The sequence below is a fragment of the Amblyraja radiata genome, chromosome 12, assembly GCF_010909765.2.
Source record: "Amblyraja radiata isolate CabotCenter1 chromosome 12, sAmbRad1.1.pri, whole genome shotgun sequence".
In the NCBI taxonomy this organism is placed as follows: Eukaryota; Metazoa; Chordata; class Chondrichthyes; order Rajiformes; family Rajidae; genus Amblyraja; species Amblyraja radiata.
In genome coordinates, this window is record NC_045967.1 from 13,463,792 (window position 1) to 14,040,507 (window position 576,716).

Consider the following 576,716-nt stretch of genomic DNA (forward strand, 5'->3'; position numbering starts at 1 on the left):
TCCTGGGATGTCAGGACTTTCATATGAAGAAAGACTGGATAGACTCGGCTTGTACTCGCTAGAATTTAGAAGATTGAGGGGGGATCTTATAGAAACTTACAAAATTCTTAAGGGGTTGGACGGGCTAGTGGCAGGAAGATTGTTCCGGATGTTGGGGAAGTCCAGAACAAGGGGTCACAGTTTAAGGATAAGGGGGAAATCTTTTAGGGCCGAGATGAGGACAACATTTTTCACATAGAGAGTGGTGAATCTGTGGAATTCTCTGCCACAGAAGGTAGTTGAGGCCAGTTCATTGGCTATATTTAAGAGGGAGTTAGACGTGGCCCTTGTGGCTAAAGGGATCAGGGGGTATGGAGAGAAGGCAGGTACAGGATACTGAGTTGGATGATCAGCCATGATCATATTGAATGGTGGTGCAAGCTCGAAGGGCCGAATGGCCTACTCCTGCACCTATTTTCTATGTTTCTAAAATACTGTAATTGAATTGTTCAAATCCATCCAAGAGAATAGACAGGGACTCTGGTTAATATCTCAACTAAAAGACAGTGCAGGACTGGAGTAGAAGACTCCATAGATGTCCATAGTTGTATGGAGCATGACAAAACCTAAAATCTGGCACCCGACCAGTTTAGTTTAATTTAGATTAAAGATACAACATGGAGACAGGCCCTTAAACCCACTGAGTCCACACTAACCACCCGTTCACACTAACCACCCATCCTTTACTTTAGAGTTTAGGCTTTGGAGATACAGCTTTTAACATGCCCTTCGACCCACCGAGTCTGCGCTGACCAGCGATCACCCCATATTCTAACACTATCCTACACACTAGGGACAATTTACAATTTACATAAACCAATTAATCTACAAACCCAGCACCTTTTTGGAATGTGGGAGGAAACCAGAACACCTGGAGAAAACCCACACGGTCACAGGGAGAATATACAAAGTCAGTACTGACAGCATCCCTGGTCAGGATTGAACGTGAGCCTCTGGCGCTGTTAGGCAGCAACTCTACCGCTGCACCACTGTGCTGCCCACGGTTCTATGTTTCCCATCTACGACCTACACTTTAGAGGCAATTTTAAAGAGGCCACTTAACCTACAAAACCGCGTGTCTTTGTGATATGAGAGGAAACCAGAGCACCTGGTGGAAACCTACAGGGTCACAGGGAGAAGGTGTGAACTCCACAAATACAGACCCTGAGATTAAACTCGGGTCTCTGGCCCCGTGAGGCAGCATGTCTAGCAGCTGTGTTGCTCTGCTGCTCAGAAGTTCAGGCATAGCTGCAGCTTTGCAAACTGTTTGCTTTAAACATGCTGGCTCATGTTTAGCATTGAATTTGAAACCTGGAGTGTCCACCAACCACTCCCTAGAGGTAACAGGGCCAGTGGTACGAATATTAACTCCAAGTAACCCCTGCATTCCCCTTCTCTCCATCCCTCCCCACCAAAACTGCACCAGCTTCTTGTTCACACCTAGCAAAAAAACTAACAATGGCCTGCTTCCTTTATCATTGTTACCTTTTTGCATAGCTGTCATTCATTTTTTCAATATATCTACACCATCGTCTATATCTCTCGTTTCCCTTTCCCCCGACTCTAGTCTGAAGAAGGGTCTCGACCTGGAAAGTCACCCATTCCTTCTCTCCAGAGATGCTGCCTATCCCACTGAGCGATTCCTGCATTTTGTGTTTATCTTAGGTTTGTTAATTGGCTTCTGTAAAGTGTAAATTGTCATTAGAGTGTAGGATATTGCTAATGTTAAGGGTGATCACTGATCGACACGTTCTCAGTGGGCTAAAGGGCCTGTTTCCATGCTGTATCTCTAAAGTCTCACATCTAATAGCCTGAAACAATGAATTCTTTTTTTTTAGAGATACAGCGCGGAAACAAGCCCTTCGGCCCACCAAGTCTGCGCCGACTTGCTATCCTACACTCATTAGAACTATTCTACACTAGGGAACATTTACAATTCTACCAAAGCTAATTCACCAACAAACCTGTACATCTTTGGAATGTGGTAGGAAACTGGAGCACCCGGGGAAAACCCACGCAGTCATGGGGAGAACGTACAGGTTGGATATTTTTAAGGCAGAGGTAGATAGATTCTCGATCAGTACAGGTGTCAGAGGTTATGGGGAGAATGGAGTTAGGGGGGATAGATAAATCAGCCATGATTGAATGGTAGAGTAGACTTGATGGGCCGAATGGCCTAATTCTACTCCTACCACTTAATACCATACAACCTTATTCCGTGCAGACAGCACCCTTAGTCAGGATCGAACCTGGGTCTCTGGCGCTGTAAGGCAGCAACTCTACTGCTGCGCCACCCCATTCATATTTAACCCTGTCAAAAATACGTAATTCTTTCAACAATTATTAATTAGATTTCCTCAGTCTTGCACTGAATCTTTCATTGTCCCAATCCACTCAAGGATGCAGTATAAGGGCTTGTCAGCGTACGGCTAGAACGATACTGGGATCTGGCAACATTTGGGCATATTATCCACCAACTTCATTGTCAAGAGCCATCAATCTTTGCAAGGAAACCACCTCCCAGAGGTTAATCTCTGAGCGCTGGTCCTAGAATGTATTAAAAGTACAATTCCTAGCAATGTGGGGTTTTCTGTTCTCGACCGATCGACCAACATCAATATAGCTTAGGTACACAAAATTGCTGGGGAAACTCAGCGGGTGCAGCAGCATCTATGGAGCGAAGGAAATAGGTGACGTTTCGGGCCGAAACCCTTCTTCAGACTCACTACTCCCTATCAATATAGCTTACAAAGCCAAGCGCAGAAAGACTGCAGGGCGGGTCCCAGCCTGCAGAGGGAGCTGCCGAGCCCGGCCCCTGCTCGTCTGCTGAAGACCAGAGAGCCCAAGATGAGGGAGCTGGTCGTTAGGAGCAAGGGTGGTAGGAAAGTGAACCGGGGTCTTGCCTTCCGCGCCCTTAAAATCAGCTGTGGGAGGCACCGTTGGGACACAAAGATGGCCGAGCAGGGCGAGGGGCATTGGTTCACTGCACGATCCAGCCAAAGGCGACGGCTGGAGGCCCTGCAGCAGCCTGGGAATTGACTAGATCGGGCGCCGCTCCATAAGACCTAGCGCGGACCAGACTTTGGAAACGGCGCCAATTCTGGCGACTCGTCAAAGAATTTCACTGCGTTTTGCACGTGATAACAAAGCACCATTGAACCATTGAAGAATAAACACAGGCTGAAATAGATATCCACACCAAAACACTGGCTCTTTCTTTCCACCACAGAATGCCGCCAAGTTCACAGGTCATGAAGAAAATTAAACAAACACAGAAACGGTGTGAAACACTCAGCTTGTCAGGCAGCATCCATAGAAAGAGAAACAGATAATGTTTCAGGCCAAATGCCCTTCATGAGGATCGGGACAGAGAGAGGAAATGTTATTTTAAATCGTAGAGGGGTTATGGGGAGGGAAGGAATATCTGTGACAGGGTGTGGCCAGGGTGTTGGTGGGACAGTTAAAAGGGGTCAAAACATTTGGGGACAATAAAAACCATGCAAAAAAAGACATAAATGCAACACACAATTACAATAAAAATGCAAGGCCATGATAGGGTAAGAGGCACCATTTTAACCCCCCATTCCCACACTGACCTTTCTGTCCTGGGCCTCCTTCATTCCTAGAGTAAGGCCACACACAAACTGGAGAGAATTTTAGATAAACTCATACCAAACCCCCCCTCCCCACACACACAACCTCCCCCCTCCTTCCCTTTCTGAAGTCAATGATTAGTTCCTTAGATTTTATGGCACTCAACTAGGTGTTTTATCTCTGAAGATAGACACAAAATGCTGGAGTCTCAGCGGGTCAGACAGCATCTCTGGAGGGAAGGAATGGGTGACGTTTCAGTCGAGACCCTTCTTCAGACTGAGAGTCGGGGAGAGGGAGACTAGAGATATGTGGAAGGGTAAGGTGTGAAATCGACCGGTCAAAGCAGAAGAAGGAAACGTAGAATGAACCATTGTTAGCTGAGGGGAAGGTGAGAACGAGGCTCTCGCCTGAACGCCATCTCATTTCAACAGTGATGTTATAGTCGAATTTGCAATGGCATTGGAATCATGGGTAGAGAGAGAGCAGAACTGGTGGATTAGCACGTAGTCTTGAGGTCTGTGCTGATGGTCAGGGAGGAGGAAATGTCGTTACCGATTGACGTCTGCTGACGAGGAAGTCTAGGGTCTAGGTGCAGTGAGAGGCAGAGAAGCCCAGATCTTGGAGCCTGATGAAGGAATGGAACCTTATTATCTCATGTGACACGTCTCTGTATTGCATACCAGACACAAAGTATGCAAAGAGTCGCCATGTATAGGGTGCCGACAAGGTTACATAGTGTTCAATGTAGTCCCAATTGTCCCTCTTGGTGATAGACACAAAATGTTGGAGTAACTTGGCGGGTCAGGCAGCATCTATGGAGAACAGGAGTAGGTGACGTTTCAGGTCGAGATGAGTCTGGAGGGAGCGATGGCAATGAACATGGAGTTGTAGCCCGTGAACAGCAGCCTAACGTTAGTGTTTCTGTTGTCCATATAGACCTGACCAGAGTAGAGAGACAGTGAGATAACATCTGGTGTTAACCTGTTGTGGCAACGTGTGTATCTTGTGCCTGGTCAGTATTTATTGCCCACCCCCAATTGCCTGGTGATCTGCCTTCTTAAACCACTCGAGTCAATGTGGAGATGAAGCTACCAGTGGTAGATTTGATATAACTTACGTGGGTTGATATTGGTGTTGGTTTATTAGTTGAGATGAGTGTGCCGAGGTTTTCATCGCGTGCTATCCAGTCAGCGTAAAGACTATACAGCATTATAATCGATCCATTCACAGTGTACTGATATAGGATAAAGGGAATAATGTATAGCGCTAGACAAAGTCCAGTAAAATCAGAGAAAAGTGAGATGTATCTTGGCAAATGGAGCTAGCCAAGTAAGTAGTGATCTCTCTTTCACACTCCAGATTTATAGAACGTCCAAATGGATTAGGAAGTGAGAAGAATGCCAACCTTTTACCCTAGTTAGCTTTTGATAGCATTAATTTATTATTGTGATGTGAACTAAGATAGTGATAGCAATATTACAAAATTTTGAGATTTTAAAAATCAAGTCTGCAATTTATCTCATCAGATAAAGCATAAAAAGAAGTTTAATTAATTTAATTTAATTTGATTTGAAGTTATGGCCATTTTCATACTCGGAAATTAGCATCTTGTTCCCTATTGCTTTTCCATTGACTTAACACGAAAGCTGTAATCGAGGTCAGTCAAAAGCCCATAACTTTCTTAAAAATGAAGAGAACTGAATGAAATTTTCAGTTATTATAGATTGAAGCATTCTGAAACAAATATAAAACATCTTACTTGGATGACCTGAAATTAAAGCATATAATTAGTTAGTTGCCTAATTGTAGCTAATTACAAAACTGACCGTTGTGACGGAAATAGTAATAAACAGCCAGACTGCCTTGAAAATTCAAAAATGTGATATTCTCAAGATCAGAACTTTAATATTATTGTATTATATGCTGTAAATCTGCAACAGATAGGTAAATAAATTACAATTTCTAGCAATAGACCAAGTCTTTATGGAGAAGATCAGTTGCTAGCTGGTACATTGGCATATCATAATCAGTAGCATCATCATACTCCTCAGATTGTAATCAATAAGCAACTCTGTACACCTTGTTTGTCCGCAACTTTTTAATTTTGGCATTGTAAACTACAAGTTTTTACTCTTCAAACCACACATGACATGCCTTTCTGCCCACCACTTTCCCATTAACAATGTCCTGTAGATTCCATTTCTTAAGAAAAGGATATATTTTTGAAATGGCTTAAGTATCCAAATAACAAACTAATCCCATTCACCCAAGAATTCACAATATAACATGATTTTTAAATCTCACTGTCATGAATTTATATCCCAGATGGAAGAAATTAATGTTTAATTCCCATAAATTAATCTAGAAACATCCACCCAAAATATAATCAAATAATTGTTTTTTTACACAATACACATGACTCAAACTGTTGTGAATAGTTTAAAAATAATAATAATAATAATAATGGATGGGATTTATATAGCGCCTTTCTAATACTCAAGGCGCTTTACATCGCATTATTCATTCACTCCTCAGTCACACTCGGTGATGGTAAGCTACTTCTGTAGCCACAGCTGCCCTGGGGCAGACTGACGGAAGCGTGGCTGCCATTCTGCGCCTACGGCCCCTCCGACCACCAGCAATCACTCACACACACACACATTCACACACAGGCAAAGGTGGGTGAAGTGTCTTGCCCAAGGACACAACGACAGTACACACTCCAAGCAGGATTCGAACCGGCCACCTTCAGGTTGCCAGCCGAACACTTAGCCCATTGTGCCATCTGTCGTCCCAATAATGATCATGGAGAGAGAGAATAACACAAAATATAGACAATTTAGATGGCTTATCTCCAAAAAAAAGGGCATTTTAATCATCTTGCTTTTGGAACGTGATCGATTGGAACGTTGCATTTGCGATGAATTTGAACCCCATATCGGCAGGAAAAACACTGCCGGTTCGTATGGGGCCAAAATCGCATTTTCGCCAAGTAAATTTTGATTAAAGTCATCCTAAGAAGCAAGTTTATATGTAAAATAAACGACTTACCCCATGTTTTGTCCCCGACTTGAGATCCGTCCCGTTGTAGGCGTTGAGGGCGTTAGAAGTAGCTTTTTATTTTACTCCAGCAATTAAATTGTCCAGCGATTTAAAAAAAAACCTTCCGAGAACGGAAGTCCAGTCGATTTTTCTGCAGCAGCTGGCAGCCCGAGGAAGTTCGCCTGCGACAGGCAGTAGAAAACGGCATTTAAATCCCCCCCCCTCAAAAGTGCCAAAGTCGCGCACACGGCCAGTGACAGAACTGCAGCGCCGCTGAAGGTAAGTTTTGTAACATCGCTAACGGTGAAAAACTTTGTTCTGCGTGCTATCCAGGCAAATCATACCATACATGAGTTCATCACGTAGTGCAAAGGAGAAAATAAATGGTGCAGAATATTGCGCCACAGCTATAGAGAAAGTACAGATAAAATCAAAGTGCAAGGACTGAAACAAGGTAGATTGGAAGATTTATAGCAGGGTAAAGCAGGAGCTCAGTTTCACAGTGAGTGGCAGGGTTCTGGGGAGTGTTGTTGAGCAGACGGATCTAGAAGTGCGGGAAGTATTTCCTTGAAAGTGGAGTAACGGGTAGATAGAGTAGTCAGGGTAGCTTTCGACACATTGGCCTACATCAGTCAGGGTATTGAGTATAGAAAAAAATAGCTGCAGTAGTCCATTTGGCCCTTCGAACCAGCACCGCCATTCAATATGATCATCTAAAGTCCTAAAGTACCCCGTTCCTGCTTTTTTCCCATATCCCTTGATTCCATTAGCCTTAAGAGCTAAACCTAACTCTCTCTTGAAAACATCCAGTGAATTTGCCTCCACTGCCTTCTGTGGCAGAGAATTCCACAGATTCACAACTCTCTGGGTGAAAAAGTTTTTCCTCATCTCAGTCCTAAATGGCCTACCCCTTATTCTTAAACTGTGATCCCTGGTATAGAAGTTGGGATGTTAAATTACAGTTGTACAAGACGTTGGGGAGGCCACATTTGGAGTATTGTGTTCAGTTTTGGTTGCTCTGCTGCAGGAAAGATGTTGCTAAGCTGGAAAGAGTGCAGAGAAGATTTATGAGGATGGTGCTCGGACTTGGGGTTCTCAGCTATAGGGAGAGGTTGGGCAGGCGAGGATTTTATTTCTTGGAGCGCAGGAGGTTGAGGGAAATTGTAGCTGTGTATAAGATCATTAGGGGAATAGATGGGGTGGAGGATAGAGTCTTTTACCCCGGGTTGGGGAATCAATAACCAGAGGAGATAGGTTTATGGTGAGCAGAAAGATTTAATAAGATCCCGAGGGGCAACGTTTCAAATAAAGCATGGTGGGTATATGGAACGAGCTGCCAGAGAAGGTAGTTGAGGTACTGCAGATGCTATAACAAAATTTAAAAGACACTTGGACGAGTACATGCACAGGAAAGGTTTAGAGGGATATGGGCTAAACGCAGGCAGGTGGGACAAATATGGGTGGGGCATCTTGGTCGGTATGGGTAAGTTGGGCCGAAGGGCCTGTTTCCATGCTGTATGACTATAAATTAGTGTAAATTCTACATAAAACCTTTGTTTTCCCAAATAATTCACCAGCCAGGTTCACTGGATGTGGAAGCATTATCATCAACAGTCACTTGATTACCCCCTACTTAAGTCCATGATATCTGATACTGTTCAGTAAGTGTCTGCATATCTGCATTTAAAAACTATTTCTCAGAACTCAGAAGAATATTTCTTCATGCTTGGCGGCTCTATTTAATACAGAGATTTATTTGAGAGATTAAAGGCTGAATACATACACACCCATTGGTAAAAAAAAATCACATAAAATAAAATATTACTGCAAATATTTTCTATAGTGCGCATTGTTGATAGTTATATCGAGGTGGTAACTCGAGCGGTAAGACCCGGAGCAAAGTCTAGAATCTATGAACTAGGAATGGATATTGAAGAGTTGATGGTGTTATTCAGTCACCATGTATATTTTGTTTAAAATTGCTTCAGAGTTGTCCCCACCGTGATGGCAAAGGTCCATGATGCAGATGACGTGCAGGTTGTCCAGATCGGCTGCGGTTCTTACAATGTGATCTACAAGAGAAAAATGCAGAGGGTTTCACCTGCACAACCGTCCAAGGACCAAACTCACTCCAAGCACGATGTGCTAATGGCAAAGGTCTCGTCAAAGTTGCCCGCCTGCAAACAAAGTCCGCTTCACAGTCAGGAGGGGTCAGCAGAGAGAATTTGTTTCCATTGCCTGCAAATTGTTTGCTCTGCCCAGAGGATCAGAGTTCAATTTAGTTCAGAGATACAACCTGGAAACAGGCCCTTCGGCCCACCGAGTCCATTCCGACCATTGATCACCTGTTCACACTAGTTCTTTGTTACCCCACTTCCTCATCCTCTCCCTACACTAGAGGTGGGGAAACTGCAGCCTTCAGGCCACATGCGGCCCTTCCAAGGCCATTAAGTGCGGCCTTTTGAATGAATCCAAATTTTGTAGAACAAATCCTTTTATTTTTATTAATATGTTTTTGTTCGTCATTTATTATTTTAATTTTAATTTTAAAATGAATGTATTTTAAATGCCAAGGAGTAAAAGAAGATTCAACAAAATAATCCTCCCTGACTGATGGCCACAATTAAAACATTAGTAAGTCATGAGGGTTATTTTAACAAAATAATGTACATTTTGAAGTATATCTAATTGAAGTTTCTTGGATGGCGGCCTCATTAGATTACAGCTAACTTAATGCGGCAATCCAACATGAAAAGGTTCCCCACCCCTGCCCTACACGCTAGGGGCAGTTGTACAGAGGTCAATTAACCTACAAACCCGCACATCTTTGGGACGTGGGAGGAATCCGGAGAAGCTGGAGGAAACCCACGTGGTCACAGGGAGGAACTGCAAACTCCATACAGACAGCACTCGAGGTCAGGATCGAACCAAATCATTGTTGAAATGTCGGATACTTTTCACCCAGTTTGTGCGCATCAAACTCTTACAACCAGCCACATGATAAAGATCTGATAATCTGTTTCAGTGATGTTGGTTGAACAGGACATCTGAGATACAGCTCCACATCCTCATCCAAACAGTAGGCTGGGATCATTAATAATCTGAAAGGGTTGAAGGTATCTCTGACAGTGTGGTCCACCCTCAGTATTCCAACTAGATGTCTTTAGTCAAGCTTAGTTTTGTGATATAGCGTGGAAACAGGTCATTCGGCCCACCGAGACCATGCCGACCAGCGATCCCCGCACACCATCCTATACACTCTACGGACAATTTTTATAATTTTTGCAAGCCAATTAACCTACCTTTGGAGTGTGGGAGTAAACCGCAACTCCTGGGGAAAACCCACGCAGGTTACGAGGAAAACGTATAAACTCTGTACAGACAGCACCCGTAGCCAGGATCAATCCCTGGTCTCTGGCACTGTAAGCAGCAACTCTACTGCTGCGGCACTGTGGCACCACCTAATCTAAGAGGACAATCTCGAGCAGACTCATATCAGATGCCGAGATGAGGCTGTGGACACAACCCTTACCTGGAGAGGCAGACGCTGGTTCTTGCTGATTGCCACTGGTGGATTGTTCATCACAGATGTATCCACTGGCCAAAATGGAGGCCAGCCTGTTGTCATGGCTTTCCATCGGATGACCCAACGTGCAGAGTCCTTCATGACTCTTCATGGACGGTCGAAATACAACGTCAATGGCGACCTGGTGATTGATACCTGGAACAGAAAAGCAATGCAATCGCTTATTAGAGACACATCAAACTTTCAGGCGATTTGAACAAAAATTCTCCCTACAAACTACTGAAGAAAGTACTTTCAATTAATTAGCTGGCACTGTGAGGCACAACTGATAGAGTTGCTGCCTCACAGCACCAGAGACTCGGGTTCAATCCTGACCTGTAGTGCTGCCTGCGCGGAGTCTGCACGTTCTCCCTGTGCCAGCGTGGGTTTCCACCAGGGATCCAGTTTCCTCCCACATTCCAAAGAAATGCGGTTTTGGTTAAACGTAGGTTAATTGGCTCCCCGTAAATTGCTGTTAGAGTGTAGGGAGTGGCTGAGAAGGTGAGATAATATGGAACTAGTGCGAATGGGTGATCGGTGGTCGGCGTGGAGTCGGCGGACCGAAGGGCATGTTTCCATGCTGTATCTCTAAACTAAACCCACTGAATTGTTACGTAGGGCACATTGGGTCACTAACATCCTTCGGGAGAAAGTTAAGTCCAAGGAATAAAGCCCTAGCCTGCCCAACCCCTCCCTATGGCTCAGGCCCTCGAGTACTGGCAACATCCACGTAAATCTTCCCTTTCCCCAACAATTGATGATGGTTGGTCAAGTAGAAGAGGCACGCATCCCATCTTGATCCAAATGGTACACTTCCTAACTAGCTCCAGACACTAGAGTATGGCTCTCGGACTCCTTGCATTCACAACCTTCTGACTCAAAGACAAGTTCGATTAGAATGCATTTGATGGAGAGTGAAGCAACCCATTCTTCTGACTTGTGTAACAGTACGCACCAATGATTGTCACACTGTAGTAACCATGGTCACAGGCTGGTCCAAATCTCTCAAGGTCCATGCTAGAGGTGACTGCGTCTGCCTTGTACTCTGCAGGCTGAAGGTTACACCGCTGCATCAGAAAGTCTCTATGTTTGTAGTCAAATGTCCGAGGAACACTCTCGGAAAGGAGCTGACCAAACTGTAAGTGCACTGACAGATGTTCCTTCATCTCTGGCCACAGAGTGCTTTCCCACGTACATCGAGAGGTGCTGTTCATCTCCGTCTCTTCAGTTCTCGCATCTTCATCTGAATAAATTAAAAATAAACCTGTTACTTCTGCGGCATTCACATTAAAGCAGAATTTAAACGTCAAATGCGTTTAGCTAAATATGCACAATCTTCCTCTTACTGCACAACTTTATGTTTTAATGGAGTGCCCAAGGAGCGACAATCTCTCACTGACTCTTGGCACCCCAAACAAGAAATGTGGAGACACAAGGAACTGCAGATGCTGGAATCTTGAGTAAAAATCAAAGTGCTGGAGTGACTTAGCATGGCAGGCAGCATCTGTGGAGCCAATGGATAGGCAACGTGTCGGAACGAGACACTTCTTCAGACTGTATGGGCGGCACAGTGGTGCAGCAGTAGAGTTGCTGCCTTAGAGCAACAGAGACCTGGCTTTGATCCTAACTATGGGTGCTGTCTGTAAGGAGTTTGTATGTTCTTATTGTGACTGTGTGGGTTTTCTCCAGGGTGCTCCGGTTTCCTCCCACACTCCAAAGACGTATAGGTTTGTGGTTTGATTGGCATTGGTAAAAAATTGTAAATTGTCCCCAGTGTGTAGAATAGTGCTAGTGTACGGGGATGGCTGGTCGATCCGAACTCGGTGGGCCGAAGGGCCTGTTTCCATGCTGTATCTCTAAATTAAACTAATGAAATCTAAGTCTATCCAAACTCTCCCCGTAGCTGAAACCCTCTATTCCAGGCAACATTCTGGTAAACCTCCTCTGCACCCTCTCCAAAGCTTGCACATCTTTCCTGCAATGGGGGGGGGGGGGGGGGGGAGACGGGACACACACACGCCAGAACTGCATGCATTTCTCCAAATGCGGCAAAACCAATGTCCTTTTGAGCTGCATCTTATATTGAATGCCCCCAGCAATGAAGGCAAACATACTGTACACCTTCTTTACCACATGATCTACTTATGAGATGTTGGCAGATGGAGTCAATGGTGGGAAGTCTGGTCAGTGTGGTGGCCTGGGCTACATCCACAAAGTGTTAAGAACAGATGAGAGGGAAAGCGCAATTGAAAGTGTGGCTTTTCCAGTAATTGCTAAGATGGTTAGTCTAATTGTTTTTATAGTCATAGAGACATGGAGCATGAAAATAGGCCCTTTGGCCCAACCCATCATTGCTGACCAAGTTTAGTTTAGTTTAGTTTAGTTTAGTTTAGTTTGTCCCTATCCTATTTACACGCCTCATAAATTATATTAAGCTCAGTAACGTTTAGGCTTCAGCCTCCTGTGTTTCAGTGAGAGTAGGCCCAGCCTATCCAATGCCATCAGGCTATTAAACCTGGCTCGGACAAAACTCTGATTATTAACAACCACTTTCTGTTATTTGCACTTTATTTGCAGTTTATTTATTCATGTGTGTATATATTTATATCATGGTATATGGACACATTTATCTGTACTGTAGTAAATGCCTTACTATTTTTCTGTGTGCTTAAGCAAAGCAAGAATTTCATTGTCCTATACAGGGACACATGACAATAAACTCACTTGAACTTGAACTTGAACTTATAGCTACAGCCCATCATTCTATGTTCTTTATACCCTTCCGTATTTTGTTTCCTGTCCCGATTCTCAGTCTGAAGAAGGGTCTCGACCCGCAACGTCACCCATTCCTTCTCTCCAGAGATGCTGCCTGACCCGCTGAGTTACTCCAGCAATTTTTGTCTATTCTAGGTTGGCAAATCTCTTCTGAATTCTCTCCATTGTTACCCCATCCTTCCTGCGGTCGGGTGATCAGAATGCAAAACACTTCAAGCGAGGCCGAATCAACATGACATCCCAACTCTTACATGCCAAGGCCATTGCCAGAAACTGCAGATGCTAGAATCTTGAGGGAAGAAAAACAGAGTGCTGGAGGAACTCAGCATGTAAGAAAGTTGCAAAGTCAGATTGCAGACCACCATTGTTACAACGGACCATGGAGGTGGTGGAGGAAATGGTGTCCGTGATTGGTCATTGTCCGCTAAAACTGAGTCGGGGATTCGCTCCAACCACCTAGTATAGTGGTCACTCCGTGAAGCAACGAGTCGGTTTCAAATACAAAGTTCTTTTTAACAGCCAGAAATGTGTGGGTTTTCTCCGGGTGCTCCGGTTTTCTCCTACACTCCAAGAATGCACTTGAACTGAGAAAAAAAATGTTCACACAGAGAGTGGCGAATCTCTGGAATTCTCTGCCACAGAAGGTAGTTGAGGCCAGTTCATTTGGCTATATTTAAGAGGGAGTTAGATGTGGCCCGTGTGGCTAAAGGGATCAGGGGGCATGGAGAGAAAGCAGGTACAGGATACTGAGTTGGATGATCAGCCATGATCATATTGAATGGCGGTGCAGGCTCGAAGTGCCGAATGGCCTACTCCTGCACCTATTTTCTATGTTTCTATGTAAAGGTTCATAGGTTAATTGGCTTTTTTACATTGTAAATTGTCGCTAGTAGCTAGTACGGGGATCGGTGGGACAAAGTTTCTGCGCCATATCTCTAAAGTCCAAAGTAAAAGGTAAAGTCTAAAGTCTTGCCAGTAAAGAAAAAGCAGAGAGTTGTGGATGCAGCCCAGACCATCACACAGACCAGACTCCCCACCATTGACTCCATCTACACTAAAAGCCCTGTCCCACTGGTACGAGTTCATTCCAAGAGTTCTCCCGAGTTTGCCCTGATTCGTAACTCGGAGATTTACGGTAATGGCCACTCGTCGGTACTCGGGGCTCTCGTGGACATTTTTCAACATGTTGAAAAATCTTTACGAGTCTTCCCGTGCTTACCTGCCTGTTAGCGTTACGAGCCGCTAAGAGACGTCCTCGAGCTCCGACGTACCCGCTACGTTCATTCTCCGTGCTTACCACGAGCTTGATTTTTTTTTTAAACTCAGGAGAGCTCTTGGAATGAACTCGTACCGTGGGACAGGGCTATTAGTTTAGTTTAGAGATACAGCATGGAAACAAGTACTTCGGCACATCGAGTCCATGTCAACCATCGATCACCCATTCACTCTAGTTATGTATGCCACTCTCGCATGACGTGATCGATGGTCAGTATGGACTCGGTGGGCCGAAGGGCCTGTGTCCATGTTGTATCTTTAAACTAAGCTAAACTAAACATACCATTACTAGGTGGATTGAGAGTAAAAAGGGATTCAAGTTTTGAAATTAAACTCTCATTCCTCTCTCCCCACCAACACTGTTTGCATTTAAAGGGTTAACAGTATTAAAACAAACACTTGATACCAAGAGTGTCGTGGAAAGACAATCACCCTTTTAAAATGAACACTGAATCATGCATTGCAAACACTTTTAATGATGTATGAGCTGCTGCAATAAAACTGATGGAAATTCAGCCCGAACTCTGCACCAGTCACTGAAAGCAGTCACAGTTAACCTTAAAATGTCCAATTTCATTTCCAGTGAACACTTAAAGTGAGCAGAAGTGCCATCAAGGGAGCACTGTGGACAAGTAGGCACGAGGAACTGCAGATGCTGGAATCATGAGCAAAAAGTACAAAGTGCTAGAGTAACTCAGCAGGTCCAGCAGCATCTGTGGAGAACATTGATTGCTGTCTGAAGAAGGGTCCCAACCTGAAACGTCACCTATCCATGTTCTCCAGAGAAGCTGCCTGACCCGCTGAGTTACTCCAGCAGTTTGTGTCCTGTTTTACCAATTAACTTAAATTGATTGCATTTGCTCTGACCGTCTGTGCTGGCGTTTACGTTTTCACAAGAACCTCATCACACACTTCTTCATTCGGTCCTCTCATCAAAACCCTCCAAAATGTCTTAATTCCCTTATTTACCCTAAGTCCCCTTCTATGAATCAATTTCCAATCCTTATTGTAGCAAGTTGCTCTTTCTCACCACTGTCTCTGTGAAGAATTTTACCGGGGGTGTGGGCTGTGTGGGGTAAGAGGAGGATTTTGGGGTGAAGAGTGGAAATTAAAAAGGTTGGGTAGATTGATTTGGGTCTTTTAATTGCCCCAACATGTGTGGGGGTTGGATGAGAAAGTGGGATAAGATGGAACGTCGCCTATCCATGTCCTTCAGAGATGCTGCTTGACCCGCCGAGTCATTCCAGCAAGGTACACAAAATTGCTGGAGGAACTCAGCGGGTGTTGTGTTTCAAGCACGGTGGACAACAATGATTGAGGAGTGTGGGGCAATCAACACTTGACAGGCCAGGCAGCGTACGCAGAGAGAGAAACAGTAACGGTTCCTGGTTGATGACCTTCTGTCAGATGTTAGGAAATGGACGGGAAGGTTGAGAGGGATATGGACCAAACATGGGCAAGTGGGACTAGCTTCAATGGGGCATCTTGGGTACGTGGATGAGTTGAGCTGAAGGGCCTGTTTTTGTCCCGTGTGACTAAATTCCTTCAGATCTGCGTTTCCTTCAGATCTAAATTCCTTCAATCTTAGAAGATTGAGGGGGGATCTTATAGAAACTTACAACATTCTTAAGGGGTTGGACAGGCTAGATGCAGGAAGATTATTCCCGATGTTGGGGAAGCCTAGAACAAGGGGTCACAGTTTAAGGATAAGGGGGAAGTCTTTTAGGACCGAGATGAGAAAATCATTTTTTACACAGAGTGGTGAATCTGTGGAATTCTCTGCAACACAAGATAGTTGAGGCCAGTTCATTGGCTATATTTAAGAGGGAGTTAGATGTGGCCCTTGTGGCTAATGGAATCAGGGGGTATGGAGTGAAGGCAGGTACAGGATACTGAGTTGGATGATCAGCCATGATCATATTGAATGGCGGTGCAGGCTCGAAGGGCCGAATGGCCTACTCCTGCACCTATTTTCTATCATATCATGTCTTGCTGAGTCATCTGGGCTTAAGGTGGTGACTCTATATTAGGTGGAGATGGACAAATTCCATCCACAGGAGGCCATCTGACATTGTTGACCATGTCCCCATTCACTCCGTCCTGGTTATACTTCACCTCTAAATCCACTCAGTAAGCTATAGCTTGATTTTAAAATCTCACTGCTCAATTTCCAATCTCCCCTTGGTGTCAGCTTTCTCTCTTTTATCCCCTTTAATCTTTCAATTCTCTGGGACATCCAAATGCGTTGCCAGGTGCGGTGGCGGTGGAGGCAGATACAATGGTGGTGTTTAAGAGTGTTAAATAGGTACATGGATATGCAGGGAATGGAGGGATTTGGATCCCATGCAGGTAGATGAGATTAGTTTATCTTGGCGCAGACATAATGGGCAGAAGGTCCTGTTCCTATGCTGTACCATGTTCAGTAAGGGAAGAGATTTGAACCTTTTTCAACCTTCCATCACAGTGAGGAATGTGGAGGAGTCACTGTGGTGGGTGTTTATGTTAAAATGTATTTTGTGTGTTCCGTTGCTTTTTATTTGTATGACTGACTTGGCAAATGGAATTCCTCGTATGTTGCAAAACATACTTGGCTAATAAAGTATTATTGTGATTGTGTGATCCCTTCACGTGGAGACATCCTTTCAACATTTCCCCTTTCAAACCCATTCAGAAACCTAAAAGTTTGAAAAGATCACCTCCCAGGCTAGTAAACTATAATAATAATAATTAAAGACCTAACCTGCTCAATATTGTTCACAGGTCAACCCGTCCAGCCTTAGAATGGGTTTCTAAATTTTTCTCACCCTTTAAAGGAGATGTGCGGGGCACATTTTTTTTCCACACAGGTGGGTGCCTAGAGCACGCTTTCAAGGGTGGTGGTGGAGGCAGATACGATAGTGGCATTTAAGAAGCTTTTGGACAGGCACGTGGATATGAAAGGAATGGAGGGATATGGATTCTGAGCAGACAGAGCTGAGTTGCTTTTTGCAGGGAGGAAATGTCAAAGACTAGAGGGCACAGTTTAAAGTCAGAGGCGCAAAGTTTCAAGGAGACGTGTGGGGCAAGTTTTTTTTTTTATCAAGAGGTTGGTGGGTGCCTGGAACGTGCTGCTTAAGGTGGTGATGGAGGCGGATAAGATAGTGACATTTGCGGGTCTTTTACATGGGCACATGAACATGCAGGGAATGGAGGGATATGGATCATGTGCAAGTTGATTAGATCAGTTTACCTGGCATCATGTTTGGCGTGGACATTGTGATTGGAAATGCTGTACTGTTTTATGTTCTGTGTTACATGTACTCCAATAAGATCTGCTGCACATTACTGAACGTATTACTCCACCACTGGTGCTCATGCCTTCAGCTGCCTGGCCCAAAGCTCTGGAATTCTTACCCTAAACCTCCCTTCTCTTCTTTTGCCTTTAAATCACTCCTGAGAAACAACCTTGTATTCTTGTATCTTTTTAGCAAATGTTTCCTTCCGTGATTCAGTGTCAGTATCTTGTTTCCAAAATGCTCTTGTTCGTGTGCGTCAACACCACAATTTGTTTATTTACACGGATACAACTGGAGATGGCATTAAATGAGCAGTCGCACATGGGAAAGCCCTTCCCTCCATCTTCTTCACAATGAGCAAAGTGTTCGCCAACACACAAGGGGATCATATCTAAATTAGGGTCCCGCCCTGCCCTTCCTTCCACAGGTGCTGCCTGACCTGCTCAGTTACCCCAGCACTGTGTGTTTATCTCAGGATTCCAGCATCTGCGGTTCCTTGTGTCTCCACAAGCAGATCATTCGTAGCTTGGCCAACGGTGTGAACAGCGGAGATGTCAGTCATGCTCACGTGATAGGCCGGTTGTCGATGGGTACACCAGCTGACAAATCATCAGCCACTTCCAGCCAAAGTGTAAATGATTCCCAGTCAGAAAAAGACACCAGTTAACATTGCGCATCCACTTCCAGTATCCTAAAGGCTGAGTGTCTCTTTAATAAGTGTCCTTGGCTGTGGCTTGAGTGGTTAAAGACAGAAGATCTGTACCTTTATTAGCCGCCACAGGTTCCTCTGCAGCTTGTGAGAATCCTTTGCCATTCACGGTGTCATCAGGAACACGATCGGACGCCTTCCTGCCAAACAGAACCGCACTCAAAGTTAATGAACGGTAAACACAACAGACAAATAGCAGACACACAAAATACTGGAGTAACTCGACGGGCCAGGCAGCATCTCGGGAGACATGGTAGGCGACAATTCGGGTCAAGACCCTTCTTCAGACTTCTCGGAGAGTAAAGGGAAAGCACGATGTCATACACAAAACGATGTCATGGAAAAGAACGGCCCATTGTTTAGCAGGTAACAAATTAGTAACACAGAGATTGAGATATGTCAAGGGATTGACAATTGAGAAGGGTCTCGACCTGTAACGCCACCTATTCCTTTTCTCCAGAGAAGCTGTCTAACCCGCTGAGTTACTCCAGCTTTTTGTGTCTATCTTCGGTTTAAATCAGCATCTTCGGTTCCTTCCTATACAATTGCATATGTCAGGCCAATAAAAAAAAAGACACGATGTGTTGGAGTAACTGAGCAGGTCAGATAGCATTCATGCACAGGTGACATTTTGGGTCGGAACCCTTCTTCCGGCTTATCGGAGAGTGAAGGAGAACATCTTCAAACTATTATGAAGGGTCCCGACCTGAAATATCACCTTTCCATGAACTACAGAGATGTGTAGGAAGGGACTGAAGATGCTGCTTTACACAGAAGAAAGACACAAAAAGCTGGAGTAACTCAGCGGGTCAGGCAGCAGCTCTGGAGAAAAGGAATGTGACATTTTGGGTCGAGACCAGAGATGTTGCCTGACCCACTGAGTTACTTCAGCACTTTGTGTCTGTTTTTGTGAACCAGCATTTGCAGCATCTGCGGTTCCAAATCTCCTCAATGTATGGGTCTCTGGGCCTTAAATTTATCAAAAGTCTCAAACCAACATGCTTGACTAGCTTCTACCTTCTGAAGTGGCTCTGCCAGTCTTTGCAGATCAATGGACAATAGACAATAGGTGCAGGAGTAGGCCATTCGGCCCTTCGAGCCAGCACCGCAATTCACTGTGATCATGGCTGATCATCCCCAATCAGTACCCCGTTCCTGCCTTCTCCCCATATCTCCTAACCTCGCTAACTTTAAGGGCTCTATCTAACTCTCTTGAATGCATCCAGAGAATTGGCCTCCACTGCATTCTGAGGCAGAGAATTTCACAGATTCACAACCCTCCGTGTGAAAAAGTTTTTCTTCATCTCTGTTCTAAATGGCTTACCCCTTATTCTTAAACTGTGGCCCCTGGTTCTGGACCAACATTGGGATCATGTTTCCTGCCTCTAGCGTGTCCAAACCCTTCATAATCTTATATGCTTCAATAAGATGCCCTCTCATCCTTCTAAATTCCAGAGTGTACAAGCCCAGCCGCTCCATTCTATCAATATATGACAGTCCCGCCATCCTGGGAATTAACCTCGTGATCAAGTTGTATACAAGTACAACAGGCAGTGCAAAGAGAAAAATACCAGAATGCATAATATAGTGTCACAGCGTTAAAGTGCAGATTGGGGGAAAAAAGTGCAAGGTCCACAATGAGGTAGGTTGGAAGATCGGGGCTACACCCTAGCTTTTGGAAGCCTCTCAAAGCGTAATACTGTATATGTTAACTTTTCCAACAATTCCCACACCCGGAAGTGGAGTTTAAAAACTGCGTTAGAGTGGGATTTCTGCAACAAGTTTAGATTTTTTGCTTTCTTTGAATATTTACAGGACTCAGAAAGAACGTTTTGTTAAGACTTCAATATGCGGCATGGTGGCATAGCGATAGAGCTACTGCCTTCCAGCACCAGAGACCCTGGTTCGATCCTGACTACGGGTGCTGTCTGTACGGAGTTTGCATGTTCTCGCCGTGTCCTGCGTGGGTTTTCTCCGAGATCTTCGGTTTCCTCCCACACTCCAAAGACGTACAGGATTGTAGGTTAATTGGCTTGTGTAAATGTAAAATTGTCCCTAGTGTGTGTAGGGTAGTGTTAATGTACGGCGATTGCAGGTCGGTGCGGACTCGGTGGGTCGAAGGGCATTTTTCCGCGCTGTATCTCTAAACTAAACTCTGCACATTGTAAACACAGAACTATTAAATGGAAAGCTTCAAGCCGTATCTCTAAACTAAACTTTAGAACCGGAAGCTTGCCTCTCCAGCCTGCCCCTCACCACCCCCTGCTTTCACTCAACCCCTCCCCACCACCAATCCTCTTGGTATAAAGGCTGTTTGATGAACAACAAGAGATAAATCTTTCCATACGACCCAAGAGTTCAGAACTCACCATAAAGAAACATCACAAATAATTAATTATTAAAAGTTACTGTTGATTCAGGCTCCACTCCAACTGACTGACACATGAATCTTGCCTCCAATTCTGTTTGCTCTCAGTACACAAACATTTCATGCCAGGCAATGCATGGGACGAACCGCGACAATCAAATTCTTGATTAGCGCGGGTGTCAGAGGACATGGGGAGGAGAATGGGTTAAGATAGATCAGTCATGATTGAACGGCAGAGTAGACTTGATGGGCCAAATGGCCTAATGCTGCACCTATCACCTCTGAACTTATGAAAAGCACAGAAAGAATGGTCGACACAACTCCTTTAAACTTTGCCCCTCTCACCTTAAAGTTATTAGATTTTTCCAGCCCGGGAAAAAGGTTCTGGCTGCCTAACCAAACAATGCCTCTCATCATTTTATATACTTCAATCAGGTCTCCTCACAAACTCCAGCATTCCAGAAGAAACAAGCCAAGTCTGTCCAACCTCTCCCTGTAACTGACACCCTCCAATCCACAACAAGGCACAACGTGTCTGGAGTAACTTAATGGGTCAGGCAGCATCTCTGGAGAACATGGATAAGTGACGGTTTGGGTCTGAAACGTCACCTATCCATGTTCTCCAGAGATGTTGCCTGACCCATTGAGTTACTCCAGCACTTTGTGTTAAAATAAACCAGCACCTGCAGTTCCTTGTTTCTACCCCATTAAGGGCCTGTCCCACTGTACGAGGTAATTCAAGAGTTCTCCCGAGTTCTCCCCTGATTCGAGCTCGTGTAATGTACGTAGCGGGTCCGTAGCGGCTCGTACGTGTAAAAAGTAACAATTTTTTCCATCATGAGTATTTTTTTACTCGTGGACATTTTTCACAGTGTTGAATAAACGTCACGAGTTTACCGGATTTCACGAGTACCTACCGTTACTCGTACGAGACGCTACGTGACATCCACGAGCTCCTACGTACCCGCTGCGTACATTACACGAGCTCGAATCAGGGGAGAACTCGGGAGAACTTTTGAATTACCTCGTACAGTGGGACAGGTCCTTTATTCAGGCATCAACCTCTTCTGCAGCCGAACCAAAGTCCTGTACAGCTCCATAATGAGTCCTACTTAAAACAAAACTTAAATTAGGCGAGCAAGTACCTCTGAGATGAGTTTCGCCCTTATGTCCACTCTGACCTGGAATGGTGGTTTTCCAGCCATTTCTGTCAGACCAAAGTTTCAGATTATTACATGTTAGCTCAGGTCCAAAGAGAAAGATGTGTTAGTGTAGTAGTAATGTAGAGACCTATGCCACTGACCCCAACATGAGCAGCAGAGGAATTTAATTGTTCAATAACTAAATTCTGGAATTTAAATAAAAAATAGTCTCAGTAAAGGTGATCACGGGAGTACCGTAAAGGTTTAAAGGGTAATATTTAGACACAAACATTTGTTTGGCAAAGTGGCGCTGCTGGCAGAGCCACTGCCTCACAGCCAGAGGCCTGGGTTCGACCTGACCTTGGGTGCTGTCTGTGTGGAGTTTGCACGGTCTTCCTCTGACCACTTGAGTTTCCTCTGGCTGCTCTGGTTTCCCCCCCCACATCCCAAATATGCGCCGGTTTGCAGGTTAATTGGACTCTATTGCCCCCAGTGTGTCAGGAGTGGATGAGAAAGTGGAACAACATGGAATTAGTGTGAACGGATGATCAGTGGTCGACAGTACTGGGCCGGCCGAAGGGCCCGTTTCCATGCGAAAACTAAAACTAAAACTAAACTTCACTCAAGGTGCTTCACATCTGTGCTGAAGTTAAGAGATGTCACTCCACTCCAATTCCTGACTGACATATGAAACTTGCCACAATTTCTGTTTTCTTTTTAAACCATGGCCAAAACTTTCCCCTCAACAAAATACATCACCGTACGAGTAGTAGTAACTAGTAATCTTGTGCTAATAACACCTGAGACACTCACCAACTTCACCCACGCTCAGGGTCAAAGAGCTATTCACCGAATCGACAGTCTTGTGTCAGTGAGATACAGCATGGAAACAGACCCTTCGGCCCACCGAGTCCACGCCGACCAGCGATCCACGTACACTAGCACTAGCCTACACACTAGGGACAATTTACAAATATTACCGGTCAATTAACCTACAAACCTGCACGTCTTTAGAGTGTGGGAGAAAACCAGAGCACCCTGGGAAACCAACGTGGTCACGGTGAGAACGTACAAACTCCATACAGACAGCACCTGAGGTCAGGATTGAACTCGGGTCTCTGGCGCTGTAAGGGAGCAACTCTACCACTGCGCCACTGTGGACGCTTGATTATATGCGGGGTGCAGTCTTTTCTTTGACTGGAGAGCTTTTCACTGTATCTCGATCCACATGACATTATTAAACTAAACTAAACACGGCCTCACCTACGCTTTGTACAACTGTAACATAACAATGAAAACATAGAAGGAAAGACCCAAGGTGCTGGAGTCACTCAGCAGGTCAGGCAGCATCTCAGGAGAACTTGGATAGATGGCGCTTTCAGTCGGGGCCCTTCTTCAAGACTCATTTGTATTGCAGCATCTGCAGTTCCTTGTTTCTACTGTTTAAACATAGAAGGGTTTCTTCTACAGAGGGACAGGGTGTGCGAGTCATGTTAAAATAATGTGCCTGATGTGGTCATAGCAGATTATCCATGCTCTAAATGAATGAGGGAGTGGGGTTGAGAGAGTGGACTAGTCAAGAGACAGAGAGAGAGAGAGAGACAGACAGAGAGACAGACAAACAGAGAGGGAAACGGAGAGAGAGAGAGAGAGGGGGGGAGAGAGAGGGAGAGAGAGACGGAGAGAGAGACGGAGAGAGAGACGGAGAGAGAGACGGAGAGAGAGACGGAGAGAGAGACGGAGAGAGAGACGGAGAGAGAGAGAGACGGAGAGAGAGAGACGGAGAGAGAGACGGAGAGAGAGACGGAGAGAGAGACGGAGAGAGAGACGGAGAGAGAGACGGAGAGAGAGACGGAGAGAGAGACGGAGAGAGAGACGGAGAGAGAACCTGTTGCCCATGTACCGGGTGTGAGCCCTGGGGTCTCTGTAAGATTCTGGCACTACCTCTTCAGTAACCCGGCCCTCGATCTGCTCGCTGGCTTTCTCTTCCTCATTACGCCTGGTGCCTCCGGAAACTTCTTCCTTCATTCAACGGGCGAGAAAGAAGACTTGTGTGAACGGCTCTGGCAACAATTAGTTCAGTAGGCGGAGGAAGTCAAGGGGGTGTTGATAAGGTCACGGCAACATACCTAGACATCCTTGATGTTTGCCCTTTGCTGTTGTCAGTCTTTTGTGAATTCCTCAAAGGATATCTGCGTCTGCAAGAACATGGAAGTACAAGCAATTAAAACACTTTGACACTCAGTTTCATTACACTGGTACCAGAACTAGCAAGTATCAATTGTAACTAACAAGGCAAGTAGACAGAACAATATAGCAGAGAAAACATAGAAAATAGGTGCAGGAGTAGGCCATTCGGTCCATGAGCCATCATGGCTGATCATCCAAAATCAGTACCCTGTTCCTGCTTTCTCCCCATATTCCTTGATTCCGTTAGCCCTAAGTGCTAAATCTACAGTGGCTTGCAAAAGTATTCATACCCCTTGAACTTTTCCACATTTTGTCACGTTACAACCACAAACGTAAATGTATTTTATTGGGATTTTATGTGATAGACCAACACAAAGTGGCGCATAATTGTGAAGTGGAAGGAAAATGATACATGGTTTTCAAATTTTTTTACAAATAAAAAACTGAAAAGTGTGACGTGCAAAAGTATTCAGCCCCCCTGAGTCAATACTTTGTAGAACCACCTTTCGCTGCAATTACAGCTGCAAGTCTTTTGGGGTATGTCTCTACCAGCTTTGCACATCTAGAGACTGAAATTTTTGCCCATTCTTCTTTGCGAAATAGCTCAAGCTCAGTCAGATTGGATGGAGAGCGTCTGTGAACAGCAATTTTCAAGTCTTGCCAGAGATTCTCAATTGGATTTAGGTCTGGACTTTGACTGGGCCATTCTAACACATGAATATGCTTTGATCTAAACCATTCCATTGTAGCTCTGGCTGTATGTTTAGGGTCGTTGTCCGGCTGGAAGGTGAACCTCCGTCCCAGTCTCAAATCTTTTGCAGACTCTAACAGGTTTTCTTCCAAGATTGTCCTGTATTTGGCTCCATCCATCTTCCCATCAACTCTGACCAGCTTCCCTGTCCCTGCTGAAGAAACGCATCTCCACAGCATGATGCTGCCACCACCATGTTTCACAGTGGGGATGGTGTGTTCAGGGTGATGTGCAGTGTTAGTTTTCCGCCACACATAGCGTTTTGCATTTAGGCCAAAAACTTCAATTTTGGTCTCATCTGACCAGAGCACCTTCCTCCACATGTTTGCTGTGTCCCCCACATGGCTTGTGGCAAACTGCAAACGGGACTTCTTATGGCTTTTTTTCAACAATGGCTTACTTCTTGCCACTCTTCCATAAAGGCCCGATTTGTGGAGTGCACGACTAATAGTTGTCCTGTGGACAGATTTTCCCACCTGAGCTGTGGATCTCTGCAACTGGCTGCTTCTCTGATCAATGCTCTCCTTGCCCGACCTGTCAGTTTAGGTGGACGGCCATGTCTTGGTAGGTTTGCAGTTGTGCCATACTCTTTCCATTTTCGGATGATGGATTGAACAGTGCTCCGTGAGATGTTCAAAGCTTGGGATATTTTTTTATAACCTAACCCTGCTTTAAACTTCTCCACAACTTTATCCCTGACCTGTCTGGTGTGTTCCTTGGGCTTCATGATGCTGTTTGTTCACTAATGTTCTCTAACAAACCTCTGAGGCCTTCACAAAACAGCTGTATTTATACTGAGATTGATATACTCTATTTACTAATTAGGTGACTTCTGAAGGCAATTGGTTGCACTGGATTTTATTTAGGGGTATCAGAGTAAAGGGGGCGGAATACTTTTGCACGCCACACTTTTCAGTTTTTTATTTGTAAAAAAATTTGAAAACCATGTATCATTTTCCTTCCACTTCACAATTATGCGCCACTTTGTGTTGGTCTATCACATAAAATCCCAATAAAATACATTTACGTTTGTGGTTGTAACGTGACAAAATGTGGAAAAGTTCAAGGGGTATGAATACTTTTGCAAGCCACTGTAATTCTCTCTTGAATATATCCAGTGAATTGGCCTCCACCGCCTTCTGTGGCAGCGAATTCCACTGATTCACAACTCTCTGGGTGAAAAGGTTTTTCCTCATCTCAATCGTAAATGGCCTACCCCTTATTCTTAAACTGTAACCCCTGGATTCTGGACTCCCCCAACATCGGCAACATTTTTCCTGCATCATTCTAGCCTGTCAGATCCCTTAAGAAACAAATGCTTTTCACTGTGCCTCGGCACACACTACAAAATAAAATAAACTCCAAGGAATGGGCCCTTCGGCTCACAAAGTCTGTGCTGAACGCTAAAACTAATGTTAAACAAATTCAACTGATTTCCTCTGCTTCCACATGATCCATAGCCCTCATTACCCTGTCAATGCATGTGCCCAGCTAAAAACCTCTTAAACATAGAAAATAGGTGGAGTAGGCCATTCGCCCCTTCGAGCCTGCACCGCCATTCAATATGATCATGGCTGATCATCCAACTCAGTATCCTGTACCTGCCTTCTCTCCATACCCCCTGATCCCTTTAGCCACAAGGGCCACATCTAACTCCCTCTTAAATATAGCCAATGAACTGGCCTCAACTACCTTCTGTGGCAGCGAATTCCAGAGATTCACCACTCTGTGTGAAAAATGTTTTTCTCATCTCGGTCCTAAAACATTTCCCCCTTATCCTTAAACTGTGACCCCTTGTTCTGGACTTCCCCAACATCGGGAACAATCTTCCTGCATCTAGCCTGTCCAACCCCTTAAGAATTTTGTAAGTTTCTATAAGATCCCCCCTCAATCTTCTAAATTCTAGCGAGTACAAGCCGAGTCTATCCAGTCTTGATTCATATGAAAGTCCTGACATCCCAGGAATCAATCTGGTGAACCTTCTCTGTACTCCCTCTACGGCAAGAATGTCTTTCCTCAGATTAGGAGACCAAAACTGTACGCAATACTCCAGGTGTGGTCTCACCAAGACCCTGTGCAACTGCAGTAGAACCTCCCTGCTCCTATACTCAAATCCTTTTGCTATGAATGCTAACATGCCATTCGCTTTCTTCACTGCCTGCTGCACCTGCATGCCTACTTTCAATGACTGGTGTACCATGACACACAGGTCTCGTTACATCTCCCCTTTTCCTAATCGGCCACCATTCAGATAAACGCCACTATCATGGCTTCAAGGTGAGAAGGGCAAAGTTTAAAGGAGGCGTGCGGGCATGTTTTTTTAAACAGAGGGTTGTGAGTGCCTAGAACGCACTGCCTGGGGTGATGGTTGAAGCAGACACGTTGGTGGCATTTAAACGGCATATGGATATGCAGGGCAAGGAGAGATATGGGTTATGTGCAGGTAGATAAGTGATGGTCTTGGCATTATGTTCGGCACAGACATTGTGGGCCGAAGGGTCTGTTCATTTGCTGTCCTGTTCCATGTTCTTAATCTGCCTTCCATCACCACCTTTAGTTTAGTTTATTATAAGTTCAGCTTTTTTGTTGCATGCTATCCAGCCAATGAAAAGATTAAACATGATTACAATCAAGCGGTCCACAATACACAGATACAGGATAAAGGGAAAGCTATTTATTGCAAGATAAAGTCAGATAAACTAGCCCCCCTGTGCAGCCAGTTTCATTATACTAGATATAGCTAGTGTTAAAGAGAATCCAAATTTCTCCAAAGAGGTAGATGCGAGGTCAGGACTATACTCCAGTGCTATTTAAAAAAAAGAATGTCCCACACATCTCCTTTAAACTTTTCCCCTTATCTTAAAGATGCCTTCTGGACCTTGAGATTTCTATCCTGTGAACAAATGTTCTGACTGTCCACCTTATTCTTGTATACGTCAGGCAATGAAGCACTGGCTTTAATATATGGTAATGTATGAGAGATCACACCCAATTTGTCCTCAGCCTGCTTCCACCAGCAGAGGGGTAATAACTGCACTGTGGGAGGAGGCTAAACAGGGGTAATGTCGGAGAGGGCTCGGTGGCGATACCCTCTTCACTTTGGCTCTTTCACTTCCATCTGAAGATGCAAATGGAGCTCAATGTAATGCCTTTATCTGCAAGGCAGGGCCATTGAGAGAGCTGTACTGGGGATGGGGGAAGCCAGCCTCGTGTGTCCAGTGGGGCTTAAACCCCAGACCATGAGCATTCCTTCAGGGTGGGTCAGCCCAAGCCAACTGCACGCACAATGTTGCCAAAACACCACTGCATTTGAACAGGGCTCTTTGCTCTATATAACGATACAAAATGCTGGAGTAACTCAACGGGTCAGGCTGCATCTCTGGAGAACATGGATAGGTGACGTTTTTGGGTCAGGACCCTACTTCAGGCTGATGAAGAGTCCAGACCTGAAACGTCACCTTGCAGTCTGAAGGAGAGTCATGGCCCGAAACATCACCTAACAGTCTGAAGAAGGGTCTTGATCCCAAATGTCACCTCACGGTCTGAAGAAGTGTCCCAACCCAAGACGTCACCTATCCACGTTCTCCAGAGATGTTGCCTGAAAAATTGAGTAATTCCAGCACTTTGTATCATTTTGTTGTAGGCCAACATTTACAGCTCTTGGTATCTCCACTTTGCTCTATGTTATTTATTTAACTATACAATTGTTTCCTGGTTCCAGGCATGGCCACATCTATTGTCCACCGCTAACTGTCCTTGAGAAGGTGATGATGAGCCGCCATCTTGACCCTGGCCTACCTTAATGCGTAGTGATTGAGCACTGGTGACTGACACCTCCGCTGGGGTTTGGTCGGCACGGTCCGAAGCCTCTCTGCCGGCTGGTTCAGGTCTTTCTCTGGACGTTCCCCGGATCGGACTGGTTCTGATGACAACTGTGAGGAAACATTGTCTTCCTTCAGCGAGGGACCCGAAATGTCTTGCGCATTCTGTCCAGGGTGAGAATGGACAAACCCAAGGGTTAAAGTTAAGTAACACGGTGGGACAAGATACAACACTGGAGGAAAACTCAGCAGACGTTTCCTTCCACTAAGCCCGCACCGACCAGCAATCAACCCGGACACTAATCTACACACACTAGGGGCAATTTTATAACTTACTGAAGCCAAATAACCTGCAAACCTGTACATCTTTGGAGTGAGAGAGGAAACCAGAGAAAATACACACATGTTACGGGGAGAACGTATAAACTCCGTACAGATTACACCCATAGTCAGGTTCGATCCCAGGTCTCTGGCGCTGTTATGCAGCAACTCTGCCGATGTACCACTGTGCCCAAGAGGGTGGTGAATATGTGGAATTCACTGCCACAGACGGCTGTGGAGGCCAAGTCATTGAGTATTTTAAAGCCGAGATTGATAAGTTCTTGATGAGTAAGAGATTAGTAAAAGGTTACGGGGAGTAGGCAGGAGAAAGGGGTTGAGAGTGGAAAATAGATCAGCCATGATTGAATGGTGGAGCAGACTCGATGAGATGAATGTCCTAATTCTGCTCCTGTGTCTTATGGCCTTAAAAGATAAATTGGGCAAACAAATATGTCTGAGACCAAAGATTCTTCTCCTGTCTTCTCTGATTTTGAATGGTGGTGTTCCAGCCATTCCGACAGACCAAAGTCTTGGAATTTCACAGGTAAATTAGTTTAGTTTATTGTCATGTGTAACGAGGTACCGTGAAATTTTTTTTTTGTGTGCTATCCAATCAGCGGAAAAACTATACATGATTACTAGAGCCAGGGTGTTTGGGCACTAAACAACTGAAATAGGCAGGCAAAAAGGGATAATAAAATTTCAAAAAAGGCACCAAAAAGACAATTATTTTTCCACCACCAAAATATGGTTTAAAATGATAATATAAAGGTATACTACATTAAATGACCAAAGTTACCTGGTTGCACATAATTACTAGCATTTTATTTTCCAAATTATCTGGTGTTAAACTATGCCGTTTGTCAGACAGAATATGCTTCAGTTGTGAAAAACTTTTTTTCTATCTCAGCTGAGGTCACTGGTGCATACTCAAAACAAGCTACAGACTCTATATTCATGCCGATCTTGTGCATTACAACTACCTTTGGGAACTTTAACTATGTTTCATATTTCTTCAATATCTTTGTTATTTCTTCAAGATCTTGGAGAAGACTGAACCAGCGGGCAGCGGCACGAATGAATGAATGACCGACGGTGGCGCCCCCGGTTTCGCTCCGGTTGTAATTTATACTATGTTAACACGTTAATAATAACATTAATATTAACATGTTAACATAGAAAACTTCATTGTAATCACGGTACAACTAGAGAAAATAGCACGACCTTTTAGCAAAACGGCAAAAAATGGTTGATTTAGGCACTCGATCGTGAAATAGGCATTATCTTAGTGAAATCATCACAAATAGCATAAAAAGGCACATGGCATTTATGGCAAAATCTACAGTGTATACATGATAAAGGGGATAACATTTGGTGCAAGATAAGGTCTATTAAAGTCCTATTAAAGATAGTGCGATAGGCTAGGTATTGGACATAAAGGATGTTACATAAATGTGTTTGATATAAAGGTAGGTGAGGCTAGGTGTTTGAGGCAGGCCCACACCAGGACCACAGTTACCTGTACGTGGTCAGTTCCCTGTCCTTCCACCAACTCCGTGAGTCCAATGTATCGAACTGCAGCAATGGTGGCTTGCAACGCGATCCGCCGGTGTTCCCTGTAATGCAAGCTTGCAATCACCTTCTTCAGGTCGCTTGCGGAGGTCAACACTGCCTCATCTGGGGAATTAGAAATCATTGCAGATATGACATTAGACCAGGAACAGCCTGTGACAAAACCAATGACCCAGCAAAATAAACAAGGAAGATATTATCGGTAGAGTCACCATCTCACGACTCGACATTCACTTAATGCAGAAGCCAAATACATCCTCTCTCCCCATGCCAACACTCCTACCAAGAAGATAGACATAAAATGCTGGGGTAACACCGTGGGTCAGGCAGCATCTCTGGAGAAAAAAAAAAATAGGTGACATTTCGGGTTGAGACTCTTCTGCAGACAGAGTCAGGGGGGAGGGAAACGATAGGTATGTCTCTGGAACCTAGAGGTTAGGAAACTAGAGGTGGGAGCTATATCTCCTATCAAGGAGACTGTCCCAGTGGCAAAGCTGGTAGAGCTGCTGCCTCACAGCACAAGCGAACCAGGTTCAATCCTTACCCTGGGGGCTGTCTGTCGGTGCCAATTTTGACCGTGTCAATTTTGACCCAATTTCTTCGGGTGCTCTGGTTTCCTCCCACATCCCAAAGCATCCAGGTTGGTTTTGTTTAGTTTGGAGATACAGCTTGGAAACACGTCCTTCGGCCCACCAACCATTGATCGCCCGTTCACATTAGTTCGATGCTATCCCACTTTCTCATCCACTCCAAACACTTTGGGAGGATTTTTTTAATTTTACAGAAGCCAATTATCCTACATGCCCGAAAGTGGGAGGAAACCAGAGCACCGGGAGGAAACCCACATGGTCACAGGGAGAACGGACAAGCTCCGTACAGACAGCACATCGTCAGGATTGAACCCGGGTCTCTGGCTCGGTAAGACAGCAACTCTACCACTGTGCCGCCCACCAAAGATCAGGCAGTCACGGTGGCGCTGCGGTAGAGTTGCTGCCTTACAGCGAATGCAGTGCCGGAGACTCGGGTTCGATCCCGACTACGGGTGCTGTCTGCACGGAGTTTGTACGTTCTTCCCCGTGACCTGCGTGGGTTTTCTCCGAGATCTTCGGTTCCCACCCACACACCAAAGACGTACAGGTTTGTAGGTTAATTGGCTCGGTAAAATATAAAAATTGTCCCTAGTGGGTGTAGGATAGTGTTAATGTTCTGCAGACTAATGTTCTGCTCTAAACTAAACTAGCTGTTAAACTAATCTCCTCTGCCCTCACATGATCCATATCCCTTCATTCCCTGAATATCACATGCCTATCCAAGTCTCTTAAACGCCACTATCGTATCTGCCACCACCACCACCCCTGGTAGCACGTTCCAGGCACACGCAGCTCGTTGTGTAAAACATTGCCCATCACATTTCCTTTAAACTTTGCCCCTTTCATCTTAAAAGTCCGTCTCTTCACCTTTTTTTATTTTAAGTCCTGTTAAAAAAATGTTAGTTGGTTAGTTGGAGGTCTTTTATGTGGTGGGTGAGGGGAAACTTTATTTCTTAGTCCCCTACCTGGTCGGAGAGACAGCATCCCTCCAAGCTGCTTCTTCGCCCCGTCCTCGCAGCCTACCATCGAGAATGGAGCGGCGTTTCCTGTCGGGACCGGCCGGGACTACAGCTTCGGCGGCGGTGCAGCGCTGGGATACCAACAGGGAGCGGGCGATGCCTTACCGGGTTGCCGTGCGGTAAGCTCCGGAGCACTGTGGCCGCCGACTCCCAACATCGCGGAGCTGTGGCTGCGGGCGTCCGGCCGCGGGCGGCACTGGATTTGGAGCGCCGCGGAGCCAGGGATCGAGTTCGCCGGGGTCGGAGCTCCAACCGACGCGGCCTGAGGGCTACGAGTGCCCCGGTCTCCGGTCTCCGGGGAGGAGGCAGCCGCTCCAGACTTTCCAAGCCGCTTGAGGAATTGTTTCACCCGAATTGTTCCATCTTCACGGCAAGAGGGCCCTGAAAATCATCGGACTGGCTGCAAGGCCACAAATGGGTCCCGACCTCGGGTGTTTCAGAGGAAGAGGACAACTTTCTGGTGCCTTTCCCCACAGTGGAAATTTTTGAGTCTGCTGTGGGGGGACGTTTGTGTTGATCTCTATAATGTGTTGTGTCCATTTTCTTTATTTTTTTTTTAAACCTTTTTCTATGGTATGGAAACTTATTATCTATTTTATGTAAAGCACTTTGGTGTCAATGCGAGTTGACTTAAAACGTGCTATATAAATAAAACTTACTTACTTACTTACAACGATACCTTCCAGTCCTTGACATTTCCCTCCTAGGAAAAAAGTTCTGACAATCTATTCTATCTACGCCTCTCATAATATTGTATACTCTATCATGTCTTCCCTCAACATCTGACACTCCAGAGTAAACAATCCAACTTTGTCCAAGCTCTTCTTATAGTAATATCCTCCGATCCAGGTAGTGTTCTGGTAAACCTCTTCTGCACATGGGAGATGAAAATGAACAGATACCAGACCTCATATTTGACATGGGCAGCTTACAACCCAGCAGTATGAACGTTAATTTCTCTAATTTTAGATTACCCCTGCATTCCCTCTGTCCCCCTTCTACCAACCTAGTCATCCTACCAGTCCCACTGTTTGCATCACTGTATCCTTTCATTATCATATCTTCCACAGCCAACGAGGGGCCATTATGGGCTCCACTCATCCTGGGTCATCTGTTACTGGCCCAGCTTTGTTCTGGCCTTCTCCTACCTCCAGTTTCCCCCCTCCTCCCTCTACGTTCAGTCTGAATAAAGGGCCTGTCCCACGTTCACGACCTAATTCACGACCTTTTTTACTCGTGGACATTTTTCATCAGGCTAGAAAAACGCCCCGACCTACTTGATGCCACGAGTACCTACGACTAGCATCACGACCTACTTACGACCTCGTGACAACCATGCATCGAGTATGAGTCAAGGGCAAACTCGGCAGAGGTCGTGAAAGTGGAACACGCCCTTAAGGGTCCCGACCCGAAACGTCACCTGTTCATTTGCTCCAGAGAAGCTGCCTGAGTTACTCCAGCACTTTGTGTCTTTCTTCGGTATAAACCAGCATCGGCAGTTCCTCCCCACACAGATGCTAAAGGCAGTCTGTGACTTTATGCTGTGGCTTTTGCTTGACCCTGTTAATTCAACATAACAAGAGGTTGAATTCTGAAGAGGGATTCAAAGGAGCATCTTGTTCTCACCGCTCAGGTTTTTACAGTAATCTTGAAATAAGCTCGGGGCTGGAGGGAATGAGTAGTAGCCACCCATGACAGACTTCTTCAGCAACTGCTTCTCGTGTTGCCCTTTCACCCACTGAATGAAGGCCTGCACCTTCGGGTCCTGAGTGTACGGCTGTCCTTTGTGAAGGCCTGCAAAACATTATCAAGCGAGAGCCATCAGCAGAATGGATCAGGGCACGAGTACATTTGCAACTCAGGTTCACACTCAGCAATTATCTTAACTCAGGAGCCAAATATTACCCTTTAGAGAGAGACTTGAAATCGAGCATCAGAGGACGTGGATATGGAGCATCAGAGGACGAGGGGGAAAGATATAATTGGAACCCAAGGGGTAACTTTTTTTTGTACACAAAGGGTGGTGGGTGTATGAAATGAACTGCCGGAGGAGGTAGTTGAGGCAGGTACTATCGCAATCTTACTCCAGTTAAAGATCATACATGTACTGTCTGAGTGCTTCCATCATTTTCAATTTATAAAATATCATACCTGGATCATAATAGATTTTCCACCCCAATCTTTGCCCACAATTTAAAAGATTCCCGCTACTTTCACTGTTCCCATCTCCACCATTCCTTGCCACAATGGTCAATGGTTCTATATTGTCACATGTACAGACATACAGTGAAATGCTTTTCTTTGCATGTAGTTCAGTAAAGTGTGGCCATAACGAGTCCCTGGCTGATGCAGTGCCCCCAGCCGTCACCTCCGCCCAGATTGTCCAGTGAACTGTCGTCCCTCTCCTCGCCCGGCCACCTCCATACTTTGTGCCCCGGGGCCACCTCCTGCAGCCGACCTTGAGTGCGCGGAAGGCAAGACCTCGGTTCTCTCTCTTACCATCCCTTGCTCTTGCATCCTCCATCACCGGCTCCCTCCATCCTCCTCTCTGGTTCTCCGGTCCTCAGGGGACGAGCAGGGACCAGGCTCAGCGGCTCCCTCTACAGGCCGCGGGGCCCTCTACTGCTCAGGATGAGAGTGCAGCGAAGATTCACTAGGTCGGGAGCTGGGACCAAGGACTCCGCTGAAACAACTGGGGCAGTCACCCACTGGAGCAGAGAGGGTGCAGGGAGATTGAACCCAGCAGTTCAAAAATTATGAAACGATTTGGCGGAAACATAGAAAATAGGTGCAGGAGTAGGCCATTCGGCCCTTCGAGCCTGCACCGCCATTCAATATGATCATGGCTGATCATCCAACTCAGCATCCTGTACCTGCCTTCTCTTCATACCCCCTGATCCCTTTAGCCACAAGGGCCACATCTAACTCCCTCTTAAATATAGCCAATGAACTGGCCTCAACTACCTTCTGTGGCAGAGAGTTCCAGAGATTCACCACTCTCTGTGTGAAAAATGTTTTCCTCATCTCGGTCCCAAAAAATTCCCCCTTATCCTTAAACTGTGACCCCTTGTTCTGGACTTCCCCAACATCGGGAACAATCTTCCTGCATCTAGCCTGTCCAACCCCTTAAGAATTTTGTAAGTTTCTATAAGATCCCCCCTCAATCTTCTAAATTCTAGCGAGTACAAGCCGAGTCTATCCAGTCTTTCTTCATATGAAAGTCCTGACATCCCAGGAATCAGTCTGGTGAACCTTCTCTGTACTCCCTCTATGGCAAGAATGTCTTTCCTCAGATTAGGAGACCAAAACTGTACTCAATACTCCAGGTGTGGTCTCACCAAGACCCTGCAGTAGAACTTCCCTGCTCCTATACTCAAATCCTTTTGCTATGAATGCTAACATACCATTCGCCTTCTTCACTGATCAGGAGAGATTGTCTCAGGTGGATGGAGGATGTTTAGTCTGTTGAGAAGTCACACGGGGAACAAGCAGGAAGATGGAACTGAACCCAAGATCCGAACAGCCACCATCTTATGGTAAGTTAGGTTAGTTCAGAGATACAGCGCTGAAACAGGCCCTTCAGCCCACCGAGTCCATGCCGACCAGCATAAATAAAATTCTAAAGGAAATTTCCAAGCTAAAAAAATAAGCCAACTATTAAGGGTTTCGACCTAAAATGCCAATAATCCTTTTGCCTGCACAGATGCTGCTTGACCTGATGAGTTCCTCCAGCATTTTGCTTTCTACCCAAAAATTCAAGACCTACCAAACATATAAAAATTATTTCGGCAAGGAAAGACCAATTCTCTTCATCTGGTATTTATTTCCCTGTTTGAATCCGCGAACCATGAAATCAGAAAGCAGATGTTTGGGCATACAAAAGATAGAGGCTGGGAGCAATTAGTCTAGAGTCTATAGTCCACTAGGTTTCAAATGACAACACAGACCAAGAGAAGGAAAGGTGAAATGAATCTTTTGATATTTGATTCCTCGGATTAAATTTCAACCTTCTGTTCACCTTCCACCATTTTTCGAGAACTTGTCCGTGACATAAACTCAGAATAAGAATGTGATGCTTTGGAAAAAAACGAGGCAATATTAAAATGTAGTGGACTGTGTAGGCACATACAGGCAGCTGTGCTACAGGTTAAATCCAGCACTCAAGAGGCGGTGACACACGAGATTGTTTGGAGAAAAGCTAAATGTTTAGAGATACAGCGCAGAAACAGGCCTTTCGGCCCACAGAGTCCACATCGACCACCGATCCTGACTACGGGTGCTGTCTGTACAGAGTTTGTAAGTTCTCCCCGTGACCGTGTAGGTTTTCTCCAGGTGTTCTGGTTTTCTCCCACACTCCAAAGATGTTCAGGCTTGTAGGTTAATTGGCTTTGGGTAAAAACTGTAAATTGTCCCTGGTGTGTAGGATAGTGCTGGTGTATGGGGGTCACTGGTTGGCATGGAATCTGTGAGCCGAACAAGGTCAAGTCAAGTCAAGTGAATTTATTGTCATGTGTCCCTGTATAGGACAATGAAATTCTTGCTTTGCTTCAGCACACAGAACATAGTAGGCATTTACTACAAAACAGGGCCTGCTTCAGCGCTGTGTCTCTAAACTAAACTAGACAACTGCAGAAAAGTAACAGTTTACGTGAAGTGATTGAGCAGGAGGAATGCAAATGCTCCACTGAGCTGTAGGCAGCTCAATGACTAGCCAGCCTAATCATCCCCACCAGCCCCTTCCCCTTCCTCTGCACCCTCTCCAAAGTCGTAACACCCATCCGAAGAAGGGTCCCGATCTGAAACGTCACATCCAGAGATGCTGCCAGACCCGTTGAGCTACTCCAGCACTTTATGTCCTTTTGTATAAGCCATCCTTCTGTGTAAACCCAGCATCTGCAGTTCCTTGTTTCAATATCCATCCTGTATTGGGATATAGGAAGAAACCAGAGAACACGGAAGAATCCTAAGAAGTAACAAGTGGAATGTGCAAACTTCTTGGATTCAAAGACCCAACATCAGGATCTAGCTCAATACATTGGAGCTTCACCTGCTGCATTAACTTGCCACCTGGGAGAGAATGCGTTGGAACAGGACCCTGGGATGAGAACCACAATTCATCGAAAGTTTAAATCTTCTCACTGCAAGAAGCTGAGGATGTTTCTGACTGTGATGACCTACCTGAGATGTATATCTGACTTTCATTGGAGGTTGTGAGGTAGGAAATGCCGAACTCTCGAACCACTCTCATCTGCGTGCACACCAGGTAGGTCACTGTGGGGACAAAACATTCGGACATTAGTTGGTTGACGTGCCTGTGTGCAACAGGCTTCACAATCCCGGTTATCCTAGACTAGTTCACAGCCACTGAAGTAGCTGCCTGAATACTGCGGCATTGCAGGAAACCAGGTGCGTGGTTGCACACTGCGCACTGCCGCCCAAAGTACCGTGGCAATGATCATATAGCCATTCTCACGAATGACAAAGAAATATTGGCCCAGACATATAGTAAAGGAACAGGCTCTTCGGCCCACGATGTCTGTGCCGAATATGATGCCATGTTAAACTGATCTCCTCTTCCTGCACGTGATCCATATCCTTCCTTTCCCTTGCATATCCATGTGTCCACTTGAAAGCCTCTTAACAAGGTTGTTGAATGATTTGGGGTGAAAGATTGCAACCTTCACGTGGTCCACCCTGTTTCGACGAATGCAATCAACCCGACGTGCACAATCAAATAAGATCAAATAGAACAAGTTGTCCTACAACTTTAGGCTGTGCACGCCATACGCAAGAAGAAGAAGTTCAATGATTTACGATTATGTTGCCAGGACCCGAGGGCCTGAACAACAGGGAGAGGTTGCCCAGGCAAGGGCTTTATGCCTTGGAGCGCATGAGGATGAGGGAAGATCTTATAGAGGTGTATAAAATCATGAGCGGAATAGATCGAGTAAATGCAGTCTTTTGCCCTGAGTCGGGAAAATCAAGAACCAGAGGACATAGGTTTAAGGTGACGGGGGAAAGATTTAATGTGAACCTGAGAGATAACTTTTTTTAATGCTAAGGGTGGTGGGTGTATGGAACAAGTTGCTGGAGGAGGTAGCTGAGGCAGGTCTTATAACACCAATTAAGAAGCATTTGGACAGGTGTATGACTAGGAGAGGTTTCGAGGGTTTGGGCCAAGCATGGGTAGGAGGGACTAATAAGGGTGGGGCATGTTGGTCGGTGTGGGCAAGTTGGGCGGAAGAGCCTGTTTCCACATTCTATGACTTCTATTTACACCACATGTCGCCATCATATCTGCCTCCACAACCACCCCTGGCAACACATTCAGATGTCCCAGAGAATTGAAAGATTAAAGGGGATAATGGAGGGAAAGTTGACACAAGGGGAGATTGGAAATCAATGATTGAGATTTACAAATTAAGGAATAGATAACCAAGTGGACCCGGAGGTGAAGAGTAAACAGGACTTGAGTGAATGGGGACATGGTCAACAATGTCAGATGACCTCCTGTGGATGGAGTTTCTCCATCCCCACCAACATAGAGTCCCAAACTTAAGCCCAGATGACTCAGCAAGCCATGATATGCTACTGCAGATTAGATGTTAAACACCACTGTTATACAGTATCTGCCTCCACCACCACCCCTGGCAGCGTGTTCCAAGCACTCGCCACTCTCTGTGTAAAAGACCTGACCCGCACATTCCTTTGCATCTCTCCTTACAGCTATGCCCTCTGGTCTTTGACATTTCCACCCGGGGAGAAAGATTCTGACTGTCTACCCTATCCATGCCTCCCATCATTTTTACATACTTCTATCGAGTTGCGCCTCAGCCTTCAATTCTTCACAGAAAACAATTAACGTTTATCCAAAAAATGACACAAAGTGCTGGAGTTCTTCATTGGGTCAGGCAGCATGTCGGGCGAACATGAATAGGTGATGTTTCGGGTTGGGATTCTTCTTCTGACTGGTCAATGTCGCCATGTCGCCTAACCATGCTCCCCAGAAATGCTGCCTGACCCTCTGTTACTCCATGACTCTATATCCTTATGCAGTTCCTTATTTTTCCCAAATTGTCCAAACTTTCCTTGCAGCTACTACCCACTAATCCAGACAGCATTCCGGTAATCCTCCACCTTCTCCAAAGCCTCCACTTTATTTATTTTAGTTTAGTTTAGTGTCGTTTATACTGAGGTACATGTATACTGTACCTTAGGTATACTGAGGTACAGTGAAAGGCTGAAGATAGACATAAAAAGCTGGAGCATCTCTAGAGAAAAAGAATGCGTGATGTTTTGGGTCGAGACCCTTCCTCTTTTTGGTTGCGTACTATCCAGCCAGCAAAAGGACTGTACATGATTACAATCTAGCTGTCCAATGTGTACAGACACAGGATAATGGGAATAACGGTTACTGCAAGATAAAGTCCAAAAGAGTCCGATTAAAGATAGTCCACGGTCTCCAATGAGGTAGATAATAGGTCAAGACCCCTCTCTAGTTGTTGCCAGGATGGTTCAATTGCCTGATAACAGCTGGGAAGAAACTGCCCTTGAATCTGGTGGTGTGCGATTTCACACTTCTGTACCTCTTGCCTGATGGGAGAGGGGAGAAGAGGCAGTGTCCGGGTTGAGACTGGTCCTTGATTATGCCGAGGCGGTGTGAAGTATAGATGGAGTCAATAGAAGAGAAGGTTGGATTGTGTGATTGTCTGGGCTACGTTTTTAATCCCCTTAGTTCCACCTGCTATCCATTTGAAACGCAGTGATGGAGGTTTGGCAGATTTAGTCCATTTGCAAGAAAAATATGAAAGATGAGGGATAATGGCGGCAAAACACAACATGCCAGTGGGACTCAGCGGGTCAGCCAGCATCTGTGGAGGGAATGAACAAACGACATTTCAGGTCGGGATCCTTCTTCAGACTGAGTTAGTAGAGGGGAAAAGTTGGAAAAGAGAGGTGGGGGCAGGACGAAGCCTGGCAAGTGTTAGGTGGATACAGCAGGGGTTAGGGTGGAATAGGTGACAAAGACTAGAGGTGAAAAGGAAGCAAAAGGGTGTTAGACAAAGAGAGAATTCAGGAGAAGGATCGCGACATGAAACAGAGCCTGTCCATTCCCTCCACAGCAGCTGCCTGACCTGTTGAGTTCCTCCAGAACTTTGTGTTTGCTCAAAATGTCAGCAACTGCAGTTCCTTGTTGCTCTCTAGTTTACTGGCAGTACACTGATCCTAAAGAGATATCACCAACCTTCCAAATTCAACAGAAGGGTAAACAAAAAAATGGCAGCATTCTCTCTCAGGTCAACATCCCCAGCACTGCTGACCTAGTTATTCTTATAAAAATAACACAAAGTGCTGGAGCACCTCAGCGGGCCAAGCAGCATCTCTGGAGAACATGTGCCAATATTGACCAAATTAAAGACACCATAAAATCCCTGCATTTGTCAGAATTGCTTAACCCTTGTCAGTGGAAATTTACAGGCTGTGAATGGCGCTGCCCAGTCTGGGCATCAGATTGATATGTAAGGCTGAAGGATTCAGGTGTTCTCCTCATTTCCTCTTAATTGATAAAATGTATATAAACTCTGCAAACAAACTTAAATGGATAAAGTTGATTGGATCTCTGCAAGAGCCTTGTACATATTGCAAATAATGTTGTGAGACAGTTACCCTGTTACTTGTTGATTGGTTGAAATGTTAAGCCCCGTCAGGTTTGGTTGAATCCCAGGGTAAATGTTGCATTATTCAAGATTCTGTTAGCTTCTTCTGGGAGTTTCTCCTGCAACAATGCAAGGAGATTCTGTAATTGGCCTGTGTAACTGTCAATAATGTATTATTGTAATTTGTTATGTTTGATTGGACTGTAAATATACCACCCCTCTGTAGTTCGGCCCCTCAAGGTTCGGGGACCTATAAACGGCAGCCCCCACGAGAGCCGTGGTCGATCTTCTGGAAGAGCGCTTGTGCCTGCGTGACCTTTTGGAGTGTTTCTGTTTGCAAGAGGCTGAAGGGCTTGGCCAGGCAGATACAAGGATCGAGCCTGCAGTGGTTTAGGTATCGTATAGGGTGATTTGTTGTGCTATCCAAAAATAAAGATTAGTTGCTCCAATGCTTGAATCAGTGGTTTATTGACTGAACTAGACAGGGGGGGAGCTTAGAAAGAGCTTGTTTACACAAGGAGAGGTGATGTTTCGGGTTGTGACCCATCCTGCTGAGTTACTCCAGCACTTTTTTTTGTTCTTTTTAAAAACAAATTAGTATCTGCTCTTTCTTGCATCTACCCTAGAGGAAAGCACCACTGTGCCTCCTCTTGCACAAAGTTAAACCAAATGATACATTTCATTCTTTGTTGTTAATGTTTAATGCTGGTGCTGCTTTCCAGGTACACTAGGGTGTGGTGTTCTCACATTCATTGGCAATGGGACAAATTATTCAGCACCATACAAGCCTGGCTCTCCTCTGCGCTGAGTGGTGCAGCTGGTGGTCCTGCTGTCTCACAGCGCCAGAGACCCGGGTTCGATCCTGATCTCCGTGCTGTCTGTGTGGAGTTTGCATGTTCACCCTGTGACCGCGTGGGTTCTGTCCGGGTGCTCCCACGTTCCGAAGACATGGGGGGTTTTAGGCTAATTGGCCTTCTGTAAATTGCCCCTCTTGTGCAGGGAGTGGATGGGAAAGTGGGAACTATTATATTGAACAGGTCAGCATTGACTCGTTGGGCGAAGGGCCCATTTTCATGCTGTATCTCCAAAGTAAAACTAAACTGAGTACTGAGAGAGATCCACTAAGGAGAAACACACACACAGGCGCGCACACACATCACTAGTGCATAATGCAAGTCGCTGGTATGTGTAATATCTACACACAAGTTGACGTTACAAGTGAAACATTTCGTTAATAACAGCACCATATAAATAAATGCAGGCTGGTGCTCTGATTTAACAAAAGTTTTTAATCACAGAAAGGAGAAACATTACTTACTCGGGTGAATTTGTTGAAATGTTTCAGGCTGTGAAGTTGCGAAGAGTTCAAGGATGAAAGGTTGCTGGGTGCTGCCATCTACAGCATGTACCCAGCGGTACAGGTAGAAATCCTCGCTGCCCTCTGCAAGAGGAGAAACAAGTAATAGGTCAATGATTAGGAAGGAACAACAGATGCTGGTTTTCACCGAAGATAGACACAGAATGCTGGTGGAACTCAGCGGGGCAGGCACTGGTCCTGCCGAGTTACTCCAGCATTTTGTGTCTTGAGATGGACAACAGTCAAAGTGCTTGTGGTAACTTCTCCCACCAGCCTCGCCTGCAAAGATTACCTTCTTTTCTTCTTCTTTGACATCTTCCCACAAAGGTCACCACTCCAATGACATCACAGGTGCAAGGGTCAGGCATTTTGTCCAACTCCACTCTAAGGGGACAAAGTCAGGTGAAATATCCATCTAGGACAGTCTGAAAACAGAGCAAGACTAAACATGTAGACTCTGAACTTGAATCTGAAGGAGACTCCTGCCCCGAAATGTCACCTATCCATGTTTTCCAGATATGCTGCCAGACCCATTGAGTTACTCCAGCTCTTTGTGCCCTTTTTTTGTAAACCATCATTTGCACTTTACATCCATTTTTCCCTTTTCTATCACAGCCAACAATGGACTATTGTGGGCTCTACCTGTCCTCGGTCATCGGGGCCAGCTCTGATTTGTTCCAAACGTTTTCATACCTCTAGTTTCCCTCTCCCCTGACTCTCTGTCTGAAGAAACGATTCAACCCGAAGTGTGACCTATTCCTTTTCTCCAGAGATACTGCCTGACCCGCTGAGTTGCTCCAGCATTTTGTGTCTATCTGCAGTTCCTTGTTTCTCCATAGAAAGCAGGTGATATGGAGGACTAGGAACTTGAAGCAGCCGACCATATCTACAACAGCAAAGTTGAAGAAGACAGAGCTGGCTTCACCCTCTCAATTACTTAGGTCAATGATCAATCTTACTGACATTAATGGCTACATTGCTTTGCCTGACACCATAACACAAGGTTCTCGATCTCTTTCCTGTACCTCATCTCATAGTTGTTGTAGATATGGCCGATGACAATGGTATCAATGAGAAACTTTAAGATCGAGACGGTGTTATACTTGGTCCCACGGTCATAGGTCTACAGGGAGTAGAGCAAGGGACTAAGCACCTATTCCTTTTCTACAGAAATGCTGCCTGATCCGCTGAGTTACTCCAGCACTTTGTGCCTATCTTTGGTGTAAACCAGCATCTGCAGTTCCTTGTTTCTACACAAAAGACTATATTTTATGGTGAGGAAATTCACACTGGGTGTGATTTTCTGACTCGTTTTAGTTAGTTCTTCTTTAGACAAATAATCTAAAGTTTGATCCACAGTATGTTCTCATGCCTTTAATTGAACCAAGAAAAATAGACAATCACAGGCAGAGTCAAATAGCCAAACACAGCCAACCCACGATCACCAACACACTAGTTCTATGTTATCCCACCTACTCATCCACAAATAGACAAACACAGCCAACCCACGATCACCAACACACTAGTTCTATGTTATCCCACTTACTCATCCACAAATAGACAAACACAGCCAACCCACGATCACCAACACACTAGTTCTATGTTATCCCACCTACTCATCCACAAATAGACAAACACAGGCAAAGCTAAAATAGATTCATAGTAGGATCGCAAGGAGCAAAAACCATCTTAGCTAATTGAATTTAGACATGTGGATGTAAGGGGGTTAACTTACTGAAGTAGCATAATTGAGCCAGGGCTGTTATTCCAGAAATTTGATTTCTATTCCCACAACAGCAACTGTAAATTGTAAATTCATGTTTTTTAAATTAAATACAGAATTAAAATGGAAGTCTTGTTGAATGGTGACCATACAACCACAGGGTTGTGTAAATCTTGGGTAGAAACGGTGGCACAATGGTAGAGTTGCTGCCTTACAGCGCCAGAGCCCCAGGTTCGATCCTGACTACGGGTGCTGTGTGGACGGAGGTTTGTACGTTCTCCCCGTGAGTTGCGTGGGTTTTCTCCGGGTACTCCGCATTTCTTCCACAATCCAAAGATGTACAAGTTTGTATGCTAATTGGCTTGTATTTGTATTTGTATTTACAATTGGCTTGAAAATTGTAAATTGTCCCTAGTGTGTGTAGGATAGTGTAAGTATGAAGGGATCGCAGGCTGGCATGAATTCGGTGAGCTGAAGGGCCTGCTTCCGCGCTGCATCTCTAAACTAAACTAAATAAGGAACTGCAGATGGTTGTGTTCAAAAGGGAACTGCAGATGCTGGAATATCGAAGGTACACAAAATTGCTGGGGAAACTCAGCAGGTGCAGCAGCATCTATGGAGCGAAGGAAATAGGCGACGTTTCGGGCCTATTCTGAAGAAGGGTTTCGGCCCGAAACGTCGCCTATTTCCTTCGCTCCATAGATGCTGCTGCACCCGCTGAGTTTCCCCAGCAATTTTGTGTACCTAAGGAACTGCAGATGCTGGTTTACAGAATAAAACACAACGTGCTGGAGTAGGTGATCAGGCAGCATCTCTGGAGGGAAGAACTGTTTCAAAGTAGGCAGAGCTTGAGCAGAAAGAAAGAACTGTAGATGCTGGTTTACACCAAAGTTAGACACAAACTGGAGATGTGTGCTGGAGTAACTCAGCAGATCAGACAGCATCTCTGGAGAAAAAGGATGGGAGATCTTTCAGGCCAGGACACTTCTTCAGACTTCCGGGTCTGAACTTCAGGACAGACAGTGCGTCGGAAAGAACTGCAGATGTTGGTTTAAATCAAAGGTAGACACAAAATGCTGGAGTAACAGGACAGACACTTTGTGTCTACCTTGAGGACATTAAGCAGTGGAGCAGTCAATATGTAGAAACAAGGGACTGCAGATCCTAGTTTATACCAAAGATAGACACAATGTGTTGGGGTAACTCAGTAATCTCTGGAGACAAGGTATGCTGCCTGATCTGCTGAGTTACTACAGTATGTTGCATCAATCCCATCTAGTTAATTAGCATATTTTGGGAACAAAATGAGCAAAAACTTCAGACCCACCGTTTTATTTCATATTTCATATTCTTCTTGTTACACTTGGGTAGCTTATAATGCAATGCTATGAGCATGGAATGCTCCAATTTTAGATAACACAACAACCAACACCACCTGACCCCACCTTTCCCCCATTCTCTTTCCTGTGCCCCGCATGGATTTGCACCCATGTCTCCCACTATCCCACCCCCTTTTCACCTCTTCCACTTCCAACTAAATCCCTTCCTCTGCCTTTACTTTTTTTATGTCTGAAAAAGGATTCCAACCCAATCCCAGTCACCTATCCATGTTCTCCAGAGATGCTGCCTGACCCGTCGAGATACTCCAGAACTTTGTGTCTTTTTTTTGTAAACCTGCACCTGCTGTTCTTTGTTTCAACGTTTTTACATCTCACATATCTTCCCTCCTGATCTCACCAGCCTATTGTTTTTTTCCCCCCATCTCTGGCCTTTGTTCAACCATTTGCCAACCAACCCCACCCTCCCCCCCCTCACCCTCCCCCGTATCCACTTGCCTGGCTTTGTCCCACCCACACTTCTCTTCCCTACTGCAATCAGTCTGAAGAAGGGTCCCAACCCAAAACATCGCCAACCCATGCCCTTCAGAACCTGACCCGCTGAGTTGCTCCAGCCTTGAGTCGTTTTTTGTAAACCAGCATCTGCAGTGTTGGTGTTCACCATTTTATTTAACCCTTAGCCGTCCTCTGAAATGTACTGGCAGGTAACAGAGTCAGAGGTAATAAATGGTGGAGTTGTGGATAGTGAGGAAATTTTTCAAAGGATGGAACGGAAGATAGATCAGTTGGAAATTCAGGCCGAGAATTGGCACATGGGTTTAATTAGGACAAATGTGAGGTGACAGACTTTGGCAGGTCTTTAGTTTAGTTTAGAGATAGAGGCCCTTCGGCCCACCGAGTCTGCACTGACCACTAGCACTATCCTACACCAGGGACAATTTACAATTTTTACCAAAGCCAATTAACCCACAAACCTGCAGGCCTTTGGAGTGTGGAAGGAAACAGGAGCACACAGGGAAAACCCTCGTGGTCACAGGGAGAACGTACAAACTCCATACAGGCAGCGCCCGTATCGTGTATTTTTCATGCTCCATGTTCTTCCTGGAACAGTACCTTGTGATGAAATTATACTTGATGTCAGGCAGCCTCCACTCAGCTTTAACTTGCTTAGTCGGCACAATCTGGATTTCGGTGCGAGGTTCCCGTGGATTGAGGCAGATCTCTGAAACACATCAGACCCAACAGAAAAGAAATGGGATGTCACAACGATGCATATCTCTCCAGCAGTTGGCTTGTATTGGGGACCAGCACAACAGCCTCACTAGTAGACTTTAGAGATACAGCGTGAAAACAGGCCGTATTCACCCTGACTCAGTTACTATTATGATCATGACTATAATGAATTTATTCACTCTTACACAGTGAAGGTCGGGGGGAGATCCCCCGCCACGGGTACCACGTAATCCCGTGCTACCTGCTCCGTAGTCGGAGAGTCGCCGACTAAACCAGGTGAGGAGGGGGCTGTGGACCCCCCAGCAGGACCAAAAACAAAACCTGTCAAAGGGCGGATGAGCTCATAGCGAGCCAACGGCAATCCACATTTCAGTAGAAGTTGCGATCACTGTCGTACATAGCATTGTAAGGCATTATGATAAAGCACACACACCAAAATCCTACACTTCCAGCGGTGGAAGTCTGACAGAGATGTGTGGTGCGTCCGTCACTGTTCCCATTGGAAACCAGCACCACTGCGTCGCTAATGTTTTCAACGATGGTGAATGAATGAAAACACAGTGAAGCAGTGGGTAGAGCTGCTGCCTCACAGCACCAGAGACCCGGGTTTGATCCTGCCCTCGGCCAGTGTCTGTACGGAGTTTGCACGTTCACCCTGTGACCGCCTGGGTTTCCTCTGCGTGCACCGGTTTCCACCCACGGCTTGTCGGTTAATTGGCCCTCAGTAAATTGCCCCTGGTGTGTAGGTGCGGCGTGGGAATGTGGGAGAATGTGGAACAAATGTGGACAGGTGATCGATTGGCGGCATGGACTCGGTGGGCCGAAGAGCCTGTTTGCATGCTGTATCTCGGAATTAAATTAAACTAAACTAAACTTACCTACAAAGCGAAAACTCTTCACCTGCGAGTCACAGTGAGTGGCCCAGGTCCTTTGCTGGTAACCCTGCTTGACAGAGTATCGATGGAGCAGCAACACCGTGCCAACGTGTAGAGACTGGTACCATTCTCGGCACAACGAGTTCCACAGTACCACCGGCATCATGCCAGAGTGGTCGGCCACTTCCAGGTATGCCTATGGCAAGAACCAAATACATCCACCATGAGAAACATTCAGACAGGTACATGGATAGGACAGGATTAGAAGGATATGGGCCAAACACAGGCAGGTGGGACTAGTGTAGATGGGACATGTTGGTCTTTGTGGGTAGGTTGTGCGGAAGGGCCTGTTTCCGTGCTGTGTGACTCTATGACATTATTACAGAGAGTGTCACCATAAATATCCGGGCAACCTGTGGATAGGCCAGTGGGTGTCCAACTGGTGCACCAGTTTCCTTCCTCAACCCAAAGACATGCAGACTTGTAGGTTTAATTGGCCGTGTAAATTGCCCCTAGTGTGTAGAGAATGAATGCGAAAATGATATAACATAGATCTAGTGTGAAGGGGTGATCGATGGTTGGTGTGGACTCAGTGGGCTAAATAACCCGTTTCACCACTGTATCACTAAAACTAAATTTTGGCTCTTAATAACTCCAACGTTCTATCAGTTGCATTCTAAAAGAAATGTACATACAGTGCCCTCCATAATGTTTGGGACAAAGACCCATCATTTATTATTTGCCTCTGTCTTTACATGGCTTCACAGGTGTTTGTAATTGCTCAGGTGCGTAATAATTGATACCTTAATGCAGGTATAAGAGAGCTCTCAGCACCTAATCTTTCCTCTAGCCTTTCCATCAACTTTGGAAACTTTTATTGCTGTTTATCAACATGAGGACCAAAGTTGTGCCAATGAAAGTCAAAGAAGCCATTATGAGATTGAGAAACAAGAATAAAACTGTTAGAGACACCAGCCAAACCTTAGCCTTACCAAAATCAACTGTTTGGATCATTATTAAGAAGAAAGAGAGCACTGGTGAACTTACTAATCGCAAAGGGACTGGCAGGCCAAGGAAGACCTCCACAACTGATGACAGATGAATTCTCTCTATAATAAAGAAAAATCCCCAAACACCTGTGTGACAGATCAGAAACACTCTTCAGGAGTCAGGTGTGAATTTGTCAATGACCACTGTCCCCAGAAGACTTCATGAACAGAAATACAGAGGCTACACTGCAAGATGCAAACCACTGGTTAGCCGCAAAAATAGGATGGACAGGTTACAGTTTGCCAAGAAGTACTTAAAAGAGGAACCACAATTCTGGAAAAAGGTCTTGTGGACAGATGAGTAAGATTAACTTATATCAGAGTGATGGCAAGAGCAAATATGGAGGAGAGAAGAAACTGCCCAAGATCCAAAGCATACCACCTCATCTGTGAAACACAGTGGTGGGGGTGTTATGGTCTGGGAGTGTATGGCTGCTGAAGGCACTGGCTCACTTATCTTCATTGATGATACAACTGCTGATGGTAGTAGCATAATGAATGATGAAGTTTATAGACTATCTGCTCAAGTTCAAACAAATGCCTCAAAACTCATTGGCCGGCGGTTCATTCTACAGCAAGACAATGAACCCAGACATACTGCTAAAGCAACAAAGGAGTTTTTCAAAGCTAAAAAATGGTCAATTCTTGAGACGCCAGGTCAATCACCCGATCTCAACCCAACTGAGCATGCCTTTTATATGCTGAAGAAAAAACTAAAGGGTACTAACCCACAAAACAAGCATAAGCTTGTTGCAATACAGGCTTGGCAGAGCATCGCCAGAGAAGACACCCAGCAACTGGTGATGTCCATGAATCGCAGACTTCAAGCAGTAATTGCATGCAAATGATATGCAACAAAATACTAAACATGACTACTTTCATTTACATGACATTGCTGTGTCCCAAACATTATGGTGCCCTGAAATGGGGAGGACTATGTATAAACATAGCTGCAATTTCTACATGGTTTCTTGGTCCTCCAAAATATTCCAAATGGAATTTAAACTGGAGGTGAAACCAAAATGTATAAAAATGGCCTTTATTAAAATCTGACAATGTGCACTTTAACCATATGTGAATTTTTTTCTATTACAAATCTCAAATTGCGGAGTACAGAGGCAAATAAATAAATGATGGGTCTTTGTCCCAAACATTATGGAGGCCACTGTAGTACGTTTTGAACTGTATATTTAACTGCATTTAAAACTTTTTTTTAAACAATAAAACTCCTTTATAATACATGATGAAAAGTGAACTATAATAGTAAGATTAAACGAGAACTTACCAGTTCGAAGTTTGATCTGTATTTTATGAGGAGTTACGATGAGGGATTACTTGAAGAACCCGTCCAGCAAGCATGCGCGACATACTTCAAAGCAGCGGTGTGGAATCACAGAAGACACAATAATTGAAATAAACATAGTAAAGAAAAGGAGAACGTAAATATCAGTTGATCTCTATAATTGAGGGTGGGAGCGGAGGGCACGTAATCCCTCATCGTAACTCCTCATAAAATACAGATCAAACTTCGAACTGGTAAGTTCTCGTTTAATCTTACTATTTTACTTCGGAGTCACGTGAGTGACTACGTGAAGATTTTAAAGCTCTGTGATTTCAAACCGTGTAACAGTTCATACTTCACTCGCTGCCGAAGTCATTCGAGGGAGGAAGTATGTTATCGTTATCAACCATGAATCTGTTTGTAAAACAATAATGGTGTTATTAACAATAACAAGACAAATGCTCCCCCGGGCTTAAAATTATATATTTGCAGATTCTAATACTTTTTCTGCAAACGATACAGGTTCTGCCAGCGGCTTGTTATAAACGTTTGGAACGTATACTCCCTAGACCACCCCGCTGTAGCCAGGATGTGGTCCATAGGCACGTCCATCCTCTTAGTCACCGATGTGGATGCTGCCCTAGTGGAGTAAGATTTATACACGTTAGTATTTACTCCAGCAACTCCCAGTACCTGCTTGAGCCACTTGGGATATTTGGCTCGTCACCCGACCATGAGGTTTCTTGTGGCTGACCCATAAGGCTTTTTCTCTCCCTCTGGGATTTCTTATGGTGTCAATGTAATTCAATAAGTGGGTCATGACACATAACCGTGGTTCAGGTGGATATGCCCGGAATTCCATGACTGGACATGATGTTCCTGGTCTGCTCTGTTTGACCAGCCCCTGAATGGAAAATGTGACACGGTCTGGTGTTATAACCATATTGTCCAATCGTAGTAGATGGAGGAACTGGACTCTTTGTGCTGAGACAAGGCCATCAGCATGACCGTCTTCAGGGTAGGCTGTTCCAGGGTGAGGGACCTGGCTGGTGACCATCCCCTAAGGTACGTCAGGACCACACTGACATCCCAGATTTGGGTGTACCTAGGTCTGGGGGATTAGAGTTGAATATGCCTCTCCTGAATTTGATCATCAGTGGGTGGTACCCTATGGCCTGTTGTCCTGGTGCCCGAGTTAAGTAGGCTGACAGAGCACTACTGGCTGTATTAATGGCGCAGTAGCTGAGTCCTTCATTGTGGTGAAGACCTGCCAGGAACTCCAGTACAGGTTTTGTTGTAGTTCAATATGTAGTTACTGTATTTGAACAGTATCTTCCCACTTCTTGATGTTCGCCAAGTATGTTCCCTTGTGGATATGCGATGGGATGCTGTCATCGTGTCGATAGTGCTGTCTGACAAATCCAGGCCCAGCAGTGGTCTTCCCAATTCTGCAACCCAGGCTCAGCAGTGGTCTTTTCAAATCTGCAACCCAGTAGTTTAATTTATCGTGGCATGGGTGGCTTATGCCTGAAACTGGGTGAGTTGATAAGTCTGGGCTACTGGGAAAATCATTAGGGTTTTAATGACCATGTCGAGGACCACTGGGAACCATGACTGTGGGTTTAGTCGGGTACTATCAAAATACCTGAAGCAGTCCATCTGTATTTTGCGTAATACCCGACTGATGAGGCCGTAGTACCTGACTGATGAGGTAGAAAAGGGGAGAACATAGAGATTAGATTTCCCCCCCCCCCCAGTTCAGCGGGAATGTATCCATTGCCGCTGCCTCAAAATCTGGTTTCATGCGACATACATCGGTACGTGGTGATTCAATTGGAATACAAGGAAATCGATATCTGGTGTTCCATATTGCTTTGTAATTTCAGCAAATACTTTGGTTGAATATGTCTGTTTACAGTATTTAGCTCACCTGGTAGGTAAGTTGCTGATGGTCAAATATGTTTGACGACATACGGTTACCAATTGTTAAATAAATTGTCACATGATATCGATTTTATTCCGCCCACGTGGTTTGGTATATGCCACCACTGTGATGTTGTTAATTTATAAACGAACATGCAAAATGGTGCACTACTGAACAATATGCTTTTACCCATAGAACGTACGCAATATTTCCAACTAGGTTTTATGCCCAGTGTCTGTAGTGATGACGACTCCAGATTAGTCCATTTGCCACCTGTTCTGGGTATGGGTTATTTTGATTAAACACTAGCACCTTAGCTCTAATGGAAAGGTTCAAGTTAAGTAGCTGGTAATGCTGCTACTAATTCCCAATTACTCTTGCCACTTTGTTGAATGGTTGGTTGATTGTTACCATTAATTGTTACAGGTTGTGCCATACGCTGACTCTCCTTTTGGCAATGTTATAGATAAGTGGATAGAGTTAATTGAATACCAGATAGTCAATAGTTGTGGATGGTGTCAACGTAGATTTATCTGGATTGTATGACAGAGCCCAGGCTAAATAAGTTTTAGTAGCTAATGCTGCTGATTTAGCTATTTCCATGGATTTGTCTGTCGTTAATATCATAGAGACATGCCATGACTATATGTTCCTTAATAGTGTCAGGGCTGGTTTGAATATCTTGGAAACAGTTTTGGCTCATATTTAGCCATTGTCAATAATTTATACTGCCATAGTTACCCCATCCAGGTAAATTGAGGTATCTCCGAAGATCCTTTATGAATGGGTACTGAATAGTATGCATCTTTTAAGTCGATGTCTACCATAAAGTATCCTAGGAAATCCATGGTTAGCAGTTACAAGTTTCCATAAAGTGTGTATACCTGGTGAAAATACTCAAGTGGTTAAGTCAATGATGGTGCGACATTCACCATCTTTGGGTTTTTTGGTACCAAAGGTTCATATTAGACTTCTTTATGACCCCTTTGTATATTTTCTCCGGTTAGCTAGTCCCTCATGTTCTTTTTTAGTGGGAGGGTAGACCCCTTTGGGGTGCATGCTGAACTGGTGGCAAGTTTCTTAATTCAATTTTTATCCTTGAATACTTTTGGTATATAACTACCAAGTGTGATAGTTCTTCATGCTTCCAACCCAGGTGTGATCCCCCCCCCCCCCCCGTTAGTACAAACCCTTCATCTTTTATGTGATGGTAGGAACCATACTTATCTGTCTTCACTGTTGTTTAGTGATGTTCATTTCTTCGGTTTCTGGTTCCTTGTCTGTAGGGATGGTGTTGTTGGGGGGTGGCGCATTTTCCATGGGGCCCGCTCTGGACCCTGGCCTGAAAAGGCTTACGGGGGCTGGCATGCGGGCCCCGAGCTTTCACCAGTACCATTAAGTAGACGCCTACTGGTGACCGCGTGGAGGTACTGCTGTCTGGTTTTGTGAGGTGCTCATTCCAGGCCCTGCCCTCTTGATGCCGAATATCTTGGACACTTCGTCCAGTTTTTAGGCTTGGTTTGGTAACTTTGCCAGATAGCAGGATCTGTGGTTGTGAGGTCGGCGTTCTCACAGTCCTGTGAATTTTTTAGGTAGAGGGCAGGTTTTATGACTTCCTTCGAGAAGTTGCGGAGCATACTGTGTTGAACAGTAGGGTCATGTGTTTTGCCATACTACCCTGCCCCTCTGGAATGAGCATGCGAAAATGATAGCCGACGTCAGGGGTATCAAATGCAATTTAAGATATTTGGGTTTTTAAATGCCCTGCTCAATGTACCCCCAATAATGGTAGGCACTTTGAGTAAATGCAATTTTGGGGAGGCGTGATAAAATCCAACGCCTCATGACTACCTGTCTTGGAGAGGTTTTTTGGAAAAACAGGTAGTAAGCTGGCTGTCAGTTTAGACTGAAAAGGCCATCTCGCTCGTGGTGTAGCGGTATCCAACAACCAGCAGCTCTTCCTGATCCTGTACCTCAAGCATACTCCCGATGTTGTTCAGCCCAGCCCTGGTCGCCATCGATCCCTCGATAAGGGAGATGGCCAGTGCTGTTAGTGCACTGGAGCGGGAGTGTTATGCTCCCTTGGCGAGCTTGCCCCAGCTCCTGAGGCAAGTCTCGCTGGAGTTTTTTACTCCATGACCTTACTCTAGGCTTGGAGAACAGACACTTACTTGCTCTCGGGCGGTAGTTTGAAGTGCCGGTTCCATCTTCCGTGTCTGTCTCCAGCCCGAGGTTTGGTTGCTGACTTTGCTCTAGAAGCTGCCTGCCGTTTTCGGGCGGCATTTCTGCGGTTTTCGGGCAGCGAGTCTCCTTGTCGGGAGTATGCAGGGATTACCGACCGGTTTTTGAGTTTCCCTCCAGTCCGCTGCTGTTGGTCAGACAGCTCTTAGCGGACTGGGCATCGGCTCAGTACCCTGACTGTGGACCGCAGCGTGTGCGGTCCAGGTGCCGCCTCTCCCCCCTCCACTGACGGAACGCTCCTTCCCTGGAGTCGAACGGGGGCCGCTTCCCTCTGTTCTGCTTTGCTCTCTCCAGTTTCCCCTGGAGCAACAAAGAGGAGCAAAGTTGTAAATTCGAACCTGTGGGTAAGTACTTACCTAACGGTCCATTCTTTCAAGCTTGTAGCAGGAGCGCCCGTGCTCCCGTTCGTCGCTGTTGCATCTGCGTGAACGCTCATGTCGCGCATGCGTGCTGGACGGGTTCTTCACATAGTCACACGTGACTCCGAAGTAAAATTAACTAACAACTATTTTTAATCGGGGTTTGGCATTTTATTAAATCTAAACAGGAGAATAGGTTAAAACTGAAATTATTAGTTGGGTACATACAATATTTTTCATCGCCTATTGACAATCTATATTCACACAGTCGGTTTACTTTGTATTTTGCTGATTCTTTTCTTAGCTCAATGTGTTTAATTTAGTTTATTGTCACGTATTGTCAAAGCTTTTTTGTTGCGTGCTATCCAGTCAGCGGAAAGACTATACATGATTACAATCAAGCTGTGCACGTAGACACATGATAAGGGATCAACATTTAGTGCAAGATATCCGAGAGATTAAGAAGAGCACAGTTAGTCTAAGAAACGGGCAGCAGGGTGGCGCAGCGGTAGAGTTGCTGCTTTATGCACTGTGGTGGAAGGCTAAAAAATCACATTTCTTTCCTCTTTATACTCCCGCGGTTGGGCTAGTCAAACCATCTGTCGGGGCGATCGAAGCTGCCGCATTGGGACGATCGAAACTCCCCCATCGGGGCGATCAAAACTTCCTCGTCGGGTCGGTCGAAACTCCTATGGCTTGGAGTTCCCGAAGTCAGTCTCAGACCAGAGACCGCAAGGTCCGTGATGTTCAAGTTCACAAGCACCCACGGTTGGAGCTCAGAGGTCGACCCCTGGCGAAGGGATCGTGGGCTCCGCCATGTTCAAGTCCCGCAGGCTCCCCGCGGTGGAGCTCTCAAAAGTCAGCCACTAGCAAAGGCCGCCAACTCCTCGATGTTAGGCCGCAGTGCGGACGGGGATATGATACGGAAAGAAATCCCATCTCCGTCGAGGTAAGAGATTAAAAAAAGTTTATCCCCCCCCCCCCCCCCCCGACATACAACAAAAAGCTAAAGAACACTAAACACCCATACATTTAACACATAGTAAAAAACACAAAAGAAGGGAGACAGACAGACTGTTGGCGAGGCTGTATCTCTAAACTGAACTAAACTAAGAAAAAACTAAACTAAATGCTGCTGTTGAAGTAAAGATTTAAAAGAGTGGAGTGATTGTAATGGATGACAACAGCTGCACTCCCGGGACCAGCACGCAGAGAGGCCGTGACTGAGGCACCAGCTCTGTTGCTCCTTTTCCACTTGTTTCAGCCAGACAATCTCAAATATTGGATACACGAGGGACTGCAGATGCAGGAATCACGAGGACTGTATCTTGTACAAAATGTTGTACCCGTTATCCTTTATCCGTACACTGTGGACAGCCTGATTATATTCATGTCAAGTCTTGTCTTTGACTGGATAACACGCAAACAAAAGCTTTTCCCTGTACCTCGGTACACGTGACAATAATAAACTAAATTCTTCAGTATTGTTCGTGCGCCAATCCCAATGATGGATTAAAATGTCTCAGGGACACAGAGGAAGGTTAAGGGCCAAGTTCAGTAACTATTTTAAAACCTTTTTGAGAAAACAAAGTGCTGGAGGAACTTGGCGGGTCAGGCAGCATCGGCAGAGGGAATTGGATGGATGATGTTGTGGGTCGGGCCACTTCTTCAGACATTAGACGTCGGTCTATTTCCCTCCACAGATGCTGCCCGACCCAACAACTTCATGCCCGCTATTAGGGATGCAATGAGCAGAAGGAGACTTGTGTTGCTCTGGTGCTGACTGGTGGGACCATGGAGTCTGGCTGAGGACCAGCCCCATCTCCACAGCCTCACTGCTCCATGAAGGAACGGGTGACGGGAAGCACACAGCGACGCTGCCAACCGAGCAACGTTCCGGACCGCTGGGATGCGGCCGCTGCCGGAATTCCGCACCTGATAGGGAAAGTCCACCTTGGTGCTGGGCCTCCCGTAGTAACGTAACCGGGACTTGTACATGACCCGGACCAGAAGGTGCGGGAAGTCCACCCTTGTCCTCCACGTCCTGGCCAGGTGTTGGAGAGAAATGAATCTGCAAGCTGCTGGGGAACAAGGAGAAGGAAAGAAAAATCAATAAGTGTAAGAAAGAACTGCAGATGCTGGCTTCAATCGAAGGTAGATACAAAATGCTGGGGTAACTCAGCGGGTGAGGCAGCATCTCTGGAGAGAAGGAATGGGCGACGTTTCGGGTTGAGATCCTTTTTCAGTCGGAAGAAGGGTCTCAACCCGAAACGTCGCCCATTCCTTCTCTCCAGAGATGCTGCCTCACTCGCTGAGTTACTCCAGCATTTTGTGTCTACAAACGAAAAATTAACTCGTATTTACACTGACATGCCCAGTGCCATGATCATTAAAGGAACAGCAAAGCAGGTGGTGAGGGAGCTCAGCTGAAACAGGTTTCCCAGGAAATCTTGGAAAACTGAGGAAATCCAGCATTATCTAAATGGGGAAACAAAGAACTGCCAATGCTGACCAATACATAAAAGGAGAACATGGATGGATGACGTTTCAGGTCGGGACCCTTTAGATTTTGCTTTACTTTATACAGTGTGAAAACAGGCTCTTCTGCCCACCGTCCGTGCCGACCAGTGATCCCCGTACGCGAGCACTATCCTACACAAACTAGGGACAATTTACAATTCACAGAAGCCAATTGACCTACAAACCTGCACTTCTTTGGCGTGTGGGAGGAAACCGGAGCACCGGAGTTTGTACATTCTCCTCGCAACCTGCGTGGGTTTTCTCCGGGAGCTCCACTTTCCTCCCACACTCCAAAGACCTGTAGGATAACTGGCTTGGTAAAGTTGTAAATTGTCCTTAGTGTGTAGGATAGTGCTAGAGTACGGGGATCACTGGTTGGAGCGGACTCGGTGGGCCGAAGGGCTTGTTTCCGTATTCTATACCCAAACTAAAACATCTGCAGACTCTTGTGTCTCCAGCGCAGAAGATGCTGCCTGACCTGCTGAGCATCTCCAGCGGTTTGTTTTCTACATGAAACTTGTCCTTGCCTAGCAGAATAAATCCCAGTACCATCAACCTGCATCCTCCCTATATCGGAGCCGATTCAAGAGAGTCAAGACTCAAGGGCAGCACAGCTGGAGAGTTGCTGCCTCACGGCACAGGAGACCCGGCTTTGATCCTGACTGCAGGTGCTGTCTGTGTGGAGTTTGTACGTTCTCCCTGTGACCTCGTAGGTTTTCTCCAGGTGCTCCGGTTTCCTCCCACACTCCAAAGACGTGTAGGTTTGCAGGTTAATAGGCTTCGGTAAATTGTAAATTGTCCCGAATGTGTAGGGTAGAATTAGTGCATGTGGTGACGGACTCGGTGAGCCGAAGGGCCTGTTTCCGCGTCGCATCTGTAAAATCTAAACTCAGACTTACCATCCAGTTGACCCTCGGGGGCAGGTGAGTGCTTCGTGGAGTTCCATTCTGGGCCGCTGGGGTCGGTGTTATTCCACAGGGGTAAGTAATGGGTCCTCCCGCCTTTCACGGGAGTTGCAGAGAGCATCGTGGCCAGTAAGACCCTTCCCCGCTGGGTGGAGGCGAGGGTGCGGAGAGGTGCACAGCCCGGGGCATTGGTGTCCATCTGGGGATGGTGCTCCGTCCCGCCCAGCTCCAGCGCCTCGATCTGCAGGAAACAGCGGTTCAGCCTCTTCTCTTCGTAGACCAGGCTGCAGCGGGTGATGCGGATACCACAGCCGGCCCTCACGCAGTTCCGCTGCACCAGCGGGTTGAGCCGGGGCGACAGGTGGCACCTGAGCCGGCAGTTACCGTCGGTCACTGTTACATCGTACAGGTAGCAGGGGGCAGCACCAGGGCCGGCTTCACCGGACGCTTCGCCCAGGTAACGGCGGACTGCCAAAACGGAGAGGAATTCACCGGCACCCACCGACCTTGGGCTGGCGGAAGACAGCAGGTGGAGAAGGAGCCCCGAGATGACGGAGGAACCCCCCTGGTCGGCAGCAGAAGCAACTCTGTCACCTCCCGGAGAGATGGCGCACAAATCCACCGACATCACCTAGACCACAAGGGGAGATACAAGTCAATCAGGATAATGGAGCTGACAAAATGTGTATGAAGGAACTGCAGTGGGACAGGCTGCATCATCCCTGGAGAGAAGAAATGGGTGCCTGTTACTGAGTTACTCCAGCATTTTGTGTCTATCTTCAGTATAGTGAAGTGTTGGAGAGGAATGTTGCTGTGAGCGACACCTGGTCAAAAGGGCCTGGAATGTCACTGAGTGACACAGTCCTCAAAAAACGTACAATACCATGCTGACTATTCCTAATCAGCCCTTGCCTGTTCAAATGCCTGTATAATCCCTCAGAATACTCTAGTAATTTTCCAACTACAGATGTTAAGCTCACTGGCATTTTCCCTGCAGCCCTTCTTGAAAAGAGGCACAACATTTACCACTCTCCTGTATTTAAGGACGACTCGTAAATTTCAACCAGGCCTCCCGCAATTTCCTCTCTGGTTTCCCACAATGTCCTCGGATATATCTGATCAGGCCCGAGAGATTTGTCTACCTTCAAACACGACAGTGGCTTCACTACTTCTTCGACGGTAACACTAACTGCTCTCAAGACACTTCCATTGACTGCCTTAAGTTCCTCCGTCTTACTGTCTTTCTCCTCGGTAAATACAGAGGAGAAATACTCATTGAGGAGGACTTTGCCCATCTCCTGTGGCTCAACACAGAGGTGAATACTTTGATTCCTTGTAACTTTAGGTTGAGATTGTTTCACTGTAAATTACAATCAACATTTGGAGGACATTGTTACTGCAACTCACAGTCAACACGGGAATGAGATCGTGGCTGAAACACACCGCGAACATGATAGTTATCAGAACACAGTGAACAATGTGGGATGGGATCTTTCCTCTAACTCAGACACTGAGCATTGGGACAGGTTTGGGACAGAAGGAACTGCAGATGCTGGAGTCTTGAGCAAAACACAAAGTGCCGGAGGAACTCAGCGGGCCGGGCAGCATCTGTGGGGGGAAATGGTCAGGTGAGGTTTGGGGTGGGGACCCTTCTTGCCATTGCAACACTTAGACTGAGTGTCGTTCCGGGTCTTACTGCAGTCAGTGGAATGGGACAGTCACTGGAACTCAGTCCACGTTTGCATGGGGATTGTTACAATTGTTACAACTTACAGTCTCAAGCACTTGCTCCGCCTGATCAGCCTCGACGTGCATTTGTCATTAACGTTTTTAAAAAAAATGTTAACATCAGAATCCGAGCATTTCTGTTTTGTGGTGGAAGGCTGGAAATTTGCAGAATGGGCCAATGAAACCCGTTTTTACTGATGACAAATGTGTGGAGCCAATTGCCGCGGCCGGTCCTGTGTTTCAAATCATACATTGATACAACGTGAATGATCATTAAAGGGGCCATCCCTTAAAGGGTGTAGCGTTGATAATTTACTCTTCACCGAGGTTTATTAAATACCTGCTATTAAAGGATTGTTAAATGCCGGTAATTAGCCAAAGATGTGACTGTTTTTTGGTGAATCTCGGGCATTTAAAAAAAACAAAAACCCGAGCTGCATGCTGTTTTAGATTAAAATGTAACGCATATTGTACACGTCGCAACAAAGTGTTCGCTGCCGGGTTGCATTGTGAAACTGACTCGCCTTTGTCTCGTTCAGTTAGTTACTTACAGCCGACCTGCAGTAATGCCGCGTGGATTGGACAAAATGCAACTGTTCCCGAGGAGTCAGCCCGCGTGGTTTGAAAGTTGAAAGCGTTCGGTCACAAAGCGAACAAGCACGAGTCCCGACGTTAACAATTTAAAAAACCCGAAACGTTCAAGCATTTAGGACATTGTTACTGGAACTCACAGTCAACGCCAGCATGGGCATCGTTCCCGGATTCACAGTGAACCATGGGGTGGGATGGACAGGTAAAACTGTCAGATGTATCAACAGCTGAAACTGACAGGTGTACAATAAGGCGAATTTTACAGGTATATCCACCCAGGTGAAATTCACAGGTGTACCATCAGGTGAATTTCACAGGTGTATCCCCCCAGATGACATTGACAAATGTGTCCCCCTGGTGAAATTGACAGCCGCAGCCCCAGGTGAAATTGACAGGTGTATCCTGCCAGTGAAATTGACAAGTATTCCTCCCCAGGTTAAATTGACAGGTGTATCCTGCCAGTGAAATTGACAGGTATTCCTCCCCAGGTTAAATTGACGTATGCTTTTCTTTGATTTCTTCTTGAGGAGTTTAGTTTATTGTCACATGTGGCGAGGTACAGTGAGAAGCTTTTGTTGCATGCTAACCAGCCAGTGGGAAGACAATACACAATCGAGACATTCAGTGTACAGATACATGAATAATGTTTAGTGCAAGATAAAGCCAGTAAAGACCTGTCAAAGATAGTCCGAGGATCTCCAATAAGGTTGACAGCAGTTCAGGACTGTTCTCTAGTTGTTGATAGGATGGTTTAGTTACCTAATAATAGCTGGGAAGAAACTGTCCCTGAATCTGGAGGTGTGCGTTTTCACACTTCGGTACCTCTTGTCTGATGGGAGAGGGTAGAAGAGGGAGTGACCGGGGTGGAATCCGTCTTGATTATGCTGATGGCCTTCAGAAGCAGTGTGAGGTGTAAATTAATTATTTTCATACCTTTCATTCATTTCTTCTTTGTATCTTTTCTTACCTCTAATGTCCTTCTCCCCTGACTCTGAGTCTGAAGAAGAATATTGACCCATGCGTGTATGAATATTGGCTTCTCTAATTTTCCAGCAGTATAAATATTGTCTTCTCTAATTTCAAGTAGCCCTGGCTTTCCCTCTCTTTCCAACCCTCCCCCTTACTAGTTCTCTGACCAGTCTGACTGTCCCTGATTACATTTTATCTCTGTATGCTTCGTTGTCAACTTCTCCTAGCTAACGATGATCTATTCTACATTTTTCTTGACCCACATCCCATTTGATGTCTCGTTTTCACACCTTACACAACCTTATCTTTGACTCAGTCGAAGAAGGGTCTTGACCCAAAATGTCACCCATTCCTTCTCGCCAGAGATGCTGCCTGTCCCGCTGAGTTACTCCAGCATTTTGTGCCCATCTTTGGTGTAAACCATCATCTGCAGTTCCATCCTAGGCAAGAGGCACCGTGTTTTGCCAGCTGCCATGGAGCTGTAGGCATCTTCTGCCGGCTGGGAATTGGCATATCCACTTGCTTCTCCCCCTACACTCCTCCACCACCCCCACCCCCACCATAACCGTGGGGACTGGGTGGAACCGAGCAGCAGTGGGCGCGCTGCTGGCTCTCCTGTCACCACCGTTTCTGTTATCCCCTCCCTCACACTGTTTCTGTTCATTTTTGTCATCCAAACAGCTGGGATTTTCACCTGTATCCACCTATCACTTGCCAGATATTGTTCTATATCCACTTCCTTTCCAGCTTTCTCCTCCCCTCACTACAATCAGCCTGAAGAAGGGTCCTGACCCAAAACATTACCTATCCATGATCTCCAAAGATGCTGCCAGATCCGCTGAGTTACTCCAGCACATTGTGTCCTTGTTTTGGGTTACAAACGGTTCTCAGGAACAGACTCCTATCATAACCTGTTTAACAAAACACCCTGTCAGACATTATACAGTCAATGCTTCAACCATTCAATGTACCAATTACGACACACAGACACTTCTGGTGACTGCTCTTCCTGCTCCTGCTTGCTCTTTCCTCACTACAGTTCATGTTCTCCTCTCCCACTCACTGTTTGTTCTTGTCCCACTTAATAGTAAGATTAAGACCGTGTGCAAGATGGCGGCCGGTGCAGCAGCAGCACGGCGTGCTGTGGGAGAGTTTTCTCGAGAGTTTTTGCGAATTATACCGGAGATTTACCATACTGAAGACGGTAGAGTCATAGTCGAGGATGAATTGCTGAACTTTATTATGGTCAAAATGCGAACACTAAGCCACGATGATATTGTGTTGATAGTTACGAGCAGTTTCAGCTCCGAGCGGATTGAGTCCTCAAAGGCAGTTTTGTCAGAGCTCTTTCCACACAACAAACGATGGATCACCTACAGGGGACAAAAGAAGGACATTAACAATGTCAAAATGTGCCTGCAAGTGATTAATGAGTGCGGTGAAGAGATCCCGAGATTTGTATCGCACTTTCTGGATGAATTACCCCCCGTCTCATTTAAACACATCGATGTGTCTGCGCTCCTCGGGTGAATAAAGCAAATCAATGCTGACATTGACTACCTAAAAAGAACTATGGGAACTCAGGTAGCAGCCTGTGAAACATTGCGGGAGGTTTCTGCTAAACCCGACGGTCATCTGACTGCTGTGGAGGGGCCCTGTGGCCCGGACGCTACTTTTTCGGCTGCCTGCCTTTCTGCGGTGGAGATACAACCGGGCTCTGCGCCCAGTGCGACAGGTCTTTACTCGGCTGTGATGGAGAAGCCGCCGGGCGCTGATCCTGCCCCCTGCACTCCCTCTGTGGTTAAAGGATGGTTGACAGCAATGCCAGGTGGGTCCGACGATAGACAACCAGCCCAGCCTGAAGGTCCAGCCCTGGGACGAACGCAGACCCCCCCCCGTGGAGCATGGTGGTGAAGGAAGGGCGCTGACTGAAGCAGCTACCTGAGAACTCTGCCCATCGACGCCCTACACCTCGCACTGTAAAAACTCCAGCGAGGCGTGTGAGAAAGAAGACCGGCATAATCGGGACTGGTGTGGGTAGCAATATACTGGCTGTCAAAACAAAGATGGTAAAGGTATTTGCTACAAAGTTTGATCTCAGCTTAGACGCCAACACTCTCAGTGACTACTTAAAAACGAAGCTGGGTCGGGAAGTGATGTGTAGGAAAATAGAGATGACACAGAGTAGATTCAGCTCCTTCTGTGTCACTGCTGAATGTAATGATGTGGCGGAACTGTATGATCCGCAGCTTTGGCCCGCTGGGTCTTTTGTCCGACGCTACTATGAGCCTTGTCGCCCAAGAGGAGCAGACGGAGGTCCGTCTGGTCCAGAGGAAGCCCCTCACTCTCAGGATGAGGAGCTGCTGCACGGTAATGATGCTGGGGTGCCTGTCGCATCTGTGGGCGAGGACGGGATGAATGCCAGCTGTTCCGCTGGGAGCGACAAAACACATTAAATGCATGTTGCTTCATACAACACTCGCGGTTTGCGAGTAGGTCATTCTGCTACTGATAGATCAAGATCAAGTTGGTGGTGGACACACTGCTAGACCAATGTGACATTCTGTGCCTGCAAGAAACTTGGATGGCGAAACAAGATCTGGATAAGTTGAACACTCTACACATGAACTTCCATGGGGCTGGAGAGTCCACTACCGACCTCAGTACGAGGCTGGTTCGGGGTAGGATAGCTGGTGGTGTAGCTATACTGTGGAACATCAAACAACACTCACTGGTGAAGGTGGTGTGACTAAATGTTGACTGGGCCATAGGGCTGGAGTGTAATTATAATGAAAAGAAATTTACTGTCTTAAATGTTTATACACCGTATGAATCATATGAGCACGAGGACGAGTTTTTGAACAGATTAGCTTTTATTCAGTCCTTTATAGAGGACAACAGCTCATCTTGTGTCTATGTCATGGGTGATTTTAATGCTGACTTGTCAGATAGCAAATCTTTATTTGCAGCACACCTGCAGCAGTTTTGTAATGAGTCTAAATTAATTCTATCGAGTAAAGCTCTGTTGCCTGACACATGTTTTACCTATATTAGTGAAGCGTGGCACACAACATCTTGGTTAGACCATAATTGTGACCACAGCTGATCCTCATGCCTCACTGGAAAATGTGGAGATTTGTTATGAACTTGCCACCTCTGACCACATACCTATTGCTGCACGGTTAAATGTTGAGAATGTCCCCCTGCTGTCCAGTAATAATAATGCTGCTTCCTCAAGTAAACTGGACTGGTCAAAACTGAGCAGGGAGGTTATGGCCGGATACTCACTGCGAACGGACTGTTTTTTAAATAATATTGCATTGCCTCAAGAGGCCCTAACGTACTCAGATATGAATTGTAAGGACGTGCAACATGCTGAAAAACTCTGTGCCATGTATGATGTTATTGTGAAATGTCTCATTGCTTCCAGTGATCCCTTTTGTAAAAGGAAATGTAAGGTACCCAACATCAGACCTGGGTGGAATGAGTTTGTGGCTGAGAAGTACGCTGAGGCTAGAGAGGCCTTTAGACTCTGGTCAGAGGCAGGTAGGCCTAGACAGGGGGTATTGCTAGATATGAAAAAACGCACAAATGCTAGGGTTAAGTATGCACTTCGTTTTATTAAGAAAAATGAAAACACAATGAAAGCAGACTCGCTTGCCAGGAAGCTACAGAATAACAACCTTACTAACTTCTGGAAAGAGGTCAAAGTTATGAATAATAGTAAAACACCCCTACCATCGGACATTGAAGGTGTTAGTAGCCCAGAAAAAATAGCTGATAGTTGGCGTGAGCACTACCGTAACCTTTTTAATTGTGTTAAAAGTAACCCAGTTAGAATCAATCATGAACTTATTGATCTCTCTGTAGATATGGTAGTTTGGGCAGCAGATGTCTATGATGCCATTAACATGTTGGATAACAATAAAGCCTGCGGTATGGACTGCATTACTGCAGAACATCTAAAATATGCCAGCTATAAGCTCTGCCCTTTGCTTTCCATGTGCTTTAATGGTTGTCTGGTTCATGGTGTCCTGCCAAATGCTATTATGTCTGTAATGTTAGTGCCTGTGCTTAAAGATAAGGCTGGTAAGCTCAACAGTATGGATAATTACCGACCTATTGCTTTAGCCAGTATCTTATCTAAAGTACTGGAGAGAATACTATTGACAAAGCTGGAAATATTTGTCCTTACCACTGACAATCAATTTGGGTTCAAAAGGAAACATGGAACTGACCTGTGTATCTATGCTCTTAAAGAGATTGTGTTCAGGTACACAAGCCTGAATTCATCTGTATTTCTATGTTTTATTGATGCGTCCAAGGCATTTGATAGAATTAATCACGAACACTTGTTTGTAAAATTGCTAGATAGAGGTGCCCCTAAATTATTAGTGAGAATTTTAGTATTCTGGTATGCCCATCAAACGTTTCAGGTTAAATGGGACAATGTTGTATCTGCTCCATTCTGTGTTAGTAACGGAGTGCGGCAAGGAGGAATTTTGTCTCCTATTTTATTTAATGTTTATATGGACGAACTGTCAAATCAGATAAATAGGTTAAAAACTGGCTGTCTTGTGGGCAATACTATTGTTAATCATCTTATGTATGCAGACGACCTGGTCCTGCTCTGTCCATTTAGTGCTGGGATGCAGCAGATGCTGAACGTGTGCTCTCAGTATGGCCTTGATTATGACATTAAGTACAACGCTAAGAAAAGCCGCATAATGGTAGTTAGGAGCGCTGAGGACAGGGAATCAATTTTTCGACCTTTTATTTGTCAGACGGTCCTCTTGCTGTGTGTGAGGAAATTAAATACTTAGGTCATGTCATATCCGATGACTGGACGGATGACAAAGACCTTTACCGACAGCGCTGTAAAATTTATCTTCAAGCGAACATGCTTATAAGGAAGTTTTATATGTGTTCTGACTCTGTGAAGTGTTCCCTGTTCAGAACCTACATCACACCGTTGTATACAGCCCAATTGTGGTCGAAGTATAAGAAAAAGAGTATGCAAAGACTCAAGGTAGCATACAATGATGCAATGAGGATGCTGCTTTGTGTCCCTAGGTGGCATAGTGCCAGTCAATTGTTCGTGTCCACTAGAGTGCCAACCTGTGAGGCACTCTTAAGACAGCTGATGTTTAGTTTTATGTGTCGTCTGGACAAGTCAGAGAACCATATAATTGAAGCCCTAGTCAGCCCTCTGAAAAGCTGCTATAGATTCACTTCTAGGCTAAGATTGCATTGGTGCAATAGCTTGTATATTTTATAGGCTAATATGCAATTTTTTTAATGTATTTTTGTATCTTCTTTTTTCCTGTTTGATGTGTTATATGGACCTGTGTCTGTAATAAAGCTTTAATAAATTAAACGAGAACTTACCAGTTCGAAGTTTGATCGTTATTTTATGAGGAGTAACGTTGAGGGATTACGTGAAGAACCCGCCAGGACGCATGCGTGTCATTCTTCAAAGCAGCGGTGTGACATCACATAACAGTAATGACTGAACATAGTAAGATTAGAGAAGAGGATACCAGTTGAACATTATGATCAAGGGTGGGAGCAGAGGGCACGTAACCCCTCAACGTTACTCCTCATAAAATAACGATCAAACTTCGAACTGGTAAGTTCTCGTTTAATCTTACTATTTTACTTCGGAGTCACGTGAGTGACTACGTGAAGATTTCAAAGCTCTGTGATTTCATGCCGTGGAAACGAGTCCATGCATCACGACTGCCTTAATTGACTAAGGGAGGAATTGTGTTAACATGTTTAAACATGAATCCGACATTGAAATCCATGATAAATTTATTAACAACAAATTATAGCCCCTATTTCATGGGGTGAAATCATATTACAGAACTTAAAATTGATTCTGCAAAAGTTCCAGGTTTAACCACTGGTTTATGGTAGAATTGTTGGAACTTTTTTTCCCTTGACCATCCTGCTGTCTCCAGGATTTGGTCCATCGGTATGTCCAACTCCATAGCTGCCGATGTAGCTGCAGCCCTGGTGGAATGAGATTTGAATATGTTAGTATCCACTCCAGCTGTTGTTAAAACCTGTTTCAGCCATCTGGAAATAGTTTGAACCAACACTTTTTTTTTTTTTTTGTGGGGTTGCCTGTGGCTGATTGGTAGTGCCATCTCATAGCCTCTGATGTTTTTGGTGTTCTCCATATATAACAATAAATGTCTTATTATACAGAGACGATCATCTATAGGGTAAGCCCTAAATTCTATTTTGAGGCCTGATGGTCCCGGTCTGTTCTGTTTGACTAATTTGTGAACATGAAAAGTTATATTTCTTGTTGAAGAAGTCATATTGTCCAGCCTTAACTTATGTAAAGACTGTACCCTTTGTGCTGTGACCAAAGCCATCAGCATGACTGTTTTATGCGTCAGTTTTTGCAGGGACAGAGCTGTTGCTGGAGACCAGTTCCTTAGCAACGTTAGGACAATACTCACTTCCCATATTTGAGAGTACCTGGTTCTTGGGGGATTGATATTAAAAAATTCCCCTCATAAGTTTGGTTACCAGGGGGTGAGTCCCAACAGAATGACGCTCTGATCCTCGCCATAGATATGCTGAAAGGGCACTTCTGGCGCAGTTAATGGCACTGTAACTGAGCCCCTCATCATAATGGAGGCCTGCCAGGAATTCCAGAACAGACGTTTTGTTCGTCGTACAATAGTGATGTTGTTCCTAGAACAATATTTCCCACTTCCTGATGTGGACCCGATATAGTTTCTTCGTGGACTGCCTGTGAGCCGCTGTATATGTTCATTGTTCGGTTCGTTAGTCCCAGGTCCGGAAATGGTTACTTAAGATTCTGCTGACGAACACATTTGTCCTATTATGGTAGGGATGATTTTCCCGCCCGTTACGGGATGAACCAACAATCTGGTTATTTCGGAACGGAGAGCCATGTTTAGTTGTAGTTTGCGTAAGACCCGACTGATGAGGCAGAAAGGAGGGAATGCATAGAAAGAACAATTCCCCCCCCCCCCCCCCCCCAATGCAGCGAGAAGGCATCCATCGCTGATGCCCCAGAAACACAGATAGGCAACTGGTGATTAAGCCGAGATGCAATAGATCAACCTCTGGTGTTTCATATCATGCTACAATATCAGCAAACACTTTGCGGTCCAACATCCATTCGATGTTTGTCATGAATTTGCGTGATCTGGTCTGCCACTAAATTTGAGGTTACCTGGTAGGTAACTAGCTGATATTCAAATGTTTTTCTGAATACACCATTGCCAAATTGTGTTAGCCGGATTATCACATGATACCGATTTGATTCCACCCATGTAGTTAGTATATGTCACCATGGTGGTGTTATCAATCTGTAGTCTAACATGCAGGCGATGCATTTCTGAACAGTATGATTTTAGTCCATAGAACGCACCCAACATTTCCAAGTAGTTTATGACATGTATCTGAAGCAATGATGCTTCTTGTGCATCCCATCTATATCCACAACTAGAGATGGGGTTAGTAACACGCCAACCATGAACACTGGCATCAGTTTGTAGCACCACTGAATGGTTGCTGACAATGATAGGGTTTGAACAATGCCCAATATTTCCCCTATCGTTATTCCGTGATTGCATAGATTGGTAGCCTCATTGGTCTCTACACATGACCAGTGTTGATTTTAAGTGCTTATACCTTTGTCCTTGTAATTATTGGTAATACAAAGGTCAAACAGTATGGCTGGAAAGGCCACAGTATTGCCAATTACCCTTGCTACCAGTCGAATAGGTGGGTTTACTGATGTCAATGAGGTTGTTGGCCTCAGTTAAGTCTGTACCTTCCTTTGATAAATTACCCACATGTAGATTAAGTCAAAGGTGAACCCCAAGTAGTCCTTAGTGGTGGAAGGTGTTTAGCTTAGAATTAATAACGTCTATAATCCTTCCGCATAGGCACCGTATAGTAAGCATCTTTTAATGGATGCAATCCATAAAATAGCCTATGGAATCAATTGTTTGGCAACAACAAAGGTTTCCAATTTCGAATGAATTTACTGCACAATGTATTCAGGTTTGTCAGACCTGAATGATTGGTAACCACATCTTTTTGTTTTTCGTAAAGATATTGACACGAATTCCAAAGAGTTGTGTTGGGATTTCCCCATGATTCCCTAGCATCTAACCTCTCCAGTTCAGCATGCGCTTCCAGTTTTTCTTATCGTGAAGGCACGAACGTTCAGTTCGGTACATGCTGAACCGGGAAATTTTGTGCACAAATTCAATTGTATATCCCTGAACACTAGGTAGAAAATAAGTGTTAGTAGTTATTGCACTCCATGTCTCCCAAGAAAATGTAATCTACACACCAATTTGTGTTATTTACACCTCCTGTTTTTTGGAAAAGACCAGACCCCCCTACCTCCATGGTGATCAGTGGAAAGTTTGTTTTCTTCCTTGCAGTCGCCGTAGAGGTTGTGGCGTCGGTTTTTGGATTTGGGATTTGGGGTTGCACGTCTTCCACGAAGGCCGGTCTGGGCCAGGCCTAAAAGACCTCTGTCCTGTAGCCCGGACTTTGAGCTTTCACCAGCTTCTGTGTGTCTCTGCTGGTGGGTGCGTGGAGGTGCTGTTGTCATGTGTAGGAAATCCTGCCTGTTGCCGCCTTTATGAGCCCCAGGGTATTGGCCTCCTTATTGAGCTCTTTTACCTGTTTTGACAGGTTGCCCCCAAGTAGTAATATTGGTGGTTTAATCCCTCCAGGTCTGCACAGCTCTGCAAACTTAGGGTTTAAAGCTGGGCGGATGGCGTTCTTTCTGAGACTATTAATCTCATACTCCATATTGCAGAATAATGCCACAGCGTCTTAGCTAAACATCCTGCCTTCTGACTCCCGTTCCAATGTGTTTTCAGATGTAACTGTTCACCGTGGGATATTTTTGAGGGATACCCATTTTCCGGTGCCAAATATTTGGCAGTAGTGTCTATTACAGCCATGTTCCTGTAGTTGTTTTTAGATGTACAAACTTGGACTCCTTTTCCAGGAGGTTTCCTTGTTCTTGCACCCCCTGCACACTGATTTCTTCCTTCAGCAAAACCCTTCTTCAGAGCCAGCCGAGAATTGGCTCCCAGTACTCCCCTCTGTCGAGGGGGATGCACTGTGCTGCCATTATAAGGTGCTGCCATGGGTGTATTATATACCCATTGTGACTAGACTCCATCTCCCAGAGTCTGTCACAGTGGAGCACGTGCTCCATAAGCCGCTCCATTTGGCCCCAGTAACGCTGGTCCCCGCGGCATTTCTTTGCAGTTCGACTTGTCAGCCAAGTCGGGCACAGCTGATCCCACCAACGGTGATCTGGTGCCGTCAGCCGCTGCTGGCTGTCCGCAACTCCGTAGTTCTTCCCAGCCAGTGCAGCCCTTGTGGACTCCTGTCCATAGTTTCCCCCTGTGAAAAACAGCACGGGAAACAAAGCATGACCGCAGTAATTCCCTTACCTGTCGGTCTTGGTTTTAAAAAACTTGCCACTTCAGGAGAATACTCCCCCCCGCCTGCCGTTTCAACTTGTCAGAGTCAACGGCTCTGTCTGTGTAGTCTTCCCGCCCGGCCGTGGTGTTGATCTGGCCGGTGCGGGTGCCAAGTCGGGCACAGCTGATCCCACTCATGGTGATGCTGGTGCCTTCAGCTGCTGCTGGCTGCCCACAACTCCGCGGTCCTCCCCAGCCAGCTTTAGACGCAGCCCTTGTGGACTCTATTTTTGTCCAGTTTCCCCCTGTACAAAACAGCGCGGAAAACAAAAAATGACCGCAGAATAATTCACTTACCTGTCGGTCGCGGTTTCAAATTTACCGCTGCGGGGGAACGTCGTTCCACCCCGTCTGTCGTTTCGCAATGCGTGAAGCGATATGTCACGCATGCGTCCTGGCGGGTTCTTCACGTAGTCACTCACGTGACTCCGAAGTAAAATAGACGGTTCAGGTTAACAACAGTTCTCATGAACGGAACCCTTTTGTAACCCAGGGACTTCTTGTACTTGCTAAACACCTTCCGTGTGTCAATGCTTCTGTCCTTTAGGATGCAATTAAAACCTGTCAAGGTTTTATTCACCTGTCCAAATAGCACCTTTACCCAAAACCAGGGCACCTGGGGGACGCCCACGCGGTCACTGGGAGAGCATGTAAACTCCACACAGACAGTACCCAATGTCAGAATCGAACCTGGGTCTCTGGCATTGTGAGGCAGTGGCTCTACCAGCTGCACTACTGTGTCGCCTTATGTGGTTTTGGGCCAGTTTCTTTGTTTAATTGAAAGATACAGCATGGAACCAGGCCCTTTGGCCAACCGAATGACACACACCGACCATCGATCACCTGATCCCACTAGTTCTATCTTATCCCACTTTCAGATCCATTCGCTACATATTAGGGGCAATTTACAGAGGGCCTATTAACCTACGAACCCTCATCCAAACAGACTTGCTTTGAATGAGAGAAAGCAAAGGGAGCCTACATAAGATTTCGGGTTTCACATAGCAGGCGGCAGAAAAGGATTTTCAGCCATTTATTCCATTATCATTCTCTGTCTTGTTTAACGTACAAGGTTGGTGGGGCAGCCGTGCTGTTGGGAGGAGCGCGGAAGCTAAGTGGTTTAGCTGCTCATCCACCCACTAGCATAAAGGTGAGTGGTTGTAGCTCAGGAGTTTTGCCTGGAGATACACCAGCGGACATATTAAATACTAACATGACTCAACACTGGAAATGGCACAGTGCACGAATAACATCATGTAAAACGTCTTGAAACATAAATAAACCAGATGAGACTTTGTCAGGATCCAACAATTGCAACATAGGCATCGTTCTGAAAAAAATTATCTTGCAACGTTACAATAAGTCACTGCAGGTTTTTCACAGCATTGAGGGCCAACTAGTAGAGTTGGTGTGGCAGAACTGGTTTCAAAGCTGTCAACTCATTCATACTTTTGACCGTACCCGTGTTGTCACACTGAAGAAGGTGCAGATTCCACCACACTGGGATGCCATCACAATGGGCCGAGTCACCTGGATCATTTCTCTCCTGATGTCTCTGGGACTTTGTCAACATACAAAACAATTAAATTTTGAATTTGGTGACAAACCACAAAAACTATTAGCGCGTCAACTTCGCAAATTGGACGGGGAAAAAACAATATACAAAATTAGAACAGATAAGGGAGAAACATTAACACTGCCTAAAGATATTAATGATAGATTTCTACAATACTACCAAAAATTGTATTCATCTAAAATAACTGAACAATCAACGGGAATGGAAACATTTTTACAGAATTGTAAGTTTGCGGGTCTAGATCAGAAAGAGAGAGAATTGCTAGGGGCTGAAATTACGATAAAAGACATTGAAGAATCAATAAAGTCCTTAAAAAACGGAAAGTCGGCAGGACCCGATGGTCTAAATTCGGAATTTTATAAAAAAATTTATGATTTGCTTTCCCCACGCCTACAGACAATGTACAAATATGCTTATACTCAACAGAAACTCCCAGAAACTCTAAATGAATCAACAATCATACTTATACCAAAAACGGACAAGGATCTTGAAGACCCAGGTTCATACAGAGCTATAGCCCTCTTAAATACTGATCAGAAAATATTAACTAAGATTCTATCTAATAGATTGAGCTTAGTGATCAGTAAATTAATACATCCCGACCAAACAGGGTCTATCCCCAAACGGTATTCATTTTTTAATCTGAGAAGATTATTTAATATTATATACTCCAATAGAATCCCCAACGCAGAGCTAGCAATTATCTCGTTAGATGCTGAGAAAGCATTTGACCAGGTAGAATGGCCATATTTATTTTCGGTGATGGAAAAATTTCAACTAGGAGAGAAGTACTGTACATGGGTTAAATTGTTATATTCTAACCCAACAGCTAGAATATTAACAAACAAAATATTATCAACTAAATTTAATCTCTCTAGAGGCTGTAGACAAGGATGCTCACTATCCCCACTATTATTTGCTCTTGCAATCGAACCCCTAGCAGAAAGCGTTAGAAACCATCCAGGAATATTTGGATACAATACTAGAGACACAAGGAATAAAATCTCCTTATATGCAGATGATATACTAATATATATTACAAAATTAGAAACTAGTATTCCAAACCTATTAAATCTAATAACTCAATTTGGTCAGTTTTCGGGATATAGAATCAATTGGAATAAAAGCGAAATCATGCCAATAACAAAATTCAATTTACATACAATACAACAATCCCCTTTTAAAATAGTTAAAGATAAATTTAAATACTTAGGAATCTGGGTAACTAAGACATATACCTCTTTATTTAAACTAAATTTCCCACCCTTACTGAATAAACTACATAAGAATATTCAATACTGGAAAACACTCCCCATTTCAATGCTTGGGAGAATTAATGCTATAAAAATGATTTTTTTACCGCAACTACTGTACCTACTTCAATTAATTCCGATATATATCCCAAAAACTTTTTTCAAAAAAGTCGACTCCATTGTTACAAGCTTTGTCTGGGATTATAAGAATCATAGAATAAGTAAAAAACATTTATGTAAATCAAAGATAAATGGAGGTCTGGCTTTGCCAAATTTCTTATTTTATTTTTGGGCAGTCCACATTAAAAACATGAATTTTTGGCTGGAAGAAATGGACCAACAACCAGATTGGCTAATGATGGAAAAGGAAGATTGTCTACCTTTTGAAATTGGACCGATCATATTTGCCCCCACAAAACAGCACAAAAAAACCTATAAAGAAAACTCCATAATAAATAGTGGAATACGAATTTGGAAACAAATAAAAAAAGATTTAAAATTGAATAATATACCACTCTGCCTTCCCATTGTAAATAATCCATTGTTCAAATCATCCTTTATGGACAAAGGTTTCACACAATGGAAAAATCATGGAATCAAAAATATAGGACATCTTTATGGGAAAGGTACTTTTCTTTCATTTCAAGAGTTACAACTGAATTATGGACTGCACTCAAATAATTTTTTCAGATATCTACAAATTAGAGATTATGTTAAATCTAATACACAAGTTTACAGGAATAGGGAATCAGAAATTCTTGATGAATGTCTGAACAAGCATCCTAATACTGAAAAACTAATAGCTTATATTTATAACACCCTACTAAATAACGAGGTACCACCGACCGAACAATATAGATACAAATGGGAAAATGAAATAGGTCATCCTATCACGAAAGATATGTGGGACGAAAGTTTACAACAAATACATCAATGTTCATTAAATGCCAGACATACTTTAATACAATTCAAGGTCTTACATAGACTACACTTCTCTAAAATAAAACTAAATAGAATCTTCCCACAAATCTCTCCTATTTGTGATAAATGTCTACATTTAGAGGCTAATTTAACACATACGTTTGCAAACTGTATAAAACTTAAACATTTCTGGACAGATATTTTTGAAATAACTTCAGAAGTTATTAATACAAAACTGGACCCAGACACAAAATTAATAATACTTGGAACATCAGAACAAAGCTTAACACTCACAACAAACCAAAGAAACTTCCTCAATTACAGTATAATAACCGGAAAAAAATTAATATTAAAATTTTGGAAAGGCCCTACAACCCCCACAATCAAAATGTGGATTACGGAAATGTCGGAGACCCTATACTTAGAAAGAATTAGACTTGTCTTAATGGACAAACAAGATCTTTTCCATAAAATTTGGGCTCCATTCATTAACTATCTGAAGGGATAGATTGGCACAGCACGAGGACCCAGCTGAAACTTGAACTCAGGAACAGATGAAAAACTATACTCTATACTTTATAACCTACGAACCTATCTCCATTGATGTATTACAGGTAACCCATTCCACCTCCCTTGTTTTTCTGTTGTGTTGTTTTTTGTTTGTTTTTTTTTTTGCTTTCTTTTTTATTTGTAACTTTCTACCCTCTTTTTCTCGCTTTCTATAAAAAATAAAAATACTAGAAGCAGAAGTAATTGATAATGGAAAATTTTAATAATGTATGACTGATGTATATGAAAAGTTTTTTTTTTTACTATAATATGTTACTACATTTTATAATATGTCTACTTCTAATAAATAAATAAAAAATAAAAAAAACAAATAGCACCTTTACCCAAAACCAGGGCACCTGGGGGATGCCCACGCGGTCACTGGGAGAGCATGTAAACTCCACACAGACAGTACCCAATGTCAGAATCGAACCTGGGTCTCTGGCGCCGTGAGGCAGTGGCTCTACCAGCTGCACTACTGTTTCGCCTTATGTGGTTTTGGGCCAGTTTCTTTGTTTAATTGAAAGATACAGCATGGAACCAGGCCCTTTGGCCAACCGAATGACACACACCGACCATCGATCACCTGATCCCACTAGTTCTATGTTATCCCACTTTCAGATCCACTCGCTACATATTAGGGGCAATTTACAGAGGGCCTATTAACCTACGAACCCTCATCCAAACAGACTTGCTTTGAATGAGAGAAAGCAAAGGGAGCCTACATAAGATTTCGGGTTTCACATAGCAGGCGGCAGAAAAGGATTTTCAGCCATTTATTCCATTATCATTCTCTGTCTTGTTTAACGTACAAGGTTGGTGGGGCAGCCGTGCTGTTGGGAGGAGCGCGGCAGCTAAGTGGTTTAGCTGCTCATCCACCCACTAGCATAAAGGTGAGTGGTTGTAGCTCAGGAGTTTTGCCTGGAGATACACCAGCGGACATATTAAATACTAACATGACTCAACACTGGAAATGGCACAGTGCACGAATAACATCATGTAAAACGTCTTGAAACATAAATAAACCAGATGAGACTTTGTCAGGATCCAACAATTGCAACATAGGCATCGTTCTGAAAAAAATTATCTTGCAACGTTACTGCAGGTTTTTCACAGCATTGAGGGCCAACTAGTAGAGTTGGTGTGGCAGAACTGGTTTCAAAGCTGTCAACTCATTCATACTTTTGACCGTACCCGTGTTGTCACACTGAAGAAGGTGCAGATTCCACCACACTGGGATGCCATCACAATGGGCCGAGTCACCTGGATCATTTCTCTCCTGATGTCTCTGGGACTTTGTCCATCTCACCCTTGCCGAGGTTTGCCCATGAACCTCCATTGCAGCCACACCTGGAGCATGTTCTCTACTCACCTAACGCCAACCCCATGAATTACCACTAATGCCGCTGGTAGCAAAATCTTTTCAATGGCCAATGGTTCTTTATTATCACATGTAGCGACGTACAGTGAAACTCTTTTTTCTCTTTGCATACATTTCAGTAAATTATTACTATATGTAGCCACCATCCCAGATTAAATACAAAATGTATAGAAATAACCCATCATACCGTATGCAAGAGTTGACCGTTTTTATCACCATTTTCCAAGTCCAAGCTGCAGCTGGCCATCAAGGTCTGTAGTCCCGGTTGCAGGACTTCCAACCATTGCCTCGATCCAAATCGTCCATTGAACCATCGACTCTCTCCTCGCCCGGCCACCTTCAGACATTGTGTCTCGGGTGGAGCCTCCTGCAGCTAACCTTGAAAGCATGGAAGGGAAGAACCTGGATCCACTTACCGACCCTTTGTTCTTGCGTCTGCCGACTCCCTCCATGCTTCAGTTCTCCGGTCCTCGGGACTGAGTGGATTCCCTCTCTAGGTTTGCGGTGCACCAGCCAAGCAATGGCCTACAGCAGTCAGACCTCCATGGGTTTATCAACGTCCACCCAAGGAACACAGTGCTGGAGTAACTCAGTGGGTCAGACAGCATCTCCGGAGGTCATGGATGGATGGATGATGTTTTGGGTCATAAGGTCATAAGTGATAGGAGCAGAATTAGGCCAATTGGCCCATCAAGTCTACTCCACCATTCAATCATAGCTAATCTATCTCTCCCTCCCTCTATCTATCTCTGCCTTAGAAATATCCATTGACGGCCTAAACAGGTTTCTGTGGCTAAGAATTCCATAGATTCACCACCCTCTGACTGAAGAAATTCCTCCTCATCTCCTTCTGAAAGGAATGTCCTTTAATTCTGAGGCTATGACCTCTAATCCCAGACTCTCCCACTAGTGGAAACATCCTCTCCACATCCACACTATCCAAGCCTTTCACTATTTGGTACATTTCAATGAGGTCCCCCTCATTCTTCTGAACTCCAGCGAGTTCAGGCCCATGCCGTCAAATGCTCATCATATATTATACTTTATACGTTATATGAACTTTAGAAATCTGAAGAAAGGCCCCGCCCAAAACTTCATCTATCCATGTTCTCCAGAGATACTGACTGACCTGCTGAGTTACTCTGTGTTCAAAAGGGAACTGCAGATGCTGGAATATCGAAGGTACACAAAATTGCTGGGGAAACTCAGCGGATGCAGCAGCATCTATGGAGCGAAGGAAATAGGCGACGTTTCGGGCCGGGTTTCGGCCCGAAACGTCGCCTATTTCCTTCGCTCCATAGATGCTGCTGCATCCGCTGAGTTTCCCCAGCAATTTTGTGTACCTGCTGAGTTACTCTGGTACTTTGTGTTCTACGCAACACTCATCTGCATTTTCTTGTGTCTAACTTCCATGCAAGTTGCACCTTGTCAGTTTTGGTTTCTGCCTTATTTAAAATTACTCAGGTTCCTGACTCCTGGTGTCCTGACGGTGATGTCTGCATATGTAAATCGTAGATGGTAAATCTATGGATAATGTGGGCTTCATCAGGTGGCACCATTGTAGTGGCAGCCTCGACAGCAGCTGTTCGTCCTTTTACTCTTTTTGTTAATTTTAGTGTGTCTAAATGTATGTTTTAAATGTTTCTCAGTCTTTTATATGTGGGGGGCAGTGGTGGAGAATAGGGGGAACCATTTCCCAGTCACTTACCTGAACGGAGATGCGTCTTTTCTCTGTGTCGCATCGTTGCCCCCCCCCCCCCCCCCGCGGCCTACCAACTGGATTGGCGCTGCCTTTCCTACTGGAGACCGGCCAGAGCATCGCGGAGCGGTGTTGGTGCTCCGGAGTGTTGACTTTAACATCGTGGAGCTGGGGTTTGCGGGGCATCTAGCCGCAGGCGGCGCTGACTTTAACATCGCGGAGACTGGGATCCCTTGCCCGGCATTGCCAGTGTTGGCGCTCCGCCCAGCTCCGCCTGTAGGCTCGGAAGTCGCGGTCTCCGGTAGGAAGCGGCCGATTCGGAAACTCCAAGCCGCGAGAGTGTGTTCCGCTCCGTTCCGACGCCGGGGTTCCGATCATCCCAGCGAGAGGGCCTGAACATCAGGCCGTCCGTAGCGGCGACTGCGGAGGTGTCAAAGGGCCTGACCACGGGTGAACACAGAGGAAGATGACTGAACTTCATTGCCTTCCCTCACAGTGGGAAACATTGATTCCGCTGTGGAGGATGCTCATGATAAATTCTATCGTGTATTGTGTTCTTTTTTTTATTTGTATGGCTCTGGAGGTAACTGAAATCTCACTATACCAATTGCTGCATGTGACAGAAATGTAACTTGAACTTAAACTTTGAAATAAACCTCAAACATGACCCACAGAGAGGGATTCAGAGTGATGGAGTGAATCAACGGGTCAGGCAGCATCTCTGGAAATCTTGAATCGGTGATGCTTGGGTCGGGATCCTTCTTCAGTCCGGGCTGTTACCGACAGAGACTCAGATCCGCTCCTTCGCTATCATTTAATCGTAGTAAACTCTTAGCACATTCTTCTGCACTCATTTAAAAATGTTTACTTTGTTTCCCTCTTGTGGTTATTTTGCCGAACATCATGCACAAGTTATTCAACAAACCCCATACATATCTCATATTGGTGGTCCCGCAGTTCTTGAAAACATTACACATTAAGCATTAATTTTTAAATATTATTAATATATTTTAAATGTAATATGTTTATATTAAACCTTAATATTAGCTCCTGGGGCTAAAGGAATCAAGCAATATGGGGAGAAGGCAGGAACGGGGCACTGATTGGGGATGATCAGCCATGATCACATTGAATGGCGGTGCAGGCTCGAAGGGCCGAATGGCCTACTCCTGCACCTATTGTCTATGTTTTTATTATGGCAAAACCAAACAGGATTCACGCGTTCACAGAGTTTCTTTACATTTTTTAAACCGTTACACAGTTAATTTTAGTTTAGAGATTCAATGTGGAAACAGACCCTTTGGTCCACGGTGACCCTATATCCTACACACTAGGACAATTTACTGAAGCTACAAACCGGCACATCTTTGCAATGTGGGAGCACATTCTCTGGAGCACCCGGGGAGAACAACTCTGTACAGACAGCAACCGTGGTCAGTATCGAGCCTGAGTCTCTGGAGCTGTGAGGCAGCCACACTACAGCTGTGCACTACGCTGCACCCTTCTGCAACCACCTCCTTAAACAAATCACTTCTGACTTGTGGCATTGCCAACTAATTTACTTAAATTCGGTGAGCTAGCGAGAAGCCAGAAGACTCCACGCCTGATAATATTATCAGCACGCCCTCTGATCAAATTTACATCCAATTCATAGTTACACAATAGAGAAAAAAAACCTTCTGAAGCCACGCTGGAAAATGATTGTGTCATTCGAGATTATCTTTGTCAGAGCTGATTTATATTACATATCAATCACGGCTTTCTGTGGCTGATTGAACCATTGTGCTAAGTCGATATCAGTGCTAATATACTTTGCTCTTGTGCAATCATATAAAGATAGGTTTGATGTGGAGTCAAATCTATAATTCAGCAGCATTAAAGCTAATGAAGCCCATCACAGCGGATTATCCCTCAATGACCAGTGATATTTAAACAAACTGCAACTTTCTTAACATTGCTTCAATGACATTTTCCAATTTACCCAGTGATCATTAAATTCTGAACAGAGTGCAGCAGAATAAAAATACACAGCTCAGAAATCTGAAAGCAACATTGAAGGTGGGTGAAGGTTTGCAATGAATGGCGTTGGGTCAGCCATTGCCTCGTGAAACTCCTTTCCATGTGGAGTTTGAAAGTCTCTCCCTGTAACTACGTGGGTTTCCTCTGGGTGTTCCGGCTTCTTCCCACTTTCCAAACACGTGTGGATTTGTAGGTTTACTGGCCTCTGTAAAGTTGCCCCCAGTGTGTATGGAGTTGATGAGAAAGTGGGATAACATACAACTGGTATAATTGTAGCAACATTACAAAATGTTGAGATTTTAAAAATCAAGTCTGCAATTTATCCCATCAGATAAAGCATAAAAATAAGTTTAATTTGACACCTAATTCACTTTCATATCTTCAGTATTAAAAAAGTTATGGCCATTTTCATACTCAGAAATTAGCATCTTGTTCCCTATTGCTTTTCCATTGACTGAACTCAAAAGCTGTGATCGAGGACAGTCGAAAGCCCATAACTTTCTTAAAAATTAAGAGAACTCATGAAATTTTCAGTTATTATAGATTGAAGCATTCTGAAACAAATATGAAACAATCTTACTTGGATGACCTGAAATTAAAGCATATAATTAGTTAGTTACCTAATTGTAGCTAATTACAAAATTCAATTACTAGATCTTAACATCTATCCATTTCTTAAGAAAAGGTTAACATTTTTAAATAGCCTAAGTGTCCAAATAACATTCACACAAGAATTCACAATATAACATGATTTTAAAATCTCATTGTTGTGAATTTATAGGCCAAATGGAAGGAATTTAGTGTTTAATTCCCGTAAATTAATGGCCATTTTAATCATCTTGCGAGTGGGATTTTGTGGAACGGGACCGATTGGAACATTGCGGTTTGCGGTGAATTTAAACCCCATATCGGCAGGAAAAACACTGCCGGTTCCTATGGGGCCTAAATCAACCTTTTGCAACGTAAAATTTGGATTAAAGAAATCCTAAGAAGCACGTTTATATGTAAAATAAATGGCTTACCTTTATCTGTCCCGTATGGGAGATCCATCCCGTTGTCAGCGTTGACTGCGTTAGAAGTCGATTTTTATTTTACTCCAGCAATTAAATTATCCAGCGATGTTTTAAAAAAACTTGATAGAACGGATGTCGGATCGATTTTTCTTCAGCAGCTGAACAGCCTGAGAAAATCGACTTCGACAGGCAGGAGAAAACGGCATTTTAATCCTGCCCCCTCTCAAAGGCACCAAAGTCGCACACACGGACAGTGGCAGAACTGCAGCGCCGCTGAAGGTAAGTTTTGTAACATACCTAATAATTGGATGATCGTTGGTCGGTGTGGATTTGGTAAACCAAAGGGCTTGTTTCCATGCTGTCTTTCTCAACTAAAGTTTGATCTCCGTAATTTATCTTCATTGTAGAACATTGTGTGGTTGGCGAAGATAGAGACAAAGTCACTCAGTGGGTCAGTTAGCATCTCTGGAGAAAAAGGATGCGTGGCAGTTTGGTTCTCTGGACTGAAGGAGGATCCTGACCCGAAATGTCACCCATTCTTTTTCGCCAGAGATACTGCCTGACCCGTTGAGTTACTCCACCATTTTGTGCCTATCTTCGGTGAATACCAACATCTTCAGATCCTTTCTACACATCGTCTAGGGCCTTAGCTTCACAGTTATTGTTACTTACGCACCGGTGACAACTCATTAACATTCATATATCTGTAAACTAAACTAAAAATGTAGTAAAATAAAACTCCTACTCAGGTAAGAAATAAATAACCCTAACAATGCCTCCAAAGGCTGCTAAGAAAGAGAAATAATGCAGGAAGAGATATGGATGGTGGTTTACAAAAATGGACACAGTCCCATCCCACACAAGGTACGTTTCTGTTCTATGTAACTAGAAATGGACAACAAATCCATGGGAATATGGGGTCGGCTTAGTGATTGGTGGGTGATGTTGGCATGAAGGTTAACATCCTCGGTGGGCAAGAGGCAACAATTTGTAAACTTAAGCCGACAAACATGACGATAAAAATACAGAAACATTCAACGCAACAATTTTATTGATATTTGTAACAATTTCAATCGCATTTACAACATTCGTTAAGCAGTGCAATTTAATAAAAAGGTTTCTCCGTCTACGTATATTGATAATTTCTCAAGTAAACACAGGCCATAAAATACCTGGGGGTTAAACTTTAACGGTGAATCCCAGCATGGATGCATTTGGAAAAGTTTATATTCAGCCTGAGAGTTTAGTTTAGTTTAGTTTAGAGGTACAGCACGGAAACAGACACTTCGGCCCATCGAGTCCGTGCCGTCCAGCTATACCCGCGCATTAGCACTATCCAACACACATTAGGGCCAATTTATAATTATACCAAGCCGAATAGCCCACAAACCTGTACGTCTTTGGAGTGTGGGAGGAAACTGAAACTCCCGGAGAAAAGGTACAAACTCCGTACAGACAGTATCTGTAGTCAGGATCAAACCCGTGTCTCTGGCACTGCAAGGCAGCAACTCTACCGGTGGGGTTTGAATGGAGTCTCCATCCTTCATGGGATGGACGAGGGTGGGGAGAAGGAAATCTTGGACGTCGTGGATTGTTCCTCCATTTCTGCCCCTTGAGTGCAATACGCAAGGTGGCCGAGATGTACAACAGGTCCCGCAGGTACCCGCTGAAGGCTTCAACTCATCGCTGAAATATGGTTAGTTGATCCTGGCGGTGGAATAGTGGAGAAGGAAGGAGAAACAAATGACCTTTTGGAACTGGGAGGCTGACTGGTAGGCTCAGGAGAATTGTCCTTGCATGGAAAGTGATAAGCCCCAGCTAGAGAGAGGAAACAGGAGTCAGAGGAGGTCTGATGCCCTTGGACCACCAACCAAGAGACCATTGGTTAGGCTTGGACTATCCCAACATTTAAGAAACAGTTATGCTGGTACATGGATAGGACAGGTTTGGAGGGATATGGACCAAATGCAGGCAGCTGTGACCTGTTGGGCGGTGTGGGCAAGTTGGGCCGAAGGGCCTGCTTCCACATTGTATCACTCTATGATTCTATAAATAACAGAAGCAGGTGTAGGCCATTCAATCCCTATGTCTACTCAATTATTAAATGTGGCCGTTTTGATCTCAACACCATTTGCTCAAACTCATCACGTCTCTTCATTTCCTGCAATATTATCATTCCCCTACCTGCAAGCTAACATTCAGCAAATGCAGTTTTCTCATTCTCACAATTCCAGTGATTCTTATCCTCCAAAGTCGTTTCTCATCTCCCTCTACTTACATCTCCTCCAGACAGGTCACCTATACATTATTCACCCTCTCTGATCATTACTTCACTTGGACAACCTTGGTCTCCATCCTATCAAGTACATTCCCTTTGGTTTCTCCATTATCCATATTCTCTGCAACAAAACTCACGTGCTTTCTCTTCCTCAGTTTCCTGTTTTGCTGATAGGTCATCTGCCTGTAAGATTCTTTCTCTCTCTATAGATGCTGCCTGACCTGGTAAGCAGCGCAAGCATTTTTGTTTTTAAATCATTCATCTGAATGTGCTTAATGCCCCATGACACTGATGGTGATTTCCACTGGTCATACAACACGGAAACAGGCCCTTTGGCTCAACCTGCCCATGTGACCAAGATGCCCCATTTACACCTGACCCACCTGTCTTCTTTTGGGCCATATTCCACTTTAACATTTCCTATGCCCCTACCTATCGAAATCCCTTTTAAATGTTTAGTACTTGCCTCAAATTCCTCCTCTGGCAGCTCACGTCATATACCTACCACCCTTGGTGTGAAAAGGTTGTCCCTCAGTTTCCTATTAAATCTTTCCCCTTAAACCTATGTTTTTTGATTCTACTATTCTGGGTAAAAGACTGTGCATCTACCCTATCTATTCCCCACATGATCTCATACACCTCCATTAGATCACACCTCATCCTCCCACACTGCAAGGAATAAAGTCCTAGCCTGCCCAATCTCTCCCTACAGCTCAGGCCCTCAAGTCTTGGTAACATCCTCATTAATCTTCCTTGCACACCTTCCAGCTTGACAACATCTTTCCTACAGTAGGATGACCAAAACTGAACACACTACTCCAAATGTGGCCTCACCAACGTCTTGTACTATAGATATAATTCATTTCCCCTTCACCAGTAAGATTTGCAGCTGCTAACTGCACTCCTAACCATGGATTGTTTCAAAGCAATGAATAATCATGCGTTCCAATTAACAGATTCATAAGAGAGGAGCAGAATTAGGTTATTCGGCCCATCAAGACTACTCCGCATTCAATCATGTCTGATCTATCTTTCCCTCTCAACCCTATTCTCCTGCCTTCTCCCCATAACCTTATGACACCCTTATTAATCAAGAGTCTATCAATCTCCACCTTAAACATACCCAATGAGTTGGACTCCACAGCCATCTGTGGCAATGAATTCCATGGACTCACCACTCTCTGACTAATGAAATTTCCCCTCATCTCCTTTTTAAAGGTACGTCCTTTTATTCCGAGGCTATGGCCTCTGGTCCTGACCTCTCCTACTAGTGGAAATGTCCTCTCCACATGCACTCTATCTAGGCCTTTCACTATTCGGTAAGTTTCAACAAGGTCCCCCTCATCCATCTAAACCCCTGCAAGTACAGGCCTATTGCTGTCTAACACTCATCATATGTTAGCCCAACTGTTCTTGGGATCATTCTTGTAAGCCTCCTTTTGTCCCTCTCCAATGCCAGAACATCCTTCCTCAGATATGGGACCAATACTGCTCACAATACTCCAAATGTGGTCTGACCAGTGCTTTATAAACGTAGCAAGTGCTACCTTTTCCTGCAGTTGTGTAATGTGTGGTCAGTAATTGGAGTGTGCTGTAACTTGTGCATTTTGCAGTTGTTGCAAGGACACTGTTGACTGCTTCAGTAGCCCCAACTACACACGTCAGTAGCTCTGAGGTCCCAGATGTGGGCACTACTGAGTCAATGTATCAGGTTTTCCTTCCGGCACTCTGCAATACAAAGTGGCAAACAAACCCTCAAGATAAAATGGACCAGATTCAGAGCAAAGGACAGGTCAATATAGAACACTGCAGCACAGGGACTGGCCCTTCAGCCCACAATGTCTGTGCTGAACACGTACACAAATTAAACTAATCCCCTCTGCTGGCAATTTGTTTATGTGTGCCGTACCTTTCCATTCCCTGCATATCCATATGCCTATTTAAAAAAGCCTCATATATGACACTATCGTATCTGCCTCCACCACCAACACTGGCTGCACATTCCCATGCCCCTCTTGGTAAAAAACATGCCCTGTACATCTGCTTTAAAGTTTGCCCCTCTCATCTTAAACCTACTGTATGCTCTCTAATCTTTGACATTTTAACGTTAGGGAAAAGGTTCTGACTGTCGACTCCATCTAGGCCTCTCATCATTTCATATACTGCACTTCTATCAGGTCGCCCCACAGTTTCCAATGCACCAGAGAAAATGATCCAATTTTGTCTTAACTCTCCTTACAACTAATACCCTCTGATCCAGTCAACATTCTTCTGCACCCTCTCCAAAACTTCCACATCCTTTGTGTAATGGGGCAACCAAAACTGCACACAATACTCTAAATGTGTTCTAACAAATGTTTTACAAAGTTGCCACATGAAAACGTGGATAAATCCATTGCTTTTCTCAACCTCAAACAATGCCCTGGGAGCATCCTGATCCCCCAGGAATAGCAGAGAGAATCATAGCTATAACGTCATGGAAGCAGGCCCTTTGGCCCAACTCTCCCACGCTGACCAACTTGCCTAACCACCTCAACATCCCTGCATCTCCCTCCAAAATCTTTTCAATCCATATACCTCAATTGATGGGGCCATGGAAAACCAGATTTGGTTTTGTACTCGGGCCCCTGAAGAGGGCCTCAGATGCATACACTTGGTTCCCTAGATGAGAAAGTAGTGGCTACTTGACTACAGCTGGGACGGAGAAGGAATTAGAGAGATGCAGATGTTCAAATCTGAACAAACATATAATGGCATAGGATGAATGCAGCTCAAATGCAGAACCAGCTCTAGTGCCCAACCAATTGGGTCAGCTGCCTTTACAGCCAGTTTTACATTTATACAACATTCAGTATCAATCGAGAGCCAATCCTGTTGTCAATCTCTTGAGGATTAATGGGAATGATCTCCCTCAGACTCAGTCACAGTAAAGTACAGCACAGGAGCAGGCCCTGCGGCCTACAATGACTGTGCCGAAACATGATGTGAAGACCAACTCTGATCAGCCTGAGATAGACACAAAGTGCTGGAGTAACTCAGCCGGTCAGGCTGCATCTCTGGAGGAAAAGGATGGGTGACGTTTCGGGTAGGGACCTTTCTTCAGACTGAAAGTAGAGGGGAGGGAACTGGAGGTAAGAAAAGGCCAGAAAAAGCAGGGCCAGCAACAGATGACCAAGGAAGGGTGGAGCCCATAAATGCCCATTGTTGGCTGGGGAAGAGGTGATAACAAGGGGATACAAGGATACGAACAGTGGAACTAGTAGGATGATTATAGTGGGGGAAGTGAGGGAGTGGGGAAGAGAGGGAATGTAGGAATTACCTGAAATAAGAGAAATCAACATTCATACCGCTGGGTTGTAAGACGCCCAAGGTAAATATGAGATCCTGTTCTTCTAATTTGTGTGTGGCTTCACACTGACAGTGGAAGAGGCCCAGGATAGAAAGGTCTATATGGGAATGGGAAGGGGAATTAAAACATTTGGGGATCGTGTATAAATAAGCATCTGCAGTTCTTTTCTACACATCTTACCTGGCTACACATAATCCATATTCCTCTCCATTTCCTGCATATCAATTTTCCTATCCAACAGTCTCTTTAAGGCCATTGGGTCAAACTAGATACCATTTTAGATGACAAAGCCCCGGATATTATGAAGCAAAGATTATCTTTGTAGACTGATCTGATTTTCTTACTCCTTGTATTTCATACCCTTTCATTGCTTTTCCTTTTTAAGCTGCTTTTTCCTCAAGTCTTAGGTTCATTCATCTTCTCATCTAGTTTCCCTCATTTCCCTCCTGGCTCATTCCCTTCTCACTCTCCCTTTTGCCTGTTCATTTCTTCTCCTTCATTTTCCTCTTCACTTTCTTCACTCCTTCCTTTCACTTCCTCTGCCTGCACGTCCCATAGTCACTCATCGTTCTACTCACCTTCTTTCTCATTCTCTCTCTCGTTTATCACAGCCCACTCCTTCCTACATTTTCTCATTCTCTTGTGTTACCCTCTGCTGCTTTGCTCATTTTCATCTCTTTTTTTCAACTCTTCCAGTTTTCAATTCTTTCCCCCAAGGATGCATAATAACTGATTTTAGATTTGTAGGCAAGTGTGGAGGAGAAAACATTTCAAGTCCCTTGCGACTTGCTAATCAGGTTAGATGTCTACTGAACAGTGGCAGTGTTTATGATGGGATGGGAAGCAAGGGAAATAGCAGACAAAAATATACCGATTTTAACCTAAATCCTTAACCTAAATCTTATTTCAAAATGTTAATGAATTGGCATATATTTTCTGCAACTCCCTTGTTTAATACCAGTGTCTAATGGCTTTAGTTTAATTTAGAGATGCGGCATGGAAACAGGCCCTTCGGCCCACCGAGTCCACACTGACCAACAATCACCCGTACACTAGTTCAATCCAAAACACTAGGGATAATTTACAGAAACCAATTAACCTACAAACCTGCACGTCTTTGAAATGTGGGAGGAAACCGGTGCACCAGGATAAAACCCATGCAGTCACAGAGAGAACGTACAAACTCCGTACAGGCAGCACAATCGAACCCTGGGTCTCTGGCAGCAACTCTACTGCTGCACCACTGTGTCGCCCTGTGTCTGATACACATTTCTTGTTCATTTTCTTTTACAAAGAGAAACATTAGAAAAAGATATATTTTTGGAGATTTCTGGTAAATTTCAACAACCAAATTAAAGGAAATTATCGTGTAAAATTATCATGGACCTTTATCCCAGCATGGAAATGTCCAACACCAGATTGCATAGAGTGAGAGGGGGAAAGTTTAACGGAGATGTGCAGGGCAAGTTTGTTCCCACAGAGAGTGGTTGGGGTCTGGAATACACTGCCAGGGTTGGGGGTGGAGCAGATATGATAGTGGTGCTTAAGAGGCGTTGAGATAGGCACATGAAAGCACAGGGAATAGAGGGATAGGGATCATGTACACGCAGACGAGATCAGTTTAACTTGGTACAAACATTATGGGTTGTAAAGCCCGTTCCTGTGCGGTACTAAGTTCTAAAAACAGCCGAAGACATACTTTCAGCTGGAATTGAAAACCTTTCTTGTTAACATAAAGGGATTCTGCAATGAACTTTGCTGCACTCCTCAAATGGTTTTATTACGCCTGGGCCCACGCCTTCATCAGCCAGTCTTATTTTAATCCTTTGCGTGGAAAAATTTATTCGGAAATCCAATTTGAGGAAAACATCAGAAGAGTGGAAGGTTAAACACAAAGATCTGTTCAGGGAAGATTGTTAACCTGGTGCCCTTGTGTGGGATTGTTTAGCTGTAATTGCGACTGGAAAATATTAAAGTCTACTCTTCGTTCTGAAAAGTTAGACACAAATTGCTGGAGTAACTCAGTGGGACAGGCGGCATCTCTGGAGAGAAGGAATCGGTGATGTTTCCAAAGACTGAAGATCTGCTGACATCTGAAGAAGAGATGCTGCCTGTCCCGCTGAGTTACTCCAGCATTTTGGGTCTTTCTTTGGTTTAAACCAGCATCTGCAGTTCCTTCCTATACCTTTGATCTGCAAAATCAGGCTGAGGTGTTTAAAACATTAAACATATTGGCTGTTCAAAGAGAAATGTTTGCAGTGCTCCTAGAACATAAAGCACAGGAACTGACCCTTCAGCCCACAGCATCCATGCCTAACCCGATACCAAATTAAACTCATCGCCATACAGCATGGAAACAAACCCTTCGTCCCATCTCTTCCATGCTAGCCAAGATACCCATGTAAGCAAGTCCCATTTGCCTGTGTTTGGCCCATATGCCTCTAAACCTTTCCTATCCATGTACCTGCCCAAGTGTCTTTTTAATATTCTCTTCCTGCATGTGATCCAGATCCCTCCAGTGCCTGTGTCCACGTGCCAAAGCCTCTTAAATGCCTCTGTCCTATCTGCCTCCACCACTACACCTGGCAGGGTGTTCCAGCACCCACCACTCTCTGTGTAAATAACATGTCCCATATATCTCCTTTATACTTTGCCCATCTCACCTTAAAGCTATGCCCTCCAGAATCTGACATTTTCATCCTAGAAAAAAGATTCTGACTGTCTACACTATCTATTCCTCTCATAATTTTATGTACTTATATCCGGTGTTCCAGAGAAAACAATCCACGTTTGTCCAACCTCTCTTTGTAGCTAATACCCCCTAATCCAACCAGTGCTCTGGTAAAAGTAGACTCGAATATCGCTTCAAAATTATTTTGTTCCTGCTAAATTTTTTAGAGGCTGTAAGCTAATTGGTCTCTGCAAATTGCCCCCAGTTTGTAGGGAGTGGATGAGGAAGTGGATAATAGAGAACTACTAGGAACAGGTGATCAATAATCAGCTCTCTGGGCCGAATAGCTTGTTTCCAAGGTGTACCTATTTATCAATCAACTCTGAATAATCAATTAACCATCCTTCTCAAAAAATCTTCTAAACTCAGGCAAAGAATATCACTCCTTTGAATTAATATTGAATTGAAATGGTCTTTTTTGCGTGGGAAAGGTTTAGAGGGATAGTGTCCAACGGGAACCGTCTTAGATGGGTCATCTTGGTCGGCATGGACTAGTTGGGCTGAAGGGTCTGTTTCCATCTCTCTGACTATTGGAAATGGCAGAAAGCCATTTTGAAAAGGTGCACTGCCGAAGAATTATTTTCACATGAAATACAGTACATTAATTCTCTTAACATTGGCACTGACAAGACAACACAAATCCCATTTATACTGAATATACAAAATACTGGGGTAAACTGGTGAATCACTTGTTGGGGGCGTAAACTGCAAAGACGAGATTGTGCAAAAGGTTTGTGCACATGTATATCCACTCACAGCTGATACACTGAGCTATCTCTCGGTTAACATCACAATAATATATTGGTTGCGACAGCACACCTGACCATTACCAATTACATGGATACTATCTATAAATATAAATCAGCAGAATTACAGAAGCTAGTTTCCGTCATCGTCGACAGCCTCTTATTCCAAGTTGTGTCATTGGTTGTAATGGGTGTAGCCGGCAATAATTACTTGAAAGCCAGTGTGGTGTGAGTACATAGAAATGATCACTTCAGTGCAATCCGACACACACAAGGTGTGCATTCAGGTCTCATAGAGGCTACCAGTTCAAGTGTGAGTTCTGGCCAAGTGTCATAAAATAAATCTGGCTGCTTCCACCAGATGGAGCCGAGGCAAAGAACACCTAAAAGAGGAATAAAAGGGCAGAGTATTAATGATCGGGAAGAAAGCCAGCCGATGTTTAAATGAGATCGCAAATAGCCATCATTAAAGCGTTGAAGCATTAATTGACCTAAGGTCACCATCAGCTCAACCAGCCACTCGCCCCTATTACATTTTATATTCATCAGTTCATAAGTTCTAGGAGCAGAATTACAACATTTTCGGCCAATCAAGTCTACTCCGCCATTTAATCATAGCTGATCTATCTTTCCCTCTCAACCCCATTCTCCTGTCTTCTCCCCATAACTGCCGAAACCTTTCCTAATCAAGAATCTGTCAATCTCCGTCTTAAAAATATCCATTGACTTGGCCTCCATAGCCGTCTGCGGCAATGAATTCCGCAGATTCGCCACCCTCTGACTTATTTAAGACTCTATTCTTATTTATTCCTCTTGGGCACCGTTAATTGACCTGTCCAACATCACAACCATGTCCCAAAGCATGGTGATTAACAACATTGCATTGTTACTGGATACAACCTGATATATATACACTGGGTAGGTTCACCATGTTATCTAGTCTACATCAATGGAAGTTGTCACCCTGTCTCTGCAAGACTGAAAGCGATACTGACATTTATCTCAAGCCTTTGATTGCCTCATGATGCTCCAAAGAATCACACAGCACAGGGGGAGTCCAATTAAACCCTCATTCCGAAGGCATGAGATTAATTTCACTCCCCCCTTCCTTTCCCCACAGCCCCACAATTATCTTGTTCACTTGCAAGAAACTATTTAATTTCACTTTGACCATTAACCCTGAATCTCCTGCCACCATTCTTTCAGGAATTCTTTCTATTCATGAGAGGAATAGATCTGGTAAACACACAAAGTCTGTTGCCCAGTGTAGGGGAATCGAGAACCAGAGGACATAAGTTTAAGGTGATGAGGAAAAGATTGAAAGGGAACCTGAGGGATAGTCTTTTTACACAAAGGGTGGTGAGTGTATGGAACAGGCTGCTGGAGGAGGTAGTTAAAGCAGGTACTATCGCAACGTTTAAGAAACATCTAGACAGGTACATGGATAGGACATGTGTAGAGCGATATGGGGAAAAGGCAGGCAAATGGGACTAGTGTAGACGGGGCATGTTGGTCGGTGAGGGCAAGTTGAACGGAAGGGTCCGTTTCCACACTGTATGAATCTATGACTAAAGCATCGTGATTCAGTGTGTCAAAAACAAATTTTTCTTCAGCGAATTTAAATCTACATCCCCTGATTTCTGATCCAGGGGGAAGTATCTCCCGAAAGATTCCAACAGAACACTTGATAATATTGAACACTTTTGTTAAATCTAACTCCAATAATGTTGCTTTGAAAGGAATCCCACCTTCCCAAGAATCTTCACCTCAACATTGAGAATAGTGCCATTCTTAAACTAAAGAGTTAAATATGGGATTATTCAATGATAGGTACAAAGTGCTAGAGTAAACTCAGCGGGTCTGGCAGCATCTCTGTAGAAAAGTGGATGGTGGCGACTTTGGTTGGAACCCTTCTTCACACAAATATGAGTCTTCAATCATGTTTAAAGGCATAGAGAAAATAATTAAAGTGAACATTCAATAGGTGGAAAAGGGCCTCAATAGCCAAATGGCATTTTAGCCCTTCCCTGCTCTCTATTGTTCATATTCGGTTTGCATAGTGATGCAACAGTTGATGCTGGTGCCTCACAGCTCCAGTCACACAGGTTAAATTCTGACCTCAGGTGTTGTATGGATAAGACTTTGCACGTTCCTGATGCCTTATTTTACACATTAGAGATACAGCATGGAAACAGGGCCTTTGGCCCACTGAGTCCACGCCGACCAGCAATCACCCCATACACTAGCACTATCCTACACACTGGGGACAAATTACAATTTTTTACCAAAGCCAATTAACATATGTCTTTGCACATCTTTGGAATGTGGGAGGAAACCAGCGCGCCAGTGTAGTATAGTGTTAATGTGCGGGGATCGCTGGTCGGCGCGAACTCGGTGAGCCGAAGGGCCTGTTCCGCACTGTATCTCTAACCTAAACCAAACTAAACCCAGAGAAAAACCACGCGGTCACAGGGAGAACGTACAAACAGCACCCGTAGTCAACATCAAACCCAGATCCCTGACGTTGCAAGGCAGCAACTCTGCCACTGCGCCACTGTGCCGCCCCCTTTCTGTGTAAGTTTCTTCTTGGTGCTCCAGTTTCTTTTCGCACAACAACGATGTGCCGGTAGGTTAATTGGCCACTGTAAATTATCATTAGTGTAGGTTAATGTCAAAAAGAATCAATTGGGACGTGTGTAGCTGGCATCTTGGTCAGCATGGGCAAGTTAGGCTGACGGGACTGTTTCTACGCTGTATGACTTAATGTCTCTAAAAGGGAGGTGATGGCCATGTGTGAGTGGCGCAGCGATATAGTTGCTGCCTTACAGCGCCAGAGCCCTGGGTTTGGTCCTGACTGCGGGTGCTGTCTGCACGGAGTTTGCACCCTCTCCTTGTGCCTGCGTGGGTTTTCTCCGAGTGCTCCAGTTTCCTCGCTCATTCCAAAGACATGCAGGTTTGTAGGTTAATTGGCTTCTGTAAATTGTCACTAGGGTGTGAGATAGAACTAGTGTACGGGGTGATCACTGATCGGCGCAGACGCGGTGGGCCAAAGGGCCTGTTTCTACACTGTACCCCTAAACTAAACAATCAATACAGGATATTGCCTAAACAAAGCATTGATGATTAAGCTAATGAAGCAGAAACCTCTGCCCCAGAGAGTTCATTGACCAAGTGCATCAGCATTTAATTCCTTGTACCTTACCTTGTCGTTCCTCTCACAAAGGAACTTCAGTTTCTGTGCCCTCTTGTGCATAAACACTCCATCGAGACGTCCATTCTCCACATTGCGAAGTTCAATCGCTTTCTCTCCCCAACCCATGACATGATTTGACTGGATGTAGGCTACAAAAATAAGAAATAAAAATATAAAACAAAAATGTAAAAAAATATTCAATATTTAGTGCTGTGACAGAAAGTTAATCATTTTTCTTTCCAGTTTGAAAACAAGGGGCAGCACAGCGGTAAATTGCTGCCTTACAGCGCGAGACACCGTGTTCGATCCTGACCACAGGCGCTGTCTGCACGAAGTTCGTACATTGTCCCTGTGACCGTGTGGGTTTTCTCCATGTGCTCTAGTTTCCTCCCACACCCCAAAGAAAGAGGGGTGTGTGGAATGAGCTGCCAGAGGATGTAGTTGAGGCAGGTACCATCGCAATGTTTAGGAAACATTGAGACAGGTACATGGATAGGATAGGTTTAGAGGGATATGGGCCAAATGCAGGCAGGTTGGACTAGTGAAGATTGGACATGTCAAGTCAAGTCAAGTTTATTCGTCACATACACATACGAGATGTGCAGTGAAATGAAAAGTGGCAATGCTCGCGGACTTTGTGCAAACAGACAAACAAACAAACAAACTACAAACAGAACTACAAACAGAATCACATATTCTTTTACATATTAAATATTGTGGGTGGAAGGAAAAAGGGAAAAAAACAGCAATTAAAAAAAAAAAAAGCAGTAGAGTGGTACAGTAAAAGTTAGTCCCTGGTGAGATAGGAGTTTACAGTCCTAATGGCCTCCGTGAAGAAACTCCTTCTCAACCTCTCCGTTCTCACAGCATGGCAACTGAGGCGTTTGCCTGACCATAGCAACTTAATAGGAACCTGAGGGTCGGTGTGGGCAAGTTGGACCAAGGGCCTGTTTCCACGCTGTGTGACTCTATGATAAACGACCAGACGAACAAATCATAATAGAATGCAGTCAACACCTGTTGGCTTCACTGCACATTTTAATATTTATGTGACTGATATTTTGTCCATTTAGATCAGTGACTAATATATAGGTCGGAAAGAATTAAGTGCAGAAGAAGAGCATCAAAATGTATTTTTAGTGTTCTGCTTGGTGTCCCAGATCTGTCAGTCCCTATATTCGTTCACAGACAAATGCAGCTGATTTCCTTCATGTTTCCTCTATCTCTGGGAAGGCTGGGGAAGGAAATATAAGCACTTTAAAACAGCTACTCTATTGTAATATGACAAATTCTGATGCTTATTTGGGGAACAAAACTCCAAATATTGGCATTGTGTACCAAAATCAGTGAACAACTGATAAAGGCAAATAGTGGATATCAGCGTACAACAGTGAAGCTTGAAAATACCCAATGTCTTGGCCTCCACGCCGTCTGAGGCAATGCATTCCACAGATTCACCACCCTCTGGCTAAAGAAATTCCTCCTCATCTCCATTCTGAAGGTACCTCTGGTTCTGGACTCTCCCATTACTGGAAACATCCACCCTATCCATGTCCACTCTATCTAGGCCTTTCAATATCCAATAGCTTTCAATTACTGGAAAAGGGACAAAGCTTGCAATACTTTCTTAACCTAAATCTGTGATCATTTTAAAGTTCATGTGTTTTTTTTTAAATTCCAGGCTGAGGTCAGCATTAAGAAATATTTTCCAGACTGTGATCAACATGATAAGCTATAAGAAGTCCCAACTCCTATCTTCTCATGACGGTGAGCAGTACTGGGCGCCATATCTGAGGAAGGATGTGTGGCGTTGGAGAGATTCCAGAGGAGGTTTATGAGAATGATCCCGGGGATGATTGGGTTAACGTATGAGGAGCATTTGAATGCTCTGGGCCTGTACTCATTGGAGTTTAGGAGGATGAGAGGGGATCTCATTGAAACCTACTGAATAGTGAAAGGCTTGGATAGAATGGACTTGGAAATGATGCTCTCAGTAATGGGAGAGTCTAGAACCAGAGGGCACAGCCTCAGAATAAAAGGACGTACCTTTAGAATGGAGATGAGGAGGAATTTCCTTAGTCAGAGGGTGTTGAACCTGTGGAATTCATTGCCATAGATGGGCGTGGAGGCAAAGTTATTGGGTATTTTTTAAGTGGAGATTGATAGATTCTTGATTAGTAAGGGTTGCAAAGGTTACGGGGAGAAGGCAGGACAATGGGGTTGAGAGGGGGGAAAATAGATCAGCCGTGATTGAATGATCGAGTAGATTTGAACCGGCAATTGGCCTAAATCTGCTCTCATGTCTTATGGTCTTTAGGCCATCAATCATTTTAAAGCCTTAGCAAAATTGATTCATTTGCTGGGAGCTGAAGTATGGAGTGAGATTGAACTGAAGAAGGTCAGTGCTGAGGGGAAGTACAGTGATTGAGTTACTGGACCAGCAGCCAGGGTTCTGGGTCTTTAATCTACAAACGGTAGCTGCCCAAGCTTAACCTCAACCCTACATAATCAAGGTCCTTTCTCACCCCAGTCATTCCTTCTCCTCCCCTCTCACTTCAGGCAGAAAATACAGAGGATAGCAAGCAGTGTGTGGGAAGGAAGTGCCGATGCAGGTTTACACCAAAGATCGCCACAAAATGCTGGAGTAACTCAGCACGACAGGCAACATCTCCGGAGAGAAAGAATGGATGATCCTTCTTCAGACAGAAAGCAATGACAGAATTTGTGACAAGCACTTGGTAATTGGTGTGCGAGGGGACAGAGGGCTAGTGAGGGCCACACTTTGGAGAGTTGGAGTTAAAATAGTACAGAAAGTCTGTAAGTAGTGCGGCTCACTGTGGAATATTATTATGACGGGAATATCAAAGTTGATTAGTAACCTATTTAAAAATTCTGACCTAAAAATCCACATGCATTGTGTCGCCTTTTCAGTGGTAGTTATACATTGGCCAGTTACTTCCCAAGAGGAATCCCATTGCAAACATTTCCAGGTCAGGTTGCACTCTACACACTTGAGCAGGCACTTTGAGTCATGAATCGTGCTTGCACCAATGGCCCAATTTCCAATCTGATGCAAAATGGGTGATTTAATTCCTCGGGCGTGAGGATCAAGGGCCGGCAGGAGGGTGAACCGGAGTATTGCCTCCAGCGCCTTCAAGGTCAGATGCGGGAGGCTTGCCCCCTGGGTCACAAAGATGGGCGGGCGAGAAGAGAGCAGGGACTGCGGGTTACAGGAACATGAGAGGAATAGATCGGGTAGACGCACAGAGTCTCTTGCTCAGAGTAGGGGAATCGAGAACATAGGTTTATGCCGGCCAACCAGACTTTGAATGATGGTGTGAAAAATGGCGGCGCCTGCATGTGTAATAGATGCAAAAGGAATTTCACTGTGCAGTTGCACAAGTGACAAATAAAGCACCACTGAACGATGCCACAATATCGCATCAATGTCCAGGTCATAAGCTCACATTGTCTTGACCAGCACATGTTGTTGGAAACTTAGAACGATTGGGATTTAAGATTGTTTCTCCCTGGGCAGGCCAGTAGTTTAGTTTAGTTTGTCATGTGTCACCGAGGTATAGTGAAAAGCTTTGTTGTTTGGTGCTATCTAGTCAATAATATATGCGATTACAATCAAGCCGTCCACATTGTACAGACACAGGATAAAGGGAATAACGTTTAGTGCAAGATAAAATCTAGTAAAGATCAATTAAAGATAGTCTGAAGGTCTCCAATGAGGTAGATGGGAATTCAATACTGCTCTCTATTTGTTGATAGGACGGTTCAGTTGCCTGATAACAGCCGGGAAGAAACTTCCCCTGAATCCGTGCGTTTCCACACTCGTGTGCGTCTTGCCTGATGGGAGAGGGGAGAAGAGGGAGTGGCCAAGTGGAGACTTGTCCTTGATTATGCTGGTGGCCTTGTCGAGGCAGCATGAAGTATAGATGGAGTCAATGGAAGGGAGGTTGGTTTGCGTGATGCTCTGGGCTGTGTCCACAACTCTCTGCAATTTATTGCTGTCTTGGATTGCAGTAGGGCAATGTTTACCTTTAGGCTTATTATTGTCATGTGTACCGAGGTACAGTGAAAAGTTTAGTTTTGCATGCTGTCCAAACAGATCAGGTACACCACACATAAATACAATCAGTTCAAACTCAAGTCCAATAGATAGAGCAAAGGGGAAGATACAGTGGACAGAATATAGTTAGGAATACTTTATTGTCACATGTGACTAGGCACAGTGAAATTCTTTGCTTACATCCACTATGTACACAAATAGCAGCCTCCTATGGCGCTGACAAAGTTACAAAGCTCCCCCTTTTGTCCCCCCCCCTTCAATAGTTCCCCCAGGCTGGGTCCCCATTGTCCTTTGTCCCACATTTCTCAGTACTCAACATTGTTACGCTTTGTAGTGCATCGGTTCCCAAAACAAAGTCCAATGTCCTCAATGGGGTAGAGCTGAATTAGACAGTCCCGAGCAGGATAATCTAGTTTAGTTTAGTTCAATTTATTGTCATGTTTACTGAGGTACAGTGAGAAGCTTTTGTTGCATGCTAACCAGTCACTGGAAAGACAATGCATGATTACAATCGAGCCATCCACAATGTACACATACATGATAAATGGGAATAACGTGAATAAAGTTTAGTGCTATAACTCTAAACTAAACATAACATCTACAATTTTCCACTTTCACACAGATGGTAGTGGGTATATAGAACAAACTGCCCGAGGAGGTAGTTGAGGAGGCAGGTATTATAATAGCCCTGTTCCACGGTACGAGTTCATTCCAAGAGCTCTCCCGAGTTAAAAAAAAATCAAACTCGTGGTAAGCACGGAGAATGAACGTAGCGGGTACGTCGGAGCTCGGGGACGTCTCTTCGCGGCTCGTAACGCTAACGGCAGGTACTCGGGAAGACTCGCTAACGGCAGGTAAACACGGGAAGACTCATGAAGATTTTTCAACATGTTGAAAAATGTCCAAGAGAGCCCCGAATACCGACGAGTGGCCATTATCGTAAATCTCCGAGTTTGATTCAGGGCAAACTCGGGAGAGCTCTTGGAATGAACTCGTACCGTGAGACAGGGCTTTTACTACATTTAAAAGACGCTTGGACAGTTACATGGAGAGGAAAGGGTAATTGGGATAAGGGCAGGTGGGAAGAGCATAGATGAGGCATCTTGGTCAGCATGGGCAAGATGGGCTGAATGGTCTGTTTCCATGCTGTACGACTCTATGGCAATTATCCAGTACCATACAGCTTAAGTTTGATTTCTATTACAAAATTATAACAGGAATGATTTTTATAAATTTATAAAAAATAATTCGTAATCTATTACAAATCTCTGAGTGTAGAGTTACTGAGAATTTAGAGAGGAGTAACCGAAGATTTATATATTCACAATGTATAGGAGCAGAATTAGGCCATTCGGCCCATCAAGTCTACACCGCCATGCAATCATGGATGATCTATTTTTTCCTTCTCAACCCCATTCTCCTGCCTTCTCCCCGTAACCATTGACATCCTTACTAATCAAGAATCTGTCAATCTCCAACTTAAAAAATGACTTGACCTCCACAGCCGTCTGTGGCGTTGAATTCCACAGATTCACCACCCTCTGACCAAAGAAATTCCTCATCTCCTTTTTAAATGTACATCCTTTTATTCTGATGCTATGGCCTCTGGTCCTAGACTCTCCCACGAGTGGAAACATCCTCTTCACATCCATTCTATCCAGGTTTAAGGTAAGGTTTAAAGTGAAGAAACTGAAGAAGCAATCATTCCAAGCCCTAGTTTTGCATCAGAGGTTTACCAGCGTACCATTGCCCACACAGATTACCTGCATCTACAGCATTTGTTGCCATGCCAATTGTTATTGCCCATATAAACAGCAATGAGTCACATTGCAACTCGTTATGACCCAGATTACACTGCCTGAAATGAGAGCAGAAAGGAGCAGCAACTTTTAAATGGGGAATGTGATAAACACTTGAAAAATGGTTAATAAAAATTGAAGAAATAAGGAACGGCAGATGCCGGTTTCCAAAAAAAAGACACAAAATGCTGGAGTAACTCAGCAGGTCAGCCAGCATCTCCAGAGATCATGGATATGTAACGTTTTGGGTTGAGACCATTCTTCAGATTTAGGAAGACTCCAGTCTGAGCCAAAACATCACCTATCCATGTTCCCCAGAGGTGTTGCCTGACCCACTGAGTTATTCTGGCAATTTGTATACATAAAATATTGCTGGGGTTTTATGTCATGGACTCCTGATTTGCGCCCTGCTGATGATTCTATCTTGTTTCACCATGAAACTGTGGTATTCCTATTTAGAATCAGAGTCATACAGCATGGAAACAGCCCCTTTGGCTCAGTTTGTCCATGCCGATCAAGATGTCCCATCGAAGCTAGTCCCGTTTGGCCCATATCCCTCTAACCTTGCCTATGCATGTACTTGTCCAAATTCTTCTGTAGTACTTGCCTCAATGACCTGATCTGGTATGGGAAAGGATTTTGGGAAGTGGAACTAAATGGATTGCTATTTCACAGAGTCAGGATGAAAGAGTTTCCTTTTTGAACCTTACAATTTTAAGTAGAAAGGGGAAGCTGAGATATTCTGCTGTGTTTAGGGTCCCCTGAAGGGAAGGATGAGAAGATACATAATATTGCACATGTATATAGCACAAAGCAGGTCCTTCTGTCTACTGAGTCCATCTACATACCACTGATTCCACCACTCACCTACTCACACTAGGGGCAATTCACATCGGCCAAATGATCTACCAGCCCTCACGTCTTTGGAATGAAGGAGAAAACCGGGGCCACCAGGAAGAAACCCATGCAGTGACTGGCAGAGGGTGCAAACTCCACACCGACAGCATCGGACCTCAGAATCGAACCTGGATCTCTGCTTCTGTGAGGCAGTGGCTCTACCAGCTGCGCCTCTGTGCTAACCCAATGATGATTGTCGGTCAGCCAACTGCGGGTGACATTGTGAGGAGAGAGTTAAAGCTAAAGGATCCACCTATATTTTCTATCCTAGGATATTTCTATATGGGCCAGCCATGCTAAAAGATGTTGGGCTCTGGAATTCCCACATTAAACTTCTTTAGACATTAGAGATACTGCGTGGAAACAGGTCCTTCGGCCCATCGAGTCTGCTCTGACCAGCAATCATCTCATACACTAACACTATCCTACACACTAGGGACAATTTACAATTTTACCGAAGCCAATTAACCTACAAATCCGCACATCTTTGGAGTGTGGGAGTAAACCGGAGCGCCCAGAGGAAACCCACGTGGTCACAGGAAGAACATACAAAATCCGTACAGACAGCACCCATAATCAGGATCGAACCCGGGTCACTGATGCTGTGAGGCAGCAACTCTACTGCTAAGCCACTGGTCCGTCCTTTAAGATGTACTTATTTGGCAGAGCTGTTTGCATGGATACAGGCCCTTCAGCCCAACTTGTCTATGCTGACCAATTTGCTGAACCAGGGTAGTGTCACTTGATTGTGCGTTGCCAACATTCCTCTGGACGTTTCCTATCAATGTGCCTGTCCAAGCATCTTTTAAACATCGTAACTGTATCCACCTCTACCATTTACACTGGCAACTCGCTCCAGAAACACATCACTCTCCGTTAACCCTCCTTTTAAACCTTTCCCCTCTCAGCTTAAATCTATACCCTCTAGCTTTATACTCCCAAAACCCGGGAAGCAAAATGTGGCTATTTAATTTACCTATGCTCCTCATGATTTTGTAAACTGCTGCAAGATCACCCCTCAGCCTCCTGTGCTTCAGGGAAGAAAGCCCTAGCCTATCCAGCCTCTTCTTATAATTCAAACACTTCAGACCTGGTCATATTCTTGTAAAGATTTTATGCACCCTTTCCATTTTAATGACATCCTAAAACAATGTGGGATGTCTTCAAGTTATGAGGAAGGGTCTCAACCTGAAACGTCACCTATCCACGTTCACCAGAGATGCTGCCCGAACCTTTGAATTACTCCAGCACTTTGTGTCTTTTTTGTAAACAAGCATCTGCAGTTCCTTGTGTCTGCCTTGAGATTTTGACAGATGAAATATAAATGCATTTGAAGGGATCACATGAGAAAATATAAGGGAACTGCTCGCAGTGCCAAAGGAGTGGATGTGAAAGTGGGATAATATGGAACTCGTGTGCTCAGGCTTGATGGCCAACGTACTTGAATCATTCAGCAGGCCAGACCACATCCGTGTAATAAAAAAATAATACTCAGAACCCAGTGGGTCAAAAAAAAACAACATACTGTTGTAGCTAAATTTTGGTTGGAAAGATGGAGAGAGACAAGTTTTGTTCTGTAGTTACAGAACAGGAAAGGTTTTGCACGGCAGAAATAGGGCAGATGATAGCCCGAGATGGTAACCTTAAGTCGAGCAGTGGTAATGAAAGCAAGCAGACTTACCGATCGAAGACGGCATCTCTCCCCACTGCATGACTGTCTCCTTTATGATCCGTCCGTAGGTATCGATGTAAACCCCTTCATCTTCGTAGCAAACCAGCAGCTCCATCCCGTTAGTGTTCGGAAGGATGATTATTGCGTGTGGCTGAATGCTGCCTTGAATCTGAATCAGAGGTTCACGGGAGAAATGTTACTACTTGGCCAGCAAATTAACTCCACAGCAGTGGCAAACACACAGCGAGCACACACAGTTTAAGCACAAGATTGATAGCAACAATATTCATTACTTAGGGTTTTTACAAAGACTTATTTGCAGGAAACAGTGAGGGAGAGAGATCACATTGCTTTTTTCACTCCACTTGCCAGGCTGTGTGTTTCTACGTGAACACAGGAATCCCATTTTTCAGCAGCCACTATCCTCAGCATCAGGACAGGCATCCATAGTCGGAGGGCAATTTTCATCCGCTGCCTTATTATTCTCATGAGGTTTGTGTGATGAGAGCAAAGGCAGTGAGTGAATTTCAATCGCCCAGCTTGCTAACAACACAGTGATGGTTGACGGCAAGCCGGCTTAATAAAGGCTTCCTCGCCATCAGGTGATGTCCAAGGCAAGCTAGCCTGTCACTTGGGGATGCCCACGCCAGCAGCATGCCGCGTAGCGTCGAGGCACCGGAGGGGGGTGCTTTATTTTTGGAACCCATGAAAGCCGGGAGCGTGGAAATAACAAGGGCAGATCAACCAAATTAGTCCGCCTCAGGCTTCTGTGCTGAGCAGAATGTGCTGCTGCACTCGAGGGATGTTAACCCTTTCGTTCCTCCACTACATGCTTCCTCCTGTACTGCACGAGGCATTACAGTCAACCCTTGCTATAACGGATCATTGGGAGTTGGGGGGGGGATGGTGTCGTGTTGCCGATTGTCTGCTATATCTGAGTAAGGGACTATCATATGTAAGAAAGAACTACAGATGCTGGGTTAAATCGAAGGTAGACACAAAATGCTGGAGTAACTCAGCGGGTGAGGCAGCATCTCTGGAGAGAAGGAATGGGCGACGATTCGGGTCGAGAACCTTCAGTCTGAAGAAGGGTCGGGACCCGAAACGTCGCCCATTTCTTCTCTCCAGGGATGCTGCCTCACCCGCTGAGTTACTCCAGCATTTTGAGTCTATAAGGGACAATCATTGCATGTAGCAGAAACAAACAACTGCAGATACTGGTTAATACAGAAAAGGACACAAAATGCTGGAGAAACTGAGGCACAAATTGCGGGAGACCAACTCCATCGAGACAATGAACTTCAATCGCTTTCTCTCCCCAAACCCATGACATGATTTCACTGCAATATAGGCTACACAATTAGAAATAATGATGAAACAAAAAATATATATTTCTCAGTGCTGCCTGAAAAGTCATAATTTTTCTTTCTAGTTTGACAACAAAGGCGGCACAGTGGTAAAGTTGTTGCCTAAAGGGCCTGTCCCACTTGGCGATTTTTTTGGCGACTGCCGGCGTCGTATCAGTGTCGCCAAAAGATTTTGAACATTTCAAAATCCAGCGGCGACAAAAAAATGTTGCAACACTTGAAAAAACACCGCGGGTCATACATCATCACGTCGCAAATTTTTCGGTGACCTGATACGTCAGTCAATCATGCCGGCAGTCCTCGTAAAAATTGGCAAGTAGGACAAGCCCTTTGCAGCGCCAGAGACCCTGGTTCAATCCTGACTACGGGTGCTGTCTGTACAGAGTTTGTACATTCTCACAGTGACCGCGTGTGTTTTCACCGAGTGATCCTGTTTCTCTCCAAAGGCGTACAGGTCTGCTGGTTACTTGGCTTCGGTAAAATTGTAAATTGTCCTTAGTGCTAGTGCATGGGGTGATCACTGGTCTGCGCGGACTCGTTGGGCCAAAATACAGCCTGTTTCCACGCTGTATTTCTAAAGTCTAAAGTACTCAACGGGTCATGCAGCATCTCTGGATAGGCGGCATTTCATGTCGGGATCCTTCAGACTCTCGGTCTGGAACTGGGCATGGAATCCAAGAATCAGAATTCCATTATAAGGAGGTCCATAATAATGAGTTTACTGTATTAATATTTCAATCCAACAGGCTTTAATTTTCAAGAATTGCTGCAGTTCACTGCTAGTTAATGTACCTGCATCATTATCCATCCTCGGTCTCTGGAGATGCTGCCTGACCCGCTGAGTTATGCCAGTGTCATTTTTATAGCATCATTAAGGACACGGACAGGCAATAATTTGGGTCAGGATCCTTCTTCAGACTGAAGAAGTCTGAAGGAAGGTACCGACCCAAAACGTCGCCCCAGCATTTTGTGTTCTACGCAAGATTCCAGCATCTGTAGTTCCTTGTGTCACTTGATTATTAGTCCAGGTCTTTGGATCAACAGTTCAAGTCTCTAGAATACCACTCGAACTCTCTGAATTAATAGTCGATTAACTCAACATAATCCCCGAGTGGGATATATTCCCAACATTACAGCCCGATCGTTCAGTGTAAAATCAAGATGTACTTTGACAAAGGAAAACGGCAGCACAGAGGCTCAGCAGTAGAGTTGCTGCCGTACAGCGCCAGAGACCTGGGTTCTATCCTGACTACAGGTGCTATCTATCTGTATGGAGTTTGTACGTTCTCCCTGTGACCTGTTTGGGTTTTCTCCAGATGCTCCAGTTTCCTTCCACATTCCAAAGATGTACAGGTTTGTAGGTTAATTGGTTTTGGTAAAATTGTAAAATTGTCCCTTGTGAGTAAGCTGCCAGAGGAGGTAGTTGAGGCTGGGACTATCCCATCGTTTAAGAAACAGTTGGACAGGTACATAGATAGGACAGGTTTGGAGGGTTATGGACCAAGCGCGGGCAAGTGGGTCTTGGGTAGCTGGGATATTGTTGGCCGGTGTGAGCGAGTTGGGCCGAAGGGCCTGTTTCCACACTGTATCACTCTATGACTCTACAGGCTAGTGTACAGTCGATGCAGACTCGGTGGTCCGAAGAGCCTGTTTCCATGCTGTATGTCTAAACTAAACAAAACTAAACTAAACTAAAAGATAATCTCAAATTTTCTTTCCCCAAATACAATGGATCCTTTAAAGTTTTGATCAGCTATTTTTAAGGCGGAGATTGATAGATATTTGATTAGCACTGGTGTCAGGGGTTATGGGGAGAAGGCAGGAGAATGGGGTTGAGAGGGAACGATAGATCCGCCATGATTGCATGGTGGACTAGACTTGATGGGCCAAATGGCCCAATTCTGCTCCTACAATTTATGAACATGCCAAATTTATTTGATGCAAGGAAGATGTTGTAAACATTCATGTAATAATGAAATCAAGTCACTATAGTGATGTGGGACGTGGGACGTGTGATGGTCTCTGTGCCTGAGCTCTGTGGCAATGACCAGATGACCTGTTTCAAGGACTCAGGGACAGAGTCCCATCACGTAAGTCTATTGCCAGGGGGAACAGTTATGTTTGTTTCAGAGGTTGCCTGGGCCCTCATTTTAATGCCATCTGACAAAAAGTATACTGTTGGGCTACATCACAGCTCGGTTTCTGAACAGCTCTGCCCAAGAGAGTCTGTAGTGCAGTCCATCACACAGACCAGACTCCCCACCATTGACTCCATCGAAACTTCATACTGCTTTGGAAAAGTAGGCAACATTATTAATGACGTCACATTCTGGTAATTCCTTCTCCTCCCTGCTCCCGTCTGGCACAAGATACAGGTCTCTCCGTTGCCGGACCAGCAGGTCCAGGAACAGCTTCTTCCCTGCGGCTGTCACACTACTCAACACTGTACCTCGGTGACTGCCAATCACCCCCCCCCCCCCCGGACACTCCTCCCACAGGAAAAACACTATGACTGTATGCATGTAAATAGATTTATTTATTGAAATCATATTCTATGTCGCTCTTCCAGGGAGATGCTAACTGCATTTTGTTGTCTCTGTACTGTACACTGACAATGACAATTAAAGTTGAATCTGAATCTGAAGATACAGAAGCTTGAAAGTGCACTCCACCAGACTCAGGGACAGCTTCTTCCCCTCTTATCAGGCTTCTGTATGGTCCGTCCATAAGCTAGGGTACTGTCCTTTGCACCTCAACCCCATTGAGCACATTGGACTTTGTCCATGGAACTGGTGCGCTACAATGCTGAGAGCTATATTCTGCACTCTGTATCTTCCCCATTGCTCAAACTATTGTATTGGAGTGTGATTTAATTGCATTTATGTGTAGTATTATCTGATCTGATTGGATTGCATGCAAAACAAAGCTTTTCACTGTATCCCGGTACATCCCAGGACAATAATAAACTAAACCTGAACCTGAACAATAGAGATGTTAACAGACTGAAACATAGCAAAGGGTTAATGGGAAGATAGGCACAAAAAGCTGGAGTAACTCAACGGATCAGGCAACATCTCTGGAATAAAGGAAAAAGTGACGTTTCGGGTCGAGACCCTTCTTCAGACCCGAAACATCACCTCTTCCTTTTGTCCAGAGATACTACCTGACCCGCTGAGTTACTCCAGCTTTTTGTGTCTATCTTCGGTGTAAAGCAGCATCTGCAGTTCCTTCCGACAGAAAGGGTTAATGTTTTTTTTCTTAAAAGGGTCAGTAGAACAGCAGGCAGAGAAAACTCATGTAGTTGAAGACAGTTTAATGTGAACTTTTGTGAAGTTTGTTGCTTTGCAGTTGATTTATTCAACAAATATTATTGGCAAGGCATCCTGCCAGACCTTGTGTAGTGAGGGATTTCCAGAGGGGATCTTGGTGTTCCATCATAGACTGAGGCTCAGTTCCCAGTGATCAGAAAGAGTTTTGCGCTGCAAGACTATTTTGGACCACAGGTAGATATATATCCTGCAATGAAGACAAGAGGCATATCCTTGCAGAGAATAAGTGGTTGAGGTCAGAAACCTATCGCCCTGAAAAAGTTAAAATTAATTAGCTGAACCTGTTACCATTTGAAGAATTAATCAACTAGATTGTACAGAATTATCAGAGATGGAAGGAACTGCAAATTGCTGGAATCTTAGCGTAGAACAAAAAGTGTGGGAGGAACTCAATGGGTCAGGCTGCATCTGTGGAGGGAACGGATAAGTGAGGTTTCTGGTCAGGACCATTCAGACTGTAACAACTCGGGTCGGGCCCCTTCTTCTGACTGACATTTTATGTTGGGACTCTTCTTCAGACTACAGAGAAGGATCTCGACTCCAAATGCCGGCTGTCTAATCCCTCCCAAGATATTGTCTGATGGGAGGGATTAGACAGCATTGTATGCATTGCATTCTTTCAGCACTTTGTGTTATGCAAGATTATTGATGGTTTGTCAGGGTTCAACAGATAGAGTTAAAATACAGGTTAGCCAACATCCATTTAAAGGACAAGAATGGCTTGAGGGTCTGAATGGCTGTTCATGTCTTTCTAGTTTTTTATGAACTTGTGCAGAATTGAAAAGTAAAGAAAAATATTGATAATCACAATGTGAGCAGGATGTATACATGTACACTTTGTACATACAGGCACACAATTAACGCAGCCTTGGTTAATACATGTAGTTCTTCAACAGAGCACTGATGTGTTAAAAACAAGACTCGAAATTTAATTATACAGCTTCAAGGGTATGTCAAATTTTCACCTCCCACAGTGAACAGGGATTGAATGGCCAAACCGATAAATTTCGTAGACATTGTTAAGTATGAACAGAATATTAGAATTTGTAACAAGTGCAGTGTTGTTATTCATACAATTGTCATTTCCTTCACATCAACCTTCAACACTGTTGTCCCTCAGGGCTGTGTGCTCAGTCCCATGCTCTACTCCCTGTAGACCCATGACTGTGTCGCCAAGTACAACACTGACTCGATCTTTAAGTTCTCTGATCATACCACCGTCATTGGCCGGATCTACAACAATGATGAGATGAGGTATAGGAAAGAGATCGAGAATCTTGTGTTATGGTGTCCTGACCCCGGGTGCTGACTATGTGGAGTTTGCACAATCTCCCTGTCACCACGTGGGTGGTCCTGTTCCTCTCACATTCCAAAGATGTGCGGGTTTGTAGGTTAATTGGCCTCTGTAAATTAACCCCTATTGTGTGGATGAGAAAGTAGGATAACATAGCACTAATCCAAACAGGTGATCAATGGTCAGCATGGGGTGAAGGGCATGTGACCATACTGGATCTACAAAACTAAGACCCTCTGTGTTACCAAGAGTAGGGGAATCTAGAACCACGGGACAGAGGGGAAAGATTTAATACAATACTGAAGGGCAACTTTTTTACTCCAAGGATAGTGGTTTATATACACAATGAATTACCAGGTGGAAGTAGTCGAAGCTGGTATTATCACAACATTTAAAAGACACTTGGATGGAATGTGGATGGATGGAATTTAGATGTACATTGATCGAAGTGGTTTAGAAGGACATGGGCCAAATGCAGGCAGGTGGAACTAGTGTAGATGGGGCATCTTGTCGGCATGGGCAAGTTGGGCCGAAGGGCTTGTTTCTGTGCTGTATGACTGTTTATTGTACATTCTCTTTCCAGAATAATGATATTCTTGCATGCCTTTTCACAGATACTACCTGACCTACTGAATGTCTAGTAATTTCTGTTTTCATACTAGCCTCACTGATTTTGCTGAAATTTTGACGGACAGCAAGCCCCAAGGTTAAAAGCTGAACAATTAAAAAAATATATTAGCTGTATTAAGCATTAATGTAGTAACATTAAAAAGCATAGCTCCCAAAGTATGATCAGTGCTTTTTTAATGTAGGGGAAAAGAGGCCGGTACACACATAGAAACATAGAAAATAGGTGCAGGAGTAGGCCATTCGGCCCTTCGAGCCTGCACTGCCATTCGATATGATCATGGCTGATCATCCAACTCAGTATCCCATCCCTGCCTTCTCTCCATACCCCCTGATCCCTTTAGCCACAAGGGCCACATCTAACTCCCTCTTAAATATAGCCAACGAACTGGCCTCAACTACCTTCTGTGGCAGAGAATTCCACAGATTCACCACTCTCTGTGTGAAAAATATTTTCCTCATCTCGGTCCTAAAAGATTTCCCCCTTATCCTTAAACTGTGACCCCTTGTTCTGGACTTCCCCAACATCGGAAACAATCTTCCTGCATCTAGCCTGTCCAACCCCTTAAGAATTTTGTAAGTGATTGATAAACATACGTCACACAACTAAAAACATTCAGTAGGTCAGGTAGTATCTGTGGAAAGGCCTGAAAACATAATAATGACATTAAAATGGTGCTGGTATGCTGTATAGGTGTGTATCGCCAGAGAATTAGCACCGATTGACAATGTGTTAGAATGTATTGCATTCACAGGTGGCTGTATTTTATGGGATTGTCCTTACATAAGGAGAGGTTAGCATTTTTGTTTTAAAGGTAACTAGTGTAGATCATCCAAAACATGTTCTAAATGAATCAGAGTATGCATCCATTGTCAAACCCTCTTGCGCTGAGAAGTGACTTTGGAACTGGGGCCAGTGATGTGGATTCAATATACAAGGCAGGGATTTGATGCTTCTAACACGCGTGTCCACTTGTTGCAACATCAACACCCCAAAGCTAAACCCCTCATGGGATGTGGACTGCTAAAAGATCAGAAGTTCTTACGTGAGTTGGAAGGTAGATGTCATAAACTGTTCCCGAATCAACGTCAATGGCGTGGAACCCTGAAGTAGAACCATAGATTGCCTTCAGTCTCTGGCCTTCCTCAACTGTGAGATCCACTGCCAGCGGTTTATGCGGGAGAGACGAGAATGACTGCAAGAGAAGAGACAGCTTGAGTACATTGGGTAATGCAACACACTACACACACACTACACACACACACACACTACACACCCACCACACACTACCACACACACTACACACACACTACCACCAATGCAGCTTAACAACCAGAATATTGACAAAACTGCCTCTACTTTGGTATGGGCTGGAACTGCTCGAGGAGGAGTTGTTTCTACATCATCATCATCATCAAAGTGCACATTCCCAGCAAGGCACCTCTGGAAAAAAAGGATAAAGGGCCTGTCCCACTTTCACGACCTAATTCACGACCTCTGCCGAGTTTGCCCTTTGACTCATACTCGCAGTATGGTCATCACAAAGTCGTAGGTAGGTGGTGATGCTAGTCGTAGGTACTCGTGGCATCAAGTAGGTCGGGGTGTTTTTTTCTAGCATGATGAAAAATGTCCACGAGTAAAAAAGGTTGTGAATTAGGTTGTGAAAGTGGGACAGGCCCTTAAGTAACATTTCGGGTCGCAACCTTTTTTCAGGCAAAAGGTTGAGTGGAGAGAACTGGAGGTAAGAAAAGGCCAGATCAAAGCAAGGCCAGCAACAGATGACCAAGGAAGGGTGGAGCCCATAATGGCCCATTGTTGGCTGGGGAAGAGGTGATAACGAAGGGATACAAGGATGCACACAGTGGAACTAGTAGGGGGGGGGAGGGGGGATGGAATGCAGGGGTTACTTGAAATTAGAGAAATCAACATAAATACTGCAGGGTCGTAAGCTGCCCATGCAAAGTATATTCCTCCAATAACATGTGGCCTCACTCAGACAGTGGCGGACACCCAGGACAGAAAGGTCAGTATGGGGATGAGAAGGCAGTTAATATGTTTGGAAACCGGGGGATTGCTTATGTAAGGCGGAGCGAGTGTAAATATTTAGTGAAACGATCACTCAGTCTGCGCATTAGTCTCATCGACATATAGGAGCCCACACTGAGAACGGCGGATACAGTAGATGAGGTTGAAGATACAATACGATAGAACTTTATTTATCCCAGGCGGGAAAATGATCTGCCAACAGTCATAAAAACACAAAATACATGAAAATAAAGTGACGAGTGGAAAGGATTGGGGATGTGCAAAGATGGGGGAGGGGGGGGGGGGAGGAGAGTCAGTCTCAGTCTACCCCACAACAGAAGGGGGAGGAGTTGCACAGTTTGATAGCCACAGGGAAGAAGGATCTCCTGTGGCGTTCTGTCCTGCATCTTGGTGGAACTGAAGGTGCTCCTCAGGTTGACTAGTGTGTCATGGAGGCTGTGAGCTGTATTGTTCAGGATGCTCTGCAGTTTGAGGAGCATCCTCCCCTCCAAGACCACCTCCCATGAATCCAACTCCACCCCCAAGACAGAGCTAGCCTTCCTGATGAGTTTGTTGATCTTATTGACGTCCAGCTACCCCAGCACACAGCAATGAAGAAGATGGCACTGGCCACCACCAATTTGTAGAACATCTGCAGCATCTTACTGCAGATGTTGAAGGAGCGGAGTCTTCTCAAAAAGTACAGCTGCTCTGTCCCTTCTTGTACAGGGCCTCAGCGTTCCTGGACCAGTCCAGTTTATTCCAGGGATACTCCAAGGTATTTGTACTCCCTGGTAAACTGCACATCCACACCATTGATGGAGACAGGGGACAGGGCTGCTTCTCTCCTATAGTCCACCAGAAGAAGGTGCAAGTGAACCTCTGCCTCACATAAAAGGACTGCCGGGGACTCTGGATGGTGTCGAGGGAGGAGGTATAAGGACAGGTGCAGTTGCAGGGGGAAGTACGTGGGGAGGGGTGGTTTGGATGGGAAGGAATGAGTTAACCCTCTCATGCCAGAGCAAAGCTCTCATGACTGACCAGCCTGTCGCATGGCAGGAGTAAAATTGTTAGAGTTTGCCATTCTGATGAAAGATCATCAATCTGAAATATTAACTCTCTCTCAATCTACCTTTGCTGCTTATCATATTGAGTGTTCCCAGCATTTCTTATTTTTAGTTGAAATTAGAAATGCTCTTTTGGGCTATTAATAGTTTATTGGCTTTTTATGACTTGCTTGTTCTAATAAATCCACTTATAGACTCTTATGTCAATTTATGTTCAGAACAGAGAGAACATCCAGTGTGCCATTTAAGTACATTTAATTGCTAAATCTAACCAAACAGATTCAAACTCACAGAGAATTCTTGTATCTAGTAGCATTGAGTTGCTGCCTTGCAGCGCCAGAGACTCTGGTTCGATCCCGGCTACAGGTTCTGTCTGTATGGAGTTTGTCCATTCTCCCTGTGACCATGTGGGTTTTCTCCAGGTTCTCCAGTTTCCTGCCACGTTCCAAGTATGTGCTAGATTGTAGGTTAATTGGCTTTTGTAAATTGGGATAACATAGACCTAGTGTGCAGGTCGATGTGGACTTGGTGTGTCAAAGGGCCTGTTTCTATGCTGTATCTCTAAACTAAAACTAAACTTATACTTCACACATCTCATGAAATAATTGTTAGAACTTGCATTTATCTAGAAACTTAATGCACCTTGCAAGCAAATAACTATCTTTAACTACTCAGACAGCAAGGTGGCACATTGGTAAAGTTGCTGCCTTACAGTACCAGAGACTCGGGTTCAATCCTGACTATGGGTGCTGCCTGTACGGAGTTTGCACGTTCGCCCTGTCACCATGTGAGTTTTCTCTGGGTGCTCCTCCCGTACTCCAAAGACGTACAGGTTTGTAGGTTAAATTGTCCCTAGAATGAAGAGGTTAGAGTACGGGGTGATCGGTGGTCGGCACAGAGTCGGTGGGCCGAAGAGTACGGAAAGTAAAGCCTAATATCAACCCGCACGTCTTTGGAATGTGGGAGGAAACTGTCAGGATTGAACCCAGGTCTCTGAAGCTGTAAGGCAGCAACTCTACCGCTGCACCACCGTGCTGCATCTGTCGAGTTGGTGCAGTTGAGTACCAAGAGACTCCAATGCCCACTCCATCCTGGAGCTCATCTCTGTTCCAGTGCAGAGCAGGGTGCGCTGGAGATGGTGGAAGTGCTCTTTAAGCCTGGGAGGGCTGGGCAGGCATATGGAACTGCTTTACCCTATTTAGAAAGCTGAGTGTGCTTTCATTATTTAACTTAGCTTGTTGTATTTTAATCTTTTAATCTTTTAAAATCTTTTAATCTTTTAATCTTTTAAATTATTTTAGTGTGGTTTCAATAAATTGTGCATATCCTTATTTTTTAAATTATTCAAAGCTATTTGAGTGGTTTTTAAATGTTTCTATTTTGAGAAGTGCTAAAAGGCCTTTGACAGCCAGCAAGCTTTCGATCGCCATCAGTGTCCTTGGTGTGGAGTTTTGGAAGTTGCTAGTTGAGGACCACTTGCCTCCTTCCACACACAGAACATCTGTCGGGTGCGTGGAGTCAATGCTCCACATCTGGCGGAGCTCAAGTCCCATTTAAGGCCACAAGGAATTGCAAATGCTGGAATCTTGAGCAAAGCACTAAGTAACTCAGCAGGTCAGGCAGCATCTCTGGATGACATGGATGGGCGATGTTTTGGGTTGGTGCCCTTCTTGAGACCCGAATGGAAACATCGCCTTTGCATTCAGGGATGGCATTGTGGCGCAGCGGTAGAGTTGCTGCCTTACAGCGCCAGAGACCCGAGTGTGATCCTGACTATGGGTGCTGTCTGTATGGAGTTTGTACATTCTCCACGCTACATGGGATAGTGTTAGTGTGCCGGGATCGCTTGTAGGCGTGGATTCGGTGGGCTGAAGGGCCTATTTCCGTGCTGTATCTCTGAAGTAAACTAAACATTCCCTCCACAGATGCCGCTTGATCTGTAGGGTTACTGCAGCACTTTGCGTTTTGCTCAAGATTTCGGCAGCTGCAGTTCCATGTCTCTCCGTGTTGCATTTTAAATCCCTTTTTTAGGATAACCCAAAGTGTGTCACAGAGTGAAGAAGAAAGGTCCTACCCTGAAACGGAGTGTAGAAGGGTCTTGACCAAAACAGGTTGACGAAGGCTCAAAATGAACAAAAAAAAGCAAAATGAAAGTGTTGTTTGTTGATCTAAGAAACCAAGGGAATGAATATGACCCTGTCCTCATTAATGGAGTTGCTGTAGAGATGGTCAAGTCCTCAGCAATTAATATGACTAACAACCTAACCTAGTCCCTTCACACTGATGCAGTAAACCCGTGTGTTTATCTTTCTTAGGCGTCCAAGAATTTCAGACGTGTGCACAAATATTTTCTTAAATGCCTTGAGATGTCCTATGGAAAGTGTTCAGACAAGATGTATCTCAGCCTAGTGTGACAACTGCCCTGCCCTTGACCGCCTGAACCTGCAGAGAGTGGTGAACACAGCCCAGTCCATCACTCCCAGTTGGCTATTCCATTACGGCACTCTGGTGATTTCTTGCACTAATTTGTTTTGCATTACATTCTTGCATCATTTTGCTGGTTTCCACTCATCACTGTACTGATTTGTTTGCTGCATGTAAGAATTTCATTGTTCCATTTCAGGGCATATCATAACAAAACATTCTTGATTCTTGATTTATCATGACCATGCATATTGTTTACTTTGCAAGCTTCATGTGCACAAATAATTTCATTGCACCTTGGTGTATTAACCCGATATATCCAAAAGCCGCTTAAAACTAATCTGATTTGATCTGGCAATGCCCCTCTATCTTTCAGTAAGACCACCCCTTATTTTTCTAAACTCCAAACAGTCAAGAGTGTTTTTTTGTCATATGTCCCAGACAGAACAATGAAATTCTTACTTGCAGCAGCACAACAGAATGTGTAAACATAGTGCTCTACAAACAATATAACAAACAGAAAAATAGTTCAGTATATATATATATATATGAAAATGGATGGGTGATGTTTCAAGTCAGGACTGAAGAAGGGTCCCGACCCGAAACATCGTCTATTCCTTTTCTCCATAGATGCTGCCTGACTCCAGCACTTTGTGTCTAAAACTGTTTAACCTGTTGTTAATAAAACAACTCTTCCATCTTTGGAATTTGCCAAATTAATTTTGTCTGGACAATTTCCAAAGCTAACAAGGATGTACAGTATAGCTCGAGACAACCTTGTGCTCAAAAGGCATTTTTATCATCATTAGTCAACAATAATAAAACAACCTTCTTGCAGGAAAGGAAATCTTTGCTCTGGGATTCACTTTCTTATGGAAATGAATTGTTCGCTTGCGCTGTGAGTGACTCATCGTTGGATGAGTTGATGTTACTCATTATTCTCAAGCTCACTGAACGTTGCCCAGCTGGTAGAATGAACTCCAGCAGTTGGTCTTTATAGTGAAGTTGTAAATGCTTTGCCTGTGAATTTTAATGCTGTTGAGTTTTGCTTTAGTTGTGGCCAGGCCACAAATGGAGCATTGAAACCACACGGGATGTGCCGGTCTCAGCAATGGTGGCGCAGAACAGATTCGGCAAAATGATCACGGAATAAAGGAACTCACTGGCAGTGGATGAATAGAGTCATAGAGTGTGGAAACAGGCCCTTCAGCCCAACTTGCCCATGCCGACCAACATGCCCCATCTATACTAGTCCCACCTGCCTGCTTTTGGCACATTCCCCTCTAAGCCTATCCTATCCATGAACATGTCCAAATGATTTTTCAATGTTGTGATAGGACACACCTCAAATACTTCATCTGGCAACTCGTTCCATATGCCTACCACACTTTGTGTAAAGAGATTGCCTCTCAGGTTCCTATTTAATCTTTTCCCACTCACCTTAAACCTACGTTCTCTGGTTCTCCGGGTAAAATATTCTGTATCTTTACCCTATCTATTCCTCTCACGGTCTTATACACCTCTATAAGACCGCCCCTCATCCTCCTGCGCTCTAAGGAATAAAGCCCAAGCTTACCTAACATCTCCCTATAGCTCAGGTCATCGAGTCCTAGCAACATCCTCGTAAATCTTCTCTTCACCCTCTCCAGCTTGTCAACATCCAGACTTGTCTCCTTGGAGCAGAGATGAAGCAGAGGAGACCAGATACTACACCCTGTGGCTTGAGTTTAAACCAATAATATTATTATCCAAAAACAGATGTTGTCTAGCTGGAAAGGGTACAGAGAAGATTAATGAGGATGTTGCCAGGACTCGAGGTTATCCACACTAAGGGGGACACAGTGGTGGGTTTGTAGGTTAATTGGCCTCTGTAAATTGCCCCTAGATGAAAGGGAGTAGTTTTGTGTTAGACTTGTTCCTGAAACATGAATCTGTACATTCTCACTGCAGATTCTTACTAACTTTAAGCCTAGATTCCAAATGCATGAATGTTATTGTGTAGTAAGGAACTGCAGATGCTGGTTTAAACCGAAGATAGGCACAAGTTGCTGGAGTAACTCAGGGGGAGAGGCAGCATCTCTGAAGAGAAGGAATGGGTGATGTTTCGGGTCCGAAGAAGGGTCTCGACATGAATTATATTTGTACTTTTAAATGTCTTCACCTGCTAAGACTTTAACCCAGACTCTCTGGAAACTGCGGGGGTCATAGTGTTAGGTGTCACATTTAATGCCATATCCCTTCAAACCCTGCTCAGTAGACTCAAAAAACTTAATTGTGACTTGTTCTTGTGGCCTGTTCCACTTCTCAACTCTGTTATCCTACATCAAATAAGGCAAGGAATTAATAGACTCGGAAAGTGGAACATTTCTAAACCAATACATTGCAGAATCCTTAGCACAGATAGACCAAAGGGAGCGCTGTGCTGAATAATTAGGCCAAGTTACATACAATATGAGATGGCTTATATTAAGTAGTTCAATTCTCTACAGCACCATTTTATTGTTAATGAGGTTTGCTATTAATATAATCCATGAACATTTTTTCCCATGGATCTGTGTTCATTTACTGACCACATCACAACAGGTCTCATTGACAGATAGCTCACAAAAAGAGCCACAGGGAGACGGTGAGAGATTATTTATTGCAAAAAGTGCAGGAGTAACTCACTGGGTCAGGCTACATCTCTGGAGAAGATAGACACAAAATGTTGGAGTAACTTAGCGGGTCAGGCAGAATCTCTGGAGAAACGAAATAGGTGACATTTCGGGTCGAGGCCCTTCTTCAGACTGAGAGTCCCACACATAAGATAAACACAAAATGCTGGAGTGGCTCAGCAGGTCGTCAGTATCTCTGGAGTAAAGTAGGTGATGTTTCGTGTTGAGAAGCTTTTTCAGACTGTGTGGGGGTGGGGGGTGGGGAGGGTGGAGTCTGAAGAAGGTTCTCGACCCAAAATGTCTGTCGTCTATCGATGTTCTTCAGAGATGCGGCCTGACCCACTGATTACTCCAGCACTTTGTGTGTTTCATTGTTCCTGTCTCCTGCCTGACATCCCGAGCATTTCCAATGTAGGTGATAGTTTGGGTTGGGACTCCTCTTCAGACTGATCATGGTGGGTGGGGGGGGGGGGGGGGGTGGGCAGAAACATCGTGGCTCGTGACTCTACTTCAGACAAACCAGCATCTGCAGCTGCTCAAGAATATTGAATGCATCAACTGATGGCTGTTATGTTGCTGTTGTGTTTGCCCTTATTGCCAGGGAGCCTTGTTATCCACTCACTGTGGGAATGTGCACAAGTAACTGATACACACTGGTTTACCTCAGGGCAGGTAGGCTAACGGCTCTCAGATTATATCAGCCATTTGATCTTGACAGCATCCTTGTTGCTGCAGCCTGACAGATGCCTAGCAGGGCAGGCAGCTACATCAAGGACTGTTGTTATTGCTCTTCCACACAACTAACCACGACATTCAGGGCTGTGGCCTGCTGTATCCACCTTTGTTCCAGTGCTTGACCCGTGATGAATTGTGTACATTAACCTACATTTATAAGGAGTAGTGTATTGCCATGTTAACATGACATGCCCATCTCAAGCCCAAGGCCACTAACACACTATAAATCATCATAGAACAGTACCGCACAGGGACAGGCCTTTCGGCCCATATTGTCTGTGCTGAACATGATGTCAAGTTAAACTCCCTACTGCCTGCACCTGATACATATCCTTCTAATCCTTTACTTTAGACTCTACAGATACAGCACAAAAACAGGCCCTTCGGCCCATCGAGTTCTTGCCGACCAGCGATCATCCCTTACACTGACACTATCACAAACACTAGTGACAATTCACATTCTACCAAAGCCAATTAGCCTACAGACCTGTACGTCTTTGGAGTGTGGGAGGAAACCAGTGCACCCAAAGAAAACCCACGCGGTCACAGGGAAAACGTACAAACTCCACACAGACAGCACCCATAATCAGGATTGAACCTGGGTCTCTGGCACCGTAAGGCAGCAACTCTACCGCTACACCACCCTATTCCCTGCATATTCATGTACCTATTTAAAAACCTCCTAAATGCCATTATCATATTTACCTCCGCCTTCTTCACCACCCCCATCCTTTGCAGCGGGTTCCAGGCATCCACCACTCTCCGTGTAAAAAACTTGCCCACACATCACCTTTAAATTTGCCCTCTCTCACCTTAAATCTATGCACTCTAGTATTTATCATTTCAACCCTGGGAATAAGGTTTTGACTGTCTACCCTATCTAAACCTCTCATTATTTTATAAACCACTAAAATGCATTCGCTCAGCTCCCCACGCTCTCAAGAAAACAATCCATGTCTATCTCCTCTCCAAAGCCTCCACAACACTTCCGATAACAGGGTGACCAGAACTAAGACCATATGACTTCGGAGAAGGATTAGGCCATTCGGCCCATGGGTGATCTATTTCCCCCTCTCAATCCCATTCTCCTGCCTTCTCCTCGTAAATTCTGAAACCTTTACTATAGCGCATCATAATGAACACAATACTTCAAATGCGGCCGAACCAAAGGTTTATTAAGATGCAGCATGATTTCCTGACGCATATACTCAATGCCCTGTCTGATGAAGGCAAGCATACTTTATCACACCTCTTGTGTTTCAGCTTTCTGGGAACAATGGATTTAGAACTAGTCAATCCTTCATTGTTCAATGAATGGAGGAATAAGTTTACTGGCCAAGTATGTACACATACAAGGAATTTGCATTGGTGCTCCGCTCCCAAGTAACATCACGACATACAGTAAACCATTAAGAATAAAACATTATAGTTTAAACATGTGAATGAAATAAAACACCAGAGCAAAAGGAGGCTACAGACTTTTGGTTATTGAGTAGTAGAGCTACTACTTGTGGGAAAAGAAAGCTGTTTTTATGTCTGGCTGTGGCAGCTTTGACAATCCGGAGTCGCCTTCCAGAGGGAAGTGATTCAAAGAGTTTGTGGCCAGGGTGAGAGGGGTGAGAGATGACCTTACCCACTCGCTTCCTGGCCCTTGCAGTGTACAGTTCGTCAATGTGGGGGGGGGGGGGGGGGGGGGGGGGGGGAAGGTTGCAGCCAACAATCTTCTTAGCTGATCGAACGATTCACTGCAGCCTCCAGATGTCGTGCTTGGTGGCTGAGCCAAACCAGACCATGATGGAGAAGATGAGAACAGACTCTACGATGGCCATATAGATTTGGACCTTCATTGCCTGTGGCAGATTGTGCTTCCTCAGCTGCCGCAGGAAGTACATCCTCTGTTGGGCCTCTTTGACTGTGGAGTCGATGGTGGCCCCCCATTTAAGGTCCTTGGAGATGATGGTTCCAAGGACTCCACAGATGTGACTGTGGTGTTGTTAATGGTGAGTGGGGTGAGGGGAGAGGGAGCTCTCCAATAGTCTACAATCAATTCCACTGTCTTAAGAGCATTGAGCTCCAGGTTGTTACGAAGGCACCAGGATGCCAGCTGTGACACTTCCTGTCTGTAGGCAGATTCCTCCCCATACTGGATCAGTCCAATCAGGGTTGTGTCATCTGCAAACTTGAGACCCCAGACAGAGGAGTCTGTGGCGGTGGAGTCGTTGGTGTAGAGAGAGTTAAGGAGAGGGGAGAGTACGCAGCCTTGCGGTGCTCCTATGCTGAGGGTCTGCGGGTCTGCGAGATGTGCTTTTCCAGCCTCACATGCTGTTTCCTGTCTGTCAGGAATTTGGTAATCCACTGACAGAGGGGTTCAGGCACAGTCAACTGGGAGGGTTTCGAGTGTAGTAGCTCTGGCACAATGGTGTTGAATGCAGAGCTAAAATCCACAAACAAAATCCTTGCACAGGTCCCCTGTGGTGCTGGAGGATGAAGTGAATGTCCATTTATGTGGTAACAAGTTTCCCTGAAAATGATCTTACCTTAAATGCCATAAATTTGTGATATGGTTTTGGGGCCCAGGCGTACACTTCAACAGAATTCTTCAGTGCAATCACTAAGAATTTTATCCTTTCATATTTAACTGTAAAAAAAAAAGAGTTCATGTAACAATAATTTTAGTATTACAATTTAGTATTACAATTAATTGAAACAGCAAGGTACACGATGCAATTCAGTAACATGTTAATCAGTGGTAATCTTATTATATTTTATTACTAGACCAAGCGGGACCCAGGGTCCCTGTCACACAGGAGGGCTGGTCCCCAAACGCAATATTCCATCACTCACCCATAGCCCCCAACTGCGCAGAAGCGGCTGACGGGTTCCTATTGTGACACCAGAGATCCCCGTTGTGACGCGAGTCACGGCAACCCTCCCCAAGTGCGCCTTGCCATCCCTCTTCCTACCCATCCCTCTTCGTACCCCTATCCTCCTCCATTCCCTCTCACCCCCAGCGCTTCCTCCCCCTCCTCTTCCTCCCCCTTCTTTCCCCTCTTCTCCTGCCCTCCCCTCTCCCTCCCTCTCCTTTCCCCTACCCTCAGCCTCCCTCCCTCCATATCCCCTCTCTCCTCCCTACTCCCCTTGACATCATTGTGAGGTGGAAGCTGCTGTGTTTTCTGTTTTTTTCTGTAAATGGGATCCCATTGTGATGTTATTGTGGGGTGGAATGCTGCTGATGGGCAATTTATGTAAATAAGTTCTCATTATGATGTCATACGCTGCTAACTGCCAGTGCAGATGGAAGATATTTTTGTCAAAGTGGAGTTTTGTACAGTTTAAATTCTGAATAACTTAAAATATACCATCAATCTGAACAAAACTTGATACAACACACCACAGGACAATGGTGAGTAGGGTGGGCCAAAAATTGTTGTGCTATCATATACCGTTTTGGCGTAATTTCAGGATCACACCCCGTGTAGCCAGACAGACATAGAAACAAACAGAGTTTTAGTAATATACTAGACCAAGTGCAGACCCATTGGGTCTGTTCCTCCAACGTGCGGTTGTGGGGGGGGGGGGGAGGCGGCAGGCAGCGTCACACACTAACTACCCCCCCCTCCCCCACACTCACGCTAATGGAGGGGAGGAGGGGGGAGAGAGAGAGAGAGGGGGGGAGAGGAGAGGGGGGAGAGAGTGGGGGGGGGGGTGGAGGGAAGGGGGTAGGGGTGTGTGGAGGGGAGGGGGGTTTAGGGGAGGGACGGTGGGGGAGCGGATATGGGGGAGAAAAAGAGGGGAGAGAGAGAGCGGGGAGAGGAGAGGGGGGAGAGGAGGGGGGGGAGAGGGAGGGAGGGGGGGAGAGGAGAGGGAGGGGGGGAGAGGAGAGGGAGGGGGGGAGAGGAGAGGGAGGGGGGGAGAGGAGAGGGAGGGGGGGAGAGGAGAGGGAGGGGGGGAGAGGAGAGGGAGGGGGGGGAGAGGAGAGGGAGGGGGGGAGAGGAGAGGGAGGGGGGGAGAGGAGAGGGAGGGGGGGAGAGGAGAGGGAGGGGGGGAGAGGAGAGGGAGGGGGGGAGAGGAGAGGGAGGGGGGGAGAGGAGAGGGAGGGGGGGGAGAGGAGAGGAGGGGGGGAGAGGAGAGGGAGGGGGGGGAGAGGGGGGAGAGGGGGGAGAGGGGGAGAGGGGGGAGAGGGGGGAGGGGGGGGAGAGGGGGGAGAGGGGGAGAGGGGGGAGAGGGGGGAGAGGGGGGAGAGGGGGGAGAGGGGGGAGAGGGGGGAGAGGGGGAATAGGGGGGAGAGGGGGGAGAGGGGGACGTGGGGAGGAGAGGGGAGGAGAGGGGGGGAGAGGGGGGGAGAGGAGAGGGGAGGGGAGGAGAGGAGAGGGGAGGAGAGGGGGGGGGAGGGGAGAGAGGGGGGGGGAGAGGAGAGAGAGGGGGGGGGGGGGGGGGGGGGGGGGGAGAGAGGGAGGGGGGAGGAGAGAGAGTGCCTTTTTACTTCAACCCAAACCCAAACAACCATTTGCAGGCAGTGCTTTTTTACCTCTAACCATATTTTCATTTTCAAACCAAATTAAGGGTACTCACAGTGCTGTAGACATTTGTCAGTGTCATTCAGAGCTCTGATTGAGGCACACCACTTGCAGAGACTGATTGAGGCACACCACTTGCAGAGACTGATTGAGGCACACCACTTGCAGAGACTGATTGAGGCACACCACTTCCTGGTTTTATAGTCCCTACCCCTCCCTCCAGCAGGGGCAGCAGAGAGAATGGGGAATTTTGTAAAAACATTAATATCTTTGTCAATTTTCATCGACGGGCAAAAAATCCTCGGCACACATGCAGCGGAGGGGGGCTCTGAGCGAGGTGGCCAAAAATGACGGCCGTAGGTGGCGGCGTACTCTCGGAAATCGCAGCACTGAAAGCCAAAACCGGTCAAGAACAGACTTTTAGTAATATAGATACTAGACCAACTGGGACCCGTTGTGTCCTGGTCACACGGGATGTCTGGTCTCCCAACGCAATATTCCCCCACTCACCCATTTCCCCAACTGGAGGCCTGGTCCACCAAAGCAACCCGTTCCTCAAGGCCATATTCCACCACTCACCCATTTCCCCAACGCAATATTCCACCACTCACACGGAGCCCCCAACTACACAGGAGCTGCTCATGTGGCCTTATTCAAAATTCAGTGTACTGTGACTTTAAAATATTTTAAAACATGCACCCTCCCTCCATGCTGCCAGGAATATAAAAAAAAGGGATAGCAGCATTGTAGCTTGCAATTGCACTTCCCAGTGCTGGCAGCCTGGCAGGACTGAGTGTGCTGAGATTGCAACATTATAGCATTGTGAAGTCATAGCTGCAGATATAGCTGCAGAGTGAAGAATTTCTTCTCAAATATTAACTTTTTTAAATTAAAAAACGTGAAATATAACATTAATCTGAACAAAACTTTATACGAATGACAGCGGGACAAAGGTAAGTGGTGCAAAAATATTTGCGCTATCGTGTACCATTTTGGCGAAGGTCCGAGATCACATGGAATTGCATAGATAGATAGATAGAAACAAGATGAAAGTTTTAGTAATATATAGATAGAATGTCACGTGTTCCGAGGTACAGTGAATAGCATTTTTATTGTGTGCTGTCCTGTCGGTGGAAAGACTATACATGACTACGATCAATGTCAACAGTGTACAAATACAGGATAAAGGGAATAACATTTAATGCAAGATAATGTCCACTAAAGTCTGAGTAAAAATAATCTGAGAATCTCCAGTGAGGTGGATGGGAGGTTAGGACCGCTCTCTAGTCGGTGAGAGGACAGTTCAGTTGCCTGATAATAGCTGGGAAGAAACTGTCCCTGAATCTGGAGGTGTGCATTTTCAAACTTCTGTACCTCTTGCCTGATGGAAGAGGGGAGACGAGGGAGTAACCAGGGTCAGACAAGTCATTGATTATGCTGGTGGCCTAATCTTAAATCATATCGTAATCATAAAGTAATTTCATAAAGTCCTAACATAATTCAAGAAGAGTTTTTAATGTTAGCAGTGATTGTTTTCTCTGGAACACCGAAGGTTGAGGGAAGACCTGACAGAAGTATTTAAAAATATGAGAGGCACTGAGGATTGCTTTTACACTCTGGGACTGAGGTGGAATCACTCATGTATTAGTGGTTGACCCTAACCACATGGCAGGGTGCATATTGAGGTCAGTTAAAGATCAATTTCTCAAATGAACCTGAAATCTATATTACATCGAAACACAAGAGACTGCAGATACTAAAGTCTTGAGCTAAAAACAAACTGATGAAGGAACTCAGTGGGTTACCTGAAGGTCGAAATTTGATATTGGTCCAGAATATAGATCATAGAAAAGTACAGCACAGGAACAGGCCGTTCACCCACAATGTCCATGCCTAACAAGATGCCAAGACAATCTAATCTCGTCTGCCTGCACATGATCCATGTCCCCCCATTGCCTACATATTCATGTCCCTTTCCAAAAGCCTCTTAAATGTCATTATTTCAGCCCCAACCAACGCCCCAGATAATGCATTCCAGACCCCACCACCCTCAAGTGTCGAAAAAGTTGACTTGCACATGTCCATTAAACTATCCCCTTCACCTTACAGCTATTCCCTCCAGTGATGAACATCTCCACACTAGGAGAAAGGTTTTGACTGTCTACCATATCTATGCCTCTCATAAAAGGTTCTGACTGTCTATCCTATCTACATCTCCTTTCCCACTCTATCTACTTGTGTTGCTACATTCTAGGAGGTATGGACCTGGGCCCCAAGATGGAATTTAGTTTAGTTTAGTTTAAAGATAAGCGTGGAAACAGGCCCTTTGGTCCACCGGGCCCGCGCCGACTAGCGATCGCCGCACATTAACACTCTCTGACTCACGCACTAGGGACAATTTTCACATTTTCACCCAGAGAGTTGCAAATTTACTCAGAGAGTTGTGAATTTGTGGAATTCTCTGCTTCAGAAGGCAGTGGAAGCCGATTCACTGGATGCATTCAAAAGAGAGTTAGATAGTGCTCTTAGGGCTAGTGGAGTCCAATGATATGGGGAGAAGGCAGGAACGGGGTACTGATTGTGGGTGATCACATTGAATGGCGGTGTTGGCTCGAAGGGCTGAATGACCTACACCTATTGTCAATGTATCTATGTATTTGCCAAGCCAATTAACCTACAAACCTGTATGTCTTTGGAGTATGGGAAGAAACAGAAGATCTCAGAGAAAACTCACGCATTTCATGGGGAGAATTTACAAACTCCGTACAGACAGCACCCATAGTCGGGATCGATCCCAGGTCTCTGGCGCTGAAAGCTCTGTAAGGCAATAACTCTACCGCTGCACCACCGTGCTGTCCCAAATTATTCCTTGTTGCTCTGGAAGAAACAGTCATTGTTTCTATTGGGCAAGATGTCTCTGTTGTGGAATATACGACTGGGATTCAACCTAAGTAAATCCCATTAATTAGGAACAGCATTTTCCCCTCTGTTCTCAGGCTTTTGAATGGTCCTTCCATAAGCTAGGGTACTGTCTGATTCACCTCTACTCCATCATGGTCTTTGGATCTTGTCTCTCGAACTAATGCGCTACAATGCTGAGAACTATATTCTGCACTCTGCATCTTCTCCTTTGCTCTACCTATTGTATTTGAGCTTGACGTGATTGTATTTATGTAGGGTATATCTAATCTGATGGACAGCATGCAACGTAAAGCTTTTTACTGTCCCTTGGCATGCATGACGATGGTCTAACCTAAGACACAAGGAACTGCAGATGCTGGTTTACAAAAATAAGAAGGAGTAAATCATCGAACATTTCTGAAGAACATGAATAGGTGATGTTTCAAGTTGGGAGCCTTCTTCAGATTTCTCCAGTCAGATGAAGGGTCTCAACATGAAACATCAGTTTGTATGTTCTCCCCGTGAACTGCGTGGGTTTTCTCTTGAGATCTTCGGTTTCATCTCACACTCTAAAGAGGAATAGATCTGCAGGTTAATTGGCTTGGTATGAATGTAAAATTGTCCCTAGTTTGTGTAGGGCAGTGTTAATGTGCGGTGATCGCTAATCGGTGTGGACTTGGTGGGCTTGAAGGGCCTGTTTCTGCGTTGTATCTCTAAACTAAACAAATCACCTATTCATGTTCTCCAGACAGAGCCTTCTCCAGGGCAGCTCCCAGGCTCTGGAACTCCCTCCCCCAACTGATCCGCAATTCCGTGTCCCTCACCATCTTCCAGTCCCGCCTCAAGACCCATCTCTTCACCTCTGCCTATCCTTAGCCCCACGTCCCCCTCCCTTTTCATCTGTGCATTAATTGCCTCATACTGTGTTTTGTATTGAATTCTGTCTTTACTTTGTGTACTAGTCATGTCTCTACTATTTATTTCATTCCCCTTACATGTTTTTCCTCTACATGCTCAATTTTTGTAAGGTGTCCTTGAGACTCTTGAAAGGCGCCCATAAATAAAATTTATTATTATTATTATTATCTGACCCACTGAGTTAAGGGCCTGTCCCACTTGGGCGTCATTTGCGCGTCACGCAGATGGCGCGCAAAGATTTTGTACATACCAAAATCCTGGGGCAACGCGCGCGACTGCCTATGTCACCACGCACCATGCGCGCATCACGTGTGCGGCACAACGCACGCGTCGTGCATCGTGACACGTAAATGATGACGCGTAAATGACGCGTAAATGACGCCCAAGTAGGACAGGCCCTATACTCCAGCATTTTGTGTCTCCCGAATCTAACCTTCAAGACACCCATCCACTTCCACAGCACTGTGAAGCTCCACTGGCCCCATGCCAGCTTTACCCGCCCTTGAATACCAGACACCCAACTGCATGCCACCTGGATTTCCAACTTTCCTAAATTCTCCTGAACCCCTGCTCACTAGTTCCCTCAAGTTACTTTACCAACCAATTTCCAGCCTGCAGACCACACCATAACCTGTCCCCAACTAGTCCCAAGCTCTCCCCTCTGCTGCCAGTACCTGGTCTAGGTTCTGTAAATTTCCCTTAATTGGGATGCAAATAAAACCCCTGTATAACCCACATTCATTGACACCTAATACCTGGGCCTCAGACTCTATCGAAGTTTGCCAGTGTTGGTTCATTACTAAGACCTTAATTGATGTACCATGCAATTAGAATACAGCACATCTTAATGGAGCAGTACAATTATCCAGACACATAGATCTAATTTCACACAGCAATTGTATGAAGTTCCCCCCTGTTAACCACTAGCTCACAACTTGATGGAGTTTGCAATGATTACATGTACTGTGATTGCTATTAACAAGCCTTCTCGAGTAAATAACATCACAAATTAAGGACAGTTGCAAGAAGTTCAGACGTGAAGTCACACCTGAATTGCACAGAGTATCGAACAGTGCAGAACAGTAACATGCCCATCGGCCCACAATGTTTGTGCCAAACATGATGCCAAGATGAACTCATCTCATCTCCCAGCATAAGATCCGTACCCCTTATTCCCTCCATACCCATGTGCCTGTCCAAAAATCTATTAAATGCCACCATCGTATCTGCCTCCACTACCACCCCTGTCAGTGCATTCCAGGCACCCACCACTTGTGTTAAAAAAAATCTTGCCCCGCATATCTCCTTTAAAATTTGCCCTCTATCCTTAAAGCGATGCCTACCAATCTTTGACATTTCCATCCTGGGGAACAAAAGGTTCTGACTGTTTACATTATCGATGCCTCTCATAATTTTATACACCGGTACTTCTATCAGATCTCTCCTGAGCTTCTGGCCTTCCAGAGAAACCAACCTATCCTGAAAGCTAATACCACCTAATCTAACGTCCGTCCTGGGAAAAGGGTACTGAATGTCTACCTTATCACGTGCCTCTCATAATTGTATATACTTTATAGAAAATAGGTGCAGGAGTAGGCCATTCGGTCCTTCGAGCCTGCACTGCCATTCAATATGATCATGGCTGATCATCCAACTCAGTATCCTGTACCTGCCTTCTCTCCATACCCCCTAATCCCTTTAGCCACAAGGGCCACATCTAACTCCCTCTTAAATATAGCCAATGAACTGGCCTCAACTACCTTCTGTGGCAGAGAATTCCAGAGATTCACCACTCTCTGTGTGAAAAATGTTTTTCTCATCTCGGTCCTAAAAGATTTCCCCTTTATCCTTAAACTGTGACCCCTTGTTCTGGACTTCCCTAACATCGGGAACAATCTTCCTGCATCTAGTGTGTACAACCCCTTAAGAATTTTGTAAGTTTCTATAAGATCCCTCCTCAATCTTCTAAATTCTAGCGAGTACAAGCCGAGTCTATCCAGTCTTTCTTCATATGGTCTTTATTCATATATAACTAAAATGATATACTTTTACATCAGGTCTCCCCTGAATCTCTGACATTCTTGAGAAAACAACCCAAGTTTGTCCAACCTCTCCTTGAAGTTAATATCACAGAATCAAACATTTCCATTCTGGCAAAAGGGTTTTGAATGTCTCACCAATCTATGCCTCTCATATTTTTATATACTTATATCAGGTCTCCCCTCAACCTCCGGCATACCAGAGAAAACATTTGTCCAAATTCTCCTTGCAACTAATACGGGCTGCATTCTGGTAAATATGCAGTAGGGATATTGCAAGAAAATTTGTATCGGAAGGAACTGCAGATGCTGGTTTAAATCAAAGATAGACACAAAATGCAGGGGGTAACTCAACGGGTCAGGCAGCATCTCGGGAGAAAAGGAATAGGTGACGTCTCAGGTCAAGACCCTTCTTCAGACTGAGAGTCAGGGGAGAGGGAAACTAGAGGTATGAAAATGTAGAGGACAAATCAAGGAAATGCAAGGAAATTCTGTTGTTCCCGCTGCTTTTCAGTGAAGCTCCTCTCACAACGGAGCCTGCCAACATTCCCCAGTAGTCTCCACATGTACACTTCAGCAATTCAAAAACAATGAGGACTACACAGGGCTTCTGTCATGAAGTACACCAGCCAAATCTATTTCACTTGGTTGAAAATGAGTAGTAGAGACAATTTGCAGCCAAATGTTCCAACTCATTATAATCTTGGCCTGTAGATGAGAGACCTAGTGGATAATCTTATTTCAATAAAACACAACTGTAAAATATGAATCCTTTGGTTTATAAATGATGTACAACATCAGGGATGGAAGAATTCCAAATGCTTTGAGGCCAGTCCAATTCTGAATTGTTCTGAGAGAAAGATGGATGAGACGATCACAAGAGATACACTGGTCAAGATTCGAAGAGTAGAAGGCTCTTAATTAGACATGGCTCAGTGTTTGACCTGCTACATTGATACACTGGGGTTCAGTACCAAGTCAGACTAATGGCCAATTTGATATTTATAATCCTTGGTTTGGATGTAATAGAGTTAACAGTGCTCCTGCATTTGAGGCCTTATTTGGTATCTTCATGCTGTGTAGCAACACTTTAGGCCTGGTTTTGACACAGAGTTTTCTTGGCACATTGCTGTGTAAATCTCCAAAGTCTGCTGTCAGTAACAACCTTCAAGCTTGCACTGGACTGGAATGGGATCACACAGTCCTGAAGCAGCCACTCGGGCCAACCAGTTCCTTGGTGAAGCTCACCAATTCCTCCAACTGCCCCACTCCTTCCCCATACCTGTGCAAGGATTTTCTTTTAAACTGTTTAACCAATTCCCTTTGGAAAGTTGAGCAAAACACAAAGTGCTGGAGTAATTCAGTCAGAAGAAGGGTTCCGGCTTGATACAATGCCTATCCATTCCTTCCCTTGCCGAGGTGTCATGTGGCGGAGAGCTTCCTGAGGTGGTGCGGCCACGGAAGGCTCGTCAGTCTTGCCTAGAAGGCTCATCGGTCGCTGGACCGGGAACCCGCCTGAAAGCTCGTCGGTCGGCACAGCTGGGCGGGAGCTGGGGATATCAGGCGTGAGGAGTAAGGGCCGGTAGGAGGGTGAGCCGGGGTATTGCCTCCAGCGCCTTCAAGGTCAGCTGCAGGAGGTTTGCCTGGGACACATAGATGGTCGAACAAGGAAAGGGAAGTCGGTTCACGGGAACTGCTCCAGTACATCGAACGTGCGGGCCGACCAGGCTTTGGACTCTGAATAATGCCACCAAAAATGGCAGCGCTAGCATGTGCAATATATGCAAAAAGAATTTCACTGTGTATTTGTGTATGTGACACGATAGCATTATTGAACCATTGAACTACAAATACTGCCTTAGTGCAGCACTTTGGGTCTTGCTCATGATTCCAGCATCTGCAGTTCCGAGTGCCTCCACTTGGAAAGTTATGGGCCTGCTCCATAGGCAATATTTCGGCGAGTTACGCTCATTGGCGCCAAGCCTACAGACGCCGACTGTGGCCAAAAAGTTTTGAACATTTCAAAATCCAGCGGCGACCAGAAAAACGCTACGATTCTTTGGGCGACTGTGGAGACTACTCACGACCATACAGGCAACACCCCGGCCTAATCGCCTGTAGTCGCCTAAAAAATGATCTAAGTGGGGCAGGCTCTTTACTCATCACCTGCTTAGACTTCTCTTATAGTCAATGGCTACATGGACACAACAACTCACTATGTTAAAAGTAGCCCAAACAATTTAGACACCTGGCACTTCTTTTTCATTAGAACTAGGAATTTGAAAGTCAATTTATTCTGAGTGTAAATCATTGTGATCATATCTGGTTGGAATATCTCCACCCCAGAAATGTAATTGGTCCCGAATTGTCCCTGCATTTTCCATTACATAATTCCTTGTGTAAAAGTTGTTTCCACAGAAATTTGGTCACAAAGACTACTGGGCTCAGATCAAAGTTTTGATTATAGAACAGTACAGCACAGGAACAGGCCCTTCGGCCCACAATGTCCATGCCTAACATAATGCCAAGGTAAACTAGTCTCATCCACCTGCACGTGATCCACAACTCCATTCCCTGCATATACTTGCGTATCCAAAAGTTTCTTAAATGCCACTCTCATATCTGTCCCCACCACAACACTTAATTGCAATATTTTCCCTGCTGCAGAGCTATTTAGAAGGGGCTGGCCAGTTCAACTAGTTTGGCCTTCAGTTAATTGAGCAAAAATCAAAGTGCTGGAGGAACTCAGCAGGTCAGGCAGCATCTGAGAGGCGAATGGACAAACGATGTTTTGGGTCGGGACCCTTCTTGAGACTGGATACCCCTCAGGACCATCTGCCACTGATCGCAAGGTTAGAGCAGGAGTTGGCCATTGAGGTTCTCAAGCCAGCCCTGCCATTCAATATGATAGTGGCTGATGTGCCCCTGTGTCGCAGTTCCCCATGTCTTTAATTCCCAGATATTTCATAATATTATCCATCTCCTGATCCCTTAAAATGATTCAACCTCCATATCCTTCAGGATAGAGAATTCCAGAGATTCATCTCCTGTGTACAAAGATATTCCTGCACAACTCATTTTTATGTGCGTACCCTCTTATCTTGTAAACATAGTCGCCATTGTTTGACACTCTCTCTGACTTGGTAATTACTGGATCAACCCTGCTCTATAATCTGCACTCTGTATCCTTCCCTTCACACTATCTATTCTACTTGAGTTTGACATGATTTTATTTTTGTCTAGTATTATCTGATCTGATTGGGTGGCATGCAAAACAAAGCTTAGCACTTCATCCACTTGAAGAGGGTTCCAGACCTGAAACGTCACCCATGCATTTTCTCTGGAGTTGCTGATCTGCTAAGTTACTCCAGCATTTTATGTCTATCCTCGGTGTAAACCAGCATCTGCAGTTCCTTCCTACACATTTTGTTAGAGGAAGTCATTGAGGCAGGTATTATAATTGCATTTAAAAAACTTTAGGACAGATACATGGATGGGAAAGGTTTAGAGGGATGTGGGCCAAATGCGGGCAGGTGGGACGAGTTTAGATGGGGCATCTTGGTCAGCATGGTCATTTTGTTATACACCAGCATCTGCAGTCCCCTTTAATTACATTAAAGCTTTGCACTGTACAAGTGACAATAATAAATCTGAACCTAAACATCTCAATCCAAGATCTCCTGGCATCTCCATGCTCCAAATAGCTCTGATCCATGAGCCTTCAAGCTCCCCTTCCATGGCTCTGATACCTGGGGTCCTCGACACTGTGATACAAACCCTCACAAATGACACCACTCACCGACCGAAACTTACTGCTCTTCTGCTGATGTGTTGTTTTGTGGTGCGGGATGTACAGTGTACGAGATACTCCAAGATGGCGCCAGAGTCAGGCGACTCTTGGTGTGCCGGCCCCAGACGTTCATCTGCTATCATTCATTACAATCGCGCCGCTCTTTTAAATCTGTATTTCTACAGCACTATTTCTTACACTAACTCTGCTGCCTCCCATCTACCTCAATAGAGTTCTTTGAACTATCTTCAATGGGACTTTATTGGACTTGCACCAAATGCCATGCCCTTTACCTGCATCTGTACACTGTGGACGGCTTGACTGTAATCATGTATAGCCGTTTCGTTAATCTCCTCTGCCTGCATGTGATCCATATCCCTCCATTCCCTGTATATCTAAAAGCCTCTTAAAACCCACTATCATATCTGCCTCCACCACCACCCCTGGCAGCGCATTCTGGACTCTCTATGCAAATAAAGTCTATCAATCAATCAATCAATCAATCAATCAAAGGCTTTCCTCATACCTTCTTTAAACGTTTCTCCCTTCACTTTAACCTATGCTCTCCGGTCTTTGGCATTTCCACCCTGGGGGAAAAGGTTCAGACTGTCTACTCTATCTATGTCTCTCATAATTTTATATACTTCTATCAGCTCGCAAACTTCGACGTTCCAGAGAAAGCAATACAAGTTTGTCCAACGTCTCCATGTAGCTAATACCCACTCATTCAGACAGCATTCATACGTTCATGGAGCAGAAAAGGGCCATTTGGCCCATCAAGTCTACATCACCATTCAATTATGGCTGATCTACCTTTTCCTCTCAACCCCATTCCTCCTGCCTTCGCCCCTTAACCCCGGCCAACCATACAAATCAAGAATGGTCCATCTCAGCCTTAAAAATATCCATTGACTTGGCCGCCACAGCCCTCTGTGGCAATGTATTCCACAGCACGCTGGTAAACCCGTTCTGCATCCTCGTAAGATTGTTAAACAACTCATGACAAAGAGAGGAAGAGTAAATAGCCCATTCTCCAGATGGCCAATGCTTACCAACTTTGTAGTGGACGCAACCTTCCATGTCGCCAACAGGCACCCATCCTTGCTTCTTCTCCACTTCCGTGTCATTATGCAGGATCTTGTTTCGAAGCCATGACAAGTAGTAAACTCTCAACTTGTTCTTTTTCCCTGTGGGTTGAACAGCATTACAATGAGAACTCAGGGCCTGTGCCAATTCTGAGCCTGGCCAATGGAACATATTGATCCCGATCGGCCCAAGATTCACAGCTAAGGGGCAAATAAAATAACTGCAGATGCTGGAAACCCAAATAGTTTAGTTTAGAGATGTAGTGCGGAAACAGGCCCTTCGGCCCATTGAGTCCATGCTGACCACGATCCCCATGCAGTCGCATCATCCAACACAATAGGGACAATTTACAATTTTCACCAAAGCCAATTAACCTACAAACCTGTCTGGCTTTGGAGTGTGAGATGAAACTGGAGCACCCAGGGTCATAGGGAGAACTCTGTACAGACAGCACTCGTAGTCAGGGTCAAACCCGGGTCTCTGGCGTTGTAAGGTAACAAATCTACCACTACCACACACAACTGTTATGCAGGATGTGATTGAATAATTTTAGATATCCGAGCCTGCAGGAAGCTGCATTTAAAGCCCTCATTTAAATTTTACTGAATTCCAATTGCACAAGTCCAAGCACCTGGAATATTTATCACAAACTCCCAAAAGTGTTGTCAATGCTGCAAACGCATAATAAAGGAAAGGTTGAACGCAAACAGGAAAGAGTTGGAGAGAGGGTCTTCGAATTGTTTATCCTGTGGCTTTCACACAAAATTCCTTGCTCAAGGCTGAAGGGAGGCCTAATAGAAGTGTAGGAAATTATGAGAGGCATAGATGGGGTAGAGAGTCAGAACCTTGTTCCCAGGGTGGAAATGTCAAAGACTAGAGGGCACAGCATTAAAGCTAGAAGGGGGAATTATAAAGGTGATGTGCAGGGCAAGTTTATTTTTGACATTGAGTGGTGGTGATGTCAAAGACTAGAGACCATTGTTTTAAGGTGAGATGGGCAAAGTTCAAAGGACTTGTGTGGGGCCAGTTTCTTTACACAGAGTGAGGTGGGTGTCTGAAACGGGCTGCCAGGGGTGTTGGTGGTGGCAGACATGATAGTGGAGTTAAAGAGGATTTTAGATAGGCACATGGATATGCCAGGAATGGAGGGATATGGATCATTTGCAGGCAGATGAGATTAGTTTATCTTGGCATCATGTTCAGCACAGTTAATGAGGGACAAAGTGCCTATACCTGTGCTGCACTGCTCAATGTTCGAAGGTGGTCAATAACCACAATGCATTTATGTACTGGTCTCGCAGAGCTAGGCATGTATTCAGGCAAGGAAATAACACAAAGCTAGATAAGTAGCCATCCGAACTGGTGTCCTAAAGAACATAGGGTGATCTTAGACTTTAGACTGTACTTTAGAGATACAGTGCAGCAAAAGGCCCTTTGGTCCACTGAGTCCACACTCAGCTGCACCCATCCCACACACCAACCTACAGGCAACGAGGGACAGATTTACATCTTACTGAGCCAATTAACCTATAAACCTGTACGTCTTTTGGGTGAGGGAGGAAACCGGAGAAAACGCACGTAGTCACAGGGAGAATGTACAAACTCCGTACAGATAACACCCGTAGTCTGGACTGAGCCCAGATCTCTGGCGCTGTAAGGCAGCAACTCTACCGCTGTGCCACTGTGCCGCCCCCTAGGAAGTAAAGGAAGTAAAAGTGGTGAAGGGGCAGAGGACTTAAACGTTTTAGAGCTTACAACATGATCAGAAGTGGGGCAATGCAAAAAGAGGAACACATAAGAAACTTGCCCCATTACAGGAAGGAAGTGGAGGATATGGATTGGAAATGTCACCTATCCATGTCCTCCAGAGATGCTGTCTGACCTGCTGAGTTCCTCCAGCACTTTGTGTTTTACTCATGATTGCAGCATCTACGGTTCCTTGACTATATCTGAAGAAGGCTTCCTACCTGAAACGTCGCCTATTCCTTTTCTCCAGAGATTCTCCCTGACCCACTGAGTTACTCTGACATTTTGTCTACGTACAGTTCATTGTGTGTCCTTTCCCAACTAATGCCAGTTAATCAAATTTCAACTGAGTTTTGGGCCTCAAAGCAGTTCAGACTTGTTAAAATTCAGAAATGCGCTAGTTATTCCGGACCACTCTGCGCATGTTTCATTAAATTTCACCAAAAGCATTAATTCCATCATTTTCGCCGGGTGCTCCAGTTTCCTCCCACACGTACAGGTTTGTCGGCTAATTGGCTTGGGTAAAATTGTAAATCGTCCCTAGTGTGTAGGATGGTGTTAATGTGCGGGGATCAATGGTCGGCCCGGGCTCGGTGGGCCGAAAGGCCTGTTTCCGCGCTGAATCTCTAATCTAAACTAAACAACTGGTTTGACACTAGACTGGAGGGCAGCCACAGTTCCTGCTGCAGGAATGAAAATCAATGACCAGATGTTGGGCAGGAATGAGCATTCATAATGCATGCGCTATGTCTAAATATTCATAGGAATGCTTGGCAGTTTGCAGTGTGTGAGGACTGTGGCAATGTTCCCTGCATGGTGTCTAGCCCCACCAGCTGGTCGCATTGCTACAGCACCAGATGTAATGCGAATCAGATGCTCTGCTGTATGAGGAATATTAATGAGGTTGCATTAATAAGTGTGGAAGATTAACATTCAGCTTTTGCCTGTTAAGTGTTTATCATTAGAAGAGCAAATCAAATTAGAAGTAATTCCAGGCAGAGATAAGTTATTGCAGAGACAGCACAAGCAGGTTGTAGAGATGTTCAATCCTGACCTCTGGTGCTGTCTGTATGGAGTTTGCACATTTTCACTGTGACCACGTGAGTTTCCCCCAGGTACTCCTGTTTGCTCCCACATTCGGGTTTGTAGGTTAACTGGCACCTCTGTAAATTCACCCCTGGTGTGTAGGGAGTGGACAAGAAAGTGGGATAACTTTGAGCCAGTGTGAACGGGTGATTGGTGGTCGGCATGGAATCGGTGGGCCTGTTTCCATGCGCAGTCCTCATCAATCTTCGTCAATACTGTACAACGGTCAGACCTAGGGGACAGGTACATAGTCCCCTCTTCAAAAAACTGAAATTGGTCACAGGGAGAACGTGCAAACTCCACGCAAACAGGATGGGAGGTCAGGATTGAACCGGAGTCTCAGATGCTGTGAGCTGCGGCTTTATCTAATCAAGAACAAATAAATGACCTCAACATTCTACTTGCAAGGCAGAAGAAGTGGCTGACCAGTATATTAGTAGAATTGTAGTGATCACACACTCCAGACAACTGTACCATACCTAGGAATGACACGTCTCACAACCTTCTGAAAGTCAGGTACATTGTGGTCAACTGAGTACTGAGATAAGCATCGCGGACGGCCCTAACCCACGAGAGGGCAGTGGAAGCATGAAGAGAGAGGAGGATAGGAAGAGAATTGATGACAAGTGCACCAATGGGCGGCACATTGGCTCAGTGGTAGAGCTGCTGCCTCACAGCACCAGGGACACTAGTTCAACCCTAGCTACGGGTGCTGTCTGTACGGAGTTTGCACGTTCTCTGAGACCGCGTGGGTTTTTTCTGGGTTTCCACCCCCACTCCAAAGACATGCGCATTTGTAGGCTAATTGGCTTCTGTAAATTGTAAATTGTCCCTAGTATGTAGGATAGTGCTAGTGTATGGGGTGATTACTGGTTGGCAGGGACTTGGTGGGCTGAAGGGCCTGTTTTCACCCTGTATCTCTAAAGATAAAGAAAGATGGCTATTATTCAACAGGAGGTGACCAAATTACTGGTATGGAAAAGTCCTGGATTCACATTTTAACAAAATCTGAAAATTGTTTGATTCATCTTTGAGTGTCACTGGCAATTTAAATATTTATCAACAATTATAAATTGTCCTTCAGAACATGGTGGTGAACCACATTCTGGAGCCCATCAAAGCAATGGCCAAGAAAGCACACCAATGCTTTTACTTTCTCTAAAGGCTTAGGAAGTTTGGCATGTCCCCAACAACTCTCACCAACTTCTACACATGCGTCATTGAAAGTATTTTATTGGCATGCATCACAGCATGGTTTGGGAACAGCTTCATTCAAGACCGCAAGAAATTGCAGAAAGTTGTGGACAGAGCCCAGATCATCGCGCAAACCAAACTCCCTTCCTTTCTGATGACCCAGGATATTGGTGGGATCTCTGTGATGGCAATTCCATTGAAAGTTAAGAGTACGTTAATAGATTCCCACCTGTTGGGTAGAATTTTATAAATAAGGTCGTGGTGAGTAAGACATACATTCAGTCCAGACACAAGGAACTCCACATGCTGGTATACAATTGAAGACACAAAGTGCTGGAGTAACTCAGCTGGTCTGGCGTAATCTCTGAAGAGTATGGATAGGTGCCTTCATCAGATTGATTATATTAGGGGATAGAAAGTTGGAAGAGAGAAGGAGGAGGGGGCAGGTCAACGCCTGGCGAGTGATGGGTGGATACAGATAAGGTGACGTTTTGATTGACAGACGGTTGGCTAAAGGCATAAAATGAGATGACAAGTGAGATAAAGAGTAAGGAGAGAAGATAGTTGAGATGTGAAGCCAGAGGAAGGAATGTAGGTGGAAGGGATGGGGAGGAGGGGAAAAGGAGAAATGGGTTCACATCCAGATGGGGCACAGGGAAGGGGGGGGGGGGGGGGGAAATAAAAGGTGCTTCTAGGTTAATTCTCTAAAATTGGAGAATTTAATGTTCATACCATTGAGTTGCAAGCTACCCAAGCGGAATATGAGGTGCTGTTCGTCCAGTTTGTGTCTGGCCTCGCTATGGCAATGGAGGAGGCTCAGAATAGAAAGGTCAGAATGGGAATGGAAAGGAGGGATTTCTCAACTTGAGAATACATGGGATGATTGGAAAATGAAATGGTATGGAGAATAGAAGCAGGACTTCCCCAGTAGATGGAGACAAATACAACAGAGTGGAAACTCGTTCGGAGGGAACCAAAATTCAAGAAATTGCAGATGTAGTCCTGACCAGCACACATAGCAGCCTCCATTTCATTGATTTTATACACATCAAACTGCTTCGGCAAGGCCACCAGCATAATCGAGGACCAGTCTCACCCTGGTCACTCTCTCTTCGCCTATCGGGCAAGAGGTACAGAAGTGTGAACATGCACACCTCCAGATTCAGGGACAGTTTCTTCCCAGCTGTTATCAGGCAACTGGATGGTCCTCTCATCAGCTAGCGTGCAGTCATAAGTTAGAGAAGCTTTATCTACTCTACCATTTTATCATCACTGATCTATCTTTCTCTCACAAACCTATTCTCCTGCCTTCTCCCCACAACCGCTGACACCTGCACTATTCAAGAATCTGTCAATCTCTGCCTTAAAAAATATCCATTGACTTGGCCTCCACAGCCATCTGTGTCAATGAATTCCACAGGTTCACCACCCTCTGACTAAATAAATTCCTCCTCATCTCCTTTCTAAAAGCACCCTTTATTTTTTATCTGTACACTGTGGACAGTTTGTTTGTATTCAAGTATAGTCTTTTCTCTGACTGAATAGAAACATAGAAAATAGGTGCAGGAGTAGGCCATTCGGCCCTTCGCGCCTGCACCGCCATTCAATATGATCATGGCTGATCATCCAACTCAGTATCCTGTACCTGCCTTCTCTCCATACCCCCTCATCCCTTTAGCCACAAGGGCTACATCTAACTCCCTCTTAAATCTAGCCAATGAACTGGACTCAACTACCTTCTGTGGCAGAGAATTCCACAGATTCACTACTCTCTGTGTAAAAAATGATTTTCTCATCTCGGTCCTAAAAGACTTCCCTCTTATCCTTAAACTGTGACCCCTTGTTCAGGACTTCCCCAACATTGGGAATAATCTTCCTGCATCTAGCCTGTCCAACCCCTTAAGAAACCCCAATAAACTAAACTAATACTAAAACAGAGTGTTATTGAACATGCCTGAGGGAACTTGAAAGGTGAAAAAAGTAGACTGAGAGTACTAAAGTTCTCAGAACAAAAACAGCCACCACACACAGAGAGGCTTTGCAAGCTCAAAATAAAGGGACTGTTATACTTAACCCATTGGTATGGTGAAAATGCAGAAATAGGATTAGAGTAGAGATGGATTGCAGCCAACTACATAAAAACTGCAAGATAGACACAAAGGGCTGGAGTAACTCAGCGGGTCAGGCAGCATCTCTGGAGAAAAAGAATGGGTGACGTTTCGGGTCAGGACCATTCTTCAGATTGAAGAACATTATCCTACATGCGAGGGACAATTTTACATTTATACCAAGCCAATTACCCTACAAATCTGCAGGTCTCGGAGAAAACCTACGCAGGTCACGGGGGAATGAACAAACTCCGCAAAGACAGCACCCGTAGTCAGGATCGAACCTGCGTCCCTGGCGCTGTAAGACAGCAATTCTACTGCTGCGCCACCAGGTTCTTTACTCAACTTGACAATAGAAGGCAAGCGGTGAGCTTGGAGAAAATACAACCTCTGACACACTTGTGTAATTGTGATTACAGCATGATAAAGTGGTAGAATGATTTGGGATATGCAACACTTGAGGAGCCAATGTTGTAAGCAGGCAAACTCTGATGGAACAAGGAGAGAGCAAAAAACAGACCATGGGAAATTATGTATGTCCATCTCAGTTGCTACTGCACAGAAAAAGTCAGCTTGCATAGCTTCAAATACCTGACCCTAAATGGATTATTGTGACAATGTACTGGCAGATGCAATTCAACACAGACCATTGTAAAGTTGAATATAACGAGCAGAAAAGTTGATATTTTTAGTGAATGTCTTGGAAATGGATAAGGATCCATTTGGAATCTGACAGGGGCCTTTACTTTGGATTTAACTTTAGAGATACAGTGCAGAAAGAGACCCATTGGCCCGTGCTGACCAGCGATCACCCTGAACGCTAACAGTATCCCACATACTAGGGACATTTTAGCAATTTTACCTAAGCCTATTAACCTAAAAACCTGTACATCTTTGGAGTGTGAGAGGAGACCTGAGCACACAAAGAAAACCCGTGCGTTCATGTAGAGAACGTACAAACTCCACGCACTCAGCACCCGTAGTCAGGATCGAACCCGGGTCTCTGGAGCTGTAAGGCAGCAACTCTGTCCCTGCGTTACCGTTACTGCCCCACAGCGCCGAGAGACTAGAGATAGTCACTTTGTGTGTAGATGATATTGTAGAGAGATGGCAGGAAACTTTGTTAGCAAGAGCTGACAGAGGAATGAAGGACAAAGGAATTAAAATGTACATTACTTCTTGGCTAAAGTGTAAAGGCTGCCTTTTATTGAGAAAATCTGTAAGTTCTTTAAAGTGAGGCACGAACGTAAAATGCTATGGAGGGTGGAAATCTGAAAACTGACCTTGATGCTGCTTTGACCAAGTGGCAATGTTAACTTTCAGGATGAATGGACATTGACTTGAAATATTGATTCTGTCTGTCTCCACCAATCTCTCTCTCTGCCTTGCGTAATCTCTCTCTCTCTCTCTCTCGCTCTGTCACTGCCTCTATGTTTCTCTGTCTGTCCAGCTGACAATGACTTTCCCTGTCTTCACAGAGACTATCCAATCACCAGAATATTTTTTGGTTCATTGTTTGGCTCAATTATGATCATCACACTCAAAGACAAAACTGTACCTGACACGGTTCCCATCTTAACAGTGATAGATTGAATGATACAGCATGGAAACAGGCCCTTCGGCACACCACATTGACCCCTTCACACCAGTTCTGTGCTATCCCACTTCCTCATCCACTTTGGCACAACGAGGCAAGTCGAGCAGTGATCACCTATACACTAGTTCTATCCCCACACTGGGGGGAATTTACACAAGCCAATTAACCTGCAAACCCACACGCCTTGGGGAGGGGGGACGAAACTGGAGCACCCGGAGAAAACCCATGTGGTCACAGGGAGAAGGTACAGACTTCACACACAAACAGTACCCGAGGTCTGGATCGAGCCTGGGTCTCTGGGGCTGTGGGGCAGCAGCTTCAACAGCTGCACCACTGTGCTCCCATCATGGTGAGCTGAACTAGTTCACGGGTTTGAGCAACAACATTACTGTTTCAGTTCTATTTGTAAAACAATTAATAAACTCAAAAATATCCCCGACCTGATATGGTGATGAGTACATTCAGTCCCTCCAACACATCCATTTGTTGGAAGCGTCTTCGGGTGATGAGGGAATACACTTTGCCCTGTCCACTTCTGTCCAGTAACCAGAGTCCATTTTCAGTGCCCACCAGCAGATTAACTCCTGTAAAGATGAAAAGTAGTTTACTGCACCATTATATTTGTTACTTTCACTTTAGTTTAGTTTACAGATACAACCGGGAAACAGGCCCTTCAGCCCATCTAGTGAATGCCGACCAGCAATCACCCGTACACCAGTTCTGCATCATTGAGTCATAGGGTCGTACAATGTGGAAACAGGCCACCTGCCCACACCGACCAGTATGTCCCATCTACACGAGTCGTGCCTGCCTACGTTTGGCCCACATCCCTTTAAACCTTTCCTATCCAGGTACCTGTCCACCCTTCATACTGGGGAAAATTTACAATGGCCAATTAACCTACAAACTCTCACATCCTTGGAATGCAGGAGGAAACCGGAGCACCCGGAGTAAACCCACGCGGTCACAGGGAGAACATACAAACTCTGAACAGACAGCACCCAAGGTAAGGATCAAACCCAAATCTTTGGTGTTGTAAGACAGCAACTCTACCGCTGCACCACTGGGCCACACAATTCAATGAATGAGTAATGGAAAATAACATCCTTCTTTTCTTAATTGGTTGAAAAATTAAAAATAACATTTTTTCATGGGCGGCATAGTAGTGCAGCGGTAGAGTCGCTGCCTTACAGCGCTTGCAGCACCGGAGACCCGGGTTCAATCCCGACTACGGGTGCTGTCTGTACGGAATTTGAATGTTCTCCCCGTGACCTGCGTGGGTTTTTTCCGAGATCTTCGGTTTCCTCCCACACTCCAAAGACGTACAGGTTTGTAGGTTAATTGGCTTGGTATAAGTGTAAATTGTGTGTAGGGTAGTGTTAATGCGTGGGTTTGGCTGGTCGGTGCGAATTCGGTGGGCCGAAGGGCCTGTTTTCCGTGCTGTATCCCTAAACTAAAAAATAAGCAGGGAGTTATATTTTATCTTGTTTTCTTAAGGTATTTCATTAAATATCCTTAATTGTTTATTTCAAAGGAATATGAAGTAATTATAAAAGGCTGCTAACCTGCACATTAAATCTTGCAAACAACATATTATATAAATGACTGATCAAGATTGTCTAAGATCCTATGCCTCTGCAGATTCTGCAATGGTGTTTGCTACATCCCTCTGAGCAGGCAGATAGGATTCTGGTTGAGAATTGTGTCGAGGGAACAAAAGTGTGGCACAGATTTAAGGGCCTATCCCACTTTCCCGAGCTGCTCACAAATTCTCCTGAGTTTTCCCCTTGATTCAAACTCAGAGAATGTTCGTAACGGGTCCGTAGGAGTCCGTAGATATAGTCCGTAGCGGCTCGTTATGTCAGCCGCAGGTACTCGGGGCATCAGGTAGGTCGGGACATTTTTTCCAGCATGACAAAAAATGTCCACGAGTAAAAAGATAGTCGAGAGGAGAAAAATTGCAACATTTAATGATGTCGCGTAAATGACGCGTAAATGACGCCCAAGTGGGGCAGGCCCTTTACACAGACCTACTTTATTTGTGATCCAAGTAGAAATTATTAAAAAGACGATGCAAATTCCAATTTTGTGAGTGGGTATAAATTTTCTCTGCTGCCTTGGTTACGCTCATGATGTAGTGAGGGGAGGATGCTCCTCAAACTGCAGAGCACCTTGAACAATGCAGCTCATCCCCTCCATGACACACTGGTCAACCTGAGGAGCACCTTCAGCAAGACAGGTTCCACCAAGATGCAGCACAGAACGCCACAGGAGATCCTTCTTCCCTGTGGCTATCAAACTCCAATTCCTCCCCCTTCTGTCGTGGGATAGACTGACTCCCACCCCCACCCCACCCAACCCTCTCCCAAATCTTTGCACATCCCCAATCCTTTCCACTCGTCACTTTAATTTCAAGTTTCATGTATCCTGTGTTTTTTGACTGTTGGTAGATCAATTTCCCTCCTGGGATAAATAAAGTTCTATAATAATAATAATAATAATGGATGGGATTTATATAGCGCCTTTCTAATACTCAAGGCGCTTTACATCGCATTATTCATTCACTCCTCAGTCATACTCGGTGGTGGTAAGCTACTTCTGTAGCCACAGCTGCCCTGGGGCAGACTGACGGAAGCGTGGCTGCCAATCTGCGCCTACGGCCCCTCCGACCACCACCAATCACTCACACACATTCACACACAGGCAAAGGTGGGTGAAGTGTCTTGCCCAAGGACACAACGACAGTATGCACTCCAAGCGGGATTCGAACCGGCTACCTTCCGATCGCCAGCCGAACACTTAGCCCATTGTGCCAGCTATCTTATCGTATCCTATCATGATTGCTGGACTCTGCATTGTTAACACCATCGAACATAGGAGAGTACAGCGCAGGAACTGGCCAATTAACCTACAAACCCGCACGCCTGGGATGTGGGAGGGAACTGGAGCACCCGGAGGAAACCGTCCCGGTCATAGTGTGAACGTGCAAACTCCACACAGACAGCATTCGTGGTCAGGATCGAGCCCGGGGCAGCTGCACCACTGCGCCACAGCGTTATATATGAACAATTTATTCCCTGCTGCAGAAACTCTCCTGGAAGCTTATTCACCAAATGACTCCATCATTGATCTGCCTGTCACGGTGGGGTGCCCATGGAACACATAGAGCATCAATCCATGGAGAACAGATACAAGGAGTCGCTAATCACATTTACGGAAGATCACATTAACAAACCATAATCCAATTGAAGGCCTCTAGGCGATGCCAGCATAATGTAATGATTCTTCCACACTGATTTAACCACATCTATTAGTTTGCAACTGAAATTAAGTACCGAATTACTCTGATGAGATTCTATTACAGGAGCACCTCAAATTTATATTGAGCTTTAAAAGTATGGAAGGCATCCCACAGAACAAGTATAATCTGATACCAAGCAGAGAGAGGGAGTAGGTGAAAGGAAAACAGGCAGGCAAATGGGACTGAAAGGAATTGATGAAGTTTAATGCGGATAAATGTGAGGTTATCCACTTTGGTAGCAAAAACAGGGAGGCAGATTACTATCTAAATGGCGTCAAGTTGGGAAAAGGGGAAGTACAACGGGATCTGGGGGGTCCTTGTTCATCAGTCTATGAAAGTAAGCATGCAGGTACAGCAGGCAGTGAAGAAAGCGAATGGCATGTTGGCCTTTATAACAAGAGGAATCGAATATAGGAGCAGAGAGGTCATTCTGCAGTTGTACAGAGCCCTAGTGAGACCACACCTAGAGTATTGTGTGCAGTTTTGGTCCCCTAATTTGAGGAAGGACTTTCTTGCTATTGAGGGAGTGCAGCATAGGTTTATAAGGTTAATTCTCAGGATAGCGGGACTGTCATATGCTGAGGGAATGGAGCGACTGGGCTTGTACACTCTGAATTTTAGAAGGATGAGAGGAGTTCTCATTGAAACATATAATGCCCCTGTCCTACTTAGGAAACCTGAACGGAAACCTCTGGAGACTTTGCGCCCCACCCAAGGGTTCTGTGCGGTTCCCGGAGGTTTTTGTCAGTCCCCCTACCTGCTTCCACTACCTGCAACCTCCGGCAACCACCTGCAACCTTCGGGAACCGCACGGAAACCTTGGTTGGGGCGCAAAGTCTCCAGAGGTTTCCGTTCAGGTTTCCTAAGTGGGACAGGTGCATAAGATTGTTAAGAGTTTGGACATGCTAGAGGCAGGAAACATGTTCCCGATGTTGGGGGAGTCCAGAACCAGGGGCCACAGTTTAAGAATAAGGAGTAAGCCATTTAGAACGGAGACGAGGAAACACTTTTTCTCACAGAGAGTTGTGAGTCTGTGGAATTATCTGCCTCAGAGGGCGGTGGAGGCAGGTTCTCTGGATGCTTTCAAGAGAGAGCTAGCTAGGGCTCTTAAAAATAGCAGAGTCAGGGGATATGGGGAGAAGGCAGGAAAGGGGTACTGATTGGGGATGTCAGCCATGATCACATTAAATGGTGGTGCTGGCTCGAAGGGCCGAATGGCTACTCCTGCACCTATTGCCTATTGTCTATTGAATGCCTTGAGAGCTGGCATAGACCCAGTGGGCCAAATGGCCTTCTTGAGAACATGTAAGAAAATGAGAGCACATTATGTCAGATGGGATATCTTGGTTGGCATTGGCAAGTTGGGCCAAAGGGGCTGCTTCTGTGCTGTACGACTCTGTAACGCTTTGATTTAGTGTAAATGGGTTGTTGATGGTTGGCACAGGCTGGATGTGCTGAAGGGCCTGTTTCTGTGCTATATGACTATGGCATCCCCCATTGATGTCCCCTGCACACCCTTGAGCTGATGCTGTGAGGGCCCTGCTCACTGTATTTATCCCACACTAAAAACATGATCTATTTTCAGCAACTGCTGCTTGCAGCACCATTTCCTGCATTATAACAGCAACCACTTCCTGAGCAGATGAATGGTGACAAAATAAATGGCTCCCCGTTTCTCTCCTTTTTTTCTCTTTTATTCTTAACTCCATCCTTCCCATTCTGCCCAGTAAATAAGTGTAAAAACAACCAGGCTGTGAAAATCATATTAATTATGAATCAAAGATAGACACAAAAAACTGGAGTAACTCAGCAGGCTAGGCAGCATCTCTGGAGTAAAGGAATAGGTGACGTTTCGGGTCGAGACCATTGTTTGAGAAGGTTCCGACCCAAAACATCGCCTTTCCATTCCCGCCCAAATCCCAAAGATGTGCAGGTTGGTGGGTTAATTGCCCCTGATGTGTACGGAGTGGATGAGAAAGTGGGATAATCATCGAACGCGTGTGAATGGGTGAACGATAGTCGGCATGGAATTGGTGGGCTGAAGGGCCTATTTCCATGCTGTACTTTTCAATGAAATGCTGCCTGACCCGCCTAGTTACTAAAGCACTTTGTGTTTTGCTCAGGATTCCAGTATCTGCAGTTTCCTGTGTTCTTAATAATGAATCAGGGGGGGCTGGATAAAGTAAATAGAGGGGTCAGAAGAATTAAAAGTAGAGCTCATAGTTTAAAGTGTAGGAAGGAACTGCAGATGCTGGTTTACACTGAAGATAGACACAAAATTAGGAGTAACTCAGCAGGAGGAGGTTGTGGGCCCGGTGCTGAGCCTGGAACTCAGGTGAGGTGACGGCTCCAGTCTGAAGAAGGAGCTCAGGTGGGGCGACAGCTCTGGCTTGCTGGTGGGCGGTGGAGAGACGAGGGTCGGCAGAATCGCTAGTGGAGGCCCGCGAGGGCTGTTATAAAGGTACGGGTTGGCAGAAATGGTCTCAGTGGTGGAGGCTGCGGGTCTGGAGCCGAGTCTGGAACTCAGGTAAGGTGACTGCACCGGTCTGAAGAAGGGTCTCGATCCCAAGCTTCACCCATTCCTTTTCTCCAGAGATACTGCCTGACCCGCTGAGTTACTCCAGCAGTTTGTGTCTATCACAGTTTAAAGTAATTGATAAATGATTTGGAAGGGAGATCGGGATTTATTTCTACATCAAGGTCTGCCCGAAGGGATAATGAGGCAGCGATCATCATCATATTTAAGTCATTGTTGAAGAGCCATGATATGCGGTGGAAGGCGGGATTAATCTGAGCAGTTGTTTTAACACATGCTTGAACAGAGAGTGAGATCTGAATAGCCTTCATCTGCATCATGAACGTGCATTGAGGCAACTAAACCAACCTATCACCGAGCAGAAGGTGGTCCAGATCTCCCATCTACCCTATTGGAGACATTTGAACTATCTGTGATCAGACTTTACAGGACTTTAACTTACACTAAACTATATTCCCTTTATCCTGTATCTGTACAGTGTGGACGGCTTGATAATAATCATGTCAGGTCCACTACCAATTTTACGACAACTGGTGATCCGGCACATCCTTTAATCCGAACAAAACTGGGAGAACGCACATGAAATACCCCACGGAAGTCTCCCTAGGCCGGGTGAGGCAGCCGATCTCGACCTCATCTGGATTTCCGCGGCCGATTGGCGGCTTTAATCTGTCACCTGCAGCCGGGGCTCCGGAACTCCAGCCCGTCCAGATCCGACAGATCCGTTCTCATTGCCGATTCCGAGGTCGACTTTGCGGGTCAGTACCTCGCCCCCCCACCCCACAGAGTGACAGATTCTTGATTAGTAAGGGTGTCGGGGGTTATGGGGAGAAGGCAGGAGAATGGGGTTGAGAGGGAACGATAGATCAGCCATGATTGAATGACAGAGTCAGCTTGATGGGCCGAATGGCCTAATTCTGCTCCAACAATTTATGAACCTTGGGGAGAGGAGGCAGTAATTAATTTAGAACTGGGGTGGGAAGAAACCATCTCTACTGAGGGGATTATGAATCTTTGGACGTGTATCCCAGAGAGCAGTGAACGGCGAGACGTTGAAGGTGTTCAAGTCTGAGATTGCTGGATATTTGAGACTCAGAAAGTATGGTGTTCAGCTGGGACATGGACAACCATACCCTTACTGAAGGGTGGAGCACAATAAAACACTAACTGGCTCAAGAACCAGAGGACATAGGTTCAAGGCGAGGAGCAAAGATTTAACAGGAACCTGAGAGGCAACTTTTTCACACAGAGGGTGGTGAATATATGGAACGTGCTGCCAGAGGAGTTAGTTGAGGCAAGCACTATAACATAGAAACATAGAAAATAGGTGCAGGAGTAGGCCATTCGGCCCTTCGAGCCTGCACCGCAATTCAATATGATCATGGCTGATCATCCAACTCAGTTAACAACATTTAAAAGACATTTAGATGGATACATGGATAGGAAAGGTTTAGAGGTAAATGGGCCAAATGCAGGAAGGTGGGTCTAATACAGATAGTCGGCATGGGCAAGTTGGGCCTAAGGCCATGTTTCCAGCTGCATGAATCTGTGCCTTCTACTGTTTGTTGAGACCATAAGAAATTAGGTGCAGGAGTAGGTCAGCTGGCTTCTCAAACTCCTCTGGTGGTCATTATAATCACAGATGATCATCCCCTCTCTTGTGTAAGAAGGAACTGCAGATGCTGCTTTAAATTGAAGATAGACACAAAAAGCTGGAGTAACTCAGCGGGACAGGTAGCATCTCGGGAAAGAACGAAGGAAGGAATGGGTGACGTTTTGGGTCTCAACCCGAAACGTCACCCATTCCTTCTCTCCACAGATGCTGCCTGCCCCGCTGAGTTACTCCAGCTTTTTGTGTCTATCTCCTCTCTTGTGCCGGTTACCCATCACGTGAAATGTGCCGGTCTTTCAAAAAATGACGGCTTCTCTTTAAACACCCCTCACAAGCCTACTTCCAGAACCTTAAAGGACAGAGAATTGGTCTGTCTGATGGTCAGTCTGAAGGATTTCGGCCCGAAACGTTGCCTATTTACTTCGCCCCATAGATGCTGCTGCACCCGCTGAGTTTCTCCAGCATTTTTGTGTACCTTCGATTTTCCAGCATCTGCAGTTCCTTCTTAAGCACAGAGAATTCCAGGGGTTCGCCACCCTCAGTGAGAAGTAGTCTTCTCTTAATCAGTTTTTACGTCTCGAAGAGTATCATCAATGTCTTACCCCATAAAGCCGCACAAAGTATCTCGGCATTAAATTTCTTCTTGTATTTGCGGATTTCTGGCGAGTCGCTCTGTGGCCGTATATTTGTGGGATTGACATTTACGACTGATCCTTTTCTTGCACAGTTGCTTTGATGAGGCTCAGATTTACTACCTGCTGAATAGAGGACAGAGCAGTGGAGAGTTTTATTCATTGATATTGCGTTTGGCAGACCACTTCAGGTTTGCTGATATATAACATTGATTAAAGAACAGTATAATACAGAAACAAGCCCTCTGGATATTGCCAAGTTACACTCATCTCCTCTGCCTGCATGTGATCTCTATACCTCCATTCCCCGTATACCCATGGGACTATATACAGATCCCCTCAACACAACTGTAAACAAGCTCTTCTAAGCTTCCCCCCCAGTCTAGTTCAGTCAATAAAACACTGTCAAGCACTGAAACAACTAATCTTTATTTTTGGATAGCACAACAAATTCCCCTATACGATACCTAAACCACCGCGGGTTCGATCCTTGTATCTGCCTGGCCAAGCCCTTCAGCCTCGTGCAAGCAGAAACACTCCAATAGGTCACGCAGTCCAAAGCGCTCTTCCAGAAGATCGACAAAGGACCTAGTGGGGGCTGCCTTTTATAGGTCCCCGAACCCCGAGGGACAGAACTACATAGAGGTGGTCTCTTTACAATCCAATAAAACACATTAATTAACAACAGTACATTATTGACAGTTTCCCAACCCAATAACATAGTCTCCCTTACATTGTTGCAGGAGAAGCTTCTAGAGAAAGCTAACTTAACTTGAATAATGCAACATTTACCCTGGAATCCAAACAAAACTGCCGGGGGCTCAACACTTTGGCCAATCAACAAACAGCAGGGTAACTGTCTGGCAACATTATTTACAATATATACAATGCTGTTTGCAGTAACCCAATCACATTAATGCATTGTACACTTCCTTGGAGGTCCTCTGCAGAAATCACATTCATTCTGTCAATTGAAGCTGCAACACTGATCTGGGGCCTAGACTTACTGGCACCATTCAGAAGCTTGTCTTATTTCTGCAGAGCACATCAGACTTGACCAAAATGGCCTAACAATACACGAGTCCTTACTAAATGTTGGTGCTATGGCTGCTCTGTTTTAGCCAGGATTAACACCACTACTGTCTTTACTTCTTTCACCACACTTGGCAAGTGCATTCCAGACACCCGACACTCATGTGCCTATCCAAAGGCCTCTTAAATGCCACTGTCATATCTGCCTCCATCACTCACCTTGGCTACACATTTCAGGCACCCACCACTCTCTATATAAAATACCTGCCCACATCTTCTTTAACCTTTGCACAAGCTATGCCCCCTAATCTTTGCTATTTCCCCCCAAAGTACGATAAAGAAACAAGCCCTTCGGAGATTAGTTTAATTTGGTGCCATTAAACCAGTCTCCTCTGCCTGCATGTCACCTGCATCCCTCTATTCCCTGCATACCCATGTGTCTATTCAAAAACCGCTTAATACCAGTATAGTTTCTGCCTCCACCACCACCCCTGACAGTACATTCCACGCACTCACCACCCTCTGTGTAGAATACCATGCCCTCTGGTCTTTGACATTTCCACCTTGGGAAAAAGGTTCTGACTGTCTACCCCATCTTAGCCTCTCATAATTGTATATCTTTCCATCAGGTCGTTCCAAGATTCCAGAGAAAACTATCCAAATTTGTCCAAGCACTCATAGAGTCACAGTCATAGTTTGAGAGGGTAGAAACAGGCCCTTCAGCCCAACTTGCCCAAACCAGTCAACATGCATGTTGGCTGGTTTGGGCAAGTTGGGCTGAAGGGCCTGTCTGCACTGGACCCACCTGCCTGTGTTTGGCCCATATCCCTATCCGTGTACCTGTTGAAATGTTTCTTAAACGTTGCAATGGTACTTGCCTCAACTATCTCCTCCAGCAGCTCGTTCCAAACACCCACCACTCGTTGTGTGAAAATGTTACCCCTCAGGTTCCTATTAAATCTTTCCCCTCTCACCTTAAATGAATGTTCTCTGACTCCTGATTCCCCTAATCTGGGCACGAGACGTCTACCTGATCTAATCCTCTCATGATTTTGTACACCTCTATAAGATCACCCCTTATTCTCCTGCGCTCCAAGGAATAGAGTCCTCGCCTGCTCAAGCTCTCCCTATAGCCCAGGCCCTTTCCTTAGAGTTAATTGCCTCTTAATCGAGGCAGCATTTTGGTAAACCTCTAGTCTTAGAGCGATGTAGCATGGAAACAGGCCCTTCGGCTCAACTTGTCCATCAATGGCGAACTAGTCCCACCTGCCTGTGTTTGGCCCATATCCCTCTAAACCTGTCCTATCCATGTACCTGTCTAACTGTTTCCTAAACATTGGGATAGTCCCTGCCTCAACTACCTCCTCTGGCAGCTCGTTCCATACACCCACCACCCTTTGTGTGAAAAAGTTACCCCTCAGATTCTTGTTCAATCTTTTCCCTTTCACCATAAATCAATGAGAGCCTGCACATCCTCTCTGTAATAGGGTGACCAGAACTGCAATGCAATACTCCATACGCAGCCTAACAAATATATGTACCTGGAGTTCCTGTAGGGCTGGATGGAGATACCTGCAGGAGTCTGGGGTCAATGAATGTTGTGAACGACGAGGAAGATGAAGAACTACCTTTAGGTTGTGGACTTTCCACCAATTGATCCTGAAAGTCAGAGGAAATTAAAGCTGAACCAACGTCTTAGAATGGAATTCAACTGTTTAGATCCAGTGATCCCTCCCCAATTATATATTTCCCACATAGCCACAACTTACACTGCAAATGAAAACAAAACTAAACGGCAGATGCAGGAAATTCGAAATAACAGCAGTAAATGTTGCAAAAAATTCCAAATAGTCACAATAAACATTAGGAAAAGGCTCAGCAAGTTGGGCCGGGTCTGTCCACCATCTTTAGTTAATGATTTCGGTTGAAGGCCCGTATCCCCTTAGCTTGGATATGAACCAAAATAACTGCACATGATAAAAAATAAAAGTTGGTGTTCTTTAGATCTTTTTAATTGAGCACATTTAGAAGTTGTAAATCAAATTTTTAGTTTAGTTTATTTTAGTCATGCAGTTTAGCCCACCGAGGCAGCGCCAGCCAGCGATCCCTGTTCACTAGCATTATCCTACGTACTAGGGACGATTTACAATTTTTTACTGACGCCAAATCAACCTACAAACCTATATGTCTTTGGAGTGTGGGAGGAAACTGGAGCTGGGGAAAAGCCACAAGGAGAACATACTGAGGACAGACAGCAGCCATAGTCACGATCAAACCTGGGTCTCTGGCGCTGTAAGGCAGCAATCCTGACACTACGCCCCTTGATGCTTTGGTTATTTAAATTTCTAAGAATCAATCTTTTAATAATTTGGAGACACAAGAAACTGCAGATGCTAGAATTTTGAGTAAAACACAAAGTACTGGAGGAGCTCAGCGGGTCAGTTAACATCTGTGGAGGGACTGGATGGATGACGTTTCAGGTCGGGACCCTTCTTCAAAAAGCAGAAGGGTTGTGACCTGAAACATCATCTGTCCATTCCCTCCACATATGCTGCCTTATCTATTGAGTTGCTCCAGCACCCTGGGCGTTGTTTGATTAACTTCTGAAAATGTTATTGAATCTTTTTGAAGTTTCAAACATTCAAAATATTTTGATGACTAACAGCTGGCAAAGCTCTTGTTATGGTTTAGCTACCGATAAAGGTTTCTTCACAACATTTTTATGGATGCTTGTTCTTTGATGGGATTTACAAGTAGAGAGTTCCAAGATTTAGATCCAGTGACCATAAACGCCTCCTATTGTTTGACTTAAAATGTTCAATTCTCAAATTTTGGCTGTAACACCACTGAATTTTTGTGCTATATTTTTTCATTTTATTAAACTATGTCTTACTATAATGAATATCGCCTCACTCTTTGTGTACGATACATTGTTTTAAAATTGCCATGATACATTTTGTCCAGCTTTGTCCATTTATAAAATTTTGCTGAACTAAAAGTACTTTAGGAATTCATCATGTTTAGTGATATAGTTCCAAGAGAGGATGGCGTATTTTTTGAAATGCTCAGTAGTGAAGACTCATTGTTTAAAGGGGCTGTCCCACTGTACGAGGTAATTCAAGAGTTCTCCCGAGTTTCCCCTGATTCGAACTCGGAGAATTCGGTAATAGCCGCTCGTAGGTACTCGGGGCTCTCGTGGACATTTTTCAACATGTTGAAAAAACTTCACAAGCTTACCGTGTTTCCCGAGTGCCTGTCGTTAGCGTTACGAGCCGCTAAGAGACATCCCGAGCTCCGATGTACCCGCTACGTACATTCTACGCACTTACCACGAGTTTGATTTTTTTTTTTAACTCGGGAGAGCTCTTGGGTAAACTCGTATAGTGGGACAGGCCCTTCAGAAGGAACTGCAGATGCGGGAAATCGAATGTAGGCAAAAATTCTGGAGAAACTCAGCAGGTGAGGCAGCATCTATGGAGTGAAGGAAATAGGCAACGTTTCGGGTCGAAACCCTTCTTCAAACTGATGTGACGGTGGTGGGGAACTTGCCCAGAATAGGGGAATGGAGAACCAGAGGATATAGGCTGAAGGTAAGGTGGGAAAGATTTCATAGAAATCTAAGGGGTAACATTTTCCACACAAAGGGTGGTGGGAGTATGGAACGAGCTGCCAGATGAAGTAGTTGAGGCAGAGACTATCGCAACGTTTAAGAAACTTTGAGACAGGCACATGGATAGGACAAGTTTAGAAGGTTATGGGCCAAATGCAGGCAGGTGGGACGTGTGTAGATGGGAAATGTTGGTCGGTGTGGGCAAATTGGGTGAATGGGCCTGTTTTCGCACTGTATAACTCTAAGACTGTACGAAGTGCATGCAGCCATTCTGCTTGGTAAGATATCGAAAAACCTCTTGATTCAATGCTGTGTCTGGTGATAGAGGAAGATGTCAGATGCAGATGACTTGACCTTCAATGAGCAGGAGCTGAAGTTTCTCACCTCTACCCCATTGCAGACATTGCTCTTTGTCTATGGAACTGACGTGCTACAATGCTGAGAACTATATTCTGCACTATCATCCATCTATTGTACTTGAGCTATACATGTCATTATTCATACGTAGAGCATAGACATAGAAAATAGAACAGCACAGAACAGGAACTGGTCCTTCAGCCCACTATGTTTGTGCTGAACATGATGCCTATTTAAACTGATCTCACCGGAATGAACATGATCCAAATCTCTCTATTCCCTGCACGCCAAATTGCCTAAATGCCTCTTTATTTTCTTATAATCAATATTTTGATAAGTTGGAGACATAAGAAACTGCAGATGCTGGAATCTTGAGCGGGAAAACATCACCATACACCTCTGCACATCAATGGTGCTGATGTGGAAAGGGTCAGCAGCGTGAAGTTCCTAGGACTCCACCTGTCAGATGACCTGACGTCCACGACCAACACCACAGCACTGGTCAAGAGAGCCCAGCAGCGACTACACCCTCTCCGAAGACTACGGAAAGCAGGTCTCCCCACTACACACCTACGAACTTTTTATAGGGGGACAATCGAGAGCACATTAACCTATGGCATCACTTCCTGGTTTGGGAGCTGCAAGGCGTACGAACGGCACCAACTAGACAGGATTGTGAAGACCGCCAGCAGGATTATTGGTGCTCCACTCCCTTTCCTGCTGGACATATACAGGAAGAGATGTATCAGCAGAGCCATCTCCATCATCAAAGACACCTACCACCCATCGCATCACATATTCTCCATCCTGCTATCTGGGAAGAGGTACAGGAGCATTAGCTGCAAAACCAGCAGGATGCTCCTCAGCTTCTTCCCGCAGGCTATAAGACTGATAAACGGACTTTGCCCCCTGCCAAAGTATCGCGCACCAACCACCAACCTGGACACACTGCAGCAGAGCCACTGTCGTGCCGCTGCCGATCGGAACGCCTGTTGATGTTTAGTAGAGAGTAGAGTGTTTAATTTGTTCATGATATATGTATTTTTATTTCTATTTATTTTTTACTGCACACTGAATGGACACTGGTTGAGCAATGTTTTTTTGTTTCCTCTGGGTATGTGAGTACTCAGGAAAATGACAATAAAGATATACTTACTTATACTTATACTTAACAATAAGTGCTGGAGAAGCTCAGTGGGTCAGTCAGCTTCGGGTCAGAATCCTTCTTCAAACATCTTAGAGATTTGGGAGGGAACCAGAGTACCTGAAGGAAACCCATGTGGCCACAGGGAAAACGTGCAAACACCACACAGACAGCTCGAGGTCTGTATCGAACTCGGGACTCTGGCGCTGTGAGGCAGCGGCTCTACCACCTGCCCCACTGTACCACCTTTTACTTGGCCCCTTATCTGAATGAATACAGCAAAGCAAGTCATGTTTGGGATCTATAACCATTAAAGACCAGAGCAACTCAAAGCTACTTAAATCCAGCTAACTCATTCATCCAAGGTCACACAAGCAAAGATTAACTACAGAGGAGCTACATTTTGCCATTTAAAATATGCCTGTTTACATTTCGAGCTCAGGACCGTTTGTAATTTCTACTTCACGGGTCGCCTGCATTCCTCTTTGTTACACCTGCCTGGTCAGCTGCGATCTCGTCGAGGAGGGTCTGCCCGGGTTCTTGGTGGTCAGCCGAGGTGTTGGTGGGGTGGCTTTGCTGGAGAAGATCCGGGAGGTGATGTACCGGATGGAGGAAGCCTGGACAGTCGTGCCTTCTGCCACCCTCCTGCCCTGCTAGGCTCTGTGCAGAAACAACACACACACACACGTCACAGGAGGAAGGACAACGTTAGTCCCAACTGAAATCATAAGGTCATAAGGAACAGGAGTAGAATTAGGCCATTCGGCCCATCAAGTCTACTCCGCCATTCAATCATGGCTGATCTATCTCTATCTCCTAACCCCATTCTCCTGGGGATGAGTTCCAAGCATTGAAGTTAAACTTAGCGGTATTGGTGTATTATTGTCACATGTTTCGGGACATCATGAAAAAACTTTGTTCAGCATGCCAGGCATGAGCTGAGGTGGCTGGTAGATCTGCAGCCTCACAGCGCAAGAGACCCGGGGTCGATCCCGACCTCGGGTTCTGTCCATGTGGAGTTTGCACGTTCTCCCTGTGACCGCGTGGGATTCCTCCGGATGCTCTCAAAGACGCTCTCAAAGACGTGCGGGTTTGTAGGTTAATTGGCCCTCTGTAAGTTGTTGCTAGTTTGTAGGTAGTGGATGAGAAAGTGGGATAACATAGGACTGGTGTGAATGGATAATCAACGGTTGGCATGAACTGGGTGGGCCGAAGAGCCTGTTTTCATGCTGTACCTTGAAACTAAACATAATCTAGACTGCATAAACTAGGTACAGCTTGTGGTTTGCATCCATTTATTCTTTCTTTCAGTTGGACTCAGGGGAGAGGCTAGCCTCCTTTGAGCTTGATACATGCAATGTATCAAGAATTCCCTTTGTAAATCCCACCAGCTGGTTAGAGTATTTTTATTTATTTTTTCACTTACATTTTTATTGATTTTCAAGAGATATATATAGTGCAACACCATCACCATAAATAAAACAAAGTAAGAAAAACAGCAATCAAAATAAAAAAAGAAGTAGATAGGGGGAAAAAAAAGAAGCAAATAAATTTTAAAAAATTGGAATTTGACCGTGTGGTTCACTTACCGACTTAAAAAAAGAAAAAACATTACATTGATTAGTTATCTGGAGATAATTCAATATTCATACAAACATACCATCTAGTTCTATATAACGCAATCTTCCCATATCTAGCTCGGCATTTATCTAATTGGTGTCATGGCTCAAATAAACAGTCCATTTTCCCCAGGTCTTCTCAAATGAATTCTCTTTGACTCTCAAGGAATATGTCAATTTCCCCATATTAAAGATCTCGCACAATTTCTAACCACTGTTCCTGTTTTGGACTTTTTTCATTAAGCCACTGCCTGATAATGGCCTTCTTACTTGCTGCAAGCAAAACTTTAATCAAATATGTATCTTCTATTTTTACAATATCTTTAATACGCCCCAGATACATCACAGGGCAGGTATTTGGGATTTCATAACCCAAGATATTTTTTACAGCTGCATTAACATGTTCCCAGTATGGCCTTATCTTTACACAGTTCCAGAAAATATGCGAGTGGTCTGCCTCCGTACTCCCACACAGCCTCCAACAGTGTTGTTGGACAGCAAGTTGTCTGCTTTTTATTTTGGGTGTTATAAAAAAGCGAGATAGATTCTTCCAGCAAAATTCTCTCCATACTAGTGAGCTTGTGGATGAACATTGTGTTCACACATTTGATACCATTCTTCTTCTGTTATTTGAATCTTTAATTCTGCTTCCTATTTTGTTTTTATGTAGAGCATTGATTCTCCCCCGCTTCCCACCAGAGCTTGGTAGAAAGCAGAGATGACCCGAGAGTGTTAACCTGTTCACGGACAGGTTTTGTTTCCACTATTGGTCGTGACTCGAATATAATCGGGGGTGGTACTGAACAGGTTAAGGTCTTTCACAAACACAAAACATCCTGAAATATTTAAAATATTTTGGGCTGCATCTATTGTTGTAATGTCCAGTCAGGAGAGATTGAGTAGGATTTTGTTCATGGGTGCTTGGGGAACTATAAGGTTGGAGACTGTGATAGAGAGATGACCAGAGGTGATGAGATCAGTAACAGTTTGGGAGATGATGGCTTGGTGTTTATCTGTGGGGGTCATGGTCAATGGGCAGGCACGTGGAGGTGTCCGCGAGCTGGCCCTTGGCCAGAGATACTCTCTGAACTGAACGGAAGATGTGATGGTGAGAGAAAAGTTCTCTCTGAATTCTTGGCTGAAGTATTTACTTCTCAATGTAAAAACAAAATAAATTATTTTGCCATCACAGGTCTGTTTGAGGAACGTTGAGGAAGGCTAATTGCTTCTTACATTTTTGACTTTACAGCACTAACTAAGCCATGGTTGAATTGAATTTGCTCAAAAGTACTTTGGGAGATTCTGAGATCAGAAGAGAAGTTGTATAAATAGAAGTCTTGAAATAAAATATCTCTACTTCCTGTCAGACCCTTAACTTTTTAATACCTGCTATTTAAATTTAAGAAGATTAGCAGCACAAACACTTCCCTATCTTAACTTTCACAGCTTCTCCTCTTAACCTCAAATTGTCGAGACCTGTCACTTTTAGACATAAAATCCACAAGAAATGGCTAATTACTCGGGAGCATCAGTTTCAGCAGCAGTTCCTTTAGTTGTGAGTTATCTTTCCTCACATGCTCCTGGTTTATTATCGCCAACAATGGGGAAAAAAGCATTTATTTATAATCTTTTCTCACGTTGTAAAGTGCTTTTCAGTCAATAAACGGCATCTGAACCTTAGTCATGGTTGCAATTTAGTTTTAGTTTTAGTGTTAGAGATACAGCATGGAAACAAGCCCTTCGGCCCACCGAGTTCGTGCCGACCAGCGATCACACATACATTAGTTCTATCCTACATTTAGTTTAGTTTCGAGATACAGCGTGGAAACAGGCCCTTCAGCCCACTGAGTCCATGCCGACCAGTTATCACTCGTACACTAGAGATACGAGGGACAGGTTACAGAAGCCAATTAACCTACAACCTGGAATGCAGGAGGAAACTGGAGCACCTGGAGAAAACCCATGCGGTCTCAGGGAAAAGTGTAAAGCCACACGGGCAGCATCCATAGTCAGGATTGAACCTGGATCTCTAGTGCAGAAACTCTACCGCTGCGCCACTTCCAATGGATGTCACAAAACAGCCAATATGCGCACTGTATGCCCGCACAAAACAACAGGAATGACAAAATAGCAGCGGCGCAGTGGCACTGTGGTAGAGTTGCCGCATTACAGCACCAGAGACCCAAGTTCAATCCTGACTACAGTGCTGTCTGTACAGAGTTTGTACTTTCTCTCTGTGACTGAGTGGGTTTCCTCTGGGTACTCCGGTTCCCTCTCAGATCCCAAAGACATGCGGATTTGTAGATTAATTGGCTTTGGTAAGATGTTTAAAAAAAAAAGAAAAGTCGTCCCTAGTGTGTAGGATATTGTACGGGGTGATCGCTGATGGGCCGAAGGGCCTGTTTCCACGCAGCATCTCTAAAGTCTAAAGAAAAGTCTAAAGACAAGGTGATATTGACATGATAGTCTCTTACAATATGTCGAGGGATAAATATTTATTTTGACGTTTGGCAAAAACTCCTGTGCCCTTTTTTGAATGTGGATTTTAAAATTTTATGTTGTCAACATAATGGAAGCTGCCCAAGCGAAATATGAGATGCTGCTCCTCCAATTTGCACCTGGGCAGTTTACAGCCCAGTGGCATAAATATTGATTTCTCTCACTTCAGGTAGCCCCGGCATTCCCTCTCTCTCTATCCCTCCCCCACCCAAGTCGCACTAGCTTCTCATTTTCACCCTACAAACAGCTTACAATGGCCTGTTTCCTTTATCATCGGTACTTTTTTAACATATCTTTCATTCATCGTCATTTATCTCTGCACATCACCGTCTATATATCTAGTTTCCTTTATCCCTAACCGGTCTGAAGAAGGGTCTCGACCTGAAACGTCACCCATTCCTTCTCTCCAGAGATGCTGCCTGTCCCGCTGAGTTACTCCAGCTTTTTGTGTCTATCTTCGGTTTAAATCAGCATCTATAGTTCCTTCTTATACACTCACTCAGCCCATGTGGGCTGCATAAACGCCAGTCTACATGTCTAGCTGTTGCAATCAAGATCTTCTTTAGTTCCAAGCCTTTGTTAATGAATTTAGTACAACATGAGCTAGATGATTCAATTAATTGCGTCCATGCTGGGACTCAGGACACCAATTCCATCAGTCTCATCCCTACTTTTCCCTATTTACAAGCGTAGTCACACAACATGGAAACAGGCCCTTGTGGCCCAACTTGCCCATGCTGACCAAGCTGCCCATATAAGCTAGACCCACTTGCACGTATTTCAATGGTTTAATGGTACGATATTGTCACATGTACTGAGATACAGTGAAATTCTTTTTTGCATACAATCCAGTAAAGGTATTAATGTACACAAGCACAGCCGAGATTCAGTACAAGTGTCTACGGATAGTACAGTGAGACAGTATTCAATAGTGGGCAGGTTTGGCGCCATTTTGCAAATCCCTATTGCTGTAAGTGCAGAGTTCTGAACATGACCATAAAGGCCCGTGGTCCTAGTGGCGTTGCACCGTCGGCCTGGCCACATGTTGTCATTGGTGTTCTCCACTGCTCCATGTCCGGTCTGTGTGCTCCAGTCAAAACCCATGCTGCTGCAGGACCTCCAGCGGCCCACTCCACCGTCGAGGCACTGCGCTGTCTCCTGCGGCCGGTCTGCTTACTGGCCCTCTGTTCCGCACTCTTGCCACCGGCGCCATCTTGAATCTCTTCACCTCCTCTCTGGCTCTTGGGGATGAGCAGGGCAGGGCTCGACTGGTCGCCTCAAAGGGACGGATCTCCCAGATCTGCGGCAGGTGTTCCAGGCGTGGCACCACCACCTGACCCATATCCCTCTGAACCTTGTGCAAGATGGAACTGCAGATGCCCGTTTATAACGAAGTTAGACACAAAATGCTGGAGTAACTCAATTGGTCAGGCCTGTTTGCCTGACCCGCTCAGTTATTCCAGCACTTTGTGTCTATCTTCAGTATAAATCAGCACCTGTAGTTCATTAGATAGACATAAAGTGCTGCGTGAGAGACGTTTCAGGTCGGGACTCTTCTTCAGACTTCAGTCCGAAGAAGGGTCCCAGCACAAAACGTCATCCACCCTACTTCTCCAGAGATGCTGCCTGACCCACTGAATTACTCCAGCACTTTGTGTCTATCTACAGTATTAACCAGCATCCGCAGTTCCTTTCTACACATCAGCTGTTCCTAGTCTGATCCGCTGAGTTACTCCAGCATGTTGCGTTTATCTTCGGTATAAACCAGCATCTGCAGTTCCTCTGCCTGACCCACTGAGTTACTCCTGCATTTCGTGTCTACCCGCCTGAACCTTCCCTATCCACGTCCTTGTCATTTCCCCCGAGCAGATTATTCTCCCTCACACACACCCAATAACACATCCACTCCTTCGATTCTGGTGGAGAACATCAACAACATCTGCAGGCCGGACTGACCCCTGCAACTCTGACCCAGTGCTGCTTCCAGGACAACGGTCTTTCATGGCCAAGTTAAGACTTGGCAGTGGGCAGGTGCTATAGACCTGCACGGGAAGGTAGACGCTCCCGCCCGCACGAGTCTCGGGCAGATGAGGCTCGTCAGCCTGGGAAGGCAGTCCATCTAGAAGAGGGAAAACTCTGATTTAAAACCTCCATTGCCTTGTGGCCATATCCAGTCATGGAAAAGGCTCCAGGAGTAAACCTCAAGAAAATCTGGAGTCGGACCCCCTAAGGCAGTTCGTCGTTGTCTACAACCTCGCTCTGGCAGCTCCTGCGACTGCACTGGTGCCAAACTGTAACGGCCCTGCTGTTCCTTTGGATCGATCAGCGACGTGGAGAGGGGGGACGTGCTGCATGGGCAACAGCCTGTCCTCCATATGACATCGCCCAGGCTTGCATCAAACCAGGATGCATCACCCATGGTCAGTCATGACCGAGAGGGACCTACTACTGGAAAGACTTTACATGTTTAACAACTATGGACTTGGTACAAGATGGCACCGAAATTTGGTGACTCTTGTATACCTCCTCAATGCAATCACCTATTCTTACACTCATGTGTTGTGGGCGGCACAGTGGTAGAGATGCTGCCTCACAGCTCCAGAGACCCGGGTTCAATCCTGACCACGGGTGCTCTCTATACAGAGTTTGTATGTTCTCCCCGTGACAGTGTGGGTTTACCCCGGGTGCTCCAGTTTCCTCCCACAGTCCAAAGAAGTACAGGTTTGTCAGATAATTGATTCCGGTAAAAATTATAAATTGTTCCCAGTGTGCAGGATAGGGCTGGTGTACGGGGCAATCGCTGGTCGGCGCTGCAGGACCTGTTTCCACGCTGTATCTCTGAACTAAAGTATGGCTGTGTCAAAAATAAAAGGAATTTTACTGTGCCGAGGTATATGTGACAATAAAATACTGTTGAACCATTGATAGCAAAAAACAATTGCCTAGAGACCGCCCAGGCACAGAGGAAAACTCTCTGCTCACCCTCTCTTCCCCATCTCCTCTCAGCTTCACTGCAGTCTTCTCAGTTGCTGCACCATGGCTGAGATTGGGTGTGAACTTCAAGGGACGGACTCATTGCGACCCCCAGCAGCACAACAGTTGTGATCTGTGGAATCTTCCTTTCCAAACCTGTGCCCCGCCATCTCCCTTCCCTCCTGAGAAGCAAACTCTTTGATCAATCTTGTTGCTGCTGTCTGAATACCTCCTTCTGCGACTCTGCCTCAAAGTTTCTTTCATGACTTCCTTTTGAAGCATTTTAAAATGTTTCACGTCATAAAATATTTCATTACGGTACTGTCCTGAGCTGCCATTAGCATTAAAACTGTTGCATCCTTGTAATTCCGAATTTATGTGGAGGATGTTTCATTCTCTCATTCTTTGTGACTCTACCTCCTGGTGCACACAATGCGGGCTGAGGGATGAAGAGAATTGAAGATCAATGCAAAGAACACTGTAGTTAATGTCACAATGGCGACAAACCAATTGATAAATTGGCAAAAAGTATAGGGTGAGGTTGTAGTATGTGCCCTTGTTATGCTGTGTGTCTGTGGCACAAGACTCTATTTTTCCCCATTGAAAGGAATTCAAAGGCAATGAATGGCAGACGTTGGAAATTTAGTTTAGTTTCGAGTCTCTAGTATCTCTGGCACTGTAAAGGGCCTGTCCCACTTTCACAACCTAATTCACAACCTTTTTTACTCGTGGACATTTTTCATCATGTTAGAAAAAATGCCCCGACCTACTTGATGCCCCGAATACCTACGACTAGCATCACAGCCTGCTGCGACCTACCTACGACCATGCTGCGAGTATGAGTCAAGGGCAAACTCGGCAGAGGTCGTGAATTAGGTCATGAAAGTGGGACAGGCCCTTAAGGCAGCAACTCTACCATTGCGCCACCCCTCTATCAGGATTTACTGCTCAGACCTCTGACCAAATAAGAAATGCTGGGAACACTCGGGAGGTCAGGCTGCATCCACAGAGTGAGAAATAAAGTCAACGTTTCAGGTTAGCAACCTTTCACCAGATCAGCTATTGACCATCAGAAACCTATAAAGGCAGCCAGCATTATCAGAGACCTGCTCCACACTGGCCACACTCTCATTCCATCAGGAAGAAGTTTTGGGAGTCTGAAAACTGTAACATCCAGGTTAAGGAATAACTTCCTCCCTACAAACTCTGTACTGGTAACACCCATAGTCAGGAGAGAACCCGAGTCTCTGTCACTGTAAGGCAGCAACTCTACCGCTGCGCCACTGTGCTGCCCACTTTGTGCCACCTTATAGCAGTTACGCTATTGTGATCACAGTTTAGATGTAATTAGACCCGAGACTAAGTCAGAGATTAATTCATACCTGGACTTCATTCAAGGTGCTGTGTGGCTGCAGCTCGATTCCATCCTGACCCTTTGCGTTGATGCACTGCATGCCACTGATGCTTAAACTGACAGGTTGCCTGTAATACAAGAACCAGAGGTTCACACTGATAGCTGGGCATTTGGGCATCACAGACATGAACAACATTTGGTGCTCAACCCGACAAGGCCTTGAGAAGGTGGAGTGGGGTGCTACAGACCTCTGGTGACTGACCTCCCACCATGCGGTTAGACAGGGTATTCTCTTCACAGCAGCTGGATCTCAAGTCCGAAGAGAGGTCTTTAAATTTATGTGAAGATTTTATGAGGGAAATTGATGGGGTTGAGTGAGGTCCATTCCTTCCACCAACTATCTCATCCAATCTTAAAGCAAGACTCAGCGATTGTGAATGATTGATAATATGTCTACATTTGGATTGACTGATTGATCAAATTGATTGAAAGATACAGCATGGAAGCAGGCCGTTCGGCCCACAGAGCCCATGCTGACCATCGATCACCCATTTACGCTAGTTCCATGTTATCCCACTTTCTTGTCCACTTCCCACACACCAGGGAGGTCAATTAGCCGACAAACCCGCAGTCTTTGGGATGTGGGAGGAAACCAGGGCACCCGAAGGAAACGGAAGTGGGCAAATGGAGAACGTGCAAAGTCCACACAGGGGGCAGCACATTGTGTGGTGGTGGAGTTGCTGCCTTACAGCGCCAGAGACCTGGGAAGGCAGGCATGGGTTATTGATTTGGGACGATCAGCCATGATCACAATGAAAGGCGGTGCTGGCTCGAAGGGATGAATGACCTCCTCCTGCACCTATTTTCTATGTTTGTATGCATGTTGCTCCTGTGACTGCCTGGGTTTTCTCTGGTTTTCTTCCACGCTCCAAATACGTTTGTAGATTAATTGGCTTTGGTAAAAATTGTAAATTGTCCCTCATGTGTAGGATAGTGCTAATGTGCGGGGAACTCTGGTCGGCACCAACCCAGTGGGCTGAAGGGCCTGTCTCCGCACCGTATCTCTAAACTAAATTATATTCTGCACCTATTATTTTTGTCTTTGCACTAATTGTGAATGGTATGATGGTACTCATGTATGTTTTGATTTGAGTGAAAAGCATGGAAAACAATGTTTTTCACTGTATGTTGGCACTCATAAACCAAACCAATACCGATACGTGCACCAAGTCCTTTTCAAGGACAGAGGTCGGGGGTTACGAGTGATTGCTGGTTGGCGTGGACTCGGTGGGCCGAAAGGCTAGTTTCCACTCTGTGTCTCCAAACTAAACTCAACTAAACATAAGGACACAAGAATTCAATGGATAAATGTTTCTGCCGGGTTAGAGACATAGAAAATAGATGCAGAAGTAGGCCATTCGGCCCGTCGAGCCATTCAATAAGGCCATGACAGATCATCTAAAATCACACCCCGTTTCTGCTTTCTCCCCAGATCCCTTGATTCTGTTAGCCCCTAAGAGCTATATCTAACTCTCTCTTTAATTCATCAGGTTGGATCTCCAAAGAGTGCCTCACTTGAAGATGTGGAGAAAACTGGTACTCAAGTCAATTCTCAACGACGGCTATTGCCCAGATAGAGCTCTCCAGGGCTGTAGTTAGGCTTACACCCACATTCCTTCGAGCCCAAGAACTAAACTGTTACCACAATGAAGCTGCCTACCTGGATCTGCCGTGCAGAGGTTCTATTTTGTTGTGGCTTAGTTCGTCATCTTCATCCGTACTGCCAATTTCATCACTTGAAGAGGAGTAATCTGTGGCCTTGAAAAAGGGAGTGGAGGCAGACTTTCCTCTGCCTGATGTAATCATCTCCTGTTGGTTTACAGATATATTACACATCAACTCAACTCCGAGATACTCATGAAATCTCTGCTGCTCCGGCTGACCAGCTCATTCATGCTGAGTCATCAGTGCCGGCTCTGATTTATTCTGTACCTTTTCATACCTCTAATTTCCCTCTCCCGTAACTCTCAGTCCGAAGAAGGGTCTCGACCTGAAACGTCACCTATTCCTTTTCTCCAGAGATGCTACATGACCTGCTGACTTACTCCAGCTGACTTACTCGTGTCTATCAGTTCATTCTTAATGTTATTCCACTTGGAAACCTATCTCCCCACAGCGCAGCTCCTGTTTACATAACAATCCATTGTCACTCCTTATTAATAAGACATAATTAGTAAGGTTCTCCATAAGCAGAACACAAAATGCTGGTGGAACTCAGTGGGTCAGGCAGCATCTGTGGAGGGAATAGATAGGCAATGTTTCAGGTCCAGACACTTCATACTTGAAAGAAGGATTCCAATGCAAAATGTCATCTGCCCAATCCCTCCACAGATGCTGCCTGATCTGCAGAGTAATTCCAGCACTTTGCGTTTTATTTGGGATTCCAGCATCTGTAGTTCCTTGTGTTTCCATCTGCAACTCCGGCATCCCGTTAACTTCATACATTCCTGTGTTATGGAAGCTTTCTGTTTGCCAAACATTCTGAACTTCCCATCCTCTTTTGTCCGGCTATTTCCATATACGCCTCATCTCATTCCTTCTTTGGTTTCTGAATTTCTATCCCCAATCCCTTCATCTCTGCATCATTTTCCTTGATGATATTTAACTTCTTCTGTCCAATTCATCCAACCACATTCCTCTCATTCTTTCTCACTACACCCTATCCCCATATACATATACCCTATCTTTTGCCTCGACTCCATAATTGGTTAGAACCTGTTGGTCTTTAAAATCCCGATGAAGTTGATCAACCTTCTCCATGAACCTTGTGATTCCAACATTTCATGCAGGTTAATCCCGACATTCTAACCAGTCAACCGATCAAGTTCCATTTAACTACTAGAAAACACAAAATGCTGGAGTAACCCGATGGGTCAGGCTGCATCTGTGGAAGGAATGGACATGACATTTTGATGGGAACTATTCTTCAGACCTTTCATCTCCTCCATCGATGCTGGATGGCCGGTTGAGTTCCTCCAGCACCTGTGATTTGCACACAATTCCAGCATCTGCAGTTCCTTGTGCTCTCATTTAGCCACGTCTGAGATTGGATAGCCATGTACCACAACCTGATAGCCTATGGCAACCGATTTGAAAGAATGGAGACACATTTCATGCTTCAACAAATGCATTTGCTGAGTATCTGCCACCATCAGAAGACAGGCAGAAGGAAAGCTCCCGGTGATCACCGCTGTGCCGTGCAAGAGTGGACTGGGCGGTTGGGCCGAGACAGTGCCACGGAGAGCCAGTTGGGCCGCACCGCCGAGAAGAAAGGGCGACATGGTGGGGGGAGGAGGCGATGCCACCGAGATCAAAGAGGGACCAACATGACTCCGATGAGCACTTTTGTAACCTTGTCGATACCAGAAACGTGGCGACTCTGTGTATCAAAGATCCTATAGCAAGCAAGATAGACCACTCCTTCTAAATGCAATGGGCTGACGTGTAGTACGCAACGGAGCGGAACGTGGGCCTTTTTTTCATCCATTTCAGTAACCCGACCCGACCCGACTCGCAGTGTAATCAGCGTTGCGAGGGAACAGTTTGTGTTAATAAATTATAATTCTGAAAATGAGGAGAAGATTTTTCCCAAATAACTTTTATTTTTACGAGGATGTTTCCGTAACCGGCTTCCGTCTCCGCACTAGTATCCAATGGGATCTTTGGTGCGGAGACGGAAGCCGGTTACAGAAATGGGGCGGAAAATTACCCATGAATCTGCCCATGACCGTACTACGTCTTTTTCATTGAGTGATCTATCTTGCTCGCTATAGGATTTTTGCTGTGTATTGTGTGCAAAAACAAAGTACTTCACTGTACCTAGGCATGTGACAATAAAGTTTCATTGAGTCATTGCATCAGGGAAAGAGAAGTAGTCAGCTTTTAGAGGAGGAAAGTTTCTTCAATAACATGTCAACCTTAAAAGAAATAACTTACATCATTACTGTATTTTTCAAGATATCCCAAGATAGTTTAGTCAATAGAGTACTTTTGATATGAAAATGTACGATACACGGTGTACCAATCAATGCACGGCGAGTTCTCACAAACAATAATGTCGTAATGTCATCAAAGTGCTGGAGTAACTCAGTGAGACAGTCAGCATCTCTGGAGAACATGGATTGGTGATGAAAGGACACAAAGTTTTGGAGTAACTAAGCAGGTCAGGCAGCATCTCTGGAGAATATGGACAGCTTGATGAAGGGTCACAACCTGAAATGTCACCTCTCCATGTTCTCAATAGATGCTGCCTGACCTGCTGTTACTCCAGCACTTTGTCCCCTTTTGCATCTGCATTTCTTTGTTTCTACATATGGATAGATGGTGTTTCGGGTTGGGACAGCTTCTTCAGACTGGAAAACCAGCCCACTAGGGTCTCCTTGATATCCCGCAGCTCTGCTCTTACTCCTCCTCCCCCCATTCGTAACAAGGACAGAGTCCCCCTTGTCCTCACCTTCCACCCCATCAGCCATCGCATACAGCATATAATCCTCCAACATTTTTGCCACCTCCAATGGGATCCCACTACTGGCCATATCTTCCCATCTCCACCCCTTTCTGCTTTCCGCAGAGGCCGTTCCCTCCAAAACTCCCTGGTCAACTCGCCCCTTCCCACCCGAACCACCCCTTCCCCGAGTACAGTCCCGCCCACTCCCCTGACATCAGTCTGAAGAAGGGTCTCGACCCGAAAACTCACCCATCCCTTCTCTCCAGAGATGCTGCCTGTCCCACTGAGTTACTCCAGCCGTTTGTGTCTATCACAGTTTCTTAGAGTCATATAAGAGTCATACTGTGTGGAAATAGGCCCTTCGGCCCAACTCGCCCACACCGGCCAACAAAGTCCCAGCTACACTAGTCCCACTTGCCTGCACTTGGTCCATATCCCTCCAAACCTGTCCTGTCCATGTACCTGTCTGTTTCTTAAACAATGGGATAGTCCCAGCCTCAACTACCTCCTCTGACAGCTTATTCCATGCACCCACCAGTGTGAAAGTGTGTTTCTCCATTTTACCGGTTCACTGAAAAATCTCCTTAAGGTATGCCTACTATGAAGAGGTTGTTGTACTCTCTCCGATGGGAGTCCGCGAGACCCTGTACCATTGCTCTTCCTCTGTGGTTCTTGCTGCTCATTCTGAAGAAGGGTCCCGACCCAAAATGTCACCTATCCATGTTGTCCAGAGTCGCTGACTGACCTGTTGAGGTACTCCAGCACTTTGTGCCTATTTTTGTAAACCATCATCTATAGTTCTTTGTTTCTCCAAGTCACATTACCAGATGATTTCTTCTTTTCAATTATTCATGGTTTAAGTGAATGGCTCAACAAAGTTGAGGAGTTAAATAACTTTCACGTGTCTCAATGCCAACATTATACTTTGAAGTTCAAACATAAAGATCCAGAAGAAGAACTGTTAGGAAAGGATTCATGACATTGACTTTTAACAAGTTTCCGATAGACAAAGGGCTGGAGTAACTCAGCGGGTCAGGCAGCATCTCTGGAGAAAAAGAATAGGTGACGTTTCGGGTCGAGACCCTGCTTCAGACTGAGGGTCAGGTGAGAGGGAAATGACAGATATGAAAAGGTAGATTGAATAAATGAATGAAAGGTATGCAAAAGGACAAATCAAAGCTAGTGATGATCAAGGAAAGGTGGAGCCCACAATGGTCCATTGTTGGCTGTGGAAGATAACGAGTGATACAAACAGTGAAACTCAGCAGGACGACAGTGAAACTAGTACGATGACTGGGGTGGGGGTGGAATGGAGAGAGAGGGGATGCAAGGTTTACTTGAAGTTAGAGAATTCAATATTCATACCGCTAGGTTGTCATGCTGTTCTTCGAATCGTGCTCAAGAACTGATAAGATCGGGAGGAAAATGCCCATCTCTGGGCAAAATGTCATCGAGAAGATGACTCACCGTGCGATGTTGAGAAATGGGAAAACTCCTTTTCTCTTCACATCTCCTGTGCTGTTGGTTGTGACTTGGGGTGGATGAAGTCAGAAGAGGAGCTGGAAGTCAAAAGGGAACCGAGTCATTGTCGAGATTTGTATAGTGTCATAGAGTCATACAGCATGGAAACATGCCATTTGGCCCAACATACCCACGTCAACCAACATGCTCCATCTACATAGGTCTGAGCCGTAAGCCCCGATAGAGGGGCAGCACAGATGCACAGTGGTAGAGCAGCTGCCTTACCGCGCAAGAGACCCGGGTTCGATCCTGACTACGGTTGCTGTCTGTATGGAGTTTGTATGTTCTCCCTGTAAACTGTGTGAGCTCTGGTTTCCTCCCACACTCCAAAGATGCACTGGTTTGTAGGTTACTTGCCTTGGAAATTTTCAAAATTGTCCCTGGTGTGTGTAGGATAATGCCAGCGTGCGGGGATCGCTGGTTTGGCATTGTATCTTTAAAAAAACACACCATGCCACTTCTCCACTAGTCCCACCTGGCCGCATTTGGCCCCTATCCTTCTAAACATGTCCTATCCACGTACCTGTCCAAATGTTTTTTTAACGTTGTGATATTACCTGCCTCAACTACCTTCGCTGGCAACTCGTTCCATATATCAAAGATAGACATAAAGTGCTGGAGTAACTCAAGAGGGTTCATGCAGCGTCTCAGGAGAAAAAGGATGTATGTCTCTTTGGCTCAGGACCCTTCTTCAGACCTATACCTACCACCCTTTGTTTAAAAAAAATGTTGCCCCACAGGTTTCTCCCCAGCATAATCCAGGAGGAGTCTCACCCCGGTCACTCCCTCATTTCCCCTCTCACGTCAGGCAAGAGGTACATGCATGAAAACGCACACCCCCAGATTCAGGGACATGCATTGATAACCATCCTATCAATAACTAGTGAGTTACTATCCACCTCAGACTATCTTGCACCAGACGTTATTTCCTTTACCCTGTATCTGTACCTGTGGCTGTACTAGTGGATGGTTCGATTGTAATCATGTGTTGTATTTCTGCTGACTAGTTAGCAGGCACCCCTGGAAGTTTTGCACTGTGCCTCGGTACACATAACAATAAACTAAACTAACCTTAAACTAAACTAAACGTATGTCCTCTGGTTCTTGATTTCCCCTGAGAAATTGTGGGAGACCAAACCCGAGGGAACGCAGTGATCGGGGGGAGGGGGGATGGGGGGGGGGGGGATGGGGGGGTGGGAGAGGGTGTGGAGCGGGATGGGGGGGGGGGGGGGGAGAGGGTGTGGGAGGGGGGTGCCCCCACTCCCATTGGTACAGAGCTTTTGCATTTTTCAGCTTGTAATTGTGCAATATGGTGCATACTGTAGCGAGGCTTTTAACTTACACTTGAATGCAATATTTATGCTTTAATAGGTGCAGCACATGAATGATCTTAGTATATTCATGTATGGAAATCAGACATTTGAATGCAATATTTATGCTTTAATAGGTGCAGCACATGAATGATCTTAGTATATTCATGTATGGAAATCAGATTATAATCAAACACTTGGCCCATGTTGACCAACCTGGGTCTCTCTGTACATCTGGGACTACTCTTGACCCTGACTCCAGTTGCATACCTTCTCTCTTTCCTGACCCTGAGTCCAGCCTTCCACCTGGCCCCCTATTCTACTCTGATCATAGCTGCTTACCTGCTTAGGTTCCCAGTGCTGAACACTCCCATTGTCCCAGCTTTGACTGCACACCTAGTACTATTCCAGACCTTGACTCTGGATGCACAATGGCCTTGCTCCTAGCCCCTCTGCACTGACAATATATCTGGCCCACACATAAAGCCCCATATCTGACCCCCTGTACTTAACCTATTACATTCAAGTCCACAGGTGCTTATCTAATGTGTTAATCTTTTATGGGGCACTTCACAGACCAAATTTTGTATAACAGAATTTGCTACATCCATTGCCTTCCTTGTTATCTAACATGTTAGTTACCTTGTCATAGAAGTCATCAATTGGTTGAACACAATTTCTCACTCATAAAATTACACTCACTCAGCTGTATGTATTCTGTTACCATTTCTTCAATTTCCTAACAAACTGTACTGAAGTCATTTTCACCCCCAATATTTTCAGTATTTTGCTGTCTTCCTCTCAGCTGACACTTTTCCGAAATGCAAAGTTCAATAACTATATATTTAAGCAATATTATTCTATTAAATGTGATCTTGAGAGTACATATTTTCTGTTGTATTCATAACACAACAATGATAAAAAAAGATCTTAGTTTTGATTGCACCTACCAGCATGCATACATTATTATATTACAGTTAATATGTACCAAGGGCAAATTTTTGTTCCAATGCTCCCCATTCCCAATTACTTTTACATTGAAGTGATTGAAATCCAAGTGAAGATTAAATGGCATCAGAAAAATAAAACCTCCAAAATGGATGATATTCATTACGTGGTTGGTGTCAGTATCAGCACAATTACTATATTAAACTTTGAATCTTCAGATGTCCTGGTTCAAGCTAAAACTAAAGACAAATAATAACCTCCTCACACATTCCCCTGCAAGTATCTCTGTCACTCCTTTAAAATATGCCCCTTCTTTGAACAAGCTCTTAAACATCATATCTGAATCAGTTTCCATCCGATTACACTCCTTGAGGATGTTCATCTATGTTTTCAATTAATAAAACCACAAGATTGGGGACATTTCTATTCAACCTGTCAAAGGATTTTGGGGGGTGGGGGTTAGAATAGTCAGTGAGGTAAACAAACATAATAGTTGAGTGGCAAATGACAAAAGTGCTACCTTCCCAATATTTAACTGAAGGAAATAATGGGTTATCGGGCTGTATGTTGTGACAGACAGCTTGACACCTTGCATGTCATTTAAATATTACACTTACCCAACCCCTGGATATTCCGGATTAATAAATTAAGGCTTTGTCAACTAATTACAAATCAGGCTAATCATAAATCAATAGCCAACTCCAAAAAACGAAGTACTGAGCATTGGGATCCAGACATCACGAACAACTGGCCTCAGTTCCCCGCTCACATTTGGCAGAGCTCTCTGTCTGAACCAGGGGCCACGGAGCATTTTTGAAAGTGAGGAGGCGGAGCGATCACTGATCACTGGCCTTGGCTAGGGAGTGAAGCAACCGAGTGGGGGGAGCGTGTGGGAGGGGGGTGTCCCACCCCCCCCCCCCCCCTCCCACGGTAGGCACATTTTGAAATTTGATGTATTAAAATCATGTTTTAGTGCATTGTAGGTCTGATTTCAATGTTTTTTGTTTGAAGTATTTTTAAGAGGTAACTTTTTAAGGGGTATCTTTTTCAACACAAAGGGTGGTGGGTGTATGGAACAAGCTGCCAGAGTAGGTAGTTGAGGCAGGGACTATCCCAACATTTAAGAACAGTTAGACTGAAACACGGATAGGACAGGTTTGGAAGGATATGGATCAAAAGCAGGTAGCGTAGCTGGGACATGTTGGCGGGTGTGGGCAAGTCACGCCGAAGGGCCTGTTTTCACACTATCACTCTATGACTACATTATACCTCCACCATGCACGAATGCTTCAAAATCAGGTGGTCGAGTTTTATTGCCATGTACTCAAGCATAGAAACAAAGAAAATAGTTGCAAGAATAGGCCATTCGGCCCTTCAAGCCAGCACAGCCATTCAATATGATCATGGCTGTTCATCAAAAATCAGTACCCCTTTCCTGTTTTTTCCCCATATACCTTGATTTCGCTAGCCCCAAGAGCTAAATGTAACTCTCTCTTGAAAACATCCAGTGAATTGGCCTCCACTGCCTTCTGTGGCAGAGAATTCCACAGATTCACAACTCTCTGCATGAAGAAAGTTTGTCCTCATCTCTGTCCTAACTGGCCTACCCATTATTCTTAAACTGTGACCCCTGGTTCTGAACTCCCCCAAAATCGGGAACATTTTTCCTGCAGTTACACTAAGTGAAAATCTAGCAGGCAAGCAGGATGCTTTCTCCAACCACCCCCATTTGAAGTCCACTATCTTCCACCATTTCTACCCAGTGCTTGGTACTTACTTCCAGCAGCCACTGGTTGTCCTCCAGGATGCACCGAGCCGCAGCCTGATCCATGCCAGTCACCTGGGTGAATTTGGCACAGAGACTCTCACGGCAGCGGCGCAATGCTTCCGACGGCCCGATACCCTTGCACTGAGGCTGCTCCCTGGCCGGCTAACACTCACCAGCCCGGCAAACACTCGCCAGCCTGGCAAACACTCACCAACCCGGCAAACACTCGCCAGCCCCAGCTCCACGTTCGCATCTGTCCCCGCTGTGCTTCTGCTTTCATCCCTCCCTCAGCCCCGGTTCTCCAACACCTGTGGCCCACGCAGTTGATATGAGTTTTGAAATTTTCGTTGATCACAGAATTTCGCACGACAGAGCATGAAAAATTTGTGATCAGCGTGAGAGCGTGAGAATTTGGTGAAATGCGTGATTCTCGCGCTCAATGCGTAAGAGTTGGCAGCCCTGGCCTCTATAAGATCACACCTCATCCATCTGTGCTTCAAGTATACAGTGTTTAGTTAAGGAAGCAGTGGAGAAGCAGTAATGGCTGTTCAGAGCTCCAGTAGAGGGGAAGGTGAGCCTATACAGGAATAGGAATGTGGGAGGAAACCAGAGCACCTGGGGAAACCCCACATAGTCACAGGGAGAACAGACAAATCCCGTACAGACAGCACCCATAATCAGGATCAAACCCGGGTCTCTGGTGCTGTGAGGCAGCCAGTTTGCTGCATCTTGTTCAGATGACAGCCCTTGTTGCTGTGCAGGTTGCAGGAAAATCTGAACACAATGGCAACATTGTAAAGACCTTGCGCCAAGTAACTGCATGACATAAAATGTGTAACTATGGAAACAAGGCTAATAGGGTGTTTCATCATCTGGGTTCTTTTTATAATCAGCTAAGTACAATTAAGATCAACTTTTGATTCCCCTGACAGTTCATCTATTTAGTCTTTGGAATATTTTGCCTCGACATTTGGAGATGAACATATTTGGGAGAATAGTCTTCAAATTGGGTTTGTTAGTGATTTCATTAATTATCTGCCTGAGGCAAATCGGACAAACAACTGGTCCTTTGAAACTTAAGATGCAAAAGAATAAATGTTTCATCATCATCATTCATCTGTAACTTTCTTCTTTGGCATCTCCGCTGATGCACTTGCCCAATAAATGTTATAAAGCTGCATTCACCATTGAAGGGCAAAAGGGCAAGCCTGGAGTCCCTTCACGATAGACTTTGTTATTTTTAATTTGGTTGTGGGATTAAGATCAAGAAGTTTGGGTCAACATTTATTCCCTATCTTGAGGTACTCTTGAAAAGGTGATGTAGAATAGAGACCGCAGAAGACAAAGAATTGAGAACCAGAGGACATGGGGAAGGGGGGGGGGGGGGGGGGGGGGGGGGGGGGAGATAAGATTTAATAGAACCTTTTTTACACAAAGGGTGGTGGGTGTATGGAATGAGCTGCCAGAGGAGGTAGTTGAGGCAGGTACTATGGTGATGTTTAAGAAACATTTTGACAGGTACATGGATAGGACAGGTTTGTAAGGACATGGGCCAACCGCAGGCAGGTGGGACTAGTGTAGATGGGATATGTTGGTCAGTGTGGGCATGTTGGGCAGAAGGGGCTGTTTCCACACTGTTATGGCCATGACTCCATGAGCATTAAGTGACTTGTCCAGCTAATTCAGAAGGCATTGGAGAGCCAGCCTTGTTGCTGTGAGACTGGGCTGGACCTCGGTAAAGAAATGGCAGATTTCCTGGTTCAACATCATAGACCTAATGATTTTGATGAGAATCCAAAGTCACCATAGAGACTAGATTTTTAGTTAATGAGTTAAAGTACTTTCGTTGTTGAGGTAAGATCTGAACTCACGTTTCTGATTCAGGCTTGGAGTGCGGGTTACTATTGAAATGATTATGCTATTGTAACTATTGCTCAGCTTGCATGGCAAATGGTTGGCATGGACTAGATGGATGAAATTGCCTGTTTCTGTGATGTAAGACTCTTAACACCAACTCTTGACCAGAAAAAGTTCAAGAAAACCTGGAATTCAATGGAATTAGTGGAAGGGATTTAATAAAAATAAGATTTGGACATGTAATTTTTTTTTTACTTTTTCTGCTTTGCTAACTCACTTTAATGCAACATTCCTGCAATGAAGCTGAATGCAACTCGGCACAGATTTAATAGCCATGCTTCGGCAGTGGATATATATGGAGTGTGCATAAAGCCAGACCAAACATGTCCCAACACAACATGAGTTGAGAAGGCAGGAAACTATCTGACTGGCGACACAAGAAACTGCAAATGTGGAATAAGGTCATAAGATCATGTGATCAGAGCAGAATTAGGCCATTTGGCCCATTAAGTCTACTCCACCATTCAATCATGGCTCATCTATCTCTTCCTCCTAACCCCATTCTCCGGCCTTCTCCCGATAACCCCCGGCACCCATACTAATCAAGAATCTAGCGAAGGTAGACACAAAATGCTGGAGTAACTCAGCAGGTGAGGCAGCATCTCTGGAAAGAAGGAATGGATGACGTTTCAGGTCGAGACCCTTCTTCAGAATCTATCTATCTCTGCTTTACTAATATCCATTGACTTGGCCTCCACGGCATTCTGTAGCCTTCTGAATCTAAATGCTGGAGGAACTCAACAGGTCAGGCACCGGTGGAAATGGATAGACGATGTTTTGGGTTAGGATCCTTCTTTGGACTGACTGGAGTAGGGGGGAGAAAAAGCTGGACAAGTGGTGGAGGCGGGACTAGGCCTGGCAAGTGATAGGTGGATACTGGTGAGCACAGGTGAGCAGGGTTTCTGCTTGAGGAGTGAAATGTGGAGCCGGAGGGAGGGATGTGGGTGGAAAGGAGGCACGGTGGAAGAAGGTAGGATGGTGGCAGAAATGGATGTGCAAACTGGGAAGGGGTTCACAAGAAAGGGGCAGGATATAAAGGGGAGCAGGCAGGGTTGGTAAGGAAACAGCCTTGGATGTTTTCATTCATAGTTTTAGTTTTAGAGATACAGTGTGAAAACAGGCCCTTCGGCCCACCGCGTCCGCACCGACCACGATCACCCGTACACTAGTTCTATCCTACATACTGGGGACAATTTGCAGAAGCCAATGAACCTACAAACCTGCACGTCTTTGGGATGTGGGAGGAAACCGGAGCACCCGGAGAAAACCCACACGGTCACAGGGGGTAACGTACAAACACCATACAGACTGCACCCTCAATCAGGATCAAACCTGGTTCTCTGGAGCTGTCAGGCAGTAACCCTACCGCTGTGCCACTGTGCCACCCTGATGTGGCGGGAGAAAGCTGGAGTTTGTCTATACTCCTTCAGGGTTAACTCCTTGAGTGTGCAACTCCTTTAAAGACAATTGGTGTGGCTGAAGTCTCACCCAGCGTAACCTGTGGAGAGAATCTCTGGATGTAGCAGTGCGAGTGTTGAGACCAGAAGTTGTCTAGTTACAGGGTCATGGTATGGAACACGAACAATTTTACCATTATAATTCCAATTTCTTGGTCCTGGATTAAAAGAAGAGTAAACAGACAGCCTACGTTGTGGTAGAAACAGCCAGTTGGAATCTGCCTTAATGACAACTTAAGACAAAAAAAGCACGAGTAACTCAGGCAGCATCTCTGGAGAACATGGACCGGTGATGTTTTGGGTCAGGGCCCTTCATCAGACGAAGGGCTTCGATCCAAAATGTCATCTCTCCATACTCTCCAGAGATGCTGCCAGATCTGCTGAGTTACTCCAGCACTGTGACTTTTTTTTGAAAACCAGCATCTACAGTTCCTAGTTTTAATATCAACTTATTTCATTCCTTTATACTTTGCTTGCTAGGTTTAGCAACGCTATATCATTTGATCCTCAAAGACTGAATATGTCCTGAATGATGGATGCGGCCTTCATAGCTTCAGTTAATGTTCACATTCAAAGCTCTGTAAATGGGACATGGTCATTTTGCACCGTGGAATTAAACCGATATTTTATAGAATTATGTGTTGCTGAATACCTCACATTTTGCTATAAGTGGGTCTCTGTATAAATACAATTCCAAAGGGGCGGACATAAGGGGTGAACAAGACCGCAAAGGCATATGGACAAAATGAAAATGGACAAGTCTGAAGAAGGGTCTCGACCCGAAACGTTTCATTCCTTCTCTCCAGAGATGCTGCCTCATCCGCTGAGTTACTCTAGCATTTTGTGTCTACCCGCAAAGGCATATGTTTGTTTGAGAAAGGAATTGTAAGGAACATAGGGCACAGCAGGATTGAGCCTTTCATATGAAGTTACTCGGTTGGATCCTTTTTATTTCTTCTCAAGCTCACAAGCATGACTGATATAATAAGGCCAAAACTATTCACCAAATACAGAAAAATGTACATTGATTTGCAATATCATTGGGAGGTCTATTCCTTGCTCCTAAATCAGCGAGGAAATTTTGCATTAATCTAAGGAGCAGCAATTGTAAATAACTTGACCATGGGACATGCAGGCTGGGTCATGAGTGAGCTGTAAATCTACCTTAGAATTAATTCTGGATCAGCAACATGTAGGTCACATTTGAGATCTACTGGATCTTCAACAATAACATTTAAGACAGTGACACACAGCAAGCATAGCCAGTGTTGAACAAAACCTTTCAGCTTCTCAGGGCTTTTCTTGTTGTTTTATGTTCCCCACCAAGAAGAACTTAATAATCATGAGGATAACAGAAATGCAGGTTCTGCTGGTACAGAGATATTTACTGGAAAATCTCCACCCAAAACATCACCTATCCTTTTTCTCCAGAGATGCTGTCTGACCCGCTGAGTTACTCCAGCATATTGTGGCTATCTTTGGTTTAAACCAGCATCCAGTCTGAAGAAGGGTCTCGACCCGAAACATCACCCATTCCTATTCAGAGATGCTGCCTGGTCCGCTGTTACTTCAGCATTTTGTGTCTATTTTCGGTGTGAACCAGCATCTGCAGATCCTTCCTACACGTTTCATCTGCAGTTCCTGGAGAGAAGGAACGGGAGACGTTTCGGGTCGAGACCCTTCTTCAGACTGAGAGTTGGACAGTGATTATAGAGAAATATAGAACAAATGAATGAAAGATATGCAAAAAAGTAACAATGATGAAGGGAATAGGCTATTGTTCACTGAAGCCTAGTTGAAAACGACTTACAGACAATGAGACTCAACAAGGCAGCTTTGAATCTAGTGCAATTACTTTGGTGGGGAGGGACGAAGGGAGAGGGGATATTAGGGTTATTTGATGTTAAAGAAATCAACATTCATTCCACTGGGTTGTAAGCTGCCCAACCAAAATATGAGGTGATGTTCCTCCTATTTGCGTTTGGCCTCACTCTGACAGTGGAGGCCCAGGACAGAAAGGCCAGTGAGGAATGGGAAGGGGAATTAAAGTGTTTGGCAACCGGGAGATCAGGTAGGCCCAGATATAATGGGCTATGGACCAGGCACTGGTAAATGGAATTGGTAGTGTTAAGTATCTGATGGTAGACATGCTGAAAAATCTGTTTCTGTGCGTGCTGTGTAATGTTCTGAAAAGATAGATGATTAACTTGAGGCTATATAATAAAACCTCACTTGATGCACAGTCTGTTAAGGTTTTAGAGGAGATTTGATGCTGGTTCACAATAATACTCTCTTGCATGAGAAAATATAAATATGACTTTTGAAATATTAAAAAAAAACAATGCAGATGTCAATAGGTTTACTTAATAATCAGAGTTATAGTCATACAGCATGGAAACAGGCCCTTTGGCCTAACTTGCCCACGCCGCACAACATGCCCCATCTACACTAGTCCCACTTGTCTGCGTTTGGCCCATATCCCTCTAAACCTATCGTATCCATGACATTTTGATTGGGTAGAAAATTAAACTATGTTTTTAACCAGTAGAGATCGAGAGATCTACCGCAAATGGCCAGAGATACAGAATTAACTGCAGGTGTTTTGGGACATTTGGCATCTTACATTCTAAGAGCTGTGAAAAGCTGTGACATGACTTCAGAATTAAGGGACAGAAGTTTAGGGGTAACATGAGGGGGAACTTCTTTACTCAGAGAGTGGTAGCTGTGTGGAATGAGCTTCCAGTGGAAGTGGTGGCGGCAGGTTCGTTGGTATCATTTAAAAATAAATTGGATAGGCATATGGATGAGAAGGGAATGGAGGGTTATGGTATGAGTGCAGGCAGGTGGGACTAAGGGAAAAAAGTTGTTCGGCACGGACTTGTAGGGCCGAGATGGCCTGTTTCCGTGCTGTAATTGTTATATGGTTATAAAATCAATGTTAACGGTTGAGGCAAAAGCAATGTCAACAATTGTAGATTAGTTTCGATAAATCGGTGCAGAGATGGGAAAGGAAGGGCATTGGGAATGGGCGACACGGAGCTAAACACCATCACATCAAACTTCCTGCTTTTGCGTCACAAGCTCTTGTGTTTTGATATGGAGATAAACTCAAGATGTTAATTGGAAGAAATGCATAACCAAACGCCTGGAAACTTGGCGGCACACCCGGTAACTTCCCTTTCCAAAATACTTCACTTTTTGAGAGTGGGACCAAGAAATCTTGAAGAAAAATGTCACAAAAAATAACTGGCGGACAGAACACTCCAACTTGCTTCATATTTCCAAACGTAGATGGGCAAGACACACTGAAGCCGTGTGCTTTTTCTCATAAAAAAAGTTTACAGGAACAATTTAATGCCAAAGTTGTAGACTCACCCGATGCAGTGCGGGAACCAATTTGACCTCCTGTTTGCGAAGTGTTGCTGGGGGAATTGCCTGTAACGTGCTTGGCTAGTGGGCTCTCCACCCTCTCCCACAGGGGCTGTAGTTCAAAGCTGCTCAATAGAAACACAAATAATCTACAATCCATGAACCATGTTACAGCAATTTCTCATCACCGATGGGGAAGTGTTTCTTTTGGCAACCAGAGCCAGCTCTCTTGATCTCACCGCCTCCGTCACAGGAGATATAGACTATTGAATGACCTACTTTTAAGTAATTATCCTACAAGTATTATCCTACAATTGAATCTGTGGAATTCATTGCCACAGATGGCGATGGAGGCCAAGTCATTGGGTATTTTTTCAATGGTACTTTATAAGTACAGTGAAAGTATTTTTTTTTGCATACGGTTCAATGTCAATCCAACAATACGTTATGGCACAATCCTACTAAAGGGCCTGTCCCACTTGGGCGACCTAATCCACGAGTCCAGAAGAGTGCCTTCGACCTTCGACCTTCATGCTCGAGGGCACTCTCCTGGAAAGCCTCGAGCTGGATCGACCGGCCGCATTGAAACCGCGAGCTGAATCGACAAGAACCGCGAGCTGCATCTACCTACCGCACACACACACACACACACACAAACACATCGCAAAGGTGGGGGCCATGGAAAGCGGAGGAGTGATGAAGAGGAAGGAAAACGGCTGCCACAGAGTACGGTAAATTCTTTAAAGAGCGCAGGGGGGGGGGGGGGAGAGAAGTGGAGAGAGAAGGGAGAGAGAAGGGGGAGAGACGGGGGAGAGAAGGGGGGGGAGAGAAGGAGTGGAGACACTTTTAAGAAGTATAATAAAGTTTAGCGGGCATTTTACATAGGTCGTGAAACTCCACTGTGCCAATCAAAATGCCCGGTCAGCGAAGGAGATTGCCTACGGCTGCCCTCGAGTGCCTGTAAGTAAATAGCGACCCCACTCCACTGCACTACAAGTGAACAGCAGATGGCACAATGGGCTAAGTGTTCGGCTGGCAACCGGAAGGTAGCCGGTTCGAATCCCGCTTGGAGTGCATACTGTCGTTGTGTCCTTGGGCAAGACACTTCACCCACCTTTGCCTCTGTGTGAATGTGTGTGAGTGATTGGTGGTGGTCGGAGGGGCCGTAGGCGCAGATTGGCAGCCACGCTTCCGTCAGTCTTCCCCAGGGCAGCTGTGGCTACAGAAGTAGCTTACCACCACCGAGTGTGACTGAGGAGTGAATGAATAATGCGATGTAAAGCGCCTTGAGTATTAGAAAGGCGCTACATAAATCCCATCCATTATTATTATTATTTTTAAAATCCCATGCCGACCAAATTTTACTCGCGGAAAATTTTCAATATCTTGAAAAAATATCTGGGACCTAGCTGAGGCCGCGAGTAGGCGGGAACCTCCCTCGAGCATGAAGGAGAGTTCCAGCCACCTCATATGACCTCCTAAGACCTCGTGTCAACCATGCTGCGAGTTTGAAGTCCAGGGCAAACTCGTCTAAACTCGCAGCTTAGGTCGCCCAAGTGGGACAGGCCCTTAAGTATAAGATAATAGACCACACTGAATCGGTATACAAGAGTCACCACATTTTAGGCAACATCTTGTACCCTTCAAGTCCAGTGGTGGAGACAGATGTGGCATTTAAGAGATTTATGGATAGGTATTTCAAAGCGTAGATTGACAGGCTCTTGATTAGCAAGGACGTCAAAGGTTATGGGGAAAAGGCAGGAGCATGGTGTTGAGAGGAAAAAATACATCAGTCGTGATTGAATACACTGACATTATCCTACAATTTACAGAAGCCAATTAACCTACAAACCTGTACAAATCTTTGTAGTGTGGGAGGAAACCGGAGCACCCAGGGAAAACCCATGCAATCCCATGGAAAATGTACAAACTCTGTAATCAGGATTGAACCCGAGGCTCCAGAGCTGCTCCACCGTGCAGCCCCAAATTCTGTCTGATGTCTTATGGTCGGATATTAACTAACTGCAGTTCAAACACAGCACTTAATGGTGGAAAAATGTTCCCTGGGTCACCAGAGCTGAAGGTGGTGTGGCTATTGTGTCCACTTGTATCCATGGGATAGACCACACAGAGGCGATAATACTCAAGCACTCATGTGGTCATGGCAATCATAAATACTTCATTCATAAATATTTCACTCACATTCATGGAGATAAAACAACATCTCACGACAGTCTGAAATTAACTGAACATATTCACAACAAGACAAAGCTTGGAAGATTACAATTTGTTGGCACAGTTTCTATGAATTCATGTAATTGGAGCAGAATTAGGCCATTCAACCCATCAAGTCTGCTCTGTCATTCAGTTATGGCTGATCTATCTTACCCTCTCAACCCCATTCTCCTGGCTTCTCCCCATAACCTTCGAAGCCCTTACTAATCAAGAACCCGACAATCTCCCCATTAAAAATACCCAATGAATTGGCCTCCACAGCCGTCTGTGGCAATGAATTCCACAGATTCCCAACACTCTGGCTAAAGAAATTCATCATCTCCTTTCTAAAGGTACATCCTTTTATTCTGAGGCTCCGCATCTACTCCATCTAAGCCTTTACTTTTCAATTTTTTCTTTGAAAAATACTGCTTCATATTTTTCAGAATGATAATCTGGTGCATTGTGCTTAACACAGTTGAAAGGAAAAAATACAACAAAACATTTTGAATTAATCTGTCACTTCTAACCGACACAATTTAAAATGACTGAGAACATTAGATATATACTAAATATATATTCAAATTCTGCTCATGCTATGTTGGGGTGGACAAGTGAGATTGATTGAAAATATATTAAAAAAACTCAAACTTTTAGGATCTGTGCTCATGGATGACAATGCTTACTTGGCACAGAGAAAGGGCACAGAAACAGGCCCTTCAGCCCATTGATACTATACCGACCATCAATCATCCATTGGACTTATCACATTTTATTTTATTCTCCTTACATTTCAATCAACTCCATCCCAATTTTATCACTCACTTACACGCAAAGGGCAATTCACAGGGGCCAGGATGCCGACCAATCCCAATGTTCGTGGGAATTGGGAGGAAACCGGAGCACATGGTAGAGCTACGGGAATACCTAATAGAATTATTTAAAATAATGAAAGGCATAGATAGGGTAGACAATCAAAGCCCTTTCCCCATTGATGGAAGATTGAAATACTAGAGGGCAGAGCTTGAAGGTGAGAGGGGAAAAGTTCAAAAGAGATGTGTGGGGTCAATTATTTTTACACCCAGTGGGGTGAGGGATATGGATCATGTGCATGCAAATGAGATTGGTGAATCTTGGGATCGTTTTTGGCGCAGATATAGTGGGCCAAAGGGTCTGTTTCTGTGCCCTGCTGTTCGATGTTCTATGAAATCACAATTCCATCAGTAGAAACATGGATTTTCACAGCAACAGGTTGTTCCACTGTAGTTAGAAGCATCTGTGAAAGCAAGTTCATTTTTCTACTTCTGAATAGAATAGAATAGAATAGTTTCTTTATTGTCATTGTAACATGAACCATGTACAACAAAATTTAAAAATGTCAGCCAGTCAGTGCACCATTCAAACATTTCTAAAAGCTAACGATACATGCAAGGTAAAATATTAAAAAAGATAAACAACTAAAATAAATATCATGAAAATAGCACGCATAAACACCCAACCCTACATCCTTCTGTCGATTTCACAGTGTACCACAGTCCCTTAGTATGTATCGCCCCTGCGTTCCTTGGCGGCTACATTTAGTGCCTTTATAACAGTGGGGTAAAAACTGTTTTTAAGTCTGTTTGTCCTTGTCCTTGTAGATCTGTACCGTCTGCCTGACGGCAACAGTTCAAACAGGGAGTGTCCGGGGTGGGAAATGTCCTTTATAATACTCTGGGATTTTTTGATGCAGCGGGAACTGTGTAAGTCCTCCAAGGTAAGGAGAGGGCAGCCGGCAATCCTCTGGGCATTGTCATTGGCCCTCTGGTGGTTGAAGTGGCATTTAAGAGACTTTTGGATAGGCACCTAGATATGCAGGAAATGGCGGGACATGGATTATATGCGGGTAGATAAGAGATGGTCTTGCCATTATGTTTTGCACAGATATTTTGGGTCGAAGGGCCTGTTCCAGTGCGTACTGTTCCAGGTGCCCCTGGAAAATCCACGCGGTCACGGAGAAAGCATGCAGCCTCCACACAAGCAGTACCAAGTGTCAGGATTGAACTTGGGCCACCGGAGCAACGAAGGATATCTTCGGAGGGTATCAACAATATTTAGGACAGTTAGAACATCAAAGCATGAGAAAAGGAGTTGAGGCTCTGGATGAGGAAGATCTTTCAAAATGGCCGGGCCACCTCATGGGACTGAATCGGTTACCAGGACCATTCCAATTTCTTGGAATCACCTTAAAGGGCTTGCAAATGTTCACAGTTAACCTGGTGTTGAAGCCTGTTTTGAGAATGAGGTTGTGGTTCTGGGTGGTGATTTTAAAAGCAGCGTGGAAGATTGTGGAGTTGTGATTCACGCTGAAAGTAGTTTACACTTTAAGTTTCACTTCTGCTCTAGGTGTCAGCTGCTCTACATCGGTGAGACCAAGCGTAGGCTTGGCGATCGCTTTGCCCAACACCTCTGCTCGGTTCGCAATAACCAACCTGATCTCCTGACCTCCCGATGGCTCAGCACTTCAACTCCCCCTCCCATTCCGAATCCGGCCTTTCTGTCCTGGGCTTCCTCCATGGCCAGAGTGAGGCCCAAATTGAGGCCTCCTAAATTGGAGGAGCAGCACCTCATATTTGGCTTGGGCCCTCTGCACCCCAGCAGTATGAACATTGACCTCCAATTTCAGATAGTCCCTGCTTTCTCCTCCCCTTCACAACTCTTCCTCAGCCCACTGTCTCCGTCTCTTCCTTTCTTCTTCCCACCCCTCCCCCCCACCCTCACATCAGTCTGAAGAAGGGTCTCGACCCAAAACGTCACCTACTTCCTTCGCTCCATAGATGCTGCCTCACCCGCTGAGTTTCTCCAGCAATTTTGTCTACCTTCGATTTTCCAGCATCTAGTTCCTTTAAACTTATTGGTGAAAGGCTCATTTTTAGGTATATTAGTAAAACCAACACCAAATCAACCATTTCAGGGTCTACATAATGATTGATTGATTGAATGATTGATTGATTGAAAGATACAGAATGGAAGCATGCCCTTTGGCCCTCCAAGTCCATGCCAACAATAGATCACCCGTTCACACTAGATCTATGTGACCCTACTTTCTCACACACTAGAGGCAATTTACAGAGGCCAATTAACCTACAAACCTGCACGTCTTTGAGGCATGGGGGATACCGGAGCACCTGGAGAAAACTCACATGGTCACAAGGAGAACTTGCAAACTCCACACACAGACAGCACTCCAGGTCAGGATCCAACCCAGGTCTCTGGCTCTGTGAGGTAGCAGCTCTACCAGCTGCACCACTGTGCCAGCACTGTGTAGAAGCCCCTATAAATATTGGATAATTCCTTCCATTGCATTGCCTGTTTGTGCTCGGTTATGGCAATTGTAGGTTTGTGATCGTACAAATTAAATTTATGTGAAAGCAGAAATGTAAATTACCAGTGTAATTTTTTAACCCCCTCCCCTTTGGGCAAAAGTTCCAAGTTTGCCCATATGGGAAGCTCAAAAACAAGGCTTTATTTTAATTTTAGTTTAAAGATACAATGTGGAATCAGGCCCTTCAGCTCACTGAGTCTGCGCCGACCAGTGATCCCCCCACACTAGCACTATTCTACACACACTAGGGACGATTTACAATTTTACCAAACCAAATAACCTACCAACCTGCACATCTTTGGAGTGTGGGAAGAAACCCGAAAAAACCCACAAGGTCACGGGGAGAATGTACAAACTCCGTACAGGATCGAACTTGGATCAGGATCAAACTCGGGTCCCTGGCGCTGTAGGGCAGCAACCCTAGCTCTCCGCCACCTTGCCGCCCACATTGCACAGCATTCATAGCACCAGATTTTGGGTCACCAGTTGTCACAGTTGGACACATGTATCATTTGTCCATTGGTCCTTCATGGGTTGAATCAGGAAATAGATCATAGTTGAATCTAGTTGCCGGAGCTCACTCACCTGAAAGTACTTTTACGGCTGGCGTGACTGTTTATTTGATCTTTGCTGTAGGATTTGGACACAGTTCTTTCAGGAACCTTAAGAGTGAGAAATAACAATTAAAAAATAGAGTTTTTTGTTGGAAGATATCATTACTGCGCAAAACACAAAGTGTTGGAGGAACTCAGCAGGTCAGGCTGTATCTGGGGAAGGAATGGACTGGTGACATTAGGGGCAACTGTATCGGCCTGAAGGGTCCCGACGCAAAACTCCCCCCCCCCCTCCTCCACAGATGCTGCATGACCCACTGAATTCCTCCAGCATTTTGTACTTTGCCCCAGTATCTGCAGTCTCTAGTCTTCTCTTTAATGTGCAACCCAGAAACAATGTTAGCCCAATTCCATGCAAGAATACACCATTAAGTTTGAAAACAATAACTCTAAACCTTTATTCAGTCATATGACAACTCAATACTTTCTTGACTTTTCTATAGATTCCTCTAGCAGCTCGTTCCAGATACTGGCTACACTGAGTGAAAAGGTCGTCCCTGAGGTGCCTTCTAAATCTCCCCCCTCTCATCTTAAAGTCTATGCCCACTAGTTTTAGAATCCTCTAATCTGGAAAAAAAAGATTGTGAGTGTTCAATTTATCCATGCCCCTCATGATTTGTCCACCTCAATAAGGTCACCCCCTCAGCCTCCTAGTCTAAGGAAAAAGGCCTCAGTTTATCTAACCTCTCCCAATATCTCAAGCCCGCAAGCCCAGGCAACATTCCGAGAAATCTCTTCTGCACCCTTTGAGGTGAGCAGCCTCCGAGCATTGAGGTGCCTAGAACTGTCTAAACTGATCCAGTAAGTGGTGCAAGGTTTTTGCCAAGGTCTCTTCATAGAGATAGTTTAGCATATTATTGTCACATGTGAAAAGTGAAAAGTACAGTGAAAAGCTTTTTGTTAAAAGCTATCTAGTCTGCGAAATAACAAAACATGGTTACAATCAAGCCATCCACAGTGTAGAAATGCTGGATAAGGGGTATAATGTTTAATGCAAGAAAGTCTGGTAATGTCCAATTGAACATAGTTCGAAGAGGTAGATGAGGTAGATGGGAGGTGAGGACCACTCTCCGGTTAGTGAGAGGTTAAGTTACCTAAAAATAGATAATTAGGAGCAAGAAAGCTCCTTGTTTCCAAATCAATGCAATGTACAATCTGCTTCATTAGATCATCGACAGCTGTTCCTATAATTTGTCAAATGAGCCATCGGTGAGAGGATTGTGAATGTAGTAAATGTGCACATTCATCAAGCAGTTCTCCACACTGTCTAACCTTGAAGGGACGAGAGTCTAAGTGATCCCAAAATAAACCGATCTATCCCGTCGCGTAATGGAAGCTTCACAATGGCAGCCAGAAGTTAATTATGGCGGCACGGTGGCGCAGCGGTAGAGTTGCTGTCTTACAGTGCCAGAGACCCGGGGTTGATCCTGATGGTGCTGTCTGTATGGAGTGTGTACGTTCTTCGCATGACCTGGGTGGGTTTTCTCCAGGATCTCCGGTTTCCTCCCACACTCCTAAGACGTACAGGGCGGGGCGGCCCAGCCCGAGGGAGGAGCGGTGCCCATGTCGGGGGCGGCCCAGCCCGAGGCTGAAGACGGCACGATACTCAAGTGAGGGTGGCTGGGACGGTGTTCTGGCGGTGGTGGCCTGAGTCCGGGGTTCGGCCGCGGGCCAGCGGCTGCGTCAGCAGGACTGGTGGGCGGCAGTGATTGAGCCGCGGGACAGTTTTTAACATCGCCTGGTGGGGTATCGCCTCAGCGCAGAGGGAGAAGAGGAGGGAAGAGACTGCAGACCTAAGACTTTTGCCTCCATCATAGTGAGGAGATGCTGGGTGGACTCACTGTGGTGGATGTTAATATGTGTTTATTGTTGTTTTTTATTGTATTGTATTGTATGTATGACTGCTGCAATTTCGTTCAGACTTCGGTCTGAATGACAATAAAGGCTATCTAATCTAATCTAATCTAAGGATAGTGTTAGTGTGCGGGGATCACTGGTCGGTGCGGACCCGAAGGGCCTGTTTCTGCGCTGTATCTCTCAACTAAATCAAACTGAATTTGCGGAGCCATAGGGTCAATAAACCTACCTTGGGAGGTGGAGAAGCATTTTCCCAAAACACATCATCCTGTTCAGGCGACGTTGGAATCATGCCCATATCGGGAATGGAAGCGGAGCTGAATAGTTGGCTTCTAAACACATTTGGGTTCAGATCCTGTGGAGGTTACAGTTTAGTATTACTTGGGATCATAAATTCAAAGCAAAGAGGTGAACAAATAAAAAATAAATAATACAGCCACCATTATTACATGTAAAGATACTATGCACACAATCTGAATAATGATTGAAACGTTTCTAATTATTTAAGTAAAATTTAATGTACTCGAAGAGCTCAACAGGTCAGGTAGCAGCTGTGGCGGGCAACAATTTATTGTCATGTGTACCAAGGTAGAATGAAAAGCCGAGGTACAGTGATGTTTCGGGTCGGGGCATTTTTTGAGACTGTTGGTGATGACATTTCAGACTTCAGTGCGAAGAAGGTTCCTGACCTAAAATGCTGCCCTTCCATTCCCTCCACAGATGCTGCCTGACCCGTTGATTTCCTCCAGCTCTTTGTGCTTTGCACTGGTATCTCCATAATTAGCAGGAAGCACGGCCAAGGGAGCCCAGCCTAGAAACGACCGCGGTCTGGGCTGGGGGTGATGGTGTCGGGGGCACAGCCTGGAAGTGGCCAGGAGACAGTGTGGGCTGCTTATGTTGGTGGCAGCCCAGCCTGGAAGCGGCCAGGGAGGCGATGTGGGCCAGGGATGATGGCGGCAGCCCTGCCTGGCGGTGAAGTACAGCAGGACCGTCCACTAAAGTCACAGGAATTTACAGTTCAGTTTCACCCCCATTGTTCAAGAAGTCAAAGTGTATTTTCCGACTTCTATTTTCCAGCAGTGAATGGTTTCCAGGTCAAGTCAAGTCAAGTTTATCCGTCACGTACACATACGAGATATGCAGTGAAATGAAAAGTGGCATTATCTGTTTGGGTATTACAGCAAATTGGATATTAGGATATTGTTCTGACGCCTACTGTCAACAAGGGCTGGTGATTATCTGAGTGTAGAGATTATTGGGGCAATATCCTACCAAGGTTTTGCTTGTTAACTTGCACTACCTGTCTGTCCATTACTCACAATGGATAATTAGCTAGATACTGTGCAAGTGCATCCCGACTCTCCAACACTGATAACGACTTCATTCATTCAGTCTTTCACAGCACGGTAAGGGAGATTGTATTGAGCACAGAGTGTCTGACGAGCGCGATGCAGGGGACACACACAGTGGGACAAAGTGTGGGGGGCGCTTTCCTTTCCCATCCGACTCTGGGCTATCTGTTCATGGCCTGTCACACCACCATAATGTAGCCCAGCAGAAGCTCAAACAAACAACACATGAAGCTGGGCAGGCTGCAGCTTTCCAAACTCATTATCAAATTTCGCAACGTGAGGGAACCTTTTATCTCCGTCTGGATGAGAACCGGCAACTTCTGGCTGTAAATCATTGGTGACATTTGCTCAGTGTTTCTTTCCATTAGTGCAGTATGATCTGCTGGATATGTCTCACCAGCCCTGCGATTAGCAACACATGATGCAGCCAAAGCTGTGTAACTGCTAGCATTAACCCATCTAGCCCAGACTCACCTAGTCACAAACAGTCACTTTATCCTATCCCTTCCTCTCGCACCCTCACGGCAACTTACAACATCCTTTACCGTCTCCTTTTTAGTTTAGTTTAGAGACAGCATGGAAACAGGCCCTTCAGCCCACCAAGTCATCGGACAATCTTTGATCAGGCTTATCTTGCACTAAACGTTATTCCCTTTACCATGTATCTGTACACTGTGGTTGGATCAATTGTAATCGTATATTGTCTTTACATTGACTGGTTAGCACCCAAACAAAAGCTTTTCACTGTACACGTGGCAATAAACTAAACGCAAATCTCTGCCGTTGATCACCCGTACACTAGTTCTATCCAACACACTAAAGACAATTTACAGAAGCCAATTAACCTTCAAACCTGCATATCTTTGGAATGTGGGAGGAAACTGGAGCACCTGGAGAAAACACGCGCAGTCACAGGGAGAACGTACAAACTCTGTACAGAGAGCATTCGTAGTCAGGATTGAACCCACGTCTCTGGCGCAGGAAGGCAGCAACTCTACCACTCATTTCTGACCCTGAAGCATTAACTCTGTTCCTTTTTCCACAAATTCTGCCAGTTAAAACAAAGAATACCAGCCAAGAAATAAGCAAAGTTCTCTGAGTAATATGGGCTGGAATTATTGAGGATGATGATCTGAATGGAAGTTATTAAACTCGATATTTTGCGGACTTTTCTTCCAAAGCTGTTCATAAAAATTTAAAGCTGTGAAAATATCAGTACAGTAAACCCTCATTTTTATGGACCTCTTTATGGTGTATTTCAGTTATAGGGGATGGACCTGCTCAACCTCGCTGCCAGGCCATGCTGCCGACACCATCCTCGGCCACTCCCTCAGCTGCAACCTCATCACCAACCTCTGTATTGCTGTATTGAGATCTTGATTAGTAGCTTAGGGCTGGTAAGGCTTTGCTTTAATATTTCAGCTGACAAAAGGCACCTTTTAGACTAAGATACAGCGTGGAAATAGGCCCTTCGGCCCACCTAGTCCGTGCCGACCAGCAATCATTGGAATGGAATACTTTATTGTCACCTGTGAAATGATTTGTTTGCATACCCAGGGTATGCAATAGTCGACACATAAACGACGCTGACAAAGTTACAAAGTACCCCCGCTGTGTGCTCCATTGTTCTCCCCCCTCATGACAGATCCCCCCGCGCCCTCATCGACCGTGGGTCGACCCGCAAGGCTCCACCGTCGCCTGGCTCTGCCGGCCTTCACGAGTCTCCACCGACCCAGGCAGGCCTCGCCACCCGGCTTCTCCACAGCCTCCTGGGAGGCACTAACACCATCCTACACACTAGGGACAATTTACAATTTAACCAGAGCCTCTTCCCTATCCATTCCAAATCCCTGGCAGGTTTTGCAATCTACTGAACACCTGAGGACAAATTTTTATCTGAACTGATGCATGTTTTTTTAACATATGTTTGGGAATAGCTCTGCCCAAAACCCCAAGAACATGCAGGGAGCTGTACATGTAGCATAGTCCATCACACAGACCTGACTCCCCATCATTGATTCCATTGGCACTTCATGCTGCTTCAGAACAGCATTCAACATCATCAAAGACTTTTCCCACCCCGGTCATTCCTTCTTGACCATCGGGCTGAAGATACAGAAACTTGAAAGCACGAACTGTCAGGCTCAGGAACACCTTCTCCCACTATGTTAACAGGCTTCCAAATGGTCTTTCCGTAAGCTAGGTTAACAAAAAACTTTTCACCGTACCCCAGGCCACATGGCAATAAACTAAACTGGGTACTGTTTGATTCACTTCTACCCCATTGCAGGCATTAGACTTTGTCTATAGAACTGTTGCATTACAATGCTGAGAACTATATTTTGCACTCTGCATCTTCCCCTTTGCTCTATCTATTGTACTTGAGTTTGTTTTGATTGTATCTATGTGTCGTTTAACTGATCAGATTGTAAAACATGCAAAACAAAGTTTTTCACTGGCTCTGGGTACAGGCGACAATAATAAATCTACACCTAAAAAAATCAGCATGTCGAAATCTGCTTCCAAAATCTCTGCAGGAAGGAACTGCTGATGCTGGTTTAAACCGAAGATAGACACAAAAAGCTTGAGTAACTCAGTGGGTCAGACGTCTCTGGAGAAAAGGAATAGGTGGCGTTTCAGGTCAAGACCCTTCTTCAGTCTGAAGAAGGATCTCGAACCATAACGTCACCTATTCCTTTTCTCCAGAGAGGCTGCCTGACTCGCTGAGATACTCAAGCTTTTTGTGTCCATCCAAAATGCTGTTCTGTATTTCAGTAGAGGAGTAAACTGCACTTTATGTAGCTGAATTCTATGCTTGGCTCCCAAAACAGAACTGCTACTCAGTCTCTTAATTAGTCAGTGCTGGCATTTCCATATGTCAGCTATTGACAATATTCCTTCAATGAAAAATTACCTTCCTCTGTCCTCACCAGGAGATTTTGTCTGCTTGAGAGAGCTGACAATTTGAGTGGGAAATGCGATTCTAATGAGGGGAAGTTAAGAGAGGACTGTGCCGCTACACCCAAGCAAGCACACCAACAGCTCGACTTCCTTTGAAGGCTGAGGAAAGTCCACAGGTCTCCATCGCATCTTACCAATTTCTCCAGGGATAAAATAGAAAGCATCTGATCCGGATGCATCACAGCTTGGCATGGCAATTGCTCTGTCCAAGGCGGCAAGAAATTGCAGAGTTCTGAATGCAGCCCAGTCATAGAGGTCATATAGCATGGGTACAGGGTCGGGACTTTTACATACACTGAAGTAACTTCTATAGTTCGACGCCAAAGGTGGCGCAGTGGTAGAGTTGCTGCCTTACAATGCCAGAGACCCTGGTTCAATCCTGACTATGGGTGCTGCCTGTGCGGAGTTTGTACAATGCAAACCTGCACGCCTTTGGAATGTGGGAGGAAACCAGAGCTCCCGGAGAAAACCCACCCGGTCACAGGGGAAACGTGCAAACTCTGTACAGACAGCACAATCTTACCTTATCTTACATTTACTCCAGTCAACCTCTTGGCAAAAGCTTCTCGAGCTAAAGTTTCAGCACTTACTCTCAATTGCATGACTTCACCTCAGGCCCAGACACTTCAAAAGATGCCCCCCCCCCCTCATTAGTCCCTGCCTTTGTGTGATCCACCGCATGAGGGAGCCACTCCCAGAAACTAGTGGCTTCTTTTTAATTCCTCTGCTCTGCTCCTCCTCTCAGCTACAGCATCACATAAACCAGTCTTCCTACCCCTCATCGACACCATCTAAACTTCATGCTGCCTCGGGAAAGGAATCAACGTTCTCATCTTGCACTTAGTTCCGGTTTAATTTAGGTTCGTTCAGTTGAGAGAGAATGTGTAGATATAGGCCCTTCGGCCCACCGAGTCCGTGCCGACCAGTGATCACACTAGTTCTATCCTACACACTAGGAACAATTCACAAAGGCCAATTAACCTACAAACCTGCACATCTTTGGAGTATGGGGAGGAAAGCAGAGCACCTGGAGCAAACCCACGTGGCCATAGGAAGAGCATGCAAACTGCATACAGGACCAACAGTCAGGATAGAACACGGGGCTCTGGCGCTGTAAGGTGGCAGCTCTACCGCTGCGCCACTGTGCCGCCCAATCCAAGTTGGGTTAGGTCAACGTGAACCAACTCAGTTCTTTATTAATGCATTGTAGCAACAGAAAATCCCCCTCCTGCTTTATGCAAACACTTCTGCACTCATCAACATGACTCCACATGGGAGGCAGCCTGTTTGAGACTCTTGTATCTACAGTGATGGTCAGGATGGGTTGAGTAAGTTAAATATTACGATTCCTTGGCTACTAGTCCGGGTCGGGTTGCCATTTATACTTGACAGACAGCGAGACACATGCGTTTCAAAAAGGCAGTGGAAATGGAAGTTAATTCCATTCGTTCAATGACCAGAGCAGATTTAAAACGTTGTGCAAAAGACCTGAGTGAGATGCAAGGAGAAATATTTTGATATAGTGAATGGTCAGGGTCTGGAACTCATTGATCGTAGGGGGTGGTGAACAGTCATAGAGAGTCATAGAGGTGCACAGCATGAAAACAGGCCTTTTCAGCTCACCTTATCCGTGGGTGAGTGCTATATATTGGGTGAGTCCCATTTGCCTGCATTTCGCACCTATCCTTCTTCTAACCCATTATCTGTCCAAATGTTTTTTTAAGAGTTGTGACTACATCGATAGCTTCTTCTGGCAATTCATTCCAGGAATGTACTACCCTCTGAGTGAGAAAGTCACTCCTGAGGCCCTTCTGAAACATTGTAATTCTCACTGTAAGCCAACACCCTCTGGTATTCGAATCCTCTACCATGGGGAAAAGACTGTGCGTTGACTTTATCCATGCCCCTGATGATCTGGTACACCTCAATGAGGTCACTCCTCAGCCTCCTACTCTCCAAACAAACAGTGTCCCAGCCTATCCAACCTCTCCTTTTATCTCAAGTCCGCGAGTCCAGCCAACATCCTAATGAATCTCTTCTGCGCCCTTCCAAATTATTGGCGTCATTAAATCAGGACCTGGACTTCTGAATAAAATAAGTGGATGTACGAGAGAGAATAGTTTGCTGGGCGAAGGGAGGGTGTAAGGCAAGGGTTCCCAACCTGGGGTGAATTTACCCCAGGGGGTAAAGTTTGCTTCCCCAGGGAGTAAATTTGTTGATTCTTGGTGTTGTACATATTATTTCTCATTGACTGACTGTGTTTGCTTCTGGTATACTGGTATCTGATTCATCATTAGTTGTTCATAAATAAATGAAATAACATTGTTATGCACTATTAAAGTTGCCATGGGTAAACGGGACGGAAAAGGTTGGGAATCCTTGGTGTAAGGGATTGGGAAACAGCAAGAAAACAGACTTTTTGGCCCAACTGTGCGTGCCGACCAAGTTGTCTTCCTGAGCTAGTCCTATTTGCCTGCACTTGGACCAGATGATAGTCACCCATTCCGGGAGCACCAAAGGGTCAGTGGGCTGAATGGCCTGCTTCTGCAGCGAACCATTCCGAGAGTCTCTGATCTTTGAAAGGGAAATTAAATAATAGAGTATCCCACTTGTGATGTCTGCCCTCTGAGAATGTAATTACCTGTAGATCTGTGGGCCTTTTTAGAGCAGAGTTGATGTGACTTGTTCTGCCTCCATTGGTTGAGTCGGCGTCTGCAGGTACTGAAGCCCCAGGAACCAACTTGCCCAGCTTAGTGCGTGATGGGGCAAGGCCATCATCCATCTGCTTCAGTCTGTCTGCTCCCTAAGTAGAAGGCAGACAAAGGATTAGGCAAGAACAGGATGAACCTGGTCACCATCGCATTTAAGGTTAGAGTCAATCAGCACGGAAACGGACACTTCAAGAAAGCTTGACATTGGAATGTTTTTTGGGAGCTCAACTCCTCAAGGCATGCTTCGTAAAGCTTACGAGATATTGAAAGCTTGCACAGTGAATCATAGAGTCATGCTGCTTGGAAGGAAATGCGTGATCCATTGTGAGTCTGCCTTATGACATGTTCTTCTTCCGAAAAAAAGGATAACAAATCAGCCATGATTGTATTCAATGGCTAGAACATGTTGAAGGGATGAATGGCCTACTCCATCTTCCATTTTCTATCTTTCTATGCATATACATTTCCTTGTAACTCTGTAAACCCTTTCCCTTCAAGTTTTTAAATCAAATTATCTTCTGAGAACTCCTATTGTGTCTGTCTCCATGTCCCTTCCAGGCACTGCATTCCAGATCGCAACAACCCGCTGAGTAAAATAAAAAATCCTCATCTAACTTCTGGTAGCTTTGCCTAATGCGATGTGCAGCACTGCATTCAAAACTCCACACTAAATGGTTCAATAGTGCCTTATTGGTCACGTGTGCAACTGCACAGTGAAGTTCTTCTTATATAACCATATAGCGATTACAGCACGGAAACAGGCCATTTCGGCCCTACAAGTCCGTGCCGAACACTTATTTCCGCTAGTCCCATCTACCTGCACTCAGACCATAATTCTCCATTCCTTTCCCATCCATATACCTATCTAATTTATTTTTTAATGATAAAATCGAACCTGCCTCCACCACTTCCACTGGAAGCTCATTCCACACAGCTACCATTATCTGAGTAAAGAAGTCCCCCCTCATGTTACCCCTAAACTTCTGTCCCTTAATTCTGAGGTCATGTCCTCTTGTTTGAATCTTCCCTACTCTCAATGGGAAAAGCTTATCCACGTCAACTCTGTCTATCCCTCTCATCATTTTAAAGACCTCTATCAAGTCCCCCCTTAACCTTCTGCGCTCCAAAGAATAAAGACCTAACTTATTCAACCTCTCTCTGTAACTTAGTTGCTGAAACCCAGGCAACATTCTAGTAAATCTCCTCTGTACTCTCTCTATTTTGTTGACATCCTTCCTATAATTGGGCGACCAAAATTGTACACCATACTCCAGAATTGGACTCACCAGTCTGAAGAAGGGTTTCGGCCCGAAACGTCGCCTATTTCCTTCGCTCCATAGATGCTGCTGCACCCGCTCAGTTTTTCCAGCATTTTTGTGTACCTTTGGTCTCACCAATGCCTTGTACAATTTTAACATTACATCCCAACTTCTATACTCAATGCACTGATTTATAAAGGCCAGCACACCAAAAGCTTTCTTTACAACCCTATCTACATGAGACTCCAAAATCTACTTCATTATCCACAACACCACCTATCTTAGTATCATCTGCATACTTACTAATCCAATTTACCACACCATCATCCTGATCATTGATGTGCATGACAAACAACAGTGGACCCAACACAGATCCCTGAGGCACCCCACTAGCCACCGGCCTTCTTGCATGTTTACATGTGCGGGCGCCGCCATGTTTTGGCGCCATTTCCAAAGTCCGGTCCGCCTGCGTACTTGGTCTACTAGAGTGGCTCCCGATCCAGGTAAGCCCCAGTCTGCTTCCTCCATGGCCTTCGAACAGATCGGACCACGTACCGACGCCCCTCTCCTCGCCCGGCCATGTTTGTGTCCCGGGGGCGCCTCCTGCAACCGACCTTGAAGGCGGTGGTGGAAATACCCACAGTTCACCCTCCTACCAGCCTTTGCTCCTCGTGCCTGACATCTCCAGCGGCTCCCTCCCAGTTCCACGACCCACCGAGCCTTCGGGTCCTCTCGAGGCACCAACCTAGTCGGTGTGCTTAGAATGGATTGGAAATCCTTTTCCCTTTTGTCTCACGCCCCTTCTTTGCAGGATTTTACCTTGCGCTAAACGTTATTTATGTTATTCCCTGTATCATGCACCATCTGTACACTGTGGATGGCTCGATTGTAATCACGTGTGTCCCTTGTCCCTATATTCCTTTTCTTTGGTTCTCTTAACTCAATGTATTTTTGTGATGGTACTGGTACCTCTAAAAAGTTACGTAAAATGACTCCTTTTCATTTACATCTCCTGCTGCTGCTCTGAAATTTCCTGCTCAGCACTTACGGACAGCCACGTGACACGTATGTTTAGTAATCATGCCCACTGGCACCTTGTGTACAAAAAAACCCACTGCCTTTACACCACACTCACTTGTTCCCTCTCAACTCCAATTCTGTTTATTTCCCCACCTGTTGCTTTGACTATTCTCCTCTTGCAATGTGCAAATCCCTTACAAACATATTCCAATAACATTTGGATTTGTTATTATATTTAGTATTTCGGATAATGATTCTGCAGTTGCTATGTGCACTCCTGTTGGATTCACTGTATTTCTTTACTTGGTTCTATTTTGCTCTGACTGATTAATTAAAAGATACAGCATGGAAACAGGTCCTTCATCCCACCGGCCATCAATCATAGTTCTATGCTATCCCATTTTCTCATCCACTCCCTGCACACCAGGGGCAATTTTACAGAGACCAGTTAACCTATAACCCGCACGTCCTCTGGGATGTGGGAGGAAGCCAGAGCACCCGGAGGAAATCCATGCGATGACAAGGAGAAAATGCAAACTTCACACAGATAGCATCCGAGTCCATGCCAACCCTTCTCCCATTCCTATTCTATCATTTCACTGATGTTCCCTTTTGTTCTCTCCTTCCCTTGCCTCTTTCTCTGAATATTGTTTTATCTCGAGCTATTCTCAATTGTGTGAATTGATGAATCAAATAATTAATAATCAACCAAATAATCATTTAACATCCCATCAACAACTAGAGAGCAGTCCTGAGCTACTATCTACCTCATTGGAGACCCTTGGACTATATTTGATCAGACTTAACTGGACTTTATCTTGCACTAAACATTATTCACATTATACCCTTTATATGTATCTGTACACTGCGGATGGCTTGATTGTAATCATGTATTGTCTTTCACTGACTGGTTAGCATGCAACAAAATCTTTTCACTGCACCTTAGTGCACGTGGCAATAAACTAAACTCAAACGTTAATTATTTGGCTGACTAATTAATCAACAAATGAGTTGTATTTTTTGTTGTATTTTTAAGTTATTGACGAAGTATTAACACTAAAAATGCTGGAAACTCAGCTGGTCAGGTAGCATCTTTGGTGAGAGAAATAGATTTAATGTTTCAGATTGAAGCTCCTTCATCTCAATTTTATCCAACATGTCAGACTTGTTATCTTTCTCTTCCCACAGATGCTGCCTGACCTTCTGAATGTTTTCGGTAGTCATAAAATCTTGAAAAGGAGCAGAATTAGGCCATTCGGCCCATCGTCTACTCCGCCCTTCAACCATGACTGATCTATCTCTCCCTCCTAACCCCATTCTCCTGCCTTCTCCCCATAACCTCTGACACCTGTACTAATCAAGCATCTATCTATTTCTGCCTTAAAAATATCCAGTGACTTGGCCTCGACAGCCTTCTGTGGCAAATAATTCCATAGATTCACCACCATCTGACTAAAGAAATTATTCCTCATCTCTTTCCTAAAAGAATGTTGTTTCTAATGTGTGTTCAGATCTCCAATATCAACAGTTTAAAAAAAAATCTCCATTAAGTTAATTTAGCTGCCAATCATGTACTCTTTCTTTCATACTTAATTCATGCTTGATTGGAGGTAAACACCTAATCCTATTTACCTTTATTTGTGTTACAGTAGGCGGGAAATCTGAACCACTCTCTAAAGTCAAATTCTTTGCAACAGGCTTTTTTATCTTCATAGAATAGTGACCAGTACAGCATCGGAAGAGGCCCTTTGGCCCACAATGTACGTGTTGAACATGATGCCAAGTTAAACTGATCTCCTCAGCCAGCATGTGATCCACATCCATTTATTCCCTGCATATTTACATGCCCATCTAAAAGCCTCTTAAATGCCACTATAATATCTGGTAGATACAAAATGCTGGAGTACCTCAGCAGGAGAGGCAGCATCTCTGGAGAGAAGGAATGGGTGACGTTTCGGGTCGAGACCCTTCTTAATTCTTAATTCACTCGCTGAGCTACTCCAGCATTTTGTGTCTACCTTCGATTCAAAACAGCATCTGCAGTTCTTTCTTACACACGACAATATCTGCCTCCACCACCACCACCCCTGGCCGCGTGTTCAAGGCACTTTCAACACTGAGTCAAAAAACTTGCCCTGCACATCTCCTTTAAACTTTGCCCCTCTCACCTTCTAGCAATGCTATCTAGTGTTTGATATGCCCACTCTGGGAGAAAAGGGCCCGTCCCACCAGCATGCGACTGCATGCGTCTAGCGCGACCAAACGTGATCGCTTGAGGCGTACGGCCTCGCGGGGCCAGTCCCACTTCGATCAGCGGAGGCGTATGGAGTTGTGCGGGGCTGGTCCCGACATCGCGCGAGGCCCCAAAAATCTTGCACTGTCTGAAAATCCCGCGCGCCAACGGCCTGTCAGCCCGCAGGTGCATTGAGGGCGTACGCAGCGCCTCGACGGGTGTACGCAGCATCTTGACATTGTACGCAGCGTCTTGATGGCGTAAGCTTAGCGCGTGGCGTTGCGCAATGACGTCACCGCCCGGCGTGCCGTTGCGTGATGACGTCACTGCCCGACGGCGTGCAACGTCCAAATTCAGTCGGCACGCCTCCTGCCCAGCTGATTGGTGAGTATGATGTCGGGACCAGCCCCGCACAACTCCATACGCCTCCGCGGTTCGAATTGGGACCGGCCCCGCGCGGCCGTACACCTCAAGCGACCGCATTTGGTCGCACTGGACGCATGCAATCGCATGCTGGTGGGACAGACCCTAAAGGTTGCAACTGATCCTACTCTCCCCCCATTCCATTCTCTCCTCATTCCCACTAATTTCCCCCAGATTCTGCCCCTCAGTTCGTCACTAGGGCCAACTAAAGTACCAACTCTAATGTCTTTGGGATGGGCGAGGAAACCGAGGCAACCAGAGGACAAACACCCACATGATTAGATGGGACAGTGTACAAACTCCACACAGACAGCGCCCGAGGTCAGGATCGAACCAGGGAGACTGGAGCTATGAGGCAGCAGCTTTACCAGCTGCGCCACTGTGCTGCCCATAGATGAAGGAATTTTCCCCCATGCATTGAATGGCCATTCTTGGCCAGAAATAAACAGCACGAGGATACAATGGGAAGATCGGCCATCTGAGCTCATGTACCTGCCGTTGAGGAACATCCATTACTTTAGAGGTTTCATTCATCCGAGATTCAGAAAGACCATCGACCTGTGGATAGACAACGTCAACTTCAGAGTGAATGGATGAATTAATAAATGCTTTGTAAGGGGAAGGTTTGACCTAAATGGGGACAAAGTGCTGGAATAACTCAGCGGGTCAGGCAGCATCTCTGGAGAACATGGATAGGTGACGTTTCAGGTCGGTCTGAAGAGGTCCAAACCCAAAACGTAACCTATCTATGATCTCAAGAGAAGCTGCCTGACCCGTTGAGCTATAGCAGCACTTTGTGTCTTTTTGGGTAAACCAGTATCTGCAGTTCCTTGTTTGTACAAAGTATTTGACTAGTTTAGTTTGAAGATGAAGCGAGGAAACAGGCCCTTCGGCCCACCGAGTCTGCGCCGACCAACGATCACCCCGTGCACTAGCACTATCCTACACACCTGGAACAATTTACAATTTTTATCAAAGCCAATTAACCTACAAACCTCTATGTCTTTGGAATATGGAAGGCAACCAGAGCACCCAGGGAAAACCCATGCAGGCACATGTAGAATGTACAAACTATGTTCAGGCAGCATCCGCAGTCAGGATCAAACCCGGGTCTCTGGCACTGTAGGGCAGCAAATCTACTGCTGTTCAGCCCAAATGACATGTTTGGCATTACATTTTGATTTCACGTGGCCATTTTGGGGCACTCAGGAAAGCTACTGAGGCAACAAAATGACATCCAGGGAAGGTGGACACTTACTGTGAGAGATTCGCTTGTAAAGAGCTGTGTTTTTTTGCATGTCCATTAAATGCACACAGGAAGAATACAGTTTAGAAGGACGTGCACACAGTGTGCAATGCCGATCTGATCCTACAACTCAATCAACCTCAGGAGAGGCCTAATCATCGATCCCTATCCCAACCTGCGGTATATTTACCTCCAGCGGGTAAATTTCGCCTACCTAGGGGGTAAATTGGTTGATTCTGGATTTGTGCATATTTTTTCTCATTTTTGGTTCTGTGCTTGGTTCTGGTATACCTGGTACCTGGTTCTGGTATCTGCTTATCATTAGTTGTTCATAAATAAGTGAAATAACATTATTATGTGCTATTAAATTTGCCTGGGGTAACCGGGACGAAAGTGTTGGGAACTCCCTACCCTATCTGAACCTCCCTCCATACATCATTGAATGAATTATATCTAACTTGCGGACCGTTGCTGTTCTTTGTTGTTGCGGTGATTCTACACGTGCATGGTGGATTTCCGAGCTGTTCCCAGTAACTTAAGCGAGCTGCCAGAGGAGGTAGTCGAAGCAGGTACCATACCAACAACGAAAAGATATGTGGTCAGGTATATGGATAGGAAAGGTTTGAAGAGGTATGGGCCAAACGTAGACAGGTGGGACTAGTGTGGATGACCCAACAGAGGTCACCGCCTTGGGGGGGGGGGGGGGGGGGGCCGAGATACCGGCCGTCAAAGTCGGCTGCGGAAGTCGACTATGAGAACGGATCTGCCGGCTCCTGCCGGGCCTGATTTCCAGACCCCCGGCCACATGGAGCTAATTGGACCTGCTGATCGGCCGTGGAAGTCTCGATCAGGTCGAGATCGTCCGCCTCACCCAGCCTAGGCACCACATTTGAGAGGGAACTTCTGGAGGGAAGCATTCTTTCTTCACAGTGAACGACAGAGCCCTGTGGGGAGTGTTAGAGAGCAGATAGATCTAGTAGTGCAGCAACATAAAAATGGCTTCACAGGTAGATAGGGTGATCAAGAAGGCTTTTGGGCCACTGACCTTCATCAGTCAGGGTCTTGAGTATTGAAGTTGGGATGTTATGTTGTACAAAACATTGGTGAGCCCACATTTGGGGTACTGCGTTCAGTTTCAGTCACTCTGCTATAAGAAGGATGTCGTTAAACTGGAAAGAGTGCAGAGAAGATTTACGAGGATGTTGCCAGGACTTCAGTTCCTGAGCTACATGGAGAGGTTAGGCAGGCAAGGACTTTATTCCCTGGAGTGTGGGAGACGGAGGGGGGAGGATTTTACAGAGAAGTGTACAAAATCATGAGGGGGATAGATAGGGTGAATGCATTGTTTTTTACTTAGAGTAGTGGAATCAAGAACCGGAGGACTAAAGTTTAAGGTGAGAAGGGAAAGTTTTAATAGGGCAACCTTTTCACATAATTGGTGGTGGGTACATGGAATTAGCTGCCAGAGGAAGAAGTTGAGCCATGTACTATAACAATATTTAAAATACATTTGGACAGGTACATGGATAGGAAAGGTTTAGAAGGATGTGGGTTAGATGCAGGCAGGTGGGACTAGAGTAGATGGGGCATCTTAGCTGATATCAGCAATTTGGGCCAAAGGGCAGATTAAGGAGATCAGACATCAATGATTCAGACTTCTGGGCAGCACAGCGGTGCAGCGGTAGAGTTGCTGCCATCCCGCTTCAGAGACCTGGGTTTGATCCTGACTATGGGTGCTGTCTGTACGGAGTTTGTACGTTCTCCCAGTAAGCGCGTGGGTTTTCTCTGGGTGCTCTGGTATCCTCTCACATTTAAAAGACGTGCAGGTTTGGAGGTTAATTGGCTTCTGCAAATTCCCCCCCAACGTGGTCGGATTGTGCTGGTGTACGGAGTGATCCCTGGTTGAGGCAGACTCGGTGGGCAGAAGGGCCTGTTTCCATGCTGTATCTCTAAAATTAAAAACTAAAATGATGGGAAAATGCTTAAATGCTTACCTGTTTTTTCTCAGCTTTCCTTTTGCCTTCCACTATCTTCCACCTTTCCTCCTCCGCCCATCTCTGTTCCTCCTCTCCCCGACTCCTCTCTTCCTTCCTGTGCCTTTCTTTAAGCTCGGGCTTCTTCGCACCCTCCTGCTGTTTTCGCTGCTTCTCCTCTATCTTGTGGTGCTGCCGGGAGCCAATGGACAAATGACAATAGGCCGAGAAGATAAAGTCAGTGTCACTTATTTGACGGGTCTGTTTAGCTTCAGTGAGAACAAAGACTGACAAACCAGCAGGCCAACACAATGGCCACCGGAACATGGGTCACTTTGACACGAGCCAACTTTGGTTCAGGTGCCCGTCTTAAAACATTCCCTTGTTGAGTCATAAGTCATAGGAGCAAAATGAGATCATTCAGCCCATCAAGTCTCGTCGCCATTCGATCATGCTGATCTATCTTTCCCTCTCAACCCCATTCTCCTGCCTTCTCCCCATAGCCTTTGACATCCTGAAGAAATTGTCAATGTCCACTTTAAAAATATCCAATGACGTACTCTACAGCCGTCTGTAACAATGTGTTCCATAGATTCACCACCATTGGAAATATCCTCTCCACATACACTCCATTGGCAGAAGTGATGGCCAGGAAAATGTATAACATGCATCTCTCTTGAGACAGTCCATCCTCACTCAGAATCTCTGGAATCGTTGGCAGATGGCCCCTTGTGAGAAGGTGAGATGTAGAATCTAGGAGAGTCAATGAATGTTTGACCACCGGGTGGCACCGCAAGTGACAGCCTCGCCAACAGCCTCTCTCGTGCCTTTCTTCTTTTGTTGTTTTTAGTCCGTTCTGTTTGTAACTTTTAGTTTATCTTTAGTTTATGTATTATGTGGGGGTGGGAGGTGAGGGTTGGGGGAAACTTTTTTATCTCTTCCCTCGACGGAGATGCGACTTTTTCCGTATCGTATCTCCGTCCGCACTGCGGACTAACAACGTGGAGGTGGTGGTCCCGTTGTTAGGGATCAACGTCAGGAGCTCCAACTGCAGGAGCTTCGACCAAGGAGCTTCAATCGTGGACTGTGGGAGCTTCGATCGCCCCGACTGTGGATGGTTCAATCCCTCTGACCGCGGGAGAAAAGGATGAGGAAGGTAAAAGTTACTTGACTTCCATCACAGTGGGAAATGTGAGGTTGCCGAAAAACAAGATGGACGTACTACCTGCACTGGCGAGGACTCAGACGGAGTGCCGTGAGTGCTGTTATCTCGGTGTTTGCGGGGACATCGCGCTATGAGAACAATCTGGAGTCTAGTGTGAGTATTATCGGCTTTTTGATTGTTCGGGCGGACAGGGACTGCAGAGAGAGTGACAGCAGTCGGTACAACTCTGGTCACATCACGGTGAAAGAGCGTGTGTGTGTGTGGCCCAGGACATTGAACTGATGCCTGTGGGTCCCCGCTTATGCTGTGTTCCCTGGGGATTCTCACAAACCGCTGTGGTGGCTGTTTATGTTTAATCTTTATATAGTTGTGTATCTTGTTGTTTTTTTGGTATGACTGTACGGTAAATCAGATTTCACTGTACCTCGCTACACGTGACAATAAAGGACCATTGAACCATGGAAGTGTAGGAAGAATCAAAAGTAGGATTAGTTTAAATGGGCGGTTGATGGTCAGCATGGACTCGATGGGATGAAGGGCTTGATCTCAATGAGTATTAGCTCTGTGTTAGAAAAGGGAAGGGCGTTAAAGGGGCTGTCCCACTTGGACTAAACTCTATCCACGAGTGTAGAAGACCCTAGACGAGTTGAAAAAATGTCAAGGTCGTGTTGACTCGCCAAAGTAAAAGACCTCCTACGACCTCTTACGACTATGTCTACGACCTACTACGACTATGTCTACAACCTCCTACGACCCCCCTCGACCTCAGTCTTCCACACCTAAGACCAACTAGGACTAGCTACGAGTGGAAATTATCACATGATAAAATTATGTCGTGGTTGCAATTTTTTCTCGGGCCAGTTACCGACCTACGACTACCTACAACTACCTAAGACTATCTAAGACTCCCATCATAACCTACTACGACCTACCTACGAGTAAAATATATCCATTTTTTCCAAGCCAACCTATTTTTTAACTCGTGGACATTTTTATCGGGCTGGAAAAAACGCCGCGACCTACTTGAGGCCACGAGTACGTGGAGTTCTCCTACGACCTCGTGGCGACCATGCTGCGAGTATGAGTCAAGGGCAAACTCGGCAGGTCGCTAATTAGGTTGTGAAAGTGGGACAGGGGCTTAACTTGCCTGAATCCAGGGGAAAGAAGCTCATTGTGTCAGAAAGCTGTACAGGCAAGCAATACTTTTGGCAAAGAAGACAGTGAAGCAAAGCAGATGAATGATTACTGTGTGAACAATATGACTTAAAGTGAAGTACTTCCAACATGCGCCCTTCTTAAACACCTTCGAGTAAAACCACCTCTCAATTGCTCACTCATGTGAAAAAATACTAGTCAAGGGCCCAATTGCAAATCTTGTTCTGAAACTTATTTTTTGTCTTGGGTTGCAATGGTCAGAAATTTGAGCATGCCTCTAATTTGTACATGTATCCGATGCTCCAAGAAGGGTCCCGATCCGAGAAGTCATCCGCCCATTACTTCCTCTGTTGCAGCCTGACCCGCTGAGATCCTGAGATTTGGTTTAACATCCAATGGTGACTGATGCCACACATTGGCAGAAAGGGTTACTGTGAGCTGGATAGCAAGGAACTGCAGATGCTGGTTTACACTGAAGATAGACACAAAATGCTGGAGTAACTCAGTAGGCCAGGCACCATCTCCAGAGAAAAAAGGAATAGGTGACATTTCTGGTCAAGACTGAAAGAAAGAGAAGATCCACAATGAAACAGGGCCGGCAAAGGATGACCTCAGGAAGGGTGGAGTCCATAACTGGATGGGACACCGGGCAGAGATCTCTCCAAATTACCAGTCTAATGACCGTCCAATGAGTCACGTTAGGGAAGAGAAGGCACAGAGCTGGAGGTGATAATGCAACGTGTAGCATCTCCAACTGCAATGCAGCGAGAACGTGAGATAGGAACTCGGGGGGGGGGGGGGGGGGGGGGGGGGGCAAACACCAATGATAAGTTGTTTAAGAAGGAACTGCAGATGCTGGAAAATCGAAGGTACACAAAAATGCTGGAGAAACTCAGCGGGTGCAGCAGCATCTATGGAGCGAAGGAAATAGGCAACGTTTCGGGCCGAAACCCTTCTGGAGACTGGGGGGGGGGGGGGGGGAGGCGGGGAGAAGAAAGGAAAAAGGAGGAGGAGGAGCCCAGAGGGCTGAGGGAGAGGTAGGAAGGGGAGGAGACAGCAAGGGCTAACAGAATTGTGAGAATTCAATGTTCATGCCACCAGGATGCAGACTCCCAAGCGGAATATGAGGTGCTGTTCCTCCAATTTCCGGTGTTGCTCACTCTGGCCGTGGAGGAGGCCCAGGACAGAGAGGTCGGATACGGAATAGGAGGGGGAGTTGATGTGCTGAGCCACCGGGGGGTCAGTTTGGATGATGCGGACCGATCGGAGGTGTTCGGCGAAACAGTACAACAGTGTTGTACTTCCGGTGGCGCTGGTGCCAGCAGCCTCCACCTACAGCCCGGTATCTTTTTGTTTTTTTGTTTATTTAGTTATGTAAAAGTGTGTTTTTTTGTGTTTTTTTTGTGGGGGAAGAGGGCACGGTGCGGGGGATACCGTCCTTCAGCCGCTTCCTGGTGAAGACGCGACTATTATTCCCCCCCCCCCCCAGCGGCCTACCTACTGGATTGGCGTGGCCTTTCCTGCCGGGATCGACCAGAGCTCCAGCAGCGGCGGGACAGCGCTGTAACATCGCGGGGCTGGCGATGCCTTACCGGGGATCGCCGTCTGGAGCCCGGAGTGCTGGACCTGCTGCACCGACATCATGGAGCTGCGGTTTGCGGAGCTCCCAACGCGGGCGGCACTGATGGACAGCGCGGGGTCCTGCGACTCTGCCCGGCTCGGCCTGCGGACTCGGGAGCTGCGGACTCGGGAGCTGCGGACTCGGGAGCTGCGGACTCGGGAGCTGCGGACTCGGGAGCTGCGGGCTCGGGAGCTGCGGACTCGGGAGCTGCGGACTCGGGAGCTGCGGACTCGGGAGCTGCGGACTCGGGAGCTGCGGACTCGGGAGCTGCGGACTCGGGAGCTGCGGACTCGGGAGCTGCGGACTCGGGAGCTGCGGACTCGGGAGCTGCGGACTCGGGAGCTGCGGACTCGGGAGCTGCGGACTCGGGAGCTGCGGACTCGGGAGCTGCGGACTCGGGAGCTGCGGACTCGGGAGCTGCGGACTCGGGAGCTGCGGACTCGGGAGCTGCGGACTCGGGAGCTGCGGACTCGGGAGCTGCGGACTCGGGAGCTGCGGACTCCGGCTGCGGGAGCTGCGGACTCGGGAGCTGCGGACTCCGGCTGCGGGAGGCGGCTGATCGGGAGGTCCGGGCCGCTGAGGAGGAGGATGTTCACCATCGGGGTTCGGCATCGGCGGTCCACCAGCCCGGCGTGAGGGCCTGAACATCGGGCCACCCGGGGCGGCGACTGCGGGTGCTAGGAAGGCCTCGACCACGAGTGAACATCTGGGAAGAACGGAGGGGAGGCTGGCTGGACTATGGTGCCTTCCTCACCTTGGTGCCACTGTGTTATGTTGTGTCATGGACTTTCTGTGTTTGTGCTTTTTTTTAAATTCTATTTTATTTTTAATATGTTTTATTATTTATTATTATTTATTTATTTTTATTTTATGATACTGCCTGTAAGGGAAATTCATTTTGTTGTCTCTAACTGAGACAATGACAATAAATTTGAATACAATACAAAACAATCGCCAAGCCTACGCCAAGCCAATGATAAGTTACTGAGCAGAGGTTAAATGCTTACATCTTCCAGCCACCTCCTCTGCTCCTTCTGCTGCTCGATACGCTTCTGCCGCTCGGCCAGGAGTTGCTTCTTGTACTGCTCCTGATCCCGCAGTTGCTGCTGGTGTATCTGCTGCTGCTGTTGGGGCGCTGGGCGGCTCGCACTCTCCTGCTGGAGCCGCAGGAACTCCCGGCGCAGGGTGGACTCCCCTGGCTGGTTTACAATGGAGCTGGGCGGACAACAGGGAACTCATTAACCAAATGGTCATTGAACAAAGCGGGCAACATCATGGACACAATGAGGAGCTCGGGGGTTGTGGTGGTGGTTGGCAACAATGTTAAATACTACTAATGTTAACTCCAGGTTTTGACTTGATCTGATTTGATGATTTTGATTTGATTTAATTTATTTTCATTGTCTTCAATGAAGAGACAACAAAATTATTTTTCCCTTACAGTCATACAAAAAAATAAAAATAAAAAAAACACAAAACACAGAACACAGTAGTCCACAACACAAACATCCCCACAGCAGCACCAAAGTTCCCCACTGTGAGGGAAGGAACCAAAGTCCAGTTAACCTCCTTGCCAATATCAATGACTTTAGGCTTTTGAGATTCAGTGCAGAAACAAGCCCTTCGGCCCACAGAATCCTCACCAACTAGCGATCACCATGTACACTACCTCTATCCTGCACACTAGGGACAATTTACAATTTTACCGAAGCCAATTAACCTACAAACCTGCACGTCTTTGGAGTGTGGGAGGAGTAAACCTACATGATCACGGGGAGAACGTGCAAACTCCGTACAGACAGCACCCATAGTCAGGATCGAACCTGTGTCTCTGACGCTGCAAGGCAGCAACTACACAGCTGCACCACCATGCCTCCTCGTTTGGTTCTGAAACCCAACGATCCAATATATTTTATTTTATTTGGACATCAGAGGGTATCAGTACTTCAAGGAGATGTGAGATGAAGCCTTTCACCCACAACAACACTTGCACAACGTGCAGGAGAGATGCTTGTTCACATCAGTGGAAATCCTAGCCGATGATGTATGTGAGGCTCAATCTTTTTATTGGGTATTCTTTCCCAGCTTTCTCCCAAGCCTGTAGCAACAGATTAATTTAGAAAGGGAATTAAAATGCACAAAATTAAGTGCTGGGAATCAATTGGAGAACTTTCAAAAGAGCCAGTACAGGGTTAATGGGCCAAACGGCCTGCTCCTGTGTTATGAGTGTGTGTTCTCCGGATGGGTTTAATGATGCACCTGATCAATTTGCTTTTGTTTTGGGTTCTTGCTGAGCATGAGGCAAATTAATATAGACACAAAATGCTGGAGTAACTCAGTGGTCAGGCAGCATCGCTGGAGAAAGGTATAGGTGACATTTCAGGTCGAGGCACTTCTTCAGGCTGTCAGGGGAGAGGAAAACTAGACGTATGAAAAGGTACAGAACAAATCAGAGCCGGCACCGATGGCCAAGGAGCCCACAATGGTCCATTGTTGGCAGCAGAGGAGGTGGTAACAAAGGGATATGAAGAGTGAAACTCGCAGGACAACGAGGGTTGAAGAGGGACGGAGAGAGAGGGAGTGCAAGGGTTACTTGAAATTAGAGAAATCAATATTCATACCGCTGGGGTATAAGCTACCCAAGCAAAATATGAGGTGCAGTACCTCCAATTTGCGTTAGGTCTCACTCTGACAGTGTCAGAACCAAACAGAATGCCTGAACCAAACAGACAAGGTCATTGTTTCGACACTTGAACTGTGGAAAGTTGCGACTGCAGATGCTGGAATCCTGAGCCAAAAACAAACTGCTGAAGGAACTCAGCGGGTCAGGCAGCATCGACAATGCAAAATGGACATGGACGACATTTCGTGTCAGAACCCTTCTGCAGTAACATCGTTTGTCCCTTTCCATCCACAGATGCTGCCTGACCTTTTGAGTTCCTCCAGCAGTTTTTTTTTTTTTTGCCCTGTCATAGCAAAACAAAAGTAAATTTATAAGGTGCATTATTGAACCCATCCAGAGAGCACACCATCACAGCGCAGGAGCAGGCTGTTTGGCCCATTGACCCTGTACTCAGTGCTTGCAGCCAGCTGGCTCCCAAACAAATCACCCTACTGGAATCTGCTGATCCTTAGCTGGGATGGTGCGATTTGGACTACAGTTTCCAGATCACGTCTCGGGGACTCAAAAAGCTAGTCCAGTACCTAACCATAATGCCAGTGCAAGCCCCTTTCCACATAACATCGCATCCTGGGTGCTATATTTTCCTCCATCAATCCTCAAGCATTGAATGATTTTGTAGAAATGTTCTTGAATTTTGTGAAGTTTCTCCATTTATGAATTGATTCAAGGAAACATTGGCTGGACGTAGATTTAATAATAACTGGCATAAAAGAACTGGATATGTACAATTGAACAATATAAGTGAATAAACCATCTACCTTGGCTCTCCTTCATCTTCATTCAATCCATCTTCATCTTCCTCACTTCCACTGTATTCATATTCCGTTTCATCTAGCAATGAGAAGGGGTGACGGTGAAGCTTATGCTCAGTGTGAAAACCATTGAGTGAGAGCAAGAACTGACTATTGTTTTAATTAAGCTGGGGTTTTAATCAGTTGTTTAGGTTCAGAGGTCATATGCACAGTGAAAAGCTTTTATCTGTGTGCTATCCAATCACAACAAATAATACTAAATACAAGGAACTGCAGATGCTGGTTTGTGAAAAAAATACAAAGTGTTGGAGTAACTCGGTGGGTTTGGCAGAATCTTTGGAGACCATGGGTGGATGTGGAGAGGATGTTTCCAGTAGTGGGAGAGTCTAGGACCAAAGGGCATAGCCTTTGATTAAAAGGATGTACCTGTAGAATGGAGATGAGGATGAATTTATTTTGCCAGATGGTGGTGAATCTGTGAAATTCATTGCCACTGACAACAGTGGTAGCCAAGTTATTGGATATAGTGATAAATATTGTTTTGCATGCTGTGCAGGCACATCATACTATGGATGAGTCCAAGATGTAGTTTTATTTTTTTCGTTTTAATTTAAGAGATGTAACATGGAAACAGGCCTTTCGGCCCATCAAGCCCAGGCAGACCAACGATCACCCGTTCGCACTGGTTCTATCTCATCCCACTTTTGCATCCACTCCCTACACACTGGGGGCTATTTACAGTGGGCAATTAACGTATAAACACACGTCTTTGGGAGGTAGGAGGAAACCCATACGGTCACAGGGAGAACATGTAAACCCCATACAGACAACACCCGAGGTCAGGATCGAACCCGGGTCTCCAATGCCGTGAGGCAGTCATTCTACCAGTTGCAATGCTGTGGCACTTCCCCTCCCCCAAGCCATTATAGTGCAACGGAGAACATAGCAGAGTGCAGAATTTAATGTTACAGCAACAGAGAAAATGCAGATTAAAAAAGTATTAGGGATACAATTAGGAAGATTGGAAAACTACAAATACAATCGTAGCAGATTGGGAGGCAAGTGTAAATTAAGATCCCATGGGATAATTAAGATCCTTCTGTCTTCTGAACAGTGTCTTGTGGACTTTGCGCACTGGAGCAGATGGATCTCACTCTGGCATCTCATCTGAAAGGCAGTGCTGCACTCCCTCCGTGTGGTACTTGGTCTATACGCCTGGATTACAACTGAGTTTGGTCGATATGGTGGCGCATCGGTAGAGTTGCTGCCTTTAGAGTTGCAGATTCAATCCTGACTGCGGGCACTGTCTCTACAGAGTTTGTACGTTCTCCCTGTGACCGCCTGGTTTTTCCCCGGATGCTCCGGTTTCCTCCCACACTCCGTACAGATTCGTACAGGTTTGTAGGTTAATTGACTTGGGTAAAAATTGTAAATTGTCCCTAGTGTGTAGTGTGTGCTTGTGTAACGGGGGTCACTGGTCAGCGCGGACTCAGTGGGCTGAAGGGCCTGTTTCTGCATTGTACCTCTAAACCAAAGAGTTGGAGGGGATTGGGTTTAAATCCTGGTCCAAAGACAAGAAGGCTATTCAATGACCTAAAGCTGACATTGTAAAGGAATACCAGTGTGTAAATTAAATTTAGTGAGGTTTACTGCAGAGTGTTGTTCAGTGGATGAAAACAAGTTCTGAATACAGACTTTGCAATTGCTGCAGGCACAGTGTAAGGTGACAGTGAAAGAGAAATGGGGAATTAATAGATTGGGCACTTAATAAGCTAGCTCAGTGCAGACCAACAGTAAGAATAATAGCTGAAAGATATGAAGATTAGATTTGTTTGTGTTCTGTTCTGTCTGAGTGGTCCATCTGTTTTACCAACACAGCACTGGGGACCCATTCAATGCTGACCCGTTGCAACGAAGAGGCAAGTGGCTAAATTCAACATCAGAGGAATGAAGAGTGAAGAGAAAGAAGGTCTGAAGAAGGGTCCCGACCTGAAACGCCATCCATCCTTTTTCTCCAGAGATGCTGCCTGACACGCTGAGTTACTCCAGCACTTTGTGTCTATCAGCATAATGAGTTCCCAACAGAGATTCCAACATCCTGTGCCATTCAGCCTGTCACTTGCTCAGGGCAAAAGACTGGAAACAGGCTAACTTCTGGGAATTTCAAAATAGCAGCAGGGCACTTAAATTGTGGTTTTCATAGAAGGATGACGTTCAGTCCATTGAACTTCTGCCATTTCTGGAGAAAGTCCACCAGTTCCATTCCTCTACTTATTTCCCAGCAACCTGTTCTTCACATGTCCAGTCCCTCCAGAGAACAGTACAGCACAGGTACAGGCCCTTTGGCCCACAATGTCTGTGCTGAACACGATGTGAAGTGAAACGAATCTCCTCTGCCTGCACGTGATCCGTATTCCTTCTTTCCCTGCATGTCCATGTTCCAATCTAATTGCCTCAAACACCACTATCGTATCTGTCTCCACCACCATTCCTGCCAGTGCATTCCAGGCCTCTACAAATTCTGTGAAAAACTTCCCCCACACATCTATAAAATGTTCCCCTTTCACATTAAACCTGTGCCCTTTCGTCTTTGCAAATTCCACCCGAGAAAAAAGGTTCTGACTGTCTGCTCTATCTAGGCCTCTCTCGTTATTTTATAAACGTCTATCAGGTCTTCCCTCAACCTCTGACTTTCCATGGAGAACAATCTAAGTTTGTCCAACCTCTCGTTATAGCTAATTAACCTACTAAATCCAAGCACCATTTTGGTAAATCTCTTCCACACCCTCAGCAAAGCCTCCACTTCCATCCTGTAATGCGGCAACCCGAACTGCATGCAATACTCCAAATGCAACCTAACCAAAGCTGGTGTCAAGAAATTATCAATCGCGCATGGAAGAGGCAGTCAGAGAGGACCCAGGATGGGGAGGGGAAATGCTTTGACAAGAACAACTTTTGGGATATTGCAGGCAGTTTTTCACGATCTTTATTCTCTCATGCTTTGAATTTTAGTTTAGTTTAGTTTAGAGATACAGCATGGAACCAGGAACTTCGGCACCACTGAGTCCGCGCCGAACAGCGATCTCCCCATAGTTTGATCCTACACACTAGGGACAATTTACAGAAGCCAATTCACCGACAAACCAATTGCACGTGTTTGGATTGTAGAAGGGAACTAGAGCACCTGGAGAAAACCCACGCAGTCACAGGGAGAACGTACAAACTCCGTACAGACAGCAGTCACAGTCAGGATCGAACCGGGACCTCTGGAGCTGCAAGGCAGCAACTCCACCGCTGTGCCCCTGTGCCGCCCACCCTCGGAACAGAAACTTCAGTTTCACCTTCCCATTCCCAATTGTCTGTCCTGGGCCTCCTCCACTGCCACAGTGAAGTGACTGAAGCCACATGCAAATGAGAGGAACGACATCTCGTATTCCTCCTGCGTAATCTACAACCCAGTGGCATGAACATAGAATTCTTCAATTCCAGGTATCCTGCACCTTTCTCTTTTCTTCCAGCTACCCAGGTTCTCCCTCCCCCCCCCCCCCCCATTCCATCCCTTCCCACTTTACCCCCCTGCCGCCACCCCCCAACCCCAATCACCCTGTTTCGTTTACCTCCCCTGCCCCCACTGGACCCCCTTTTCCCTCCCTACCTCTCCGTTTCATGTTCCCACCATGCTACCCCTCCTCATTCAGTTCCATTTTTCCACCTTCCTTTCCCGTCAGATTCCAGAAATGTAGACACAAAATGCTGGAATAACTCAGCGGGTCAGGCAGCATCTCCGGAGAAAAGGAATAGGTGATGTTTCGGGTTGGAACCCTTCTTCAGGCTGCAGAAGGCTTGCAGTCTACGTCAAAGGGTCCTGAAGAAGTCATTGTTCTCCACTTATCACCTCCCAGCCTCCCTCGCTATCTGAACCCCTCCTTCCTCCATCTGAATATTATCTCCCAATCAACCCCTCACCTTTATCACTTGCCAGGTCCTGCCCCACCTCTTTAATTTGGCTACTTCCCCTCTCCTCTTTTCATCTAGACAAAATGTTGACTGTTCATTTTCCTCCACAGATGCTGCCTGACCTACTGAGTTCTTCAAGCTGCTCTCTCTGTTTTTACATGAGTATTATAACAGTAGGTTTACATTTAGCTTAGTTTAGTCTTAGTTTAGTTTATCATTGTCATATGTACTGAGGTACAGTGAAATGAAATTTGTTACATGCTATCCAGTCAGCGGAAAGACAATACATGATTACAATCAAGCTGTCTACAGTGTACACAAAGTATAAAGGGTATAGCGTTTAGTACAAGAAAAAGACCGATTAAAGACATGTAAAGTCTCCAATGAGATAGATGGGAAGTTAGCTGTTGATAAGATGGTTCAGTTTCCTGATAACAGGGCGGTAGTGTGGCACAGTGGTAGAGTTGCTGCCTTACAGCGCCAGAGACACGGGTTCGATCCTGACTACAGGTGCTCTCCATACAGAGTTTGTATGTTCTCCCCATAATAGTGTGGGTTTCCCCTGGGTGCTCCAGTTTCCTCCTACACTCCAAAGAAGTACAGGTTTTTAGGATAATTGATTTTGGTAAAAAATATAAATTGTCCCTGGTGTCTACAGGATAGCATAAGTTCATAAGTTTGATGGCACATCAAGTCTACTTCGCCATTCAATCATGGCTGATTTATCTTTCCCTCCATGTTTGGGGATCGCTGGTCAATGCGGACTCCGTGGTCTGAAGGGCCTGTTTCCAAGCTGTATCTCTAAAATACGAAACTAAATACTAAAACTAAAAAACAGCTGCGAAGAAACTGCCCATGAATCTGAAGGTGTGCGATTTCAAACATTAACGACAGAAGAGGGAGTGTCCGGGGTGAGACTGGTCCTTGATTAAGCTTGAACTTACCTTTCTCACTCCTCTTCTTCCTGGTCCTGTCGATGTGATCCTTCAGCAATATGCGAACCTGTCGCTCATGTTGCTGGTCGCGGATGAATGAATGCTTCAACAGCGTTTCAGTGGAGGGTCGTTGCAAGTAGTTCTTTGCCAGGCAGGTTTCTACAAAGTTCATGAACCTCTTTGACCTACAACAGAGTATTTAAGACGGGTTCAGTGAACCTTACATGATTATGTCAAATGTAACACTTTGTAGCATAGTATCGAAACTGGGAAATTCAGATTCAAATAAATTCAGACATTTAAAAATAAAGTTCTTGGTTTTATTTAACCACTTGAATTTTACTTCCCCAATTGCCAAAGTGGAATTTGACCTAGTAGGTTTTGTTGCTCCCTAATTACTTATGCTCTATACTAAAGTTCCCTGTAATCCCTATTTAATACAGAAGTGTAGCTAGTTGAGGCATTTCCCCGCAGCGCTGGAAACCTGCGTTCATTTCTGACTCTGGATATTGTGTGGAGTTCCCATGTTCTCCCCGTGATCCGGTGAGGTGTTTCCTCTGGTGCTCCGGTTTCGTCCCACCCTAAAAGGTGCAGGTTGGTAGGTTATCTGACCACTGTTAGTGTGAAGGGGAGTGGTAGAATCTTCGGGGAGTTGATGGGAATTTTAAAAAATGGGATTGGTGTGAATGGGTGGTTGATGGTTAGCACAGACATGATGGGCCGAAAGGCCTGTTTCCTTACTGTGTCTCTCTCTGACTCTAAATCTATAATTAAATAAAGTCAGTTTCAGTAACAGAAACAGTGAAACGGACAGGTCATAAGAAATTTGGTTCACTAGCATCCTTCAGAGATGCCCCTTTCTTGATGAGTGAGGGTGTCAAAGGTTACAGGGAGAAGGCAGGAGAATGGGGTTGAGAGGGAAAAATAGATCAGCTATGATTGAATGCCGGAGTAGACTCGATGGATTGAATCTCCTAATTCTGCTCCCAGGTATTATGGTCTTTTCTAGGAAGCAAATAAACTATGCTTACTCAGTTTAGGCCTAAACATGACTCCAGACCCACCAACATGGTGGACACTAGCTGCTCAGGGACAAGTCTCCTTTTGTGACAACCTGGTGGCTACTGAATAAAAAGACAGCAGGCCAAGATATGTTCCTGTAGTCTCACCTAGTTAGTTATATCATTTATAGGGCAAAACGCACCAGCGTTGATGAATGTCCCTACAACCTGTAAGAAGCTAGTCACATTGATGATTACAAGGCACGTTAGTATATTGACTTTACTTTAGACTTTAGAGATACAGCGCGGAAACAGGCCCTTCGACCTACTGACTCCGCGCCAACCAGCGATCACCCCATACACTAGCACTATCCGACACATTAACGACAATTTTTTTTTTAACCAAAGCCAATTAACCTACAAATTAATATGTCTTTGGAGTGTGTGGGGAAACTGGAGCACCCAGGGAAAACATACAAACTCCGTACAGACAGCACCCGTAGTCAGGATCGATCCGGGTCTCTGGTGCTGTCAGGCAGCAACTCCACCTCTGCGCCACCATGCCACCCTAATTAAGTTTAGTGGTTAAGTCATTATGGTAGTAATCAAAAGGTACTGGTTTAATTTCAAACATGGTAAATGGGGAAGTAAAATTCAAGCGATTAAATAAAACCAGGAACTTTATTTTTTGAAAAGTCAGTCACAACATTAACCTATTGGATTGGAATTATTGGATTGTTGCAAAATCTCATCTAGTTCATTAATGTGCTTTAGGGAAGGGAATCTCCCGTCCTTTTCTGGGCTGGTCTGTTTGTAACTGCCATGGTTGATCCTCAACATCTCTTTATGTTGAGAGGAATTACGGAGTTTGTACGTTCTCCCCGTGACTGCATGGGTTTTCCCCGGGTGCTCCGGTTTCCTCCCCCACTCCAAAGACGTTCAGGCTTGTAGGTTAATTGGATTCGGTAAAGATTGTAAATTGTCTCTAGTGTGTAGGACAGTGCAAGTGTACAGGGTGATCGCCTGTTTCTGTGCAGTATCTCTAAACTAAATTTTAAAAATAAGGTCCTATCATTGGATGTAACTCTGGAGAAGGCAATGGGAAAGCTAACATGGAGAGTGCAGAATGAATAATGGCAATTTCAGCACAGGTACGGTGGCAGATAAGAGGCTTTTGGATATGCAGGGAATGGTGGGATGTGGATCACATGCAGGTAGAGGAGTTTAACTTGGCATTTTGTTTGATGTTGACAGTGCGGGCGGAAGGCCTGTTCTTGTGATGTATTGTTCTATGTTCTAAGCACAATGATGAAATGGAATATAGAAACATATAAAATTATAAAAGGACTGGACAAGCTAGATGCAGAAAAATTGTTCCCAATGTTGGGTGAGTCCAGAATCAGGGGCCACAGTCTTAGAATAAAGGGGAGGTCATTTAATACTGAGGTGAGAAAAAAAATTTTCACCCAGAGAGTTGTGAATTTATGGAATTCCCTGCCACAGTGGAGGACAAATCACTGGATGGATTTATGAGAGAGTTAGATAGAGCTCTAGGGGCTAGCGGAGTCAAGGGATATGGGGAGAAGGCAGGCACGGGTTATTGATAGGGGACGATCAGCCATGATCACAATGAATGGCGGTGCTGACTTGAATGGCCTCCTCCTGCACCTGTTTTCTATGTTTCTATGGAATGACCTAATGGGGCTTCACAGTGGTGTAGCTGCGAAAGCCTCCAGCAATCCAGAATCAAGCCTGACCTGGTGCCTTGTGGAGTTTGCATGTTCTCACTGCGATTGTGTGGGTTTCCCCAAGTGCTCTGATTTCCTCCCACATTCTAAGGACGTGTGGGTAGGTAGGTTAATCGGCCAATGTAAATTGCCTGCCAGTGTGTTGGAAGAAGTGACCAGGAATAAAGAGGGGGGAAAAGGGATGAGTACATCAGGGTTGGTGCGGTATTGATGTTCTGGGTTCTATCTTTCTGCCTTGTTCATTCAATTTCCATCAGAAAACATAAATTCCCCAAAGAACTTTTGAGGAAATGTCAAATGGCTTTTTCCCCCATGTAAATAACATATTTTGAATAATGCATATTATTTATGTGGAACTGAAAGTTCTCTTCATGACCAGAATATGATTCATCTTTTCAATGGAATGGACCGCAATAGATAAGCCAGCAATACATTTTCGGTAAAGAAATCCAATCTTCGATTCACACCATCAATCGTTTTGACAGCTGATGGTGAGATTGATCATCATTTAGCATGGAAACAGGACGATAGGCCCATTACTTCCATGCTGACCTGTGGGCACCCATTCTGTATAAATTGCATCTTTAGAGATACAGTGTGGAAGCAGGCCCTTCAACCCACCGAGTCCACGCTGACTGGCGATCACCCTGTACACTAACACTATCCTACACACCAGGTACAATTTAGAATTTTTACCAAAGCCAATTAACCTGCAAACCTGTACATCTTTGGAGTGTGGAAGGAAACCGGAGCATCTGGAGAAAACCTACACGTTCACAGGGAGAACATACGAACTCCTCACAGACAGCACCCGTAGTCAGGATCGAACCCCAATCTCTGGCGCTGTGAGGCAGCAACTCTACGCTGCATCAACGTACAGGCAGCATTTGTGGGGGAAATGGACTGATGACGTTCTTCGGGAATTTGTATTTTCTTGATTATTCTCACTAGACAGAAGACATTCTCGTCACGATTACTAACACCACAGGATAATCATATTTTGATCTCCACGATCTCCGTGCCCATCATTTTCCGCTTGGCCAATTGGAAATGGTGCCTTCATTGGCGGCAACCAAGCTCTCAAATTCTTTCTCAAAACCTATAGGGTTATAGGGAAAAGCTAAAGAGAGAGGTTGATCAGGCTGGGACTCTATTCCTCAGAGTGCAGGAGGATGAGGGGTGTACACAATCATGAGAGGAAGAGATCAGGGTAGAGAGGAATAGACACTTAAGAAGCATCTGGACAGGTACATGGATAGGACTGGTATAGAGGGACATAGACCAAATGCAGGTAGATGGGACCAGTGTAGATGGGATATGTTGAGCAGTGTACGGAAGTTGGGATGAAGGGCCTGTTTCCACGCTGTAAGACTCTATGACCCATCCTTCCCTCTCTCCTTCTTTAAAGCACTGTTTCCATAACGTTTAAGCTTTAGGTTGCCTGTTTTAATACCTTCTGATTTGCCTCAGTGCCAGGCTTTGTTTGGCAACGTGCCTGTGAAGGGTCGTGGGATATTTGCTCTGTTCGATGTGCTATTTAAATGTAAATTGTTGTTCCTTGAAAGAGCAATCAATGCTAGGAGATAAATAGCTCCAGATGTATGTTTTATTGTGTTTTTTTTCTCCTACATTGTTATAGAAATGTCATTGTTATCAATGTGGTGCAACCATATTTTAGACACCCCGGCAAATAACTGGCAGGAATGTACCGACAGTATAGTCAGGAATTCTGCTGTTATGTACTGTTGTGTAGAAGTAGGGAGCCCACTAGAGATCAGGTGCAGGCTCATCTGACATCTATCTCCACCCTGCAGTTCGTACCGAGTCAGGCAGCCTCTCCATAAAGCGAAGGCCTGGATACACCTTGTTTCCACAGGATTTGCACGGTGGCGCAGCGGTAGAGTTGCTGCCTTACAATGCCAGAGACCCTGACTACAGGTGCTGTCTGTATGGAGTTTGTACTTTCTTCCCACGTGGGTTTTCTCCGGGTGCTCCAGTTTCCAACCACAATCTACAGGCATACAGGTTTGTAGGTTAATTGGCTTCGGTAAAATTTTAAAATTGTCCCTAGTGTGCAGTGTGTGCTAGTGTAACAGAGATCACTGGTCATCGCAGACTCGGTGGGCCAAAGGGCCTGTTTCTGCGTTGTATCTCTAAACTAAACTAAATAGCCGCCACTGCTGTATTTAATTCCACCACATGTGAATAGGATTTGGCACACTTCATTTAAAAGTTAAGTGAAAGTCATATTATTTTCTTTGATGTTAATATTCATCACTAGGCAGCACAGTGGAGCAGCGGGTAGACCTGCTGCCTGCCTCACAGCGCCAGAGGCCCGGATTCAAGGTCTCGAATGAGCAGGAGATGAGAAGCCATGGATGCCTAACAGTGGCGAGACCACCTATAAAACGGGCAAGACCACATTGAAGATAGACACAAAATGCTGGTGTAACTCAACAGGTCAGGCAGCAATTGTGGAGAAAGCTTGGCATTTAATACAATCATCCCCTCCAAGCTGGTTACCAAGCTCTCAGAACTGGGTCTCTGCACATCCCTCTGCAATTGGATCCTCGACTTCCTCATTCACAGACCACAGTCTGTTCGTATTGGTGGAAACGTGTCAGCCTCGATAACAATCAGCACGGGAGCACCTCAAGGCTGCGTGCTCAGCCTCCTGCTGTACTCACTCTATACTCATGACTGCGTAGCCAGTCATAGTGCAAACTCCATCATCAAGTTCACTGACTACACCACTGTTGTGGGACGTATCACTGATGGAGACGAGTCAGAGTATAGAAGTGAGATCGACCAATTGACCAAATGGTGCCAGCACAATAACCAGGCTCTCAACACCAGCAAAACCAAGGAACTGATTGTGGACTTTGTAAGGGGTAGGATGGGGACCCACAGTCCCGTTTATATCAACGGGTCGATGGTTGAAAGGGTCAAGAGCTTCAAATTCCTGGGTGTGCATATCTCTGAAGATCTCTCCTGGTCCCAGAACACTGATTCAATTATAAAGAAAGCACATCAGCGCCTCTACTTTCTGAGAAGATTTGGTACTTGATACGGAGAGTTGGTATTTCAAGGAGGACTCTCTCGAACTTCTACAGGTGCACAGTAGAGAGCATGCTGAACGGTTGCATCGTGGCTTGGTTCGGCAACTTGAGCGCCCAGGAGCAGAAAAGACTGCAAAAAGTTGTAAACACTGCCCAGTCCATCATCGGCTATGACCTCCCTACCATCGAGGGGATCTATCGCAGTCGCTGCCTCAAAAAGGCTGGCAGCATCATCAAGGATCCACACCATCCTGGCCACACACTCATCTCTCCGCTGCCTTCAGGTAGAAGGCGCAGGAGCCTGAAATCTGCAACATCCAGGTTCAGGAACAGCTGCTTCCCCACAGCCATCAGACTATTCAACTCAACTCAAACAAAAATCTGAACTTTAATAGCCTGTTGCACTTTATCTGCTTATATATATATATATATATATATATATATATATATATATATATATATATATATATATATATATATATATATATATATATATATATATATATTCAATGGTATATGGACTCACTGATCTGTTCTGTATTAATTTATGCCTGCAATATTCTGTTGTGCTGAAGCAAAGCAAGAATTTAATTGTCCTATCTGGGACACATGACAATAAACTCTCTTGAATCTTGAATCTTGAAAATAAATACAGATGGAGATACAGCTTGGAAATGGACTCTTCGGCCCACCGAGTCCACACCGACCTGCGATCCCCATTACATGAGCACACATCACACATAGAAACATAGAAAATAGGTGCAGGAATAGGCCATTCGGCCCTTCGGCCCTTCGAGCCTGCACCGCCATTCGATATGATCATGGCTGATCATCCAACTCAGTATCCTGTACCTGCCTTCTCTCCATACCCCCTGATCCCCTTTAGCCACAAGGGCCACATCTAACTCCCTCTTAAATATAACCAATGAACTGGCCTCAACTACCTTCTGTGGCACACAAGGGACAATATCTTACAGAAGCCAATTAACCTACAAACCTGTTCAAAAGGGAACTGCAGATGCTGGAATATCGAAGGTACACAAAATTGCTGGGGAAACTCAGCGGGTGCAGCAGCATCTATGGAGCGAAGGAAATAGGCGACGTTTCGGGCCGAAACCCTTCTTCAGACCCTGAAGAAGGTCTGAAGAAGGGTTTCGGCCCGAAACGTCGCCTATTTCCTTCGCTCCATAGATGCTGCTGCACCCGCTGAGTTTCCCCAGCAATTTTGTGTACCTAACCTACAAACCTGTACATCTTTGGAGCTCGGGAGGAAACTGGAGCATCCGGAGAAAGCCCATGGGGTCACAGCACCTGTAGTCAGAATCTAACCTGGCACTGTAAGGTAATAACTCTACAGCAGCGCCACCGTGCGGCCACCAAATAAGTGACATTTCGGGTTGGTATTCTTCTTCAGGCTGAAAGTAGAAATGGGTGGGGGAGGGGGGGGTGGGAATAAACTGGAGGTGGGAAAAGGCCAGATCAAATTAGGGTCGGCAATAGATGACCTCGGGAAGGTTGGTGCCCATAATGGGCCATTGTTGGCTGGGGAAGGTGTGATAACAACAGGGAATCAAGGCTGCAAACAATGCAACTGGTAGGACGATTAGGGGGGTGGGAGAGAGGGGAGGGGAGGGGAGGGAATGCTGGAGGGAGTTGAAATTAAAGAAATCAATATTCATACTGCTGGGTTGTAAGCTGCACATGCAAAATATATGGTGCTGTTCCGACAATTTGCATGTGGCCTCACTCTGACGGTGGAGGAGGCCCAGGACAGAATGGTCAGTGGGAATGGGAAGGGGAGAGGGGGACAGGGAGGGGGGGGATAACACAGGGAGGGGGGGATAACATTGAACCAGACATAGCTTGTACCATCTGTCCAATATTGCAACCAAGCCTGCAGTATGTCATAAAATCATAAAGCATGAAAACAGACCCTTCGGCCCAACATGTCCATTCTGACCAACGTGGCCCATCTACTCTAGTCCCACAATCTGCAATTTGCCTATATCCATCTAAACCTATCCTATCCCTGGGCCTGTCTAAATGTTTCTTAAATGTTGTGATAGTCCCTGTCTCAACTATCTCCTCCGGCAGCTCGTTCCAAGCACCCACCACCCATTGTGTAAAAAAATGGCTCCTCAGGTTTCTATTAAATCTTTCCCCCCCTCACCTTAAACTCTGGTTCTTGATTCCCCTGCTCTGGGTAACAGACTGTGCATTTACCCTATCTATTCCTCTCATGATCTTATACACCTCTATCGGGATGGCACAGTGGCACAACGGTAGAGTTGCTGCCTTATCGCACCAGAGACCCGGGTTCGATTTTTGACCTTGTTGAGTTTGCACGTTCTCCCTGTGACCAGGTGGGCTTTCTCCTGGTGCTCCGGTCTCCTCCTACATTCAAAGGACGTGCAGGTTTGTGGGCTAATTGGCTTCTGTAAATTGCCCCTAGTTTGTAGGACTGTAAAGGGGAATAACATAGCATGGCGTGGACTTGGTGGGCCGATGAGCTGTTTCCAAGTTGTGTCTCTAAACTAAACACTGTTACAATGGTCCTGTCACTATACAAAAGGTACTAAGACTAGTATTTTTGGCTGAAACTCTGCACACATTATTCACCCTGTTATTCTAATGGAGACACAGGGAACTGCAGATGCTGGTTGAGCTACTGAGTTACTTTTGCACTTTGTGTCTTTTTTTACTCTAATTGAGACTTTTGACTTAAAAAAAAATGAAACTCTTTGTTAAAATTGAGATTTGTTAAGATCTCTAAAAGAATTAAAGTGATAAAACTAATCACATAATCTTGCAGATTTTATTATTAAGTTATTGAACAAGTGTTGCTACAGAATAACTTAAGGGTCTGTCCCACTTGGGCGTCATTTGCGCTTCACGCAGATGGCGCGCAAAGATTTTGTACATCCCAAATTCCGGGGGTGTCGCGCGACCGTGCGCCACTGCCTACGTCACCACGCACCATGCGCGCATCTCATGCGCGTCCCGATGCGCGTGTCGTGCATTGTGATGCGTAAATGACGCGCAAATGACGCCCAAGTGGGACAGACCCTTTAGTCTATTTGAGAATGCAAATCTAACGCACAAAAAAACACCATGATTCAATTCACGTTTGTTATTAAAGTCACAAAGAAATACTGTGCCACAAAGAACAACACAACATAATTAATACAATAAATCTCTACATCATCATAAACTCTAAAATTTGGTTAGGGCTTGCTCTGAAGTTCCGTATTCATAATGCTACATTAATGAAAAAAATATCATGAAGAAAGAGATTTGTGTTAAAACATTTTCCCCCCCAAGACAAACTAACTCCCAGAGATGACAATACAAAATGACACTGTCAAAAGAGGAAGCGTGGCCCTGCTTTCTGCCTCAACATCTCTACAGAGGCTAGTGATTTCAGTAAAAGTGGAACACACACACTTAGAAATGGAATTGTGACTTAATCAGCCTTAAATCTGCAATGACCATTTTAATGTCTCATCCACCAGAGCATCTCCAGCAGTGGAGGATCTCGGGCAGCATGGTGGTGCAGCAGTAGAGATGCTGCCTCAGAGTGACAGAGACCTGGGTTCGGTCCTGACTACAGTTGCTGTCTGTTTGACGTTTTCATGTTCCGCCGGGTTCCCCTCCCCCCCACATCCCTAAGACGTACAGGTTTGTAGGTTAATTGACTTCTGTAAATTGTCCCTAGCGTGTAGGTTAGAACTAGTGTATGGATGATCATTGGTTGCGATGGGCTGAAGAATCTTTTTCCCTCGCTGTATCTCAAAACTAAATTTTCATAGCGAGAGGATTTGAGTGTAGGAGGAAGGAGGTCCTACTGCAGTTGTACAGGGCCCTGGTGAGAGCACACCTGTAGTATTGTGTGCAGTTTTAGTCCCCTAATTTGAGGATTCCTGGGATGGAGGGACTGACATACGATGAAAGAATTGATCGACTGGTCTTATATTCACTGGAATATAGCTCTCAGGGCTAACGGAATCAAGGGATATGGGGATAAAGCAGGAACGGGGTACTGATTTTGGATGATCAGCCATGATAATATTGAATGGCAGTGCTGGCTCCAAGGGCCAAATGGCCTACTCCTGCTATTTTCTATGTTTCTATGTTTTAAAGTATGCTATACGAGTGTATCAGCTTATTTCAGTTTCTGGAATGAGATTTGAATCAACAACCTTCCTACCCTGATGTGGGTTTAAGAAAGAACTGCAGATGCTGGAAAAATCGAAGGTAGACAAAAATGCTGGAGAAACTCAACGGGTGAGGCAGCATCTATGGAGCAAAGGAATAGGCGACGTTTCAGGTCGAGACCCTTCTTCAGACTGATGTATACCCGGATGTGTGATGCACTACCTACAGTGCCATTACTGACAGCAAATTGATTCAACAAGACGTGGATTTACTGATGGTGTAAAAAACCAAAGCTGGACTTCAAGGAAATAAGATGTAGACAGAAGGAACTGCAGATGTGGATTTGCAAAAAAATGACACAAAGTGCTGGATCATGCAGCATCTCTGGAAGACATGGGAAGGTGACATTTCAGGTCAGGACCCTTCTTCAAACTTAAGATAGATTATATTAGTTATGGAACTGACTCGTATATACTTCGGTACCTTGCTTGGCTCTCAGGGTATATATCTAGGAACAGCTGCATTGGCACAATCTGCATTATAAGGAGCCATGATCACTGTATCAATGGAAGGATGCATTACTGCGCTTAATATGTAAACACAAGGAACTGCAGATGCTGGGTTTACAAAAAAAAGATATTAAGGGCAGGCATAACTCAGTGGGTCAGGCAGCATCTCTGGAAGGCATGGATAGATGATGTTTCTGGTCCCGACCCTTCATCATACAAATCAGCATCCCGACCTGAAATGTTGCCTATCCATTTTCTCCAGAGATGCAGCCTGACCTGCTTAGTTACTCCAGCACTTTGTGTCTACAAGGAAGCAAACTTTAATTGTGATGCAACGACGATGTTTCTTGTCTGAAGCGGTGCATCAGGTGGGAGAAATAAATGTTTTCAGTGTGTTTGGGAATCTTAGTTGGTTCTCAGTTGGGTTGTGACACTGTACATCAGAGATAAGCATAGTTTATTCCTCACTTCTCAGTTCAAGTGCACTTCTTAAATCATGAAGCAGCTCTACGCCTCAACCAATATCCTTTAACGTCTTCTTGCTTATAATGAATTTGGGCTTGTCAATAGATGTGGCACCAGCCTGCGACATGTCAAATGGAGAGCAGGCATCAAAGGTGAGCGCTGAGCAGTGACTAATCTCACTGCAATTTCTTTGTGTCACTGACGTATGCTTTACTATTGAAGACGCTGAGATAGTTTCCGCTGCCCATAACAGCCAGAACAAATAGCACATCCCCGAACAAATTCCCCCCTTCAAATTCAGTGGCAATGGCCCTTCTTTAAGGTAAGTAATTGCTCAAAGGGACCATCAATTTAAGGAAACTCTTCCAGAACCTTTCTGAGAAATATAATACATCAGGTTTGGATGATGAATTGCAGAAGGGATTAAAATGACAGAATTGCACTTACATAACATCCACTTTACCTCCCCACCACACTTCCAGCTTTCTCCTCCCTACTGCAATCAGTCTGAAGAAGGGCCCCAACCCAAAACATCACCTATTCGTGTCCTCCAGAGGTGCCGCTCAGTTACTCCAGCACATACTGTCATAGAGTCATACAGTCCAGAAACAGGCCCTTTGGCCCAACACGTCCACGCCGACCTATATGCCCCATCCCATAAGCCTGGGTTTCAGCAACTAAGTTACAGAGAAAGGTTGAACAAGTTAGGGCTTTATTCTTTGGAGCGCAGAAGGTTAAGGGGGGACTTGATAGAGGTCTTTAAAATGATGAGAGGGATAGACAGAGTTGACGTGGATAAGCTTTTCCCCACTGAGAGTAGGGAAGATTCAAACAAGGGGACATGACTTGAGAATTAAGGGACTGAAGTTTAGGGGTAACATGAGGGGGAACTTCTTTACTCAGAGAGTGGTGGCTGTGTGGAATGAGCTTCCAGTGAAGGTGGTGGAGGCAGGTTCGTTTTTATCATTTAAAAATAAATTGGATAGTTATATGGACGGGAAAGGAATGGAGGGTTATGGTCTGAGCGCAGGTATATGGGACTAGGGGAGAATACGTGTTCGGCACGGACTAGAAGGGTCGAGATGGCCTGTTTCCGTGCTGTAATTGTTATATGGTTATATCTAAGCTAGTCCCATTTACCTGCGTTTGGACCATATTCCTCTTAACCGTTCCTATTCATGTGCCTGTCCAAGTCACATTTAAATGCAGTTATAGTACCTGCCTCAACTACCTCCTCTGGCAGCTCGTTCCATATTCTCTTCACCCTGAGTGAAAACGTTGTCCCTCAGATTCCTATTAAATCTTGCCCCCTCACCTGAAACCTATGACCTCTTGTTTTTGATCCCCTACCCTGGGTAAAAGACTCTGTGCAGTCAACCTATTTATTCCCCTTATAATCTTATACACCTGTAGAACATCATCCCTCAGCCTCCTGTGCTCCAAGGAACAAAGTCTTAGCCTACACTTCCCCCTGTAGCTCAGCACCTCGAGTCTTGGCAACACCCTTGTAAATCTTCTCTGCACTCTTTCCAGTTTAATGCCATTCTTGCTGTAGCAGAGTGAACAAAACTAAACGCAATACTCCAAGTGTGGTCTCACCAAACATCTTGTACAACTGTAACAATCCAACTTCTATACTCAATATAGAAACAAAGAACTGCATATGTTGGAATGTACCAAAATAGAAACAGCGCTGGAGTAACTCAGCGGATCAGGCAGCATCTCTGGAGAAAAAGGATGGGTGATGTTTCGGGACGGGACCCTTCTTCAGACCATTTACAGAAGGGTACCGACCCAAAATGTCACCCATCGTTTATCTCCAAAGATGCTGCCTGACTCGCTGATCAATACCCTGACGTAATGATCAATACCCTGACTCATAATGGTCAATATACCAAAATCCTTCTTGACCACCCTATCAACCTGTGACACCACTTTCTGGGAACTATGTGCCCGCATCCCTAGACCCCTCTGCTGTACTACACTCCCTAGGCCCCTACCATTCACTTTTCTTGTAAACCAGCATCTGCTGTTCCTTGATGCTACATCCACTTTCAATCCACTGTAAAGGTTCTGAAGTGCACCCAACACTGTCAGACAAGGAGTATCTAATTATACATGGTAAATGTTCAGAAAATAAGATACATCTGGGTTTTTTCCGCTGATGGTGTTGGCTGGAGGTGGAATAAGACAGAGAGAGCTGAAGATTACCCTATAATGATTTTTTTATACCACCCATTGGATAGATAGATAGGGCCTTGACCTCATCTGGGGAGTTTACTTTGCAATTTCAAAATGTGTCAATTATATCTCATCCTGAGAACGTTCTCATGTGTTTCCATGTCTGTGTTTCCTGCTTTAGATAACACCCCACTCCATTCTTTTCTCTCTTCTTCATCTCCTCTCCCTCTCTTTCCTGACCCTGATGTATACCCATTCTTCCACCATCCCACCCCATTTCCGTGTCCCACCCCTTTTCCCTATCCCCCACCCCTCACTCCCCCAGCTGTCCCCGTCCACCAATATCCCTCCCTCTGGCTTCACAATTCACTCCTCTTTTCTCCTCTTTACAGCACAGGAGATGGCAGGCGAATGGGGTTGAGAGAGAAAGATAGATCAGCCATGATTGATGTGATGGGCTAAATGGCCTAATTCTGTTCCTATAACTTATGAACTTATATAGACCAGACTGGACATAGAAGGCATATCTCCCTCCTTGAAGAACATTGGAACAACTGGAGAATTGGCTGGACATTCACCCTTGGAATTTCAATGCTTATTTGGTCCAAGCTGGTAGAATCTCCTTCCCCCACCCACAGGCTATTACCTGTCACTGAATGAGTGCTTTGCACTTCTTCACCAAACTTCTAGCTCGATTATTGTTACAGCCAACAATGACATTGGTTCACTTCCATTCCGGCGTAATATTTATTCCCCAACACGTAGTCTTACCATTTCCTAGACTTCAGTTTGGGGGGAGAGTTTCGTGGGATGAGAAAGAGGGCCCTCATGGGATGCATATCACAGAGAGCTGGAAGATAAACACAGAGGCTGTGGATTTAATGAATGAAATTAAAAACAAACATTATTCATTGACAAATAATCCCATAATTGTCACCCAAGTACACCGACCTGCATGTATCTGTCAATACCGCCAAAACATAAAACTTATTCGTGGGCAGCACAGTGGCGCAGCAGGTAGAGACCCGGGTTCAATCCTGACCTTGGGTGCTGTTTGGGTGGAGTTTGCATGTTCTCACTGAGACTGCATGGGTTTCGTTTGGGTGCTCCAGTTACCTCTCACATTCCAAAGACATACGGGTTTGTAGGTAAATTGGCCTCTGTAAATTGGCCCTAGTGTGTAAGGAGTGGATGAGAAAGTGCGATATCATAGAACGAGTGTCAATGGGTTATCGATGGTCGGTGTGGACTCGGTGGACCGAACGGCCTGTATTCATGCTGCATCTCTAAATTAGACTAAACATAAACTGGACAGATTTGTACACAAAACCAGGGACCACTTCTGGTGCTTGTATCAGTGGATATAAATACACGGAGGCTGCATTACTGTGATAAGGTCTGAAATGAAAGAGAGAAACATCGAGAAAGAAAGATCGAACTGACAGATAAATTACCAAAAATTCAAACAAGGAAGTTTAGTAGAAAATCTTTACTCAAGAGAGGTTGTGGAAAGTGCTGCAGTGAAGTTGAACATAAATGATGCCATATGTTTTAATTATTGGATTTTAATGCAATTTATTGCAAGATGTATATAAAAGCAAGTGAAGACTCAAGAATGTTTAATTATCATATGTACCGAAACAGAACAATGAAATTCTCACTTAAGAGATAATAGGCCAGTAAAACACCTTACGCAATAAATAATGTAATAAAACAAACAAAAAACGGTTCAATAAAACCCCCAATATTAGTGCAAAACTAAACAATAGCCCAAAGGTGTTTAGAGTGTTGGGAAGCTGCTGTTCCTGAAACTCATGGTCACAGTCTTCAGAAGCCTGGACCATATTCCCAATTTCTTTCCTACACATTTTGTCTGCTCCACTGCAAAATCTCCTCAAGGTATGTCTACTTTGAAGAAGTTTTCCTCCTCTCTCCGACGAGACTTCAGCATCATCTTCTCTCACTGGCCGCCCTCTGTGATTTTGACCATCTCCGACTACATTCTATCTCAGTCCCGCCCACTCCCCTGACATCAGTCTGACATCAGTCCGACGAAGGGTTCTGACCCGAAACATCACCCATTCCTTCTCTCCAGAGATGCTGCCTGTCCCGCTGAGTTACTCCAGCATTTTGTGTCTACCTTCGATTCAAACCAGCATCTGCAGTTATTTCCTACACACCAGATTCCCGATGGCAGGAGTGAAATGGGAGCGTGGCTAGGGTGGCGTAGGTTGTTCTTGATGCTGGCTGTCTTTTTGAGGCAGTGCTACTGATGATGCTGGGGAAGTCAGTCCCTAGGGTAAATTGTCCCTAGTGTGTAGGATAGTGTTATTGTACAGGATGATCTCTGATCAGCGCGGACTATGTGGGCCGTAGGGCATGTTTCCGCACTGTATCGCTAAAGGCTAAAGTTTAACACTCTCTTACTTTGCACTGTAAGTTCCATGTACTTCAAGTAATCCATCAATCTCTTGAAAACCCACATCAGCCTTTAATTTCCCTGAAGCCCTTCATTGAAAAATTAACAAAACTACTTACGAGGAGCTCCTTCTGCCATCTCAATTGCCGTGATTCCCAACGACCACAGGTCACTCTATGAGGAAAAACGTAACAGAACGAATTGTAAGTCAATTGTAAATTGTAAGTCAAACATCTTCATTAATGGCAAGTACATAACAAACTGAGGCTCTTATAAAACCACCATCACACATTTGGAGTATTGACACAAAGTGTTGGAGTAACTCAGACAGCATCTCTGGAGAGATCCCTTTTTCTCCAGAGATGCTGAATTACTCCAGCACTTTGTGTCTTTCTTCAGTATAAACCAGTATCTGCAGTTCCTTTCTGCACACATTTGGAGTATTGTGTTCAGTTCTGGTTGCCCCATTATAAGAGGAATGTTGAGGCTTCGGTTTAATGGTACTATATTGTCACATTTACCTCGCGATAGTGAAATGCTTTTTTTTTGCATACAATCGAGTAAACCCATTACTCTAAGTGGGCACATCTTAGATTCAGTACAAATGCATTGGAACAGTACATTAAGACCGTATGTAAGAGTCGCCAGGTTCTGCCACTATTTTCCGGAAGAGGATCACCAGGATGCCGTCTGGATGAGAGAGCATCAGCTATAACGTCCCTTCATCAAGCAGATAGAGTAGTCCAAAGTGTGGACACCTGGAGGTCAGTCGAGCTTTGGTGTTAACACAGAAGATCATGGCAATCAAAAAGGGGACACTCAATTATCTAAAGATCCTCGTGTAGTTCCTTGGCGAAGAAACTGCAAATGAAGTGCCATGTCCAAATGAAAATTTAGATATGATGTCACTCAGAACCTAGAACAGTACAGCACAGGGACAGGCCCTTTGGCCCACAGTCTCCGTGCCTGCATGTGATCCATATCCCTCCGTTCTCTGCATATCCATGTGCCTATGTATATGTCTCCACCACCACCCCTGGACGCGCCCCTCAGGCACCCACCACCCTCTGTGCAAAGAAACTTGCCTCGCACATCTCTTTTAAACTTTTCCCCTTTCTGACTTTAAAGCTATGGCTCAAGTCTTTGACATTTCCACCCATGAAGAAAAGGTCTACCCTATCTATGCCTGCTATAATTTCAGAAACTTCTACGAGATCTCTCAACTTCTGATGCTTCAGTGAAAACAAATACAATTTGTACAACTTCTTATTGCTAACACACTCTATTCCAGGCAGCATTCTGACAAACCTTCTCTGTACCCTATCCAAAGCCTCCATATCCTTCCTGAAATGGGCGGCCAGAACTGCACATAATGCTTCAAATTCCGCCTGATCATTTTATAAAACCGTAACATGACTTCTCGGCTCTTGTACTCAATGCCCCGACAGATGAAGGCAAGCATAACATATGCCTTTTTTACCCTCGCTATCTACTCGTGTTGCCATGTTCAGGGAACTATGGAATGAACCCCAAGAACCTTCTGTGCATCAACGCTAAAGGGCTGGCTATTAACTGTATACTTTCACCTTGCACATGACCTCCCAAAGTTCAAACCTGACACTTGTTCAGATTTAGCTCAACGGGGCATTTTTCCATTCTCAACTCCAGCTCATCTTTATCCCATTGTATTCTTCGACAGCCTTCCTGACTCTCCGTAATTCCAGCAATCATGGTGCCATCTGCAAACTTGCCAACCGACCCATGGACACTCCCATCCAAATTATTTATCTGTATCACAAACACCAGAGGTCCCGGCGCAGATCCCTGTGGAACTCCGCAGGTCACGGACCTCCACCCGCATAACACCCTTCCACCATAACCCTCTGTTATGGTGCGGTACGGTGGCTAGGCGATAGCGTTGTGGCCTTACAGCGCCAGAGACCCAGGTTTGATCCTGACTATGGGTGCTGTCTGCACAGAGTTTGTACATTCTCCCCATGACTCTGTGCGTTTCCCCCGGTTGCTCCGGTTTCCTCCCACACTCAAAAGACGTGCAGATTTGTATGTTAATTGGCTTCAATAAAGATTGTAAATTGTCCCTAGTGTGTAGGATAGTGCTAGTGTACGGGGATCGCTGGTCGGCTCAGACTTGGTAGGCCAAAGGGCCTGTTTCCATGCTGTATTTCTAAACTAAACTAAAACTAAACTCTGTATTCTCTGAGTAAACCAGTGCTAAATCCAAACTGCCAAGTTACTGTGGATACCATGCATCTTCTGGATCAGTCTACTTTGTGGGACTTTATCAAATACAACATGGATTGCCCCAGCCTCATTGATCACCTTCATCACGTCCCCAACAAACTCAATCAACCTAGTAAGACATGACCTGCCATGAACAAAGCCATGTTGACTGGCCCTAATTATCTTTTTCTCTTCCAACCGTTCTAACTGTGAGTATATCTTATCGCGAAGACTTGTCCAATAGCTTCCCTACCACCGATGTGAAGTTTACTGCCCTATAAATTTCCTGGATTATATCTACTTCCCTTAAACAAAGGAGCAACATTGGCTACTCTCCAGTCCTCTAGGACCTTGCCTGCGGCAAGAGAGGATTCAGAGATTTATATTAAAGCCCTTGCATCCTCCTCTCTTGCCTGGGTTAGTTCCCGCCGGGCCCGGATTTTTATCCACATTACTGCTTTTCAAGAGACCCGACGTCACCTCCTCCTTGATTGCAAACTGCCTTAGCCCATTATTGTAAATGTCACTGATCTCAATGTCCTATGTCCTCGGTGAATACAGATGCAAAGTTCACATTTAGTATCTTGCCAACTCCAAGCATAAATGTTCTTCTTTATCCATGTCCCACTTTCTCCCTAGTTTGAGACGTTAGACTTTAGAGATACAGCCGACAAACAAGCCCTTTGGCCCACCAAATCTGCGCCGACCAGCAATCACCCCAAACACTAACACCATCCTTCACAACAGGAACAATTTTTCGTCTTTGTCTTTGGAGTGTGGGGGGGAAAGCAGGGCACCCAGAGAAAACCCACGTTGTCACAAGAGAGAACGTACAACATTTGCAGACAGCACCCGTAGTCAGGATCAAACCCAGGTCTCTTGCATTGTAACGCAGCAACTCTACCGTTGTGCCACTGTGCCCCAGTCTTATTTTAATGTATTAATATAAAGCCTTGCGACCCTTTGTAATCTGACGGATCCCTGTGACCATGTGGGTTTTCTCCTGGTGCTCCGGTTTCCTCCCACACTCCAAAGACATACAGGTTTGTGGGTTAATTGGCTTCTGTTAATTGTAAATTGTGCCTTGTGTAGGATACTGCTAGTATAGGGGATTATCACTGGATGGCACGGACTCGGTGGCCCAAAGGGCCTATTTCCATGCTGTGTAAAGTAAGGTAGAAATCTACAGAATGCTAGTAAATATGGGGGAAGTTAAAGTCACCCAGTACAATAACCCTGTTGCCTTTACAAAACATGTTCAAGTGGTAATGGCAAAATTAAAACCACACTCCTTTTTTTCTGTTTCCTTACATTAGTTTTGGAAATTTTTTAAATGTTAGAGTTTCGATGACGCAGATAAAAAAAGCTATTTACAAACAGATTAACAATAATTGAGAAATGGGTCAGAAGGGCAATACAGAGGTCATTTTTCTTGCAGTAAACCATACCCGCTTGAAAGGATGGCAGAAGCATACATAATATTTACTTCCAAATATGTTTGGATATATTAGAACAAAGAACATAAAAAAAATCAAAGCACAGGAACAGTCCCATTGGCCCACGATATCTGTGGCAAACATAATAACAACCACAGTGACTCGGCGGTATAGTCAAGCGGGGGACCACTGTCTGAAATTCACACGATGCAAAGCCAAGGTGACACAGACACACACCGCGATGAAGAGACAGGTTAAGATGGCTAGCACAGTGTACGGTAAGTCCTTTACAAGAGGGGGCAGGGGGGTAGGGAGGGTGGGGGGTGGGGGGGGAAGAAGGAGTGGAGACACTTTTAAAAAGCCAGACAACTTTTAATATGCCAGAGATACACAGCTGTGAAGCAGGCATTTAACATTAACGGTCGGTTCTCCTTGGTTCTGAAAACTCGTGCTTACATTTTTCCCCCCAATGAGCCAATGAAAATGCCTGACCAGCAAAGGCGATTAACTAAAACTACCTTGACTACCTATAACTACATGGCGACCCCGCTACAACTGCACCTACGACTACAAAATTATCTCCATGGCGACCAATTTTTGGTCGCAGAAAATTTTTCAACATGTTGAAAAATTTGCGGCGACGATATTGAGGCCACGACTAGTTCCCAGAATGCGGGAACTCCTCGCGACCATGAAGGAGACTCACCAGAGACCACCAGCGAACATGTGGCGCCCGCAGAGTATCCTGCACTCGCCTAAAAAGTCGCCTAGGTGGGACAGGCCCTTTACAGTGCCAGAGATCCCGATTTGATCCTGACTACTGATGCTGTCTGTATGGAGTTTGTACATTATCCCTGTGACCAGCTGATTTATCTCCGGGTGCTCCGGTTTCCTCCAACACTCCTGAGACATGCAGGTTTGCAGATTAGTTGGCTTCTATAAATTGACCCAAGCGTGGAGAATAAAACTAGTCTATGGGTGATCGCAGACTCGGTGGGCCGAAGGAACTATATCCACACTGTATTTCTCAACTAAACTAAATCTATTTCAGAAGCAGTTACAATTGTAAATTACAATAGAACATAATTCCAGTAGCAATATAAATGAACCAACACTGTTGCTGCCACATTACAAGACAAAGTGTGTGTGCATCACTGATTTGGTCATAAAATCAAACCACAAGTACTACTGGCCTATAGATAGTTGGTGCATAAGTTTCATTCTTACACCTGACTTCCTAACTTTCAAACTGTCGTTAACATGTGGTCGCTATTGAGCATCAAACAAACTTGCAGTCAGAATATTGAATAGGAATGCAAGTACTGGACATACTTAGCAAGTCAGATGCCAGATGGAAAGAGAGAGACAGAATTAGTTAATTTAGTTTAGAGATACAATGTGGAGACAGGCCCTTCAGCCCAGCAAGTCTGCGCCGATCAACAATCCACTAGTGCAGGAAGTAACTACAGATGCTGGTTTACGCCGAAGATAGACACAAAATGCTGGAGTAACTCAGGGGGTCAGGCGGCATCTCTGGAGAAAAGGTATAGATGATGTTTTGGTTTGAGACCCTTCTCCAGACTGAAGAGGGTCTTGAATCAAAACGATACCTGTACACGAGTTCAATGTTAACCCAGTTTCGCATCCCACACATGACAGATAATTTACAGGAGCCAATTAATCTACAACCTGCACGCCTTTAGAATGTGCTAGGAAACTGGTGCACCTGGAGAAAACCCACGCAGGCAGAGAGAGAACCTAGAGAAGCACCCATAGTCAGGATTAAACCCGGGTCTCTGGCACTATAAGGCAGTTATACTACCATTGCATCCCTGATGTTTCAGACCAATTAATATTTATTGGGGGTGAAAAGTTATTTAGGACAGCCCCAGCTGACAACCAAGCTCTGTTTTACAGATGTTGGTAAATTCACAAAAAAATACTCCATATGGAAACCATACCTCCACAGTATTATAATGAACTAGACCAAGTGGGACCCGTTGGGTCCCTGTCACACGGGAGGCCTGGTCCCCCAATGCAACCCGTTACCCAACGCAATATTCCACCACACACCCATAGCCGACGGTGCGCAGGGGCTGCACATTTCGCCTTATGCACCCTCCCTCATTTTTAAACTAAAAAAATGCATGTACACTGGCTAGCTAACAGAACTCAGTGTACTGTGACTTTAAAAAAATGCATTTGCACCTGCTAGGGCTATCAGAACTCAGTGTACTTGTAACAATGTTGTGATGTCACAGCTGTAAGCACAGGGAAAAATACGTAACTTTTTCCAAGTTTCTGCACATTTGTGAATATTTTCATAAATAAATCGAGAAATAATGCATTAAATGTTCAGATAAGGTGATTTTTGATCACGGAGGGGGGTAAGGGGGGGGGGGGAAGAGGGGGGGGGGAAGAGTGGGGGGAAGAGGGGGGGAGAGAGGGGGGGAGTCTCTCCAATCAACAGCAATTTTTTTTGAAAGCGGTCAAAAATCTGTCAAACTACGCGGAGGAAATAACCGTAAACTTTTTAAATTGTAAAGAAATTAGTACCAGAAAAAAACTGGGAATTAACAAACGGGGAAAACATAACGTTCAAAATTAAATGTTATCTTTAAGAATTAGTACAGTTAAGTGAGACACCAGAAAGTCTTTAAAGAACAAAAATGAAACGTTTTTGAAGTTAAACCGAAACAATGAAGTTCAATCGGACCTCGGAAGACCTCGGAAGAGCTCGGGAGCTGCAGTACAGAGCCCACTTGCTCGTTCTTTCTGCGTCTTTTGAAGAACCGGGAGGGGGAGGGGGTGAGGGGGAGGTGACGTCACTCGCTGCAAGCGGAACATAGGGCAGCAGGCAGCAAAGCCATTGTGACGTCATCAGCGAGACCATCTTGTTTATTTTCCAATTTATTTGAAATTTTTGAACATTTTCATAAATAACGAGAAATTTTCAGATGAGGCGATTTTTTACATCACGGCGTAAATCTCTATCGGAATATGTAAAAATGTCACCGTTAGCGCGTCGTGTTTCCAAGGAGATGTGAAACGCACACGAACATCGCACAAATACACACACATCCAAGATCAGAATTTTATAAGGATAGATAGATAGATAGATAGATAGATAGATAGATAGATAGATAGATAGATAGATAGATAGATAGATAGATAGATGGCTGGCTGGCTGGCTGGCACTGAGGGACATAAGACTGATAAGAAAGAATAATTGCTAAATGAGAAAAAGACAAAGTGCTGGAGGAACTGAATGGGTCAGGCAGCATCTGAAGAGGGAATAGACACTCCAGTTTACAGCCTGCAGTTCCCCTTGTCTTGAGCCAGAGGGTGGTGAATCTGTGGCATTCATTGCCACAGATGGCTGTGGAAGCCAAGTCAATGGATATCTTCAAGGAGGAGATTGATAGATTTGTGATTAGTACGGGTGTCAGGGGTTGGCAGTGGGGAGATGGCAGGAGAATGGGGTTGAGAGGGAAAGATAGATCAACCATAATTGAATGGCAGAGTAGACTTAATAGGGTGAATGGTCTAATTATGCCCCTGAAGCTTATGAACTATTGTGTCTCCAGCTACTATGTTAGTCAGTTAAAAGACATTTGAGGATCGGGGTGTGCGTTCCTCAATACCTTACATTTTTAAAGTCTTTCTGCAGATTAAACATTGCCAAAAAACATAGGCAGAACCCAAACAATTTCCATCTAAGAAGAGCCATCTATTCACTGTGAGGCCACCACTGCCTGAATGTAAAGCTCTGAATCTATTTCAAAGTTTACAATCAATTCGAAAACTATGTCATGTATAAAATAGTACATTTTGCAAGATAAATGCAGGCGAACAGCTCACAATAATAATTTTTTCGGCCACTCATAACTAAGCTTTGACTGAAATATATTTTTCTCCCAGATTTAATCAAAGAGTTCTTCTGCAAACTTCATTCAATCCATTGCCTTTCTGAATGCGTAAAAAAAAAAATCAGATCTTGCTCTAACTCAATTATACCAAGAAGCATCCATATTTTATCTTGCGTTTATCTCATCAAAGCTATCTCTGTCAAGCTGTGAATGTCTACCTGGATTACAGATGAATTACATTTTATCATTTGCCATTTTCTCCTGAAGAACAACGTTGTGAATCTGAGGCTGTTAAATTGTTCAAAAAGGCACACGATTCGATGTTTTAAATTGCAAAGTTACTGCATGAGTGGTGACACATGAAACTGCAAACACTGGAATCTGAAATGATAATACTGCCAACCTTCTCGTGAAACATTAAAGTGAGGCCTTGTCTGCTTCTTGCAAACACAATTCACAGTGCATTGTGTTAAAGATGGGAAAGCTCTGATCTCTATTCATCTCTCAAACAAGATACTAGAGGTGCAAGAAACTGCAGATGATGGAATCTTGAGGAAAAACTCAAAGTGCTGGAGGAACTTAACGGATCAGGCAGTATCTCTGCAGGACATGGGTAGGTGACATTTTGGATTGGGACCTGGATTGAAGATGGTTTAGGCTTATTATCGACATGTGAACTGACGTAGAGTGAAAAGCTTTGTTTTGCATGCTCTCCAGTCAAATCTAATAATACAAGAAAAATCGCCTCTCCTTGACCTTCAGAGGAAAATGGATTGTCTGCTCATTGATCACATTCCTGTTGCGGAGCTTGCTGTACAAATTATTTTCACGTTACAATGCCGCTGAGAGTGTTCTCTCCGACGCAGGAGATCCATCATCCAGTGAGAGGGCCTGAAACATCGGGCCTCCGCCTCACCTGGAGTGAACACAGAGGCAGAGGACTGAACTTTTTAGTACCTTCCCTCACAGTGGAAAATGTTGATTCTGCTGTGGGGGGACATTCATGTTAAATTCTATAGTGTGTTGTGTCTTTTCTTCTTTTTTATTTTGTATGGATGTATGGAAACCCAATTTCTTATATGTACAGCACCTGGGTTTCAATGCGAGTTGATTTAAAAGTGCTATATAAATAAAAATTACTTACTTACTGTATCTTAAAGAGTATTTTATTGACTGTGGAAGATTGGAGGATTTGAAAGGCATCATATTGACACACAATCTTTCCTTTTCTTCCCCGCATTATGCCCACATTTGAAGTGTACAGTGGTGCAGCCAGTAGAGCTGCTGCCTCATAGTTCCAGCAACCTGACCGATCCTTATAACTGGAGCTGCCTGTGTGGAGTTTGCACGTTCTTCAGTCTGACAAGTTCAGTTTAGTTTATTGTCACGTGCACTGAGGTACAGTGAAAACCTACCATGTGGCTTTCTCCCGGATGCTCAGATCTCCTCCAACATCCCATAGGACATGGGTCAGTAGGTTGTAAAAAAAAAAGGAACTGCAGATACTGGTTGATACCAAAGATAGATGCACAATGATGGAGTAACTCAGCGGGTCAGGCAGCACGACACAAAATGCTGGAGTGACTCATGACACAAAATGCTGCTACCACACCCGCTCAGTTACCCCAGCGTTTTGTGTCTCTCATGGGTCAGAAGGTTTATTGGCCAATTCTAAATTTGTTTCATGGCAGCAGAGAGGTAAGGAAATTGATGGGAGAGATTAAAATGGGATTAGTGGAGAATTAGCGTCATAAAGTCATAGAGCTATAGAACATGGTCAGGCCCTTTGGCCCACCTTGTCCCTGGCATCCAAGTTGGCATTCTGCCGTTTTTGGCCCATATCCCTCTAGATCCATTTGCCTGCATTTGGCCTATATCTCTCTATTAGTGCAAATGGGGAGCTTGATGAATTTTTACTTTAGTTTAGTTTAGAGATACAATGTGGAAACAGGCACTTCAGCCCACCAAGTCTGTGCCATCCAGCAATCCCCATACACTGGCACTACTCAGCACATTAGAGACAATTATTACCAAAGCCAGTTAACCTACAAACCTGTACGTCTTTGGAGTGGGGGAGGAAACCGGAGCGCCTGAAGAAAACCCATGCGGTCACAGGGAGAACGTACAAATTCTGTACAGACAGCATCCGTAGTTAGGATCGAAGCTGGGTCTCTGGTGCTGTAAGGCAGCAACTCTACCGCTGCGCCACTGTGCCACTCCCGTCTCTGCACTAGATAACCCATTTCCATTCTATGATTCTATGACCAATACCACTTACTTCGAACAGCCCATTTATTTACTTTGGGGATTAAATCCTTAATTGTTATCTGCATTTGATTTACACTTCATTATTGCTGTGTCCTTCAATCTTGGACAAAGCTGGGTTTGTTTGCATGAGACCTCTGTTACGGGGATGAGCTGAAAATGTTCAGGCTTGTTGGAAAGAAGGACACAAAATGCTGGAGTAAATCAGCGGGCCAGGCAGCATCTCTGGAGAAAATGGATGGGTGACGTCTCGGGTTATGACCCTCTTCAGGCTGATAGTGGAGTGGGTACTGGAAGCAAGAAAAGACCTTGGCGATCAGGATCGGCAACAGATGAACTCAGGCAGGGTGGTTCCCTGATAGGCCAATTGTTGAGTAAGGATGACGTGATCCAAAGAGTAATACATCGTAGCGAACTGCAGAACTGGTTAACAGACTTTTACTGGAGGAAGTAGGGGAGGGGTGGGAAACGACAGGACGGTAGTTTAGAGATATGGGCCCTCCGATCCACTGAGGCCACACTGACTGCGTTCCCCATACAATAGCAGTAACCCACAAACTAGGGACAATTTACAATTTTTATCAAAGCCAATCAACCTCCAAACTATACGTCTTTGGTATGTAGGAGGAAACCGGCGCACACGGAGAAAACCCACGTGGACACGGGGAGAATGTACAGACCCCATGCAGCCAGCATCCAAGGTCAGCATGGAACCTGGGTATTTGGCGCTGTAAGGCAGCAAATCGACCACTGCGCTGCCCCTGGCGTAGAACTGTAGAAGTCACTTAGGTATATGTACAAGTCTCGACCTGAAACGTCACCAAATAATTTTCTCCAGAGCTGTTGCCTGACCCGCTGAGTTACTCCAGCAATTTGTGTCCGTCTTTAGTATAAACTACCATCTGCAGTTCCTTTTTTATTACATTGTTGGAAAATGGGCTGGAAACATCGGGAATAATGAACATGGAGAATGTGTTGCCGTGTCTTGACAGGGAATCAGTTGGCAGGAAATCAGGAGCAGCATTCCCCACGTTCATGGCAATTGTTGCAGCTGGCAAAGCAAACCTCAGTAAAATTGGCTCACCATTTTCCATTGTTCCCTGGATCAGTGATCAGATCAGAGCTCTCAGACAGGAAATAAAGGGCATGACCCACTTGCATTCGATTGCATGCGTTAGGTGTGACCAAACGTGGTCGCTTGAGGCGTACGGGCACCGTATGGCCGCGTGGGACCGGTCCCACTTAGAAGTGCAGAGTTGTGTGGGGCTGGTCCCGTCATCGCGCGGGGCTCCGAAAATCTGACAGTGTTTGAAATCTTTGCGCGCCAACGGCCTGTCAGTACGCAGGCGCATTGCGGTCGTACACAGCATCTTGACGGCGTACGCCTAACGCGTGGCGTTGCGCGATGACGTCACCGCCCGGCGTCGCGTTGTGTGATAACGTTAACCGCCCGACGCTGTGCGACGCCTAAATTCAGTCGGCCCACCTCCTGCCCAGCTGATTGGTAAGTATGACGCAAATGACGTCACGCATGTATATAGCGCGAACTTCGCGTGAACTCCGCTTCCGTTTGGTCACGCCAAATGCATGCAATTGCATGCAAGCGGGACAGGCCCTTAACACTGCATGAGTTTGCATTGGGTTCATTGCCGAGGTTATTTTAACCGGCAATTTCTTTGTAAATCAGTATCTACAGTTCCTTGTTCCTGGTATTTATTGATGCTTTTCCTGAGAAACTAATGATGGGCTTACTCGCGGAGGGTGGGGCAGCACAGTGGTGCTGCAGTAGAGTTGCGGGCTTACATCGCAATAAACACGGATTTGATCCTGACTACGGGCGCTGTCTGTATGAAGTTTGTACATTGTCCCAGTGACTGCGTGGGTTTTCTCCGGGTACTCTGGTTCCCTCCCACACTCCAAAGGTGTACACGTTTGTACGTTAATTGGCTTTGGCGAACTTGTAAATTGTCCCTAGGGTGTAGGATAGTGCTAATGTACGGGGTGATCGCTGGTCTGGGCGGAGTCGATGTTTTTGAGATACAGTCACTGTTACATTGTAGGACACTGTAATATGATAAATGAGTGGATAGAATAAAACTCCAATAATCCGCTATCCAACTATTCAGAAAACCTGATGGTTCAGTGTCTGCTCACAAACTCATTGTGCTGTGTTCCATTCAACTAACTATAGCCCTAATTCCCATGCTCACACCTCACTATGTTGGGCTATTGTTTCCTCATGTTCGCTTCCGACTCACTGGGATCCATTTCCAGCGTCTCTTTAGACTGACCATTACCCTGTTTCTCTCAATGCCATTAAATCTAATGATTTCACTGGAATATTTATGATAATTCTGTGTAACATCTAAAAGAAGGGAATTTAAAATATGTACGGGATGTGAATTGGAATTACATCCAATACTTAAAAGAGTCTGCCAAATTTTTGTTACAGTATTTCATTTCCATAATACAGGTCCATCATCCTGGTTCCAGAGCCTTGCCGTATTCTCTGTTTTGCCGGTCCAGAGGCCGAGATGCCGGCCTGCAAAGTCGGCCATCGGAAGTCGACTAGGGGCTGGAGTACCAGAGCCACGACCATAGGGTGCACATTCGATCCGCTGATTGGCCAACGAAGTCCCAATGTGGTCGAGATCGGCCACTTCACCTGGACTGGGCACCACATTTTCGGGGAGACTTTCGGGAGGGATTTAAAGTGCACTCTTGGAATATCGTCTGGAATCAAGGACCACCAGTTGCTGGAAAATCAGTGGAGGACCTGTGACCTGGTGACCCTCAGATGTCTGAAAGCAGTTTAAGGTCTGAAGAAGGGTCTCGACCTGAAACGCCACCTATTCCTTTTCTCCAGAGATGCTGTCTGACCCGCTGAGTTATTCCAGCTTTTTGCATCTATTTTCTATTTAAGGTTAATGGAGCTACTCTTGAAGTGTACAGTGCATTCAGAAAGTATTCACACCCTTTCACATTTTCCTCATTTTGTTACGTTACAGCCTTATTCTAAAATAGATGAAATTCTTTTTTTCTCATCATCAATCTACACACAATACCCCATAATAAAAAAGCGAAAGCAGGTGTTTTTTGCAAAGTAATTATAAAGAAATAGCTGATACTAGACTAAGTGGGACCCGTTGGGTCCCATGTTCATACGGGAGGGCTGGTCCCAAACACAATATTCCACCTCTCCACCAATTTCCAATATTGGTGGCCAGTGGGGAGTGGGGGGGGGGGGGGCTTTCTGGAACACTAGTATGGGTGTTGTGGGCTGAAGGGACTGGTTTCCAGATGGCTAGTAAGGACATTGTGGGTCAAATGGATTCTTGGGGTGTCAGCTCAGTCACTCAAGCCTGATGTGCTGGCAGCTCACTCACGGCTGGTGGGCTGGCGGTTGACTCACGGCTATTCCGTGAAATTTCATTTCACGCAGGGTGCAAGGCCATCAAATTCAAATGCAGTTTCCTACCATTTCAAGCAGGGTGCAAGTCCACCAAATTCAAGTGCAGTGTCTTACCACTTCAAGTAGAGTGCAAGGCCACCAAATTCAAGTGCAGTTTAATACCACTTCTAGCAGGTTGCAAGGCCACAAAATTCAGGTGAATTTTCCTACCACTTCAAGCAGGGTGCAAGGCCACCGAATTCAAGTGCAGTTTCGTACCACTTCAAGCTGGGTGCAAGGCCACCAAATTCAAATGCATTTTCATATCATGTAAAGCAGGGTGAAACCACCATAGAACCACAAAACACCACACTCACAGTTCAGTAGACATTCAGTGTGTTCACAGCTCAGACAGTCGTGACCTCTCCCTCCCCCATCTTGCAGAGACTGCCATACCCACACTTCTGGGTTTATAATCCCTCCCCCCTCCCACCAGAAGGGGCGTGGTCTTCATGGCATGATTGACAGGAGAGAGATTCTCAACATTTTTTAAACACTAATAACACTTTTATCATTGATGGGAAGAATTCTCTGCACCTGAGGGGGGCTGTGTAAGATGGCCAAAAATCACAGCCGTAAGTGGTAGCGTTTTATCTAAAATCAATATACAATGCAACCAGGAAGTTGTCAAATTTAGACTTTTAAACTTTTAATCATTTGCCATTGTGCTTTATTTGAAACCAACCATCATCAACCATTTGCTGTGCTTTATTTCAAACCAACCACCACCACCAACCATTTGCTGTGCTTTATTTCAAATTAACCACCACCAAACATTTATTGTGCTTTATTTCAATCCAACCACATTTTCATTTTCAAACCACATTAAGGGCACTCAAGGTCAGTAAAACCACACTCACAGTTTAGTAGACATGTGTTCAGTGTTACTCGCAGCTCAGATTGAGAGACGTGACCCTCTCGCTCCCCCATCTTGCTGAGACTGACTGAGGCACTCAACACTTCCGGGTTTTATAGTCCCTCCGGAAGGAGAGTGGCCTTCAGGACAGAGCATCTCAACATTGTTTAAACGCTAATAACTCTTTTATTTTTAATCAATGGGAAAAATTCCCTTGTTCTGCACAGCGGAGGGGGACTGAGTAAAATGGCCAAAAATCACAGCCATAAGTGGCAGCGTTTTTTCTAAAATCAATATACAGAACAACAGGAAGTGGTTAAGATCAGACTTTTAGTAATATAGATATCACATTTACGTAAGTATTCAGACCGTTTACTCAGTACTTTGTCTTCTTGGGTATGACTGCAAGCTTGGCACACCTGTATTTGGGTAATTTCTCCCACTCTTCTCTGTAGATCCTCTCAAGCTCTGTCAGGTTGGATGGGGAGCATCGATGCACAGCTATTTTCTGGTCCCTCCAGAGATGTTCGATCAGGTTCAAGTCCGGGCTCTGGCTGGGCCACTCAAAGACATTCACAGATTTATCACAAAGCCACTCCTGCGTTGTCTTGGCTGTGTGCTTAGGGTCATTGTCCTGTTGAAAGGTGAACTTCTGTCCCAGTCTGAGGTTCAAACACTCTTGAGCAGATTTTCATCAAGGGTCTCTCTGTACTTTGCTCCGTTCATCTTTCCCTCGATCCCGACTAGTCTCCCAGTTTCTGCCGCTGATAAACATCCCCACAGCATGGCGCTGCCTCCACCATGCTTCACCGTAGATATGGTCTTGGCCAGGTGATGAGCGGTGCCTGGTTTCCTCCAGACGTGATGCTTGGTATTCAGGCCAAAGAGTTCAATCTTGGTTTCATCAGACCAGAGCACCAGAGAAAACAAACCTTTTGGCAAACTCCAAGCGGGCTGTCATGTGCCTTTTACTGAGGAGTGGCTTCCGTCTGGCCACTCTACCATAAAGGCCTGATTGGTTGTGCCGCAGATATAGTTGTCCTTCTGGAAGTTTCTCCCATCTCCAAAGAGGAACTCTGGAGCTCTGTCAGAGTGACCATCGGGTTCTTGGTCCTTCTCCCCTGATTGCTCTGTTTGGCCGGGCGGCCAGCTCTATAAAGAGTCCTGGTGGTTCCAAAGTTCTTCCATTTAGGAATGATGGAGGCCACTGCGCTCTTCGGGACTGCAATGCTGCAGACATTGTTTTATACCCTTCCCCAGATCTGTGTCTCAACACAATCCTGTCTCGGAGGTCTACGGACAATTCCTTCATCTTCATGACTTGGTTTTTGCTCTGACATGCACTGTCAACTGTGGGACCTTATATAGACAGGTGTGTGCCTTTCCAAATCATGTCCAATCAATTTAATTTACCACTGGTGGACTCCAATCAAATTGTAGAAACATCTCAAGGATAATCAATGGAAACAGGATGAACCTAAGCTCAATTTTGAGTGTCATAGCAAAGGGTCTGAATACTTATGTAAATGTGATATTTCAGTTATTTCTTTTTAATTACTTTGCAAAAATTTCTGAACACCTGTTTTCGCTTCTTCATTCTGGGGGTATTGTGTAGATTGATGATTAAAAAAAGAAAAGAAATGAATCCATTTTAAAATAAGGCTGTAATGTAACAAAATGTGGAAAAAGTGATGGGGTCTGAATACTTTCTGAATAGTCAATGTGATTGCCAATTTGCATAGAGAACAGCATCGTTCCTATAACACGGTGAGCAAAAGTGAACACAATACTCCAAACGTGGCCTCACCATCATAGTGGTACGTTTACACTAGCAGCCCTTTGTTATGTGCCCTTGCGCCGTGCGTAACTTACCCTGTAATCGTACGTGGAATCTGCATTCTCGTCACACGCTATCACTTCAGGTGCCATCCAGTAAGGAGTCCCAATGAAAGTATTCCGCTTCTCCATGGTCCTGTCCAGTTGGGCGCTGACTCCAAAATCAACTGCAAAGGAACCGTAAAAGGGTCAGATGGTATCATCTTAAAACCTCACCTCTCAGTCTAAACACCAGTAAGTCAGACAGTCGAGAAGCTCCAAAGCTCAGCAGTTCTTTAATAACTGGCTTGAGGCCCACAGCTGCCTGGGGCTTGCGTAGATCGGCCACTGCTCACATGAATTAGAGTGAATACTGCACTTTGAAAATGGTGCCAAAACAGGGCGCCTCTTGCACACGGGCTCAGTAGACTATTTCTGTAGATAGACACAAAGTGCTGGAGTAACTCAGCGGGTCAGGCAGCATCTCTGGAGGAAAGGAATAGGTGACGATTTGAGTCTCGACCCGAAACATTGAAGAAGGTTCTCGACCCAATACTTCACCAATTCCTTTTCTATAAAGCAGTCCTGACCTACCATCTACCTCACTGGAGACTATCTTTAATCAGACTTTACTAGGTTTTCTCTTGTTTTAAACATTATTCCCTTCATCATGTATCTGTACACTGAGGATGGCTCGATTGTAATCATGTATTGTCTTTCTGCTGACTGGTTAGCACACAACAAAAGATTATCAGTGCACCTCGGTACACGTGACAATAAACTAAACTAACTAAAAAAGTGTGAAAACATATACATCCAGATTTTGTGACAGTTTCTTCACAACTGTTTTCAGGCAACTGAACCATCCTACCAACAATTAGAGAATGGTCCTGAGCTACTATCTACCTCATTGAAGACCCTCAGACAATCTTTAATCGGTCATTACTGGACTTTATCTTGCACTAATCATTATTCCCTTCATCATGCATCTGTACACAGTAAACGGCTCGATTGCAGTCACTTATAGTCTTTCCGCTGACTGGATAAGATGCAACGTGACTGTACTTACGCGGGACTCAGTCGGGGCAAAGTCTGAATGACTGCTGCCATCTTTTGTAAGTTGCAATGATGCTTAAAGTTAGAAATTAATTAAAGTACAGTTACATTACTTACTCCCTTATGGTTATTGTTCTGGGCAATACATGACAGTGACAATAAACTAAATTAAATATGAACCAAACATAATGACTAAGAGCCAGTTGAAATTGCAATTTATCAAACCCTCACAAAGACACGCGGGGTTCCTGATTTGGATCATCTTTTGATGAATATTTTATAAAATATTAAATATTTTGAAGGACTGCTTACCAAGCTTTACATCTGCATTCTCAGTCAGCAGCACATTTTGTCCTTTGATATCTCGATGAATGACATGGTGAGAGTGTAGATGGGACAATCCCTGTGGCACAATTCAATGAAATGAAACAGTACAAGTTACCGAGTGGAAAACACTATCCATCGGTATGATGTTCACATATTGGCTACACAGAGATGAGCTTCAGATCACACATCTATATCGTCAAGATAGATAAGTGGGAACTCTGCATAAAAACATATGAAACAGAGGCAGGGATAATCATTCCCGTCCATGTAATGATCCCACCTTTCACTTAGATCAAGGATGGGCGGCGCAGTGGCACAGCGGTAGAGTTAAACCCCTGTCCCACAGTACGAGTCCATCCACGAGTTATCCCGAGTTAAAAACAAATCAAACTCGTGGTAATCACGTAGAATAAACGTAGCGGGAACGTCGGAGCTCATGGACGTAACTTAGCGACTCGTAACGCTAACGGCAGGTACTCGGGAAACGTGTTAACGCGTGAAAAATTTTCAACATGTTGAAAGGTTTTCACAAGTCAAACGTACTCTTGAAGGAAAATTTTGAAACTTTTAAACTCGTTGTAATACCGTAGTAGCCCGTGGGTTTACCGTAGTGACTCGTGAGTTTACCGTGGGTACTCTTACAGCTGGACAGAGAATAAAAAGGTGAGTAAAAAAAGGTTCGCCAAGTCTGCCTGTCAGGAACGATCCCCAGATGCTGGAGACACCTGTGGGAATCTCGCCTTGGCCTGTGGAATAGAGCGGGTAATCGCATTCAATTCAAAGCATTTACAGCGCAGACTATTGATATAATCCTCATAATATTTGTCGAATGGGTTTCTGATATTAATATAAAGCATTTGATAATAACCTTTAATGTTGGATCAAATAGAATATCCCCTCTAGAAGTTCCTGATACTCCCCTTTTGCCCCAGTACAAAGTGACTGTCCTAGACAAGTCCCGTCCATTGAGTGACTACTTGCAAATCTTGCTTTTGCCACGCAGGAAAAAAAGTTTCTCTTTTTCTTTCGTTGCGACAGGTCACATTCCGCCCCCTTTGTTGTGGGTTTGTTTAATCCCGCCACTCCTTAACCTGGCCTCTCTCCACTGGCTCCCTGTGCGGTTCCGTATACATTTCAAGACCCTCCTCTATGTCTACAAAGCCCTCAAAGGGCTTGCCCTCTCCTACATTAAAAGTCTTCTCACCCACCACTCCACCTCCAGGTCCCTCAGATCGGCCGACTTGGGGCTGCTGAATATTCCGCGGTCTAGGCATAAGCTTAGGGGTGACCGCGCCTTTGCGGTTGCAGCTCCTAGACTGTGGAACAGCATCCTCCTTCCCATCAGAACTGCCCCCTCCATCGACTCCTTTAAGTCAAGACTAAAAACTTATCTATACTTCCAAGCCGTTCCTGACGTCCACTGAGCGAGGGTTATATGTATATATGTACTGTATGTAGTTTGTTTGTTTATACTATTCTTATAACAAATGTAAAGCACTTTGGCCAACGAGAGTTGTTTTTTAAATGTGCTATATAAATAAATGTGACTTGACTTGACTAATCTAACGCCATTAACACCATTTTTTTGTCTCTGGCTTTTCCAGATGAACGAATTTGTAGGGGCCCGTAGAGCGAACATGGTGACAAGAGGCTCTGCAAACTAGTGTGGACTGCGCGGTTAACAACTAATATAGCGTTCATCTCACCCGTACGTGGTACGTGGTCATTCACTATCAATGCATAAGATTGAACATCCATTTTTTAAGTATAATAAAAAAGATTCGGGTGATGATTCAAATGTAGAATATTAGTTTCCCAGCATCTCTGGAGAAAAGGAATAGGCGACGTTTCGGGTCCGAACCCTTTTTCAGACGGAAGAGTTCCTACCCGAAAATTCAACCATTCCTTCTCTCCAGAGATGCTGTCTGGCCTGCTGAGTGACTCCAACGTTTTGTGTTTATCTTTGGCATAATCCAGCCTCTGCAGTTCCTTCCTACACAGTAGTTTCCCAATTTGACGAGGAAGCAGAAGAGCCAAAACCCTGACTATTGCTCTTTCCCCATTCGCTACCTGACCTACTGAATTCACCCCGTATGTCCTATTTCGTAATACAATTATTAATACTTGTTTTACAATTCCATTTACAATAATACGAGAGGAAGGCCGTATGAAACGATGAGTTTGGGTCCGAAGTGGGAACTTATTTGAAACAAGGTTTGGTGCGTGCGACTGAAAAAAGGATAGTGTCGAACTTCATGTAACCCTTGCATCTCCTCTCTCTCTCTCTCTCTCTCTCTCTCCATCCCTCCCCCACCCAAGTCGCACCAGCTTAAAAGTCGTCTTGTTGAGTCTGTAACTCGTTCTCACCTAACACACAGCTACCAATGGCCTTTATCATCATTACTTTTTTGCATATCTTTCAGTCATTTGTTCTATATCTCTCTATGTCACCGTCTATATCTTGTTTCCCTTTCCCCTGATTCTCAGTCTGAAGAAGGGTCTCAACCCGAAACGTTGCCTATTCCTTTTCTCCAGAGATGCTGCCTGACCCACTGAGTTACTCCAGCTTTTTGCGTCTATCTTCCGTTTAAACCAGCATCTGATGTTCCTACGCAAAGGAAAGTCATCTTCGTTTGGGGATGAAAAATGGGAATCAACCAAGGTGTCAGGAAGCAAAGACAACGGATTTCATGACAAAGTATCCCTGAGCATTTCAACAACAAGCAATAACAACTGTGCCCCAATGCAACAATGGTTCAGAACTGATAATTAAACAACCCTTGTTTTTATTTCAATTTTTAGGCCTATTTTAGATATGGTAATTTTAATTGTATTTATTCTGTTTTTATTAACTGCACTGACGGGAACTGATTGAGAAACAATTTTTTCGTTTCATCTGTGTATGTAAGTACTCAGTTAACATGACATTAAAGTAAATACTGATACTGAATACTGAACTGAACCCATGACTCGATGAGAAATGAGTGGCAAAACACCTGAAGGAATTTGAGATAATGATCATGGATGACTTTTAATGGAAAGTCCACACATACAGAAAGACAGCCAAGAAGAACTTCATATCTACACTCAGATGGACTAGCAGATGGAGGAGATAGGAGTTGGGGAAAGAGAGGAAAAGCCCAAGAGAAATACAGGGAAAGGGATATTGGAAAAGACAGATGCTGGAATCCTGAAACGCATGTCAAAACATTTAAAAGGTATAAACACATAGCAAATAGGTGCAGGAGTAGGCCATTCAGTCCTTCGAGCCAGCATTGCCATTCAATATGATCATGGCTGATCATCCAAAATCAGTACCCCGTTTCTGCTTTCTCCCCATATCCCTTGATTCCGTAACCCTAAGAAATTTAACATGGGAGGCTTTTTATAGTGAAAAAAATCCGGCATGACATCATTTTTATCAAGTGATGATTTTTCCACACGTCGGTAGTCGTTGTTGGCTCAAGAGTAACTCGGGAGAGGAACTTGGTAACTTGGGAGAGGAACTTGGTACAGCGCAGAAATGATAAGAAAACGCCAAACTTAGACATACACGTGGGAACTCGTTTAAACCCGTGAACATAAACTTGGAATCTCATAGAAAACCACGTGTTTGATTTTTTCTTTAACTCGGGATAACTCGTGGGTGGACTCGCACTGTGGGACAGGGCTATTTCTGCCTTAGTGCGGCAGAGACCCGGGTTAGATCCCGACTATGGGTGGTGTCTGTACGGAGTTTGTACGTTCTACCTTTGACCACGTGAGTTTTCTCCAGGTGATCCGGTTTCCTCTCACACTCCAAAGACATACAGTTTGGAGGTTAATTGGATTCAGTAACAGTGTAAATCGTCCCTAATGTGTAGGATAGTGTTAGCGTGCGGGGGGATTGTTGTTCAGCGCAGACTCGGTGAGCTGAAGGGCCTGATTTACGCTTTATATCTAAAGTCTAAAGTAAAGTGTAAACTCAGCGAAAAATGTACAAAACAGAACTAGGGATAGATCATTCCTCCACCCCTGCTCCGCTCTCCCGCCCCCCCCCCCTTTGCAATGTTCCAACCTTTTATTAAGATCCAGGGTGATTTTTTGTGTAAGTTATCAGGAGAGGCATTGATAGGGGAGTCAGTCAGAATTATTTTCCAGATGAAGAAATGTCAAATGCGGGGTGAATATTGGACATATATTGGAATATTGGAGTGTTTGATATCTGGACTGCCAGAGGAGATGGTAGAATTAGACAATACATGTAATCGCAACCTTTAAGAGAGATTTAGATGCACACACTAATTCAGCAAGTCATAGAAGACTAAAGTCATAATGAGGGCAAATGGGATTAGCTATTGCATGTTAGCCAATCCGAATGCTTAGTAATTATAACTCCGCCTAAATATATGATTTATGGTGTAAGAACTCGCCTACTGACTTCAGTAGCTGCAGCAGACTGAACGTGTGATGTACTGCTTATATGATGATCAACTAGACAATATGCTTGTGCTTTAACCTGTGTGAGACTAAGGTATTTACAGTGTAGATGGACAAAACGGTCAACATAGATCTGGTGGGCCAAAGGGCCTTTTCCCATGCTAACCCACTCAATGAGATTGCAGGTTCACCAGTTCTTCAAAGTCTACGGTGCATACCAAAAAAAATCATCATTGTTTTACAAGGGATAGAAGAGAATTTTACGGAGTAAAAAAGCATGCAGCTGGAAGAACTCAATGGGTCAGGCAACATCTGTGGATGGAAATAAGCAGGTGACATTTCGAGACTGAACACTTCTTCAGATGAAAGAATGTTCCAAAGATGATGCCTGACTGTTTTGTACTGTCGAGTGATGGCACCATCGAGTCCCCGCCTGCAGCTGTTAGTCCTTTCATCCTTTGAAAAAAAATTTAGTCTGTCAAAAGTTTTGTTTTGGAGGTCTTTTAGTCTTTTTATGTGGGGGATGGGGGGGGGAACTTTTTTCCAGTCACTACCTGGTCAAGGATTCGTCTTTCCTCCGTGCTGCATCTTCTCCCCCTCCTCGCGGCCTACCATCTGGATTGGCGCGCCCTTTCCTGCCAGAGGCCGGCCAGAGCTTCAGTGGCGGCACAGCATTGAATTACCATCACAGAGCGGGCGATGCCATACTGGGGTCGCCGTGTTGGAAACTCCGGAGTGCTGGGACTGCCGACTTTAACACCGTGGAGCTGTGGTCTGCGGAGCTTCCAGCCACGGGCGGCGCTGACTTTACATCGCGGAGCCCTGGGATCTCTCGCCGAGGATCGCCAGGGTTGAGTCTTCGCCCAGCTCGGCCTGTGGACTTCGGGAGCCACGGTCTCCGGTAGGAAGCGGCCGATTCGGAACTCCAAGCCGCTGAGAGTGTTCTTCCGGTGTTCCATCATCCGGCGAGAGGGCCTGAAACATCAGGCAGCCATTGCGGCGACTGCGGAGGCCTCAATAGGCCCAGACCACAGGTGAACAAGAGGAAGAGGACTGAACTTTGTTGTCTTATCTCACAGTGGGAAACGTTGATTCCGCTGTGTGGGGATGTTTTTATGTTTAATGTTAAATTCTATAGTGTTGTGTTTATCTTATTTGTGTGCTGCATGGTAACTCAAATTTCACTGCACCAACTGGTGTATGTGACAATAAATGTCCTTTGTCCTTGTCCTTTGAGCCACTTAGTCCTTTGTTCAAGATTCTAGCATCTTAGTTTAGTTCAGAGATTCAGCATGGAAACAGGCCCACGAGTCAATGCTGACCATCGATCACCTATTTACACGAGTTCTGCATTATCCCACTTTCACACCCATTCCCTACACACCAGGAACAATTTAAAGAGGCCAATTAACCTGCAAATCTGCATGTCTTTGGAATGTGGGAGGAAACCGGAGCACCAGGAGGAAACCCACACGGTCAGAGCGAGAACATGCAAACTCCACGCAGACAGCACCGTAGCGCAGGATAGAACTGGGGTCTCTGGTGCTGTCAGGCAGCAATTCTACGAACTGCGCTGCCTCTCTGCACACTCTTGTGCCAGTATTTTAATGAGAACTATTTTGGGGGCTTTTTCAAAACTTTCTTATCACATCATTTATATCAAGAAAATATTGCCAGAGTTTGAATGTGAAGTGGCAGAACAATTTTGTGGAATAGTTTCAAAAGTAATTAACACCTCCAGGATTTCATTAGCTGATAAAAATGAAGACTGATTAAATTAAGATTCTGAGGATTGTAAACAATCAACTGCACTTGATATGCAAATTCTACTTAGTTAGCAACGAATGCAATAACAGGATAAACACTAAGGCAGATATAGGCTGCTCCATCATTTAACAGGGTCTCATTAAAGTAGGCCACCGCAAATATAAGGCCCCCCCCCCCAATGTGGGGGCCGCAAAGAATAAATGGGGACCCAATAGGGGGGTGCGAAGATATGTAGGGGGCCCCCACATCACCCCTCATCCTCCTGCACCCCAAGGAATTAAGTCCTCACCTGCTCAACCTCTCCCTATAGCTCAGCTCTCGAGTTCTGGCAACATCCTCGTAAATCTATTTCTATTTAAGAGGAATATTATTTCCTATTACTTAAGCAGCAACTTGATAGGATGAGGTTGTTAATGGTTGTTCCAACTTACCCGCAGGACTTCCCGACAGATGTACCCGATCCAATCTTCCTTCAAGCAGTTGCCTTTGGTTTTCTTGACCAAGTCAGTGACAGAACCTGCTCCACAGAACTCCATTACCAGCTGGAATTAAAGGTCAAAAGAAAAGCGTTAAGGTATGGTGAGTTTCCATTGTACAACTGGATGTCAAAGTTACAGCCTTGTTGAGTTTGCACCACAGACAGAGACCACGGAATGTATCCAGTTTCTGCAAGAGCCTCGAACAACTCCATTGAGTCTTATTCCATCCTTCGTATTCAATTGGCTTTCGTTGAGTTAACCAGCTACTCTTTAACGCACCTGTCCTATTAATCTTACCTCACTGCTCAATTGGATCAAGTTCTACTTCCTATCAAGGCACAAGCTTTACCTTTTTGGGTGTCTTAATGATTATGGATTTCCTGGTTTTCGATTTCGCCACTGGCAGAAATATCCCTGACATATCTATCATAACCATACCCTTTATGATACAGAAGTGGAGTTCCAGTGTTATGTGAACACTGTGTAAGATCATGATAGGAATAAATAGGTTGAATGCACACTTTTACCCAGAGTAGGGGAATCATAAAAGCAAAGGACATAGGTTTAAGATGTGGGTGGTGGGGGGGGGGGGGAAAGATTTAATAGGAACCTGAGGGACAATTTTTGTTTACAAAGGGTGGCAGGTATATGGAATGAACTGTCGGAGGAGGCAGGTACTATCACAATGTTTAAAACATTTAGACAGGTTTAGAGGGATATGGGCCAAACGCCGGCAGGTCGGACTAGTGTAGTTGGGGTATGTTGCTCAGAGTGGTCAAGTTGGATTGAGGGCTGTATGGCCATGACCATAAAATAGGGAATAGGCTGTTTTGCCTAACCAGTCTACAACAGTGACTGAGCCTCACATTAGCATATTTTCCAGTGTATCCATTTTCGCCTTCCAATTTAAATTGCTTTGGGTCTTCCTAATTATTGTCAACAATGTAACTCAGATTATCTTGCCTCAATGTGTAGAAAGGAACCAAAGATAGACACAAAGTGCAGCAGTTACTCAGCAGGTCAGGCAGCATCTCTGAAGAAAGGGGATGGGGGACGTTTCAGGTCAGGACTCTTCTTCCGACTGAGACTGAAGAAGGTTCTCAACATGAAACGTCACTCATCCTTTTTCTCCAGAGATGCTGCCTGACCCGCTGAGTTCCTCCTGCACTTTGTGTCTGTAATCTTGCCTCATTGTTGGCCCAAGGGCCTGTTGTGCTGAGTTTTGTTACCAATTACACGTCACTTTCACCATATCTCTGGATACCAGCCCCTGTCCATCTTTGGACCCTGCTTTCATGAACTCTGGAGTCAATTGCTAGTGGGAGAATCTAATCTGTGATTTATCGAGCAGCTAATTGATTAGTAAAATCAGGTGATAACTCTGTCAACAACCACTGTTGTGAAGTTTGAGATTGGTCTGGTAGGGTAAGTGAGTGATAAATTTGACCATTTGTTTATCAAACAATTTTTTTCAAAGGACCTGTAGTGTGTTCATGATGCTAAGCAGTGAGACTTTTTAGTTGCCCCTTCGTACAGGGAACTATTCCACTGAACATTTGGTGTCCATGACATGGAAGACTGAGGTTTGAGAAAGGAAGAGGGATATGGAGTATAATTTGGGGCATTATGCGGTGCAGTTTGCATCTCTGCTGCTTCACAACTCCAGTGATCCAGGTTCAATACTGACCTCTGGAGCTATCTGTGCAGAGTTTGCATGTCCTCCCTGTGCCTGCGTGCATGTGCTCCAGTTTGCTTCCACATTTCAAAGACATCAACTTCCCCCTGTGTGCAGGGGAGTGGTTGGACCTGGGGGGAGTTGAGGGGAATATTGGCGGATAAAAGGGGTTTGGGTAGGATTGGTGTAAATGGGAGGTTGATGGGTGTTTCAGTGGGATGAAAGGAATTTTTCCATGTTGTGTCTCTATAACTCAATGACTATAATCAGTCGCAGGGTAACTCCTTTATGAAGGTAAAAGGCCTGTCCCACTGTACGAGTTCATTCAAGAGCTCTCCCGAGTTTAAAAAAAAATCACTCGTGGTAAGTATGTTGAATGTACATAGCGGGTATGTCGGAGCTCGGGACGTCTCTTAGTGGCTCGTAACACTAACGGCAGGTACTCGGGAAACACGTTAAGCTCGGGAAGACTCGGGAAGATTTTTCAACACGTTGAATTTCCACAAGAGCCCGAGTACCACCGAGCGGCCATTACCGTAAATCTCAGAGTTCGAAAGGGCAAACTCGGGAGAACTCTTGAATGAACTTGTACAGTGGGACAGGGCTATAAAGGTCACAAAGTGCAGGGGTATCTCAACATTTCAGGCTGAATCTCTGGAGAACAGGTGATGTTTCAGGTTGGGACTTTCTCAGTCTGAAGAAGGTTCTCAACCCGAAAAGTCCTCAATCCATTTTCTCCAGAGATGCTGCCTGACCTGCTGTGCCCTTTTGAGTATTAACCATATGGGCAGCACAGTGGCTCAGCGATAGAGTTACTGTCTTACAGTGCCAGAGATTGTGTTCGATCCTGACCACAGGTGCATCTGTACGGAATTTGTACGTTCCCCCTGTGATCGCATGCGTTTTCTATGTGTGCTCCAGTTCCCTACACTCCAAAAACATACAGGTCTGTAGGTTAATTGGCTTCTGTAAATTGTAAATTGGCCCTCGGGTGTAGGTTAGTGCTAGTGTATGGGGTGATCATTGGTCGGCATGGACCCGAGAGGCCGAAGGGCCTGTTTCCACACTGTATCTCTAAAATCTAAAGACTAAATCTGCAGTTCCTTGTTTCTATCTTTTATGATTTTTGTCCAGAACAAGGGGTCACAGTTTAAGGATAAGGGGGAAATCTTTTAGGACCGAGATGAGGAAAACTTTTTTCACACAGAGAGTGGTGAATCTCTGGAATTCTCTCCCGCAGAAGGTAGTTGAGGCCAGTTCATTGGCTATATTTAAGAGGAGTTAGATGTGGCCCTTGTGGCTAAAGGGATCAGGGGGCATGGAGAGAAGGCAGGTACAGGATACTGAGTTGGATGATCAGCCATGATCATATTGAATGGCGGTGCAGGCTCGAAGGGCCGAATAGCCTACTCCTGCACCTATTTTCTATGTTTCTATGTTTCTATGATGCGGATTGGATTGTCTTTGAACTAAGGTAGGGACAGATGTATTCAGTTGGTTGCAAGGACTTCAGGGACTTGGAAGAGTTACCTCATATCATATTTTTGCCCAAGTCTAACCCTTGGTCTTAGACTGCTATGTAAGCACAAGCAATGTGTGTAATCGCTACATAGGAGTTTGCAAGAAGACAAGGTAACTATTCAAGATTTTCCAACTCTCTGATCCAGCCTGCCACAGTAACACGATATCCAGTTAACAAGTTAAGTGAGGAACTGTGTCTGCTTCTGTAAAGAGGCTTTGTCACCTTGTAATCTTTGGACAAGCCCAGTTCCTGAGAAAACTGGGAGAGCCAAATCTGCAAAAGCAAATGTTTTGGAGTGCCAAAGAGCTTGCAATCATTGTGACAGAAGGCTGGAAGATTTCAGTACTATAAGCTTTGGCAAAGTATAAGCGTTTTAGGGCAGCACAGTGGCACAGCAGTAGAGTTGCTGCCTTCGATGCCAAAGATCTGGGTCCGATCCGGACTACGGGTGCTGTCTCTATGGAGTTTATACATTCTCCATGTGACCGTGTGGGTTTTCTCTGAGTGTTCCGGTTTTCTCCCACACTCCAAAGACTTACGGGTTTGCAGGTTAATTGGCTGCTGTAAATTGTTTCTAGTATGCAGTATAGTGTTAGTGTACAGGGTGATCGCTGGTTGACATGAACTTGGTGGGCCGAAGGGCCTGTTTCCATGCTGTAGCTCTAAATCAAAATCAAAGTCAAAAGTCAAAGTTAAAGGCAAAAATCACCCTGATTTGTAAATAATGTGACTGGTTTTTGGATTAAAACCATTTATATTGACTACATCAATGCACACTAGAGTTGTAAGACAAGTTGAGAAGGGCAATAGTGGAGCTTAGAAGTTGTGTATATAAGCTTCCATTGCCTAGTCTTTATTCGAACAAACAATCCATCAATCCAGTCGACTAATGAATGGAAGAAATGGTGCAATAGAGCCTTGTATGTAAAGCAGGTTGTACAACAACTAACAAGGTGGAATTCTGTGGAAGAAATATACAATCAGGCCATCTAGTGTAAATATTTTGTGAATGCTGGTTGAATGAAGGAAAATACGGTCTGATTTAAGTTACCTTGCAGACATTCCCTTCACTGGTCTGATGATATTCATGCATCAAAATTCAGGGCACTGAACCAGAATTACATTTTGAAAACTGTTTATTTGTTCTTAGAAACCTCAGAGACAAAGTCGAATGGCCACATTTCAAAGAGGCAGGAGATTGGAGTCGAGGAAATCGGGTCAAACTCATGATCAAGAATTCTTGGAGTCAGGTGGTGAAGGAAAAGCTAGAGAATTAATACACACCACTCACACATTGTTCTATGTTACCCTATTTTCACATTCGCTCTCTACATACTAGGGGTGATTTACAGATGTCAATGAAGCTACATACAAGTTAACTGGAGACACACAGTGCGGTAACAGGCCCTTCGGCCTACCGAGTCCGCGACAGACAGACAGACAGACAGACAGACAGACAGACAGACAGAGACACACACACACACACACACACACACTTGACAATTTCACCAAAGCAAATTAACCTATTAATCTGCACATCTTTGGAGTGTGGTAGTAAATTGAAGCACCTGGAAAAAACCCACATGGTCACAGGGAGAACGTATAAACTCCGTACATTATAGAAAGGAGGTGAGGAGCAATTTCTCTAGTCAGTGGGTAGTTAATCCGTGGAACACCTAGTAGTTAGGATCGAGCCCGGGTCTCTGGCGCTGTAAGGCAGCAACTCTACCGCTACACCACTGTGCCACCCTATGTTTCCCTTTTCTCTCTCGCATGCTAACTGTCTTCCCCAATTCTCCAACTACACCAGGGGGGAATTTACAGTAACCAAGTAATCTACCTTGGAGCGTGTTAGGAAAGCGGAACACTAGGGGAACCCCATGTAGTCACAGGGGTTAACACAAAAATACAATGCCCAATGTACACTTAACAAATTTCTTCCCATCATCCATCTGGTAGGTACAGTCCCAGGGATAATATTGAGTCCACAGTTTCAGGAAATCAGCGGGTATTTTCCTCCCCACAAATGTAGCTCGATATTTCAGTTCCGATTTGGTTCTTTGTTTTATTTCTCTTCTGTTTCATAAGTTTATGTCAGTAGAACAGAATTAAGCCATTCAGCCCATCAAGTGTACTCCACCATTTAATCATGGCCTATTTCCCTCTCAACCCCATTCTCCTCGTAACCTTTGCCACCCTTACTGTCAAGTAAGCTATCAAGCCAATCTCCCCATTAAAAATGCCCAAAGACTTGGCCTCCACAGCTGTCCTTGGCAATGAATTCCACAGATTCACCACCCTCTGGCTGAATAAATTCCTCCTAATCTCCTTTCTAAAGGTTCCCTCCTTTTTATTCTAAGGCGGTGCCCTCTGGTCCAAGACTCTCCCATTAGTGGAAACATCCCCTCCAGATCCACCTTGTCCCGGCTTTTCACTATTCGGGAAGTTTCAATGAGATCCCCCCCCCCCCCCCCCATCTTTCTAAACCCCAGCGATTACAGACCCAAGCCATCTTCTTCTTCTTATCGAGTCCACACACAAGATTAGAAGTTGTTCAGCCAGAGCTGAACACTCTTCTCGGCATCTGCATCTTGGTGTCTGTCTTGTCGCTTCTTGTGCTTCTTGTGCGTGATGGTGGACAGATTAGTGAAACCAGGGTCGCGACGCGAATGCTCTTTCCTTGACCCCACCCAAGGTGTCAAATGCCCTTCATTCATTCATTAACCCAATCATTCATGTAAACCTCCTCTGGCCCCTCCCCAATGCCAGATTCTGCAGTTCTTTTGTCAACAAAGCACTTACCCACAGTTGATCTTCATGGTTTGAAGGATTTGTTCTGATGAAAGCCCCGTAATAAGTTGCAATATTCCTGTGATGAGAATATTTCTTCAGCATATTAATCTCCAGTTTAATTTCCTCTTCTTCACCCTGTTTCATTGGAAAAATGCATCAGTGTGAATTAACCCGAGCCTTTGAATAGAACAGCAAAGATCTTGCCGTAGTCTCTGCAAACTTCTTGTGTGTCTATTCACAACCCCAATTGAAACATCTAGAGAGTTCTTATTATGAATTCAACTGTTTCAAAGCAGTTTATACCCAATGAAGACTTTCTGAAGTATGGCTATTGTTGTTGATTGATCGAACGATACAGAATAGAAAAAGATCATTCAGCTCACCGAGTCCATGCAAGCCATGCAGTCACAGGGTGAACATGCAAACTCCACACAAACAGCACCCAAGGTCAGGATAGAACTCTGGTCTCTGGAACTATGAGGCAGTGACTTGGTTTTGGTTTAGGGCTACAGCATGGAAACAGCCCCTTCCACCCTTTGAGTAGATTCTGACCATCGATCACCAGTTCACACGAGTTCTATTTTATCCCACTTTTGCATCCTCTCCCTACATTCGCTGGAGGCAATTTACAGCCAATTAACTTACAAACCCACATGTCTTTGGGATGTGCGAAGAAACTGGAGCACCTGGAGGAAACCCACGAGGTCACAATGAGAACATGCAAACTCCACACAGACAGCACCCGATGTCCGGATCGAACCTGCGGTCTCTGGTGCGGTAAGGCAGCAGCTTTACCAGCTGCATCGGGCAGCGATTGCAATTCATTAAGCTCTACAAACATTGATGAAACAAGAAACGGATGTTAAATAAAAGGACACAAAGTGGTGGAGTTTCACAGCAGGTCAGGCAGCATCTCGGGAGAACATGGAATAACCAGAGATGCTGTCTGACCTGCTGTTATTCCAGTACGTTTGTGTCCTTTTTTGTAAACCAGCAGCTGCAGTTCCTTGTTTCTATTCTCCATTCTAATGATATTGGTTGAGAGTTAAGTACTGGCTGGAAAAATTTGAACCACGTACGGCAAATATAACTGCAGCCACTTCACACAAGTGTAAACAGCAACTCCCTCCAATACCAGGACTAAGTAGGAATTTGGGGATGTTAATTACTTATACAGGTCCACCACGGATTTTCTGGCACCCTTGGTTCCAGAGTCTGTGGGTTATCCATTTAGCCGGACCAACCGAGGCCACAGGAGTCCAACGTTACTGGAGGGACCGAGAAACTGGCCCACAAATTCGGCCACGTAAGTCGGCTAATGGAACGGAACCGTCGGCTCCAGCTGGGCTGGTGCTCCAGAGCCCGGCACAGGGGGCAAATTCGACCCGGCGATCAGACGTGGAAGTCCCGATGAGGTCGAGGTCGGCCTCCTCTCCCGGCCTCGGTGCCACAATTTCGGGGGGGATTTCAAGTGCGCTCTTCTAATTTGGTCTGGATCAAACTGGTGACGGACCACCAGTTGCCGGAAGATCAGTGGTGGACCTGTACAACATTTTCTTTTCAGGGATAAATGCATGAAAAATCTGTGCCAACAAACTAGAAACAGCTATTTGAGAAAGTCAAAGGCATCAAGATGAATCACTTACATTTTAAATGGAGTGAATGTGGCTGCATATTACAAATTCACCCAAACACTAATAATTCATTCTCTGAAGGAATATTAGTTTCCACTCTTGGAGAAAAGGTAAAGCCAGGATGGAAAGGGAAATATTATTGATGGAGAGCACTGCTCAGCTACACCTCTTGAAATTATAAGGTATGAATTATGGCTCGCAAATCTGCTAAAAGGTTCTTGACCTGAAATGCTAACTCTCCAGGTGATGCAGAACCTATTAGGTTTTTCTTGCATTTTCTGCCTCAAATTCAGTGTTCCAGCACTTTTAGGTTTCGCTTTTGATCTCAAGGTTTCACAACCTTGGTTCTTCAAATCAGGTGAGGTTGTAATTGAATTGAATGTTTGATTGATACAGCAGGCAAGCTGCCCCCCCCCCCCCCCCCCCGGCCCACCGAGTCCATACTGAGCATCGATCACCATTCACACACTAGTTCTATGTTATCCCACTTTCCTATCCACTCCCCACAAACTTGGGACAATTTACAGAGACCGATTAACCTGCTAATCTGCATGTCTTTGGGATACGGGAGGATGCTGGAGCACCTGGAGAAAACTCATGTGAAAAATGCAAAAAAGCACACACAAAGCCAACACTCGAGGTCAGGACCAAACGCGGGTCTCTGGCGCTGTGAGGCAGCAGCTTCACCAGTGTGCCACTGTGTTATCTGTATTCATTGTGGAGAATGACATTTAAGGAAAGGGCAGACAAAAATGCTGGAGAAACTCAGCGGGTGAGGCAGCATCTATGGAGCGAAGGGAATAGGCGACGTTTCGGGTCGAGACCCTTCTTCAGACTCCTTCAAAGGGTGGTGGAATTCTGGAACAAACTACCACTCAAAAAGGAAGATGTTCGATGTGTGGTGGGCTTGAAGGTGGATAAACGCAAGGGCCTGATGAGATGGATCCCAGTCCTCACAGTAAGGCAAGGGAGGATATTGCTAGGGTTTTGATGAAAACATTTCCAAATCTTCTCTGATAGAAATGTTTGACTCTCTAGTGCTGTAAGGCAACAACTCTACTGCTGCGCCACTGTGCAGTCGAGTATACAGTGTGGAAAGAGAAACAATTAATGGTTCAAGTCTGGGACTCCAAATCTTTCTCTTTCCACGGATGCTACCTGAGTGGTGCAACCGGTAAAGCTGCTGCCTCTTGGCGCCAGAGACTTAGATTCGATCTAGACCTCGGGGGCTGTCTGTGTGGAGTTTGCACTTTCTTCCTGTGACCATTGGGTTTACTTTGGATGCTCCGTTTTTCCTCTCATATCCCAAAGTCACGCAGCTTTGTAGATTTATTGGCCCTCTGTAATTTCCCCTAGTGTGTAGAGGGAGAGGGCGAGAAAACCGGATGACATAGAACTAGCGTGAACAGGTGATCGATGGCCGGCGTAGAGTCCGTGGGCCGAAGGGCCTAATTACATGCTGTATCTTTCAATCCAACCTGCTGAGTGTATACAGCATTCTCTGGATTTATTTCAGATTTCCGGCATTGAATCATAGTCAGTATCATATAGCATGGAACAAGGCCCTTCAGCCCCTCATCCATGCCGGCCGAACAAGATGCCTCATCCAAACTTGCCCAAATTGCCCTGGTTTCTAAACGTTTCTATCCCGCTAAACGTTTCTTGTCCATTATCACTGGGATTAATATAGATCAGATTATTAATTGCGATACAGCATGGAAAAGGGCCCTTCGTTCCACTGAGTACGCACTGACCAGGGATCACCCCGTACATTAATCCTATTCTACACGCTAAGGCAATTTACAGAAGCCTACAAACCTGAATGTCAGGAATGCTCAACAGAACGTACAAAATGCAGCACCTGGACAAAACCTACACAGTCACGGGGAGAAGGTACAAACTCTGTACACACATCAACTGCAGTCAGGATAGACCCTGCCTATTTAGCGCTGTAAGACACCAACTCTACTGCTGCGCCACTGTGCGGCCCTAAGATAGATACTTGGTTTCTGGCTTGGACATCATCAAAGACTTAACAGCATCATCACACAATACTTTACCAGAATCAACTGCCGGAACTTTCTTGGGTGTGTCGGTATCATATAGAACCCACAACTTTCATAAGTCATCAGAATGTCTCAATAACCCCGCACTTGCAACTGAGTATAAAGATAATGTTCTACTGCAGAGATAATGGTCGTGTCCAGGCTATCTAATGGCAAAAAGCGTATTTCAATCATAACTCAACAGCTGTCATGTGTGTTGGGACTTCGACAGAACATGAAGAGACTCTATTGAGGCTCTTGAGCCTACCCGAGGTGTCGTTGGCGTCAACGAAACACCAGTGAAGGGAGGTTCCCACTTGATAACCCCAATGATATACTAGCATCAGTCTTTTTTTAAATGTGCTTGTTAACAAGTGACTAGCTGTTTATTGTTTATGGAGTTAGTTAATGGCCTTAGCATAAGTTTGTATAATCAGTTTAGATAGTACTTTGGCTTTTGGGTTTGGTTTCCTTGGTTGAGTGCTTATCCTGGTGCTACAGTATTTTGTGTTTTAATTGTAATTTAGCTGCCAGATTTCCCCTGCATTATGTAGAGTCATAAAGTCTTACAGTGTGGAAACAGGCCCTTTGGCCCAACTTGCCCACACCGGCCAACATGTCCCATCTACACTAGCCCCACCTTCCTGCATTTGGCCCATATCGCTCTAAACGTTGTACTATCCATGTACCTCTCCAAATGTTTCCTAAACGTTGTGATACTACCTGCCTCAACTACCTCCTCTGACAGACGCCCACCACCCTTTGTGTGAAAAGATTACCGTTCATGTACTAATGTTGACCCTCACATACCCCTCGTGTACTAACATGGATTGCATTCATTCATTGTAGTTTGATGGGTTTTACAATTCCAAGGATTAGATGCATCCTTGGCACAAATGATACATTGCCCTCTCACACAAACACTGTCAAAAGATCTGCTGATTTTTAAGTGAAAGATTCATCCAAGTTTTCGACTGGATAAGCACTTGATGTGCTGTGACCCAGACTGCTGCTCAGATGTGGCGTGAGGATGGATAGTGAGACCAAATGCAGACTGGGCGATCGTTTCATGGAACACCTTCGCTCAACCCGCATGATCCAACCCGTTCCTTCTCTCCAGAGATGCTGCCTGTCCCGCCCCGCTGAGTTACTCCAGCTTTTTGTGTCTATCTTTAGTGCTTTTCCTACCTCATTTGGGATTATTTAAAAAGGAAAACCTTCTTTAATTCCACTTTACACATTATTCCAGCCATTATTGCAGAAAAAAGAGAAAGACATCAATATTAAAATTAATTTAAACTGGAAGTCCAAAATTGAACAGAAAGTGATGGGAACAGATGTCAGGCAGCATCTGCACAAAGAGAAACAGAGACGACCTTTTCAACCTGTAAGGTGGACAAAAATGCTGGAGAAACTCAGCGGGTGAGGCAGCATCTATGGAGCGAAGGAATAGGCAACGTTTCGGGTTGAGACCCTTCTTCAGACTTGTAATACTCTTTGTATTTCTGCAGTGCTCTCTAACCTGCTGAGTTTTCAGTGTTTCCTGTTTATATTGCAGATAAATCAATATTTTAAGATTCCAATTTTCTTTGTCGTTTCCAAATTACTCAACCTCATTCTTCTCTCTTTTTATTTAAATGCAGCTTGTGAATTTTGGAGTCGTGATCGTAACCTCTGATAGGTACGTTTCCCCCCCCCCCCGTTTCAGATAGAGAGATACTGCACGGAGACAGGGCCTTTGCTCTCTGAGCCCACAGTGACCATCAACAACTCATTTACATTCTTCTAAGGCAACTTTATCAGAGTCATAGTCATACAGCACGGAAACAGGCCCTTCAGCCCAACATGCCAATGCCTACCAAGATGCCCCATCTGCACACTAGTCCCACCTGCCCACAGATGGATCATATCACTCTAAAATGTTCCTATCCATCTACAAAACCTTTTCTATCCAAGTATTTTCTCCATATTGATATTCTTGCCATATCCTGCCAAATTCTTCTATTCACCTATAGACTAAGGACAATTTACAGAGGCCAGTTAACCTTCCAACCCTCACATCGATGGGTCATGGGAGTAAACTGGAACACTCGGAAACACACAGTCTGCACAGACAGTACCTGAGGTCAGGATCGAACCTAGGTCTCATGTGCTGTGAATCAGTGGCTCCACCAGCACTCTGTAATTTCCTCCTTCCCTACAATGCAGCTTGATATCTGCGTTCCTCCAATTCCGCCCTCTTGCAAACATTAGATTAGATTAGATTAGATTAAACTTTATTAAACATGTGATTTCAAGCACTGTATCGTTGGAGTCTTGGGTTTAGATGCTAACAACTGGGATTCATGCTAGAAACCTCCCTCATTGCCACCACTTTTTCATCCACTAAGATACTCTCCAAAACCTACCTTCTCATCCATGTGGCAAACCACAAAACTTCATTTGATCATACCAATGAAAAGCCTCTTGGGATGTGTTATTGTGTTAAATGTGCCATTTGAAGCGGGGATTGTCTACTAGTACTAATGAAATAGAAATGAAGGAAGATGGAAAAAGTATTTCAGAGTTTTATGAACTTGGGATGTTGCAAAGCATTTGACTGTCAATGAAATCCTTGCAGCCATGTTGCCTTATATACCGAGGTAAATCACACAAGAGAGAACAATGCGCAGTGGCCTCACAGCTCCTGAGACGCGGGTTCAATCCTGACTGACCTTCCCCCCATGACTGCGTGGGTGTCCTCCGGATGCTCCAGTTTCCTCCCACATTACAAAGACGTGCAGGTTTGTTGGTTGATTGGCTTCTGTAAATTGTCACCCGTGCGTAGGATAGAACTGGTGAATGGGATGATCGATGGTTGGCGTGGACTCGGTGGGCCAAAGAGCCCATTTCCACGCTATGCCTCTAAACTAAACTGAACTAAAGACTCAACCTTGTGTTTGGCTCCCAATGAATGTGTGCCTCCTTTGTGGCCTCAAACTGTCCTGCAAAGTAAAATGGACTGAGAGCAATGACGAGATCACACTGATGGTCTCTTGGTAGCTATAGTTGGATCTATGACTAACCCAATAAGTTGATGAGTGGTCAGGACCTCAAGGAGGAAGTATGGGTGGGGTGTGGGTGTAAGTGTGAGGATTGTGGTTTGTTGATAGTTTAGTTTCGTTTAATTTATTTCTACGTGTACCAAGGTGCATTGAAAAGCTTTTGATGAGTGCCAGCCAGTCAGCAGAAAGACAATACATCATTACTATTGAACCATCCACAGTGTATAGATACATGATGAAGCTAATAAAGTTTAGTGTAAGATAAAGTCCAGTGAAGTCCAATTAAAGGTTTCAAAGGTTATTTTATTGGTCACATACACCTAGGTGTAGTGAAATGCTTCTTGCCAATGCAGCACATGAAGAAAGAATACAGACATAACAGTAATAAAGAAATTTAAACATAAAAACATCCCCCCACAATGGCTCCCACTGTGGGGGAAGGCACAATGTCCAGTCCCCATCCCATGTCCACCCATAGTCGGGCCCATTGAGGCCTCAGTTGCCTTTACGGAGGCCCGATGTTCCAGGCCGTTCTCGCCGGGTGATGGTGCTCCGGCGTCGGGAGAATCCTCTCAACGGCATGGGAACCCTGGAACGTCCGCTTCCCTTACCGGAGACCGCGGCTTCCGAAGCCAACAAGGCCGCGCCGGATGGAGCTCCACAAGTGGCGATCTCGTCGCGAGATCCCAGGCTCCCGATGTAAAGTTCAGCGCCGCCGCCCGCAGCTGGCCGCTCCACAATCCCGCAGCTCCGCGATGTTCATCGGCGGTCTTCAGCTCACCTGAGTTCCAGCGCAGCGTCCCGGGCAAGGCATCGCCCGCTCCGCTCCGTGATAGCGCTCCAGCGCTGTGCCGCCGCCGAAGCCGAGGTACTGGGCACTCCCCTCAGGAAACACCGCTCCAGGCCCGCTGGTAGGCCGCGAGGACAGGTCGAAACTGCAGCCCGGAGAAAAGCTGCCTCTCCGACCAGGTAGGAGACCCTAGAAAGCAGTTTCCCCCTTCCCCCCCCAACATAAAAAGGCTAGAACTCCTAAAAACAAAACACTCAACTAACTAAAAATAAGAAAAAATATGAAAAACAGACAGCTGCAGGCTGGGCAGCCATACCACACAGGACGGCGCCCTCGTCCTGTGTGGTAAGATAGTCCAAAGGTCTCCAATGAGGTAGATAGTAGCTCAGGACTGCACTCCAGTTGTTGGTAGGTTGGCTGGAAGCACAGCTGGGGAGAAACTGTCCCCGAATATCGCAGGAATACAACTTAAATTGTTTTCTAACATAAATTACATTATGATAACCATCAACCTCACTCCAAAAATTAAGCTGAGTGGGAAAAATGATAGCTCAGGAATCTATATCTCTATACCTATAAAAAATCTGATTGTATGTGTGTGTGTGTGTGTGTGTGCGCGCGAGTGCGTATGTGTGTGTGTGTGTATTCATTGTATCTTGCCCAAAACGCAACACGCTAACATTTTTACATATTCTTATTCACATTTTTCCCCTCCACGACCTCATCAGGTTCACTTCAGTTTTCATGCTGTTTCAGGTCCCCCCCCCCCCCCCCCCCCCCCCCCCCACAATCCCTCTCACCCCCACCCTCCTAATGGTACAAGGGAAGTACAATATTATTCTAATAAAAAGGAACTCTATTCCCTATTTCTATGTGAAGGCCAAATCACGATGGATTTAAGAGAGAGTTAGATAGAGCTCTAAGGGCTAGTGGAATGAAGGGATATGGGGAGAAGGGTTATTGATTGGGGACGATCAGCCATGATAACAATGAATGGCGGTGCTGGCTCGAAGGGCCGCAAGGTCTCCACCTGCACCTATTTTCTATGTTTCTATGAACTGAAGATACTGCTTGCTGCTGCTGGCATCGACAATGGCTGCCACAGTGTACTGCTCCTTGCTGTTTTGTATGCGTTTGTTTGTTTGTGCCGTCTGTGAAAACCTTACAAAGATTACTTTCACGAGAGAGGTGCTCATAAACATCGAACATACGGTACCTCCAAACATCGTTCTGGATTTCTCTCACTCGCTGGATTATTTGGACATACTCATCGGCGGGGCTGTGGCTGCTTTTAAGGTCTTGAGACAGAGGACCCGTGGGAAGCGCTCTGGAGCACTCACCCAACTCCGCCAACGAGGATCACACACACCACTCCCAAGCATATTCCTGGCAAACGTACGTTCTCTCAAGAACAAAGTGGACGAACTGCAACTCCTGTGCCGGACAAACAAGGACTTCTCTCGAGATGCTGCCCTGTGTTTCACCGAGACCTGGTTGTGTGAGTTGACCCCGGACAGCGTGCTGCAACTGGCTGGCTTCCAACCTCACAGAACGGACCGCGAAGTGGAGGCAGCGGGGAAATCAAGAGGCGGTGGAATATGCTTCTATACCAACCAGGACTGGTGCAGCGACATCACGGTACTGTCAAATTTCTGCTCTCCCAACCTAGAATCCCTCTTTATAAACTGCAAACCCTTCTACTCTCCGAGGGAATTTAACTCCTTTATTCTCGCTGGAGTTTACATTCCCCCCCAAGCCTGCGTACGTGAGATGCAAAAGTAACTTGCTGACCAGGTAATAAGGGTAGAGAGTGACTTCCCGGACTCCATGGTCATTGTTTTGGGGAACTTTAACAAAGCTAACCTCAGCCGTGACCTTCCAAAGTACAGACTTCATGTTACCTGCCCCACCAGAGGGGAGAGAACACATGATCACTGTTATACGGCAATCAAGAACGCATATCGCTCTGTTCCCCGGGCGGGTCTGGGTCTCTCTGATCATTGTCTAGTTCACCTTATTCCGACCTACAGGCAGAAACTAAAAGCTGTTAAGCCTGTGGTCAGAACAACGAAAAAGTGGAGAAGCGAGGGCATCGAGAACCTACAATCCTGCTTTGACTGCACGGTTTGGAATGTGTTCAGGGAAGCAACCACAAGCCTCGATGAGTATACAGACACTGTATCATCATGTGTCAGTTTTTGCGAGGACAGTTGCATTCCAACTAAGACCCGGACATGGTTCAACAACAACAAGCCCTGGTTCATTGCAAAACTCAGACAGTTCCGACGATCTAAAGAGGAGGCCAACAGGAGCGGGGATGCAGACCTCTACAGGCAGGCCAAGTACAAGCTGAGAAGAGGAATCAGAGCTGCCAAGGAAAGGCACTCTGAGAAGTTGAGGAGCAAGTTCTCAGCTAATGACTCTTCTTCAGTTTGGAAGGGCTTGCAAGAAATTACCAGCTACAAGAGGAAATCCCCCGCTCTTTGGACAATCGTCAGCTGACCAACGACCTGAATGGGTTTTACTGCCGGTTTGAAAATCAGAAACGTAACCCCGGTACCCCCTCCCCCCCACCCTCTTCCCCCTACCTCCCCCCCTCTTCCCCCTCCCCAACCAACACAGCCAGACCACAATTTGCAAAGAATGGACCCTGCACCCTCTCCTTCCTATTCACCACTTCACACCTACTTAAGGCAAGACTCCAGTATGAAAAGACTGGACCATTTTCCCACCACAACCAACACTTCACACCCACTCACAGCCTGACCGCAGTCTGCAAGGACTGGGTCCTTCTACACCCACCCCCTCCAATCACCACTTCACACCCAATAACCCACACCCTCTGTGCTGAACAACATCACTTCATCAACAATAAAAATAGAGGTGGAGAGGTTTTTCAGAGGACAGAAAAGCCGGAAATCTCCAGGACATAGAAACATAGAAATTAGGTGCAGGAGTAGGCCATTCGGCCCTTCGAGCCTGCACCGCCATTCAATATGATCATGGCTGATCATCCAACTCAGTATCCCGTACCTGCCTTCTCTCCATACCCTCTGATCCCCTTAGCCACAAGGGCCACATCTAACTCCCTCTTAAATATAGCCAATGAACTGGCCTCGACTACCCTCTGTGGCAGGGAGTTCCAGAGATTCACCACTCTCTGTGTGAAAAAAGTTCTTCTCATCTCGGTTTTAAAGGATTTCCCCCTTATCCTTAAGCTGTGACCCCTTGTCCTGGACTTCCCCAACATCGGGAGCAATCTTCCTGCATCTAGCCTGTCCAACCCCTTAAGAATTTTGTAAGTTTCTATAAGATCCCCTCTCAATCTCCTAAATTCTAGAGAGTATAAACCAAGTCTATCCAGTCTTTCTTCATAAGACAGTCCTGACATCCCAGGAATCAGTCTGGTGAACCTTCTCTGCACTCCCTCTATGGCAATAATGTCCTTCCTCAGATTTGGAGACCAAAACTGGTCCTGACAAAACAGGACCTGACAATGTTTCCCCCTCTACTCTCAAGCTCTGTGCCAAACAACTGGGATCTATACAGACATTATTAACCAGTCCCTGCAAACATGTACTGTCCCTGCCTGCTTTAAAGTCTCCACTATTGTCCCTGTACCCAGAAATGCAAGGATTACTTGTCTTAATGACTACAGGCCTGTCGCATTGACCTCTGTAGTCATGAAGACACTTGAAAGGCTTGTGCTGGCCAAGCTGAAAAATATCACAACCCCCCTGCTGGACCCTATGCAGTTTGCATATCAGACCAATAGATCTGTGGATGATGCAGTCAACCTGGGCCTGCACTTCATCCTCCAGCACCTAGACCGCCAGGGGACCTATGCGAGGATTTTGTTTGTTGATTTTAGCTCTGCATTCAACACCATTGTGCCAGAGCTACTACACTCCAAATTTTCCGAGTTGACTGTGCCTGAACCCCTCTGTCGGTGGATCACCAGCTTCCTAACAGACAGGAAGTAGCATGTGAGGCTGGGAAAGCACATCTCGGATCCGCAAACGCTCAGCATAGGAGCACCGCAAGGCTGCGTACTCTATCATCTCCTCTACTCTCTCTACACCAATGACTGCACCTCCACAGACACCTCTGTCAAGCTTCTCAAGTTTGTGGATGACACAACCCTGATTGGACTGATCCAGGATGGGGAGGAATCTTCCTACAGACAGCAAGTGCCACAGCTGGCATCCTGGTGCCATCGCAACAACCTGGAGCTCAATGCTCTTAAGACAGTGGAATTGATTGTAGACTTTAGGAGAGCTCCCCCTCCCATCACCCCACTAACCATCAACAACACCACAGTCACATCTGTGGAGTCTTTTAAGTTCCTGGGAACCATCATCTCCTAGGACCTTGAATGGGGGGCTACCATCGACTCCACAGTCAAAAAGGCACAACAGAGGATGTACTTCCTATTGCAGCTGAGGAAATACAATCTGCCACAGGCAATGATGGTCCAATTCTACACGGCCATCGTAGAGTCTGTTCTCACCTTCTCCATCATGGTCTGGTTTGGCTCAGCCACCAAGCACGACACCTGGAGGCTGCAGAGAATCGTCCGATCAGCTGAGAAGGTTATTGGCTGCAACCTTCCCTCCATTGATGAACTGTACACTGCAAGGGCCAGGAAGCGAGCGGGCAAGATCATCTCTGACCCCTCTCACCCTGGCCACAAACTTTTTGAATCACTTCCCTCTGGAAGGCGACTCCGGACTGTCAAAGCTGCCACAGCCAGACATAAAAACAGCTTTTATCCACGAGTAATTGCTCTACTCAACAGCCAAAAATCTGTAGCCTCCCTTTGATCTGGTATTTTGTTGGTTCACATGCTTGATCAATGGTGTTTTATCATTAATGTTTTATTATTATTAATGTTTAGTGTTTTCTGTGTCATTCGTAACTGTCACAGTATGTCATGTTGTTGCTTGTGGGCGGAGCACCAAGGCAAATTCCTTGTATGTGAATACTTGGCCAATAAACTTACTTACTGCTTTACACGAAAGATAGGACACAAAATGCTGGAGTAACTCAACGGGTCAGGCAGCATCTCTGGAGAACATGGATAGGTGATTTTTCGGGTGGGGACTCTTTTTCAGACTGATTGTAGTTTGGGGGAGGACAGGGGGGGGGGGGGTGAACTGGAAGCAAAAGGCCAGGACAAATTAGGACCGGTAACAGATGACCTCAGGCAAGGAGGTTCCCCGATCAGCTGATTGTTGGCTGGGGATATTGTGATAGCAAGATGGATACATTGTTGTGAACTGTGGCACTGGTTAACAAACATTTAGTGGAGTAAGAGGAGCAAGCGGGAGGAAGAGTAATAGCCCTGTCCCACGGTACGAGTTCATTCCAAGAGCTCTCCCGAATTTAAAAAAAATCAAACTCGTGGTAAGCATGGAGAATGAGCAGCGGGTACTTCTGAGCTCGGGGACGTCTCTTAGCGGCTCGTATCGCTAACGGCAGGTACTCGGGAAGACTCGCTAACGGCAGGTAGGCACGGGAAGACTCGTGAAGATTTTTCAACATGTTGAAAAATGTCCACGAGAGCCCCGAGTACCGACGAGTGGCCATTACCGTAAATCTCCGAGTTCGAATCAGGGCAAACTCGGGAGAGCTCTTGGAATGAACTCATATCATGGGACAGGGCTTTTAAGTAACTTTTTTTATAGGTAGCGTTGACAAACAATCCCCTCCCCCCACACCCGACTCGCTGAGTTACTCCAGCATTTTGTGTCTACATCTGCAAAATAAATCTACCAAGTCTGATCTCAATCAGTGTTGAAAAAAACAACGATTTTCTTCAATATCTTTCAGAGAAGGAAATCAATATTCTTTCCTAAGCTAACCTAATGCGACCTATTCTCATTTGACTGGCTCTTAAATGTCCTCTAAAATGGCCCATCGAACCATGGGAAGGTCAGTTGCAATGAGCCTTGCCTGTGCTTTTGACAATCTGAGAAAATTCTATTAAAAAAAAAGATGAAAGCACAAACAGAGCAAAGATGAAGATGAAAAGATGTGGCATCACCACATCACTGAAAGCCTGATGGGTTTACGGTTGAATTGTTGGGGTGTTACTACCACGCCCTTGGTACTTTGAACGTACATCCTGTTACAAAAGAGCCTTTTTGTGAGAGAAAATAAACCTCTTGACTCTTTACCTACAATGTGGATCAGTGCTGCACAGAAACAAGACCTTCCACCCACTATTTCTATGCTGCACATGATACCAAAATAAACTAATTTCCTCTGCCTGCATGTGAAACTTATTGCTCCGTTTCCATCTGCTGATCTCAAAGCACCTTAAACACCACCATCGCATCTGCATCCTTCACCCCTGGCAGCACGTTCCAGGCACCCACCACTCTCTGTGTAAAAAAAATCTTGCCCTGCACATCTCCTTTAAATGTTGCCCCTCTCACCTTCAACCTATACCCTCTAGTCTTTGATGTGTCCACCCTGGGAAAAAGGTTCAGAGTGTCTACCCTGCATATTTGCCTCACAATTTTATAATTCAATTCAATTCAATTCAATTCAACTTTATTGTCATGGCACAAATACGAGTATAGGTACAACGAAATGCAGTTTAGCGTCTGGTCATAGTGCAAGATAGTAGAAGTAAAAATAAAAATACAAAATAAAAATACAAATAAAAATAAAAATACTGGATTGTGGATGAATTAAACTGGTACATAGGCAAATAACTGTATACAAATGGGAGAGTCTAAAGATAGCTAGCGACGGGACTCTGAGTTCAGCAGTGTAATGGTGTTATTGAAAAAGCTGTTCCTCAGCCTGCTTGTGCGAGACCTGAGGCTCCTGTACCGCCTCCCTGATGGGAGGAGGGCAAACAGTCCATGGTTAGGGTGAGAGGGGTCCTTGATGATTTTCCCGGCCCGTCTCAGACACCGTTTTCGGTGGAGGGCATCCATGGCAGGGAGTGGGGCACCGATGAGCGGTTTTCACCACCCGTTGCAGTGCCTTCCTGTCAGCTGCGGTGCAGCTGCTGTACCATACCGTGAAGCAGGTGGTCAGGATGCTTTCGATGGTACAGCGGTAGAAGTTGGTCAGGATCTGGGGGGACAGGTGAGCTTTCTTAAGCCTCCTCAGAAAGTAAAGTCGCTGCTGCGCCTTTTTGATCAATTTGGTGGTATTGAGGGACCAGGACAGATCCTCTGAGATGTGTACCCCAAGGAATTTGTAGTTGGAGACGCGCTCCACCACAGTCCCGTTTATGTGGATGGGGGTATGTCTGCCACCTCTGGTCTTCCTGAAGTCAACAATGATTTCCTTCAGTCTTCTTAGAGTTGAGGACGAGGTTATTATTGGCACACCAGGCTGCCAGGTTCTGGACCTCCTCCCTATAGGCTGATTCGTTATTGTCCTACCACCGTGGTGTCATCGGCAAATTTTATGATAGCGTTGGAGCCATACTTAGGGACGCAGTCATGGGTGAAGAGGGAGTAGAGGAGAAGGCTGAGCACACAGCCCTGTGGCACGGTGTTCAGTGTTAGAGTGGAGGAGGTGAGGTTGTTGATCCTAAACTTCTATAGCTACATTGTTTGCTGAACCAGCTGTCATTGAATATTTTAAAGTGGCGATAGATTCTTGATTAATCCATTCACTTCTTGAATGGGTGCTGAATGTAGAAATCTTCACAGCATTTAAATGGTATCCAGACAAACTCTTAAAGAGCACCCTTATGCAAAGATGCAGAGCCCAGGAATTAACCACGAAGAGCATAGAATACAGAATACACCAGCACAGCACCGGGACAGGACCTTTGGCTCACAATGTTTGTGCCGAACATTGTCGAAATGCACTGATGGTGCTGGATTACACCGCAGATAGACACAAATTGCTGGGGTAGCTCAGGGGGTCAGGCGGCATCCCTGGAGAAAAGGAATAGCTGATGCTTCGGGTCGGACCCCTTCTTCAGACTGAAAGTAGAGGTGGGAGGGGATGGGGAATAAACTGTAAAGGTCAGAACAAATCAAGGTCGGCAATAGATGACCTCAGGAATGGTGGAGCCCACAATGGCCCATTGTTGGCTGGGGAAGGTGTGATAACAAGAGGGATACTAGGATGCCATCAGTGGAACTGGTAGGATGAGGGGAGGGGGGAGAGGGGGAGAGGGGGAGAGGGGGAGAGGGATGGATGGAGGGGGGGATGGAGGGGGGGGATGGAGGGGGGGGATGGAAGGGGGGGAGAGGGGGAGGGGGAGGGGGAGAGTCCCTTGAAATCAATCTTGATACCGCTGGATTTTAAGCTGCCCGAACAAAATATGAGTTGTCTATGATGCTGAGTTAAAATTATCTCATCAGCTTGTACGTGGTAAAATATACCTCCATTCCCTGCATACCCATGTACCTGTCCAAAAGATTCTTAAAGCCATGAGAAAAAGGTTCAATATTGAACAGCATGCGCAGACTGGGTCAAATGCTATTTTTCTGCATCATATATGAATGTTTCAATTTCTTACTGAATGATCAAGCCTGTAAAAGGACATCACTCCTCAGCGATCTCTTTTTTTGACTGAAAAATTAAACATGAAAACAGGCCCTTCGGCCCATGCTGGCCATCGATCGTCCATTTCATACTAGCTCCATGTTATCCCACTTTAGTATCCACTCTCCGCTCACTGGGGGCAATGTACAGAGGCCAATATACAGGATCTACAAACCGGCACATCTGTGGCGATGTGGGAGGAAACCGGAACACTCGGAGAAACCCACGCAGTCACAGGGAGAACACACAAACTCACACAGAAGTCAGGATTGACTATTGGTCTCTGTCGCTTTGAGGCAGCAGGTCTACCAACTTCACCATTGTAAGAACACTAAGAATGTATTAAGAACTCGTTATGTTCCTCGTATATATTTATTATTATGGGGAAAGAAAAATTGAGATATACCTTGCTATGCGGCTTGGTGGCGCAGAGGTAGAGTTGCTGCCTTACAGCGACAGAGACCCAGAATCGATCCTGACTATGAGTGCCGTCTGTACAGAGTTTGTACTTTCTCCCTGTGACCACGTAGGTTTTCTCCGGGTTCTCCGGGTGCTCCAGCTTCCTCCCACACTCCAAAGATACAGGTTTGTTGGTTAATTGGCTTTGGTAAAAATTGTGAATTGTCCGTAGTGTGTAGGATAGTGCGCGTATATGGGGTGATCCCTGGTTGGCGTGGACTCTGTAGGCCGAAGGGCCTGTTTTTGTGCTGTATCTCTAATCTAAACTAACCTAAACCAAATTAAATTAAAAAAATTAGGGCCACTCCTTCCCCATAGTTCGTGTTATTCAGTTTACTAGTTGTTTCTGCTACCTCTGCCCTTGGGTTCCAGCTAACATTAGGCCTGGTTTATGCAGGTTAGTATTTTCTAAATGAATTCATATGAATGTGATGTACATGTGGTTCAGTTCAGTTAAGTTTATTGTCACGTGTACCGGAGTACAATGAAAAGCTTCAGTTGTGTGCCAGTCAGCAGAAAGACAATACATGATTACAATCGATCCATTTGCACTGTATAGAAACATAGATAGACATATAGTCTCGATATCCTGCAGCTGCACACTTGCTCCCCCTCCCCCCATTTGTAACAGGAACAGAGTCCCCCTTGTCCTCACCTTCCACCCCATCAGCCGTCGCATACAGCACATAATCCTCTGACATTTTTGCCACCTCCAACGGGATCCAACTACAAGCCACATCTTCCCATCTCCACCCCTTTCGGCTGAGATCGTTCCCCCATCATCTCACTGGCCAACTCGTTCCTTCCCACCCAAACCACCCCCTCCCCAGGTTCGTTCCCCTCAAATCGCACGAGATGCAACACCTGTCCCTATACCGCCCCCCTTGACTCCATGCAAGGACCCCAACAGTCTTTTCAGGTGAGGCAGAGGTTTGCTTGCACCTCCTTGGGCAGCTTACACTGCAGCGGTGTGACCATTGACTTCTCTAACATCAAGTAGCCCTTGCTTTCCCTCTCTCTCTCTCTCTACCCCCTCCCCTTCCCAGTTCTCCAACCAGCCTTAGTCTCCGACTACATTTTATCTCTGTTTGCTTTGTTGTAACCTTCTCTCACCTAACAATGCTATTCTACATTTTCCTTGATCTCCATTCCCTTTGTCCTGTTTTTACACCTTACACTTCCTTATCTATACACTTCCCTATTTATGTACTGCCCTCTCCCCTGACATCAATCTGAAGAAGGGCCTCGACCCCAAATGTCACCCATTCCTTCTCTGCAGAGATGCTGCCTGTCCCACTGGGTCATTACAAGGCCTTGGACGTTACAAGGCCTTCTACGCCCGAACCTCCAGACTCAGGAACAGTTTTATCCCAAGAGCTATAGCGGCTCTGAACCGGCCCTAATGAGTGCCCCCCCACTCACCCCCTTTGGACAGTCTCCCTCAGATGGTCACGTCAATCAATTCAGCTTGCTTATTTATGTATTGTATTTATTTACCTTTCTTGTACATCAGTGGAGCTGCATACTAAATCTCGTTGCACTGACGTGCAATGACAATAAAAGATATTATTATTATTATTATTCTAGCATTTTATGTCTATCTTCTCTCACACAAGCAGGTTTGTAGATTAATTGGCCCTAGTCCGTAAATTGCCCCTAGTCTGTAGGATGCAAAAGTGGGATAACAATAGAACTAATGCACGGATGATCGATGTTCAGCATGGACTCAGTGGGCCAAAGGGCATGTTTCCACACTTTATCTATGCACATGCTGTTTTTACATCTAGATAAGAAGGGAACATTTAAAGTGATGGAAACCAATGGTTTTGAGAATGAACATGATGTTGAATGTCCAACTAGGCTGGATATTATAAATCATAATACAGCTTAAGGAAACGTAAAACATGACCATATTTTTCTAATAGTAGCTGAGGTCTATAGTCTGAATTTGGAGTAAAGTTTGGAATTGTATTTCAGAAGTGGACTTCAATTGGCAGCAGTTACCATATCACACTGTGAGCACATAGGGCAGAGGATGAATCACCATTATCTTCTCAATCAAGTCACCAAGGTTCACCGTGGTTTTAACCGTGTTCCCACCCCCATCCTCTCCCAACCAAAGAAAAAATGATTAGATAATGCAACTTGAAACCATTTTTACAATTATGCTGATGGCTTCAGAATTACTCAAGGACTGTGCCTCAGGTGAAGAAATACCCAATTCCATTTGTTCTATCAGTAGAACCGCTGCGTCACAGTGCCAGAGACCTGGGTCTCCTCAGGTGCTGTGGGTGTGGAGTTTGCACGGTTTCCCAGTGACCGTGCATGTTTCATTCTGATGTTACGGTTTCCTCCCACATCCCAAAGATATGCATGTTGGTAGGTTAATTGACCTCTGTAAATTGCCCCATGTGTGAAAGGTAGAATCCAGAGGGAGTTGATGAGAATGTGTGGAAAATAAAAGAAAGGGATAACATAAGTTTAGTGTGAATGGATGGCTGATGGTTGGCGCAGACATGATGGGCTGAAGGGCCTTCTTTGTGCTGTAAATCACTATGGCTATGAACAACCCCACAACTGATGAGGCTATTAATACTTGTGTCATTCTTTCTTAAAGAATAGTCATTTTTGTTACTTTCTAAACCAAAGGTCAGAGTTCTTAAATCTGGAACCAGGCTTGGACGGTTCTGCCAAATGCATTTGCAATATGTTGCTGACTATTCAAGTCTCTTGAACAGTTATCACTCCGTCTTGCAGTAATTCAGGACTATGTTTGATGAGGCAGTTAGATATGCAGGGAATAGAAGGATATAGATCATAGGCAGGGAGATAGAGTTGGTCTTGGCATCATGTTCCGCATAGACATTGTGGGCCGAAGGGCCTGTCCCTGTGCTGTACATTCATAGAGTCTCACAGCGTGGAAGCAGGCCATTCAGCCGAACTTGCCCACACTGTCAAACATGTCCCATCTACACTAGTCCCACTTGCCTACATTTGGCCCATATCCCTCGAAACCTGTCCTATCCATGTACCTGTCTAATTGTTTCTTAAATGGTGTGATAGTCCCTGCCTCGACTACCTCCTCCAGCAGCTCGTTCCATACACCCACCACCCTTTGCGTGAAAAAGTTACCCCTCGGATTCCTATAAAATCTGTCCCCCTACACCTTAAACCTATGTTTCTCGATTCCCCTACTCTGGGCAAGAGACTCTGTGCGTCCACCTGATCTATTCCTCTCACGATTTTGTGCACCTCTAGAAGATCACCCCTCATCCTTCGCTTGTGTAAAATGTTGGCACGACACAGTCGAATAAAAAAAATCTTGTCTCTGGTGCCAAATCAGCAGACTACTATAAAGAAGCCGTGATGTTATCTCGAGATGGCTAGAGTGGAGTGTAGGATGCCTGATTTCCTTCTCGGATGTACAACAAAGGACGCGCAAGTGTTAACTGTGGTAACTAACTCGTGGTAATTGTGTCTAAGACCCCGGACCATCTGTTATGTCTGGTGAATACAATAACAGGCTATTTACGTACAAGGGTTGCTGAAGGCTGACCTCGTCGTGAATGTCATAAGGCTGCTTCACGAGTTGCTCACATGCCTGGCCCAGAACATATATAAATCATAAGACTTCAAACGTTTCCCACAGAGGAAAGAGAAATGAATGGCAGGGGATTATAGAAAATGCATCTTAGCCATTGAAATATGAAATATTGTTGCCCTGTTCAAGAACAAAATGTATCTCTGCTGGCCAAATATCCACACCACAGATAGAAAAGCTTGGAAGCACGTAGGATCTGATCCAGAACAGCCTCTTCCCCACTATCATCAGACTACTGAACGGACCTCCCATAACATGCGACTTTAGGCCCACCGAGTCCGTGCCGAACAGCAACCGCTGCATACCAACACCATCCTACACACTAGGGATAATTTACAATTTTTACTGAAGCCAATTAGCTTGCTGTGGCAGCACCCAGTGGTTGGGCCGTGACTGGGCAATGGCAGGGAAGAGTTGTGACGGGGTACAGGGGTGTGTCCTGGGATATATAATGAACCCTGGGACAACCCTCTCTCTCTCTCACTTCGAGCTGACCAGCTCTCTTCGCTATAGGGGTGAGTGTACTTCCACCTCAGCAGAAACTCAGCTCGAGCCCACGAGGCAACAGCCTCGCAGCAGCAACAACAACTTTATGTTAGAGGACCAACGTGCACGTATAACAAACCTTTTATGCCTGAATAAAGTAACCCATTTGTTCACCACATTTGCTGCCTCTACATTGGTGACCCCGACGTTCCAAAACAGATATTTTGGATTTCCCGACGCACGCAGCCGACCATCTACCATGGTGACCTGATGTCTGCAGCCGGCAGCACAGCTCTACGGTAATGACCGCTATGGATGCAGCCGTCAACTCTGCGCTGCCCCCAGATGCCGTCTTGGGCCCCACCACCGCGGTCGGGCCGCTCGACTCCCACCTATGCCTGGTCTAGCCAATCGCAGGCCGCCTGGATCGATGCCAGCTGCTAAAATGGCCGCCGTGGCCTACTCCCACATGGTCGCCGTGGCCGGCCGGAAGCGACGCTCAACCTGCTTACCTCCGTCAACAGCGCCACCTCTGGTCGAGTGACGACTCTGCAGCCCGACCGCCATCAACAGCGCCACCACTGGTCAAGTGGCGACTCTGCAGCCTGACCGACATCTACCGCGCCACCTCTGGTCGGTTGGTGTTACTACCGCCTCCAGTTTCAAGCACAGCTAATCCGACCACTTTAGACTTTGCTGTATCTTTGCTGTTTGCTCACTGTAGGTTTTTTTCCCACTGTACAGTGTAATCACCCAGCTTAATATTACTATTAGTTTCTTGTTGTATTTGCATTGTTTCCGACGTCTTTCTCAGGTCACGATCCCCTGTTGGTCGACGTGACTGGTCTATACCTCATTGGTCCTACGGCTTTTGCATTTGTCTCCTTGCACCCCTCGGCATACCACGGGATGACCCACAGCCAGAGCTTCGACTGCGCCTGCAGGCCCCACCGTCCCGACCCACAGCCGGGGTGCCCCCGACCCCACAGCAAGAGCCGCCCTCGACCATGCTTGCGCACCTTCCGGTTGAAGGTGAGCGCGCTCCATCCCTTCTCGACGTCTGCCCTCATGGTCTGCCTGTTAGTTTATGAGTCAGGCTGCCGCGTTTTGTTGGCCTGCTCATTTTCCTGCCTCTGGTTCGGGGGGGGGGGGGGGGGGGGGGGGGGGGGGGGGGGGGGGGGAGTCCTGTAGCGGCACCCGGTGGTTGGGCCACTACCTACACGAACCCTCAGCAGTCGGTCATGTGACTGGGCAATGGCAGGGAGGAGTTGTCACGGGGTACAGGGGTGTGTCCTGGGTTATATAACAAACCCTGGGACAACTCTCTCTCTCTCTCACTTCGAGCTGACCAGCTCTCTTCTCTCTAGGGGTGAGTTTCCTTCCACCTCAGCAGGGGCTCGGCTCGAGCCCACGAGGCAACAGCCTCGCAGCAGCAACAACAACTTTATGTTAGACGACCAACGTGCACGTATAATGAACCTTTTATGCCTGAATAAAGTAACCCATTTGTTCACCACATTTGGTGCCTCTACACTACAAACCTGTACGTCTTTCGAGTGTGAGCGTAAACCGGAGCACCCAGAGAAAACCCACGCGGTCACAGGGAGAACATAGAAACTCCATACAGACAGCACCCACAGTTAGGATCGAACCCAGGTGTCCGGTACTATAACGCAGCAACTCTACTGCTGCACTACCATGCCGCCGCCATAAGCTAGGTTGCAAGGCCAATCTTCCAACCTACCTCATTGCGAACTTTGCCTTTTCTCCATAATTCGGGGTCATGGGTTTATGGAATGAGCTGCCAGAGGAGGTGGTTGAGGCAGGTACTATTACGGCATTTAAAGTACACTTGGACAGGTACATGGACCGGAACGGTTTAGAGGAAAATGGGTCAAAACGCAGATAAAGGGTGTAGCTTATTTGGGGCATCTTGGTCACCATGGACAAGTTGGACTGAAGGGCCTGTTTCAGTGTTGTATGATGTAACTGTAACGCTATAATGCTGTATTCGGAACTCTAGTATTTTTCTCTTTGCACTACCTATTGTATTTGCGGCATGAATGTACTTACATATAGTATGATTTGACTGGGTTGCATGCAAACAAAGCATTTTCACTGCATCTTGATATACATGTCAATAAGAAAACTGAAGCCAATAGTAATCTTAAAAATATCAAATCCAATTAAAACAGGAGTAAGGATGGGTCTATCAAAACTTCTTCACAGTCATACTCCTTACGTTTTGTAATTAAAACCCTTGGTAATCACCCTTTGTAATTGAAACAGTTCGTCTTAATTGTACTTACTTTCTAACTTCATATGTTCATGTACAAAGAGATGCAATGATTAATTCTCTTGTGAATCATACTCAGGGTTATTTAAGGAGGATGTAGAAACAGTCCGAAGAAGAGTCCCGACCCAAAATGTCACCCATCCTTTTTCTCCAGAGATGCTGCCTGACCCGCTGAGTTGCTCCAGCACTTTGTGCCCTTTTGTGTTACTAAAGGAGAATAATCAATATCTTGGTCCATTGTTTAGACCTACCCATCCAGAGGGCAGGAAGAAATAATCTTGCATTAGCACATCTGCATCCACATCCCTGCCAATTGTAGATGAAGTCATGAAAAATGGATTCACTGAGCACATTTCATGTGAGCACTCATAACATTTCTCAGCAGTTATGAACGATTACAATGCATTCACTGCTGCAGGCGAAACAAGAGACATTGAGTGAACAACATGTTTCCGCAGACAGGTCATGACCAAACAATCTGATGTAGGTTGAGGAATAGCATTTTGTTTGGAATTGGAGAAATCTCAACTGCTACTTTGAAATAGTAGTATGGGATCGCTTTTAAAACCCTGTAGGAAAATGGTGGATGGGGCAGTGGGAGGGGGAGGGGGGCTGTTGAAAGATGGGAGATGATTATCGGGGTCGATATGTACTCTGTGTCCGTTCACCACATGCGCTAAATGTGCAACATGGATGCACTGAACCAAGCTTTGGACATTTGACTGCACTTCAGTTTTGGAAGTTGCGTAATAATATACTGCAATGTTAAATATTTACTGACATAACTTGTGACTTTATTGACGCCAGAAACATGGTGACACTTGTGCACTGCCGAGATGAGGTTTGCATTATGATCTTACCGGTTTGTGTGCAAAACAAAGCCTTTCACTGTACCTAGGTATCATTGAATCAGTGTCTGTGTGGGGTCTACCACACATTCTCCCAGTGCCAGTCTGCGTTTCCTCTGGGTGCTTCAGTTTCCTCCCACATTCTAAAGACGTGCGGGTTTGTGGCCTTTGCAAAATTGACCCTAATGTGTGGGGAGTGAATAGTTTGAATGTGCGGCCAAAGGTCTTGACTTGCTCGGTTTATCACTGCATTAGGTTAATAGTATTTTTCCAAGTTCGTGCAGTTTGTCCTGATTACACTTTTTTGGCATATTGTCATTTCCAGGGAAGTTTATTTTTTAATATTATAAGAAGTAACCATATTGAATGGCGGTACTGGCTAGAAGGGCCGAATGGCCTACTCCTGCACCTAATTTCTATGTCTCTATGACATCTATGTTGATATATATTCATATATCAATGAGATAACATCGAACTGGTGAATGGGTGTTAATCAACGCGAGCTCATTGGGCCGAAGGGCCCATTTCCGTGCTGTATGTCTAAACTAAACTAAGCATACATGAGAACACCTAGTGGTTCATTTGTGAGACTGTATCAAATTTGTTCAAGGGGTTTGTGAGACTGTTTCAAATGTATTCAAGGGGTTACACGTGTCAGTGTGTTGGTGTGTATTCATTTAGCCTGGAGCCCAGTGGCTTACTAGTCCATCTCAGAGTGCAGCCAAGAATGAAATGCATTGTAAAAGTGTGGCTAACAGACCAGAATGGGCAGAAACTATAATTTATTTCCCTGAAAGACATCAGGACACCAGCTGTTTATTTCTCTTTCCAAAAATCCCAAGGTTTCAAGGTTGCCATTACTAATCTGAGCTATGAATTCCAATTTTAGTTAGCTAATTGAAATTCCCCAGCCAACCTCCTCGGATGCAAACTGCAGAGTGACTTCACAGATGTGTCTGGATGCAAGTCCAGGAAAGTAACCATACACTAGTCAGCGGTCTCAGTGTTCCAAGGCAGTGCAACAACAAGATGGCTACCTCGTGTAGTCAGAGCATGCAACAGGCGGCAGAGTGGTACAGCGGTAGAGTTGCTGCCTTACAGCGCCAGATACCCAGGTTTGATCCTGACCTCGGGTGCTGCCTGTACGTTCTACCTGTGGGTTTTCTCTGGGTGCTCCGGTTTCCTCCCACACTGCAAAGACATACAGGGTTGCAGCTTAATTGGCTACAGAGAGTTGTAAAACTGTCCCAAGTGGGTGTAGATTAGTGTACGGGGTGATCGCTGGTCGGCGCAGACTCAGTGGGCCAAAGGGCCTGTTTCCACGCATTGCTAAGTAAAGTCCAAACTGCAGATGATTGATTGGTTGAAAGATGCAGCTTGAAAACAGGGCTTGCAGCCCACACCAACCATCAGCCACCCATTCACACTTGTTCTGTGGTCTCCCACTTTCTCATCCACTCACTGCGCACTCACCCCATAGAAATCTGAGGGGCAATGTTCATGCAGAGGGTGGCGAGTATATGGAATGAGCTGCCAGAGAAGGTAATTGAAGCAAGTACAATAAATATTTCCACTGTCATCATTACTGATACTAACTTTATATTTTTTAATTTAGTTTAGATTTGTTTAAATATATAGTATGGAAACAGGGCTTCAGCCAACCAAGTCCATGCTGATCGATCACTTGTTCACACTAGTTCTGTGCTATCCAACTTTTGCAACCACTGGGGCCAATGTGCAGAGACTAATTAACCTGCAAGCTTGCAAGTCTTTGGGATGTGGGAGGAAACCGGAGCACCCGGAGAAAACCCACGTGGTCGCAGGGAGAAAGTACAAACTCCACACAGACAGCACCCGTAGTCAGGATCGAACCCAGGTTTCTGGAGCCGAGAGGTGGTGGCTGTACCAGCTGTGCCACTGAGCAGCCCCAATTTCTAGCCCACAGTGTCCTTCAGAGGTAAGCACGTAAATTGTCAACAAGAACTCCCGGGAAAAAACACATGCGGTCACAGGGAGAACATGCAAACTCCACACAGACAGCACCCAATGTCTGGATCGAACAAAATATTCAATACCATATACCAAGGACTTTAAAAGGTAGGAGAAACATCCTTGCATTCCCTAATACTGATACTCATCTCAACCAAACAATTTATACCAAAACTACTAAATGGTCAGAGGGGAATTCCTCTGTCTTAATGGTCCTTGAAGCTTACGTCACCTCCACAGAAATACAAAAACATTGCCTGCTTTCCACATTGTAAGTGGGGAGCCCCACAAATTCTGCGAGTTATAAAATGAAGATTATATAACAGTCCCATAACCACAGTTTCGGACTCAAGCCATCACTTTAATGACCCAACCAAATGGGGGTTTTGTTGCAAGTTATTTCTGGAATACACAGCAATCAAAACCCATCTGAAACTGAAACATAGTGTTTACAGATTGCTGTGGTCTTGGCTTCTTCCCAAATGATCTCAACTTGAGGTTGCAATGAAACATTTCCCACAATAAAAGATCCCCATGTCTCCTCAAAAAGTAAATGTGCATTCTCATATGCGGTAGGAGTAAAACACTACTCCTCAATAATAGCAATTAAGTCTCCAAAGTGGTATAATGTTGTACATAGACCTCACAGGCTCACAACGTAACAGACTTCCTATTTGTACCAACATGCAATTAGATGGTATAGTTGCTATAAAACTGAGTTACACAAAAGGACACAGAAATCGGATGGGCAAAGGGGCTTGAAATGTTGGTGCAGGATTCCCATAAAGTTAATATGCAAGTCGAATCGGTAGCAAGGAAGGCAAATACAATGCTAGCATTTATTTAGAGAGGGCTTGAGTATAAAAACAGGGATGTAATGCTGAGGCTTTCTAAGGCACTGGTCAAGCTGCATTTTGAGTATTGTAAGCATTTTTGGGCTCCATATCTGAGGAAGGATATGCTGGCATTGGAGAGGGTCCAGAGAAGGTTTATGGGAATGATCCCAGGAATAATTGGGTGAACACATGATGAGCGTTTGCAAGAATTGGGCTTGTACTCGCTGGAGTTTAGATGCATGAGGGGGGAATAGTGAAAGGCTTGGATAGAGTGAATGTGAAGAGAATGTTTCCACTAGTGGGAGAATCTAGGATAAGAGGCCATAAGCTTCAGAATAAAATTATGTTTATTTAGATAGGAGATGAGGAGATATTTCTTTTGATAAAGGGTGGTGACTCTGAGGAATTCATCGCCACAGTCGGCTGTGGAGGCCAAGTCAATGGATATTTTTAAGGTGGAGATTGACAGATTCTTAATTAGTACGAGTGTCAGGGGTTATGGGGAGAATACAGGAGAATGTGAGTTGAGAGGGAAAGATAGATCAGCCATGATTGACTGGCTGGGTAGACTTGATGGGCTGAATGGCCTAATTCTTCTCCTAGAACTTATGAACTTTGACACAAAGGGCTGGGGAGGGGAGAGAGGGGTGTTTGTATAAGTTATCTAATATTAGTGAATTCAATGCGCATATGCTGGGTTGTAGGCAACCCAAGCAAAATATGAGGTGCTGTTCCTCCAGTTATAGCTGTGGCCTCCCTTCTTCAGACTGAGGGGTCTCCAACAGAGATTGAACAAATTCCCCTCTACTAACACTCGCTTCACCTGGTGGAACTTGTAAAATGAGTTACTCCAGTACTTTGATTATAAACCAGCATCTGCAGTTCTTTGTTCCTACATTAAAACTGAGTTACAACTGATTTCATTTACAAATAGCCACGGCATTAGTCATGCTGGAATTGTAGTAACTTCTTCAACAAGCCAGATTGTACTATCCTAAACAAGAGAGCCTCCAAAGTCTAAGAGCTAATTTTTTTTTAAATTGTGTATTTTAGCAATATCTGTACTGAAGGACCAAATGTGTTGTAAACCTGGCAACAAAAAAGCAGTGAAGTTTTTAGGGAATTCTACACTTCCTGGGACTTTCAAGTTTAGTTTTTTATCCCATCAGTAATCACCAGGGCTCTAAAGGTTAGACAATAAAAAGTGATTGCATAAACTAGTTGTCATAACATTTTTTTGTGTAAACTTGGTTGTATCCCATGGAGTATGTGAATTTAAAGGGTTATTTGATTGGTTTTCAGGATGTCGAATAAAGTTGGCAGGGTAGATGGAAACTTCCCTGCTGTTTGGAGTGTTTTGGAATTGGATTCACAACCTAAGAAATCAAAGTCCTGCTTTTCTACAGAATCAAAATTAGGAATGTATCTTCATGCAATGGAATGGAAGTTTAAACACCCATCCCGCAAGGAGCAGTAAATGTGAGCTCAATTCATTGTGGCACATTGGCACCACGGTAGATTTGCTGCCTTACAGTGCCAGAGACCTGGGTTCAATCCTGGCGCTGGGTGCTGTCTGTACGTTCTCCCATGATCTGCATGGGGTTTCTCCGGGTGCTCCGGTTTCGTCCCACACTCCAAAGACTTACAGGTTTATAGGTTAATTGACTTCGGTAAAATTGTAAATTGTCCCTAGTGTCTAGGATAGTGCTAGTGTACGGTGATCGCTGGTCGGCATGGACTCGGTGGGCCGAAGGGCCTGTTTCTGCGCTGTATCTCTACACTAATCATACTATGTCTGAGATAGACATGTTTTTGCTTGTAGAGGGTATTATGAAGCCAGTGGGATAGCGAAAGTTAGCTGGGACATTTTGGCCGGTGTGGGCAAGTTGGGCCAAAGGGCCTGTTTCCACACTGTATCACTCTATGACTCAAAGGCAAGAGACAAAAAGACAAAAAGTGTGAGATGAGGAGATATGGATAGAAGAGGTGCAAATTGTGAAGCCAGAGGAAGGAATATAAATGGAAGGGTACAGGAGGAGGGGGGGATGGGACAAATGGATGCACATCAGGTGGGGCACAGGCAAGAGTAAAGGAAGGGCGAAGGGTAAGGGGGAGGGGGCTGTCTGTAGGTCAGTACCTGAAAATTGGAGAATACAATGTTCTGCTGCACCAGCATAATCAAAGACTAGTCTTGCCCCGATCACTCCCTCTTCTCCCCTCTCCCATCTGGCAAGATGTACAGAAGTATGAAAACGCATCACTCCCGATTCAGGGATACTTTCTTCTCAGCTGTTATCAGGCAACTGAACCGTCCTATCAACAACTAGAGAGTGGCCCTGACCTTCCATCTACCTCATTGGAGACCTTTGAACTATCTTTAATCAGAATTTACTGGACTTTACCATGCACTAAACGTTATACCTTTTATCCTGGATAATGTATAGTCTTTCAGCTGACTGGATAGCTTACAACTTAAAAAGCCTTTTGCTGTACCTTAGTACAGGTAATAATAACCATTAAATGTGCAGGCCACGCACTAATGGTCGAAAGTGGTTTCCGCTTCTTCTATGTTCCGGCGATTATTTCAAAAAATTCAAAACCGGCCGCTACTAAAAGTAAGTTGCCGTTTTAAAAATCGGTAATTTTTTAGTCAAAGCCGGTTGCGATGCTAGTTGAAGGTGGTTGCCGGAGGTTGAAGGTGGTTGCCGGAGGTTGAAGGTGGTTGCCGGAGGTTGAAGGTGGTTGCTGGAGGTTGAAGGTGGTTGCTGGAGGTTGAAGGTGGCTGCCGGAGGTTGCAGGTAGTGGTTTTGAATTTTGAATTTTTGAAATAATCGCCAGAACATAGAAGAAGCGGAAACCACATTCGACCATTAGGGAGACTGACAAAAACCTCCGGGAACTGCACGGAAACCTTGGGTGGGGCGCAAAGTCTCCAGAGGTTTCCGTTCAGGTTTCCTAAGTGGGACAGGAGCATTACTCTACCACAGTGCCACCCGTTAGTTCTTAAAGGGACATTTATGCTCAATTATACTACAGCCCGAAAACTGACCAAAGGGTTAATAATTCACTCTAGTTCCTGCAATGAAATGGGTGGTAACTTATTCTAATGAACCATCTGGCCCAAATTGCTCAAGTCACACACCCACTTAATGAGAACCAAATACCTTCCTAATTCAGTCATTAGACATAATTATTTAGACTCACTCCTCCCAATTAAGGGTCAAAGCCATTGGACAGATTCTGATTTTTATCCGGCTTCATCATGTTCAGCAGGATTCCTGGTCTAATAGTTCCCCGGTATGCAGGTCTTTAGTTTTAGAGATGTAGCGTGGAAACAGGCCCTTCGGCCCATTAAGTCTGCACCGACAATGATCACGGCATACACTAGTTCCATCCTACACTCTGGGAAGCCAACTAACCTCCAAAACTGCACATCATTGAAATGTGAGAGGAAACGGTGCACCCAGAGGAAACTCACCCAGTCACAAGGAGAACGTACAAACCCCGTACAGACAGCGTCCATAGTCAGGATTGAGCTCAGATCTCTAGCACTGTAAGGTAGCAACTCCACCACTGCTCCATCTTCCTGGATAAGTATTATTAATAATTTTCTCTCTGTCCCCAAAGAATAAAGCACGTGCAAAAAAGGAACTGCAGATGCTGGTTTGCCAAAAAAAGGATCCAAAATGCTGGAGTAACTCAGCAGCTCAAGCAGCTTCTCTGGAGACCATGGATAGGTGACATTTCGGGCTGGGACCCTTCTTCAGACTGATGAGGCCCCCATGAGGTTCTGAAGAAGGGTCCCAACCTGAAACACAGCCTCTCCATGTCCTCTAGAGATGCTGCCTGACTTTTTATGTTGCTCCAGCACTTTGTGTTCTCTGTACGATTCTTGCATTTGCAGTTCCTTGTGTCTCTAATTGTATGGCCTCAACCGTCAGTGTTATCCTCTGAGGTTGAAGACGTATGTAGCTTCACAGGGGAAGGAACTCTCTGATCACCCCTCTCCATCCCCCAAAGATCACAAGATCTGTGTCATTAAGAGTCTCAGCTAGACAATGTAATCCATACTATGAGGGATTTGACAATTGTATTGGAATGGGACGGCTTAGAAGGATGAAGGGAGACCCTATTGAAACTTACCGAATAGTGAAAGGCCTAGATAGAGTGGATGTGGAGAGGTTGTTTCCAGTTGTGGGAGAGTCTAGGACCAGAGAACACAGCCTCAGAATAAAAGGACGTACCTTTAGAAAGGAGATGAGGAGGAATTTCTTTAGTCAACGGGTGATGAATCTATGAAATTCATTGCAATAGATGGTTGTGGAGGCCAAGCCATTGGGTCTTTTTAAAGCAGAGATTAACAGGTTCTTGATTAGTGAGGGTGTCAAAGGTTATGGGGAGATGGCAGGGGAATGGTGTTGAGAGGGAAAGATAGATCAGCCATGATTGAATGGCGGAATTGGCACGATGTGCCGAATAGCCTAATTCTGTTCCTACCACTTTATGAACTCAGTCAGTGGGTTGTTAAGTTAATTGGCTACTATAAATTGCTCCTACTGTGTAGACGGATAATAGAATCAGGATTCTAAGTAAAAAATGGGTTACGATAGGAACAGTGTCAAAATGTATACTTGATAGTCGGCATGGACTCATTGGGTCGAAGGACCTATCCGCTTGCTGTGTAATGTTATGCCTCTTTGCAATAAAAGACAGTAAATTCCCCATTCTAACTACGCACTGAATCACAAACTTTCATATTTGCTGACTGCTCAGAGTTTGCACGTTCTCCCTGTAGCTATACTGAGTACTGTCCCATCGTCACTATTTAGAATATGAAAGTTCCCTGTAAATGCTCCTAATGTCCAGGGAATGGATGCAAAAGTGGAATAACATTGCGAAAAGATGCTTGATGGTCGGTGGTGGACCAAAGGGCCTGTTTCCATGCTGTATCTTTCAATTGACCAAAGATTGAGGAAGTGCAGTGTAGGTTCACGAGGTTAATTCCCAGGATGGTGGGACTGTCATATGTTGAAAGAATGGAGCGACTGGGCTTGTATACACTGGAATTTAGAAGGGTGAGAGGGGATCTTATTGAAACCTATAAGATTATTAAGGGATTGGGCACGCTAGAGGCAGGAAACATGTACCCGATGTTGGGGGAGTCCAGAACCAGGGACCACAGTTTAAGAATAAGGGGTCGGCCATTTAGAACGGAGCTGAGGAAACACTTTTTCACCCAGAGAGTTGTGAATCTGTGGAATTCTCTGCCTCAGAAGACAGTGGAGGCCAATTCTCTAGTTGCTTTCAAGAGAGAGTTAGATAGAGCTCTTAAAGATAGCGGAATTATGGGATATGTGCAGATGGCAGGAACGGGGTACTGATTGTGGATGATCAGCCATGATCACAGTGAATGGCGGTGCTGGCTCGAAGGGCCGAATAGCCTACACTTGTACCTAATTGTCTATTGTCTAACGGGCAGGAAATTAAATAAAATCTTTCAGGTAATTATAATACCATTTACCTGCTCTTTGTTTTATTCAGAGTTTTGTTGTAATCAGAGTTTGCAACCCCATTCAAAATAATTCCGTGTGCAACAGTGGTGAAGTTAGTAGAGCTGCTGCCTCACAGCGCCACAGACCTGGCTTCGATCCTGACTACGGGTGCTGTCTGTGTGGAGTTTGTACACCTGCTCTGTGACCATGTGGGTTTCCTCCGGGTGCTCAGGTTTCCTCCCACACTCCAAAGACGTACATGTTGGTCGGTTAATTGGCTTTGGTAAAAATGGTAAATTATCCCTAATGTGTAGGATAGGCCCCTGCTGTATCTCTAAACTAAACTAAATGACAACCAAAGACACATACAGTGTACCTTCTTTTCTTTTAGTTTTACTTTTGCAATCAATATTTGCAACCCTATGCAAAGGAAATCCAATGCTTCAACTTAGTATGTTGTAATTTCCTTCCAGATTACGAGCAAAGTTCTGAGGAGGATGTCTGCATTTAACCACCATCTCATCTCTGCCTCCCATGTGCCTAGTAGGCATGCACGTCAGAGGTGAGACAGGACAAAGCCAGGGTGTTGCTGGACAAAGGTCCATACTTCACAGCCCAATGCCTGGGAAACATATTGAGCACATGTGTGATTTTATTTTCGCTCTGTTGAGCAGCCGAGTGTAACAATTATTCTTTGAAACATCAAAAGAGAAATTACGGAGCCAGAACTCAAGTGCCTGCAAGAAATAAAATGACTTTACAACATTGGTCAATGCGACACAGGAGAAGGATTCCGACACAACAGGGTGACACAGTGGCTCAGCGGGTAGTGCTGCTGCCTCTCAGCTACAGAGTCCCGAGTACGATCCTGATCTCCGGTGCTGTCCTTGTGGAGTTCGCATGCTTACTTTAGAGTTTAGGCTTTAGAAATACAGTGCGGAAACAGGCCCTTTGACCCGCCGAGTTTGCGCTGACCAGCGATAACACTGCACGCGAGCACTATCCTATACAATAGGGACAAATTTAAAAAATTTAAATTGAAGCCAATTAGCTTTTAAACCGTAGCCTGTGTAGGAAAGATCTGCAGATGCTGGTTTAAATCAGTAGAAACAAAATGCTGGAGTAATTCAGCGGGACAGGCAGCAACTCTACCGCTGCCCCACTGTGCAGTCCCCCTGTGACTGTGTGGGCTTCCTCTTAGGTTTTCTCCAGGATGTGCGGGTTGCTAGGGGTTAGGGGTTGGGCTCCCTAAATATTGTATAGATGGGTGGTAGAATCTGGCTTCAGTTGTTGGGAGTGTGGGGAGAATAAATGCGTAGGGATAGAATCAGTGTAAAAATGGGCGCTTGATGGTAACATGCACTCTGTGGGCCGTGGGAAGGATCTTCACATATTTGAAGCAGTTCTGGGAAGATTTAGCTGGCTGATACCAGAGTTGAGGAAATGACTTCTCTCAGAAGTTGATGAGTCTTTGGAATTCTCTTTCGCACGAAGAGTAGTGGAAGTAGAGTTTTTGAAGATTGTAAGCCAGACATGGATATATTATTGAATAGGCAAGAGCTGCTGAATGGTTACTGTGGGAGATGGGAATGCGGATTTGAAGTTACAATCAGATCTGCGCCAGTGTTATTAAATGTTGGCCACTCCTGATCCTAATTCATGTTTGTAAATAGTAACAGGGCCATTAGCAATGCCTATGCCGACCAAGATGTCTTATCCAACTTAGTCCCATTTGCCTGCATTTGGCACAAATCTCTCTTATCCTTTCTTATTCCCATGTACCTGTCCAAGTGTCTTTGAACTGCTTTATATCCGGGATCAACTACTTCATCCGGCAGCTCGTTCCATATACCCACCACTCTGTGTGTGAAGAAGTTGCCTCTCAGGTTGTGTTAAATCTTTTGTGGTGTCTGCTTTTGTACCCACCCATGTACCTATCCAAATGTCATTTAAATATTACTAGACCAAGTGGGACCAGTTGGGTCCCATCCCCTCAACGCGCTGGGGGGGGGGGGGGCGGCCTACGGCGTCACACTAACACCTCCTCCCCCCCCCCCCCCACACACACACACACACTAACTACCCCCCTTGATATTATATTAATATTATTAATCCGCTCCTTTTACCCCATCCCCGCCCTATACACTCACACATAGCCCCCAACTCCCCATGGTAACAAAGATGCCTCATCTACACTAGTCCCACCTGTCTCAGTTTGGCCCATATCCCTTCAAACCTGTCCTGTCCATGTACTCGTCTAAATGTTTCTTAAACATTGCGACAGTACCTGCCTCAACTACCTCCTCCTGCAGCTCAATCCATACACCCACCACCCTTTGTGTGAAAAAGTTACCCCTCAGGTTCCTCTTAAATCTTTCCCCCCCCTCACCTTAAACCCATGTCCGCTGGTTCTCGATTCTCCTACTTAGAGCAAGAGACTCTGTGCTTCTACCGACTCATGTCTCTATAATCCGACTTGACACTGGGAGCCTTCTTGGAGTGCAGCCAACATACAATAAGTGGCTATGGCCATTGTTATTAAATCGCTTGGGGATGCAGCCAACTTTGTGGGTGGGGCCTATTTCTTATGCAATCCTTTTAAAACTAACACAGGAGATTACTGAAACTCGCACTGCGCTAGATGTAATTTTCACTTAAAATTCTGTTATCTCTTGTGTTGCTTCTGTCAATTGGCTAAGTGTGCAGAGTTTAGGGCAGCACAGTGGTATTGCTGCCTTACAGCACCAGAGACTCTGGTTTGATCCTGACTCTGGGTGCTGTCTCTACGGAGTTTGGACTTTCTCTCAGTGACCGCGTGGTTTTCTCCAGGTGCTCCAGTTTCCTCCCACACTCCACAGACGTGCAGGTTTGTGGGTTAGCTGGCTTCTGTAAATTGGCCCTTGTGTTAAGGATAGTTACTAGTGCACGGGGATCACTGGTCTGCATCAACTCGTTGGGCTAAAGGCCTGTTTCTACGCTATACCTCGAAAGTCTAAAAGTCTAAAGTTATAGCTTGCCAGTGAAAATACTATAAAATCTTCAGCCTCAAAACTTCAGATGCAGCGGATATCTCAATACCCAGAAATTGCTTTTTAAGTCGCATGGCTCCACCCATGACGTTCAAACCAATGTATTTTACTGTATGTTTCACAACTGATATGCACTGAGTAGGTGTATGATTCTTCAGTAAATGCAAACTAAACTTGCAGTTGCTACAATGACATTTTCATTCTACAATTTTGACAATTGTTTATTATTGCTGAGTGACTTTACTGAAAATTAATTATTAAAATCTCATTCTTTCAGGTTTTCATTGTTCTAATTATTTTTTGACTTGCTTCCTCTCTGAATACAATCCTTCTTTCCTTTTGTTTATAGACGCAGACAGTACAAAAAACAGGCCTTTCAGCCAAACTCGACCAAGCAGACCAAGATCACCCATCAGAACTCTGCCAAAACGATGCACGAAGCGCTACAATTTTTGGCCCACCTTTCTCACCATTGTCCTGAGATGTAAAGGAGACGCGTTTCGTTCTGATTGATGTTATGTTTTACAAGTTATTGACATTTTGAATTTCACAAAAGCCACTTTTCAACACTTTTCCACTTGCCCTGTCCATCATCACGTCACAATTGACGTCACAACGGGATCCCGAATCTCATTTACATTTTTAAAAAATCACGATTTAAAAAAAACCTCAATTTTAATTAAATTATTCCGTTTTCATTAACAGCTAACATTGTGTTTAGTTAAAAAAAGTTTAATTAAGAATTCCATTAAAAAAAATCGAGATTTTCATTGTGAGGGGATTGGATAGAGGGAGGTGAGTGGGGGAGCAGGGGGATAGATGGATAGGAGGCAGGTAGGGAGGGGCAGAGGGGAGGCCACATGCCATTATCTGCCCTGTGGGGTGGGAGATTGAAACCTTCACATGGTCCGCCCAGTTTCGACGAATGCAATCAACACGGCGTGCACAATCAAATAAGATCAAATAGAACAAGTTGTCCTACAACTTTAGGCTGTGCACGCCATACGCAAGAAGAAGCTCTGCCCTGTTACAGCAAGATCTGAGCCACTGGAATACATGCTGCCAATATTGCACAGAGTAACTAGATTTATAGTCATAGTCATACAGGTTGGAAACAGGCCCTTCAGCCCAACTTGTCCATGCCGACCAACCTGGCCCATCTACACATCCCACAAGCATACTTTTGGTCCTTATCCCTCGAAACCTATCCCATTGTTTGTCCAAATAGTTTTTAAATGTTGTGATCGGACTTACCTCAATGTTCTCCTCCGGCAGCTCATTCCATATACCTACCACCCATTGTGTAAAAATAAGTTGCTCCTCAGGTTCCTATTAAATCTTTCCTCCCCTCACCTTACACTCTGTTCCTTTAATTTCATTGAAAACCATCCATGGCGTTTGCTGTGAGCAGTGCAGTGATTACTGCTAGTGGAGCCTCAATGTGCCTATGGTTCTTCACTCTGGGTAGCAGACTCTGTGCATTCTCCCTACCTATTCCCCTCATGATCTTAGACAGTTCCTGCCAGGAATAGAGAGGGTGAATGCTCGGAGTCTTTTATCCAGAGTGGGGGAATCAAGAACCAAAGGACATAGGTTTAAGGTGAGAGGGGAAAGATATAACATGGGATGCAACACCTCCACCTGTCTCCTGCATAAGCAGGAGTTGATGTTACCCTTGTGGCAGCATCTATGGTTTTGTCATGAGAGTCACGACACATCTTTCACAACGAATGTGACTGTAATCCTATTGCATAAACCTTAACTATCAGCAATAGGTTTTGCAATGCATTTAAAAGAAACTCCAGAGCCTCTGAGATTCCAGTTAGGGTTATCGAGATACAACATGGAAGAAGGCCCACTAAGTCCACATGAACCATCAACCAATCATTTGCACTAACCATACCTGAATCCCATTTTGTTTTATTCTCCCACATTCTCATCAATTCTCCCGCGATTCAACCGCTGACACACTCAAGCACGGGGAGATGGTGCAAACTCTGTGCAGACTGCACAGGAGGTCAGGATCGAACCCAGGCTACCCAGGCACATTGAGGCTCCACTAGCCGTAATCACTGCACTGCTCACAGCAAACACCATGGATGGTTTTCAATGAGATTAAAGCAACAGAATGTGAGAGTGATAGGGAGGGGTGAGGGTGGAGGGCAAAAGCAGAAGCATTCAAGAGGAGGAGGGGGTAGCTGGGAAGGCCAGGGGAAGTGAGACTGGGTAGAAAAAAACAAACATCTGGCAGATTATTTTTAATGACAGTGCAACTCATCTTCTGCTCCATCCGTGACATGCAGATCATCCAAGAAGCCATCTGTAACAAGCCATCTACAACAATGCAAGTCAAGGGCTCATATTTTGATGAGAAGGCCACCTTGAGCAATCCTCATGCTGGAAGTTGAGAACTGTCATGGTCATTTACGTTGTATTTAAATGTATCACATGTTACTGCGAGGCAATGACCTCCTCCTGCTTCCATGTCTTATGTTGTTACACCCCTACTGTATGTTTGATGTTAACAGAACTGCTAATAATAATAATTTATAGCACCATATCAATTGGCGCAGTGGCACAGTGGTAGTTCCTTTCTTACAGAACCATAGACCTGGGTTCGAAGCTGACTACGGATGCTGTCTGTACGGAGTTTGTACATTCTCCCCGTGACCACGTGGTTTGCTCCAGGTGCTACAGTTTCCTCCCACACTCCAAAGACGTACGGCTTTGTAGGTTAATTGACCTGCAAAATTATAAATTGTGCCTAATGTGTAGGATAGTGTTAGTATGCGGGGTGATCGCTGGTCGGCGCAGACTGGGTGGGCCAAAGGACCTGTTTCCATGCTATCTCTCTCTAAAGTCTGAAGATTAAAGTTTAAATTCATGATACTGGAGGCCATTTGGCCCACTGTGTTCATGCCAGCCACAATCAGACATTAAAAAGTTAATGCCATCTCGAGCTCTGCATGTTTGCATGTAATGACTCTTCAAGCACACATATAGGTAATTTCTACCATTTTATGAGTTTCCATCTTTCCCAGTCCTTGAGGAAGTAGCACCCAGATCCCACTACTTGCCTCTCCTCAATGCAAATCCTTCTACTGATTACCTATATGGATTGACTTTGAATAATGAAGGAGGGTGATCGACTTAGAATGGCTCTGGATAGTTGAAATATCTCACACTGCTTTTCAGGTTTACTAATTCACATTCCGCTTTGTCACTTGATACATGGAGCAGGTTTGTCACAAACAATCTGTTACTCTGACTCACTCCACTGGTTTATTCTTCCTTCATGCTGACATCATCTATATGAAGCAGCCACTTTGTTTGCCTCCTTTGCAGCATCACACTCATTAGCTTCTTTTCATTCACTTATGGGAAGTACTTGAGATTTATTGCACATCTACATTTATCCTTTAAAGAGTGCTACACTGTCAGAATCGCTGCTTGTTTAGTTTAAAGATACAGTACGGAAACAGGCCCTTCGGCCCACTGAGTCTGCGCTGACCAGCGATCCTCGCACACCAACATTATCCGACACACACGGGGGTCATTTTACAATTTTACAAGCCAATTAATCTTGGAGTGTGGGTGGAAACTGGAGCACCTGGAGAAAACCCACGCAGGTCACGGGGAGAATGTACACCCGTGGTCAGGATCGAACCCGGATCGCCGGCGCTGTAAGGCAGAAACTTTACAGCAATTCCACCGTACCGCATGACAAGCTATCAAACCTCTGTCTCTCGGTTGGATGCAAAAGATCGCTGCACTGTTCTGAAGTGTAAGTGAGTTATCCAATACAGTAGGTACTCTGCACAGTGTAGATGTGTTGCAGCATTTCTTCCTGGATTCCGCACACTCTCACGGGTGTATTTCCCTTAAACATTAAAGAAGACCTCTGTTCCAGCTGCACCACCATGTACCACCAGATTCAGGAACAACTTCTCCCCGCAGCTATTGGACTACGAATAGCCCTCCCCATAAGCTGGGGTACAGTTCCTATCTTCCACAGACCATGAAATGGTGCAGCGAATCATCTCTGAACCACTTGCAATACATGAACACCTTTCCTGCACTAAGGAAACTAATATGGTGCATGGTGATCCTCGCCCAAGCTCTCACAAATGCCTTATCTAATTGACCAACGGCAGTTTTAGGATATGCCAAGCACACGATGGATAGGACATGGCCACACAATACATGACCATCCACTTGTTGGCCTTAACACTTCCACTAGTCACATTAGAACACAATGTGCATAGAGAAACTGGGAACTGATTATTCAGATGAAGCTGAAATTCCCTTGTAAGGCTCGTAAATCCCCCTAATCTCCAAATCGGAAGGCCTCCAGATTCTCCACTGACCTCTCTTGGCTGATAACCAAACCACATTTGATGGAATTGATGGAAGGGACAGTCCTTCCCATTTTCCAGCTGTAATGTGAGGCCTGTGTTAATCATGCTTAATTCTGGTTTTGGTTATACCCAACGCATACACTGGTGTGCCCTTGTCCTGTCTCTGGCACCAACAAAATGGCAATATGTCTGAGTTAACCCTCAAAATCTCCTGCACACCCAAGCCATACAGGTTTGTAGGTTAATTGGCTTGGTGTAAATGCAGTCTCTAGTGTGTGTACAGTGGTGTTCATGTGCGGGGATCGCTGGTCAGTGCGGACCCGGTGGGCCAAAGGGCCTGTTTCTGTGCTGTAACTCTAAACTAAATTAAACTAAACCCTGGGAAATTGAAGCGAGGGCATGAAGCTCCAGGGAACGGCAGTGAAACTAAAACCAGTGTTTCCGGTCAAGAGCCCAAGTACAATTTGCAGTGTGTAAAATGAACAGACTACGACCCGAAACTCTCAATAACGGTCCTGAAAAAAAGGGTGGCGAGATGAACAAGATCAGGTGAAGGCCATCGTTAGACTTTGGATATTTGAGGGTGAAGAGTTTTAAAAGCTAAGTGAGGATTTAAGTTAATACTTGCCGCATTTCAATTTGACCTGGATGAGAGTTGATCTCACCTGCCCACCGTTGAGAGGCACGAATCAATGAGGCGTTAAGTTCACCCACTTTCTTGTCAAACTCATTGCACGGTGCTGAACTCAGAAGTCATAGGAGCAGAATTAGGCCATTCAGCCCATCAAGTCTACTGCGCCATTCAATCATGACTAATCTCTTTTACCCTCTCAACCCATTCTCCTGCCTCCTTCCCACAACCCCTGACACCGTTCCTAATCAAGAATAAAATATATCCATTGACTTGACCTTCACAGTCGTCTATGGCAATTAATTCCACAGATTCACCACCAAATCCTTCCTAAACTCCATTCTAAAGGTATGTCCTTTTATTCTGAGGCTGTGGACTCTGGTCCTAGCCTCAGAAGTAAGAATGGGGTACAGTTCCTATCTTCCACAGACCATGAAATGGTGCCGCGAATCATCTCTGTACCATTTGCAATACATGAACATCTTTCCTGAAGTAAGGTTCTGTTTCAGGAAATATGAAGGTTCGGTTTCAGGAAATATGACATAAAGCAGTCTTGATTCCATCAAATACAATTAAAACATTGGGAGCAATCCATTATCTTAAAATATATTTCTAACCACTTTCCCATCAACTCAGCAGGGAGAGGAAGATGACCCGGATCCTTGCTTCCTGTGAAGGAGAGGAAGGACGTGGTGTAAGATAGAGGAGCAAAGGCATTGCAACGTGCATTCACGCAAGAGGAAACATTGGGACACAGCAGGAGCAGGCTGCTACAGCACCTCTCATGATTCGTTTTTATCTTGAACCATATTCTGAGCAGAGCAGAATTTAACATGAACAGCCCCACACGGCAGAATCAACGTTTCCCACTGTGAGGGAAGGCAATAAAGTTCAGTCATCTTCCTCTTGTTCACCCATGGTCGGGGCCTATTGAGGCCTCCGTAGTCGCCGCAACGGCGGCCCGATGTTTCAGGCCTTCTCGCCAGATGATGGAACTCCGGCGTTGGAATGGAGAACACTCTCAGCGGCTTGGAGTTTCCGAAACGGCCGCTTCCTACCGGAGACCACGACTCCCGAAGACCACAGGCCGAGCTGGGCGGAGCTCCAACACTGGCGAGCTCGGCGAAAGTTCCCAGGCCTCCACGATGTTAAAGTCAGCGCCACCCGCCCTCTGGAAGCTCCGCAGACCACAGCTCCACGATGTTAAGAGTTGGCAGGCCCAACATTCCAGAGCTCCAACACAGCGATCCCGGTAAGGCATCGCCCGCTCCGCAATGGTAATCCAATGCTGCGCCGCCGCTGAAGCTCTGGCCAGTCTCCGGCAAGAGAATAGTCGTATCCTCCCCATACCCTTCCCATCTCCCCCACATAAAAAGATTAAGAAACCTCCAAAAACATACTTTTAAACAGATTAAAAATAACAAAAAGACAAAAAAAGGTTCAAAGGTTCAAAGGTTGATTTATTGTCACATACACCTAGATGTAGTGAAATTCTTTTTTGCCAATGCAGCACATTAAAAAAGTAATACAAACATAACAATAATAAATAGCTTTAACATAAAAAAACATCCCCCCACAATGGTTCCCATTATGGGGGAAGGCACAAAGTCCAGTCCCATCCCCAATGTCCACCCATAGTCGGGCCTATTGAGGCCTCCACAGTTTCCTCTACGGAGGCCCGATGTTCCAGGCCGTCCTCGCCGGGTGATGATGTTCCGGCGTCGGGAGAGTCCTCCCAGCGGCCTGGGAACCCTGGAACGGCCGCCTCCCTACTCGAGACCGTGGCTTCCGGAGCCGACAAGGCCGCGCCGAATGGAGCTCAACTGGCGATCTCGTCGCGAGATCCCAGGCTCCCGATGTAAAGTTTCAGCGCCGCCGCCCGCAGCTCCGCGATGTTTTTAACGCCGGTCCCAGCTCACCGGGGTTCCAGCGCGGCGACCCAGGCAAGGCACCGCCCGCCCCGCAATGGCGCTCCAGCGCTGCACCGCCGTCCTCAGACCCGCAGCTCCGCCGCCACCGATGCCGGTGCCGCCGCCGCCGAGGCTCCGGACGGCCCCGTCGCTCCTCGGACCCGCAGCTCCGCAGCCGCCGCCGATGCCGATGCCGAGGCTCCGGGCGGTCCCCTCAGGAAATGCCGCACCAGGCCCGCTGGTAGGCCGCGAGGACGGGTCGAAAGTGCAGCCCGGAGAAAAGCTGCATCTCCGACCAGGTAGGAACCCTGAAAATTAGTTTCCCCCTTCCCCCCCCCCCCTCCCCACACATAAAAAAGCTAGAACTCCTTAAAAACAAAACACTAAACTAACTAAAAATAAGAAAAAATAAATGAAAAACAGACAGCTGCAGGCTAGGCAGCCATACCCCCTACAGGTCGGCGCACAGACAGACTGTAGGCAGAGGCAACAGACAGACTGTAGGCAGATCGGGGGTTTTGTCATATGTCCCATTTTGATGAAGGGTTCTTGCTCTGAACCATAGGACACAGAAGAGTACAGCTTATGTAAGGCCCTTGGCTCCATAATGTCTGTGCCAAACATGATGCCATGACCAACACTTTTCTGTTTCCATGTAATCCATTGCTTCCATTCCCTGCACATCCATGTACCTGTTTAAAAATCTCTTAAACACCACTATCGGATCTGCCTCCACCACCCCCTGCAGGGTGTTCTAGTCAGCCACCAAAACACTTGCCCTGCACATCTCCTCTAAACCTTGCCCCTCTCACCTTAAAGCTATGCCCTCTAGTCTATAACATTTACACACCGGCGGAAAAGGTTCTGTCCGTCTCACCTGTCTATGCCTCTCATAATTTTATATACATTTATCAAATCTCACTTCAACCTCTGGCGTTCCAGAGAACCAATTCAAGTCTGCCTTAAGGGCCTATCCCACTTGGCGATTATGCCAGCGTCATATCAGTGTCGCCAAAAGATTTTGAACATTTCAAAATCCAGCGGCGACAAAAATAATGTTGCGACACTTGAAAAATACACCGCGCGTCATACGTCATCATGCCGCGCCATACGTCATCTTGCCGCATCACCGCCACGTCATACATCACGCCGCGTCACGCAGCATCATGGCCCGTTTTTGTCAGTGACCTGATACGTCAGTCAATGAGGCTGGCAGTCGTCGAAAAAAATCACCAAGTGGGACAGGCCCTTAAGTCTCTCTCCCTGTAGTTAATACCCCCTAATCCAGGCATCATTCTGGTAAACATCCTCTGCGCCCTTTTCAAAGCCTCCACATCCTTCCTGTACTGGGGCGGCCAGAACTGACCCCGATACTCCACTTCATTGCCACCTTTCCTTCGATTGACATTTATCTTCATTGAAACTGCAAGTTTCTTAATGTTAAAGTGACTGAAACGCTGGCTTACTGAACATTAACACAGTTAAATGATTGATGGCACTACAATTACTGAATGTGATAAGCTTCTGACACACCCCCAAACCCACATAGTGCAAAAACAAAAGGCTTAAATCCACTTTATGCACACAGATTATTGACTGCAGATCAACTACAGTTTATACAGTTAAGCCGTCTCTATTATGCTCTGATTGAACACACCCGCTGTACTTTTGAATGTGTGATCTATACTATTCTAAATAAAACCAACGTCAACATGCAAACAGAGAGTTGTGCACTTTCACATGCATGGGAACATATCTCTATTGTAGCTACATTCTCACAGATATATACTAATGGCTTATTTATCCTTTGAACAGGATTTCCTGAAGCTATGATGATTGAAACATTTACAAGTCCATGATAGATATGAGTAGGGGAATCACACAAAACAATACAAGCTGTGCAGGCACAGAAATAGGCACGTTGTAGACTCCATCTACACTTCACGCTGCCCCGACAAGGCCTCCAGCATGATCAAGGACCAGTCTCACCTCAGTCACTCCATCTTCTCCCCTCTCCCATCAGACAAGAGGTACAGAAGTTTGAAAGTGCATACGTCCAGATTCAGGGGAAGTTTCTTCCCAGCTGTTCTCAGGCAACTGAACACTCAGGCAACTCTCATCAGCTGGAGTGTGGTCCTGACCTCCCATATATCTGATTGGAGATCTTTAATCAGACTCTATCTTGCATTAAATGTTGTATCCTTTATCTATACAGTTTGGACGACTTGATTGTAATCATGTACTTTTCTTTGACTGGATAGCATGCAAAGCAAAAACTTTTCACTGTACCTCGGTACACTTGCCAAAAATAAACTAAACTTTAATCTAACGTTCTTGACACAGAAGAAACCCCATAGTTTACTCTGGATACATTTAATACCTATTTTCGAGGACATCAACTTATACTTTTTTACATTCTTATGCGACAATAGGGTAGCACAGTGACGCAGCGGTAGTGTTGCTGCCTTACAGCGCCAGAGACCCAGGTTCGATCCTGACTACGGATGCTGTCTGTGCGTAGTTTGTACGTTCTCCCCGTGACAGCGTGGGTTTCCTCCGGGTGCTCCGGTTTCGTCCCACACTTGGAAATACGTACAGGTTTGTAGGTTAATTGGCTTCTGTTAATTGTAAACCGTCCCTAGTGTCTAGGATAGTTCTAGTGTATGGGGTGATCGACGGTCGGTGCGGACTCGGTTGGCCGAAGGGCCTGTTTCAGCGCTGTATCTCGAAACTAAACTAAACCAATAGAGTTAGTAGCTAACAATATCCACTCTTGTCACTAATTAAATGCTTGTTAGTGATTTATAAAGAGAAAAAGACCAAACATTCATTGCAATAGAGCAATATTTCAGTTATTGAAAATGGAGACTGACAAAAATTCCTTGTCATTTATATAGCCTTGTGCGTTAGGTGCTTTGAGTACTTTATGTGACCTCATATTGTCAAAGATGAGTGCCTCTGAATTAACATCACACTGCTCTTTGCACAATCTTCTCCCCATTTGCACCACTTTGTATGATTATTTAACTTGCTGTAAGCCAGCTCTTTAAAAGATCCTCATGATACGGCACAGTGGCGCAGGGCTAGAGTTGCTGCTGCCTGACAGCGCCAGAGACCCGGGTTCGATCCTGACTACGGGTGCTGTCTGTACAGAGTTTGTATATTCACCCTGTGATCTTGTGGGTATCCCTGGGTGCTCCTATTTCCTCCCACATTCCAAAGAGAGGGACGACGGCTAGCTGGACGATCCGGATGGAGACAGCGACTGCCATGGTCCTTTATGCAGCTGGGACTTTGAAAATGGCGCCAAAACCTGGCGACTCTTGCATATGGACTCAGTGGGCTGTTTATATACATGGTATATTTAATCTGGAACTGTACTCATACGTGGCAATCATTTTATTAAACTGTATGCAAGAAAAATAATTTCACTGTACATTGATATATGTGACAAAGAACCATTGAACCAATGTGGTGAAAGAGCAGGTCAATTAAGCCTGACTCGTGGAACAATTGAAGGAACAACAGCATTCTTTCCACAATCCCACCTCCCACACCTTTGCATGCTACGAGCTGTACAATCACCCAATAAAGAGAAGACCCCAGGCTAAGGGGACATGAAGACTCAGACATTCTTTGGTATGTTGAGAAGTCACGTTAAATGACTTTAACATGGCCTTTCATGTCATAGTCAGGAAATAGATAGGGTGGATTCACAGAAGCCTATTACCCAGAAGAAGTGAATCAAGAATCAGAGGACATAGTTTTAACATGAAAGGGGAAATATATTTAATAGGAACTTGAGAGGCAACTTTTTCTCCTAGAGGGTGGTGGGTATATGGAACGAGATGCCAGAGGAGATAGTTGAGGCAGGTACTATGATAATATTTAAAATACATTTGGACAGGTACATAGATAGAAAAAGTTTAGATGGATGTGGGCCAAACATGGGTTTGTGGGACTAATGTAGATGGGGCATCTTGGTCAGCATGCCAAGTTGGATGGAAGGGTCTGCTTCATGCTGTATATAACTCTAGATGACTGCATCTTCAATTCCTTGTATCCTCTGAGTTATAATGTTAATATTTATCTCAGGAATTGATATTTTTAAAGACAAATTGACCAAAGGATAATGAGAAAACCCGTTCTGTAAGTTAAAAAGATGACCTGCTGATGTGAAGCAACGTTGCATTTTGTTTTTCATTAGCAAGTAAACTTAATGATAGCTGCCGCGTTGTCTGTCCACACAGCTGGGAATATAGGCAGCATAGTGTCGTAGCAGTTCAGCCACTACCTCACAGCACCAGAGACCCGGGTTCGATCCTGACCTTGGTTGCTGTACTGAGTTTGTACGTTCTCCCAGTGACAGCAAGGGTTTTCTCCGGGAGCTCTGGTCTTCCCCCAAATTCCAAAGGCGTGCAGGAATGTAGTTTAATTGTCTCCTATAAATTGTCCCTAAGTGTCGGATGCGAAAGTGGGATAACATAGAACTAATAATATACAGTGGTCGGTGTGAACTCGGTGATCCAAAGGGACGTCTCCACGCTATATCTTTAAACTCTAACTGAAAGTATAGCAGGTGAATTAGTTTCCCTTAGAATTGCATCACCTCATGCTAGCTTGCAGCATTTAAGAAATACGTATGCAAAAGACAGCAATAAATATTCCAGTTCATTAAGAGGAGAAACTCTTATTTTTACATTTTTCACAAGATGCAAGAACAAAGAAATATATTCTTTGAGAGAAAAGGGACTGTAAATGTTGGAATCTTGAGCAAAAAAACAAACTGCTGGCGGAACTCAGCAGGTCAGGCAGCGCCTGTGGAGAGATTAGCCAATAACCTAATCAATAACTATAAGCTAACCTCTGTGACGTCCATAACCTTAATGGCTGCTAGTTGTCCAGTCTTCACATGACGACCCTGTAATGAAAAGAAAAAGAGAAAGATCAGAATAATAATACTGGTGACATTTGGTGATATATTGATATGACTCCACATCTAATCTGAGCATTTCAAATACTTTGGAAATGCAATTTCTGGTGTAATGGGGGCAAATAAAACGAATATTTTTTGTAAAATATGGTTCTCCATTACATTTAATGTGATTAGATTTTCTTAGCAGAGGCAATTATTATTTTTTTTAAAAGAGAAAATAATAAATTGCAGCTTCTTGCCGCACGAAGAAACTTGGATTGGAATGATTTCAAACATTTAACATTACTTGTGAAAGCACTCGAAGAGATTAAGTTGTTTATAGCCTTTAACATTCAGAGCCTTAGGTCAATTACTTTCTCTCTCTACACATATATATATATATATATATATATATATACACATAGGGTTGGCCTTATAGAGTAGCATTATTTATCCAGGCTAGCATGGAGGTAACTGGGTAATTAATACATTAATCATGCACAGAGATAAGAAATGATATTGCACACATAATCTGCATCATGTATCAATGTTCCATTCACTTCATCCTACAGCAGTAACTTTGATTTTATCATGAGGATTTCCTGTAGGTTTGGTCAAATAAGTGAACTTGTTTCCTGAGTAAGAGCACTTTTCTCTGAAACATTGAACACTAACCACTCTTGAACACAACACACAGGGCAGCACAGTGGCACAGCAGTAGAGTTGCTGCACTACAGCGACAGCGATCCGGGTTCGATCCTGACTACGGGTGCTGTTTGTGCGGAGCTTGTATGTTCCCCCTGTGATCACATGGGTTTTCTCCGGGTTCCTCCCAGACTCCAAAGATGTACAGGTTTGTGGGTTAATTGGCTTCAGTAAAACATTGTACATTGTCCCTAGTGTTTAGGATAATGAAAGTGTACGGGGATCGTTGGTCGGCGTGATGGACTCTGCAGATGGACACACAATGCTGGAGAGGCAGGAAGGAATGGGTGAGTATCTGCAGTGCAGCATTAATTGAAGCTGAAGGATGAGGGGCAACATCCAATCTGATAACACTCACTGTACCATCCCTCCAAGAATTCATGGACCACACTTTACTTCTTGTAAAAGTGGCTGATCAGGGGACTGTAATGTTGCACACCAATACGCCACTCAAGAGCTGCCAAGTTCAATGCAGCAAATGCCTAAGAATTTTTTTTATAGATAACATTAAGAGGAAATAAAAAGTCTGAGGTGAAACTTAAAATACATAAGCTTCCTAAACGACAACATTTTAAATTAGTATGTTTCTATTTAGAGTCCAACAACACGTTTTTTTTTACACACGTTATCTGTATGGAGTAAAGTTAAGGCCAAAAAGAACTTGTTATTGCCAGTAGATCGTAAGTTTGCTTTTCATACAATTGTGATTTGCAATGAGATGTATTTGTGCAGTACATTTAACTTATGCCAACTACATGAAGAAGGGTCTCGACCCTAAACGCCACCCATTCTTTCTCTCCAGAGATGCTGCCTGTCCTTGCTGAGTTACTCCAGCATTCTGTATCTATCTTTGGTTTAAACCAGCATCTGCAATTCCTTCCTGTGCAAAACAATGTAAGTGAGGGGAAATACACTACTTGGTGAACAATGAATGAAAAACCTTCCATTTATACAGGGCCCACATCATCCCCTTCCAAGCTTTTCCTATATGGTCTGCAACCAAGTAAGTCATTTTGATGTGTGGTCACAGTTATAACATCGGAGGTTCGACAACCAATTTGTACGCAGAAGTTTCTTGCAAGATGCTTGTGGTTTGGTAAAAATAAACATGAAGCCATCCTCCATCCTGTTGTGAGGCGATACAAACATGTTAAATGGTATAGAATCAGAACGGATGAAGCAGCCCTTCACTAGGCATCCTTAACAGAGTCATACCTCATGGAAACATGCCTTTCGGCCCAACTTGTTCATGCTGACCAAGCTGCCCCATCTACACTACTTAAGGCCATAAGATATAGCAGCAGAATTAGGCCATTCGGCCCATCGAATCTGCTCCACCATTCAATAATAATACAATACAATGTAATCAATAACTGCGTTCATAAGTCATGGGAGCAGAATTAGGCCATTCGGCCAATCGCTTCTGTACCGCCATTCAATCATGGCTGATCGTTTAAGAAGGAACTGCAGATGTTGGAAAATCGAAGGTAGACAAAAGTGCTGGAGAAACTCAGCGGGTACAGCAGCATCTATGGAGCAAAGGAAATAGGCAACGTTTTGGACCGAAACCATTCACGGCTGATCTATTTTTTCCTCTCAACCCCATTCACCCTCCTTCTCACCATTAACCCTGACACCCTTACTAATCAAGAATCTATCAAACTCTGCTTACAAAATAACCAATCACTCAGCCTCCACAGCCTTCTGTGGCAATGTATTCCACAGACTCATCACCCTGTGGCTAAAGAAATTCCTCCTCATCTCCTTTCTAAAAGTACATTCTTCTTTTCTGAGGCTGTGTCCTCTGATCCTGTCTGCATCTATGGAGTGTTGTGTGCCTGATCAACAGCACAATAAGTGTGATCTGTAAACACATGGCACTGCATATCCCTCTCTCTACCATTCTCTCAAACAAGGAGATCCTCGGTTCATAAGTCACTCGAACAGAATTTGATAGACCAGCCATGATTGAATGGCGGAGCAGATGCGATTGGCCGAATGACCCAATTCTGCTCCTATGACTTATGAACCTGGTTATTGATTGTATTATTATTTTTATGGAGATGTCCAAGCAGCGGGTAGTTCTATTCCGAAATCCAACTCATACTCAGTGACACAAAATGCTGGAGTAACACAGTGGACCAGCAGAAGGCTGCTTGGATGTGGCGTGAGGATGGGTAGTGAGACCAAACGCAGGCTGCGCCATTGTTTCGCAGAACACCTTTGCTCAGCCCGCGTGAACCAGCCTGATCTCCCGGTTGCCGGACACTTTAATTCTCCTTCCCATTCCTACACAGACCTTTCAGTCCTCGGTCTCCTCCATTGTCAGAGTGAGGCTAAATGCAAATTGGAGGAACAGCATCTCATTGTTCGCTTGGGTAGCTTACAGCCCAGTGTTATGAATATAGATTTCTCTCACTTCATGTAGCCCCAGCATTCTCTCTCTCTCTATCCCTCACCCACCCAAGTCACACTAGATTCACACTTTCACCGAGCAAACAGCTATTTCCTTTATCCTCGTTCCTATTTTTCATTTCATTCATTGTTCTTTATCTCTCCACATCACCGTCTCTATCTCTCCTTTTCCTTACCCGTCTGAAGAAGGGTCTCGACCCGAAACGTCACCCGTTCCTTCTCTCCAGAGATGCTGCCTGTCCCGCTGAGTTACTCCAGCGTTTTGTGTCTGCCATCTATTTAAACCAGCATCTGCATTTCTTTCCTTCACATATACTCAGTGTCAGTGTGAGGGAGGTTTGATGGGATGATTAGGTGACAAAAGTTAGAGGCGAAAAGAGTGTTAGGTTGAGGGGAGAGAAGAGGGATAAAATGTAAAGCCGGAAGGAGGGATGTGGGTGGATGGGGATAGGGAGGGAGGGGGAAGGACAGGGATTGTATGCGTGAGGCTACTGCACTCTTTAAACTATTAAACAATGACAATCCAATTTCTCACTCAAATTTGTGCCCTTTAGCAATTACCCCATGTTGTCTCCTAATATTTTGCGAGTGGGAGGAATAAATTACTGAAGGTTTCCAGTACTCAGTGTCTGGGGAGTGTGACCAGGGCTGTACATCAGTGTTGTCACTGGGCAAGAGCAAGCCTGGCCTGGCCATCATACCACTTCTTTCGTCAGGTTACCTGACCCTGTGTATGGATTCAAGAAAAGTTGAGCCTATGGCAGGGTAACATTGTGAGTGGAACAAAAATGAAGCCGAAATCAGGGAATTGTAGAATCGCAATACACGGAAGGAAGCCTGTTTGGTCTTCGAGTTATACAGTGTGGAAACATGCCCTTCAGCCCAACTTGCCCACGTCCATGCCTCAACTACTCGAGTTTTGGCCCTTATCACTCTAAACCTATCCTATCCATGTACCTGTCCAAATGTCCCTTAAACATTGTGATAGTACCTGCCTCAACTACCTCCTCAGACAGCTCATTCCATATACCCACCACCCTTTGTATATAAAGTTGCCCCTCAGGTTCCTATTAAATCATTCCCTCCCTCACCTTAAACCTATGTCCTCTGGTTCTCGATTCCTCTACTCTGGGCAACATCCTTGTAAACCTTTTCGGCGCCTTACCCAGCTTAACATCATCCTTCCAATAACAGGGTGACCAATATTGAACACAATATACTAAATGTGGCTTCTCCAATGTCTGGTACAACTGTAACATGACCTCCCAACTACAATACTCATGGTCCATCATATCTGTGCCTATCCCTCAATGGACTATCCAATTAAACCCAATCCCTTACTTTCTCCATGATACTACAAAAGTTTCATAGCCCAAACCTTTAAAAGTATATATCCAATTCTAAAATCATAGTCATTGAGTCATAGAATTGTACAGCACAGAAACAGGCCCTTCATCCCACCTTGTCTATACTGACCAAGTCTGCAAACTGGACTAATCCCATCCACTTGCATTTGACCCATGACCCTCTTAATCCTTCTGAATGTATGTTTTTAAGTCATAATTGAATCCACTTCGATGGCTTCCTCTGGAAGTTCATTCCAGAAACAGAACTACCCTCCGAGAGAAAACATTTGCCCTGAGGTCCCTCTTAAATCTCTCCCCTCTCACCTTACTCCCATGTCCTTTAGTTTATGAATCCTCTACCCTGGGGAAAAATAGTGAACTTTCACTTTATTCATGGCCCTCATATTGTAGAAACAAGGAAGTGCAAATGCTGGTTTACAAAAAAAAACCCACATAAAATGCTGCAGTAACTCAGCAGATCAGGAGAACACAGATACGTGATGTTTCAGGTCAGGAAACCTTTCAGACTGATTGTAGTGGGGGGAGGGAAGAGAAAGCTGAAAAAGGGGTGGGGGCTCTTGGAGGGGGGAGGGGAGAGAAAAAAAAAGAGAGAGAGAGAGAACAACATAGCGATGTAGAAACATTGAAGGGTAGAAGAGGACAGGACCCTTCTTCAGAAACCTCCCTCACATCCCTCACCTACCAAGGAAAAAAGTATTTAAAAGTCTTTAAAAGGAAAGGAGCAAAGGAAATAGGCAACGTTTCGGGCCGAAACCCTTCTTCAGACTGTTTCAGCCCGAAACGTTGCCTATTTCCTTCGCTCCATAGATGCTGCTGCACCCGCTGAGTTTCTCCAGCATTTTTGTGTACCTTCGATTTTCCAGCATCTGCAGTTCCTTCTTAAAGACTTTGGTGTGTTATTGTCAGTAGACATCTGCTGATAACACGGCCAATACACGGGACGAGGGGAAGGCTGAGCATATGACTGCTCACAGCAACGAGCCAGTGGGCAGCACGTGTAGTCAGAAAACAAAGAGGAAGATTATGGCTGAAACTGGCAACATCTTCAAAAGAAATGAAAGTAGGGTAATGTATCCGGAAATGCAGGCAGTGGAAGCTGGTAATCTGCAAAACTGTGCTCAAAGTCATACGCAGTCACTCCTCCCAGCAGAGTTGCATCAAGCATCATTGATGGATAGAGGATGGCACAGTGGTGCTGCGGCAGAGTTGCTGCCTTACAGCTCCAGATACCCGGGCTCGATCCTGACCGCGGGTGCTGTCTGTATGGAACGTGTGTGGAGCAAAGTGCTGGAGTAACTCAGCGGGTCAGGCAGCATCTGTGGAGAACATGGATGGGTGACGTTTCACAGAGGGCTGGAGTAACTCAGCGGGTCAGGCAGCATCTCTGGATAACATGCATAGGAAATGTCTCAGTTCAGTTTAGTTTAGATATACAAATTGGAAACAGGCCCATCGGCCCACCGGGTCCATGCTAACCATCGATTACCCCTTCATGCTCTATGTTATCCCACTTTTGCAACTTACACACTTGGGGCAATTTACAGAAGTCAATTAACCTATAAACCTGCATGTATTTGGAATGCGGGAGGAAGCCAGAGAACACGGGAGGAAACCCACACGGTCATGGGAAGAACGTGCAACCTCCGCACAGACAGCACCAGTAGTTAGGATTAAACCTGGCTCCCTGGCACAGTGAGGCAGCAACTCTACCTGCTGCGCCACTGTGCCACCCATTTTGGGTCAGGACCCTTCTTCACACTGATGCCGCCCGGGTTCGATCCCGACTACGGCTGCTGTTTGCGCGGAGTTTGCGTGTTCTTCCTCTGCTGCCTGTTCCAGGTAGCAACTCTACCCCAGCGCCACCATATCGCCCCTATTGTTTGGCTCATTTCTGGTATTTGTCAGTCTGGGCCCTGTTGGGAATAACCTTCCTGAGAAGGTTCACCCTAGAAATTATTGAGTCGTTTCCCTGTCCTGTTACATGTGTCTTTTTTAATGATCAAAAATAAACTTTATGCAGGATAAAAAAAAAAACATGTACAAAACTAGAACTGTGCAAAATTCCTCCGGTATTCTCCATGGCCACACACACATTCAGCAGCGTTATATTTTTCGTAGTGTTCTCAAAAACCATAATGACACCCGGCACCCTTACCACTCATGTGGTCCACTGGGGTGATGTCCCTTCCCTTGTTTGAGTGGGGCATCCACCAGACTCTGCCCCCCCCCACCAATATCCAGCAACGGAAGGACCCTAGACCGTGGTCCTCCCCCACCAAGCTTCAGTGCGTCCCTCAGCACGCACTCCTGCAGTCTGCAGCGGGCCAGTCGGCAACATTCGCTGATGGACATCTCGCTTTGCTGGGAGGTCAACAGGGTTCGGGCCGACCAAAGAGCAACTTTCACCGAGTTGATGACCTTCCGGCAGCACTTGACGTCCCTGGGAACATATAATCAGAGAGTCCTCTGTTCCGGAGCTGTTCGGGATAAACTGCAACAGGGACCCTCGCAACCTTCTCCAGACCCTCTTCGCAAATCCACACACTGTGAAGAGGTGGACAACTGCTTCCTCTCCATGGCAGCTGCAGGAAGGATCTGCCCGGGAGGGCCCCTCTCACCAGCAGCCACTTGGTGCTTGTTGGTGAGTTCTGGTGATGAGGCGTTTAGTTTAGTTTAGTTTAGTTTAGTTTAGAAATACAGCGCGGAAACAGGCCTTTTTTTCACATTTACCTGTACGCCTTTGGAGTGGGGGAGGAAACCAAAGATCTTGGAGAAAACCCACGTGGTCACGGGGAGAACGTGCAAACTCTGTACAGACAGCACAGATAGTCGGGATCGAACCCGGGTCTCCGGCGCTGCATTCACTGTAAGGCAGCAAGTCTACCGCTGTGCCACCATGCTCCAGACAAGCTGGGCAGTCTGCTCAGGGAACCAAACCATGATGTGGCATTATCAGTCTGCATGGCTTTACTGACAAGCACCAATTAACAGGTCACAACCTGTGGCCTTCACTTAGCACTCACAGCATACAGCTGGTTGTGACCACATGCAAATTAAAGTGTCCCTGCTGGGACTTTGATTGTATTTTACACTTACTTCCCCAAATTGGTTTACAAGTGCTGCATTTTTGCAATTCTGAAAAATACCACAGCATCTCTGGGACTGGTTTCAAGAGCAGCACATGGCCTAATAACAGTACGAGACACTTCACAAAGTCGGGCACCGTGTGAAGTTTGGGACCCCTCCATTACAAACACTATACCCTTTTACCTTGTCCTCCTATTTCCTCCTTCCACCCGTCAATGTTGTCCCCTTCCTCTCACCCTCTAAGATCCTCCACCTCTTTTTCAGACTGAAGAAGGGCCCCGACCCGAAACATCACCTATCCATGTTCTCCGGAGATGCTGTCTGACCCGCTGAGTTACTCCAGCACCGTGTGTCCATTTGTGCAAACCAGCATCTGCAGTTCCTTGTTTCCACCAAGGTTCAGAGGGACATGAGCCAAATGTGGGCAGGTGGGACTAGTGTAGATAAAAACATAGAAAATAGGTGCAGGAGTAGGCCATTCAGCCCTTCGAGCCTGCACCGCCATTCAATATGATCATGGCTGATCACCCAACTCAGTATCCTGTACCTGCCTTCTCTTAAGCTATTTTGGACACTCCATCTATTTTATGTTCTGAAGCAGGAAGGTGATAAAACTGAACAGCAAAGAATAGGAATGAGAATACTTATCTTTCCCCCATCTTGCCAAATCCTGCACCAAGATGTGGCATCTTGGTCGGCATGGGCAGGTTGGGCCAAAGGGCCTGTTTCTCTGCCTTATGACACTATGAAATGTTACCTACCATGTCCTCCAGAGATACTGCCTGACCCACTGAGTTACTCCAGCACTCTGTGTTCTACTCAAGATTCCAGCACTGACATTTCCTTGTGTCTAACCTTTAATTCTAGTGTCACAAATTAAATAACTATATTTAATTCCCCAGTTGACATGTCTCCAAATTTGTTACTCCAGACCTCTGGATTACTGTCCAATTTATGTAATAGTTAAGAGAAGAGTAGCTCGACATGAGCCTTGCTCGTGAGTGGTTTGTGGTTGGCCATAATAAATGGGATTACAAATTAAAGTGCCACATCCTTCAGAACGAGATGAGGCATTGAACTCACGAGTGACTTCACAGCACAGGGTTAAGTTTCACACCAGCGAAAGAGTGTGGTGTCGCTCCCACGGTATTCTGCAGCTAACCGCACTTTGGGATTTACATCCAGGAAACACATTGACAGAGAAAACACTGATGTGATCATTACCACAAATTTGCTGATTGGGCAACTTTTAATCACACACTCAGTCATGGTTCCCGGCCGAGCTTGATTTCTTTGAGTAAACGTCTCATTTGCTCTTCTCATGGAGTATTGGGACAAAGGTTTGTGGGGTCAAGTCCTATGAGAGGTTGATCTAGCTGAGAATCCAATGCTGTTGGCAAGTTGCCCTGCCCTGACAAGGGGGCCTTCCTTCAGAAACAATGTTAAGTCAGCCCCCATGGTGCCCTCTCAAAGGGACATTAACACTTACTCAGCATTGTTCAAAGATCATGAGAGTCCTTGCAAACATACCATGTTTCTATTTTTCAATACATTCAAATAGGCCATTTGGCCCATCCATTCTTAGTCATAAAGTCATACAGATTGGAAACACGCCTTCAGGCCAACTTGGCCACTCCAGCCATACTAGTCCCTCCTGCCTGTATTTGGCCCATATCCCTCCAAACCTGTTCTATCCATGTACCAGTCTAAATGTCTCTTAAACGTTGCGATAGTCCCTACCTCAACTGCCTCCTCCAGAAATTTGTTCCATGCACCCATCACGCTTTGTGTGAAAAATTTACCTCTCAGGTTCCTATTAAATCTCTCCCCCCTCACCTTAAACCTCTCTCAGAGTAAAAGCAATTCCTGCCCAATTTTTACTTGCGATCTATTCTCTCCATGTTTTCATTAACTCCCCCCAGCTTCTACCACTCACCTACACACTAGTGGCAAACTTCAGTAGCCAATGAATGTACCAGCCCATCTTTGGTATGTGGGAGGAAACAGGAGCCCTCAAAGCAAAGCTTCATGGTCACAGGGAGAACGTGCAAACTCCACACAGAGAGCACCCAAGGTCAGGACTGAATCTGGGTCAATGGAGCCAAGATCTTTACTAGCTATGCCACTGCGCCCTCCATCCCGGCCATTCTGAAGAAGTGTCCCATCACAAAATGTTGCCTGACCTGCTGAGTTACTCCAGCACTTTGCGTTTTGCTCAAGATTCCAGCATCTGCAGTTCCTTGCATCTCCCAGACATTAATTAGTCCTTCCTTAATCAAAACACTTTAAAACATTTTAGACACAAGGCAGCGCAGTAGTGCAACGGTAGAGTTGCTGCCTTACAACGCCAGAGATCTGGGTTCGTTCCTGACTATGGGTGCTGTTTATATGAAGTTTGTATGTTCTCCCTGTGACTGCATGTTTTTTCTCAGGGTGCTCTAGTTTTCTTCCACGCTCGAAAGATGAATACGTTTGTAGGTTAATTTGCTTTGGTAAAATTGTAAATTGTCTCTTGTGTGTAGGATAGTGCTAGTGTACAGGGCGATCATTGGTTGATGCGGACTCTGTGGGCCAAAGGGCCTGTTTCCACGCAGTATCTCTAAAGTCTAAAAGTGAAGTCTAAAGTAAAGTCTGCAGATGCTTGTTGACCAAACAAGACACAAAGTGCTGGAGAATTCAGCAGTTCAGGCAGCATCATTGGAGAACATCGGTAGGTGATGTTTCGGCTTGAGACCCTTCTTCAGACTTCTGAAGAATGGTCCTGACTTAAAACAGATGATCTGTTTTATTGCCACCTTGGTGTTGTGGAGCAAAGCTGTGTGCAAATAGGAGACGGCACATCCGTAGTAACAATGATGATGAAGCTCAGAAGGAACTCAGAAGGAACTTCATTAGCTGCAAGGTGTTCGGGATGTCCTGGGGTCATGAAGAGTGCCGTGTAAATGCAAGACCCCTTTTTCTCTCATTGTTTTTTTGCTTTCCAACTCCGGGATCAACAGACGTCTCATGAAAGGAAATCAGCAATTTCCTGCTTTGCCATTAAATTGTATTCAAATGAGGGTGATGTTTCCCTTTGCACCTTTCTGTTGCAGTGACTTACAACTAATAAAGTAAGGCTGTCTTTTTTCATTGATTGATTAAATGATACAACATGGAAACAGGCCCTTCGGCCCACCGAGTCCACACTCACCATCGCTCACTCGTTCTATCCACTCAGGGAGATTTACAGAGGCCAATGAAGCTACAAAACTGACAATCGATCACCCGTTCACACTATTTCCACGTTATCCCACCTACTTATTCATTCCCTACACATGAGGGACACTATACACAGGTCATTTAATCTACAAACCCACACATCTTTGAGATGTGGGAAGAAACAGGAGCGCCCGGAGGGAATCCACGAAGTCACAGGGAGAACGTGCAAACTACACACAGGCAGCATCCAAGGTCAGGGTTGGACCCGAGTCTCTGGCGCTGTGAGGCAGCAGCTTTAGACTTTAGACATACAGCGCAGAAACGGGCCCTTCAGCTCACCGAGTGTGCCAACGAGCGATCACATCATACGCTAACATGATTGTACAAACTAGGGGCAATTTACAATTATTTTTAACCAAAATCAATTAACCTACAAAACCGTACGTCTTTGGAGAGTGGGGGGGAAACCGGAGAAACCTGGGGAAAACCCACAGTGAAAACGTTGCAAACTCCACACAGGCAGCACACGGGGTCAGAAACATAGAAAAAATGTGCAGGAGTAGGCCATTCAGCCCTTCGAGCCAGCACCGCCATTCAATATGATCATAGCTGATGATCCAGAATCGGTACCCCGTTCCTGATTTCTCCCCATATCCCTTGATTCCCTTAGCCCTAAGAGCCACATCCAACTCCCTCTGAGACAGGATTGAAGCAGAATCTCAGGCGCTGAGAGGCAGCAGCTCTACCAGCTGAGCCACCATGCTGCCTAAATTGCTGCATTTGTCCATTGAATCCATTCTGTTTCTGTCCAAACCTTGGGATCAAACCAAGTTTTGTAGAGCTGTGAGGGCCAACTGTAAAACTTAATACTTTCTAAATGAATTCCTAATTTAAAGAATATGATTGAAAGAGTTGTTGGGAGAGGAGCAAGGACGGGAAGCTCCAGCCACAATCCTAGTACTGGAATAAATATTTCCAGGGGTAGTTTAATTGCTTTTGGATTTCCTTTCTTCCCTTAAGCTATTTTGGACACTCCATCTATTTTATGCTCTGAAGCAGGAAGGTGATAAAACTGCACAGCAAAGAATAGGAATGAGAATACTGATCTTTCCCCCAGCAATAATAGCCTCCAGATCCCGACCATATGCAAGTGGAAATATTTAAATGGCACATTTTTTAATTCAATATGTCTTTGGGATAAAATATCATGACCTTCCACGGCCAAGTCACAAGGGAGGATGCCAACTGACGAATGACAAAGTCCGATTTGCTATATACTAGATGACAAAGATATTTGTGCTCGCATGCAACAAGTTAGAGCCAACATTCAGGCTTGTGAAGATAACAGGGAAGTCACATTTGTCGTAACATCGGTGGCACACTAGCGTAGCTGCCAGAGCTGCTGCCTCACAGCGCCAGAGGCCAGAGTTCGATTCTGACCTCGGGAGCTGACTGTGTGGAGTTTGCACGTTCTCCCCGTGACCGAGTTGATTTCCCCTCTGTGCTCCGGTTTCCTCACATATCCCGAAGACATGTCGGTTTGTAGGTTAATTGGCCCTCTGCAAATTGCCCCAGCTGTGTTGTGAGTGGATGAGAAAGTAGGATAATATAGAACTAGTGTGAACATCGATAGTCAGCGTGGACTCAGTTAGCCGAAGGGGCCCTTTCCATGCTGTATCTTTCAATCAATTTAAACAAGTATTTAATCAAGAAAACCTCCAAACAGTGGAATAAGTACAGTAGATAAAATGGCTGCTCTCGGTGTGGAGTTTGCACGTTCTCCCTGTGACTGCATGGGGTTCCTCTGGGTGTTCCAGTATCCTCCCACATCCCAAAGACGTGCAGTTTGCAGGTTACTTGGCTTCTGTAAATTGCCCCTCATGTGTGCGGAGTGTACGAGAAAGGAGGATAAGGTGGTCGGCGTGGACCTGGTGGGCCGAAGCTCCTGTTTCTATGTTGTATCTCTAAACCAAATGACCACGTTCAGCAAGAACAATTCTAATGATCTCCCTATGACATTACATTGCTGTATCCCACCATCTACAAGTCATATGTCAGGAGTATAGGGGGTCATATGAATGAGCAAGGAAGGGAGGGATATTGATTGTGTGCAGGCAGAGATTCATTGAACAAGGCCTCATGACCACTGGTTGGAGTTGACTCGGTGAGTCGAAGGGCTTGTTTCCACGCTGCAATGTTAAAGTCTAAAATATAAAAACACCAATTCTGCAGCTGATTTATTGGCTCACAGGCAGTTAACAAACACCGCGTGGGTTAGGTGCTGGGGCTACTGTGGCTCAGTGGTCTTGGCCTGGATACCAAGAGGTCAAGTTCAGATCCCAGCCGGCTTGTTGGAAAATGCAACTCGGCAATAGTAGCAATTTGTGGATCTTTGCAGTCTCTCCTCCACTCAATGCAAGCTACCACATTTTAGAACGTCATCCCTTGGAGTGCAGGAGCATTAGGAGTGATCTGAAAGAAATATGTAAAATTATGAGGGGAAATGATAGGGTGAATGTACAGAGTCTTTTACCTGGGGTAGGGGAATCAAAAACCTTAGATTTAAGGTGAGAGGGGAAAGATTTAATAGGAACCTGAAGGGCTTTTGTTTCCATTCAGAGGGTGGTGGGTCTATAGAATAAGCAGCCGGAGGAGGCAGTTGAGAGAGAAATTATACCATTTAAAAGACACTTGGACAGATACATGGATCGGCAAGGTATAGAGGGTTATGGGCTAAACATGGGCAAGTGGGATGAGCTTAAAAGGGGCATCTTGGTCAGCAGGGCCAAATTGGGCTGAAGGGCCAGTTTTTGTGTTGTACGATTCGATTACTATAATTCTATGACTTTTTTCCCATTTTGATCTGCAATATCATGGCTTGCTGAGTTATCTGAACTTGATTTAGAAGGCCAGAAGATTTTAAGATCGTCATATTTTCGTGGATTTGAGCACAAAAATCTAAACCAACCTACATATGCAGTGCAAAGTGAACACCAAGGCTACTGGCTTGAGTTAATATAAATCGCCCAAAAATATATTTTGATTAAAAAACAACAGGACTGTCGTGGAATACAGTTGCTCCTCAGTCAAAATTATACAGGGACAGTTTCTTCCCAGCTGTTATCGGGCAAATTAATCATCCCATCACCAACTAGAGAGTGATCCTAACCATCTATTTATCTCATTGGAGAACCTCGGACTAACTTCAATTAGGCTTTACATTGCACTAAGCGCTATTCCCTTTATCATGTATCTTTACACTGTGGATGGTTTGAGTGTAATCATGTATAATCTTTCCGCTGACTGGATAGCAGGCACCAAAAAGCTTTTCACTGTACCTCGGTACACGTGGCAATAAACTAAACTAACTGTATAATGGACACTTGACAATAAACCAAACTAAAAAGCAATCTGTTTTTCCGTCTTGTTGAAGCACTATGCCCAAAAAAAACATTGCCCTTCCTATGTCTACACTTTTAAACAAACTCTTCATCATCTATGTAGGATCTTGTGATAAACTAAAGAGTGAAAGTTGCTGCACAAATACAAGTATTCTTTAATTGTTCAAGTTTTTAAAAATAGTGTGCACAGCGCAGCCAAGATGGCCATGGGAGGGCCGATAGCAACTGGGTGAGTGCGCGGATCGAGCACAGCTGTAAGACTGCAACGTGATCGCTACGCCAACGTGCCGCCCCCCCCCCCCCCCGCTGGAGGGAGCGGCGGAGGAAGGAGCTGACGCCATCGTGCTGGGCCAGACCGACCCCAACTTCATCGATCCTGTAACGCCAGGATACCGGGCCTTATAGTGAGAAAACTAGTTTACTGCAGCTAAGATCAGACTTTTCAGAGACTTGGAAGTTGCAAGATGGCGATGGAATGTGGCAACACTGTGTTGTTCCATAAGAATGATTTGATGGATAGCATTTCGCTCTCCGTCTGCACACATAACAATAAATAAACTGGGGGCAGCACAGTGGCGTAGTGGTAAAGTTGCTGCCTTACAGCGCCAGAGACCCAGGTTCGATCCTGACAATGGGTGCTGTAGATGTGAAGTTTGTATATTCTCTCCGTGACTGCGTGGGATTTCTCCAGGGTGCTCCGGTTTCCAGCCACATTCCAAAGACATGCTGGTTTGTTGGTTAATTGGCTTCAATAAAATTGTAAATTGCCCTAGTATGTTGGATAGTGCTAGTGTACGGGGTGATCACTTGTCGGCACGGACGGTGGGCTGATTGGCCCGTTTCCCCGCTGCATCTCTAGTCTAAAGATGTGAAACAACTACATTACTTTCCATATATGATTTCTCTCCTATTTCCCCCATAGCCCTGAAAATAACCTCCTCACATTGCCAATCCAGTTCCTCTTTTAAAGCCTCTATTCGTTTAGTTTCAAAACCCCTATAGACAGTAAATTACTGATCACCACTATTCTTTCTGTTCTCCACTCATATTCGACAAAAAGTGCCAGACTTGTATTTGCATCATCTTGATTTCATTCCAACTCCTCAAAGATCTATTAATCTGTTATGAAAATCTGGAATTTCACTTGGTGCCTTATGTGGAAAGCAGTGGTTGCGATTTCATTTGTCAATGACAGCTCAAATTGCAATATCACTTCCTTATTCGAGATTCTGTTAGCAGAGGAAATATTTTCTTCATATCAGCCCTATCAAACCCCTTGATAATTTCAAATGCTTCAATTAGCTCAACCTTTGACTTTCCAAACTCAGGGGGTTGCAAGTTTAGGCAACTTGCCTTTGCAATTTAATCTGCATGAAAACTTGGAACGGGAGAGCACATAGACTGTAAAAACAAAAGAAGAATGTCTTACTAAATCACAGAAGAAAAATCCGCTGTCAGAAAATGGAGACGCAAATAACATACACACAAAATGCTGGAGTAACTCAGTGGGTCAGGCAGCATCTCAGGAGGAAAATAATAGGTGACATTTCAGGTCAAGACCATTCTTGAGAGTTATTATTTTCAGGTAAATGAAATGATTCACACCCCACCCCACCCCCCAGTTATAGGTGACAGACAGATCACACCTACACTAATGTTGTAAAGTATTTTCTGTTATTTTCCTTTCAATGAAGGAACATGGAGGAACAATTATGAATTATGAATCTGCAGGTGCTGGTTTACACAAGGAACTGCAGGTGCTGGTTTAGGGGGAAAAAGTGCTGGAGTAACTCAGTGGATCAGGCAGCATCTCTGGAGGGCATGAACAGATGACATTTCAGGTCAGGACCTTTCTTGGCCTTGCAGCGCCCGAGACCCAGGTTCGATCCCGACTATGGGTGCTGTCTGCACTGAGCTTATACGTTCTCCCTGTAACCAAGTGGGTTTTCTGTGAGATCTTCGGTTTCCTCCCACACTCCAAAGACGACAGGTATGTAGGTTAATTGGCTTGGTGTAGGTGTAAACTTTCCCTGGCATGTAGGATAGTGTTAACGTGCGGGGATCGCTGGTCGGTACGGACTCAGTGGGCCGAAGGACCTGTTTCCGCGCTGTATCTCTAAACTAAAATTAGACTCATGAACAGCTTCTTCCCAGGACCGTCTTAACAGCATTATAGGCCCCCGGGCAAAGCAGTGCACTGAGGCCCCTACACTTCCAGTTTCTTTATGCCGAATCAAATATGCCGTCATGCACTTGCGATGTTCTTCTCCGTTTTCATGTTCTACAACAACATTCTACAATACATAGATTAGCATCGGGCCCCTATGCTCGTGGGACCCCGGGGAACTGCCCACAGCCCTGCATCTTCCCTTCAGTTATTGGGCTTCTGAACACTACTACCATAAGCTAAGGTAGTGTCCGATTCACCTCTTCCCCATTGCGGACATTGGACTTTGTCTCTGGAGCTAATGCACTACAATGTTGAGAACTATATTCTGCATTCTGTATCTTCCCTTTTGCTCTATCTATTGTACTTGAGTTTAACATGATTGTAGTCATATACGGTATATCGGATCTGTTTGGATAGAATGCAAAACAATGCTATTCACTGTACCTCATTACACATGTCAATAATAAACCTAAATCAGGAATTCAGATTTGAATGACTAATTCTAATGTCACCCGCCGGAGTTTACCTGGATTATTACAACGGAGCAGAGAGACAACTATGTAGGTATTTCTCAACGCATTCATCACAGACAGGTCATGGCAGGTCATAGAGTCACAGACTCCGAGTCATACAGCACAGATAAAGGCCCATCGGCCCAATTTTCCCATGCCAATCAAGATGTCCCATCTACACTAGTCTCACCTGCCCGTGTTTGGCCCATATACCTTGAATCCTATCCTATCCATTTTCCAGCCCAAAGGTCTTTTAAATGTTGTTATAGTACCTTCAACTACCTCTCTGGCCTCTCGTTCCATACACCCACCAACCTGTGTGGAAAAAGTTGCCCCTCATGTTCCAATTAAATCTTTCCCCTCTCACCTTAAACTTGTGCCCCCTGGAGTGGCGGCGCCTAAAGGCAGCGGCTCGACTGCAGTCCGTCCGTCTGGTTTGTTTTTTTTGTCTCGTTAAATGTATGTTTTGATTCTAGTTTTATCATTTTTTTAGCTGTGTATATGTGGGGGGTGGGGGGGGGGGGGGGGGGGGTGGGGGGTGGGGGGGACCGTTTAATCTCTTCCCTGTTCGGGGACCCGACATTTTTCCCTGTCGGGTCTCCAATGTCTTTGGGCCTAACATCGTGGAGCCGGCGGCGGCCTTCGGCCGGAACCCGAGGGCTCCAGTTGCAGAGACTGTGGAGCTGGCCAACTTCGGAGCGGGAGGTGCTGTGGTGGCGCTCGGCTGTGAACCGACTTCGGAGCTTCGGAGGCACTGGCCGCAGGCCCGGTGGATGGTAACATCGGGAGCTCCAGGTCCCTGGTGGGAGACCGCTTTTCGGAGCTCCCGCAACGGCAACTTCTCCCGCCCGTGTTGCGGGGTGAAATGACTTGGAGCGGGGCCTGACATCGCCCGGCGCGGCTTCACGGCCGCGGGACTTACCATCGTCCGCTGGGGGGCTTTAACATCGGGAGCCCCAGTCGCTCGATGCTGCAGTTGGACTGCTGGACTGCGGGAGATGAACAAAGGGAAGAGACAAGATTTTTGCCTTCCATCGCAGTGAGGAGGTGTTGGAGATTCACTGTGATGGATGTTTGTGTAAACTGTGTTAAGTGTGGGTTTTTTTTTTTTTTGTAATTGTTAAGACTGTAGAACATGCAATTTTGTTCAAACCAAGCTGTTTGAATGACAATAAAAGGCATTCTATGCTATTCTATTGATTCCCCTACTCTAGGTAATAAAACTGTACATTTATCCCATCTATTCCCCCCATGGTCTTATACACCTCTATAAGATCACCCCTCCACCTCCTGAGCTCCAAGGAATAAAGTCCTGGCCCACTGACAATTACCAATTTATTCCAGCTCACATATCTGATTGTGAGAAAATTAAACTCCCCTTATCTTCTATTCCAACTTGCCTCAAATCTCAATTCAAATGTTACAGCAGCCCCATCGAATCAAATTCAAACGTATAACATGATCCTTCTTGATACATTTCCCCTCCAAGTTACTGTGAATGAGTGCATATTCCCTGGAATTTCCTGTTCGCAAAACTCAGCCCTCAGCAGTTTATGGAAAATCAAGGCTGTGAAATGCAGCACAAGAGGAAAATGATTCATCCTTTGAAAACCCATTCTTGAATATCGGCTTAATATTTATTCACTCTTCCCAGTACTGGTTTACACATTTGCCAAGCAGTTTGCACCAAATCTCGGTCAATAAAACTCTACAAAATAAAATTAAAGGATTGCAATGGATAGAGATGAGCACACGAGAATAATATTACCATGCAGAGTGTTTTGAAGGGTTACAGGATATAATGACCAACTTGGACAGAAGTGAGAAGAGGAAATGAGTAATGATGATGACACAGCTTCAGTAGCAGTGGGTGCGCACTGTTCTGACCTACCATTACCTCCGAGTGCTTCACAATGCCGGGAACTACACTCTGCATCGTCTCCTTTGCACAACCTATTGTACTGAAGTCTGACTTGATTGCATTTATAAAAGGACAAAGTGCTGGAGTAACTCAAAGGGTCAGGCAGCATCTCTGGAGAACACGGATGGGTGATGTTTCATGTTGACACCCTTCAGAAGAACTCGTGTCCTTTTGCCTATTCATCGGCATCTGCAGTTCTTCTACATATCAATTGTATTAATGTATCGCATTATCTGAACGGATTTGATAGTGCAATGCAAAACGAAGCTTTTCACTGATAATAATAAACCTAACCTTCAACTTACGTTTCTTTCAGATTAATTTAATATGGAGAAACATGCAGAGTGGAAACGGGCCCTTCAACCCATTGAATCCATGGTGATCAGCATCCAACCATCCACACTAGTCCCACTTTATTCACAGCATGATTTGGGAACAGCTCCTTCCAAGACTGCAAGAAATTGCAGAGAATTGTGGACACAGTCCAGTGCGTCACGCAAACCAACCTCCCTTCTATCAACATCTACACTTCACGTTGCCTCGGCAAGGCCACCAGCGTAATCAAGGACCAGTGTCACTCCAGTCATTCCATCTTCACCCCTCTCCCAACAGGCAGAAGGTAGAGAAGTGTGAAAACACACACCTCCAGATTCAGGGACAGCTTCTTGCCAGCTGTTATCAGAGAACTAAACCACTCTACCACCTACTAGAAAGTAGTCCCGACCTACTATCTACCTCATTGGAGACACTCGGAGTATCTTTAATCAGACTTCACCGTAAAACCAAACGTTATTCCCTTTTTCCAGTATCTGCACACTGTGGCCAGCTTGATAGTAGTCATGTATGGTCTTTCCACTGACTGGATAGCACGCAACAAAAATGCTTTTCACTGTCCCTTGGTAAACGTGACAATGCACTAAACCTTTATTCCTGCCACATTCCCATCAACTTCCCCCAGATTCTACCACTCATCTACACATACACAGACACCACTTCACCTCTGGACCCACCATCTTTGGGATGTGGGAGGTAATCAGAGCACCCAGATGAAACCCTTGTGCCCATACAAGAGCATGAAAGGTTAAACCCTCTCCAGTCCATGAACCCTTGTTTTTCTAGATGCCACCCATGCCTCAATGAGAAAAACTCTTGCCTTCAAGTCTGATGATACTAAATTCAAGTCCCACTCCAGACAATAGATTACAAATACTCGGGCTGTTGCTTCAGTGCTCAGTTGAGAGAATGCTGCATTGTCAGAGGAGATGTTAAAATGAGCCCCACTGCTTGTCCAAGAGGAATACCACAGGTTTTGTGGCACCATTTTGGAGAGAGGTAGCTGGCCGAAGAGAGGTAAAAGGCCTGAAATATTCAGCAAATTTGGGCAGCATTCATGGAAGTAGAAACAGGATTAATGTTTCAAATGGATGATCGTTCAGCAAAGTTATCCGGAAAAATCATCGATCTAAAACGTCAATACCGTTTCTTCCACCAGAGAAGTTGCCGGGCCGGCCAACAATTGCAGGCCATCTTTTTCTAGTAACTTTGAAAGTGTTTTCTGTCTCAATATTTCTTCAGATGATCAACACTTTGCGGTGCTTTGGTTTGGAGCTGTGCCCATGGTCCTGGCCAATATTGACTCTTCTGTCGACATTATTTAGAAAAGAATACCTGCCTGTTTGTGAAATTCTACTGTGGGTAAACTTGCTGCTAAATTTCCTCTATTACATCCAAAACCATTAAAAAAAAACCCGCACTGGTTAAAGCAGTCTGATAGATATCAGGAGGGTGTGAACTGTGCAAAACCCATTTCATATTTAAAATAAACTTTATGGAGGCAACTAGGCTAAATGTGAAGGGTAATGGGGAGGGCACCTTAGTGACACAAAGAACAATTAAAAACTCAAAACAGTTTCTTCTATAAAAACCCTCTTGCTTGGGTGGCACTGTGGCGCAACAGTATAGTTGCTGCCTTACAGCACCAGAGACCCACGTTCTATCCTGGATACCGGTGCTGTTCGTACGGAATTGGAATGTTATCCTCATGATCGCATGGTCTTCCTCCAGGAGCTATGGTTTATTCCCCTTGTCATGTACAGTATCTGTACACTGTAAATGGCTCGATGGTAACCATGTATTGTCTTTGCGCAGACTGGTTAGCACACAAGAAAAGCGTTTCACTGTACCTCGTTACACGTGACAATAAACTGAAACTGGTTTCCTCTCACACTCCAAGATGTAGTTTTGAGGGCTAATTGGCTTCAGTAAAATTGTAAGTTGTTCGTAGTGTGTGGAGGATAGTGTTATAGTGTGGGCATCGCTGGTCGGCACGGGTTCAATGGGCCGAGGTGGCCTGTTTGTGTGAGGTATCTAAACTAAACTAAATAAAACAATATATTAATTTTACTCAGCATCAGGTCAAAACTTAAGGCACAAACTCCAGAGACCAAGAAAAAAAAAAAAAGCTTTCATTATTGTCTCGTGATTAATGGTGGAATTCTGCTTTGTGGTCATATTGGAGATTTAAAAACACTTCCAAAGTGCTCTGAGAAGGACCGTCACACACATTAAAGCACCATTTAGAATAACAAGGAACTGTAAGATCACTTTAATATAAAACACTAGCCTTTCTGTTCATCAGCAATAAGAGCTTAAAAGCATTGACAGGTTCATCATGTGCTCTGTACTGGAGATCAATTAACTTTGACTGAACATGTCTGGCTGCGAGAGTACTGATTTGGAGAGCGTTTTACGACTTAATTAAAGTTTGTGCCTAATTCTATTTTGAAAACCGTCTCATCAAACATTGATTATCATCAATCGTAGTTTAATTTAAAGACAACCAACAATAGCAGCAAATTTTACTCAATACCCTCTCCAAAGAATTTAAAAGGACTTTCGAAGGAGCAGCCCATTTACCCATCTGTGTACCGGCTGCATATGAACCTAAACACATCTGGAATTTTTCTTCTGAAACAACATCTGGAAAGGTCCCAACCTGAAACATCAACGATCCATGTTGTCCAGAGAAGCTGCCTGACCTGCTGAGTTACTTTAGCATTTTGTATCTACATTCTGAAACATCAACTATTCATGTTCTCCAGAGATGCTGCCTAACCCACTTAAGTTACTCCTGCACATTGTCTTTTTTTTTTGGTAAACCAGCATCCACAGTTCCTTTTCTCTCTGTAATTTGTCGGGGTTGTTCAGGGTGCTTTATAAATTCAGACATTGGTTTTCTTCTTCTTGCTCTGCACAATTATGCAAGAAAGGTTTGAGTTTTCTTCGAAATAAAAACCCTCCAAGAACACTATTTTGAAACAGCAGGCCAAGTGTCCCATACATATCTTACTAACTCTAGAGATGGCACTGCAGTCAGTACAACCTTGAATGATGACATTTTGGTTTGATAGCATTGGAAATAAATTTTACACAATCTTTGCACAATGCATTTCTAGCTACAGTATTTCAAAAATCTTCTTGTTCATTTGTGCTCCTTCATGCAGAAACCACCACTCGTACTTTACTTCTGAATGGAAGTCTTGATATTAGGTTTGAGAGTTCATTTGAATTGATTAAAATGTTAGGCTTAATGGGGCATTTCAAAATGGTAGTTTATGCTCTGTGAAGTGGGTCAAAGCTAAAATATCAAAAAGGTAAAAGGAAAGTTTTGTTTTACACAGAGGGCGGTGGGGGCCTGGTACACATTGCCAGGGGTGGTGGTGGGGGCAGATATGACAGTGGCCTTTAAGAGGCTTTTAGATAGGCACATGGAAGTGCAAGGAAGAGAGGGATATGGATCATGTACAGGAAGATGAGATCAGTTTAACTTGGCATCATGTTCGACACAAACATCGTGGGCCAAATGACCCGCTCCTGTGTTGCACTGTTCTGTAGATAGACACAGAATGTTGGAGTAACTCAGCGGGACAGGCAGCATCTCTGGAGAGAAGGAATGGATGATGTTTTGGGTCAAGACCCTTCTTCAGACTGTACTGTTCAGTGTTCTATGAAAGAGTAAATGACACAACTTTGTGATAAAATTGTGATTTTGAGAAATTGTTTGAGGGATGGAAGTTTCAACTACCAAAATCTGGGGGCAGGCAATGAATCGAATTTGGACTTGGAATGGAATTGGATCATGCCACCATGTTCCAGAACGAGAGGAAAGGGACGTTCGAGAAGGCAGGACAGCTTGTGAAGGGCAAGGTCTCAAAGGGCTGATTCAATGCAAAGAGTGCCATTTCAATTGTTACCACTGAGAGCAGGGAAGATACCAGGGGAAGAATCAAGAACCATTGCTGGAGAGAATCACTTACAACTACTCTGAGGGGCAAGTTTTTTTACTAAGTGCGTGATTGATATCTGGAACTGTTGGAATTGGATATGCTTACTACATGCAAGAGGCATTTCAATAGGCATGGCATGGTTCTAATAGTTTAGCTCATAGCCTTGTGTACAGAGGTACAGTGGAAAGCTTTGTTGCGTACTTCCCAGTCAGCTGAAATACGATACACGGTTACAATTCAAGCCATCCACAGTGTACAGATACAGGATAATGTTGGCAAATTGGATAAATATAGGTGGGCAGAATCGTGGGCATGGAAATGGGCTGAAATCCATATTTCCATGACTCTAATACCCAACAAACAACCAATACAAGGATTCATAGAAACAAAAAGTTGAATTGGAAATAGTGATATTACTTTGTTAAAATGAAACACAAGTACTTTTGGCAGAGATATTAGCTTTTGCATTGAGCGCATGTGAAAGCAAGTTCAAAAGTTCAAGTGATTGATTGTCTTATAGGTTGCTGATAATATCAGACAACGGTTGAAGTCATCCTCAGGTCAAAATTCAGCTCAAATGCCCTCAGATGGAGCAGAACACGAGGCTTAGAAAGGGTCATCCGACCTGATCATAACCAGGTTTACTTTAGTTTAGTTTAGAGATACAGTGTGGAAACAGGCTCTTCAGACCACCGAGTCAACACCAATCAGCGATCCCCCCAGCAATCACCCTGTACACTAGTTCAATCTGACACACTAGCGACAATTTACCAAGGCCTAGTGACCTATAAACCTTTGGAATGTGGGAGGAAAGCTTTCCATTTCTCACCCAGAGAAAACCCATGTGTTCACAGGGAGAACGTACAAACTCTGTATAGACAGCACCCGAGGTCAGGATCGAATCTGGGTCTCTGGCATTGCGAGGCAGCAACTCTACCACTGCGCCACCGTGATGTTAGGCCAGCTTCTCCAAGTTAGAACTTTCCTCCATCTAAATTCAGTTAACCAAAATTAATTTATACCCAAGGTATTTATTTAATTGGGTTAGAACAACAAGCAGGTCTTGTAGAAACAAGAGACTGTTGATGCTGATTAATATACAGGGCACAAAGTACTGGAGTAACTCAGCGGGTCAGGCAGCATCTCAGAACAACATGGATAGGTGATGTTTCGGGTCAAGACCCTTCTTCGGACTCAACAAGAGAGTGGTCCTGACCTGCCATCTACCTCATAGGAGAACTTTGAGGTATGTTCAATGGGACTTTAATGGACTTTGTCTTGCACTGAAGGTTATTCCCTTTATCTTATATCTGTACACTAGAGACAGCTTGATTGTAACCATGTATTGTCTTTTTCCTGACTGTATAGCACGCTACAAAAAAAAGCTTTTCACTGTACCTTGGTACACGTGACTATAATAAACTATAAGCAATGCCTTAATCAACAGTTACTAATCATCACAGCATGCAGCCTTGGCCCTTTTACAATTGACTGACATTTTCTACAATTTTCTGAATTTAGCAGTAGAATAAATGTTATAAGGGACAGCAGCAGAGGGAAATAAGCAAGAGAGACAACCTTTGTTTAGAGACTGTCCAAATCAATTTAGTTAAACTTCCTCAAACTACATTCAAAGATGAAAAAAAAACCTGAAAATGGTGTGAATACTCAGCAGGTCAGGCAGCATCTATGTAAAGAGAAAGAGTCAATATTTCCAGTCTACAACCCTTTCAGAACTAGGAGAAAGCAGACCGTCTCTTTCCACAGATGCTGCCTAACCTGCTGTTATTTTCCCCCCCCAATGCTTTCTGTTTTCTCGCACATTTCTAGCATCTGCAGGTTTTTTTAAATCATTGATTGTATATTCCGAAGGTGCGTTCTATTTTGAGAGAGTCGAAGCACAATTGAATGCCATTACCATTTCCACAGAAAAAATAATACTTATTGCATCAAGACATGTTAAGGAGTGAAATGATTCATGAAGTTTTGACTATATAAATACTTAGTTGCAATCATTTTTCTTTGGTTCATTACAATGAAAAGCTATTTTATTCTCAAAACTCCCATAGAAACCCAATAAAGAAAACTCATCCTGCAAATCGCACAAATTTTACTCTCAGCCTGATGTTAAACTAATTCTTTTTATTAAAGGAGCATTAATCATATCACACTCTAAACTGCAAAATAAACTCTCCATTACAAAACTAATTTACCTTCGCAGTTTTTAAATAGAAGTGAATTTGAAATTAATGATGCCGTAAAATGTTTTTCCTTGTTATTTTACAAATCTCTACAATTTTCTTTTATTAAAGTTTTATATAATATACTTCTGCATATAGGATTTGTTGCTTCTGTTTATTGCTCAAATTTCTTCCAATGATTCAGCATGGAAATAGTCCCTTTGGCCCAACGAATCCATGCCATCATCGATCACCTGTTCACACGAGTTCTGTGTTGATCTCACTTTCGAATCCACTTCCTCACACAATAGATGGGAATTGACACAGGGCAATTAACCTACAAACCCGCGCTTAATTGTGATGTGGGAGGAAATTGGAGCACATGGAGAAAACCCATGCGGTCAGAGGGAGAACTTGCAAACTCCTCACAGACAGCGGCCAAGATGAGGATCAAACCCGGGTCTCCGGCGCTGTGAGGCAGCAGCTCTCTCATCTGAAAGAGCGTTGTCAGATTGAAACAAGCAGCAACACAGCAGGAACTACACTAATCTGTGTAATCACTAATATATTGAGGTATTAAATTGTGGAATGAAATGTATCAGAAAATTATAGGCCTTAAAATAATTGTCAGCAATTAAAGATCTTGTTACCTCTACTGGGAGCTGGGTAAAAGATTCATGGGCACTTCTTATTAGCCGTGTGTATATTATGTGTAGAAATAAAAATGTCACTCTTCAGAGACCATGACTTGTTGAATCAATTGAGAGCTTTGAGAGGAAATATTTCAACTTTTAAAAGGAATGAGTCAGCTGCAGTAGGACTCTGAAGGATTCAAAAGGAGGAGATTACACGGCAGTCAGCATGAGCATTCATTAGTCGATGCATCACATCCAGCAGGTCCGTTAATGCCAGTCATGGGACTGTGACCAGTTACTGGTGCAGAGGGAAGAAATGTGTATCTATAAGGAAACAATAGCAGAATATTTACAGGATTTTGCGAGGACAGTGATTTAAGATCCATCCTCAAATCCCTTTGAAATGAATGGTTTAAACAAGTCTTTGGAAAAGCCATCTGGAAAAGAACAGTAGATTTCCTTCCTTGCAGAGGACTAGTGAATCAGACAGGCACCAGTGGTTTGGTGGGTTCATAATCCCCGTGACAATTAAATGTTTTAATTCCACAGTGGCAGCACAGTGGTAGAGTTGCCGCCTTAAGGGCCTGTCCCACTTACGTGTCCTTGGCACGCTAATTACTCGACCTCGTGGTCGCGTTGAGGACCAATGGTCCCGCGAAGGTCGGGCGCGATTTCATTCGACCGCACAGCCGTCTGGAGCACATGACATCATTTGAAGATGGACACAAAGCTGGAGTAACTCAGCGGGACCGGCAGCAACTCTGGAGAGAAGCAATGGGTGACCCATTGCTTCTTGGTTTCTTGGTCCTCCAAAATATTCCAAATGGAATTTAAACTGGAGGTGGTGGAGGGAGGACTTAAGCCAGAAAGGGTTATTGGGAAGAAAGAGCTACTTTAAATTTAGTTGCATCTGGTTGGGTAACTATAGTTGGGTGGAGATTATTCCATGCTTTAATTGTGCGGGGGAAGAACGAATTGCTGTACACATCTGTGTTTGTAGCTGGGATCACAAATTGGATCGAATGCCCTCGTCTGCTCCTAATTGGTTTGGGTTTGGTGTAGTTCTCGTTATCTATGTCGAGCTGACCATTTAACATTTTGTAAAAACAGGTCAAACGGTGAGCTTCACGTCGGTCTTGGAGAGGGTTCCACCCCAGAGAATTCAGATGTTTGGTGACACTCGCTTCTCTCTCTCATAGTTGTTAGTAACAAATCGAGCTGCCTGTCTTTGGACAAGTTCGATGGAAGAAATGTTTTTATTTGTGTATGGGTCCCATGCTGCAACTGCGTAGTCCAAATGAGGTCTAACGAGGGTGAAGTATAGCTTCTCCTTGACAGAAGTTGAACAATTATGAAAGTTGCGCCTCAGAAAGTTTAGGACACATGTTGCTTTCACCGTTGCATGATGAGTCTGACCATTCCAACGCAGATCCTTCTGCTATTTGATGCCAAGATACTTGGTTTGTTTGGATTCTTCAAGGGTGACACCAAGTATATTGTAAGATGTTTCGCCTGGATTCCTCTTTCTGGTGACACGCATGGTTTCACATTTGGAAGGGTTGAACTGCATGCCCCATTGTTGTGACCACTCAACCATAGTATCGAGATCCTTTTGGAGAGCATCTTCATCATCAGCTGACTTAATTGGACGGTACAGCAAACAATCACGCACAACTCCATACCCCTCCGCGCTTCTAAGTGGGACCGGCCCCGCACGGCCATACAAGATGCCCTTGCGTCTCAACGCGACCACGAGGTCGCGTAATTTGGATGCCAAGGACACGTAAGTGGGACAGGCCCTTTACCGGACAGGAGGCATTGGAGGGTAGTGTCAGGGGCGGATCTACTGTGAAACTATTTAAGCTTAAGCTTCGGGGCCCCATATCCCGAGTGGCCCCAGAAGCGACTTAAGTCCAGATATTCTTTTATTTGTTTTCCTAGAAATTAATCAGATTTTTCACCTCGACTAAACCCCTCGCCTCGACTAAACCGTCCAACTCACACATGATCCCCGCCTCGAATAATCACCGCCTCTCTCCCACTCCCGTGGGGTGGGGCTACGGCCGCTGCGGGCGGGGGAGAGGCCCGGGCTCAACTTCAATGTCAGCTGAATTCCACAGATTTAGGTGTGAGGAGAAGTTTGGTAGTGGGGTATCGTCGAGGTGAGGGGTTTAGTGAGGCGAGGGGTTTAGTTGAGGTGTAAGTGTGTAGGTGAGGAGAAGTGAGCGTAGGTGAGGAGGAGAAGTGGCTGTCTGAGCTCAGGAAGGGAGACCAAGGTGCTGCTGAATGAGACGAGACCACTGCCTTTTGTGGCAGAGAATTCCACAAATTCACAACTCTGGGTGAAAAAGTTTTTTCTCATCTCAGTGCTAGGCAAAGAGACATTTCAGGTAACATATTTTTTGTAAAGATTTTTTTAACTGTCTGAGGCCACTTATTGAAACATATAATTAAGGGATTGGACACGCTAGAGGCAGGAAACATGTTTCCAATGTTGGGGGAAGTCCAGAACCAGGGGTCACAGTTTAAGAATAAGGGGTAGGCCATTGAGAACAGAGATGAGGAAATACTTTTTACACTGAGAGTTGTGAGGAATTCTCTGCCTCAGAAGGCAATAGAGGCCAATTCTCTGGAGGCTTTCAAGAGAGATAGATAGAGCTATTAAAGATAGCAGAGTCAAGGGATATGGGGAGAAGGCAGGAACAGGGTATTGATTGTGGATGATCAGCCATGATCACAGTGAATGGTGGTGCTGGCTTGAAGTGCCGAATGGCCTACTCCTGCACCTATTGTCTATTTCATGAAATATATCTTTTGGGGGTTATTTTACTGCTTGTGTGTTAGAAAAATTCTAAGCTTCTGTTATGTAAACTACCAGCAGAAAGCTTGAGAATCGCTTTCAAGTGCAAGAGCTTCAGGGGGCGTTGCCCCTTGAACCCCAGCCAGGGGCCTAGCCAGCCTCCTGGACCCCTGGCCAATACTTCCTACTTTTTTTCTGGAGGTGAATATCATACTTAGTCCACATTGCTTAACATTTTTGGGTCTACTGCATGGGAAGGGGTTTAAATTTTTTTTTAAATTAACAATAGTGTAATTCAATGCAAAATAGTAGTTAAAATAAAAATTAAAAGGTTATTAAAGTATCATGTAGGCTAGCCGTAAACGAAAAAACTTTCAAATTAAGGATGTTTCAGTCAAAATATATTTATTATAAAATAATTATAAATAATTTAAAGCACTATTAACATTTATGACAGAATTACAATTTGTGGTGATCTGTCGTGGAACAACCCCATTGAAGAAGATAAGCGGTTACCCAGACCTCGATTGTGAAGGGGCCCCCATAACAGTTCAAGCTTCAGGACCCCAAAAATGTTGGTCCGCCACTGGGTGGTGTTAGTGTACAGGGTAATCGTTGGTCAGCACAGGCTCAATGAACCGAAGGGCCTGTTTCCACACTGTATCTCCAGAGCAACTAAAGTAACTTAACTTGGGGCAATTGTAGTGACCAATTGATTTACCAACCTGCATATCTTTTCATATGGGAAAGGAAACAAGAGCACCGACCGGGTGGTCACGGAGAGAATGTACAAACTCCACACAGTCAGCACCCGAGGTCAGGATTGAACTTGGGTCTCAAGCACAGAGCGGAGGTATCTCCACTTGCTGTGTCCAAACTCCCTCAGTCCAAATATCTTCTTGTGTGACTCAGCAGCAAATGTTTGTTTGATAACACACCTCGTAAACACCTTGGAGTACTTTTATTTCGTTAAACATGCTATGACAATGTTGTCATCGGTCCGTCTGTGGGACAGTCCCATACGGTAAGGTCCCACAGAGGGATTTCTGATCTTTATGAAAGTTTTCACAGGCCAAATCTATAATTAAAGTACCAGGCATGCTTAGATAAGTGAGCATGCTTTCAAGTATGAAAAACATCACCTTAGCTAAAGTTTCTAGCCAGTGTGCCAATTATCCTTACAACAAAATATACATTGCAGCCTTTAACATAACTCACAAACATTGAATCAACATTAAACTCTAAGATGGCTCTCTCTTTAATCTGTTTCATAATGAAATTACTGGCTATAAGCTCAAAACATTTCAATTGCAGTTTACTTAGGCGGCTCAAGCTGCAAAAATTCGAAACACCAATAACTAAAATACATCTCCAAAGTTACAGTAACCCGTTTTGTAACACAGAAATAAATTGGATACAAACTGAAAATACTCAAGTCTGGAAAATAATAAATTGCCACTTATTTGAATGTGAGAGATCAGAGGTGATATTCAGGGTGAACCGCATGCAGTTTGCCTAATTATGCTGCTAAACCTACACGGAGTTTGGACACTGTGATGCTCAGGAATCGAAAAGCAAAGGATGGAAGTTTAATGGTACAAATATCTGAACAAGTTTCTTTTCAGACCAGAAAGACAAGTGATAGATTTTGTGGGGAAGCCATTTTTATTTGAAAAGAAAGATATCGGGGGATTATAATAACTAAAGCTGGAGCTGTCAAGCATGTTATGCCATCAATTACATAAACTATATGACACCTTGTGGAATACAGGAGCCTGGAGCGTGAATGCACTCCTTTCAGCATGGTATTGCATCGAGAACAAGGATGATATTAAAAGACATTGCATGTGGATTTTACATTCTTATTAAGTTATCTTAAAATATTCCACAATTAACTGAAAGCTGCTGAAGTATTTACGCTCAGACATTTGTGCACAGAGGTTAAGGGTCAAACAATCAGTTCTGATAATGTTGATCGAGAGATAAATACCTCTGGAAGATCATTATCAGAAATAAGTGTAGTAAACTCCACTACTGTGTTCACACATTTTCAGATAGATGCTGATTTAGACTCCTGAGATTAGAGTGCCAAGTTTAAACAAACTAGGATTGCAAGCCTTAAATACTGAAAGGTAATTTATTTTCAATTTCAAGAGTAGAGAGGGCCTTAAGATCAAGGAACGGCCAGAAAACCACTCTTTTATCTGCTTCAGGAGTGGTTAGGAAAGTGTACAATGTATACAATATCCCAATCATGCACTCGCTCCATCATCAGTGCAGCATGTACGTATCATGACCTAGTTTGGGAACAGCTCCCTTCCAAGACCTCAAGAAATTGCAGAGGGTTATGGATGTAGCCCAGACCACGATGCAAACCAACCTCCCTTCCATTGATCCCATCTACACTTCATGCTGTCTTGGCAAGGCCATCAGCAATAATCAATGACCAGTCTCACCCTGGTCACCCCTCTCCCATCAGACACGAGGTGCAGAGGTTTGAAAACTTCCAGATTCTGGAGATGACCAGATTTTTGACAGACCTCCAGATTCAGGGACAGTTTCTTCTCAGATATCATCAGGCAACTGAACCGTCCTCACACCAAGTAGACAGCGGCCCAGACCTGCTATCAACCACATTGGAAACATTCAAACTATCTTTAATTGGACTTTATCCTGTATCTGTATACGGCAGAAAGCTTGAGTGTAATCAAGTGCAGTATTTTCCCTGACTGGATAGCGTGCAACAAAAAGCTTTTCATGCCAACTGCTTATCACTCGTTCACACCAGTTCTATTTTATCCCGCTTTTTCCATCCACTCTCTATACGCAACGGGCAAGTTTACGAAGGTCATTTAACCTACAAAGCTGCACCTCTTTGGGATATGGGAGGAAACTGAAGCACTCGGAGGAAACACATGCGGTGTTGGGGTGATCATGCAAACTTCACACAGACACCTCCCATGATCAGGATCGAACCTGCGTCGCTGGCACTCTGAGGCAACAACTCTACCCGCTGCACCAGATTCAGGCCTGTGGCAAACATGATGCCAAATTAAACCATCTCCTCTGCTTGCACATGACCCATCTCCCTCCGTTCCCTGCATAAATATGTACCCATCTAAAAACCTCTAAAGACGCCACTAAGTTCTAAGCCACGCCACAGTGGGTGGCACAGTGGGGCAGCAGTATAGTTGCTATCTTACAGCGCCAGAGACCTGGGTACAACCCCAACTACGGGTGCTGTCTGCATTGAGTTTGTACGTTTTCCCTGTGACCACGTTTTCTCCAGATTCCTCCCACAACCTAAAGATATACAGGTTTGCGAGTGAATTGGCTTCTGCGTGTAATTGTCCCTCGTGTCTAGGATAGAACGATTGTACAATTGATCAGTGTTTGGTGCTGATTCGGTAGACCCGTTACCACACTGTATCTCTAAAACAAAATACTGATGCCTGGCAGCATGTTCCAGGCACTCACCACTCACACCATAAAATACCCTCCCGACACCTCCTAAATAAGGTTGGGTGACCCAAAATACAGTTGGGTGATTCACAATTCACCTTTGCTCTCCCTAGACATCTGACTAGTTCCACTGTTCAGATCCTTGTATGCCTTCATTATCACCTCTTCACCAGCCTACAATGGGCCATTATGGGCTCCAACCTTCCTTGGTCATCTGTTGTTGGCCCTGCTTTGTTCTGGCCTTTTCTTTCCTCCAGTTCCCTCCCTTCGCCTGTCAGAATGAAGAAGGGTCCCGAGCTGAAACATCGCCCGTCCTTATTCTCCAGCAATGCTGCCTGACCCGCTGAGTTACTCCTGCACTTTGCATCAATCTTGCGTACATCTCCTTTAAACTTTGCCCAAATCTCACCTCAAAGCAGTGCCCTCTAGTCATTGACATTTCCACCATGGGAGAAAGGCTCAGTCTACCCTACTGCGCACAAGTGAGCAGATCTGTACATCGCACAAGATCAGGGCACATTGTCTAAACCTCGCAAACTACTTTTTAACATTCCTATCAAAAATAAGGTTGGGTGACGCGTGAGCTGCTCCTGAATCTGGCCAAGTGAAACCCCTCGCTCTTTTGTTTCTGCAGTCACTTGTGACCAACACCTAAACACTGGCTTCCTCTTCATCTGTCTTCAAAAGAAAGTCATGCGACCTGTGTTGAAAGAGGGAATAATGGCTCAGTTTAAGAGCATCACCCAATGCATTGCATCAGACTGTATGGTGCTTGCCAACACAAACCACTGGCTGCGCCAAATATAAACAAGGTGGTGCTCGAAGACATTTCGACCTATCGAGTGACGTGCTGTAATATTTTAGGAAATAGCTGAGGTTTTGGCCAAAGCATTCCTCAGTTCCACAAACACAGGTGCCGCTTAAGAATTCTTGCAGTGAGCCTCAATGATTATGGCGTTTGTTTAATTTAGTTTAGAGATACAGCATGGAAACAGGCCCTTCGGCCCATGCCGACCATCGATCACCTGTACACTAGTTCTATGTTAAACCACTTTCTCATCCACTTCCTGCACACTAGGGGCAATTTACAGAAAACCCACGTACAGATAGCACCCGTAGTCAGGATCGAACCCAGGTCTCTGGTGCTGTGAAGCAACAATTCTACCACTGTGCCCTATTAATGAAAGAGGAATGTGGCTAGTTTCAGATTCATACAGGTTAGTTTGATTGGCCATTTCTCTCAGATGAAAGGCTCCATAACCTTGTACAAAATGCAGCCAAGTTCTTGTTGGCAGAGTCAGATCTTCAAGCAAACTCATAATTCTCAGCCAAATTTGCCAGAGCACAGGTGAGGAATATCATCCACATGCATCTTTTTTTCATGCAAGTGCTATGTAAGGCTGCAAATAATTCATTCTCCATCAACCGCCTTCTGGTTACTAACATTATAATCTTGACAGCGCAGGACTTGGCAGTGGAAATGGGGCTGTTCTCCTTGGAGTCAAGGAGGATAATAGTGGTGTCTAAAATAGTGTAGCTAGAGGCAAGATAGACACAAAATGCTGGAGTAACTCAGAACGTTATTTATCCCAGGAGGGAAACTGATCTGGCAACAATCAGAAAAAAGACAAAATCCATGAAACATGAAATTAAACTTACAAACTTACAATAGAACATCTGCAGCATCTCACTGCAGATGTTGAAGGAGCGGAGCCTTCTCAAACTGTACAGCCGGCGCTGTCCCTTCTTGTACAGGCCTCAGCATTCCTGGACCAGTCCAGTTTACTGTCCAGGTACACTCCAAAGTATTTGTACTCCCTGGTAAATGGCACATTGATGGAGACAGGGGACAGGGGTGTTCCTCTCCTACAGTCCGCCACTAACTCCATAGTCTTGTCAGTGTTGAGCTGCAGGTGATTCAGCCCACGCCACTGTATTCAGCTTCCCTCCCCTCACTGATGCAGCCCACAATTGCAGAGTCATCTGAAAACCTCTGCAGGTGGCAGGAGGTGGAGTTATATCTGAAGTCCGAGGTGTAGATGGTGAACAGGAAGGGAGAGAGGACCGTCCCATGTGGGGCCCCTAGGTTGCTCATTACCATGTCCGAGGCACAGTTTTGTAGCCTGACATGTTGTTGTCATCCAGTCAGGTAGTTGGTGACACCAATGGAGCATCCACCCGCCTCTTCGTCAGTTTGCTTCCAAGCAGTGCAGGCCGGATATTGTTAAAAGCACTGGAATTTATTTAATTTTTTTTAAAATCAGGCAGCATCTCTGCAACTAGAGATATGCTGTTCACAGTCCCTAATTGTTTAAAGATCAGGAGGCATGGCTTTTGGGCCAAGTATGCAAGCAAGATGTTGTTGAATTGATTATTGAAAGATATGGTATGAAAACAACTGAGTTCACTGAGTTCATGCCAACCGTATATCATCCATTCACACTAGTCCCATGTTATCCCACATTATCATCCTCTCCCCACACTAGGCCAATTAACCTTTAAAGCTGCAAGTCTTTGGGATGTGGGAAGAAAACGGTGCCCATGGATTAGGTATGTTACAATACTTACCTTCAGCGGCGCTGCAATTCTGCCACTGGCCATGTGCGCGATTTTGGCGCATTTGAGGGGGGGGGGGGTTAAAACGTGGTTTTCTCTACCAGCCTTGTCACTGTACCTCCATAATATTTTGTTACAGAGCAATGATGATCTTGTTCAGATGATAGGAGTCATTTGGGGCTTCCAAGTTTGGATTAGATAGACCCTCTCCGGAAAATAATTTGTAGGACTGAGGGGATAGGGCAAGACAGTGCATCAGAGGGGATTTTTCCACTCAAATCTAGCCAAGGGTTAATGGGCCAAATGGCCTCCAGCTGCTCAAATGCAATAACATTTACCCAGAAAGCAAGCAGCAATTGGAGCAAGAAGAAAATAGTGGAGCGTTATCCAATACTATTTCCCCCGACAACAACACAAGATGATTTCCTCACAGACTAGGTGGACAAGGGCTGATTGGGGACAGTCAGCGTGGTTTTGAACATGTGTCACGAATCTGATTGAGGTTTTTGAGGATGTAACCCAAAAGGTTGATGAATGAAGGCAGAGGTGTGGATGTTGAAAACTTGGATTTGAGCAAAGCATTCGATAAGGTTCCGCATGGTTGGTTGGTTAGATCACAAGGGATCCAAGGAGAGATAGTTGAATGGATAGAAAATTGGCTTCATGGAAGGAAGCAGAGGCGGAAGTTTCTTTTTCGACTGGAGGTCTGTGACTAGTGGTGTGCCTCTGGGTTTGGTGCAGGGCCCGTTGCTGTTTGTCATCTACATCAATGATTTAGATGAGAACTTACGTGGCATGATTAGCAAGTTTGCAGATAATATGGAAGCGGGTGGTATTGCAGATAGTGAAGATGGTTGCCAAAAGTCGCAGCAAGATCTTAATCAGTTGGGCAGGTGGGCTGAGGAATGGTTGATGGAATCTATATAGAGAAATGTGAGGGGAATGCATTATGGGAAGTCTAACATGGGCAGGACCTACAGAGTGAATGGCAAGGCTCTGGGGAGTGTTGTAGAGCAGAGGGATCTGGGAGTGCAGGTACATAGTTCCTTGAAAGTGGCATCACAGGTGGATAGAGTAGTCAAAAAAGGCTTTTGGCACATTGGCCTTCATCCATCAGAGTATTGAGTATAGACGTTGGGAAGTCATGTTACAGTTATACAAGTCGTTGGTGAGTATTGCGAGTACATTCAGAGTCTTGTGTTCAGTTTTGGTCATCCTGTTATAGGAAAGATGCTTTCACGATGGAAAGAGTGCAGAGAAAATCTACAAGGATGTTGCCAGGATTTGAGGGCCTGAGCAATAGGAAGAGGTTGAGTAGGCTCCAGTACTTGGAGTGTAGGACGATGAGGGCTGATCTTATAGAGGTGTACAAAATCATAAGAGGAATAGATTGGGTAAAAATAGTCTTATATGTATAGTAGGGGAATTGAGAACCAGAAGACATAGGTTTAAGGTGATGGGGGAGAGAGAAGATTTAATAGGAACCCGAGCGGTAACTGTTCTTTTTACTACAAAGGGTGGTGGGTGTGGCAAATATTTAAATATGGTGTGGCCAGGATTCAAATATGGTGAACAATTAGCAAAGCTAATAGAATAGAAACATGGAAAGTAGGTGCAGGAGTAAGCCATTCAGCTCTACGAGCCAGCATTATGCCCATGTCCCACTTAGGAAACCTGAACGGAAACCTCTGGAGACTTTGCGCCCCACCCAAGGTTTCCGTGCGGTTCATGGAGGTTTTTGTCAGTCACCCTACCTGCTTCCACTACCTGCAACCTCCAGCAACCACCTGCAACCTCCGGGAACTGCACGGAAACCTTGGGTGGGGCGCAAAGTCTCCAGAGGTTTCCGTTCAGGTTTCCTAAGTGGGACAGGGGCATTACCATTCAATATGATCATGGCTGATCATCTAGAATCAGTTCCTGCTTTCCCCCCAATATCCATTGATTCCATTAGCCCCAAGAGCTATATCTAACTCTCTCTTGAATACATCCAGTGAATTGGCCACCACTGCCTTCTGTGCCAGCAAATTCCACACATTCACAACTCTCTGGGTGAAAGATAGTTTCCTCATTTCAGTCCTAAATAGACCACCCCTTATTCTTAAACTGTGACCCCTGGTTCAGCACTCCCCCAATATCAGAAACATTTTTCCTGCATCTACCCTGTCCAATCCCTTAAGAATTTTATATGTTTCCATAAGATCCCTGGGATGGCGGGACTGTCATACGAGGAAAGATTGAAAAGACTAGGCTTGTATTCACGCAAGTCCAGGGGCCACAGTCTTAGAATAAAGGGGAAGCCATTTAAGACTGAGGTGAGAAAAAAAACGTTTTCACCCAGAGAGTTGTGAATTTGTGGAATTCTCTGCCACAGAGGGCAGTGGAGGCCAAGTCCCTGGATGGATTTAAGAGAGAGTTAGACAGAGCTCTAGAGGCTAGTGGAATCAAGGGATATGGGGAGAAGGCAGGCACGGGTTATTGATTGGGGACGATCAGCCATGATCATAATGAATGGCGGTGCTGGCTCGAAGGGTCAAATGGCCTACTCCTGCACCTATTTTCTGTTCCCATGTTTCTATCCCCTCTCATCCTTATATTCCAGTGAATTAAGCCCAGTCGATCCATTCTTTCATCATATGTCAGTCCCGCCATTCCAGGAATTAACCTGGTGAACCAACGCTGCACTCTTTCAATAGTAAGAATGTCCTTCCTCAAGTTAGGAGGCCCAAACTACACACAATACTCCAGGTATGGTCTCACCAGGGCCCTGTACAACTGCAGTAGGACCTCCTTGCTCCTATACTCAAATCCTCTCGGTATGAAGGCAAACATGCCATTTGCTTTCTTCACTGCCTGCTGTACCTGCATGCTTACTTTCAGTGACTGATGTCTCATTTCACTTCCCCTGTTCCTAATCTGACCATTCAGATAATAATCTGCCTTGTTCTTGCCACCAAAGTGGATAACCTCACATTTATCCACATTGTACAGCATCTGCCCACTCAACCAACCTATCCAAATCACCCTGCAGCCTCATAACATCTTCCTCACAGCTCATCCTGACACCCAGCATTGTGTCATCCACAAACTTGGAGATGTTACATTTAATTCCTTTGTCTAAATTGTTCATGTATATTGTAATTAACTGGGGTCCCAGCACCGAGCCTTACGGCATCCCACTAGTTGCTGCCTGCAACTCTGAAAATAACCCGTTAATTCCTACTCTTTGCTTCCTGTTTGCCAACCCGTTCTCCATCTATTTCAATAACCTACCCCCAACATCATGTGCTCTAATTTTGCACACTAATCTCTTGTGTGGGACCTTGTCATCAGCTTTTTGAAAATCCAGATACACCACATCCATTAGCTCTCCCTTGTGTATTCTACTTGCTACATCCTCAAAAAATTCCAGAAGATTAGTCAAGCATGATTTCCCCTTCATTATTCAAAATTACTTTGACTGATCCTGTCACTGCCTTCCAAATGTACCGCTATTATACCTTTAATAATCGACTTAAGCATCTTCCCCACTACTGATGTCAGGCTAACTGGTCTATAGTTCCCCGTTTTCTCTCTCCCTCCTTTCTTAAAAAGTGGGTTTACATTAGCTACCCTCCAGTCCACAGTCTACAGAACATTGGAAAATGATCACCAACGCATCCACAATTTCTAGGGCCACCTTCTTGAGTACATTGGGATGCAGACCATCAGGCCCTGGGGATTTATTTTCCTTCAGTCCCAACAGTTTGCCCAATACCCATTTCCTGACCAATGTGAATTTCCTTCAGTTCCTCCCTCATGCAAGATCCACAGTCCCCTAGTATTTCTGGGAGATTGATTGGGTCTTCAGTAGTGAAGACAGAACCAAAGTACTTGATCTCACAGTCTCCATCACAAGAAATAGACAATTGACTGACGTCTATTAGAAATCCACTGACTTCCACAACTATCTCGACTACACTTCATCCTGCAAAGACTATCCCCTACTCCCAATTCCTCAGTCTACGCCGCATCTGCATCCAAGATGAGGCGTTCCATACTAGAACATCTGAGATGTCCTCATTCTTTAAAGAACGGGGGTTCCCCTCTTCCATCATAGATGAGGCCCTCACTCGTGTCTCCTCGGTTTCCCACAGCTCTGCCCTTGCTCCCCCTAATCGCAACGGAGACAGTCCCCCTAGTCCTTACCTTCCACTCCATCAGCCATCGCATACAACACATAATCCTCCGTATTTTCCGCCATCTCCAACGGGATCCCACCACTAGCCACATTTTCCCATCTCCATCCATTTCCGCCTTCCACAGAGCGTTACCTCCGCGACTCCCTGGTTTACTCATCCATTCCCACCCAAACCACCCCCTCCCCAGGTACCTTCCCCTGCAACCGCAGAAGATGCAACACCTGTCGCTCTACCTCCTCCCTCGACTCTGTCCAAGCTTTCTTTCATGCTCTATTTTCCACCTCTTAATTAACCACTTAGTCCTTCTCTGTTGAATTCTAAACTTCTTCCAGTTCTCCGGTTTGCTACTTCTGGCCAATTTATATGCCTCTTCCTACACCATCCCTAACTTCCCTCGTTAGCCCTGGTTGAGCCGCCTTCCCCATTTTATTTTTACGCCGGACAGTGACGAATAATTGTTGTAATTCATCCATGCGATCTTTAAATCTTTGCCATTACTTATCCACCGTCAACCATTGAAGAATCATTTGTCAGTCTATCCTAGCCAATTCCCATCTCATACCATCAAATCACCCTTCTTAAATTTCATGACCCTATAGTAGGCCCCCCTCAGTCATGATTGACCATGGGTGATGCATCCTGGTCGGATGCAAGCCTGGGCGATGTCATATGGAGGACAGGCTGTTGCCCATGCAGCACGTCCTCCTCTCCACGTCGCTGATCGATCCAAAGGCCGTTACAGTTTGGTGGCGCCATCACAGGAGCTGCCAGAGAGAGGTTGTAGACAACAACGAACTGCCTTAGGGGCTCCAACTCCAGAATTTCTTGAGGTTTACTCCTGGAGAATTTTCCATGACTGGATATGGCCACAAGGCAGTGGAGGTTATAAATCAGAGTTTTCCCTCTCCTAGATGGACTGCCTTCCCAGGCTGACGAGTCCCATTCATGACTCTAGTCTCTGAATTAACCGTGTCACTCTCCATCTTAATGCAGAATTCTACCATACTACGGTCACTGTTGGCCAAGGGGCTTTGCACAACAAGATTGCTAACTAATCCTTCCTTATTGCCCAGTCACGGATGGCCTGCCCTCCAGTTGATTCCTCTACATATTGGCTTAGAAAACCATCCCATATGCAATCCCAGAAATCCTCCTCAACGTTGTTACCAATTTGCTTAGCCCAATCTACATGTAGATTAAAATCAAAGAACATTATTGACTATTGCAAGAAGAATCGGATGCAAAATAAGAGGTTATGCTTCAGTTGTGCAGAGCTTTGGTAAGAGCACATCTGGTGTGTTGTGTGCAGTATTGTTCTCACTCTTTGAGGAAGGATGTAAATGCTTTGAAAACAGTACAGAGGTTTACAAGATGAATACTTGGAATGGAGGGATTTTTTTTGTTCCTTGGTCGGACAGACGGAGCCTGTATCCACTGGAATTTAAGAGAGAGGGGCAATTTGATTGAAGTCTATAAGATTCAATGGGATAGACACAAAATGCTGAGTAAGTCAACGGGACAGGCAGCATCCCTGGATGGACAGAATGGGTGACATTTAGGGTCGAGCCCACTCTTCAGGTTGAGAGACCGCAAACGTCACCCATTCCTTCTATCCAGAGATGCTGCCAGTCCCGTTGAGTTACTTCAGCATTTGCCTGTATCTTTGGCGTAAACCAGCATCTGCAGTTCCTTCCTACACAAGGTTCAATGGGGTTTAGTTTAATTTATTGGCACGTGTACCGAGGTTTAATGAAAAGCTTTAGTTGCGTGCTAACCAGTCAGGGGAAATGCAATACATGATTACAATCGAGCCATTCACAGTGTACAGATACACGATAAAGGGAATAGCATGAATAATGTTTAGTGTAAGTCCAGTAACGTCTGACAGGGTGGATGTGGTGAGGATATTTGCTGTTGTGGGAGAATATAGAAGTGGGGGTTCATAGTTTAGGAAGGTATGGTCACATATTTTAAGATAGCATTGAAGTGAAATATTTTCTCTTAGAGGGCCAGGAGCAATGGACTGACCCTTCTTCACACCAATTGTAGTAGGGGGATAGAAAACTGGAAGAGAGAGGTGGGGGCTGGACTAACCTGGCAAATACAGGTAACAGGGTTTTTGTCTTGCCTTTATCACTTACTCCACATCTGCCAAGAGTCTGGTGACTCTCGCATACTGTTTTAGTGTACTATTTCTATACACTTGTATTGTATCCAAGATGTGCTTACGTATTATAATACATGTACTGAGCAATATGCAAAAATGAATTTTTCTGGGCCTCGGTACATGTGACAAATGTACAATTGATTGATATCACCCCCCATCATCTGTATCCATCTATCACTTTCATGGCTTTGGTGAAGATTGATATGTTTTTGATTTGTACAGTGTCAGGGGTTATAGGGAGAAGGCAGGAGAATGGGTGGGATCCCTCGTTGGGGATCCTTGGAGAAGAAGAGCTCTGACCGCCGGCCTGCGGCCTACAACATCTTGAGGCCGCGGTCTGCGGAGCTTCTAGCCGCGGGCGCTTACTTACCATCCAGAGCAGGATCCCTCGCCGGGGATCCCTGGAGAAGAGCTCTGACTGCCGGCCTGCGTCTTCTTAAAGACGCGGTCTCCAGTAGGGAAACATCGATTCAGGACTTGCGTTCCAGACAAGAGGGCCTGTACATCTGGCCGCCCGCAGCGGCGACAGCGGAGGTTATGACCCCGACCATGGGGGACCAATGGAGGAGGACTGACTGTACGTTGTGCCTTCCACCACAGTGAAGAATGCTGTGGTGGATGTTTGTGTTAAATTTTTATTGTGTATTGTGTGTTCTTTTATATTGTATCGCTGCTGGCAAGTTCATTTCACTGAACTTTATTATGCATATGATGAATTAATCTGATTGATTGACAATGGGCTGAATGGCCCAATTCTGCACCTACAACTTATGAACATTCTCTCAAGTAATTTTCCATTCTCTGCAACATTTTCTTCCAAAACAGTTTCAAAGCATCTTCACTTCCTTCCAATGTTTTTTGTTCCCGTGTTGCAAAACCAATAAAGCTTTGCTTGAAATGTTTTGTTCTAGTGCTAGGGCACTCTATAGCATGGGATCACAAATATTTCAGAAGGAACATAGACGGTATGTATCAGAGGTTCTGATTAGAGTCTGTGATGGAAGCAAGCATTGAACAGACTATTCACACCAAACTTTATCCACAGCAAACTCAGGAAAGGGAACAAGAATGTTGGGGCACAACAATTAGTCGAAATAGGAAAGGAAACAACAATTTTCATTAACAATCGCAAAGAATGCAATTGAATTGTACTCCAACCATAGCGTCTGGTATATAATTAGGAGCAAAGGGAAAACAAGGCTGTTGAATGCAATGAAAACAAGGCTGTTGTATATTGAATGCAATGCAATGGTTAGCAGAAATATAAAACGTGGCCTGTACATATTTTAATTCACTAATGAAGCCTGAAATTCCAGAGTTACAGAGCACAGAAATGGGACCATTGGCATATTGAGTCCATGTCAACCATCAACCACCCATTTAAGCTGATCCTGTTTTATTCTCCCTTGAAAAGACACAAACTGCTGGAGTAACTCAGCGGGTTAAGCAGCATCGCTGGAAAACCCAGATGGGCTTGGCCAGGCAATGCCGCCAAGACAACAGGCCTTTATGGACAACTGCACTAAAGCAACTTGGACTTTGATGATGGTGCCACAACCTGGTGACTCTTGTATATGGTCTCAGTGGATTATTACTACACACATAATCTGGGATTGTGCTTTTATACATGATAATTTACTGAACCTACGCAAAATTGTAAAAAAAAAGAAACTGTACCTCAGTACATACGACAATAAATAACTATTGAAACATTAGGTGACGTTTCTGGTCATTCATTCTATACCCCTTCCCCCACAAGGGGAGTGGTTGAATAAACATAACCAACTTCCCTAGAGCAGTGATATAACTTATAGAAGGACAACTACCCAGGATTGGGCAGAGTTGGCTGGAGTGGAGCAGGCAAGGAAAAATGGAAAATAAACAATTGATTTCAGAAATATAAACCATTGCAAGTATTATTGAATTATAGTTGAAATATTCCTGAGGTTTCTTGAAGAGCAGTATAACATAACATTATAGAAACTTATAAAAGGACTGGACAAGCTAGATGCAGGAAAAATGTTCCCAATGTTGGGGGAGTCCAGAACCGGGGGCCACAGTCTTAGAATAAAGGGGAGGCCATTTAAAATTGATATGAGAAAAAATAGTTTCACCCGGAGAATGTGGGATTTTTCACCCAGAGAAGGCAGTAGAGGCCAATTCACTGGATGAATGTAAAAGAGAGTTAGAGCTCGAGCGGCTAGCGGAATCAAGGGAGAAAGTAGGCACGGGATACTGATTGTGAATGATCAGCCATGATCCCAATGAATGGCGCTGCTAGCTCGAAGGGCCAAATGGCCTCCTCCTGCACCTATTTTCTATGTTTCAATAACATCTTAATACAATGAAGTACCTGCATTTAGTGATTGAAAGAAAGCATGGAAACAGGCCCTTTGGCCCACAGACCATCAATCACCCATTTACACATTCCGTGTTATCATACTTTGCATCCACTCCCTACACACAAGGGGCAATTTACAGATTATTCTACAAACCCGCTCCTCTTTGGAATGTGGGAGGAAACTGGAGCACCCAGAGGAAACCTATATGGTCACAGGGAGAACGTGCAAACTCCTCACAGATAGCACCTGAGGTCAGGATTAATGCCGGGTTTTTGGCGCTGTAAAGCAACACATCTAAACATGCGCCGCTCGAATAAAAGACACTTAGAACATCCTAATATACTTCACAGTCAGTGAACTTCTTCTAAGCTGTTTTGAAACAGGAAACACAGCTCCCAATTCACGCACACAATGTTTCACAAATGGCACCGTGACAAGAGAACGGCAATGACAACGTTTGTTTTTTACAAAGAGATTAGAGATCTCATTAGAGAATGGCAGAGGTATTAGACGTACTTTGTCTATATTCACATAGTGGTCTATCTGTGTGGTCTTAAATGCTCAATATGAGTGACAATCAACAGTTTTGGAGGCAAGATGTCCATCAACTTGCAGGTCACACCAATATTTGTTGTATGGCACCTTTTAGTTTAGTTTAGAGATACAATGCAGAAACAGAACCTTCAGCCCACGCCAACCAACGACCCCCATACACTAGTGCTATCCTGCACACTAGGGGAAATTTACAATCTCTACTGAAGCCTGTTAACCTACAATCCTGCAAGTCTTTGGAGTGTGGGAAGAAACCAAAGAAAACCATGCATTCACAGGGAGAACGTACAAATTCAGTACAGACAGCACTCGTAGCCAGGATGGAAGCCGGGTCTCTGGTGCTGTAAGGCAGCAGCTCTACTGCTGCTCCACAGTGCCACCCTCACAGAAACACGTGTTCCTGGCTCCTCTGTAGAAATGACTCCAGGGTTACCAACATGGACAGGGCCAACAACCCAGCCAGATAACATTGGCAGTTCCACTGTCCTCCCCAAACTACAGTGAAGAAATACAAGGGCGTCAGACATGTTGACATTCACTTCCTATTTAAGTCCCTCCTACCAGGAAATTGGACTGCACACTTCCTGTGGTAATTGCCCCCAAGGCTAATGCAATTTCCTTATCCATCTGGAATTCCTCCAAAGAAGATAATCGATGATTTGTTATGGTATCGCAATTGAAGAAGTTTTACATGCAGGATAATTCCTGATGTAACCATAACTCGGCCCAGCCAGTTAAGTCACCTCATTCTAATTGGAGATAGACACAAAGAGCTGGAGTAACTTAGCGGGTCAGACAGCATCTCTAGAGAAAAGGAATAGGTGATGTTTCGAATCGAGAGCCTGATTGGATTTGGGTTGCAAACTTTTCTGTTATGCCTTGAAGTCACAAGGAATTATAATTCACCTGATATAGTCACCAAGTTGTAGAGCACAGAAAGAGGCCCTTCAGCCCACTATGTCCATGCCAATCACAACTACCCTTCTGTACTAATCCAATTCTCTAGCACTTCATCCACAGCCTTCTATGCCTCGGTGATTCATGTGCTTTATGAATGCTAGGAATGGAGGGATATAGATCATGTGTAGGCAGATGAGATTAGTTTATCTTGGCATCATGTTCGGCATGGATACTGTGCTCCCAAGGGCCCGTTCCTGTGAGGTATGGTTCTATGTTCGTCCAGATACTTCTTAAGTGTTATGAGTCTATCTGCCTCCAACACCCTCTCGCCTGAGGGATATTACTACAAGCAAGTCATTCAAATAATATTTGAAGTGCTCATTAAACTGCTCCATTTATTTGTTACAGCGGTACTGGCAGTAAGAAAACATAATATGTCTCTGACTGCAAAGTTAGCATTAATTTTGAGGGGACTAGAATATATAAGCAAGGATGTAATCCCTATGCCTTTAAGGTGGAGATCGATAGGTTTCTGATTGGCAAGAGCATCAAAGGTTACAGGGGGAAGGCAGGAGAATGAGGTTGAAAGAGAAAAAATAGATCAGCCATGATTAAATGGTGGAGCAGACTCGATGAACTGAATGATCTAATTCTGCTCCTATGTCTTATGATCTTATAGACAGTAGTAAGAGTGAGAGGAAAGGGGGGGGGAGGGGGGGGGAAGAATAGAAGACATTTAGTTTGACAAATCTTCCAGGAAAATGCTCAATGTCAGATCACAGATCAGATCACTGGTGCGGCAAGGATCAAAGTGATGAACATTGCCTCACTCTCTAAATCCCTCCTCACAGCACCGCTATCATGAGAAAGTCTAGAAATAGATAAAGGAGCTTATGATTTATGAATGTACACACATCTGCAAGATTCTGCACATGATACTGACCAAACTCAGACAGCTTCAGCCATCTTGTGAACATTAAAGCAAACTCTAACCTTGTAGACTTGGCCATAGGTCCCATTGCCAACCACTTCCACCAACTCAAATATTCCTGCAGGATCCTGAGGAAAGAAAATGGGATTTAACAAATAAAAAAAGAATTTGTTTTACCAACCTCTAACAGAGATGAATAATTCTAAAGCCAATTAATTATAAAAATGCTACCCGCTCAAAATCATAAAGGGCATAGATAGGAAGTGTATTTTACCCAGCGTAGGGGAATCAAGAACTAGAGACATGGATTTTGAAGGGAGGTTAAAGACTTAAGCTACCAGAGGAGGTGGTTGAGGTAGGTACTAGAACAGCATTTGAAAGATATATGCATAGGAACGTTTTATTGGGATACGAGCCAAACATGGGGAAATTGGACTAGGTTAGATGGGGTATCTTGATCGGCATGGTCGAGTTGGACATAATGGCCTGTTTCTGTTCTGCATGACTACCTGCTCCTCCATACTGGAGTAAATTGGAAAGAGTATGGTGGCATGTTGATGTTAGTGCACTAGAGTCAGAGTTCTGGAGTCTGATGCAGGTTCATGGGTTAAAATCCCACTGAGATTAGTTCAGATACAGTATTGAAGGCCCTTCGGCAACCATTGACCACCTGGTCACATTGGTCCTCTATTATCCCCACTTTCTCATCCACAGGGGCAATTTAAAGATGCTAACAAACCTACAAACCCACATCTTTGGCACATGGAGGAAATCCATGTGGTCACACAGGGAGAACGTGCAAACTCTACACAGACAGCAACCAAACTCAGGATGGAACCTAGGTCTCTAGTCCTGCGCGGAAACAAGCCCTTCGTCCCACCTGGTCCATCCCGACCAGCGATTAAACGGTATACTTGCACTATCCGACACACTAGGGATGATTTACAATTCAACCCATACTCTTTGGAATGTGGGAGGAGACCAGAGCACCCAGAGAAAACCCACGCAGTCACAGGGAGAACATTCAAACTCTGTACAGTCAGCACCTGGAGTCAGGATCGAACCCAGGTCTCTGGCACTGTAAGGCAGTGAGTTTACCATGGGGGGGGGGGGGGGGGGGACATTTAAAGGAGATGTGTGGGGCAAATTTTTGATTTTAAGGGTGGTGGATGCCTGGAACACATTGCCGGGGATGGTGGTGGAGGCGGATAAGATAGTGGCATTTAAGAGACTTTTGGATATGCAGGGGATGGTGGGATATGGGGCATGTGCAGGCAGATAAAATTAATGTATCTTGGCTTCATAGTCAGCACACACATTGTGGGCCGAAGGGCCCGTTCCTGTTCTACGTTCAATAAACGCAAGCGTGGATGCGTGCTCGGGTAAAGAGTGCCAATGCACTTAAGCTGCTGAGACCAACTGTTGTGAGAGTACATTTAAAAAAAAGCTTCACTTATTTAAAAAGGTCGATTTAAAAAGGTTGCCTCGCTTATGACCCCGTCTTACAACGAGCAAACGGCACTGGCATTAAGCGGAGAACGGACTGGTTCATTAATTCATTGAGTTTCACATATTCTCAGTCCACCAACTCCGCACAGCCACAGACGTTCAATGCAACTTACCCGCAAGCAGGAGAGATCAATGTTATCCAGGCTCTTGGCTGGGACATCTCGAGCCATCTTCGAGCCACTTTTGTCGAAGAGGATTGAAAAGTTGTTGCAATGCTCCTCGTCCGCTCACCGCCAGCACCTGGCCGAGGTGAAGAGCTTCTTCACCCGTTACTATCACTCCATGCTGAATATCTCTCTCTCTCTCTCTCCTCTGCCCCAGTCGCCGCAGCCTCACTGACAAACACAGGAAACACTGACATCGACAGAGGGGCAGAACCCGGGAAAACACAAGCCGGAGGAAATGAACCGGCCGGCGAGAGTAACTTTACAGGAACAAGAGAGAGAACTTGGGTGACACTTCCCCCACTTGGAGCGCGGAGTTGAACCCTTTTCCCCGTTGCAAACTCGAGCAGGCGTCTCCAGAGATGTGGGGGAATCAAGTGGTCTGAGCTCAGACCATCCTACCCCCTTCCCTGTCTCGCTGCCTGCAAAACTAACACAACCCCTGCTCGTGATTTAACTGAAGCAGCTTTAAAATACTAAGCCACACACCTCCCATCACCGCCAGCTGGCAATCCAACGACCCCCACCCACCCTGTAATCAGCCAGGAATTGGACTGCACCCAATATTCTTCTGGTGTGGCCAATGGCCCCTACATTTTGCATCAATGCCAATTCGAGTATCACCAAATTGCCCCATTGGAATATTGCTTGCTTTTATGGAATTATTACCTTTTATCATCTGTTAGTTCATATTGCTTTAGGAATGGCGTCATTGAGCCAGAGAGGGTGCAGAGAAGTTTCACAAGGAGAAGATTCATGGAGTCATATACTATTTGAACAGGACCTTCAACCCATCTTGGTCCAAGATGCCCCATCTATACAAGTCCCACCTCCCTGCATTTGGCCCATATTCCTCTAAACCTTTCCTATCTATGTATCTATCCAAGTGTCTTTTAAATGTACCTCCCTCAATTACCTCCTCTGGCAGCTCGTTCCATATACCCACCACCTTCCGTGTGAAAAAAATCCCCCCTCAGGTTCCTCGTAAATCTTTCCCCTCTCACCTTTAAGCTATGTCCTTGATTTCCCTACTCTGGTTAAAACACTCTGCATCTACCATATCTATTCCCTTCATGTTGCCAAGACTGCTGTTGGCAACATGGGAGGTGGTATAATGGGTAAATTACAAGGCTAGTAACCTGATGGCCTAGACTGAGATCAGAGTTCAAGTCCCACCATGGTGACTGTGGAATTGAAACTTAAGGGGCTGCACAGTGGTAGAGGATCGAACCCGGGTCTCTGGTGCTGTAAGGCAGCAACTCTACCGCTGCGCTACTGTGCTGCCCGAGTCACAGGAAATACGTGCAAACTCCACACATCCAGCACCCAAATTCAGGATTGAACTCTAGCCTCTGGAACTGTGAGGCAGCAGCTTGGTTTAGGTTTAGAGATACAGTATGGAAGCAGGTCCTTCCACCCATTGAGTCCACGCTGACCATTGATCACCCATTCACACTAGTCCTATGTTATCCCACTTCTGTATCCACTCCCTACATGCCAGGGGCAATTTACAGAGGCCAATTAACTTACAAACCTGCTCATCTTTGTGGGGGAAACCGGAGCTCCAGGAGGAAACTCATGCAGTCACGTGGAGAACGTGCAAACTCCACATGGACAGTGCCCGAGGTCAGGATCGAACCCGTGTCTCTGGTGCTGTGAGGCAGCACCTCCACCAGCTGTGCCATTTGGTAATTTCTGAGGACCTATTTCCCTTGGCTGGTAGAAATGGGGACACATCCTCAAGATAAGTGATCAAGACAGATATGGAGACATTTTCGAGTTGTGTAGGTCTTTGATACCTCAAGCTTTGAGGTCCAATGGGAATGGAAATGCTATATTTTCAGATACTATAGGAACCTAAGAAATGAACAGAAAGTTCACCAGTGGAACAGTATCTGGCATGGTCTTATTAAATTTGGGAGCATGTCCAAAGGTAAACTCCCCCTACGTCAGACACATAATAGGCACAGTGGCAACTCTTGTATACTGTTTCAATGCATACCGCTATACACTTGTACTGTATCTGAGATGCCTATCTGAGAGGTATCTACAGTTATTGCTGATGTAGAATGATAGGTGTACACAAAAATGAATGTTGCTGTACCTCAGTACATGGGACAATAAACTACCATTGAACCTTAGGGCAGCACAGTGACATAGACTAGTGTTGCTGCTTTACAGCACCAGAGAGCCAGACCTCAGATGCTGTCTGTACAGTTTGTATGTTCTTCCTGTGACCAGGTGGGTTTTCTCCGGGTGCTCCAGTTTCAACCTACATTCGCAAAATGTGCAGCTTTTTAGGTTAATTGGCTGCTGTAAATTGTCCCTAGTGCGTAGTATACTGTAGAACTAGTATATGGGTGATCGTCCGTTAATCACCAAGGACTTAGTGGGCCAAAGGGCTTGTTTCCACGCTGTATCTCTAAACGAAACAAAACTAAACAAGTCTCCTTGGGTATTGTCAACTCTCATGGCTTTAGCCTCATAGCTCAGTGAATTACAATGTATTCGAGGGAGTTTTTGTCCACCCATTCAGTCTCAAATTAATTGGTCTGCAAGCCTCATTCAAGAGATCGTCTGAATACTTCCTACTTCCTGTGAGACGACCTCCCCCTTCTGGTTTCAACCACCCTTGAGTGAAAAGATTCTTCCTCAAATCTCCATTAAATCTCTTATACCTTACTTTAAAACTATGCTCTTTGCTTCAATAGTTCAATAATACTTTATTGTCACGTGTACATAAGCGCAGTGAAATTATTTATTTGCGTGAAATTCAGTGGCAATCCTACTATACATTAGGCACAACCATAACCAAGTATAACAGTAGACCACACTAAGTCAGTACACAAGAGTTCCTGCCATCTTGTACCCTGTAAGTTTTCCAAAATTTAATTTAAAATGTTAGAGGTTTAACCTAGCCATTAAGACCCGATATCCTGGTGGCAGCACAGGATTGCATTTGCAGGGGCCAGCTTGGCCTGGCGATGTGTCCTCCACTGTGCTTCATGCTGCTGCAAGTCAGGTCAGGTCAGGTCCATTCCGCACACTCAGCCACTTGGAGCGGTGTCCGAGGCTTTACATCCGTGCTTGGTGCTTGCCTTTCATGCAGAATTGGCTTGTCCTAGTGCTCCCCGTGATAGATTTTGTAGATGGTAGACACTGCAACCATCATAGACCATCTCTCGAAGATAGACACAACGGTAGGCAACATCTCGCAGGAAAAAGGAATAGGTGATGTTTCGGGTCGGAACTCTTCTTCTTCTTTGGATTACAGTTTAAGATAAACATTTCTCCCATTATACTCGACCTATGCTTGCCAGATATATACTTTAGGAAGGAGATAGATCAAATTCTAGACACATCAAAAGCATCAAAAGCTATGGGGACAGAGCAGGGATTTGGTATTTGATATTGAATCAACTTGAAGGACCGAATGGCCCAATGCTATTCCTTTTTTTCTATGTCCTTTGTCTCTGTTCTCTGATAGCCATAGGCTCAGTGAATGAGGCTGAATTTTAAGGGCAATAACAGCATATAAAAGTATTTGGACAGGTAAATGGACAGATTGAGTAGGATACGAGTCAAACATGGTGTAAAAGGAACTAGAAGGGAGTTTTGGTCGTCATGGACATGTTGGGCCGAAGGGCCTGTTTCTGTGCTGTATGACTCTTGGTTAGGAACCCATCTGGTTCAGTGAGATCCTGTTTAGCGGTCACACATTTACCCAGTGTGGCCTGTACATGACTTAAGGCCTATAGTTGTTTATTGCAACGCAAGCTTGTGTGGTAATGGGATGATGCAGCCTGATTCACACTTCAATAACTTTGAGCACTATTTAGCCATTTGTCTCACAGGTCACGAGCTGTGAAATTTGTGGGTCATTGCTCACTGGATTCCTCCAAAAACTCTCTTCCTTATATTTTTCCCTCGGAGAGAAGAGGATAATGGGACAAAGACAGATAGGAATGAGTGAGCGACAGTGGAGTAGGGTTGGAAGGTTGCTAGACAAGGGCCAAAGCTGCAGTGTGTGAGTGAACAGAGGACGACTCAGAGCCAAGGTGGTCATCTTGAGGGGGGTGGGGTGGCTGCACAGTGGAGCAGCGGTAGGATTGCTGCTTTAGAGTGTTAGAGACCCGGGCTTGATCCTGACTATGGGTGCTGTGTGAATGGAGTTTGTCCGGTCTCCCTGTGACCGCATGGGATTTCTCCGGGTGCTCCGGTTTCCTCCCACACTCCAAAAACGCACTGGTTTTTAAGTTAATTGGCTTCTGTAATATGTAAATTGTATCTAATTAGTAGGATAGAATGAGTATAGGGGTGATCATTGGTTGGCGCAAACTCCGTGGGCCGAAGGGCCTTTATGCATGCTGTGTCTCTAAATTCTAAAGTCTAAAGTAAAGGCTCTTCTTCGGACTGTCCCGGTCACTTCCCCCTCTACTAGAGGGGGACTTGTCCTCACCCTCATCAACTTCTCTATTGATTTCTCTCACTTGAGTCCGATGAAGGGTCCTGACCCAAAACATTGCCTATCTATGTGCTTCAGAGATGCTGCCTGACCACCTGAGTTACTCCAGCACTTCGTGTTCCTTGCAAGATTCCAGCATCTGCAGTTCCTTATGTCTAAACTAGAAGGTGCAAGGGCAATCATATCTTTAGAACATGGCAGGATATGATTGATATTGGTTAATCAGTATCAGTCCTGTGGTTATTGAGTCATGTTTGTTGGTTCATAGTGTTCTGAAAGCATTGTACTGTGATTTCCTTTCAAAAGCTGAATGAAACATCGCTGATGATATTTACGTTGGCCAGAGAATCAGGAGGACCTCTGACCTTCAGAAATGTCCCAATGGATGCAACTGGGAAGGCAGAAAGGGCTTCACTGTCACATATCATCCAAGGTGAGTGATTCATAGGACAGTCATACAGGAGAGCCGACAGTCAATAATGATGAGACGGAGGACAGGAAGGAGATTGAGAACCTCGTAACCAAAGCAAGAACCTGTCCCTCAATGTCAGCAGGCAAAGCAGATAGTGATTGAGTTCAGGAAGTGAAGCGGTAGGCACACCCTGTTATGCATTGATGGCGCTGAAGTGGAGATGGTCAAAAGCTTCAAGTTCTTAGGAATAAGTATCACCAGCAATTTGGCTTGGACCAACCACACCGCAGCTATGGCCAAGAAATCACACCGATGCCTCACCTTCCTTCGAAGGCTTCCGATTTTGCAATGTCCTCAACCACCCTCACCAACCTCTACAGATGCGTCATTGAAAGCATTTTTTCAGGATGCATCACAACATGGCTTGCGTACAGCGCCATCCAAGAATGCGAAAAATTGCAGGGAATTGTGGACATAGCCCAGACAACCACGCAAACGAACCTCCTTTCCATGGACTCCATCTGCACTTCACGCTACCTCGGCCAGGCCACCAGCTTAATTAAGGCCCAGTCTCAACCCGGTCACTCCCTAATTCTCCCCTCTCCCATCAGGCAAGAGATACGCAACTTTGAAAATACACACCTCCAGATTCAGGGACAGTTTCTTCCCAGCTGTTATTGGGCAATTGAATGGTCCTCTCATCAGCACACGCAGATACCGGGCCCACTGCGCATGCACGGGAGTCAGCGTCCCTACTGTGTCACCAGCTCCATTTTCAATTGTGACGTGGCTGACGGGCCTCCCCCAACTGTGCAGGCGAGGATGGTCGTAAATATACAGGTACATACTTTTTTAATTCAAATCATCCCGCGGGCCTGATCGGACCCTTTGGCATCTCCACGCGCGTGTGCAGTGCGCCCGGATTCCGCACGTGCACAGTTGGAGCGGCAGTCGCACATGCGCAGTTGGGGAAGTCTTACCGGGCCAGGAAATTTTTCCGAAATTTCCAGAAATTATTTCATTTCCCTAAAATTACCCAAAGCCAACCAGAATGTCCCGAATTTCAGGTAATTTCCTTCAAAGTGGAAACACTGCTCCACTCAGACAGCCACCGAGGTCAGAATTGAACGGGGATTTCTGGCGCTGTGAGGCAGCAGCTCTACCAGCTGCACCACTGTGCCACCCCTTCTGGCAGGTGGGTCTCCCAATAGTATGATACAACAAACTTAGAATTTTAACAAGGGTGACAATGAAGGAATGACAATTTACATCAATGACGGAATGATGTTTAACATGGCCAAGAATACATGGGCAGTACGGCAAGGTGGTCTATCCCTGGGCTGTACACTTCTATGACTCTCTGATACTCCAATTAGGAAATATTGTACTGTCGGAAGATCTATGTTTCAGATACCAAATCTTGAGGCGATCCCCCTCACATTTAAATGTGAAATATTCCTGAGCCTTATGTAAAAAAATAACAGTGAATTTATTTCTTGGCGTGACGGTAGTTTTCCTTCATTTAATTAAAATAATGTATGTTGTCTCTGGGAATTGAACCTATGACATTCTAATTTGCAGTTAGGAGTGGGAGCTTGCTATGCGCAGATTGGAGAAGTCCAAGAGCCAATTCACTCTGCAAAGTAAGAAGTTTATAAAAAGGATCCAGGTTAAAAAGGAGGAAGTAAAGACATCAGATCTGCAAAATAAAAAGAGGAAATGAACATTAAAAATAAGGGATATAGCAAGCTATTCTATATTTGCGATGAAAAGATGAAGAAATAAATCAAGAGTAACTCAACGAGTCAGATAGCATCTCTGGAGAACATGGATAGGTGATCATTCGGGTCCGGACCCATCTTGAGCATCTATCCATGTTCTCCAGAGATGTTGCCTGACCTGCTGAGTTACACCGGCACTTTGTGTCTTTTTTTGTCAAAGAGCATCTACTGTTCCTTGTGTCTAAAATAAATAAACCAGGTTGATTTAAGATGAGCAACATCACTGAAAGAAACAAAGAGAGCTACAATCTACCTCACTGGAGACCCTCGGACTGTCTTTAATTGGACTTTACCTGAAGTTATTCCTTTTATCCTGTATCTGTACACAGTGGATGGCTTGATTATCATCACAGTCTTTGCTCTAACTGGTTAGAATATAACAAAAGCTTTTCTCTGAATCTCAGCACATGTGACAATAAACGAAATAAAACAAAAAAATGAAACTAAACTAAAGTAAACATAACTAAGATTATGAGGCACAGATTGGGTAAATAGTTTATTTTTTCCCATCGAAGAGGTATCAAAAACAATAGGTTTAAGTTGACATGATGGGGTTTTAAAAGTTTGTGAAGGGAAGGTTTTTTTATGTGCAGAGTGGTTGATATCTGGAACGTGCTGAGTCAAGAGGTGGTAGAATCCGACACAATGACCATGTTCAAATGTTAAAGAAGTTACTTAAGCAGACAGAGAAGACAGAGAAGGATACAGTCCAGATGCAGTCAGTAGTAAAGACAGGCCAAATGGCGCATATTTGTGGTGTACAACTCCATAACTCCCTGACCCTGTGATGCCAGCAACAAGAGGTTGTTTCGAGGCCTGGGGTGAACTTAACGTAAAGGCAGAACTGGTCTCAAAGAACAGAAGTCGTTACGACACTTTAAAAAAAGCTTCAAAAGTGTTTAAGAGACGTTTAGACAGGTACATGGGTAGGACAGGTTTAGAGGTATATGGGGGCAAAGGCAGGTGGGACTAGTGTATATGGGGCATGTTGGTTGGTGTGGACAAGTTGGGCCTGTTTCCATGCTGTATAACTCTATGACTCTTTTACAAATTTATGAACTTTTGTATACTTCTGCATTTTCTTCTCAAGGTGTTTGGTTTCATAATCGGTGAAAACTGGTGGAAGAATGGAGAGACAAGAGACTGCAGATGCTGGAATTTTGATGAAACATTGGGTGTTGGAGGAACAGTGGGTCAGGCCGCACCTGTGGAGGGGACAGACAGACAATGGTCAGTTCGGGATCCTTCTTCAGATCCACTGTTGGTGGAATGACCATGTGTCAGAGGTGCCATTCCTTGGAAAACACACTTTCCTGTGGCACTGGACTCTAATTCATTCATAATATAAAGGAGCAGAATTAGGCCATCGACCCATTTAGTCTACTCCGTCATTCAATCATGGCATCATCCTTCCCTCTCAACCCCATTCTCCTGCCTTCTCCCCATAACCTTTGACACCCAAAGTGACACCTAATATGACACCAAAGGGGTGTTAGGGGTTATGGGGAGAAGGCAGGAGAATGGACTTAGATGGGATAGATGGATCAGCCATGATTGAATGGCGGAGTAGACTTGACGGGCCGAATGGCCTACTTCTGCTCCTATCACTTATGAAAATGGCACATTAGCTTCATCTTCCATCACATACAGCAAAATATTAGAGTATGATCAGATGCATGATCAGAACTATTTTTAAGGTAAGAGACTGGTAGCAGGAAGCCATTAGAGTCAGATTTGAGAGCTGATAGTCAGCTTTCTGGACATCCGTGCATCTCAGGTGGGTGATTTTAACACATGATATGAATGAAATAGCACGATTGGTTTGTCATGTTGGAGGTTTTTCATGATCATGAGCTCTGCACAAGCGACATTACGCAAGGCTTCTCTGAACAGAATGCACGTGGCAATTCCTGTTTGGAAACCCTGTGTTGCTGATGCCTGCTCACAGATAAAAGGACTTTTGTATTTCACTCAAGCCACCAACTGAGCAGCACTTAACCATCACTGCTAATCTTTAACACTTGGGGTGCATGCCTTATAAATAACAAAATAGTTACACAATTTAAACGGGACAATGTGGACAAAAACAGCTCTTCGCCATACTATGGTTTTCAAAGAATTGTTCTCTTACAATGTTGATAATAAATTGATCAATGAAAAGCTAGACAAATGAAGCATGAAACTTAAATGATATCTGGAGCGAAAACTTGCTGAAGATTGAAACAAAGTCCTTGATGGGGAACTCCGATATACAGCGGTAAGCAACCACAGTTTGGTCATTCAAGTCAAATCAAGTTCATTGTGAATGTTTGAGGAAGGGTCCTGACCCGAAACATCACCAATCCAATCCCTCTAGAGATGCTGTCTGATCCACTAAGTTACTTCAGCACTTCTATGTTCCACATCAGATTCCCACATCTGTAGTTTCTTGTGCCTCAAGTTTATCAGGGGTTATGGGAAGAGGGCAGGAAAATGGGGTTGAAAGGGAAAGATACATCAGCCAGGATCGAATGGCAGAGTAGACTTGATGGGCCGAATGGCCTAATTCTGCACCTAGAACTTAAGAGCTTACAGTCATTTGTGCAAGTGTGGGGAGGCACTGGTACAACAACACTCTTGCTTTCAGCAGCAACTCAGGCACATAGACTCAGGCAACACAATAACATAAAATAGGAATCAATTAAGACAATGAAAGGAAAAAAGACTGCAAAAATAAAACATAAGTGCAAGACAGAATTAGAAAACATATCCATGGTCATGTGAGAGGTGGTCTGCAGTGTACAGTTGCTGAGTAGGATTAGTGTTGTGCAAGTTGGTTCAAGAACCTGATAGTTGGTTTTGGACGAGGAACCTGTACCTCATCCCCAATGGTAGCAGCAGGAAGAGGCCATGGCCCAGATGGTGGGGATCCTTGATGATGGATGCCACCTTTTTGAAGTGGCACCTCATGTAGATGCCTTCGATGGTGCGGGAAGAGTTGTGCCCAAGGTGGATCTCATGGAGTCCACCATTTGTGTTCCTGTGTTGCTGCATCAGACCATGATCCATCTACGATAGTAGGGAAATCATATTTAATAAAGAAAGAGGGCATCGTGGATATCCGAGATTGGAAAGCTTCATCTTGGAAGCAGATGCGGCAGCAATGGAGAAATTAAGAGGGGGGGGGGGATGGAGGTTTTTACAAGAGGAGGGTGGGAGGAGGTGTCGTCCAGGTAATTGTGAGGGCTCCTGGTTGATAGCGCACCCATTTCTCCCTATCCCCCTTCCCCCTGCCCCCTTCCACATATATTTCTTCCTCTGGCTTCACATTTGTTTTCATATTCTGTTGTGCTGCAGGAAGTAAGAATTTCTTTGTTCTATCTTGAACATATGACAATAAAACACTCTTGACTCTTGACATTTCACACACCTTCTATTCTTACCTCCTTATTCACATTTTTTGTCTTTTCAACCCTGGCCTTTGTCCAACTATCTGCCAACACCCAACCCCCCCTCGACTGTACCCACCTTTCACTTGGCAGGCTTTGTCCTGCCCCCACTTCCCCTCTACTACAATTAGACTGAAGATGGATCCCGACCTGAAACGTTACCTATACATGTTCCACAGAAACGCTGCCCGATCCGCTGAGTTAGTCCAGCACTTTGTGTAATTTCTCAGTTATCAGGCAACTGAACCATCCTACCAACAACTACAGAGCAATCTTGAGCTACCATCTACCTTATTGGAGACCCTTGGACTATCTTTGATAGTACTTTACTGGACTTTATCTCGCACTAAACGTTATTTACGTTATTCCCTTTATCATGTCTCTGTCCACTGTGGATGGCTCGATTGTAGCCATGTATCGTCTTTCCACTGACTGATTAGCACGCAACAAAAGCTTTTCACTGTACCTCGGTGTACGTGACAATAAATTAAACTAACAAACAAAACTAAACTAATATTGGGGCAGTTTCATTAGTTCTGCATTAGAACTGCATTAGTTCATCACCAGAGACTTCAACAAACTGTAAAACCATGCTTTTGTTTCCTAATTTTCTCATAGTCACCACCCCATTTAAAAAGGGAAGCAATCCTCACAACATCTGCTTCCAAACAACGTGTTATATTTTTATAATCCAAATCTATATTTTCCTTGCTAAAATGGCAAAGAGGGGGAAACATCCGAGCAAAGACTTTTCGAGCAAGGAACTAATGGAGTTACCATTTGCCAAGGAGTGCCCGAGATTAAGATTTCCCAAATCTGTGAAGATGGAGCGAGCCAATATTACCAAGTAGTGTTTTAGACTTTAGATTTTAGAGATAGAACGTGTAAACATGCACGTCGGCCCACCGAGATGGTGCCGACCAATAATCACCCCATACACTAACACTATCCTACACACTAGGGACAATTTACAATGTACAGAAGCCAATTAACCTACAAACCTGCACATCCTGTGACTGTGGCAGGAAACTGGAGCACCCGGGGAATACCCAATTACAGGGAGAATGTGCAAACTCAACATAGACAGCACTCAAGGTCAGGATTGAACCCGGATCTCTGGCACTGCAAGGCAACAGCTCGACCAGCTGCACTACTGTGCCATCCTACCTGATTCTAGAAGAATAATGAGTGGTAGCTGATAGGACTGAGGGAAAATAAAATTTGAATGAATGTAGAATTGATGTCAATGGGTGGTTGATTGTTGGCCTGGAGTGGATGGGCTGAAGGGCCTTTATCCATGCAGTATGATGCAAAAAGGGGGCCACAAGGGGTGGGGGGGGGGGGGGGGGGGGGGGGGGGATACTGCCTTACAGGGTTAGAGACCTGGGTTTGATTCTGACTATGGGTGCTTGTCTTTACGTGGTTTGCATGTTCTCTCCGTGACCAGCGTGTGTTTTTTTCCAAGATCTTCATTTTCCTCCCACACTCCAAAGATGTACAGATTTGTAGATAAATTAGCTTGGTATAAATGTAAACAATTGTCCCCAGTGTGTGTAGGGTAGTGTTAGTGTGCAGCGATTGCTGGTCAGTGCAGACTCGGTGGGCAGAAGGGCCTGTTTCCGCGCTGTATCTCTAAACTAGGCCAAAGAGGCAACTATTTAACTGCAGCCATCTTGCTGAAACCCAGTGTCAGTATTGTTAAAACTTGGGTACTCCAGGTATGAACAAAGTCTGATTCAAGAAGAGACACAAAACTGAATATAAAAGGATCTCAAGTTTGAAAATAAAAGATGACACTGAGTCCCGACAAAACTTTGTTCAGAAGTTCAAGGGCTCAGGGATCTAATGACTGGTGTCAGGTTTGCCATATAGGAGGGGTGGTGGTCTGAAGTCTCAAGGGTCTGATCTATAGGGTGGGGTTGAGCAGGCTGTGATTATTCCCTGGAGGATGAAGAGTGATCTTATAAGGTCATAAGGAATAGGTGTAGAATTAGGCCATTCAGCCCATCAAGTTTACTCCTCCATTCAATCATGGCTGATCTATTTTTCCCTCCGAACCCCATTCTCCTGCCTTCTCCCCATAACCTCTGACACCTGTACTAATCAAGAATATATCTATCTCTGCCTTAAAAATATTCACTGACGGCCTCTACAGCCTTCTGTGGCAAATTATTCTACAGATTCACCACCCTCTGACTAAAGACATTTCTCCTCATCTCCTTCCTAAAAGAACGTACTTTAATTCTAAGGCTATGACCTCTTGTCCTAGACTCTCCCACCAGTGGAAACATCCTCTCCACATCCACTCTATCCAAGCCTTTCACTATTTTATATGTTTCAATTAATTCCCTCTTCATTCTTCGAAACTCCAGGCCGTTTGTCAGGCCCAGTGCTGACAAACGCTCATCTAAAAGAGGTGTATAACATTATGAGAGGAATAGTTCGGGTGGACGCACAGAATCGCTTGCCCAAAGTAGGGGAATCGAGAACCAGAGGGCATAGGTTTTAGGTAAAGGGGGAAAGAATTTATAGGAATCTTAGGGGTAACTTTCTCACACAAAGGGGGGTTGGTGCATGGAATGAACTGCTGGCGGAAACATAGAAACATAGAAAATAGGTGCAGGAGTAGGCCATTCGGCCCTTCGAGCCTGCACCGCCATTCAATATGATCATGGCTGATCATCCAACTCAGTATCCTGTACCTGCCTTCTCTCCATACCCCCTGATCCCTTTAGCCACAAGGGCCACATCTAACTCCCTCTTAAATATAGCCAATGAACTGGCCTCAACTACCTTCTGTGGCAGAGAATTCAAGAGATTCACCACTCTCTGTGTGAAAAATGTTTCCCTCATCTCGGTCCTAGAAGATTTCCCCCTTATCCTTAAACTGTGACCCCTTGTTCTGGACTTCCCCAACATCGGGAACAATCTTCCTGCATCTAGCCTGTCCAACCCCTGCAGTTGAAGCAGGGATTATCGCAATATTTACAAAGCAATTGGACAGGTACATAGATAGGATAAGTTGAGAGGGATATGGGCCAAACGCAGGCAGGTGGGACTTGTGTAGATAGAACATGTTGGTTGTTGTGGGCAAGTTGGTCTGAGGGGCCTGTTTCCATGCTGTATGACTATGACACTCTTCTCAGCTGTAAGAATAATAACATTACCCACAATACATTTCAATTCCACAGCCACCTTGGTGGGAATTGAGCCAGAGTTATCAGTCTAGGCCACTAATTTACCCATTTAACTACCACCTTTGTAGTAACAAGCAAATCTATACTCACTTACACCATCAACTACCTTCAGACAAGAGGGAAGTCATTCTTGTGCTGAATCATGGAAAGCAGAAAAATGCCTTATCGCCAACCTCCACGATCTCACATTCAACAATCTTGATCCAAATACATTAAATTAAATTAAATTAAATTAAATTGTTATCAGTGAGCATGTAGGAGGCTATTTTGCCTTTTATGCCTTATTCAGCTCTTTGTAAGAGCTAATTCAACCTGAATCAGTCTGAAGACGGTCTCTGACCTAAAATGTCATCTGTCCATTCCTTCCACAGATGCTGCCTGATCCATTGTGTTCTTCCAACACTTTGTGTTTAGTTTAAGATTCCAACGCTCTTGTGTCTCGAACTAATTGAACTCTGCGTTTATCATAGAAACATAGAAACATAGAAATTAGGTGCAGGAGTAGGCCATTCGGCCCTTCGAGCCTGCACCGCCATTCAATATGATCATGGCTGATCATCCAACTCAGTATCCCGTACCTGCCTTCTCTCCATACCCTCTGATCCCCTTAGCCACAAGGGCCACATCTAACTCCCTCTTAAATATAGCCAATGAACTGGCCTCGACTACCCTCTGTGGCAGGGAGTTCCAGAGATTCACCACTCTCTGTGTGAAAAAAGTTCTTCTCATCTCGGTTTTGAAGGATTTTCCCCTTATCCTTAAGCTGTGACCCCTTGTCCTGGACTTCCCCAACATCGGGAGCAATCTTCCTGCATCTAGCCTGTCCAACCCCTTAAGAATTTTGTAAGTTTCTATAAGATCCCCTCTCAATCTCCTAAATTCTAGAGAGTATAAACCAAGTCTATCCAGTCTTTCTTCATAAGACAGTCCTGACATCCCAGGAATCAGTCTGGTGAACCGATCTCTGCACTCCCTCTATGGCAATAATGTCCTTCCTCAGATTTGGTGTCCTTCTTTATCACTCCAAGTGTTTACTTTTGAAATATTTATCCAAGTTGCTTTTGGAAGATGCCATTAATCCCTCCTCTTCACCATTTCACAGAGCCAGTCCCCAGAGGTGCCATTAAAATGTTTTCTTTAAAATCTGTTGTAAATTATCTTTAAATAAATGTGTTGAAATTGGAAGTATATCAGCAGCAACTTGTATCCGTGGCTTCAGTAACAGAAAATATGCCAGGTGCTTCCCAGGAGAATTACCAAAGGAACTCAAACACCAGAAAGATGTTGGGAAAGGCAGCAAAATCCTGATCAAAGACATCAGCTCGGAGGAGAATATTATCAAGGGTCAGAAAAGAAAGCAGGTGAAATATTTTGGGAGGGACTTGCAGGACTTTGGTCCTTTGCACCAAGGTTGAATTAATTAAAATCAAATATGCTTTGAAGGCCAGAATTTGTGCAGTGCCTGTACTGGATGATCATATGCAGGGAGACAAGCGGAACATTGGTCGGCACGGTGATGCAGCGGCAAAGTTGCTGCCTACAGCACCAGAGAACCAGGTTCGATCCCAACTATGGGTGCTGTCTGTACAGAGTTTGTACATTCTCTCTGTTACCATGTAGGTTTTCCCAGGGTGCTCCGGTTTCCTCCCACACCAAACATGTACAGGTTTGTAGGTTAATCGGCTTTGATCAAAATTGTAAATTGTCCCTCGTGTGTAAGATAGTGCGAGTGTACGGGGTGATCACTGGTCAGCATGGACTCGGTGGGCCGAAATGCCTGTTTCCGCGTTATATCTCTAAAGTCTAAAGAGAGCAGGTAAGCGGAATATAGCAGTATTTGACACACAAGAGACTGCAGGTGTTGAAATATGGAGCAACAAACAGCTTGTTGGAAGGATTTAGTTGGCTGACAATTCTTCCCCCTTCTCTCAACCCTCCACAGATGCTGCTTGACTTGTTGAGTTTCTACAGCAGATTGTTTATTGCTCTGATCTCAGGGCTATCAGTTTGGGCCACCAGGTTACTAATCTCAAAATATGTCCATTATACCACCACCTTTGTGGGAACACTCATATCAACATATTACGGAGGCTCGGTGTTGCTGCCTTACAGCGCTTGCAGCACCGGAGATCCGGGTTCGATCCTGACTACAGGTGCTGTCTAAACGGAGTTTGTACGTTCTCCCCGTGACTGCGTGGGTTTTCTCCGAGATCTTTGGTTTCCTCTCACACTCCAAAGATGTACAGGTTTTAACGTTAATTGGCTTGCTAATTATAAAATAAAATTGTTCCTTGTGTGTGTAGGATGGTGTTAATGTGCAGGGGTCACTGGTCGGTGTGCTCGGTGGGTCGAAGGGTCTGTTTCCGCAATGTATTTCTAAACTAAACATATTTGGAATATATTTTATCAGCTAAAGCAAGATTAGGCCATTCAGCCCTTCAACAATCAGTACTATCATGGCTGGCCTTTTCTTTAAGAATTTCAGTGTTCTGTCGTCGATACATATGACAATTGAACACACTTGACACTTAACTTATCTTCACTTTCTGCAGTCATGTATACATTGATCATATCCAAACATCTTTGATCTTTTTGTTTTAGTTTAGTTTATTGTCATTTGTACTGAGGTACAGTGGAAACATTTTGTTGTGTATTAACCAGTCAGTGGAAAGACAATACATGATTATATTCAAGTCATCCACAGTGTACAGATACATGATAAAGGGAATAACGTTTAGTGCAAGATAAAGTCCAGTAAAGTCCTATCAAAGATAGTCCGAGTCTCCAATGAGGTAGATTGAAGCTCAGTACTGCTCTCCAGTTGTGAATATACTCAACAGTAATTAAATTGTCGGATAGAGAAGTGCAAATATTCACTACCCTCTGGCTGAAGATAGTTCTTTTCACTTCTGTCCTGAATGGCCTGAATGGTTAGTTTAGTTTTGTTTAGAGATACAGTGTGGAAACAGGCCCTTTGGCTCACCAAGTCCGCACCGACCAGCGATCCCCGCACATTAACAATATCCTACACACATTAGGGACAATTTTACACATACACTAAGCCAATTAATCTACATACCTGTACGTCTTTGGAGTGTGGGAGGAAACTGAAGATCTTGGAGAAAACGCACGCAGTCACGGGGAGAACGTACAAACTCCATACAGCCAGCACCCGTAGTCGGAATCAAACCCGGGTCTCCAGTGCTGCAAGCGCTGCAAGGCAGCAACTCTACCGCTGCACCACCGTGGCCATTCTAGACACTATTGACATGGAAAACATCAATTTACCCTGTCAAGTGATATCTGCAAGAAGCAATGAAGCTGATGTGAGGTTTCAGTGCAGATGATCATGAACAGGTTGGTCTTGTGAACAACACTCGGGGCAAAGGTTCTGAATAATCTTATGTTTGGGGAGTGCAGATGATAGATTGATGAAATGCCTAAGTTGCCAGATAGACACAAAATGCTGGAGTAACTCAGCTGGAAAGTCAGCATCTCTGGAGAGAAGGAATGGGTGATGTTTCGGGTCAAGACCCTTCTTCAGACTGGATTAAACTGATTTAATCTTCGATATAAACCAACATCTGCAGTTCTTGCCTGTTGCCAAATTAGTTTAGTTTAGTTTAGAGAAATAGCGCGGGAACAGGCCCTTTGGCCCACCGAGTCCGCGCGATCACCCTGTACACTATCACTATCCTACACACGAGGGACAATTTTTAATCAAAGCCAATTAACCTACAAACTTCTACATCTTTGGAGTGTGGGAGGAAACTGGAGCACCTGGGGAAAACCCACGCGGTCACAGGGAAAATTCACACCCAAAGTCGGGATCGTACCTGGGGCTCTGGCGCTGTAAGGCAGCAACTCTACCACTGCACCCTAGTGTATAGAGAAAGACAAAGATAAATGTTTCAGAGGCAGGTTAGATGCAAGTAATGTTAACACACTGGAAATAGAAATTTGCTTAAAATGACGTTTAAACAATGATTTCCACAGAAAGTCTTCCCAAATCATTTCAGCACAACTGGGGGTCTTCTGGGACTAAATGAGGTAAAAGGAATACAGTGCAGCAAAGTATACGGCCATGCATTCCAATAAAAGGAGCAAAGGCATAGACTATTTTCTGAATGGAGAGAGGATTCAGAAATCAGAGATGCATAGGGATATGGGAGTGCTGGTGCAGGATTCTCAAAAGGTTAATTTGCAGGTTGAGTTGGTAGTAAGGAATGCCAGCATGCTTCAAGAGGGCTAGAGTATAAAAATAAGAATGTAATGTTGAAGCTTTGTAAGGTGCTGGTCAGATTATATGTGGAATATTAGGAGCAGTTTTGGGCCCCATATCTGAAGAAAGATGTGCTGGTGTTGTAGAAGGTCCAGAGGAGGTTTTTTGAGATTGATCCCGGGGATGATTGGATTAACAGACGAGGAGTGTTTGATGGCTCTGGAACTGTACTCGCTGTTTAGAAGGATGGGGGAGGGGGAATCTTATTGAAACCTATCAAACAATGAAAGGCCGAGACAGAGTAGATGTGGAGAGGATGTTTCCAGAAGTGGGAGTGTCTAGGACGAGAGAACACAGCTTCAGAATAAAACAATGTACCTTCAAAATGGCGATGAGGTGGTATTTCTTTAGCCAGAGGGTGATGAATCTGTGGAATTCATTGCCACAGACGGCTGTGGAGACCAAGCCATTGGATATTTTTGAAGTGGAGATTGACAGATACTTGATGAGTAAAGGGTCTGTCCCACTTAGGCGACCTAATCCGCGAGTTCTGGCGAGTTTGCCTTCGACTCATACTCGCAGCATAGTCGACACGAGGTCCTAGGAGGTCTTTGCAACTCTCCTTCATGCTCGAGAGTAGTCCCCGTGTACTTGAGGTCTCAGCTAGGTCACGGCGTATTTTTCAACATGTTGAAAAATGCCCGCGAGTAAAAAAAGGTCGCCATGGAAAAAATCAATACCTTTTTCACTCGTAGGTTTAGTCGTAGTAGGTCGTTGTAGGTTGTAGTAGGTCGGCATGTTAGTCGTAGGTAATCGAGGGTAGTCAAAGGTAGTCGAAGGTAATCAAAGGTAGTCGAAGGTAGTCGTAGATAGTCTTCATCATAGACGAAGGGAGGTCGAAGGGAGGTCGAAGGAGATCTAAGGAGGTCGTCTTCACTCTCCACTATTCAGTGTCCAATTTTCCAGAAGTTAGTCGTAGCTAGTCGTAGCTAGTCTTCAACATAGTCGAAGGAGGTCAAAGGGGGTCTTCTACATTGTCGAAGGAGGTCTTCAACATGACATTTTTTCAAACTCTCCTAAACTCTTCTAAACTCGCCAATTAGGTCGACGCAGTGGGACAGCCCCTTAATGTCAACGGTTACAGGGAGAAGGTAGGGGAATGGGGTTGAAATGGAAAAATAGATCAAATGGCAGAGTAGACATGTTGGGCTGAATGTCCTACTTCTGTGTCTATGTCTTATAATCAATCAGATGACCAAATCTTTGGAAAAAGGACCATCACTAAAAGCAACAAAAGAAGCCTTAGTGAAAGAGAAAGACAGCCAAATTCCAATAAACCTCTGAAGAATCAACTTTCCAATACCTTTCTTATTAGAGATAAGGAAATTCATGATGGTTGAAAATGTTGATGTTTGGCATACTTTCAAATTTATATAAATGATCATTTTCACAAAGGCTAGCAGATCCATCGATTGGATATGAGACAAGGTTTTTAAATTAGGTTGGCATTTTAAAAGATAGTCAATGCTACTGCAGTTGCCTTTTGAATTATAAATGATTTATTGCGGATGAGATCTTGCCTGGAAGCAGAGGTCCAGGGTTCAGCTTTCTCTTTGATTGTGGACATTTGTCACTGCAACATAGTCACCAAGGAATGCATCCTTCTGCAGTGTTAAGTCTGATGAAAAGTTAAACCTGTATAAATAAGTCACAAGGTTTCTGACTAGAGAGGTTTTGTTTATTATCTGTTTTCACTGGTACTTTTGTAAGCACAATCAAGAGAACATGTAAAATAGATTTCAGGTGCAGTTTTACAGCAGGTTCAATTAAACGATTCATTCAAGCCTCAAATAAGCTTTTAATGATGTGATTCTAAGTATAAATTTCAGGAATTTGAGTGAAAAATACACATTCTACTCTTGCAAGAAGAGCAGTTATGCAGTCATGGAGGCATATGCAGCACGAAAACAGGCCCTTCGACCTTGCCCATGTCCACCAAGATGACATATTGGGCCAGTCCTATTTGCCACCATGGCATCACAGGTAATTAGAGTGGTCAAGAAGACTTTTGATACATTGCACTTCATCAGACAGTATTGAGTATAGAATTTGGGAGATCTTGTCATAGTTGCACAGGACATTGCTGAGGTCTCATTTGGAGTAACTGAAGGGTCTCAACCTGAAATGTCACCTAATTCTTTTTTCCAGAGATGCTGCCTGACCCGCCGAGTCACTCCAGCATCTTGTGTCTACCTTTGTGTTCATGAGTATTGTGTTCAGCTTTGGTCACTCTGTTATAGGAAAGATGTTAATTTGCAAAGGGTGCAGAGAAGGTTTATGAGGATGTTGCCAGGACTCGAGGTGAGTGCTGAGAATCAGCTTCTAATTTTATAAATCAACAACTAAAATGTATAAAATCAGCACTTTCAGTTTCTGACCATTAGTCTTTGAATCACATGGGCCGGTAAGAAGGAACCAGGAGTCTTATCCTCTGCGGCATTAAGGTCGGCTGCGGGAGGCATCCACGGGGCACGAAGGTTGAAGATGGTCAAGCGAGGAGAGGGACGACGGTTCACGGGACGGCTGATTGGAGGTGATGGCCGCAATGGGCCTTTATGGCCAGCCGCAGTTGGGACTGTGAAATGGAGCCAAAACCTGGCGACTGTTTAAGAATAAGGGGTAGGCCATTTAGGACTGAGATGAGGGAAACCTTTTTCACTTAGAGAGTTGTGAATCTGTGGCATTCTCTGTCACAGAAGGCAGTGGAGGCCAATTCATTGGATGTTTTCAAGAGAGAGTTAGATTTAATTCTTTGGGCTAACGGAATCAAGGGATATGGGGAGAAAACAGGAACCGAGTACTGATTTTGGGTGATCAGCCATGATCATATTGAATGGCGGTGCTGGCTTGAAGGGCAGAATGGCACCTATTTTCTATGTTTCTATGACCTTTACATATGGACGCAGTGAGATGTTTCTATGTATTATTTACTTTTGTCCTTATGTGTGGCAATAACCTTACTGATCTGTATGCAAAAAAAAAAAAAAATGTCATTGTACCTTGGTACACGAGATAATAAAGTGACCATTGAACCATTGAATATGTGAAACAGGTTTCTCACGTGATTGTGTCCTCTCTCTCTTCCAGGTCTCTTCCTTATCTTTCCTTGGGGGTCCAAAGAAGGGTCCCGACCCGAAACGTCACCCATCCTTTTTCCCCCCAGAAGCTGCCTGATCCACTAAGTTACTCCAGCACATTGTATCTTCGATATAAACCAGCATCTGCGGTTCCTTTCTACACACTCTTTCTTATCTTCTTTCCTTCATCTATAAAAAGAGAATACCTACGTTTTTTTTTTCTTATTCAGAGCACTAGAGGGGTTTCGGAGCTGAAGAAATTCAGTCACAAGGTTCGATGAGAGACTCTTACTTCCCAAGAAGAGTTCTGGTGGAGAGAAAGATCATGCAAGAAACTATTCCTATACGGGTCAAAGTCTCACCGTTAGAAACCAAAAGTGAAGTATAAAATATATCTGGGAGGTGAGAGAAGAAACTTCCTTCATGCACAAAGTAGCAGTGATTTGGACTTGATTGCACGTGTGACTGGTGGAAACAGAATCATTTAGGGCTTTGAAAAGGGATCTAGATTAAGATTGGGGAAACAAGTTGCAGGTCTCCCGGTAAAACCACACAGTGGTTTACAGGGAGTGGCCTGTATTTGGCCTGATGGCTTAATTCTTCTCTGATTCTCTCATGTAACATCATGTGAGATACACATCTCTTCCTTTTCCACTCCAAACCGTCCATCCCCACCCCACACCCCTCTCCCCCCAATGGCAATCTTTTAATGATACTTCATTCAATGATACTTTATTGTCACATGTACCCAGGTATAGTGCAGGGCTTTGTTTTGCAATCAACCCGATAACTTCATACAGCAGACCTCACCGAGGGAGGATGCAAGTGTCACCACGATTTGGCGCCGAGAAAGTAGCAAAAGTTCAAGCAGTCCCATCTACTGTCTGCTGTTGCACATGGCAGTAGGTACACTGCTAATTTTTAGGAGCCATTTTGTTTTTACAGGGAGTGGAAAAGATAGGTGACATTTCAGGACCCTTCCTCAGACTCAGAAACATCATCGATTTTTTTCCTCCAGAGACGCTGCCTGACCCGTTGAGTTATTCCAACACTTTGTGTCTATCTTAAACTGAAGGAAATATGTTCTTAAATGTTTACATTTAATATTGGCTACATTATCTCCACAAAAAATTCACACTGAACAAAAATGTATGACTGCAGTCTACTCTTTTTCCTTTCCGTAACTTATTTTTAAGCAGTATTGGGAGCAAGACCATTGAAAACATGTGTGGAATGTTGGATACGCAAGCTTGGAGTCTTCTCGACTGAGCTTCATTGATTTTGATTAATTGCATTCCACCGGAATTGACTCGAGTAATCCAATGTTTCACTCAGAAAATATTCACTTAGATTTTCAGAGCTGACCCACAGATTTCCAGAGTACTAGCTGCCAATTTTCAGTGAATATTTCAAGTCAAGTGAGTTTATTGTCATGTGTCCCTGTATAGGACAATGAAATTCTTGCTTTGCTTAAGCACACAGAAAATAGTAGGCATTTACTACAAAACAGATAAATGTGTCCATATACCATGATATAAATATATACACACATGAATAAATAAACTGGTAAAGTGCAAATAACAGAAAGTGGTTGTTAATAATCAGAGTTTTGTCCGAGCCAGAGTTTTGTCCGAGCCACATATTTGAATGTGTTGTTGATGCTTGAATCTGTTCCAGGGGCTGCTGTTTTTGCACAGAGAGTAGTGGATATATGGAATGAGCTGCCGGAGCTGGGAGTTGAGGCACAAAACTATAACAACATTTAAAAGACATTTGGACAAGTAAATGCTTAGGAGAGGTTTAGAGGGATATGGGCCAAATGCCGGCAGGTGGGACTAGTGTAGATAGGGCACCTTGATCGGCATGTGCTAGCTGAGCCGAAGGGCCTGTTTCTGTGCTATATGACTGCATGACTATGAGTCTAAATGCTGTAGTATCATATAGTATCCTCAACTACCTCCTCTAGCAGCTTGTTCCTGAGTGAAGTAATATTAGAACCGATTCTTGAAACTCATACTGAGAATATTACAATGCAACTGAGGACAATCTTCTTATAATTGTTCAATATTAGGGATTGTTCAGTTGTTCAGTTTACGGAGTGTGGCGTGGCACAGTGGTGCAGTAGGCATAGTTGCTGCCTTGCAGCACCAGAAACCCAGGTTTAATCCACACCTTGGATGCTGTCTGGGCGGACTTTGCATGTTCTCCCTGTGACCACGTGGATTTCCTCTGGGTGCTCCGGTTTTCCCCCCACATCCCAAAGACATGCGGGTCTGTAGGTTAATCAGCCTCAGTGTGCAAGAAGTGGATGAGAAAGTGGGATAACATACAACGAGTGCGAACAGGTGATCGATGATCAATGTGGGCTTGGTTGCCGAAGGACCTGTTTCCGTGTTGCATCTCTAAACTAAATTATTTCACAAACTTTCAGCCTCATGAATACAAATCCGAAAACAAGTTTGGCACGGTGGCGCAGTGGTAGAGTTGCTGCCTTACAGCTCCAGGGACCCGGGTTCGATCCTGACTATGGGTGCTGTCTATATGGAGTTTTACGTTCTCCCTGTGACCACGTGGGTTTTCCCCGGGTGCTCCGGTTCCTTCCCACATTCCAAAGACGTGCAGGTTTGTAGGATAATTGGCTTCGGTAAAACTGTAAATTGTCACTAGTGTGCGGGGATCGTTGGTCGGCGTGGACTCGGTGGACCAAAGGACCAGTTTCCGCACTATACCTCTAAACTAAATTATAAATTAAACGAAGATGTTGCAATAAACACCATAGATTTTTTTTCTTTCTCAGTCTTGTATTTTATTGTGTTTGATAAATAACTGTTCCGCATCAACAAATATTGAGTTTTCTCATTATAAATACAGTACAAGGTTCTCGGTAGCAAAGATGGCATAAGTTAAAAGTAAAATAGAGATTTTGTTAAAGAGGTGAGCTAAAAGGAACATTCACTATTGCAGACTAGTCACACAGTGACCTGGCCAGGATTGCGGATGCAGACCTATCATTATCTGGCATATTTGAAACTCGAACCATAGCACTTGAAGTTGCAATCAGAGGATAGTTACAGCACCTTACCACACCTTGCCAGGCCATCAATTAATGTTTTGCAAATTTCTTTCCAACATAAGAAAAGTCCCATTTCATTTACATGCAGTTTTTTTTTATTGTTTTGTGTTACAGAACAATTTGCATTAAGGAGATATATTAACACAAGGTTTTTAAGTGAGAAGACCACAGAGTGGACCACTTTACAAAATTGGCAAATAACTCGGTGATTCCGTTCCTGAAATTACTTGTATACCAAAGGTGGCGAAATCACCCCCTCTAAATACAAAAATATTTATGTACAGGTAGTAAAATTTTTCCGAACAGCTAACTGGTACTATACAAGGAATCCAAAAAAATTATTTTTTTCTTTTTAGCAAGAAGGTTGTGCTATGATACGTATGGGACGCTGTATGTTCTGTGCTCATAAAATCTAACAAATGAATCTGTGAAAACATCTTCATTGTATCTCCTTTCAGAATGGTAATGGACGTCTTATGGCCTTCGAGGGGACTGGAATTGAGGGGAGCATCTTAAAGCTTGCTCACCTGTCAAGGTGACCATCATACTCAATCAAGATGTGTCTGGAAAGTGCAATCGCTGAGTTAAAACTAGTTACTCTACATCTTTTCAGCTCCGAGTTTCTGAAATGAGTTACGCCATCTGAAAAGATCGACAGCTTGAATAACAATATTACTTAAAGGCTTTGTGTTTATTTACATTGGATTCGGGGGTGGGGGGGGGGGGGGAGTAATGGTCAGTCGAACAGCTCTGGTTGGTTATTGGGGATGGCAGCTCTTACCTGATCCCATTAAAGTAAGCCAGCTTATCTTTTAGCAATCCTGGTCATCAAATAAGCAGCGTCTGTCTATCGAGCGGGCAAACTGCCCTGGTATAAGTGTGGTTCATGCGTGGGATTTATCGGTGGTCACGTCGGCAGATGTGATGATTCTTTGAGAGGACACGCATGCTCTGAGAAACCTGAGCAGCCCTTAAATCAATAAATTCCATGTGCTCCACAACATAGTTATACATTCAAACCAGGCAGGAATCAGCGTATTGTATCAATAAATTCAAGTACACATCCAGTTCCCTTTTCGAAAGTTATTTCTGATTCTGCGTCCTTCATCTTTCCAGTGAGGGCGTGCCAGATCGTGGTAACATATTTTGTGAATGAAAAATCTTCCTCTGTTTTTTTGTGTGTGTTATCCTGGTATATCCTCTTTACTTACCTGTTGAAGCAGTTTCCATCGATGCTTACAGCACTTTCTGCCACCTTGAACCTCCGTACCTCAGTACTGTAGTGAGGAAGCCCAGTGAATCAACCTCTGTGCATCTCTTGAGCCACTTGCCCCTAGATTTAAAAAAGTCCCTATGAATCCTGCCACAGGGCTGATTCCACTTACTTGCTGGTCACCCCCAATTTTGTCAATGCCTAATCCTCAATGCTATCCCAAACCAACAAGTAAGCCTTTCAAATACAGGTCCGCCACCGATTTTCCGGCACCCTTAGTATCAGCGCCTTGCCGCACTATACATTTTGCCGGACCAACAGAGGTCACAGCCTTGGGGGAGGTCGAGATACCGGCTTGCGAATCGGCCGTGGATGTTGGCTAAGGGAACGGATCTGCTGGCTCCGGCCTGGCTGGAGTTCCAAAGTACCGGCTGCAGGTAGCAAATTCGACTGGCCGATCAAGCAGGGAAGCTCTGATGTGGTCGAGGTCGACTGCATCACCTGGCATTATTCGGGAGGACTTCCAGGGAGAATTTCAAGTGGGCTCTCGTAATTTTGTCCGGATTAAAGGAGGTGCCAGATCACCAGTTGCCGGAATATCGGTGGTGGACCTGTATTTGATACAGGTCCGTATAGCTTCACCCGGCCAGGAATATCATATGCAAGGGACATCCTGTTCTGCATTAACATGCATGTAGCACATTACATTACGGTAGGTGTAGAATTATTTTATAACATAATTTTAAAAGTCCTAACCTCTAGGCAAAGTTGCATGTTATTCACTGCCTTGAGCTGGGAGTTGGAATTACTTTGCTATATTCAATCTAGCTGTTATTAATTTCACGAGCAGAACCTAACTCTTTCCACCGCAGCTTTTTGACAGTCCTTTGACAGCCCAATGTGTCCTTTGATATCCTATTCTGCATGCAAATTGGACTGGAACAATCCTCTCTGGAAGACAATGGCAACCTGCACCAAGGGTATAATATGGCATTATTTGGGGCAGTGCCCTGGCAGAGAGGACCAGTTCCCTGATGCGGGACATTATACTGCTACACTTCATTTTTAGTCCATTCAAATTTATTAAAGGAGAGAGGTGGGGGGGGGGGGGGGGGGGGGGGGGGGGAGCATGCAGCTCACTCTAACTTCCTTAACCTTTTATATATTGCCCTTACATTATTGGTGACTCTAAATGGTGGAGTTTCCTACCCAACAACAGTTCATTGCAAACTAATTTGCAGAGACTGATTGAGGCACACCACTTGCAGAGACTGATTGAGGCACACCACTTGCAGAGACTGATTGAGGCACACCACTTGCAGAGACTGATTGAGGCACACCACTTCCTGATTGAGGCCTTTCTCACCATTCGCCTGGGGTGTGCAGTAGCAAGGTTCGTTTGATTTAACGGACGTGAGCACACAGTTAGCTGCAGACTCCGCCCAGGACAGGAAGGCTCTGCAGGAACGGAAGGGACGTCACGACCGCGGTGCCACAGGTGCTGTCGCCGAGGGAGGACGGACGGAGCCGCGGCTCGAGAGACTAACAGAGACTAACAGAGGCAAAGAGGTTTGCCTCGCACTGCAAGGGAGCAGTGGACCAGACAGGAAGAGCGGACGGAATTACCACTAGACAGCCAAACCAGTAGGTAATTTACGGCTGGGGTGAGTACTTTCCCATTTATAGGAGGTAGGATTATATAAATAAGGGGTGTATCAATACAGTAGGGGATTCTTAAACAGGACCAGTTAATTACCTATATAAGATGGGCGGTCAGGAGATGTGCCAATACTGCGAGATGTGGGAATTTGTCGACACCATTGATGTAGAAGATCCCTACAGCTGCAGTAAGTGTTTGAGGCTAGAGGAACTCCAGCTCCGCATTGATGAGCTGGAGACCCAACTTCATACGCTGCGGTACATCAGGGAGGGGGAGTATTACCTGGATGTTTTGTGCCAGGGGATGGTCACACCGACCAGTTTAACTAATTCAGTAGGCAGTGAGCAAGGAAAGGAAGGTGTGGCCATAAGCGAGGCAGGTAGGGGGAACCAGGAGGAGATGCGGCAGGAGCCACAGCCCTTGTCCCTGACGAGCATGACCGAGGCTCTTACTCAATGTAAGGACGGGATCAGGGGCTGTGGGAGGGATGAGCAACCTGGCTGCAGCACCGTGGATCAGGAGGCCATTCAAGAGGGGGGAGTTAGAAGAAATGCCGTAGTGATAGGGGATAGTATTATTCGGGGGGTAGATAAGGTTCTCTGCGGCCAGCAGAACATGTCCCGAAGGCTGTGTTGCCTACCCGGTGCTAGGGTTAAGGATATCTCTGCGATGCTGGAGAGAAATTTGCAGAGGGAGGGGGAGGATCCAGTGGTCGTGGTCCATGTGGGGACCAATGACATAGGAAGGACGAGGAAGGAGGATCTGCTGAAGGAGTTTGAGCAGTTAGGGAATAAATTAAAAAGCAGAACCTCGAGGGTACTGATCTCCGGATTGCTACCTGAGCCACGGGCCAAATCGGCGAGGGTACGTAAAATTAAAAAGCTAAATGCGTGGCTCAAAGACTGGTGTGGGAATAATGGGTTTGGTTTCTTGGGCCACTGGCACCAGTACTGGGACAGGGGGGATCTGTTCTGTAAGGACGGACTTCACCTGAACGGTGCTGGGACTGGGGTCCTGGCAAATCATATAACTAGGGCAGTAGAGAGGTCTTTAAACTAAGTAGCCGGGGGGAGGTATCAAGGGGGGTAATAACGGCAGGGGTAGAGGAAATAGAGCAGGGTATCAGTGGGGAAGCGGAAATTCAAAATGTGATAGGAGACAGAATTTGTGAAGATAAAGATCTAGATGTAAAAGGGGCAAAAACGGAAAGGAAGGGTAGTAAAAATCATCTGAAAGTGCTTTATCTAAATGCACGGAGTATTCGTAATAAGATAAATGAATTAACGGTGCAATTAAGTATATATAGTTATGATATCGTGGCCATTACGGAGACATGGCTGCAAGGAGATCAGGACTGGGAGTTAAATATAGAGGGGTACTCGACAATTAGGAAAGATAGACAGGAAAGAAAGGGAGGAGGGGTGGCCCTTTTAATAAGGGAGGGAATAACGGCAATAGAGAGGAAGGATATTGCGTTGAAGGATCAGGATAGTGAAACAGCTTGGGTACAGATAGAGAATAATAAGGGGAAAAAAAACACTAGTGGGTGTAATTTATAGACCTCCAAATAGCTGTGACGCTGTTAGTCAGAACATAAATCTGCAAATAGTTGACGCATGTAAAAAGGGAACTGCTGTAATCATGGGGGACTTCAATTTTCATATTAATTGGGCAAACCAAACTGGGCAGGGTAGACTAGAGGAAGAGTTTATAGAATGTATTAGAGACGGGTTCCTAGAACAGTATGTCACCGAACCGACAAGGGGGGAGGCAATCTTGGATCTGGTCCTGTGTAATGAAGCAGGATTAATTAAAAATGTCATAGTTAGGGACTCGTTGGGAACAAGTGACCACAATATGGTCGAATTCCATATTCAAATAGAAGGGGAGCAGGTTGAAACTCAGGCTAGGGTGCTTAGTCTAAATAAGGGGGATTATGAAGGTATGAGGACTGAGCTGATCAAAGTTGACTGGGATAGCAGACTCAAGAATAAGACGGTACATGAGCAGTGGTGTACGTTTAAGGGTATACTGTATAACCTTCAAGAAAAATTTATTCCTATGAAGAAAAAAAGGGGTAAGGGTAAGAACAGTCAGCCATGGCTCAGTAAAACTATAAAGGATAGTATTCGGCTGAAGGCAAGGGCATATAAGGTAGCCAGAGATAGTGGGAGGGTAGAGGATTGGGAAGCATTTAAAGGTCAGCAAAAAATAACTAAGAGATTAATTAAGACGGGGAAAATAGACTATGAAAGGAATTTAGCGAACAACATAAAAACTAATAGTAAGAGTTTTTATAGCTATATAAAAAGAAAAAGGGTGGCTAAGGTGAACGTTGGTCCATTGGAGGGTGAGACTGGAGAGTTGTTGGTGGGGAACATGGAAATGGCAAAGGCATTAAACGAGTATTTTGTATCAGTCTTCACCATAGAAGACACAAAAAATATTCCAACGCTGGATAAACAGGGGGCGGTAGGAATGGAGGAGCTAAATACTATTAAGATCACCAAGGAGGTGGTATTAGGGAAATTAATGAGACTGAAGGAGGATAAATCCCCTGGGCCTGATGGATTACATCCAAGGGTCTTGAGGGAGATAGCGGTGGGGATTGTGGATGCATTGGTGATAATTTTCCAAAACTCCCTGGAGGCAGGAACGGTCCCAGTGGATTGGAAAATGGCCAATGTAACACCTATATTTAAAAAAGGAAGTAAACAGAAGGCGGGTAACTATAGACCGGTTAGTCTAACATCGGTGGTGGGTAAAATGTTAGAGACAATTATTAAAGAAACACTAACGGGGCACTTGGATAAACATGACTTCATCGGACAGAACCAGCATGGTTTTGTGAAGGGGAAGTCCTGTTTAACGAATCTGCTCGAATTCTTTGAGGAAGTAACAACCCGGGTGGATAAAGGGGAACCGGTGGATGTGGTATACTTGGACTTCCAAAAGGCTTTTGACAAGGTGCCACATAAGAGACTATTGCTAAAAATAAAAAATTATGGGATTGGGGGTAATATATTAGCATGGGTAGAGGATTGGCTAACAAATAGGAAGCAGAGAGTGGGGATAAATGGTTCATACTCGGGATGGCAACCGGTAACTAGCGGGGTTCCGCAAGGGTCGGTGCTGGGACCCCAGTTGTTCACAATTTATATAAATGATTTGGAGGAGGGAACCAAGTGTAATATATCAAAATTTGCGGACGATACAAAAATGGGAGGAAAAGTAGGGGATGAGGAGGATAGGAAGAGTCTGCAAAAGGATATAGATAAGCTAGGTGAGTGGGCAACAACTTGGCAGATGAAATTTAATACTAATAAATGTGAAGTCATTCACTTTGGGAAAAAAAATGATAGGGCAAGTTATTTTCTAAATGAGGAGGAGCTGCGTTGTAATGCAACGCAAAGGGATCTAGGGGTATTAGTACATGAATCACTAAAAGTTAGTATGCAGGTGCAGCAAGCAATCAGGAAGGCCAATGGAGTTTTGGCCTTTATTGCTAGGGGGATTGAGTATAAAAACACGGAGGTCTTGCTGCAGCTGTACACAGTATTAGTGAGACCACATTTGGAATACTGTGTACAGTTCTGGGGTCCATACTTAAGAAAGGATGTACTAGCCCTGGAGGCAGTGCAGCGAAGGTTTACAAGATTAATTCCTGCAATGAGGGGATTGACATATGAGGAAAGGTTAAGTAGGCTGGAACTCTACTCTTTGGAGTTTAGAAGAATGAGAGGCGATCTCATTGAAACATATAAGATCGTGAGGGGCCTTGATCGGGTGGATGCACCGAGGATGTTCCCAATGATCGGGGAAACTAGAACTAGGGGACATAGTTGCAGAATAAGGGGGGGCTCTTTTAAAACTGAGATGAGGAAGAACTTCTTCACCCAGAGGGTGGTTAATTTATGGAATTCACTGCCCCAGGGAGCAGTGGAAGCAGAAACTTTAAATATATTTAAGACTAAAATAGATGTTTTTTTAGCTGCCAAGGGGATAAGGGGCTACGGGGAGAGGGCAGGGATATGGACCTAGGTATGGTTAGTATAGTAAGACCTGAGTGATCTCCTGGACAAGTGTCGATCGCCTGGATTGGGGTCGGAGAGGAATTTCCCGGATTTTTTTCCCGAATTGGACCTGGGTTTTTATCCGGTTTTTTGCCTCCCCCAGGAGATCGCGAGGTTCTTGGGGTGGAGAGGGGTGATAGCGGTATAAAGGGGAGGGTAGTGTCTTGTGTTCTGTGTCTTGTGTCTACTGTTTGTGGGTAAGTGTGTCTGTTTAGTGTTCAGCCATGAGCGAATGGCGGTGCGGGCTCGACGGACCTGGTGGTCTACTCTCGCACCTACTTTCTATGTTTCTATGTTTCTATTGGAAAGTCGTAGTTATACAGCTCAGAAGCAGGCCCTTCGGCCCACCATACCATTGCCAGGCCTCAAGTCCCTATTGTGACTATTTCCATTTGAAGAACGGTCTTGACCCGAAATGTCACCCATTACGTCTCTCCAGAGATGCTGCCTGTCCCGCTGAGTTACGCCTGCATTTTGTGTCTATCTGCGATGTAAACCAGCATCTGTGGTTCCTTTCTACATATTCCAATTTACCAGTGCTTGGACTGTAGCCTTCTATACCGAGGGTTCATTGAGTTACTTCCTAAATACTGTGAGAGTTGCTGCCTCCTGTAACCACGCAGGTGGGTTTGAGTAGTTCATGGAGATGGCTCACCACCATCTCCTCAAGGGAAGCCAAGGATGGACAATGCTCAAACACCCCTTCCATTCAAAAACAAATAATGACAAAGGGCTTCATTAGTTAACTGCCAAAGTGTTTGTACACCATTACCTATTTCCCTGCATGAACTAACTGAGCAAAATAATTTTTGGATCACTGTACCAACTAGAGAGCAGTCCTGACCTCCCATCTACCCCGTTGGAGACCCTCGGACTATCTTTAATCAGACTTTACTGGATGTTATATTGCACTAAACATCATTCCCTTTATGCTGTACCTGTAAACTGTAGACGGCTTGATTGTAATCACGTCTAGTCTTTCCGCTGACTGGATAGCACACATCAAAAAAGCTTTTCACACTACCTGGTACATGTGACAACAATAAACTAAACTACTCTGTAGAGAATGTCACTGTTATGTATGGCTCACTCAAGTTACATTTTATTTAACAGTTATTTACTGGATAAGTAAAAGTAAAACATGTAGGATTAGAAGTCTATGGGTTGAACTCTATCTGTGTAGAATTAATTGGTCAGTCTGGGCACTGAGGTCTGCCCTCCAAAGGATGGGGAAGGAGGAAATGTTCCTGCTTCCTCTCTCTTGACTGTTTGCTACCAGTCATTTTTGCAGATTATAACATCGGACGGGTGGCGTGGTGGACGAGTTGCTGCCTTACAGCGCCAGAGAGCCGGGTTCGATCCTGACTCTGGGTGCTGTCTGTATGGAGTTTGTACATTCTCACCGTGACTGCATGAGTTTTCTCTGGGTGCTCCGGTTTCCATATTCCAAAGACGGCAGGTTTGTAGGTTAATTGGCTTCGGTTAAAAAAATGAATTGTCCCTAGTGTGCAGGATAGGGTGAATGTATGGGGTGGGCTGAAGGGCCTGTATCCTCGCTGCATTTCTTTAAAGTCTAAAGTCACTAAAGTAGACTATTGGGATGTGGGAGGAAACCAGTGCAACCGGAGGAAACTCACATGGTGACAGGAAGACCTCACAAATTTACCACACGGACAGGACCAGAGGTTAGGATTGAACCCGGGTCTCTGGTACTATGAGGTAGCAAAAATAGACACAAAATGCTGGAGTAACTCAGCTGGTCAGGCTCTGCAGAAGATAGCTCATTGACATTTCGAGTTGGGACCCTTCTTAAGACTGTCTGAAGAAGGTCCTGACCTGAAGCGTCACCTATCCATGTTCTCCAGAGATAATACCTGAACCTTATTGAGTTACACCAGCACTTTGTGTTCCTTTTTTTTGTAAACCAGCATCTGCAGTTCCTTGTATCCGTTAAGAGGAAGTAGCTCTATGAGATGCGCCACTGTGCCACCCCACTTAGAACTCACACTAACATCGTTCTGACCTTTTGCCTAGCCCCACGGAGAAATATCATCCATGCAGATGATGCTTTTATGCTAAACAGTTACAGAAATAAAACAATTGCGTCACTGAGTAACCATTTACGCAGACATGGTTTAAAAGGAACCACAGTCCGCTTCAGAAAGCAGTCGGCTGGCATTTTGTGTCAAAGGTTTAGAGTACAATGTGGAAATAGGACCTCCAGCCCATTGAATTAACATAGACTAGCACTAGCACTATCTCTCACACTAGGGACAATATACAGAAGCCAATTAACCTACAAACCCGCACGTCTTTCGGATATGGGAGGAAACTGGAGCACCTCGAGAAAGCCCATGCGGTCACGGGGAGAAGGTACAAACTCCGTACAGTCAGCACCCATTGTCACGATCAAACACGGGGTATCTGGTGCTGTAAGGCAGCAAGTCTATCACTGTACCACCATGCAGCCCTAGTACATCAATGATAGGCAAAGAGATGATGACAAGGGAGTGCCTGACTTACAACTGTACGACTCTGGCAGAAACCTATTGAAAACAATTTAATCTTGAATAGAACATCAGGGGAATATATTGGATAAACACACAGAGTATTTTGCCCAGAGTAGTGGAATCGACAACCAGAGGACATAGGTTTCAGTTGAGGGAGGAATGATTTAATGGGAACCTAAGGTGTAATTTAAAAAAAAAGGCTGGTGGGTGTATGGAATGAGACGCTGGAGGAAGTAGTTGGAGCAGGTACTATCACAATGTTTAATAAACATTTATGCAGGTACATGGATAGGACAGGTTTAGAGGGATATGGGCTAAACACAGGCAGGTGGGACTAGAGTAGATGGGGCAAGTTGGTCGGTGAAGAGCCGGTTTCCTGTTCCCTCTCCATGACTATGACTTGAAATAAATCTTGCACTGTCACTCACAGAGTAAATGTTTTTTATCCAATGTGCTGTGTTTAAAAGTTTGTTGATGCAGTGAATTTACATGCCGTTCTTTAAATATGTGTGTATTTGTCTGAATGGCCAGGGCACTGACATTCCATTCCACAAACCTGTTGAATTTCCTTTGCATGCAACGCCTTACATTTGACTTCTCCATGAGATATGGCGGCACAGTGGCGCAGCGGAGGAGTTGCTGCCGAAAAGCGCCAGAGACCCAGGTTCGATCCTGATTTGGGTGCTGTCTCTACGGAGTTTGTACGTTCTCCCTGTGACCACCTGGGTTTTCTCCGGGTGCTCCGGTTTCCTCCCACTCTCCAAAGACGTACAGGTTTGTAAGTGATTATTTTAGTTTGTGTCCAAGATGGCTGTCGGAAGGGAGAGTGGACGCTGGCGCGGTTTAGCTGCCGCTGCTCTCTCTTCACATTGTGTTTTTGATTTTTTTGTCTTTGGATCGAATTCTGTCTTTAATTTGTGTATTGGTGATGTCTTTATTATTTATTTTACTCCGATTATATGTTTTTTACTCTTGTTAAATTCTGTAAGGTGTCCTTGAGACTTTTGAAAGGCGCCCACAAATAAAATTTATTATTATTATTATTAGGTTTGTAGGTTAATTGGTAAAATTGTAAAGTGTCCATAATATGTAGCATAGTGCTAGTATTTGGGGTGATCGGTGGTCGGCACGGACTTGATGGGCTGAAGGTCCTGTTTCCGTGTTGTATCTCTAAAGTCCAAAGTAGGGGGGAGACATGTGGGCAGGGAAAGTGGTGAGGGTGCAACAATATTGCTAGGTAAATTGCATCAAGGAGGATAAAGTCCACTCTTAATGACACCAACCACTCAAGAAGAAATCAGGTTGAAGTATTTTGTTTTAGTAGCGGTATTAATGCGGAATGCTGAGATTGATAGGCTGTGAGAAACACTTTGTGGCAAAAGAAATTGATCGCAAAGGGAAAGTGGAACATAAAAGAGTGATGGAACACATCAAGTCATTGTGCAAAACATTAGAGCCCCTCAGTAACAGGCTGACAGTACCACACTCAGTAGTGTCCTGTACATTATATTTAACCACTTTGTTGTCATTAAACTTGCAAGATTTGGCTGTGGGTTTTTTTTAAAATCTGGTCGGAATTCATGGCTGCTCAAGTCTCCTACTTTGCTTCCAGTGACATTGTTGTCAACATCCGTGAAAACATGCACTGGACAGAGTAGAAATGGAAGCCAAAATATACATTTCTAGTGTCCTCACTTCTAACAATGTTTCTCAAGTATATGTAGCCCAAGAGGCTAGGAACAGAGGAACAGAAAGAGGCCATTCAGCCCTTCGAACATGTTCCCACATTCTACTAGATCACGGTTAGCTCCATCAACATCCTTTGGTTCCTATCGTAACCCTTAATAACCTAGGCTAACAAAATATGTTCATCACAGTATCAAAAGTTTCAATCAATACCCCAACTTTTTATGGGGGACAGTTCCAAAAATTGACACATCAGCTTTGTACTGACTGTGAAAATCAGTGACGCGCTCAAAACAATGTCTGCTATCATTGACTGATTCAGATTTGGCAACTGTGCGCAGTAGGGTTTAAGCCAATCTATAGCACAGGCTGACAACCTTCTTAAAATCCCAACTAAAATATACAAGCTCACACACACACACAATGTCTGAAAGATAACATTGTTCGAGGATATTGCATGAATGAGGAGGTGTTCACGGCTCATGAGTTTAACGTTAGGTTCTTGTTTCCCTGTGAGCCTCTGGATGGGAGGGTGGGTGGAGAGACGAGGGGAATGAGGTCCCCTTCTGCCTAACCCTTACCAGATGTCGCTGGTGATGCCAATCTCTCGTGGAGGCATTGGCAAGGTTTTGTTACCCATGGGGTTACCCCGGATGGAGGGATCTCTGGTGATAATAATCTGTGGCACCTCTCCATTGATGAGGGACATTGGAATATTGCAGTAGGTATGTTGATTGCTTATCGAGGTAATGGGCACTGTCGCGGGGGCAAAGTCGTACTCGTAAGTTCGGCAGTAATGCCTGAGTTGCATATGGTCTGCTTTGTGATAGCTGGGTTGCAGCTCCGTTGGGGAAGGTCCAAGCGTGGCAGAGTTGGCTGCCATGGAAACAGTGGAGACAGCTTGAAGTTCACCAAAAATACCCTGTTCACCAGAATCCAAGACTTGGCCACGTGCCATTGGCTCCTTCTTCTTAATGGGCATCTCAAACTGGACCTTCTTCCAAAACTTGGAATTCAGTTTGTTACAATTCGGCCCGCACCACTTGATGATGGATAAAAGTTTGATGTTGTCTTTTAAGGCTTCAATTTCATGGTAGTTCATCACCCCTTGCACGTTAGGGCATTCGATCAAAATAACTTTGAGTTCACCAGTTACGAGCATGTTGTGTAGTCTGTTTTCCAGTTGGAATATGCTCCACCCACGTCGTATGATGTAGTCAGCCGTCAACACTATAATCAGCCTCCGACTCTGATCGACGCACCGCGCCAAGTCTTCCAGGTAAGCTGCAGGTTAAGAAAGGGAAGAAGAAAAGTTATTTGTGGAAACAAGGAACTGCAGACGCTGGTTTAGAAAGCAAGACACAAAATGCTGGAGTAACCCAGCAGGTCAGGCAGCATCCCTAGAGAACATGGATAGATTACGTTTGGGGCCGGGAACCTTCTTCAGACTGATTGAGGGGTGAGGCATGGAGGGGGGGGGGGGGGGGGGGATGTGAGGTGTGTGGGGGGGAGATAGATGAGAGGAGGGGACAGTTCAGAAGGGTGAGAGAGGACCTCATTGAATTTTACCGACTAGTGAAAGGCCTGGATAGAATAGATGTGGAGAGGATGTTTCCACTCATGGAAGAGTCTAGTGCCAGAGGCCATGGCCTCATAATAAAAGGATGTACTGTTTTAAAGGAGATGAGAAAGAATTTCTTTAGTCAAAGGGTGATGAATCTGTGGAATTCATTGACACAGAAGGCTGTGGAGACCAACAATGGATATTTTTAAGGCAGAGGTTGATAGATTCTTGATTAGTACAGGAGTCAGGAGTTATGCAGAGAAGGCAGGAGAATGGGGCTGAGAGGGAAAGATAGATCAAGCATAATTGAATGTCAGAGTAGACTTGATGGGCTGAATGGCCTAATTCTGCTCCTATGACATGAGTTTACAGAAGCCCTACAAAGCTGCACATCTATGGAGTGTGGTAGGAAACGGGAGCAGCTGGAGAAAATCTACATGGTCACATGGAGAACGTATAACCTCCATGCAGACAGCACCCATAGTCAGGATGGAACCCAGGTCTGTAGCATCGTAAGGCAGCTACTCTACCATTGTGCCACCGTGCCATTCATGGTTTGACTTTTTTGTCTACTTCAACGTCTGAGGAGATATCGGCGATGGAAGGGGAAGGGGAAGATCAGTGCCTGTGAATGGGCTGTGTCACCTCCCACACACTCACAAAAATGCTGCTGTAGGCCTCATGAGGTCAGGGGAGTGTATACAGTATATAGATCAAGCGGGTCCCACAGCGGTACGGAGCGGTGGTGGTGGATACCGACAGCATCGCCAAGCCAGGCCGATCCTTACAACACCGACCCAGTACCGTTTCCAGGACAACGGGTCCGTAAGGCCAGGATAAGTCTCAATACTTTCATCAACTTTAGCTTAGTTTAGATTGGAGATACGGCGCAGAAACAGGCATCATCGGCCCACCAAGTCCATGCTGAACAATAATCACCCTGTACAGTTGACACTCTAGGGACAATTGATAGAGGCTAATTAACCTACAAACCTGCACATCTTTGGAATGTGGGAGGAAACTGGGGCACCCGGAGAAAACCTGTGTGGTCACAGGGAGAACATACAAACTCCATAGAGACAGCCCCCGTAGTGAGGCAACTCTACCACTGCGCCTCCCAACTTGATACTTGAAAAGCTACAAGATGGTGTTGGAAACATGGCAACTCCTTGTTTACTGCCTCAGAAGAAATCTACTTTATTTTTAACACTATATTCAGTGTACTCTTGTACTGCTTGTGATTGTGCATGTGTATAGTATGATTGTACTGGACTGTGGGCAAAACAAAACATTTCTTTGTATTTGTGTACATGTGACAAAAATGTAACGACCGAACTATTGAGCTGATGCAGTTGTGAAATATTCCATTGAGATTAACATCCTGCTTCATGTCAATGTAATATTGCTCTGGATTACTTGTGCCCGGTGGCGCAGTGGTAGAGTTGCAGCCTCACGGGCCAGAGACCCAGGTCCGATCCTGACTATGGGTGTTTGTACGGAGTTTGTACATTCCCCCAGTGACCACGCGGACTTTCCGATTTTTGGACCCAGCTGCTCCGATTTCCTCCCACACTCCAAATTTTGTAGGTTAATTGGCTTCGGTAAAATTGTAAATTGTCCCCAGTGTGTAGGATAGTGCTAGTGTACAGGGATTGTTGGACGGTGCGGACTTGGTGGGCTGAAGGGCTTGTTTCTGTTCTGTATCTCTAACTAAACTACGCTAACCTACTTTACGAATGATCACTGGTCAGTGTGGACTCGGTGCGCCAAGGAGCCTTTCCATCTTGCATCTCTAAACTAAACCCCTAAGTAAACTATAAATTTCACCTTGATCCACACAACAATATTAATTATGATCAATATAATTTTAACATAAGGTAATGGTGGAGAACATTCAGCAAATTTAGTTTAGAAGTACAATGTGGAAACAAGCCTTTCGGCCCACCGTGTCCGTACCGACTAGTGATCCCTGCACACTAACACTATCCTACACGCACACTCACACACACAAGGGACATTACAATGTTTCCAAATCCAATTAACCTACAAACTGTACTTCTTTGAAGTGTGGGAGGAAACTAGAGAACCCAGGGAAAACTTGCGGGGAGAACGTACAAACTCCGTGCCAGGCAGCACCAGTAGTCAGGATTGAACCTGGGCCTCTGGCGTTGTTAGGCAGCAACTACCGCTTCACCACCGTGCCACCCTTGCAAAGAAAGGGAAGCAAACACTGTGCTGCCATGGGAACGTTGCAGTCTACCTGCTGTTGGTGTTTCCTTTGTGGTATAAATCGCAAATCCTGTGTGAAAACAGGAAGCAGACATGAACTCTGCTTGCACCATGGTGATCTGGTGGAATTAGTCCAGAAGGTGAACCAGACCAAAAGGACAGTTGTTCCCAGCTGTTATCAGGCAACTGAACCGTCCTCTCACCAACTATAGAACGGTCTTGACCTACCATCTATCTCACTGGAGACCTTCGAACTATCTTTAATCGCACTGAACTTTATCTTGCACTAGATTTTACAACCTTTATCCTGTATCCGTACACTGTGGACGGTTTGATTGTAATCATGTTAAGTCTTTTCACTGACTGAAAAGCACGCAACAAAAAGCTTTTCACTGTAACTCGGTACACGTGACAATAATTAATTAAACTAAACTAAACTAGAGAGAGGGAAGAGTCCTTTTAATTGTGAATCCTTTGCAACGTGAGATACTTTTCAGATACATACTATTTTGTGTCATTGTTATTACAGGATTGGGACAGGAGCTTTATTTGCCTTCTGTGCCCATGTTATGGTGTGGACAATCCACAGCAATCAATGGTCCTCTTTTTACAGACATCTTTCAGTCAATTTTGTCCAATTTTGTCCAGGAAATAATGGACAATAGACAATAGACAATAGGTGCAGGGGTAGGCCATTTGGCCCTTCGAGCCAGCGCCGCCTTTCAATGTGATCATGGCTGATCATCCCCAATCAGTACCCCGTTCCTGCCTTCCCCACATATCCCCTGACTCCGCTATTTTTAAGAGCCCTATCTAGCTCTCTCTTAAAAGCATCCAGAGAACCAGCCTCCACTGTCTTCTGAGGCAGAGAATTCCACAGACTCACCACTCTCTGTGAGAAAAAGTGTTTCCTCATCTCCATTCTAAATGGCTTACTCCTTATTCGTAAACTGTGGCCCCTGGTTCTGGACTCCCCCAACATTGGGAACATGTTTCCTGCCTCTAGCATGTCCAAGCCCTTAACAATCTTATATGTTTCAATGAGATTTCCTCTCGTCCTTGTAAAATCCAGAGTGCACAAGCCCAGCTGCTCCATTCTCTCAGCATATGACAGTCCCGCCATCCCAGGAATTAACCTTATAAACGTACGCTGCACTCCCTCAATAGCAAGAATGTCCTTCCTCAATTTAGGGGACCAAAACTGCACACAATACTCCAGGTGTGGTATCACTAAGGCTCTGTACAACTGCAGAAGGACCTCTTCGATCCTATATTCGATTCCTCTTGTTATAAAGGCCAACATGCCATTCGCTTTCTTCACTGCCTGCTGTACCTGCATGCTTACTTTCATAGACTGATATACAAGGATCCCCAGATCCCGTTGTACTTCCCCTTTTCCGAACTTGACGCCATTTAGATAGTAATCTGCCTTCCTGTTTTTGCTACCAAAGTGCATAACCTCACATTTATCTGCATTAAACTTCATCTGCCATGCATTTGCCCACTCCCCTAACCTGTCCGTCATTCTCATAGCATTCTTCTCACAGTTCACACTGCCACCCAGCTTTGTGTCATATGCAAATTTGCTAATTTTACTTTGAATCCCTTCATCCAAGTCATTGATGTATATTGTGAATAACTGCAGTCCCAGCACCGAGCCTTGCGGTACCCCACTAGTCAATGCCTGCCATTCTGAAAGGGACCCGTTAATCCCTACTCTTTGTTTCCTGTCTGCTAACCACTTCGCTATCCATGTCAGCACTCTACCCCCAATGCCATGTGCCCTAATTTTTCCCACTAATCTCCTATGTGGGACCTTATCAAATGCTTTCTGAAAGTCCACGTACATTACATCCACTGGCTCCATTTTCCTACTTACATCTTCAAAAAATTCCTGAAGATTAGTCAAGCACGATTTCCCCTTCGTAAATCCATGCTGACTCGGACCGATCCTGTTACTGCTATCCAAATGTTCGGCTATCTCATCTTTTATAATTGACTCCAGCATCTTCTCCACCACTGATGTCAGGCTAATTGGTCTATAATACCCTGTTTTCTCTCTCCCGCCTTTCTTAAAAAGTGGGATAACATTAATTACCCTCCAATCCACAGGAACTGATCCTGAGTCTATAGAACATTGGGAAATTATCACCAATGCATCCACGATATCTAGAGCCACTTCCTTAAGTACCCTGGGATGCAGACCATCAGGCCCTGGCGATTTATCGGCCTTCAGTCCCATCAGTCTATCCAACACCATTTCCTGCCTAATGTGAATTTCCTTCAGTTCCTCTGTCACCCCAGATCCTCTGGCCACTACTATATCAGGAAGATTGTTTGTGTTCTCCTTAGTGAAGACAGATCCAAAGTACCTGTTCATCTGCCATTTCCTTGTTCCCCATAATAAATTCACCTTCAAGGGTCCAACTTTGGTCTTAACATTTTTTCCTCTTCACATACCTAAAGAAGCTTTTACTATCCTGCTTTATATTCTTGGCTAGCTTACCTTCATACCTCATCTTTTCTCCCCGTATTGTCTTTTTGGTTATCTTCTGTTGTTCTTTAAACATTACCCAATCCTCTTGCTTCCCGCTCATCTTTGCTACGTTGTACATCTTTGCTTTAATTTTTATACTGTCCCTGACGTCCCTTGTCAGCCATGGTCGTCCCTTTCTCCCCTTGGAATCTTTCTTCCTCCTAGGAATGAACTGATACTGCACCTCCTGTATTATTCATAGAAACACCTCCAATTTTGTTCCACTGTCATCCCTGCTAGTGTATCTATCCAGTCAACTTTGGCCAGCTCCTCCCCCATAGACCCCTTTATTCAACTGTAACACTGACACCTCCGATCTACCCTTCTCCCTCTCCAATTGTAGATTAAACCTGACCATGTTATGGTCACTTCCCCCTAATGGCTCATTAACCTCGAGGTCCTTTATCAAATCCGGTTCATTACATAACACTAAATCCAGAATTGCCTTCTCCCTGGTAGGCTCCAATACAAGCTGTTCAACGAATCCAAATAATGGAGATTGTAATCGACTTCAGGAAGCAAAGCGGTACACATACCCCGGTATATACTGACAGCACCAAAATAGAGATGGTTGAAAGCTTCAAGTTCTTAGGAGTAACTTTCCCAGGACCAGTCATATCGAAGCAATTGCCAAGAAAATAAACCGATGCCTCCACTTTCTTAGTAGGCTTAGCAAGTTCAGCATGTCCCCAACTACTCTCACCAACTTCTACAGATGTTCCTTGGAAAGCATTTTATAGCAATGCATCACAGCATGGTTTGTGAACAGATCCTTCCACAACTGCAAGAAATTGCAGAGAATTGTGGACACAGCCCTGACCTCCATGCAAACCAACTTCTCTTCCATTGTGTCCATTTATAGCTCACTCTGCCTCGGCAAGGCCACCAGTCTCACCCCGGCCACTCCCTCTTCTCCCCTCTCCCTCTTCTCCCCTCTCCCATCAGGCAAGAGGTGCAGAAGTGTAAAAACAGATACTTCCAGATTCAGGGACAGTTTCTTCCCAGCTGTTATCAGGCAACTGAACTAATCGATCCACAACTAGAGAGTGAACCTGACCTACCATCTACCTCTGTGGAGACCCTCAGACTATCTTTAATCAGACTTTACTGGGCATCCATACACTATGGAGGGCAGAGAGCTACTTATTACTGAGTACTCATCCATGGGCTCAATATGGTTGGCAAAAATGAGCTACCAGTCAATGGCATCACATGATCTACTTAGTGCTGTAAAACACAAAGTTCTGGAGTAACCCAACAGATCAGAGTATCTGTGGAAGAAATTGATAGATGACAATTCTTCAGGCAATCTCAATATAACGGCTTGACTTTTCTATTCCTCTTACCCCCTCCAATCTCACTCCCTCTCAATGCCCAACCTACCGCTTACTCAATAAAGAGAACTAGGGACAGCCCAGTGGTGCAGCGGTAGAGTTGCTGCCTTACTAGGTCAGAGACACAGGTTCGATCCTGTCTGCAGGTGCTGTATGTACTGAGTTTATACATGAAGGAAGGAACTGTAGATGCTGGTTTAAAGTGCAAATAGAGAAAAAATGCTGGAGTAACTCAGCGGGACAGGTAGCATCTCTGGAGAGAAGGAATGGGTAACGTTTCAGGTCGAGATCCTTCTTCAGACTGTTGTCAGGGGAGGGGGAGATACATAGATAAGGAAGTGGAAGATATGAAAATAGGACAATGGGAATGGAGTTAATAGAGTAGATAAGGTTCCCTCTGCAACTCCCTGGTCAACTCATCCCTTCCCACCCAAACCACCCCGCCCCCAGGTACTTTCCCCTGCAATGCAGGAGATGCAACACCTGTCCCTATACCTCCCCCCTCAACTCCGTCCAAGAACCCGAACAGTCTTTTCAGATGAGGCAGAGGTTCACTTGCACCTCCTCCAACCTTATCTACTGTATCCGCTGTTCCAGGTGTGGACTCCTATATATCGGCGAGACCAAGCGCAGGCTCGGCGATCGTTTCGCTGAACACCTCCGCTCAGTCCACCTAAACCTACCTGATCTCCTTCCTGGTTGCTAAACACTTTAACTCCCCCTCCCATTCCCACACTGACCTTTCTGTCCTGGGCCTCCTCCATTGTCAGAGTGAGGCCTAGCACAAATTGGAGGAACAGCACCTCATATTACGCTTGGGCAGATTACACCCCAGCGGTATGACCATTGACTTCTCTAATTTCAAGTAACCCTCGCTTTTCCTCTCTCTCTATCCCTTCTCCTTCCCAGTTGACCGACCAGTCTTACTGTCTCTGACTACATTTTATCACTGTTTGCTTTGAACAGAGATTTTAAAAAGCAGCTAACTCACAGCTAACAATGATCTATCCTACATTCTCCTTGATCTCATTCCCTTTGTCCTATTTTCACGTGTTACACTTCCATATTTATGCATCTCCCTCTCCCCTGACATCAGTCTGAAGAATGGTCTTGACCCAAAATGTCATCCATTCCATCTCTGCAGAGAAGCTGCCTGTCCCGCTGAGCTGTTTCAACATTTTGTGTTTATCTTCAGAGTTTGTATGTTCTCACTGTGACCATGTGGATTTTCTCCGGGTGCTCTAGTTTCTTCGCACACTCCAAAGGCACACAGAATGCTAGGTAAATTGGCTTATGGAAATTATAAATTGCCCCTGGCCTGTGTAAGATAATGCTAATGTATGGGGTGATGCATGTAGAGAGTAGAGAGCATGCTGACCGGTTGCATCGTGGCTTGGTTCGGCTACTTGAGTGCCCAGGAGCGGAAAAAACTACAAAAAGTAGTAAACACTGCCCAGCCCATTATCGGCTCTGACCTCCCTACCATCGAGGGGATCTATCGCAGTCGGTGCCTCAAAAAGGCTGGCAGCATCATCAAGGACCCACACCATCCAGGCCACACACTCATCTCCCCGCTACCTTCAGGTAGACGGTACAGGAGCCTGAAGACTGCAACGTCCAGGTTCAGGAATAGCTACTTCCCCGCAGCCATCAGGCTATTAAACTCAACTCAAACAAAACTCTGAACATTAATAGCCCATTATCTGTTTATTACACTTTATCAATATATTTATTCATGTGTGTATATATTTATATAATGGTATATGGACACACTGATCTGTTCTGTATTTATTTATGCCTAGTATATATGTTTTGTGCTGAAGCAAAGCAAGAATTTCATTGTCCTATCTGGGACACATGACAATAAACTCTCTTGAATCTTGATCACTGGTTGGCACAGACTTGGTGGGACAAAGGATCTGTTTCAACAACACCATTACACTGCTGAACTCAGAGTCCCGTCGCTAGCTATCTTTAGACTCTCCCATTTGCATACAGTTATTTGCCTATGTACCAGTTTTAATTCATCCACAATCCACACATTGTTAACCAGTATTTTTTATTTTTATTGTATGCTTATTTTGTATTTTTATTTTTACTTCTACTATCTTGCACTATGACTATGACCAGACGCTAAACTGCATTTCGTTGTACCTATACTCGTATTTGTGCAATGACAATAAAGTTGAATTGAATTCTGCACTGTATCTTTAAAGTCTAATAACAATGCTAATTTACCTCAACAGGTAAGTGGTGCTTTATCCATTTAAATGCTAATGCTTAGAGTGTTGAGTTGAAATCAATCCTTCAACAATCACAATCTGACACTGTGTTAACAGTGAGCAATTTTCATTATACTGTAGAATCAAGCTTTGGACGTTGAGAGTTGTGGAATGATCTTTCTCATTCTAATACAGGTGCACAACCTTTTATCCGAAATTCCAAATAACGAAAAGCTCAGAATAGCGGACATTTTTTCGGACCTTGAAGAAAGGTCCTTGAAGACGTTCACCGTGGGCGGCCCGCAGAGGTGACAGCGGAACCTCCGGTCGGTCCTCGAAGAAAGGGGAACTAAATCCCCATTCATAAAAGAGAAGGTGAGGGTATATTGCGCGGGAGGGTTAATAATTGACCATCTGCTGCTGCCTGCCCGCTGAGTTAAAAAGTTCCCACGGTAGACTCACGATACACAGTCGCTCCCTTCAGTTTCATCCCACCTACACCCCTCTGCTTCCCGGCCATGTGTGTGACCCCTTCCCTCCCCTCTCCAGCTCCACGCCCATTGCACCGGCGCGGGGGCTTTGCACTGTCTTCACGTCGGCGATGCCAGCAGGTCAGTGCCAGTCACCGGAGACGTCAGGACCAACAGGACACCGACCCCCAGGCCCACTGCAAGCACGGAGATCCCAGAGACCCACAGCCAGCAGCAGCCCAGCCCCGTTCCAACTCCAGAGGAACACGCTCCCCGTAGGGACAGAAGCTGATGGTGTGCAAGGTACGTCTTGTTCTTGGGGTTGCGGATGAGGGGGCGCAGCTCGGGCTGTGACGTCTCCGGCCACCCCCCTGTACAGGAGCTGAGACTGGGAACTGTACCGCCCTTGCAGGTGAGCAGGAGAGTTGGGTTGTTTGCAGTTGCAGAGGGAGGGGGCAAGGGCGGTACAGTTCCCAGTCTCAGCTCCTGTGCAGGGGGGTGGCCGGAGACGTCAGGACCGACGGGACACCGACTGCAAGCACGGAGATCCCAGAGACTCACAGCTAGCAACAACTCTAGCCCAGCCCCGCTCCAACTCCAGAGGAACCCGGGTTGCGGATGAGGGGGCGCAGCTCGGGCTGTGGGCGAACTGCCACTTGTCGCTGTAGCGGCCCATCGGGGAGCGGGTTCCTGTTGGTCCTGACGTCTCCGGCCACCCCCCTGTACAGGAGCTGAGACTGGGAACTGTACCGCCCTTGCCCCCTCCCTCTGCAACTGCAAACAACCCCACTCTCCTGCTCACCTGCAAGGGCGGTACAGTTCCCAGTCTCAGCTCCTGTACAGGGGGGTGGCCGGAGACGTCAGGACCACCAGAAGCCGCTCCCCGATGGGCCGCTACGGCGACAAGTGGCAGTTCGCCCACAGCCCGAGCTGCGCCCCCTCATCGGGACACCGACCCCCAGGCCCACTGCAAGCACGGAGATCCCAGATCAGCAACTCCAGCCCAGCCCCGCTCCAACTCCAGAGGAACACGCTCCCCGTAGGGGCAGAAGCTGATGGTGTGCAAGGTACGTCTTGTTCTTGGGGTGGCGGATGAGGGGGCGCAGCTCGGGCTGTGGGCGAACTGCCACTTGTCGCCATAGCGGCCCATCGGGGAGCGGATTCCTCTGGAGTTGGAGGGGGAGGGGGGTATTGTGCTGTTTGATCGCCCCCTGCTATCCCAGGGACAGGGAGACACAGCGGCTTTTGAGAATGGTGGGCAATCACTTCCAAACTTCTGCCCACACCGTCAGTACACCTCTCCTGCACTTGTCTCCCGCACTAAGATCATCTCGCAGAGAATGATCCCAGCCTAACCCCCCCCCTATTCTCTCCTACTCTGCAAGAAAAAACTACATTGAAGACTCAAACTCGCGATCGAGTAACTGCCGGGATCGAGGCGCAAACTCGCGACCTTGCGGATATGAGCCGAGCACTCTACCACTGAGCCAGCCGTTAAAATCTACGTTAAAAATCTTCCATTCCGAAAGCCGAAAAATTCCGAATTACGAAAAGTGGCTGGTCCCAAGGCTTTCGGATAAAAGGTTATGCACCCTGTAGTTTAATAATATCCGTTGGATCACAAAAGATCTGAAATAAACTTAAAATACAAAAAGGATTTTTCTCCAACAGAAGCAATGAATACCATTTCCTTCAATTGTTACTGCAGAGAATACTACAAGTCAAGGAAGTCTAAACATGTCGGAAGGAACTGCAAATGTTGGTTTAAACTGAAGATAAACAGCACAAAAAGATGGAGTAATTCAACAGGTCAGACAGCATCTCTGGAGAAAAGGATAGGGTGACGTTTCAGGTCGAGACCTTTTTCCAGACTCGGTCTGAAGAAGGGCCTTGACCTGAAACAACACCTATTCCTTTCCTCTAGAGATGTTGTCTGATCCACTCAGTTACTCCAGCTTTTTGTATCTATCTGAGGAAGTCTAAACTGTTTGCACTTCACCGAATCTCGGCACATTCCTATTGTGGATAACATTGTCCAGCTAGTTTGACTTAGAAGATTTGACCAAAAAAACAGGGAGTTACAGAGTACAATTTGGAGCGCAACACTTTGTGTGGAACGCAGACACCACCAAACTGCAAATGCTGGTTTACAAAAAAAAGACACAGAGCACTGGAGTAAAGGGCCTGTCCCACTTGGGCGTCATTTGCGCGTCATTTACGTGACAGGCCGGTAGTGACTGACGCGCAACTGACGCGCAAAAATCGTCTAGCAGTACGACAGTCGCGCGCCAAGTGCTCCTGAGGGCCCTTCTTCTTTTGGGAGCCATTTGCGATGTAATTCGTACTTAGTCCGATCTCCATGGCAAGGATTTTCCCAGTGAACATTTTTCAAAACTACGCGTGCTTTATACCCGGGTGGTCACTTGGTGCGGTGCTCAAATGACGCGCAAATGGTGCGCCGACGGCGTACGGGCGGCGCATGGTTTACGGACGTTGACGCACGGTGACGCATAATAAATTAGCATAGGCAATGTTCATGCGTCACCATGCGTAACCAAGCATCACCACGTGCTAAACGTACGCCGTCAGAACTTCAGCGTACGCCATCAGTCCGTCAGTGTGCGCAAGGGATATGTCACGCAGGTGGTGCGCGAGGATTTTGAGCATTCCAAAATCCTGGGGTGCCGTGCATTACCGCGCATCACTGCATATGCCACCACGCCTCACCACTCGCCATGCGCACGACACGCCGACCAATTTTTAGGATGTCGCGTAAATGACGAGCAAATGACGCCCAAGTGGGATAGGCCCTTAACTCGGCAGGTCAGGCAGCATCTCATAGAGTCCCTAGTTGCCCATAACAACCAACATGCCCCATCTACACTCGTCTCACCTGCCTGTGTTTGGCTCATATCCCTCTAAACCTGTCCTATCCATGTACCTGCCCAAATGTTTCTTAAGCATTGCGATAGTACCTATCCTGGAGAACATGGATAGGCAATGTTTTGGGTTGGGACCGTTCTTCAGTCTCAACTTAGATAGGCTGACATTTCAGGTTGGGACCTTTCTACAGAGTCTGACCCGAAATCGCCTAATCATGTTCTCCAGAGATACTACCTGACCTGCTGAGTTACTCCAGCACTTTATTTTGTAAGATACTTTCCACACATTCTTGATTTTCTGAATATTATCTCAGCTCTGAATTCTGGTCAGTGTGATATATTAGTTATCCATTGTACATATTAAACATGTTGTATCATGATGACTGTGGCCATTGCTTCTGACTGTCAAATGCTCCCAGTGAAAAAGATCCAACATTTGATTATGGGGACACAAGGAACTGCAGATGCAGGAATCTTGACCAAAACACAAAGTGCTGGAACTTAAACTATACTTCTATGGGTAAAACCACCAACATATTCAAAGACCAGTTTCACCCCGCTCGCTCCCTCTTCCATCAGACAAGAGGTATAGAACTATGAAAACTCATACCTCCAGATTCAGGCACAATTTCTTCTCAGCTGTAATCAGGCATCTCATCAGCTAGTGAGTGGTCCTGACCTCCCATCTCCCTCATTGGAGATCTTTAACCAGACATTATCTTGCATTAAATGTCGCACTCATTATCTTTTATCCGTGCACTGTGGATGACTTGATTCTAATCATATCGCAGGGCTGCCAACTCTCACGCTTTGAGCGTGAGACTCACGCCCTCAAGCAAACTCTCACGCCCTCACGCTGATCAGACATTTCTCACGCTCAGTGGTGAGAAATTTTGTGATCAACGAAAATTTCAAAACCCGGTTAAACTGCATGGTCCGTGGGTGTTGGAGAGCAGGGGCTGCGGGAGGGATGGGAGCAGAACCAGCGGCGGGAACAGATGCGGGGAGCCAGGACTGGCGAGTGTTTGTCAGGCAGTCGAGTGTTTGCGGGGCTGTCAACTCGCTCGCTGCAGCTCTGGCCATGGAGCATCCGGACAGTGCAAGTCCCGGGCCGTCAGGGGCGTCAGAAGCGTCACGCCGCAGCCGCTGCCGCGAGAGTCTCTGTGCCGAAGGGACAGACTCTCAAAGGGAGGTGGAGAGAGAGAGGGGAAGGAGACAGGGAGACAGTGGGGAGAGAGAGAGGGGGGTGAGAGGAGAGAGAGCGGAGAAACAGAGGGGGAGTGAATGGAGAGTGAGGTGGGAGAGGGGGGGAAGAGAGAGAGGGGTGAGAGGGAAGAAAGAGGGAAGAGAGAGGGGGTGGAGAGGGAGGAGTGGGTAGGAGAGAATGGGAGAGAGAGGGGGAAGAGAGAGGGGTAGTAAAAGGGAGAGTGAGAGAGGGGGAAAGAGAGAGAGAGAGATGGGGGGGGCAAAGAGAAAGAGGAGATAAAGAGAGAGGAGAGAGAGAGCCAGGGGGAGATTGAGGTGGGAGGGAGAAATGGGGGAGAGAGAGGGAGAGAGAGATGAGAGGGAGGGGGGGGAGAGACAGAGGTGAGAGGAGAGACAGACAGAGAGGGGAGAGTGTGTAGAGAGGGAGAGAGAGGGAGAGATAGAGAGGGAGGGAGAAAGAGAGAGAGAGGGGGAGAGAGAGAGGGGGAAGAGAGGGGGAAGAGAGAGAGGGGGGTGAGTTAGGGGAAAGAGAGGGGAGAGAGAGTTAGGGGAAAGAGAAGGGAGAGAGAGGGAGAGAGGGGAAAGGGGGAGAGAGAGGAGAGGGGACGAGAGAGAGGGGGAGAGTGAGGTGGGAGGGAGAGAGGGGGGGAGAGAGAGAGGGGGGAGAGAGTGGGGAGAGAGTGGGGAGAGAGGGGAAGAGAGGAGAGAGAGAGGGGGGGAGAAGAGGGGAGAGAGAGAGATGGGGGAGGGAGAAGAGAGACGGAAGGGGAGAGAGTGAGAGGGGTGAGACAGGGGAGAGAGAGAGGGGGAGGGGAGAGAGAGAAGGGGAGAGAGAGGAGGAGAGAGAGGGGGGTTGAGAGGAGAGAGAGCGGAAGAGAGGGGGAGAGAGAGAGGGAGAGATGAGAGTGAGGTGGGAGGGAGAGAGAGAGAGAGGGGAGAGAAAGAGAGGTGGAGAGAGAGGGGAGAGAGAGAGGAGAGAGAGAGGGGGGGGAGAGAGAGGGGGAGAGGGAGAGGGGGATAGAGAGGCAGGGCTGCCAACTCCCAAGCATTGAGCGTGAGAATCACGCATTTCACCAAATTCTCATGCTGGTCACAATTTTCTCTCGCTCTGTTGTGAGAAATTCTGTGATCAACGAAAATTTCAAAACTCATATCAACTGCATGGGCCGCGGGTGTTGGAAGCAGAAGCAGCGGCGGGGACAGAAGCGGATGGGGAGCGGGGCTGGCGAGTGTTTGCCGGGCTGGCGAGTCGCTCACTGTAGCTCCAGTGATGGAGCAGCCTCAGTGCAAGAGTCCCGGGCCGTCGGAGGCGTCGAAGCGTTGCGCCACTGCCGTGAGTCTCTGTGCCGAATTCGCCCAGGTGACCGGCATGGATCAGGCTGCGGCTCGGTGCATCCTGGAAGACAACCAGTGGCTGCTGGAAGTAAGTACCAAGCACTGGGTAGATACGGTGGAAGATAGTGGACTTCAAATGGGGGTGGTTGGTGAAAGCATCCTGCTTGCCTGCTAGATTTTCACTTACTGTAACTGCAGGAAAAATGGTCCCGATGTTGGGGACGTTTAGAACCATGGGTCACAGTTTAAGAATAAAGGGGGGGGGGTGCAGTTAGGACTGAGATGAGAACAAACTTTCTTCATGCAGAGAGTTGTGAATCTGTGGAATTCTCTGCCACAGAAGACAGTGCAGGCCAATTGACATGTGTGGACCCTTTGTGTGGATAAAGTTACCCCTTAAAAAGTTACCTCTTAAAAATTCTTCATACAAAAAACATTGAAATCTTACTTCTACAGTGCACTAAAACATGATTTTAATACATCAAATTTCAAAAAGTTCCTACCCTGAAATGGGGGACACCCTTCTTCCACACCCTCTCCCCACTCGGTTGCTCCACCCAAGGCCAGTGATCAGTGATCGTCGTACGGCCTCCCCCCTTTCAATAACGCTCCAATCCAATTTAAAGCATATATATTGCATTCAAGTGTAAGTTAAAAGACTCGCTACAGTATGCACCATATTGCACAATTTCAAGCTGAAAAATGCAAATGTTCCGTACCAATGGGAGGGGGAAATCAAGTTCAAATACAACAGGTAGAGCAAAGGGGAAGATATAGAGTACAGAATATACTGTTGTTCTCAACATAGTGGTGAAACAGACAGCATGCTAGCTTATGAAGGACTGTTCAGATGCCTGCTAACAGGAGAAGAAGCTAGTCCTTGAATTAATGTAATTAATCATTTACATTTGTTTTTAACTACTTCCTAGTGCTTCAATTTTTCAGTTTGTAGTTTTAGATTTAGAGATACAGCACAGAGACAGGCCCTTCGGTCCACGTAGAGCACTCGTACACTATGAGCACTCATACACTTGTTCTATCCTGCACACAAGGGACAATTTACAGAAGCCAATTAATCTACAAACCTGCACGTCTTTGGAATGTGGGAGGAAACCAGAGCACCCGGAGAAAACCCATGCGGTCACAGGGAGAACGTACAAACTCCACACAGACAGTACCTGTAGCCAGGATTAAACTCAGGTCTCTGGCGCTGTAAGGCAGCAACTCTACCACTGCGTCACTGTGCCAAATACATCCGAAAGGTGTTTTGGAACAGTGTGTTAGCAGTGGAGGGATTACCTGTTTAAGGTAGTAGAGAGGGCACAGTGTATTTTTCAGTTTCTTCAATGCTGTAGAGGTTGTACTTACAATAAATAGAGGTGTTTCATCACACCCCGACTTTGTGAGAGATTGATTAATAAACAAATATTTTAAACAGAAATTCCAATTTATGTTTACCTATAAACAAATTAGTGAAATATGCCAAGGAGATTTAACTTTGTTAATTAGAAGGTAGTCATTATCCTGTAACTCCAAATTAATTTTGTAAAATTTGTAGCGTTGCTGTAATAATGTTATGTGTCCCACATGGTTTACTTGCGCTAAATAATTAACTCACACGTGCAAGTTTACTTTCTCGTGCGCTGATAGAAATTTCCCCATGAGTGTATTTGTGAAGCTGCGCGGAATATGTTCAACGAGTCGATAAAAGGATAGAAAGTGCATGTGCAGGTCCAAAAAATAACAGAAATACATAATTTAAATTTAGTCCAAGAGTTATACAGCATGGAAACAGGCCCTTTGGCCCAATTCATGCCGAACAAAATGTTCCATTTAAGCTAATCCCATTTACTTGCGTTTGGCCCATATCCCTCTGAACCTTTCCTATCCGTGTACAGTCCAAGTGTATTTTAAATGCTTTTATAGTTATAGTGACTCAACCACTTCCTCTGGTAACATGTTCCATATACCCACCACTGAGTGAAAAAGTTGTCCCTCTGGTTCTTATTAAATCTTTCCTCTCTCATCTTGATTTCTCTATCCTGGGTAAAAGTCTCTGCCCATTCACGCTTTCCATTCCCCCCATGAATGTATATACCTCTAAAACAAGGGTTCCCAACCTAGGGTAAATTTACACCTACCCAGGGGGTGAATTTGTTGATTCTGGATTTGTACATATTTTTTCTCATTGACTGACTGTGTTTGGTTCTGTTCATCATTAGTTGTTCATAAATAAGTGAAATAACATTGTTATGTGCTATTAAAGTTGCCAGGGGTAAATGGGATGAAAAGGGTTGGGAATCCCTGCAAACAACAGACTCACAACCCCGAGGCAGACTTCATTGTTGCGGGTGACTTCAATCACTCCAACCTGAAGACTGTACTCCCCAAATTCCACCAACATGTCTCCTTCGCCACTAGAGAAGACAAGACACTGGACAAAGTCTGCACTACGACTACAACTGCACACCTGTACATGGTACTAACACCATCATCAAGTATGCAGATGATACAACGGAGATTGGCCTCATCAGCAACAACGATGAGTCGGCCTATAGGGAGGAGGTCCAGCTCCTAGCAGCATGGTGCGCTGACAACAACCTGGCCCTTAACTCCAAGAAGACCAAGGAGCTCATTGTAGACTTCAGGAAGTCTAGGGGCAGCACGCACTCCCCCATCCACATTAACGGGACGGAGATGGAACATGTTTCCAGCTTCAGGTTCCTGGGGGTCAACATCTCTGATGACCTCTCTTGGACCCACAATACCTCAACTCTGGTCAAGAAGGCTCACCAGCGTCTCTTCTTCCTGAGGAGACTAAAGAAGGTCCATCTGTCTCCTCAGATTCTGGTGAACTTCTACCACTGCACCATCGAGAGCATCCTTACCAACTGTATCACAGTTTGGTATGGCAACTGCTCTGTCTCTGACCGGAAAGCACTGCAGAGGGTGGTGAAAATTGCCCAACGCATCACCGGTTCCTCACTCCCCTCCATTGAGTCTGTCCAAAGCAAGCGTTGTCTGCGAAGGGCGCTCAGCATCGCCAAGGACTGCTCTCACCCCAACCACAGACTGTTTACCCTCCTACCATCCGGGAGGCGCTACAGGTCTCTCCGTTGCCGGACCAGCAGGTCCAGGAACAGCTTCTTCCCTGCAGCTGTTACACTACTCAACACTGTACCTCGGTGATTGCCAATCTACTTCTCAACCTGGAATCATAGTTATACAGCATGGAAACAGGCTATAGGGCCTGCATTTGGCCCATATCCAAATCCTTCCTATCCATATAGAAAACATATAAAAATAGGTGCAGGAGTAGGCCATTTGGCCCTTTGAGCCAGCACCACCATTCAATATGATCGAGGCTGATCATCTAAAATCAGTACCCCATTTCTGCTTTTACCCCATATTCCTGTTTTTCCTTTAACCCCAAGAGCTAAATCTAACTCTCTCTTGAAAACATCCAGTGAATTTGGGATCTGGATGTAGTACGCTGAAAAGCTCTAACTTGAGCTTCCTCCACTGCCTTCTGTGGCAGAAAATTCCACAGATTCACAACTCTCTGGGTGAAAAAGTTTTTCCTCATCTCAGTCCTAAAAATGTCTATTAAATGTTGTAACTGTATGTGCCTCTACTACTCTGTTCCAAATATCCGTCACCTTCTGTGTGAAAAACTTGCATCTCAGGTCCCCTTTGAATCTTTCCCCTCTTACCGTACAACTTTGCCGCTAGTTTTGGACACACCTACCCTCTGATAAAGACTATAATAATACATTTTATCTATGCCCCTCGTGATTTTATATAGCAACTTTATTGTTTACTTCCTCCCTATTCCTTGCCTTCCCATCCAGCTCTGTACCGTCAGTACAGACTGATATGCTACATTCGGTCTCCCATTCTAAGTTATCAATGTGGGTTGTAAGTAACTGAGTGCAAAGTACTGTCACATGGCATTCCTTCAATAATACCCATCCATCCTGAAATGAACAGGTTATTTTTAACCTGTTGCAATTCCATTTTTGTACCATTGCCAACTTCTCAATCCATATTCCCTCAATCCCTAGGAATTTTAATCTCAAGGGCTGCGCAATGGCGCTATTGGTTGAGCTGCTGCTTCACTGGGCCAGAGACCTGGGTTCGATCCTGATCTGCGGTGCTGTCTGTTTGTGGAGTTTGCACAATCTCCTTGTGAATGCATGTGTTTCTTCCAGCTGCTCCGGCTTCCTCCCATGTCCTACAGATGTGCAGGTTTGTAGGTTAATTAGGCTCTGTAAATATCGCCCCTAATATGTAGGAGGTGGATGAGAAAGTGGGATAACATTGAATTGGTATGAATTGGTGACCGATAGCCGGCATGGAATCAGTGGGCCGAAGGATCAGATACCATGCTGTATCTCTTAAACTAAAAACTAAAAGTAACAATCTCTTGAGTGTCAATTAATTAAATGTAATTTGAAAATTCAAAATATAGCAAAGGTATAAACATATTTCTACCTATAAACATATTTAGTTTAGTTTGATTTAGAGATACAGTGCAGAAGCAAGCCCTTCAGAAACCGGGCCTCCTGAATCTTTCGATGTGCGCTGACCAACAATCCCCCCACACTAGCACTATCCACACACTAGCACTATCCACACACTAGCACTATCCACACACTAGCACTATCCGCACACTAGCACTATCCACACACTAGTACTATCCACACACTAGCACTATCCACACACTAGCACTATCCACACACTAGCATTATCCACACACTAGCACTATCCACACACTAGCACTATCCACACACTAGCACTATCCACACACTAGCACTATCCACACACTAGCACTATCCACACACTAGCACTATCCATACTAGCACTATCCACACACTAGCATTATCCACACACTAGCACTATCCGCACACTAGCACTATCCACACACTAGCACTATCCATACTAGCACTATCCACACACTAGCATTATCCACACACTAGCACTATCCGCACACTAGCACTATCCACACACTAGCACTATCCACACACTAGCATTATCCACACACTAGCACTAAGCACACACTAGCATTATCCACACACTAGCACTATCCATACTAGCACTATCCACACACTAGCATTATCCACACACTAGCACTATCCACACACTAGCACTAGCCGCACACTAGCACTATCCACACACTAGCACTATCCACACACTAGCACTATCCACATACTAGCACTATCCGCACACTAGCACTATCCACACACTAGCACTATCCACACACTAGCACTATCCACACACTAGCACTATCCACACACTAGCACTATCCACACACTAGCACTATCCACACACTGGCACTATCCACACACTAGCACTATCCACACACTAGCACTATCCATACACTAGTACTATCCACACACTAGCACTATCCACACACTGGCACTATCGAACACACTAGCACTATCCACACACTAGCACTATCCAACACACTGGCACTATCCACACACTAGCACTATCCACACACTAGCACTATCCACACACTAGCATTATCCCACACACTAGAGACAATTTACAATGAATCCAAAGCCAATTAACCTACAAATCTGTACATCTTTGGAGTGTGGGAGGAAATCAGAGTTCCCGGGTAAAAACAACGCGGTCACGGGGAGAATGTACTGACTCCATACACACAGCACCCGAAGTCGGGATCAAACCCAGGTCTCTGGCACTGTAGGGCAGCAACTCTACCGCTGTGCTATCATGCCGCCCCCACAGATATATGTGCATATATGTGCATATATCTATCTTCCTTACAAATATACCTTCAAAAATCTCTATACTGCACGCATTTATCAATCCAAGCTTTCATATTTTCTTACAGAGTAGGAGATCATTTCAGCCCATCGAGTTAACCCCAGGTCAACCTCAGTGCAATCCATTTCCTCACTACTTTCCCCTGTATCTATTCTCCCTACATACCCATCAAGTTTCCCATATTCTACCAGTCACTCGCACACAGGAGAGGCACTTTACAGGGGCCAATTAATATATCAACCTGCACATCTTTGTAGTGTGGGGCAAAACAGGAGCACCCAGAGGAAACCCACGTGGTCACAGGGAGAATGTGCAAACTCCCCGCCAACAGAGTGGGAATTCGTTATTGAAAACAGGTTGTTGAAGCAATGAAGCAGTATCTCTACCAGCTACACTATCCAGCCAGCACAAACGTAATTCGTTTTGATAAAATAACATTTTATCTACTTAATCATGACATGATTTTCCACATGGAGTTTTCCCAGGGGAGGAGAGGGGGGGGGGGGGGGGAGAGGGAGAAGGGGGAGAGGGAGGAGGAGAAGGGGGGGATGGGCCCTTCCTCTCTGCCTCCCCTCCCTCTTTGCCCCCCTTCCTCTCTGCCCATCCCTCCCTCTCTGCCCATCCCTCCCTCTCTGCCCCCCTCCCTCTCTGCCCCCCTCCCTCTCTAGGAAGTGGTGAATATTGGGACCGATGGGTGTGCGTTGGAGTATTGCGTTTGGGAACCAGCCCTCCCCTGTGCCGTGTCCCCCCCACCCCTCAATCTCTACCCCCCTCCGTCTCCCTCTCTACTCCCCTCCCCTCCCTCTCCACCCACCCACCCCCTTCTAGCCGCACCTGCACAGTTGGGGGTTATGCATGAGTGGATAGGGCAGGGGATGGGGTTAAAGGAGCAAATTAATAATATTAATATAATATCAAGGGGGGGTTAGTGTGCGTGGGGGGTGGTTAGTGTGTCTGTGTGTGTGACGCCGAAGGCCCCCCCCTGCCCCCGCAACCGCCGTTGAGGGGACGGGACCCAATGGGTCCCCCTTGGTCTAGAGCCTTATATATTTGACATATTTCTTTCCTCTACAAAACATCCCACTATTTCTCTGTCTCTGATTAAAAAGCACTATAAGCCCTCTGATTATAGGTTATTCATCTCATTCAAGACGTTGAACATTGGGTGAAGTCGTTGAGGTTTTTGTTAACCTCAACAACCCCTTCCGCCTTCCTTCCTCTCTTCCTCCCTCCCTTCCCTGTGCAGCACCTAGCTTCCCCCCCCCCCTCCCCCCACATTCCTCCCTCTGACTTCACAATTCAGATCTCTTCAATAATTTAATCAAACATCTATAACATAGAACAGTACAGCACAGGAAAAGAGCATTCGGCCCACAATGTTTTTTGCTGAATATGATTTCTATTTAAACCAATCTCATCTGCCTTTATGTAAAAAAGTTACCATTCAGGTTCCTATTAAATCCTTTCCGCCTCACCTTAAACCAATGTCTTCTGGTTCTCAATTCTCCTACTCTGGGCAAAAGACAGTGCATTGACCCGATCTATTCCTCTCATGATTTTGTACATTTCTATAAGATCACCCCTCATCCTTCTGCACTCCAAGGAATAAAGTCCTAGTCCTGCTCAACCTCTCCCTATAGCTCAGGCCCTCGAGTCCTGGCAACATACAAGTAAATCTTTTCTGCCCCTTTCCAGCTTGACAACATCTTTCCTGTAACACGGTGACCAAAACTGAACACAATACTCAAACATCATAAATAACTGCACCATGACCTCCCAACTTCTATACTCGAATGAGAGGAACTCGGGAATATTAGGAATACTGTCATATCACTTGATTGATAAGGAATGGAAGGAACGTTAATGTTAAACTATTAGTAAAGCAAGCACACAAGTTGAAAGTCTTGAGGCCGAAACATCTGTCAACTTTAATCTGCACAAGGTAGCACAAACATGAGCTAACTCGAAGAGTTATCTGCAATAATGAATCATATAGCCCTGCAGTGACATCTACTAAACTAAAATATCTCTGGCTGAAAGGCAGATTAGGCAGATATTAATAATTTAATTAAAAAAGTTAAAAGAAAAAATAAATAATTGTCAAGATTTCAATTGCTGCTATTAATAATCTATAGATGGGGATGCTGCCTGTTTCATCAATCAGGATTCCCCATTTACACTAGTGCCACCTGTAAGTGTTTGGGCCATATCCTTCTAAACCTTGCATGCTTCCAGCATCTTCAGTTTTCTCTGGATTTCTGCAGACATTTTTCTATTGGATCCCTGTAATTAATTGGCTTCCATGGCAATTTTATTTTTAAATGAGTTTAGTTTAATTTATTGCTATGCGTGCCAAGGTACAGTTAAACGCGTTTTATTGCATGCTATTCAGTCAGTGGAAAGACTCGATACATGATCATAATCGAGCTGTCCTCAGTGTATAGATACATGATGAAGCAAATAATGTTTAGTGTGAGATGACGTCCAGTAAGGACCGGTTATAGATAGTCCGACGGTCTCCGGTGAGGTAGAGGGGGGTCAGGAACGCTCCCTACTTGGTGAGTGGATGGTTCAGTTGCCTGATGACAGCCGGGAAGAAACTGTCGTTGAATCTGGCTGCTGCAATCCTGTAGCAAATGTTTTTCATTCTTTATTTATAAGTGTCGGGAAATAAATAGACCAACTACTTTTCAATGTCTCATTGCAAAATTCTGCAACTCAGCGAAAAGCACCTTGTTCATTGTTGAGAGGAGTGCACTTGGTGATTGGCGTTAGTCCTTGCCTGCCCTAGCAATGACACTGAAATAGTATTGACGTGTGACTTTCCTGCATCCTTACATGCTTTCAGTTTTTCCTTCAGAAAAGCTGCTCCCTTATCTTGCTGCTTCAGCTGTCTGCTGTAAGGATACCAACCTGTGGAAATGATCTGGTTGCAAATTAAAATTGCACCGTCTAAAACAGAGAGGATGCACAGTGCCGGATCTAGACTGATTACATAGGTGTCCCCACTCACAATAGGATGAGGATTTTGATCATATCTAGCTGTTATTAGAGGTGTAAGGCATGGACAAAGCTGTTCTGTGCAAGGGAGACTGGCCGGGCGCATCAATGACAGGTTAATATACACCAAACCTCGGTGGTTGAGTCAAAGACCCGTTGGGCCACGCAGCTAGAAGTGAAAGACCCGGTGGGCTGCGGCCTGCGAACCACCAAGCCGGCGCTGCTTCTCCCGTGAAGACCAGAGACTGGAGAGGAGGGATCCGGTGAAGGCAGACACAAGGAACAAGTCTGATAGGTGACCCGGAGTTTGGCCTCAAGGTCGGCTGCAGGAGGCACAATGGTTCACGGGTGAGGAGAGGGACGTCGGTTCGCTGGTCGATCCAGATTTCTAAGGAAGGCAACGGATGGAGGTCCTGCAGCTGCCTGACCAAGTGGTCACTTGACATAGACTGTTGACTATTGACCATGAGCAGCTGAATTGCAGAGGCTTGGAAGTGGATCAAGTAGACATTGTGGTCACATAACCTCGCCTCCCCCAGCAATGCCCTCCATCATCACCGCCTGCACCCACCCTCACCCATCCCCCACCAATCTCTTGTCAAAGAATAAAGTTGGGAGTTCTTTTCATTTTAAGCTGAGAAGATAACTTTTAAGTAATATTTCTGTCTGGACACAAAGCACTGGAGCAACCCAATGGGTCTGGAGAACATGGTGACGTTCCAGGACAGAACCCCCCATCAAGAGTCAAGAGTGTTCAGTCTGAAGAATGGTCCTGACTTGAAATATTACCTATCCATCATCTCCAGAGATACTACCTCACCACTTGAGTTACTCCAGCACTTTATGTCTTTTATTTGGAGACCATCATCTGCAGTTCCTTGTTTCTTCTAATGTTTTTGTCCTTTCTCCAAACAAACAACTATTCTTTTTTTTGTGTGTAGATTTTTTGTTTATCAATTTGAGTTTCAATTTGTTATTCATTCTCCTCCCTTAATTTCATGCAGAAGTGGGAACTGGCTTGACTGCAATATTAGAAACGTGTTGAAAGACTGCTCGCCCATTACTTTAATGACAGTACTAAATTAATGCAGTGAAAGTTTATCAATGGTGCACAGAGGACACACGAAACAGCTGGTGGAATGAAATTTGGCTGGAATGAGACAAAGATAAATAGCCTAACTGCTTATCAAAAACGTCCTCACCTGGGTTCACCTATTAGTCATAGTCATAAAGAGTGGAAACAGGCCCTTCATTCCAACTTGCCCACATCGACCTGTATGCCCCATCTACATTAGTCCCACGTGCCCATATCCCTTCAAACCTAAGATAGACACAAAAAGTTGGAGTAACTCAGCGGGACAGGCAGCATCTCGGAAGAGAAGGAATGGGTGATGTTTCGGGTCAAGACCCTTCTTCAGACCGACCAAAAATGTCACCAATCCTTGTATCCAGAGATGCTGCCTGTCGTGCTGAGTTACTCCAGCTTTTTGTGTCTATCTTCGGTTCAAACCAGCATCTACAGTTCCTTCCTACACATTCCCTTTAAATTGGAATCATATCCGTGTACCTGTCCACATGTCAATTACATGTTATAATAACTATTAAATCATTCCCCCGCCACCTTAAACCTATGTCCTCTGGTTCTCAATTCCCCTACTCTGGGCAAAAGACTGTGCATTTACCCGATCTATTCCTCTCATGATCTTAAACACCTCTATAAGATCATCACCTCATCCTCCTGCGCTCCAAGGAATAAAGTCTTAGCCTGCTCAACCTCTTCCTTCAGCTCAAACTCTCGAGTCCTGGCAACATCCTCATATATTTTCTCTGCATCTTTCCATCTTGGCAACATCTTTCCTATAACAAGGTGACCAAAACTGAACACAACCGTTTCCAGACCTCACTCTCTCCATCGCAGGTAACAGACTACTGACCGACATCTGCTGCAAGCCCACTGACTCCCATGGCTATCTGGACTACACTTCTTCCATCCTGCTTCCTGTTAGGACTCTATTCCCTACTCCCAATTCCTCTGTTTCGCCACCTCCAACGGGATCCCACCAATGGCCACATCTTCCCATCTCCTCCCCTTTCGGCTTTCAATAGAGACCACTTGCTCCGTAACTCCCTGGTCAACTTGTCCCTTCCCACCCAAACCACCCCCTCCCTGGTACTTTCCCTTGCAACTGCAGGAAATGTCGCACTTGTCGCTTGACTCCATCCAAGAATCCAAGCAGTCTTTCCAGGTGCGGCAGAGGTTCACCTGCACCTCCTCCAACCTCATCTATTGCATCCGCTGCTCCAGGTGTCAGCTGCTCTACATCGGTGAGACCAAGCGTAGGCTTGGCGATCGCTTCGCCCAACACCTCCGCTCGGTTCGCACTAACCAACCTGATCTCCCGGTGGCCCAGCACTTCAACTCCCTCCCCCCCATTCCGAATCTGACCTTTCTGTCCTGGGCCTCCTCCATGGCCAGAGTGAGTACCATCGCAAATTGGAGGAGCAGCACCTCATATTTCGCTTGGGCAGTTTACACCCCAGCGGTATGAACATTGACCTCCAATTTCAGGTAGTTCTTGCTTTCTCCCTCCTTCCCCTCCCCTTCCCAACTCTCCCACAGCCCACTGTCTCCGCCTCTACCTTTCTTCTTCCCACCCCCCCCCCCCCACCTCCACATCAGTCTGAAGAAGGGTCTCGACCCGAAATGTCACCTATTCCTTTGCTTGGTAGGCCGAAGGGCCTGTTTCCACGCTGCATCTCTAAACGTCACTTATTCGTGTTCTCTAGAGATGCTTTGAAAAAGTTGTAATTTATAAACTCAACCTCTGAGTTTCTCCAGCATTTTTGTCTACTTTAGATTTTTCCAGCATCTGTAGTTCTTTCTTAAACAATGCTCTCAATGTGGCTTCACTTGCCACAGTTTGCCCTGACCTCCTCTCTTCGAGCATTTTCCCCCCTTCCCCTGCAAACAGTCTGAAGAAAAGTCCCGACCCGAAATGTCATCCAATCATGTTCTCCAGAGATGCTGTTTGACCCGCTGAGTTACTCCAGCACTTGGTGCCTTTTAAAAAAATTGTAAACCAGCATCTACAGTTCCTTGTTTCTACAGAGATAAATAATGTTTTATGCTGTATCAGTGCTTGAAAGAATTGCTTGTTACTTAATTAAACCCAAGCAACAGCAAGTCATTATTAACATCTGCCTGAAGTGAAACCTTATTACAGTGTACACAATTGCCAACATCGGACTGCTAACAAGAAGTTCGGAGTGAATTAAAGCTGCTAATTAAATGACCGTTGCCACATCTGTAAAAGTCAAGGGACAGGGAACAAACATCTGATAAATTAAAGTAAGCTTTCTATGAGGAAACAATGCACAGTGGATATTTAGGGGAAGCAGCTGCCAAAAGCTGCTTTGATAATGATTGATTACAAATCTCACCATTTCTCTTGATGGACCCTTTGAAATCAAATTACTGCAGTATTACATTAAACACTCATGTTGGGTAAGCAAATTGATTAGAATTGATCTACGCACTTCAATGAAGCTTTACTGAGTTTGTTAACTAAACCTCCTGTTTCAGTTCTCTTCTCCCCCTCCATCTTAGTGGAGCTTTTCATCCTCACCAATATCCAAGAGATTTCGCTGGAAATTAATGTTAGGATCGGGAAAGTTTAGAGTCGAGGTAGAGTTTTCAGGTGAGAGGAGGAAAGGTTTAATAGTAACTTGAGGGGCAGCTTTTTCACATATAGGGTGGTTGGTATATGGAACGAGTTGCCAAACGAGGTACTCTAACAACATTTAAAAGACTGTTTAGAAAGATATAGGCCAAACACGGGTAGATGGGTCAAGCACAGATGGGGCATCTTGGTCGACATGGGAGGTTAGGCCAAAGGGCCTGTTTCTGTGCTGCACAACTCGAAGACTTAATGAGTCCATACAGCAATTAAATACTTTGTTTTGCATACAATCCAGTACAATTATACCATAAATATGCACAATCATAAAATAGAATAATATTTAAATAAAAAAAATAAAAAAATCCAACCATTGTTTTAGTTCAGAGATACAGCATGAAAATGGGCCTTCTGCCCACTGTCCATGTTGACCATCAATTACCCATTCACACCAGCTCTATGTTATCCCACTTTTGCATCCACTTCTTGCACACTAGGGACAATTTACAGCAGCCAATTGACCTGCAATCCCGCACATCTTTGAGATGTGTGAGCACCCAGAGAAACCCAGAGAAGCACCCGGTGAGAATCCACGGCGTCACAGGGAGAACATACGAACTCCACATAGAGATCACCCGAGGTTAGGATCCAAACTGGGTGTCTGGTGCTGTGAGATAGTAGCTCTACCAGCTGCGCCACAGTGGGGCCCCCCCCCCCCCCCCCCCCAACAAATAAAAATGCTGGGATAACGTTGACATTCGCCACCGAGGCTCGTGGATAAAACATAGTTTCTTAAGCAAGGTGCAAGGTGAAGGAACCCATGACATTTGAACATGCATTCAATTAAAGTCTTAAAAAACAGGCAGCACAGGGTGCCACAGTTAGAGCCACAGCCTCACACATCCAGGAATCCAGATACAATCTGGCTGCTTGCATGTTTCTCCCTGTCGGTTTCTGCTGGATGCTCTGGCTTCCTCTAATATCCCAAAGTTGTGTGGAGAGGTTAATTGGTGGCAGTAATTAGACCCCTGGTATTGGTAATTGGCAAAATAATCAAAGAAGGGTAATGGGCATGACAGAGAGAACAAATATCAGGAGGCGATATGAAGGTGAGAATATGACTTACGGGATTGTTCTGCTCGCAGCGAGCATGGATTCAATGGGCAAAATGGCCGCCGACTCCGACATAATAAATTAGATCACTACATTTCCACAAGATAACCTGTATTAATATCTATATCAAGGAGAGATATAATATTATCAAAGCTTTAAGCAATATTGACTAAGGGGAGAATTAAGTGAAACAATTTGCAGACTCTAGGATATTAAGTAAAAGTATACGGATTGATGACAACTTGTATATAAGCATCGTTAGGCCAGGGTGACTCAAACATCACTGACCCAGTGTCGCCGCCAGGACTTTAAGGCCAAGATAACACTCGGCATTTTTACGAACTAGAGTTGCTGCCGCACAGTGCCAGAGACCTGTGTTCGATCCTGACCACGGGTGCTGTCTATGTAGTGTTTGTACGTAACCCCTGTGACCGCATGGTTTTCTCTGGGTGCTCCCGTTTCCTTCCACACTCCAAAGATGTACAGACTTGAGGGTTATGTGGCCTCTGTAAATTGTCTCTCGTATGTTGAATTGAATTAGTGTATAGGATGGTCGGCGCAGACCCAGTGGGCCGAAGGGCCTGTTTACACGCTGTATCTCTAAGCTAAACTAAAGTACAGCACGGAAGAGACCACTTGCAGAATTTGACAAAATGTGGAGAGGAGGCAGTGGGAACAAAATCAGTGGCAGCTTATAGAGGCCAATATGGGTAAAGAATGGGGAAGTGGTTCGAAAGATTGAGGAATCTAGCCCCATAGGGCATTGTGTGAAGGAGAGCAAGGCTCAGAGTTGTGGTCAGAACTTGGAACTGCCTTGTGTAACTTCCCCACAATTGTCAGGAGTTGCAGAGTCACATTTTAGTCAACAAATATAACAGTGGCGCAGCGGTAGAGTTGCTGCCTCTCAGCGCCAGAGACCAGGGTTCGATCCTGACCTCAGGCACTGTCTGTACAGAGTTTGTACATTCTCCCTGTGATTGCATGGGTTTTCTCTGGGCGTTCCGGTTTCTTCCCACATTCCAATGAAGCGCAGGTTTGTAGATTAATTTGCTTCTGTGAAATTGTAAATTCTGTAAAATGTCAATCGGGCTATCTTTTACTGGACTTTACCATGCACTAAAACTGGGCCATCCGACCAACCACTAGAGAGCAGTCCTGAAATACTATCTACCTTATTGGAGACCCTTGGACTATCTTTGATCGGTCTTTACTGGCTTTATCTTGCACTAAACATTATTCCTATTATTCCATTTATCATGTATCTGAATACTCTCGATGGGTTGATTGTAATCATGAGTGATCTTTCCACTGGCTGGTTAGCGCAACAAAAGCTTTTCACCGTACCTTGGTACACATGACAATAGACAATAGACAATAGGTGCAGGAGTAGGCCATTCGGCCCTTCGAGCCAGCACCGCCATTCAATGTGATCATGGCTGATCATCCCCAATCAGTACCCCGTTCCTGCCTTCTCCCCATATCCCCTGACTCCGCTATTTTAAAGAGCCCTATCTAGCTCTCTCTTGAAAGCATCCAGAGAACCTGCCTCCACCGCCCTCTGAGGCAGAGAATTCCACAGACTCACCACTCTCTGTGAGAAAAAGTGTTTCCTCGTCTCCATTCTAAATGGCTTACTCTTCATTCTTAAATTGTGGCCCCTGGTTCTGGACTCCCCCAACATCGGGAACATGTTTCCTGCCTCTAGCGTGTCCAAACCCTGAACAATCTTATATGTTTCAATGAGATCCCTCTCATCCTTCTAAACTCCAGAGTGTACAAGCCTAGCTGCTCCATTCTCTCAGCACATGACAGTCCCGCCATCCCGGGAATTAACCTTGTAAACCTACGCTGCACTCCCTCAATAGACAATAAACTAAACTAAACGAAACAAAACTAGTGTGTAGGATAGTGTTAGTGTATGGAGTGATTGCTTGTCGGTGCAGACACGGTGGGCCTATCTCCACACCGTATCTCTAAAATTGATAGTAAAGTAACTGGGAAAGGGAAAGGGTTGTGTTGTGCAGTGTACTTGACCGTGTGTGCACTTGGTATATTTCTCACTTGATCTTGCAGCCTGCCTGTGCCTTCCATGGTATAATGGAAACACACCATGAAAGGTCCCACAGAGTGGATACGCCATCGGCACTATTACCGATATCCTCCCAGCCTTAGTAGGAAGGGAAGTGTTGCAAAAACAAACGTAAATTCTGCTTTCCACATCTGGAACGCCTCTTCCAGAATAACTTAATTAATTCATCCACAACATAAAGTCATAGTCATACATGGTGGAAACCGGCCCTTCGGCCCATCTAGCCCATGCCGCCCAACATGCCCCGTCTACACTAGTCCCACCTACCCATGTTTGACCAATATCACTCTAAACCTATCCTACCCATGTCACTGTCCAAATGTCCCTTAAACATAACGATAGTACTTGCCTTTACTACCTCCTCTGGTAACACATCCTGTATACCTACCCACTACCCTGTGTGTGAAAAAGTTATGCCCCTGTCCCACTTAGGAAACCTGAACGGAAACCTGAACGGAAACCTCTGGAGACTTTGTGCCCTACCCAAGGTTTCCGTGCGGTTGCCGGAGGTTGCAGGTGGTTCCTGGAGGTTGCAGGTAGTGGAAGCAGGTAGGGAGACTGACAAAAACCTCCGGGAACCGCACGGAAACCTTGGGTGGGGCGCAAAGTCTCCAGAGGTTTCCGTTCAGGTTTCCTAAGTGGGAAAGGAGCATTACCCCTCAAGTTCCTATTCAATCTTTTTCTCTTCACCTTAAACCTATGACCTCTGGTTCTTAATTCCCCTACACTGGGTAAAAGACTCAATTTACTCAATCTATTCCCCTCATGATCTTGTACACCTCTATAAGATCACCCCTCATCTTCCTGCGCTCCTAGGAATAAATTCCTAGCCTTCTCAACCTCTCCCTATACCTAAGGCCCTTGATCCTGAAAGCTGCAATTTCACTCCAAAGTCGAGCGTGTTCAGGAAGATGAGCGACACAGTGGTGCCGCTGATAGAGTCACTGCCTCACAATGAGATAGACCTGTGTTCGATCCTGACCTCTCAAACAATTTTGGTCGTTAAACTGCCAACTATTAAAATGAATTAATATGCTGATCCTCCACTTTTATTTCTTAATCTTTTCTTTCATCCATTCAAACATTTTAAAAATATTTACAGTCATACATTAATGATAGAGCAATACTGCACAGAAACAGGCCCTTCGGTCCAACTTGTCCATGCAGACCAAGATGTCCCATCTGAGCTAGTTCCATTTGATCATGTTTGGCCCATATCCCTCCTAAACGTTTTGATCCATAAATTCCTATTCCAGTCATATCTTATTGATTGATTGATTGATTGAAAGATACAGCATGGAAACAAGCCATTCGGCCCTTTGAGTCCACGATGACCATCAATCGCTCATTCACACTCGTTCTGCATTATCCCACTATCTCATCTACCTCCTACACACTAGGGACAACTTACAGAGGTCAAGTAACCTGCAAACCCACACATCTTTTGGATGTGGGAGGAGACCCACACAGTCACAGGAAGAACGTGCAAACTCCATACAGACTGTGGCCGAGGTCAAGATCGAACCAGACTCTCCGGCGCTGTGAGGCAGCATCTCTACCTGCTGTGCCACTGTGTTGCTCCTTCTTGAGGGATGAGTCAGAGGGATTGCATCAAGCTGTGAAATAATCTGCAAAGCTTCATGTAAAATTGACACATAAAAAACACCTGAATAAATTATGTTCACTTACTTCCACTTGGCATTAAATCCCTGTCAGGAATAAATAGTTTGTACCCATAGTGTTTCTCCAGGACATCTGGAAGTATTTCCAATGCAAATTGCTCTTCTTTCCTGTTCTCCTGAGTGAGTGAGTCAGGGTCGATTTTGGTGTACGACAGATATGCATCATATTCCTTGTTATCTAGAGAGATCGTGAAAGAAGAGTTAAAATGACATAAAAACACCCATGCACCCTCCCAGTGTTACATCGAGAACACTGCTCAATAGTTTCATTGAGACTTGAATGAACCTCATCTTTAGTTTAAGTTTTTGAGTTTTAGTTTGGTGTCACGCTCATTCACGAGGTACAGTGAAAAAACTTTTGTGGCGTGCTAACCAGTCGGCGGAAAGACTAGACATGATTACAATCGAGCCATCCACAGCTACAGATACATGATACAGGGAATAATGTTCAGTGCAAGATAAAGTCCAGTAATGTCCAATTAACGATAGTCTGAGAGTCTCCAATGAGGTAGATGGTGGTTTAGTACCGCTCTCGCTTTAGTGATAGGATGGTTCAGTTGCCTGATAACAGCCGGGAAGAAACTGTCCCTGAATCTGGAGATGTGCGTTTTCTGACTTCTGTACTTCTTGCCTGATGGGAGAGGGAAGAAGAACGAGAGGCCCGAGTGAGAGGAATAGATTGGGTAGACGCGCAGAGTCTCTTGCCCAGAGGAGAGGAATCGAGAACCAGAGGACATATGTTTAAGGTGATGGGGGCAAGATTTAATAGGAACCTGAGGGGTAAATTTTCACACAAAGGGTGGTGGGTGTAAAGAATGAGCTGCCGCAGGAGGTAGTTGAGGCAGAGGAGGATGTAGTTGAGACATATTTTATATCTTTACGAATCATTTGGATAGGTACATGGATAGGACAGGTTGGAAGGATATGGGCCAAACACAGGCAGGTGGGACTAGTGTAGATGGACATGTTGGCCAGTGTGGGCAAGTTGGGCTGAAGGGCCTGCATCCACGCTGCATGACTCTATACTCTATCTGATGAGGAGAGTTAATTACATGAACATCAGCATTAAGGACAATACCACGCTTCACTATATTGCACCTTCACAGAGGTGTAAGAGAACAGTTCAGTCCACAGTTCACAGGCTAATTAACGTCAGCTTCATGTTGGAGCTATGTACTCAAGTGTCATTCTCTCTGGTGACATTCAAGGAGGCCATTCAGCCCATCGAGTGAATCCCATCAATTCATTCTCTTCTTATTTCACTGTCACCTATTCTCTCTCAGTCAACTCCTCGATGATTCTTCCACCACTCACTTATACTCGGGGCAATTTTCATTGGCCAAGTGTCCTACCAGTGAGCACGTCTTTGGAATATGTGAGGAAGCTGGAACACCCGGCTCGGTTTCGGTTTCGGTTTATTATTGTCACGTGTGCAGAGGTACAGGAAAAAGTTTTGTTTTGCATGCTATTGAATCAAATTAGATAACGTTATGTATAAATATAATCAAGCCAAACTCAAGTACAGTAGATAGAGCAAAGGGAAGATGCATAGTGCAGAATACCTTTCTCAACATTGTAGTGTTCCATAGTCAAAGTCCAATGTCCGCAATAGGGAAGAGGTGAATCGAACCGTACCCTTGCTTAGTTTAGATTAGTTTAGTTTAGAGGTACTGAGCGGAAACAGGCCCTTTGGCCCACCAAGTCTACACCGACCAGCGGTCCCCTGCATACTAACACTATCTACACACAATTTACATTTATACCAAGCCAATTTAAGGGTTTCGGCCCGAAACGTCGCCTATTTCCTTCGCTCCATAGATGCTGCTGCACCCGCTGAGTTCCTCCAGCAATTTTGTGTACCTCCTAGCATGGAAACCTGCCTGGGAGGAAACTGGAGCTTCCTGGAGGAAACCCACGCAGGTCAAGGGAAAATGTACAAACTCCGTACAGACAGCACCCGTAGTCAGGATCGAACCCGGCGCAGTAAAGCAACAACTCTACCGATGTGCCATCTGGCCGGCCCTTGTGTTAGCAGGATGGCTGTGGGAGCACCAGAGTGGTGCAGTTACTAGAGCTTGAGCTGACCAATCCTGATTTCCAGTGGTGTGTGAGTGTGCATGGCGTATAGATATGCTCCCTGTAATTGCAAGGTTAGTGGTAGAAGGGTATCATTGTTTTTTTTCTTCCATCAATCATTTGTTTGGTTGGAAGATACAGCAATTTCACACCAGCCAATGAACACCCGTTCACACTAGTTCTATGTGATCCCACTTTCTCATCCACTCCCGACATGCTAGGGACAATTTTCAGCAGCCATTTAACTTGGAAACCTGCACATCTTTGGGATGTGGGAGGAAATGGGAGCACCCGGAGGAAATTCACATGGTCTCAGGACATGCAAACTCCACACAGACAGCACCCAAGATCAGGATTGAACCCAGGTCCCTGGTGCTGTGAGGCCTCAGCTCTACCAGCCCATCATTGTGTCACTCTGTAACCAGTGGCATTTCACAGGTATCAGTGCTGGGACATCTATTGTTGATAACTATATATATATATATATAAACATGACAGATAAAACATAGAGATGGTTTGGTTAGTCGACACAATAATTGTCTGAAAGTCAAATTGCAACTCTATAAAAAGTTGATATGGAGTATTGTGTCCAGTCTAGTCTCCCCTTCACATGAAGGAAGTAGGGGCTTTCAAGAAGGTGCAGATGAGGTTTACCAAACTCAGATTGCTTTCTCTAGAATGTAAGAGTCCTGATTAAAGTTTAGAAAATTGTGAGAGGCAAAGATAAGGTAAACAGTCAGAATCTTTTGTGGATGCCTGTAATACACTGTTAGGGTCTACGGTGAAAGCAAAGAGAACAATGAAGAGGCTTTTAGGTAGCCACATGAGGGGAATGGAGGGCTATGGATATGTGCAGGCAGAAGGGTTTAGTTTAAATTAGCATCACGTTCAGCACAGGCATGGTAGGCAGAAGGGCCTGTTCCTGTGCTATACTGTTCGATGTTCTCTGATTGCGTAGAATGTGTTTGACAATTCAAATCAAGCATGATAAAAAGCAGGATCTGAATCTTGGCTCGTCCCTTATCACCATTCCACAGCAGGTGAAAGTCGAGGCATTGTTACTAGATGTGATAATGTGCAGCACCAAAGGCTATCCATTGGGCGTTAACACTGCAAAGAAGAAATTATTTGATTTCTGTTTAGAGATTAGATTAAAGATGCAGCAGGAAGCTCAACTTGTCCGTGTCACCTAAGTTGCCCCATCTGCTTTATTCGCACCTGCCCACATTTAGCCCATATCCCTCTAAACCTTTATTATTCATTAGACCAAATGGGACCCATTGGGTCCCGCCCCTTAAACTTATTTGCGGGGAGGGGGGCGGCCTGCGACGTTACACTCAAACCACCCCCCCCCCCCCACACACACACACACACACAATAACCACCCCCCCACACACTCACACTAACCACCCACCTTGATATTTATAATGTCACTCGCAGTGCGTTGAACACAGTGCGGAGCAGACCCATTGTGACGACATCAGCAAAAGGCAGTCGTTTTTAAATTCATATTTTTATGTTATGTTAGTGGACCTTTTTTTCACCCAGTTTTATTTCACCAGGGAGGTCTTACCTTCCACTACCTGCAACCTCCTGCAACCACCTTCAACTAGCATCGCAACCGGCTTCGACTAAAAAATTACCGATTTTTAAAACGGCAACCTATTTTTAGTCGCGGCCGGTTTTGAATTTTTTGAAATAATCGCCGGAACATAGAAGAAGCGGAAACCACATTCGACCATTAGGGAGACTGACAAAAACCTCCGGAAACGTCCGGGAACCGCACGGAAACCTTGGGTGGGGCGCAAAGTCTCCAGAGGTTTCCGTTCAGGTTTCCTAAGTGGGACAGGGGCATTAGGATGTACCTACCCAAATGTTCTTTTAAATGTTGTTAAAGTACATGCCTCAACTACCTCCTCTGGCAACTCGTTCCATATATTCATCACCCTCGGAATGAAAAAGCTGCCCCGCAAGTACCTATGAAATCCTTCCCCCCTCACTTTAAACCTACATCCTTTGTTTCTTGACTATCATTCTGGGTTAAACTCCACTATTCCGTTGTTTAGACATGTCAACTGCATTTGAATGAAATGCAACAAAAATTGAAAAAATCTAAGTCAGTCTTTCACTTTCACAAACACACATTTCCAACACAATCTGTCTTTATTGTAAATATCCTTGATTATTTTTAACTCTACCATATGCACAGTGGGACTTCCTACATCAAGCCTCCTTCAATGTGAGAAAGCAAATGGCTCACTGAATTGAGTGCTAACCACTTCTGTGTCTTGACATTGTCAACCATTCTGCTAAATTCATAAAGCACTCCGTCCCACTTAAAGAAAAAAAGCATTTGGTTCATCCCCACGGGGTTTTGAGCTGTGCTGATTTTAAGGAATTTGCACTAAGAACTTGGCAGATAAAACTCTTGTGAACTTTTGTGGTCTCCACAATCAACAATGGGAATGCATTACATGGACAATCACAGATTCTCAAAGTCAGTGTGTTGCTTATACAGTTTCTAAGTAGCATTAATACATAGAGAAAAGGAAAAGGCTTTTAGAATCACAGAATAGGTCCAGCATTTGCAGAAGACATTAGGCTCATCAAGTCAGTGTCTATTACCCATTGAGGAGTCTAGTAATTCCTATTTTCCCCGTTGTTTCCCACAGCTCTTCATGAGATTTCCTCTTCAGTCCACTAGTGCACATCTGTAGACCCTGCCTCTTGAGCCAGTTGATATAGAGTCATACAGCAATGAAACAGGCCCTTCAGCCCAACTTGCCCACAATGACCAACATGTCCCATCTACACTAGTCCCACTAGCCTGCATTTGGCCCAGATCCCTCTAAACATGTCCTATCCATGTTCTTGGCAACAGTATCTCAGTGACTCCCCATCTGGACCTGATCTCAGGTGCATTTATATAGCAGCTTTAACCATCTCTTGTACAATATTATAGAACATGAAACAGTATAACACAGGAACAGGCCCTTCGACCCATAATGTCCGTGCCAAACAGAATGCCAAGATAACCTAATCTCATGTGTCTGCACGTGATCCACTCTCCATCGTCTGCCTTCCTAAATGCCTGTTAAATGCCACTATCACATCTGCTTCCACCACCACCCCTAGCAGTATGTTCCAGTCACCCACCACCCTTGGTGTAAAAAACACCTTCTGCACATCTCCTTTAAACTTTGTCTCTCTGACCCTAAAAAACGACACCCTCTAGCCTTTGACATTTCCACCCTGGGAAAAAGATTCTGATTGTCTATCCTATCTATGCCTCTTATAATTTTACATATTTTTATGAGGTCTCTCCCTAAAAGTAACTGCTAAAAGTCAATAGCACTTAGATGTATCTTTTGTTCAATTTAAACAACCTGCAGTTTAGATAACCTGTCATTTTGAGTGATATATTACATCTCACATTCCTTCTGATGAAAAATGGTTACTTTAATGCCTTGTACAGTCTTGACTTTGCAAGGATAATAAACCATGACTATATCATGCAACAATATCCACTCTTTCAGCAAATGGATATTGAACTGACACACATTATTTACTACTTCTCATCGGAGAAACACAACATTATTCAAATGCTGGGGTAACTCAGCGGGACAGGCAACATTTCTGGAGAGAAGGAATGGGTGATGTTTCAGGTCGAGACCCTTCTTCAGACTGACGACAGGGGAGGAGGAAGATGTAGCAGGCTCGGTGATAGTTTCGCTGAACACCTCCGCTCAGTCTCTCCTGTAAATCGGCGAGACCAAGTGCAGGTTCGGCAATCGTTTTGCTGAACACCTCCGCTCAGTCCGCCTGAACCTACCTGATCTTCCGATCCCCCTCCCATTCCCATGCTGATCTTTCTGTCCTGGGCTTCCTCCATTGTCTGCACCACTTTGCCGTTCCAATACCTCGGGACCATGGTCTAGAATCTGGAAGAATGGGACAGTTGGAGTTGTGGTGTGTCTCTAGCCTCATGCTCCACTGATGGACATTGCACATGTTCTATCTGTGGCTGAGGCCAGGCCTGGAGCAGATGGGAGAGGTTTTAAGAGGGATAGATTTTTAAGCCCCTGTCCCACTTAGGAAATCTGAACGAAAACCTCTGGAGACTTTGCGCCCCACCCAAGGTTTCTGTGCGGTTCCCGGAGGTTTTTGTCAGTCTCCACACCTGCTTCCACTACCTGCAACCTCCGACAACCACCTGCAACCTCCGGGAACCGCATGGAACCCTTGGATGGGGCGCAAAGTCTCCAGAGGTTTCCGTTCAGGTTTCCATTCAGGTTTCCTAAGTGGGACAGGGGCATTAAGGCCCAGCGCAACCTGCTATCTACGTCCCCCCTGACATCAGTCTGAAGAAGGATCTCAACTCGAAATGTCACCCATTCCTTCTCTCCAGGGATGCTGCCTGTCCTGCTGAGTTATTCCAGCATTTTGTGTGTTTCTTTGGTTTAAACCAGCATCTGCAGTTCTTTCATACACTTTATTCAAATGTGTATCTGCTTACCATCTTCTGCTTCGTCACTTCCAAAGTGGCTCCTGTAAAAGAGCATTATCTCGATATTGTAGCATTTGTAAATGGTCACAAGGAAGGTGATCAGGATCAGGATAGCACCCAAGCCGCCTGCAAGTTCCACTCTGTACATCAGGTCTGGAATAAATGGCAAGGTAATGATGTTAGCAAGTATTTATTTGAGGCAAAGCACAGACACAGTTCAGCAATGGCAAGTCTGGGATCACTGAGTTCTCACCCAGAGAGTAGTTGGAATCTGGAGTATACTACCTGAGTGAATGATGGATGCAGAGATGCTCACAGCATATAAAGAATACATAAACGTGTGCTTGAATCATCAAGGAATGTAATCTATGGACCAAGTGCTGGTAAGTGGGACTGATATAGTTGGTTAATTGTTATTGGCATTGCCATGGGGGTTAAAGCACCTATTTTGATGCTGATTATATAGGAATGCAAAATGGAATTACAAATATTAGTATGCAGAGGAGCGAGAAGTTAGACATTTGTTTTTGATCATTGATGCTAAAATGGTAACAGTAGCAGCAGCTGTTCCCTACACTGAATTCTGAAATTTGGTTCCATTGCCGTCAACATAAGTAAATTTCAGAAGCACAGCACAAGGCTGTGACTACATACTGTGTTGAACTCAAAAGATCAAGGCCTTGTTTTTATCCTGATGCTTTCAAATAAATTTCAACCAGCAAGTCAATAAATATTTCATACACAATGCCAATGCAATTTCTTAATTGTGTGATGTTTTGAATGGAATCTTCTTATTCCTCGTAATATTTACTCCTGGTCTTTGCTGAGTTAATGCCAACATCGAAGATTATTCCTCTAGCTTCGGGGAGTATCTTATGAACTGAAAATTCTTTATTGTTTTAATGTTTGTCTTGTCTACATTAAGGCCATTGGCCACATTATGTTTAAACCTTTATTAGCCACCAATAAACCACAAACTGGTTGTAAAGTCACAAAGGCACGCAATTTGTTCAGTTAAAGTTCATTGCGTTTATTCTCAGTGACATTGGATCCAAGGGATTAACTGGACACTTGCAGGAGTGAACTCGAAGACTGTATGTGAGCAATGGAAAGTTGACCAGGGTTCAATTCAATCATGCTTTAGCAGTGGGGAAATCTATTTATCCGTCTGATGCCAGGGTATAACGAAATACTGGAGATCCGAGGAAGCTGGAAAAACTCAACTGCTTTAAGTGTAATAGTTAGGAAGAGATTTGGTGGAGGTCCTCAAAGTCGCAAATGTTTTCCCGAAGGTAAATGGAAAGAAACTGTTTGTAATTGCAGGCAACAAATTAGTTTTGTGTAACCAGAGGTAACTTTATGTTACACAGAGACTGGAATCCAAAATCTGCTGCCTCACAGGACAACTGAAGTACATTTACTAGTCACCTTCTAATGAGGATAACTGATGCTGGAAGGGGAAAGAACTCACAATGTAATGAAGTAGCAGCTAAAGAGTGGGATTGGACAGCACAGACATGATGGGAAATATATTCCCCTGTATGTTGCACCATCCAGTCATAAGCAGAAAGTGATTGATTGATTGATTGATTGATTGATATATACAGCATGGGGAACAGTCCCCTCGTCCCACTGAGTTCCTGCCGACCATCGATCACCCGTTCACGCTAAGCATAATCCCACTTTTGCTTCAACATATTGGAGAGTTCAGTCAGTTTAGTTTATTGTCACATGTAGCGAGGTACAGTGAAAAGCTTTTGTTGCGTGTTAACCAGTCAGCAGAAAGATAATACATGATTACGATCGATCCATTTACAGTGTATGATAAGAGAATAACTTAGTGCAAAGTAAAACAATGTTATTTTTCATGATGAGTTGAACGGTAAACATAAGGATCTATTCAGCTCATCAACACCTCTGCCAACCAGCATCACTTGTCTAAAACACAAAGTGCACAGGGGGTCAGGCGGCATCTCTGGTGAACATAGATAGGCGATGTTTTGCATTGGGACCCTTCTTCAGACTGATAGTTGCCGTGGCGGGAGGGGGGGGGGGGGGGGGGGGGGAGGGGAAGGGAGAGAAATCTGGAACAGTAGTGGGGAGCTGGACTAAGCCTGGCAAGTGATGGGTGGATACAGCTGAGGAACATTTTGATTGGGAGATGGATGGACAAAGGGTAGAGTTGACAATAGGCATAGAGTCACACAGTGTGGAAACAGGCCCTGCAGCCCAACTTGCCCACACCGGACTACATGTCCTAGCTACACTAGTCCCACCTGCCCGGGTTTGGCCCATATCCCTCCAAAACTGTCCTATCCATGTAGGATAAGGAGACAAAACGCTATCAGTTAAGGAGAGAAGAGGCGTGAAATGTAAAGAAAGATATAGGGGGAAGGGGACGGAGGGTGGTTGGCAGTGGTACTTGTCGGACCTTTCCCTACAATCTCCTGATTTCTTTACCTTTCAAGTACTTGCCTGATTATCATGGGCATCTTGAAACTGGATCAGTTTCTACAGCCTTTTAGACAATAGACAATAGACAATGCGTGCAGAAGTAGGCCATTCGGCCCTTCAAGCCAGCACCGCCATTCAATGTGATCATGGCTGATCATCCCCAATCAGAACCCGTTCCTGCCTTCTCCCTATATCCCCTGACTCCGCTATTTTTAAGTACTATCTAGCTCTCTCTTGAAAGCATCCAGAGAACCTGCCTCCACCGCCCTCTGAGGCAGAGAATTCCACACACTCACCACTCTCTGTGAGAAAAAGTGTTTCCTCGTCTCTTTTATAAATTGCTTACCTCTTATTCTTAAACTGTGGCCCCTGATTCTGGACTCCCCCAACATTGGGAACATGTTTCCTGCCTCTAGCGTGTCCAAACCCTTAACAATCTTATATGTTTCAAAGAGATCCCTCTCATCCTTCTTAACTCCAGAGTGTACAATCCCAGCTGCTCCATTCTCTCAGCATATGACAGTCCTGCCATCCCGGGAATTAACCTTGTAAACCTACGCTGCACCCCCTCAATAGCAAGAATGTCCTTCCTCAAATTAGGGGACCAAAACTGCACACAATACTCCAGGTGTGGTCTCACTCGTGCTCTGTACAACTACAGAAGGACCTCTTTGGTCCTATATTCGATTCCTCTTGTTATAAAGGCCAACATGCCATTCGCTTTCGTCACTGACTGCTGTACCTGCATGCTTACTTTCATAGACTGATGAACAAGGACCCCCAGATCCTGTTGTACTTCCCCTTTTCCCAACTTGACGCCATTTAGATAGTAATCTGCCTTCCTGTTTTTGCTACCAAAGTGGATAACCTCACATTTATCTGCATTAAACTTCATCTGCCATGCATCTGCCCACTCCTCCAACCTGTCCAAGTCACCTTGCATTCTCATAGCATCCTCCTCACAGTTCACACTGCCACTCGGCTTTGTGTCATCTGCAAATTTGCTAATGTTACTTTGAATCCCTTCATCCAAATCATTGATGTATATTGTAAATAGCTGCGGTCCCAGCACCGAGTCTTGCGGTACAACACTAGTCACTGCCTGCCATTCTGAAAGGGACCTGTTAATCCCTACTCTTTGTTTCCTGTCTGCCAACCATTTCTCTATCCATGTCAGCACTCTACCCCCAATACCATGTGCCCTAATTTTTCCCACTAATCTCCTATGTGGGACCTTATCAAATGCTTTCTGAAAGTCCAAGTACACTCCATCCACTGGCTCTACCTTGTCCATTTTCCTAGTTACATTTTCAAAAAATTCCAGAAGGTTAGTCAAGCATGAGTTCCCCTTCGTAAATCCATGCTGACTCGGACCGATCCTGTTACTGCTATCCAAATGTTCGGCTATTTCATCTTTTATAATTGACTCCAGCATCTTCCCCACCACCGATGTCAGGCTAGCTGGTCTATAATTCCCTTTTTCTCTCTCCCGCCTTTCTTAAAAAGTGGGATCACATTAGCTACCCTCCAATCCACAGGAACTGATCCTGAATATATAGAACATTGGAAAATTATCACGAATGCATCCACGATTTCTAGAGCCACTTCCTTAAGTACCCTGGGATGCAGACCATCAGGCCCTGGGGATTTATCAGACTTCAGTCCCATCAGTCTACCCAACACCATTTCCTGCCTAATGTGGATTTCCTTCAGTTCCTCCGTCACCACAGATCCTCTGGCCACTACTATATCAGGAAGATTGTTTGTGTCCTCCTTAGTGAAGACAGATCCAAAGCACCTGTTCAACTCGTCTGCCATTTCCTTGTTCCCCATAATAAATTCACCTTTTTCGGTCTTCAAGGGTCCAACTTTGGTCTTAACTAACTCTTTCCTCTTCACATACCTAAAGAAGCTTTTACTATCCTGCTTTATAATCTTGGCTAGCTTACCTTCGTACCTCATCTTTTCTCCCCGTATTGTCTTTTTGGTTATCTTCTGTTGCTCTTTAAACATTACCCAATCCTCTTGCTTCCCGCTCATCTTTGCTAAGTTGTACTTATTCGCTTTAATTTTTATACTGTCCCTGACGTCCCTTGTCAGCCATGGCCGTCCCTTTCTCCCCTTGGAATCTTTCTTCCTCCTAGGAATGAACTGATCCTGCATCTTCTGTATTATTCTTAGAAATATATGCCATTTTTGTTCCACTATCATCCCTGCTACTGTATCTATCCAGTCAACTTTGGCCAGCTCCTCCTCCATAGACCCCCTTATTCAACTGTAACACTGACACCTCCGATCTACCCTTCTCCCTCTCCAATTGTAGATTAAACCTGACCATGTTATGGTCACTAGCTCCTAATGGCTCATTAACCTCGAGTTCCTTTATCAAATCCGGTTCATTACATAACACTAAATCCAGAATTGACTTCTCCCTGGTAGGCTCCAATACAAGCTGTTCTAAGAATCCATCACAAAGGCACTCTACAAAGTCCCTTTCTTGGGGTCCAGTACCAATCTGATTTTCCCAGTCTACCTGCATGTTGAAATCTCCCATAACAACCATACCATTACTGTTGCTACATGCCAATTTTAACTCCTGATTCAACTTGCACCCTATGTCCAGGCTATTGTTTGGGGACCTGTAGATTAGTCCCATTAGGGTATTTTTACCCTTACAATTCCTTAGTTCTATCCATACTGACTCCACATCTCCTTTCAATGTCACCTCTTGATGTAAATGTAAACACTGGGTTTTTGGAACAACTAATCATTCCTGCACCTCAGTATGTAATGGAATATGCAGCTAAAATGTTTACTCAGTATGTCAGTATATTTCCTACTAAGATTAAAACTGCTCTTACAACTTTGCCTCAAGCTTAAATAATTGGTTACGAATGACTGATTTTATAGGTGTATAAAGCCTATGGAAATAATAATGGATTAAACATAATATTTTTCCCAACGTTTTTTATTTTCACCGTTACATTTATTCTTCATTCTCATTAACTACTTGTAATCATCATCAAGGCTACAATACCTTATGTATACACAGTCTCTTTGATTGATTGATTGATTAAAAGATACACATAGAAACAGGCCCTTTGTCCCACACCGACTATCGATCACTTATTCACACTAGTTCTATTTTATCTCACTTTCGCATCCACTCCCTACAGACTGGGGGCTATTTACAGAGGGCCAATAAACCTGCATGTCTTTGGGATGTGGGAGGAAACCGGATCACCCGGAGGAAACCCACATGCTCTCCAGGACAATGTGCATAGAGAACATCGGAGGTCGGGTCTAACTGGGTCACTGGCATTGTGAGGCATCATCTCCACCAACTGTGCCATTGTACCAACCATTCTTTCCAACATTTATTTTTAAACGTTTCCTTTACAGTATTATTGTGCCTTCAAGAACTCTTGGAATTAAACTTGCACATTATAGGGCCTGTCCCACTTGGCGATTTTTTCGACGACTGCCAGCGTCATATAGGTGTCGCCAAAAGATTTTGAACATTTCAAAATCCAGCGGCGACAAAAAAAATGTTGCGACACTTGGAAAAAACATTACGCGTCACACATCATCACGCCGCGTCATACGTCATCACGCCGCGTCATACAGCATCACGCCGATTATTTATCAGTGACCTGATACGTCAATCAATGATGTCGGCAGTCGCCAAAAAAAATCGCCAAGTGAGACAGGACCTTCAGTTGATCATTTATCTCAAGTACCTCCACTCAATCCTTTCTGTGGGCTTAGATAGTGCACTAGTAATCATGGTGAAACTAACATGGAATGAAAGAATGGGTCAGATGGGCTTGTATTCATTGAAATTTAGAAGGATGAGAGGAGATCTTATAGGCACACTAGACCAAGGGGGACGCGTTGGGCCATGTAACTCGCAGCTCATGGAAAAGAGTGGCTGGCAGGCTGCGCATGCTAGCCGTGAGGTGCAAAGGCATTGTGACGTCATCCAACTTGCTTCAGCTCGTTAGATTTTAAAAAGATGTCAGATTGGTGAACAATTTTAGTAAAAAACTCGGGAAATACTAAATCAAATTTTCAGATGAGGGGATTTTTGAGATCACGAGGTAAATCTTCACTGGAATATGTAAAAATTTCACCGTTACCGCGTTGGGTTTTTGAGGAGATGTGAATCAAAGAAAAAGTTCAAGTAAACAAACCCATAAGTAAACGTCCAAGATCAGAGTTTTATAATAATATAGATTTAACATTTTTAAAGGATTGGACAGGCTAGATGCAGGAAAAATGTTCCCGGTGAGTCCAGAATCAGGGTCACAGTTAAAGAATAAGGGGTAGGCCATTTAGGACTGAGATGAGGAAAAAACTTTTTCACCCAGAGAATTGTGAACCTGTGGGATTCTCTGCCACAGAAGGCAGTGGAGGCCAATTCACTGGATGTTTTCAAGAGGGAGTTAGATTCAGCACTTAGGACTAAAGGAATCATGGGATATGGGGAAAAAGCAAGAACAGGGTACTGATTTTAGGTGATCAGCCATGATCATATTGAATGGCCTTGCTGGCCCGATGAGCCAAATGGCCTACTCCTGCACCTATTTTTCTATGTTTCTAATGTTTCTTTGTTTCTATGTTAGCATTCACTCAAGACTCCAGAATTTGCAATTCGTATTTACTGTCAGTTCACCTCGAATCTCTTCAGGAAGCCAGACATGGGCAGTCTAACACAGAATTCCACAAGAGGGGGTAGCACAGTGATGCAGCGGTAGAGTTGCTGCCTTACAGCACCAGTCACCCGGGTTTGATCCTGACTATAGGTGCTGTCTGTATGGAGTTTGTACGTTCTCTGTGTGACTGCGTGGGTTTTCTCCAGGTGCTCCGCTTTCTTTCCACACTCCAAAGACATACAGATTTTTAGGTGAATTGGCTTTGGTAAAAATATTTGTAAATTGTCACTAGCGTGTAGGATAGTGTTAGTGTACGGGCTGATTGCTGGTTGGCGTGGACTCGGTGGGCCGAAGGGCCTGTTTTCATGCTGTATCTCTAAAGTCTAAAGTGTACACCAGAGATTCCTTACACCACCACAAGCTGCTCTCCTCTCCAACATAACTTCTGCGAATCACTGAGCTGATGAGAACTTGAGGCATTTATAAAATATTCTTGTTATAAAAAGTCTCCAAACTGCCGTTTTGTTTTATGAGGTGTGCACAAGTTTGAAATTACTGCTAACAATCATTCAAATCCATAATATACTTATTTTTTATGTCTGGATTGAAAGACATTTCAAAGTGTTGTGCCTTTAATTTAATTTTTAATGATATTTCAGACGTGCCGGGTAATTTTTTTAATACAGAGAGTGGTGGGTGCCTGGAATGTATTGCCAGGGGTGGAGGCAGACATGATAGTGGTATTTCAAAGGCTTTTAGATAGGCACATGGGAGTGCAGGGAATAGAGGGATATTGATCATGTACGGGGCAGATGAGATCAGTATAACTTGTCATCATGTTTGGCACACATTTTGTTTTGTTGTACTCTTCCACTGTTCTATGTTTACATGAGACTTTAAGACTCAGTGCGGAAACAGGCCCTTCGGCCCAAAAAACCGATGCCGACCATTAACACTATCCTACACACTTGGAGTGCGGGAGGAAACTGGTGAACCCATGCGGTCACAGAGAGTACGTAAAAACTCTTCACAGACAACACTCACGATCGAACCCGGCTCTCTGGCACCGTGAGGCAGCATTCTACCGCTGCGCCATTGTGCCACACTACGCCACTGTGCGACCCACTCATGATCTTAACAGGTCCGACCAATGTCTTGTTGATATTTTATTGGTCTGTATGACATGTTTAGTATTTGATGTACTCATACATATTTACAACATAGATTGTCTCGGCTTCCATATTGCCCAACAGTACAAATGTTAATGACTATTTAGAATATAGTATCCTTCCCATTATGCTCTGTATTCTTCTGTAGACATCTTCTGCATAGTAATCTCTTCTGAAAGCTTTTAAACTGGTTTGAGTGTGTGATCAATGATTTTTATGAAATGTTACGATAGTGGGATTCAAGAGGCTTTTGGATAGGCATGTGGATATGTAGGGAATAGAGGGACATAGATCACGAACTGGCAGATGAGATCAGTTTAACTTGGCATGATGTTCGACACAGACGTGGGCCAAAGGGTCTGTTCCTGTGCTGTACTATGTTCTTATTAATCTTTTGCTCATCAGATTGAAATGTAATGAGTGTAATGAGTAGTGAGCCACAGGGCTTGGTGCTGTGTCCCTCGTAGTCTGTGATCACTTGGAACAGAACAGTACAGGAAAAGACCCTTCAGCCCACAATGTCCGTGCCAAACATGAAGCCAAGTTCAACTAATCACGACCTGCACTTCAACCATATCCCACCATTTCCTGCATATCGATGTGCCTATCAAAAGGCCTCTTCAATGCCACTATCGTATCAGTCTCCACCATCACCACAGGCAGCTCATTCCAGGCACCCACCAATCTCTGTGTGTAAAAAAAAAACAGGAGGCTGAAGTGTGATCTTATAGAGGTTTTTAAAATCAGAGGGGCATTGATAAAGGGAAAGCCCCTGTCCTTTCCCCAGAATTGAGAAGTCCAAAGCTATGAGAGGGGAATAATTTAAAAGGGACCTGAGGGGCAAACATTTTGGAGGGTGGTGAGGCTATGGACAAGCTGCCTGAAGTGTTGTTAGTGCATACAATTATGACAGGCAATACACATTTGGACAGGTAAATGGATAGGTAAGTTTGGAGGGATTTAGGCCAGGCAATGGCAAATGGGACCAGCCCGGTTAACCTGGTTGGCATGGATAAGTTGGGCTGAAGTGGTTGCAATGTGTCGTGTTAATCTATGACTAGAAGGCACAGTGAAGATTTACGAGCATGTTGCCATGACTTGAGTGCCTGAGCTGTAGAGAGAGGTTGGCAAGGCTAGGACTCTATTCCTTGGAGCGCAGGAGGATGAGGGATCTTATAGAGGTGTACAAAATCATGCGAGGAATATATTGGGTGAACGCCCAGTCTCTTGCCCAGAGTAGGGAAATCGAGAACCAGAGGACATAGGTTGAAGGTGGGTGCATGGAGCGAGCTGCCGGAGGAGGTAGTTGAGGCAGGTGCTATCACAACATTTAAGAAATATTTAGACAGGTACATGGATAGGATAGGTTTAGAGGGTTATGGTCCAAGCATTGGCAAGTGGGACTAATGTGGAAAGGACATGTTGGTCGTTTTGGGCTGAAAAGTCTGTTTCCACTCTGTCTGACTCCATGACTCATCATTTTAGTTTTCGCTTTAGAGATACTGTGTAGAGATAGGTCCTTCGGTCCACCGAGTCCGTGCCGACCAACGGTCACCCGCAGTCTAGTTTATTCTACACACCAGGGGCAATTTACAGAAGCCAATTACAGGAGTCAGTCCTGTAAAGGGCCTGTCCTACCGCGCGTCACTGCCTACGCCACCACATCTCACCGCGCACCAAGCGCGTGTCACGATGATGTGTAATGATGTGGTGTAAATGACGCGAAGATAACGCACAAGTGGGACAGGCCCTTAAGTCTTTGGAACATAGGAGGAAACCGGAGCACCCAGAGAAAACCCATGTGATCAGAGGAAGAATGTGCAAACTCCTTCTGAACCTCCTGAATTTTGTAGTCGACAGGGCAGTACTCTGCATATCGCCTCTCAGTACAGACAGCACCCGTAGTCATGATTCAATCCGGGTCTCTGGCTCTGCAAGGCAGCAACTTTACCACTGAGTCACTGTGACACGTTAATGGTGGGGAGGATGGTCTGCGTAATGCACTGGGCTACATCTATAACTATAATGTATGTCACACATCCATCTGCAAAAGCTATGCTTTACTGCTCCTGTTAGACATCAAGCACTCCATTGTAATGGCCTGATCTCTTATCTTGAGTGAACATTATTGGAAGGAAAGCTGAAAAGCGGCCAGAACGATAGCTTACCAATTAACATAGTGCACTTGAGTTGTTTTTTATTGAGGAACTGCCATTGTGTGCCATTCATTCTGCAACATCATGCTGTTAACAATTTGTTTGAAACTATAGTGCAAATGCTTATAATATTTTGCAAAATAAACAGCCTTTCCTTTAACAGATTCTGAGTTATTCAAATGCACTTCAAAGGCATTTAAATTGTGTGCAAAAGAGGACATCTTTCTTAGTGAGTGAAGGATCTTTGTTGCCTGATAATGCAGTCTTTCAAATTTATCACAACATGCCTGCTGAAGTTTAGTTTAGAGATAGAGCATGGAAACAGGCCCTTCAGCCCACCGAGTTCATGCTGACCAGCGATCACCCCATATACTAGTTCTGTCCTGCGCACATTGGACTATTTACAGAGGCCAATTAACCTACAAACCTGCACATCTTTGGCATGTGGGAGGAAACTGGGGCACCTGGAGAAACCCACGCAGTCACATGGAGAATGTTTAAACTCTGTACAGACAGCAACCATAGTCAGGATCAAACCGGAGCCTCTGGCGCTGTAATGCAGCAACTCTACTGCTGTGCCACCATACCATGCCCTGGTGGAGTGGATGTGAGACTAACTCAGTGGGTCAGGCAACATCCCTGGAATACAAGGGTAGATGACGTTTCGGGTCGGGATCCTTCTTTAGACTGGTTGCAGGTGTTGAGAGAACGAAAACTAAAAGAGTGGAGGGGCAGGACACAAGATGGCAGGTTATAGGTGAACACTGCCATGGGAGGGTTTGCTAGGCAGTTGATTGGACAAAAGCTAAGAAAGGAACACACACACATGTGAGCCAAGAGGGTTAGAGATGTAAATTGTGAAGCTAGAGGATTGGTGAGGTGCAATTTGTGTCGGAATGCAGGTGGATGGAGGGGGTGGAGAGATAGGTGCAAGGTCAGGCAAAGCTCAGGGGGGAAAGCGGGTGACTACTCAAGAGATCTGAGGTAAATGGGGATGAGATAAATGCATGCTGGGTCCACCTGATCCCCCAGTTGCCAACCATTTCAACTCCCCTTCCCATTCCGACACTGAACTTTATGTCCTGGACCTCCTCCATTACCAGGATGAGGCCATATGCAAATTGGTGGAACAGCACCTCATATTTCACTTGAGTTGCTTACACCCCAGCGGTATGAAAGTTGAATTCTCTAATTTTAAGTAACCATCTCATACTCCCCCTTCCCTTTTTGCTCTCTCTTCTTCCACCCTAGTTGTTAACCAGTTCCACAGTTCTCCATATTGTTTCTCTTGGACCAACAATGGGCCTACCAAGCAACTGCCGAGCCTGAGGTCATTTGTGGCTGGCCCTGATTGGTCCTGGTCTTTTATACCCTTCAGCTCTTCACCCCTCCCCTACTTTCGCTCCCCCCCCCCCCCTCCCTCCCCCCCTCTCCCTCCCCCCCCCCCCCCCCCCCTCCTCCCCACTACACCCTATACTTTCAGTCTGAAGAAGGCTCCCGACCCAAAACATCACTCATCCTTTTTCTCCAGAGATGGTGCCTGACCCACTGAGTTACTCCAGCACTTTACATCTATCTTTGAGAAATGTCCAAGTCTGGCTTGCTCGCATCAATAATATGCTTGCCTTTGATGTGCCAGAATTTATACAAAGAGAGAGAAGCCATTCACCCCTCTTCTCCTCTTCACTACTGAATTGTATTACAGCTGATCAGCATAATAGACAGAGAAAGAACTTCATCTGCTGCAATCCCGAGGGGAAACACAAAGTGCTGGAGCAACTCAATGGGTCAGGCTGTACCACAGTAGTCCACAGCTGCTGGCTGACCTGCTGAGTTCCTCCAGCACTTGGTGTTTTGATCTGCAAAATAATTGCATCCCCTTGACTTGTCTCCATACCCTTTTATTTCTTTATCCAGTGAAAACATATCTCTAAATTTTAAGGTAAAATAATCATTCAGACAGCGGCTACTGAACCTTCCGTGAAAAAGCATTTTCTAGTTTATCTCCCAAAATGTCTGGCACTGATTGTCAGGTTTATATTATCTTCCTTGATGCTCTCTCTGAGTATCATAAAGGGACAATTCAGATCATCCTGATACATGAAGAAACAATACAAGATCATAATCCACTGTGTGATAGTTTCGTTTAGTTTAGAGATACAGTGCGGAAACAGGTTATTTGGCCCACCGGGTCCGCGCCGACCAGCGATCCCCGCATAGTAACACCATCCTACACCCATTAGGTTTACATTTACCAAGCCAATTAACCTACGAACTTTTGGAGGGTGGGAGGAAACCGAAGATCTCAGAGAAAACCCATGCAGGTCACGGGGAGAACGCACAAACTCCGAACAGGCAGCACCAGTAGTCAGGATCGATCCCGGGTTTACTGCATCTATCCAACCTATAACCATGTTATTTATAATCGACATTAAATGCTGGAGTAACTCAGCGGGACAGGCAGCATCTCTGGAGAGAAGGAATTGGTGACATTTCAGGTCAAGACCCTTCTTCAGACTGAACTAACATCTGCAGTTTCTTCCTGCACATTCGAAATATTAGCTCTGGGTTGGACCATTGTAAATATAATAGTATTGACAATGTTAATGCAACAGCATATACAGGCGTTCTAGTGCCCCGAGGTACCACATCTCTTTCCTGCCCTTAATCTGATAAGGGCATCCTGCCATCAAAAATAGGTGTAAAGCATATTTACAATTAACCCATAAGATGAACAGCTATAGACTCTGTGATGCACTGCCCTGATACATTAATCATCATCACTCACAAGAGACCTTTCTGCCCTTCACAATCATGCGTTCCCTATTCACCAGTTTAACCTATCTAGGTTTCTCTCACTCAATGAGAATGGCATCATAGTGCAAAGGGACAATAAGGGCACCACAGTGGCGCAGCGGTAGAGTTGCTGCATTACAGCGCCAGACACCCAGGTCCGATCCTGGCTACGGGTGCTGTCTTTATGGAGTTTGTACATTCTCCCTGGGACTACGTGGGATTTCTCCGAGTGCTCCGGTTTCCTCCCACACTCTAAAGACGTGCGGGTTTGTAGGTTAATTGGCTTCTGTAAATTGTCCCTAGTGTCTAGGATAGAACTAGTGTACGAATGATCGTGGTCGGCCTGTTGCCACGCTGTTTCTCAAAACTAAACTGAACTAATAGGTTAAGCCACTCAATGGGTTAAAGTGGACAGTGGGCTAAGCTGGGAGGGAGGGGGGTTGAAAATTGTAGATGAGGGGTCATGTAAAACGTGATGTGCTTTATATCTGTGAGCATCTGCCCTCATCCATGCATCTCCCAACATGGCCAATTTGTAATAGAGTAGAAACTAGGAACTACAGATGCTGGTTTACACAAAATGACACAAAGTGATGGAGGAACTCAGTGGGTCATTCCGCCTAGACTTGACCCATTTGCCCGCATTTTCCCCATATTCCTCTAAACCATGTGACTGACTGTGGTCCTTGTGGTGAAATATTTCCACACTGCATCTAGATCAGAAGTTTATTTTATTTGACTTCAGTTTAGTTTAGAGATATAACGTGGAAACAAGCCTTTCGGCCCATCAAGTCCATGCTGACCATCCATCACCCATTCAGACTGGCTCTATGTTATCCCACTTTCTCATCCACTCCCTACACACAAGGGGCAATTTATAGAGTACAATTAATCTACAAACTCGCACGCCTTTGGGATGTGAAAGGAAACCGGAGCAGTCATAGGGGAAACGTGCGAACTCCACATACAGGCAGCACCCGAGGTTCGAACCCAGGTCTCTGGTACTGTCAGGCAGCAGTTCTACCAGCTGCACCAACCCTGGAGGAAAACCTTGAAACTTCGTTCATACTGTCCCTTTAACCTTCCAAATGTTGGCAAATGCAAACCATCCTCCCATCCCATTGGAGTCTACCTCACCTAAACTTGGAACTGCACAGTGTAAATAGACACAAAATGCTGGAGTAATTCAGAGGGTTAGGCAGCATCTCTGGAGAAAAGGAATGGGTGAAGTGTAGGGTCGAGACCCTTGTTCAGACGAAGACTCAGGTGAGAGGGAAACTAGAGGGTCCTCTAGGTTCCCTCACCCCTGACTCTGAAGAAGAGCACCTGGAGGAAACCCAAGTGGTCACAGAGAGAACGTACAAACTCTGTACAGACAGCACCCGAAGATTGAGGGGGGATCTTATAGAAACTTACAACATTCTTAAGGGGTTGGACAGGCTAGATGCAGGAAGATTGTTCCCAATGTTGGGGAAGTCCAGGACAAGGGGTCATAGTTTAAGGATAATGGGGAAATCTTTTAGGACCGAGATGAGAAAAACATTTTTCACAGAGAGTGGTGATTCTCTGGAACTCTCTGCCACAGAAGGTAGCTATCATTGGCTATATTTAAGACAGAGTTAGATGTGGCCCTTGTGGCTAAAGGGATCATGCGGTATGGAGAGAAGGCAGGTACAGGATACTGAGTTGGATGATCAGCCATGATCATATTGAATGGCGGTGCAGGCTCGAAGGGCCGAATGGCCTACTCCTGCACCTATTTTCTATGTTTCTATGTTTCTATGTCAGAGTCAAAAGTGGTGCTGTGAGACACAGCTCTACTGCTGCGCCACTGTGCTGCCCTTATGAAGGTGTACTTTCTATTCATCTTTTTAGTTGCATTGGATGGCTGATACCTGCATTTCAGTGGTTTGTACACACAGGCACAGCAATCTTGTGTCCTTCACAACACAGCTCGATATTGCCATGTACCTCTCCCCCACTGCTACTTTCTGTAGAGCACAGCGTTAATGGAAAATACATCAGACCCCACGTTCTCTGCTTCTGTAACCCATTGACAAACCCATCTCCTAATGATCCATACTGTTCATAAATCTCAAGCCCATTAGAGTTACAAGCACGCCAATTTGTCATGTTTGTGTCCCTACCAGCTACCTTCAAGCATTACACGATTAGAGACCAAAGCGTGGAAAAATAAATGATGGATTTGACCCACTTTTTGATACTCTGAAGAACTGAGTATTCCATCACCACCCATTTTGTTTCTATGAGCACAACCTGCAGATCGTTTTAATTTAAGACAAAAACTGTGGCTTTAATTTTAAATTCCATTTTATGAGGCAATTAGGAACACAAATCTTTTTTTTAAATGCTGAAGGATTATCGTCAAAGTTGAGCTTATTGCATTTATTACAGTCTCCTCATCAGCCTGAGTGTGGTCCTGACCTCCCATTTACCTCATGGGAGACATTAGAACTATCTTTATTGATTTCTCTAATTTCATGTAACCCTTGCATTCCCTCTCTCTCCATCCCTTACCCACCCTAGTCCTCTGAATAATTTCACCGTTTGTATTCCTTCGTTATCTCCTCATCCCCAGCCAACAATGGACCATTGTGGGCTCCAGCTTCCCTGAATCATCGATGCAGGCTCTGCTTTGTTCTGTACCTTCCCATACCTCTTGTTCCCCCCTCCCTGACTCCCAGTCAGATGAGGAGATTCAAATCAAAATATCTCCAGAGGTGCTGCCTGACCCGCTGATTTACTCCAACATTTTGTGTCTACCTTCGGTGTAAACTAGCAGTTACAGTTCCTTCTTACATATCTTTAATCAGACTTCAACGTTTGCACAAAATGTTGTACCTTTTATCCATTATCTGTGCACTAAGGATGGCTTGATAGATTTCATGTGTATTCTTTTCCTTGACTGGATAACATGCAACAAAAAGCTTTTCATTGTACCTCAGTACACGTGACAATAACAAACTAAACTAATAAATGAAACTAAACTATTAATGGATTTGTTAAGCGCCACTAGTAAAATTTGAATAATAAAATTAAAGAAAAATATCATGGATATGAAACCGATCACAAGAAACATTCATACTTTTTTTCTAAAAAACGATTCAACATAAATTTTTTGGAAAATAAAGATATGGGATTGTCACCATACCTTGCAGTCAGACTGCATATCCATTATTTCCTTGATTCAACAAACAGAGCAAACACACTGGAATATTTATGACACATCCATTGGATCACAGTACCGGAGTGCTGTGTAAATTTACAGCAAATATGTTAAATTATTTCAAATATATTAGAATTAAACTAGTTGTTTTTTTAACCCAAGGGAATTGTGAGATGTTTTTTCGAGCACGGCAATAGACAGCAGAGGGCGCTCCATACACACTCTGCTTCAGGTAGAACTAGTTCCTGGCTTTACTAATACGATAGCAACCACATTTTCTAATTAGGTGGTGCCTGCAATGTTGTAAATCTTGACAAGGCACCTTGCAAGAGCTTTAACAAACATCTGGCCATATACAGAGATGTGGGGTAAGATGAACAGAAGCTTGGAAAAAGAGGTAGGTTTTAAAGGAAGGGAGGACTTCAATAACTCAATGGGTCGGGCACTATATCTGGAGAAAAGGAAAAGGCGATGTTTCAGGTCAAAACCTTTCTTCCGACCCGAAATGTCACCTATTTCTTTTCTCCAGTCATGCTGCCTGACCCACTGAGTTACTCCAACATTTTGTGTCTCTCTCTGGTGTAAATCAGCATCAATAGTTCCTTCCTTCACAGAAGGCTTCAGTCAGGAGATTGCAGTTCAAGCAGAATACTGGAAGATAAGATCAGGGACACACCTCCAGAGGGCAAAACTGGATGCATGCAGATATCTCGAGGATGCAGGACTGGACGATTTTGCCGAAAGCTCGCAGCCGGGAGATTAAAGTCCTATGGATGAGAGCAGTACAGCACGGGAACAGGCCCTTCGACCCACAATGTCTGTGCCGAACATGATGCCAAGTTAAACTAATCTCCTCTGCCTGCACGTGATCCACATCCATATTCATGTGTATATCCAGAAAACTCTTAAATGCACTGTGGTATCGGCCTCCACCCCTCTAGGCACCCACCACTCTTTGTGTAGAGACAAAATGTATACAAAACTTATCCCATCTCCTTTAAACTTTCTCTATCTCACCTTAAAGATTTGCCCTCTAGTCTTTGACATTTTCACCCTAGAGAAAGGTTCTGGGTGTCTATCTCTCATAATGTTATATCATTCTATTAGGTCTCCCCACATCCACTGTCGCTTCAGAGAAAACAATACGTTTGGCCAATCACTCCCCGCAGCCAAAAAAGATAGAAAGAGTGCAGAGAGGATTTGCAAAGGATGTTGCCAGGACTGAGCTGAGGGCCTGAGCTATAGACAATGGACAATAGGTGCAGGAGGAGGCCATTTGGCCCTTTGAGCCAGCACTGCCATTCACTGTGATCATGGCTGATCATCAGCCATGGAGGTTGGGTAGGCTAGACTGTATTCCGTGAGCACAGGAGGCCGAGGAGTGATCTTATAGAGGTACATAAAATCATGAGGGGGAATAGATGGGGTGAATTCATTGTCTTTTACCCAGGGTAGGGGAATGAAGAAGCGGATGGTATAGGCTTAAGGTGAGAGGGGGCAATCTGAAGGATACATTTTCACACAGAGAGTAATTGACATATGGCACGAGCTGCCAGAGGAGGCAGTTGAGGCATTGATACTATATTAACATTTAAACATAACAGCATAGGAAGGTTTTTGAGTGATATGGGTCAAACGTGGACTCATATGGGGCATCTTGGTCGGCATGGACGAGTTGGGCTGAAGGGCCTGTTTCTGTGCTGTATGATTCCATGACTTGTCAAGTCAAGGCAATGAACTGTAAACTAACAACATACTAAGGCCTGATATTTTCTGTAATAAAAAGGAACTGCAGTTGCTGGCTTGAGATTGACATAAGATAGACATAAAGTGCTGGAGTAACTGATCGGGTCAAGCAACATCGCTGGAGAACATGGATAGGTGATGTTTCGGGTTGGGGTTCCTGTTTTGAGTCTGAGGAAGGCTCAAATAGGGGCGGCACAGTGGCGTTGTGGTAGAATTGCAACCTTCCAGTGCCCGAGACCTGGGTTTGATCCTGACTACAGGTGCTGTCTGTACAGAGTTTGCATGTTCTCCCCGTGACCACGTGGGTTTTCTCCGGGTGCTCTGGTTTCCTCCCACACTCCAAATACGTACAGGTTTGTAGGTTAATTGACTTTGGAAAAGATTGTAAATTGTCCCTAGTGTGTATGGATAGTGTTATTGTACGTGGATCACTGGTCAGCACGGATGCAGTGGGCCGAAGGGCCTGTTTCCGCGCTGTATCTCTAAAACTAAAGCTAAAAACTGCGGGTTCCGACCCAAAACGTCACCTATTGCTGATGCTCTGTTTCAGATCGAGTTGTGGTCAACGTACAGGAACAAAAATCACAAGGAAATAAATTGTTATGTCAAGGCACACCACCTTGCTGACATTTACCTTTTCTCTGGAGAAGAATGCTGGTCTGTGTGCGTCCAATCCGATTCTCCAAAATGCAGGTGTAATTTCCCAAGTCTGTCTCCTTCACCCAGTCAAATAACAACGAAAGTTCCACCTCCTTCTCCCCGAGATGCTCACTTAGTACCCTGTGGGGAAGACAAAGGTGACATAACTGCCTGCTGGCCTGTAAGTGTGTTTTGGGGCAATTGAACCACAAACCCAAAAAAGATGCAGAAAACTCAACAGGTCAGGCATCATCTGCGGAAAGTGAAAATAGTTCATGTTTCAGTTTTTGAGACTTGAACTTAGGCGTCCAGGAACAAAGAAGATTGCAAAAAGTGGTAACCACACTGCCCAGTTCATCACGGGTACTGACCTCCCCACCATCGAAGGGATCTACAGGAGTCGCTGCCTTAAAAAGGCAGCCAGCATCATGAGAGACCCACACCACCCTGGTCACGCTCCCATTTCACTCCTGCCATCGGGAATAAGGTACAGGAGGCTGGAGGCTGAAAACTGTAAGTTTCAGGGGCAGCTTCTTCCCTTTAACCATCAGGCTAGTAAATGCTCCAACCTCCAAATAGGCTCCAAACTTTATAGACTTGGGGCATTCTTTTTTATTTTGCATTATTATTGTTTTCTCTCCTTCTCTTTCTCTTGAGAACAATAATAATGCAAAATAAAAAAGAATACACACTATTTTTTTTTGTTTATTACGTGTTTTCCAGAGTACCATGTTTATGTATACGTTGTGCTGCTCCAAGTAAAATTGTCATTGTTCTATTTTGGGTCATGTGGCAATAAGCACTCTTGCCTCTTCATCTCAACTGAGAAAGAGTGAATGGTTGAATAATCTACACTTGCTCCTGTTTCGTATGTTATTGTGACATACTTAGGCAATATTGCACATTGGCATCTGCCCAGAACAACTTTGCTGGAGGTCCAGCTAATTCTGAAATGTAAATGAATTTTTGGGTGGAACGGTGGCGCAGTTGCTGACTTGCAGTGCCTGAGACCCAGGTTCAATCCAGACCACGGGTGCTGTCTGTACGGAGTTTGCATGTTCTCCCCGTGACAAGATGGGTTTTCTGATTTCCTCCATGATTCCAAAGATGTACAGGTTTATAAGTTAACTGGCTTTGGTAAAATTGTAAAAAATGTCGCTAGTTAGTGCTAGTATGCGGGGATTGCTGCTCGGAGCAGACTCGATGGGCTGAAGGGCCTGTTTCTGCGCTGTATCTCTCAACTAAACTAAATTATTTGCAGGATGTTGTCTTATCCTGTATTCCTTGTTCTAAACTGTGTTCTCATCCAGTTCTTAGTACCATGTTGAATGAATCAAATAGGCTGAAGACTGGCATCGAAGATGGTGGGACCTCAGGAGAACACAGCAGGAGATGGATTACTCAGTTGGCACTCCTGGTTGAACATGATTGTCTTCACATTCTCATGATTGGCCATTAGAGTCACAGCGAGATACAACATGGACACAGGCCCTTCAGCCAAACAGCACCAAGCCAACCGTCAAGAACATAGTTTTCCATGAATCCTGTTAGACAGCTATTCAGCATGGAAACTGGCCTTCCACCCCAACTAGTCCTTTGGGCTAGTCCCATTTGGCCCAGATTTGCTCCGCTCTTCATATCCATATATCTGTTCAAATATCTTGTAAAAGTCATAATTCTATCTGCTTCTGCAGTTTCCTCTGGCAGCACATTCCAGATACAGACTACCTTCTGAGTGAAAAAAGTTGCCCCCGAGGTCCCTCTTAAATATTTCCCCTCCCCTCTTAAGTCTATGCCCTCTAGTTTTATAATCTTCAACCTTGATTGAAGAAGACTGAACATTATTTTTTTCTCAATGCCCCTCATGATATTGTACACCTGAATAATGTTATCTCTCAGCCTCATGTGCTCCAAAGAAAAAAGTCCCCAGACTGTCAAAACTCTCCCTATAGCTGAAGCACAGTGGCGCAGTGGTAGAATTGCTGCCTTACATACAGCGTCAGAGCCCCGAGTTCGATCCTGACTATAGATGCATCTGTACGAAGTTTGTACATCCTATGATTGCGTGGGTTATCTCTGGGATATCCCAGAGATAACCCACTTTATTCCAAAGATGTGCAGGTTTGTAGGTTAACTGCCGTCCATAAATTGTCCCTAGTGTCCAGGATAGAACTATCATATAGAGAGATCGCTGTTCGGCATGGATGGGCAGAAGTTACTGTTTCCGCGCAGAGTCTCTAAGCTAAAATAAGCTAAACAATTGTCAAGCCCACAAGTCCAGCTAACATCTTTGTGATTTTTGTTTGCATATTTTCAACTTAATGACATAGCTTCCTAAAGCTATTGGACAAGAACCAGAGATAGACACAAAAAGCTGGAGTAACTCAGCGGGACAGGCAGCATCTCTGGAAAGAAGGAATGAGTGACGTTTCGTGTTGAGAACCTTCTTCAGTCTGAAGAAGGGTCTCGACCCGAAACATCACCCATTCCTTCTCTCCAGAGATCTGCCTGTCCTACTGAGTTACTCCAGCTTTTTGTGTGTATCTTTGGTTTAAACCAGCATGTGCAGTTCCTTCTCACACCTTCTTCATCATGTTGTCCACCTGACTCACTACTTTAAAGGTACCAAGCACCTGTACTCGTTGATCTTTCTTTTTAAAAATGTACTCTCCAGGGGTCTACCATTTACTGTGTAAGTCCTGCTCTGGTTTGACATACCAACATGAAACACCTCACACCAGTGAGAATCAACCATAACTAGGGCTGGAGTTAGAGGAAAATGTAAAATCAACAGCGGTCTTCCAGAAGAAGGGTCCTGACTCGAAATGTCACCTATGAATGTTCTTCAGATATGCTGCATGACCCATTGAGATACTCCAGCACTTTGTGTCTTTTTGTTTGTAAACCAAAATTTGCAGTTCCTTATGTCTACAGTACTTCCTTTCTTCCTTAAAGGATATTCGTGACTTGTACAAATTTTAAACCACAATATGGTGGATTGATAATCACAAAGATGATGGCTAATTTAATAATCCTAGATTACATAATTTATTCAATTTAATGCCCCAGCTGTTAAAATGGGATATGACTCATGACTGAAGATCATTCATGCAAACCATTGGATTAGGGGACCAATCATTTAACACTTACACCACTGTGCTACATTTTACAAGAAAACCTCCAGCTGTAGTTTAGTTTAGTTTAGTTTAGAGACACAGCGCAGAAACAGGCCCTTCGGCCCACCCAGGGCACGTCAACCAGCAATCTCAATTATACAAGCACACACTACACACGAGGGACAATTTACAGTTTTTACCAAAGCCAATTAACCCACAAACTTGTTCGTCTTTGGAGTATGGGAGGAGACCGGAGGGCCCAAAGGTCACTGGGAAAACGTAAAACTCCGTATAGACAGTGGTCAGGATGGAACCCGGGTCTCTGGCGATGTAAAGAAGCAACTCTGCCAATGAGCCACCGTGCCGCCCCAGGGTTCGGAACTTGCAGATGAAACCACAGACACAGGAATGACTTGACACATGGAATGAATGAAGAATTGGGAGGTCTGACAAAAAAGGACATCACTTGGAAGTGTCATTTTTCATCTGAAAATTGTGGAACCCCAGTGATTTGACAGCGTGATGTGCAGTAAATATATTTTGCATGACATCGCAAATTGAAGGAATAATTTAGCATGGCATGCGAAGAGAGCGCTTAGTGAAAAACCACAGCAGGCAGCTGTCAAGGTGAAATAAGTCACATGTCACAGGTTATTGACTGAGTCAGACAGTACAGCTTATTAAAATTGAATTAGAATTGATGGGCTGGTGATAGGAGGAGCTTGCATATTAATGTACAACTTTTTTTTAGCATTTTCAATTATAGCAGGCGGGGACTGGACAATGGAGGTAACAAGCTGTGATGATTTTTAGAACGCACTAACGTGCAGATGCACACGAACACAAGCATGCACCCGCGCGCGAGCGCGCACAAACACACAGCAGCACGGTGGCGCAGCGGTAGAGTTCCTGCTTTATAGCACCAAAGACCCGGTTTGATCCTGACAGCAGGGGCTGTCTGTATGGAGTTTGTACGCTCTCCCCGTGACCACGTGGGTTTCCTCCGGGTGCACCGATTTCATTCCACACTCCAAAGATGTACAGGTTTATAGGTTAATTGGCTTTGGTGTAAATTGGAAATTGTCCTTAGTGTGTAGGATAGTGCTATGTACGTGGATCGTTGGTCGGGATTGACTCGGTGGGCCGCAGTCTGATTGTAGATGTGAAGAAGTTGTTTCTGAATCTGGTGGTGCGTGCTTTCAAGCATTCGTGCATTTTGCCCAATGGAGCAAGGAGAAGAAAGAATGACAGGGTGGGAAAGGCCCTTGATTGTGTTGGGCTACATTACCGAGGCAGCATGATGTCAGATTGGGTCAATGGTGGGTAGATTTGTCTTTTTGATGGAGAATACAGGGGTTTGTGATTGTTGAAGATTATGATTGCAAAAGTGAACTAGATGAAGGGAATAAAAGTAACATTGGCAAATTTGCAGATGACACAAAGCTGGGTGGCAGTGTGACCTGTGAGGAGGATGCTATGAGGATGCAGGGTGACTTGGACAGGTTGGGTGAGTGGGCAGATGCATGGCAGATGCAGTTTAATGTGGATAAATGTGAGGTTATCCACTTTTGGCAAGAACAGGAAGGCAGATTATTATCTGAATGGTGTCAAGTTGGGAAAAGGGGAAGTACAACGAGATCTGGGTGCCCTTGTACATAAATCACTGAAAGTAAGCATGCAGGTACAGCAGGCAGAGAAGAAAGCTAATGGCATGTTGGCCTTCATTACAAAAGGAGTTGAATATAACAGCAAAGAGGTCCTTCTGCAGTTGTACAGGGCCCTGGTGAGACCACACCTGGAGTGTTGTGTGCAGTTTTGATCTCGAAATTTGAGGAAGGACATTCTTACTATTGAGGGAGTGCAGCTTAAGTTCACAAAGTTAATTCCTGGGATGGCTGGACTGTCATATGTTAAAAGAATGGAGCGACTGGGCTTGTATACACTGGAATTTAAAGGATGAGAGGATATCTTATTGAAACCTATAAGATTATTGAGGGATTGGACACGCTAGAGGCAGGAAACATGTTCCCGATGTTGGGGAGTCCAGAACCAGGGGCCACAGTTTAAGAATAAGGGGTAGGCCATTTAGAACGGAGATGAGGAAAAACATTTTCACCCAGAGAGATGTGAATCTGTGGAAGTCGCTGCCTCAGAAGGCAGTGGAGGCAGATTCACTGGATGCATTCAAGAGAGAGTTCGATAGAGCTCTTAATGATAGCGGAGTCAAGGGATATGGGGAGAAGGCAGGAACGGGGTACTGATTGTGGATGATCAGCCATGATCACAGTGAATGGCGGTGCTGGCTCAAAGGACCGAATGGCCTACTCCTGCACCTATTGTCTATTGAAAAATCAGAATATTTACTTTAATTGAGAACTTAATTTGGATGGTGAAAAACAAAATCATTATTAGGTAACTTTGTAAACCCTAACCCTCATGTTCTATCTTTTCTCATATACTTTTAAACCAAGCTGCTTTGCAAGACCTTAGGACAGGTTAATTAAATCAGATCAACGCGATGGAGGTTATGAGAAATGTTTGAGTGCAAGAGAGTTGACGAGGTTAGGATAAACTGATGGATCAGGGTGTGGTGTTGCTGGACTCCCCATACAAAGAGTGCACCACTGAATCTAGACTTGCTGCAGCTGAGTTTTCCAACAGAAGCTATCGGACTGACGCATATCCGATGGAGAAGGAGACTATTTTCAGAATCACTCGACTCGAGACGTCATTCGAAGTGATCACTCCTGTAGAAGCGGATACATCCTGACTCTTCATCACCGCTGCATCCGCACAGCGGCCGGCCCCATCCCACGCACACTCCTCTCCCAATCTCCCCCCCCCCCCCCCACCGCCACACGGCCATCTCAGAGATCTGCCTCGTTCACATCCATTAGTTTCTGTGCAGTTGCCGTCAACAGCCCAAGGGGTGGCTGCTGAGCAGATGGACAGATGACACTTTGTCTGAAGTCAGAACCTTCCCCATACGTTCAAAAGGATGCAATTGAAAAAAACAAACCAATTTTCTTGTTAATCAATGTGTGATGTACAATCATTAACTCCACACCCACAGTGCACAATTAAGAGTGACTGACAGCTCACCAGCACAGAAGATTTAGAAGTTAGCAAGAGTATGTCAGATATTTTTTTCACCAAGGTATCTGTTCTGTTTTTTTCCCCATCACTCAGCAGGTCATGTTTATTTTAGATACATGAAACTTTAATGAATACCATTTTGATTTAAAAATGGTGCAATGCAGTCAGGTAAACATTTACGTATTTATACAATGGAATCATTGTGAACAAGCAGGTCAGCATCTCCTGCTTCACTTGCAATTAATGTCTTTTTTGGGGGATTCTCAGCATGAATGGACTTCATGATACGAACAAAATCCACAAACTTATATATACTTAAAGTTGGTTGGAGTCCTGCACTCAGTTTAGTTTAGTTTAGAGATACAGCGTGGAAACAGAATGGCCTAATTCTGCTCCAATAACTTATTGACTTATGATAAAAGCCAGTGTGCGCTTTAGACTTGCCTGACTCGCTGCGTTATTCCAGTACTTTGTGTCCATCTAACCTACAAACCAGCACATCTTTGGAATATGGGAGGAAACCAGAGCACCTGGAGAAAATCAACGTGGTCACAGGGAATGCGTACAAACTCCATATAGACAGCACCCATAATCAGGATCAAACTCAGGTGTCTGGCGCTGTAAGGCAGCAACTTATTGCAGCAACACCACTGTGCTCTCCTAGTAGTGCATTATCATTTATCCAGGTTTCTATTTGTGTTCATCTGGGCAAACATGGGCACCAAATGAGGATAAAAAACACCAAAAAGAGATCACAAAATGCTGCAGTAATTCAACGGGTCAAGTTGCCTCTCCATGTTCTCCAGAGATGCTGCCTGACCTACCAAGTTACTCCAGCAGATTGTGACTTTTTTTTGTAAACCAAAATCTGAAGTTCCTTGTATTTACAACCCCAAAATTATCAGCTAAGCTAACTGATAATGGCCCTTGTGGCTAAGGGGATCAGAGGGTATGGAGAGAAGGCAGGTACGGGATACTGAGTTGGATGATCAGCCATGATCATATTGAATGGCGGTGCAGGCTCGAAGGGCCGAATGGCCTACTCCTGCACCTAATTTCTATGTTTCTATGTTTCTATGAAACGTCACTGAGCCATGTTCTCCAGCCATGTTCTCCAGAGATGCTGCCTGACCCATCCAGTGCCCAGTCCAGCACTTTGTTTTTTTTCTGTGAACCAACAGTTACAGTTCCTTGTTTGTGCACTGACATATTTGGATATTTGATTCCATCTGGAACACCAGCCAAACCAGGCAGATTATACAGAAAGTAACTAGATGATTTATAATGACACCGTAGGTACTGGACTAACAACCTAGAGGTAGACACAACATGCTGGAGTAATTCAACATGATATTGGCTGCATCTTTGTAGAAAAATGATGTATGACGTTTTGGGTCGGGACCTGGAGGATTGGACTGTGGATATGGAACCATGGGTTCAAAGATAGTAGGGGAATGTACACTCAGTCAATAGCATTAAGTACAGCTGGAAGTTGTTTAATCCACTGCAACAATGGTGACAAAGAGACATAAATGAGCAAAAAGTGCATTCTGTTCACTTGGGAAGAAAAATGCCGTTCTTACTTTGAACTATAATTCCAGATCCACATTTTACATTCTGAAATAATACATAATTCAACTCTGAAGAAGGGTATCGTCCCGAAACATCACCCATTCCTTCTATCCAGAGATGCTCCATGTCCCACTGAGTTACTCCAGCATTTTGTGTCTACCTTTGGTGTAAGCCAACATCTGTAGTTCTTTCCAACACAAGGCTGTTTAGAGATGGACATTAAATGCTGACCTTGGTAGTGACAACTATATCCTAAGATATCTAAGATATGTGTTATGGATGTTTGCAATGAAATGTTGGAATATTTGCCAATAAATATATTTCCAGACCTAGTCAATGGAGAACGGGCTAAAATTACTGACCTCTGAACAGTGTATGTAATGTATTGATTGAATATAATTGTAACATACAGCACGGAGGGGGGGATTTAATAGGAACCTGATCGGTACCATTTTTACACAAAGGGTGGTGGGTATATACAGCAAGCTGCCGGAGAAGGTAGTTGAGGCAGGTACTATCACAGAATAGTGAAAGGCTTGGATAGAGTGGACGTCTAGACTAGAGGACATAACTTCAGAATTAAAGGATCTTTTAAGAAGATGAGGAGACATTTCTTTAGTCAGAAGGTGGTGAATCTGTGGAATTCTTTGCCACAGAAGGCTGTGGTGGCCGTCAGTGGATATTTTTAAGGCAGAGATAGATAGATTCTTGATTAGTACGGGAGTCAGAGGTTATGGGGAGAAGGCAGAAGAATGGGGTTAGGAGGGAGAGATAGATCAGCCATGATTGAATGGCAGAGTAGACTCGATGGGCTGAATGGCCTAATTCTACTGCTATTCCTTATGACATAACATTTAAAAGGCATTTGGACAGGTACATGGATAGGATAGATTTAGAGGGGTATGGGCCAAATGCAGCAGGTGGGACTAGTGAAGATGGGGCATGTTGGTCGGCATGGGCATGTTGGGCCGAAGGGCCTGTTTCAACGATGTATAACTATTGGCTCTATTTGGAAGTGCAGGAGTTGTGTTGCTGAACGCTTAGTCTAGAGTCCAGAATAATAATCTGTAGACACGAGTTCAAGCCTTATCACAGCATCTGGGTAATAAAATAAATCTGGACTTAAAAAGCTGGTTGCAATAATGGTGGCCATAAAACAAATGGATTGTTGTAAATGTCCTTTAGGGAGAGAAACTTCCCCCCTGTCTCCACTCAGAGCCACAGCAATGTGTTTGACTCCCGACCGCCCTCTCAATGACTATCAGACCCAAGGTCTATCTCAATCCCAGACCCATTCAGTTTAAGCTTCAATGTTCACAGCCAAGAATTGCTTGTCTGCCTAGTGCCACTGTAAAATCAATATTTAAATGACAGTAATAGGATTTGTAACAACAAACTTTGTCTTTCAAGTCTGAGCCACTTATATTGCATTGATAGATATGCACAGGTCACCCTGAAGGATAATGTACTTGAATGTAGAGTGTTTGTCTCTTTCCACACCAGTGACAAATGAATCTCATATCTCGGGTATAACAGAGGTCAGTCATAACACCACATATCATCTGTCTAATCTTATTTCAATACAGTAGAGCTTAGCCTGTAGCTAACTCCTGCATGTTCTCATGTCTTAATCATACTCACTCTGTGCTTAATGTTTCCATTCCCACACTTAAGCTTTTTCTTAATAGTTCTTCTTAATTTGGCTCCCATTAGTTGCCCATAACTTTGATTGCGTGGCCCAACTTATTTAAAAGCTCCATAACGTGAATTGTGATGACAAAACGGGTCTTGTTCGGCATTTTAGAGGCCGCACAGTGGCACAGCAGAAGAGTTGCTACCTCACAGCGCCAGAGGCCCAGGTTCAATCCTGGCTACAGGTGCTGTCTGTGTGTGTGTGGAATTTGTACCTTCTCCCTGTGACTGCGTGGGTTTTCTCCGGGTGCTCCAGTTTCCTCCCACACTCCAGATGTACAGGTTTGTAGGTTATTTGGCCTCTGTGAGTTGTCTCTGGTGTGTCGGATAGAAATAGTGTATGGGAGATTGCTGGCTGGTCGTCGCAGACTTGGTGAGCCAAAAGGCCTCTTTCCATGCAGTCTCTGAATTAAACTAAACAAAACTAAACAAACTTTTGGATAGGCACATGGATTTGCAGGGAATGGAGGGATATGGATTATGTGCAGGCAAAGCATCAATTTCAGGACAGACTTGTGGGCCGAAGAGCCTGTTCTTATGCTGTAATGTTCGATGTTCTATGCACTCTTGCCTGAAATATTTTCCCCATAAGATGCACATCACATTCCAATACTCCTTATTAAGCATCGAGAGAGATACTCAACTGTTTTTTTTTAGAGAATGTTGTTGGGAATTCCCGGGACACAGACCTGCACCGTATGTGTCCTCACTTAGGCAAGTCCCTGATTTATGTCCAATCCTTTCACCTTACTCCAGCGTTTTGTGTCTAATCCTTAATTAATCCTTAATTGGGAGGTGCTCTTCTCACCTCCCAATACACCAATCCTTCCTGCCATTAGGGTCACACATACGCCCATTTACCTAACGGATTTAATCCCAGGTCCCATGTGGGACCACGGTCCCAAGATATTGGGGCGGTACAGTGGCGCAGCTGTAGTGTTGTTGCCTTGCAGTACCAAACACCCGGGTTCGATCTTAACTATGGGTGCTGTCTGTAGGAATTTGTACGTCATCCCGGTGCTCCTCGCACATATCAAAGACGTGCAGGTTTGTAAGTTAATTGGGTTTTGTAAATTTCCCTTAGTGTGTAGGTTCGGGATGATCATTGGCCATAGTGGACTCAGTGGGCTGAGGGTCCAATTTCCACGCTGTATCTCAAAACTAATGCCCCTGTCCCACTTAGGAAACCTGAACGGAAACCTCTGGAGACTTTGCGCCCCACCCAAGGTTTCCGTGCGGTTCCCGGAGGTTGCAGGTGGTTGCCGGAGGTTGCCGGTAGTCGAAGTACGTAGGGAGACTGATAAAAACCTCCGGGAACTGCACGGAAACCTTGGGTGGGGCCCAAAGTCTCCAGAGGATTCTCGTCAGGTTTCCTAAGTGGGGCAGGGGCTTAAAAATCTATCCCTCTTAAAGCCTCTCCCATCTGCTCCAGGCCTGGCCTCAGCCACAGATAGAACATGTGCAATGTCCATCAGTGGGGCATGAGGCTAGAGACACACCACAACTCCAACTATCCCATTCTTCCAGATTCTAGACCATGGTCCCGAGATATTGGAACGGCAAAGTGGCGCAGCGGTAGAGTTGCTGCCTTACTTTTTTCCCCCACTGCAAACTAGATAGTGCTTTGTTCCTGTCATTGAATATTAAGTATAGAAGTTGGGAGGTCATATCAAGATTTACAAGGATATTGCCAGGACTAGGCCTGAGCTACAGCGAGCGGTTCAGAAGGCTAGGACTTGGAGTGCAGGAGAATGACGGGTGATCTTATAGAAGTGTATAAAATCATGAGAGGAATAGATCGGGTAAATGCACAGAGTCTTTTTAAACAGAGTAGGGGAATCGAGAATGAGAGAACATAGCTTTAAGGTGAGGGTGGAAAGATTTAATAGGAACCTGAAGGGTAACTTTTCTTTACACTAAAGGTGGTGGGTGTATGGAACGAGCTGCCAGAGAGGTAGTTGAGGCAGGTACTAATGCAACGTTTAAGAGCCATTTAGATAGGTACATGGAAAAGGTAGATTTAGAGGGATATGGGTCCTACACAGGCAGGTGGGACGTGTAGACGGGGCATGTAGGTGGTGGGTGAGGGCAAATTGGGCTTGAGGGCCTGTTTCCACACAGTATGACTCTATGACCATGACTCATGCCATGTCCTGGTTCTCCTCTATCCCAGTTCGCTCCCCCTACTTACAATCAATCTGAGGAAGGGTGCCGACCCACAACGTCACCTATCCATAGTTAGACACAAAACGCTGGAGTAACTCAGTGGGACCGGCAGCATCTCTGGAGAGAAGGAATGATATTTCGGGTCGAGACCCTTCTTCACCTATCCATGCTCTCCAGAGATCTTACCTTGTTACTCCAGTACCTTGTATCCTTCTTTACCTAATCCTGAATCTACTTCTTCCATTGTCCCATTTCACACCCTGACTATGTTACCACGGCAACCCAGCTGCAGTCGTCTGACTGCAATGTTTAATTGTAGAAACATGGAAGTGCAGATACTGTTTTATACCAAAGATAGACACAAAGTGCTGGTGTCACCCAGCTGGGCAGGCAGCATCTCTGGAGATTTACTCCATCACTTTGATACAGTCTTTAATTTCCTGTCAACATTCCCTCCTTCTCCACAACCTTGAACACAATCCAAACAGCTGCAAACTTGCAGTTTATTGAATTCTGATCGCAACTTCAACCTGTTTCAGCTTTAGATGTTACTTGCCGCTAAATTCTAATTCTAAACTACCCAAGCGAAATATGAGGTGCTGCTCTTCCAATTTACGGTGGGCCTCACTCTGGCCATGGAGGAGGCCCAGGACAGAAAGGTCGGATTCGGAATGGGGTGGGGGGGGAGTTGAAGTGCTGAGCCACCGGGAGATCAGGTTAGTTATTGCGAACCGAGCGGAGGTGTTGGGCAAAGCGATCGCCAAGCCTACGCTTGGTCTCACCGATGTAGAGCAGCTGACACCTAGAGCAGTTTACACCACAGCGGTATGAACATTGACTTCTCCAATTTCATGTAGTCCCTGCTTTCTCCTTCTTTCCCCTCCCCTTCCCAGCTCTCCCACAGCCCACTGTCTCCGCCTCTTCCTTTCTTCTTCCCACCCCCCCACCCTCACATCAGTCTGAAGAATAGTCTCGACCCGAAACATCGCCTATTTCCTTCGCTCCATAGATGCTGCCTCACCCGCTGAGTTTCTCCAGCATTTTTGTCTACCTTTGATTTTCCAGTATCTGCAGTTCCTTCTTAAACTTGATATAGTGAGCCAAACAATTGGCTTGCACAAAACCTTGAGGAGAAGTATTTAATTCTTAAATATGTGAACTGTCATTTTAAATCACTCTTACTCTACTTATGAAGGAGCTGCTAGAAGCAGGTAGCATGTAACGCCTGAATAATAGACATTGGAGTCAAAGATTGTTTGATCCATTGAATCATTTTGGACCAACACCGAACATCGTCTGATCATTCCCTCCACAGATACCACGACCAGCTGAGTTCCTCCAGCACTTTGTGTTTTGCTCAATATCCCAACATCCCAACAAACTGTACCTGCTAAAAACCATGACACAGGGAATCGCATTTCGTTATCGAGGAACGATTGAAATTTCAGCTGGTCATTAACAAAAAAAGAATATTTCAATGATAATCCATGTAAAATAAACGTTACCTGATTTCACCCTCCTTAACCTGAGTGTCTTCCAGTTCCTCCATGTACTTATCACCTTTCATCCAGTATATTATGGGGCTTACTGAGCTGTAGCCAAAGAATGCCCTGCAGACGAGGCTGGTTGGATGACCTAGCAACAGAAAAAAATAATTTACAGATGACTGAATAATTCTTACCCACATTGAATATTTCTCAAGGTTCAAAATGATGGAAGGGGATCTAGTTCCTGCCACACCAACAGATTCACAGGGGCAGTTTCTTCCCAGCTGTTACCAGGCAACTGAACCATCCTATCACCAACTAGAAAGTGGTCCTGTGCTACTATTTACCTCAATGGAAACCCTTGGACTATTTCTAATTGGATGTTACTGGACTTTATCTTGCACTCAACATTATTCTCTTTATCCTGCATCTGCACACTGTGGATGCCTTGATTGCAATCATGTATAATCTTTACATTCACTGGATAGTAAGCAACACAAAAGCTTTTCACTCGAACTTGGTACGCGTGACAATAAATTAAACTAACTAACTAAGTATGCACAAAAGACAGTTTACTTTACTTTATACTTTAGAAATACAGTGCAGAAACAGGCCCTTCGGCCCCCAAGTCCGTGCCGACCAGCGATCGCCCCGTACATTAGCACTATCCCACACATTAGGGACAATTTAGAATTTTACCGAAGCCAATTAACCTACAAACCTGCACGTCTTTGGAGTGTGGGAGGTAACCGGAGCACCCGGTGATAGCCCATGCAATCACAGGGTGAACATTCAAACTCTGTATAGATAGCACCTGTAGTTCGGATCGAACCTCTGAAGGGTCTCTCCTACTTGGGCGACCTAATCCGCTAGTTCTGGCGAGTTTGCCCTCGACTCATACTTGCAGCATGGTCGACACGAGATCGTAGGTGGTCTTCGTAACTCTCCTTCATGCTCGAGACTGGTCTCCGCGTACTCGAGGCCTCAGCTAGGTCACGGCGGTTTTTTCAATGTTAAAAAATGCCCGCGAGTAAAAAAAGGTCGCCATGGAAAAAACAATATTTTTTTTACTCGTAGGTTTAGTCGTAGTAGGTCATAGTAGGTCGGCATGTTAGTCGTAGGTAATCGAGGGTTGTCGAAGGTAGTCGTAGATAGTCTTCATCATAGTCGAAGGGAGGTCGAAGGAGATCGAAGGAGGTCGTCTTCACTCTCCACTATTCGGTGTCCAATTTTCCCGAAGTTAGTCGTAGCTAGTCGAAGCTGGTCTTTAACATAGTCGAAGGAGGTTGAAGGAGGTCTTCAACATGTCATTTTTTCAAACTCTTCTAAACTTGCCAATTAGGTCGCCCAAGTGGGACAGCCCCTTAACTCTGTGCCACCGTGCCACCCACAAAGTTGGGTGAGGCGAGAGGACACAATAATTAATCAGCCAGAACCATTAACAGCTGATAATGCTGCTGCCTCTCAGCGCCAGAGACCTAGGTTTGATTCTGGCCTCGGGTGCTATCTGTGTGGAGTTTGCACTTTCACCATATGACAATGTGAGTTTCATCTGGTTGCTCTGGTTTCCTCTTACATCCCAAAGATTGGGAGGTTAATTGGCCTCTGTAAAATTGCCCCTCGTGTGAAGAGAGTGAATGCAAAAGTTGGATAACATGGAACTGGTGTCAAGGGATATGGGGAGGAAGCAGGAACAGGGTACTGATTTAGGATGATCAGCCATGATCATATTGAATGATCATATTACTGGCTCAAAGGGCCGAATGGCTTACTCCTGCACCTATTTTCTATGTTTCTATGGGTTGAAAGGGTTGGCATACTCAGTGGGCTGAAGGGCCTGAGTCCACGCTGTGTCCTTCAATTGAAACCAGAACATTATGCCCAGTCCACATTACCTTTGAGGAAGTAGAAATTGCTTTTGGTTCATTAGTGCCACAAGTACCAAGGTACAGAGAAAAATGTTGTTTTGCAATCTTTACTGCCAAGAAGAACACCAGTGCAGAATATCGCTTTGGAGCAACAAGGAAATAGACAATAGACAATAGGTGCAGGAGTAGGCCATTCGGCCCTTCGGGCCAGCACCGCCAATCAATGTGATCATGTCTGATCATCCCCAATCAGTACCCCGTTCCTGCCTTCTCCCCATATCTTCTGACTCTGCTATTTTTTAAGAGCCCTATCTAGCTCTCTCTTGAAAGCATCCAGAGAACCCGTCTCCACCGCCCTCTGAGGCAGAGAATTCCACAGACTCACCACTCTCTGTGAGAAAATGTGTTTCCTTGTCTCCGTTCTAAATGGTTTACCCCTTATTCTTAAACTGTGGCTCCTGGTTCTGGACTCCCCCAACATCGGGAACATGTTTCCTGCCTCTAGCGTGTCCAAACCCTTAACAATCTTATATGTTTCAATGAGATTCCCTCTCATCCTTCTAAACTCCAGAGTGTACGAGCCCAACTGCTCCATTCTCTCAGCATATGACAGTCCCGCCATCCTGGGAATTAACCTTGTAAACCTACGCTGCACTCCCTCAATAGCAAGAATGTCGTTGCCTCAAATTAGGGGACCAAAACTGCACACAATACTCCAGGTGTGGTCTCACTAGGGCTCTGTACAACTGCAGGACCTCTTTGCTCCTATATTCGATTCCTCTTGTTATAAAGGCCAACATGCCATTCGCTTTCATCACTGCCTGCTGTATTTGCATGCTTACTTTCATAGACTGAAGAACAAGGACCCCCAGATCCCGTTATACTTCCCCTTTTCCCAACTTCACGCCATTTAGATAGTAATCTGCCTTCCTGTTTTTGCTACCAAAGTGGATAACCTCACATTTATCCGCATTAAACTTCATCTGCCATGCATCTGCCCACTCCCCCAACCTGTCCAAGTCACCTTGCATTCTCATAGCATCCTCCTCACAGTTCACACTGCCACCCAGCTTTGTGTCATCTGTAAATTTGCTCATGTTACTTTGAATCCCTTCATCCAAATCATTGATGTATATTGGAAATAGCTGCGGTCCCAGCACCGAGCCTTGCGGCACTCCACTAGTCACGATCATATTGAATGGCGGTGCAGACTCTAAGGGCCGAATGGCCTACTCCTGCACCTATTTTCTATGTTTCTATGTCACTGCCTGCCATTCTGAAAGGGACCCGTTAATCCCTACTCTTTGTTTCCAACCACTTCTCTATCCATGTCAGCACTCTACCCCCAATACCATGTGCCCTAATTTTGCCCACTAATCTCCTATGTGAGATCTTATCAAATGCTTTCTGTAAGAGCAGGTACACTACATCCACTGGCTCTCCCTTGTCCATTTTCCTAGTTACATCTTCAAACAATTCCAGAAATGCAAGTTACGAAAAAGTGCAAGCTCTAAACTGATTTGGGAGATTGGGAATACATCCACAACTTATGAGAGATCCATTCCGTAGTCTGAATTAAACTATTCCTAACAAGTGGTAATAATAATAATAATAATGGATGGGATTTATATAGCGCCTTTCTAATACTCAAGGCGCTTTACATCGCATTATTCATTCACTCCTCAGTCACACTCGGTGGTGGTAAGCTACTTCTGTAGCCACAGCTGCCCTGGGGCAGACTGACGGTAGCATGGCTGCCAATCTGCGCCTATGGCCCCTCCGACCACCACCAATCACTCACACACATTCACACACATTCACACACAGGCAAAGGTGGGTGAAGTGTCTTGCCCAAGGACACTCCAAGCGGGATTCGAACCGGCTACCTTCTGGTTGCCAGCCGAACACTTAGCCCATTGTGCCATCTGTCGTCCCAAAGCGTGATAGCACGCTTTTGTATCATCCGCCCATATGTTGGAGGGAAGAAGATGGAATGACCAAGATGTATGTCTTCTCTATACTTCAGCCTATGTTCAAAAGTGCCCTCAAGGAACTGCTGTGAGTTTGAGGATTGATAACCAACACTAGTGCTATTTTTCCAAGTCAGTAAAGTAAATTGGAATTGAAATTTTACCAACCATTGCCTGTGTTAACATAACAGATTTTTCTTGGTCTCGCCCCAACCCTTCAACTCAGTCGCAACAAGGATTTTATTCAATGGCCAATTCTAGTCCCACACTGTTCTATGCAGCAGGCTGTGACATCCTGTGGTGGTGTCATCAATGATAAATATAGCATGGAGCATTTGTTGAAAAAATACATTTCCTCTTGTTTGGGGAGAAAAAAAAGGTGTCAAATGAATACAAAAATATTCAGAACTGGACTAGAAATAGGGCACAGTGCACACCTCTCGTCACACCCCCTGCTGTTCCTCAAACTCCATACCCTCCCCTGAGTCTGCTTCGCCATTCAGTAAAATTGTGCCAGATAACAACTTCAACAGCATACAAATTCAGGGGTTGCACAGTGGCACAGCAGTAGAGTTGCTGCAATACAGCATCAGAGACCCTGGTTTGATCCTGACTGCGGATGCTGTCTGTACGGATTTTATACGTTCTCCCTGTGACCATGTGGGTTTTCTCCGGGTGCTCCAGTTCCCTCCCCCACTCCAAAGACATACAGGGTTGTAGATTAATTGGCTTCAGTAAAGAATGTAAGTTGTCCCTAGTGTGTAAGATAGTTTGTACGGGGATCACTGGACGGCGTGGACTCGGTGGGCCGAAGGGCCTGTTTTGTGCTGTATCTCAAAACTAAACTAAACAAATACAAACTAAACTAATACTAAAACTAAACTAATACAAACTAAACTTTCACAAATAAATCCCAGAAGGGTCAGTTACAAGAATCAATGTTATTGATGAAGACTAGAGGTCACATGAGGGATTGTAGAAACAAGGAATTGTGTTGCTGGTTTACACAAAAGGGCAAAGTGTTGGAGTAACACGAAGGGTCGTCTTTTTCTGACCCAAAAGGTACCGACCCAAAACATCACCTATCGATGTTCTCCAGCGAATCTGTCCGAGATATTGAGTTACTTCAGCACTTTTGACACGAGGGATTATTCTTTACACACTAAGGTGATCTAGAATGACATGCCTGAAGGAATGGTGGAAACAGATTCAATGATAACTTTCAGAAAGGAATTAATTACATACGGAGCTCGAGCAGGTCAGTGGGACTAAGTCAATAGCTTTACACAGAATTGGCACAGTCCGGAAGAATGTTCTCATTTAGACTGCACTTTAGACTTTAGAGATACAGTGTGGAAAGAGGTCACCAAATCCACGTCGACCAGCGATCACTATCTAACGCACTAGGGAGAATTTTACAACTACCGATGCTAATAAACCTATAAACCTATACGTCTTTGGTGTGGGAGGAAACCGGAGCACCCGGAGAAAACCCACATGGTCATGTGAGTACACACAAACTCTGTACAGAGAGAATTCATAGTTAGGATCGAACCCGCATCTCTGGCTCTGTAAAACAGCAACTCTGCCGCTGCATCTCTGCGCCACCCAGTTTCATCTCAAAACATTGATTGTCCATGTGCCTCCACAGATGTTAATTGACCTGCTGAGTTCCTGCAGCATCTCGATTTTTGCTTGAGTTGACGTGACAGATTTTTCTGGTCCAACCCAAATCCTTTAACTCAATGTCAAGTAGGATCTTGTTCAATGGCTAATTTTAGTCCCATACTGGCTTCTTGGAAGGTGTGTCTCAGGGATCGTTGCTGGACCCATTGATCTTTGTAGTTTATATCAATGATTTGGATGAGAATGTACAAGGCATGATTAGCAAGGTTGCAGATTTCATGGAAGTGGGTGGCATCGTAGATAGCGACGATGGGAATCAAAAATTACAGCAGGATCTTAATTGTTTGGGCAGATAGGCTGAGCAGTTAATGGAGTTTAATAGAGGTGAGCACAAGGTGTTGCATTTCGGGAAGTCAAACCAGGGCAGGACCTTCACAATGAATGGCAGGGATCTGAGGAATGCTGTCAAGCAGAGGGATCTAGGAGTGCAGGTATATAGTTCCTTGAAGGTGGCGTCACAGGTAGATAGGGTGGTCAAAAAGGCTTTTGGGGCACATTGGCCTTCGTCAGTCAATATTGAGTATAGAAGTTGGGAGGTTTTGTTACAGTTGTACAAGACATTGGTGAGGCCATATTTGTAGTATTGAGTTCAGTTTTGGTCGCCATGTTGTAGGAAAGATGATGTTAAGGTGGAAAAGGTGCAGGGAAGATTTACAAGGATTTTGCTAGGATTCGAGGGCCTGAGCTATAGGGAGACGTTGAGCAGTCGAGGACTTTATTCCTTGGAGGGTAGGAGGATGGGAGGTGATCTTATAGAAGTGTATAAGATCATGAGGCGAATAGATAGGGTAAGTGCGTACTCTTTTACCCAGAGTTGGGGAATCAAGATCCAGAGGACATAGGTTTAAGGTGAGGGGGGGAAATATTAATTAGGACCTGAGGGGTAACTTTTTTACACAAAGGGTGGCAGGTGTATGGAACAAGCTGCCAGAGGACATAGTTGAGGCAGGTGCTATCACACCGTTTAAATGTTATTTGGTCAGGTGGAAGGATATAGGCCAAATAGATAGAGTTCTTAAAGATAGCAGAGTCAGGGGATGTGGTGTGAAGGCAGGAACGGGATACCGATTGTGGATGATCAGCCATGATCACATTAAATGGCGGTGCTGGCTCAGAGGGCCAAATGGCCTACTCCTGCCCTTATTGTCTATTGCCTATTGTCCAAATGCAGGCAGGTGGGACTAGTGTAGATGGAGCAGTTTGGTTAGCATGGTCAAAATTGGGCCAAAGAGCCTGTTTCCATGCTGGATGACTCTATAACTTTAAGACTCTATGACTGTTCTAAGCTGCAGGCTAAGTTCTGTAGAGAAATAAATCGGATTGTTGGCAGTGAAGAATGAATCGGGAGTGCCATCCCCATAAAATAATCACCATATTGATACTAATCATTAATCCCTGGTCTTGGTTCAAACCATCAGGTGGCAAAGAAATGTATTTTACTCAGTGATGCCATCTGGACTCAAAATGCAGGACTTTTAAATGACTTTTGCCTATTATTAATTAGTGTTATTTCAATATAATTTCCTTATTAGGGTTTTGGGCAGTTTAATCACCTTTTCTAATGGAATCCAGGTGTATCACTCTGATTTAAAAAGGATCCTAAATCATTATAATGCCCAACCTTCACCTGCAGTACGATGGTGACTGTTAAATAAGCCATTAGGGAAATAATTAACTTCAGAAGATAAAATTTTGTTAGAGTAATCTAGGGCAGTCTGATGAAAAGGCAGGGTGTAAATGACGCTGACATGTGCTCCATTCTAATTAACAGAACACACGCTATGACACGGCATGGTGGCGCAGCGGTAGAGTTTGTGCATTACAGCGCCAGAGACTCAGGTTCAATCCTGACTATAGGCGCTGCCCGTACGGAGTTTATAAGTTCTCCCTATGATCATGTGGGTTTTCTCCAGGTGCTCCGGTTTCCTACCATACTCCAAAGGCCCACAGGTTTGTCGATTAATTGGCTTCGTTAAAACATAGTAAATTGGCCCCAGAATAGAAACATAGAAACATAGAAATTAGGTGCAGGAGTAGGCCATTCGGCCCTTCGAGCCTGCACCGCCATTCAATATGATCATGGCTGATCATCCAACTCAGTATCCCGTACCTGCCTTCTCTCCATACCCTCTGATCTCCATAGCCACAAGGGCCACATCTAACTCCCTCTTAAATATAGCCAATGAACTGGCCTCGACTACCCTCTGTGGCAGGGAGTTCCAGAGATTCACCACTCTGTGTGAAAAAAGTTCTTCTCATCTCGGTTTTAAAGGATTTCCCCCTTATCCTTAAGCTGTGACCCCTTGTCCTGGACTTCCCCAACATCGGGAGCAATCTTCCTGCATCTAGCCTGTCCAACCCCTTAAGAATTTTGTAAGTTTCTATAAGATCCCCTCTCAATCTCCTAAATTCTAGAGAGTATAAACCAAGTCTATCCAGTCTTTCTTCATAAGACAGTCCTGACATCCCAGGAATCAGTCTGGTGAACCTTCTCTGCACTCCCTCTATGGCAATAATGTCCTTCCTCAGATTTGGAGACCAAAACTGTACGCAATACTCCAGGTGTGGTCTCACCAAGACCCTGTACAACTGCAGTAGAACCTCCCTGCTCCTATACTCAAATCCTTTTGCTATGAAAGCTAACATACCATTCGCTTTCTTCACTGCCTGCTGCACCTGCATGCCCACTTTCAATGACTGGTGTACCATGACACCCAGGTCTCGCTGCATCTCCCCTTTTCCTAGTCGGCCACCATTTAGATAATAGTCTGCTTTCCTGTTTTTGCCACCAAAATGGAGAACCTCACATTTATCCACATTATACTGCATCTGCCAAACATTTGCCCACTCACCCAGCCTATCCAAGTCACCTTGCAGTCTCCTAGCATCCTCCTCACAGCTAACACTGCCCCCCAGCTTAGTGTCATCCGCAAACTTGGAGATATTGCCTTCAATTCCCTCATCCAGATCATTAATATATATTGTAAATAGCTGGGGTCCCAGCACTGCGCCTTGCGGTACCCCACTAGTCACTGCCTGCCATTGTGAAAAGGACCCGTTTACTCCTACTCTTTGCTTCCTGTTTGCCAGTCAGTTCTCTATCCACATCAATACTGAACCCCCAATGCCGTGTGCTTTAAGTTTGTAAACTAATCTCTTATGTGGGACCTTGTCGAAAGCCTTCTGGAAGTCCAGATACACCACATCCACTGGTTCTCCCCTATCCACGCTACTAGTTACATCCTCGAAAAATTCTATAAGATTCGTCAGACATGATTTACCTTTTGTAAATCCACGCTGACTTTGTCCAATGATTTCACCACTTTCCAAATGTGCTGCTATCCCATCTTTAATAACTGACTCTAGCAGTTTCCCCACTACCGATGTTAGACTAACTGGTCTGTAATTCCCCGTTTTCTCTCTCCCTCCCTTCTTAAAAAGTGGGGTTACGTTTGATACCCGCCAATCCTCAGGAACTACTCCAGAATCTAAAGAGTTTTGAAAGATTATTACTAATGCATCCACTATTTCTGGAGCTACTTCCTTAAGTACTCTGGGATGCAGCCTATCTGGCCCTGGGGATTTATCGGCCTTTAATCCATTTAATTTACCCAACACCACTTCCCGGCTAACCTGGATTTCACTCAATTCCTCCAACTCCTTTGACCCGCGATCCCCTGCTATTTCCGGCAGATTATTTATGTCTTCCTTAGTGAAGACGGAACCAAAGTAGTTATTCAATTGGTCCGCCATATCCTTGTTCCCCATGATCAACTCACCTGTTTCTGACTGCAAGGGACCTACATTTGTTTTAACTAATCTCTTTCTTTTCACATATCTATAAAAACATTTGCAGTCAGTTTTTATGTTCCCTGCCAGTTTTCTTTCATAATCTATTTTTCCTTTCCTAATTAAGCCCTTTGTCCTCCTCTGCTGGTCTCTGAATTTCTCCCAGTCCTCCGGTATGCTGCTTTTTCTGGCTAATTTGTACGCATCATCCTTCGCTTTGATACTATCCCTGATTTCCCTTGTTATCCACGGATGCACTACCTTCCCTGATTTATTCTTTTGCCAAACTGGGATGAACAATTTTTGTAGTTCATCCATGCAGTCTTTAAATGTCTTCCATTGCATATCCACCGTCAACCCTTTTAGAATTAATTGCCAGTCAATCTTGGCCAATTCACGTCTCATACCCTCAAAGTTACCTTTCTTTAAGTTCAGAACCATTGCTTCTGAATTAACAATGTCACTCTCCATCCTAATGAAGAACTCAACCATATTATGGTCACTCTTGCCCAAGGGGGCACGTACAACAAGACTGCTAACTAACCCTTCCTCATTACTCAATACCCAGTCTAAAATAGCCTGCTCTCTCGTTGGTTCCTCTACATGTTGATTTAGATAACTATCCCGCATACATTCCAAAAATCCTCTTCCTCAGCACCCCTGCCAATTTGATTCACCCAATCTATATGTAGATTGAAGTCACCCATTATAACGGTTTTGCCTTTGTCGCACGCATTTCTAATTTCCTGTTTGATACCATCTCCAACTTCACTACTACTGTTAGGTGGCCTGTACACAACACCCACCAGCGTTTTCTGCCCCTTAGTGTTTCGCAGCTCTACCCATACCGATTCCACATCCTGCAAACTAATGTCCTTCCTTTCCATTGCGTTAATCTCCTCTCTAATCAGCAACGCTACCCCACCTCCTTTTCCTTTCTCTCTATCCCTCCTGAATATTGAATATCCCTGGATGTTCAGCTCCCAGCCTTGGTCACCCTGGAGCCATGTCTCCGTGATCCCAACTATATCATAGTCATTAATAGCTATCTGCACATTCAACTCATCCACCTTATTACGAATGCTCTTTGCATTGAGACACAAAGCCTTCAGGCTTGTTTTTACAACACTCTTACCCCTTATACAATTTTGTTGAAAAGTGGCCCTTTTTGATTTTTGCCCTGGATTTTCCGGCCTGCCACTTTTACTTTTCACCTTGCTACCTATTGCATCTACCCTCATTTTACACCCCTCTGTCTCTATGCTCACACATTTAAGAAACCCTTTCCCTTTAACTCCATCCTCCACTAGCCCATTTGACACCCCACCCCCCTTATTCAGTTTAAAACCACCCGTCTAGCAGTGGCAAACCTGCCTGCCAGAATGCTGGTCCCACACCTGTTAAGATGCAATCCGTCCCTTTTGTACAGTTCCCCCTTACCCCAAAACAGATTCCAGTGATCTAAGAATCTAAATCCCTGCCCCGTGCACCAGTTCCTCAGCCACACGTTCAGGTCCCGTATCTCCCTGTTCCTGCTCTCGCCAGCACGAGGAACTGGAAGCAAACCGGAGATAACAACCCTGGAGGTCCTGCTTTTCAGCATTTTTCCGAGCTCTCTAAAGTCACGCTGCAGAATATTAATCCCCTTCTTTCCGACATCGTTTGTGCCGACATGCACTACCACTTCCGGATGTTCACATTCGCCCTTGAGGATTTTCTGCACTCTGTCCGTGACATCCTGGATCCTGGCACCAGGAAGGCAGCACACCATCCTCGCATCCCGTCTGTTGCCGCAGAAACCCCTGTCCGTACCTCTCACAGTGGAGTCTCCTACTACAATGGCGTTGCCTGCCTTAGGCCTTTTTGGTTTTGGCTCAACAGCCCTATTCGCATCACAAGCCAGTCCGCCGCCCAGTGTAAACACCTCTTCTGTCCCGACAGCTTCTAAGTGGGTGAACCTGTTCACAAGAGGTACAACACCCGGGGACGTTGGCATTCCATGCTTCCCTCCCGTTCTCACCGTCTCCCACCTTCTCTCTTCCAGTACCTTAGGTGTAACAATCGTACTGTAGGACTTGTCGAGGAACGACTCCGTTTCTCGGACGAACCGGAGGTCATCCACTTGCTTCTCAAGTTCCCCAACACGGCCCTTCAGGAGCTCTACCTGGATGCACTTTTCGCATTTGTAGCAGCCAGAGGCACCAGCGGTGTCCTTGACCTCCCACATACTGCAAGCATCACACTGAATCAGCTTGCCTGACATCTCCTTCTTTCGTCTCTCCCTCTGCAGTGTTTTGCGTAGTCTCCTCTCCTCAGCCTCCTCTCCGAAGACTCTCGAGCCAAAGACTCACACTTTACTCACAGGGCACTTCCCTCGCAAGGCCGCTCACTCACTGCCGCTCGCTAAGAGCAGTCTTGCTTAAATTGACTGATAAATTGCCTGATTTACCAATTTACAAACCAAATTCCTCAGTTTTCAACTGTTTTCCCAGCACTGACTCACTTCTCTCCTCCCACTTGGGCTAGAGCCAATCAGTCGTATCTCTTGCTAAACTCCTGCTGCTGTTGTTGCTCCAAAAGCTACAGCAGTTCCGAGTCAAGTCTGCCTGTCCTTGACCTGTACTTAAACTGTTTTCACTTCTCTCCTCCCACTTGGGCTAGAGCCAATCAGTCGTATCTCTTGCTAACTCCTGCTGCTGTTGTTGCTCCCAAAGCTACAGCAGTTCTGAGGATAGTGCTGGTTTACTGGGATCGCTGGTTGGCACGGACTAGGTGGGCTAAAGGGTTCTTCTCCGCATTGCATTTTCTAAACTAAATGATATGAAGACATTTGTTTTTAATTATTTAAGTGCAAATATTAATGGATCGCAAATTAACTTGGTTAACAAAATTATGCTTTTATCTATTTTTTAGCCAAAGGTTGTTGTGCCTTCACTTTCCCTTTAATCCCAAAAACTTTAATTAAAGATAAATAATTTCAAACAGCCTGCAAATACTATGTATGTTCATGTCTGATATATCAATTGGCAAAGCCATTTTGCAAAGGGAATCTGATGTAGGGTCCCAACCCAAAATGTCACCTACGAGAGGGACCATGGTCTAACCTACTGCAACCTCATGGTTTACTGCAGGAGGCGCCCCAGGGGCACAAGGGTGGACAGGCAAGGAGAGGGACGTTCGATCCACACATCCAAGGAAGGTCGCAGCTGGAGGCCCTGCAGCAGCCTGGGGCTCGCCTGGATCGGGTTCCATTCAGAAGACCTAGAGTGCAGACTGGACTTTGAAATGGCACCATAACCTAGCGCCTCTTGTATGCGCTTTCAGTTGACTTCTTCTTCTTTCGTGTGGCGTGCACAGCCTAAAGTTGTTGGACAACTTGTTCTATTTGATCTTCCGTTTGTGCACGTCGAGTTGATTGCATTAGTCGAAACAGGGCGGACCACGTGAAGGTTGCAATTTTCCACCCCGGTTTCAGTTGACAATTTCTGTACACTTTGCTAATCAGGGATTGTGCTTAGGTATGGCTTCTAATACATCATTGAACTGTTTGTAAGCAAAGATTTTCACTGTCACATTTGCACATGTGACAATAAAGCGGCAATGAATCATGTTCTCCAGAGATGCTGCCTGACCCCCTGTGTAACTCCAACACTCTGGAGTTTCTTGTTTCTCTATATCAATTTAATGTTTGCCAGAATGGACTAGTTAACCTGTTCTCACAAGAGCGAAATGCTTGACAGGAACTTTGCCCAGGAATGTTATCGAATATGAAAGTAAACATGCAAAAGGTAAAACCATTCAGCTTTGATTCACTCTCGAAAGAATAATGATAGCCATTGCTTGCAGATTAGGACATTCGGTGAAAATAAAGAAATGGAGAGATGTGATAAAATAGAAATAAAGTGGTGGATGTATGGACAGAGTCTGTTACCCACAGTAGGGGAATCAAGAACCAGAGGACATAGATTAAAAGTGAGAGGAGAAAGATTTAATTGGAACCTGAGAGACAATCTTTTCACTCAGAAGGCGGTGAGTATATGGAACGAGCTATCAGAAGAGGTAGTTGAGGCAGGTACTATAACATCATTGAAATTACATTGGAAGAGAAACAGGGTTAACATTTCAGGATAAAGAGCCATTGTCTGAATAGGATGTTCAGAGCTGGGTAAGTGACTGTAGGCCATGTGTAAGAAGGAACTGCAGATAATGGTTTATATTGAAGATAGACATAAAATGCTGAAATACGTCAGTGGGTCAGGCAGCATCTCTGGAGAAAAGGAATATGTGACTGCAGTCTGAAGAAGGGTTCTGACCTGTAACATCACCTATTCCTTTTCTCCAGAGATACTGATTAATCGATGAGTTACTCCAGCATTTTGTGTCTTACTGCAGGGTCATGACTGGAAATGGTTTGACCTGTGTGCAGTCATTTGCATGATTGACCATGTTATCACTGTCTCTCCACATCAAATAGATGGCTGGAACTTCATCTGGTTCTGATCATATCCTTCTTGTCATGGTTAGAGAAGCGCTTACAATGCTCCCCTGTTGTCACAAACTTGCTCCTGCGATCCCTCCAGGGTCTGTCACTGCCCATCTTCCCTTGTGCACATCCACGCTATCCCTTGACAATTTCATGTGAAAACATGACAGCTGTTTCTGCTTGGATGCTTGACAACATCCAACAAATCAGTCCACACCACTGCCTTTTGTTGTCCCCACTCTCCAACTGTGGATCGTAGGCCGTGATGTGACGTCGCGTCACGTATCCCGACAGGCTTCGGGAGGAGCGTGCCACGTAACGCGGGACAGAAAGAGAGAATTGCTGGGACCACGAACACAAAGGAACACAGTGAAAATGACTAGGTTCAGAGACACTGTATGGAAACAGGTCCTTCGGCCCATTAAGTCCACGCCAATGAGCGATCTCCGTACACTAGCACTACACTACACACTAGAGGCAATTTACAATTTTACAGAAGCCAAATAACTTACAAACATGTACGTCTTTGGAGTGTGAGAGGGAACCGTAGCGACCAGAGAAACCTCATGTGGTCACGGAGAGAACGTACAAACCACATGCAGTCAGCACCCATAGTCAGGATTGAACCCGAGTCTCTGGCACTGTAAGGCAGCAACTCTACCGCTGCGCCACCGTGCCGACCTGTTGTGTAGGAAGGAATAACAGATGCTAGTTTAGACTGAAGATGTTGACACAAAAATGCTGGAGTTACTCAGGGGTTCAGGCAGCATCTCTGGAGAAGAAGAATAGGTGACGTTACGGGGTGGAAACCCTGCCTCAGACTGAAAGTAGTGGGGGGAAATAATCTGGAGGGCAGAAAAGGGCAGAAAAATATCAGGATTGGCAGCAGATTACCTCAGGAAAGGTGGAGCACATAATGAAGAAGTTTACAGCCCAATGGTATGAACATTTAATTATCCACAAAACCCTTCCCTTCTCCATTTTCTCCTCAAACTACCCTCCTCCCACCTCTCCTTTGGCTCACACCTATTTCTGCATTCCCCTTCCACTTCCACCTTGATTGCTTCCTCCAGCTTCACATATCACAACTCTTCAATCCTTCTGTCTTCTTATCTCTGGTCTTTGTCCAACCATCTGCCCATCAAAGAACCCCCCTCACCCATATTAACCCATTACCTGCCAGACTTTGTCCTGCCCCTCCTCACTTCCCGATTCCTATCTCCCCGCAGCCCCCTCAATGAAGGAATCAGTCGGAAGAATGGTCCCTACCCAAAACATCATCTATCCATGTTCTCGAGATGTTGCCTGACCTGCTGAGTTACTCCAGCAATTGGTGTCCTCTTTTGTTCACCATCTCAGTTGATACCCTATAGAGTTAATAGCGTCAACAGGATGAATAGATATTCCCTTCAAATAAATCCCGGAACAAATAAAAATACTGCTACCCACCTCCACTATTAATATTTCATAACCATGGGGTCCATCTCTGTAACAGACTCTATTCATATGCCCACCACATATTCCTACCGCTGCTGAGAATGAGAGTTTTTGCTGCTGTAACATCGCCCAATTACAATCAAAAGAAATCTATGCAAACATTTATCATCTGAAAATAAACGAAGAATTATACTGCACTAAAACCAGCCCTGTTGGCCACCATGTACATGCTAACCATGATGGCTGTCTTTGCTATTCCATTTGAGTGGCGCAACTGTAGAGTTGCTGCCTTATAGCACCAGAGACCCAGTGCTGATCCAAACCTTGGGTGCTGTCTATACAGAGTTTGTACGTTCTCCCTGTGACCACGTGGGTTTTCGCCAGGTGCTCCGGTTTCCTCGCACATAACAAAGATGTGCAGGTTTGTAGGTTAATTGGCTTAATTAGTGTGGATTAATGGTCAGCATGGACTCGATGGGTTGAAGGACCTATTTCCATGCTGTACCACTGAACTAAACTAACTAAATGTGCCTGCATTAGGCCCACATCCCTCTATACCTTTCCGATCTAACTACCTGCCCATAAGCTGTTTAAACATCAGAAATGTATCTTCCTCCATAACTCCTCAGGATTCATGTTCCAGAGAACTACCATTGGCTGCGTATGTTATAAGCTGACATCTCAAATCTCGTTCAAATTTCCCCGAATCACCTTAAACCTGTGCCCTCTAGTTCCAAACTCCCCTGTCATGGGATAAACTTGTTTAACTTATCTATACCACTTGTAATTTTAAATCCTCCACCCCTTCTCCCTTGGCAACTTAAAACACGGCTGCTTTCTCACTTTGCTCAGTTCTGATGAATTGTCCTCAACCTGAAATGTCGCTCGTACCTCTCCCCACAGATGCTGCCCAATCTGTGGAGTATTTCTGGTGTATGCTGTTTGTTTTAGTTTCTCAGCATCTATGGATCTTAGCGTTTAAATTCCCAAACTAAACTCATCCTTGGTCAGTCATTAAATCTGCTAAAAGGTTGTGTCAATATATTTTGCTTCTGTAATTCATGCCATTGACATTACAATATTAAATTTCGGAGCTCAGACCGTCATGCAAACCAACCTCCCTTTCATTGACTCCATCTACACCACGCTGTCTCAGCAAGGCTTCCAGCATAATTAAAGACCAGTCTCACTCCAGTCACTCCCTCTTCTCCCCATCAGGCGAGAGGTAGAGAAGTGTGAAAGCGCACACCTCCAGATTCAGCTACAGTTTCTTCCCAGCTGACCTCCCAACTACCTCATTGGAGATCTAACTATCTTTAATCAGATTTTACTGGACTTTATCTTGCACTAAACATTATTCCCTTTATCCGATATCTGTACACTTTGGACGGCTTGATTGTAAAGTGTATGAAGGAACTGCAGATGCTGGTTTCAACTGAAGATAGACACAAAATGCTGGAGTAACTCAGCGGGACAGGCAGCATATCTGGAGAGAAGGAATGGGTGACGTTTCAGGTCGAGACCATTCTTCAGACTGATGTCAGGCGAGAGGGAGATACATAGGATAAGGAAGTGGAAACAGGACAAAGGGAATATACTGTAGGTTAAGGAAAATGTAGAATAGATCATTGTTAGCTGGGAGAAGGTAACAACAAAGCAAATAGAGATAAAATGTAGTCGGGAACAGTACGACTGGTCAGAAAACTGGGAAGGGGAGGGATGGAGAGAGAGGGAAAGCAATGGTTACTTGAAGTTAGAGAAGTAAATAATCATACCGCTGGGGTGTAAGCTGCCCAAGCGAAATATGAGTTGCTGTTCCTCCAATTTGTGCTGGGCCTCACTCTGACAATGGAGGAGGCCCAAGACAGAAAGGTCAGGGTGGGAATGGGAGGGGGAGTTAAAGAGATCAGGTAGGTTTAGGCAGACTGAGCGGAGGCTTTCAGCGATACAATCGCCAAGCCTGCGCTTGGTCTTGCCGATATATAGGAGTCCACATCTGGAACAGCGGATACAGTAGATGAGGTTGGAGGAGGTGCAAGTGAACCTCTGCTTCGCCGGAAAGGACTGTTGGGGTCCTTGGATGGACTTGAGGGGGGAGGGACAGGTGTTGCATCTCCTGCGGTACCCGGGGAGGGGGTGGTTCGGGTGGGAAGGGACGAGTTGACAATAATCATGTTGTAATCATGTATAGTCTTTCCACTGACTGGATAGCACACAATAAAAAGCCTTTTCACAACACTTGGGTAGATGTGACAATAATAAGGTAAACTAAAAAATGAAAAGTGGTATCACAAATGTTTAATTGTCATATGTACTGACAATAGAGCAGTGGAATTCTTATTTGTAGCATCATAACAGGCCTGTAAACACACTAGACACCGAAGCAATATAATAAGCAAAGTTCAATCAGCTGAATTTGTGATGATTAGAAATACATGTTTCTACTGGTGTGAAAATTAACTCCCTGCATAGATACTTCCTGATTTTTACAGCATTTCTGATGGGTTTTTAAGGCACCCATTTTTACACTCAACTTTAATCGATATGAAGGCGTAAGTGAGGATGCCTCATGGTTAGACAGGTGCTTTGTCCCATCAACAATAATCATAATTTGTCTTACTAAACCTACGAGACAAGCTGGACAGAAAATTAAATTTGTACAGAAGAGGTGACACAAAGTTTTCGACACAAAGTATATTTGAACCAAATTTGAATCTCAGAACTCCAAATGTGTCGAGCGAAGGGATTATTATTGATATAGTTACTTTTCAAGCACAAAGGCTAATCCTCTAATAATTAACGTATACTCCCAGCTGTCAAGGTTATCGATAAATCTTTCGATAATAATGAAAGCTTCCCTGAATTATAAAATAAAGGGTATTATAAGGAGCTTAGAGTTCAGGAAAGAACAAGTTGGCCTCAAAACATTGTGGTTTGCGGCAGTGGTTTGCTTCGCTAGAGTCAGAGGCATAGAGTCCTGCAGCTCGGTAAAAGGCCCTTCCACCCAACACATCTACGCTGACCAAGATGCCCCCATCTAAGCTAGTCCCACCTGCACACATTTGACCCATATCCCTCTAAGCATTTCTTATCCAAGGATCTGTCCAAATGTATTTTAAATGTTGTTATAGTACCTGCCTCAACTACCTCCTCTGGCAGCTCATACCACATAATCACCACCCTCAGATTAAGAACATGGATAGGTGAAATTTTGGGTCAGGACCCTTGCGTGGCACCAGCAATAGATGCCTCGCCAACAGTCTGTCTGTCCTTTCCTTCTTTGTGCCTGTTTTGTATGTTAAATGTATGTTTTTTTAGTGTTCTTTAGCTTGTTTTATGTGTGTGGTGGGGGGGGGGGGAAAGTTGGCGGAAACTTACATCGATGGAGATGTGATTTCTTTCCATATCGTATCTCCGTCCGCACTGCGGCCTAACATCGTGGAGTTGGCGGCCTTTGCTAGAGATTGACCAGGAGCTCCATCGCGGGGGCCTGCGGACTTACCATCATGGAGTTTGCAATCCCTGTCTGGGGGTCGTCTTTGCAGCTCCAACCATGGGAGCCTGCGGGACTCTAACATTGCGGTGCCAGCGGTCTCTGGTTAGAGACCAACATCGGGGACTCCAAGCCGCAGGAGTTTCGAACGCCCCGACGTGGGAGTTTCGATCGCCCCAACTGCGGATGGTTTGACTGCCCCGATCACAGGAGAATAAAGAAGAAGGAGATTGGATCTTATTGACTTCGATCACAGTGAGGAACGTGGGGATCCGCTGTGGTGGATGTTTATGTAAACTTTAATGTAGTCATGTATCTTGTTGCTTTTCTTTAAATTTCTAATATGGCTGTATGGTGATTCGAATTTCACTGTACCTTAATTGGTACATGTGACAATAAACTGACATTGACCTTGAAACTTCCTCCGACTCCACAAAGTGCTGGAATAACTCAACGAGTCAGGCACAATCTCTGAGGAACATGGAAAGGTGATGTTTCGATTGAGACCCTTCTCCAGTCTCCATCATCATCGGCGGTCACTCAAAACGAGTTTGACTCGCCTCTCATAGAGGACAACTGTGCGTGACTTTGTATAATGTGGGGAGACTAGTGCACAGACAGCCACGGTCCTTGATAGATCCAGTGGCATGGAGCCCAAGACGACCGGCGACACTTTTCCGTTGCAGCCTTCATCCGCCTTCCCAGCCGTTATTGCGCTCCACTAAGGTCAGCCATCGTCCTCTGCCTGTTCCACCGTTGAGGTCTTGGTTGGATTGCTCTTTGTAAGGGACCTCCCCCTCGACCGTACCGCCATGGGTGGCCCTACCAGGAGCATAGCTCCAGACGGCATCACTCCCAGGATCTCACAAGCTTCTCCACGATGACAAGGTGCCAATCCAGTCTCTACAAAGTGCTGGAGAAAGCTTTTCACTGTACCTCGGTTCACATGACAATAGATAATAGACAATAGACAATAGGTGCAGGAGTAGGCCATTCGGCCCTTCGAGCCAGCACCGCCATTCAATGTGATCATGGCTGATCATCCCCAATCAGTACCCCGTTCCTGCCTTCTCCCCATATCCCCTGATTCCGCTATTTTTAAGAGCCCTATCTAGCTCTCTTTTGAAAGCATCCAAAGAACCTGCCTCCACCGCCCTCTGAGGCAGAGAATTCCACAGACTCACCATTCTCTGTGAGAAAAAGTGTTTCCTCGTCTCCGTTCTAAATGGCTTACTCCTTATTCATAAATTGTGATTCCTGGTTCTGGTCTCCCCCAACATCGGGAACATGTTTCCTGCCTCTAGCATGTCCAAGCCCTTAACAATCTTATATGTTTCAATGAGAACCCTCTCATCCTTCTAAACTCCAGAGTGTACAAGCCCAGCTGCTCCATTCTCTCAGCATATGACAGTCCCGCCATCCCGGGAATTAACCTTGTAAACCTACGCTGCACTCCCTGAATATCAAGAATGTCCTTCCTCAAATTAGGGGACCAAAACTGCACACAATACTCCAGGTGTGGTCTCATTAGGGCTCTGCACAACTGCAGAAGTGTCCTCAGCATGAAAGTAATATGTTGCACACAATCACACTTGAAGCTCTTGGAGCTCAAAATAATTGATCAAGTCAGTGGATGCAAGCTGGTAATTGGTATGGATTGGATACATTTTTGAGTCACTGCTTGCAATGCATACACTTGGTTTGTTCTGCTGAAAAGTCATTAACCTGCAACATTAAGTTCACTTCTCTCCACACTGATGCTGCCCGACCTGCTGAGTTTGTAATATTATCTGCTTTTATTTCAGCTTATTATCAAAATGATATTCAATGTATCACCTGCACTGTATGGTCTCTTAACATTTAATAGTTCAACAATGTTTTTTGAAAGGTGCTTTCAATGGGAGCAGTATGAATATTAAATTAATCTGCTTTAGAGCAAGACTTTCTATCTTGCTCTAAAGCAGCTTGCCCTAATGGCAAATTTAATGCATGTTCAAGCAGTGAAATTAATATAATTTCCATCAAGCTGACAGTCAAATGCCTCAACCAGAATGGTTTGCCATCCATTGTTGCATTATGAGACCGATTGGCCTTGCTCCTACATTTAAACAGAAAGTCCAATATTAATCTCTTGACAACACGTCCCCTCAATCCACTGGAGAGGCTACTTGCAATCTGGTCTCATTATCATTGAGTGTGTATTACCAATGAATTCCATTCTGTTCTTTTCTCAAGGGGTACAACATATACTGCAGGAGCTCCAAAAACAACAGGCCCAGCAAAATAATTCACAAAGTAAGTGTACGCAAGCTAGCTATTGATTATGGCTTGTCCAACCCCGGTAATTCCTTCTTCTCCCTACTCCCTTCCAGCAGAAGGTACATAAGTTTGAAAGCACCCATCACCAGAAGCAGGAAGAGCTTCTTCCCTTCTGTTATCAGGCTTCTGAACGGTCCTTCCATAAACTAGGGTATTGAACAATTCAGCATTATCCCATTGCAGACATTGGACTTTTTATGTGGACCTGATGCACTATAAAAATGAAGTCTATATTCTGTACACTGTATCTTCCCCTTTGCTCTACCTGTTGTACACAAGTTTCGCTTGATTGTATTTATGTACAATTACCTGATTTGTTTCAATAGCAGGCAAACAAAGCTTTTCACTGCACCTTGGATCTTATAGAAACATATAAAACATATGAAATTATGAAGGGATTGGACAGGCTAGATGCAGGAAAAATGTTCTCGATGTTGGGGAAGTCCAGAACCAGGGGTCACAGTTTAAGAATAAGGGGTAGGCCATTTAGGAATGAGGTGAGGGAAAACCTTTTCACCCAGAGAGTTGTGAATCTGTTGAATTCTCTGGTACAGAAGGCAGTGGAGGCCTTTTCACAGGATGTTTTCCAGAGAGAGTTAGATATAGCTCTTATGGCGAACAGAATCAAGAGATATGGAGAGAAAGCAGGAATGGGGTACTGATTCTGGAAGATCTGCCATGATCATATTGAATGGTGGTGCTGGCTCGAAGGGCCGAATGACCTGCTCCTGCACTTATTTTCTATGTTTCTATGTAACAACTAGACTAAGTGCGACCTGTCAGGTCCCATGTTCACACGGGAGGGCTGATCCCCCAACGCAATATTCCACCTCTCCACCAATTCCAATATTGGTGGCCAGTGGGGGGAACGCTTTATGGAGCGCTAGTATGGGTGTTGAGGGCTGAAGGGACAGGTTTCCAGAGGGCTAGTATGGACATTGTGGGCCGAATGGATTCTTGGGCTGGAAGCTCAGTCACTCAAGCCTGGTGTGCTGGCAGCTCACTCACTCACGGCTGGTGGGCTGGCAGTTGGTACGGCTATTCCTTGAAATTCCATTTCAAGCAGGGTGCAAGGCCACCAAATTCAAATGCAGTTTCATACCATTTCTAGCAGGGTACAAGGCCACCAAACTCAAGTGCAGTTTCATACCATTTCAATCAGGGTAAAACCACCATAAAAACCACCATAAAAACCACCATAAAAAACACATAAAAACCACACTCACAGTTTAGTAGACATTTAGTGTATTCAGTTGATTCACAGCTCAGACTGAGAGCCGTGACCTCAGACTGAGTGCCGTGAGGCGGAGTAGACTTGATTTGGCCCATCAAGTCTACTCCACCGTTCAATCTATCTTTCCCTCTCAACCACATTTTCCTGCCACTTACCAAATCCTGGCTCTCCATTGTCTAACTGGGCTAAATGTGTGATTGTGACGGTGTGCATTTCTTCCAGGTGCTCTGACTTCCTCCAGAATCCCAAAGACGTGCAGGTTTGCAGGTGAATTGGCTTCTGTAAATTACCCCTAGTGTGTAGGGTGCATAAAAAAGTGGGATAACATAGAACTAGTGTGAACGGGTGATTGAGTGTCAGCGTGGACTCAATGGGCTGAAGGGGAGGGGAGGGGAGGAGAGGAGAGGAGAGGAGAGGAGGGGAGGGGAGGGGAGGAGAGGAGAGGGGAGGGGAGGGGAGGGGAGGGGAGGGGAGGGGAGGAGTGGTGCTGTAAAGGAGCTGCTGTATCTCTAATCATTCAGCCCAACAGGTGTTCTGGCTATTGCTTCCCATTTCAGCTCATCCGGGTTGAGCAGCATGTCTTGAGGTTAGCATGAAGTGCTGGAGTAACTCATGGGGTCAGGCAGCATCTGTTGAGGGAATGGATAGGTGATGTTTCAGTTCAGGGCCCATCTTCAGACTGACCTGAAACGTCACCTACCAATTCCCTCCACTGATGTTGCTTTACCTGCCGAGTTATTCCAGTACTTCCAGCACGGTCGTGCTGCACGGCAGGCACAAGGATCTCCAGGCTGCATGACAGGCCTGCCCGCCCGTCGCAGAACCGGGAACGCCGCCTAATGAGAGAAGCACCAAGAGGGAAGCTGCCGAGCCCAGCCTCTGCTCGTCCCTGAGAAGCAGAGAGGAGGGCGTTGGCAACTGCGGACGTAAGAACAAAGGTCCGATAAAACAACTGGGTCTTGCTTTCTGCACACTCAAGGTCGGCTGCGGGAGGGCCTCCTGGAGCACAAAGGCTGAGTGATGGGCGGGCAAGGAATGACGGTTCAATGGACGATCTTGATCTTGGGCCTGTATGTCCAGCTGCAGCTTGGACTTTGAAAATGGTGTAAAAACTTGGTGACTCTTGTATCTGGTCTCAGTGGACTTTTTTGATACCTTTGTACTTAATCTGGCATTGTACCAGGCACGTGCCGTTAGGGTGGGCAAGGTAGGCAGTGCCTACCCTGACTAAAATTATAAAATTGTAATTATTTTATATATATATAAAATATATAGAAAATATATATAAAACATATATAAAATGGTCATAAATAGTAAAGGCATGGGAGAAGTATGCTGGGAGGCATAATTCTCCCGTGCCTTTCATCAGCAGTACGTTTTAAACGCGGAAGTATGAGGTACACATGTGCCATCGACGATGCTTCAAGCCATCAGTGGGAATGGTCCGTAAAGGCAGCTGAAACATGTCTTTACACTGTGGACTGCATGCATGTGTTGCGCTCTACCCTGCACATGCACACCAGCCTATTGCGCATGCGCAAATTTCTTGGCGGGATTTTTAAAGATGGCTAGTGATTACCTGAAGAGTTTCTCGAAGCAAACTTACGTGGAAAAGACCAAAATAATTAAAAATGGCAGACATTTAAAGATTTACTTGTTTTTATATTTCAAAATGGACTGGAACAAACGTTCCCTGAAGCCGTCAAGCTGGTACAATTAATTTTAACAATTCCTGCTACAACAGTTTCTGTTGAGAGATCATTTTCAGCTTTGAAAAGAATTAAAAGCTTCACCAGGAATAGAATGTCCAATGAAAGGCTTTCATCACTTGCTTTAATTTCTATTGAAAAGGAAAGATTTACTCAGATGGAGCAAAGTCCCACTGCTAATTTCTATGAAAAGGTTATGGATATATTTGCTGCAAACAAAGAGAGAAGAATGGATTTCGTGTACAAATAATATGGTAAGTAAATTTATTTGAGCTGTATGTTTTTAAATACTTTATTAAGAGATAGGACCTCTTGAAGAAAGATTACTTGATAAAAGTCGAGAGAACAATCTGCGCATGCGCGGTTTCCACGATTTAAAAAAAAAAGTCGACTGACAGTTTACCGGGGAGGGAACAATATGCTCATGCGCAGTTTCCACAATTTTTTAAAAAGGACATCTGACAGCTCACCGTGGAGAGAATAATCTGCGCATGCGCGGTTTTCAAGATTTTTAAAAGCCACTGCCTACCCTGGCTAATTACTCATGGCACATAATAATAATAATAATAATAAATACTTTATTGATCCCCTCAGGGAAATTCAGATGTCCAGAAGCCCCCAACCAACAAACCCACAGATTCAAAACGAACGCAGACAGAAAATACATAGAATACAATGTGGACACTACCTGAGAGCAATAAATACTTAAAAAGACCAATAATTAACAATTAAAAATTAAAAATTGCAAAATGCATCCCCCTACAGCCTAGCGGTCTGAATTATAAAATCTAATGGCTGCAGGGGTGAAGGATCTCCTGAACCGCTCCGTTCTACAGGGCAGGGAGAGGAGCCGGTTGTTGTTACGAGTGCTCTTTTGACTTTCCAGAATTACATGGAGGGGATGCCCGGGGTTTTTCAGGATGGCCTGCACCTTGTGCCTCATACGCCTCTCAAGCACATCCATCCCAGAGTCTACTCAACCCTCCAGCACTGAGCTAGCTCGTTTAACCAGTTTGACCAGCTTCTTGTTGTTTTTTGCACTAATGCTGTTGCCCCAGCAGACAACAGCGTAGAAAATAACACTTGCAACCACAGTGTTGTAAAACATGTGCAGCATATCATTACACACATTGAAGGATTTGAGCCTTCTGAGGAAAAAGAGTGCTCTGGCCTTTTTTGTAGAGGGAGTCAGAGTTGACAGACTAGTCCAGTTTGTTATCAAGGTGCACTCCAAGGTATTTATATGTCTGCACCACCTCAATGTCAGCCCCTGCAGCGTTGACCGGCTGAAGGGGGAGCTTGGACCTGCCAAAGTTAACCACCACATGCCTGCATTGTACTTATTTATAGTAATAATCTACTGATCTGTAAGCAGAGAAATAATTTCATTGCATTCAATACATGTGATAAAAAAGAATCATAGATTCATACAATTTAGAAACAGGCCCTTTGGCCCAACTTGCCCACACCGACCAACATGTCCCATCTCCACTAGTCCCACCTGTCTGCATTTGGCCCATATCTCTCTAAACCTGTCCTATCCATGTACCTGCTTAAATGTTTCATGAACATTGTGATAGTACCTGCCTCAACTACCTCCTCCGGCAGCTCGTTCCATGCATCCCGCACACTTTGCGTAAAAAAGTTACCCTTCAGGTTCCTATTAAGTCTTTCCTCCACCCCCCCCCCCCCCCCCCCCCCCCCCCCCCCCCCCCCTCCCCTTACCTTAAACTTATGTCCTCTGGTTCTTGATTGCCCTACTCTGGGCAAGAGTCCACCCAATATATTCCTCATGATTATGAACCATTGAACCATTGTACATTATGTTTTGCTGAAGACTCCAGCAATTCGATGAGTGTCTGGCTGTTGAATCTATTCTCCCTCATCTTACTTCCTTTAAATGCCCCTCAGCTATTTGCCTCATTTATAACGCCCACAGGAGCCAGTTCCACATTCCACAACAAAAAAAACAGCTGGAAGAAGTCAATGCGTCTGCTGAGTTCCTCCAGCAGTCTGATTTTTGCTCAAGATTCCAGCATCTGCTGTCTCTTGTGTCTCCACCTTCTCACTACTAATTTCTCCTGCAAGGGTTTCTTGCTGCAGGGAAAATAAACAAACTCCAGCTATGTGGATCTCTCGTCTCACCTCAGTATATTTACACTGAGGGTTGAAAAGTACAATCTGATTTGTGTATTTAAAACTGGGATCCAATCTATTATCTATTTACAAATGAAAGCAAGTCATTTGACTCTGGTCCGGGAGTGTAAAATCAGAAAATATGACCGTAAAATTAACAAGCCTCAAGCAAGACTTCAAATCAAAGAATAATTTTTTTTCCACAGTGTAATTGATAAATGAACTCATCTTCCGAAACAAATTAATGCCTTGTCAATTAACTTCAGCAAATTAACTCTGCCAGTAATGCAGATGGGTCCAAAACTAGTTAAATGAAAATCGAAAGAGAGGGTCTTTGACCTGAAACATTAACAGTGCCTGATCTGCCAAATAGTTCCAGCATCTTCTTAGGGGCAGCACGGGTGCCAAAGACCAGGTTGGATCATGACCATGAGTGCTGTCTGTACGGAGTTTGTACGTTCTCCCGATGACCACGTGGTTTTGCTCCGGTAATCCTCCCACACTCCAAAGCGTACAGGTTTGTCGGTAAATTGGCTTCGGTAAAATTGTAAATTGTCCCGAGTGTGTGTTGGATAGTGTGAGTGTGCAGGGATTGCTGGTCGGCATGAACTTGATGGGCTGAAAGGCCTGTTTCCACACTGTATCTCTAAACTAAACAAATGTAAATCTTCTGGTTTTATTTTAGGGAAATATTAAAACCATCCAAGGTCATCGACATGAACTGCTAGCTCTGTTTCACCTTCCACAGATGTTGCCTGACCGGCTGGGTGTTTTCAGAATTTCCACTTTTATTTTTGTTTATCTTTCATCAGTTACAGACGATTTACGAGGATGTTACCAGGACTAGAGGGTCTGATCTATAGGGAGAGGCTGAGTAGGCTGGGTCTCTATTCCATGAGAGACAGGAGGATGAGAGGTGATCTTATGGTGGTGTATAAAATCACGAGAGGAATAAATCGGGTAGATGCACAGAATCTCTTGCCCAGAGTTGGGGAATCGAGGACCAGCGGACATAGGTTCAAGGTGAAGGGGTAAAAAAGATTTAATAAGTATCTGAGGGGTAACCTTTTCACACAAAGGGTGATGGGTGTATGGAACAAGCTGCCAGAGTAGATAGTTGAAGCTGGGACTATCCCAATGCTTCAGAAACAGTTAGACAGGTACATGGACAGGAAAAGTTTGGCGGGATATGGACCAAACTCGGGCAGGTGGAACTAGTGTAGCTGGGGCATGTTGGCCGCTGTGGGCAAGTTGGGCCGAAGGGCCTGTTTCCACACTATATGACTATCTATGATTATGAGTATGTGGATGTCTGGATTAATTACAATAACAGATAGAGAGTCTAGATGCTAAATTAGATACACTAATCAATCTAATAGTCTAGAGATAATCAAGGAGAAAGGAAATGGGTGACGATTCTGATCGAGACCCTTCTTCACACGGTACCTCCAACACTTGGTTTGTTTGCTCAAGATTCCAGCATCTGCAGTTGCTTGTGTCACCTTGATGGCATTTGATGGCTTTTCCCTGTCATATATATCATTCATTGATTTAATATTCAGGGACATTTCAAAAATTTATAATTGAATTTGAATAATTAATTTCTTGTTATAGAGTTATTGTAAAAAATATACAACATGGAAACAAGCCCTTTGGCACATTCTCCCGGTAACTCGCATGGGTTTACTCCAGGTGCTCCGGTTTCCTCCCACATCCCAAAGACGTGCAAGTTTGTAGGTTAATTGGCTTCTGTAAATTGCCCCAAGTGTGCAGGATGCGAGTGGTATTACATGGAATGAGTGGAAGGGTGATCGATGGTCGGCATGGTCTCGATGGGCCAAAGGGTATGTACAGTTTTGTATCTCTGAACTAAAAGCCATTGTTCTTATGCCTGCCCTTTGAAGAGTTGTCTAATCACTTTACTCTTTCTCCCTGGCCTAGAATTGTTTTCTGCATGGTTCAATGGTTCTTTATTGTCAGATATGCACAGCACGCTGAAATCATGAACAATTCTCACTTGAATGTTACGTTTGAATGTGTTGTCAACACAATTATAGTCAATGTATAAAATATATAACACAGAAACAGGCTATTCGGCCCATCGAGTCTGCCCTGACCATCAACCATCCTTCCTACATTTAAAATAATTAAAAACAGAATTAACTTTCAGATACAAATGCACTGAATAATTGAAACATGAAGTGAAATAGAGAAAAAATTACTGAAATCTTAATCTGATCATAATGTTTCATCAAAGATTGCAGCTTTGTTCAAATATGGAGTTGCCATCTATGAAGCAGCTGTACTGGTAGCGGGTGGGGTGCAAGAGAGAATAGGTAAGCGGAAATAAGTGGTGGAATGAGTCTGATGGAATGTTCTGCTAACCAGTATAGATTTGGTTGGCCTAATACACGCCTTCTATGTCAGTTGGAAATATGGAAGCTGCCATTCCTATTCATTTTTGCTTACATGTGACTTCAATTCCCTGCACAGTGGATATACACTGGCTTCCTTCCTAGATGGCCCAGTAGTATTCATTTGTACTTCAAACTGTGTCATTCAGCATCAATGGTGCTGAAGTGGAAATGGCCGAGAGCTTCAAGTTCCTTGGCATTAATATTAGCAACGAACAGTTGTGGACCAGCTGTGTTCATGCAACAGCACACCAACGCCTTTGCCTCAAGAGCAGACTGAGGATATTTGGCGTGTCTCCAATGACTCTTCCAAACTACAGATGTGCCATAGTTTGCACTAGGGTTTGCATCACAGCTTGGATTGGGAACAACTCTGCCCAAGACCGCAAGAAATTTCAGAGAATTGTAGGTGTAGCTCAGTCCATCACACAGTCCAGACATTTCACCATTGACCATCTAACTTCCCACTGCCTTGTGGTAACATAATCAAAGATTTGTCCCACCTGGTCATTCCTTCTTCTCTCTGCTCCCATCAGGCGGAAGGTACAGAAGTTTGAAAGCATGTACCACCAGACTCAGGAACAGCTTCTGCCCCTCTGTTATCAGGCTTCTGAACATTCTTTCCATTAGCGAGGGTAGTGTTCAATTCACCTCTTCCCTATTGCGGGCATTGGGCTGTCTATGTAACTACAATGTTGAGAACTATATTCTGCACTTTACCTCCCCTTTTATCTATCTATTGTACTTGAGCTTGACTTGATTGTATTTATGTATAGACTTATCTGATCTGCTTCCAGAGCATGCAAAATAAAGCTTTTCCCTGTACCCTGATAATAATGACAATAATAAACTTAAACCTAAACCATCAGCTGGATTAACAATTTACACCACAAAAATTAAACATAAGAATGTGTTTTTTTAACTCCTCTTGTTTGTTGAGTGACCTCAAAGCAAGATAATGTGATTAGCCTTTGAAAGAATTTGTCACTACCTTTTCATATTTGTTTATCACTTGAGATGGAGAGTAAACCCCTTGGACAGCGAACTTGGTATGAAACTTGATTTTTCTAATTTCAAGTACCCCTTGCATTCCCTCTCTCTCCATCCATCAATCATCCTACTAGTTTTACTGTTCGCATCCCCTCGTTATCACCTCCACCCCAGCCAACTACGGACCAGTGTGGGCCCCTTGGCCATCGGTGCCGGCTCTGATCAGTTCTGTACCTTTTCCTACCTTTAGTTTTCCTCTCTCCTGACATTCAGTCTGAAGCAGTGGCGGCCAATTCTCTGGATGTATTCAAGAGAGAGATTTAGCTCTTAGGGCTAACAGAATCAAGGCACATGGCGAGAAAGCAGGAACGGGGTACTAATTTTGGATGATCACCCATGAGAATATTGAGTGGCGGTGCTGGCTCGAAGAGCCGAAAGGCCTACTCCTGCACCTATTTTCTATGTTTCAACCCACATTGGCTGTGCAAATATGTTGCCAAAATAAACTAATGTCCTCTACCAGTTTAGTTTAGAGATCCAACATAGAAACAAGCCCTTCGGCCTGCCAAGTGCATGCCAACCACCCCGTACACTAGCATTATCCTGCACACTAGGGAAATTCACAATTTACAGAAGCCAACTCATCTGTACGTCTTTGAAGAGTGGGAAGAAACCGGAGCACCTGAAGAAAACCCATGCAGTCACGAGGGGAACATGTAAACTCCATACAGATACTACCCACAGTCAGAATCGAACCCTGCACTATGGCGCTGTAAGGCCACAACTCTACGGATGCGCCAACTAACCGACCAGCATGTGATCCATATCCCTCCATTCCCTGCATCTCCATGTGACTATATAAAAACATCTTAAATGTACCTCCACCATCTCCTCTGATAGCATAATTCCGGAACCCACCACTGTAAAAAAAACATGCCCCACACATCTCCTTTAAACTTTGTGTAGGAAGGTACTGCAGATGCTTTATACCAAGGACAGATACCCAGCAGGTCAGGCAACATTTTGGGAGAGAAGAATAGATGACGTTTCGGGTCGGAACCCTTCTTCAGACCCTGAGTCAAACTTCAGTCTGAAGAAGGGTTCCGATCCGAAACATCACCTATTCCTTTTCTTCAGAGAGGCTGCCTGACCCGCTGAGTTACTCCAGGATTTTGTATCTATCTTCCTTTAATCGTTGCCTCTCTCACTTTCAACCTATACTCGCTAGTCTTTGACATTTCCATCCCGGGATAAAGGTTCTGACTGTTTACCCCAGGTATGCCTCTCATAATTTATGCCTATCAAGTCTCCCTTCAGCTTCCGATCCTCCAGAGAAAATGACCCAAGTTTGTCCGACCTCCCCTTACAGCTAATACCCTCTGATCCAAGCAGCATTCTTCACCATTCTGACCATCTGCCATTACTGATGCCCAAAAACATCTCAGTGACCAAAGTGACCTTGCTAAGCTCAACCTTGTAACTCCACTCTGACTATGTGTTTGTTACCAAAATGGTCCATCTCTGTAACATCCAGGTGAATCTCCTCTGCACCCTCTCCAGAACTCTTTGCAGGTGTGGCTTATATCTGCCATGACATCTCCCTTTGCAGTCAGTACATGGTGCAGTCAGTACATGGTGCAGTCAGTACATGGTGCAACTTAAGTATCATGAAGTAGCATCATATTGCTGGTCACACGATCTTGCTGTGGTTAGATTGACTGCTTCACCTCTTACATTCCCCCAGTGACTACAATTTATGTGGAGTGCACTTGCCATCAGCAAATAATATTGAACCTCAGGCAACACATTTAATTGTTGCCCTGATGTTGCATTAATAACTGAACCAACTTCTAGGGACTGGGATAGGAATTAATTGTGTTTGTAGAGCAGTCCTTGAAATCATTTGACAACTATATGTTTAAAATTAAATTTGGTAAAGATTGGTGATTAACTAATTGACAGAAAGAACTTGATAATAAAGACACAACTCAAATTTTGAGCAGTACAATATCTAAGAAATCTAATATTATTTCCATAATTCTATTGCACACAAAAATCAACACACATACTTTCAAACATGCTACATATTTTCCTCCAAAGAATACAGAAGGCCATTTAGTTACTAAAGCCATTGATTTAATTAATTGGCCCAGTCTGCAATGCCTGGGCGCACATTTCATTCACTTTGATTTTGATTCTGATTTATTTTAAATTCACTGCAACAGGTGATTTGTTTAGGGAATTGGCTGGGCATTAAAGGAAGAAGAGAGCCCAGGAAAAGCTTCTTCCCCTCTATTAGCAGGCTTCTGAATGGTTCCTCCATCAGCTCGGATACGGTCCAAATCACCTTTACCCCATTGCGGACGTTGGTCTTTGCCTATGGTACTGATGTTCTACAATGCTGAGAACAATACTCTACTCTCCGTATCTTCCTCTTTGCCCCATTTATTGTACTTGAGTTTGACTTGATTGTATTTATGTATTGTATAAGTGATCTGATTGAATAGCATGCACAACAAAAGCTTTTCACTCTATCTCAGTAGTAGTAGGCCCCCCTTGGTCATGACTGACCATGGGTGATGCATCCTGGTCGGATGCAAGCCTGGGCGATGTCATATGGAAGACAGACTGTTGCCCATGCAGCACGTCCCCCCTCTCCACATCGCTGATCGATCCAAAGGAACAGCAGGGCCATTACAGTTTGGCACCAGCGCCGTCGCAGGAACTACCAGAACGAGGTTATAGACAACGACAAACTGCCTTAGGGGCTCCGACTCCGGATGTTCTTGAGGTTTATTCCTGGAGCCTTTTCCATGACTGGATATGGCCACAAGGCAGTGGAGGTTTTAGATCAGAGTTTTCCATCTCCTAGATGGACTGCCTTCCCAGGCTGACGAGCCCCCATCTGCCTCAGTACATGTGACAATATTACACCTAAACCTAAACCTGTGAATATATAGCACATTCCACTACCTTAGACTGGCAGGTTTATTTTAGTTTAGTTTAGTTTAGTTAAGTTTAGTTTAGGTTATCGTCACGTGTATCAAGGTACAGTGAAAAGCTTTTGTTGTGTGCTAACCAGTCAGCGGAAAGAATATACATGATTACAATCGAGCCCTTCACATTGTACAGATACAGGATAAAGGGAATAATGTTTAGTGCAGGATAATGTGCAGTAAAGTCTGATTAAAGATAGTCCGTGGTCTACAATGTAATAAATAACAGGTCAGGACCGCTCTCCAATTGTTGAGAGGTTGGTTCAGTTGCCTGATAACAGCTGGGAAGAAACTGTCCCTGAATCTGGATGTGTGCATTTCACAATTCTGTACTTCTTGTTTGATGGGAGAGGAGAGAAGAGGGAATGACCGGGGTGAGACTGGTCCTCGATTATGATGGTGGCCTAGCCGGAGGCAGCGTGAAGTGCAGATGGAGTCAATGGAAGGGAGGGAAGACTGCGTGAAGGTCCGGGCTGCGTCCAGAATTCTCTGCAATTTCTTGCGGTCTTGGATGGAGCTGTTCCCAAACTTGCCCATCGCCATCCCAGCAAACAACATTAGATCAAATCCAAAACTACTGAATCCTCTGTGGGCGCCTTCTCCAGAATGCAGGAGGACTGGGCACACCATGACTTTCTCAAACACAGGATGGGAAAGATTGAGAATGACATTGGCCAAATGCAAGCAAATGGGATTGACTCAGGAAGTCACCTTGGTCAGCATGGACACGGTAGGGTGAAGGGCAGTCTGAAGAAGGGTCCCGACTCAAAATATCACTATCCATGATCTCCAGAGATGCTGCCTGACCTGCTGAGTTACATTGTGTCTTTATAGGCTGAAGAACCTGTTTCCACACTGTATATCTATTATGCTATAATATCATCTGCTCATTGCACAACAAAAACACACAGTCAAAGCTGAAGAAACCTCCATAGATTTCACTTGAACACAGGGAAACAGGCATGTCATTCAAAAGAGGCCACCAATACGGTTAATGACAACTCTGATTAAAAGTCTGGTACATTTTGCCTCAGATGGGACTAATTTTCAGACGCTGTCATTGCATGGTGCTGTGTGATACATTGAACAGCAAATCTAGAGCTCATTAACATGATGTATTGCAGTCAGATCTATTACAACACAGCACCGCTAAGGTACCCAAATCTTCTGGACATATGATCAAAGCAAATTCACAGTGAGTTATATTCACATCACTAACCTCCTCATAGAAACCTATGCTCAGTTTTCCCTTTTGACTGGGTTCCAACTGTGCAGAACAAAAATTGGAAGAAAATGGGGCTGACACTGACTAAACATGCCTAGATGGGACAAGGGTGATCAAGACAGAGGGCTTGATCTCATATTGGGGATAATATCAGATCACCAGTAAGAGCTAAAAAGAGTAACCACTGAGTTTCTCCAGCACTTTTGTTTACCTTCGATTTTCCAGCATCTGCAGTTCCTTCTTCACCAGTAAGAGCTAATCAACCCATCAACTACTTTTGCATTACCTATTGCAAGGGGCCCTGTTCCTCATGGTAAATGTATAGAATGGATATCAGGTTAAGATAGTGTCATTGATGAAATGGAATGGGCCCCAATCAAAATCCCAGCAAGGGGCTCCATGGAGAAAGATTGTGAACCAGAGGACAGCCAGAACACATGACCCAACAGGGCAGCACGATGACACAGGGATAGTCGCTGCCTCACTGCGCCAGAGATCCGAGTTCGATCCTGACTGTGGGTGCTGTCTCCACGGAGTTTGTACGTTCTCCCGTGACCTGCGTGGGTTTTCTATGGTTTCCTCACACACTCCAAAGACGTACAGCTTGTAGGCTAATTGGCTTCGGTAAAAATGTTTTAATTGTTCCTTGTGTGTGTAGGATAATGTTCGTGTGTGCGAATCGCTGGTCGGCATGGACTTGGTGGGCCAAAGGGCCTGTTTCTGCACTGGATCTCTAAACCAAACCACACAAATGTCCCTTTGAAAGGTTATGTTTCCCAATGCCATTGTAATATTCCATGGACACTCCCTCTTCTCCCCTCTCACATCAGGCAAGAGGTACAGAAATGTGAAAACACATACCTTCAGATTCAGAGACAGTTTCTTCCCAGCTGTTATCAGACAACTGAACCATCCTATCACCAACTAGAGAGCGGTCCTGAGCTACCATCTACCTCTTTAATCGGAAAGACCCTTGGACTATCTTTAATCGGAATTTACTGGATTTAATTGTACACTAAATGTTATTCCATTTATCATGTATCTGTACACTGTGCACTGTGGATGAGTCGATTGGACAATCACATGCTTGACTATCAGCACACACATGACACACACATGCATTATAATCATGTACCTTCACAAATAACATAAACATACAAACACACACATAGGTTGCTTGAAAATGCACATAGGATGCTTGCCTTCATTAGCCTGAGAGTAGAATATAGAGGCAGGGAGGTCATGTTAATATTTTGTATAACTTTGTTCAGGTTGCAGCTGGTGTACATGTGGAGTTCTGGTCACCTCACTGCAGGAAGGACATGATTTCACTGGAAGTACTAACCCAGGTTTACAAAATTATGAGAGGCACAGATAGGTGGCTTGTGAGAAACATGCACAATGGATGGAGATATGCAAAACCAGGGTCGGCAGTTTTAAGGTATAAAGGGTAAGGGCTAAAGAATTAATTTTTAACCCAGAAAGTCGCTATAATATGCAGTGCACTGTTTGAGAAGGTAGTGGAGGCAAATACTCCTTTAGACTTTACTTTAGGCTAATGATCCAACGTGGAAATCGGCCATTTGGCCCATCAAGTCCGCGCTGACTAGCAACCATACGGTACACTAGCACTATCCTACACACCAGGGACAATTCACAATTTAGAGAAGTCAATTAACCTCAGAAAAGAATGGACCCTTTCCCACCTCGACCAACACTTCACATCCACTCACAGCCTGACTCCAGTCTGCAAAGAATGGACCCTTCTCCACCCACTCCTCACCAATCACCACTTCACACCTACTTAAAGCAGGGCTCCAGTCTGAAAAGACTGGACCCTTTCCCACTCACCCCTCTCCAATCACCGGTAACGGTAATTTTTTTACTTATTCCATTTTTCCCCCGGAGTCCAAAATCGCCTTATCTGAAAATGTCATGCTTTATTTCTCGAGTTATTAATGAAAATGTTCAAAAATCTGACAAAACTTTGAATTTAAAAACGACTGTCTTTCGCTGATGACGTCACAATGGGTCTGCATGCTGTCTTCCTTGCGCTGCGCACTGTCGCATTGACCTCTGTAGTCATGAAGACTCTTGAAAGGCTTGTACTGACCGAGCTGAAAAATATCACAAACCCTCTGCAATTTGCATATCGGGCCCATAGATCTGTGAATGACGCAGTCAACCTGGGCCCGTACTTCATCCTCCAGCACCTAGAGCACCAGGGGACATGTGCAAGGATTTTGTTTGTTGATTTTAGCTCTGCATTCAACACCATTGTGTCAGAGCTTCTAAACTCCAAACTTTCAAAGTTGACTGTGCCTGAACCTCTCTGTCGGTGGATCACCAGCTTCCTGACAGACAGGAAGCAGCATGGGAGGCTGGGAAAGCACATCTTAGACCTGCAGACCCTCAGCATAGGAGCACTGCAAGGCTGTCTACTCTCCCCTCTCCTCTACTCTCTCTAAACCACTGACTGCACCTCCACTGACTCCTCTGTCAAGCTTCTCAAGTTTGCGGACGACACAACACTGATTGGACTAATCCAGGATGGGGAGGAATCTGCCTACAGACAGGAAGTGACGCAGCTGGTGTCCTGGTGCCATCGCAACAACCTGGAGTTCAATGCACTTAAGATAGTGGAATTGATTGTAGACTTTAGGAGAGCTCCCCTTCCCCTCACCACACTCACCATCAACAACACCCCCGTCACATCTGTGGAGTCTTTTAAGTTCCTGGGAACCATCATCTCCAAGGACCTTAACTGGGGGGCCACCATCGACTCCACATTCAAAAAGGCACAACAGAGGATGTACTTCCTGTGGCATCTTAGGAAGCACAATCTGCCACAGGTCCAAATCTACACGGTCTGTCCTCACCTTCTCCATCATGGCCTGGTTTGGCTCAGCCACCAAGCACGACATCCGGAGTCTGCAGCGAATCGTCCGATCAGCTGAGAAGGTTATTGGCTGCGACCTTCCTTCCATTGACGAACTGTACACTGCAAGGTCCAGGAAGCGAGCGGGTAAGATCATCTCTGACCCCTCTCACCCTGGCCACAAACTCTTTGAATCACTTGCCTCTTGAAGGTGACTCCGGACGGTCAAAGCTGCCACAGCCAGACATAAAAACAGCTTTTTTTCCACGAGTAGTAGCTCTACTCAATAACCACAAATCTGTAGCCTCCTTTTGCTCTGGTATTTAATTCATGTTTAATCTATAATGTTCTATTATTAATGTTTAATGTTTTATGTGTCATTCCTATCTGTCATTGTTTGTCATGTTGTCACTTGCGGGCGGAGCACCAATGAAAAAACGTATTCATTCATTCATCCATCCATTCATTCATTCATTCATTCATTCATTCATTCATTCATTCATTCATAACCGCCAAACCTGCACGTCTTTGGAGTGTGGGAGGAAACTAGAGCACCAAAAGAAAACCCAAGTGGTCACGGGGAGAATGTACAAACTCCGTGCAGACAGCACCCGTAATCAGGATTGAGCTCTGGTCTCTGGTGCTGCAAGGCAGCAATTCTACCGCTGCGCCATTGAGCTGTGCTGCTAAAGGGTAGAATAGTAGCACAGCTGCTGCCTTATAGCACCGAAGGCTCCGGTTCAATGCTGCCTTTGAGTGCTGTTTGTATGGAGTTTGCCTGTTCTGCTGGTGACCATGTGGGTTTCCTCAGTGTGCTCCAGTTTCCTCCCTCATCCCAAAGATGTGCAGGTTTGTAGGTTAATTGGCCTCTGTAAATTGGCCCTAGTCTGTAGCGGGTGAATGGGAAAGTGGGATAACAGAGAATTTGTGTGAATGGATGATCAGTGGTTAGCTTGGACTCTTAACCAAACTAAAAGTTAACAAGTGTCAAGATGCTGATTTGTTTTAGGAGGACATAGAGGCCGTGCTGGTAAATGGGATTAACATCAATGGGGCAGCATGGACATGATGGGCCAAAGTACCCATTTCCTGCCCTGTATGACAATATGACTCCATGATAACTGCACTTCTCACCTTACTGCCACTCAAACAGTTGCAATGAACATAAACTGAGGATCAACTATACTCTTCAAGGATGTCTTGACCCATGTGTAAGGTAAAATGAAGATCTGATTAAAAGCTATTGATGGACATTATTAGTTCCTTTCATCCACTAAGGTCACCTTGTCATTGTTCAGCCTCAGGTTAGAAATTTTGAAACAAGGCTGTCACTCACACATCATTACTGTATATATTCAGTTGGTGAAACTTAAACTGAAGCTAGAAAAATTCAGCCACCAATGATTACATTCCAACCTGACCCTCAGAAAAAAATAGAGAAGGTCACACAGCCATACAAGTGGCGGAGCAGGACGTTTTAAGATTAGCATTTAGTATAAATACTTCAGTTGTTAGCTGAAGATAATGGGGAAATAGGTATTTGTTGATACAGGCATTTGGTACTAATCTGTTTATTTTGAGCATTTTCTGTTTTTATTTACCAATGGGATTCGATTAAAGAGTCATAGTCATAGAGCGTGGAAACAGGACATTAGGCCCAACTTGCCCACACTGTCCAACGCACCCCATCTACATTAGTCACACTTGTCCATGCTTGGCCCATGACCATCTAAACCTACCCCAAGATATACAAAAGAAATGCTGGAGGAACTCAAAGGGTTAGGCAGCATCTCTGGAGAAATGGAATAGGTGATGTTTTGGGTCGAGACCCTTCTTCAGACACTATCTGAATTATTCAATCCTCTCCTACAAAAGCACCTGTCCAAATGTCTGTTAAACAGTGTGATAGTACCTGCCTCAACTACCTCCTCCGAGGTGCAGAAGCCTGAAATCCCACATCACCAGGTTCAGGAACAGCTACCTTCCCAAAACTATCATATTCTTAAACCAACCTGCACAATCCCAATGCTACCTCAATGGAACACTTTGGCCCACCTCTTGCACTGCTGTGGACATGTTTATTTCCTAATAATGTTTTTGCACTAATGACTTCCTTATTGTAATATTCTTTCTTTTAGAATTGTTGGTGTAATTTATGTATAGTTTGTGTGTTGTGTGTTTGTCTGCTGCTGCAAGCAATCTGTTCAACCTCCATCTCCTTATCCTCTTTCACTGAGTGCCTTTGCGCCAAAGTTGGTCCTTCTTTGCAATCCTTTTTGAATCTGGAAAGCCTCTGAGGTTTGGTGATTGGGAGATGGTTCCTGTGTACATCACAAGATCATAAGCACGGTGGCGCAGCAGTAGAGTTGCTGCCTTACAGAGCCAGGGACCTGGGTTCGATCCTGACTACAGGTGCTGTCTGTACAGAGCTTGTACGTTCTCCCTGTGACCTGCGTGGGTTTTCTCCGGGATCTCCGGTTTCCTCCCACATTCCAAAGACTTACAGTTTTGTAAGTTAATTGGCTTTGGTAAAATTGTAAATAGTCTCTAGGATAGTGTTAGTGTGCTGGGATCTCTGGGCCGAAGGGCCTGATTCCGCTGAACTAAAAAAAAGTGGAAAGGTGGATAGGATAGGTTCTGATCCAAACATAGGCTGATGGGACTAGTGTAGATGGGGGCATGTTGGTTGGTATGGGCCAAAGGTCTGTTTCCGCACGGTATGATTTTCCATGAATCTGTATTCCTTCAGTCTAGGTTAGCTTTGGCCCTGACAATAAATAACTATTGGCAGCTGGATCTTACAGTCTCTCATGTTAGAATCAAATCTCAATGGTAAATAAAACCAGAAAATTACAGAAAAATGACAACATTTATAATCAAATTAAACAGATTAGCACCATATGCCTGTATCAACAAATACTTATATCCCGTTATCTTCAGCTAACAATGAAGTATTTTTACTAAATATTAATCTTATAATATCCCGCTTGCAAAGAGATTTTCTCTGACCTTGAATACTGGACACAATCTTTCTATAGTCAAAACTTTATTTTGTTCCTTTTTTCAGGGTCTTTTTGCCCATTTTATAACATGGAGACAAACAGACTGCCGGGGGCTTTGACTTTGACATCGGGAGAAGAATGGGGAGCAGGGGAAAGACAAGACTTTGCCTTCCATCACAGTGAGGAGGAGATTGACTGTGATGGATGTTTGTGTAAATTGTGTTGGTGTGTGGCTTGGTTATTTTCTTGTTGTATGACTGCAGAAACCAAATTTCGTTTGAACTTCATTTGAGGTTCAAATGACAATAAACGGTATTGTATTGTATTGTATTCACCCTTATAATAGGAAGAACACAAGATTGAACGGAAGTCTGAACCTGCCCCAAATTCAATACAAACTAATCATTTTGCACAAAGAGTCATCGGGATATACAGCAAGGCAACAGGTCCTTTGATCCATCAAGTCCAAACCTTATTACACTGAGGAAAGACACAAAAGGCTGAAGTCACTCAGCGGGTCAGGCTGGATCCCTGGTGAACATGGATAGGTGATGTTTTGTGTTGGAACACATTATCAGTCTGAACTGAAACGATACCTATCCATGTTCTTCAGGGATGCTACCTGACCCATTGAGTTACTCTTGGATTTTGTATCTTTCTTTGGTAAACTACCAACTGTAGTTCCTCATTTCTACTTTTTTAACATTCTGCATAACCCCATTTTTAATTCTCCCAACGTTCCCACCAGTTCCTTTCAGATTCTAGAACTCACTTGTACCATAGGGCAATTTACAGAGGCCAATTAATCTCTCAACCCACACATATGTGATGTGGGAGAACCTGCACCCGGAAGAAACTCTCATGGTCACAGGGAGAACATGCAAACTCTACATAGAGAGCACTCAAGGTATGGATTGAACCCATGTCACCGGCAATGTAAGACATCGTGACAATAACATTATAACAAATGTCAACTCTTATGCCATCTTTAAACTATAATTCCTATACGAATCTGTTGACGGAATGGCCTGTTTCTGTGCACCAGAGTACTAGAGCCACAAGCATCCTTTGATAGTCTGACTGATGAACGTCTAGTTCAAGTTCAAGTTCAAGTGAGTTTATTGTCATGTGTCCCTGTATAGGACAATGAAATTCTTGCTTTGCTTAAGCACACAGAAAATAGTAGGCATTTACTACAAAACAGATAAATGTGTCCATATACCATGATATAAATATATACACACATGAATAAATAAACTGGTAAAGTGCAAATAACAGAAAGTGGTTATTAATAATCAGAGTTTTGTCCGAGCCGGGTTTAATAGCCTGATGGCTGTGGGGAAGTAGCTATTCCTGAACCTGGTTGTTGCAGTCTTCAGGCTCCTGTACCTTCTACCTGAAGGTAGCAGGGAGATGAGTGTGTGGCCAGGATGGTGTGGGTCTTTGATGATACTGCCAGCCTTTTTGAGGCAGCGACTGCGATAAATCCCCTCGATGGAAGGAAGGTCAGAGCCGATGATGGACTGGGCAGTGTTTACTACTTTTTGTAGTCTTTTCCTCTCCAGGGCACTCAAATTGCCGAACCAAGCCACGATGCAACCGGTCAGTATGCTCTCGACTGTGCACCTGTAGAAGTTAGAGAGAGTCTTCCTTGACAATCCGACTCTCCGTAATCTTCTCAGGAAGTAGAGGCGCTGATGAGCTTTTTTGATAATTGCGTTAGTGTTCTCCGACCAGGAAAGATCTTCAGAGATGTGCACGCCCAGGAATTTGAAGTTCTTGACCCTTTCAACCATATAAATGGGGCTGTGGGTCCCCCTCCTACTCCTTCCAAAGCCCACAATCAGTTCCTTGGTTTTGCTGGTGTTGAGGGCCAGGTTATTGCCCTGGCACTATATGGACAGTTGCTCGATCTCTCTTCTGTATTCTGACTCATCCCCATCAGTGATACGCCCCACAATAGTGGTGTCGTCAGCGAACTTGATGATGGAGTTCGCAATGTGGTTCGCTACGCAGTCATGGGTATAGAGTGAGTACAGCAGGGGGCTGAGCACGCAGCCTTGAGGTGCTCCCGTGCTGATTGTTACCGTGCCAATGTTGTGGAAGAGATTTTTGTATCATATTGGTAAAAACAGATTGAGACAAAGAATAATGGCCTGTAAATCATGAAGTCATACAGCATGGAAACAGGCCGTTCAGCCCTGCTCAAACATGCTGACCAAGATGTTTAAGAAAGAACTGCGGATGCTGAAACAATCGAAGGTAGACAAAAAATGCTGTAGAAACTCAGCGGGTGAGCGGGTGTTGACCAAGATGTCCCATCAAAGCTAGTTCAACCTTCCTCGCAACCTTTCCCATCCATGTACCTGTCCAAGTGTCTTTTAAATGCTGTTATAGTACCTGCCTCAACTACCTCCTCTAGCAGGTTGTTCCATATGCCCACAATCCTCTGAGTTAAAAAGTTGCCCCTCATGTTCCTATTAAATCTTGCCCCTCTATAAACCTATGTCCTCTGGTTCTTGATTCCCTTACTCTGGGTAAAAGGCTCTGTGCATTCTCCATACCTATTCCCCTCATCATTTTTTACCTAGTCTGAAAAAGGGTCCTGACCTGAAATGCCACCCATCCTTTTTCCCTAGTGATGCTGCCTGACTGAGTTATTGCAGCACTTTGTGACTATCGTTGGTAGGTGGGAGGTCGTGTCACAAATTTATTTTTTTTAATTTTTTTTATTTTTTTATTTTTAACCTTATATGTGATGTGGGAGAACCTGCACCTGGAAGAAATGTGAAAATTGTGAAAATTAAAAAAAAGGGAAAAAAGTGAAAGCAAGAAAAGATGAAAGGAAAAAAATGAAAAGATAGAGAAGAACGGGAAAAAGTCCCCTAAACTACCAAAGTAGTGAAGCAGAAAGATAGAGGAATAAGAAAAAATGGAGATATACCTTGCCCCTCCCCCCCCCTCCCCCCGCCTCACCCAACATAGCATCGGATTTAAATTTAAATTTGTTTCTCCATATTATTGTTGTAAAAATTCAGTGAAGGGTGTCCATGTCTTAAGAAATTGATCTGGTTTTTCTGCCAAGAAAAGCCTAATGTTTTCCAAATGTAGTGTCTCGGACATATCTGTAATCCACATCTTCACTATAGGGACTGTTGTCTGTTTCCAAAATTTAAGTATTAATTTTTTCGCCGTTATTAGGCCATAGTTGAGACGTCTTTGAAATATCGTTAACTTAGAACAGGCCTCTGACATACCTAATGTGATCAATTTTATATCGGGGTCCAATTTAGTTTTATCTAATTTGGAAACGATTTCAGAAATTCCCTTCCAGAAGTTTTGTAACTTTGTGCAGGAAGTAAAAGAGTGGGTTATAGTCGCTTCTTGGAGGAGACATTTATTATAAATAGGAGAGACATTTGGGAAGATCTTGTTCAATTTAGAATAATAAAGTCTGCGCAGTATTTTAAATTATATCATGGAATGCCTAACATTAAGAGAACAGTAATGTATGTATAAAAGGCTTTCATCCCAACTATTCTTTGAAATTGATAAACCCAATTCATCTTCCCATGCTCACCTAATTATTTCCGAAGATGGGATATGTGCAGTTAAAAGGGTATTGTAAATATAGGATATTAACTTACTTGTGTCCGCCTTTCTATTCATGCATTCGTCTAATATATCTGGGCCCATAGAATGACAGTCTTGCGTGTGTGTTTTCACATAGTCTCGGATTTGAAGATATCTAAAAAAATCACTGACTTTCAAATGATATTTCACCTGTAATTCTTGAAACGAGAGGAAAATCCCCTTCTCATAAAGATCTCCCAACGCTTTAATTCCTAGATTTTCCCATTGTACAAACGCCTTATCTAAAGTAGATGGTGTAAACAAGGGATTGTTGGCGATTTAAGGGCTGAGTTCAACTGTTTCCAAATTCATAGGGTGAATTATCGGATTTTTCTCATACATTGATTTATTTAGATGCATTGGAGATAGAATAATCGCGCCTATATTGAAAGGCGAACAATCTTCCCTCTCCATTTTTAACCAGTTTACTTGTTGACATGTATCATCCATCCAGTGGATTACATTTTTAATATTAGTTGCCCAGTAATAGAGAAGAAAATTGGAGAGAGCCAGTCCACCGATGTCTTTAGGTTTACATAAATGTCGTTTATGAATTCTAGGAGTTTTATAATCCCAGATAAAGTTTGTAATCACAGTAAAGTTTTTTTTTAAAGCTTTTAGGGAGGTAAATCGGTATTGATTGAAATAGGTAAAGGAGTTGTGGAAGGAAAATCATCTTTATGGCATTTACTCTAACTATAAGGGAAATCGGAAGTGTTTTCCAAAATTGAACAAGGGCATTTAATTTAGTAATTAATGGTGGAAAATTTGCTTGAAATTGAGAGGTATATTTTCTAGTCATGTAAACTCCAGGGTATTTAAATTTTTCAGTGACAATTTTAAAGGGAAATTTTAGAAGATGTGAAGGGTCTTGAGGTTTTATTGGCATAATTTCACTTTTGTTCCAATTTATTCTATACCCTGAGAAGGAACTGAATTGTTCTATGAGGTTTAATATATTTGGGATACTGACTTGAGAGTTGGTAATATATAAAAGTACATCGTCTGCATATAACAAAATTTTATTATTAGTATGTTTAGTGTTATAGCCATGAATGCCCAGATGTACTCTTATAGTTTCAGCTAAGGGTTCTATGGCAAGGGCAAATAACATAGGTGATAAAGCACATCCTTGTCTATTGCCCCTGAATAACTGGAATTTAGGTGACAGATTTTGAATAGTCAGTATTCTGGCAGTCGGATTGTTATATAACAACTATATCCATGAAATTAATTTTTCTCCTAGTTTATATTTTTGCAATACTGTAAAGAGATATTCCCATTCTACTTGGTCAAATGTTTTTTCTGCGTCAGAAGAAATAATTATATATATAACCATATAACAATTACAGCACGGAAACAGGCCATCTCGGTCCTTCTAGTCCACACCAAACACTTACTCTCACCTAGTCCCATCTACCTGCACTCAGACCATAACCCTCCATTCCTTTCCCGTCCATATACCTATCCAATTTATTTTAAATGATAAAAACGAACCTGCCTTCACCACTTCCACTGGAAGCTCATTCCACACAGCTACCACTCTCTGAGTAAGGAAGTTCCCCCTAAACTTTTGTCCTTTAATTCTCAAATCAAGTTAACAATCAATCAAGTTAAACGAGTGTCGCTTAGGTATAACCCCAGTTTGATTAGAGTGTATTAGTTTACTAATGTACGAACTTAGTCTTCTTGCCAGAGTTTTAGCTAATATTTTCTGATCTGTATTTAGAAGAGCTATAGCTCTATATGATCCTGGCTCTTCAAGATCTTTATCATTTTTGGGTATCAATGTAATGGTTGATTCGGCTAAAGTTTGTGGTAGCGTCTGTCCTTTAAATGTAGAAATTAAGGGCTCGTAAACGTGGGGAAATTAATTCATGAAATTTTTAATAGAATTCATTACTGAACCCGTCTGGACATGGCGTTTTGCCATTATTCAGTGATTTAATAGTCTCTTCAATATCTTTTACTGTAATCTCTGCTCCTAATTCTTCTCGTTCCACCTCATTCAGAGATGGAAGGTTGCAATTGTCAAGGAAGTTTTTAATCTTTATGGTTTCGGCTGAAGTTTTAGATGCGTATAAATTTTGATAGAATTTTTTTAATCTTTCATTGATATCTTTAGGGACTGTAAGCAGCTCACCTTTTTCTGATCTGATTTTTTGAATAGTATGATCTTTTTCCATTTTTCTCAGCTGCCGTGTCAGAAGTTTATGGGTATCACCAAATTCGAAGTTTTTTTGCTTAGTATATTGAAATAACTTAACTTTTGCAGAGAGAATTTGATTTAACTTGAATTTTAATGCTGCTATCTTAATGTGTTTAACAGTAGATGGATCGATGGCATTTTCTAAATCAAGCTGTTTAATCTAATTCCAGTTGTTCTGACCTGTTTTTTTTATTTTGATAAGCTTGATATGAAATAATAGTACCTCTAATTGCCTTAAAAGATTCCCATAATAAGGAGGCCAAAATACCAGGTGTGTCGTTTGTCTCATAAAATAGTTCCATCTGTTGCTTCAGATAATCACAACAACCTGGGTCAGTTAATATTTGTGGATTAAATCTCCAGAACGTTTTTTTATTATGCATTCCTTCTAGTTTTAAGGAGAATGTTAATGGACAATGATCAGAAATGATGCTATTATGATATTGAGGATTGATTGTAAAAGGGATAAATTTTGCATCCACCAGAAAATAATCAATTTGTGTATACGTTTTGTGAACACCTGAATAAAAATAATATTTGTGTCACAAATCTGATTGATTTTTTCGAAGATGTGACCAAAAAGGTTGATGAGGGCAGAGCTGTAGATGTTGTGTGCATGGACTTCAGTAAGGCGTTCGACAAGGTTCCGCATGGTAGGCTGCTCTGGAAGGTTAGATCGCATGGGGTCCAAGGAGAGATAGTTGAATGGATAGCAAATTGGCTCCATGGAAGACAGCAGAGGGTAATGGTGGAAGGTTGCATTTCGGACTGGAGGCCAGTGACTAGTGGTGTGACTCAGGGTTTTGTTCTGGGCCCGTTACTGTTTGTCATCTACATCAATGATTTGGACAAGAACATACAGGGCAAGATTAGCAAGTTTGCTGATGATACAAAAGTTAGTGGTTTTGCAGATAGTGAAGAAGGTTGTGAACGATTGCAGCAGGATCTGGATCAATTGGCCAGGTGGGCGGAGGAATGGTTGATGGAATTTAGTACAGAGAAGTGAGAGGTGTTGCATTTTTGGATGTTGAACAAGGGCAGGACCTACGCAGTGAATGGCAGGCCTCTGGGTAGTGTTGTAGAGCAGAGGGATCTAGGAGTACAGGTGCATGGTTCCTTGAAGGTCGAGTTGCAGGTAGATAAGGTGGTCAAAAACGCTTTTGGCACTTTGGCTTTCATCACTCAGAGTATTGAGTATAGAAGATGGGAGGTCATGTTGCAGTTGTATAAGACATTGGTGAGACCGCATTTAGAATATTGTGTTCAGTTCTGGGCACCATGTTATAGGAAAGATATTGTCAAGCTTGAAAGGGTTCAGAAAAGATGTATGAGGATGTTGCCAGGACTGGAGGGTGTGAGCTATAGGGAGAGGTTGAGTAGGCTGGGTCTCTGTTCCATTGAGGGCAGGAGGATGAGGGGAGATCTTATAGAGGTGTACAAAATCATTTGAGGAATAGATCGGGTAGATGCACAGGGTCTTTTGCCCAGAGTAGGGGAATCGAGAACCAGAGGACATAAGTTCAAGGTGAAGGGGAAAAGATTTAATAGGAATCCTAGGGGTAACCTTTTCACACAAAGGGTGGTGGGTGTATGGAACAAGCTGCCAGAGGAGGTAGTTGAAGCTGGGACTATCCCATCGTTTAAGAAACAGTTAGACAGGTAATGGATAGGACAGGTTTGGAGGTATATGGACCAAGCGCAGGCAAGTGGGACATTGTTGGCCGGTGTGGGCAAGTTGGGCTGAAGGGCTTGTTTCCAAACTGTATCACTCTATGACTTTAAACGAGCATCTGCAGTTCTTTGTTTCTTCATGATTTTATACACCTTTGTAAGATCCCCTCTCCGCCTCCTGCTCTCCTATAAATCAAGACCTAGCCTTCCCAACCTCTCCCTATTGCACAAATCACATTGTAGAGAAATATAATTTTGTCGTACACTAATCTTTCATTGACTGAATTTTACTAAAGTATTTTCAGGCACAAATTGGTTATTTATTTTTGAAGCTTCCTGTGGTTAAAACATTGTTTTTAACTAAGGCATGCTGGAGGTTGGTAATGAAAGCTGTCAAATTCATGGCTATTTTCCAACACCACATTCTTCAGCACATTTCCTCTCTTCATACAGTAACCCACCGTACACATGCCACTCAATCTGAAAGCAAAACTGCTGAGCAAATTACATGGCTGTTAACTGCAGAGGGTGGATTTAAAAAAAATTATACTCCTCGTGTCAGAGTGCAGCTGCAGTTAGAAGAGATGCATTTGCTGACAGCTACTTACTTTCATGCTAAAGTGTGAGAGATTTAAGCTGAATTATATTTGTAACATTTGTCAAACCTTAAGTCAGTGCATCTAAACAGGGATTAAAAGCACATTCAGGCTCCCTGGCAAAAGGGAAAATTAAAGTAGTAACTCTTTTATTTTAACTTTATTTTAACTCTTAACTCTTTTATATCTGTTGTTCCTGGTTTCAACTTTTTTTACCCTAATCCTGTTTAATTCTCCCGACCTTCCCATCAACTCCATCCAGATTCTACACTTCACCTGTAACCAAGGAACTGCAGATGCTGGTTTACACTGAAGATAGACACAAAGTGCTGGAGTAACTCAGAGGGTCGGCAGCATCTCTGGACAGACTAGATTTCAAGTGGCAACCCTTCTTCAGTCAATTTCTCTCAGTCTGTGGAAGAGGTTCGGTCCGAAACGTCACCTATTCCTTTTTCTCTAGAGATGCTGCTGACCCGCTGAGTTACTCCAGCACTTTGTGTCTATCTTCGCAGACTGAGGTATATTTTCCTATCAGCTTCATTGCTTCCCCTGCAAGGCATCATCCATGAACATGAACCACATTTTCTCTGGTCAGACTTGTCATGTTTCCTTATGGCAGAAGACCGTTTAACCTATCAAATTTGTGCTATCCTTCAGAAGAATCCCATCCACTCCCTTAATTATGGGTGGCACAGTGGTGCAGCAGAAAAGTTGCTGCCTTACAGTGCCAGTAACTTGGGTTCAATCCTGACCTTGGGTGCTGTCTGTATAGAGTTTGTACGTGCTCCCTGTGACCACATGGGTAGTCTTCAGGTGCTCTGGTTTCCTCCCACACTCCAAAGAACCCACTGGGTCACAAGGACAATGTGCACTGATCAGACAGCACCCTTAGTCAGGATCGATTGTGTGTCTCTGGTGCTGTAAAGCAGCAACTATACCACTGCGTCACAGATGCACCATAGAAAGCATTCTGTATCTCAGTCTATTCCGCCTTTGAACCTACAGAGACTGGTGAACACAGCCAGGTCCATCATTGGGTGCCCAGCCTTAAGAACAGCAACTTCCCCACTGCTGAGACTCTGCACTGATCACAGCTTTTACACCCCCTTCCCAGAAGTATTGCCACATACTCTTACTCTTAACTCGATTTTGTTTGCTTATTACCTTATTGTACTTTATTATTCTTTAGAGCTACTTTTTGAACCACCCTCAAAAAGGCAGCTGGTATCATCAAGGCCTACACTAACCGGGACACACTCTCATTTCACTCCTGCCTTTGGGAAGGTATAGGAGCCTGACTACTGTAACGTCCAGGTTTAGGAGCAGCTTCTTCCCAATGACTATCAGGCTTGGATGGAGCTGTTCCCAAACCATGCTGTGATGCATCCTGATAAAATGCTTTCATCGGCACATCTGTAGAAGTTGGTGAGAGTTGTTGGGGACAAGCTGGACTTCTTAAGCCTGGTAAGGATGTAGAGGCGTTTGCGTGCTTTCTTGGCCATTGCTTCGACGTGGCTGGTCCAGGACAAATCGCTGATGATATCTATTTGTAAGAACTTGAAGTCAATGGAAGGGAGGTTGGTTTGTGTGATGGTCTGGGCTACGTGTACAACTTTCAATTTAGTTCAGAGATACAGCATGGAAACAGGCCCTTCGGTCCATCGAGTCCACGCTGTCCAGCGATCCCCATACTCTAGCACTATCCTACACACTAGGGACAATTCACAATTCTTACCGAAGCCAAATGAACTACAAACCTGTGTGTCTTTGAAATGTGGGAAGAAACAGGAACTCCCGGAAAAAACCCATGTGGTTACAGGGAGAATGTGCAAACTCCATACAGACAGCATTCGTAGTCAGGATCAAACCTGGGTCTCTGGCGCTGTGAGGCAGCAACTCTACCGCTGTGGAACCGTGCTGTCCCGTGCAATCTCTTATGGTTTTGGATGGAGCAAGAACTTGCTTTATAGAAAGCACTGCCGCAATGGTACTTCTTAAAATGACAGCAGGTAGCAGCACTGAGACAAAATACAATGACGTGGGCTAAATCTGCAGTCATTTCCCACACTGGTCCTGCAGGAATAATGCCAATCTGTTGACATTTGTCAGGCTGGGATAATCAGCTTGGGGAATTTCTATAATCCCAAGGAAGAAGAGAAATTGAAGGCAATAACGGGATTTCAGGATATCCCCTAGGTCATGGTAATTCAGACTGCCATCATATTTTGATATCTCTTTGTATTAGCGGCTAATTGACACATTATTTCTCCTGCAGGAGATTAATAAAACATGCTTACACAGTTCCAGCCTGTTTTCATTGCCTCGTTGACACCGTGGTGAGATCGGGAAGTGGCAGTCCTCAAGGAGGCTTGTTCAGCGAGTGCAACATTCCCCAACTGAGGAGGCCCCTCAAGCCTGCCCAACCTGTTGCATGCCTTATTCAGAAGCTATTCATTATTAGCAGCCTGCTGCATTTTGTCCACTGCACTATAGTTTCTGCCTCCTTTTGAACATTTGGGCAGCACCATGATGCAGTGGTAGAGTTGCTGCTTTTCAGCGCCAGAGGCCTGGGTTCGATTCTCACCTCGGGTGCTCTCTGTACGGAGCTTGTATGTCATCCCTGTGACTGTGTGGCTTTTCTTCGGGTGCTCCGGTTTCCACCCACACTGCAAAGATGTACAGGTTTGTAGGTTAATTGTCTTCTGTAAAAATTGTAAATTGTCCCTCGCGTGTAGGATAGTGCTAGTGGAGGGGGCGAACACTGGTCGGCATGGACTTGGTGGGCCGAATGGCCTGATTCCATGCTGTATCTCTAAAGTCTAAAGTTTAAAGTTTAAAAGTTTAAATCCCAGGTCCACAAAACTGCAGATTCAAATATTATCTTGCAGAATGTGATCAATTTGGAGATGGAGTGTAATGGTGACAGGGTCACGGGAATTTGAACGAAATGTGACTATGACATTCAAAAATGTTTCGCTTCCTTCTTCCTCGGCTCCCCCAAAAACCTGTCATCTTATGTGAAATAGAAGGTTTGCAGATCCTAATCAAACAAGGATTCAGAAACTTCTCAACATTGAAGCATGTGGAGTACATCCTCTAATCAACGTCAATTGTGACTAAGTGGAAATGGTTGAGAGCTCAAGTTCCTTGGCATTAATTTTAGTTTAGTTTGGAGATAGAGTGTGGAAACAGTGTGTAAACAGGCCCTTCTGCCCACTGAGTCCGTGCCGGCCAGCGATCTCCGCACATTAACATTATCCTACACACCAGGTACAATTTTAACTTCATACCAAGCCAATTAACCTACAAACCTGTACGTCTTTGGAGCGAGGGAGGAAACCGAAGATCCGGAGAGAACCCGGGGTGAACATACAAACTTTGTTGAGACAGCACCCGTAGTCAGGGTCGAACCCTGTTCCCTGATGCTGTAAGACAGCAACTCTACCGTTGCGCCACCGTGCCACCCCTGTACACCTGTACTGATGCGACAGCCAAAAAAGACACACCAAGACCTCGTCTTCCTCAGAGAAGACTAAATTCAGTATGCCTCCAATGACTCTTACAGAATTCTATAGATCCACAATAGAAAGCATGCTGTCAGGTAGCATCACAGCTTGGTTTGACAACAGCTCTGCCCAAGACTGCAAGAAATTGCAGAGAGTTGTAGATGTAGCCCATATTCATCATACAGACCAGACTCCCCACCATTGAATACATGGGCACATCATGCTGCCTCAGATAAACAGCCAACATAATCAAATACTTTTCCCACCTCGGTCATTCCTTCTTTTCCCCGGTTCCTTTTGGTAAAAGATACAGAAGCTAAAAAGCGTTTACTCAGTACAAGTGATAATAATAAATCAAAACCTAAACTTTGTTTGCGTGCTATCCAATCAAATTGGTTAATACTATACATAGATACAGTCAAGCCAAATGCAAGTACTAGAAATTGTGATAGATTTACAGGTGGAAAAGAGATTTAAAAGAGTGGTATTTAAGAAAGAACTGCAGATGCTGGAAAAATCGGAGGTAGACAAAAATGCTGAAGGAACTCAGCAGGTGAGGCAGCATCTAAGGAGAGAAGGAATAGTTGACGTTTCGGGTCGAGACCCTTCTTTACACCCCCCCCCCCCCCCCCGATATCAATGAAGAAGGGTCTTGACCCGAAACGTCACCTATTCCTTCTCTCCATACATGCTGCCTTACCCGCTGAGTTCCTCCAGCATTTTTGCTATAAGAGTGGTATGATTGTTTCAGATGATAGAATTATAGTCATAGAGTTATACAACATGGAAACCCCCATGCCGACCAACATATCCCATCTACACTATTCCCACCTGCCTGTATTTGGCCCATATCCCTCTAAACCTATTCTATCCATGTAGCTGTCTAAATGATCGTAGATTGGCCTCTGAGACCAGCACCAAAGAAGGTACCAACTAATGGTCAGTAAAGCTAAGAGTTCATACTTTGCATGTGTGTTTGTCTCTGACGTTGTGAGTTAAATGGGTAAATGTCAACTGTCCATTCAGAATCATCAATATTTTCTAGCAAACTACAGGCCATTGTGCATTGAGTTTAGTTTAGTTTATTTTCAAGACACAGCATGGAAACAGGCTCTATGGCATACCGAATCAATGGCGACCATCAATCACTCATTCATATTAATGTTATCCCACTTTCTCATCCACTCTAAGGATAATTTACTGAAGCCAATTAACCTACAAACCTGCACATGGTAGGAGATATGGTAAGAAAAGCAGAGAACCCTGAGAAAACCCACGCGGTCACACAGAGAACTTGCAAACGCCACACAGACAACAACCGAGGTCAGAATCGAACCTATGGGGCAGCACCTCCATCGTAGGCCTCTGTGCCTTATGATTATGAACCCATATAATGCGCAAACACAGTGAAATCATGATTACTATTGATTTTAATGGGGAGGTGGAAATACAATATTTACGATATTTCTGACCAAGTGTGAGAAAGATGGGCACTGGGTGAATATATCATGAAGATACAGAGTGCGTCATAAATGGTCAAAGATGCTTGATGCATAATTGTGTCTTTTATGCAATTTGGGACTCCTGGTGATGTAAATGTAGATTTAAAATAGACACAAAGTGCTGGAGTAACTCAGCAGGACCGGCAACATCTCTGGAGAGAAGGAAAGGGTAACGTTTCAGGTCGAGACCCTCCTTCAGACTCCGGCATTTTGTGTTTATCTTCGGTTATCTTTCCGTCACATAAATGCAGATTGAAGTGGAGTGGCTTCCCTGGAAAACCCGTGGTCATTCCACTTCACAAACATATCATTAAGAAGTTCCCAATGCAAACATGACAAACTGTGGTCAATGAGAATCTGTTGGAAGCAATGACGCTGCCAGTCCGTACTAATATAAGCAATCAAATCTACGCCCTGGTCTCAGCTGCCTCCCGCTGTATTGAGTTGTTATAATTTTACCTCAGGCAGCTCGTGAAATTATCACACTATCTTGGGAAAAGAAAGAGGCAACCCCAGTGTCTACCGTTTCTGATCTGCAGTCACCTTCTCGTTCACCTTCAGAGGGAATTTTCTTTTAATTTCCCTCTGCCCTGCTGCCCTGTGAGTGAAATTGAAAAGCGGAATGAAGGAGAAAGAAAAAAAATAAAGCAATTCTGCTCCATTCATTTTAATTTTCCATTCCACAAATTGGAAGCAAGAATGGGCAGGCGGGATGGGGGGGATGGTAGAGCGAAGGCTGTACGTTCCCGTGAGCTGGCGGGAGAGGGTGTGTAAACACAAAGGAGGGGGTGAAACTGAGCCTTTAGAAATCAAGCTGCGAGCCACAGCGAACACATTCTCGGCATGGTGTTAGGTGCCAGGTTAGCAAGAGTCTTTGCCCTTTGCATATTATGGTCATTTCCATTATACAGGTCCACCACCGATTTTCTGGCACCCTTGGTTCCAGAGCAATTCTGGATTACTCGTTTTGCCGGACCAACAGAAGTCGCAGTGTTGGGGGACTGAGATAGTGCTGAAGTTGGCTGTGGGAATGGATCTGCGGGGTCTGGCTGGGCTGGAGTTCCAGAGCCCCAGTCAGATCTGCCGATCAGCGTAGAGGTACCGATGAAGTCGGGATCAGTTGAGCTCACCCAGCCTGGGCAGCACATTTTCAAGGGAACATCTTGGGGGAGATTTTGTCCGTATTACAGAGGGATGTCAGACCACCAGTTGCTGGATATTCAGTGGTGGACCTGCACATAGATCACATCTCAGTATAGAGAGTATTGTGTGTAGAGGTTGGGAAGTCATGTTGCAGTTATATAGGACATTGGTGAGGACATATTTGGAGTATTGTGTTCAGTTTTGGTCACTACATTATAGGAAAGATGTTGTTGAGCTGGAAAGGGTGCAGAGAAAATTTACAAAGATGTTGCCAGGACTCGAGGACCTGAGCTGTAGGGTGAGGTTGAGCAGGTTAGGACTTTATTCCTTGGAACATGGTCTGATGAGGGATGATATTATAAAGGTGTACAAAATCATGAGACAAATAGATTGGGTAAACATGCTCGATTCCCCTAATCTGGACAAAAGACTCTGTGTTTACCTGATATATTCCTCTCACAATCTTGAACTCTTCCATAAGATCACACCTCATCCTTCTGCACTCCAAGGAACAGAGACAGAGCCTGCTCAACCTCTTCCTGTAGCTCAAGTCCTTGAGGCTTGGCAACATCCTCGTAAATCTTCTCTGCACCCTTCCGAGCTTGAAGAGATTTGCCCAGAATAGGGGAATTGGGAGACAGAGGACATAGGTTTAAGGTGATGGGGGTGGGTAGGAAACTGCAGAGTAACCTTTTTAGACAAAGAGCGGTGGGTGTATGGAGCGAGCTGCTGGATGAGGTAGTTGAGGCAGGTACTATAACAATGTTTGAAATCATTTGGACAGGTACATGGATAGGCTAGGTTTGGAGGGAATGGGCCAAATGCAGGCAGATGGGACGATTGTAGATGGGGCATGTTGATCGGCATAGGCAAATTGGGCCAAAGGGCCTATTTCCACGCTATGTCCTTGCTTGACGTAAACTTTAAATGTAAAAACGGCTCATTGCCAAGACCCAGTTTTATGCCAATGAAAGATAAAGTTTTATTTGACCTCACTTTTACTCCTTGAGATTTGCGGAAATTCCTTTATATGAAAGAGGTTTCAAGAGTCAAGTTTAGAATCAGAATTGAAGAAATGAATCATGTGCAGCAAAACAAGATGAAGCAACCTCATTCTGCGAAGCCGCCTGGCACTGTAATTCATCAGTGCCGGTAAGTGTCCTGTTAAAAGTGACCTTGGAGGCTTCTGACAGGAGTGATATACTACAGTCAATAAGATAATTGGCCCAAATCACTTAGTGGTTCAAACAGCCAGGTAGGATTCTGTGCTACAATTGCCCAAAATAAACCACAAACACAATGTACTCTTTCCGGAGCCCAGAGACAATAATGTGGGTCTAGCACAGTGCTGCAATCAAATACAACAGGATACTCGATCACCGCAGTTAGACTATATGATCGACATAATGGAGTGGAGGGAGAGTTGATGTGTTTGTTGCCTGCTTAAGACATTATGACAAATGCTGTGCCATTGTGCACTGGGTGCATTCATCTCAACCTGATTTGGATATTGTCAAATGGAAAAAAAAACTCCATGTTTCATTCTAGCATATCTTGGTCAGGAAGAGTCATAGTCATAGAGCGTGGAAATAGGCCCATCAACCAAACTTGCCCACATCGACCAAATAGTCCCATCTACACCAGACACACCTGCCTGCGTTTGGCCCATATCCCTCTAAACCTATCCTATCCATGTACCCGTTTAATTGTTTCATATATGTTGTGATAATACCTGTCTCAACTACTTCCACTGGCAGCTCATTCCATACGCTCACCACCCTTTGTGTACAAAGGTTACCCTTCAGATATTCCCCCCCTCACCTTTAACCTAAATCGAGAGGAATTCTCGATTCCCCTAATCTGGACAAGAGACTCTGTGTGTTTACCTGATATATTCCTCTCACAATCTTGTACACTTCTATAAGATCACTCTTCATCCTCCTGTACTCCAAGGAATAGAGACAGAGCCTGCTCAACCTCTCCCTGTAGCTCAAGCACTTGAGTCCTGGCAACATCCTCGTAAATCTTCTCTGCACCCTTCCAAGCTTGAAGAGATGCTTGTTTACATAATACTACTTTATAGTACTCCACATTAGGGTGGGGGGAAGGGGAATCTGGGGAGATGATCCCACTTCTCCCTTTAGACTTCTAAAGTGAGATGTCTAAATGGGGAAGACTTCCATTTCTCCTCTCTTTAGACTTTAGAGATACAGCGTGGAAACAGGCCCTTCGGCCCACAAATTGCACGCCAAACATTGATCACCCAGTACACTAGCACCATCCTACACACCAAGGACAATAAACAATTTTATCAATGCCTGTTAACCTACAAACCTGTACGCCTTTGGAGTGTGGGAGGAAACCGGAGATCCCGGAGAAAACCCATGCAGATCATGGGGAGAACATGCAGACTGCACCCATAGTCAAGATTGATCCCAGGTTTCCGACGCTGTAAGGCAGCAACTCTACCGCTGGGAAGACACCATAGAGATACTATATGTTTAAGCACATAATTCCTGTGTCATTCACACTAATTTTTACAATAATTTCGGGTTATTTTTTCTCATTATTTTTGGTTACCACAAACTTGAAAATAGTCCATCATTTGTATTAATCATAAACCAAGAAGCAGCCAAACTTTGACAAAGAATAATGGGAGAGTAACCAAACAATTTGTTAAAATGATGGTGATTGCGAGATAGATGTTCTTTTAAAAAACCACAATAATGTGGCATCTTCTGTTTCCAACCGAGAAAGTCGACAAAGTCTTTGTTTAAAATCTCATCTGATATTTTTACGCTTACCTAATTCTGGAAAATGAGTTTAATTTTGCAAAGAGCATGGGCTGACAGTGGAAGCAATACATAATACATTCTAAAATCTGTTTATATCAAAGAATATATGATCATAATAAATCATAATAAAACTACATTAATAAGGAACCTATTACCCCAAATATGTCTTGCAAATATCAAGCAGCATTGCAGTTGTCTTCTCTGATTTGGTTATGAATGTTCAATACTGTTCTAAATAGGCAACAGTGATGCTCTTACAATGTACAGTAAAATCCTGTGCAATACAGATAACCTATCAACACCGATACAATATTAAATATTTCCTCACAGGAATATTTCTAATTTATTCTGCATAAAAAATATTCAGAATCATAATCTACATTCAGCTTAGACCTGAGGTCTGCAGGAAATTAATGAAAGTCTCTCAGATATAATGCAAAGTATAAATTAATTTTGCCCCACAGTCCCTTTGTGATGCCTTGGAGGATTCTTTGTTTCGGTCGGTAAATGTCCAGGATAAAAAAGCAATGTGATGTGATGTGAAACCGCACATTCCCAACACATTGTTATTTCTGGGAATAGTTTTAAATGCTTTTATTTCATGTAGACGACTACATTGAAAGATTGTGTTTAGTTTAGTTTAGCTTGGAGATACAGCGCGGAAACAGACCCTTCAGCCCACCGGGTCAGTGCTGACCAGCGATCCCCACACTATCCTACACATACGACGGACAATTTATAATTTGTAATGAACATACCCAACCTATGGGATCATACTTGGCAAAAATAGTATATGTCAAAAATAAAAATTGTAAGTAAAGATAAAACAATGAATATCTTCTTATCATTGAATTCTCCAACTTTGTGTAATATGAGGCCTTCTCCTTTCTCTGCCCCCGCCCCCCCCCCCAATCCTTGCTCACACCCATTTTGCTCACTCTCCGTTGCCCCTCTCTCTCAGACACTGACCCGCTCCGCGATCCACATCCACTCCCAACCACTCCCCTTCCTCTGGCATTATATTTCACTCCTCTGCTCTCCTTATCTGAATCCCTTTTGTCTCCTTGTCATCTCATGCCTTTGTCACTTACTCCATCCATCTGTGGATGCTTCAGTGTATAACAAGGGTTAAGATAGCTGTTCAGCACAAGGACCTTTGGACATCCTTTGACGTACTGCTGGCTATAATCTGGAGCACACAGTTCTTGATAATCAACCTTACTCCAATTGAATACAAATAAAGGATTAAATAGCATGTAGTTTTATTTGAATAATTGTAATTGTCTTTGTATGAGTGTTTTGAGAATCTGTTGTGATTTCAAGGGTCAAAATCTGTATAAAAGCAACCAGTTCCAAGTGGAATTAGTCCAGTAACTGGAATTGTGCTGCTCTCTTTGAGCATAAGTAAATAAAGTGTTTGGAAAACAAATGCAAGTTGTCAGAGTCAGTTGATCAGCGACGGCACATATGACAATCAAACCTCCCCTCACCTGTCTCCACCTATCACTCGCCAGGCTTTTTCCTGCCCCCACCTCTCTTTTCCAGCTTCCCCCCCCCCTTCTACAATCAATCTGAAGAAGGGTCCCGACTGGAAACATTGCCTGTCCATTCCCTCCACAGATACTGCCTGACCCACTGAGCTACTTCAGCGCTTTGTGTTTTGCTCAAGGTTCCAGCACCTGAGTTTTTTATGTCTTTGGGTATCTTCCAAATCCGATTTCACAAGCAGAGGCGAAGCAGGGTTTAATGGAAAGATTATCTTGCATTAGATTCAAATTTTAAATTGGATCGAATCAATCAGAGGACTCAAATATTAAATAAGTTCTTCATTTGCAGCATTCATAAAATGAGACTGGGAGATTAGTTTTGATCTTGAAAAATAAAGTACAAACCCTGCCCTGGTTTGTAATGAAGCAGATAAGCATCGATCTGTATGTCACAGAACAACACACCATCAGACATTACCGATTTTGACTTTCAAATACAATGCTACACTAAATCCCACAAGAGATTGAGTGAAGGTTGATATCGCCTGGATTAGCACAGAGGCAGTGAACTGCATTGAAAATTGGCTCTGCCTAGGGTTAGTTATAAATGGGAATTACATTTAGATATCCACTGGGATGAGATCTTACACCAATTCTACAAAGATCTCAGTCGGGAATTAATAGCAGATCTTAAACATAATGAAACAATTATTGGGAAGGAAAATTGAAGAGCAGATTGTTTCAAAGCCTATAAAGCTGGCCTACAGTGCTTCAATGTGGACTAAGGCAGGTTAGTGCAATTACATAGTACATAGAACAGAACAGCACAGGAACAAGTCCTTTGGCCCACAATGTTCATACAAAACATAATGCCAAGTTGAGCTAATCTTCTCTGCCTTCACGTCATCCATATCCCTCCATCCTCTGCATGTCCATGTGCTTATCTGAAAGTCTATTAAATGCCACTATCTGCCTTCATCACCAGCCCTGGTAGCACGTTCCAGGCACCCACCACCTCATGTGTAAAAAAAAGCCCCTGCACATCTCCTTTATACTTTGCCCCTTTCACCTGAAAGCTATTCCCTCTAGTCTTTGAGATTTCTATCCTGGGGAAAAAGGTTATGATTGTCTATTCTGTCTATGCCTCTCAGAAACGTTGAGTCAGCATTTGCCTTCTTGGATGATACCTGACTCGCTGTGTTCCTATAGCAGCTCTCGTGCTTTTGCTGCTAATTCAAGCATCTGCGATCGCTTGTGGAAAAGGCTGAGTGGCTGTAACTAAGGCCTCAGTGCCAGGAGCATTGGGCTGGGAGAGGAGGGCTTGATGGCTCATTCCTCCTGGCGAATTTGGTTCAATCTTGACCTCAAGTGCTATCTGTGTAGTGTTTTGACCGCGTGGGTTTCCTTCGGCTGCTCCGGTTTCCTCAAACACCCCAAAGACATGCGGCTTTGTAGGTTAATTGGCCTCTGTAAATTGCCTCCAGTTTGTGGGAAGTGGATGCAAAAATGAGATAACACAGAACAAGTGTGAATGGGTGATCGATGGTCGGCATGGACTCCGTGGGTCGAAGGGCCTTTTCCATGCTGTATCTCCAAACTCAAACTAAAAAAAAATAACTTGTTACTAGATCAGTTTGCACTGATGACTCATCGGCACCGAGTCATGGATATATACTATAGATGATGGAAATAGGCCCTTCAGCCCACAGCCCACTGCTCTAGATGTCAGCTGCTCTATATTGGTGAGACCAAGCGTAGGCTTGGCGATCGCTTTGCCCAACACCTCCGCTCGGTTCGCAATAACCGGTGTCCCGGTGGCTCAGCACTTCAACTCCCCCTCCCATTCCGAATCCGACCTTTCTGTCCTGGGCCTACTCCATGGCCAGAGTGAGGCCCACCGTAAATTGGTGGAGCAGCACCTCATATTTCGCTTGGGTAGTTTACACTCCAGCAGTAAGAACATTCTCCAATTTCAGGTAGTCCCTGCTTTCTCCTTCTTTCCCCTCCCCTTCCCAACTCTCCCACAGCCCACTGTCTCTGCCTCTTCCTTTCTTCTTCCCGCCCCCCCCCCCCCCCCCCACCCACCACCTGCCTGAAGAAGGGTCTTGACCCGAAATGTCGCCTATTTCCTTCGCTCCATAGATGCTGCCTCACTGGCTGAGTTTCTCCAGCATTTCTGTCTACCTTCGATTTTCCAGCATCTGCAGTTCCTTCTTAAACGTTTTGTCTACCTTCAGCCCACAGGGTCTGTGCTGACCATCGAGCACCCGTTCACACTAATTATACACATCAAATTTTATTATCCCCATATTCCTCTCAATACTCCCGAGATTTTATCACTCACCTGAACATTAGGGGCAATTTGGAGTGAGAAGGGTTCCGACCCAAAACGTCACCTATTCCTTTTCTCCAGAGTTGCTGCCTGACCCGCTGATTTACCCCAGCATTTTGGGTCTATCATTAGGGAAATTTACAATGAACAATCTTCCTCCCAACATGCATGTCTTTGGGGGAAAGGAGCAGAAACACATATTATGGAGGTAGATACAATAGTGACATTTAAGAGGCTTTTCAATAAGCACATGGATATGCAGAGAATGGAGGGATATGGATCACATGCAGACAGAAGAGATTAGTTTAACGGCATCATGTTGTGTCAGACCTGGAAGAAAACCATGTAGCCACAGGGAGATTGTGCAAACTCCATGCAGACAGCACCAGAGGTGAGGATCGAACCTGGGTTGCTGGAGCTCTGAGATCTATTAACTGTGCCGTTGTACCATCCAAACTGTAACTGCAATGTGTGAAATGCTTCTGGACATAGAAACATAGAAACATAGAAAATAGGTGCAGGAGGAGGCCATTCGGCCCTTCAAGCCAGCACCGCCATTCATTGTGATCATGGCTGATGGTCCCCCATCAATGACCTGTGCCTGCCTTCTCCCCATATCCCTTGACTCCACTAGCCCCTAGAGCTCTATCTAACTCTCTCTTAAATCCATCTAGTGATTTGGCCTCCACTGCCCTCTGTGGCAGGGAATTCCATAAATTGGCAGGGAATTCCATACATCTCAACTGAAGAACAGAGATACAGTATTCACTGGAAATTTGACACCTCACTTTTCTCCATTTATAAGATCAGGCATTAGAGGCAAGACCAACATTTATCCCAATTGCACGTGTGGTTGTGTAAACTGGCTTCTGGAGCCACTGGTAAGGTCGCTGAGCATGGAGTTCCAAGACTTCAGCAGTCAGTGAATAATTTCAACATCACAGCCACAGAAACAAATCCACAAACTTATTACTATTGCTCCACACTCCCAAATCTGTATTCCTATTCCATTATTATTTATCCATACACTGTAAATGGATTGATTGTAATCATGTATTGTTTTCCTGCTGACTGGTTCGCGCGCAACAAAAATATTTTCACTGTACTGAAACTGAACTGAACTGGGCAAAGCAGCATTGGTGGAGGGAATAGAGAAGTGACATTTTGGGTCAGGACCCTTCTTCAGATGGCTTGTGATGAAGAGGACATAGAGGCTGAGCGTTCCCATGGAATTAACCTACAAACCCCCACGTCTTTGGGATGTTGGAGGAAACTGGAGGACCAGAAGGAAACTCCAGCCGTCCCAAGCAGAACGTGCAAACTCCATGCAGACAGCAGTCAAAATAGCAGCGGTAAAGCAATATATCACATAACAAGCGAACGGCTCCCAGTTTGTGACAGCTCTTAAGGATGGATGTTTAGGAAATGAAGAAATAACATCATAATCAAACCACATGCTGCATGGTTTGGTTAAATACATGTACAAAGCACGATTCGAAAATGCCAAAAATGCAGTCAAAATTCCCTAATTGGAAGTGGTGAAATGATTGTGTGTGATCCTTTAGCTCAGAGAGCCCAGCCTCACATCTATGACACAGATACCATTTAAGTACAGGGAATCAAAAGGAGATCACAAGAGTGGGAGGAACAGTGGTTGCTGCCTTACAGCGCCAGAGTCCCGTGTTCAATCCTGACTATGGGTGCTGTCTGTACGATGTTTGCATATTTTCCCTGTGACCAAATGGGTTTTCTCCAGGTGATCTGGTTTCCTCCCACACTTCAAAGATGTACAGGTTTGTAATTGGCTTCTGTAAATTGTCCTTAGTGTGTAGGATAGAACTAGTGAATGGGGTGATTGTTGGTTGGGGCGGACTCGGTAGGCCAAAGGGCCTGCTTCCACACTGTATCTCTAAACTGAACTAAACTAAACTAATCATAGCCTTTGTGCTACTCTAAGCAGGCACATGATATAGTGCCAGAACAATGGCTTCTCACAGTATGTAATCATATTCTTAATCACATTTACCTGTTAGCAACGGATAAAGTGTGACCCACATCCTTTCAGTTTGCATGGGGCACTGATTGACACTGCCTACATGACAAATTACTTGCTGTCCTCATCAACAAATCTTGGCACCAATGTGAAACTACCAGTCTGTTTGTATTAACATCTCAAGGCATGCAAGAACCGCGGTTTCAAACACATTTTAAATGTAGTTAATTGACAGCTTTGTCGGCAACTGAGGGCCCAATGCTGCCCTCAACCAATGTGTTGATTGATGCAGCTCTTCACGATGAAGTGGGAAAATTATTTTCTCAATGTGCTTCCAAAATACATTTATGAAATAGCTGGGCCAAATGTCAGCACAAGGAACTGCAGACACTAGTTTACCAAGGAAAGACATAAAATGCTGGAGTAACTCAGCATCCCTGGAGAACATGGATAGGAGACATTTGGGTTGGGACCCTTCTTCACACTGATGCATGTTCAGTCTGAGGATGGGTCCCAACATGAAACGCTTCACAGTTTCTGGTTTGTATCCCTTCGTTATCACTTCCACAGCCAACAATGGGCCTTTGTGGGCTCTACATTTCCTGGGTCATCAGTGCCAGCTCTGATTTGTTCTGTACCAGAGGCATTTAAGAGATGTTTGGATAGGCGCATGGATATGCAGGGAACGGAGGGATATGGATTATGTGCAAGCAGATAAGAGTTGGCTTTGGCATAAAATTCGTCACAGACATTGTGGGCTGAAGAGTCCTTCCTCTGCTAAACTGTTCTATATTCTATGAAAAAAATGCTTAATTGTTGGGAAATAGCAAATGCTTTTATATAGAGACCAAAGTGTGTCAGAACTGTATTCAGAACTCATAGTAACATTGAGAGTCCAATTCTCCCTAATTTGACTCCAAGATGACAATTATTTGAGTATTGTTATACCATTGGAGCTTGTGGTTTTTTTTAGTTTAGAGATACAGCATGGAGAAGAGCCCTTTGGCCCATCGAGTCTGACAACACTGACCATCAATTACCTGTTCACACCAGTTCTGTTATCTAACTCATCCACTCCCTACACAGGAGAGGCAATTTACACAAGACAATTAACCTACAAACCTGCACGTCTTTGGGATGTGGGAGGAAACTGGAGTGCCTGAAGGAAACCCATGCAGTCACAGGGAGAACGTGCAAACTCCACGTAGATAGCAGCTGGGGCCAGGATCGAAGCCGGGTCTCTGGCGCTCTGGGGCAGCAGCTATACCAGCTGTGTCACTGTGCCACACATTTTGTGAATGAAGTGTTGGGTCTGTTTTCTGTCTCATTTAGATATAACAAGCCTTGCGATGCCATGAGGAATCCAAGAGAGGTGATATCATGGCTGATCTCCATCCTTCACTCAATATAACATCAAACCTTGACACATCAAATGTTTTTGTAGGTTTGATATTCATAAATGAGCCTGCATGTTTCCAATGTTACAAAAATAATCACGCTTCAGAAATATTTCATTGACTGCAGTGATATATCCTTTTTAAACACAAGTTACCAAAACCAATGAACGTGTAAGTGCTTGTTTTGAAAGAAAACATGCTAATTGGGACTTTTAATGCGGATTATTGTAAATTCATACTCAGTGGATGTTGTAGAGAGTGGACGAGCAACAAAATAATATAAAAAATAAAAATAGTAGAGATTTTCAGTGTTCACCGGAATTTACTGAACATGCATGTGTAATAAGTCATAGGTGCAGAATTAGGCCATGATCTATCTTTCCCTCTCAACCCCATTCTCCTACTTTCACCATATAACTTTTGACACCCATACTAATCAAGAACCTGGCAATCTCTGCTTTAACAGTACCCAATGACTTAGCCTCCACAGCCATTTGGAGCAGTGCACACTCCCCATACACTCACGATTGTGCGGCCAAATTCTGCTCTGACTCCGTTTGCAAGTTTGCAGTTGACACCATGGTTGTGGGCCAGTTCTCAACCAATGTCAAGACAGAGTACACGAAGGAAATAAGAGAGCAAAATAGCATGGTCATAGTCAAGCCAACAACATCTCCATCAACATCAGCAACATAAAGTTATTGACTTTTGGCTGGAGTACACACCTCTATCCTTATCAATGGTGCTGAAGTAGAGGTGGTCGAGGGATTCAAGTTCCTAGATGTAAATGCCATCAATAATTTTGTCCAGGTCCATCCACATTGACGCTATGGCCAAGAATGTACACCAACGTTACTACAACCTCAGAAAGCTAAAGAGCCTGTCCCACTTGGGCGACCTAATCCGCGCGTTCTGGAGAGTTTGCCCTCGCAGCATGGTCGACACGAGGTCGTAGGGGGTCTTCATAACTCTCCTTCATGCCCGAGAGTGGTCCCTGCGCACCCGAGGCCTCTGCTAGGTCATGGCGTTTTTTATAATATGTTAAAAAAATGCCCGCGAGTAAAAAAAGGTCGCCATGGAAAAAATCAATACTTTTTTTACTCGTAGGTTTAGTCGTAGTATGTCGTAGTAGGACGGCATGTTAGTCATAGGTAATCGAGGGTAGTCGAAGGTAGTCGAAGGTAGTCGTAGATAGTCTTCATCATAGTCGAAGGGAGGTCGAAGGGAGGTTGAAGGAGATCGAAGGAGGTCGTCTTCACTCTCCACTATTCGGTGTCCAATTTTCCCGAAGTTAGTCGTAGCTAGTCGTAGCTAGTCGAAGCTAGTCTTCAACATAGTCGAAGGAGGTCTTCTACATAGTCAAAGGAGGTCTTCAACATGTCATTTTTTTAAACTCTTCTCAACTCGCCAATTAGGTGGGACAGCTACCTTAAGACAATTGGGCATGTCCTGTGCATGGCTGCCCAGCCAGCAGCTGTCTGTCTCTTCATCTTTTTTTTATTTTTAGTTAGTTAAAGTGTTTTGTTTGGAGGTCTAAACTTTTTTATGTGGGGGGGGGGGGACTGTCCTTCAGGGTCCCTACCTGGTCGGAGAGGCAGCTTTTCTCCGGGCTGCAGTTTCGACCCATCCTCGCGGCCTACCAGCGGGCCTGGAGCGGCGTTTCCTGTCGGGGACCGCCCAGTACCACGGCTTTGGTGGCGGCACAGCGCTGGAGCGCTATGGCGGAGCGGGCGATGCCTTGCCCGGGTCGCCGCGCTGGAACTCCGGTATGCTGGGACCGGCAATAAAAAACATCGCGGAGCTGCGGGTCTGAGGAGCGGCCAGCTGCGGGCGGCGGCGCTGATTTTACATCGGGAGCCTGGGATCTCTCGACGAGATCACCAGTTGTGAAGCTCCATCCGGCGCGGACTTGTTGGCTTCGGAAGCCGCGGCCTCCAGTACGGAAGCGGCCGTTCCAGGGTTCCCAGGCCGCTGTGAGGATTCTCCCGACGCCGGAGCACCATCACCCGGCGAGAACGGCCTGGAACATCGGACCTCCATGGAGGCAACTGTGGAGGCCTCAATGGGCCCGACTATGGGTGAACTGGGGATGGGGACTGGACTTTGTGCCTTCCCTCATGATGGAAACCATTGTGGGGGGATGTTTTTATGTTTAAATGCCTTTATTATTGTTATGTCTGTATTCTTTCTTTATGTGCTGCACGGAGAGGACGCTGGCGCTGTTTGTTCACCACTTCTCCGTTTGCTATTGTCTGTTACTATTGTAAAGCGACTTTGAGTCTTAGAAAAGCGCTATAAAAATTAAATTTATTATTATTATTATGTCTCCACTGACCCCGATCATTTTCTACAGATGCAGCTTAGAAAGATGCATTACAGCTTAGTGTGGCAACTTAGAAATTGCAGAAAGTTGTGAACTCACGCCCAGTACATAACACATCACTCCCACCATCGATTCCAACTACACTACAGTTCTGAGAAAGCAACCAACCTCGTCAAGAGCCACTAACAACGCCATTATTCCCTCTTTTCCGCAGGAAGAAGATACAAAAGCTTGAAAACGTGAACAATCAATTGATATTTTGGACTCAATCGTTATATTTAAGGCAGAGATAGATGGATTCTTGATTAGTACGGGTGTCAGGGGTTAAGAGGAGGTGGTAGGAGAATGAGATTAAGAGGGATAAATAGATCAAGTATGATTGAATGGTGGAGAAGACTTGATGGGCTGAATGGCCTAATTCTCCTTCTATCACTTATGAACTCACATCAGATTCATAGAATATAAAAGAACAGATAAGAGAACTGGACCTTCAGTGACAATATCTGTGCCGAACATAATGCCAGGATAAACTAACTTCATCTGCCCACATATGATCCATACCATTCAATTTTCTGTGCCAGAACGGTTTCTTTCCCGTTGTTATCAGACTCTTGAAGCGATTGCTCATATGCTCCCAATGTACCTCATTGCTACATTCTTTCTTTCTCTCTAATGCGCTGCCTAGATGTACTTATGTATGGTATGATTTGCCTAGGTAACATGCAAAACAATATTTTTCACTGTACCTTGGTAAGCATGACAGTAACAAACCAATCCATCGTCACATATGGGGCATTGCACAGAATCTGGATCAACCATGTCTTGGAGATTCATCAATGCAAACCATGATACTCAAAGTAAAACAAGAATGATTTTGGAACATACATTTCAAAGTGATGAGAGAATATTCAGGGATGCATACCAATGATTGCAGTAAATGATGGTGGTAGTGCAACTGGTAGAGCTGCTGCCTCACAGCGCCAGAGACCCGGGTTCAATCCAAACCTCGGATGCTGTCTATGTGGAGTTTGCACCTTCTCCCTGGGCTTCCCTCCGGGTGCTCCCATATCCTCCCACATCACCAAAGATGTGCGGATATTTAAGCTAAATTGGCCTCTAACAATTGTTCCCAGTGCGCAGAGTGGATAACAAAGTGTGATAACGTAGAACTAGCGTGGACGGGCAATTGATGGTCGGCTTGGGGATGGGCCGAAAGGCCTGTTACCATGCTGTATCTTTCAATGAATAAAGTATAATGTGAAGTGATGCATGATTTTTAATCTTTTTTTGTTTTCTTTCTTTCTCTCGTTTATCATATCTATATTACTAAAAGTAAATTCTTGACCAATTCCTGTTTGTCTGTTTCATGATTTTGAAAAAACACTGCAATTTACGGCTGTGATTTCTGGCCATCCTACTCAGAGTCCCCCTCCGCTGCGCAGGACAAGAGGATTTTTCCCATCGATTAAAAATAAAAGAGTTATTAATGTTTTTAAAATGTTGACATTCTCTCTGCTGCCCCTGCTGGTGGGAGGGGGAGGCACTAAAAAACCCGGAAGTGTTGTGCGTCACTCAGTCTCTGTAAGATGGAGGAAGCGAGAGGGTCACATCTCTCTGAGCTGTGAATAACACTGAACACTGAGTGCCCTTAATGTCGTTTGCAAATGAAAATGTGGTTGCTTTGAAATGCTGTACTGCAAATGGTTGTTGCTGGTGGTAACTGCTTTGAAATGCTGCACTGCAAATGATTGTTGGCTGTGGTAACTTGACAACTTCCTGTTTGCACTCTATATTAACTTTAGATAATAAGCTACCACTTACGGCTGTGATTTTTGGCCATCTTACTCAGTCCCCCTCCGCTCATCAGGTGCAGAGGATTCTTCCCATCAATGAAAAATAAAAGTGTTATTAGTTTTTTTTTAAAGTTGAGAATCTCTCTCCTGTTAATCACGCCATGAAGGCCACGCCCCTTCCGGTGGGAGGGGGGAGGGATTATAAAACCCATAAGTGTGGGTGTGGCTCAGTCTCTGCAAGATGGGGGAGGGAGAGGTCATGACTGTGTGATCTGTGAATCAACTGAACACACTGAATGTCTACTGAACTGTGAGTGTGGTGTTTATGTGGTGTTTTGCGTGGTTTTATGATGGTTTCACACTGCTTGAAATTTGGTGGCCTTGCACCCTGTTTCAAGTGGTATGAAACTGCAATTAAATTTGGTGGCCTTGCACCCTGCTTGAAGTGGTAATAAATTGCACTTGAATTTGGTGGCCTTGCACCCTGTTTCAAGTGGTAGGAAACTGCATTTGAATTTGGTGGCCTTGCACCCTGCTTGAAATGGAATTTCAAGGAATAGCCGTGAGTCTACTACTCGCCCACCAGCCGTGAGTGAGCTGCCAGCATATCAGGCTTGAGTGACTGAGCTGTCACCCCAACAATCCATTTGGACCACAATGTCCATACTAGCCCTCTGGAAACCAGTCCCTTCAGCCCACAATACCCATACTAGCGCTCCAGAAAGCCCCCCCCCCCACTGGCCACCAATATTGGAATTGGTGGAGAGGTGGAATATTGCGTTGGGGGAACCAGCCCTCCCGTGTGAACATGGGACCCAACAGGTCCCACAGGCTAGTTATTTATTATGATTACATATTCTGTTGTGCTGCAGCAAGTAAGAATGTAATTGTTCTATCTGGGACATATGACAATAAAACACTCTTGACTATTGAAGTCGGCCAAATGATGCTCAAGCCTGCCCATACATTCAGTAAGATCACAGTCTCTCTGATCTTGGCATCAGCTCTGCATGCCTGCATGTTTGCCATAATCCTTGACTTCCCTGTGGTCCATACACCTGGCTGTACTAACCATGATCCATCTGCCTGCGGAACTGAGTTGTAAAGATTTGCCATTCTCAGAGGGGAGACATTTCCTCCTCTCCGCCTCCATTTTAAATGTGTAGCCACTTATTCTGAAATAGCAGCCTCTAACTATAGATACCTACACAGGACAAAACTCATAAAATCATAGATTCATGCAGCATATGGATCCTCTGACCCAATTGCCGACACTGACCAACTCGTCCCATCAATACTAGTTCCACCTGCCTGTTTGACCCGTATCCCTCTAAACATATCCTATCGATGTACGTGTCTAAATGTTTCTTGAACATTGCAAAAGTAAGTGCTTCAACTACCTCCTCTGGCAGTTCGTTCCATACATCCACCACCCTTCGTGTAAAATAGTACCCCTCAGGTTCATATTAAATCTTTCCCCCCTCACTTTAAACCTCTGTTCTCTCGTTCTCCATACCCCTCCTCTGGGCAAGAGACTGCGTTTATACGATCTATTCCTCTCATGATTTTGTACACCTCTATAAGATCACCTCTCATCTTTAAATTAAAACAAAACTAAAACTAAACACGACTATGTTGTCAGCAGCACGTTATGCCAAACATTTCCTCTGGGTGCTTCAGATTTTTCTCACATCCCAATGAAGTGCAGGTTTGTAGGTTAATGGGCCCTCTGTAAATTGCCCCCAGAGTGTAGGAAGTGGATAAGAGAATGGGATAGCATGGAATTAGTGTAAATGGGTGACCGCTGATCGGCATAGACTGGCTGGGCCGAAGGGCCTGTTTCCACTTCGTATCTTTCAATCAATTCAATCAATCAGTTTGAAATAAAGACAAAAGCTGCTGCAAATACTCAACAGATCGGGCAACGTCTGTGGAGATAGTACTGTCGGCACATCCACGTTAACTCTGTTTCTCTCTTCACACATTGCGTCTGACCTACTGAAGGTTTCCAGCACTTTCCGTTTTTATTTTTCCAACATCTGCAATTTTTTTCATTTTTCCACACATGCAGAGCTGTTGCTTGATAATGTTTGGCATGTTGGTAGTTAATGAAGGAGCACATAGCCAAAATAAATCCATTCAAAATGAGTCCTATATTGACCCAAATTCAAAAGCTAACATGGCAGTGTTCAACTGAGCAAAAAATATGTTTGCCAGAATTCAAATTCCCACTGCTGTACCTGATAATTAAATGTATTTTAAAATGACAATATTTTACCAATAATAATTTTCTAGCAGATGAGCTAACTTTTGTGTGAGAAGATGCTCTTGCTTTTGTAAGTTATGCTCTGCATTTCATAGAATGGTTAGTTGCCCGCCACTAGATTTTGGCATTAGCATGAATTTGCTGGGTGCTCCGGTTTCCTCTCACAAACCAAAGTGTGCAGGTTTGTAGGTTAAATGGCCCTCTGTAAATTGCCCATAATGTGTAGGGAATGGATGGACAAGTGGGATAACACAGAACTAGTGTGAAAGGGTGATCGATGGTCGACGCAGACTTGGTGGGCCTGTTTCCAAGCTTTACCTCAAAAACTAAAGCAAAAGCTTATATATGATTCAGAGGATGAACTGTTCTTGAGCCACGGAAACATGCTGAAGCAGCAATAGTTAAGTGGGGCTTTCTCTGTATTTATACGGTGTTGGAAGTTAAGATGTTCAGCCATCAGTCACATTGCCCTCAAGATTCCCAGCTGACAGTTTTGAACATCTATAAAACTTCAAGGAAAGCAGGAAAACTATACTTGACTTTTTGCTGAAGCAAGTACAACTTTACTCTCTTCATGTGCTCATAAGATCGTAGTTATTTCTGAAGGTAATCCCTCAAGTGGTCCACTTATACCAAGGTCCCTCCATAAAATTATCTCTCGTTATACTTCATTTCCCCTTTAATGCTGTCAGATTTAATTTTTTTGGGATCACATTGTCTTTCAAGTTCACGTTCAATTGAGTTTTTTGTCATGTGCCCCTGATAGGACAATGAAATTCTTGCTTTGCTTCAGCACAACAGAACATAGTAGGCATTTACTACAAAACAGATCAGTGTGTCTATATACCATTATATACATTTCCATATGTGGAACATATAAGTGTTGTGAAACATTTATAGAGAATTGAACTAATGGTATTAAAAGCTGAAGACATGTCAATTATCGTGGGAGGCAAAGATTTGACCAAGGAATGAAGTTATATAATGGAATCATTGAACATTATAATTCAAAGTAGGATACTAGGACTAGGTATATCGACAATTTTAAATGCGAGCCGCGTGGTGCCAATTTTGTGTCTGATCACGGCAGTTATTAAGGTATTGCTTTGCTTTTTTACAGCAAGAAAAGTCCATGTCTTGCATCCCCTTAAATCAATTACTTCAATTACCAACGAAGCTCTGTTGGGATCTCATTTTTGTTTCAAACTATCCTGTGGGGAAAACTAACATAATCTTCACATCAATCCAGGAAATGTATCGTGAACAAAACGTGTTCCGTAAGTGATCTTCAGAACTTCAGTGATTACATTTCTGCAATCGTGAAGTTCCATGGAAGGCGCTGGCTAGACTTGGCTGCCCTCCAAAATGTATGAAGGTCCCAAGGCTTCTTCCTGTTCAGAAGACTGCCACCATTCTCTGCAATAGTCTGGAGACAGATCCATTCATCATCCAAACTGAGATTAATCAAGGATGTTATCTCCAAGAAAGACGCAAATTGTGATGGAGTAGCTCAGCGGGTCAGGCAGCATCTCTGGAGAACATTGATAGCGATTTTTTAGATTGGGACCCTTCTTTGGACAGATCTGAAATGTCGCCCTAACATGTTCTCCAGAGAGGGCGGCACATTGGCGAAGCAGTAGAGTTGCTGCCTTACTTTTCACCATACCTCGGTACACGTGACAATCAACTATACAGGTGCACAACCTTTTATCCGAAAGCCTTGGGACCAGACACTTTTCGTAATTCGGAATTTGTCGGTCTTCGGAATGGAAATTTTTTAGCGTAGATTTTAATGGTTGGCTCAGTGGTGGAGTGCTCGGCTCATATCCGCAAGGTCGCGAGTTTGCGCCTTGATCCCGGCAGTTCCTCGGTCGCGAGTTTGAGTCTTCAATGTAGTTTTTTCTTGCAGAATAAATGTCTGTATGAAATGCAGTGTGTTGAATGAATTCCTGAATTTATAAATGTGACCGCAGCATTGAATCACCTCTCGCACTCATGTCACCCTAGCGGGGCTACATGCCCTTAGGCGGCCTAAGGCGACATTTTCACACTCTTATATCCGTGTGCAGCAGAGGCGACGTGCGTTTGGCGCCAAACGTGAGCTTTGGTGAGCTTTGGTGTGCAGACGACATCCTGGGAAAAATGTCCGGTTTCTTCCAGGTAGGCGATATACCCTCCCGGGCAATATACCCTCCACTTCTCTTTTATGAAGGGGATTTAGTTCCCCTTTCTTCCAGGACCGACCGGAGGTTCCGCTGTCACCTCTGCGGGCCGCCCTCGGTGAACGTCCTGTCTCCCTGTCCCTGGGATAGCAGGGGGCGATCAAACAGCACAATACCCCCCTCCCCCTCCAACTCCAGAAGAATCCGCTCCCCGATGGGCTGCTACGGCGACAAGTGGCAGTTCGCCCACAGCCCGAGCTGCGCGACCCCAAGAACAAGACGTACCTTGCACACCATCAGCTTCTGCCCCTAAGGGGAGCGTGTTCCTCTGGAGTTGGAGCGGGGCTGGGCTGGAGTTGCTGATCTGGGATCTCCGTGCTTGCAATGGGCCTGGGGGTCGGTGTCCCGATGAGGGGGCTGTGGGCGAACTGCCACTTGTCGCTGTAGCGGCCCATCGGGGAGCAGCTTCTGGTGGTCCTGATGTCTCCGGCCAGTTTGCAGTTTTCCTCTGGAGTTGGAACGGGGCTGGGCTGCTGCTGGCTGTGGGTCTCTGGGATCTCCGTGCTTGCAGTGGGCCTCGGGGTCGGTGTCCCGTTGGTCCTGACGTCTCCGGTGACTGGCACTGACCTGCTAGCATCGTCGACATGAAGACAGTGCAAAGCCCCCGCGCCGGTGCAATGGGCGGGGAGCTGGAGAGCGGAGGGAAGGGGTCACACACATGGCCGGGAAGCAGAGGGGTGTAGGTGGGGTGAAACTGAAGGCAGCGACAATCTGCTGCTGCTGCCTGCCCGCTGAGTTAAAAAGTTCCCACGCAAGACTCACGATACACTGTGTATCGTGCTACCGTGGGAACTTTTTAACTCAGCGGGCAGGCAGCAGCATATTGTCAATTATTAACCCTCCCGCGCAATATACCCTCACCTTCTCTTTTATGAATGGGGATTTAGTTCCCCTTTCTTCGAGGACCGACCGGAGGTTTCGCTGTCACCTCTGCGGGCCGCCCTCGGTGAACGTTTTCAAGGACCTTTCTTCAAGGACCGAAAAAATGTCCGCTATTCGGAGGTTTTCGTTATTTGGATCTTCGGATAAAAGGTTGTGCACCTGCGCCAGAGACCCCGGTTCGATTCTGACTATAGGCGCTGTCTAAACTGAGTTTGTATGATCTTCCTGTGACGGTGTTGGTTTTCTCTGGGTTCTCCAGTTTCCTCAAACACTCCAAAGATGTACAGGTTTATAGGTTAATTAGTTTCAGAAAAAAATGTCCCTAGTGTGTAGGGTAGTGCTACTGTATGGGTGGTCACTGGTCGGCATGGACTTGGTGGGCTGGAGGGCCTGTTTCACGCTATATCTCCAAAGACTGAAGACGTTACCTGATCCTTTGAGTTACTCCAGTATTTGATGTCTTATTTTGTAAATCAGCACCTGCGGTTCCTTGTATCTACAAGGTGTTATAGATCCTGTTCTCCATCACATTAGTATCCATCCTTGCCTCACCAGAGGTCACAGCCCCACTGGAACTAACATCAGATGCAGAATGGACGGCGGCTCTTTGGTCTCTAATGTCTCCGCTTCTGGAGAATACAATCTTCAAGGCCTTCATTATGGCCCTCTGGTCTTCTGAAGAACCAGCCATCCTCACACAAACTGAGACCAACCTTCAGTCCACATTGGATCATAATCATAATCATACTTTATTAGCCAAGTATGTTTTACAACATACAAGGAATTTAATTTGCCATAGTCATACCAATAAAAAGCAACAGAACACACAAAATACATTTTAACATAAGCATCCGCAACAGTGACTCATCCACATTCTTCAGTGATTGAAGGCGAAAAAAAGTTTAATTTCTCTCTTCTTTGTCCGCCAGCGGTCGGGGGCCTCCAACCTTCCGTTGACGGGACGATCTTACTCCCATAGCCGGCGGCAGGCCTCCTTGTCGGGGCAATGAAGCTCCTGCATCGAGAGGGAATCTCAGCTCCTCCTAGTCGAACGTCAGAGACTGTGACCTCCTTGACGTTAAAGTCCACAGGCCGGGGTTGGAGCGCCGATCCCAGGCTAGGAATCGGTTCCGATGGTAAGTCCACGCCCTGTGGTGCGGCTCAAAGTCAGTCCCGAGCAAGGCTTCCAGCTCCACGATGTTAGGCCGCAGAGCGACCGGAGATACGATCCGGAAAACAATCGTATCTCCGACAATGTGAGAGATTAGCACGTGAGGTATAGATAAGGAAGACAATCAGAACCTTTTGCCCAAATGTATATATTTTTGGTCACAGGGAGAATGTGTCAATTCCACACCCGAGATTAGGATTGAAGCCAGGTATCTGGTGCTGTGAGGCAGTAGCTCTACCAGCTGTGCCAATGTGCCACCCTTATGTTGATAATATAGGTGATATAGTTCAATTATTTGAGGCCAAACAAAAAAACCCATTTAGAGCATAATATCTATGATAAGCAAAATTTGGGCTTGGAGATTTTTAAAATGTTTTAAGGGTGTTTTGATCCATATTTCTCTTACTATGCCTGACCAAAGTCTGAAGAATTATATTTAGTTTGAGATAGAACCATGGACTTTGTGAGTATCACAATATCCAAAAATTGGATTGGAAATCACAAGCTGAATCTTACAGTCCAAGAAACAAAATGTGTGGAGCTTCCTAATGAGAAATGTCCTTTCTCAACACCCATCCCTTCTACAATACAATCATGTAGACCCTTTGGAAGTCAATAGAACTGGGTCACATTCAAGAGCACAATCAAAATCAGCCTGAACTTGAGTTGAAAAGTACTGTGCATTTCAAATAGCACAAAGATAGACAATATTTAATATTTCAAACATATGAATCATAAAAGTCAGTTCTGGGAATGGAGGGGGTGATCTTTTATTCTTGATATTTGGCATTGGAGATAAAAGAAATACTGCAATAAACTGAAGGCTAGTATATGCCTCACATCTTTCATCATAGTTCATTTCTGTACTTTATCTTTTTCTATTTAAGAGTCATATTAATTCTACCCTAAAAGACTACTTTGGTGCCAGTGTAAGATCTAACAGTGATGCATATCTGAACAATTTATCAAATGAGAGATAATAGTGTTTCGTTTCAGAACAAGCTAACATTATTTTCTCAGACTGAATTACCCTGGACTTGAACATCATATCATCCCAAATCCATTTCAAAAAATTTCAAGCTTATTGCATGCAGTTCTAATCATTTCAGGCTTTGGAGAGGGTGCAGAGAGGTTTACCAGAATTCTGACTGGATCACAGGGTATTAGCCAAATGGAGAAGTTGGACAAACTTTGACTGTTTTCTCTGGGGCATCAGCGACTGAGGGGAGACTTGATAAGGATATCTAAAACGATGAAAGGCATAGATAGGGTAGGCAGTCAGAATCTTTTTCCCAGGATGTAAATGTCAAAGAGTAGAGGGCATAGCATTAAGGTGAGAAGGTTAAAGTTGAAAGAAGATGTGCGGGGCAAGTCTTTTAACACAGAGAGTGGTGGGTGCCTGGAACGCACTGCCACGAGTTGTAGATAGGATAGTGGCGCTTAAATGGCTTTTGGAAGGCACATGGATATGCAGGGTATGGAGGGATATAGATCACCTGCAGGCAGAGGAGATTAGGTTAACTTGGCATTGTGTTTGACACAGACATTATGAACCAAAGACATTATGTTCCAATTATTGTTGAGTTCTATATTCTATATTCTATACAGTTTAGGAACACTTTGTGACTTTGGGGAATATTGTTGAGTTTTGACTAACCATCACATTTTTAGTACTATTTATTTTGGAGTTTGGTATTGAAAGGATGTTTGTTTTTAACCACACATGCAATTGAACTAATTAATCTATTGCTCTGATTAACACTTCGCTTTACATTCTTATCGTTCTTTTTAGTAGTTTAACAACTTCTTGTTTCATTACACACTCCTTTGCTCTTTATTTTTCCTGAGAACTAATTGATTTTGTTAAGTCTGCTGTAGGCTGTTAACTGAAATTGCAAGCATACAATAACAGAGAAACTACTGCTATTGAGATCTGGGGTGAAGCAATGAGCATCATCAGTCAAAGTGCTCTCAGTTGCAATCCCAGCTACACTGGCATATTAATGCTGAATCGTGCATTATCTCAGGCATTTCCCACGTGATCAAATTTTACAGCCCAGCAAACGGAGCTGTCCCATGGACAGCCTCATTAACAACTCCATATGTCGTCTGTGGTCTCCTTGAGCACCTAGGATACCTGAACAAATACTTGAATGACAGCTGTTAAAGATGGGCCAGTCGGGAGCAAAATATGACTGCTCCTATAATGATATCATTAATCACTCTTCCTTCAAACATAAAACAATTACAGATCCATATGTTCTGGTAAACATGATACTATAAAGGGCCTGTCCCACGAGCATGCGACCTGCATGCGGCAAGCGGGACCAAACCGGAAGCGGGAGCGGCGCGGAGGTCGAGTGATCCCCGTACAGGGCCGGTCCCACCAGCATGCGCCTGCATGTGGCGAGCGTGACCAAACCGGAAGCGCGGAGGTCGAGTGAGTGACGTGAAGTTCGAGCGAAGTCCGCGGGAGGTTTGCGCATGACGTATGGCGTCAAGACGCTGCGTACTGCATTGAGGCGGTGTGTACGGCGTTGAGGCGGCTGTGGGCCGGCAGGCCGTTGTCGCGTGGAATTTTTGTACACGGTCAGTTTTTCGGAGCCCCGCGCGATGTCGGGACCAGCTCCGCACAACTCCATACGGCTCCGGCGATCGAAGTGGGACCGGCCCCGCGAGGTCGTACGGCTCAAGCGACCACGTTAGGTCGCACTTGCCGCATGGAGTCGCATGCTCGTGGGACAGGCACTTAAGAATCATACCCTTTGAGCAAGAGTTCAAAGGTTCACAATCCTTGGAAAATGTCTCGCCTTATCTCTGACTTAGTTTGGAAAGCCCTTATTTTTAAGCAATGACTGCAAAATGTACACGAATGGATGTACAATATCGAGAGGCTTGCAAGGACTATCGGGTTCATGAAAGACTATATAGTGTGAGTTTACAAACATCCGGATCACCATAACAAGAAATAATATCTTGCTATCTCAGTGAGATAGTAGAGTATAAGACATCGCTGTCATTAGACTTTAGAGATACAACGTGGAAACAGGCCATTGGGGCCACTGAGTCCATGTCGATCAATGATCACCCCATACATTAACACTATCCTACACACAAGAGACAATTTACAATTTTACCTACAAACATGTACGTCGTTGCAGTGCAGGACGCTAACTGAAGCACCCGGAGAAAACCCATGCGGTCACAGGGAGAATGTACAAACTGCCCGCCAACTATATAATAGTTGTTGTGGTCACTATATATTTTAGTGCTACATTGCTTTAAAATATATGGGTAAGACAAAATAACCTAATTTCAAAAGTGCCAAAAGGCTGCTGTTTTTAACAGTCAATATATTAATGATGAGATATTCAATTTGTGGACTGGCTACGAAGAACTATCTCAATAACAGGATAAAGTCAAGTATTACAGATGGGAATGGTAGTGCAGTGGCAAAATCATTAGACCCACAATGGGATCTCAAATCCCACTACACTTTCTGGGAAATTAAATTTATTTGAATTAAATACATTTGGAATAAAAATCAAGTGTCAGTAACGCAAACTGTGAAACCACTGGGTTGTTGCAAAGAACCATTGAGTTACCAATGTCCTCGAGGGATAAAAATCAACTATCAGTCTTGCGTCTAATTGACTCCGGTCCCACTGCAATGTTGTTAACTCATTGACGTCCTTCTAAATGGCTCAACATTAATTCAAGGGCATTTTAGTTAGTTAGTTTAGTCCCGACCCAGAACGTCACCCATCCCTATCCTCTAGAGATGCTGCCGGACCCGTTGAGTTCCTACAACACTTTATGCCTATCTTTGCTATAAACCAGCATCGACAGTTCTTTGTTTCAACAATTGACTTCTAAATTGTCTCTCGTGTGCAGGATAGAGCTAGTGTATGGGTGATCATTGTTCAGCGTGGACTCCGTGTGTACTGCTTCCACGCTGTATCTCTAAACTATACTAAATGCCTTTCCCTCGACAGGTGCTGCTTAGCCCGTTGTGTCCCTACAGCAGTTTGATTTTATCTCACTCCAGTTTACAGCCCCTGCATCCACATATGCCTTGATTAAAATGTACTGCACGCACAACTTTAACCTTTATTGTTCCACGTTTCTTGTGCTTCAATAAAGCCAATTCTGTCGGGGAAGATTGGAGCTTAATGGGGTAGCCAGCAGTGCTTTGTACGTTGCACGCAACAGTGAAGACCACTTGCTGTGTCATGAAACCCTAAGACATCAGAACATTTATAACAGATATGCCTGGCGTGTGGAACCAGAGAGAAGGTGGGAGGGGGAATGGTTACCAATGGAGGACGTTTTCATAATAAATTGTCAAAACATCCAGGCATGCCTTCTATAAATTAGGTGATAATAAGCATGTAATTAGATAGAAAATGACTACAATGATAAGCCAAGATGAATTGACAATTTATGGATTGCAATATTCTTGTACATTATCACCATTACAGAAGATTGGTGCAGTGGTGTGATAAATCTGTTTAAATGAGAAAAAAGATTTGATAGGAAACATACAGAGGAATCAATTGAGATTTTGAGGGAAATCATGAAAGGCAATGGTAGAGTTGCTGCCTTACAGCGCAAGAGATCGATCCTTACTAAGGGTGCTGTCAGTATGGGTTTTGTACATTCTCCCTGTGATCACATGTTTTTTCTCCGGGTGCTCCGGTTCTCTCCCACACTCCACAGAGTTGCTTTTTTAGGGAAAAGTGGGCCATGCTCGTGCAAATGTTAATGTTCAAGTCCATGGCTGCCCCTGTTGTTCGTGGTACAGAACATGGAGGTGGAAACATGCAGAACTGCAGATGGTGGAATCTTGTAGTAACTCAGCTGCAGTAACTCAGGAGGTCAGGCAAGATCTGTGGAGGGAATGGAATGGTGAAAGTCCCAAGCTAGAATGGTGAAGTAGCTAAGCTAGTAGACCAATGTCTTGTCCTCCATCTGGGCACTTTGCAACCCTTTGGGAACGAACACTGAATCCTCCAACTTGAGGTGAACTGCACACTCAGCATTTCCCATTATCATGTTATTGTCCCATTTCACCCCGTTACATTAAAATGCCTCCCAAAATCCTTTCAGATACCACTTGTAGTCAGGATTATATCCGGGTCTCTGGCGCTGTAGGGTAGCAAATCTACCGCTGCGCCACTTTGCTGCCTATGACTTTTATTGCACTGTAAGATTTTTACAGCATTGTATGCAAGGAAGCAAGTTCACTGTACCTAGGTACATTGGTGGCACAGTGGGTCGATTTGCTGCCTTACATCTCGAGAGACCCAGGTTCGATCCTGACCTCAGCTGCCGTCTGTACGGAGTTTGTACATTCTCCTTGTGACCACATGTGTTTTCTCCAGGCGCTCCGGTTTCCATCCACACTTCAGAGACGTGCAGGTTTGTAGGTTAATTGACTGGTAAAAATTGTAAATTGTCCCTCATGTCTTGGATAGTGCTAGTGTACGGGGATCATTGGTCGTCGTAGACTCTGTGGTCTGAAGGACCTGTTATTATTATAATACCATTGATCCACTATGCCTGGCCACTCTTCCTGACCAACCCCACTTCCATCCCACCCTCTACCCTACTTCTGATATAGGGTCCCTATTCTGAAATGTTAACTGGTTTCTCTTTCCACAGATGCTGATGACTGCATGAGTTTTTCTACCATTTCTCTTTTGAGTGTGCAGGAAGGAACTGCAGATGCTAGTTTAAACCAAAGATAGACACAAAACGCTGGAGTAACTCAGTGGGACAGGCAGGATCTCTGGATAGAAGGAATGCATGATCTGAATTCCCTTCTTCAGACCTTTTTAGTTCAGATTCCATCACATGCAATTTTACTTGTTTATCATAGGAAGAAGTCAAATGACTTGTTTATCATAGGAAGAAGTCAAATGACTTGTTTATCATAGGAAGAAGTCAAATGACTTCGCTGAAGTCAATGTGCAACTATACAGCTGATGTGAGCTTTTCCACATTGCCTGTGACCTTCTGAGAATATTTCATCTCATATTTATTCAAAGACAACATTGCATGCAATAATGTTTTACTGCACCTGAGCAAGTTGAATCTAATTTCCAGACAGTTCAATCATTGCAACACAACCAAGGCATTGTGTCCTCTTGGAGTGACCTATTTAGTCCATTCCACATTTTCCCTAACAGGTTGTAAATTACAGATTTATAGATCATAGCATTATACAGCATTTAAACTGGCCTATCAGCCCAACATGTCCATGCCGACCATGCTACCCTAATCCCATTTAAGTGATAGTAGTAGAATTGGGCCATTCGGCCCATCACGTCTACTCTGCCATTCAATCATGGCTGATTTATCTCTCCCTCCTTTATCTTTGTTTATCTTTGTCTCTGTTCAGTTAATGTCCCTCTAAACCTTTCTTATCCCTGTACCTGTCCAAACGTTTTTTAAACCGTGTAATTGTACCCATCTCGACAGCTTCCTCTTGCAGCTCGTTCCCTAAAACCATTACTCACAGTATGAAAATGTTGGGCTCTTAGCTCCCTTTTAAATCTTTCACCTCTCGCTTTAAACTCGTGCCCTCTAGTTTCAGACTCCCCGATCTGTGGAAGAATACTCTGATAAGGGGTTGGACAGGCTAGATGCAGGAAGATTGTTCCCGATGTTGGGGAAGTCCAGAACAAGGGGTCACAGTTTAAGGATAAGGGGGAAATCTTTTAGGACCGAGAGGGAAACATTTTTCACACAGAGAGTGGTGAATCTCTGGAATTCTCTGCCGCAGAAAGTAGTTGAGGCCAGTTCATTGGCTATATTTAAGAGGGAGTTAGATGTGGCCCTTGTGGCTAAAGGGATCAGGCGGTATGGAGAGAAGGCAGGTACAGGATACTGAGTTGGATGATCAGCCATGATCATATTGAATGGCGGTGCAGGTTCGAAGGGCCGAATGGCCTACTCCTGCACCTATTTTCTATGTTTCTATGTCTATGTTTCTAATCCCTAATCTATGTCCTTTACAGTTTTCTAAACCTCTAAAGCATGACCTTCAGCTTCCTTTGCTCCAGAGAAAACTGTCCAAGAATATCTGATCCCTCATTGCAACTCAAGGTTCTAGTCATACAATATGCCTGTGAATCTTTTCTGCATTCTCTCTAGATTAATCCAACTCAAGCATCAATGTTATTCCTCTTTGAAACTCCAGTCAAATAATTCACTCAATGAGATCCAGTTCACCATCATTCTCGAAATTAAGTATTTTTAATCAAACATATTTGTCTTCAATTTAAATCCATGCCCTTGACCCAGAGCCCTGGAGTAACTCAGTAGGTCAGGCAGCATACCTGGAGAACATGGATAGGTGACGTTTCGTGTCGGGATCTGCTGATGCTCGCTTTGGGCTCTGGTGTAACGTTGCTGTCAGCCACAGACAGAGGCGTCAGAGTGGGATGGGATGGTGAATTAAAGTGGCAAGTAACTGAAAGCTCAGACTCACTCCTGTGGACTGAGTGCCGCTGCTCCATAAAGCAATCCCCCAATCGGCGTTTGGTTTCGCCATTGTAAAGGAGGCCAGATCGTGGAGACACAAGGAGCTACAGATGTTGAAACATTGCGGAGAACACAGTGTTGGAGTAACTCAGCGGAGCAGGCTCCATCTCTGGAGGACACGGATGGGTGACGTTTTAAGTTGTGACCCTTCTTCAGACTTCAGAAGTTTTCAGATCTTCTGAAGAAAGATCTGGATCTGAAACGTCATCTATCTATGTCCTAGCTTACATTGCAGTGTTCACGGGGCCCTTGTATGCTTTCTGTGAACGCTGGTCACCGCGGGGGCTTGAATGAGTCGTGATACGGCTGACAATGTTGCAATCTAATAATCAATGTTTGCAAACTGCTTGAATAGCAGTTGTGATTAATGTAGTACTTTGTAAACTGTGAATTTGTAATAAAAGCTCCTGGTTAAGGGAAAAAAATCTTCTGTGTGATAAGGTTTCCCCTCAGTTTTCTTTTAAATCCTTCTCGTCTCACCTTAAATCTATGTTGAAACAAGAAACTGCAGATGCTGGTTTATACCAAAGATAGACACAAAGTGCTGGAGTAACTCAGCGGGTCAGGCAGCATCTTGGAGAAAAGGGATGGGTGACGTTTCTGGTCAGACTGATAGTAGGGGTGAGGGAGCTGGAGGTAAGAAAAGACCGGGATCAATCAAGTCCGGCCTGAAATGACCTCAGGCAGGGAGGTGCCTGGTAAGACCATTGTTGACGAGGAAATGTGTGATCTCAAGAGAGAAACAATGTGGAGAACCTCACTCTGGCCCAAGATAGAACGCACTGTATTTGAATGGGGAGCGGAGTTGAAATGGTCAGGTATATTATTTAGCTTCTATTTTCAGATTCCGCTGTCTTGGGGAAAAGACTAACAGTCCATCTTATTTATGCCCCTCGTGATTTTATATACCTCTGTAAGGTCACTCCTCAGCCTCCTACTAGAGGTGAACATGAAACAAGAGGGCGTCAGATAATGGGAGGAGAGGAGGCATGAAATATACAGCAGGAGGGTTAATTAAAGTCAGACAGTCATACAATGTGTAAACTTTGGCTCAACCTGGCCAAACTGACCAACAAGCCCCATTTACACGTCCCACATGCCTGCATGTGGCCCATATCCTTCAAAACCTTTCCTATCCATGAACCTATCCAAATGTCTTTTTAAATATCATGATATGACCACTCGGGGTTTTCTCCGGGTGCTCCGGTTTCTTCCCACACTCCAAAGATGAACAGGTTTGTAGGTTAATTGGTTTTGGTAAAAAATTAAAAAATTGTGCCTGGTGTGTAGGGTAGTGCTGGTGTATGGTGTAATTGCTGGCTGGAACAGACTGTTTCCATGTAGTATCTCCAAAGTCTAAAGATAAGTCTAAGGAATAAAATCCTAGTCTGCTCAACCTCTCCCTATAGCTCAGGCCCTCGAGTCCTGTGCGGTAAGGTAACTGTAAGGTAAATTCCATTAATGTGAAAACAAGATGTCCTTCAATTTGAAAGTCATTATTAAACTCTACTTAAGTTCTACCCAGATCCATGGCAATACATAATCTGGTGTTGAACGTTCTCGTATCCTTATGTCCACCCTTCTCGACATATCCCATTCATAAAAAGATAATGAAATGTAGCTAAGACACTTGTGACCTTTTCATAAAGCAGCAACTCTACACATGAACCCCTAATGGACCAACCAAAGATTAATGAACACCACAAGAAGCTAAACAGATAACATGCCACATTCAATGGCACATTCTAAACAAATCTGACAATTATTTGCCTGAAGTAACCGAGAGAGGTGATGTATAAATTGTAGCGTGGCCTTTGATGAAATTTATGGTCATTTTAAAAACCCATTTATGAAAAAGTGCAGTAGCCTTAAATCCGTCAAGTTTAAGTCAATTTTGCCTGTACTGCACACAGTGGAAGTGCCCCTTGCATCGAGCTGGAAGGAAAATACATTAACATCATACTGAATGCTGGCTGTTACCAGCTTTATTCCAGCACACTATATCATCCAAGACTCTATAAATCTCAGGTCGCGCTACTGTGCTACTGTGACCTTGTGTGTACCAAGTCCCAATCCGTTAAGCAGAGCTTCAGTTTTATATGGAGACACAAGAAACTGCAGATGTTGGAATCTTGAGCAAAACACAAAGTTGATTTTAATTGATAGAAAGTTACAGCATGGAAACAGCCCAAAGTACTGGAGTAACTCAACAGGTCAGGCGACATCTCTGGAGAACATGGATAGGTGGCATTTTGGGTCTGGACCCTTCTTCCATGTGGGCCCTTCGGCCCATTGAGTCCATGTCAACATCGACGGCTGATTCCATGTTATTTCACTTTCTCATTCACTCCCTACATACTGGGGGGTGATTTACAATGGCCAGTTAACTTCCAAGCACACATATCTTTGTGATGTGCTACCCAAATTAGCAATTGACAGCAACAGATAAATTGGACATATGTATCCAGCAAGATAAATAATTAGAATGACAAGCTTATCCTGTGGGGCAACACTGTGAATACAGTATATATATTGGATTCTCTGACTCAGATGAACTGCACCTTCATGATGGCTGTGATAGACCAGTGGTTTGGTTATAGAACCAGCATTTCTGGACCATTGGCCCACAGACACAAATTAATATCCCACCATGACAGATGGGGAGTTTAAATTCAAGTAATTATATAAATCTGGAAACTTGAAAAAAAATCTAGTCTCAGTAACAATAACCATGAAATTAACAATCGTCACCACCCATCTGGTTCTCAAATATCTTTCTGGGAAAAAAGGTATTTTTTGTCCTTATCCACACAGATGTCTTTTGCATTTACTTTGGACATTCAGCATGGAAATAGGCGCTTCGGCCCACCAACGATCACCCCGTACACCAGCACTATCCTGCACATTGGGGACAATTTATATATTTTTATCAAAGCCAATTGGCCGACAAACCTGTACTTTTTTGGAGTGTGGAAAGATACGGGAGCACCCGGAGAAACCCCACGTGTTTACAGGGAGAATGTGCAAACTCTGTTTGGCCTTTATGTGAATCCAGATCCAAAGAAGAACATATAGAACACAGAACCGTACAGCATAGAATGGGCCCTTTGGCCCACATTATCTGTGCCAATCCAAACCAATCCTATCTGCCTGCACATAGTCTATATCCCTCCATTCCCTCTGTGTTCAGGTGCCTGTTTAAATGCATCAAACAATCCTTTCATATCTACATCCCTGGCAACACTTTCCAGGCACCTACCGTTCTTTATGTAATAGGAAGGAATTGCAGATGCTGGTTTATACCAAGATAGACACAAAGTGTTGGTGTAACACAACGTGTCAGACAGCATCTCTGGAGAAAAAGATAGGTGACATTTCGGGTCAGGAAGTCTGAAGAAGGTTCCCAACCCGAAACGTCACTTATCCTTTTTACCCAGAGATGCTGCCTGACCCTCTGAGTTATTCAAGCACTTTGTGTCTGTCTTGTGGTAACTACCATTCTTTGTTTTGTAAATCTTGCCCATTCCATCTTAAAGCTCTCATTTGTTGAATTTCCACTCTGGGAAAAATAAAGTTCTGACAGTGGCAAAGAGTTGTACAACACAGAAATATCCCCTTTGTCTCACCACAGCCAATGCAAACTTTTAGCCTACTTATACTAATCACACTTGCCTGGTTTGGGTCTATATCCTACCCAGCCTTGCCTTTTACTTTAGACACACACACACACACACACACACGCTAGGGAAAGCAGGGGAGCGCTGGCAAGAATTCACACCCGTGATGAAGAACAAGGTAAAACGGCTGCACAATAACGGTAAGTCCTTTAGAGAGCGCGAGGGGAGAGAAGGGGTGAGAGGCGGAGAGAAGGGGTGAGAAGGGGGCAGAAGGAGTGGAGACACTTTTAAGAAGTATAATGTTTAGCGGGCATTTTACCTGCCGGTAGGTCTTCCTTGGCCCTGAAAAGTCCCATGCAAATCAAAATGTCCGGTCCGCGAAGGAGATTGCCTACGGCTGCCCTCGACTGCCTGTAACTAAATAGCGACCCCACTCCACTGCACTACGAGTTAAAAAGACCCATGCTGACCAAATTTTACTCGCAGAAAATTTTTCAACATGCTGAAAAATTTTCCGCGACCTAGCTAAGGCCACGAGTATTCGGGAACTTCCCTCGAGCATGAAAGAGAGTTCCAGCGACCTCATAGGACCTCCTAGGAGCACGTGTCGACCATGCTGCAAGTTTGAAGGTCGAAGACACTCTTCTAAACTCGCAGATTAGGTTGCCCAAGTGGGACAGCCCCTTAGGGTGATTACTGTTCGGTGCAGACTTTGTTGGCCGAAGGGCCTGTTTCAACGCTGTATCTCTGAAGTCTAAAAGTGAAATATGGCGATACCAATACAAAACATGCAAACTCCACACAGACAGACAATGCTGGAGGTCAGGATTGATTCCTTTCATCTTAAATGTTTTACCGAAGTCAATGAACCTACAAACCTGCACGTCTGTGGAGTGTAAGAGGAAACCGGAGCACCCAGTGAGGCGGTGAGGTGATAGCTCTATCTCACACACTCATTGCCTCACCAAGCTATTGCTTTGGACGCTCTTGTTCTCAGCGGTGCCCTATGAACTCTGACCTCTCACCTCCATAGCACATACTCTTCATGCTGCATAACACTACCTCAATCCAGTACTCTTGCATCTGCACCTAATCCCTTCTTTCTTGCTGCTCACCCCTGAACATTCAAAATGGAACGGCTTCACATCTGCACCAAATGTTTGTGCATTAAAATTGTAATGTGAATATAAATTGGCAATTAAAACAGTTACTTTGAAATAAATCTGTACCATAAAACAAATCGCCTGCAATGGAACACAGACCAATTACAACACACTTAATCTTGAGGTCAAAGCTTTGCCGTAAGAAGGACACCCTTCTCTCTACAAAATATCGTGTGCAGTTCTGATTGTCCCATTGCACGATGTGGAGGCGTTGGAATGATTGCCGAAGAGGTTTACCAGAACGATGCCTGCATTAAGGAGAGTTATCTGTAAGGAGATGGTTCGACAAACTTGGATTGTTTTCTCTGGAACATCGGAGGTGGGGGGCAATATATAAAATTGTGAGAGGCATAGATAAGGTAGACAGTCGGACCCTTTTTCCCCCCAAGGTTGAAATGTCAAAGACTTTTGGCCATAGCTTTGAGGTGTGAGAGGCATTTTTTAAAGGAGACGCATGGAACAAGTGATTTGCACTTAATAATAATAATAATGGATGGGATTTATATAGCGCCTTTCTAATACTCAAGGCGCTTTACATCGCATTATTCATTCACTCCTCAGTCACACTCGGTGGTGGTGAGCTACTTCTGTAGCCACAGCTGCCCTGGGGCAGACTGACGGAAGCGTGGCTGCCAATCTGCGCCTACGGCCCCTCCGACCACCACCAATCACTCACACACATTCACACACATTCACACACATTCACACACAGGCAAAGGTGGGTGAAGTGCCTTGCCCAAGGACACAACAACAGTATGCACTCCAAGCGGGATTCGAACCGGCTACCTTCCGGTCGCCAGCCGAACACTTAGCCCATTGTGCCATCTGCTGCCCCAAATGCACTGGCGATGGATGCTTAGAATGGCTGACAGGGCTTGGTGGTGGAGGTAGATAGGATAGTGGTGGCATTTAAGAGGCTTTTGGATATGTAGCGAATAATGGGATTTGTGACAGATGAGATGAGTTTAACTTGGCATTATGTTCGGCATGAACATTGTGGGCTGAAGGGTCTGATCCTGTGTTGTACTGTGCTACGTCCTTGCATTTTATGTCTTCAAGGTTCTTTAATTGGTGCTAACCCTGTGAAATAATCAATTTTGCACTCTTGGAATCAATTCTGCAGCATTTTCATGGCCATCTTTATAGTGTTGACCAGCGTTTGCTGGGGGGGAGGGGTGGGGGGGGGGTTATTAGAGGTTACTGAAAATTGGAGAATTCAATGTTCCTGCCTTTGGGATGTAAGCTACCCAAGCGATACAATCATTACTCCAGCTATACAATTATTATTCTCTTACATCCTGCAAAATGTTAAGCTTGTGGGGCTAAGTTTAAAGGAGATATGCCAAGCAAGTTTTTTCACACAGAGAGTGGTGGGCGACTGGGACTCGTTGTCGGGGATGATGGTGCAGGCAGATACGACAGTGCTGCTAAAGAGGCTTTTAAAAAGGTGCATGGATATGCAGGGAACGGAGGGGTATGGATTACGTAAAGGCAGAGGAGATTAGTTGGCATCACGTTCAGCATGGACATTGTGGGCCCTAGGGCCTTTCCTGTGATGTTGCATGTTATTTAAGAAATATTTAACTCATAACCAACACCACTGAATGCAGATTCTCTGCCTCTCTTTGCTGCTTGTATCACACTGCAGAGATAAACTAATATGAAGCAATAACTTTGATGTGAAAGGCATGGATAGAGTGGATGTGAAGAGGATGTTTCCACTAGTGGGAGAGTCTTGGACCAGAGGACGTAGCCTCAGAATAAATGGATGTACTTTTAGAAAGGAGATGAGAAGGAATCTATTTAGCCCGAGGGCAGTGAATCTGTGGAATTCATTGACACAGGAGGCTGTGGAGGCCAGTAGATATTTTTAAGGTGGAGATTGATAGGTTCTTGATTAGTACAGGTGTCAGGGGCTAAAGGGAGAAGGCAGGAGAATGGGGTTGAGAGGGAAAGATAGATCAGCCATGATTGAATGGCAGACTCGATGGGCCAAATGGCCTAATTCTGCTCCTATAACTTACAAACATGAACTTGTGGGTACTTCAAAAAGAGTTTGTTTTGTCCATTCTAAAGGCGGCTCAATGGTGCAGCAGGTAGTGCAGTCCCAGTGACCTAGGTTTAATTCTGAATATGGGGGCTGTCTGTTTGGAGTTTGCTCTTCCTTTGACTATGAGGTTTTTCCCCTTTCCTCCCATATCCCACAAAGATGTCTGGTGAAGAGGAAGTAGACAAAAAATGCTTGAGAAACTCAGCGGGTGAGGCAGCACCTATGGAGAAAAGAAGTAGGTGACATTTTGTGTCGAGACCCTAAACGTCACCTACTCTTTTTCTCCATAGATGCTGCCTCACTCGCAGAGTTTCTCCAGCATTATTTGTCTACTTTTGATTTTTCAAGCATCTGCAGTTCCTTCTTAAACATCTGGTTAAGATGAAATAACTTTAAGGTATGAGGAATAAGATTTAACATGAACCTGAGGAGAACTTTTTCACTCAGAGAGTGATGAGTAGTAAACACTGCCCAGTCCATCATCGGCTCTGACCTTCCTTCCATCGAGGGGATTTATCGAAGTCGCTGCCTCAAAAAGGCTGGCAGTATCATCAAAGACCCACACCATCCTGGCCACACACTTATCTCCCTGCTACCTTCAGGCAGAAGGTACAGGAGCCTGAAGACTGCAACGACCAGGTTCAGGAATAGCTACTTCCCCACAGCCATCAGGCTATTAAACCTGGCTCGGACAAAACTCTGAACATTATAACCCATTATTTGTTATTTGCACTTTATCAGTTTATTTATTCATGTGTTTTGTAGTCAATGCCTATTATGTTCTGTGTGCTGAAGCAGGGCAAGAATTTCATTGTCCTATCAGGGACACATGACAATAAACTTGAACTTGAACTTGAGTAGGTGGAATGCACTGGCAGAGGAGGTAGTTGAGGCAGGTACTAAAAGACAGCATTGAAAAGCCACTTTCACAGGTACATGGATAGGAATGGTTTAAAGGAATCTGGATCAAATGTGGGCAAAGGGGATGATTGGTTGCAGCATCTTGGTTGGTATAGATGAGTTGGGCCGAAAGGCCTGTTTCCGTGCAGTATATGACTCTATGGCTGCTGTTGGTGATCGCTGGTGTCTATGGAGAGTGGGAGAATTAGGATAGAATTGTTGGTAGATTGAATAACCTACAAGATTGATGAGAAACACAAAATGCTGGAGTAATTCAGCGGGATCGGCAGTATCTCTGGATAGAAGGAATGGGTGATATTGGGTCGAGACCCTTCTTCAGACAGAGAGTCCTGGGAGAGGAAGACACAGAGATAAGGAAGTATAATGTGGGTCCGACCAGTATGACTGTACTTCTGGTAAAATCTTATCTCTGTATTCTTCATTGTCACCTTCTCCTAGCCAACAATGATCTATTCTACATTTTCCTTGAGCTACATCCCCTTTAATATCTCGTTTTCACATCTAACACCTCCTTATCTCTGTCTCTCCATCTCCCCTGACTCTCAGTCTGAAGAAGGGTCTCCACCCGAAACATTACCCATTCCTTCTATCCAGAGACGATGCCTGTCCTGCTGAGTTACACCAGCATTTTGTGTCTATCTTTGGTGTAAACCAGCATCTGCAGTTCCTTCCTATGCAAGATTGATGAGATTACTCTGGAATTAAAGGGCTGGATTTCAAGAAACTTGAAAGCAAACTGAAAATTCTTTCTAATGTTCACAACAAAAAAACAGTTGTTTCCTAAAGGCTTCCAAAGAAAGTAGAGAACAGAGATGAGTATAACGGCGCAGCGGTAGAGTTGTTGTCTTACAGCGCAAGAGACCCGGGTTCGATCCTGACTACGGGTGCTGTCTGTATGGAGAGTGTACATTCTCCCTGTGATCTGCGTGGGTTTTCTCCGGGTGCACCGGTTTCCCCCCACACACCAAAGACGTACAGGGTTGTAGGTTAATTGGCTTAGGTAACATTGTAAATTGTCCCTAGCGTGTATAATAATAATAATAATGGATGGGATTTATATAGCGCCTTTCTAATACTCAAGGCGCTTTACATCGCATTATTAATTCACTCCTCAGTCACACTCGGTGGTGGTAAGCTACTTCTGTAGCCACAGCTGCCCTGGGGCAGACTGACGGAAGCGTGGCTGCCAATCTGCGCCTACGGCCCCTCCGACCACCACCAATCACTCACACACATTCACACACAGGCAAAGGTGGGTGAAGTGTCTTGCCCATGGACACAACGACAGTATGCACTCCAAGCGGGATTCGAACCGGCTACCTTCCGGTTGCCAGCCGAACACTTAGCCCATTGTGCCATCTGTCGTCCCGATATAGTGTTAATGTGTGGGGATCGCTGGTCAGCGTGGACTCGGTGGGCTGAAGGGCCTGTTTCCATGCAGTATCGCTAAGCTAAACTAAAATATAATCTAAACCAAAGGGCCTGTTCCACTGACGTAACCTTGCAGCGACTGTCTTCGACCTTCAAGCTCGAGGGCACTCGCCTGGAAGACCTCGAGCTGGATCGACCGTCAGCGATGAAACCGCGAGCTGGATAGATTGACCGCACACACACACACACACACACACACAGAAACACATCGCAAAGGCGGGGGGCAGGTAAAGCAGCGGAGCGCTGTCTGAAATTCACACCAGCGATGAACAGGAAGGTTAAAGACGGCTGCACAGTGTACTGTAAGTCCTTTAGAGAGCGCGGAGGAGGGGGGGGGGGCGGAGGGAGGGGGAGATGAGGGAAGGGAAGGGGAGAGCAGGGGGGGAGAAGGGGGGGTGGAGAAGGAGTGGAGACACTTTTAAGAAGCCAGACAACATAATAAAGTTTAGCGGGTATTTAACATTACCAGTCGGTTTTCATTGGTCCTGAAAACTCCAATGAGCCGATTAAAATGCCCGGTCTGCAAAGGAGATTGCCTACGGCTGCCCTCGACTGCCTGTAACTAAATAACAACCCCACTCCACTGCACTACGAGTTCTAAAGAACCATGCCGACCAATTTTTACTTGCGGAAAATATTTCAACCTGCTGAGAACATTTCCTCGTCCAAACTGAGGCTGCGAGTATGCGGGAACTTCCCTCGAGCATGAAGGAGAGTTCCAGTGACCTCATAGGACCTCCTAGGACCATGTGTCGACCATGCTGCGAGTTTGAGTCGAGGGCAAACTCTTCTAAACTCGCAGATTAGGTTGCCGCAGTGGGACAGCCCCTTTAGCATCATGTTTGCCACGGGCATTGTGGATCGAAGGGCCTGTTCCTGCACTGTTTCTAGATAACACATTACACCACAAGGATCAAGGTTATTCCTAATGAATAACATCTCAACCATTTTGAAGTATCTTGCAGCCTTCTCTGGCTCTCTGAAGTGCCTCAAAGTGTTTTATTTTCAGCAAATGATTTGCAGTGCTCGTCTTCACAAAAGAAATGCCAAAGACAACTCAAGGATAGTGCATAGAGATGAGATGAATTATTTTGGAAGGAGTGTAGGTCAACATAACATTAGAATTTCCACCGTTAATTCAATACAAGATTCGAGAATAAAACGGAGCAAGTTGGGCCATCTCCATTATAATTAGCACAGTGGAGATGGTTGTGGTGTTTGGAGACCAGTCTCCTGAGTGCAAGGATATTGCCTCTGAGATTTCTTCGCACAGTGTTCAAGGACACACAATCTTCATCTGCACAATGCTCCCGGGGGGTGGGGGTCAGGATCGAACCTGTGAGGCAGTAGCTCCACCAACTTTGTCACTGTGGCGCAGCTGGTAGAGCTATGTCGGATCTGAAGAATTTTCCATTGAACCACTGTGTCATTGAGTGATAGAGGGACACGACAGAGAAACAGACCCCTGCCCTAAGCCTTTCCACTCATCACTTTCATTTCATGTTTCATGTATTTTGTGATTTTATTAATTTTTTGTCAATTTTCCTCCTGGGATAAATAAAGTTCTATCGTATCGTATTGAAACCAGAGCACCCAAAGAAAACCCACACGGTCACAAGGAGAACGTGCAAACTTTAAACAGGTCATGATTGAATCCCGTCTACATGGCTGTGAGGCAACGGATCCACCAGTGTGAGACTGTTTCAGACTGAAGTACGCTGTGGCACTACAGAGCATGGTGTTGTATTTTGCATTACCTTGCTATCATTATGCATGGAAGACGTCATTTACTGAAATATAATCGTCTGAACTGTGAATGTACCAGTTAGGACGCAACAGGAATATTCCTCTGATTGTCTAAACTGTTGTTCACTCCTTCATTAGGCTTGGCTCGGTGCCTCCCTGAAATTAAATTAGATTTAAAAAGAAATCCAAACCTGTTTGCAAATGGAAGTTGTTATATTCTAATAGCTAATGATGATGAGAGCACTCACTATTCCCCATACCATACATTTTCTTGTTCTGCAATAAACTGTATAGGTTGATAAATGCACTTCGGTTAGCTAGGAAATCATTGTACTCTTTTGCAATTTAAGGTTCCCACATTACAATTTTCACCTCACATTTATAATGAGGTCTTTATGGAATAATATAGAGCACTTATGGTTGAATATCAAACATTGCCACATTAATTTTATATTTGGAATAATAGATACAAAGTCCTGGAGTATCTCAGTGGGTCAGGCAGTATCTCTGGAGAACATGGATAGCTTAGTTTACTTTAGTTTAGAGATAGAGCATGGAAGCAGGCCCTTCGGCTCACCAAGTCTGCACCGGCAAGCAATCTCTGCACACTAACACTATCGTACACACACTAAGGACAAATTACATTTATACCAAGCCAATTAACCTACAAACCTGTACATCTTTGGGGTGTGGGAGGAGACTGAAGATCTCGGAGAAAATCTACGCGGTCACGGGGAGAAGGTACATACTCCGTACAGACAGCGCCTGTAGTGGGGATCGAACCCGAGTCTCTGGTGCTGTAATGGCCGGTTCTCACGGTGCGACCTGACGCAAGATGTCACCAGAGTGAAGTGGTCGTGGTCCAGCACGAGTTCCGCACGATATAACGGGGGGTAGATAAAGAGTTCCCACGGTACTCGGCAATTCTGTCATTTGTGCGAGTGACTTGTCCGTCTCCCGATCTTTCCCGTTAATCGTGAATGAACATCGTGGACTGTAGTGTAGTTAATCACGTGGCACAAATGAAGTCACTTTTTTTCACACACTATATAAATATCCTCCGTTCGTAGAATTGGCTCATTTGCAGACATGCCTATACAAAGTTGGTTCGAGCACAGGCTGGTTGTTATTTTCATTGACGCGCTGTATGCATTAGAGCAACATGTGCATCAAAAACGCTTGCGTGAAGGCAGAAGGGTGAGATTAATTAAAAAGAGAATTAAGAGGAAGTCTCACTGGGTTAAGCTCATGTTTCAACGGAGACCTCAATTTGGACAATATGAGCAACTGCTTAATGTGCTGTGCGAAGATGGTAAAAGTGCATTCAAAAACTTTGTCAGAATTTCACCCGAGCTCTTTAATGAGTTAAAGAATAATTTGGGACCTCTGCTGAAGAAGACTGACACTGTAATGAGAAAGGCACTGGAACCAGGGTTGCACATAGCAATCACCCTCCGCTACTTGGCCTCAGGCGATTCTTATAAAAGTCTATCTTACAACTTTCTTGTCGCCACCAACAGCATCTGTGGTATTGTCCGAGAAACCTGTGAGGCAATCATCCAATTTTATTCAGCTGAAGTGATGGAATGCCCCAGTACACCAGGTGCGTGGAAGAGAGTCGCACTGGGGTTTGAAAACGGTGGAACTTTGCTCACACATGTGGGGCTTTGGATGGCAAGCATGTGGCAATTCATAAACCACCCGGAGGTGGCTCAAATTATTTCAATTACAAGAAATTCCACTCAATTGTACTCATGGCGGTGGTTGATTATAACTACAACTTCCTGTATGTGGATGTGGGCACACCTGGAAGTGTTGGTGATGGCCGGATTTGGAAAGAAACCTGGCTTGGAAAGAAAATGGAAGGTGGAACAGCAGGCATGCCTGATCCAGAACCTCTGTCAGGAGAAGACAGCCCGGACATCCCATATGCGATGGTTGCTGATGAAGCCGTTGCACTACGGCCCTGGATTATGAAGCCATATCCACAGAGGAATCTAACTAGGGAACAGAGGATCTTCAATTACAGGCTGTCAAGGGCCAGGAGGGTAGTAGAAAATTATTTTGGCATCTTGGCAAACAGATTTAGATGCTTGCTCAAGACAATGGAGCAGAGGCCCAAGAATGTGGAGAGTATAGTATATGCAGCATGTGTTCTGCACAACCTGATCCGAATGAGAGGTGCAGCTGCTGGATCAGCAACATCCATCCAGGACGGTGACATAGTGGACAGTGACACAGGGGAAGTAACACTAGGTGCTTGGAGAAGTGGTGCGAACAAGTTGAAAATGGTCTCACTGCAGCGTTTGAAAGGTAACTCGGGCATATCCATGTGTGAAAGAGCAAAGAGACCATCTCTGCGCTTACTACAATTCACAATTGGGGAGTGTGCCGTGGCAGGACAGCTATATTGATGGGTAGCCGACCACAGGAACACTACTGCATGTTATAGAGAATCTCATTGCATTGGTACCACTCCACCAGTTCCCCCTCTTGTTCCCTGTTGAAGTTATATAGGCCTTACCTTCTGCCATCTTCCCTTTATGTTATCGTCTGCTGAGGCTATTGGGGAGGCAACAGCTACTGGGGAGGCAATCTCAAATCCACCTTGATCACCCTCTCCCTGCTCCAAGGAGCCCACAGGCAGTGGTATCTCTGGCATCTCCCCTTGCCTCTCCACCTGTCTCTCTTGCTGAGTCTCCTCCTCATTTACCTGCATGGCTAAAAACTTTCTGACTTTCTTTGAACCCTTTCTTTGCGCTTTTCTGAGAGGCATCTCTGCAAGTCTTACTGTGAAAAAGATTCTCAAACAATGACAATTAGGTGGGACGTCCTCGATGGACACATGGTCCATTGGCGATATTGAGACCACCTTTTTTACTCACCTTATGTCCCCTCTGTCAAGCTTCCGGGTTTACCGTTCGCAGGAGTTCCCACGGTACCGCAAGAGTCATTACGGATATCGCACGGATATCACACTGGCATCTGCGTTCATACAATGTTGCAACGCTCACCAAAAAGTGCTCAAGTCACTCTTGGAGAAATTCAAAAATGTTTGAATTTTCTCCCGACCGTACAAAGTTACACGACTACCTGCCGTTAGCGCCACGGAGGTCCTCGGTGGTCCACGAATGCCGTACTGTTATCACAGGAGGTTCCCACGATGTTAAACTCTGGTTAAGTCTTGCGTCAGGTCGCACCGTGAGAAAGCCCTTTAAGGCAGCAACTCTACTGCTAGGCAGCAACTCTACTACTAGGTAACGTTTCAGGTCGAGGCCCTTCTTTAGACTGAAAGTAGGGGGTATGACAGTGGGGGAGGGTGGGGTGGAGAGGAAAAACCAGGTCAAATCAGGGCCAACAACAAATGACCTAATTTCAGTGACCTCATTGGTGCCCTGGTAAGCCCAATGTTCGCTCGGAAGGTATTATCTCAAGCACCCCTCTCTCAGCCCATCAAGGACCTTACCCCATTCCATAATCTAAATGCAACTGCACACACAATCGCTCAAGCATTGTGTTGATGGATTCCCTTCAATACTGGGTTCCAAACTTCTTGAATCCCAGATAAGAGCACTAACCTCTTTCCCCAACCACCCAGCCACAGGTTCACAGGCACTGAAATCCCGGAAGGTTCGGTATGCCGATGAATATTCTCGTGAACATCCACAAGTGTAAGTCGGAGACTATAATGGTATATGGACACTGATATGTTCTGTATTCATGTCTACTATATTCTGTTGTGCTGAAGCAAAGTAAGAATTTCATTGTCCTATCTGGGACACATGACAATTAACTCTCTTGACTTGACTTGACTTGAGAGCATATTGACTGGTTCTATCACAGCCTGGTTTAGCAACTCAAGTGCCCAGGAAGCAAGGGACAACTCAAGCGGTCAGGAAGAAAGATTACAGAGAGTGCTCGATACTGCCCGGTCCATCACGGATATCGACCTCCCCACCATAGAAGGGATCTGCAGGAGGTGCTGCCTCAACATGGCAGCCAATATCATCAAAGACCTACACTATGGCCATGCTCTCATTTCATTCCAACTATTGGGAAGACAGTACAGGATTCTGAAAACCATGAACACCAGGTTCAAAAGTAGCTTCTTCCCAGCAACAATCAGTCCCTTAAACATTCTGCAGTACTAACCTCAAATATGAACTCCAATGGACTGTCTTTGGTTGCATGATTGCACTAACATTGTGGTTATTGGTTTATTGATTTTTTTGGTATATTATATATTATCCACGCGCATTGTTTACAGGGGCTATTATGCTGCTGCAAGTAAGAATTTCATTGTTCCATTGTAGACACATATGACAATTCAACACCCTTGACTTGACTCTTGACTTCAGGCAGTAAGTTAACTCCAATTTAAATATTATATTAAGCCAGAATTTATGCACACTGCCAAACTGTGCAGGAAATAAACTGATACAGTAATATCCTGGTAATAATATTTCAGAAGCAATGTGCATAATATGGCTTGAACTCAACAGCGACACTCACAAGAGATTCAGTTCATAATGCTGAGTTATTTTCTACAATGAAATAGGAACAAAGGGTTGAAAAGATGTTAGATTTGAAAAACTGAAACTTTATCTGTCCATTCACAACATCATCTGAATCTTTCTTAATGTCAAACACCAGGGAAACATTATTGAGATGTTTATCACAAGAAAATACTTGTCTCGATTATTTGAACAAGTGAATGAAAGTTTATCTCAAATATTTGAAACCCATTTCTGGAATCGCTAGGCAGTATTTTATCCAAATCTATATTTGCATCAAGCCAGAACATATGCATACTGACAAACTTCAGGAAATAAACTGATACGGTAATATCACCCCAGTAAATGAAAGAAAGTTTATCTCAAATATTTGAAACACATTTTGGTCCTTGAGAGTGACGTCCAGGAGAGATAGGGTGGTCAAAAAGGCTTTCTGCCCACATCAGACAGTATATTGAGTATAGAAGTTGGGAGATCGTGTTAGGGTTATATAAAATGTTGGTGAGGCCACATTTAGTGTATTGTGTTCAGTTTTGGTCACCATGATAAAAGAAAGATTTTGTCAAGCTGGAAAAAGTGCAGAGAAGATTTACGAGGATGTTGCCAGGATTGGAGGGCCTAAGAAAAAGGGAGCAGGCGAATAGGCGAGGACTTTATTCCTTGGAGCGCAGGAGGATGAGGGGTGACCTCATAAAGGTGTACAAATTCATGAGAGGAATAGATCAGGTTGACGCAGTTTTTTGCCCTGTGCAGGGGAATCGAGAATCAGAGGACATAGGTTTAAGGTGGGGAGGGCAGATTTCATAGGAACCTAAGGGGCAACTTTTTTACATAAAGGGTGGTAGGTGTATGGGACGAGATGCAGGGGAGGTAGTTGGGGCAGGTATTATCGCAACATTTAAGAAACATGTGGACAGGTACATGGATAGGATAGATTTAGAGGGATATATGGGCCAAATGCAGGCAGGTGCGACAAGTGTAAATGAGGTATGTCAGTCATTGGCAGGTTGGGCCGAAGGGCCTGTTACCACGCTATAAGACCCAATAGCTTTATATCATGCACAAACACTACTTGGCATTAGAGTCATGGAGTCATACAGCATAGAAACAGGCCCTTCAGTACAACCAACCAAGATGCCCCATCTAAATAATCCTATTTGCACGCATTTGGTCCATATCCCCCTAAACGTTTCCGATCCATGTACCTGTCCCATTTGATGGCATTTTGCAGATTACACCCCCCCCCCCCATGCACAGAAATATTATATTCTGTCTTCTTAAGCTGTGTTTAGATCTGTTGAATCATCTGGAAATAAAAAGGGAAGTTGTCAGCATCAACGCAAAAGTGCCCATGTTGTAGATTTTATTTTTCTCTTTTACTGAGATGCCCGTTTGATATATGTCGGCTTGACATTCGTTTGTTTATGAGGATGCGATATATAGATTCTCTCCATAAAGAAAAAGAGGATCTGTCAGACATTTTTCAAGATGGTTATGAATCAATATCATCAGAATTTATGCACCTTTGTGCACAGAAGCCACACTTGGTTTATTGCAAAGATTCTCAGGCCAAGATTCAAGAGTGGTTTCACGCAGCTCAGATGCTTCAGCATGTAAAGTGAAACTGGAGTTATGCAGGAAAAGGCTCATGAAATTCTGAGCCAGACAGGCCAACTATTCTGTTCCCTGTGACCTTGTCAGAAAGTTGTTAATCCATAGCTAACACTCAGCAGTCTGTCAATTAGGTGACTTTTCTGGTCAAACCCCTTCATCAGTCTGATGAAGGGTCTCAACCCAAAATGTCACCTATTCCTTTTCTCTAGAGATGCTGCCAGACCTGCTGAGTTACTCCAGCATTTTGTGTCTATCTTCAGTGTAAACCAGCATCTGCAGTATCTTATTTAGTCTATCTACATCGAAACAGTAGAGTCATGGAGTCTTAATGTTAAATGTTTCTTAAATGTTGGGATAGTCCCTGCCACACCTATCTCCTCTGGCTGCTTGTTCCATACACCCACCACCCTTTGTGTGAAAAAGCTACTCCTCAGGTTCCCATTAAATATTTTCCCCTTCACCTTAAACCTACAGTATGTCCTCTGGTCCTCGATTCACCTTCTTTGGGCAAGAGACTGTGCTATTTCTGACCTGATCTATTCCTCTCATGATTTTATACACCTCAATAAGATCTTCCCTCATTCTCCTGTGCTCCAAGGAATAGAGTCCCAGCCTACTCAACCTCTCCCTGTAGCTCAGACACTCTAGTCCTGGCATCATCCTTGTACATTTTCTCTGTACCCTTTCCAGCTTAACAAAATCTTTTCTATAATATGGTGTCCAGAACAGAACACAATACTCTTAATGCGGTCTCACCAACGTCTTATACAACTGCAACATGATCTCCCAACTTCTATACTCAATACTCTGACTGATAAAGGCCAATATGCCAAACGCCTTTACTTTAGTTTAGAGATGCAGTGTGGAAACAAGCCCTTCGGCCCATCGAGTCCATGCCGACCATAGTCACCTGTACACTAGTTCTATCCTACACTCTAAGGACAATTTACAGAATCCAATTAACCTACAAACCTGAAAGTCTTAGGGATATGGGAGGAAACCGGGACACTCAGAGAAAACCCATGTGGTTTCATCGAAAACATGCAAACACCACACAGACAGCATTCAAGGTCAGGATCAAACCCTGGTCTCTGGCACTGCCGGGTAGCAACTCTAGCGAATATTGAAGCAAGTAACATTAAAACTTATCATACTTTTCAACTCAAGTTCTTGACAATATAAGCGGCAGGAGCTGGAGAGGTCCTTCAGCCCATTAATCATTCTCCACTATTCAACGATCTTGGATAATCTTGTGGCTCGATAACTTTTCACTCAATCACCATGTCCTCTGATTCACTTCGAATCCATTGAACCAAAGGCCATGAAACTAATGGATTTTCTCCATTGAGAATATACATTAATTTAAACTTGCCTCATTTCCATGGCCAAGTGTCCATAGTTCTCTGAGCTTTCCAACCCTAAATGGAAGATCATTTGTCTTAATTCTATGCCATCCGATTCTCCAGCTGCAGGTCCCGTTCCTGTGCTTTACTGTTCTATGTTCTATGATAAAGGTTGCTATTTCTCAGATTAATGTTTCATATGCAGTTATTGATCCTCTCTCTTGAACCATTAAAAGCTTTTAGAAAAGATTACTATGCAGAGGTTGTACAAACAGAAGGACACACAACATATTGGGAAGGAAACAAAAAAGATTTCAATCTAAATAGAGTCAGCAATATTTGTTGTATTTAATGCAAGAGGAGCCTTCCCAAAATGGAAGCCTGTACAATCCATGCTATCAATATGTCTGAGTACATCAAATGCGAAACATGTCATACAGAACAATAAAACATCAACAGGGCATTGGGTCAGACCTGATAAGAACATAGAACAGTAGACCAGTACAGCACAGGAACGGTTCCTTCAGCCCACAATACAACACAATACAAATACAAATACCCTGATACAAAGTTAAACTGATCTTATCTGCCGGTACATGATCCATACCCTGCTATTCCCTGCACATCCAGGCGCCTATCTAAAAAGCCTCTTAAACATCACTATGGTATCTGCCTCTACCTTCACCTCTGTCAATGTCTTCCAGCCCCCCACCAACCTCTGTATAAAAAAACTTGCCCTGCACATCTCCATTAAACTTTCCCCCTCTCATCTTATTGCTATGCCTGAAGACTGTAGAAATTCCTTCCCCAAAGGACATTTATGAACTAGGTTGGTTTTTACAACAACCAGGTAATTTTCTGATCACAATTACTGATGTTAGTGTTTCTTTCAAGGGTGATTCCACTGACTGGGACTTGAAATCAGATCGCTGGATCAATAATCCAGACCATCTCGATGGACACAAAGTGGTAAAGTGACTCAACGGGTCAGGCAACATCTCTGGAGAAAAAGAACGGGTGAAGTTTCAGGTTGGGACTTTTCTTCAGTTGTAGGGGTTGGGGGGCAGGAGGGGGTGGTTGGCAGATAAGAGCTGGAGGCGAGGAAAGACCAGGACAAATCAAGGCCAGCCACAAATGACCTTAGGTAGGGCAGTGCCTGGTAGATCCATTGTTGATAAGGGAAGGTGTCATCTCAAGTGAAACAATGTGGAGAATTGAAGAACTGGAAAAACGACCAGGGCAGAGGAAGGGGGTAATGAGGCGGGGCGGGGGGGGGGGGGGGTTCATAACAACCCAGTTCATCCCACTGGGTTGTTAGCTACCCAAGGGAAATACGAGGCGCTGTTTCTCCAATTTGCGTGTGGCCTCACTCTGGCATTGGAAGAGGCCCAGGATAGAAAGGTCCGGTTGGGAAGGGGAGTTAAAATATTGCAGACCTCCCGATATTGGTCCACAATGCTCCTCTACCTCAAGTTACATTAACAGTGCAATTGCTTTGATTTTAAGTCAGGAAGTTATGATAGAAAAGTTGACAGGAAGTTTACACTAAAGATAAAGTTTTCTTAATTTATAAAGGCGGGGATATATAAAAGCTGAGAGGCTCATTATTTTGGGAGCTTATTCGGAAATTTTGTATCTCTTTCCAATTCATTTTGAATTTTCCCTTCATTTTAGTCTCTTGTGTTTTTTGTTTCACGGACATCCTGATGGGGTATGTTTCCTTTGAAATGCATGTCCCTCAGCAGGTGGTCACTGTTGAAGCAGAGATGTAGTATGATTCAGTCACCCTAGTTGCAGAGTATTCATAGTTTCATGAATATTAGTTTAGTTCAGAGCAAACCAATACTTAAGAGCTACCAAAGCAGATTATTGTTTCGTTTAGTTTAAAGATACTGTGCAGAAATAGGCCTTTCACACTTTTATAATTTTCATTGAAGCCAATTAACTTACAAACCAGAGATAGACACAAAAAGCTGGAGTAACTCAGCGGGACAGGCAGCATCTCTGGAGAGAAGGAATGGGTGACGTTTTGGGTCAAGACCCTTCTTCATCTTTGGAGTGTGTGTGGAAACCGTGGCAGCCAGAGAAAACCCACGTGGTCACAGGGAGAACGTACAAACTCCGTACAGACAGTACCCGTAATTAGGAATGAACCCGGGTCTCTGGCGCTATAAAGCAGCAACTCTACCGCTGCGCCGCTGTGCCGCCCCTGCGGTTTCTATGCTGTGTAATTCTATGACTATTATATGCAAAGAGCATGAAAAAGAATGAATTTGCACTCTCTTGCTACTTCTCGCAACTTTACATAATTTTGTTGACTCTTTTATTGCATTTCTTTATTCTCGATAAAGAGTTTGTAACATTTAGAGCAAGCCAATATTTAAGAGCTACCAATTGCAGATTATTGCTTCAGGTCCATTTTCTTCAGCAGCCTTGCAGTGGGGACAGAGTTGAATAACATTACCCGAGTTAGTTTTGGTGCTTTAGTAAACTGTAACACCGCTCGTGCCAACTTACTTTTGACCCGCTTGATTCAATGCTTCCTTGATCTTCCTCTTTTCCTGTGTACAGAGGGTGAAACAAGGCAGGCTAACTTTTTCCATTCTTCATATGTGCCTAAATATTTTCAGATTTCTCTCATATAGATCAGAAATAAACAAGGTTTTATTTAACTGTATAAATTGTATCCAGTGCTTAACAGTGCACATACTAGTCATAAAGTCACAAGGATTTTCATCAGTTTGAGGAAGGGTCTCCAACCTATCCATGTTCTCCAGAGATGATGCCTGACCTGCTGAGTTACTCGAGCACTTTGCATCCTTTTACATTTCACTCCTCTTCTCTCCTTATCTGATACCCCTTTTATCTCCTTATAATCTCCAGCCTTTGTCCACCCATCTGCCAAGCAACAACTTCTCACATTTTAAAAGACATTTGGACAGGTACATGGGTATGAAAGGTTGAGAGGGATATGGGCAGGAAGGTGGGATGGGTGTATTGGGGCATCTTGGTCGGCATTGGCAAATTGGGCCGAAGGGCCTGTTTCCGTGCTGTATAACTCTATGACCTGTACCCAGCTCTCACTTGTGTTTAAGAAGGAACTACAGATGCTGGAAAATCGAAGGTACACAAAAATGCTGGAGAAACTCAGCGGGTGCAGCAGCATCTATGGAGCGAAGGAGATAGGCAACGTTTCGGGTCGAAACCCTTCTTCACCCGCTGAGTTTCTCCAGCATTTTTGTGTACCCAGCTCTCACTTGCAGGCTTTGTCCCACCTCCCACCTCCCTCCACCTACAATTAATCTGAAGAAGGGTTTCAACTCGAAAGGCACCGGCCCATGTCCCCCACACATGTTGCTTGACCCACTGAGTTCCTCCAGCACTTTGTGTTTTATATTCACAACTTGTCACGATAATGCAAGAATGGTTAGTAGCATTAGGACAGTAATTAGTTTAGCACTACACAAACTGAGACACACAGAGTAATGTGAAGTAGGCAGATAATTTAGCACAGATGGATAACTAATACTGTTAGTTGTGACACCGTTGCTGACAACCTTTGCATTTTCCAGGAGCTAACTGCATAAGTGCCAATATTCAGGTAAATAATTGCACCACATGGGAAATCTTGCCACTGTCATCTGCATGAATGGATGTGCCAGGTGTCATCTCTCAACTTTAGCTGTCTATATCTAGTCCCAGGCTACCAACACAGAACTTATTTAACCAACACCAGATGATCAGATCGTCCACATGACAACACAGATGACAGAGTGGTGCGGGAGGTAGTCCTGGCGACACAATTAGAATCTTACAACCAATGCTGATTCTGTGGGGTTTGCACGTTCTCCCTGTGACTGTGCGGATCTCCTCAAGTGCTCTGGTTCCCTCCAAAAGCTCAGTACATTAGGTGGCATCTGTAAATTTCCCCCCAGTATAGGTAGGCGGATGAAGATTCAGAATGCAGGTGGTAGCATATGTGAGAGAGAATGTGGAGTTACAAGAACGTAAATATAATGGGACTGTGTAGGAAGGAACTGCGGATGCTGGTTTAAATCGAAGATAGACACTAAATGCTGGAGTGACTCAGCGGGACAGGCAGCATCTCTGGGTGCTGAAAACGACACGCATTCCTTCTCTCCAGAGATGCTGCCTGTCCCGCTGAGTTACTCTTGCATTTTGTGACTATAATGGGATTGGTGGGAGAGCTGACATAGACCCGTTAGGCTTTAGACTTCAGAGATACAGCACAGAAACAGGCTCTTCGGCCCAGCAAGTTCACGCACGTCCAGCGATCACCCGCACCCTAGTTCTACTTTGCATACTCGGGCCAATTTACAGAAGCCAATTAACCAACAAACCTGCATGTATTCAGGATGTGGAGGAAACTAGAGCACCCGGAGAAAACCCATGCGGTCACAGGGGGAACAGAAAACCTCATACAGACAGTACCCATAGTCAAGATTGATCCCGGGTCTCAGGCGCTGTGAGACAGCTACTTGTACTTTCTCCCCGTGACCGTGTGAGTTTTCCCTGGGTGCTCTGGTTTCCCCTCACATTCCAAAGATGTGCAGGTTTGTAGGTTAATGGCCTCGGTAAAATTGTAAAAATTGTCCCTAGTATGTTTTGTAGTGCGAGTGTATAGTGATCGCTGGTTGATGCGGACTCGGAGGGCTGAATGCTGTATCTCGAACCTAAAATCCGGGTGGTTGGCATCTTTGACAACAGGAATCATCTCTCTTCCTGCTAAGTCAGAAGAAGAATCCAAACTATCTCAACATCTTCCAAAGACATGTTGGAATAAATGAGTAAGAAATAACTGCAATTGCTGGTTTAAACCGAAGATAGGCACAAAAAGGTCCCGTCTGAAGAAGGGTCTTGACCCGAAATGTCATCCACATCTTCTCACAGATGCTCCCTGTCCTGTTGAGTTACTCCAGATTTTTGTGTCTATCTTTTGAATAAATGACACTGCCAAACTGCTCCTCTCAAATCTATTCAGACAGTACAGTAAAGAAAATGCCAGGGTAATGCTTCTAGACTGAGTTACTGTGGTGGTCATCCAATTATCCACAAATCAATAGCAACAAATGCACATCCAATTGACCTTAACACATAAATCTCCTTTAGTTAGAGAGAAAAAAAAACTAACGTCAAAGGCTTATTAATTAAAGTCAATTTGCCAGATTGAAATGTGTCTTCCTTTATGTGGTGTGAAGACGAGGCAGACACCAGAAATATAGTGCTTATTATCCAGATCCAGTGCTGGGAAACTACATAACTATTTGGAAGAATATGCGCTCAAATCCTGCTTTGAGATTTAACTTTAAAAGAACACCTGGATGGAAGAAAGTCTAGTCTGGTCACAACTGGGGAACGATGGCCAATTTTGATCACCATACTTCGGAGGGAACATAGAAGGAACATAGAAGGAGGAGGAATGGAGACAGATACGCCTGGAGCTTACAGTGAAGAATTATGTCGGCACTTAAATGAATTAAGGGGAAAGAGCATAGAAATGGACTCTCCAGAGAACAGGTTGGACTCAATGGGCCCAATGGATTCTGTCTGTGCTGTGAAAATCCTATAAGAAGCAAAGAAAACTAATTAATTCACGTCCTTTTTGCACTAAACATCATTCCCTCTATCCTGTATCTGTACACGATCGACGGCTTGATTGTAACCAGGTATAGTTTACTTTAGTTTAGAGATAAAGCACAAAAACAGGTTCTTCAGTCCACTGAGTCCGTGGCAACCAGCGATTCCCATACACTAGCACTATCCTACAGATTAGGGATTTTTTTTTTACAGAACCAAATTGACCTACAAACCTGTACATCTTTGGAGTATGGGAGAAGACCGGAAACCTGGAAAAAAACCCACACGGCCACAGGGAGAACGTACACATTTCGTACAGACGGCACTCATAGTGAGAATCAAACCACGGGTCTTTGGCACTGCAAGGCAGCAACTCTACTGCTGCACCACTGTGCCGCTCAGTCTTTCCTTTGACTGGATAGCAAGCAACAAAAAAGCTTTTCTCTGTACCTCGGTAAATAGACAATAGGTGCAGGAGTAGGCCATTCGTCCCCTTGAGCCAGCACCGCCATTCAATGTGATCATGGCTGATCATCCACAATCAGTACCCCGTTCCTGCCTTCTCCCCATATCCCCTGACTCCGCTATCTTTAAGAGTTCTGTCTAGCTCTCTCTTGAAAGCATCCAGAGAACCAGCCTCCACCGCCCTCCGAAGCTGAGAATTCCACAGACACACAACTCTATGTGTGGAAAGTGAAAAATGTGACTACAAACTAAACTAAACTAAATAAACAAAACTAAAAGTTAACAAAAAATGATTAATTATCTGTACCAGGTTATCCACCCTAAAAAGTGGTACTGTGATGGTCAGATGAATTTGTAACAGCCAACAGTCTGCTGGAGGAATTCCAGACTTTCCTTCTTCTCCCTGCTCCTGACCAGCAGAAGATATAGAAGTTTGAAAGTGCACACTACCAAACTCAGGACCAGCATCTTCCCCTCTGTTAGCAAAGCTTCTGGCAATCCTTCCATAAACTAGGGTACAGTTTGATTCTCTTCTACCCCATTGAGGACATTGTCAATGGAACTGGTGCGTTACAATGCTGAGAACTATATTCTTCACTCTGTATCTTCCCCTTTGCTCTATCTATTGTACTTGAGTTTGTCTTGATTGTATCTATGTATGGTATATCTGGTCTGTTTGAATAATATACCAAACAAAGATTTTCACTGTACCTCGGTACACGTGACAATAATAAACCAAATCTAATTCTGGATCAAATGACATTTGAGGAAGTAGCGAGTAAGGTGTGTGTGTGTGTGTGTGTGTGTGTGTGTGTTTGTGTGTGTGTGTGTGTGTGTGTGTGTGTGTGTGTGTGTGTGTGTGTGTGTGTGTGTGTGTGTGTGTGTGTGTGTGTGTGTGTGTGTGTGTGAGTGTGCGGGGTTGGGGACAGGTGTTGTCAAAGTTGTCAAATTTGGGTTAAGACCCTGCATTAAGATTAAAAGTGGAGAGGAATGATAGCAAGAATAAAGAAGAGAGGTGGGGGGCAGGGGAGATGAGAAATGGGTGTGGGGTGGAGAGACAGGGGCCATTTGTAAACCTGGTTTAGGATCGTTAAGGATGGGAAGCATCAATTTATCAAGAAACACTTTGAAACCTTCCCTATGGCATATGGCACATCTCAAGTAAGACAGGCCTTCCAGATGCCACATTACATATGCAGTACAATATGTAGTCTAATAAAATAAAATCTACATTTTCTAATCTCAATACATAAATTAATCAAATTTAAGTGGGTGCATTGGTCCCTTCCCTTTGACGAATACATTTAGCTCAGGACCAAACGATTATTTACTTATATAAATGCTACAATTTTTTGCCTTCTGCCTCTGTTGTAAACAAGCCATCTCCATCATGTTAGATTAATCTTTATTTTGGTTGTCGGAGGCTCCAGTGGAATGGTTAATAAATAATGGTTTGAAAAGTCATATATTCCTCAATGAGGTAATTAGAAATCCTGCCGCATGTTAAAGGTGCCAGTGGCAATTTGTTATGCAATTTTTATCATTAAATCTTGTTTGCAGACTGCATATCTCTGCCACAAAATTATTTAAAACCCTGTATAAAGCAATGCAGTGCATGCATTAAGTCTCTTTGCTTTTATTACACACATAAATTACACAGACCATTTATTTCCAAAAATGCTTGTATCCTAAAGATACCTTAAACACCATGGGTCTGAGATGCCCAAGATGAGATATTCATCCTGTTCAGTTGATTGCTAGCATCTGTTCTACATACCACTGCAATTACAGGCTAATAACTTCACCTTTTGTTGCCGGATGCCAGTAATATGCAAACAAATTTGTTCCTAGTATGCATGAAAACAAAGATTGAGTTTGTATTCTGCATGTACCACAACTTCAAGAACATAAACAAATATAATCTCTGTCTCGTTAATAATGTAACTTAAATACATTAAAAGCAATGGCAACAAATGTAAATGTCTGTACCAAACTGTGAAATGTTAAAAAAAATGTCTGAAGGGTCTTGACCCAAATCGTCACCTGTCCATGTCTTCCAGAGATGCTGCCTGAACTGCTGAGTTGCTTCAGCACTGTGTGTTTTAAACCGAAGATAGACACAAAATGCTGGAGTAACTCAGCGGGTCAGGCAACATCTCTGGAGAAAAGGAATAGGTGATGTTTCAGGTTGGAACCCTTACTCAGACTGTGTGTTTTTTCTTCCTGTACATGGTGTATTTTATTTTATAATCAACATCCGTAGTTCCTTGTGCATCGGGAAAAGACTTCTACATTTTAAAAGGATCCTGCAACAGTCCATTAACTAACAATGGTCAACTTTGCATTGTAGCATGGAATGCATGGATCCCATCGAACCAGGACGTTGCGTCAAAGTTGTGTGATTCAATTCAAGTATCTCCAGGCATTTAAAGTTCGGTTTAGGCTTGGGTTTATGATTGTCACATGTACCAAAGTACAGGGAAAAGCATGGCTTTGCATGCTATCCAAACAGATCAGATATAGCATACAATTAATTCAAACTCAAGTACAATAAACTCAAGTATAATACTCAAGTATAATTATCTTGGCATCAAGTTCTGCATAAACAGTGTGGCCCGAAGAGCCTGTTCCTGTTCTGTACTCTACTGTTCAGTTTAGTTGAGTTCAGAGATACTTCCTGCAAACAGACACTTTGGCCCACTGACTACGCACCAACCAACGATCACTCGTTCTGTTAATTCTGGCCAAATTGGAGAGGCCCGGACTATCAAAATATTTTATTGTCAAAATAGAGCCCGGACACTAAAATTAAGTAAAGGCTTCTGGGCTGCTAGGCCATTTGGTAAATTTAAATGTGCCTTCTTCACAAATATGACAAGCTGCAGAATGGTGCCAGTTTGTCTAGAACCTAGATAAGAGCTGTAGGAAGAGAATGGAAACATCTGCAGATCCTGACAATTAGGTGCAAATTGCATGGAATGGATTGGATGAATGCAAACCAGACATACACATTGTATATAATGTTGCAAAGCTTTACTTTGCTAGATGTTGATTGAATTAAGTATTGAGACTTGTCTGGGTTTCTTGAATATCAAGGCACATGTTGCGATGTTTGTTTCCTCTTCGGAAGTACCGTTTGAATACATTGTATTAGTCACTGTATTATTAGGATAGGGAAATGTCTATCATAGACTGTGTTAATCGATATGTTATTGGACTGTAAAGAAACCACCCCCATGTGGTTCGGCCCCTCAAGGTTTGGGGACCTATAAAAGACCGCTCCCACGAGGTCCTGTGTCGATCTTCTGGGAGAACGCTTAGGACTGCGTGACCTTCTGTAGTGTCTCTGCTTGAGTGAGGCTAAAGAGGGCTTGATCAGGCAGATATGAGGATCGAACCCGCGGTGGTTAGGTACAGTAGTTGAACTGTAATTGCATTTTGTCAAAATAGAGTTTAGATGTGCAAGTGCTTGATTCAGTGATTTTTGACTGGAACTAGACTGGGGGGAAGCTTAGAACGAGCTATTTACAGTCTATCCTCGAAATTAGTGACAATTTACAGAAGCCAATTCTGCACGTCTTTGGAGGGTGGAAGGAAAATGGAGCACCCGGAAAAACCCCACAGAGTCACAGAAAGAACGTACAAACTATGTACAGACAGCACCCATAGTCAGGATTGAACTCGCGTTTCTGGAGCTGTGAGGCAGCAGCTCTACCATTGTGCCACCATGTTGCCCTGTTCTATGTACCTAGAGCTGAGGGAAAGATATAGAGTGCAGAATATAGTTCTCAGCATTATAGCGCATTGTAGCACATCAGTTTCATTTATGCCAAATATATACTACAAACTTCGACTTGCATCAGATTTACAACACGGAACAACGTTCCTTTGTCCAGATCCTTGCTGCCAGGGTTCCTTGTCCACATGAATCATCTCCCAACCCTTTTAACCTCACTCATCATAATATTCTTTAATTCATCCGAGAAAATCTAAGAGAGGGTTCTGATCTGGAACGTATTCTCCAGAGATGCTGCCTGACCTGCTGAGTTACTTCAGCACATTATTAATGTTTCAATTCTTAATCTTCCCAATCTATTTATCAACCTTTCTTTATGTAGTCCTATATCATTCTCAATATTTAGAGTGGCACAGTGGTGCAGCAGTAGAGTTGCTGCCTTGCAGCGCCAGGGACCCGGTTTTGATCCTGACTACGGGTGCTGTCTGTACGGAGTTTGTACATTCACCCTGTGACTGCGTGCGTTTTCTCCAGTTACTTCAGTTTCTTCCCACACACCAATGACAGGCAGGTTCAAAGGTAAATTGGCTTCAGTAAGATTGGAAATTGTCCCTGACGTGAAGGAAAGTGTTAGTGTACAGGTGCTGGTCGGCATAGACTCGGTGAGCCGAAGGGCTTGTTTCCGCGCTGTATCTCTGAAGTAAGGTACAAAGTTATTCAACGTTCCAGCTGCTGCCTTGAAAAGAAGCTTTTACATAATATTTATTGCATTGCTAATGAATATTTTTGCTGAGAAATACATTCTTGATCAGTAGTGCTAGATAATCGTATCAGCAGTGTATTTGAATTGAATTCTGCCTTTCAAACAATGTGAGGTGCTGACACTGCATATGCATGTTTAGGGTTTCCTAATGCATCGATTGTCTAGAAAATTAACATAAGGCATAAAGCCATTCCACATGTAGAAATCTATATCATTAATGTTTTACTATTATTAATGTGTGTTTTCCTAGTCATTCGTAACTGTCACTGTATGTCATGTTGTTAGTTGTGAATGGAGCACCAAGGCAAATTCCTTCTATGTGAATACTTGGCCAATAAACTTACTAAAGGGCCTGTCCCACGAGCATGCGACTCCATGCGGCAATCGCGACCTAAAGGGCCGGTGCCACCAGCATGCGACTCCATGCGGCAAGCGCGACCTAACGTGGTCGCTTGAGCCGTACGGCCTCACGGGGCCGGTCCCACTTCGATCGCCGGAGCCGTATGGAGTTGTGCGGAGCTGGTCCCGACATCGCACGGGGCTCCGAAAAACTGACCGCGTTCAAAAATTCCGCACGGCAACGGCCTGCCGGCCCGCAGCCATCTCAACGCCGTGCGTCAAGCGCGTACATCCCGCGGACTTCGCTCGAACTTCATGTCAGTCACTCGACCTCCGCGCGCCCCCCTCTTCTGGTTTGGTTGCGCTTGCCCCATGCAGGCGCATGCTGGTGGGACCGGCCCTTTAGGTCGCGCTTGCCGCATGGAGTCGCATGCTCGTGGGACAGGCCCTTTACTTACTTACTTCTCCTATTTAATACTTCAAGCCACTAGATAATTTTATAGATCACTCTTGGATCGTTCAACTAGATCTGAGTACCATATTGCCAAATGCGAGTTATACTGTAGATGGAAATGGATTGGTTAAGGATGGTCAGCATGGTTATGTACCTGGGAGATGGTGTCTTATATTTTAGGGCAGTAAGTGGCATTGTTGCTACTTTGAGACCCGGGTTTAATCCTGCCTACGGGTGCTGTCTATCCGGAGTTTGGACGTTCTCCTTGTGACCATGTGGGCTTTCTCCAGGTGCTCTGTTTTCCTCCCACACTCCAAAGTCGTACAGATTTGTAGGTTAATTGGCTTCTGTTAATTCTAAATTGTCCCTCATGTGTAGGATAGTGCTAGTGTAGGCGGTTATCACTGGTCAGCGCAGACTCGGTGAGCCGAAGGCCCTGTTTCCAAGCTGTATCTTCAAAGTCTAAAGCAGCCAAATAGCGAACAAAAATCTTCCATTTAAATTGCCATAACCATTCATCTAATGAGTATTGCCCTCAAGTGTCCATTCACAGTCCAAAAAGGTCCATTTCTTTATTTATACAACATTGCAATGTAAGTAATAAATTCTGCCTTTAATGTGGGAAAATGTCTCAAGACAACCTTTCAAATTCTTCATTTTTCAACAGGGTTCCAACTGGGTGTATGGCACGGACTGTTTTAATATTGTTATGGCAATGGAATACATTGCTTAAATTTCCACACAGAAAATTCTCCGGGGATCCCCGGAGAAGAGCTCCAACCGCCGGCATGCGGATTATAACATCCTGAAGCCGTGAACTCCGGTAGGAAAGTGCCAATTCAGGACCTCCAAGCCTCCAAGCCACGGAGTGTGTTCCACCATCCTGACATCGGAGTTTAGAGCATCCCGACGAGAGGGCTGTACATCGGGCCGTCTGTACCAGCGACTACGGAGGGTCTATGGCCCGAACCATAGTTGAACAGAGGAGGAGGACTGGCTGAACTTTGTTGCCTTCCACCACAGTGAAGAATGCTGTGGTGGATGTTTGTGTTAAATTTTATTGTGTATTGTGAGTTCTCTTTGAGTGTATCGCTGCTGGCAAATTCAATTCACTGCACCTTCGGGTGCATGTGACAAATAAAATTGACTTTGACTTTGTTGGTGCTCTGAAATTGTCCCTGAGAAGGGCGGCACAGTGGTGCAGCGATATTGTTGCTGCCTTAAAGCGTCAGAGACCTGGGTTCGATCCCGACTACAGGTGCGTGGGTTTTCTCCGAGATCTTCGGTTTCTTCCCTCACTCCAAAGACATACAGGTTTGTAGTAATTGGCTTGGTATAAATGTTAATTGTCCCTAGTGAGTGTAGGATAGTGTAAATTTGCGGGGATCGCTGGTCGGTGCAGACTAAGTGGGTCGAAGGGCCTGTTTCCACGCTTTAACTTTATCTATTGACTACAGCTCGGCATTTAATACAATCATCCCCTCCAAGCTGGTTACCAAGCTCTCAGAACTGGGTCCCTGCGCATCCCACTGCAATTGGATCCCCGACTTCCCCACTCACAGACCACAGTCTGTTCGTATTGGTGGAAATGTGTCAGCCTCGATAACAATCAGCACGGGAGCACCTCAAGGCTGCGTGCTCAGCCCCCTGCTGTACTCACTCTATACTCATGACTGCGTAGACGGTCATAGTGCAAACTCCATCATCAAGTTCACCGACCGAGTATAGAAGTGAGATCGACCAATTGACCAAATGGTGCCAGCACAATAACCTGGCCCTCAACACCAGCAAAAACAAGGAACTGATAGTGGACTTTGGACGGGGTAGAATGGGGTCCCACAGTCCCGTTTAAATCAACGTGTCGATGGTGGAAAGGGTCAAGAGCTTCAAATTCATGGGCGTGCATATTTCCAAAGATATCTCCTGGTCCCAGAACATTAATGCAATTATAAAGAAAGCACATCAGCGCCTTTACTTCCTGAGAAGATTACGGTGAGTCGGTATGTCAAGGAGGACTCTCTCTAACTTCTACCGGTGCACAGTAGAGAGCATGCTGACCGGTTGCATCGTGGCTTGGTTCGTCAATTTGTGCCCCCAGGAGCGGAAAAGACTGCAAAAAGTTGTAAACACTGTCCAGCCCATCATCGGCTCTGACCTCCCTATCATCGAGGGGAACTACCACAGTCGCTGCCTCAAAAAGGCTGGCAGTATCATCAAGGACCCATACCATCCTGGCCACACACTCATCTTTCCGCTGCCTTCAGGTAGAAGGTACAGGAGCCTGAAATCTACAACATCCAGGTTCAGGAACAGCTGCTTCCCCACAGCCATCAGACTATTAAACTCAACTCAAACAAAAATCGGAACTTTAATAGCCTTTTGCACTTTATATGCTTATTTATGTGTGTGTATACATATATATATATATATATATATATATATATATATATATATATATATATATATATATTCAATGGTATATGGACACACTGATCAGTTCTGTATTTATTTATGCCTACAATATTCCATTGTGCTGAAGCAAAGCAAGAATTTAATTGTCCTATCTGGGACACATGACAATAAACTCTCTTGACCTTGAACTAAACTAAAGGGCAAGAAGCTCTGGAAGTTACATCATGGCAGGATTATGGCAGGGTTAAACATTTAACCATCAATTATTTGTTATTCATTACTCCAGAATGATCTAACAGGTTTATTGATGGAATATACAAGTAAAGCATTTTCTCTTTAGAATCTCAGGGTCAGTGGTGGGTTGGGGCATTGAGCATGAAGGTTGCTTGTTTTCAATTTATTCTTTCTCCGAGTGTTATTGGCAAGGCCAAGATTATAGTAAAAACAAACTGCTGGGCACTTGATGTTTGGGTTGGGACCCTTCTTCATCTTGATGCTGCCTGACCCGCTGAGTTCCTCCAGCACTATGTATTTTTATTCAAAATTCCAGCATCTGCACTTTCTTGTGTTTCCAGCTTTATAGTCAATCCTATATTGCCTCAAGAAGCTGATGGAATATGTCACTTGTGGCCCTTCTAGTGAAGGGATTCCTATAATGTTGCTGGGATGGGAGCTCCAGCGTTTAGACCAACAATCAATGAAGGACCTGTGTGATATTTCAAAGTCAGGCTGATGCCTGAATTAAAGGGTGTTAGCTGCAAGGAGAGGTCGGATAAACTTGGATTATTTTTCTCTGGAACGTCAGAAGCTGAGGGAAGACTTGAGGGAAGTTTATAACATTATAAAAGGCATATGTAGGCTAGGGAGTCAGGACATTTGCCAGGGTGGAAATGTCAAAGAGTAAAGGCGAGAGTGGCAAAGCTTAAAGGAGATGTGCGGGGCAAGTGCCTGGAACATGCTGCTGCTGGTGGTGGAGGCAGATATGAAAGCGGCATTTAAGCTCATCACGTGGACATCCTGGGAGTGGAGGGCTATGGATCATGCGTAGGTAGATGAGCTGAGTTTAACTTGGAATTATGTTCAGCACAGATATTATGGGTTGAAGGGCTTGTTTCTGTGCTATTTTCTATTATACTGTTTTATTTTCTCTGTTCTACATGACACTTGAAGCGGAAGTTGGGCGAAAG

The 576,716-nt window shown here is 44.8% G+C and overlaps 3 protein-coding genes across 7 annotated transcripts in view; all 3 read right to left on the reverse strand.

Annotated features, from left to right (window-relative positions):
• Positions 1-8,409: 8,409 nt before the first annotated feature.
• radx (RPA1 related single stranded DNA binding protein, X-linked) lies at positions 8,410-59,532 on the reverse strand. 3 transcript variants are annotated; one of them, XM_033030266.1, is made up of 17 exons: positions 59,284-59,531; positions 57,505-58,141; positions 56,021-56,166; positions 47,234-47,426; positions 46,236-46,344; positions 42,355-42,446; positions 42,024-42,146; positions 37,227-37,319; positions 33,675-33,842; positions 30,387-30,544; positions 28,524-28,711; positions 23,914-23,982; positions 23,729-23,806; positions 18,329-18,414; positions 11,196-11,489; positions 10,208-10,396; positions 8,410-8,747 (listed from the first exon to the last, which is right to left on the reverse strand). In XM_033030266.1, the coding sequence occupies exons 1-17, from the start codon at positions 59,323-59,325 to the stop codon at positions 8,623-8,625; spliced, it is 2,790 nt and encodes a 929-aa protein (XP_032886157.1). In that variant the 5' UTR covers positions 59,326-59,531; the 3' UTR covers positions 8,410-8,622. The 3 variants fall into 3 exon arrangements, with proteins under 3 accessions (XP_032886157.1, XP_032886158.1, XP_032886159.1); XM_033030267.1 differs by having other exon boundaries at positions 56,021-56,163; positions 59,284-59,530; XM_033030268.1 differs by lacking the exon at positions 23,729-23,806 and having other exon boundaries at positions 59,284-59,532.
• Positions 59,533-89,074: 29,542 nt separating this feature from the next.
• On the reverse strand, positions 89,075-355,119 carry nrk (Nik related kinase). Of its 3 annotated transcripts, none has more exons than XM_033030271.1 (31): positions 354,712-355,119; positions 353,152-353,217; positions 307,271-307,327; positions 260,442-260,567; positions 254,395-254,505; positions 247,763-247,853; positions 246,452-246,582; positions 230,581-230,635; positions 228,814-228,892; positions 214,934-215,109; positions 210,039-210,111; positions 207,605-207,812; positions 202,678-202,848; positions 199,930-199,995; positions 194,433-194,594; positions 187,708-187,833; positions 185,593-185,669; positions 179,436-179,554; positions 168,607-168,698; positions 164,353-164,501; positions 162,661-162,760; positions 154,686-154,847; positions 150,618-150,735; positions 148,015-148,167; positions 140,404-140,547; positions 132,199-132,333; positions 119,519-119,619; positions 109,122-109,271; positions 101,468-101,627; positions 93,022-93,161; positions 89,075-90,202 (listed from the first exon to the last, which is right to left on the reverse strand). In XM_033030271.1, the coding sequence occupies exons 1-31, from the start codon at positions 354,766-354,768 to the stop codon at positions 90,119-90,121; spliced, it is 3,639 nt and encodes a 1,212-aa protein (XP_032886162.1). In that variant the 5' UTR covers positions 354,769-355,119; the 3' UTR covers positions 89,075-90,118. The 3 variants fall into 3 exon arrangements, with proteins under 3 accessions (XP_032886162.1, XP_032886160.1, XP_032886163.1); XM_033030269.1 differs by having other exon boundaries at positions 148,015-148,170; XM_033030272.1 differs by lacking the exon at positions 154,686-154,847 and having other exon boundaries at positions 148,015-148,170.
• Positions 355,120-389,051: 33,932 nt separating this feature from the next.
• The window catches only part of il1rapl2 (interleukin 1 receptor accessory protein like 2), an 859,242-nt gene continuing 671,577 nt past the window's right edge, over positions 389,052-576,716 (reverse strand). Inside the window, exons 7-11 of the mRNA XM_033030273.1 lie at positions 461,284-461,413; positions 448,132-448,277; positions 429,344-429,487; positions 422,759-422,929; positions 389,052-390,903 (exon numbers count right to left, since the gene is read on the reverse strand). Of these exons, the coding sequence (XP_032886164.1) occupies positions 390,197-390,903; positions 422,759-422,929; positions 429,344-429,487; positions 448,132-448,277; positions 461,284-461,413 (1,298 nt within the window). The 3' untranslated portion in view covers positions 389,052-390,196. The remainder of the gene's footprint in view (positions 390,904-422,758; positions 422,930-429,343; positions 429,488-448,131; positions 448,278-461,283; positions 461,414-576,716) is intronic.

Excerpts from the sequence above, each read along its gene's own strand:
- radx (XM_033030266.1), bottom strand. The coding sequence starts at position 59,325 with ATGCACGTCGAGGCTGATCAGGCGGAGCAAGTGCTTGAGACT. Across the intron at positions 46,345-47,233 it reads GAAGAGTTTTCGCTTTGTAG|AGATCTGCCTCAATCCACGG; the intron begins GTAAGTTTAGTT and ends GATGTGTTTCAG. Across the intron at positions 23,983-28,523 it reads CTCAATCACTACGCATTAAG|ACGCAGATATCCTTTGAGGA; the intron begins GTAGGCCAGGGT and ends ATGTTCTTGCAG.
- nrk (XM_033030269.1), bottom strand. The coding sequence starts at position 354,768 with ATGGCTCGAGATGTCCCAGCCAAGAGCCTGGATAACATTGATCTCTCC. Across the intron at positions 202,849-207,604 it reads AGAGGAGGTGGCTGGAAGAT|CACCACAAGATAGAGGAGAA; the intron begins GTAAGCATTTAA and ends GGCTCCCGGCAG. Across the intron at positions 185,670-187,707 it reads ATGCTTCTCCACCTCCCAAG|GTTCCTGAAAGAACTGTGTC; the intron begins GTAGGTTTATTG and ends CTCACTCTTAAG.